General features: G+C 43.4%; 2 protein-coding genes across 2 annotated transcripts; one reads left to right on the top strand and one right to left on the bottom strand.

Annotated features, from left to right (window-relative positions):
* Positions 1-45,288: 45,288 nt before the first annotated feature.
* On the top strand, positions 45,289-47,117 carry KLHL34 (kelch like family member 34). Its single transcript, XM_066598621.1, has one exon. The coding sequence runs from the start codon at positions 45,289-45,291 to the stop codon at positions 47,065-47,067; it is 1,779 nt and encodes a 592-aa protein (XP_066454718.1). The 3' UTR covers positions 47,068-47,117.
* A 40,091-nt stretch (positions 47,118-87,208) lies between these two features.
* CNKSR2 (connector enhancer of kinase suppressor of Ras 2) lies at positions 87,209-459,549 on the bottom strand. Its single transcript, XM_066598620.1, has 24 exons — positions 459,486-459,549; positions 386,717-386,880; positions 385,788-385,990; positions 378,491-378,559; positions 372,288-372,375; positions 341,440-341,481; positions 340,061-340,180; positions 331,820-331,879; positions 330,862-330,930; positions 295,488-295,634; positions 293,462-293,506; positions 275,048-275,181; positions 271,325-271,536; positions 264,450-264,539; positions 258,895-259,109; positions 182,225-182,273; positions 174,804-174,976; positions 164,383-164,456; positions 160,179-160,250; positions 150,367-150,434; positions 147,389-147,489; positions 144,605-145,133; positions 101,178-101,374; positions 87,209-87,512 (listed from the first exon to the last, which is right to left on the bottom strand). Exons 1-24 carry the CDS (start codon positions 459,547-459,549, stop codon positions 87,297-87,299), a joined length of 3,201 nt encoding a protein of 1,066 aa, XP_066454717.1. The 3' UTR covers positions 87,209-87,296.
* Between the last annotated feature and the right edge of the window lie 89,123 nt (positions 459,550-548,672).

Raw genomic sequence — 548,672 nt, 5'->3', positions numbered from 1 at the left:
ATCTATATCTACCGTGTTTCCCCGAAAATAAGGGCACAGTGTCTTATTTTTGGGGGAGGCCTTTTACTTACCTCATCCGCGGCGTCCCAATCCCCCCTGATGGTTTACAGATGCCTTCTGCTGGCGAAGGGGCTCATATCTATCTATCTATCTATCTATCTATCTATCTATATCTATTTATCTATCTCCTATCTGTCTATCTCTCTATCTATCTCATATCTATCTATTTATTTATCTATCTACCTATCACATATCTATCTATCAATCTATCCAATATCTATCTATCTATCTATCTATCTATCTATCTATCTATCTATCTATCTATCTATCTATCTATCTCTACCGTGTTTCCCTGAAAATAAGGGCACCGTGTCTTATTTTCGGGGGAGGCCTTTTACTTACCTCGTCCTCGGCGTCTCAATTCCCCCCGATGGTTTACAGATGCCTTCTGCTGGCGAAGGGGCTCATATCTATCTATCTATCTATCTATCTATCTATCTATCTATCTATCTATCTATCTATCTATCTATCTATCTATCTATCTATCTATCTATCTGTGTATGGCTCATGTAATATACTTAATTGGAACACATGTTGTCAGTATGTATCTATAGTTGATGCCCTTTTAAATGGACATCAGACATATGAATGAATACACTATGAGCAAGGACATATTGTTTGTTCACAACACATAAGTGGCTCACCCTGTAACATGCTTTTGTACAAGGTGATTTTCCCGGATTAAAATAAACATTAATGTTTACTGCTGGAGATGCCCAGAGTGCTGGACACGACTTTCCTTGCATTATCCAGTATGCCATTCACATAACTTTATACACATTTCACGCGGTGGAAATCCGCGGCGTTATGCCATAGATACTAGGCTCTATTGAACCTAATAGCTCAAACTTCACGCAGTGTGAAACAAAAGGGCGGCATGCTCTACTTGCCGCGGGAAGAAGTGCGGTCGACTTCAATTACATTCAATGAAAGCCGGCTGTCATGCTATACTTCTGCTGTAGTGCAGCGGAAGTATTGCGTGATAACGAGTCTCTGCCCACTGCGGAACACATCATCCCACACTGCCGACGCATCACGTGCTGTACTGAGCATGCATGTCGGCTCGCTTGGCGGGAAACGCACAGCGGATCCGGAGAGGTGAGTACGGGGTCTTTGGGGGGCGCCGTGACAGACTCTGCTGCGATTTTCTGCTGGTGGAGTTCGTCACGGCCGTGGGCATGAGACCTTATTCACAGCTTCATAACTATTCCTTAGCACATACAGGAAGCACTTCATGAAGAAAGAATTTATCTACAAGAGTAGAGGAGGGGGGGAGGGGGGGTTGGAATGCAAGTTGGGCTATCTTGGTATCCAAAACCAATGTACTTCAGCTTTCTGTCTGATAACAGAGAGGCAATAGCAGTTAAAGTACATTAATTTCTCTATGTCCGCGTACCACAGTTTGAATGAATTTTGTGCGATGATTGTTGCGTGTAAATGGGCCTTAAGTTTCTTTTACTGAGAACAATCACACATTCAAAATACCTGGACATGAATGACTATTTCACTGTGATATCAGAACTCACAAATGATTTGCATGCAACTGTAACTATTGCAAGGGAGGCATCCACTGCATCTAGAGAGAAGTCTTTAACCACATAGATGGGATTCTTTACTGTAAAAGCAGTGAACGTATGGAACTGTCTGTTAGAAGATGTGGTAATTATGGTTAATGTGAACATGTCACCTTGAAAAGGCTATCCGATCTGCAGGCTGCCGGAGATGCAAAAAACATAAAAACCACAACTCGTCATACAGAAACATGCCGCGAAAGAGAGCAGTATCGATGGAAAAATAAAAAAGTTATGGGTCTTAGAATGCAGTAATGCAAAAAAAAACAAATATTTTCAAAAAAGGGTTTATTGTTAAAAAGAAAAGTGAAAAAACAAATAAAAATACTTTTGGTATCATTGCATTTGTACCAACCCGTAGAAAAAAATAATGTTACTGCATGGTGAATGTCTTTAAAAAAATGGCAGAATTTTTTGTTATCCAGCCCTTCAAAGAAAATTAATAAAGTTTTACATTACATTATATTACCCAAAAATAGTATTAAAAACTCTAGCTTGGCATGCAAAAAACAAGCCATGTAGGTGAAAAAATAGAGAGGTTGTGGCTTCTGAAAAGTGAAAATGAAAATACCAAAAATGTGTTGCCTCCTTAGATCTAAAATAGGCCACATCCTTAGGGCGCCTACCCACTGGCGTTTGCGATTTTCGTGCGTGAAAAACGCAGCGTTTTCCGCGCGTTTTTCGCGGCATTTTCGTGGCTTTTTCGCGCCTTTTCCGTTAATTTCCATTGACATTCATGGGTGCATTAAGAGAAAAATAAGGACACATATGCAACTGACAGTTCCTATGTTAAAAATTGCAACGGACCGAAAAAAAAAAACGCCAGTGGACAAGAACACATTCTATCCTAATTGCTCTTCAGAAAAAACGCAAAGGAAAAAAAATGGCAAGTGGGTAGGCGCCCTTAAGAGGTAGAAGGGGTTTACCCATCTTGCCCAAAAATGGTTCAGATGGGAACGCCACTGATTTAGACGTGGCCAGGATGGCGAAAACAGTTGAGCTTGGCTGAGCTATGCTGTTTCCGTAATTCCCATAAAAGCTAATGCTGTTTCTGTCACCCCAACCTCCACCACACTGAGGGTAGCAGAGGGTGCTGCAGGTCCCAGAGATGGGACTTGCACTTATCAGACTTTGGATATGCCATGAACATCTGAGATGGGAATACTTCTTTAACCCTTACCAATCCACTGTCTGACGTCTAAAGACATTCTGATTGAAGGCTGTGCAGCTCCAATACCGGAGCACGTCCGGAAGGGTATTCTTACTGTAGATTACTGGCCGCTCTGTTGTCAGGGGCTTCTCCAGCATGTCACGTACTGCAGTACTGGCTCTAGCCAGCAGATGGCGCCATTGTATAATGGCAGAAAAAGAAATCCCCCTAGGAAACCCTGAATCCAAAATTGGATTGCAAGGGGTTAAGTGTAATAATATTGCAGGTTATATGTACTGAATTACTTGAGATGGGACAGAGATTTGCTCTGGTTGCCATATTTACAGTCAGAAAGGTTTTTCCACCCTAATATGAGGATCTACGATCTCGTAGAGGGTTTTACCTTTCACTGGATCAGCACTGCAAGTTGGACTTGATTTTCTTGTGTTTTTAACCGTTACTATTTCTATGGCTAAAGACAGAGACAATTTATGAGGTTCAGTTTTGACCTTTAACATTGGGCGAACTCCAGGTGATATGTCTATGTAATGATCATTTAAGCTGCTGTTTCTCACTTGAGATAAAGGAACAGTCATGTCTTTATCACTCGCAGTGATGATCATCTTACCAAGGGATTTATCTGAAACAGATTCATCAAGTGAACTGTCGCTGTTTATTCTTATAAGAAGTCTGTGTGCTTGATGCATTTATCATTTGAAGCAGTGAATTTATATTCTGAAGGCATCTGACTCCACTTTCAATAAGGCTTCAGCGTTCACATTACCCTTCATTTAATGGTGTGGTCGCCAACTATATTTTCGTTGACTGTACAAGGTCACATGAGCTTCTCTAAATATGAAACTGCTTTAATCCTTGGACAACCAATGGATGCTTTTCCATATGTTTTATTATTGTTGATAATATGGAGTTTGCTACTGAACCTAACTTTCTGAAGATTTGTTTTCACAACCTACAAGTTGACCCCTGTAATATAGATAACTGTTCAATTTCCTCGCTTAAAGGGGTTGTCCCGCGCCGAAACGGGTTTTTTTTTTCAATAGCCCCCCCGTTCGGTGCGAGACAAACCCGATGCAGGAATAAAAAAAAAAAACGGCCAGTACTCCGGCGACTTCTTACTTACCTAAGTAAGATGGCCGCCGGGATCTTCACCCACGGTGCACCATGCGGTGCACCGTGCGTTCCATTGCCGATTCCAGCCTCCTGATTGGCTGGAATCGGCACGTGACGGGGCGGAGCTACGAGGAGCCGCTCTCCGGCACGAGCGGCCCCATTCAGAAAGGAAGAAGACCGGACTGCGCAAGCGCGTCTAATCGGGCGATTAGACGCTGAAAATTAGACGGCACCATGGAGACGAGGACGCCAGCAACGGAACAGGTAAGTGAATAACTTCTGTATGGCTCATAATTAATGCACAATGTACATTACAAAGTGCATTAATATGGCCATACAGAAGTGTATAACCCCACTTTGTTTCGCGGGACAACCCCTTTAATGCATCAAAAGCATTCGATTATGTCAAATGGAAGTATTTATTGCTTTTGAAAATTTTGATTGGTTTGCCAAGTTGAACCTTCTTCTCCTATGGCTCGGTAGTTAGCATTGTTGCCTTGTGGTGCTGGGGTCCTAGATTCAAATCTGGTAACATCCACACGGAGTTAGTATATTCTCCCTGTGTTTCATAATAATCCCCTTTATTAATCTACCTGCAGATATTGCCCTTGGTCAAATCTGAACCTACAAGCCAAGCACTGAACCTCCATGCTTCTTCCTCCTCCTTAATGGAATAGTCTGATATCTTTTTTTGCTATAAATCCCAGCTCCGCCTACATAAAACAACAAATAGGCACATATCCACCTCTCTCTACTGTGTTCCATGTCACCACTCGGTCCTTGCTCCAGTCTTACCTGTTTATGCAACATCACAGGCTGCTGCAGCCAATGACAGAGCTCAGCATTCGATTGCTGAGCTCTGTCATTGGCTGCAGTAGCCTATGATGTCCTGTAAACGGGTTGGGGCAGCCTATAAATGTAACATCACATGAGAGAACTGAAGTAGTGTGTATTATGGCAGGGGGACTGTGATGAATAGTAAAAGATCCTGGACAACGCCTTTAAGTCCTATTTTATCCAATGGGACTTAAATAGGGTTAATTAGTTGGTGCACCACACTCTTATGAAAGCTGTCTTAAAAAAATCTGTCTGTTGTGCCCATAGCAACCAATCACAGCGCAGCGTTCATTTCTTATACTGCTGAGATAAAATGAATGCTGTAGTGTGATTGGTTGCTAGGGGCAATAAAAACAGATTTTCTTTTAGACAGCTTTCCTAAGAGTTTGACGCTGGGATAATTTTCTGTGGACCTCTCTGTACATTTATTTACTAGTGCTGCTTTGTGTTCTGCTTTTGTGGCATGTAAAAGGGCCTCCAGGAGCTGTTTGCAGAGCCCAGCCTGTGATTAATCGCACGCCCAGCTGTGTACACAGCTGCATTGCTCTGTTCACGGCTGCCAGCAGTGTGAAGATAACAGTGTGCGGTCTACTGAGAAGTAAAAGTGTTTGCTTTACCTCTCAGTAGTTGAATAATGGATTTTAAGTTCACCTTAAATTCGTTGCTCAAAGAAAAGTGCACAATGCCTGCGTTCACATGTAACGATTATCGCTCATTTTTGGTCGTGTGAACGAATTTTGAGTGATAATCTTTACGTGTAAATGGGCCTTAAAGCCTCTCCTTGCCTACTAAAGATCCTAGACAATCTAGCTAACACCTGCGATAGGAATGGAAAGTTGTAAAGTCTTGCAAACAAGCTGATCGTTAATTGCAAAATGTGCCCTGGCTGTGTTATATTATGGAACGTTCAAAATTTGGAAACACCGGAGAACTTTCATCCCCACATATAGCATTCGGCTCCAGAAGAGCTGCTAAATCTTCCTTCTAAATCACAAACTTGTGAAGGATTGTTTACTGTTACTGTTGAGTTTTTCTATCTCTATTTCTCTTCTTCTCTTGTTGTATACTGGATATAACCAATGGCCGACATGGCATAGGAAAGCTTCTCCTATGATGACAATCCTGTACAGCTTTGACTGTACAGAAGACTCTACGTATATATGCTCCTTTTATCTACTGTTAAACATGGTGATTAAGGTAGGATGGTTAAATGTTAAAGGGCTCTAGAGAGGCAAAAAAACATGCATTTACGTGGGAAAATGTAAAAAGTTATCTCCTGGTATTCATAGTGCACAAGAGACATATATAGTATCAAAAGAAGGCCTCCCTATAAAATATCCTAGTTACCCAACAACCTTTCACTCCCACTTCGCTACTAGATTGATAAAAGTTCTTTATGCGTTAAAAGTTACGTAGCAGCTTATTCAAGAGAAAATAGATCCACAAGGCAGATACATAATAATAGTCTGTTTTATACACAATATAGTATATTATTTGCGGTGATTTCAATGTAATCTTAGATCGCATTGACACCACCTCCAACTTGCGCAATCAGGCCCAATTCCAAGGTGACATATGGTTGAAAGAAGAGCTATTCAATGTTTGGTGAGCAATGACAGCTCTGAGAAAGCTCATAACAGTTATTTTCAGATTGACATGTTCATATTAGATAGTAATCTGCTATTGCTTGCTCAAGAGTTGATAATTGAGGCAATCACCTGGTCAGATCATGCTGCAATCTCCTTGACTGTAGCAGAGCCATACAACCAATCAGCAACATATATCTGGCGAAGTAATGATTTTTTATTATTGTTGGTGGGACATAATTTGGAGAGGGGCTTAAGGGAATATTTTACTCATAGTGCATCCCCTGATGTAAACCCTCATGTCATATGGAACCCCCACAAAGCAAACACAAGAGGCTCTTTTATTAGAGTAGGCCACTGTGTGAGAAAAAAAAGGACTAAAACCTTAAACAAATTACTTGACAACATAAAGGTTCTCAAAATGGAAAAGAAATAGAAGCCAACAACTCAACAGGCGGAAGAGCTCTTTCAATGTAGACATAAGCTTCAAAGCCACAAACTTCAAAATTATGAGAGGAAATTAAAAAATATCAAGGCCCAATATTATTCGCACAATAATAAATCAGAGAAATTATTGACTTCTCGCCCCAAAGCCAAACATCTTAAATTGTAGATTTCATATTTAATTGGCCAAAATGACAAAGACAAAACGTACGAACCCTATAGATACAGCAAATAGCTTTCATGATTATTATTCAACTTTGCATAACTTGACCTCTTATTGACAGCCCCATTGTCACATCCTAGCTAAGTGGACTTTGATCCTTAGGGACGTAAAAACATGCATCCCCTGAGGATTAAAGCCACGTGGGCTGTGGATGTAATAGTTACATGCTGTTGGTTCCCTGAGGTAGCCAACAAAATGGAGCTATCATGGGCGGCTGCGGGGAGTTTCCCGCCGGCAATGCGATCAGCACTATCCAATGGATAGCGATCACAATGAAGTCAATAAAAAGTTTTAAATAGTTAAAGATTCAGCTGACCTGATAGATCGAATCCATAAGGGCAGCTGAGAGTACTCACCCCCATCCTACGCGATGTCCAGAGGTCATTTGGTAGTCCGGGACCAGACACTGTTTTTTTGCGCATGCGCGCCTGATGTATGACGTCATGCGCAGACGCAGACGGCTGCGAGCCCAAATTTGAAATCTCCTGGCCCCTGCCTCCTGAAGGTAGCCGGGAGGCAGGAGATGTCCCCGAGCCCGTGATCCAATGGATACTGACGATCACGGAAAAGTAACAAAAAAGTTTTCAAAAGTTAAAGTATTAGCTGCCTCATGGATCGTATCCATGGGGGCAGCTGACAATACTCACCCTGGTCCTCCATGATGTCCTGCGATGATCGAGACCTGCCGCGGGCTTCTGCGGAATTGTTTGGCTTCAATCCCGGCTGATAGTAAAAATATGATGCAGAATTAAAACTCCTGTTTCTTCAATGTAGCAGGAGCAGGTCGGGTACTCCTAGAGAAAGTGGAAGCGTCGCTTCTGCTTTTCAACCCGGCAATCACGTGGTCACTCAGTGCCCCTGCCAGGTCAGAGCTGCAGAGTCTTAGCAACCCTCTAATCAGCTCTACTAGTGACTACTGTCACTACAGGGGGATGTTTTCCCCTGTAGCAGCTCCTATGGATGTTCCAGCTACAGTGGAAACGTATGAAATAAAAAACAACGTGAATGACCCCCAGGGGTCTTATATGTAACTGGGGTCATACATGTTAAAAAATTAGAGAATAACAAAAAAAATATAAAAGAAAACGACCCATCGCCAACGCCAACCTAAACTGTCACCATATGCACCCTGTAACCTGAGACTATACAAATTATATATCAAAACATCCAAAACAAGATGAGGAGCCAATTCCTGTACTTTATTTTAGTGTAAATATACTAATTCTAAAAACAAAAAACTATAATTTCTTTTTTAATTCTTTTTTTTAACTTTGTACCCCTAATCAAACTAATAAACAGAAAAACAATTCAGTGGAAAAAAATATGTGCATTATGCTCTATTTTTCTGTGCATAAAAATAGCACATATTGAACTAAAAACCTGCCCATTTCAATGAAGGAGAGCATGGTTGTGTGTTTATTTGCGTGTGCAAAAAGTACAGTAAAACGCTTACATGCGCCCATTGCACAAATACGCAATGCAAATGTGCTTATGGCTTATACTGCAAGCAGATTACTGCGGTGTATCAGGCCAACGTCCTCTGCCCCTCTATATAAACAAGTTGCATGTTAACTTTGCGTTGTTTCTGCACCTTTTTTGTATTAACCTTTGATATGCCAGTCCGTTAGTTCATTTACACGTGGGATACTTGTGGAAAGACTAGATGGTAACCAAGTAGGATGTTCCACCAACGCAGGCTTTTAGACGGTGACTCACTGCTGTATAATTTTGGAGCTGCTGCTGTCTGATGTACCTCCAGATCAAATGAATGTGGCATTTAGAAGATATGTCTAAGCTGACGGAAAACAATCTGTCAGGTCAGTTCATTCAGTTCTATTACATTATTTCAGGGACAAACCAGAGTGGAGTTTTAATAAGACTCTACAGGCTTAAGACGTTGTTCTTGAAGATGTCCATTTCTGCATCTTATAGGCAGCTGCTTGTTATTTTTATGCTTCTGATCATGTAAAAATCCTCCGAAGGACAAATGTTCTATAAACGTGGCGCCGCTTGCTTTCGAAAGGCTGTCATGTAACGAGCGCGCTACACATCGGATGTACAGAAGCACCGTTTTATTGATTTATCAATAGGAACATTACAGGTTCACCATTAGGCTGTGTTCACAATTGGCATTTTTTCCCCTGCATTCTTGAAGTGTATTAAAAAAAAGTGCTTTAAAAAAACACTTTTTTAAAAAAAAGTATGTATTGTTCAAAACGTACATGGTTTTTAAAAAGCACATGTGGTTTTTGAAAATGCAAGGGACAATACAGAGATCTCTCCCATTACCTGTTTATACCCAGGACTGTGCCTGGTACAAAAGGGCATCCTCTACATCTGGCCCAATGCACACGGCCGCATTTGCATTGTGGAATCCAGAACAGACCCCCAGCCTCCGGATTCCGCAGCAAATACTTGCCATAGCATGCAATGTCAGTTACGATTTTCCTCTCGCAGGAGGAAAATTGTGGCATGTTCTATTTTGAGGTGGATTCTGTGCAGACGGCTTCCATTGAAGTCAATAGAAGCCATCCATCCTGCAGCCCTTCCGCAATCATCATTGCGCAAAGGCCACGGGATTCACAGTACAGTAGAAAAAGCATCCGGACAGGTAAACAGGGCTCACAGGCTGAGCACTGGGTTGGATTCCGCTGCGGAATCCCGCATGCGGAATCCGACTCGATCGTGTGCATTCAGCCTCTAGAGGAAAGAAGGTTTTTACATCGACATAAAAGGGGGTTCTTTACTGTAAGAGCAGTGACTGCGGAACTCTCTGTCTGAGGACGTGGTGATGGCGAATTCACTTAAAGAGTACAAAAGGGGTGTGGACGCCTTTCTTGAGCAATACAATATTATATTTTATAGTCAATGATTACTACAGAAGGGTCGGTGCATCCAGGGATTATTCCGATTGCCAGATTGGAGTTGGGAAGGAATTTTTTCCCTTAAATTGGGAAAATTGGCTTCTACTTCAGTGGGGTGTTTTTGCCTTCCTCTGGATGAATGTTGGGGGTAATAGCTGAACTAGATGGACATAAGTCTTTTTTCGGCCTTACATACTATGTTACTATGTTTACTGCGGGTTCAAAAACGCAGCAAAAATACGCCAAGTGTGAACACAGCCCTGTAGCTTCAGTGAAAGCCCCACACTACTTTACATACTGAGCACTTGTAGGATGATATCTACTTGAAGTAAAGAGCTTGACCTATAAAGCTAGCTCTCATTTGGGTCTTTGCCAGGCTTCAGTATTACTAGAAGTGCTTTGGACATGGTTTTGGGATGCTGTATTTGACCTCCGGAATCAAATACCTTGGTTATTAGGGATGGTTCCTGGGGACTTCTTCACACAACCGTTTTTGCGCAGTATGTGCGTGCGCAAAGCACACAGAATAGAACCCATTGATTTCAATGCATTCATTCTCATGAGCATGTTTTGCGAGCGTGGGAAAAAGTAGGACCTGCTCTATATTTCTGTGCTGCAAAGGTCTTTATAAAAGTCTGTGGGAGGAGTACAAATATGCAAGGAGAAGCGTAAAACACTGCGGACCTGATTAGACTAAATAGCCTTTTAATCCATGAAAAGGGTGTGCTTCGCACGTGTGTGAACTGGCCCTGTGTGCGCAAAAAGTACAGTACCATGCGCAGACATGCGCACAAAGGAACCTCATTCAACCTCGTTCATGTGCAAATACGTTGCGCTGTGGTGAGCCTTCTTGCGCATACAGTCATCTACAGTAAATAACTTATTAGGGTGCATTTAGACAAAATCATCAATTAAAATTGTTCAAACGAGCAAAAGCAAACAATAAAACCGTAGAACAGGTTTTTAAAAAGTTTTCATAACAGAAAGTAATTGATAGGTTTCTGTAAAATTATAACCTGCTGATTCTACTGGTAACATTGGATACTAGCAGCACGTCTTATTTGCAGTTTACAAACCATTTCCTTTAATTAAGATGATAACAGTTTGGACGTGCCGTAATATTACTATTCAACTGTTTTTGGAAGTAGTAATATTGACTCCCGAAGTGGCCTCTGTAGTAATAGTGTCCCCTATAGTGGCCCCAGTAGTAACAGTGACCAGCACAGTAGTCCCAGGGATGCTGCCCAGCCAGAGGCCAATAGCAACCCTCTTATTGGATCAGGAACAGGCAATCTAGCATCATGAGGTACAGGTTTTATTGTGGAAGGTATATCTGGATACAGAATTGTATCTTTCTGTTTACTGGAGAAACCTTTGGTATTTGTCCAGCAGAAATACCAGTCAGTATGGTGGTCTCTTTGTTCTTACCATACCATGGCAAATGGCGTTCTACTCTCCTGTGTGAGATGAGTGTTACATGACACACAGATGATGGCGATGCTACTTCTTATCTTGGTCACCAAGCTTTATTCTGAAATTCTTGTGATAGGCCCACATTACCAAGGATGTTATTTTCCTCTGCTGTGTCCTTGTTATGAACTGTCCGCAGACATGGCAGAAATTGTCTGGGCTTTTCAGACATCCGCGCCGCTCAGCCATATTGTTATTACATTTTGAAAAATAGTCCCAGTCTAACCTGTAAAAACACAGTTCATTAATTACAACTTACTGGTGGATGATCTGCAGCATTTCCGCCACGTGGAAACATACCCTTTATGTTACATAAACCCACCCTTATAGTGTTCAGTCAGCACACAGTGTGTAACAGTGATGGCGAAATATTTGCACAATCACTTTTGTTATTCTTTTTATTAAGTAAACGTAATGGTGAGCTGATTGGATTAATTGTATAGGCATATTTCCAAAAAATACAATACAACAGCAATTGGATTACATTATTCCCCATAACTGGAAAACCTTACATGGCAGAAAAAAAACAGATATCATATTTGAATTCAGTGCACTAAAGTTACTATACGGCACCTATCTGCTTATCTCTTACAAAAATTGTGTTGCACAGTGTAATCATTCAGTCTAAACACGAGCCAATTACCAAACGATAATCGCTCACTTTTTGTTTGGCATTTATGTTATGCAGGCATGAAAACCATTGTTGGCTCGTTAACTTATCATTCGGTTTAAACAGCACTCATTCAGTCCCTCTCACTCTTAGGGTGCGTTCACACGAACGTATATCGGCTCGGTTTTCACACCGAGCCGATATACGTTGTCCTCGGGTGCAGGGGGGGGGGGGAGGATAGAAGAGCCAGGGCTAGGAACTGAGGCTCCCGCCCCCTCTCTGCCTCCTCTCCGCCCCTCTGCACTATTTGCAATGAGAGAAGGCGGGACAGGGGCGGGGCTAAAGTCCCCGAATTAGCCCCGCCCCCATCCCGCCTCTCTCCATTGCAAATAGTGCAGAGGGGCGGAGAGGGGGCGGGAGCCTCAGTTCCTGGCCCTGGCTCTTCTATCCTCCCCCCCCTGCACACAAGGACAACGTATATCGTCTCGGCGTGAAAACCGAGCCGATATACGTTCGTGTGAACGCACCCTTATACAGTGAACGATTGAACAATTCTCCTTTGAACAAGCCAACGATTATACTGCCTGTATAAACAGTCTGCCCGAGAGTGAACAAGTTAGTGGTGATGTTACTCCCTCGTTCAAACGATAATTGGCTTGTCTAAAAGCACCCTTAGTGGTACAATTAGATAGCTTGGATACTGCTGAGCTGATTTTTGGTGAATCCACAAACTTTGGGCACATGCACACTGACAGAGCCTGTACAGCAATCAGGGAGGTTGTCCAGCTCTTTTAGTACATGACAGTACATACTCCATGCACAACAGTACAGGCTCCGTCAGACTTCATGTGAACAGAGATATCCTCCTCTAAAAGCAATGCTACCCCTTTATACATAGAATCATAGAATGGTAGAGTTGGAAGGGACCTCCAGGGTCATCGGGTCCAACCCCCTGCTCAGTGCAGGATTCAGTGCAAGGATTTCTCCTTGTTAAATACCATTCTGTTAGTTGTCGCCCACTGTTCTCACTCTTCCCTAGTGTTAGATATCCCTACTAACTTTGTGTCGTCGGCAAATTTGATCAGTTTCCCATCAATTCCCTCCTCCAGATCATTTATTAAAATGTTGACCAACACTGGGCCTAGGACAGAGCCTTGTGGTACCCCACTTGATATATTCTTCCACTTCAATGTGCAGCCATTTATGACCACTCTTTGAGTACGATCACTCAGCCACTTGTGAATCCACATAGCAGTTGCCTTGTCAATTCCATATTTGGTCATTTTTTCAATAAGTATGGTATGAAATACTTTGCCAAATGCTTTACTAAAGTCAAAATATACTATAGCCATCGCATTTCCCTGATCAACCCAGTCAGTGATTCTGCCATAGAAGGAAATTAGATTTGTCTAGCATGACTTGTTTGTTACAAAGCCATGCTGGCTCTGGTTAATTAATCCATGTTTATCCAAGTACTTGCATACATGCTGTTTAGTAGTTTGTTCAAAAATCCTTCCTGGTATAGAAGTCAGGCTCACAGGCCTGTAGTTTCCTGGACCCATCTTCTTCACTTTTTTGAAGATAGTGATAACATTTGCCCTTCTCCAATCTTCTTGGACTTCTCCTGTTCTTCAGGAGTTTTCAAAGATTATGGCGAGTGGTTCGGCAATTACCTCCGCTGCTTCCTTTAGTATCCATCTCACTACATATTTTCCAGAAGACTAAAACTATTCCTCCAAGCATTTTTGAGGAGTATTTTAGCCAAAGAAATGGTGTCAGCAACTCACTATTTATGCAAGAAAATATTACTATAAATTTTAACAATGCTTCCTATAACATTGGGCAACTTATCGAAAGTTGTGAAGTGAGATAGGTGACTGTAGCCTAAAATGAATGCAGAAAAAAGCTGTTGCCCCCACAAGTTAACAGCTTGTTAATAGTGTTCTCTTAATACCCTCACAAACTTATAGTGCCCCATTAGTTTCTCACAATGTAATAGTGCAGCATTTATGCCCCTCAGACTTAAAGTGCCCAATTTTGTTAATACTGCCCTTTTTGTGGCCCCACAAGCTAATTCTGCACCCTTTGTAGCCCCAATAAGTTAATACTGCTCCTTTTGTGTCCACACAAGCTTATAATGCCCACATTGCTCCCCACAAACTAATACTACTCCCTTTGTGGCCCCACAAGCCAATATTGCCCTACAATACTGCTTCCTAAGGTAATAGACCTCCTATGTCCCACCTAGAGAAGTGTTTTCCTTCTTAAGGGTCCATTCACACGAGCGTAGGCGTATTTACGTTCGCACGTGCGCAGCATATAATCGCCGGAAAGAACGTTTTTCGGCGATCATGACCAGAGCTAGAAAGCGTATTATCGTTTGTTCCTACTTTGCAAACTATCTTTTCGGCCATCGAATATGCGTTGGCGCGTATTTCGGTCTCGTATGTTCCGGTTTTTTTCGGGTTGCCGTTTTTACGCGCCGTAAAGTCGCCCATGCGAACGAATACATTCGAAACCAACGCCTCAGATGGTCACGTATATACGATAGGGCGCAAAAAATGCGCCGTTTATGCGCTCGTGTGAACGCACCCTAAATCCAATGTTACTTCCTCTGCTCAGCAGCTCCTTGTGCATAGTGATAAATCCTTCTCTGTGGCTGTCCTCCCCCCAGCACCTCAGACAGCAAAATGGAAGAGGAGGAGCAGGCCAGGGAGGCATATATCTATATTACACTCAAGTTCGGCACTATGGAGCAATTCCAGCAACCTCATTGGTTCTGATTCACAATTCCAGCAATCTCATTGGTTGTTTGGCTTGTCTGAGTCAACCTAATTGGTTGTTTGGGTTCCCTGATTTAACCTGATTGGTTGTTAGTGCCAAACGTGAGTGTAATATAGATATATGCACCAGGGAGAAGGATCTATCACTATCACAAGAAACGGCTGCACAGGGAAAGTAAGGATTTTATTGAGTAGCAGAATCTCTACTTGCCAGCATCCACTCTAATGTTGACCCTGGCAGCCATTGTTAGGTCTCCATTTAGAACAAGGACTGTGTTCTGGTCATAGAGAAAGGTTTTTACTCGTTAGCTGCAGCATTGATCTCGGTTTCATGCATACAAGTGTGCATAAGGTCGGTTTGGAAGAATACATTTGCCTGTAGAGGTATTATTGCAACCTCTGCTAGGGCATAAAGAGTCCGATGGGGCATACCATGTTATTCTGACAGACTCATACAGAATCAAACAGAGAAATAACTTCTTTATCCCTCCAGCAGGTTAATATATAGCTCATGCACCTCCACGGATGACCTAATATGGCTCCTACTGGGAATATTTGCCAATAGAAGAAGATTCTTATTTCAGCTACAAAGAATGTTTCTGACTCGGAAGGCCTCAGCATGTCTGTGCATTACATAGGCAGTCCATGGATTTCAATAAGAACACTTTCTTGCTGTGCAGGGACATTGAACATTTACGATCGGGCTCTTCTACAGTCTGCAGGTGTTTGCTCAGAGTCCTAGCAATGGGACACCCAATGTCAGGTTTGTGAACTAGCTAACAAATAGCAGTTGTCCAAAACATGCAGAAACCTTTAATTAGGGGATCCACTCTGAGAAAACACTCTGTGCATGTTAAACGTTTGCAGGGACTAAGGCCGAACTCACATGGATGTATTTGCACACAAAAAAATTGCGTGCAATACACAGAAAATAGAACCAATTGAATTCAGTGGATTCAACTACATGCGCGTATTTGGCATGCAAAATTCGATCGCTCTATTTTCCTGCGCATTTGTGCAAGGAAAGAACACATCTTGAACTCGTTAAACTAATTGGCCACTTCAATTGGCTGACAGCATCGGTGTGTGTTTTTTTTTGCGTGAGCAATTGCGCCCAATTTTCGCAGTAAAAAATGCTGTTGAGCGTGCAAATACGAAACGCCAGATGCGCAAAAAAGCAGCGCAAATATGCATACACTTCTGTGAATCCAGCCTAAAAGATTCCTTTCGGCACTGTACATAATACTGAGATAAAACAGCACACAAGGTAATGAAGATACATTATAGAAATGTTGGATTTTACACTCACTGACTATCCTGATAATTCCTGCACAGGGACGTAACGATAGAGGGGTACAGAGGTAGCACTCACATCTGAAACCTCTTTCTCCCTTCTGTCATATACAGATATAGCAAAGTTTGACCTAATGCCTCAGCAAGTTATATAAAAGAGACTGTAATCTACTTTTAGCTCTATAAGCGGAGTATATGTAAGGTGACCAAACATCCCAATTTAGGCGGAACAGTCCTGCTTTGGGACCCTGTGTCCTGCCTTCCACCAGGATCCCAGTGGGACAGCCATTTGTCCCCTCTTTTGTCCCGCTTTCTGGTGATGTCTGGTCGCCATTAAAGTGATCACAGGCTGGGGTGCAACGGTTCCCCAGCTCGTAATCACTCTGCAGTGCCGCAGGGCCGGATGCACACACTGACAGCAGTGTGTGCATTCGGGATCTTCCTCCCCTCACCTCTCCTGTTTGGTTCCACAAGAGAGGAGAGGAGGGGGATGAGGCGCTGCTGTGGGCACACACACTTCCGGCAGCCGGCAGCAGTACTGAGAGCAGTGTCATCTCTGTAAAGACCATAGGCGGGTAAGTATATAGGTCTTAGGGGGAGCGCTAATACTATGGGCTATTGTGGGGGTCACTATTATTGCTGGCCTAGAATAAGGGAGCGCTAATACTATTGGGGCTACTGTTGAGGTCAGTATTATTGCTGGGGCTACTCTGGGCGGTTACTATAACTGCTGGGGCTATTGTAGGGGTCACTATTACTACTGGGGCTACTGTGGGGGGTCACTATTATTGCTGGGGCTATTGTGAGGAGTCACTATTATTGCCGGGGCAACTGTGAGGGAGGGGGGTGTCACTGTTATTGCTGGCATGGAACAGGGAAGCGCTAATACTATTTGGGCTACTGTGGGGGGGTCACTATTATTGCTGGTGCTACTGTGGGGGTCACTATTGTTGCTGAGGCTACTGTGAGGGGACACTATTATTGCTGGGGCTACTGTGGGGATTCCACTATTATTACTGGGGCTACTGTGGGAGGGGTCACTATTATTGATAGGCCTACTGTAGGGGTCACTATTATTGCTGGGGCTACTGTGGCATGTCACTATTACTGCTTTGGCTATTGTGCGGGTTACTATTATTGCCAGGGCTGGTATAGGGGAGCGCTAATACTACTGGGACCACTGTGAGGGTCACTATTATTGCTGTGGGTGTTATAGGGAACACTATTACTACTGAGGCCACTTTGTGGCAGCATACCTCAAGCTGTGGAATGTCCATAGCAGAAATTTACACAGCAAATTCTGCAACTAAAAAAACTGTCAAAATCTTTACCATTTGTGCAGATTTTGACTGGAAATCAGCTGTGGGTACGCAGTGCTCCCCCGCTTCCAGTTCCCTGCAGCCTGGTCAGGTCCAACGCTGCTGGTTAGGTGATGCTAGTCAGGTGAAGCCACTACAGGCTGCTGGAAACCAGAAGGCGAGGAGCGCTGACAGCGGGAAACCTACGGAGGTGGTGAGGGGGAGCGCTGCATAGTATGAAATCAGCTGCAGATAAATGGTTTGTTTTCAGTCAAAATCTGCAACAACAGTACAGATTTTGACTGCTTTTTGGATGTGAAATTTGCTCCCTGTCTTTTTCTGAAATGGCCCTGTACTTTTTATAATGACGGAGGTAAAATCATGTGATAAGTCCTGCCCCTAACCACACCCCTCTGTCCCACTTTGACTTTGGGAAAATCTGGTCATCTTAGTTTATGGGCTTGAAGTAGGTGGCCTGCTGAGTCCAGGAATGTAAGTTTTATGCTTACCTCCCCTGCCGTTCACCTGGTGTAAGCGTTCAAACCGGCTGCTGCAGTGCATTGAGTGGTATGCTAAGTATTCCTCCTAGTCTAGACTTGGAGTGGGAGGACTACTTAATACGCCGCTCAATGTACTGCAGCAGCTGGTTTGAGTGCTGACACCGGGGGAAAGGCAGGGGAGGTAAGCATAAAATTTACAGCCTCTGATTGGCTGGAATCGGCACATGTGACGGGGGCGGAGCTTCGCGATGACGCGTACAAGGGGGCGGAGCCAAAATGCCGGTGATGCCGAGCCAAGCCGAATGGAGAAGATAGATCTGCGCAAGCGCGTCTAAAAAAGCAAGAAGACACCGAAGTTAGACGGAGCCATGGCAACGGGGACGCCAGCAACGGAGCAGGTAAGTGAATAACTTCTGTATGGCTCATATTTAATGCACGATGTATATTACAAAGTGCATTAATATGGCCATACAGAAGTGCTTAACCCCACTTGCTTTCGCGAGACAACCCCTTTAACACAGCAGAACCCAGACAAATAAACTGTGGCACAGAACTTTTTCTTAATACCTTAAGTCTCAAAGTTACACTTTGGTTCATCTGGTATTATAAATGTTACTTTGGGGTCTGGTAGCTTCACATTGTGCCTGTCAGGCAGGTTTATATGCAGAAAGCTGTCCAAGCCCAAGCCGGGGCTGCACTCCCCTGACAGTCATCTTGCTTATTAGCCTTCCCACATTCACAGCTGCCGGATGCATGCTTGGGTTCTCCGAACTTCTACTATCATCTCACATATTTGTGATAATGAAATTAGGAAAAACACAGCAGGGGACATTACGGAATATGTAGAACTGCAAACTTCAGTTTTGCTGGAACAAACAGGAAAATGCAAACAGAAATAAATAAGCCAACTGCACTGTAGACAGGGGGCTGAACTGAGGTTTCTTCACACATCGTCTGTTTGCAGTGCTTTTTTTAGGCTTATATTGAATTCCGGCATTTGTTTCTATAGAGAAGTCTATGGAAAGTGCCTGAAGAAAAGTACTATGGACCCAAAAAGGCACAAAAAGTTAGGAACCCCCCCCCCAAAAAAAAAATCCACTGCTGTAGTGACCTACAGTTAACATCTGGATGTGGCACAATTTTCTGCATAGAGAGAGATAGAGAGAGAAGAGAGAGAAGAGAGAGAGAAGAGAGAGAGAGAGAACTGCTGCCACCGTAAAAAAAATTGTGAATGGGCGTTTTTCCAGGATCGCGGCCAACGTTTTCTTGCCCATTTACACAACCGTGAGTGGGATTTTGTAGCGAAAATATATGTTGCACCCAGGAAAACCCTCGCTCTGCAAACATCCTCGGGGTGCCATCCAAAGCCTATATAGAGACACCTATAAGCTTTTCACAGCATTGGACCCTGCAAAAATGCCTCCACCTCCCTTTTCCCCCCCTGCTTCCATATGAGTCTATCAAACCCACTGGCGTATATTGGCCAAAAGATAGTTCCATAACTATCTTTTTGGCCACCGTATATATGCCGGATGTATTTCGGTTGCGTATGTTCTATTTTCATTGGGTCAACATTTTTACCTGCCGTATATTTGCCCCTGTGAACGAATGCATTGGAAACCAATGCCTCAGATGGTCGCGTATATATACGGTCGGGTGTAAAAACGCTACACATATGCACTCATGTGACTAAGCTCTTAGGCTAGTGACAGCAGCGGCAGGAAATTCCTCAATCCATACCAGGAATCCCTTTACCCCCGCCGCATCTGAAGGGATTCCCCATGGGGATGAATCAATTCCCTGCCACTGCTTTCCCCTGCAGCACTGGCAGAGGATTGCGGAGTTCTCCAATGGGGTCGGCAGAAGATTGAACATGCTGCTACCGTATATATGTTTCTCGCATAGCATTGCATCGAGTGGCTTTCTGAAAAGGGGTGTGGTCTAAATGCACCAGAATTTAGGTGCAAAATCTAGTGCAAATAAGCCTGGTAACACATAGGTTAAAGTTAAACTAGACAGTCTAAAAATGCGCCAGATTTATATTCCAGCAGAGTTACCGTGATATATATGACACATATTAAGACTGTATAGTCTAAGTTTATCTAAAGGCCCCTTCACACTGATGAATTATGGCTCGATATCGCACTTGCCGCAATGTGAAAGCTCCGTGGATGTGAGGTGTTTTCATGTGAACATCACTGCAGGGAATCCCCCGCTACAGCTGTCACAGAGGATCGCAGCATTCTCCCATTACTTTCAAAGGGGCTGGTGGCCCCATTGAAAACAATGTGTGATCTTGCAGAAAGCAGTGGGAAAATATCGCGAATGTGTATGAACCCATTCAAAAGAAAGGGTTTCATATTTGTGCGTCTTACCAATGTGAAGGCAGCATGAGGCTCCATTCCCACAGAGCAATTCGGTTGCAATAAAAAATGCACCAAAAAGTGCATTTGAAAATCTGTGTGCTTTTTTGCCACAGTTTATTACAATATTGGTTTGTGTTTCTGGGACTGATATCGCACCCGCCCGTGTGAATGCACCCTAAGCCAGTATTAGGCCTCTTGTCCACAGGCGTTGCGGTATTCCGCTGCGAATCCCAGCCGCGGGAGACGCCACCCGGGAGCAGAAGCCGCAGACGGTTCTCCGCTGGGCAGCCTATCTGACAGATAGGCTGACCACGGAGAATCGGGGTAATTGGAATCATGCTGTGAATTGCCGGCCGCGAGCGGAGAATCGCAATGATTGTGGACACGGGGCCGGCGCTTTCCATAGCAACACTATGGAAAGCTTCAGCCGGCGTGATTCGCCGGCGATTTACCGCCAGTGAAATCACTGCCGTGGACAGGGGGACTTAGTAAATCTGCCCCAGTGTGTGTTGGAAAAAAGCTGCATTTTTTCATGTAATTTTTTGAGGCGAAGCGAGAAGAAAATCCTTTATCTTTCCCTTTTCTTTTGAATCCACTTCAGACTTAAATCCATATCAAAAACTGCAGCTTTTTTTCTCATTAAACCAGTTTCTGAAACCACCCCATGCTATATTATGAGGTGGAAGTTAGTGAAAACTTTTACCAAATTTAACAAATGCAGTCAAATGCTGGTAAATTTTGTCTGGTAAAGTACTGGACAGCACAATGGAAGCCGGACAGACCCCATTATAGTCAAAGTGATCCGTCCAGCGTCGTTAGCTTCTATTATAGAAGTGACCCATTTACTGCAGGGTTTCCTTTTTTCAATTTCTATGGTGGAAGAGTTTGGACCCAAAACAACAATGTAACCAGAGCCTCACCTAGCTCACTGCTAATAGAACTGGTGGGGCTGGGAAAGAGAAGTGCCTGACATAGGGGTGTGACTAGCACTTTATCAGCTTCATGTGCATGTAAATGAGCTTCCAAAAGCTGTTTGCAAATGCCAAGATGTGCTCTGGATTTTGCACTCAGCTTAATTGTCTTCGCAAGGGCTGCCGTGGACTGTCAGCTGAATACAATGTAATCAGCTGCCCCCATGGAGAACATAGCGTGTGGTCCCTGCTGTCTCTCTCCAGCTGAACGATGGATTTTATGCTCACCTAAAAATCATCGTCAGCCGAAGAGTGAAAGAGGGAAGCATTTACAAGCAACGTTTATTTCTCAAAAATTATCATTTGAACGAATTTTGAGCGCTAATCGTTGCGTGTAAATGAAGCTTTAGTCGCTGTTCACACATAGTTTGAGCCTAATATCATAGGTTTACTGTACATAGAACAATTTCCCGATGTATACCTAGAACAGTAAAAGGAAACGGATGTCTCCCTCTGTATAGAATATGTGTAGTCTACTATTATTTTATATGGAAAAAAAACAAGTTCTGTCCACATTTACTGACCCTGTATGTGGCTAAAGAACACCCTGTTTGCATATGTTGGATGGATGTGTAACCTTGTATGTAAATAGAGCCTTAGGGAGGAATTATGAAGAGTAGTGTTCCATACGTTGGCCTTAATATAATTCCTGCTGGATTCACATGTACATAATGTATGAAGATTCATATATTAGGTGCAGGTCACACCATCCATGCACCTCCACAAATGTCTACGTGCACCCATAAACTGGAGTTGATTTCTGGTATAATTTTGCAAGTTACTGGCATAAATTATAATTGAATCTGTCGGGCCAAGGCAGCCATACTCCCACCCGACAGGCCACACCTGGGGGGCTGTCTTCTAGTAGTGACATCATGGGGGAGCTTAGCACCAGCGCTCAGAGTGCCTGGACTCCTCTTTCCCCGGCTATGCCTCTGGCAGGGCTCGGAGCTTAACGCTTTCATCTTTGGGTCCAGGGCAGCCATACTCCCATCTGACAAGCCACACATATTTTTTTTTGTGAGGTTTCATAAAGACCCCCGTGCTTTAGTATTAAATTGTATCTTTATATGTAGCTTGTAAAAACCTACATTTTCCACTTATGATACTTTCAGCTGATTGATGGTCACTGATTTTCAAGGTAAAAATGATAGACATCTGGTGAGGCGTTTCATGTTGGTAAGTCTGACACATGAAAACTTCACAAACTAAAAGAAAAGTTAAACAGAAGTTGTAGTTGTCTACAGTATGTATGGCTTATGGGAATCAGTTACGTCTATATTAAATTATGCAGATGCATTGTATACTGTGTGTCACCTTGGCGTTAAGTGTGGGATGAATTACCCGTCTGCCATCTGCTTACTTAACAGCCTTAATAGCATGTACAAGGATATTTAGTTCTTTTGGCAGTTAATTATGATCCCATTAAGACTGGCGCTACTCTGGTGTACGATGTTTGTGGGCATAAATCTTTTCTGCTGAACGGGGATGAGGACAGTCAATTTCCACATTTTATATCTACAGAAATTATGTGACCTTGAATCAGGCCTATTCTGCCTTAATCCTCACGGTCAGATGACAACAGTGTGGAATGGCAACGGGAAGCGCTGTCTGTATTGATCATTCCTACATTCCATTCTACACAAAGGCTAACTTTGATCCTAGATTAGCAACAACGTAATGGAGCATGCAGACATTTACCTAACAATCTGCCCTCAAACATACTGTGTTATGGGTGGTGGCATCGCAATACAGATTCAGGATAGGATGCAGTAGATGGAGTTACAAAAATAGGCAATATTTATTTACGAACAAAGAGATGAAGGTGAATGAGTCAGTGTAACTTGTACCATGATTATGCTTAGCACTAGCTATGGCTAACTACATCCTAGAAATAGTAATATGTTTTACAGAACGCATAGCAGTACCAACAGAACGTTACCAACAATGCTTTACAAGAATTAGTCCTATGGAACAAAAACAGAAATCACACAACATAATACACGGTTTCTATAAAAATATTAACAATTCACTTCCCATGACACAAAAAGTCAAAAACGCAATTTAAATAATCCATAAATCCTCTGAGACTAAAGTCTTAACCTTTGTCAATATAACTATCCCTTCTGTGGTGCAGGCAGAAATTTTCTTTTACATTGCTAGGGCTTTTCCTGTACATAGCATGGTGATGTAATGGGTGAGCTTAGCACCATTGCTCAGAGTGCCCGGACTCCTCACTCCCCAGTTATGTCTCTGGCAGAGGGTAGAGCTTAACGCTGCTGGCAGAGCTACTTTAAAGGGGTGGTCTCGCGAAACCAAGTGGGGTTATACACTTCCGTATGGCCATATTAATGCACTTTGTAATGTACATCGTGCATTAAATATGAGCCATACAGAAGTTATTCCACTTACCTGCTCCGTTGCTAGCGTCCTCGTCTCCATGGTTCCGTCTAAATTCGCTGGCAGCTTGCTTTTTTAGACGCGCTTGCGCAGTCCGGTCTTCTGCTCAGCGCGAGCCGCTTCAGTGTGTTAGACGCTACAGCTCTTCTGCGCATGCGCAGACGAGCTGTAACCTCTCGGGAGCGCGCTGGAGCAGAAAGGTGCAGAAAGTTCAGCAGCCCAGCCGAGCGGAGACGAGAAGCCCAGCCGAGAAGCCGCCCATGTAAGTCGCCTGTCCCCGGAGCCCACCGCCTGCCCCCGGAGCCCACCGCCTGCCCCCGGACCCCACCGCCTGCCCCACCGCCTGCCCCCGGAGCCCATCGCCCTGCCCCCGGAGCCCACCGCCTGCCCCCGGAGCCCACCGCCTGCCTGCCCCCGGAGCTCACCGCCTGCCCCCGGAGCTCACCGCCTGCCCCCGGAGGTCACCGCCTGCCCCCGAGCCTGCCGCCGTGCTGCCCGAGCCCGCCGCCGTGCTGCCCGAGCCCGCCGCCGTGCTGCCCGAGCCTGCCGCCGTGCCCCCGATGCTGCCCGAGCCTCCCGCCGCCGGGACACACACACAGACAGACACACACACACAGACAGACATATATATAGACAGACAGACAGATATATATATATATATATACACAGACAGACACACACACACATATATATATATACACAGACAGACACACACACACATATATATATATATACACAGACAGACACACACACACATATATATATATATACACAGACAGACACACACACACATATATATATATATACACAGACAGACACACACATATATATATATATATATACACAGACAGACACACACATATATATATATATATATGTGTGTATATATATATATATAATGTGTGTGTATATATACACTCACGAATACGCGTATGCGTATACTCGTACACACGTATACTATATATATATCTCTCTATATATCTATATATAGATATATAGAGATATATATATAAAAGATGTGTACACGCATATATACACACACACATTATATATATATATATATATATATATATATATATATATACACATACACATATATACACACGCATATAAAAAAACACGTGTGGGTATGTGTGTGTATATATATATATATATGTGTGTGTGTATATACACTCACGAATACGCGTATGCGTATACTCATACACATGTATACTATATATATCTATCTATATATATAGATATATATATATAAAATGTGTACACGCATATATACACACACATATATATTTAGGTGAAAAAACTATTTCATCTAAAACAGTGGCAAGTGAATTGCAGGGAGGCATTACAGTACCTTCTGCTGAGAATTCAGCACTGGACAGCTCCCTGCTATTACGAAGCCTGGATTACTTGTGCAGGGGGAAAGGATCAGCACTGGACAGCTCCCTGCTAATACGAAGCGTGACCGGCGTCTCGGGAGCGAGCACGTCGGGCTGAAGCAAGCGCAGGGAGAAGAAGCGGCGGCCATCTTTGGGAAACTTTTTATAAGTTCATGAAACGCCAGAACTGTAAGTAGGAACCGGCTTTAAAAGCCATTTACATTGGTACTTAGTAATGTATGCTGAAGAAGGGGGACTGGGCAAAAAAAATATTTCACTGCTGCCTCGAGACATCTCCTTTAATAAGAGGAGGAGCAGGGCACTTCTTACTCCTTTTACAAAGCAAATGGCCACTTTATTATAGATCTAGTGGTGCGTTGGACTTTCTTTGGTCTTGTGAACCATAGCAATTCATCATTCTAAATTCACAGGTATCAGAGGACCCAGGGTCTGCCACGAAAATATTCCTCGCACCATTACTCCAACTCCACCAGCCTGATCTTTTCACTCTTGAAAGAAAGGGTTCATTGATTCATGCTACTTGTTCCAAATTCTGACCCTCTAATCAGCATGGTGCAACAGACGTCTGAATTCATCTGATTAGGCAATGTTTTTTCACTGCTTGTTGGTCCAATTTTTGTTCTCTTTTGCCAACGGGAGTCTTGCCTCTGTTTTTTTAGACAGCAATGACACTTGGAGTGCTTGTCTGCTGTTATAGACCATTCATGCTAAGGAATTATGGGTTTTACATTTGGACACATTCGTTGAAGTGCCAGTGTTATAGTCACCTGCAATTTGCTTGACTGTGCACCACCTGTTTGTCAGAACAATTTTTGTGACATCCTTTATGCTGCAATCCGGGGTCACAGGTCTAATTTTTATATAGTGAAGCTTCAGTTGTGAAAGTGGCCATTCAGTGCAAAGGTATGAAGAAACCTGAATAAATGGGAACTCCATCCTGTGTGTGGCATGTTGCTAAGGGAAAGGGGGCAAATTTGAAACTTTCAAGGGGGTGAGATCCACTGATCGCTAAGGCCACGACACCCAATCCAGTTCCCAGAAAATTGCTGATCGAAAAAACCGTGGACATCATATCCATAATGTAGAGGGGCATCTCCAACATAGAACAGGGTTCTTTACTGTAAGAGCAGTGAGACTGTGGAACTCTCTGTCTGAGGACAAGGTGATGGCAAAATCGATAGAGGAGTTTAAGAGGGGACTAGATGGCCTTCTAGAGTGCTATGATATTACAGGATATAGACATTAAATAACCAGTGGGGTTGTTGATCCGGGTCTTGGAGTCATGTAGGAATTTTCAAACGCTGATTATTTAGACTGCCAGTACGGATTTTTCCCCCAAATAGGCCTAATTGGCTTCTGCCTCATTGTTTTTTTTGCCTTGCTCTGGATCAACAAGGGGGAGGGGGGGGTGGAAACAGGCTGAACTAAATGGACATTGTCTCCCTTCAGCATAACATACTATGTTACTATGTAATCCTGCTGGAAGAACACTGAGAATGAGCCATCTTTCGTTGCACAGTGATAGGAACACTTTGTCACAATTACAGATACTTTGCAGCAGTAACATTACCGTTATTATAGAATGGGCCCACCATCTTCGTAACACAAACACCACACCATGACTTTCTGTGTGCCAACAATTTTGGAGGAATTTGTCCAGTGTGGGTTTGTGTCAGACCAGTAGCAAAAGCTTTGATTGTTCCCCTCCCTGTTAACGTAGAAGTTTGCTTCATCACTAAACAGTGCTGCCTTTGTGAATTGTGGGTCCTGTTGCTCAGGATTGAGATGATGGAGCAACTGGATCTTGTATAGGTGTCATTTGAGCATAGCCAGTATCCACCCAATAGTGGTTGGACTCATCCCACTGTCCTGTGACAGACGCCAGGTGCTGCCATGTGTGCTCTTGCAGAAGGATGACAGGATGGCCACTGTTGTTGCTTCATCTGTGGCAGTTTTTTTAAGTCCCCTTTTTGGCAGGGTCAATACAAAACGTATTTGGAAAGCAAGTTGTTAATCGTGCCATTACGACTAGATGGCTGTTAGGGTGCTGACCATTGAAATCCACTGCAATGACCCAGGTACTGTCCTCCCAGGAGATCAGCACAATCTCTATCCTCTCCCCATGTATTAATGTGTCTGTAACAAAGAGAAAATTGACAATACCTTTGTCAGGAAGAAAAGGTACATCACAATTAAGTACAGTCTTGGATTTCTCATCACATGATTTATCAGATTCATATGTCACATGCACCCATTTCCTTTTGAAAATATCTACTTGGTTCCAAGATGGCAGATTTCAAAATAGCCACCATGTTGGGCATCGCCCCTCAAAAATTTGTGCTTTTCTCCTTAGCAACATGCCACATGCAGGATGGCATTCCCAACCACCATTTTCCAATTATTTAGATGCTTTAATATCTTTGGACCGCCCTGTATATGACTTTTTTTAAGTTGGCAGACGTGGTGGACTAATTTACTGTACAATGAGAACTACCAGAAGTGTTATAAAACCAGTTTTCTATCAGAATCTGTCACATAGACGTAGAGAATCTACCATATGTCCTAAGAAAAACAATCCAGTGGGTGGTCTTGCAGTGTTTGAATCCACAGCAATGGGGATACCCCAAACAACACTCTTTTGGCCATAGTAACATAGTATGTAAGGGTGAAAAAAATACATATGTGCATCTAGTTCACCCTATTATCCTGCAATATTGATCCAGAGACAGGCAAAATACCCCATAAGGGCCTTTACCCACTAGCGTTTTTTTTAACGCTGCGATATCGCTGCTTTTTTTTCAACGGGACTTTCTAATGTTAAAATTGCATCGCACAAAAATCGCAAGTTTTTGCATTTGCGATCTGAAAAAAAGACAGCGATATCGCAGTGTTAAAAAAAGCGCTATTGGGTTAAAGCCCTAAGGTAGAGGAAAATTTTCCCTATTTAAGGGGAAAAAATTCCTTCCTGATTCCAATCTGGCAATCGGAATAATCCGATTATTATTACATTGAAGGCCAATTAACAACTATGTGGCATTTCTACATTTTGGGTAGAAATGGTCTTTAAGCAATACAATGCTGGCTGCCTGCCGCCAGTCATGCTGATATCATGACTCTTTTGGGTAATCTTCCCCTAGAGTTGGCTACAATCAGACAGACTTCTGTCATTTACAGAGGTTTTCAATTAGTACAAGTGAGGGTCTAATATGGTTAGGAGATGCCATCACTTGTTGATCGATGTGAATCTGACAGGCCTAAAGATATGCCACAAGATTATATGGGGAGACCACCCCTTTAACTAGGTAAAATGAACACTGGGGTATTTGGAGCGCCGACAATATATAATGAACTCAGAAAGGTATTCTTACCCTCTAATGTTATGGCATATTGCGGGGACAACATTATTATTTGTGGCGTCTGGGACTAAGGTTGGATATCTCAGCAGCACAGATCTCTTTCCTGTCTTGACATTTTGCTACAATGTATCCATGAAAGAGAAGTCACTTTCCTGGAGTTCAGGCTATTTAGATTACAGATAACAATCTAAGCTAGATATAATTTTCAACTGTGAACATCATGGGGAGATTTATGAAACCTTTTTTGCGTGTAACGCCACTTTCCCGCAAAATTGGCGTTGCTTGTTGGCAGGGGGCGAGGCTGCTCCTGGACTGATACATTTATGTATAATTTAAGCCAGAAACTGCTGTAAATTATACTGGATTTCTGTGTAAACGCACAAAGCAGCTGAGATGAGACTATAATATGAATAATAAAAAAAGTTTGGTACGGTGTTAGCCAGTAAAGCAAAATGTGATTGTTCCCAGCAAGAGAAACCAAGTAATCTTGTAGATATGATACCTTTTAATGCTAACATGTCTGTGCATTGTCATAAGTATGTGTGTATAAATATGCATGCCTCTTCGGATCTATTTCATTTAAGCCTGAAGAAGATCCCTGTGTAGGTGTGAAAGCTCTCGTTAACATCATGTATTTTTGGTAGCCATTAAAAGGTATCATATCTACAATATTACTTGGTTTCTCTTGCTGGGAACAATCACATTTTAATATATGAATAAGGCCGGCTGCCCACGAGCGTGACGGGTTCCGCGAAGCCCGTCACGGCGCCCCCCAGAGCCCCTATACTTACCAGCGGATCCGGCTTCTTCGCGCCCGCATGACGCTTTCCCGCCCACCGCCACCGCGTCACATGAGTACCACATGTAGAGAGTACCACCTAGATGAAGAGGTAGTCGATCCTATAACCAGGTCTAGCAAGTTCTAGCAATAGCCCAGTAATCCCCCCCAAGACAATGCAGGAACGAAAATAAAAAACAGCAGCAGCACCAGCCTCTGTGGTAGGTACATATAGCCGCCAACCTACCACAGAGGCTGGTGCTGCTGCTGCTTTTTATTTTCGTTCCTGCATTGTCTTGGGGGGGATTACTGGGCTATTTGAACTTGCTAGACCTGGTTATAGGATTGACTACCTCCTCATCTAGGTGGTACTCTCTACATTTTGGGAGTCTACCACACCAATTTTTCAATTTGATTATTGGTACCTGTTTGTTTGGGTTCCTGATGAAACTATGTGATATGTAGTGGAAACGCGTAGAACCTCTGTACTTTGGAAATTTAGTACCTAATCAAATTTGGTTGGGTCTTTTTCAATTTCCCTTCTTGTTGCCTAGAAACATAGGGACTTACGTGGCATTGACCAGGTTATATCCATCATCCTTTTTCTCTTGGTATATACAACCAGATTTGGGACATTCATGTTCTCTATGCGTTGATGTGTGTCCAAGATAGGTGTTTTATCAGACCGCCACCTCTATAAGATATAACCGTGCACCGTTCATTTAAGCACAAACCGTCTTCTTGAACAGCACGCTAGCTGATATAACTATTTACAAGTCAGGAACTTGATTTTTCAAAATTGACCCTTGAAGTACTCCCAGCCAATAACTACCTTTTAGGTACTGGGTAACAGGATTCACTTATCCACTAAGGGAATTTTTTTTTTACCTAAAAACGTCTCCCCAGATACCTGACTTTGGCTTACATTTTTTCGGGAGATAACGCCGGTCACGTTATACTAATTTTTGTTGTCTGTATCTGTGTCTGTTTTAGGATTCACAAAAAATCCTTTTTATATACATTTTTATTAATAAAAGCTAAGTTTTAAGAGGGACACTCTAAACCCTTTCTGTGACAAGTATTATCGACATCCAGGTGTTTATCCTGCTACTGTGAAACCCCCTATCATAATAGTCCAACTATTGGATTGGTCAAAAGGGTTATCCCACCACTTAAAATTGCTTCACAACCATTTTGTTCTTCCTGGTTCCTGCTATCCAGGACATGTGACTGCTGCAGCCAATCACTAGCCACAGCAGTGACTTTCTATGGCGAGTGATTGGCTGCAGCAGTTATAAATTGCGGTCAACAGCAACCTGGAAGGACAGAGTGGTTGCAAAGCCTTTTTTAAGTGGTGGGACAACCACTTTAAATGAAAGCTAATTAATAGAGATGAGCGAGCGTACTCGTCCGAGCTTGATGCTCGTTCGAGTATTAGGGTACTCGAGATGCTTGTTACTCGAGACGAGCACCACGCGATGTTCGGGTCACTTCCATTTTCTTGCCAGAAAATTTTGCGCCGTTTTCTGGCCAATAGAAACACAGGGAAGGCATTACAACTTCCTCCTATCCCACCCCAGCCCTATCACACCCCTCTGCAGTGAGTGGCTGGGGAGATCAGGTGACACCCGAGTATATAAACTGGGGCCGGCCGCGGCTCGCCACAGATGCACGCTGAGAGACATTAGGGAAAGTGCCGTCCTGCTGTAGCTGCTATAGGGAGAGTGTTAGGTGTTATCTTCGTCTTCAAGAACCCCAACGATCCTTCTTAGGGCCACATCTGACCGTGTACAGTACTGTTGAGGCTGCTTTTAGCAGTTTTGCTAATTTTTTTTTTGTATATCGGGCGTGCAGACCATAGCGTCCTCAGTCTGCAGTCATTTTACTGAGTATAGGGGCAGTACTGGTGAGGCAGGGACTGTGGTACAGGGAAAGAGATATACTGGCTATATAGGCAGTGGGCTTTTTCAAAAAAATTGGAAAAAAAAATCTTTGGGCTGCCTGTGACCGTGTTCAGTTTACTGCGTGTCTGCTGGGAGTAGTAGTTGCTCATTAATACCCAGCTAGGTGTTACTGCAGCCTTGCGCATAATTTTTTCTGGCTGCAATGTGCTTTCAATAACCACAGTCATCCTCCAACAGGGAAATCCATATACAGGCTATATAGGCATTGGGCTTTTCCCCCAAAATTGGAAAAAAAATACTATATTTGGGCTGCCTGTGACCATCTTCAGTTTACTGCGTGTCTGCTGGGGGTAGTAGTCGCTCATTAGTACCCAGCCTTGCGCATAATTTTTTCTGGCTGCACTGTGCTTTCAATAACCACAGTCATCCTCCAACAGGGAAATCCATATACAGGCTATATAGGCAGTGGGCTTTTTCCCAAAAATTGGAAAAAAATACTATATTTGGGCTGCCTGTGACCGTCTTCGGTTTACTGCGTGTCTGCTGGGGGTAGTAGTCGCTCATTATTACCCAGCCAAGCCTGTGACAGTGTACAGTTTACTGCGTGTCTGCTGGGGGGAGCAGTCGCTCATTATTACCCAGCTAAGCGTTACAGCAGGCTTGCGTATAATTGTTTCCTGGCTCTGCTGTTTCCGTTACATGATCGCCGTCATCCCGCCAGAGGGAAAGAGTATACATATATATGCTACAAACGGTGTCTGTCTGGTTTTTAACCTCACCATTTTAAAAAATTGAAGCAAAATACTTTAGGCCTACCACTGGCCTTTGGCCACTTGACTGGTTCTTCGCTGTGAATTCCAGTAGCTCAGTCATACGCACCTAGGTCTCACTACAGGCTTGCGCATAATTGTTTCCTTGCTCTGCTGTGTCCATTACATGATCGCCGTCATCCCGCCAGAGGGAAAGAGTATACATATATAGGCTGCATACGGTGTCTGTCTGGTTTTTCACCTCACCATTTTAAAAAATTGAAGCAAAATACTTAAGGCCTACCACTGGCCTTTGGCCACTTGACTGGTTCTGCGCTGTGAATTCCAGTAGCTCAGTCATACGCACCTAGGTTTCACTACAGGCTTGCGCATAATTGTTTCCTGGCTCTGCTGTGCGGTTGGTAAGCGAAGTCAGCCTCCAACCACAGGCCAATAAGCGGCACATTTAATTACAGCATTCTGTTTCTGCTCTACTCGTAATACACCATGCTGAGGGGTAGGGCTAGGCCTAGAGGACGTGGACGCGGGCGAGGACGCGGAGGCCCAAGTCAGGGTGTGGGCACAGGCCAAGCTTCTGGTCCAGGTGTATCGCAGCCGACTGCTGCGGGATTAGGAGAGGTCCCCAGATTCATCTCACAATTAATGGGTCCACGCGGTAGACCTTTATTAGAAACTGAGCAGTGTGAGCAGGTCCTGTCGTGGATGGCAGAAAGTGCATCCAGCAAACTATCCACCGTCACCACCCAGTCTTCTACGCCGTCCACTGCTGCATCCCTGAATCCTCTCGCTGCTGCTCCTCCCTTCTCCCAGCCTCCTCCCTCCCAGCAAATGGCACATTCAGAAGAGCAGGCAGGCTCCCAGGAACTGTTCTCGGGTCCCGGCCTTGAGTGGGAAAAAAGGGTTCCTCTCCCACCGGAGGAGTTTGTCGTGACCGATGCTCAACCTTTGGAAAGTTCCCGGGATCCGGGTGAGGAGACTGGGGACTTCCGGCAACTGTCTCAAGAGCTTTCAGTGGGTGAGGAGGACGATGACGATGAGACACAGTTGTCTATCACTGAGGTAGTAGTAAGGGCAGTAAGTCCGAGGGAGGAGCGCACAGAGGATTCGGAGGAAGACCAGCTGGACGATGAGGTGACTGACCCCACCTGGTTTGCTAAGCCTACTGAGTACAGGTCTTCAGAGGGGGAGGCAAGTGCAGCAGCAGGGCAGGTTGGAAGAGGCAGTGCGGTGGCCAGGGGTAGAGGCAGGGCCAGACTGAATAATCCACCAACTGTTTCCCAAAGCGCCCCCTTGCGCCATGCCACCCTGCAGAGGCCGAGGTGCTCAAAGGTCTGGCAGTTTTTCAGTGCAGACGACCGACGAACTATGGTGTTCAAGGTTTGTCGCGTCAAGATCAGCCGGGAGCCACCACCACCAGCCTCACCATCATCAGCATGCGCAGGCATATGATGGCCAAGCACCCCACAAGGTGGGACAAAGGCCGTTCACGGCCTCCGGTTTGCACCGCTGCCTCTCCCCCTGTGCCACAACCTGCCACTGAGATCCAACCCCCCTCTCAGGACACAGGCACTACCGTCTCCCAACCTGCACCCACACCCTCACCTCCGCTGTCCTCGGCCCCATCCAGCAATGTCTCTCAGCGCAGCGTCCAGCCGTTGCTAGCGCAAGCGCAAGTACGCCACGACGCACCCGCATGCTCAAGCGTTAAACGTGCACATAGCCAAATTGATCAGCCTGGAGATGCTGCCGTATAGGCTTGTGGAAACGGAGGCTTTCAAAAGCATGATGGCAGCGGCGGCCCCGCGCTACTCTGTTCCCAGTCGCTACTACTTTTCCTGATGTGCTGTCCCAGCCCTGCACGACCACGTCTCCCGCAACATTGTACGCGCCCTCACCAACGCGGTTACTGGCAAGGTCCACTTAACAACGGACACGTGGACAAGCACAGGCGGGCAGGGCCACTATATCTCCCTGACGGCACATTGGGTAAATTTAGTGGAGGCTGGGACCGAGTCAGAGCCTGGGACCGCTCACGTCCTACCCACCCCCAGAATTGCGGGCCCCAGCTCGGTGCTGGTATCTGCGGCGGTGTATGCTTCCTCCACTAAACCACCCTCCTCCTCCTCCTCCTCCTCCTACGCAACCTCTGTCTCGCAATCAAGATGTGTCAGCAGCAGCACGTCACCAGCAGTCAGTGTCGCGCGGCGTGGTAGCACAGCGGTGGGCAAGCGTCAGCAGGCCGTGCTGAAACTACTCAGCTTAGGAGAGAAGAGGCACACGGCCCACGAACTGCTGCAGGGTCTGACAGAGCAGACCGACCGCTGGCTTTCGCCGCTGAGCCTCCAACCGGGCATGGTCGTGTGTGACAATGGCCGTAACCTGGTGGCGGCTCTGCAGCTCGGCAGCCTCACGCACGTGCCATGCCTGGCCCACGTCTTTAATTTGGTGGTTCAGCGCCACAAAGCTACCCACACTTGTCAGACCTGCTCGGAAAGGTGCACCGGGTCAGCGCACATTTCTGCAAGTCCAACACGGACGCTGCCACCCTGCGGACCCTGCAACATCGGTTTAATCTGCCAGTGCACCGACTGCTGTGCGACGTGCCCACACGGTGGAACTCTACGCTCCACATGTTGGCCAGGCTCTATGAGCAGCATAGAGCTATAGTGGAATACCAACTCCAACATGGGCGGCGTAGTGGGAGTCAGCCTCCTCAATTCTTTACAGAAGAGTGGGCCTGGTTGGCAGACATCTGCCAGGTCCTTGGAAACTTTGAGGAGTCTACCCAGATGGTGAGCGGCGATGCTGCAATCATTAGCGTCACCATTCCTCTGCTATGCCTCTTGAGAAGTTCCCTGCAAAGCATAAAGGCAGACACTTTGCGCTCGGAAACGGAGGCGGGGGAAGACAGTATGTCGCCGGATAGTCAGAGCACCCTCATGTCTATATCTCAGCGCGTTGAGGAGGAGGAAGAGGAGGTAGAAGGGGAGGAGCCTGAGGAGGAGCAGGGGGGAAGTGACAGCCGGGCCCAATGCTGAGGGTACCCAAGCTGCTTGCCTGTCATCCTTTCAGCGTGAGGTGGAGGAGGAGGAGGAGGATCCTGAAAGTGATCTTCCTAGTGAGGACAGCCATGTGTTGCGTACAGGTACCCTGGCACACATGGCTGACTTCATGTTAGGATGCCTATCTCGTGACCTTCGCGTTACACGCATTCTGGCCACTATGGATTACTGGGTGTACACACTGCTTTCCGAAGAGGAAAGGGGTTCAAGAGTGATGCTATACCACAGGACCCTGGTGGACAAACTGATGGTAAAATTCCCATCCGACAGCGCTAGTGGCAGAAGGCGCAGTTCCGAGGGCCAGGTAGCAGGGGAGGCGCGGAGATCAGGCAGCATGTTCAGCGCAGGCAGGGGAACACTCTCCAAGGCCTTTGCCAGCTTTATGGCTCCCCAGCAAGACTGTGTCACCGCTCCCCAGTCAAGGCTGAGTCGGCGGGAGCACTGTAAAAGGATGGTGAGAGAGTACGTAGCCAATCGCACGACCGTCCTCCGTGACGCCTCTGCTCTCTACAACTACTGGGTGTCGAAGCTGGACACATGGCCTGAACTTGCGCTGTATGCCCTGGAGGTGCTTGCTTGCCCTGCGGCTAGCGTCTTGTCAGAGAAGGTGTTTAGTGCGGCTGGGGGAATCATCACGGATAAGCGTAGCCGCCTGTCAACTGACAGTGCCGACAGGCTTACACTCATAAAGATGAACAAAGCCTGCATTTCCCCAGACTTTTCTTCTCCACCAGCGGACAGCAGCGGTACCTAAACAATACGTAGGCTGCACCCGCGGATGGAAGCATCGTTCTCTATCACCATAAAAAACGGGGACCTTTTAGCTTCATCAATCTGTGTATTATATTCATCCTCCTCCTCCTCCTGAAACCTCATGTAATCACGCTGAACGGGCAATTTTTCTTAGGCCCACAAGGCTCAGTCATATTACTTTTGTAAACAATGTTTATACGTTTCAATTCTCATTAAAGCGTTGAAACTTGCACCTGAACCAATTTTTATTTTAACTGGGCTGCCTCCAGGCCTAGTTACAAATTAAGCCACAGTAACCAAAGCGATTAATGGGTTTCACCTGCCCTCTTGGATGGGCATGTGCAATTTTTCTGAGGTACATTAGCACTGTTGGTACACCAATTTTTTTGGGCCCTCGCCTACAGTGTAATTCTAGTAATTTTTATGGGCTTCGCCTGCACTCATGGTACAGCAAGGTGTGTGGGGCGTACACTTTTGGTACATAAATGTAACTGGGGCCTTGTCTATACTGCAACTACTGAAATGTGAAAAAGACTGTTATCTCCCTAAACTGCTGAAACGGGAATGTTACTGTGGCCTGTCTTGACTGCTACTACTACTGAAATGGAACTAAGACTGTGCTCCCCCTATACTGATGCTTCGGAATTGTTACTGTGGCCTGTCTTGACTGCTACTATTACTGAAATGGAACTAAGACTGTGCTCCCCGTATACTGCTGCTAGTGATATGTTACTGGGGCCTGTCTAGACTGCTACTACTACTGAAATGGAACTAATACTGTGCTCCCCCTATACTGCTGCTTCGGAATTGTTACCGGGGCCTGTCTTGACTTCTACTATTACTGAAATGGAACTAAGACTGTGCTCCCCCTATACTGCTGCTTCGGAATTGTTACTGGGGCCTGTCTTGACTGCTACTATTACTGAAATGGAACTAAGACTGTGCTCCCCCTATACTGCTGCTAGTGATATGTTACTGGGGCCTGTCTAGACTGCTACTACTACTGAAATGGAACTAATACTGTGCTCCCCCATATACTGCTGCTTCGGAATTGTTACTGGGGCCTGTCTTAAGTGCTACTATTACTGAAATGGAACTAGAACTGTGCTCCCCCTATACTGCTGCTAGTGATATGTAACTGGGGCCTGTCTAGACTGCTACTACTACTGAAATGGAACTAATACTGTGCTCCCCCTATACAGCTGCTTCGGAATTGTTACTGGGGCCGTGTAATGACTGCTACTATTACTGAAATGGAACTAAGACTGTGCTCCCCCTATACTGCTGCTAGTGATATGTTGCCGGGGCCTGTCCAGACTGCTACTACTACTGAAATTGAACTAATACTGTGCTCCCCTTATACTGCTGCTAGTGATATGTTACTGGGGCCTGTCTAGACTGCTACTACTACTGAAATGGAACTAATACTGTGCTCACCCTATACTGCTGCTAGTGATATGTTATTGGGGCCTGTCTAGACTGCTACTACTACTGAAATGGAACTAATACTCTGCTCCCCCTGTACTGCTGCTTCGGAATTGTTACCGGGGCCTGTCATGACTCCTACTATTACTGAAATGGAACTAAGACTGTGCTCCCCCTATACTGCTGCTTTAGTTTTAGTTTAGTTCCCATCGCGGTGCTTTACCTGTCTGCCACTAAGACACTGAGTGACTTGGAAAGGGGGCATAGTGCAGATGGCTTTCCCCTTGCAGTGTGGATTGAGCCACCTGACACCTAGACAGAATGAACACTGTGTGGGCACATGGATTCCCCATTGCTACGTAATTGGATTGGAATGAAGATCGAACGTCGATTTGTCAGTGATTCTCAACTGCATTGTGGGCTATCGCCCCACCCCTTTTAAAGAGGGTCGCTACCTGGCCCTGCCAACCCTCTGCAGTGTGTGCCTCCGGTTCCTCCTCATCGCAGAGGCAATTATAAATTGACATGATGGTGGTGTGGCTATGAAGTGAGCGTGTGGCATGGGGGCAGCTGAAGGGAGCGCAGTGACACTTTTGTGTGTGCAGCAGATGCTGGGTCATGTGGGGCGGTTGGGCAGCATGTTACCCAGGAGAAGTGGCAGCGGAGTGTCATGCAGGCAGTGATTGTGCTTTGTTGGAGGTAGTGTGGTGCTTAGCTAAGGTATGCCTTGCTAATGAGGGTTTTTCAGAAGTAAAAATTGTTGGGGGGGGGGGCACTCTTGCCGCTATTGTGGCTTAATAGTGGGACCTGGGAACTTGAGATGCAGCCCAACATGTAGCCCCTCGTCTGCCCTATCCGTTTCTGTGTCGTTCCCATCACTTTCTTAAATTTCCCAGATTTTCACAAATGAAAACCTTAGCGGAGCATAGGTCCCATACAAAAATGCTCGGGTCACCCATTGACTTCAATGGGGTTCGTTACTCGAAACGAACCCTCGAGCATCGCGGAAAGTTCGACTCGAGTAACGAGCACCTGAGCATTTTGGTGCTCGCTCATCTCTACTAATTAATTTGAATAACTTTGCACTTTGACTTCCAGTTTAACTTCAGTGAAGTATATAGTATAATGCATTGAAGCGTTACAAAACTTTTCTATAAAATTTAGACAATGAGGGAAGCAATTATAAATTTGCATAAAAAGAGAAACTCTCAATATGTGATTTCTAAAACTTTGGTATATATAGAAATATAAAAATAGACGCAAATACTGTTGGGAAGAAAATGAGCCACATGTAAAACATTTCTGCCCAAGACAGAAGAGCGCTGCAAAGAATTGTCAAAAAAATTCAGCGAGCATCAGTTACAATATCAACGGAGCGGAATTCCATTACCGGTAAGTATTTAAGTAACATAACATGCAATAGAGCCATATGCAGACTGGGTTTTGCATTCTACAAAGCAAAGGAAAAAGCATTTCTTACAAGCCTGCAAAGACAGAAATGTCTGTCATGGGCTAAGAAGCGCCACAACTGGGTGCCTCCTCAGTGTAATTGGATAATATGGAGTGACAAGTCGAGATTCAATCTTTGTGTTGGCGATGAGTGCAAATGAGTGATCTGAACTTCTGAAGAAGCGTTTCACCCACACAGCCTAACTCAGACAATGACATTTCCATCTTCTGTAATGGTGTGGGGATGCTTGTCAGCTAAAGGCACTAACAGTCTCCACTTCATAGTAAATAGGATCAATGCTACTATGTACCAAAAGATGATGGCTGAACATTGTTTGCCCTCTATTCCGAAGCTTGAAACTAATGATGACTAAAGTTGACTAAAATCTGGTTCGGTTAAAATGGGAATCCCACATTTCATTGGCCTGCAGACAGCCCTGATTTGTTGCCGACTGTGGAAAGATGAAGCAGGAGTTGCCTAAAAATCCATGCCACACCAAGGACGGATTAAAGGGAAAGATTCAGGAGGAAGTGCAGCGTCGGTTAAAAAAGATTAAAATCGACAAATCGTCAGACCCAGATGGAATACACCCAAGGATTCTAAGGGAGCTCAGTGACGAGATAGACAGACCGCTATTTCTTATATTTAGGGACACAATTGAGACCGGGGTTGTACCACTAGATTGGCGTACTGCCAATGTGGTTCCAATATACAAAAAGGGGTCAAGAAAGGAGCCTGGTAACTACACTTCAATGATTGGAAAAAATATTGAGGGCAGGAGGAATTGGTGTTTGTAATTCTCTATGCCTTTGTTTGTAGGACATGTGGATTAAATGCCAGTACACAGGTTCTCACCACGCATATAAATAAGCAATACAGCCAATCTGTCTGGGCCCCTTCTCTTTGGAGGCCTTATTGCAATCACATGGACTGCTTTCATAGTATGGACATGCACAATAAACAAAGAAGTGTGGTAGCACATGTGTAATAATAATTTCAGTGATGTTGTGAGAGGGCCTTGTCATCTGGCTCAGGGTCTTTCTGGCACTCTGGGACGGTGTCAGAGTCTTAGTGATTACGGGCATGATACTATTTCAGTCTTCGCAATGGAGCCTCACACCTGCATCTACATTCCTGACATGGACTGTGACTTCATTTGGTTTACTCCATCTTTGCAGTGGGATATCATGTTCAGTAGCTTAAAGGTAATTTTCTGCTGAAACCTTCCCTATTATATAAATCACATTTTTGTGTTAAGCTTAATTTTTTAAGAATTTTGGTGATTTTTAAAAAGATTTTATATTTGAAAAAAATCCTAAAATCCTGCATTTTTTCACACCAACCACAGAGCCTAATACTAGCCTGTCACTTCCTCATCTGTAGAGAAAGCTTTGCAGCAGTCATCTCACTAACATCACAGGCAGGATCACACTGGAAGGTAACACCTCTATGTAGATAACACAGGATCCACCATTCACAGTAGGTGTAAGCTGTGACTATCTACTCCTCCTGCCTGCAAAATGACCTTTGCACAGGTCACAGAATATTGCTAGAATAGTCTTCTATATAAGTCAGTGGGTCCATTGTGTGAATGGCCCATGAAACTGCTGTAAAGCATATCTCTAAGGGCTCCTGCACACTGACGATTGCGAATGTCAATAGGACATTCTAATGTTCAAAACGCATCGCACAAAAATTGCAAAGCCCAAACTTGCGATTTTTGTACAATGCTTTTTTAACATTAGAAAGTCCTACTTGACATTCGCTTTAAGAAAACACAGCGATATCGCAATCACCAGTGTGCAGGAGCCCTAAATCAGAGGCCTAACTTGAAGCTTCTGGGCCCCAATGCGAAATCTGTAACAAATCCCCGAACTATAATGCTTTATTCAAAGTATTGGGCTCCCTATAAGGAAAAGAGAGGCCTTATGGGCGCCCTAAGTCTCTTGGGCCCGGGTGCAACTGCATCCTCTGCATCCCTTATAGTTATGCCCCTGCAATGCTGTTAAAGGTAGCTCAGGCAAGATGGCGCCCCCAATATATAAGTTCTACAATCAGAAAATAAAAACAGATTAGAAAAATGTAATATGATTTTCTATCAAATTTTAATTAATTAAAAAAGGAGGACTGTGTGCCGGGGAGTCTGCAGTGTGGAATTGGCTGACGGCTGTCTGGGTAACAGCCCTCCCCTCCCTGAGTGCCGCCAACAGCTGCCCTAAGGGCCACAGCACAGATGCAGTGTATGGCAAGGACCCATGGGCTCCAGTTCACTAAGGGGTCGGGTCGCAATTGCAACACTTGTGACTCCTAGCGGTACGCCGGTGGGTGTAAGCACTATATAGCTAATGTGGTGCAAAGGCTGTAGCCGCAGCCAAGAAGTATGAGATACCTGAGCCAGCCTAGCAGTTCATCTGGTAGATAAAACAATACCAATAGTTACATGTAACATTTGGGGCCTAGTTACATGTTCTGGATGTCTTTCCTAGCATGAATAAAATGATAGCATTATATTGTACAATTATACTTTATTTACCCAAAAATGGGAACTCAGTGGAAGAAAAAGCTGAAATGGATCCCACAGAGGGTAAAAATGTAGTTTTTATGCGTTGCTATTGCTGGGTTGACAGTTTTGTCTATGGCTAGAAGAATACCTGCTTTGTGTTGGACAAAAGTGTTTACAGACAATATTGGAAACCTGGTTTCCCTCCCACCAGCAAACATTTGCATTTCGTTATGATCTAATGTGAGCGCTCAGCATCTCATGTCAGAAGTATCACCCCTGCAGTGCATTCTTCGCAGCTGATAGAACATATGTCTGTTTTGTTTACTTCTCTTATGTGACATTTTTGGAAAGGTAATTTCCTGGAAACATTGCCAGTAACAGCCAATTTACAATAAGATCACGCAGTTTTTAGTAATCCATAAGACACCACACAGAACTGTCATCCTCTAGGAAATATACCAACTGTTAGCACATAATATATGAAAGAAAAATCCCAATTTCCGTTCTGGAGATCTCATCTACAGAAGGACATTGATAAAATAGAGCAAGTCAAAAGACGAGCTGCAAAAATGGTGGAAGGTCTCAAGAACAAAACTTATCAGGAAAGACTTAAAGAACTTATACTTTGTATAGCCTGGAGGAGAGAAGGGAGAGGAGGGACATGATCGAAACTCTTACATATGTTAAAGGTTTATACGGTTCAGGAATGAAGTGTCCTTATTAGGAAGCTAAACACTAGAACAAGGGGCGCAATCTGAGATTAGTTGGGGGGGGGGGGGGGATAAGAAGCAACGTCAGGAAATATTACATTACTGAATGAGTAGTAGATGCTTGGAGCAAACTTCCAGCAGACATGGTTGGAGAATTAACAATAAATGAATTCCATTAGGATAAGTAAAGATCTATCCTAAGAGAAGAATGAAAAGGAAAGAATATAAGGGCCAACTAGGTGGGCCAGGGGGTCTTTTTCTGCTATTAATTTTCTAAAGAACTGCAAACATGCTAGCTCCTGGAACCATCACCTTTTAAACCTCTTCGAGTCGGAAAAGGGGAGTTTAGTGCATATCATGGAGAACAGTCTGATATTTTATGGTTTTGTGGTGGTTCTGACTTCCTACTGATTTCTTCCTGCAGCAGTAACTGCACATCTACTTGACTGCTGCAGCCAATTACTGGCCTCGGGTGTGATGCTAGTACATAGAGCATGCGACCGCTGAGGCCAACGATTTGGTATGATGGTCACTTGGATATACGACAAATCATTGCTGCATGAAACATAGGCAAAGATCATCTATTTGTCAGCACGATTCTTCAGTTCCTCCTCTGATCCCTTTCATCGACAGGTTGTTCACATCCACAGGATCCTTTTTCACTAAATGTTTTTCTTCAATCACACCAGTTTTGGTATACTCTGGACACTTTTGCATGAGAAAACCCTGCAAGGTTGGTAGGTTTTGAAATATTGGACATGGCTAGTCTAGCACTGATAACCATGCCTCATTCAAAGTCATTTGGATTGCTCCATTTCTCCATTCTAATGTGGATTCACACTGCAATTGATCTACAGAAAGCTCACTCACTTACTGCAGTCTAGGGGCACATGTCTAATTTCCATGCAAGGAGGCTCTACTTGTGAAATGCCTGGGGTCTCTAATAAAGTGGCCAATCAATGTACAGGGGGTGAACAAAAATATGGAAACACCGTACGAAATGCCTTAAAATCAATCTCTACATGTCTTATTGAAATATCATTTATAATCCCATGTAATTTAAAGGGGTTTTCCAGTGAAATACTATTGATGACCTATTATCAGGATAGGTCATCAATAGTTGATCGGCCGGGGTCCACTGCTCGGACCCCGACCGATCAGCTGTGCGGATGCATGCTGTCAGCGCCACAATTACACCAAGATTGGAGTGGAAACCTCCGCACCAACCTCCCATATAGTGACCGGCGCTTGTAACTGCAGGCATGGCTCCCATTGATTTCAATGAGCACTGTGTCTGCAGTTACAAGCTCCGGCCACTACACGGAGATCGGCGCGGAGGCTTTCGCTCTGACCCCTGTTATTGCAGGGCTGACTTCATGCGCCCGCACAGCTGATCGGTCGGGTCAACTATTGATGACCTATCCTGATAATAGGTCATCAATAGTAGTTCAGTGGAAAACCCCTTTAAGTTGAGGTAATGCAACACCCCATAGGGGTGACCCTGGGTACCTGGCTAATGTGAAGAGCGGGGAGGGATAAGTTATGGCTCATCATGGTGGCACTTACCAGGCTCTGGTTGTGGAGGGATGACACGTAGCCAATGCCAGAGCAGGATTGCAGGCCAGCTTCGACACCCCTATGATAGAGAATGCCAATAAATTGGGTGGGGGGAGTAGTAGTACAAATCACTCATGACGCCACCATTCCCACACCCTGGTATTTTTATGCAGTGGATAAATGAACACAGAGACTTGTGTATAGTAACTCGAGTCCCTAGGAATGGTTAAAACCCGGTATAACTTTTACAGGAATAATAACTTGTATAACAGGTTATGCAGGTACAATTCACTCTAAGCGATAACAGGCTATAGCTCAGAGGTAGGGAGGATACACAGGATGAATGCGGTCCTACAGTCCATGTTATCTGTATGTCACCGGGTCCTGGATTGGAAGCACTCCAGAGGAGGAAGGGGGTAGGGGTCACTCCGCAGACAATTACTTAAGAAGGCTTAGCCAATAAACACCATGCATGGCAGAAGCATGGGTGTCACAATAGAGTAACTCTCTGCGGTGATCCTAACTATGGACGGCCGCACAGGAAAAGCCTGAGGTGTGTACTGGTACCTGGTAAGCTGGGTTCCTGTATACAGAACTATTTGGGGTTGCTCTCGCTCTGGGAGCTTTAGTAACGCACTGTTCTCACATCCATTCTCCACATGCTACGGAATGTCGTTCCTCTTCCTCCATCTTCACCTACATGGAAGCTGAATGTGCTTCCTCGCGGCTCTGTGTTAGCACTCTGTTGGAACTACTGAAGATAGACTCTTTTCCCGCTCTCATTCTCTCCCACTTATAACTTCACTGGTACCAGATGACAAGACAAACGGATACATTTACATGCAGATAATGATTTTATAAAGTTAACCTCTCAAGTGCCACAGCTGTGCAACACACTCACTGTATATGACAGGACAAGCTTTGTACAATGAATCTACATAGGACAAAACATGTATTACATTTATGGAGGGGGCCAGGATGGTGTTCTGGGCCACTACAGTTATATATTACAGGTGCTGTAACAAGATTCCAATGGTCAGGGGTTTGAGCCAATCAGCTGCTGCTGTTATCAGCTGGCTCCCAAAACCTCCCAGAGCAGGGCAAGAGGTGAAGTAAACACAAATTTGACAGGAAAGCTCTTATCCAAGCAGGGGTCAAAAGAGCGGCTCAGTGCTAATGATTAAAATCCCATGCATTTCATACAGTGTTTCCATATTTTTGTCCACCTCTGTAGATATCCCATGTAACTAGATTCTGGCAGAGAATGTGCAGATGTGAAATGTGTAGAACAATGCACATAGCTACTGAAGATAATATAGAAGTATGTAAAGTATGCAGAATATTGTATAACCCTCATATCTAAAAATTAATCCTTCTAATAACGTTACACTCATGCACTAAATCCCCCAACGATGAATAGAGGATAATATTACACAATACGTTAGCGTTCATGTAATACGAGATACTTCGGGATATGAACCGAGCTGCTGTTTTTGTTACACAAACAAGTCTGTCCGCCTTCAGCCGCAGCTCTGATCTGGGAAAGCTATGCAATGCTGTCTTGTGTTTGCATTCTATTCCTGTAGCTGTGAGTTATGATGATATCATTCACCCTAGACTGGAGATACACAAACTATGGCGGAGACTAATAAGGCTATTTACTATAGTCTTCTAAATTTGGTAAGTCCATCTAATCCGCGGCTGTTGATTTGATCTTTAAACAAATGCTTTCTCTGCAAGTGACAAAGGGTCATCGGAATAGAAAGAGCTTGGTGGATATACAACTCTGTATCATAGAAGTGGATGACAGATCATCATACAGGGGACCAACTTACAGATGGGAAAGGAAAGCAGTTTATGTTTTTGGGACAATACAAGTCATATCCATGGATCTTAAGAATAAGGAACTTTGCTGCATGTCGAATCCTGCACTGGAGAAGGTGAGAGAAACAAATTAACTTACTTGCAGAGATGTTGCCCTGCTAATAAAAACCTGAGATCTCCCAATGCTGCATACGAAGTGACTGTTGCAAATATTTTTAGATTTCCCGTAATCATTATGCATCATGAGCTATTTCTTGGCTTTCTGCAAATCCCATCGTGGCTTGGTATTTACTCAGTACCAGTTGCTTCGATCTTATGGCCACCTGTGTGATGTGTCTCTAGTAGTGGATGGACATGAGTTTCCAGCACACAAGTCATTGCTTGCTTGCTCAAGTGACTACTTCAGGGCAATGTTTAAAGACTATACACAGGAATCCAAAGCCTCTGTCATCCACCTTAAAGTTATCTCCGCAACAGGGCTGCAAAATATATTGGATTTCATATATACAGCATGGCTGTCTCTTTCCTTGAATACTTTGGAGGACACATTGGAGGCAGCAACTTACTTGCAGGTGATAGATGCAATACCATTATGCAGCAAGTACATCATTAATAACTGTGACTTGGAAAACTGTTGCTTTTGTGCCAATATTGCATCAAAGTATTATCTTCTAGATGCTATAGTGGAAACAGAGAAGTACGTTGTCCATAACCTTTGGGAACTGTTACAAGAGGATCTAGAGGAGACAGAGCTGTTGGAATTAAATGCAAAGTCGATGCTCAGGCTGGTGCAGTTAGATAATATTCCAAAGGTGACCGAACAATGTCTTCTGGATTTAGTACTGAAGTGGCTGCAGTGTGACAGAAGTAGGCTCTTACATGCTAAGGTGCTTTTTGAAAATGTTCGTTTTGGGTTATTGTCTTTAGAAAGCCTTCGAAAACTCTACACACAATCTGAGGTTCCTTTAACACCATCAATCAAAAGTCTTATTATAAAAGCAATCAATTACCATTCATTCCCTTCAAAACAACCCATCTTACAAGACAAGTATAGCACTCTCCGGAACCAAAAAGGATGGATTGTGCTAGTAGGAGGTACTGCCAATGGGGAGCTGGTGGAGAATGTTCTAGGATTTGATGTCTACAGTCATAAGTGGAGAATGGTGACAAACCTCAAGATGAAAGTTCAGTATCACTGCACGTGTGTAATCGGTAACTTTCTATATGTGCTGGGAGGAGAAACTCCTGAAAATTTGGAGGACAACGCAAGTAGCTTGTCACCTACAAATATTGTTTATCGCTTTGACCCAAGGTTCAGTCAATGGCTACAAGTCTCTGGCATGTTGGAGAAAAGAGCTCAGTTTTCTTGCTGTGTTGTAGATGACCATATATTTGCTATAGGCGGAAGAGGAGATCGATTGACTATACAATCATCAGTGGAAGTCTATGATATAAGAAGAGATACATGGACAAAGTCTAAAGAACTTCCCTTCAAAATCCATGGCCAGGCCAGCACTGTGCACAAGAACATCATCTATATCTCTGGTGGAAAGTGTGATGGACAGGTCAACAGCTGTAAAGATGTCTACTCTTATAATAGGATGGAAGGACAATGGAAAAAACAAGCTTCTATGACAATTGCAAGGTTTGGACACCAGATGGCCACTGTCAATGATGCCATATTTACCTTTTTAGGAATTTATGAACCTTTTTCCGACATAGAAAAATATGATCCATTGAATAATCAGTGGACTCGTTTGAGGCCAATGACTTTTGACCGTTTTTGCTATGGTATGGTTGTGATAGAGCAAACTGTACTTCTACTTGGAGGCAAGAAATGGCAGGACTCTCAGGAGGTGGCAACACATAATATTGTTGGGTATGATTCTGAAAATGACTGCTGGGAAGAAATCTGCAGCCTAGCATTTCCATTCTGTGGTCTACAGTGTGATGTTCTCCAGTTGTCTGACTCAAATGAGAATGAGGAAAAACAAGCTAAACTATGTACACAAATTAAGTGATTTTACTGGTAATGTATGGGAATGTGCAAATTTCAAGCAAGCCTTCAGTCTTGGACAAATATAGTTGACTACACGGCTTCCCTCATGTGGGCAGCATGTAATATCGTAGACTAACGATGCATACTTGTGCAAAGTGCGCATCAGGTAGTCGGAGAAGTTGGTGTGGCCCTCTTTATTTGTCCAGCATTGGAGGGTCACTTTAATATTAGAACTTAAAAAGGTTGTACAGGATTCGAAAATAATTATCTACTTTTTTTCCCCGAAAAATAGCGCCACTTTTGTCCATGGGCTGTCTTTGGTATTGCAAGTTATTCACAGTCAAGTGATTAGGATGAGTACTAATACTCCACAGCCCATGGACTGGAATGGCCCTGTTTTTGCTATATATGCAAACCCTATGTTTACTAATCCTAGACATCCTTTTTATATCAGTTTGTATGGGTCTCTATTAGAGATGAGCGAGTATACTCGCTAAGGCACATTACTCGAGCGAGTAGTGCCTCAGCCGAGTATCTCCCCGCTCGTCTCTAAAGATTCGGGGGCCGGCGGGGAGTGGGGAGGAACAGAGGGGGAGAGTGGTGAGGAACGGAGGGGAGATTTCTCTCTCCCTCTCTCCCCCCCGCTCCCCGCCGCAACTCACCTGTCACCCGCGCCGGCTCCCGAATCTTTAGAGACGAACGGGGATATACTTGGCTAAGGCACTACTCGCTCGAGTAATGTGCCTTAGCGAGTATACTCGCTCATCTCCAGTTTCTTTAGGTCCATAACAGGGAGAAATCAAGAAAATAGAATATTTCAGCTTGCTCATATTCACGAGTCTAATCCATGGTGTTCAGTCTAACTACTCAAACTATACAACATATATTGTCCTATGCGTTAATAGCTATAGTGGAATTGTATTGAACGTAGATTCTTAAGCTTAGGCTCCTTTTACACGAAACAATAAATCATTCGCATGAGCAAACGATGACGGAGTTCACCCATGCAGCCTGTTTATACAGGCAGAGATATCGTTTGCAATTGTGTTCGGAATTGCATTCGCAAATCGTTCATCTTCACTGTACCAGTGAATGTGAAGAACTAAACAATCACTGTTCACACGCAACAAAGTGCGAATGAGCAAACAATTATTTTTCTGCCTGTATAAAATGAACAACGAAGAAGAAGCGAACGAATTCTCATTCATCGTTCAATCGTTGGCCGTGTTTACACTGAATGATTATCATTCAAATTCAAATGATTTTTTGAACGATAATCGTTCAGTCTAAAAGGGCCCTAAGTGAAGAAAAGGAAGAGATGATATATGTATATCTACTATATATTAAATGCTTCTACCTCATAACAGTGCATTGTTGCTTTCTGCTCTCACACTGGTCTGTATATTATAGGGATGATTTGCACCTTTTTTGCTATTGAATTAGTTAGTTGTACAAATTCTTACTAGATTCTGTTCTTGCATCTGACTAGTCCAATAAATAGTGTTTTGGATTGCTTGTAATCACCTACTACTAGTGTTCTGCATTTGCACAACTAGACTGTATGATCAAAGAAGTCAAGCTGAAACAGAAGTGTTATGCTTCGCACCCACAGAGACATGCCAATGTTACATAACTTCTGATGGAATATACTATTTGAATGGGGCAAGTAGGCACCTGTTATTGCCTGGGTGGAATGAGGTTATATTTAATTAATAGGCTATCCATTTTTCTTCTGGTTAAACACTATAACCCCTGGGCTGTCTTCACACACGGTGGATATGCTGCAGAATTTACAGTATAAGCCATGTGGAGATTTTAAAAATCTCCTTCATATGCTGCAGAAAAGTTGCAGAAAAGTTTTGAAAAACCCTGCCGATTCTAAATCTTATGTCTATTTCTGCTGGGAAGTTAATCCTTGCAATACAAGAGTTTAATCCCGTAGCAGATCCTCAATTAAAAGCACAGACAACTCTGCACCATTTTGGTGCGGATTTGGCCACTGTGGATTTACATTGGAATTGATGTGGATTTTCCATTATGCACTGTGTGAAGACGGCCCCATAGGCAATGTCCACCTTTACTATTCATTTTGTTTTATGCATCCAACATAAAAAAGAAGCAACTTTTCTATAGTCTTGATTACAAATGTCCTACTGTTTTGTGTCTACAGAGCCTTGGCAGACCATGGTGTCCAATGGTTACAGACTACACACTTTCCACATGTAGTCTGACCCTGCAGCCATATTCCCTTCTATCAGTCTACTACTTCTTGCTTATATTCATATGGTAGATTAGTAAAGGTACGGCAGAGATGGAAATGTAGAATATGGCAGGATTATGGGCTTGGTGTCTGGAACCACGGAGACATGTAAGCCTCCATAGGAGCTGTAGACAGAAAATGAGAGGATATTCTTAATCAAAACCATATGTAAAAGTTCTTCATTTTATCTATTAGATGAACTTACACAATATACATGATAAAAAAAAGTCTGAAAGTTAGATTTACTCATGTTTATTGAGTAACAATATTGAATCACAGTAGATTTTTAAAAACTTTTTGACACAATGAACAGAAGAAATAAAGTTAAAAAACTAATCTCTACATAGTTATGTATTCAATTATTATATGTACAATTATCATACACTAAATACTTGAATGCATAACTACTTATCGAATTCAGTCCTAGTTGGCGATGGACGGACTTTCTGCGCTGTAGTCTTGGGCTTTTACCATACAAGGCATTGCGCACCTTTGCCAGCAGTTAAATATAGGAGTATGGCACAGGGCACGGCTTTTTGATTCTGGTGTCAATAGCATATTTACCTGGTATGTCCATTTGTCACAGTAGATGTGAGTTAATTGTCTGGTGTCTTTTGGTTGTCTTGCCTGTGATAATAGTATAACCCTTTCTACGTTTGCAAGAGTGGAACTTGTGTGAAAAGCAGAAGATCCACCCTTTGGCCAGTACTATGCAATTTCATATTCCTAAATAAGGCCATTCGAGAGATTCATGACGAGCTGACCACTGATGAGTGCTATCATGAGTCTTCCGGTGTTTGCCCAGAGTCACACTTTAATACAGAGTGAACATTCCACCAACTAAATGTATTCAGTGTAATGCCCACTAGAAGTACATGAGGAAATCATTCATATATTCTGGACCATCATGAGGCTCATACCGTATAGTAGGCATTGAAAGTTATACTGGAGCTTGTTTGGGTGCCTTAATTCAGCGACGTAGTTGCCCCGGGTGCAGTCAAGTAGGAGGGGGGAGGAGGGTGCCAGCCTAGCAATTTAATCTCCTTACAGTTTACCTGGAACACAGCTGGTTAGGCAGAAAAAAAGACATTACAGTTATAGGCAAACAGAGCTGGTTCTAATTCAAATTGCCGTAGCTCCGGTTTGATCTGTCCAACCAACATGCTTTTGCTATTACTTTAAAGCCAGAATTCTTGACTTTAAAATTATTCTAACAGCATGTCTAAAGCATTTATTAAATCAGAGCTAAAGCCATTTGAAGTGGGGTCATGAATATTGAATTTACAACTGTCATGTCTGTGTGCAAGGGGAACGGGATAGAATGGCAGCAGAGAGCCACCAGTGATTGGGTACTCTCAACCCAAATATTTCATCTACACCCTGCAGAAAAAAATCTGCTGTGGAGAAGATTTTGGATCCACAGCATGTCAATCATAGCACCAGTTTTGGTGTGCAGTTCACCTCTTCAAATGAGTGGGGTGAATTCCACACCAAAATCCACATTACAATACGTGCCAAATGATGAGATTTTTAAGTGGATTTTCCGCTACAGAATATCCGCTGAGGACATTCCACAACTAATCTGTCCTGTGCGGCTTCAGATACATGGCAACTGAAGAGCACATGAAAATCATGGTCACCTTGCAATTTACTTAAACTACTGTAATCCCTGTGGTGGGAATTTTACAATAGGATCAACTTCACTTGTGACTTTTTAACAGAAGGGAAGAATTGAACTTGTATTGTGATTACACTTTTTCAATAATTTTTAGCTAGTCTATAGCACAAGCTTCAATGTTGGGAAACATTTACCAAGAACATATATAAAAAACACAGAACAGCTATCCAGTCCATTAAAGTCAATTTTTAACAACATGTAAGGGTGCCTACCCACTAGCGCTATTTTTTTCTAGCGCCGCGAGATTGAGTGCTTCGCAACACAGAGTAAAACGCTGTGATATCGCTCATTGTTTTCAATGGGGCCGGCGGACTTCTGCCACAGCTGTGACAGCTATGGCAGAGGATTCCTTCAACCCCTCTGCCAGCTCCTCCTCCTCCGCTGGCTGTGAGATAATCGTCTGAAGAAGGAGCCTCCCCCCACTGCACAATCTGCAGTAGGACACAAAGACCCTCCCTCTTGTCTAAGCCCTACCCTCAGCTGCCCTCCAGCCAAAATTGAAACAATTGAGCTTGAAATGAACTCCTGTTTTCTGAAAGATTTTGACAAAACTATTTTTATAAAGAAACATGTAGAAAATCCTTCAGATTTACCAACAGTTTGGGAAAGATTATCTCCAGTTTACTTTTATCCTTCCTTTAGTGTTTCTTTAATGTATTCATTGTGTAGCTGCACTTTCTGATCATTTGGATCTTGTTGAAATTGTGTTAAAATCCTGTATGTTGTGAATCGCACTTATTCTCTGTTGTGTGAACATAGTTTTAAATGTTATATAAGCTGCTGGGCTGAAACTCCATAATAAAGTGATTTTGAATAACAGTAAATACTTGAATGCCCATTTTAAATAGAAATCATATGAAACTCCTAATGTGAGCTATTGCAAGATTTCAATGAGGTTATCGCAAAATCAAAGGTTATCCCCTATCCATAGGACAGGGAATAACTTTATGATTGTTGGGAGTCTCCCATGTCCCTTTTCTCATCACTGCTGGGTCGCTTCTCCCACCCATAGTGACGTCAGGCTCAGTGGAACGCTGGCCGCATTCAACGGCCTCTCATTTCAATGGGGCTGAGGGAAATTGCCGAGTGCTTGTACTCTGCTATCTACAGCTGTCCCATTAAAAGTGAATGGAGTGCTGTGCAACCACTGTTCCATTCAATATCCTCCTTACTGCGAGGGGTGCAGTAAGCCTGGGTGGAGGATGAAGGACCACCATTCTCAGGATCAGTGGGGATCTCAGCGGTTAAACCATCCCTGACCATAGAGTTATTCCCTATCGAACCCTTTGAAATTTTTTAAAACAAAAGATGATTTTAGGTCCGTTATAACAGGTACACTCGGTGGTTCAGAAACGCTATCTTTTCTCCTTAGGAAGAGCATCTAGACGGTGAGTGAGGAGACTCAAAAGGCCATTCATGCTCCTCTGGGTAATATGCAAATAAGGGAGATGGAATAATACCTCCACAATGCCACCTATTGGAAGGCACTGGCATTTGTTGTCTCAGATCAGTTGGGAATGGTGGAGAGCCAGAAGTGTACATACAACAAATGTTTGAATGCAACAACTTACATCAATGGTTTATTATTGTGAATTTCAGCTTTATAAAACCTATCCTTAAAGGAGTTGTCCAGAATTAGAAAAACATGGCTGATCACAGCGCTAATTCTTGTCCATAGGGTTGTGTGTGGTATTGCACAGCTCCATTGATGTGAATGGTAGCTGAGCTGCAATACCATTCAAAACCCATGGACTAGAGTGGTGTTTGGAAGAAAGTAGACATGATTTTCTCACCCTGGAAAACCCCTTTTAAAAGAAATGCTCTTTTTTTTCAAACGTGTTGTATGACACAGAAAAATGTGTCTGCTATTATCTGGAAATAGAACCAGAGTTGTGCATGGTCTATGTGTGAAATGGCGCTGAGCTGCAATACTAGAAATAGCCTGTGCACAAGAGTGGCACTGTTTCTGAAAGACAGCAGCCATGTGTTTCTAATCTCATACAGCTCCTTCAACTGTAAAAAAAACCCAAAAACTAAATGTATTCAAATATGTTTTTCTTGAGTGAACATCTTTCGACACAATACATTCTAGCACTGGCATTCTCATACGCTCTACAAAACATTGGTAAACATACAGTACTGCATATTTATTGGGTTTCATTTCTTTTACACAAAGGGTTCATAAAGAGTTAGGGATGTGAAAAGTGCTGATATAAAACATATAGCGCAGGGCAGTTGAGGGTAACAGGTTAGACAATGGCATTGCTCATATAACCGTATAGCCGTATACTTCAAACATGGCTCTTTGTGGGGCTGTTTATTATAGGAGGCCATGTTAAATGGGCCCTAAGGCTTACACAACAAAGGGATCCTAACCACTGCTGATACAGAAGAGAAGGTCCAGAGAGATGGAGAAAAATCTTTACAAAGGTAACAAGGGGGCATCCTCTTCGTCTTGAGGAAAGACAGTTTCGACACCAAGGGGGTTGTTTACTCTAAAAGACTATGGAACTCTTTGCCTGAGGACGTGGCAATGGTGAATTTGATAAAAGAGTACAAGAGAAGCCTGGACGCCTTTCTTGGACAATACAATATTATATATTATAATCATTAATAACTTCAGAAGGGTCGGTGATCTGGGGATTTTCCAGTTGCCAGATTGGAGTCAGGAAGGATTTTTTTCCCCTTAAATGGGAAAAATTGGCTTCTGCCTCATTGTACTTTTTGCCTTCCTCTGGATAAACATTGGAGGTTAATAGGCTGAACTGGATGGACATGAGTCTTTTTTGGGGCTTACATACTATGATATTATTTATGTTTATTCAGGATCAATTACGCGCTAGATGGCAACTTCATCAGTTTACTTTTCTTCTTAGGCCTTAGTCAGACGGGCGTTTTTAGCCGCGATTTGCGCATGCGCATGCGTCCGGCGATTTTTTTAAACCATTGCTTTGCAATGGTATCGGACACATGAGCGCTTTTTATGCGCTCGTCCGATAAATTATAGAACAAAAAATCGCAGATCGCACCTATCTGCGATCTGCGATTCCTGTTATCTTCTCTATATGCGCTCAATGGGGCCGGCGGCAGCAGCGCCGGCCCCATTGAGAACATATAGAAGACAAATCATTCTTCTCTGCCACAGCTGTAGCAGCTGTGACAGAGAAGAACGATGTTTGCCCATTGAATTCAATGGAGCGGCAATACAGCCGCTCCATTGAAAGCAATGGGCTGCCGGCGTGCGCGGGGTGAATTGTCGGGAAGGGGTTAAATATATAAGCCCTTCCCTGCAATTCATCCTAAAATGTGTTAAAATAAAAAAAAATTGTATACTCACCTTTCCGCTGCAGCCGGAGTCCAGCCGCGGCCGCTGTCAGTTCTCCTGAACTGCTTCTTGGCACTATTCAGCCGGCGGGGCTTTAAAATCCCCGCCTGCTGAATGATCTGCCTCTGATTGGTCACAGCCCTGACCAATCAGAGGCTGAAAACACTCACACACCCATTCATGAATTCATGAATGGGTGAGTGACTGCTGCCTCTCAGCGCTGAGCCAATCAGGGGCAGGCCTGACTCACATCCATTCATGAATTCATGAATGGGTGTGAGTGAGGCATGCCTCTGATTGGCTCAGCGCTGAGCCAATCAGGGGGCAGGTCTGACTCACACCCCCTTCACACCCACTGCAGGACGGCCGTGCAGAGCTCCGGCTGCCGGGAGAAGGTGAGTATACAATTTTTTTTTATTTTAACACATTTTAGGATGAATTGCAGGGAAGGGCTTATATATTTAAGCCCTTACCGACAATTCATCCCGGGCTCGCCCGCAGCGCATTGCTTTAAATGGAGCCGGCTGTATTGCCGTCTCCATTGAATGCAATGCGCTGGACAGCTCCGGCCCGTTTCTAATGAAACGCGGCTAGGAGCAGATTTTTGGGCGATTTGCGGGCGACTTGCGCGCACCGGTCACGCGATTTGTGGATGCGCATCCGTCATGCGATCCGCAAATCGCGCGAAAAAACGCCCGTCTGACTAAGGCCTTATAGTGAAGTCTTATAGTTTAAATTAGCAAGAAGAAAGACCGAAGAGCAATAATAAACGTTCAAACGGGCGGATTTGGTGCGCATTCCACGGTGGAAAAATCTGCACCATTTAATGTGGATTTTGACCCAAATCTGCAGCAGACTTCCCACCTTCAATTGGAGGGATGAAGTCTGCAGTGGACCTCCATCAAAATCTGCATCAAATGGTGCGGTTGTGTGATAGATTTCGGTGCAGATACCAAATCCACGACTCATAAATCACACCCTAAAGATGTTCCCACGTGTCATAAATGCTGTGAACGGAAAATTGACTGCATTTACAGCAGAAGTCTTGTGGATAAATTTTAACAAATCTGTACATAATTGACTAAAGGTGCAGATTTTTAATCAGTCGCACAGCCATTGCTATGCTAAGACTGAAATCCATGTCAAATATACAGAATATCCATTCTGAAATTTGTGACATAAACTTTATTATTCGGTGTGATTTCTGCTTATGTGGATTTTCAGCAGATTTTTTGCAGATTATCCTCTGAAAATCTGCAGCAAATCAGTCCCATAGGAAAATACCATAAGATTATATTCCTATGCGGCAAATTTGTTGCCAACATTTCTGAGATTGTCCCATTCATTTGCGTAGTGCTTGAAGACATTCACGTGCTTCCACTGAAACTACCCCAATCGTATGAAAGGAACTGATTTTTAATCACACAACTTTCTGTCGCAAATCTGCCACATGTAAATATACCATGAGGTTTCATTCATACAGCAGAAAATTGCCAAGGATTTGGGCGCAGATCCAGAGTCCAAATCAGCAGGGAAATCCTCAATATTTTAGCATTCTATTGCTGTAGTTCATACATTGCAGATTTTTATGCACATGGATTCTGAAAATAAAGTATTGGCATATCAAGTCGTTGCATGTAGTTTGCCCCACTGACATGGGCTAAATCAGTATGCGGATCTGCATCAAAAGCATAACTTCAAGACTTCGAGGCATAACTTCAAGACTCAGCTTAGATTAAATTGTTAGATTCATATAGGAAAAATCTGATATGGATCTGAAAGATATAAAGCCTGTGCGAATGAGGCCTTAGAATGCTGATCCTGTTTAAAGGGGTTGTCCAGTTGTAAATTATTGTTGGCCAATCATCAGTTTGCTAAGCTGGTGCATTTGCTCACTGAGCTGATTTCTGCAGGAAACTGACAGCTCCATTCTCACTGCAGTGGCAATGCTTGGTATTACAGACATTGAAGTGAATGGGAACTTCATCTGCAATACCAAGCCTGGCCACTGTAATGGGAACAGAGCTGTCTGCTTTCAGCTCAGTGCATCAGCCGAGAAATGGCTAATCAGCAGAGGTTCCCATTTTCTCTGATCTACTAATGATGGCCTGTCCTAAGGATAGGTCATCAATAGTTTACAACTAGACAACTTCTTTAACTTTATGATGCTCCTAAGGCTTTCCATAACTATAAGAGCCCAGTCACATTTTCAAAAGAAAAAAAAGAATTGCTGCATATCGAACTATTCTCATTGGTTTTCATGGATAAGAACAGGACATGCAGTGTTCAAGATCCATGGAGATGGAACAGCATATGGATGGTTGTAGCATTCATACAGCCATGTGAATCCTGCCTAAAATAACAACAAAACGGGTATATTCAAGCAGTGGATTTGTTGCAGAACTTTTTATGAATGAAAAATCACCATTTCAGCAGATGGTTTTCTGCAAGCCTCATTCAGATGACCGTAACAGTCACAGAAATCCCTGGACTACATTTACCAGATATGAATATATCCTGTCACAAAAATTAAAATTCCCGAAAATAACAATTTTGGGTAGACTGAACCCTGAGCAGTTCTGAAAGAAGTTTAGGTACCTTTAATTCCAGAAACTGGAAGTTGTGGATATCTAATATATCTCAGAAGATAGTTCTGACAGAGTTGCCCCTTTAAGTAACTCTTGTGCCGTGTGGACAAGGTGCCATTATACATGACAAGAGCAGGTGATTCTCCTCTTGTCTACAGTATGTTGACAATGTTACTTGAAAACAGATAAAAGCGGGTGTTGACGAATCAGAACATAGATATCCCTGCCAAATACACTTCTTCACAGTATCCTGAACATTTGACATCGCCTCTTCATCTCGGTAATGACAGCTGTGTGATTACATGAAATTTCAGTAAGTAACTGAATGATCAGATTTAATGAAGTGTGTTGAGACTGATACTTCACAAAATGCATTCCTAATATATCTGCCCTCTTAAAGAGGTAATACATCAATACTAAAGTGTATGCAAAATTTGTAACGTACAGGGAATCAAACGGTATCCGCGTTCCAGTTATATTAAAACTTCTGTTGGCTACACTGTCTTATCACTGCCTTTCACTGTAGGTCACTGTCTTCCCAGGCACCGCTCTGCAAGTTTTAATGAGTTACGACAGTTAATTTGTGACATAAAAAATGGCTGCCCTACTTGTGATTTGCACAAAAGAAGAGTCACATGCAGCGATTTCTTTTTTGAGCCTGAAAGTTACGACAGAGTATGGAATGGAAACCTCCTCAATTGCTAATTAAGAAAAAATTCAAGTGTCAACCATCAGCTGAAAAATTAAGGCTTATAGCTTTTTGGGATTCTCAAGGGCCAGTATTGGGGCAATATCAGTAAAACCGTTTTGAGGTGTTGAAGCATCCTCCCTATAGTCCTGATCTTGCTAAATTGGATTATCACCTGTTTGGTCCCCTGAAAAGAAGCGCAAAGAGAATGAAGATTCACGTGTGATGAAGACAGTGTTACCATGAGACCAGTTAGGGACCCCGGGTGGCAGTGGCGCAGCTCGCTGCAGCATTCTGGGATGGTGTTGCGCCCATGCTCGGATCGGCAAGCAGCGGCGCCGTGCTCCGGTGTGCAGGCGTGGCATGTGGCTGTGCACGTGCCTGCTAGAAGAGGCGCGCACGCTCTATCTCTGTGAGTTATAGTGGCTGGCTGGGATCTCCGGTCAGCCAGCTTGATTGGTCTACGCCCAGGGGCGGAGACTCCTGAATATAGTCTGGCAGCTGCTGATAGCAGTTGCCAGTTATTGGTTCCGTTCCCTGCGAGCTTGACTTCTGTCCTGCTCCAGTGGAAGTTACCTGCTCTCGATCCAGCTCTGCCTGTGTTCTGTGGTTTTCCTGTCATGTTGGTTTATTCCATCTGCCTAGCCTGTCGGTACTAGTAAGTTGTCATCTGCATAGGGACGGCGATTCCTCTCTGTCCTGCCACTAGGCAGCGTAGGGTTTGTGTTGGCAGCCTGGACCTGTCCACCTTTGGGACTACCTCCTGGAAGGGACATTGGCGTGGGTGAGGGTCAGGGAGTCCTGCGCCGTGCGTACCTGTGCACACTACTAGGACTGTAACATAATAGCTGGCCCCAAAAATATTTTCCTGCGGTTTCTTGTGGTGAGATTCACGGTGTGAATGGAGTCCTACAATATGATTACCGGTCAGATTCGTCACCTGGCTGGGATGGTTCAGGAGTCAGGACCTGTCAGGGCGTCTCAGCCATCATGAGCAGCGGTTGGTTGTGCCCGCTGACCCAGTACCTGAACCTAAATGTCCATTACCCGAGGTGTTCTTGGGGGACCGGAAAAAGTTCTTTATTTTCCAGGAGGCTTGTAAGTTGTTTTTTCGCTTCCGGCCTCGTTCCTCGGCCGAGTCCGAGCCCCAACGGGTGGGGATTGTTATGTCTTTGCTCAGAGAAGGGCCTCAGTTATGGGCCTTTTTTTTACTGGCTGATTCTGCTTGTCTGCAGTCAGTTGACTCTTTTTTCATTGAGCTCAGGAATATTTTTGATGAGCCCAATCGTGCAGGTTACGCAATTAGCACGTTGTTGGCCCTTCGCCAGGGGCACCAGTCGGCGGAAGAATATTGCTCTAGTTTCAGGCAGAATTCAGGTGAATCTGCATGGAATGACTGTGCACTCAAAGATTTATTTTTGGTAGGCCTGTCTGACGCAGTAAAAGATCTATTGCTTACCCATCCATCACCCTCTACTTTGAATCAAGCTATGGAATTGGCAGTCAGAGCGGATCGTAGACTCAGGTCTAGAAGGGAAGCTAAGCTAGATTACCGTCAAGAATGTGGTGCTAAGGCTCTGGCGACTTCTACAGCCTGTACCCCATGGTCTACCCCCAGAGCTGATGGCATGGAAGTGGACTGGTTAAGCCGTGGAGAGCAGAGGCGGTTCTGGACTTCAAACCAACTCGGTTTCTACTGCGGCAAGGCTGGTCATCGCATCGCGTCCCGCTAAGACCACTGTTATCTAGTTTTACCGCGTTAAGTTTGCCAATCCACTTTACCAGTATTGATGCAACCCCTCTGTCCTCTGGGGTAGTGTGTTGGAGGACACCAGAACTTCGGTTCACTGTAAGCGCATTACATTCAGAGGTTATTTCATTTCTGGTCATGGAGAAGATGTCCATGGATATCGTTCTAGGATTGCCGTGGCTAAGGATGCACAATCCTCAGTTTGATTGGACTACTCTGGAGCTAGTTTGGTAGGGAGGGTTCTGTCAGGATCATATAGTGCCTGTTACATTGTGTTCCACCGATACTATTAGTATTCCGGACTATTTACAGGATTTTCAAGATGCGTTCTCTAAGAAGCTTTCTGAGGTATTACCCCCACACTGCAAATGGGATTGTAGGATTGATCTTGTCCCGGATAGTCCCATCCCTAAGGGGGCCATATTTAATCTGTTGGGTCGGGAGCATGAGGCTCTTAAATCCTATATTTCAGAGGCGTTAGCCAAGCTACATAGCAGACCATCAAAGTCACCAGCTGGAGCAGGCCTATTTTTTGTTGAAAAGAAAGATGGGCCTCCCGGCCTTGTGTTGACTATCGGGCTTTAGTCAGTGCTCGCTTCCTCGGATCCCGGATCTATTGAATCAGGTGGTGGGAGCACTCTGGTTCTCTAAGCTTGACCTTCGGGGGCCTTTAATCTTATACGTTTTAAGGCTGGTGACGAGTGGAAGACTACGTTCAACACCCTGTTGGGGCACTTCGAGTGTCTGGTTATGCCCTCCGGGTTATGCAACGCTCCTGCGGTTTTTCAGGGGTTTATGAATGCAGTCTTCCACGATTATCTAGGGGTTTTTATGGTTGTCTATTTGGACGACATTTTGGTGTACTCGTCGGATTGGGACACGCATTTTAGACATCTCCATTTAGTGTTAGAGCGGCTACGGGAGTACCAATTGTATGTTAAATTGGAGAAGTGCTCATTTGGGGTCAAACGCGTGTCATTCCTTGGGTATATCATTACTCCAACTGATGTGTGTATGGAGTCAGACGAGGTTGCGGCTATAACACAATGGGCTAAACCAGATCATTTGAAGGCTCTTCAGCACTTTCTTGGGTTTGCCAACTTTTGCAAAACATTTATCAGAAATTTTTCAGTGATTGCACAACCACTGACTAATCTCACTAAAAAAGGAGCGGATGTGACGTTGTGGTCTCCGGAAGCTTCAGAGGCGTTTGAGCAACTTAAGAGGGCTTTTTACACTGCACCGGTGCTTACTCAGCCGGACCCTCAGAGGCCCTTTTTCGTGGAGGAAGACGCTTCTGAGTTTGGGGTGGGTGCAGTCCTCTCCCAGATATTGGTGGGCCGCTCAGGGTATAGTCCATGTGCCTTCTTTTCCCGTAAATTCAGTAGCGCCGAGCTCAACTATGATGTTGGGAGCAGGGAACTGCTGGCAGTAAAATGGTCATTTGAGGAATGGCGTCATCTTCTGGAGGGGGCTCGACACCAGGTGACAGTCTTCACCGATCACAAGAACTTAGTGTATCTTGAGAATGCTAAGCATCTCAATGCGCAAGCCAGGTGGGCGTTTTTCTTCTCGAGATTCGATTTTACAGTCACATACCTGCTGGGAAATAAAAATGTGAAAGCTGACGCCCTCTCCCGCAGTTTCGGGACTCCGGAGGTTAAGGACTCTTCTCTGGAAGGTATCCTCCCGCCCGGTGTTGTGGTGGCAGCCCTGACACGGAACCATCCGGCTCAGCTTCAGGAATATGAACAAGAAGTTCCCAAGGGGGTTCCGGCTGGGAGGCTATTCGTATCGATGTCCCTGCGATTGTTGGTTCTAGAAGAGTCTCATTCCTCCATTTTTGCAGGGCACCCGGGGGTCCAGGGGACTCTTGAGCTATGTTCCCAATTCTACTGGTGGCCCGGCATGGCACGGGAGGAACGGGAGTTCGCAAATCGGTGCTCAGCTTGTGCACGCGGTAAGAGTCACCGTAAGAGCCCTGAGGGACCCTTAATGCCATTGTCTGTACCTGGTAGGCCATGGTCGCATGTGTCCATGGATTTTGTCACTGACCTGCCCCTGTCACAAGGTTGTTCCACCATTTTGGAAGTTGTTGACAGGTTCTCGAAAATGGCCCATTTTGTTGCTTTGGAAAAATTACCATCTGCCGCTGAATTAGTGAAGATTTTCATTAGAGAGATTATAAGATTGCACGGAATACTGGTCAATATAGTTTCAGATCGGGGGGTGCAATTCGTGGCCCAATTCTAGAGGATCTTCTGCAAAAACTTGGGAACATCTGTCTTTCTCATCAGCATTTCATCCACAGACGAATGGGCAAACGGAACGTAAAAATTAAGACCTAGTACAATACCTGCGTCTTTTTGTGGGCAAGAGGGTCAGTAAGTGGGTGGAGTTTTTACCTTTGGCAGAGTTTGCCATAAATAATCATATCAGTTCTAAGACGGGGGTGTCCCCTTTCTTCTGTGTGTTCAGTCGACATCCCCAGTTCCTGACTACCATTCCAGTACCTACAGTTTGTCCCGCTATTGATGTTGTTACTAGTGAGTTGCGGGAGGTCTGGAATGGTGTGCACAAGAATCTGGAGGAAGCAAGTAGTCGTATGCAACTATGTAGTTGTAAAAGGTCCACTGTGTCGGAGCTATTTGAGGTCAGTCAGAAGGTTTATCTGTCCACAAAGAATTTAAAATTGAAGCTTCCCTCTGCAAAGCTTGCGCCGCGTTTTATTGGTCCCTTTGCCATAACGTGAGTCATTAATCATCTCGCTTATGAGTTGGATTTACCGGGTTCTGGGAGGGTGCACAGGGTGTTTCATAAATCCCTTTTGAAGTTGCTTATCCCTCTGATTAGCATTGTTCACTTTTGTTTTTCTTCTCAATCCAGGCCCAGAGAGCCATGAAGACTCCTTTGTCTATGACTCATCTCTGCACACCCACCCCCATGCAGCTGTTACTGCCAATGCCCGCTAATAGTAATAGTGCCACATAGTACCATTACCCCCTTTTTTGCTCCATGGAGTGACCCCACACAGTAATAACTCCTCCAAAATGCCCACCACAAGAAATAATACCTCCATTGTGTTTCACAATAATAGTGGCCTTTATGCCCCACATAGTAATATATTCTCTTTGTACCTCTCCCAAAAGATAATATATACAGAGAAAAACAGGTGGAGCAAATCTAAAGTGCAAAGGAGCATTAAACTTAAGGTGAAGACCTTCAGGAAAGCCAATCAGGTAAATGCTTCACTAAGTAGGCATAATCATAAATGATTGTGTGGAGAAACAAAACACTAATAACTTATCTCAATATATACAGTATACCTAAGAGCCTTGTGTGGCGCAGATTGTTAAGGCAGCAGAAATGCAGTCCTAAGCGCTCACTCACGATCTGAAGGTTGCGGGCTCAATCCCCCCGCTTGGTTCAGTTTGCCAGCTCAAGGTTTACTCAGCCTTCCATCCTTCTGAGGTCAGTAAGATGAGAACCCAGTTTGGTGGAGGGTTATAAATTACCTGAAAGCACTGCGGAATAAGTTGGCGCTATACAAATAACAAGATTTTTTAATCATTATATCAATATTCTCCTTTAGAGATATATTATTAATCTTGAGTCCCTCCATCATTACATGAGTAATTGTAAGGCCCTCCATCATTACTTAAAGGGGTTGTCCCGCGGCAAAATTGTAAATTTTTTCTCTGCCTAGTCCCCCTCCTAAAGCAAACATGATAATCTACCCGTGGAAAGCGATTTTAAAGAGAGTTTCTACTCACCGTTAGATCGTTTCATGAAGTTATAAAAATTCTTCTTCCAAGATGGCCGCCGTCATTTCCCAAGGTGCACCGCTGGTCTTCTCCCATGGTGCACTGCGGGTCTTCTCCCATGGTGCACCATGGATGTTCTTCTCCATTGGCTGATCGGCACCATGGGACGGGGGCGGAGCTATGCGATGACGCTGAGAAGGGGGAGGAGCCAGGACGCAGCTCGTGAGCAAGGACCTTCCAGAAGGGGATTCCTGTCTGCGCAAGCGCGACTGTTCCGGCGACCAGAGAAGCAGTTTGCTCGTCGCCATGGAGATGGGGACGCCAGCACCAGGAGGGGGTAAATGTATAACTTCTGTATGGCCAATATTTAATGCACGATGTATATTACAAAGTGCATTAATATGGCCATACAGAAGTGCATAACCCCACTTGCTGTCGCGGGACAACCCCTTTAACATCCTGACAGTTATACATTGGCTACCCACATATAGCTGGGCCACACTTGATATTATTTCTCTCTCTACTCCAACATTCCACATGACTTAGAAGTGAGCACTACTGCGTTCATTTTAGTAACAGATTTTACAATTCCAATTAACCATTAAAAAATTTATTTTAGATGGCATCAACTTTATTTTTAAGAATAATTACTTTTCTTTTAACTCCAGGTTTTTTAAGCAAACCAGGAGGACTGCAATGGGGATGAGATTCGCACCAAACTTTGCCAACTTACATGTTGGCAAATTTTGAGAAGTAGTATAATATGTCGAATCATGGATAGCAGAAGAATATTAAGCTATATAAACACTACATAGATAATCTTCCATTGAAGATTTTAATGCTTTCATCATTTACGTAAGCCAGAATATTTTTAATCAATGCTTTCTGTGGAGAATTTTCAAGAAAAGAAATAGAATACCTGGATCTTTAAATCTCTCCAGCAGACCTTCAGTACTTGACTTCTCTGCCTAATTGGACACACATCCAGACACTACTCTACATTGCTTGTAGTGGTAAGGAACTGGTTTACAACTTCCATCTCTCTGTTTCACAGAGTAGGCAGAGCAAAAAGTCTCCAAATTTAACTTGAGTAGCCCTTTCACAGTGGTGACTTGAATTAAAAAATATAATTTTTATTTTGAACTTTTTAAAATGCACATATAGGGGCACAACACATAAAACAACAAAAACAAAAAAAGATAAGTAAGGGGCGTGGTAAATACCATCCAACCACACCGTCACTAAAGATGGGCATCCAATTGTACTGTCTGTGTGGGTGTTTGTGTGATCTGGTCACCGGCGACCACGAAGTTTTTTTGTCCTGCTTAAAGCCGGTAATGTATGAGGCAGGGGTATATTGGTACTTGGGGTTTGTAAGATTATCCCCAGTTGTTTTGGTATTTTTTATTTATAAAGCCCACACACCGTAGATGGATGCAATTTTTAGTGATTTGAACGTTCGTTTCTTCACAATTCTTTTTTACCCCCCCCCCCCCCTTTTTTTCAAAGGAGGGTAGAGGTACCTGACCAATTCCTAAATGGATAGTCGGAATTGGCCTTGGCCGTAGGGATCATCTCCCGAGGTTGCTAGATATGTATGATGCCAACCTCCAGAGAGAGGACGGCCTCGCCTCTATAGATAAGGGTCGTAGTATAAATACTTGACCCAAGCGTATTCGAATTTCCCTTTTTAGTATGCTAATTCTCGTATTTAATTTCTCGACGCGTTTCACCACTTCAATTCTCGTGGATCATCAGGAGCATTATAAATCGGGATTGAGTAGAGACAGTATAGATGATATCATGAGGTCACCAATAGACCAATTGGTAAAGAAACGAATATCTTAATTTTTAGAGGGCCTGTTCTTGCAGCAGGTTTCTCGAAGGATCGGATCTAGCCTGGGTAGAAAGTTCGATACTCAAATTTCTCTTATTGACAAAAGCAATAATTTGAGATTCGCCAGAGATAGCGTATCCTAATGACCCAAATCAGCCTTGAATACGAATGTCTGGCGTGGGGTGTTCAGGACTGATACGGGAATGTTCAAGCTGCTACTACTCACAGAAACATACCATAGGGATGCAGTATTATGCTGCGAGTAAAGCAGTATTGGAGCAATCCGTCTCTGTCCAGAGATAGGATAGCCGGTTCGTCCTATGCAATATGCATACTGGGACGCTATGCCGGTATCGCAAGGGTTTTTGTGCCTGTGCTTATTCAGGACACATATCCCCAGGTGAGGAAAAGGAGAGAAGCACTAGCCCCCTGCTTCTCTATAGAGAGCACCCCGTTCACCAATCTGCTGCTTCTTTAGCTATCACATAAACAGACTAGTGGTTTACTAGCCCGTTACGTGTAGGAGCTTATCTAACAGAACCCGCCCGAGTTTCTTTTCCCAGAGTGTCAGAATTGACAGAAGAAAAGGATGGATACAAGATGAAAATAACAAAAGTTGTTGTCCATAGCCCAGATGGTAGGCTCTCTGTTATAAGACTTCATGTTATTTTACAGCCACAGAGACTTGGGTAAACCCTAGACATATTGTTATATAAAATGAATTAGAAACAACCCACTGCTTAAGTTTTACCTCCATTTGTTTCACATGAATTTTATTACATTTTTGTATAGAATAATGTTACATACAAAAATGATTAAACATAGTCAATAATAGGAGAGCCTTTGGTATGAAACATATCAAGGAAGATACTGACCCTAAGAGAATGTCGAATGTACCCAGTGAGGGTGTTAGAGACAAAATACTTCCTTACACAATTACGGAAATAAATATATTTAGGAATAATTTCCTAAGCTCATGACTGCGGTAATAAAAAACAGGGTAAACTGGGGTCAAAATACAAAAGGAAAATGGGGTGGGTAAGAGGTGGGCGATTTCCTGAAACATAGAATTCTTCCGGCCTCATGGTTTCACTTGGCCTACTACCCCTTAAATAGGGGGAGTGAAGAGACACTAACAGACTGACTGGGATTGCTGGGGAGGGTTTAGTTTAAGGCCCTGGGGTTCCAGATCCGCATAGTTAGGGAGTATTCATACCAGGAAGCCCAGGTACATTCAAAAAGTTCCTCCCGGTCCATTAGGAGGAAGGCTAATTTCTCGTTAATCATGATCCACGACAGTTTAACCTTAACAAGATCAATGCTAACCAATGCCTTCCTCCAGGAGCACGCGATAGCCACGCAAGCAGATAAAAAGCAGAGGGAGACCCATCGGGCCATATGTTTGGGAATATCTGGAATCCTACTGCCCAGAAGTGCCTCCCAAGGGGACTTGGGCAAATTTAAATTTGTGATGAAAAATATCAAGTTATAAACTTGTATCTAAAATCGTCGTAATTTGGGACAATTCCACCAAACGTGTAAGAACTTGCCCTGCCCACCACAACCTCGAAAGTATAAACCCGATGACCCTGGGAACATTTTAGAGAGCCTCTGGAGGGTCAGGTACCATCGCATAAGAGGTTTATAACCCGTCTCTGTGATTGATATATTGATTGACAGCTTTGCAGTAGCTTTAGCCATTTTGTGCCACTCAGAGGCTGGTATCTCCTCTCCCAACTCCTCCTCCCATTTGCTTATGTAAAAGAGTTTGCCCCGCAGCGTCGTAAAATTAGAGTGCAACCTAGACATGGCCCCTGCCCCCCCAAAGATTGTTTTGCATACGCTTTCAAAAACAGGCAAAGAAGTTAACGTACGCTTCTCCTCAGTTAGAGACACCACAAAACATTTGATCTGCTGCAGGCGGAAAATCTCCGCATCTGGAATGGAGTCTGCTGCTCGAAAGAATTCAGGCGGATGAAATCCTAGTCTGTCAATTACATCAGCAATCCGCATAATACCCTTCGCAATCCACCATTTAAAGCTGTTGATTGTAAGACCCAGAATGAATGCATGATTGCTAGAGATGAGCGAGCACCAAAATGCTCGGGTGCTCGTTACTCGGGACGAACTTTTCGCGATGCTCGAGGGTTCGTTTCGAGTAACGAACCCCATTGAAGTCAATGGGCGACCCGAGCATTTTTGTATTTCGCCGATGCTCGCTAAGGTTTCCTTGTGTGAAAATCTTGGCAATTCAAGAAAGTGATGGGAACGACACAGCAACGGATAGGGCAGGCGAGGGGCTACATGTTGGGCTGCATCTCAAGTTCACAGGTCCCACTATTAAGCCACAATAGCGGCAAGAGTGGGCCCCCCCCCCTCCCAAAAACTTTTACTTCTGAAAAGCCCTCATTAGCATGGCATACCTTAGCTAAGCACCACACTACCTCCAACAAAGCACAATCACTGCCTGCATGACACTCCACTGCCACTTCTCCTGGGTTACATGCTGCCCAACCGCCCCCCCCTTCCCCCCCCCCACAGCGCACACCAAAGTGTCCCTGCGCAGCCTTCAGCTGCCCTCATGCCACACCACCCTCATGTCTATTTAGAAGTGCGTCTGCCATGAGGAGGAACCGCAGGCACACACTGCAGAGGTTGGCATGGCTAGGCAGCGACCCTCTTTAAAAGGGGCGGGGCGATAGCCCACAATGCTGTACAGAAGCAATGAGAAATAGAATCCTGTGCCACCGCCATCAGGAGCTGCACACGTGGGCATAGCAATGGGGAACCTATGTGCCACACACTATTCATTCTGTCAAGGTGTCTCTGCATGCCCCAGTCAGACCAGGCTTTTTAATTCATAGACACAGGCAGGTACAACTCCCTATTGTGAAGTCCCTGTCGACCGACAGCATGGGGGCTCCCTGGAACCCACCGGCGGTACATAAAAATATCCCATTGCATTGCCCAACACAGCTGAGGTAGTAATGTCGTGCTTAATGCAGGTGGGCTTCGGCCCACACTGCATGCCCCAGTCAGACTGGGGTTCTTTACAAGTGGAAACAGATGCATTTATAATTCCCTGTGGACCCACAGCATGGGTGGGTGCCAGGAAGCCACCGGCGGTACATAGAAATATCCCATTGCATTGCCCAACACAGCTGAGGTAGTAATGTCGTGCTTAATGCAGGTGGGCTCCGGCCCACACTGCATGCCCATGTCAGACTGGGGTTCTTTACAAGTGGACACATGTAGGTTAAACTCCGTGTGCACCTACAGCATGGGTGGCTCCCTGGAACCCACCGGCGATACACAAAAATATCCCATTGCATTGTCCAACACAGCTGAGGTAGTAATGTCGTGCTTAATGCAGGTGGGCTCCGGCCAACACTGCATGCCCCAGTCAGACTGGTAATATGTACCTTAACAGTAACCGCGTTGGTGGTAATGTGGTGGTGACTGCGGACCTAGTAGCGCGGTTTTATTTTGTTGGTTTTCGGAATGTGGCCAGGATTAAGTGGGCCGTGGCGGGGGATGTTTTGGAGGCACTACGTGTCCTCTCCACGTGTCCGTGGTTATATGCACCTTAACAGTAACAGCGTTGGTGGGAAATGGCCTCGCCGCCATCATGTCTTTGGGAAGCCTCTGTTTCCACACCCCAGAGACATACCATTAGCAGCGGTATAGGCAGAGCCCAGAATTAGTAACATTTCAGCCGTAGCATTAGCGACAGGCCCCACTAACATATCACTAGCAGCATTATAGGGGGAGCACAGTCTTAGTTCCATTTAAGTCATTGTAGCAGCCTACACAGGCCCACAGGAACAATTCCGAAGCAGCAGTATAGGAGGAGCATAGTCTTAGTTCCATTTAAGTCATTGTAGCAGCCTACACAGGCCCCAGGAACAATTCCGAAGCAGCAGTATAGGAGGAGCATAGTCTTAGTTCCATTTCAGTAGCTGCAGTATAGCCAAGGCCCAAGTTACATTTATGTAGCTAAAGTGTAGGCCAACCCTGCACACACTTCTGTACCATGAGTGCAGGCGAAGAACATACAAATTGCTATGATTACACTGTAGGTGAGGGCCCCAAAACATTGGTGTACCAACAGTACTAATGTACCTCATTAAAAATTGGCCATGCCCAACCAAGATGGCAGGTGAAACCCATTAATCGCTTTGGTTAATGTGGCTTAAGTGGTAACTAGGCCTGGAGGCAGCCCAGTTTAACTAAAAATTGGTTCAAGTTAAAGTTTCAACGCTTTTAAGAGCATTGAAACATATAAAAATTGTTTAGAAAAATTAGATGAGTGAGCCTTGTGGCCCTAAGAAAAATTGCCCGTTCAGCGTGAATACGTGAGGTTTCAGGAGGAGGAGCAGGAGGAGGAGGAGGAATATTAGACACAGATTGATGAAGCAGAAATGTCCCCGTTTTGGATGGTGAGAGAGAACGTAGCTTCCATCCGCGGGTGCAGCCTACGTATTGCTTACGTATCGCTGCTGTCCGCTGGTGGAGAAGAGAAGTCTGGGGAAATCCAGGCTTTGTTCATCTTGATGAGTGTTAGCCTGTCGGCACTGTCGGTTGACAGGCGGGTACGCTTATCTGTGATGATTCCCCCAGCCGCACTAAACACCCTTTCCGACAAGACGCTAGCCGCAGGACAAGCAAGCACCTCCAGGGCATACAGCGCTAGTTCAGGCCACGTGTCCAGCTTCGACACCCAGTAGTTGTAGGGGGCAGAGGCGTCACGGAGGACGGTCGTGCGATCGGCTACGTACTCCCTCACCATCCTTTTACAGTGCTCCCGCCGACTCAGCCTTGACTGGGGAGCGGTGACACAGTCTTGCTGGGGAGCCATAAAGCTGTCCAGGCCCTTAAAGACTGTTGCACTGCCTGGGCTGTACATACTGCTCGATCTACGCACCTCCCCTGCTACCTGGCCCTCGGAACTGCGCCTTCTGCCACTAGCGCTGTCGGATGGGAATTTTACCATCAGCTTGTCCGCCCAGGTCCTGTGGTATAGCAACACTCTCGAACCCCTTTCCTCTTCGGGAATGAGAGTGGGAAGGTTCTCCTTATAGCGTGGGCTGAGCAGTGTGTACACCCAGTAATCCGTAGTGGCCAGAATGCGTGTAACGCGAGGGTCACGAGAAAGGCATCCTAACAGGAAGTCAGCCATGTGTGCCAGGGTACCTGTACGCAACACATGGCTGTCCGCACTAGGAAGATCACTTTCAGGATCCTCCTCCTCCTCCTCAGGCCATACACGCTGAAATGATGACAGGCAAGCAGCATGGGTACCGTCAGCAGTGGGCCAAGCTGTCTCTTCCCCCTCCTCCTCATCCTCCTCATGCTCCTCCTCCTCCTCCTCAACGCGCTGAGATATAGACAGGAGGGTGCTCTGACTATCCAGCGACATACTGTCTTCCCCCGGCTCTGTTTCCGAGCGCAAAGCGGCTGCCTTTATGGTTTGCAGGGAACTTCTCAAGATGCATAGCAGAGGAATGGTGACGCTAATGATTGCAGCATCGCCGCTCACCACCTGGGTAGACTGCTCAAGGTTTCGAAGGACCTGGCAGATGTCTGCCAACCAGGCCCACTCTTCTGAAAAGAATTGAGGAGGCTGACTCCCACTGCGCCGCCCATGTTGGAGTTGGTATTCCACTATAGCTCTACGCTGCTCATAGAGCCTAGCCAACATGTGGAGCGTAGAGTTCCACCGTGTGGGCACGTCGCACAGCAGTCGGTGCACTGGCAGATTAAACCGATGTTGCAGGGTGCGCAGGGTGGCAGCGTCCGTGTGGGACTTGCGGAAATGTGCGCAGAGCCGGCGCACCTTTCTGAGCAGGTCTGACAAGCGAGGGTAGCTTTTCAGAAAGCGCTGAACCACCAAATTAAAGACGTGGGCCAGGCATGGCACGTGCGTGAGGCTGCCGAGCTGCAGAGCCGCCACCAGGTTACGGCCGTTGTCACACACGACCATGCCCGGTTGGAGGCTCAGTGGCGCAAGCCAACGGTCGGTCTGCTCTGTCAGACCCTGCAGCAGTTCGTGGGCCGTGTGCCTCCTATCTCCTAAGCTGAGTAGTTTCAGCACGGCCTGCTGACGCTTGCCCACCGCTGTGCTGCCACGCCGCGCGACACCGACTGCTGGCGACGTCCTGCTGCTGCTGACACATCTAGATTGCGAGACAGAGGTTGAGGAGGAGGAGGAGGGTGCTTTAGTGGAAGAAGCATACACCGCCGAACATACCACCACCGAGCTGGGGCCCGCAATTCTGGGGGTGGGTAGGACGTGAGCGGTCCCAGGCTCTGACTCTGTCCCAGCCTCCACTAAATTCACCCAATGTGCCGTCAGGGAGATGTAGTGGCCCTGCCCGCCTGTGCTTGTCCACGTGTCCGTAGTTAAGTGGACCTTGCCACTAACCGCATTGGTGAGGGCGCGTACAATGTTGCGGGAGACGTGGTCGTGCAGGGCTGGGACGGCACATCGGGAAAAGTAGTGGCGACTGGGAACTGAGTAGCGCGGGGCCGCCGCCGCCATCATAGCTTTGAAAGCCTCCGTTTCCACAACCCTATACGGCAGCATCTCAAGGCTGATAAATTTGGCTATGTGGACGGTTAACGATTGAGCGTGCGGGTGCGTGGCGGCGTACTTGCGCTTGCGCTCCAACACTTGCGCTAGCGACGGCTGGACTGTGCGGTGCGAGACATTGCTGGATGGGGCCGAGGACAGCGGAGGTGAGGGTGTGGGTGCAGGCCATGAGACGGTAGTGCCTGTGTCCTGAGAGGGGGGTTGGATCTCAGTGGCAGGTTGGGGCACAGGGGGAGAGGCAGCGGTGCAAACCGGAGGCGGTGAACGGCCTTCGTCCCACCTTGTGGGGTGCTTGGCCATCATATGTCTGCGCATGCTGGTGGTGGTGAGGCTGTTGGTGGTGGCTCCCCGGCTGATCTTGGCGCGACAAAGGTTGCACACCACTGTTCGTCGGTCGTCAGGCGTCTCGGTGAAAAACTGCCAGACCTTAGAGCACCTCGGCCTCTGCAGGGTGGCATGGCGCGAGGGTGCGCTTTGGGAAACAGTTGGTGGATTATTCGGTCTGGCCCTGCCTCTACCCCTGGCCACCGCACTGCCTCTTGCAACCTGCCCTGCTGCTGCTCGTGCCTCCCCCTCTGAAGACCTGTCCTGTGTAGGCGTTGCACACCAGGTGGGGTCAGTCACCTCATCGTCCTGCTGCTCTTCCTCCGAATCCTCTGTGCGCTCCTCCCTCGGACTTACTGCCCTTACTACTACCTCACTGCAAGACAACTGTGTCTCATCGTCATCGTCCTCCTCACCCACTGAAAGGTCTTGAGACAGTTGGCGGAAGTCCCCAACCTCATCCCCCGGACCCCGGGAACTTTCCAATGGTTGTGCATCAGTGACGATAAACTCCTCTGGTGGGAGAGGAACCACTGCTGCCCAATCTGAGCAGGGGCCCGAGAACAGTTCCTGGGAGTCTTCCCGCTCCTGAGCATGTGTCATTGTAGTGGAGTGAGGAGGCTGGGAGGAAGGAGGAGCAGCAGACAGAGGATTCGGATTTGCAGCAGTGGACGGCGCAGAACTGTGGCTGGACGATAGGTTGCTCGAAGCACTTTCTGCCATCCAGGACAGGACCTGCTCACACTGCTCATTTTCTAATAAAGGTGTCCCGCGTGGACCCATTAATTGGGCGATGAATGTGGGGACGCCAGAAACGTGCCTCTCTCCTAATCGCGCAGCAGTCGGCTGCGACACACCTGGATCAGGAGCTCGGCCTGTGCCCACACCCTCACTTGGCCCTCCGCGTCCTCGGCCGCGTTCACGTCCTCTAGGCCTACCCCTACCCCTCAGCATGCTGTATTACCAGTGATTTGATTTCCCAGGCAGGAAAGAAATTGGCGCAAGGCTGCACTCAACCGTAGCTGGTTGCGTCTGATTTTTTTACGTTCTCCACGCAGCATACACGTACCCAGAGCCCTTAGGACTGACAGAGGCAGGGCAAATATACTTTTTCCCTTTTGTTTAAAAGGATAGGCCCACTGCGTCTATTCACTGAATAATAAGTTTAATAACTGACACTGTGTTGCGGCCCTGCAAAAGTGTCACAGAACTTTACTGTTGCAGAGTTATTAACTGTGGCAGAGCAGGTATTTCCCAGGCAGGAAAGAAATTGGTGCAAGGCTGCACTCAACCGTAGCTGGTTGCGTCTGATTTTTTTACGTTCTCCACGCAGCACACACGTACCCAGAGCCCTTAGGACTAACAGAGGCAGGGCAAATATACTTTTTTCCCTTTTGTTTAAAAGGAAAGGCCCACTCTGCCTCTTCAATGACTAATAACTGTGTTGTGGCCCTGCCTACACAATTCTGTGCCTGTAGTATCAATGCAGGGTGCAATGCTCTGCACCGCCGATTTTGAGAAAGAAAAAAAAAGCAACACAGCTAACAGCAGCCTGCACAGTACTCCACACAGTTAAATGTGGCCCTAGAAAGGACCGTTGAGGTTCTTGAAGGCTACACTCACTCCTAACACTCTCCCTGCCTAAGCACCACTTCTGTCCCTAATGCCGGGTGCAATGCTCTGCACTGCCGATTTTGAGAAAAAAAAAAATTTCTCCACTGCTAACAGCAGCCTGCACACACGTAGATGTGACCCTAAGAAGGACCGTTGGGGTTCTTGAAGCCTACACTCACTACAAATACTCTCCCTACAGCAACTCCAATAGAACAGCACTTTCCCTCAGCTAACTCACACGGCATCTGAGGCGAGCCGCGGGAGGGGCCGACTTTTATACTCGGGTGACATCTGATCGCCCCAGCCACTCACAGCAGGGGGGTGGTATAGGGCTTGAACGTCACAGGGGGAAGTTGTAATGCCTTCCCTGTCTTTCAATTGGTCAGAAAAGCGCGCTAACGTCTCAGAGAGGAAAGTGAAAGTAACCCGAACACCGCGTGGTGCTCGTTACGAGTAACGAGCATCCCGAACACGCTAATATTCGCCCGAGCATCAAGCTCGGACGAGTACGTTCGCTTATCTCTAATGATTGCCAAATAAGTTAGACATCGGGAGGTGTTTTGTTATCAGTTCATATCTTTTAGCTAGTCTATCCCACATTTCAAGTGAAGAGGTGAGGGCTGGGCACATCACCACAGGCCTATTTTTTGCCGCTAACCAAAGGGTTTGTTCGATCGCACTGGAGACACTGCTGGTGATTCGATATCAATCCATGAAGGTCTATAGCTTCGGGAAAACAAAGCGGACAACTGTGCTAATCGAGCCATGTGAAAATATTTTTGGAGATTGGGAACACCCAAGCCACCTTCCTTTCGAGGAGCATTTAGAAAGGCTTGTTGGATGCGTCTGGTTTTATTCATCCAGACAAAGGAGAGCAGTTTGGCTTGCAGTCGCTTCAATGTTAGAGGGTACCGGGACCGGTAAGGCTCAGAATAGGTATAATATTTTGGGTAACAAGTTAATTTTAATTAAATGGATCCTACCCAGCCAGGACAAGTTATGAGTCAACCACGATGATGGGTCCTATTCTAACCGATTTATCAACGGTAGGGAAATTAGCCTGATAAAGTGTCCCAAAGGAATCGGAAGACTAACTCCTAGGTATGGAAGGTGCTTGTCTACCCAGCTAAAATTAAAATTTAGTTAGAACATTTGAGGAGGAATTTTTAAATTTAGAGCCAAGGATTTGGCATTATTGACTCTGAGACCAGAGATTGCCCCGAACTTGTCTAATATGCTGTGTTTTACATCCATTTGATCTTGCTTACTTATAGATTTTCCTATTTTAGCTGGATGCTTTTAGCCCCAATTTATCATGGCTTTACATTTTAAATGCATTTATATTAATTTGTTTATATTATTGATTTATGGGGAATAAATTATTTTTTATATTAACTATGTGATTTTAGCTAGCCAGCTTTCTGCTACATGAAGACATCCAGACTTGTATAATTTACCATGTATTCATCTACATCTCGTTTATGTTTTGGGTAATATGATTCAATCCCCATTTTTAAAATATCCTTCTGGCATCAAATAACAATAGAATACTTATTTTCCTTTTTCTTTCTTGCTCTCCATTTCTTCTAAAACTTGCTTTCATTATATAATCCACATTTATGTATTTATACTTACACTTTCATGCATTTGTGCTTCCCTCATGGTTGTGCCCTATACCCAGTGTTTAGCTCCTAATTGGCTTGGTCGCTTTTGATCTGTCTGTGGAAGGTTGTGCCATGATTTTGGTTTCTCCACACATAAGGTAATAAAGTCCACCTTGTACCCTTGAGAATACCTCCTCTATATTTACAAAAAATAAATATGCCCCTCTGTGTTTCGAGAACATAAACGTGCTCTACTGCTGCCCTACAAAGTTATGCAATTCCTGCATGGAATTTGCACTTCCAGAAAATAAATTATAGTCCCCTGTAATCCCACAAAGTATATGTGCACCTCCATACCCGAAACGTCTCGCACAATCTTTGTTCTGTTCCTTGCCAAAAACTTTGTCCACCTCATTAAATTACTTACTCCCACGCTGTGTCCTGTCACAGCAGCTTGAAGATTCTGCCTCCTTCCTGGTCTTGAACTCATCAATCTCAGGTGGTCCCATTGAAATAAAAATTGGTGTACATGTGCAACCATCACTCCATTCAGGAACACTCCAGATGCTCGTTTTACAATTACTGGGGATTGGTAGCCCAACAATCAGCTAGGTATCTCTTACCCCATGGATTGGGGATAACAAGTTAATGGGATAACCCCTTTAACTTAACGATTAATGACGAACATGTACTAAGTATGCAGCCTGTTTGGGAGCCAAGCACTCTTCATACCAAACAGGTCGCAGATGTTTCATGCAGCTGATAGCCGCCAATAACTGCAATTGGAGCTAGCTCAGATTGCAACCATTTAACTGCTTAGATGCCATGGACAAGACTGGGAAGGCATTGTGAGGTGCTGATGGGAGCCTTGTATGCCAACCTATTAAGTCTTGCCTGCGTCAAGGTTTAATATGTAGGCTTACATTAAATACACAATATTCTGCAATACTGAAGTATATTGTACAAGTAATCAGATTACCGCAATTTCAAGTCCTCTACGCGGACATTTATTTTTTTTTAAAAGAAGGAAAAAAGAAGTGTAAAAATACTCCACAGCTTAGCTCATATATTTCAATACACAAGTTATATTGCAGAGTTTTTCTAAATGTATACGTTTTATTTTTATGTATAAACATATGAGGACTTGTATTTTTGCAAGATGACTTGTAAGATATTATAAAATGTTTTAAAAAATGTTTTAAGTGTGGTCAAATGGAAGAAAAAAATGCAATAGCATTTTGTGTTTTAGCAATACCAAATTCATTCAGTTTTTTAAAATATCTGTCTCTTCCCAAAACCCATAACTTTATTTTTCCATTGTCTGTGTTAGGGATTGTTTGTTTTTTTGCAAGGCGATCTGCTTTGGTACCATATAGGGGTACACATGACATTTTGATCGCTTTTATTTATTTAATTTTTTAGGAGACGGCTTGCCCAAAAACTGCAATCCTACCAACTATGTTATTTTTTTTAAAGGTCCTTTTTTATTACAAATTTTATGAAAGTCATTAAAAGTTGTTTTTTTTTTTTTTAGGTCCTTAGTAGAGATGAGCGAGCCCCCAAATGCTCGGGTCCGCGTTATTTGAGTCGAGCTTTACGTAAAATTCGAGAGCTCTATTCGAGTAACAAAGCCCATTAACTACAATGGGAGACTCGAGCATTTCTGTATGTGGGACGCCGGGTCCCGAGCTTTTTTTCTCTATTTCTTGGTTTGTGTGTGTTCTCTCTCTGCCCGATAGCCAAAAAAATTGCTATTGATGTGCGCGGTGGGGAAGGGCCAAAACAGGCACATCACAGCGGGGAGAAGCCAAAAACTGGGGCGTGGTTGAACACAGCGTGATGTTCGATCGAGTAATGAGCACCATTGAGTGCGCTAATACTCGAACGCGTGATCGCCCCTGTATGTTAATACTAACCTTATGGCGATGTGAGTAGTCACTGTGGCAGAAAAGTCCCTTAAAATTAGTTGTGCATCACCGGAAGGAACCACTAATCCTAAAACATAACCTTTATTATAATATTCTTAAAAAACACGTGAACACATTTTCCTTTAATGCGTGACAATAAGCCGCACTAAAACTAAAAGAGATATTGGAGTGGTTGAGATAGATACATCACAGCAGTGGTGATAATGCGGTTGTTTATATTTAAAACCGTTACAACCGTTCACTGTTACAACAGATATAGTATTAGGGTCATTATTAGAGATGAGCGAGTATACTCGCTAAGGCACATTACTCGAGCGAGTAGTTCCTTAGCCGAGTATCTCCCCGCTCAACTCTAAAGATTCGGGGGCCGACGGGGGTTGGGGGAGAGCGGGGAGGAATGGATGGGAGATCTCTCTCTCTCCCTCTCTTCCCCCTGCTCCCCGCCGCCACTTACCTGTCACCCGCGCCGGCCACCGAATCTTTAGAGACGAGCGGGGAGATACTTGGCTAAGTCACTACTCGCTCGATTAATGTGCCTTAGCGAGTATACTCGCTCATCTCTAGTCATTATATTGTACCCCTCTATAGAATTTATGAGGAAAACACTGTATTCCCAATATCTTATTTTCTAACTTTTTTTTTTACTCTCAACCTCCCATCCAATGGGGCATAATGCACTATATACAACCCGTAGATCTACAGGGTAGCTCAATACATGTAACTCAATACACTTACTGACTGTGGAACTCTTCCTAGCCTTCATGTACACACATCAGATGTATTATTTGCGTGTAAATTCAATACTTCTCTATGACAGATATCCACGTGTGTTAATATCTCAGTTATTCACATAAATTCCTAAACCCAGATCCAACAGTATAGGTGTTCACCCAGGGTGAGACTACAAAACTATGGAATCCTTGGCTAAATATTTGATAGTGGTATCACTAATAGCAACCACACATCTCCACATTAACAGCCCAACACTATAGATGATCAAAACAAGAAGACTGTAGAATTCTGGGTAAAATGTTTGATATTACTTGTGACTACCACAATGGTGCCATTATAGCCTTTATTGTGGTTTTGACTGACATAGCCACGTGGCATAATCACTCCCAGACGCCACTTTTGATTTCTTATTCGGGTATGCTGTGTAGGATGTTCACCCAAGGTCAGACACTTAGTTGTGCTATTATGTTTAAGATGTCCACATTGGCTCCAAACTATCAAGTGGTCATCTGTTACAAGGAATCAATCAGTATTCCCACACAGATGAACCTTATGCAGATGGGCTCATACCCTCTATTGTCAATTGAGATTGACAGGATCTCCTATGTCTATGATTTATGCATCTAATTCTGAGTCATTCCCATAGGGGCAGATTGTACATCCTTTCCATGTATGTTTTTCCTACTCAAAGCCCTATGTTGGCTCTAATTGATAGTCTGTTAACAATCCAGCTAATCTAGGATATGCACTATTGTTTGCACTAGATTGCCTTTAACTACATAGTAGGGAGCTCAATATATCTCAATATATCTAGGTCTCTTTGATGGAGGAGGAAGGGAGCGTAGAAAAGATATATTGAGCTCCTTATTATGTAGTTAAGGGCAATCTAGTGCAAACAGTAGTGCATATCCTAGATTAGCCAGATTGTTAACAGACAGAGTGACTGTCAATTAGAGCCCATCTGTATAAGGTTCATCTTGTGGGAATACTGATTGATTCTTTGTAACAGATGACCACTTGATAGTTTGGCGCCAATGTGGACATTGTAAACATAATAGCAATTAAGTGTCTGACCTTGGGTGAACATCCTATACAGCATCAAAAGTGGTGCTTAGGATTGATTATACCATGGTGGCTATGTCAGTCAAAAACACACGATAAAGTTGTTGACTGTTGGACAAATTCTAAGGGGTTGGTCTGTACAGACATGAGGGACGCCAAGGCTATAATGGCGCCATTGTGGTAGTCACAAGTAATATCCTAATCAAACATTTACCCAGAATTCTACAGTGTTGATCATCTATAGTGTTGGGTTGTTAATGTGGAGATGTGTTTTGCTATTAGTGATACTGTATTAGCCCAGGATTCCATAGTTTTGTAGTCTCACCCTGAGTGAACACCTATACTGTTGGATCTGGGTTTAGGGAGATATAAACGCATGTGGATATCTGTCATAGAGAAGTATTGAATATACCCGCAAATAATACATCTGATGCATGTATATGTACATGAAGGCTAGGAAGAGTTCCACAGTCAGTAACTATTGAGTTACATGTATTGAGCTACCCTGTAGATCTAGGGGTTGTATATAGTGCATTATGCCCCATTGGATGGGAGGTTGAGAGTGAAAAAACATTAGAAAATATAATATTGCGAATACAGTGTTTCTCATAAATTCTATAGAGGGGTACAATATAATGACCCTAATACTATATCTGCTGTAACAGTGATGGTTTAAATATAAACAACAGCATTATCACCACTGCTGTGACGTATCCATCTCAACCACTCCAACATCTTTTAGGCCTCCTGCAGACGTCCAGGTTGGAACCCGCTGCAAGAATTCTCGCAGCGGGATGTGAGCCGTGCCCCTTCAGTGACTACTGCAGTTCACCCGCTCCCGGCGTCTCCCTGCTCTGCTATGTGCCAGCTGATGCCCAGCTGGCACATGCGCAGAGCGGATCCGGCGCGTCACCAGTGACGTTTCTGTGCGGGACTTGCAGGGGCTCACAGAGAAATAGGACATGCCGCAATTTGTTTACTGCGCGAGTTTTCACATGGTCAAATCGTGGCTGTCTGCATAGGACTGCATTATCTAATGCGATCCTATGGCAGGGGGCATGGGTGGAAATTCTGTGGGAAATCCCACTGTGGAATTTCTGCCCCTGTGCATTTGGCTTTAGTTTTAATGTGGCTTATTGTCAAGCATTAACGTGTTCATGTGTTTTTTAAGAAGATTATAATAAAGATTACGTTTTAGGATTAGTGGCTCCCTCAAGTTTAAAAATTGCTTTCCTTATCTGTGCATTGCAGATGTTATGTGTGATGTGATCATGGGGTGCCAATGCGTTGCCTTGGTGGTATGGGCCTAGAGAAGGTCCTAGAGTTGCCATATGTTGAAATCTATTCATGGATTAATAGAGCAACATTAAAAGTATAATATACTGCACTACAGAAATACTGCAGTATGTTGTGGAAGTGATACTAATATACATTAGCATCACTAGTCTTCTGCGTGCATAAATGTGTCTGTACCTATACTGTACATTCATATCCAAGTGGATATTCCAGGTTGGACAGTACCAAGAACCTTTTACTCACTAAGAGGACTGAGTTTCTACCGACATCAGGTGGCAAAGCTTAGCACTAGCAATGAAGCACACTCATATATTTGGGCCACCACAATAGGAATCACAAGGCAGGCACAGTAACATTGTTATTAAAGAAATATGCACATAATGAGTCTTTTCTTATCAGTTTCCTTTTATATTGTTTCCTCTTGGTCCAATAAAACAATAGGTCGTAATGCATATACATGAACACAAACGTTTCAAGAAACAATTTTTTTCTGGGCAAATACAAAAACAGATACTATCATAATGTTCAAGTCCATATTCATGCAGAGAAGAAACGAGTCTCTTATTAAAGATCACTTTCCTTTAGATTATACAAACAATACCCTGGAGCAGGTTTTCCAATAAAATCACATACGTGAAGGATTAATTCCGTTTACGCTCTTATGAAAGGCCACGCGTTTTCTGTGCAAGTAAAAGGTCTATAAAACATCAATAGTCATGTAGAGTACAAAAATCAACAGAAAAATAATTACTGTAGTCTCAAATTTTCTGATTTTTGGAAAATTTCAGAACTCGCAGATGTAAAATACATTCAGTCAGCTGCACAGGCAAGTGTAGGAAGATGAGAGACCTTTATTACAAAACTAAAAAAATAGATCATATACGCACATACCCATGTGTACACCTAAATCATTGTGCATGTGATCACATTAAGACAATGTGCCTCCGATGTGGAGCTCCTCTACTATTACATTTTTTTTCTTTTTTCTTAATGAATGTTTTTTTTTTCTCAAAATATCGCATCGGGGAGGAGCTAAGAATAATTTTTTAAAAATTCATTGTGGCATTAAAGGTTTTTTAGTATAGAAAACCCATTTCCATATACGTTTTGAGTTAACAGAGTGTAGTCCTGTATTCAGGATCCCCATGTATTAGCCAGAATGGAGGACCACTACAAAAGCATATCTCTATGGAAGACCTGTCCTGTATTATACAGTCAGTCCATTGATTTCTTGGAGCACTATGTAATGCTTAATTTACTCTGGGGTGGCGCTATAGAGAAATTGAACACTTACTGTCAGGTTTCCTCACAGATTACAACTTATCACTGAAGGTCCAAGAAGGGAGACACTTTAGGATTAGTTTTTGTGAATTGAAGATTGTCCAAAATGGAAAACCACTTTAGAGAGCAAAGTTATCCAGCACCCATATAAAAAAGTCAAAGCTCCCTTTACCATTGATGACTGACCCTTAGGATAGGTCATTAATGGCTGATTAGTGAGGGCCTACTATTCGGAATCTCAAAGTGTCAGTGCAGCAGAGCCAGGTGTTCATATCGATGCTCGGAGCAGGAAGCATAATAGAAAGCTTCACTTCCACTGAAATCAATGAAAGTGATGCCTTCTATTACACTTTCGTCTCGGACTACCAATGTGGACGTCTGGCTCTGCTGCACTGACAGTAGGCCAAAGGATCAGCTGATGGGTGGTTGATCCCGAGCACTAGGTCCCCGTCAATCAAATATTGATGAACCTATCCTGAGGATCGGTCATCCATAATCAATGCCTGGTATACCTCTTTAAGGATCAGCCTATTTAGTCATCATAATTTGGTGACTTTAACAAGGGCCAAATTATGATGACTAAATAGGTTGCTCTTGTGGGGTGTTCTCAGTGTGCAGCAGGTAGTACCTACCAAAAGTGGTCTAAGGAAGAAGAGCATGTCAATCGACAACTGAGTCCTGGGTGCAAGGCTCCCTGATGCATGTGGAGAGCAAAGGCTAGGCCGTCTCGTCCAATCTCACAGAGCTATTGTAGCACAAATTTCTAAATTAATTAATGCTGGCTATGATAAAAAAAGGGTCAGAACACAGTTATGGCCCATTGATATGTTGTGCTACTAAGTTATTATTTTTTTTTATTTTTGGAAAAAAAATTGTTGGCCTATGCTTAGAACCGATATCGTGACAGTGTGTGATCAGTGGGGTCAAATATATAGGGATTGGACCCTACTGATCAGCAAAACAAAATCTACTGATTGATGGGAGCAATTACATATTGTATCCTTAGGATAGACCATCAATGCCATAAAAACATGATATTCCATACTATAATCTAGTCATTTCTCTATAAAATGTAACATGATAGAAAAATGTGAACAGATTCCATAAATTTCTTCGATTCTCCTGTCTCTTTTCTTTAGAGAAACCACTCTTACGTATCAAACAAGGTCATTGCAGTAATGTATGTTGTCTTTTAGGAAACCCAAAGAGAGATTCCTCTGACCATCCCAGTACAAGAATCTCAACCAGTAAGAGTCCATATCAGTTATCGAATGATCATTTTATTGCAGGTGGTCAATATTTTATGGAGTTCCTACATTAACAATGTTGATAGTTTCTGAGTTACCTGAACCACGTAGAAGAATATAATAAGGTACAACAGTAGAATCCCAAGGCACCGACAGGGAATATTCATGTTTATACTTTATAAATCATAAACGTGTATATATGTGTCCATTTAAGCTTTCTGAAAAATAAATCATCATCTGTAAGCGCTCAATGGCATATATGGGTTTACCTACAAATGGATTTTTATCAAAATCACATAGAAAGTGTCATTTGTATGAATGGACATTCAGCTCATGGGCTGAAAACACATATCCAGTATCACATGGGTGACCAAATTAGTAATTTTTAAATTTTTTTAAAGAGCACAATGTTCCTAATCATACTTGGTATCCTTTCTTTGCTTGTCCACCAAGACCTTCAACACACTGTAAGCCGCAATATGGTTTTCCATACAGCACTTTAACATGGAGACACTCTGTCCCCCCTAAAAGTAATGCTTCTGGGGAAGAATACTGCTATTAAAAAATACAGGGGAACATGCCACAATTTTTTTTCGTCTTTGATTCCTATGGAAAAAAACCCTCTATATATAATAGGGGTCATATAGAGAAACCGCAAAGCACCAAAAAATGCTGTATACCGGCTCTGTACAAGGATGTTTGGAGCTGTGATACACCTGTGTGCAGGGGCTTTCATCAGGAAAGCTTGTATATGGAATAAAAACCACCATTAAAGGGATTCTGTCACAAGGTAAATGCTGCCCGAATCATGGGCAGCATCAATCCAGGACAGCTATGCTCATTACCTTATGTATGTTTTATTCTTTGAAATTGGACTTGAGCTTAGCTCCGAGTCATGGAGGTGGACCACGTTGGCCTCTTCCTGTGCACAGAATGTAACCATTCTCTCCTTGGTGATGTGGGCAAGGAGAAACCAGAGCAGCCCATCTGCATTAAGGCCCATTTACACGGCAAGATGATCACTCAAATTTCGCTCAAATGGCAGTTTAAATGAAAGTTTTGAGCGATCGCTTTGCATAAACTCTTAATTAGCTACTTAAGAGCTCATTAGTGTGTAAATGAAGGCTCCCGCTGTATGCAGAAGACAGCGGGAGTACTGTCTTCTGCATACAGCTGCACAGCTCCAAGTCAACTTCAGAGTTTGATTCATCTGAAAGGCTGCAGAGTTGCAGAATAAAAAAAAAAACATACATGGGGTAAATGAGCGTACCTGTCCCAAATGCATGCCGGTAGTTCTGGCAGCACGCACCTGGTGAGAGAACCACTTCAAAAACAATAAACGTCCTTCAAAATGTTATATGTTTGTTGCTTGATCTATGGAAAAGGCTACATAAACACAATATATATCATTTTTTTTGTACAGTATATGCCAGCCATGGTGGTAATGGTACCTGCTGCAGAATTTTAATCAAGCCAATAGAATTGTGCATTATGACTGTATAATACATAATATCTGTTATTCAGGCAGAGAAAACCAATCAGATAAACAATTTCTTACATAATGTTTCATAGAAACAGTTTCGCATGTGAATCATTTGTGACAAGTAATTTAGAAACACAAAGAAAAAAACTGCCCTGTAATCACCACAAGAGATAGAAGGAAAAAAAAATCAGAAAATGAGAATTTGAATGAACAGAAAGTACTAATATCAAAACATAACAGTAAAATACAGTCTAAACAATCAGAACCAGGAGACTAATAGAAGTCCATCGCCAGCTCACGCGTTTATAGGATTGATAGGAATTAAATGGCAGCTCGAAGTGTCAAATCTACACATTATAACTTGCCCACTTGTATGGTACTTAGAATGTACATATTACAGGTTTCTTTTATGTGATCCTTATAGAAGATAAAACAGGGTTATTAAAGAAGGAGTAGATTTGGGGATAAAGTTACAAACTAACTACAAAAGAGAGATACACAATCCGTGCTTCATTGAAAAGAGGAAGTTTCAAAGTTCTTTTTGACATATCAGTAAGTTGCATTTTCTACCACACCGTAGTGCACTGTTTCTTGTTGTTTACAGTTTATAGGAAAACGGCGACCCCACAGGAGAAATAGTTTGGCATGTTTGAGTTTTCTGAGTGTGAATCAATTGTTCAAAGCGTAACGTGAATTCTGCATTGATTTCAAAAACAGCCGCCTCGTCACAAGAATTTCTAGTGGTGCGTAAAATTTGTTGAACATGGTTGAAAGTACTGGTGGCCCACGCATGTCTTATGAAAATGCGCTGCGGTGTGGCAGAAAATGGAACTTACTGGTATGTCATAAAAAACCTTGAACTTCCTCTTTTCAGTAAAGTGTGGATTGTGGCCCTATCTTTTGTAGCTTGTATATAAATAAATCCCCTAATTTGCTCCTGTGTTCTGAATAACCCTGTAATTCCAGGAGGTAATAGTATTGATCGGTCTTAATTAACCTGGAATAGCAAAGTTAATAAGTTGTGTAAATGAATTGCTCATCAATCGTACTACTGCCCACTGCAATCTGGCTTCAGCTGTCTTTCTCCTTACTTCTCCAGTATGGCTCCATAGTATGGATATAGTTGGATGCCAACTTAACATAGGAGATCTCCTCTCATTCAAAGCAGGCGGCACTTGTAAGTATGCTGGTCAGGGGGCGTAACCATAGAGGATGCTGGGGATGTGGTTGCACCCGGGCCCAGGAGCCTTAGGGGGCCCATAAGGCCTCTCTTCTCCATATAGGGAGCCCAGTACTATGAATAAAGCATTATGGTTGAGGGCCCTGTTACAGATTTTGCATCGGGGCCCAGGAGCTTCAAGTTACGCCTCTGATGCTGGTGATTGTGCTATAGGTCTTTCCATGTATCTGTGAAGTGGTGTACGAAATGGTCAAAACAGCCAGCACTAAGGCTAATTTCACACGGGCGATTGCGATATTAGGCCGTGATTGACAGACCGATATCGAGCTCGCGAACATGCGATTTCCCCCATGGATGCGAGGCGTTTTTATATCAAAAGCGCCTCGCATCACTTTGGGTAAGCAGCAACCCTCCACCATGGCTGACAGCAGCGGTGGAGAATTGCAGAGTATCTCCCATTGTTTTCGATGGGGGACTTTGCATTGCATAGCACTCACATGCACCTAGCACGTGGTATGATGCTGCCGCTGACCCAATTGAAAACAATGGGTGATGCAAGGGCACGCCCAAGGAGGAGACATGCTACAATGTGCTTCCTGCATTGTGGTGCAATGTGATGCGGGGGAAAAAAATTGCTCATGTGTATGACTCCATTCAAAAGAATAAATGTTGTATGAGCTTCCCGCCAGTGTGAAGGCGGCCTAAGGCTATACCTGCAGCTTTATGATTAAACGTTACATTCTTATTAGTCCTATAACTGTGGGCTCTGCAGTGGACTTGTATTAGTTCTGATTATCTATACTTCTTATGTTACGATTTGAGTCTAATTAATGATATTAGTATTTTCCACTCTCAGATGATGATGAATATTTTATTATAGGAGTGTCCATTGAGGAGATTAGAATGCCAGTTTTTTTTTTTTTGCGCTTTTAGATTTTTAGCATACGGGGTATACATAGACACCATTGCACTTGTCACCTGAACCAACACAAGTAAATGCAGTGAGCTACTCATTGACTCTTGTTTTTCTAAATAATTTATAATCTAAAGTTGTACAAGAAGTTAGTCACACGATAAGCAATCCATCTTCATTGTATGCAGCGCCGTCAACTATGGAAAACACTTCAAAAAGATGGGACATCATTCAGGAGGTAGACTTCTAGCAATACGAAATATTCTGGCACTCATATAGTTTTATCCATGTGTAGTATGGCTAGTGTTGTAGAGACAAATAGATTTCCCAGAGTATCTTCACATTAAGGCGCATTCACTTTTGGGGGTTATGCCGTTTCCGTCAAGGGTTCCAGTATTTTTTATACAGTGTTACACAATGCGCTTTTTTGCCATCACAACATTGGACCCTGACAAAAAAAACACTAAAAGACCCCATTGTAAGTCAAAACGATGCATTGTAAGTTGGCTATGGATCCGACATGTTGTGAACGAAATCCACAATGCTATTGTGAACAGAGCCTAAAAGAATATTCTATTTAACAGTAACAGTAACCAATTTGTACTATAAATCTCATTGAATGCCTTTATACAATTTACTCTTATACTCCAAAAGAAAAAAAAATACAACTGCAGCATTTCATATTTTCTATCTGAGGCAATTATTACAATTTCTATATATATATATTTATTTACGTGGTTATAAAAAATTATATTGTCTTTTGCCAAACACATTTTTGTCTTTTGCCAAACAGTATATTTTTCCCCAGAAATAATTTGCATGTCATAGAAAAGTTAGTTTGCTTCCAATATAAAGCCCTAAGCTTGACCAACATATTTAATACATATTATTTATTCATTTTGTTTTACCACAAAAATAACACAAAGCAGAGCACTGATAGCATTAAAAAATTACAAATGCCAAAATAAGACAATGGCATCTCGGCAATATAATGCTTACGCCACATAGGTCAGCAACATTAAAATATAGATATATTACCAGACTTCGCATATTCAGAATTTCGGTTAGAAAAAATTTCCATGATTTCGAGTCGAGGGTACAACAATTATACATGCGTTTCAATATAAGAATGTGTCAGAGATAACGACTGAATAAGAGCATCCACTTCCGAAGAAACGCTTTCACAGTCTTTTATGTCACTTTTTTGACAGATGTCCAAAAAAAGGTCAAGATATAGTTGCTTCCATTCTTGAAAGTCTTTAGATGTCAAATCTGGATTTTCCAGAATCTTATCAATAATAGCTACTTCTCCTTCTTTGGCCTGAAAAAAAAAAAGAAAAATCAGACAAAGTTATTTTTTTTTTAATGTCATATTTAAAACCACTTCAAGGTTCATGTTAACTTAAAGGAAAACCCCTAAACTAAATACAAATTTGAGTGAAGTCTTAAGCAATTTCTTCACACATTGAGCTCCTAATGGCTTTCTCAACCTTCCCTCAATGTCTGTGGTAGGATGTGGAAAACCAAGATCAGCATGGCTTAATTAAAATTGACAACCTGGTTCCAGATGGCCTACCAGGTTATATGGAAATTATATTGTAGAGATCGGTTCCCCACTCAGGACCCCCATCTATAAGAAAGAAGAGAGAACTGCTACATAAAGAAGCCACAACCCTAGTGGGGAACTGTCCATGCCTCACATGGTCATCTATTCATCCAATTGTATCGACCACCTAGCAATAACAGCTGATTCCTGTGGCGATCAGTTGATTGATGGCGATGACTTCTATTTCCAAAGGTGTTACCCTATGAAGACAACTATGCTGCGTGAGGAAGACATAAAGAGGCCTATTTATCAACCCCTGAATGATAGAATTCTGGAGTACAAAAGTCACAATATTTCAAACCTATGACTTTTGGGACTTGTATGCCACTTTGTAAAAATAGGTGGGGCCTGGCTTTAGAGGAAATGGTCATACACAGCCTCTCTCTGTTTCATAATCTACACCAAAAACTGGTGTAGATTATACCAAAAACCAACTCCAGCTCCTAACTGGAATAGATTTTTCATTTGGCGCATGGAGGTGCCTCCAGATTAAACAAATGTACTAACCCTTTGCAATGCAATTTTTGATTCAGGGTTTTAAGCATCAATATAGCAACAGATAATATGGGTTCCCCGCCAGAAGAGCACATTTACTGTGATCTTATGGTTATTGAGATAATATTTCTTCTCCACTTTAGCATTTTCTCTAGAACTCAACCTCTTGCCCGTGTTTGCATGCGTTTTATGCATTTATGCACCGAGTTACCTTATAAGGCCGGCACTGAGCAGGAAGCACTCAGTAGCTGACTGCAGAAGTCCAGGTTTATATGGCCTTGGAGAGTTTTCTCAGAGAAGGGAACAGAGACGTGTAAATTATGAAATAACTAGTCTACAGAGGAGAAGGGTAATTGTTAAGTCCAGGGTCAATGACTATCAATTTAATATCAGGGAGTTTCTCACCTGTGGTAGTGAGAACTATATATATATATATATATATATATATATATATATATATATATATATATATATATATATATATATATATATATATATATATATATATATATATATATATAAGTGTCCTTGTCGACGACAGTATATTAGTAGGACAGCTAAGCCTTTAAAAGAAGAATTGCTGAAGGCATTAATATAAAAATGCTTACAATAAAACGCACAATATCACGACATTTCAGAGATTATCATAATTGTGATCTGAGGGGGGGGGGGGGGGGGGACTGGTTTTCTCAGCCATACATAGTATAAAACCTAATTTAAAAAACGATTGGCAGGGAGGAAATTTTATGGCTAAGATGTCAGGGGCAGAGTTTAAAATGATCTTTGAGTTCGAGTTGTAAATCCCAAGAGGACTAAATGTAGAGTTGGAAATTTTGGCTTTTTTGGAGGTAGTTCCGTTGCAGGTGCTTTATGTATTTTAATATACTTTAATATTTGTATTTTTTAATTTTATATATCATATTATTTATTTGCATATATTTAGATCATATACTCTTATATGTGTGAGCTGATTCATACTATGTTTTAGGGATGACAGAAAATCGTATTAATGAATGCAATTCCACAAATCCAGTTCAAAGTTTTTATACAACTCAGAAGGGGTTAAATATGGTGACGTTTAATGGAGGACTAATAGCCACTGAGGAAGAAGCGAAGTTTGCTTGAAATGCATGTGGAATAAAAATTTTAACAGTGTAACTTAAGTCAGAGGCGTAACTTGAAGCTGCTGGGCCCCAGTACAAAATCTGGAACTGCGCCCCCAACTATAAAGCTTTGTTAATAGTATTGGTTTGAAATACGGGAAAGAGAGACTTTATGGGCCCCCAGGGCTCCTGGGCCAAGTGCGACCGACCGCACGCTCTGCACCCCCTATAGTTACGCCTGTGAGTCTTAAGTGGACTTAACTGGACAACAAAAGGATATGTAACTTGCACCCATCATATTATTATTTGTCGGAGAAGAGCTGGAGCGGTTTGAACACAGGGCTGTAGAACCATCTTGATACAAGTACTGGGATACCCCACATTTGCCACCTACTAATCCCGATACACAATCAAAAGAGCAAACAAAAACTAAATTTTAATTATTTTAATTTTGAGGGTCAATTTTATGTGCAAACACAAGGCACAGCAATGGGGACCAAATCTGCCCCATGCTATGCAAATTTATACATAGGAGCGTTCAAGGCTAAGCATTTTATTTATCCCCATATCATATTCTTTAGAGGTTTCATTGATGATGTTTTACTAATATTGAAAGGAAAAAAAAGGAGAACTAAATCATTCATTATGGATATACGTATACTTATATTCGAGTATTAGCCGACCCGAGTATAAGCCGAGAAAATAAGTTTCACCACAAAAAACTGGGAAAACTTATTGACTCGAGTATATACTAGGTAAAAACAACCCCTCCATACTCACCTCCCAGCCGGCGTCTGTCTGTGCGACAAGCTGCTTGAATTCTCCCCGCTGTCATCCCCCGCCGTCCTCTCTGCTCGGCTCTGTCAGTGTTGTGTAAGTAAGCGCTGTGATTCGATTGAGCACCAGCCAATCACAGCTGGCGCTCGATCCAATCACAGCGCTTACTTACACAGCGCGGACGGCAGGGGATTTGAAAGTAGAGCAGGGAGATGACAGCGGGGAGAATTCTAAAGCATCTTGATTGGCTGTGAATGATCAAGCACCGTCTGTGATTGGATGACGCTCCATCCAATCACAGCTCTTACTTACACAGCGCTGACGGCGGGGGATGACAGAGCCTGGCAAAGAGGACGGTGGGGGATGACAACCGAGAGAATTCAAGCAGCCTGCCGCACCGCCACTGGAGATACAGACCCTGGCTGTGAGGTGAGTATGGAGGGTTTTTTTTTAAGCCTTCCCTGACTCGAGTATACGCTGAGAGGAGCTTTTTCAGCACAAAAAAAGGTGCTGAAAAAGTAGGCTTATACTTGAGGATATACAGTAAATAAAAATAATTATAATTTAGAGTTTACAGGGGAAATTAGTCAAACCCAAGTTACATTTTTAGATTTGGAGCTATAGTGTAGAGAAGGGAATATCCATCCAAGGATCCATTTTAAAACAGTAGACTAACAGTTATTTAGACTTCTACAGCTGTCATGAGAAGAAGTGGAAGCTAAATATACCGTTTAGTCAATTTGTCAGGATTAGACGGAATTGTTCTTCTATCGATGCTTTTAAAGAGCAGGCTAATATCCTGAAAGATAGATTCAGGAAAAAAAGGTTATCCACCAACGTTGATAAATTCGGCGTATTTGAAAGCATTGATATATGATACTAAAAATAAAGAGCAAAAAAACCCACAAAACTGTATGCACTAATTTATCCGCTTATAGGGCTTCCTTTATCACCAACTATAGCACACACCATGGTGAGATTAGAAAAATTGTGGCAAAACACTGGGGAATATTGACTAAAGATCCATTTTTGCACACCAAGATTTCCAAAAAACCTAATCTGATTTTTTGTCGGACAAAACATTGAAGAATATCATGGCGCCATCTTGTCTCCATTAAAAACCATTAAATCATATAGCATCAACTACAACCACGCTACCAGTAGGTACCTACAGGTGTAAATCTGAAAGATGCAAGTGCTGTGCACAAGTCTGTCATGGGAGAACAGAGGTAAGAATAGATTTGGACGAAAAAACTATAAATTTGTGACATCATATGACATGTAGTTCAGTTTATGTTATATATTTATTAGAATGTCCATGTGACCTAAAATATGTGGGCCGAACCACCAATACATTAAGGGTGCAACTTAATAAACATGGTTTTATTAAACAGTGTGTCTCATCACTTTCTACATGGCCATGATAAACATTCATCACAGCTTTGGGTTACCCATCTCGAATTAGTGGTATCAAAGTCCTTCAAGCAGCTTAAAACGAAGGAGATATGCTGGATATTTAGGCTCAACACTTTGGTACCTAATGGGCTAAATTAAGTCTTAGAGAAGTTTTAGACATATCTACTATGCTGCATTATCCTCGTTTTTTTTATTTTTTATATATTTTTTTTATATGTATCTAAGAAATCATTTAGTAAATAGTTCCTTGGTTATTATTCACCATTTATTTGAATGTATGATGTCCAATTCCTGCCTTTTTAGAGTGAGGTTGTTTTAGGTGTACATAAATTTATTAATTTATTTATTATCCATTTTTCACTCCTAATATGATTTTTCATCCCCCTGATTTAATTGCAGTTAACCATTTATAACTGTGTATACATTATGAATTATGTGTCTTTAGTCCTTACCAAAGATGCTCTTTAGATATTGATTGGATCACCATCAGGGTTCCAATTTATGTTTTTATTGTGTGTTTTTTAATCAATGATCTATTGCTTTAGATTTGTTTAATATGTATTATTGTGCATTATTGTGATTACGTTTTAATTTTATTTGGCCTGTACTGCCGCAGTGAGTGGAGCACAGGGTGCGTTCAACCAGACGTCCACCTCTCCGTGGACGACATTGGTTTGTGCATGTGCACAAGCTGAAACGCAAAATGCGTTCCATGTGACATAGCGCTGACCTCGCTGTACACGGGCACAGATGATGGAGCGCACAATGTGCTCCATGGGAAGGTGGGGATGGCCACGGTGGGCTGTCGCCCCTGTGACATCCGGCGGCGAACATCCGGTCAAGCTCCATGCAACAACAAGATAGAGGTGATTATTTCTTATCGGGTATATATATGTAATAATGTGAAGAGTTTCCTAATGGTTGAGAAAGGCGCTATAAGCGCAGAAACACGTTGCAACATTGGACTATTGTACGTATTGTCATCTGGTTAATGGGTGAGATTTTCCACCATATCCAAGTTTATTATTTTTAGGTGTCATTTTGGATTATGGTATATTTCCCCTTGGTGGGTTATTAAAACACTTTTTGGATATATAGAAGTTTGGAGCGCGGGAGTTGTTCAGACTGTCTAGGCAGTTTTAGCTTGCTCTTTGGATTATTACCCCTCCACCCAGGAGTGTCGGGTGCCTCCTGCTGCCACCTAAACCTTATTTATCAGCAGAGGACCAGGGATTACTTCAGATATCTATAAGTACACTTGGACTGCAGGTGCTGAGTGAGTTAACCCCTTTCACGGGGGTCCCCGCCCAGGGCCAGGTAAATCTGTTTTCTGTGCATAGGGGCGCTTTCCTGCTTATATTTATATACGATATACAATCAGGATGTAGGTTCCCAGCAGTGATAGGACTGTGAGAAGCTAGAGTGCGAGGAATATCAATGACCAGTGATTATACATTTTAAAAGTGCAAACTTGGTGTTTTCATGCCGCCATCTTAAAGACGTGATAAGTACATTATTTAATATTGAGATTCAAACTATGTGAAGATACCACAGAATTCCACTCCACGTTCTGTTGTCTAGGTGGTGGGCGACTGCTAGTATCTCGTTTTTAAGTGTACAACATAAAATCTAATCTAGAAACCAATATAATATTTGCTAAATGACAATGAACCTCCTGCCCAGTGCCTTCAGTATAACTTACTAGATAGTCTTACATCTTCAAATGACTCCTGTAGCCTCACAAGACTTTGCTTTCCAAGGTCAAGAGCACACTCATAATTTATGCGTCGTGTAATCTAAACTTGATCTGTCCCTTACAATTTCAGCACATGGTAAATCTAGAAGACAGCACTGCAAAAGGTCATAAAATCTGCAGTTTACCGATATCAGTTAAGACATCCAAAACTTTGGTTTATGGAAATTAACTGTAAATGCTCCATTTGGGGTGTTGGCTTCTGCATTTATTGAACTGACCTGGCCAAGCACCCATTAACATTGATTACAAACACTGAGTAAAAGGCAGAAACTTCAGAAATCAGGACATTCTAGAATATCTTCTTTCAATAAAATCCAGAGTCGGCAACTAACTCATTGGCTCTAAAAATGTTTAAATATTGTAATTGGGAAAACATATACCACCTTAGCCCACTGATTTGCATATTCTACTCAATAGAACAGGGGAGGCAAATTATAGTACAATAGTGTACAGATAGATGACAATTTTATTTTTTATCACACAAGCAATAACTTTAATTGGAAACAACCCAAAAAGTTTGGACTAATTGACACCCAACTCTTTGAACTTTTTTTCTTCTGTATAGTCAGCAAATCCAACATTTGGTTGAGCATGAACATCTTTAAGGTTACTTTATATGGGGTGATTATCGCCTGAATTCTCGCTGGAAACAGCAAATTCAGGTGATAATCATGCAGTGTACATGCAACTGTCGACAGGGCACTGAATGAGAAATTGCTCATCTGTTTTGCTCTGCTAAAAGCCAAGCAACTGATGGGCCGTGTAAACAGGAGCAGTTCAATGTTTGAGTGACTCTTGCATACTGTGAATGGAGGCAGGTGGGCCAGAGCGATCCTGGCCATTCGCCTGAACGACTATCGTGCGCTTATGCGCCTGACAGTTGTCCCATGTCAGGCAGGTCACAAAAACATAATATGAGGTCTTAATAAAATAAAATTAACCTACCTAGGTCATCAATAGTTAGTTGTCAGGGAATACCGTTGAGGATCCCTGATGATCAGCTGATCGCCTGGCCTGCTGTCACTGTAGGGCTGGACATTGCAGGGCTGGACGCTGTTGTTGGTGTTTGAGGCAGACGGGTAAAAGAGGGCTTAACTCCCAATGAAATCAATGGAAGCGCTGCCTCCTATTACATTTCTAGCACTTCTGCTTCAGACGTCGGAGTTGGATGTGGAAGTGTACTAGAAGGCAGTGCTTCCAATGAGAGTTAAGCCCTCTGACACTTCCACCTCCAACACTGATAATGACGTCCCACCCAGCTGCACTAACAGAAAGACAATCGGCCCGTCTCCGTGATTAACTATTGATGACCTATTCTAAGGATAGGTGATCAATAGAATTTGCCTGGAAAACCCCTTTAAAAATAGTCTGTTTTTGTCATTTACACTACAGAATCGTAAAAGTATATCAGATACTCAGAAATACTACCAAAGCTTACTGTAAAATTTTAGTACCCAGAGTTTGCTAAATTACAGTATATCATATACATCAGCTGCACAGTTGAAATGCCGAATTTAGTGTTCTTTAATGAGATTACTGTTAGTAAGTAAAATTGTCTTCTTATATCCAAGTGTTGCAGAAAAAAGAAATGTACACGGACGCAATGTATCGTAAACCCTATCCAAAAGAATAAGGGCCCCTCAAACTACATCCTGGCCCTTTTAGCCAGAAGACCCTGTAAGAGTCTAGGCCAAGTGGCCTCTCTACCCTGAAGCTGAATGAGAGTTGTCAATGCTCAGACATCTGCCTACAAAGCCACCCAAGCAAGCAAATAGAATTGCGTTCAAAAAGAGGGAAGTTGAAGTGAAATCCTCTGGTATTAGTGTATCTTGACGCCACCGGAAGTAGTGGTGGATTTCCATCTAGTGGCTGGTAGGCCCCTACATCATACACCAAGCACTTTTTGACCTACGTTGTCGTTGATGAACACATTGCTCATGATTCTAGTAACCACTAAGAACACTCATACATAGTTACATTCTTTTGACATTAGGCTTGGTGGTACAAAGATGGCTAGCTATGACCAAATATTTAAAAGTGATGATTGAGGTTCCCTCCATGCCAGTTTCTGCACAAACCTCTATTTTTTTTAAACAAATGCACCATCAACCTACCCGAGCTTTCCATTTCCGTCTCTACTGAATAATATATGCATATGTATGAGCGTGCTGAATAAGCAATCTCTTTTTTAGTGCACTTTATAAAAATAATCGTCTGTAGATCATTCTATGTGTGCAGAAATCACTCAAAAGTGATGATTTGTGAAAAACCTTTCACTCAAAAATAATGGGCATATAAGCACATAATTACATAGCTAGTATGGTTGAGAATAAGACATATGTATATTAAGGTCAACCGAGGGATGGGAAACAAAACTTCTCGGCATTTCCATGTGCATTAATAATATTTTCTTCTAAGTAAGAAATCATCTAAGTCTTTTTTGAAGCGATCAACTATTTCTGCTGTGAGCAGCTCCTGAGGCGACTATGCCACAACAGATTCATAGCTCTTATGGTAAAGAAGGCTTGTCGCTTCTAGAGACTGAACCTTTTCACCTGCAGATGGAGGGAGCACTCCTTTGCCTTGAAGGGGATTTTACATGGAAGAGATTTTCACCACATTTTTTGCAAACACCATTTTTTTTTTACTTATACAGATCATATCCCCCCCCCCCCCCCCCCCCCCCGTCCCCCTTAGACTTATTTTCTCAAGACTATTTTTAATTCTTTTAATCTGTCCTCATAATCAAGATCCTCCAGGCCTCTAATCAGTTTTGTTGCTCGTCTCTACCTTTACTAAATCCGGGGTATACTTTCTATGAACTGTTGTCCAGAACTAGAATGCAAATTCTAGATGAAGCCCCACCAATGCTTTGCAAAGTGGTAGTGTCCTGTCCTTGTGCCATGAGTCTATGCTTTTTGATACATGACAATATTCTGCTGGCCTTAGAAGCAGCCGATTGACATCATATGCTTTAAGGCCCATTTACACTGAAAGATAATCACTGAAATGACAGTTTGAGTGACAGTTTTGAGCGATCATCTTTGCATAACTCTAAGTAGCTAACTAGCTACTTAAAGGGGTTGTCCCGCGGCAGCAAGTGGGTCTATACACTTCTGTATGGCCATAATAATGCACTTTGTAATGTACATTGTGCATTAATTATGAGCCATACAGAAGTTATAAAAAGTTTTATACTTACCTGCTCCGTTGCTAGCGTCCTCGTTCCCATGGAGCCGACTAATTTTCGCCCTCCGATGGCCAAATTAGCCGCGCTTGCGCAGTCCAGGTCTTCTCCTGTTCTCTATGGGGCTCCGTGTAGCTCCGTGTAGCTCCGCCCCGTCACGTGCCGATTCCAGCCAATCAGGAGGCTGGAATCGGCAATGGACCGCACAGAAGAGCTGCGGTCCACGGAGGAAGAGGATCCCGGCGGCCATCTTCACCGGTAAGTATAGAAGTCACCGGAGCGCGGGGATTAAGGTAAGCGCTCCGGTAAGCTTTCTTTAGGTCCCTGCATCAGGGGTTGTCTCGCGCCGAACGGGGGGGGGGGGGGGGTTGAAAAAAAAAAAAACCCGTTTCGGCGCGGGACAACCCCTTTAAGACTTAATGCAGGCGGAGCGGTATACTGCCGCGATAGCTCCAAGAACAAAGCAGCTGTTTTGTATATGCAAACAGCTGCATTCTTCTCAGAGCTTTCAGCTAGTATCCTGCTGAGAACTGCCAGGGGGATACCAGCTAAAAGAATACTATCAGTGCCGCCTGCTGAGAAAATCAGCGAGTGGCACTGATAAGAGTCATCAATGATTTCTAGCTTGCTAGAAATCACCGATGAGCGATTAGTGCATGATGGCAGCGTGTTTAGACACAATGATTATCGCTCAAAAGATGGCTTTTGAGCGACTCTTGAGCAACAATAGTTGTGTCTAAATGGGCCTTTACTCCAGGTTTAAAAAGCAGCAATTTCTCAACTTCCATGAGTCACCAATTACGTTAAATACTATACATGATTGTCAAATACATACTTGGTTTCTGCATCAAAAATAACATTGCTCATTGCAAATACACTGCAAATATAGTGTAAAAATTGGAATAGTAACCAAGGTAAGATACATAAGTGAGGAAGCACTCCTTTAACCCCTTCCCAACATTCACCCTACATGCACGGTGGATATCGACCATTAGTGCAATGCGCGGGCTCAGGAGTCGAGCTTGCTTCATATGTGGGAGGTGCTGGCTCTCTTTGGCAACTAAAACCTGGCCGCAACGGTTGGAACCAGAGGTAACTTTGAACCCAGTTGTTTAACGACTTGGATGTCACTGACAGTGGCATTGGAAGGGCCTAAAATAGGGAGGGGCTTTCTCTGTCTCTCGAATTCCCCCTCCCCATGGCAAGATCGCAGAGTACTGTTTAGTTACTATGGCAGCCTGATGCCTTGTAAAGGTCCCCATGCCTGCCATGGATTTTCTTAATAGGTAGAAGGGAATAGGAAGATATTAAATGTACAATATTCTGCAATACTGCAGTAAGTAATAGCAAATTTGCGCATTTTTTAATCATGCCGTCTCCCAGGGAAAAATAAAACTTGAATAAGAAGCTATCAAAGAGACGTAAGTACCTCAAAATAGTTCCAATAGAAACTACATATGATCGCACAGAAAACAAAACCTAATATGGCCAACAAGTGGAAAATAATAAAAGTTATGGGAGTCAGAAATGGCATTTTTGTAAAAGGAATTTCGTGTTTTTTAAATACTCCAACCTAAATAACGGTATAAATTTTCTATTACCGTAATTGGACTGACCCACATAATAAACAGAACATGTCATTTTACCACCACCGTGGGCGCTGTAAAAACCCCACTCCTCAAAAAAGCACAATTTAGTTTTTCCAATTTCCCCCCACTTAGAAATTTGTGTTTTCTAATATTTATATGGTACTATTGAAAACTACAACTTATATTGCAAAAAGAAGCCCACATGTGGCCCGGACAAAATAAAGCTGTCATTTCTTTGAAAGTGGATATAATAAAAATGAAGGCAAAAAAAGGCTGCAGTGAGAAGGGGTGAAAGGGGTTTTTGGCTTTACAAAATCAGAATTGTCAAATATATTTCTGTGACCTCATTGATCCAAACATCTGACTATTACAGAGACAGTCTTGTGATCTCTATGGGCACCATTTTGGCAGTGGTGGCATGACAGGGGACTTGAACATTTGCTTCTGCATTCTGCCGCAGATAAAACCTGATCATTAGGAGTCCAAACAGACACCCTATGATAATGATATAGTCAGAGGATCCTTCTAAAGTAAAAGGATTGTCCTAAGTGGAACCCTTTAAATACTTTACGTGCAAGTTAGGGTATCTTACTATTGCATTTGCATTCTACATTCAGCACATACTGTGTGCTAAGAAAATTCCCAGAATGTAGCGCTCTAATATATGTAATTGTAGGAGGGACAGCATGAAGAGTAGATGGAGTAGGTAGCTGCATAGGATACTATACGAGGTTGGAAAGAAATTGCCTTTATATTTCTGTCTACACCAATCAAACACAACTTCCGAGCAGCTTATAATGCTGTATGAGTCAACCTGAAGGACAGGCAGGGCTCCTATGACTCCCAACAGGCTACAGAACACAGCCTGCAGTAGCCACAACAGTAGAGAACTGCCTATACATATACAACTTTTTATCAAGTTCTATAGAATTTACAGAACTAGCCAAATGTATTGTCCATAATCAGCATACCCTTTATATACAATGTTCATCCTTGATCGATAATAAAGGTGCCAAGACTGAATACATTACATCAAATAGGAAACCTAGGAAAGTGTGATCCAGAGAACGCAGGTCTCATGACCCTCTCTTGGAGTCACTGCAGGCCCTCCACAGCCACCCGAAGTGACATCAGACTGAATGGACTGGTGGCCAACTAGCGTAGATGTTACTCCATTAATTTTAATGGGACGCATGGAAATAGCCAAGCACTTTTACTTGGCCATCTCAAGCAGTGCCATTGACAATGAATGGAGTCGCAACTGCTTATCCATTCAATTTCATAATCACTGTGGGGGTTGCCGTAGGTCTAGAGTAAAGTAAAGTAATGGCCTCTTGGTGTGAGGCCCCGTCAGCAGCGAGGCGCCCACTGGTAACACTTTTATCACTTATCCTATGGATAGGTAATGAAGGGGTTGTAACAAAAAACATTTAAATGAGAAAAAAACCCTACCTTCCTACTGCCTTATTACTCACATTGTAAAGAATGAAAACTATATGTGGACAGGAAGAAGTATTGTGGTTTGCATTGGCACATTGTAATAGGATTATGATTTATTCTGTTTTCATATGATTTTACAATCAGCAATTAAAATGCAGTTCTAGTTGGAATTAAAGATTAACTGACTCTTTCAGATCGATATTTCATTTCATTGACTTCTACATTATAATAATTAATGTCAGTGCAGTAAAGATATTCAGGTTAGATTGTGGGGCCAAGTGCTGAGAAGGCTTTAAAATGTCTGCTCAAAGCCAGAAATGGGCTTGATGTTGTCACTCACCCAAGTCCCCCTCGGGGCCATTCATAAAGTGAATTAGTCAGCAGGCAGAGCCAATGGGAACAGATAAGAGGAACATTCATAATATTATGGAATATGGCTTGCCATTGTACTTAAAGGGGTTGTACCAAAATAGACTTCTATCACCAATCCTTTGGCTAGGTGATAAAAGTCTGATTGGTGGAGTCTCACTGCTGAGACCCTCACCAAATCCGAGAACAGGGGTTCCGTGTCCTCCTCTTGACACTCTACTTGACGCCCCCCATCTGCAGTGTCTCAGACTGAATGGTTGCCAAACGTGTGGCCGCCGTTTGATTCATTTCAATGGAGCTGATGGAAATTAGCAGAGTATAAGTGTTTGGCTATTTCTGGCAGTCCCACTGACAATGAATGGAGCGGCCCAGTGGATGCACAACAGCTGTTCCAATCTCCTCCTTACTGCAGGGCGTGCAGTAAACGGGAACCCCATTCATAGGAATGGTGGGGGTTTCAGTGGTGAACTCCCCCCTACCCCCTTCCTCCCCGATCACACTTTGATCACCTATCCTATATATAAATGAGAAGAGTTACAACCCCTTTAAGGAATATTTAGGGCACCACTGATATATTCTTAACTATTAAGCATTATCAGAATTCTCAAATGAGCTTTCATGCCATAAAAGAGTACAATAAGAAAATGACAATTTTATATCCCAACAAACTATGCTCAAATACAGTGCTTGTTTAGAACGCCCAGATATGCATTTTTTGTTACCCAGCTTAAGTCACAACCCAACTGCTCTATTTCTCCGAAACAGTAAGATTCCTGTAGTTCAGTCCTCACTAGTCCAGTCATTCCGGTGGTCTGGCCTTGGATTTTAGCAAAAGAGTGCAAAAATTCAAAACCACATAAAAGCAAAATCAGAAAAAAAATGATGAGACTTCTCTGAGATCATAGCTTATTTTCATATTGGAACTTGGCTGAGATGCCATCTTGAGGGTTCTCGAGATTGGTTTGAGCTCTTCTATGTCAATCTATGATTCGGCGCTTGTCACATTCAGTTCATGCCAGATTTAAAAAAAAATTCTGCACCTTAATATACATAAGTATGTACTGCAAACCAAATTATGTGGATGAAGAAGAACTGAAGGTATGTTTCCCACACAGATAAATACAATGCACTCTTCGAAACAAAATTGCCCCGCATGTCTTTGTTATATTTAGGACTAGGTTAAAAACAAACTTGCCATTTTAATAAGAGTCCCAAGGTTCGCTTACATTTTTTTTTCTAATTTCCTACCTTTAAAGTGCTTTGCAAAATTCGCAGTCTGTGAAGTTTTTCATTGACTACTGGATCACTACATCTTTTAATAAAAGACTTCTTGTACTCCAATTTGGTTGAAAGTCGCTGTTCTCCAAGTGGGGACAAACTGGCCTTTTCCAGGGCCCTGTAGAGATCTTGTAATGTGTCTGCTGGCTTCTCGTCTACAGTGTCTGCTAGCATGAAAACACAAGGAATGCAGCAACATTAACTAGTGAAAAACTGTAGGCCAGCAACTTTTTTTTTTTTTTTTAAGACTTTGTTAAAAAAGGTTTTCACTACAAAAACAACTTTTTACATGAAAATACCGAATCAAGATCATTGTCGGCAAATTTTGCCAACTAACACGTGTCCAGAGCTGTGTTACACACAGCACTCCAGGTGATTGGTTCTACTACTGGGGGACCTTTACACTTTACACCCGATGAATTACTATTTTCTAGATCTTTTGTGATTATTTTAGAGTGATTGCCAACACTGCCAGAATTATGGTGGGTTTGGCTCCATATGTTCCCAACAGTTGCACAACAATTCCTATATCTGTATATTTACTTATGACTTATGTAATCAGCTCTGCTATAGTTCTTATAACTACTACGGTTTCTATTATGTGTGTTGGTTAATATAAGTGTATACGACGGCATTAAGTCAAATAGCAGGATAATAAGGATTGTGTTGTCCCTAAGAAATAATTTGAATTTACTTCTCTTAAAAGGGCCACTCCAGCGAAAACATTTTTCTCATCCCTGCCCTCTCACCTAATTGCCTGTCATACTCTGTGTATTGCAGCCACTTCCATGCAGTGCAGCCCCGTCTGATACTTATCAAGTACTGTCTTGATGGTGTAAATGTTGCTTTCCCTTTCAATCAATCCCATGATGCATCAGCGCAGCATTAGATAATTAGCTAATTATCATTACCTTCTATAAATCACCTATGTAATTTACAGAGCATAAGTATACAGTAAAGAGGAAGAGCTGTGATCTCCTCTATTATAACTGTGAGACAGGAGCTGTATGATAATCATCAGTAACTGACAGGAGATTTTGTATCTTCCTCTAGGCAGTTCTTGTGGTAGTTTCATGTAACAGCCTCACAGAAACTGACTACAAAGCTCACACATAAACCCATGTAGATCTGAGATCGTCAGAACTGAGATCACATGACCACCTGAGGATAAAGTTTCAGATGAAAAGGAATAACTAACCAGGGTAATGCTAACTCACGTATATATACTTTGGGGATAGCTGCATCATGAATGAGAAGAAATTTCAGCAGAGTGGCCCTTTAAAAGAATAAATCTGACCAAAACCTACGGGCAGTAAGTAAAAAGGCTGGACAGAATAAATAATCTGACCAAAAAAACTGCTTAACATGATATAGTAAAAAAAATACATAAAAAGGAAGAACGCATTAAGGTGGAAAGGTTTTCCCTTATATGGGACAAGCGGAAGGTGAAATAGACTTCAAACACAATGAGCACAGGCAAAAACATTTCTGGTTTGTGGGAAATAAAAAATAATTACTTAAAGGGGCATCAATAATGCTCTGTATATGTCACTTGTATGAACATTAACTTATTCCATCACTTTTAACGTGCCATCAGTAAAATGTATCCCGTTTACATAGAGGAGATACGGGCTGTTATAGACTAATGTACTGTAAAAAATCTCTGCAGCAAAGTGATGGGAACAAAAAAAATATGTGTAAACTACTGAAGAAAAAGGCAAATTGAAGATCCTGATGAAAAAAAAAACCAAACAGGCATCAAGAAAGTATCACTCATGCTCTACCCACTCCTTAGAAATGAGGATTTGAAACAGTAAAACAAAGTGCCTACTCCATTGTATGATGTGTGAAACTGGTAGTGAAGTGTACAAGAAGAATGCTATGTGTCGGGGCTGGGAGGCGGCCAACAGTAAATTCTGCTGTCATTTCCTAACAGCCTGGGTTGTTTGTATTTTTCTATTGTTAATTGGTACATGCTTTAAATCTCATCAGTGACAATGTACTGCAGCCATTAAGCTGCTAATTTGATCTGGCACCTTGTACTGCTCATCAAGAGAATTTATAATTAGCTGCTGCCTAATAAAGGTGTTAGCGGCTTAAATGGTGTACTGGGAGAAGTCTAGAGTTTGGAGAAGTGCAGGTAAATAGAGAGACTTCCGAGCAGATCCACTGTATACGGTTTTTTAGAAAAAGAAAGCAAAAAGTTACCAAAAATCCTGCGCCCCTAGGATAACCGTATGATAATAGATCGCAGTAAATCATCCGATTCCCCAGTGGATTGTCAAACACGTTCTTTGAAGGAGGGGATGGTGATTTACTATTATTATACAGCTATCCTAGGGGTGCAGGATTTTTTGTAACTTTTTGTTTTCTTTTTCTATTCTATATACCGGGAGATATCCTCCAACCAGAGGTCCCCGTTATCCGTGCCGACTCCTCTTTTCCAAGGGGATGCTATCAGCATAGGAAACAGCAGATTGACATTTATCTGAAGGACCTTGGGTGAGGCACCTGTAGACCCTATGGGTCCAGGTGTCCACAGCAGGTGAGCACAGACGTTTTGCACCCCGAGGCGCTTTCAGGTTTTACATTTTAATATAAATACACGTTTTTGTCATTGATCATCTTTCTCCTTTCTTTGAAGAACCTGAACATGTAATATGTGTCTAAGCTATTAAAGTTCAATATGTGGACTGACTGCATGGATATTTTCTTATGTAATAAAAAGAATGGATCCATACATTTACTGGGGCAATATTTACAAAAAAAAAAAAAGTTTGCAAATTTTTTAGGTTTGAGTCCTTCTACTCTATACACTTTCACACAGCAGATCTTCAAAATGGAGACCACATGTGTGGCCAAGTGGGGCGTTGCATTGTTGTAAATTACATGGGCGACTGTGGCAGTGCTGCGGTGTAGATTACTATTGTATGATAGTCTTTGATACATTATATTAACTTATAGGATACTAATTGCATCTTTTCATTCCTTAAAAACATTTTAAATCTAGTTTGGAAAAGCCATTTATAAAAGTGCATTGAAAAAGGAGGTCTAAAATGAGGAAAAAAATGTATACTTTGTTTCCCACAAAAAAACAGCATCAATCCTTATGTTCATGTCTGGTATTGCAGCTGAACTCCATGGACATGAGAATGATGTACAGGAGTGGACAAAAATATGGAAACACCTACGAAATGCATGAATTTTTAACCATTAGCACTAAGCTGTCCTTTTGACCCCTGCTTGGCTGAGAGCTTCCCTGCCAAATGTGTGTTTACTTCACCTCTTGCTCTGCTCTGGGTGGTTTTGGGAGCCAGCTAGAAAAAGCAGCTGAGTGGCTCAAACCTCTGACCAATGGAACTTTGTTTCTTGGGCAGATGTTCACTTCTGCCTGGCAGCATCTATGTCATATTACCTCCACTTAAGTGGGATTATAAATCAAATTTCAATAAAACATGTAGAGACCGATTTTAAGGCATGCATTTTGTGTGGCGTTTCCATATTTTTGTCCACCCCTTGTAGTTTCCATGGAAAATGGCAGACACAGATTTTCCTAATCTCAGACAGCCTTTGTAACTTGTTCTTATTTGTAGAAATTCTAAATGATTCAAATCTTTTTATATGAATAGAGGTGATGAGAAATTGCACTAGAATGTGAAACAGAAGCATTTTGAAATAAGCATGGATCAGGCAGCAAAGGTACAAATGAAAGCAGAGCCATACAAAGTCAAGAAGACAACGAATTAGAAGTCAGCCGATATAGAACACAGGACTAAAACAGGAACCAAGACGAAAAGTCAAAGTAAATCTGTAAAGACACTACGTAGATTGAGCAAACAAACAGAAACAAACCAACAACACTCGCATAATAATAAAGATGATGGCAAATGCAGAAATTAAATGAGCAACACAACTGCATACAGGGAATTGTTAGCTATTTTCAACCAAAGTCTTTCTTTTGCCTTGCAAAAATATAATTTCCAGGCATGAAAACCTTTTTCTACATGCTCTAGTGTTGGCCAACATCATAGAAAAACGAACAAATTGAGAATTATTCTACAAATACAATATCTAACTTGACTGGCATTGATGACAAAGCTGTATACCTTCCAGGGATCTGTCCAAATATCAGTTTGAGCCCGGAAGGAGTTTTTTGACATGTGATAGAAACTGAGTATTGCTTTATGACCATACTATTTTTATGCCCTTTATCAGGATCAAGAGTGACTGTGAAGATCGTCTGGGGCTGTCGGCATGAGACAATAGTTTGACTGACATATGTAGGTTTTCCAGCCAATGCTGTGTAATTATCAATTCTGAATGGACTTTTAAAAGGGGCTATTACACGGACAATAGTGGCTACTGCTAGCACTCATGATAAACCTATAATTGCTGGGTGGAAGTTGCAAGACAGGGTGCAGACTGATAACTATTAGTACATCGCTAGGTTAAGGCCCATTTAGACACACCGATTATTGCTCAAAATTCGCTCAAAAGCCATCTTGAGAGAGATCTCCCCCTGCTTTCCCCCGCCGCCCCCGAATCTTTTTGGACGAGTAGGCAGTTACTCAAAAATGCAGATGCTCGCTTGAGTAATTTCCTTAACCGAGCATGCTCGCTCATCTCTAATTGTGACATTACAAGTAGTCCTCATTCTTTTCGCAACCTTGAATCCATCACGTCTTGGACCATACATGAAGAAACTGACAGGGTCGGTCAACAGGGTTCTAGATATTCAAGTGTTGTATCTACATACTACCTGTTGCACAATTAAAACACTTTACATTAAAGGGGTTATACCACAATTGGCTTTTATCACCTATCCATAAGATAGTGGAGTCTCAGCCGTTAAACCTCCACCAATTAGGTTTTTTTACACCTGATTCTGAGAACTGGGGATCCATTTTCCCCTCCTCCTAACTGCATGCTCACAGTGAGGTGAAGACTGAATGCAATGATAGCTGCGCATGTTCGATACCGCTCCATTCATCTTCAATGGAAATGCTGAAGCTAGCTATTTCTACCAGTCTAATTGAAATGAACGAAGCAGTTTACAAATCTGTAACTAATGCTCCATTCAATCCCCAGGTCTCTGTAGGTGGTGCAGTGAATCCACAGTAATAAGAAGGGATCCAGTTTTCAGGATCAGTAGGGGGTCTCAGCAGTGAGACCTCAACTGATCGAACTTATCACCTATCCTAGGAATCGGGGATAAAGAAAAAAAAAAAAATCAGCTGAGGTACACAACTTTCAAATATCTGAAATGAGAATTGTACTTTTTAATTTTGGATAACCTATGAAGTGACCTGTATGGATTACAGATTATAAAAGTAGGAAAAGGACTGAAAGCCCAAAGCTAATTCTGAAAAATCTTGTCTAAGCTGCCTAGATTTACAACTCTCAGACAGCATTCCGTTACACCAGTAGTCGAATTAACCTTTTTACGAGTGTTCGCAGCCTAACTGCATACCAGATTTCTATATTTGAAGTGAAGACTAAAATATTCCTAATCTGAGATATGTGATATTGTATCTGCAATGGTTACATTTGTAGTGCATCACATCAGGACATACACAGTGGTTTTAAAGAATAGAAAGATAAGGCATTTTGGAGATTGTGTTCCAAACATTTAACTAGGACTTCATGGTGTCATTCATCACAACCTCTATTGCCATCGAAAAAAAATTGCAAGTGACCTTATGACCATTAAAAAAGTTTCATTGTGTTTTAGACCTAATCAAATAAACCTAGCCGTCGAGTGTAAAATATAATTTGGTAATCAGCGGAATTGCTATGACATGCATATAGGACATGTGACTAAAAGAGGAGTTTCCCTTAAAAGGAGGTATGGATTGATGGTTGAACATTAGAGATGAGCGAGCGTACTCGTCCGAGCTTGATGCTCGTTCGAGTATTAGGGTACTCGAGATGCTCGTTACTCGAGACGAGTACCACGCCATGTTCGGGTCACTTCAGTTTTGTTCCCAGAAAATTTTGCACCATTTTCTGGACAATAGGAACACAGGGAAGGCATTACAACTTCCTCCTGTGAAGTTCCAGCCCTATCCCACCCCCCTGCAGTGAGTGGCTGGGGAGATCAGGTGACACCCGAGTATAGAAACTGGGGCCGGCCGCGGCTCGCCACAGATGCACGCTGAGACATATTAGGGTAAGTGCCGTCCTGCTGTAGCTGCTATAGGGAGAGTGTTAGGCTGTTATCTTCGTCTTCAAGAACCCCAACGGTCCTTCTTAGAGCCACATCTGACCGTGTGCAGTACTGTTGAGGCTGCTTTTAGCAGTTTTGCAATTTTTTTTTGTATATCGGGCGTGCAGACCATAGCGTCCTCAGTCTGCAGTCATTTTACAGAGTATAGGGGCAGTACTGGTGAGGCAGGGAAAGAGGTATACTGGCTATATAGGCAGTGGGCTTTTTCCCAAAAATTGGAAAAAAATACTATATTTGGGCTGCCTGTGACCGTCTTCAGTTTACTGCGTGTCTGCTGGGGGTAGTAGTCGCTCATTAATACCCAGCCAATCCTGTGACCGTGTACAGTTTACTGCGTGTCTGCTGGGGGTAGTAGTCGCTCATTAATACCCTAGACTGCTACTGAAATGGAACTAATACTGTGCTCCCCCTATACTGCTGCTAGTGATATGTTATTGGGGCCTGTCTAGACTGCTACTACTACTAAAATGGAACTAATACTGTGCTCCCCCCTATACTGCTGCTTTGGAATTGTTACTGGGGCCTGTCTAGACTGCTACTACTACTAAAATGGAACTAATACTGTGCTCCCCCTATACTGTTGCTAGTGATATGTTACTGGGGCCTGTATAGACTGCTACTACTACTAAAATGGAACTAATACTGTGCTCCCCCTATACTGCTGCTTTGGAATTGTTACTGGGGCCTGTCTTGACTGCTACTATTACTGAAATGGGTGGTTGGGCAGCATGTAACCCAGGAGAAGTGGCAGCGGAGTTTCATGCAGGCAGTGATTGTGCTTTGTTGGAGGTAGTGTGGTGCTTAGCTAAGGTATGCCTTGCTAATGAGGGTTTTTCAGAAGTAAAAATTGTTGGGGGGGGGGGGCACTCTTGCCGCTATTGTGGCTTAATAGTGGGACCTGTGAAATTGAGATGCAGCCCAACATGTAGCCCCTCGCCTGCCCTATCCGTTTCTGTGTCGTTCCCATCACTTTCTTGAATTTCCCAGATTTTCACAAATGAAAACCTAAGCGGAGCATAGGTCCCATACAAAAATGCTCGGGTCGCCCATTGACATCAATGGGGTTCGTTACTCGAAACGAACCCTCGAGCATCGCGGGAAGTTTGACTCGAGTAACGAGCACCCGAGCATTTTGGTGCTCGCTCATCTCTATTGAACATCCATTACAAATACAGTAGCTTTGGAATTTGCTGCTCCATGCCCATAAACATAAAATGACTAAATATTTACACAATTACAAATACTGTATTTCATTTTATTGCCCTACTGCTCAGCGCAATAGCAATTTTTTCAATTGGCTAACACAGTACCAAACTTTTTAAATTCTATTATGCGATGCCCTTGCCACCGATGAAAAACCTTGAGGAGAAAGTAGCAAACTTGGCATGTGATAAGACTGGATAAACAGGATATAGGATAACCTTTCCATGGCTCAGGCCAGCTGGATGAAGAAAAAATTGGTTGGTACTGCATTTTATCATGCACCTCATTACTAAGCCATGCTTAACTAGAGTTAAATGTCACATGCTGTTCAACGCCAGACATAGCTGTATTACTCACCAATAAAATTATTAGTACTGGGCACAAGTTTGCATCAGGCTACGTTCACATCGCTTTTTGGCTACCCTTTGATGTATATGCCGGGAAACGTTCCAGACTTAATACGTTTGATGGAGGTCTGTGACAGATGCCATGCAGTAGCATCTGTCACTCACACACTCCCATATTAAAAAATAAAAAATGATACTGTGCAATATATTTTTATTTTTCTTACTGGTTGCCATTGTATGGAACACTATTCCATACCTTTTTAGTAGTATACTGAAGTCTACCATACAAATGGATGCTCTTGTGGCGCCTCTCAGGCTAATGAAGCTCTTATGAATATGCTTAGAATGTATGTTGGAAGCTCACACAATAAGTGGACATGAAGTGGTTTCCATTCACTTCTGTGCACCTGTGGGCACATCACAACATGTTGGCGGATACTGCCTGCAACTCTTCAACGGTGATGCTGCAGATAGTGTTCATGATGATTTCCTTAAAGGGGTTGTCCCGCGGCAGCAAGTGGGGTTATACACTTCTGTATGGCCATATTAATGCACTTTGTAATGTACATTGTGCATTAATTATGTGCCATACAGAAGTTATAAAAAGTTTTTTACTTACCTGCTCCGTTGCTAGCGTCCTCGTTCCCATGGAGCCGACTAATTTTCGCCCTCCGATGGCCAAATTAGCCGCGCTTGCGCAGTCCGGGTCTTCTGCAGTCTTCTATGGAGCCGCTGGTGCAGAATGCCGGCTCCGTGTAGCTCCGCCCCGTCACGTGCCGATTCCAGCCAATCAGGAGGCTGGAATCGGCAATGGACCGCACAGAAGAGCTGCGGTCCACGGAGGTAGAGGATCCCGGCGGCCATCTTCACCGGTAAGTATTGAAGTCACCGGAGCGCGGGGATTAAGGTAAGCGCTCCGGTAAGCTTTCTTTACGTCCCTGCATCGGGGTTGTCTCGCGCCGAACGGGGGGGGGGGGGGGGGTTGAAAAAAAAAAAAAAACGTTTCGGCGCGGGACAACCCCTTTAAGGTCATCCTGGGTATGCTGATTATTGGCTCTTCCGTAAACAGTTCATGAACCTGTGTGAGTGCGGTGCGGGAGGTATGGCATGTTGCCTTACCTTGTTGGAAAAATCATCACATTTTTTTCTTCTGGAGTTTAAACAGTTTTATGACCAACTGTGTCCAGATAAACCCCAGTATTCACTGCTGATTTGAAGAAAATTGGTGAGTCAGGTGGGGAACATCAGTATTTCATATTCTGTGAATTCACATGACCTGATAAGTCCCACCATGCTTCATCCATCATCAAGCACAGCAATGGGTCCAAAAGTTCTCTAATAATCCTAGTCACCAACCAAGTATAGTAATTTAAGAGTTTAGCTTTGTCAAGCTCTTTCAGTTCCTATATACGTTATTCAGTATGGCTCCAGGTTCAGAGACTTCAGCACTTGCTGACACATTGTTCATGATCCACCAACTTGGTATAGTCTCAGACTTGATTTTCAAGGGCAAATTGCAATCCGCTCCTGAATGTCATGGACAACTCTGGACGTCAGGACTATCTGAGGCCTCTGTTTCTTCATGTTTGTGACAGACCTGATTTGGCACCATTTTTGAACCAGGCTCTGAATGCAATGTTTAGCAGGAGGTTTTGTATCTGCCTACTTGTTGGTGAAGGCCTTTTGCATTTCCATAATTGATCCGCTTCGGACATAGCCTTCCACAATAATTTTTGGCTGTTGTGGGAAGAACACAATGGGGCAAATTTATGAAAGTTGTCTATAAGAAAATCTGTCTTGATCGTCCATAGCAGTATAAGAATAGAAAGCTGTGCTGTGATTGGTTGCAGAGGTAAAATTTAAGGAGTATGACCTCCTCCAAAGAGTTTGGTATGGATCGGAGGTGGGCTATTTTTCCATGGCCCACCCTGTATAAAGATGAACAAAGGATGCATAAACCCAACACTCTGTACAAAGTTTAAACAACTATATTTTGATCTTATTACCCAATATATGAGCAAAGTTTGAAGTTTTTGGACCCCATTGCTAAATCTATACCGGGGCGCAACCACATCATGTGCCGTAATGAAGCATTCACTTAATTACAGCTCTCTCTATTACGGTATTCATCATTATCATATTTCTGTATTGTTCCTCCATAACTACTTGCTTCTGCTTAGTATGCCTGGCCAGGTCCAACTGCAACCTCAGCACTGATATAGCTGTGCCTCTCCATGACATTAGTAACCAAAGAGAAGGGTCTAATCTGCAATCATTCATAAGAACATTCACGCCTTATAAAACTATATATGAAACTGATGAAAGTGTGCTTAGATCTATTACATTTATTGCTTTGCTTAAAAATATTTGCTGTACAAAAATGTTTAGAATTTCATTTGAAGCCTCGCCTGATCACCAAGGCAATGCAGCAGTCACACCATTCATCACAATTCTTGTCACTTCTCGCTTATCCTCAGCACTTTCTACCTTTGATGGTATTTTATGTATAAAAATGACAATAAATGCAGCATGCCACGCTTTATCTTTTGCCCGCAAGACACAAATGGAATACAATAAAAGAATAGAAAAATTATAAAAATAAACTAAAAAAAATTCTTATTTTTTTTTCTCCTTGTGTTGAGACACTTTGCTCTCTTGTTAAGTCCTGAGACAGCTTGCTAGCTACAAATCTTTTCCCTCTAAGTAAATTCACAGTATCCCGGCTTCACGAACATTTAACACTCAGCACAAGGAAAGCGGCCCTGCTTGATGTTCTGTGTAAGTCTACATAGCCTCTAGCTACAGATTAGAAGATGAGCCATGTGAGAGAATCCAAATGGCAGGCAAGGCCGTGGGACAATCTGGCGTCTGCACTGAAATTTACTAGTGAATAGTTACATTTCTTAAATACAATATTATGAATGGCAATGAGAGAATCCTACTTGTATGTGCATTGTGAACACACCATCATTAAGAGATCGCTAAGCAGATTTTAGCCCTTAAATTTTTTATTTTTTTTAAAATCAAGTTTTATTGAAATTTTCCATAATACGTAATATACAAAAATCTCACATCACAAGTCATCATAATACATAACAGAACGGGGTATGCATCTGTTGGTAATAAGGCTGATGTATGGTATTAAATGGCATGAGGCCTTCACTGGCTCAGAGAAGGCCCCCAATAGGTGGTATGTTACATCAGAATGATCCCCATATTTCTTGCGTATGAGAGGAACATGAAATTATCAACCTTAGTAATAAGGTGGGTGTACAGGGGTAAAAGAGATAGGTATGGAGGGGGAGGTGGGGTGGGGGGGGGACATAGGAATCGGAGAAGGCAGACTGTCCTAGAAAGTGGCTACCTGGCTGCTCCTCCAGTGAGACGGTTCCGTCTCATGGGATCTTTCTCTAGAATACGTGTCCCGAGGGTCATTTCGCCACTTTGATGATGGTAATCCGAGCCGAGGTGGTCCTTCAACGACCCGGGGCCGCGTCTCAAAGGTTGGTGGATTGAGTTAAGGTGGTCAGAGTTGTGGTTGAAGGGGGGATTCTCTGCCACCTACTCGCTCTAACGGTCAGATGATAGGTAAGATTTAAACGGAATTGATTTGCCTCCAGGAGTGCCAAGGGTTTATAAATCCCTCATGCGTTCTGGTATTCCAGCTATGTAATTCCTCCATATTGTATATGGAGTCTCTTAATTTCCAGGTTGCCAGAGTGGGGGGCTCCCTTTGGAGCCAGAGGGAGGAGATTAGGGCTTTTGCGGCGTCGAGGAGAAAGGCCAACAATTTGTCTTTTAAAGGGTGAAAGTTCGCCGAGGGTCTCCAAAGGAACAGTGCTTCCGCTGTGATATGGAAGTTGGGTTTAAGGAGTTGCAGTACGTTTCCCAGCTCTCTCCAGAACGTGGTCAGCTCCCTACACTCCCACCTGATATGGCAGTATGATCCCGTCTCCGCATTACATCTCCAGCATTTGTCGTGGTCAGCTAGCTTATGTGTATAGAGCCACTGTGGGGTCTTGTACCATCTGACCATGATTTTGTAGTGACTTTCCTGAAGTAATATACAGGGTGCAAGTCCAAAAGCGGTTTGCAGGATCAGTTCGATATCTGATGAAGTGAGGGAGATATTGAGTTCCCTTTTCCAAGAAAACAGGAAGGCTGGTTTATAGGGTACCTCCGGAATAAGGATCTTATTGCGAATAATAGAAATAGATTTATTTCTTGGCTGGTCGCTAACTAGTATTTTTTCGAATGGGGTTTCTGGTCTGGTGGACTTAGAGGATTTCTGGAACTCCCCAAAAGCTTGGTGTATATGTGCCCTTTGTAAGAAGGAGAGGGAGAGCTGTGGCGCTAAGGTATTTAGGATCTCATCAGGTTGTTTATGGGCAAGCGACTGTAACTCCTTTAATCTCAGAGGGGCAAACTTCCTCCAGAGGGCTCTGACATCTCTATCGGTTGACCGACCTAAATGTTTACATAAAATACTCAGTGGGGCTGTGGGAGAGGTGTCGGGCGCCAGGATCTGCCTAAGCTTATCCCAAACCTCACAAGGGCCTCGTAACAATGGATTGAAGTTTTTGGCTCTGTAGACTTTTTTTGCGGGGTACTATAGATCCTCAAGCAAAGTGTCTCCCTCCCTGCCTATGGCTAGAGAGTGTAGTAGTTTGTCTCCCGAGGGAGAGGTTAAGTCTATCCAATATCTAATTTGGACCGCTTGGTAAAAGTCGTGGACGCATGGCAAACCAATCCCCCCTCGGTTTTCCTTTTGACCATAAGGCTGAAGGCCAGTCTCGGTCTTTTCTGCCTCCAGGTATAGCCTGTGAAGGCCAAACGTAAGGCCTTGAAAGCCCTTAAAATTTAAACAGTATCAGACTGGAAATATCTGAGGTTTCATTTTTACATCTTTTAGTTCTGTTAGCATAAATCTCTCTCTCTCTCTCTCTCTCTAGCTCTCTCTCTCTAGCTATCTCTCTCTCTCTAGCTATCTCTCTCTCTCTAGCTATCTCTCTCTCTATAGCTCTCTCTCTAGCTCTCTCTCTATAGCTATCTCTCTCTCTCTAGCTCTCTCTCTCTCTAGCTATCTCTCTCTCTCTCTCTCTAGCTATCTCTCTCTCTCTCTCTAGCTATCTCTCTCTCTCTCTCTAGCTATCTCTCTCTCTCTCTAGCTATCTCTCTCTCTCTCTCTAGCTATCTCTCTCTCTCTCTCTAGCTATCTCTCTCTCTCTCTAGCTATCTCTCTCTCTCTCTAGCTATCTCTCTCTCTCTCTAGCTATCTCTCTCTCTCTCTCTAGCTATCTCTCTCTCTCTCTAGCTATCTCTCTCTCTCTCTAGCTATCTCTCTCTCTCTCTCTAGCTATCTCTCTCTCTCTCTAGCTATCTCTCTCTCTCTCTCTAGCTATCTCTCTCTCTCTCTAGCTATCTCTCTCTCTCTAGCTATCTCTCTCTCTCTCTAGCTATCTCTCTCTCTCTCTAGCTATCTCTCTCTCTCTAGCTATCTCCCTCTCTCTCTAGCTATCTCCCTCTCTCTCTAGCTATCTCTTTCTCTCTCTCTAGCTATCTCTCTCTCTCTCTAGCTATCTCTCTCTCTCTCTCTCTAGAGCTATCTCTCTCTCTCTAGCTATCTCTCTCTCTCTAGCTATCTCTCTCTCTCTCTAGCTATCTCTCTCTCTCTCTAGCTATCTCTCTCTCTCTCTAGCTATCTCTCTCTCTCTCTAGCTATCTCCCTCTCTCTCTAGCTATCTCCCTCTCTCTCTAGCTATCTCTTTCTCTCTCTCTAGCTATCTCTCTCTCTCTAGCTATCTCTCTCTCTCTCTCTAGCTATCTCTCTCTCTCTCTAGATATCTCTCTCTCTCTAGCTATCTCTCTCTCTCTCTAGATATCTCTCTCTCTCTCTCTAGATATCTCTCTCTCTCTCTAGCTATCTCTCTCTCTCTCTCTAGCTATCTCTCTCTCTCTCTCTCTAGAGCTATCTCTCTCTCTCTCTCTCTAGCTATCTCTCTCTCTCTCTCTCTAGCTATCTCTCTCTCTCTCTCTAGCTATCTCTCTCTCTCTAGCTATCTCTCTCTCTCTCTAGCTATCTCTCTCTCTCTAGCTATCTCTCTCTCTCTCTAGCTATCTCTCTCTCTAGCTATCTCTCTCTCTCTAGCTATCTCTCTCTCTCTAGCTATCTCTCTCTCTCTAGCTATCTCTCTCTCTCTAGCTATCTCTCTCTCTCTAGCTCTCTCTCTCTCTCTAGCTATCTCTCTCTCTCTCTCTAGCTATCTCTCTCTCTCTCTCTCTCTAGCTATCTCTCTCTCTCTCTCTCTAGCTATCTCTCTCTCTCTCTCTCTCTCTCTAGCTATCTCTCTCTCTCTCTCTCTCTCTAGCTATCTCTCTCTCTCTCTCTAGCTATCTCTAGCTATCTCTCTCTCTCTCTCTAGCTATCTCTAGCTATCTCTCTCTCTCTCTAGCTATCTCTAGCTATCTCTCTCTCTCTAGCTATCTCTAGCTATCTCTCTCTCTCTAGCTATCTCTCTCTCTCTAGCTATCTCTCTCTCTCTCTAGCTATCTCTCTCTCTCTCTAGCTATCTCTCTCTCTCTAGCTATCTCTCTCTCTCTCTAGCTATCTCTCTCTCTCTCTAGCTATCTCTCTCTCTCTCTAGCTATCTCTCTCTCTAGCTCTCTCTCTCTCTAGCTATCTCTCTCTCTAGCTATCTCTCTCTCTAGCTATCTCTCTCTCTAGCTATCTCTCTCTCTAGCTATCTCTCTCTCTCTAGCTATCTCTCTCTCTAGCTATCTCTCTCTCTCTCTAGATATCTCTCTCTCTCTAGCTATCTCTCTCTCTCTCTAGCTCTCTCTCTCTCTAGCTATCTCTCTCTCTAGATATCTCTCTCTCTAGATATCTCTCTCTCTAGATATCTCTCTCTCTAGATATCTCTCTCTCTAGATATCTCTCTCTCTCTCTAGATATCTCTCTCTCTCTCTCTCTCTAGCTATCTCTCTCTCTCTCTAGCTATCTCTCTCTCTCTCTAGCTATCTCTCTCTCTAGCTCTCTCTCTCTCTAGCTATCTCTCTCTCTAGCTATCTCTCTCTCTAGCTATCTCTCTCTCTCTCTAGCTCTCTCTCTCTCTAGCTATCTCTCTCTCTAGCTATCTCTCTCTCTCTCTAGATATCTCTCTCTCTCTAGCTATCTCTCTCTCTCTCTAGCTCTCTCTCTCTCTAGCTATCTCTCTCTCTAGATATCTCTCTCTCTCTCTAGATATCTCTCTCTCTCTCTCTCTCTAGCTATCTCTCTCTCTCTCTCTAGCTATCTCTCTCTCTCTCTAGCTATCTCTCTCTCTCTCTAGCTATCTCTCTCTCTCTCTAGCTATCTCTCTCTCTCTCTCTAGCTATCTCTCTCTCTCTCTCTAGCTATCTCTCTCTCTCTCTCTAGCTATCTCTCTCTCGCTCTCTCTAGCTATCTCTCTCTCGCTCTCTCTAGCTATCTCTCTCTCTCTCTAGCTATCTCTCTCTCTAGCTATCTCTCTCTCTAGCTATCTCTCTCTCTAGCTATCTCTCTCTCTAGCTATCTCTCTCTCTAGCTATCTCTCTCTCTCTCTCTCTCGCTATCTCTCTCTCTCGCTATCTCTCTCTAGCTATCTCTCTCTCTCTCTAGCTATCTCTCTCTCTCTAGCTATCTCTCTCTCTCTAGCTATCTCTCTCTCTCTAGCTATCTCTCTCTCTCTAGCTATCTCTCTCTCTCTAGCTATCTCTCTCTCTCTAGCTATCTCTCTCTCTAGCTATCTCTCTCTCTCTAGCTATCTCTCTCTCTCTAGCTATCTCTCTCTCTCTAGCTATCTCTCTCTCTCTAGCTATCTCTCTCTCTCTAGCTATCTCTCTCTCTCTAGCTATCTCTCTCTCTCTAGCTATCTCTCTCTCTCTAGCTATCTCTCTCTCTCTAGCTATCTCTCTCTCTCTAGCTATCTCTCTCTCTCTCTAGCTATCTCTCTCTCTATAGCTCTCTCTCTATAGCTCTCTCTCTATAGCTCTCTAGCTATCTCTCTCTCTCTCTCTAGCTATCTCTCTCTCTCTCTCTAGCTATCTCTCTCTCTCTCTCTAGCTATCTCTCTCTCTCTCTCTAGCTCTCTCTCTCTCTAGCTCTCTCTCTCTCTATCTAGCTATCTCTCTCTCTCTCTAGCTATCTCTCTCTCTCTAGCTATCTCTCTCTCTCTCTAGCTATCTCTCTCTCTAGCTATCTCTCTCTCTAGCTATCTCTCTCTCTAGCTATCTCTCTCTCTCTCTAGCTATCTCTCTCTCTCTAGCTATCTCTCTCTCTCTAGCTATCTCTCTCTCTCTCTAGCTATCTCTCTCTCTCTCTAGCTATCTCTCTCTCTCTCTAGCTATCTCTCTCTCTCTCTAGCTATCTCTCTCTCTCTCTAGCTATCTCTCTCTCTCTCTCTAGCTATCTCTCTCTCTCTCTCTAGCTATCTCTCTCTCTCTCTCTAGCTATCTCTCTCTCTCTCTCTAGCTATCTCTCTCTCTCTCTCTAGCTATCTCTCTCTCTCTCTCTAGCTATCTCTCTCTCTCTCTCTAGCTATCTCTCTCTCTCTCTCTAGCTATCTCTCTCTCTCTAGCTATCTCTCTCTCTCTAGCTATCTCTCTCTCTCTAGCTATCTCTCTCTCTCTAGCTATCTCTCTCTCTCTAGCTATCTCTCTCTCTCTAGCTATCTCTCTCTCTCTCTAGCTATCTCTCTCTCTCTCTAGCTATCTCTCTCTCTCTCTAGCTATCTCTCTCTCTCTCTAGCTATCTCTCTCTCTCTAGCTATCTCTCTCTCTCTCTAGCTATCTCTCTCTCTCTCTAGCTGTCTCTCTCTCTCTCTCTAGCTATCTCTCTCTCTCTCTCTAGCTATCTCTCTCTCTCTCTCTAGCTCTCTCTCTCTCTCTCTCTAGCTATCTCTCTCTCTCTCTCTAGCTCTCTCTCTCTCTCTCTCTAGCTATCTCTCTCTCTCTCTAGCTATCTCTCTCTCTCTCTAGCTATCTCTCTCTCTCTCTCTCTAGCTATCTAGCTATCTCTCTCTAGCTATCTCTCTCTCTCTCTCTAGCTATCTCTCTCTCTCTAGCTATCTCTCTCTCTCTCTCTAGCTATCTCTCTCTCTCTCTAGCTATCTCTCTCTCTCTCTAGCTATCTCTCTCTCTCTAGCTATCTCTCTCTCTCTAGCTATCTCTCTCTCTCTAGCTATCTCTCTCTCTCTAGCTATCTCTCTCTCTCTAGCTATCTCTCTCTCTCTAGCTATCTCTCTCTCTCTAGCTATCTCTCTCTCTCTAGCTATCTCTCTCTCTCTAGCTATCTCTCTCTCTCTAGCTCTCTCTCTCTCTATAGCTCTCTCTCTAGCTCTCTCTCTCTAGCTCTCTCTCTCTAGCTCTCTCTCTATAGCTATCTCTCTCTCTCTATAGCTATCTCTCTCTCTCTATAGCTATCTCTCTCTCTCTATAGCTATCTCTCTCTCTCTATAGCTATCTCTCTCTCTATAGCTATCTCTCTCTCTATAGCTATCTCTCTCTCTATAGCTATCTCTCTCTCTATAGCTATCTCTCTCTCTATAGCTATCTCTCTCTCTATAGCTATCTCTCTCTATAGCTATCTCTCTCTATAGCTATCTCTCTCTCTATAGCTATCTCTCTCTCTATAGCTATCTCTCTCTCTAGCTATCTCTCTCTCTAGCTATCTCTCTCTCTAGCTATCTCTCTCTCTCTAGCTATCTCTCTCTCTCTAGCTATCTCTCTCTCTAGCTATCTCTCTCTCTAGCTATCTCTCTCTCTAGCTATCTCTCTCTCTAGCTATCTCTCTCTCTCTAGCTATCTCTCTCTCTCTAGCTATCTCTCTCTCTCTAGCTATCTCTCTCTCTCTAGCTATCTCTCTCTCTAGCTATCTCTCTCTCTAGCTATCTCTCTCTCTCTAGCTATCTCTCTCTCTATAGCTATCTCTCTCTCTCTAGCTATCTCTCTCTCTCTAGCTATCTCTCTCTCTCTAGCTATCTCTCTCTCTCTCTAGCTATCTCTCTCTCTCTCTAGCTATCTCTCTCTCTCTCTAGCTATCTCTCTCTCTCTCTAGCTATCTCTCTCTATAGCTCTCTCTCTCTCTCTAGCTTTCTCTCTCTTTCTATAGCTATCTCTCTCTCTCTCTCTAGCTCTCTCTCTCTCTCTAGCTCTCTCTCTCTCTCTATCTCTCTCTCTCTAGCTATCTCTCTCTCTCTAGCTATCTCTCTCTCTCTAGCTATCTCTCTCTCTCTAGCTATCTCTCTCTCTCTAGCTATCTCTCTCTCTAGCTATCTCTCTCTCTCTAGCTATCTCTCTCTCTAGCTATCTCTCTCTCTCTAGCTATCTCTCTCTCTCTAGCTATCTCTCTCTCTCTAGCTATCTCTCTCTCTCTAGCTATCTCTCTCTCTAGCTATCTCTCTCTCTAGCTATCTCTCTCTCTAGCTATCTCTCTCTCTCTCTCTAGCTATCTCTCTCTCTAGCTATCTCTCTCTCTCTCTAGCTATCTCTCTCTCTAGCTATCTCTCTCTCTCTCTAGCTATCTCTCTCTCTCTAGCTATCTCTCTCTCTCTAGCTATCTCTCTCTCTCTAGCTATCTCTCTCTCTCTAGCTATCTCTCTCTCTCTCTCTCTCTAGCTATCTCTCTCTCTCTCTCTCTAGCTATCTCTCTCTCTCTCTCTCTAGCTATCTCTCTCTCTCTCTAGCTATCTCTCTCTCTCTAGCTATCTCTCTCTCTCTCTAGCTATCTCTCTCTCTCTCTAGCTATCTCTCTCTCTCTCTAGCTATCTCTCTCTCTCTAGCTATCTCTCTCTCTCTCTAGCTATCTCTCTCTCTCTCTAGCTATCTCTCTCTCTCTCTCTAGCTATCTCTCTCTCTCTCTCTAGCTATCTCTCTCTCTCTCTCTAGCTATCTCTCTCTCTCTCTCTAGCTATCTCTCTCTCTCTCTCTCTCTCTCTCTCTCTAGCTATCTCTCTCTCTCTCTAGCTATCTCTCTCTCTCTCTAGCTATCTCTCTCTCTCTCTAGCTATCTCTCTCTCTCTCTAGCTATCTCTCTCTCTAGCTATCTCTCTCTCTCTCTAGCTATCTCTCTCTCTCTCTCTAGCTATCTCTCTCTCTAGCTATCTCTCTCTAGCTATCTCTCTCTCTCTCTCTCTCTCTAGCTATCTCTCTCTCTCTAGCTATCTCTCTAGCTATCTCTCTCTCTCTCTCTCTCTAGCTATCTCTCTCTCTCTCTCTCTCTCTAGCTATCTCTCTCTCTCTCTAGCTATCTCTCTCTCTCTCGCTATCTCTCTCTCTCTCGCTATCTCTCTCTCTCTCTCTCTCTCTATCTCTCTCTCTCTCTCTCTCTAGCTATCTCTCTCTCTCTCTCTAGCTATCTCTCTCTCTAGCTATCTCTCTCTCTCTCTAGCTATCTCTCTCTATCTCTCTCTCTCTCTCTCTAGCTATCTCTCTCTCTCTCTCGCTATCTCTCTCTCTCTCTAGCTATCTCTCTCTCTCGCTATCTCTCTCTCTCTCTCGCTATCTCTCTCTCTCTCTCGCTATCTCTCTCTCTCTCTAGCTATCTCTCTCTCTCTCTAGCTATCTCTCTCTCTCTCTAGCTATCTCTCTCTCTCTCTAGCTATCTCTCTCTCTCTCTCTCTAGCTATCTCTCTCTCTCTCTAGCTATCTCTCTCTCTAGCTATCTCTCTCTCTCTCTAGCTATCTCTCTCTCTAGCTATCTCTCTCTCTCTCTCTAGCTCTCTCTCTCTCTATAGCTCTCTCTCTTTAGCTCTCTCTCTAGCTCTCTCTCTCTAGCTCTCTCTCTCTAGCTCTCTCTCTATAGCTCTCTCTATAGCTCTCTCTCTCTCTATAGCTCTCTCCCTCTCTATAGCTCTCTCTCTCTCTAGCTCTCTCTCTATAGCTATCTCTCTCTCTCTCTAGCTCTCTCCCTCTCTATAGCTATCTCTCTCTCTCTAGCTCTCTCCCTCTCTATAGCTATCTCTCTCTCTATAGCTCTCTCCCTCTCTATAGCTCTCTCCCTCTCTATAGCTATCTCTCTCTCTATAGCTATCTCTCTCTCTATAGCTATCTCTCTCTCTATAGCTATCTCTCTCTCTATAGCTATCTCTCTCTCTATAGCTATCTCTCTCTCTATAGCTATCTCTCTCTCTATAGCTATCTCTCTCTCTATAGCTATCTCTCTCTATATATATATAGCTCTCTCTCTCGCTATAGCTATCTCTCTCTCTCGCTATAGCTATCTCTCTCTCTCTATATAGCTATCTCTCTCTCTCTCGCTATAGCTATCTCTCTCTCTATATAGCTATCTCTCTCTCTCTCTATAGCTCTCTCTCTCTCTCTCTATAGCTCTCTCTCTCTCTCTCTCTATAGCTCTCTCTCTCTCTATAGCTCTCTCTCTCTCTCTCTCTCTCTCTATAGCTATCTCTCTCTCTCTATAGCTATCTCTCTCTCTATATATATATATTTATATATCTCTCTCCATATCTCGCTCTCTCTCCATATCTCTCTCTCTCTCTCTCCATATCTCACGCTCTCTCTCTCTCCATATCTCGCGCTCTCTCTCTCCATATCTCGCGCTCTCTCTCTCCATATCTCGCGCTCTCTCTCTCCATATCTCGCGCTCTCTCTCCATATCGCTCTCTCTCTCCATATCGCTCTCTCTCTCCATATCGCTCTCTCTCTCCATATCGCTCTCTCTCTCCATATCGCTCTCTCTCTCCATATCGCTCTCTCTAGCTCTAGCTCTCTATCTAGATATTGTACACACAAACTCAATGAATGGCTACTTCTGTAGAGCAACCCATCTAGTAGCCCATTGGACTTCCTTCGACCTTCAAACCTGCAGCAATTCATTGTGACATCTATCTACCAGTATTAGAGGGACCAGAGTGTGCTAAGAAAGTATTCCCCACATCACTATTCCACCACCTGAACCTTTGGCACTCAACAGGAAGGGTTCATCGATTCACACTGCTTGAACCAAGTTTTGACCCTTACATCATCATGGTACAACAGAAAACCAGATTTATCTGACGAAGCAATGTTATTCACTGCTCGGTGATCCAGTTTTTGTGCTATTTTGGCTACTAGAGTCTTGCCTTTCTGTTTCTCTTAACAATGGCATTTGAACCTGTCACCTGCTTATTGCAGCCCATCCGTACTAAGAAACGACAAGTTGCACATTCAGGTGTGTTAATCGGAGGATAAGTGTTGTATTTCACTGCAATTTTCTTGACTGTACACCAGAATGATTCTAGACATCCTCTTCTGACCTCTTTCAAGTCCACAGCATCCCTTTTCACTGGATGTTTCCCTTGATCACATCATTCTCAGTAAATGCTCAACATTGTTGCAGGAGAAAATCCTATTGGCAGTTTTTGAAATACTGGCTCTGGCAAGTTATCACTGATGATCACGCCTCATTGGAAGTCATTCGGATTGCTCAATTTTCCCATTCTAATAAGGATTGCCTATTGCCACAATAACTCTTGGTCCTATTGGCAGCATTGGGGGAAGAGTGCCTGTATACGTAGATAGAAATACACTGAGCCGTGTGTATTCAGATGTAAGTTGTATGTTAATTAGGTTCTAAGAATGTGCAAGATAGGCAACAAGTTAGGATGACAGGCTGCAGAAGGTGTTACACGCTGTCAGAGCGCACTTAGGGGCAACATTTTTAATTGGTATATAATTCAAGGTGTGGCCTATTTGTAGGGCGCAAATCCAGTCAACCCAAGTCCTAAATTATGTACTATAAGTATCAGTTCACTATAGAAAGGCTTTCTGTGAATCCATCGGCAGACTACAGACTTTCACCTGGTCTGCTCCTGCTTGTAAATGGTGCACTTCTAATAATAGGACTGCATTATGGAATACTATATATACAGTTTCCTAATATATTACTGTAGAGGCACGAAAAAAAAAAATCTGAAGACTAGCACGATAGATCAATCCGTACTAAGCACATAATTTTATGTCTTTATCACTTTAGTTTCCTTGGAAACCCTAAAAGTCTTTCTTATGATTAAATACTAATACATAATAGTGCTCATTATACATGAAATGCAGAACAGTTAATGTATAGTGTTAGATGGAATAACGCATTGTTACATCCATTGTGTGGAAAGCGACATTGAATGGATGAAAGCGGTAAGAGAAAAGGTGTATTTTAATTCAATTTTTTTCATATTCTTCCCACCTTGCTATAAACCTTTATGTATACATCTAACAAACAATATTCACTTTATAGACATGTTGCATTACTGACCTACCCAAGTCTATTAAAATATTTGTCAAAGACTAGAAATTACGATCCGCAGTGATTCTACAAACAGCGCCATGTCTGTGTATGCGCTGTGGCTAGTATTGCATCTTATCTGCATTCATGTAACATACATAGTAACATAGTATGTTAGGCTGAAAGAAGACCATGTCCATCCCGTTCAGCCTGTTTCCACCCCCTCCCCCTTGTTGATCCAGAGGATGGCAAAAAAACCGCCAATGAGGCAGAAGCAAATTTAGCCAATTTTGGGGGAAAAATGGAACTGAAACGCAATATCTGACGCAGCTCCTTTTTTCTAAGCCTGCACAAACGCCTTAAAACAGTGACATACAGAGTTGTAGGCGATCTTGACACATGAACTCTTTTGCTAATATGTTGCACAGAGCCTGACACATACAATGTTCACACAATGTTAAAAATGTCCATGATGACTAGGGGTGAGAAAATAGAGTAAAGTCATGTTCACACCATGTTTGATGATGAAATACTCCCAGGGCATACACTGAAAGTTTCCATACACCACTACGGACCTGGCAGAAGCCAAAAGCATGTCTCTAACCGTACATTGTTATCTTTTCCTTCTGGAGAATACTCTAACTTTGGCTTATATTCCCAGTCATAGTTAGGCGGCTTGTTTAAAAGGGGATGTACTACAATTTCAAGTTATTCCCCACCCACAGGATAGGGAATAACATGCTGATTGTGGTGGTGGTGGGGGAGCTTACTGCTGAGAACCCTTCTAATCCAGAGAACGGGGGTCCCGCGTCATCCATCCTCCTCATGGCGGCATTAACTGCATCCCTTGCAGCGAGGAGGAGACTGAATGGAGCACTGGTTGCGCAAATATACGGCCACTACATTCATTTTCAATGGGACTGTGGAGATACCTGAGCGGGTGCTGCTCGCTATTTCTCTCAGCCCCATTGAAATGAATGGAGTGCGAATCGCGCATGCTTGGCCAGCACTCCTCTCACAGCTATATCACTGTAGTGGGAGAAGCAACCCCACAGCGATAGAAGAGCGGGACATGGGAGTCCTGTTCGTGAGATCGGCAGAGGTCTCAGCAGTAAGCCCCCCACTATTCAGCAAGTTATCCGCTATCCTGTGGCAATTGTGATACAACACCTGTAAAAGGTCAGACATTCACGGTCAGACATAGACACTGACTTGCAGGAATGCTACCTTCTAATAGATGGCGCCGCAGAGGCATCGTTTCATCTTTCCATTTGCATATTTTCCATGAATGCCCTTGTAAGTCTCCTCCTAACTTCTAGGTGCATTCCCTAAGGAGTAATCATACCGCTCCTGACACACATAATAGGCCTCTCAGCCAGCAAACTACTGCAGACTAATAAGGGGCAAAATCCCCCAAACAGTCCATCTGTACACGGTGATCTTTTCCTTCTGGAGAAGACTGTGGCTTTGGCTTTTTTCCTAGTTATTATTACAACGCCGGTAAAAGGTCAGACATTGACTTGCAGGAATGCTGCCTTCTAATAGGTGGCGCTGTCGAAGCATTCTATTTGTTCAGCATTCAGAATGTTGATATAAATAATAATTATTTCCCCCACTGGTAGGAATAGTAGGATACGGCAGATTGTGGCACCTTCCTATACAGGCACCTAAAAATAAAAAAGTATGCATAGTGCATTTATTTTTAATAATGGTGGCCTATAGCCAAAGCATGCAGTTGTATGGGATATAGTTGTATTTATTGGGCCTTTACATGCAGTGTATACATCATTTATTCTGGAACTTTTTGTATTAATGTCTCTATATGACAAAAACCATGTATGGAGACTCCAATGTTGCAGTAAAGGTGAAGCAAATTCCCAAATTTGGAAATCAAAAGTGGGTACAACCCACCAAATAAACTCACTGCAGATCTTTAAAGGCTTTATACACTTTTGAAACCATGTAGAAGGGGCATGAGAAAGTTACCAAAGTGAAATTGGGTAAATATATACTATACTTGCTAGAGTTTATTCCAAGAGTAAGAGTCTAACAGTAACAGTCTTGGTCTTGGCCAGTGTGGACTCCATGTGAGTGGTGTCAATTCCAGACCAATGGCCATTGTAAATTGTACATCACCAGTTCACTGTGTTGGGTAGGACATGTGGGTATAATGGGTGAACAGTTGGACTTGCCTTACTCTGCAGGGTGATGCCTGTTTTAGTATCAAAGGCAGGATGTGGCACTCATGTTGTTGTTGGGTTGCCGAGGTGGTGAAATGTTCAAGCAGGCATGAGCGGTTGGAGGAAGATTGGCTGTGGCCAAGTCGTGACCCATAAGAGAAATGGAGCCTGCTGAGAGGCTGGGAGCAGCCTAGCTGTATGAGCTGTGAGAGAATCCCTGGGAGACTCCTGACCAGAACCAAAGTACCCAAAATAGTCTGGACTGTCAAGCTGTTGTTGACCTGCTGAGTCAGAGAGCATTTTACACCATAAAGACTGTGAGGGCATACCAATGAGAGGTGTTGAGTGTCCATCGAGTTATGCCAGGCCTGCTAAATAATGAGAAAATATAAAGAGTCTGTGAATATACTATATAAAAAGATGGCAACTTGATTTTGCAAGAGCTGACAAGCCTATACAGTGTTGCCGAGTAGCAATGTTAGCATTGCCAAAGTTTTAGAAACTCTGTTACAACGTTCTAAAACTTTGCCTAGTTAAAGTGACTGTACTAACTCAGCTGTCAAGTCAAGACTGTCATTGTATACTGGAACGTATGCTCCATCTCTTAATCCACCTGTGTCCTAGTAGACCCCCATGTTGCCCACATGAGTAAGGTATTACAGTATCATTCCGGAGACAATAGTAAAATCAGAAAAAAATCCCCCAGCGCTTCCAAGTTCCGGACGCATTGGCTCAACTGCCCCAGCCAAGGATTTCCAATAAATGCATTGACAGCCTACATACGTTTTCAGCACCTGTGCTATCAAAGACCAGACAGTGCCTCGATAAGTGACCTGATAAGTACAAGAGTTCCCTTAACAGTGCTGGAACACCAGTTTATTTCAACCACTCTGCAAAGCTATATGACTTTGTGAAGCTCAGAGATGATTGAATTGAGGCGATAAAAGAAGTACCATTTACTCTGAGCAGTACAAACCGGCCAAAATAGGTAGTTTATCTTCTAAATGGCTATACTTGGAGGAGCCGCTTCCTAGAATTGGACAAATTAGACTTCACGTAAAGCCAGTGTGTACTTTTTGCTATTTATTTGCTCCGATACATCTTTAAAAAAAAATGTTTCAAGTAGTATTTATTAAACACATGTTAATGTATACAGCTTCTCTGCAGGTCTTGGTCCATATGGGTGATGATAATCTGTGTAGAGCGCCACTGGACGTGCTGCTGCTATATGAGCAACTGGAAATAAAAGCTCCATGGATACTAAATGCAAACAATGGTCTGATCCCACAGTCATGTATACTCCTGGTATGGTAATGTCCCACTCTGGTATGGTAATGGAATATTACGCAGGTGGGTTTTGGACGTGTACCAATATCCAATAGGCGGTCATTTTGCTACTCACACGAATTGATCAAAAAACGCATGCAAGAGAAATTGCAGCATCTTCTATTTTGGCGAGTATTACCTGCGCATACATGCCAAGATAGTACATGGCGATGGGCGACACACAGCCAGTACGCAATGTCATGGAGTGCGGGCGTATATCTCGCTTGATAAAAATATTGAAAATGAACCTCTTCGGTTTCAGTACATGCCTATGGGCACAAAAACAGAAGCGTTTCCTCTCTTTTTTAATGGCTCCTACAACCCAACAGCTAGACGGAAACAAAAACCGCCTAGCGTGAACCAAGCCCTATGTGCGTAGGAATGAATATTTACAGCTCCTGACATTAAATTCTATATACTGAGATGTTCGGTCTATTATTTTAGCATTATTACCATTTACTAGTTTACAACAATGGAATGCGTCACCATTTCTTCTTTCGTCTAGTCCAGGACTCATCCGGTAACTCCAGTAATGAGCGCCTTGTGCGGCACTCAAGTATCCGTCCGTGATCAGAAGTGAAGGGTCTCCTAGGAGATGGAGAGAGCACTACCGCAGAAGGAAACCACCGCGGAGCTCGGTGCAGGAAGTCTACACAAGTGCAGCTGCTCTACTGAAAAGTACGGCCTGCGGCTCATCAGCTGTTCTAAAGATACACGTTGCCATGGCGACTGTCGAGGAACGTGAACTAATTATATACAGATATACATATATACCTGTTGTCTTTACACATACAAGGCAACTATTCTTGATTTAAAGCCTAAAAAGAGGAGGAAGTGTCAAAAAAACCACAAAACTATTTTTAATATCTTCTATATAAAACGCTAAATCTGCTTATTTGTGTCGTATACAAATCTACAGTCTGATTTGAGTGAAATTGCATGAGCGTTCTTCAGCACCAGGCGATTAATACTGGCATTATTAAAAATCGAAAGCTTCCCGGCTTCCCCTGTAATTATTGTTGCCAACAGCAACCAATCACAGCGCAGCTTTCATTGCTTATACTGCTGAGGTAAAATGAAGGCTGTGCTGTGATTGGTTGCCATTTCTTATACTGAATGAACATTTCAGGTAAAATAAATATTACTGAAGATTATTGCGCGTAAGGTTGATGTGCCGATTGCGCAGCGCATCATAATCACATTTTTGACGAACGAATGATTTGGGACCCCTGCAAAATGGCGTAGTGACATCAGTAAGTATGTAGAGAAGGAAATAACTTTGAAAGCCCAGTTTTCAATAACCAATCCCTGCGCTTATAGCCCTGTGCAACGCATGGGTAGATCACCTATATATATATATTCCAAATATAGTGGAAATGAACAGAATCCTTGTCAGGCAGACACCAAGTGGTTTCCTAATGGCAACGAATGGTGTGAATGGTTCCATTTGGGTGTTCTGTCTAAATGCAGTTTTCAGTACTTAAGACAAAATCCAGCAGCGTAATGAAAAATGTTGCGGGAATGAATCCTAATGTGATAGCATCAACAAGTCACAAGGTGCTTATACCATTTAAACAGTTGAAGGAGTTTTCAGTTTTTGTTTTTTTTACTTTTGTGTTATGTTAAAAGGGTATTCCGAGACCAAATTCAAATTCCAAAATAAGTCATCTCGTAGTGCTATAGTAAATCCCTTTATTACCTCTTCTGTGCTCCTCCTCGTTCTGCACTATCTGCTCTGCCTTGTCATTGTTTACAGCAGTACTTCCTGTTCACAGTCCTCCTGCACTTCTCTGCAACATCTCCTATAATCCCCTGGGCTGCATCTCTACCTCTGTATCCTTCCCCCACACAAGGCTCAGAAACACTAAATCCCACCTGCTAAACCAATGGTGATCATTTAGCTTGTTCTCCATGTTTCACAATACTGGATAAGAGGACAGAGCCTGCATCACTGTCACCAGCTATAGAAGGGGACAGAGCCCGCATCACTCTCCTCAGCTATAGAAGGAGAGAGCCTGTATCACTGTCCCCAACTGTAGAAGAGAAAGCATGCATCACTGTCCCCAGCTATAGAAGAGGAGAGAGCCTGTATCACTGTCCCCAGATATGGAAGAGGACAGAGTCTGCATCACTGTCACCAGCTATAGAAGAGGACAGACTCTATATCACTGTCACCAGCTATAGAAGAGGACGGACCCTATATCACTGTCACCAGCTATAGAACAGGAGAGCGTCTGTATCACTGCCCAAGCTATAGAAGAGGAGAGAGCCTGTACGACTGTCACCAGCTATAGAACAGGAGAGCGCCTGTATCACTGTCACCGGTTATAGAAGAAGAGAGAGCCTGTACCACGGTCACCAGCTATAGAAGAGGAGAGTCTGTATCACTGTCCCCAGCTATAGAAGGAGAGAGCCTGTATCACTGTCACCAGCTATAGAAGGAGAGAGCCTGTATCACTGTCACCAGCTATAGAAGAGGAGAGTCTGCATCACTGTCCCCAGCTATAGGAGAGGAGAGAGCCTGTATAACTGTAACTAGCTATAGAAGATGAGAGAGCAGGGTATCACTGTAAGCCGCTATGGAAGAAAAGAGAGCCCACATCACTGTAAGCAGATATAGAAGATGACAGGGCCCGTATAACTGTCCTCAGCTACAGAAGATGAGAGCTCGTATCACTGTCCCCAGCTATAGAAGAGGAGAGAGCCCGTATCACTGTCCCCAGCTATAGAAGAGGAGAGAGCCCGTATCTCTGTCCCCAACTATAGAAGAGGAGAGAGCCCGTATCTCTGTCCCCAGCTATAGAAGAGGAGAAAGCCCGCATCACTGTCCCCAGCTACAGAAGACAAAAGAGCCCGTATCACTGTCCCCAGCTACAGAAGAGGAGAGGGCTCGTATCACTGTCCCCAGCTATAGAAGGAGAGAGCCTGTATCACTGTCCCCAGCTATAGAAGGAGAGAGCCTGTATCACTGTCCCCAGCTATAGAAGGAAAGAGCCTGTATCACTGTCCCCAGCTATAGAAGAGGAGAGAGCCCATATCGCTGTCCCCAGCTATAGGAGAGGAGAGAGCCCGTATCTCTGTCCCTAGCTATAGAAGGGGACAGAGCCCGTATCACTGTCCCCAGCTATAGAAGAGGAGAGAGCCCATATCGCTGTCCCCAGCTACAGAAGACAAAAGAGCCCGTATCACTGTCCCCAGCTATAGAAGAGGAGAGGGCCCGTATCACTGTCCCCAGCTATAGAAGGAGAGAGCCTGTATCACTGTCACCAGCTATAGAAGGAAAGAGCCTGTATCACTGTCCCCAGCTATAGAAGAGGAGAGAGCCCGTATCACTGTCCCCAGCTACACAAGACAAAAGAGCCCATATCACTGTCCCCAGCTATAGAAGAGGAGAGGGCCCGTATCACTGTCCCCAGCTATAGAAGGAGAGAGCCTGTATCACTGTCCCCAGCTACAGAAGACAAAAGAGCCCGTATCACTGTCCCCAGCTATAGAAGAGGAGAGGGCCCGTATCACTGTCCCCAGCTATAGAAGAGGAGAGAGCCCGTATCACTGTCCCCAGCTATAGAAGAGGACAGAGCCCGTATCACTGTCCCCAGCTATAGAAGAGGGAGAGCCTGTATCACTGTCCCCAGCTATAGAAGAGGACAGAGCCCATATCACTGTCTCCAGCTATAGAAGGGGACAGAGCCCGTATCACTGTCCCCAGCTATGAAAGGGGACAGAGCCCGTATCACTGTCCCCAGCTATGAAAGGGGACAGAGCCCGTATCACTGTCCCCGGCTATAGAAGAGGAAAGAGTCCGCATCACTGTCACCAGCTATAGAAGGGGAAAGAGTCCGCATCACTGTCACCAGCTATAGAAGAGGACAGACCCTATATCACTGTCACCAGCTATAGAAGAGGACAGAGCCCGTATCACTGTCCCCAGCTATAGAAGGGGACAGAGCCCATATCACTGTCCACAGCTATAGAAGGGGACAGAGCCCATATCACTGTCCCCAGCTATAGAAGAGGAGAGGGCCCGTATCACTGTCCCCAGCTATAGAAGGAGAAAGCCTGCATCACTGTCCCCAGCTATAGAAGGGGACAAAGCCCGTATCACTGTCCCCAGCTATAGAAGGGGACAGAGCCCGTATCACTGTCCCCAGCTATAAAAGGAGAAAGCCTGTATCACTGTCCCCAGCTATAGAAGAGGACAGAGACCCCGAATTATACTGTGGCTGCAATCCACTGCACCTTGATATTTATACCCGTTGCACTCTTATTGGCAGTTGCATTTCCTTTTAGAGACAAACTGAAACATTTTCCCCTTCATCTCCATAAAAAAAAAACTGCTTTTTTGACCAAATAAATATATACACATAAAATCACTAAAGTAGGTCTCAGCCAGGATTTACACTGTCAAAGGCTGCATTCTTAGCCACTATATTATCCATATTGTCATTGGGCATCTCACGTGCAACACGCAATGCCAATAGCCCATTGTTCTCTATTGGGCCACTCACACTTTTTTTTTTTGCACACATATTACAAACAAAGAAATCACAGCATGCGTATTACAAGCGCATACATGCCTAGATAGTGTATAGGGGTTGGCTACATGCTCATGCGTAGCTACTGCCGTGTTTCCCTGAAAATAGTTCCTACCCTGATAGTAAGACCTATCGGGTTTTTGGGGGAGGCTTGAAATATAAGGCCTCCCCAGAAATAGGACCTATTTCGGGTGCCACTGCCCCCCCCCCCCAAAAAAAAATCAATACTCACCTGCTTCGTGGCATCCCGATGGTCTCCAGCGGCTTGGCGTCCTCCTCAGTCTCACAGATGCCTTCTGCTGGCGACTGTGCTTTGATTCCCCCGCCTCCAGCAGAAGTGAGCACTGTGATTGGCTAATTGAGCCCTAGCAGCCAATCACAGCCGGCGCTAGATGAGCTAATCAGAGCCATTCAGTGAATGACATCACTGGATTTTCAACTCTCATTAGGTTGTTAAAATTTTGCAAAGTTCCACAGTGGATTTCAGCCTTTCAACAATGAAAAGGTGAAGTCTATGGTTACATGGAAATCCACACGTAACACAAAATATTCTGCACATCTAGTCTTGGCTTAAGTCGACACCTTGGAATTTTCTATGAATGAGAAAATGTAAAACCTGAACCAAAACCACATACTCCCTGCCATTTATTGCGATTGGCCATCCAGTTACATAACCTGTCATCACATAAGAGCATAAGCTGAGGTGTTACAGGAGACATGAAGGACGCCCTTGGCAACATCACAGCTCCACCCCTGGCAATGTCGTAGCAGGTCCTAACACACAGAGTACAACTAAACCATTATGTCAGACACAACTCAGTGGTCCTGACAGGAGACACTGACCTACCGCCACCACAGAGATCTGGTGGGCTGAAAGACCTGTGGTGACGTCACTGTTGTGGAAGGAGCCATTCTGGAGTTTGTTAGTACTGTATGCTGGATAAGCCAACAGAAACTACCAGACCCTGTAATGTCGTCACTGTCATGTGATAACCTGTGTGGGTGGAGTCAGGGATCACATGACCAGGGGCTCATCACTCTATCCAGGAGTTGTGTGTGTGATGTGTGCAGTCAGCATAAATGTAGTGGCACTGTAAGGGGGCTGTTTGTCTAATGTGCTGTGCGTGTAATGTGTATAGTCAGCATGGATGTATGTCATGTAGCACAACTGTTTTTGTAACATGCACATGTACTGTGGTACAGCTGTGTGTCATGCGCATGTAATGTAGCAGAGCTATGTCTGTGCTGTAATGTGCATGTCATGTAGCAAAGCTATTTTTGTAACGTGCATGTACTGTGGTACAGCTGTGTCTGTCAGATGCATGTCATGTAGCACAGCTGAGTTTGCAACATGCGCATGTCTTGTAGCTCAGCTGAGTTTGCAACATGCGCATGTCTTGTAGCTCAGCTGAGTTTGCAACATGCGCATGTCATGTAGCACAGCTGAGTTTGCAACATGCGCATGTCATGTAGCACAGCTGAGTTTGCAACATGCGCATGTCATGTAGCGCAGCTGAGTTTGCAACATGCGCATGTCATGTAGCGCAGCTGAGTTTGCAACATGCGCATGTCATGTAGCGCAGCTGAGTTTGCAACATGCGCATGTCATGTAGCGCAGCTCAGTTTGCAACATGCGCATGTCATGTAGCGCAGCTGAGTTTGCAACATGCGCATGTCATGTAGCGCAGCGGAGTTTGCAACATGCGCATGTCATGTAGCGCAGCGGAGTTTGCAACATGCGCATGTCATGTAGCGCAGCGGAGTTTGCAACATGCGCATGTCATGTAGCGCAGCGGAGTTTGCAACATGCGCATGTCATGTAGCGCAGCGGAGTTTGCAACATGCGCATGTCATGTAGCGCAGCTGAGTTTGCAACATGCGCATGTCATGTAGCGCAGCTGAGTTTGCAACATGCGCATGTCATGTAGCGCAGCTGAGTTTGCAATATGTGCATTTACTGTGGCACAGCTGAGTTTGCAACAAAGGCATGTACTGTGGCATAGCTGTGTGTCATGCACATATAATGTAGCAGAGCTATGTCTGTGCTGTGATGTGCAGGTCATGTAGCAAAGCTGTGTTTGTAACATGTGCATGTCATGTAGCAAAGCTGTGTTTGCAACATGCGCATGTCATGTAGCGCAGCGGAGTTTGCAACATGCGCATGTCATGTAGCGCAGCTGAGTTTGCAACATGCACATGTCATGTACTGCAGCTGAGTTTGCAACATGCGCATGTCATGTAGCGCAGCTGAGTTTGCAACATGCGCATGTCATGTAGCGCAGCTGAGTTTGCAACATGCGCATGTCATGTAGCGCAGCTGAGTTTGCAACATGCGCATGTCATGTAGCGCAGCTGAGTTTGCAACATGCGCATGTCATGTAGCGCAGCTGAGTTTGCAATATGTGCATTTACTGTGGCACAGCTGAGTTTGCAACATGCGCATGTCATGTAGCGCAGCTGAGTTTGCAACATGCGCATGTCATGTAGCGCAGCGGAGTTTGCAACATGCGCATGTCATGTAGCGCAGCTGAGTTTGCAACATGCGCATGTCATGTAGCGCAGCTGAGTTTGCAACATGCGCATGTCATGTAGCGCAGCTGAGTTTGCAACATGCGCATGTCATGTAGCGCAGCTGAGTTTGCAACATGCGCATGTCATGTAGCGCAGCGGAGTTTGCAACATGCGCATGTCATGTAGCGCAGCGGAGTTTGCAACATGCGCATGTCATGTAGCGCAGCGGAGTTTGCAACATGCGCATGTCATGTAGCGCAGCGGCGTTTGCAACATGCGCATGTCATGTAGCGCAGCTGAGTTTGCAACATGCGCATGTCATGTAGCGCAGCTGAGTTTGCAACATGCGCATGTCATGTAGCGCAGCGGAGTTTGCAACATGCGCATGTCATGTAGCGCAGCTGAGTTTGCAATATGTGCATTTACTGTGGCACAGCTGAGTTTGCAACAAAGGCATGTACTGTGGCATAGCTGTGTGTCATGCACATATAATGTAGCAGAGCTATGTCTGTGCTGTGATGTGCAGGTCATGTAGCAAAGCTGTGTTTGTAACATGTGCATGTCATGTAGCAAAGCTGTGTTTGTAACATGCACATGTCATGTACCCCACTGTGTCTGTCACGCGCATATAATGTAGCAGAGCGGTGTCTGTACCATGTGCATGTCATGTCGGTCAAGTGCATGTCATGTACCAAAGATGTGTCTGTGACACGCATGGCATGTAGCAGAGCTGTGTCTGTCAGGTACATGCCAATGTATCACAGCTGTGTGTGACATGCATGCAGCAAAGCTGTGTGGCGCATTGCGCATCCAGAAACACTGGTACTAAAATTTCCTAATAATTGCCAGTTAAGTTAATATAGGCTAATTGGTATGTAAAATAGGACATGCTGGATTTTTTTGTTGTGTGGGCCCAGAATACACGTGCAAAAAACGCGTATATGACTGAACCCATTGAAATGAATAAGTCCTTTTCACTGCATATTGCGCACAAAAAGTTTGCATGCATAATATGTAGCGCTAATGCGTTTGTGTGAATAAGCCCTAATCTAGGTGGTGCTAGAAACTGGCATCAGCTGCATAGCAGCCATTACAGTACGGTGCCTTTGCATAGTGTTATGTAGAAAAGACGTCTTAAAATTGGCCAAGAATGTGAATGATCTAAAAACAGCAATTCAGCATCACACACAAAATATAAAGATGCATTTACCATGCAGCAAGACTCATTACAGAGCATATTGCGGTCCTGAAAAAAGTACAACAAACCAATATGCATCTCATTGGCATGAGCAATATCATTATCTGCTGCGATATTGTATTTTTATTCCCCTGGAGAAAGTAGTAGATTCCAAGAAAGATGAACATGCCAGGAGAAATGCCAGAGATAAACAGATTCAGTGATTCATTGGGATTTTTGAAGACGGCCCGGTCTTTGTTATTCAGAAGGAAAAAAAAACTTATCGAAAGAAAAGAAAATTCTCTATTTTTATATATCAGAATTATTTACCAACCTCTGAACATTAATGTCCAGCTAGCAATGGGCTTTCAGCAGATTAGATCTTAAGTTACTTGCATGCTTGCAGTATATTATTGAACCCTTTTTGTTGTGCCATTTAAAGCAGCACTACAGTTGTCCTGGGACCAGAAGGAGCATTTATATTACCGCGTTTCCCCAATAATAAGCCTCCCTTAATAAGTCCTACCCTGATTTTTTTAAGGGGGGGGGGGGTTGAAATATAAGCCCTCTCCTGAAAATAAGCCCTAGATAAACTACATGTTAAAAAAACAAACAAACCAAAAAAAAAACAATACTCACCTAGCACCCAGCGCCTGGGTCTCTTGCGCTGGGCTGCAGCAGGCTTCCGTGTGCTCCTGCACGCTGACAAAGCAGTTCTTCTTGGTAACGGGGCTTTAATACCCCACTTAAAAGCAAGCTAATGCTCTGATTGGTTAATCGAGTGCTGGCTTTCATTGGCTGATGCAGCGATTGATTAACCAATCACAGCCATTCAATGATGTAATATTCAATAAATGGCTGGGATTGGTTAATCGAGCGCCAGCTCTAACTTTTAAGTAGGTTTTCTAGATATGTAGAAATTGTGTTCATACACTTTAATATGCTGTAATAGGAGATCATATCATGTATGTACCAATAATAATAATAATAATTACCTGCACCTCGCTCAGCAGGGAGAAATGAAATATACAGAGGTCAGCGTAGCGCTCCTGCGGTCATATATAGTGAGATATAAGATATTAAATGAGGACTTACCCGGTACTGCGCAGGGTCTTATGCCAAGACAGGCCCTGCCAGCACCTCTCGGTCCAAGATCGCCTTAAAATTTTTGATGAAAATTCTTCCTCCACATCCACAGATTGGGAGAGCTGCAGAGTTCCTTTTCTTTCTACCATTTTCGCTCAGCAGGAGGCAATGCTTAGCAGAAATGGGCATGGCCTACTGTGAAAGGGGGAGGTGCCTTAACCCTTTCCAATCCACTTTCTGACGCCTTCAGACATTCTGATTGAAGGCAGTACAGCGCCGATGTCGGAATACATCCGTAGGGTATTGTTACTCTATATTACCGGCCACTCTGTTGTCGGGGCCTCTCCGGCATGTCACATACTGCAGCACTGGCTCTGGCTAGCAGATGGCGCCATTGTATAATGGCAGAAAGAGAAAAACCCCTATGAAACTCTGAATCCAAAATTGGATAGCAAAGGGTTAAATTCACCAATGTACAACAAAACTTTGCCAACAACTTAGTATACAATTAGACACATCTGTCTAAAAATATGCCAAAATTATCTTCCAGCTATTTGATAGGTTTTAGAGATTGCCTGGTCTTCATTTACACGAACAATTAAGCAGAATTAGTAAAGTTGCCTTGATACAGCTTTCTGTTTTTAAAAAACCCTACAATTTAAAAAAGCCAAACTTGGCCAGCAGAACTATAGTGATTCACTCATCTCATTATATATATATATATATATATATTAATTACACTGCAAAAAAAAAAAAGACAAAAGATAAATGAGGTAATGACTGAAAGATAACACCAACATCTTGCGAGTGTGGAGCAACTTCCCGAGTCCCAATAGGTGTTCAAACATACAATAATCACAGAAGCATTTTTCCCTTAATTTGACAGCTGACCTGTCATGTATAATTACTTCAGTCTGCTGGTGCACAGCAAGACAAGCATACATCAGTGAGCATCAATAGCTCCACACAGGAAGGCATGCTAGGATAAAAGTAATCTTCAGCTCACTGGGGCCGGAAAAGCTTCCAAAAAAGAATTTGGGGATAATTGTGTAACAGAATAATATATGCACCATTATAGATCTTTTCGGCATGGTGTTCATAGTGATAGTACGATGTATGTGGAAATATTTCTGCATTTGAACGTAAATCTCTAATCTCCTTTATCTGCATTATTTACATAGCAACATATATGAATAGGTTTAGAATGGGCAAGTTTATAGAAATCTACAGCCCTGAGAATTGGGCTGGACAAACGCAAGCCCGCCCCACTTCAGAGAAGATGAGATTGAGGGCCTGCTATCTTACTATACAGAACAGGTGCATGCTGCCTTTAATTGAATGGTAAATGCTGCTAAACATTACAGGCACTGTTGTGGCTGGGGTCTATTATCACACCAGGGTCTGAGTGCCTTCTTTAATGGGCCAGTCTGACCTTGTCACTACCCTCAGCTATTTATACATAGAGTAACATGTATAAATGTTACTCTATGTATAAATAGAGTGTAACATTTCCATTTCCATTGCAGAACAAAAAATCAAAACTGGTAAGAATGTGCTCAATATACTCCCCTCCCCATCTTATAACGTATATGAGCTAGTGAGTAGTGTGAAAGTAATTAGTTATATTTTATGCAGTAGTGTCATGTGAATATTTGTCTCATGTACATAGCAAGAAGTACTTGTACAAAAGACACGTGTTCTAGTTTTACTAACCTTTGTAATGTTTTACTAAGAGAGAAGTATCATTTGGAGTTGTTGACTTATTGACTTTGTGGAAGTTGTTACAATATATAATCTCTTGCATTGCAACAGAAAAGCTTGGAAACATCACTTGAGTGTTTGTCATTGTTCTCTTCTCCGATGCATCGTCTATATATAATTAGGCTACGATACCCCTTGAGTATCACCTAAATTAACTGATTACTTTATCAGCAGTAGATCCATACAACGGTTACCAAAAGCTCTTTTTTCAGTTTGAGTTCAATTACAATTGTGATTTTCATAGTTATAATTTATTCTTTAGTTCCCGACATATAATAGCAGACATCAATCCAAAAAATATTACAATGTCACGTCAACCCTTGCACTTCTGGCACATCACTAAACTTAAAGGGGCATTCCCATCCTGGAATTCCTGTTTCTGGTGTGTTCAAAATTCACAAAATAATGCTCTCACTCATAAGAGTGGAGATTTATAAAATGGTCTTAGAAAAAAAAAAACACCTGTCTTATTTTGCCATATCAACCAATCACAGCGCAGCTTTCATTTTATATTCTGGTTTGGTAAAATGAAAGCTCAGCTCCCGTTGGTTGCAATGGGCAGTTGAGAGTTTTTTTATAGACCGTTTTATAAATCTGCCCCAAGATGTTCATTTTTCAAAATGCTCCGTTCTTCAAATATTGCAGCTATTGATTCCTTTGCCCTTTGGTTTTTTGCCGCTTGTTTCCAGGGAAACAGACCACCTCATCTATTGAAAGATATAGCAGAGAGGCCGGTGCTTACACACTTCTTTCATCTAAATCTAGTGGCCAGGATCTCAGGAGTGCAAACGCACTAGCTTTTGGTCCGGCCACCAGCTGCCACTACTGTTTCTTTCCATACCACATGTGCAGATCATTTAACCCTATTACAGGAGGTATCATCTAGCTCCTCTGCACATACATTGGTCCATGGCGCATCACAGATTTGGGGACATCATCAATGTCACACATCGCTCAGAGATGGAGTGGCTGTGGATTGTAGCACACTGTAGGCAGCAGACGCCGTCCAGGCTGTATTTACATATAGCATTGAAAATCACTAAAGGGCCACTCCAGCAAAAACGCATTTCTCCATTACTGCCCTCCTCACTATCTCCCATGTGTATTGCAGTCTCTTCCATTCAGTGCAGCCATCTGTCTGATATTTAGCAGGCACCATCTTGATACTGAGATTTCTCTATGCTTACTTTCTCTATTCTCTGCCAATACTCTCATGATGCATGAGCATAGCATTACATGACCAAACACAGGCACTACCATCTCTGCCTGGTGGGAGGACAGTGCAACTACCTTCTGTATTGTATATTCATCTAAATAAAGCCCAGTTCATAAGTATACATTCAGGAGAATGAGCTATGATCTCCTTCATAAGAACTGTGTGACAGGAGCCTTTAACGCCTTCCTGCTATAGGATGTACAGTTACACCCTGCAGGGTATGAAGAGAGATCACGCGGCTATCTCTCTTTATACATTGCATCTGCCGGCTGTCTATTACATGTTACACCAACAGCTGCAATCATTGGCATGGCCAATTGCGTCTGTTAACCCCTTAAATGTTCTGACAGCGGCATTTAAATCCTCCGAACGATGTTCGGCGGTGCCATACGGCCCCCTGCGATAAAATCGCAGGGAGCAATGCGGGTGTCATCGCAGCCGGGAGCCTTCTGAAAGGCCCCAGGGCTGTCTTGTCAGTATGCCTATCAAGCCATCCCTGTGCTATGGCATTACATCATATTGCAGGAGCGATCAAATCATTGCATGTTGTGGTCCCCTGTGGGGACTAAAAAAAAAAATAATTAAAAAGAGCAATAAAGTTTTACTAATTGTTAAAAGAAAAGTAAAAAAAAAAAAAAACCCTTTTGTCATATTTACAATGAAAAAAATCTAAATAAAATAAAAATACATATTTGGTATCACTGCGTCTGTAAAAGTCTGATCTATCAAACAAACATTATTTACACGGTGAATGTTCGGGAAAAAAAAATGAATGCTGGAAATGCACTTTTTTGGTCACCCTGTCTCTAAGAAAAAAAGGAAATAAAAAGTGATCAAAAAGTCATATGTATTCCAGAATAGTACCAACATAAAACTACAGGACGTACAGCACAAAATGAGCCCCCGCACAACTATGTCGACGGAAAAATAAAAAGGTTATTATATGCAGAAGATTGCGGCAGAAAATAATCTTTAAAAAAGTAAGTACAGCAAAAAAAAATTATATATATATATATATATATATATATATATATATATATATATATATATATATATACACACGTTGGTATCATAGTAATCATACTAACCCATAGAATAAAGTTATCATGCCATCTTTGTTGCAGTTTGTGCGCCATACAAACAAGATGCACCGAAAGATGGCGGAATGTCTTTTTTTTTTCAATTTACTTAGAATTTTTTAAACGTTTTTCTGTACATTATATGGTACACGAAATAGCACCATAGAAAAATACAACTCGTCCCGCAAAAAACAAGCCCTCAGACAGCGACGTCGATGGATAAATAAAGGCGTTACGATTTTATTAAAAGGGGAGGGAAGAAAACGGAAAAAAAGGGCCGCATCATTAAGGGGTTAATCATCAGCAGTAACTGTGATAGAAGTTTTTCTTCCACCTTATGAAGAGCTTGTGTAATAGGGTCCATGTAATACCATCACGCAGGAATTACGCTGACTAAAAAACTGACTCTGAATGAGACTACATGACCCACCTGAACAGAAGGAATCCAGGAGGTTTCAGACAGAAAGGAATAACTAACCAAGGTAATACTACCCTGTTTCCCTGAAAATAAGACATACCCTGAAAATATGACATAGCATGATTTTCCAGAATTTTTGAGGATGCAAAATGATTTTTCAGGCTTTTTGAGGATGCTTGAAATATAACCCCTACTCCAAAATTAAGCCCTGCTAACAGTTAATTTAAAAAGTCATTTTAAATAGTGTCCAGGCAGCTATACATGTAAAAAAGTTAAACCTTTTTGAACAAAAATTAATATAAGACACTGTCTTATTTTCGGGGGAAACATGGTAGCTGACTTGTATATACTGGTAGCTAATTACATAACAAATTAAATACAAAAAAAATCACTGGAGCGGCTTGTTAAACCTCTATTTTACAAGAGTAGCCAGCAATGGGGAACTGCTCAGATGGTAGCGTATATCGGCCGTGAAAACGGCGGACGATATACACGTGTAAATAAGCCCTAAGGAGAATGTTACCCTTTCTGACCCATCTCCATAGATCTCTCACTAGCCAAGCCAGAAACCTGCTGAAAATCAGACGAGGAGGCAATCACCCCAAAACAGCTCTCTGTGCATGGTTATCTTCTTCTGGAGAAGACTCTGGCTTTGGCTCACTATTCCCAGCCATTGTTACAAGGCTTGTGAAAAAGTGTGACTTGAAGGAATGCTGCCTTCCAATAGGCGGTACTGTAAAGGTATTGTTCCATCTTCCAATTTGCATATTTCCAAGAGGATCAAGGATGGTCTTATCAGTCTCCTCCCACCTTCTAGGTTCTCTACCTAAGGAGAAAGGATACCCATCCTGACTCACGCAGATGGACTTCACTCCCTCATTTCAAGAGACAAGATTTGCGCTGAAACTTTGTACCTTATAATATGCTGTGGATTTAAAATCTGCACCACAGGTCAATTTAGGCTGCAGAGTTACTTCCCACAGCATGTGGATAAGAGTTATTGAAATCTCCTCCACATTGCTGGTACTGTAAAACGCTACAGATGTTTCACTGGCATTTTTGATGGGGAAACTTTGCAGCATGTTCCACATATTGTTTGAGTCCACATGTAGGACAAGGCTGAACCCCCACAGCATAGGAATTGTCTAGTGGCACAACTCAGCAAGCTTTGGTACTAAAACTCAATTATTGATTAAAGAAGTAGCCAAGCAATGAATGTACTTCACACTTTCATTTAAATGGCTCTAAGTTCTTTAAGTACATTTTTGAAAATTCTCTGCAAACTTTATATAACGTCACAGTTATCCGCTTTCACACAGACTGAAAGTTTTAGTTACAGTGCTGTAAGCAACACTTACTATCAAGTATTTAAAACCAACATAATCAACCTAGACAAAATCGATCTTAAAGGGGTTCTCCAGGCACCATATATAAAGCGGAATCAACAGTGGAGTAGAATTATTCTAACTTCCTTATATACTGCCTGTTCCAGCTAGCCTGTTCTCAGTTCAGTATTCTTTGTGGGAAGAAACAAAAACATTTTCCAAGCTCACTAATGATCCATTCACTGAACAGACATGCAAAGTTCTTTATAGGTGATATAACATCCACATAGTCTTCCTTGTTCCTGCTATGCACTTGTTTCTAGGATGAGTAAAAAAAAAAGAAAAAAAGGAAAGGATGCGGCACAATTGGGGTTCAGCTTCCAGTTGGGGTGGGGGTGGGGGGGGGGGTTGAGGGGAGACAAGCCCCCAGCAGAGATAAATCATGATTCTCCTGTATATCTCAATGTCCCACGGTAAGGGTGATATGAATTCTTGTTCATGTCATTACCCCTATCAAATCAGAGAACATGTTTACTCTCTGATTGTCACATATGGGCTTTTTCCCAGAAAAGGAGTGAAATGATGAGAGCTTGCTTATGTAATCACTCCTCTACACTAGTTACCCCTTCAAATGCTACAGTCATTGCTGACTGTGTCTAAACTTTTCTAAGAAAAAAAAAAAGTAAAATCTTTTCCCCCTTATACAATGGCTCTATAACATAATGCCTTCAGTTTGCTGTCCAAACTGTTATAGAGCAGGAAAAGTTGAGCAGATTGTTATATGGTTTATGGGAAAAGATCCAGTGCAACGTATATTTTATTCATTTATATCTCAGCTCATTTTGAGCTGAACAGTCCAATAGGCGGTCCCCATCAGTGATTGACAGCTATTTATGTATGTCTGTACATACAGCGAAGGCTGTCAATGACTTATAGGACCGCCCATTAGACTGTTCAGCTCAAAATGTGCAGAGGTTTAAATGAATAGAATACAACTTATACTGAATTTTGTCCCATAAAACTATCCCTCTGCTTAGCTCCTCCTGCTCTATAACATGCTATCTGCAGTTTGGACAGCATGTTCAAACTGACAGGCTCACTTTAAATATTTGGAAAAAAAGAACAAAAAAACAAACCAACAAAAAAAAAAGCTTCCAGTTAATGAACAATGCGGAGCCTAGAGAGTTGAGTAAACCACTTGATCCCAGCTATGAAATAGTGCCCTCTTCTTTCTAGTGAACCAGAGACTTGGAGACAGAAATTAATTCCTTTCTCTGCCCTAGACCACCAGGGACGCTAACAAGAACATCTTCATTACCCTAAAACACCAGTGATGTAGACATCAAATAAGTTGTGCCAAGTAACAAAGTTAACCCCTATCCACAGGACACATAACTTTACGATCAGTGGGATATGACCGCTAAAGACCCCCACCAATTCGATTGGGCCCTGAGTGAATGGAGCAGAGGCTGCTCAGGTGCACCGCTGCTACATTCCCTTCAATGACAGCGGTGGAGTTTGCCAAAGCACTTAAACTCTTCAGTAATCAATGGTGCTGTCATTGAAGTAGCGGCACACCTACAAAATCTCCATTATATTAATTCGGGGACTGACCAGACCCCGTTCTTGGGATCAATGAGAGTCTTAGTAATCAGACCCCAATAATCACAAAGTTATCCCCTGTGCTGTGAATACGGGATAACTTTAGAACTTGGCATAACTTTTTCAAACCCTCCTAGACCACCAATGATGTAGACCTTTAAGCCCACCTACACCACCACAGATTTGGCATAGACCTGTATTTATCTATGCACTGTATAAATGTATATAGCTATGTAAGCATGTGTGTCTGGCTCTGTGTGGCAACTTATTGGGGCTCTACATGGCAACATATATTCAAACAATTTTGTATCACCTGGCTAAGATCCCGGACTGAACGTTGCTCAGCACATGGGGACTGAATGACTCAAGACAGAACTCTTTAGTGCTCCACTAGTTCTGTTTAACTCTGTCTTGGAGAACCAATTTAATCTCCAACAATACTTCTCTGCGTCTATAACCAGCAGGTTTTTATATATCATATATGCAAATAGCTTCTAAAAACCTCAAATCCATCTACAGGTTATAAAAATCCTTACAGGATGAAAACATTGATCCACGAAAAAAGTCACAACAAAGGTAGTCCGCTTGAAGCATAAACATATAGCATATAGCACACAAAAACATCAAATGAGAGACATTGGCTTGTACAGACTGCTGTGTAATTCTGTAAAGACATGGTACATTCACATATGTACAGATGTAATTCTGCGTGCACGTATTAAATTGGGAACTGTGTAAGGGAAAAAGCATCCTCTATATAGGAAAACACTAAATGATACCAATAAACAGTTTGGTGTTTGGTCCTTCCAACTGTATTTCAATTCTTTGCTATAAAAAGATCAATTAGGTTTCTTACAAAGAGAATCCATTACCTGGAGTTAAGAAAAATGTAAATGTAAATGCTGTGGAGAAGGGCTGCTATTACCTCTTTGAGGCAGCTATAATTGTGTAATGAATCACTTCCCAAGCATCATGCTCTTTGTGTTTGCCAAGTGCCTACTGTAAAAAGATGTAACAACAGGCTATAAACAGAGTTCTTATAGTAGTCATTTGTTTAAATGGTGTATGGTGAGCCATGACGTGTCTAGTTCATTTATATGTCTCGATTTGATGCATTAAGACCATCATCTACGTTGGCATCCCTTGTGCTAAGGAACATTACGCGTACTTACTTGCTTCGTCTGGTCTTTCTGGCTCTTCGGAATCTCCGTCCTCTTGCGTTTCTTCTTTCTTCAGAAGTTCTGTTGGTTCCAATATACTCACTGGGGACAGGGGACCACAATGGCTTAAGCCTGCATCTCTCGGTAGTGTAAAGCTGCGTGGTTTTGCCCCACTGCTACTCAGTACTTGTAATCTGTTCCCTTCAATTAAGGGAAATGGGCCATAATGATCTTGTTGATGGCATTTTGGAGCTGGAAGTGTGGACTGCCGCCTGTGATCTGGAGATGCCACTCCGGGGTCAGTGAAAACAGAGTCCTCCAGAGGAAGAGTCTGAAGGTAGTGAAGTCCTGAGCTGGTTAACGGTGTCTCAATTAAATCTTGCCAAGATCGTCTTTGGCTGGCAGTTTTACGCAGTGGAGTATCAGTGGTGCTTCCTGCCGTTTCCTGACGGTATTCCTCATGGGAAGATTGGGACTGTGAGGTTTCTGTGGAGGATAGTCTGCCGTGTTTCTGTTCCACAAAGGGGCTAGCACATGACATCTGTTAGAAAACAAAGAGGAAATATATGTATAACCCCATCACACAAACATCAACAATCGCGCACAGACAATAGCCATATAGCCTGCAGCTCAGTATACTTTTTTTTTTTACCATGGTCATCTTCTGGCTCTAATTCTATTAAAAAGAAATGTTATGTGAAATATCATTTTCTTCTTTAAGCTCAAATATTAGGAATTCCCCGATCTTCTGGGTTTCAGTCTTCTGAAGGCAATATGACCATTGCATCCAAATCTTTTACAAAAAAAAAGTTTAAAAACTTTTATTTGCCTTACACAAGTGTTGAAAGGGAATCTGTCAGCATGAACATGTCATCTAAACCACAGGCATCATGTAACAGAGCAGGAGGAGCTGAGCAGACTGATATATAGTTTCATTAGGAAAGATTTAGTAGAACTTGTATTTTATTCATTTATATCTCTGCACATCCTGAGCTCAACAGTCCAATGGGCGGAGCTATCAGTGATTGGCAGCTGTAAATGACAGTACATACAGAGGTAGTGGTCAGTCAAATACATGAATAAACTAGAAGGTATACTGAATCTTTCCCCATAAAAACATTTGTTGATCTGCTTAGCTTTTCCTGCCCTATAATATGATGCCTGCGGTTTAGACAACATGTTCAAGCCGACAGGCTAGCTTTAAATCCTGAAAAAAAACCCTACATATAATTGTTATTGTTACACCCATAAAACCCCATACTAGTAAATGTTACATTATTTATCAGGCACGGTAAATTCCATAAAAATTAAAAAAAACTGCTAAAGAAATGTAAAAAAAGAAAAATAGACGCTTTATGATCATTTCACTTACCTGAAACAGGAATAAAAAGAATTTAAAAATCGTATATACATCAAAATGGTATTAATGAAAAAAAAAGTTATTCCACAAAAAACAGGCCTGATATTGCTCTGTTGTTGGAAAAATAGAAATGCTCTGGTCCTGGAATGTGGTGCTTCAAAAAGTATTTTTGTAGATGAAAATGTTTCTACAGTGTGCAAAAGTGGTAAAATATAATAAAGCCTCTCTAAATTTGGTGTGGTCATAATTGTAATTGCCTTTTTCCATTGCACCCAGCAAAAATGAATAGGAGTTATTCAATACATTACATGGTTTCTATAAAACTTTGAATTCTTCCCCCAAAATACAAGCTGTCCTACATAGATGGAAAAAAAAAAAAGTTATGACCACTGGAACACAAAAGGGGAAACAGTTTTCGGGCTCTTAAGGCAAAATTTAGTTATGTCACTAAGGGGTTACATATGTACTTAACCCTTACCAATGCAATTTGTATCCTGGTTTTCCTAGGGGGGCTTACTCTTTTTCTGCCGTTATACAATGGTGCTATATGCTGGCTAAAGCCAGTACTGCATGAGGTGACACATTGGATAGGCTCTGACAGCAGAGAGGCTGGCAATATACAGTAAGAGAACCCTGACAGACATCTTCCAACTTTGGAGCTGTACAGCCTTAAAGGAGATGTCCCGCGCCGAAACGGGTTTTTTTTTTTTTAACCCCCCCCCCCGTTCGGCGCGAGACAACCCCGATGCAGGGGTTAAAAAAACCACCCGCACAGCGCTTACCTGAATCCCGGCGGTCCGGTGACTTCCATACTTACCGCTGAAGATGGCCGCCGGGATCTTCTACCTTCGTGGACCGCAGCTCTTCTGTGCGGTCCACTGCCGATTCCAGCCTCCTGATTGGCTGGAATCGGCACGTGACGGGGCGGAGCTACACGGAGCCCCTCTCTGGCACGAGCGGCTCCATAGAAGAAAGCTGAAGACCCGGACTGCGCAAGCGCGGCTAATTTGGCCATCGGAGGCCAAAAATTAGTCGGCTCCATGGAGACGAGGACGCCAGCAACGGAGCAGGTAAGTATAAAACTTTTTATAACTTCTGTATGGCTCATAATTAATGCACAATGTACATTACAAAGTGCATTATTATGGCCATACAGAAGTGTATAGACCCACTTGCTGCCTCGGGACATCTCCTTTAAAGCATAATGTCTTCAGAGGTCGGACAGTGGATTGGAAAGGGTTAAGGTGACTGAGTTCTGTGACAAATATATTTTGCATGAGATAAGTTCAAAATCTACAATAAAAAGCTAATATTTTTTTTTTTTTTTTCCAATTTTAACATGACTGTTGGGATGGTTAACATATAAAGATGGTAGACAAACACAGAATTTGAGAAGAGTTGAATAGTCTAAATATTAATATAGATATAGTCCTTACTGTTGCTGGCCTTGGGTAAGTGTCATACGGGGGTGGCGGACTGTCTTGTTTGGGAGTTGATGGAGTCTCTGGTTCTTCTTGGTCGCTTTCACTCCAGTAGTCTGCAATACATAGTGAAATGCAATGCACAACACATTTTTTATTTATTTAGGTACATATTTAAGGGTAGGGTGGGGGGCTAGGAGGAGGCAGCAGTGTCTTGATGCCTAATCTCAGAGTGGAAGAGAGAAAAATGTAAAAAATTATTAACTGCAGAAATACAATTTATTTACAGTAATGTCCCACTTAAAGTGGTTTGACCAGAGTAAAAAAAAATTCATGGGTAGGGAATGGGTTATAATAAAAAATTAAGCCATACTCACTGATCAGATGTTTCTCCCACTCCAGCACAGACCCGAGACCCTGTCGCTCCAGTCCTGGAAGATACTATAGAGGTCAGGTGTAGTTCCTTTGTATGCGTGAGCAGAGGCATAACTTGAAGCTGCTGGCCCTCAAACTATAATGCCTCATTCTTAGTACTGGTCTCCTTATATGGGGAAGACCCTATGAACCCCCTAAGGCCTCATGTCCACGGGAACAGATCCGCAGTGGGTGTCCCGCACGCGTGATCCGCGCCCCATGGGGATGCATTGGACACCCGCAGGTAATTAAATACCTGCGGATGTCATTTTCCCTTGAGGCGCAGATTGCGTGTGCAGCATGCTCCATTTTAGTGCCGGTCTCCCGTGGGGACGGTTCCCGCAGGCTTCTATTGAAGCCTATGGAAGCCGTCCGGATCCGCGGCACACCCGCAGCTGAATTCCTGCTCTCCAGCGGGGGAGCGCAGGAGTTAAAAAAAAAAAAAATGAAGTGCCCGATGCATGCGTGCGGCACACTGCCAGCGTGCCGAGCTCATCCGCCGTGCTGAAGAAAGAAGATCCAGAAGCGACTGAGGGAAAATCCGCAGCTTCTGGACTGGTAAGTAAATCTTTCTTCATGTCCGCGGAAAAGGAGGGACCTGCTGCGGGATTCTGCATGGAGAATCCGCGGCGGGCCTGATTTTTTCCCCGTGGACATGAGGCCTAAGACTCCAGAGCCCGGGTGTGACTGCATTTTCTGCCACTTTTACAGTTACGCCTCTGCGCATGAGTCCTCGGCTAGTCATTGGCTTCAGTGGGGATACTGTCATGTGACTGCTGAAGCCAACGGCACGTGACCGCTGTACCTTTTCCGGGGTTGGAGTGGCAGGGAGTAGGGTATGGCTACTGTGCTGGACCAGGGGGTGGGACACTTTTTTAACCCATTCCCTCTCTATGCATTTTTTTTATTCTTCAGAAATCCCTTTAAACAAAAACAAAGCAAACATTTAATTTTTCTTTTTTTTTTAAAGTTTAAAGACGTGTTCCTCCAGCAGTTTTTTTCCATTAAAAACAGAGGTGAAAATGCTAGAGTACATGGCATCTTAAATAAACCGTAGCCCGGATGAAAACCAGCTCAAATAACTCCACTTTACTATATTTACACAACCTCCCCCTGCTGAAAATTGCACTCTATTCTTGGGCAGCATGTCTGGTAAGTAGCAATACACAGGATATGCTTTGTACACACGGCACACATTAACTGACCACCCACACATGGCCAAATGCCACTTTATGTTGCAGGCTATATCTATTTTGATATATAGACCAAAAGATTTAAAGAAAATAGGTCTGTTATTATTTATTTCACTGAAAGAGCGAAATATATTTTTTTGCTTTGCAATTATGAAAAAAACCCAAAAAAGATAAAAAGCACGGGAGATTGGAAATGGAGTCGGTCAGAAGCTTTTATGAACTATGGTAAAGTCCCCTGGTGCAAGCACTGACTCCTACGGCGATGTCACATTGCGACATTTTCTTGGCAGGGTGGCTTGCTATTGCCTTTCTCAATCATCTTTTACCCCCTAGCAAGCTGGATACTCATTTTACTGACCTCAAAAGGATGGAAGGCGGAGTCAACCTTGAGCCGGCTCCCTGCGGGGATTGAACTCGCAACCTTCAGGTCATGAGCGAGAGCTTAGGACTGCATTTCTGCTGTGCCACACGAGGCTCTTATGAACTAATAACGGACATACAATTATGTAGCGACACTCTTTTCAACGCTGCTTTTGCTATGACCATGACAAAGTATATCTGAGTATTTGCACTTTTAAAATGTCCTGCGTGGCATGTAAATGAGGCAGAATTGTCCGCTGGGCAGGCTGGATCCTCTCTACTTGCTGCATGTATAGCTGAACAGCCCACCCTGCCAGTGTCCTCTGATGTGGATGACCTAGTAGGCGCCATCCACACATTTCTTAAGTCTTGTGCCTGCGCTGTGGTCAGATACCAATGCATGTGCAGGTAACCTCTGCGATTCTGCCCACAGCAGGCACAGTTTATCTGCGCCTGCAGCGGCATCTGACCTAATGGCGCAAGCATGAGATCTCACAGAAATGCGTGGATGATGCCTACTATCTGCGTCAGAGAAGGCTTGCAAGGTGGGCTTTACATGCAGCCAGCAGAGATGGTCCGGCCTGCCCACTGGACCGTTCTGCCATATTAGATGCCATGTGGGACTTTTTCAATGTTTATAGTGTTGTAAAACGTGAAGCTGCATAATTGTACCGCTGTTACTAGTTCACATTGATAAAAACTGCCAGGTTCCATTTAATTACACTGTACAACATAGACTTAAACTACTTATATAAGAAGCAACAAGCCTTTCTTCTAAATGGATTGGGATTAGAACATTGGGTTTTATTTCCTTTGAGATACAGCGCCACTTTTGTCCTTGGGCTGCATCTGGTATAGTTCCTCCGCCCCATTAAAGTGACCCTCTGAGTGGCTTTAAAGAGTCTGTTGCAAGATGGACATCTATCCTGTAAATCATTGATAAATGTACACTGTGGCACAGCCTCTTCAATAGGGCTAATCTTCACCATCCCCTGAGTATATATACTGTAAATATTATCCATCTACCTTGATCTTGCTTGATCCGTTCTCTCTCTGCATAGCCAGAAGCAGCGACGCTAACTCTACTGATCCACCTATAAAAACAGAAAATATCAAAATGAAGAATATTGTTTGCTGTATTGCTATACCTAAAAATATATATTTTACAGAATTACAATATTCAAAACACTGTGAGGCAGGGAAAACCAGTCTGTTGGTTTAGGCGAGGATTAGGCCTCATGTCCACTAGGAAATTCGGGCCCGCATGGACTCTCCATGCAGAATCCCGCAGCAGGTCCCTCTTTTCCCGCGGACATGAGGCCTAAAAATTGAAATTACTTACCTGTCTGGACACTGCGGGTTCCCGTCTGTCGCAGACTGATCTTCTTTCCTTCTGTCCAGCGGATGTGCTTGGCATGCCGGCAGCGTGCCGCGCACATGCACCCTTTTTTTTATGCTCTCCTGCTCTCCCGCGTCAGAGAGCAGAAATTCAGGTGTGTGTGTACCGCTGATCCGGACGGCTTCCATAGGCTTCAATAGAAGCCTGCGGGAGACCCGCAGAAAATGGAGCATGCTGCGGGTGATTTTGTAAATCGATTTAGGTAGTGGACATGAGACCTTAGAATATTAGTGTTTATTTTTTTGCCACAAACAAATGTAAAGCCAAAGAGGCGGAGTGACATTGGTGGGAAGGAGGGGCACATTTTTATACCTGTATACAGTGTCCATATGGGATTAAAACGGTCTTGCTCTTTACTGCATTGTCTTTCCATTATGTGGTGAACCAGGTGGATCATGATGATCAATACTTGAAGTCCCACTAGATTATAGTTCTTTTTAAAGCACCATTAATTCTAGGGCATTGAATATATGAAAAGTGGTTCAATACAAAGAGAAAACCATGAAAAGCATGACTACTAGAGATGAGCAAGCCTACTCGGTAAGGCAGTTACTCGAGCGAGCATCGCTCTTCTCGAGTAACTGCTTAGTGATCCGGGCAGGCTCGGGTGGGCTGTGGGGGTGAGCGGAGCGGGGGAAAGAGAAAGAGCGCTCTCTCTCTCACTCTTCTTCCCGCTAGCTCCCCCGCCCCTCTGCATTGAGATACACAGTGGCCATTTGCTATGGAAGGGTGGTTTTAGAGATAGTTGGGTGAGGAGTAGATAAGAGGAGATCAAAGAAAGAAGTCTTGTGAGAATGACAAATTACACATAGAGAGGTATCGGGAGATTAGGTCAGAAAGGGGACAGGTTGTGAACAATCTTGCAAGTCACTGATAATATTTTGAACTGAATCCTCTGGTTAATGATCAGCCAGTGGAGAGATTGGCAGAGGTGAAAGGCAGGGGGTAAAGAGGAAAAAAGTGAGTTATCTGAGCGGGAAAGTTGAGGGTGGATTGAAGGATTACAAGACTGTTGGATAGGTGGTCATAGAGAAGGATTATGCTGTAGTCAAGGTGGGTGGTGAAGAGGGCATGTGTAAAAGGGGTAGAGAGCATTCCCTATTTCCCCTCCATTGCACTCACAGTGGCTGAAATGCAGCCAGGAGAGGAGAGCCCACAGCTGCTGCAGGGCACCTGAAGGATAGCATCTATCATACTACGTCAAAGCCCCTCTGCCAGCCAGTGCCACAGCTGGGGAGGGGGGAGAAAGTTGAGGGGCACAGGAAGCTCTTTGAAAAAGGCCCGGCTTACTCCCCCCTACATTATTACCTGAAGACTGCTCCCATACGGGCAACAAAGAACAGAGCTATGTGCCCTGCCCACCTTCCAGAATCATCAGGAACATTCTCAGGCTCCTAATAATGGAAGAGGCTGCATCACAGCACCTGAGCAGAGCAGCGGCTCAGACAGGAGAGGTCAGCAGCACACAGACAGAGCCAGCAGCAGTAGGCCTTAAAGTGGCCCTGATGACCCAGGGCAAAAGATAATGATGCTGCCAGACCAGTGAGCCCTGATGACCTGGAGCATAAAGCAGATGACAGTGCTATTGACTCGGAGCAGTGTCTGCATCAGTACACTTATAACCCCGGGACTGCTCAAGAGCCCTGCCAGGGTGGGGTATGGACTGAGATACCATCTCACCAATGGACTTTTTCATGCTAGCATTCAGAGTTGAGTTGGTGCCCAGACAGTTAATGCAAGGCCTTGCATAGAGGGAAGTTGGGTATTAACGCAGGTGTACACAACTCCAGTCCTCAAGGAAGCCCAACATGTCATGTTTTCTGGATTTCCTCAGTATTGCACAAGTGATAATTATTGTCGGCGTCTCAGACATTGCCACAGGTGTTCTTACGATAGGATATCCTGAATCATGACCTGTTCAGGCCCTTGAGGACTGGAGAGTTGTGTACCCCTATACTAGTATAATGCAATGTCATAAATGTAGGATGTAAAGTGTAATGTTCAACACATTTGTAATGGTGCAACAAGGCACCTGTTAAGGAAGCTCAGCATATTATAGATGGATGTGGCACAGTTATTGTACAGGAAACCTCTGAAAAAATTACATTGATGACCCATTTGCGTTCTGTGTGAAAGGACAGGGCATGAGAGGTTAAGCTAGTCAGTGATCAGGTGTGCCTTGCTGCTGCTAAGGAGGGGATGTACACACCGGCGGGTTATGCCGGATCATTGAGTTTACTGTTGCTTTAAGAAAATACGTAGGCATGATGTCATGACGAATTATGATGCAACGTTTTAGTAACAGACCCTCAAATGGAGCAACTTGTAACTAAAGGTTATTGTTTAGTAAAAGTTATTCATGACATAATGTGCTGCACCATCACATGACCTGCAAAAATAGCACCTTCCACCCACCCATTACACATGAACTAACATTTCTTAGATAGTGTATGAAATTGTGCTGAATCATAGGGAATTGTTAAAATATTTCCCTTTTCGTAAAATTAATACAATTCTAAAATGTGTTTACTGCTTGATTGCCATAAAGAATTTTACAATCACATCTGGGGTTCTGCACCTGCATGCAAAAAATACATGTGAATTTCACATACAGTACATAGAAATCACTCCACTTTTGAATAAATGGTCCTATGTTCTGCATCGCTTTCTATTGACTACGTCCGGGTATTTGACATTCATTTCAAAGTTAAACTTTAATATGGCACTTTAAGTTTGACAAAAAATGCAGTAATGATTTCCGTTTCCCCCTTGATGTACTGTATGGAGAGCTTGAGAGAATGATGCTAAAAAAGTGTATGTATGATTTATGAAGAAAGGTGGCCCTTACATTTACATAAAAGCATAGTTTGTAGAGATGTACGGTACTTCCAAAATTAGATGCTAAATGGCTTTCTCAAAGTCAAAAGTGTTGGCTGAGATGTAAAGCTGGATTAATCTGGATAAAGCAATGTCCTCAGCGTTGAGCGGTTTGTTCCATAGGCTCTGCTGATACTAATGAGCAATCTTCCGTGAATTTGCAAGTCATGCTCAGACTATTTGAAGGAACGGAGATATCAACTGTTCAGATGTTTTGGCTGGAGTCGTCTCTGTCATATGACAAGTTTTGGCAGTTGTAGCTAACAGCCAATAGGATCTTGTTACAGGTCATATCCCGGAGATAAACTATGTACTGCGGGGTGGATAAAAAGCAAAGCAAGTTCATCCAAAGTGCATTTCACTGCCATGGATAGTTATAGTAGTTGCATTGTTAAAGGCAGATAAAGAAGGAAATGACAGCATTCATTTCCTTCAAAGATTTTACATTTCTTCCCATCTGGCATGTTATATCTTGGAAATAAATAAAGTAGCTGGAGCAAGTACAATGATAAGAAGAAATAATAATAAAAGGCGACTAATAAGCAATGCAATCAACTATAGTTCATGTCACTCGAAATATACGTATTCTTGCAAGAAGATCTGAGAGAAGACATAGACCTAGACTAGATGTCGAGGGGAGTTTTGGGGACTGTTAAAATGTGTCCCCTTACTCTGAGGCTGTTACTGCTAGAAGATGGAAAATTGTTCACTTAGTTATTGTCCATGTCTACAGGGATCTATGTATGTGTTTGTTGTTCCCAAATAGTACATAAGTACTAAAAAATAATCACTATAAAATATTCATGGTCTCAACATGCAGGCAGAGTAGTCTTGCAGGTTTAGTCTTCATAAAAGTTGCTGTGAACAGCAGTCAACACTGGAAACAAAGCCAAAATACTCAATTATACATGAAAACACAACGAGATAAAGTCAACAAATGTCTGACCAGATTGGACTAGCCAGAATTTGATGGTTTTTTTAATGTTTATCCTACTGTTTGAAAACTAGAGAACAAGGAGCAAAATCTATCTAAAACATCAAGCACAGGGGATGTCCTCAAACATTAAAGGGGTTGTCTCGCGGCAGCAAGTGGGGTTATACACTTCTGTATGGCCATATTAATGCACTTTGTAATATACATCGTGCATTAAATATGAGCCATACAGAAGTTATTCACTTACCTGCTCCGTTGCTAGCGTCCCCGTCGCCATGGTTCCGTCTAATTTCGGTGTCTTCTTGCCTTTTTAGACGCGCTTGCGCAGATCCGTCTTCTCCCTTCTTCTCCCTTCGGCTCCGCTCGGCAGCATCGGCATTTTGGCTCCGCCCCCTTGTATGCATCATCGCGTAGCTCCGCCCATGATGTGTGCCGGTTCCAGCCTCCTGATTGGCTGGAATCGGCACGTGACGGGGGCGGAGCTACGCGATGATGCGTACAAGGGGGCGGAGCCAAAATGCCGATGCTGCCGAGTGGAACCGAAGGGAGAAGAAGGGAGAAGACGGATCTGCGCAAGCGCGTCTAAAAAGGCAAGAAGACACCGAAATTAGACGGAACCATGGCGACGGGGACGCTAGCAACGGAGCAGGTAAGTGAATAACTTCTGTATGGCTCATATTTAATGCACGATGTATATTACAAAGTGCATTAATATGGCCATACAGAAGTGTATAACCCCACTTGCTGCCGCGAGACAACCCCTTTAAGGGAACATGTGTAAGGGTGACAAAGTACTGGTAGAGTGGCATGTTACTAGGAAGTCAAAGAGGAGAAGTACTAAGGATTAAAATCAAACTTTACTTTGATTTAAAAAAAAAAAAAAAAACAGCATTAGAATGAGTTTTGGGGCACAAGGACCATTTTTCAGTTGTGCTGCGGTTAATACTTTAACAGGTGAGTAGAATATGCAAAGATTGGGGAAGGTTGGTGGAACTAAGGGGAGGTCGGAAAGGATGGGAAGAGGAGAATGACATTAAAAATTATCTTGTGTTGTTTTTCTTTATTTTTCCTCTTATTTTCTTTATTTCATGCTCATCTCTCTGTCCTTTCCTGCCTCCCCTTTGTTCCATCAAGACAAAGGATAAGTTGTATTCCTTTCCTTCACCATCCTCCTCCTCTTTGACTTAGAAATGTCACGCCATCTTACCAACATTTTGTCACCCTTACATGTGTGTTATTCATGCCCTTGCTTGTGTGACATCTGCCTGGTAGGCAGTTCCTCCATACACGTTTTTGCCTTTAACGACTTACATTTTTGATACTAAGTTTTTAGGCCCTACCTATACCTCAGGGGTGTTCCACCATTTCTCTGGCTCTACAGCTATTCAAGGTTTGAGGAGGAGTTGGCTCAAATGGAATTGGCAATTTAGTAGCAATTAATAGAAAATGTAAAGCTGAATGTGACAATATAGAGGTATACGAGGGTTCCAGAAAACATGAAGATATGTGGTCAATAAGGATTGTCATAATGACTGTGAAGACATTCTGGAACCAAGAGCTACAACTTTACTGCCTAAATGCTGCCAGTAAGAGGGTATGTATTGAAGAGCTTGCTGTCCAACCAAATTTGCAATGGAGGCACTTTTGAATAAAAGGGATAGAAATGTCCTTGAAGTCAGATCTTAATGTGGATAGTTGCAAAGTTCCTTGCTTTGTGGAATATCCCTGAACAAGATATTGGATTACCCTAATACTCCCATGGCATTACAAGCTGTATTTCCTCTCCAACATTGGATTATTGGGTGGTCTATGCCCTTTTGGTTTGATAAGCTGCTACTAATAATCTCCCGAAGAATGACTGGAAACCTTTGGTAGTTCTCTTTATAGAACACAACAATTAGTTGTGAAAAGAGATTTCTATTTCCAAAGGCTTGAAATAAAATTAACACCAACCACACTTTGGTCAACTCATCAATCACAACTGATTAGACCTCGTTTCATACTGCAGCAAGATAATGACCTCAAACAAACTATCAAGGCGATAAGGTGCGGTCTTCAGAAAAAAGGAGAACAAAAAGTTACAGATGTATTCTTCCTTTCCTTTGCTCAACATATTCCGAGAAGTGTGGCGCAAAATGACCAGCTTCGAGGAAAAAAATGATTTTATGGTACTTTGTTGGGAGATGTATACACTACATGAGTCTGTATGTGGCCACACGGTGATTATGAGGAGAACAGCTGATTTCTTTACAAAACATTTGTACATTTTCTGTTTTAATATTCTATTATAGTATATTCCGGAATCAATAGGTCACTAAGTGCCATATAGCATGACCCTACTACAATCTCACAATGCCCTACTGAATTTGTATATGCCATTACTATCATTACCATTTGTGTGTGATTCTACCATTGGAATAAAAAGGACATTTTGATAAGGTCACTGTAAGAAAAAGTACAGTTGAGTAAACGTTTGCCACTCTGAAGTTGTCTTTCTTCAGCTTTCCCTCCAGGTGACAAAGCTCGCTATGTTACTTTGTATTTACGGGATGACCGTGTGACATTTTCAGTAGCTACATGACAGCCATGAGGACTATAAAGCTGGGCAAGTTTAGCAGCAAACTTTGTGAATAAAAACCTCGATATTTAGGAAATATCTGTGACAGAAAAATCCATAGTGCGAGGCAACTGATATACTGAACATCCTACTTCTGTGTAATTTAGGCTACTGAAGGTGAACAATCTGTCAGTTTCCGTAATGCTTTATTGTAACTGAAAAGCTATATCATTTTGCACATCTCCTGCAACTTCAACTAAATAAAAAAAGAAAGATCAAAAATCTTTAGAACTTTCATTTGATCATAAATCAGCTCAGAAGACTGTTCTGGAGAGGAGAGAGTGGCTGGAGACTGAGCGTCAAACAGCCATACTGATAGACTCACTACTGAACGACATTCTGTAGCTGGCTATATACTGTGGTACATACAGTAGCAGCTGCAAAACCAAACAGTTGAACAAAACGTTGTTAATAAATCCGATTACGGAAATAATTTTTGCCAAAAATACATACATTTCAGTAAAAACCAATTGAGGTGTCCGTATCCTTTAAGGGGAACCTGTCATCACCTTTGAGCCCCTAAACCACACTATGTGCTCAAAAGGTGAGAGAACAGCAAGTCCAAGAAGCTGCGCTTCATACTCATCCGATTCCCTGTTCCTGCACTGTGTTCCCACAAAGTTGCTGAGTGTGCACACAGTCTGGGTACATGCTCTCCCATCCATCTCTATGGGTAAAGTTTCTCCTAGTGAAGGCTACCTGGTATATGTTAGGAGATTGAGAAGGCCATACATGTTCCTCTGGGAAATTCATGGGAATAAGGAAGATGGAACAATACCTCTGCAGCACCACCTATTGGATGGCAGCATTCCTTTAAATCAATGTACAACTCTTTAACAAGTCTGTAAAACAATGATTGGGAATAGGAAACCAAGCCAGAAAACCATACACGGGCAGCTGTTTTGGGGTGTTAGCCCCTCATCAGTATGCAGTAGGATTCTGGCTTGGATGGTGAGAGGCCTGATAAAATGGCAGATGTTACAATGCCTCAGGCAGCATTCCTACAAATCAATGTCAGACCTTTTAACAGGCCTAGTAACAGGATTGGGATTATAGCCAAAACTGGGGTCTTCTCCAGAAAAAAAAGATAACCATGTAAAGATAGGTGTTGGGACATTTAATCCTCATCATTGGGTTTTTGGCTGGGTGAGAGGCCTATGATATGGGTCAGGTATAGTTTCTCCTTGTGAAAAGCATCTGTTAGCCATTAAGAAACTTAAAAGGCCATGCATTCAGATATTTTGTTACACCTTGCCTGATGAAGGGCCCCTAGTAGCCTCAATAGCTTGTTGTTAATAACATATTTCTGTTTGCTCGCCATTAAAAAGGTATCATATGTACAAGATTATTTTGTCTGTCTTACCGAGAGGAATAACAATTGTTTGAAAAGCAAAATTTTCTACTTTTCTGTAAATATATGATAGATAAAACAGCAGATAATTGCATCAGCCCGTTACAGCCCAAAAAACATGGTAGCAGTCCAACTTGATCTAGCCATAAACAGCTGGGGGATCTCAATGATTTGTTGCCCAGAATTTCTCCTCAGATGCTCCAAACATATTATGGCTTTTGACTAATAGCAAATATCAAAGTATAGAACAGGAGGGGGAGGGAGAGATAGAGCGGGAGTGGGGGGGAGGGGGAGTGGGTGGGGGAGGAAGAGGGGGGGTTGAGGGGGGGGAGGGTTGAGGAGGGGAGGGGGGGAAAGGGTTGGGGAGGGGGGGTGGAAGGGTTGGGGAGGGGGGGGGGAAGGGTTGGGGAGGGGGGGGAAGGGTTGGGGAGGGGGGGGAAAGGGTTGGGGAGGGGGGGGAAAGGGTTGGGGAGGGGGGGAAAGGGTTGGGGAGGGGGGGAAAGGGTTGGGGAGGGGGGGGGAAGGGTTGGGGAGGGGGGGGAAAGGGTTGGGGAGGGGGGGAAAGGGTTGGGGAGGGGGGGGAAAGGGTTGGGGAGGGGGGGGAGGGTTGGGGAGGGGGGGAAGGGTTGGGGAGGAGGGGGAAGGGTTGGGGAGGAGGGGGAAGGGTTGGGGAGGAGGGGGAAGGGTTGGGGAGGAGGGGGAAGGGTTGGGGAGGGGGGAAGGGTTGGGGAGGGGGGGAAGGGTTGGGGAGGGGGGGAAGGGTTGGGGAGGAGGGGGAAGGGTTGGGGAGGAGGGGGAAGGGGGGAAGGGTTAGGGAGGGGGGAAGGGTTAGGGAGGGGGGAAGGGTTAGGGAGGGGGAAGGGTTAGGGAGGGGGGAAGGGTTAGGGAGGGGGGGAGGGTTGGGGAGGGGGGGAAGGGCTGGGGAGGGGGGGAAGGGCTGGGGAGGGGGGGGAAGGGCTGGGGAGGGGGGGGAAGAGCTGGGGAGGGGGGGAAGGGCTGGGGAGGGGGGGGAAGGGTTGGGGAGGAGGGGAAAGGGTTGGGGAGGAGGGGAAAGGGTTGGGGAGGGGGGGAAAGGGTTGGGGAGGGGGGGAAAGGGTTGGGGAGGGGGAGAGAGAGCGAGAGTGAACCAAGAAAAAGAAAATCTCGGGACCCGGCGTCCCACATACAAAAATGCTCGAGTCTCCCATTGTAGTCAATGGGGTTCATTACTCAAGTAGAGCTCTCAAATTTTACGAAAAGCTCGACTCGAATAACGCGGACCCGAGCATTTCAGTGCTTGCTCATCTCTAAATGACATGTATTTTCTTGTCTATCTGCTGCTCCCACACCATTAAGTATCGTTCCTGATTATTGAAATATTGGCATGTCAACTGATAGGTGCCAAATATGGAGCTGGGGTTGGGGATAAAATATAATTTTGTAGGCATACAACCAGTAGCAATGTGCCTTATAGTCAATCCACTGCAATTAACAGAAATAAAGCATAATGAAAAGCGTACCATTCACATTACATTGGTGTGTTGACAACAGACAAATATCCTAAAAGCTGCGGTACGAGAGACACGGACTAGTAAATGCACTTCTGTGCAGAAAAATAAACTCTCAAAACTAAGAATAAACAACCATCGAAAAAACATGAATACAGGACATGTTTCGTTACCTGTTCATATCATCTAAATTGTCAGCAGCAAAGTAGAAGCTTTTGATCTTGGGATGGCAAGCTTTAAAAGCACTATAAATAGAGAGAAAAATGTGTCAGTCATACGCCGTCAGGGAAGCCATTCTGCGGTAAACTCACCAAACAGGCTGTGATACAAAGCTGAACTTGCAATATATTCATTATTACGTATTCGGCCTCATACAGGCGTTGCGTATTATAAGTACTCTGTAATTAATATTTTGAAGTCAAAATCAACACTAGATGCAAAGAACAGACGTAGCATAAATATTCCTACCCTGTTTTCCCAAAAATAAGACATGGTTTTATATAAATTTTCTCACCAAAAGGTGTGCTAGGGCTTATTTTCAAGGGATGTCTTTTTTGACATCTGTGGCACTTCCAACCTTTATTGGCTCTCACACAAGTGCTTAGACCTTTGTTGTTACCAGCGTTTTTACTGCATTATGAGCAGTAAAAACGCTGACAAAGCCCTCGGCCGCCGACACAGGATCACTTTCTGGTTACAGGAGTCATGAATCAGGCGTCCACAAAGCGATAATTGGGATTGGTTCTTTGAGAGCTGCATTGATTGGCTGAGCTGCGGACTGCAGGAACCGCGCCAAGCCTCTGGAGAGCCGTGGGAAGGACTGGAGAGTCCGCTGTGTAAGTGATTCGGCTGACCGGCGTGAAAAGTGCTGGAAAAAAAATGTAGCAATTGCGTTCTTACGGCCCTTTCCACGCACCTAAAGCATTCCCACTAACTTTTTTAATGAACTGTAACTAGAGCTCATTTTCGGGGTAGGGCTTATATTTCAAGCCTCCCCGAAAATCCAGAAAAATCACGCCAGAGCTTATTTTTCGGGTAGGTCTAATTTGGGGGGGAAACAGGGTATTGCATTCTTCTTGAGTTTAGAGCCCAGTCCCCGTTTTTGCTTACAAATACTGATGCAAAATACTGAGATCATTTGCGATGCGTGACCATAATATTCTTTAGGGGTCATATATGGTTCTGCACAAACTTTGTGAGAGCTCATTGCCTATTTAGTGTAGGCTCCCAACGTCAAGGCAGATGGGCTCAAAATGTGCGCTAATAACCAGCCATTTATCTGTACGGTAGAGCAGTAAAAACATTTTCCGAATTGTTATATTCCATGTTTCCATATTTCTTAGTGCTCTTTGGAGAGTGCTCTAGCATCCTCTGTGATTGCAATGTGTAACTGCATACATTTATTTTACTGGCATTTGCTGTCTAAGGACTCATTTACATCAGCGCTAGGGGTTTCTGTTTCCCTGCTCCGAACAGAACGGCGCAGAACACACACTTTTGACTATAGTGGGGTCTGTTCAGTTTAAATCCACCTGGCCGACATTTTGCCGAATTTGCCTGGATGAAATAGTGCTACATCCTGCGCTAGGTCATCCTAGAGGGAATTAGCAAAGGAGGTTCTGAATGGAACCTCCAGTGCTGATGTCAATGAGCCTTTACTTTGTGTTTTGCAAATAATCCTATTGTGAGAGGTAGATTTCTTAAAAAATATCTGACATACCGTATGTTATCGCATAGGCATACTGTACACTGCCCATTGAGTAGAGTTCTAAAAAAATGTATACTGTGTGGGTTATACTGTTTTTTATACTGGCCTGATAAAACGCCAAAAAGGACACTTTTAGAGTCCATTAGGTGAATGGAGCCCAATGTACATAGGTTTTCTAAGCCTATAAACCAAACGGTGGGCTCAGAGCTTTATCTGGGCACCGTGTAGCCATATTACATGGGTTGAAGCTAGACAATCAACTTCTAAAACTGGCAAGCGGGAAGGTCCTACTTTGCGTTTTGCCTAGTGCCCCAACTTCTATAAAACTAGCCATACTTGAAATAGAGAAAGGGGTTTCTTAGCGAGTCGTAGAAAGCAAAGATCTTGGAAACCATAGGGAATTGATATAGAATATGTAAAAAAAAGTTTAGCATATAAATATACAAAGTCTGCCAACAGTTAACAGGCCTGGGGCAATATTTTATAATAGTGCCTATACTAGCCTTTCATCAGAATCAGACTGACAGCCATACCTATGTGCATTGTACTTCAGGCCATAGTTATAGAGGCAGTAAGTCAGCATCTGTTCTCACTCACTGCTTTCTTCAAAGTACGATGACATTTAGTATCCTTTCCTAATAGTGGGGAGTGAAGTGCTAAATGTCAGAAGTATGAACAATTGGCTGCAGCTACGGCTGTGCCAGGTGAATTGCCAGCGCTGTTCCAAACCTTGGGCAAAAATGCTGCAAAATATCAATAGAACTGAAACATCAGGTCTTTATTGTACTCTAAACGCTGAATAATAGATGGCAGTTCGAATTGAGGCATATCGCCTCTGGTCTTTAGTATCAGCAGAAAAAAGCAGTTTCCGGAGCCTCCATTGTCATATAGAAATAATAGAAGTGCACATTATCTACATGAAACTTTTATTTCTTAAGTAGCTAATTAAAATAGATGAATCGCTTTTTACTCCATGCACACAGCTTTATTTATGCATTGGCATTTGGGTCTTTGCACTAAAATGTCTCTTTGGACGGGTCAGTAATTCTGTTGCAAAGTTTACAACAAAAAAGTAAAAGTGCAAATAAAAACTAGAAGACCGATTATACAGTTTACAGTATGGGGAACTAAATGTATCCATATTAGGTCTTATGCACTAAAGGTTTATTCCCAAGATCGACTAATCACCTATACATAGGATAGGTGATAAAAGTCTGATCAGTGGGGTTCTCACTGTGCAGACTCACACTGTCCCAAAAATGGGAGTCCCATGTCCCCCTCTTCTCCCCAATGAGTGTTCACAGCATCCCTCACAGTTAGGAGGAGACTGAATGGAGTGGCAGCTAAGCATACCCGGTGGCACTCCATTTACATCAATGGGCTGACAAAATATAGCCGAGCGCATGCGGCAGTCCCATTAAAGATGAAGGGAGTGGCACCGCGTATGCTCAACCACCACTCCATTCAATCTTCTCCTGGGGGATTCTGTGAGCATTCAATGAGGAGGAGAGTGGGACATGCTGCCCTATTTCTCAGGATCTGTGGGGGGTCTCGAAGGTAAGACCCCCAACAAACAGACTTTTAGTACTTATCCTATAGATGAGTGGTGTCAATTTTGGGACAACCCCTTTAGGGAATCTATGCAAGCACCAAGTCATACAATGCTATAACATAGCACCCACAGAAATCAATGGGGTCCTACTTTACCTTTGTATGCTTCATAAAAATTCCATAACATGATATGGCATCTGATAAGCCTGGTACAAGGTCATTTCTGTTCGATGAAGCCGACAAAAAACACATTATGACATGTTCCATTAGACGCTATATTATGATATTCTTCCATAGAAGCATGTGGCGTGCGTTTGCCTACGGAGCCTATATGGGTAATATATGCTCTAGTACTGGTCATATTTATGAACCACTTGCGTCACACACTGCTATGAAGGTGTTGGGAAAAGTTAGCAAAGCCTAAAGGCCCATTTACACACAACAATTATCGCTCAACATTTGTTCAAATGATGTCTTTTGAGCAATTATTGTTGGGTGTAAAGGATACCTTCGTTTGCTTTTATGACGAACGATGATCTTTAGTTCAGCGTAAAAACCATAGTTTAACTTGCCAGCTAATAGCAGGAACCACATGCTGTGATTCTCCACGGGGAGCGCTGATAACATTGTTTCTGCTGCTGTCCCGCGGGAGAACAATGGAGCTGCATGTAGATAACAGATCACCCGCTGTTATATGCTTACAGTGGAGGGAGACTCATTCGCACGCAAAGGAAGCTAATAAGCTGCTAATGGGCATTAGTGCCCATTAGTAGTTTATGCAAAATGATTGCTCCAAACGGTCATTCAAGCTGTCTTTTGAATGCATTTTGAGGGAACATCTTTGCGTGTAAATGGGGCTTAACCCTTTGCAATCTGCTGTCTTCCTACATTCTGATTGAAGCTTGTACAGCTCCAATGTCAGAAGACGTCCAACAGGATATTCTTACCATCTATTGCCAGCCACTCCGCTGTCGGAACCTCTCTGGCACACACACACTGGCTTTAGCCAGCAGATGGCACTGTTGTATAACAGCAAAAAGGGAAAGCCTTTTAGGAACAACTCTGCCTCCATATACAATACATGATCTAACACTCTATACCAGTCTGCGCCTACTTACAATTTCTTACGACACTCGCTGGCTCGATCAATTTTGAACTCCGGTAGACTGATAAACCCCTCTGCTTTTTCTTCCTGGAATAAAAATAAAGTAGAAGCTGATTTTTTGAAAAAATAGTTCACAAACCACAAATGATTAAAGACATTTTGCACAATTACCATAGGATTGATGTCACAAATACAGACAATACAGAATAGCAAAAGTCTGTAAAGTGAAGGCCCACTTTAGTCCAATTCCTACCTGTCTGCAACCACCACTGGGGGCGCTTAGAAGCTGACTGCATATTGGGGCAGATTTACCATTGAAAACGCAACAGTTTTCTGGTGCAAATTGTGCCAGAAAACTGTCAAACATGCTTTGTGCCACATTTTTTAGACACTTTTGGACACTTTACGACTTGTCTGAGAAAAGGGCATTCCCTCATGGAAAATGGGCTTAGCCTAAATGCAACATTGTGTGCAAATTTTTGGTGCAATTTTTCACGTAAATTAAGCCAACCAATAGGTTGTATAAAGTCAGACTAGACCGTTAAAATTCAACAAATTTATCATTCACAAGAGCCACTGCGATAAATCTGGAACATTTTAAGACGTTTAGTCCAACTTTGCACTGACTATTAGGGAATATTAGTAAATCTGCCCCACTGTTTATATATTTCAATAATAAATCTATATGCAGTGAGCTCCCTCTAGTGGTGGAATCGCTATGACCATGTTCATTAGTGAATAAAATGTGTGAATTCACTTTAATATTGGACTCTTCAGGTTACGTATACCTGGAAACAAGTATCTGGGACCCCAAAGGCTGCACGCTAAGCTAAGAGGAGTAATGCTTTAGACAAATGCTATAATGCAGGTTTTATAACGTTTTTATGACCTTTTTATCCCATGTACATGGCAATTGAAATGGTTGCTGGTTCTCCTTAAGTAATGTGTGTATATGCTGCAGCAGTTAGAGAGTCAAGAAAAACAGTTTTGTACTGTATTCATATGGGCGTTCATATTCACATAGTTGTATTTTACTCGAATGGACATAAGTTAAAAAAAAAAAAAAAAAAGGCTCAGCATATCCTATTTGTGGCCTATTTTCTCATGAAAATCACCCATTTAAGTCAATGGGTGTATTAAAAAAAAAAAAAAAAAAAAAAGAAGTATTACACTTGCATGATGGGAGTGCAATCTGTTTTTAATGCATTCAAATATTGGGACTATAAAAAAAAAAAAGAAAAAAAAAAGAGAGAACCAGGAACCACAGAAGCGGTACAGATATGTGCTTTTCTTATGCACATGAAAAATGGGTGCAAGAAGAATGGAAATTGCAAAAACACAAGACAAATCGCAAGGAAATTGTATAAAAAAGCAGACCATTTTTTCAGAATCACACTCACAACTGCCTATGTGAATACAGCCTTACAGACAAAAGAAGTTCCCTCTGGTAAACAAGCTGGCTGGCCATTCCCAGAGACTTATGCCAATATCAGCAGTGGAGCTTAGGTTGTAGAATGGACCGCAACCAGAGTACAGATGGAGACCTAAAGAGAAACCGTGCAGCATGAAACTGGTTCTGTTGCTCCCCATGCTAGAGGCACAGACAAGAGCCTCAGTACTAGAGGGGCAAAGAGGTAATAAGCCCAAACTCAAGAAACCAATTCCTCTTGTCCCAATGTCTAGGGGTTCAGATCTTTCTAGTCCCGTGATCTCTAAACACCGATGAGAGGTCTAAGTAGTACAAAGCTGACAACTCCAGGGCAGCTAGTCTAGAAGTCACAGACAGTCCAAAAACTGCAGAATGGTGAGTAACCAGCCTGAGGGGATTACAGTCAGAAAATGATTACTTTAAAGGAGAAATGCCTTTGTGATGACAGATGACTATAACCAAACTTGTCTCCACAAGTAAAGTGCACGTTAAATTGCCTCCTCTGGACTTTCTCATTTGGGGTTCACACTGCAGCACATCACGGGGACAATACAGCCCACTGTACTCTTACCAGCACCCCATTATTTCACTGCGACAACCAGTTTGGGGAGCAGGAGCTGCATCGGACTACTGTGACAATATTGCTCACCTATCCCCAGTTCCTTTCCCAGTCATCATAGTTGCATAAAGATGAAACACTTCCAATAAAAAAATGGGCATTTCTGATTTTAAATGCCTTTAAAGAGGTTGTCCAGTTGCAAACTATTGATGGCCTATCTGTAGGTTAGGCCATCAAAATGAGATCAGCGGGAGTTTGTCTCCTGGGATCCCCACCAATGTCTGCATTGAAATGAATGGGAGGTATACCTTCTATTGCTCTTCAGACTCTGACCCCAATGTAGACGGAGCTGTCAACATCCAGCCTGCAGCAGTGAGTGTAGGGGCTGAGATCCACTGATTGCAAGGGGTCCCATGTGGCAGACTTCCGCCAATCAACTATCAGCTATTCACAGGGTCATTGTGCTTGTGCATGGAGCAGATTTGCTATTGTATGTAGTAAAGTAGCCATTGAAGTGAATGGGAACTTTACTTGTAATACCAAGCCTGGCCACTACCATTGGAACAGAGCTGTATGCTTGCTGCAGAAAGTAGCTCAGTACATGAGCACATTGGCAAACATCAGGGATCCTAGGCGGCAGATTATTAATAGTTTACAACCGGACACCCCCTTTATTATTTATCAGACAAATGTTGTAATAACGATAATATGAAAGCACTACATAATCTTAAATATAATGCATTATGCAGTGGTCCATTCATACTGTCGCTCTCAGAGTAGAGTTAGGCTGGCTTCACGCGGCCAGATTTGCATTGCGGAATCCAGGGTTGGCGACCGCCTCCCGCAGCAAAACCCATCCATAAGATACTAAGGAAAAGAGCTTTTTGCTGCACATAAACGGAAACCAACTGTTATTTTCCTTCTTGCGGAGGGAAAATTGCAGCATGTTCTATTTTTATGTGGGCTCCGCACGGATGGCTTCCATTGAAGTCAATGGAAGCCATCCGACCTGCTGCCTGTCTGTAATTAACATTGCCTAGCAACGGCGCGGGGAAATCTGCACTGTGCTATCCGCCGGCTCGCAGGCTGGACCGTCCGCAGTACAGAAAGCTTCCTGCACACAACAAGAAATGACAGGTACGCGGTGTCACCGGCCGGGCACAGGGTCTTATTGAAGTGCAGCTTCCCACATCCAGAATCCGACCCGCTCATGTTCAGCCTGCCTAAACTAGTAAGAAACTTGCCATGTAATTTTGCCTTTCTCAGAGAATCTTCCTAAACCAACCGCATATTAATTTCATTTTGTCCGAACATACTGCATGAAATATTTAAGGCTTCCTATTTGCCCAAATTATTCCGAAAGCCAGTGATTATCCATCCAAGTGTCACACTAGCCTTTGATTACGGTACTTTGCCTAAGGTGGCAATTCGGAGAAATATGTCACAATCACAGAAACCGTCAAAACTGCTCAATCACAAACATGAAACGTACGGCTTTTAGGGGAGAGTCCTTGCTGGATTTAAATGGGAGCTGTACACAGTGAAGCGCAAAGTATCAAAGCAATGTTGTGCTGTAAGCCGGCAGAAATAAGCTCCTAATACCATGTATGGAACATCGCGCCGTACATCAAAGCTCTTGAACTTTTTGTTCCAAGTTTAGCTTTGATACACTTTGTTTTACCTTGTTATTGCAAATGTTGCCCCTTATATGCACTAATGGCCTTATTTTGCTATGATAATATATTCTTACTAGAATCCATACCAGAAATTAGGATTGTATTCACTGCTGATGCTCTTGTATTATTATACTCATCCATTAATATTACAGAATAGTACACAACAATATAGAGAAAGATAAAGTACCTAGAACAAAGTTATTACCCCTGTCTGGCCTTCTAATACTATACTGTGGAAGAGCCCTTTTACTCAGAACAAAAGGCGTAACTTGAAGCTCCCGGGCCCCAATGCAAAAACTGTAACAGGGTCCCCAACTATAATGCTTTATTCATAGTACTGGACTCCCTATATGGAGAAGAGAGGCCTTATGGGCCCCCTAAGGGCTGGGTGCAAGCTCATCCCATGCATCTCCTATAGTTACACCCCTGCTCAAAACGATCTTCCAGTTTATCACTGGATCATACAAAACTGAATGATAATTGTTCAGTGTAAGCACAGCCAGTAATTGAATGACAAAAGAATGAACAATAAAAGAAACAAACTATCATTCATCTTTCAGTTTATGCAAATATAAAAATCAAACAACGATTGGCCAGTAACAGGGTAAACAGGCAGTCACTCATCTACGAACAACTGCCTGTTTACTGTGAATGGCGATAGGCAGCCGCAAGAGATCTCTGGTGCATTACACCTCCATTAGGTGAATCATTAAAAAGGATTGAAAGCACAGGAGCAATAATCATTGCGACAACTGTCAGGTGCCTAATGACCCTATAGTCATCCCATATAAAAGGACCCAAACATTGAATCACAATCAAAATAAGTAGGCTTTATTAACACTGATAACAGAAAATACATTTCAACTTATTAAAGGGGTATTCCGGGCATTTAACCCCTTGCAGTATTGATGATTCATCCATTGGATGGGTCATCAATAGTTGATCAGCAGGAGTTCCCTGATTGGGATCTCAAGCGATCACCTGATCTCAACTCTTGAACTTACTGTAGCGGGGCTGAATGTCTGCATTGAAATCAATGGGAGGTATACCTTCTATTGCACTTCAGACCCTAATGTAGACGGAGCTGTCAACATCCAGCCTGCAGCAGTGAGTGTAGGGGCTGAGATCCACTGACTGCAAGGGGTCCCATGGGGCAGACTTCCGCCAATCAACTATTGATGACCTAGCCTGAGCACAAGTCATCAATACTGCATGTGGTTAATTGACCAAAATACCTATTAAATTAGTTAAAGATCACACATTGTAAATGTACAAGGCACGATCTTGGAGTTTAAATTCATGCAACTGTAAATCTATGGCGTTGGTTTACAGTCACTGTCTCTACAATGATGTAAACCAAGAGAAGACAGATAGGGTTTATTACGCATTCATCATGTGATAGACGTGTGCTCTGCATGGCAAACTCACATCAAAGTGCCTGTGGCTAATGTCACAGGTGATGGTCTAAAATCAGGGGATGGTGGGAGGGCTAATAGGCTTCATTCACGCCACATTTAACCCTTTCCAATCCACTGTCTGACGTCTGAAGACATTATGATTTAAGGCTGTACAGCTCCGATGTTGGAAGATGTTGAACGGGGTTCTCTTACTGTATATTGCCAGCCTCTCTGCTGTTAGAGCCTATTCAATGTGTCACCTCATGCAGTACTGGCTTTAGCCAGCAGATAGTGTTGTTGTATAACGGCAGAAAAAGAATAAGCCCCCCCCCTAAGAAAACTAGGATACAAATTGGATTGGAAAGGGTTAAATACTATAAGCCTAAGAACTAGTAAAGCTCTGGATGCATACATCAAATGGTATGCTAGAGCCCAGCTAACCCTGTGTATGCCAAAAGAGTGTCCATGTTGAAAACTCCTGTCGTATACATCCAACAAAAGTGTCTGACGTAATGTGAATACAGTCTAATTGCATAGGAATACGAACAACTTTATATATAAAAACCCGGTAAATGCCGATTAGGGTGTTTCAAGGCAGATTAGAGAAACTTTGAACTCTGCTTGAAACACACTGTGGGTGAAGGACTGGGACAGAGGGCTTTACTAATTTTAGGTGTGTTCCCAACTTCAAATGGTGCCCTAGTTAAAAAGTTTAGTTTATAGAACAGTTTAGGTTTGGGCTTAATGAAAGGTTGTGTAAGGGAAGTACCATGCACTCCTCTACATCTAGATGGAGTTTGTGACTTGGCCTCCTGAACCAGTCTGGGATTCTTCACTACTGGAGTCCTTAGCAAATACATTTAATACTGGTAAAATGTATGCACCTAAATGTTTGGTTCTTGTAGGGTTTCATAAACTATTCTGTGCCAGGTTTTCTGCAAGCTATAGCCCAGAATTTTCCTGCATGACATGGTAAACAAGTTATTAGGTCAACATATCAGCATAGTCTGGAGCAGGTACGGTATTTTGGGTATGATCATCATTTGAAGTAGATAGACTCTTCCAATCCAAAAATATATGGAATTCTCTAGTTGCTTATTATGTCAACAATATCAGATAAAGGTTCATAGTTAAGGGAAGACGGGGGAGTCTGGAGAGGCTGAAACCTGGAGGCCTGGATATTTAACAGACCTTGTTGACCACTCAAAATTTGCACTTTCTTTGGCCTTAATAATCATTTTCTGAAGAATATGTTGTTTGTTGTTTTACCTTGTTAAGTTAAAGGAGTTGTCCAGTTGTAAACTATTGATGGCCTTTCCTCAGATTAAAGACCCATTTACATGCAACGTATCACTCAAAATTTGTTCAAGCGATGGCATATAAGCGATAATCGTTGCGTGTAAACACTTCCATCATTCACTCTTCAGCTGAACGATGATTTTAAGGTGAGCTTAAAATCCATCATTCAGCCGGAGAGAGATAACAGGGACCGCACACTGTGTTCTGCATGGGAGTCGGAGATTACACTGTATTCTGCTGACAGCCCTGCGAGAACAATGGCGCTGTGTGCAGAGTTCTGACCACATCATGTGCTCTGCAAACAGCTCCTGGAGGCCCTTTTACAATGGACATTAATGCAAAATGATCGCTAAAACATTCAATCTTTCAATCATTTGAAAGATTGTCTTTGCGCAAAAATGGGCCTAAAGTTATCAATACTAAATTAGAGGGGTCTGTTGTCTGGGACCCCCAGCTGATCAGCTGTCTGCCAGGCTGGTGTGCCTGTGCACTGAGCTGATTTCCGCAGGAAGCAGAGAGCTTTGTTCTTATTGTAGTAGCCAGGCTTAGTTCTGCAGGCAAAGTTTCAATTATTTCAATGGGAACTTGGACTGCAATACGAAGCCTGGCCACTATAATAAGAACGGTGCCAATTCCTCCCTGCAGAAATCATCTCAATGCACAAGCAAGCCAGCATGGAACACAGTTGGCAATTCAATAAAAAGAGATTTATCCCAACTTATTCTTAAACCGCCTAGAGGGCATTGAGCTAAACTATATTAAGAAGCCTCTTAGTATATTTGGTGCATCTTGGACTGTCTCTGTCCCACAAGCCAAAATCTATAGCAACTTGACGTAGATTTGCACTACAATTTATGCTAATTTCATGCATCAATTACAGTAAATCTGCTGCTCTCCCTCTAGGCCTTGCCCAGTTTATATAAAAAAGTCCCATGAGCCCTGGAAAAGGGTTAAAGTATTTTTTATAGCACCACATAAGTGGTGCAAGGCTCTTCGAGAACTCCCCTATTGGAGGCCTGCATAAATTATGCACACTAAGTGATACAGGCTGTTTATGAACTAGAATATAGCTGAGTAGTAGTTTATGGCTGAACTGGACAGATAAGAAAGAAATCACCCGAAGCCATAAACAAATGTGAACAAATGCTTCTGAATGAAACACACAGTCCTCTGTAGCGATGCAACATTCATGGCTTCAAACAGCTTTCTGTTTGCATAAATATTCATTCCCCAAGATTTGCAAGAACTAGTCAAGATTCCGATACTTGGTGGAGAATATATCATATTCCAGGGATGACAGCCAGAAAGTAAGTTTTAAATGTGCTTTGAACTTCAGTCTAATTTCTCTAGGGGGGTACAGTGTCATATTAAGAGGAGACCGTGAGCTATAAAATAAAGCAGATGATCATTTTATCAGAACTGAAGGGTTTGGGGTATACAAGTTAGCAGAAAAAGTATTTTAGCGACTTGCATTTTGTTCTCCAATTAAGAAGCTTTGCTTCCAATATTCTGTGGCGCAGCGTGTACATGGAAGGGTTTATAGACGGTTTGTTTTACATTTGTGCTCTCTAGGGATAACGATCATTTCTAAGGAGCACAGATTACAGAACACAAATCCGGAGCCTTTACTTATTCTAACCTAAACGTCCTAAGAATAACATGCTGGTTCTTTGAAAACATTTGTCTATTTAAAGAAGGACTAAAAACGGACATGACAAGGACAACGTGGACTGCGAAAACCATTTGTCACGTCTACGAGGCGTCCGTAGCTATTGGTGAAGAATGGATAATATGGCCACTTGAGGTGTTAGACATTTGTGTGCTTGTTCTTCATGGTTAAAGTCACGTGTGTTAAATCCGTGGTGCAACAACCACAGAAGTATAAACCTCAAAGTGTGTCCTTTACAAAGGGTGAACCTCGTACTAAAAATCCACAGCATAGATTGACTTGCTGCAGATTTAAAATCCGTGCCTCAAGTCAGCTTACGCTGCAACTTTTTTAAGCCTTTCCAATCCACTGTCTGACGTCTGAAGACATTCTGATTAAAGGCTGTACAGTTCCAATGTCGGAAGACGTCCGGCAGGGTATTCTTACTGTAGATTACTGGCCGCTCTGTTGTCGGGGTCCTCTCCAGCATGTCCCATACCACAGTTCTGGCTCTAGCCAGCAGATTGCGCCATTGTATAATGGCAGAAAGAGAAATCCCCCTAGAAATGGTTGTACACAAGGTGAATGGGAAAAAGTGAAGTCCCGGGCACAACCATACATATGAGCAAAGTGCCGTGCCTGGAAAAGCAATCAAGTCAGCTCATCAGCGGGTGTAGTACAACGGGGCCCCTCCATAACTTGTTTTGTCAGTGTCTCCTGTGTTGCAAGCACGATGTGTATTGCATAGCTTCAGCACTGAATGAGTTAACTGTCCGGTATGTGAACTGACTGTCTGGAAAATGTATCAGTTTGTTTGTCATGTGACCTTGTGAGATATATGTGCTTGCAAGTCGTGTCGAAGAGAGTTCTGTTCTGAGTAGGAGAAAAGGGTCTTCAGGAGTTCCACACAGCTACTTTCAACCTGTGTGACTCAGAATGGAAGAGGGAGAGAGAATAACCTAATGACTGTCGGGGACTACTACCTCCAAGAGTTCAGCAGCGTGAACCATGAGTGTGGACTGGTAGAGATTGGAAGAGAGAAGAGAGTGTGGTACCAGGCCAGGACCTACAGATAACTGTGGCTGTGGTTTCTCCTGATATCCCATGAGGTCTCCCGGTCACACCACCTGTCCAGGAAACTGCTGAACTGTATTTGTTGCTAAAGTTGAGTAAAATAACCGGTTACCCGTCCGTTTCCGGAGGCCGGGTCTTAAAAAGTACCCGTGGGTGTATGGATTTACGTCGACAACCAGGAATTCCTCCACTGAAGCTGTGTGAGAGAGGATTTACTCCACCATCTAGGAATTCCCAGCTGCAGAAGAAACGGTGGAGTCACGAGTGACTAAAGAGACTCTGGTAATCTCTAATTGGGTTCCCGTTTATTAACCTGCCCTTGGACATTCGGGTGGGAGATGGTATAGCCAACATGACAAGGCCAAACTCTACCCCGCTGTCTCCTAGGCCGTGGCCCACTTCTTGGACGCTGCACGGGGAACTCTCACCAATCAAAGGCTAAACCTGACTTTTTTTTTTTTGCATGAGGCAACATTGAAATGAATTGATTGGGAAGAAGAGAAGTTATTTTGCCTTCCTCAGGTAAAAGTGATTGATCTGGCAGAATGGTTGATACTTGGTGGGGAGGTTGTGTTTTTGTCACCCACCCTATGACCCACAAAAATCAAACAATTTATCTATAGTGATAAAGAATACAGTCTGTGGAACATGCAAAATTGGAAACCGAATCGTTCTTTGTGTTTTCCTTTGAACTAGGTGAATATACAGATGCAGTCAATTTTAGGTTGATTATGATAGCAGGGTACAAAGAGTTACCTTATCTTAACCCATTAAAGAGCTATTGTTCTCTTATCTTAACACAACAAAACCCATTGTAAAGCAATTGAAAGGGTAAACAAACCCCTTTATACCATGTCAAGCTAAAAAAATACATCTGTAACTCTATATATGCATTAATAGGACAATAATTTCCAGAAAAGGCCCATTTACACGTAACGATTATTGCTCAAAATTCATTCAAACGACCATAAAAGAGCGATAATCAATGTCGCGGGTATCGTGCACTTTTCGGTTGAATGATGATTTTAAGGTGAACTTAAAATTCATTGTTCAGCTAGTGAGCGATAAAGTATAAACCGCAGGTTGTTCTCTCCATGGGAGGCGGCAGATAACATTGTAATCTGCCATCAACCTCCAGCAGAACACTGCAGCTGTGTGCACAGCTGGGCGTGTGGTCACATGCTGGGCTCTGCAAACAGCTCCTTGAGGCCCTTTATCATCTACATTTGCATGTAAAAGTGTTGATGGCCATTAACACCTTATGCAAAATTTGTCAATCTTTCAGTTGTTTGAAAGATTTTTGCATGTAAATGGGCCTTTACACACCATTGTGAACAGATAGATGTCTTTACCTCCTCGTTGGTGTACCAGTATAGGGACGAGTCCTTCAAGACAAACCAATACTTTTTCCACTTCTGTGAAAAATAGCTCTTTGCATCTTTCTTCTTCCACAGCCATCCTTCACAATCACCGCGTCCCAGGTCCTTACACGATATACGTCTTTTACTTTTCCCAGGAACAGGACCTTTCGATGCAGAGAAATGAATCACATTAAAGCCTTGTGCAACTCCAGGATATAAACATCAGACTCGGAAAGAAAAAGCCATGATAAGGAAAAGAAGTGGTTATGCAGCATACTATGCATCGGGGGGACGGCGAGGACTGATAACTAGTCTCAAGCATTGTTCATACACTACGAGAAGAGATCTCAAGCGCCAGAAACACAGCTTGCTGCAGAGAAAACAAACATGTACATAGCGCAGAGATTACTGCAAATAAGACGTGCAAAACAAGATAAATGTTTGTTTTGTAAGTGCAACATTATTGTGCATTTATGAGGGCTTTAAATGATCAAACAGACGCTTGTTTTCATCTGGCGGGATTCTGAAGCTGGTGACTACAAATGCAAAGAAATATCCTTGAGCTATTTCGTCTGGAGATGGTGTAACATACTGCATGAAGCAGATATTCTACTTGGATTTTGCAGTATTTTACATCCATTGGTGACTGTTCATTAGGAAGGATCGGGGATCGGCCATTGTTACTGGATTTGGATGGCCAATCACATGGTGCAGCCCTGAATCAGAAAAATATAAAATTATACAGTCATTATGTGTAGAGGTGAAAATCAGTCGCTGGTTTTGCTTAACCCCTTAAGAACCAGGCAGTTTTGAATCTTAAGGACAAGGCACTTTTTAGGGATTTTGCTGCATTTTTTTTCTGTGACATATAGGGCTATTTTTTGAATATCTTTTTCATTGACTTTTTTCCCCCCGTTTTTTTTTAGTTTTATTAGGGGTAAAAAGCTAAAAAAATATATATTTTTTTCAACATTTATAGTTTTTTTTTTTTTAATTAATATATTTACGCTAATGGGTTACTCATTTTGTTTTGAATGTTTTGATATATAATATGTATGGTTTTGCATTACAGGGTACATACGGCGATGGTTTTGGTTGGCGTTGGCTTTGGGTTATTTTCTTTTTTATGTATATATTTTTATTTTATTCTGTAGTTTTGTTTCCCTTATTTATGTAATTACTTTTTTTACTATCTATGTCCGCCATGTAAGACCTCTGGAGGCCAGCCACTTTTTTTTTATTACACACTTTTCCACTGTAGCTAGGGCATCAATACATCCCCTGCAGTGACAATAGTCACTAGTAGAGCTGATCAGGGTCTGCTGGGACCCTGCAGCTGTGCTGTGCCAGGGGATCCCAGTGATCACGTGATCGCTGGTTCGCATAGTGGAAGAAACCTTTCCACTTTCACTTCTTAGTACATAACGCTCATTGCGCACAATGTACCAGGGAAAGGAGAAGGCAGAAGTAGTTAAAAACTGCTTCTCCTTCGGGTTCTCAGCTGTGACTAACAGCTGGCAACCTGAGCTGCTTCTGCTCGATTGCAGAAGCAGGGGCTTTAATATGGTGCCGTTTATTTAATATCAGCTGGGAATTATTGCCCAGGACCAAGCACTGTATATTTACCGCACTCTGTCCTTAAAAGTCTTTATTCCAAAATCGAATAAGGTATTCCATGTCTAAAGGTCAGGTGATAAATGTTATGATCGTGGCGGGTTAAAGCACTGAGACATCCACTGATCCTGAGAATGGGAGTCCCATATTTCCTCTCTCTTCATCACTGTGGGGTTTCTTCTCCCCCCCTGTAGTGAGGTCAGACTAAATAGAGCGCTGTCTGCACATGTGCAGCCACTGCTCAATTCATTTCAATGGGGCCGATGGAAATTTCCAGATGACTGTACTCTGGCAGTCCCTTTGAAAGTGAATGGAGCGGTACTGCACATGTGCGTCTGCAGCTCCATTCAATGTCCTTTACGCTGCAAGAGTTACAGTAAGCCTGCAGTGTGTAAGAGAGAGGACAAAGGATCCCCATTTTGTGGACCGGTGAGCATCTCACCAGCAAGACCCTTACTGATCATCAAGTTATCCCCTATTCTGTAGATCGGGGATAACTTTACATTTTGGGATAACCTCTTTAATGGGGTTTTTAGAAATGCAACAAATTTTTAAGCCATAAAAACTGTTTATGCAACAAAAACAAAACTCAGTCAGAAATAAAATAAATGAACAGATGCCCGTATGCCATGGTGGCGACAAAGTTTAAATCCAGTTTTTAGAGGTTTGTAGTAGGGCAGTCACTACTTGTGTCTACTTGTGCTCTATTGTCGCAGCCATGGTGAACATACAACTGTGCATTTATGTGGTTTGCAGCAAGTGCTGACTAAATTTGTTTTTGTTGCATTTGCGGAGTGGTGGCGGTCTCCATACCCACCTATCTCTCCCAAATCTTTTAATTTGAGTCTATAGCCAGATCCTATTCTCCCTGAATGATACATTTTCTACATGGGCTTTGGAACTATATTATTGGCTTAATCTTAATAACATCTCCTGTTAGCAGTCATAGCAATCAAGCAACATATCCATTTCCTTAAGCTCTATTTTCACTTCTCTCTCTGCTTTGCAGATCCACTAGGATTCCTTCACATAGAGAGCGTCAGATATAAGTACTGCTGTGGATCCATCCATGGAGATATCCATCTATCTATACAGTCATATCAATTAGTATGAGTTTTAGAGAGTGCATATTATTTTAGGTTTTTGGGTTTTTTTCCACCCCGATTTTGGTTTCTTTCAGTGCAATTGTACAGATAACTGGTCACATGGAAAGTGGAAATAAATCTGAAATGATTCATCTTTGTCAGATTTTTTAACGTGACCAAAACGTGACCCTTTAACAGGGGCGCGAAGACTTTTTATATCCGCTGTATGTAATAAAATCCCCTCTAACGCTTTGTTATGATCTGCAGCACATAAGGCATTAGTTGCCTGCAGTCCTGTTCTTTATCACTACTAGTGATCTCTCCTAAGTCATGTATACTAAATGACCACTTCATTAGAGATACATGCCCTTTCATGACCAGAGAATCCCTGTATGGAAATTAGACATGTAACCCCAGAGTGTAGCATACAATAAATTGATACACAGTGTAAGCTACTAATGCACTAGTATCATACCCCATCATTTTTGCGAATGCCCCCTTTTTGTCCTTTTTTGGAGGAAAATGAAACATCTAGCCAGACACATTTTGTGCTAGTCTGCCCTTGGATCCACTACTTAGTTAATATTCCTCCCAGATGCTAGAAAAACCTCGATCAGTACAAAAACAAATTGACAACATCTGAAAGGAAATCTCTGAAAATTGCATGGCTAGCCCCGATCCCAGTGTCCTCAGCACTGCATCCAGCGCCTACTTACTTTCTATGTTAGAACCAATAACAGAGAAAGAAGTCTCCAGGCTGCTTTCTGCTGCTTGCTGCACTACCTGGGGGGCTAGCGACCCTCTCCTCCTCTCACCTCCTCCCATCCCTTTTCCCAGCTCTCATTACTCACCTCAGCACAATCTTCAACCTCTCCCTAACCTCTGGCACTTCCCCCTCCTCATTTAAACACTCCATCGTATCCCCTCAGCTTAAAAAACCAACCCTGGACCCGACTGATGCTGCCAACTACCGAACACGTCTCAAACCTCTCTTCATCTCCAAGTTACTAGAATGCCTGGTCTACTCCCAGCTCACACGCTTTCTCTCTGACCAGTCACTCCTCGACCTCCTCCAACCTGGTTTCTGCTCTCTACACTCAAACGAAACTGCCCTCACAAAAGTATCAAATGACCTGATGATGGTAAAGTCAAGGGGTGATTACTCCCTACTAATCCTCCTTGACCTGTCTGCTGCATTTGACACTGTCGACCATGACCTCCTTCTCACTATGCTTCGCTCCATTGGTCTAAAGGACACTGCTTTGTCCTGGTTCTCCTCCTACCTCTCTGACCACTCTTTTAGTGTCTCCTTTGCTGGCTCTATCTCCTCTCCACTTCCTCTCGCTGTTGGGGTCCCCCAGGGCTCGGTCCTTGGTCCCCTTCTCTTCTCTATTTATGCAGCCCCAATTGGACAAACCGTCCACAAATTCGGCCTCCAATACCATCTCTACGCTGCCGATACCCAACTATACACCTTTTCTCGTGAGTTCTCTGAACCATTCCTCCAAAATATCACCGACTGTCTATCCGCTGTCTCTAATACTATGTCCTCTCTTTTTCTCAAACTTAACCTCTCTAAAACTGACCTTGTCTTTCCGCCTTCCAACCGACCTCCCCTCAATATCTCCATTCCAGTGTCTGGCACCATCATAACCCCCAGACGGCATGCCCGATGCCATGGGGTCACAATGGACTCTGACCTCTCCTTTACCCCCCATATCCAATCTCTGATCCAAACATGCCACATGCACCTCAGAAATATTGCTAAAATACGTCCGTTCCTAACCACGGACACGCTAAAGACACTCGTGGTTGCCCTCATCCACTCACGGCTTGACTAATGCAACTCGCTACTCATCGGCCTCCCCCGCACTAGACTCCCTCCACTCCAAACCATACTAAATGTGGTAGCTTGGCTCATTTTTCTATCCAGCCGTTACTCAGATGCCTCTGCACTATGCCAGTCACTGCATTGGCTGCCCATCCACTGCAGAACAAAAATTTAAACTCCTCAACCTCACCCACAAAGTTCTGCATGGCACCGTACATCGCCTCCCCCCTGTCTGTACACCACCAAGCCCACACACTCCGATCAGCTCACACACTCAGACTAAACACCGCTCTAACATGACCCTCACGTGCTCGCCTACAGGACTTCACCAGAGCAGCACCCATCCTCTGGACCGCTCTACCCCAAGGCATTCGGACAATTTCAGATGCACGAAATTTCAGACGTGCCTTAAAAACGCATCTCTTCAGGGAAGCATACCAAATCCGCTGACCTAATCCCCCATCCCTTTCTATGGCTCCCCACACCTTCCACCCTGCCTATCACATAAGACCTCTACCCCTGCACCCCCTTACCGCCTCACCCAGTTTGCTTTCTAATAACCGACTTCCACATAAAATCCCCTACTGCCTGTGTTCCCCATAACTCGCTCCCCCTTTCTACCTCCTGTACCACCCCACCCCCATCCCATTTCAAACTGACTGTACCTCACATTGTAATTGTTGTATTGTTCGCATTTATCCCATGCTTTAAAGCGCTGCGGAATAAGTTGGCGCTATATAAAGATCATTATTACTACTACTAGCAGGGGCTAGTATTTCAAAATGCGCAAATCTTGTGAGTTTTTTATTTTTTTCATGCAACAGTGTTAGACTATACAGAGACTGGTGTGACTGAGTTAAAACATCTAGTGAAAGGGAATTCTGTGGATGTAAACAACTAATCGAAGAAAGGGGTCTAAGGAGGATGTCAAAAATTGTTCCGAAAAACAAGTGATGCACAGTCATGCAAATTGTAGTCCAGTACATTGCTGTTACTCCAACTAGCATGTCCAAATGCACAACTCATTGTTCCGTAGTATGGATAGGATACAATAGCAGACAAGTTTAAGTGTTATTACTAAGGTTTACACAAGTATATCACATATTTTCCCACTATATACGTTTAATGTACCCATATATTCTCATAACCCTAAATAATAGTCTACAGAGACTCCTTTCTGGATCAGTATATGTGGGTATACGTGTGCTTCATCTGTATTAAAATGCATAGAGCCGAGTTTCTTTAATGTACACAGTGAGTCACTGGCAGATATATGCAACTATATAGGAATACAGCTGTGGATATCAATGTACATTATATATTTCAAATGGGCCAGCTGCATGTAATGGATGAGCACACTGTGACCCTAGTCTTACAGCAACCATAACTGTAAGCTGTACAGCAGCAAGGACCAGTTTCAAACTATAGATTCTCTGCCCCACTATATATAAGGCCGCACTAATAAAATGTCAAAATTGAAGGGATTGTGCAGGTTTACGCTCTTACCCAATCTGACATTGGACATGGAGAGAGGTAACTGCATGACAAGTGGTCTGGTTGTCAAAGAAATCATTTGATGGCCACTGAGTATTGTATTAATTTAACCTCTAAAGGACCAAGCACTGTAAATATACGGCACTAGGTCCTGGGCTTTAATCCCAGCCAAAAGCAGAAGTATAGTGTCGGATTAAAGCCTCTGCTTCTGCAATCAAGCAGAAGCAGTTCAGGTCCTCGGCTGTCAGACACAGCTGAGGACCCGAAGGAGAAGGGAGAAGCGTCTTTTAACCACTTCTGCCTTCTACTTTCCAGGCTACATAGTGCTTAATGAGCACTATGTAATAAAGAGTGAAAATGGAAGTATTACTTTCACTATGCGATTTGGCAATCACGTGACCATCGGGTGTTACCTGCTGCAGGGTCCTAGTAGACCTAGATGAGCTCCATTAGTGACTATGGTCACTACAGGGGGTGTTTTTCCTTGTAACTGGAGCTCCTATGAATGCCCAGCTACAGTGGGAAAAGTGTGAATTAAAAAAAAAAAAGCAATGACCCCCAGAGGACTTCTATAATGTCATGAGGGACATAAATATTTAAAAAATGTCACAAAATAAGTAAAAAAATAAAAATTACAGAATAAAACTGTACATACATAAAAAAGAAAATGGCCCACGGCAGACACCAAGCAAAAATGTGGCCATATGTGCCCTGTAATCCAAAACTATATAAATTATATATCAAAATGTCCAAAACAAAACGAGAAACCCGTTCCTTACTTTATTTTAGTGTAAATATACTAATTTTTAAAACAAACTATAATTCTTTTTTTAATCTTTTTTTTAGCTTCTTACCCCCAATAAAGCAAAAAAATGAAAACAAGTCAGTGAAGAATAGAGATAAAATAATCGCCCTATATGTCACAGAAAAAAAAACTGCAAAAATATTTTCGGTAGCTGAAGAAAAATAATATAGGGCAGTAAAACCTCCATATGGGTAAAATCCCGAAAAAGGGTCTGTTTCTTTAGGACCAAAACAGCCTGGTACTTACGGGTTAAAACATGCATGATGCCCTCTGCGTTGTCCAGGGTGTAGTTGCATCTTCTCATACTGACTTCCAATTGGGCGGCAGAGTATATCTGGACAACCCTTCTAATTATTAGTAATACTTGGTTTAGAATTGCAACACACTAAAATCCCGCTACTTGAAATGTTTACAAGCTTGGATGGAAATATAGCGTTCATATAATTGATATCATTTCCCACATGAAATTTGATATTTCAAACACAGCATATTTAAAGTCCCTGAATCATCTTATCCAGCTGCTTCTCCAAATGTCAGTTTCACAAGAACTTTATTTCCCACACTTCCTAATTATTCACATTACCTTTATTTCTTTTCTTGGATTTATGCTGCAGAGACGACTGCTGGAAAGTCTGAAAAATAGAAGAAACGCTTGCATTAGAATAAACCATACTTTCCTCTTGCCGATCAATGGAGGCTCATATTTCATCTTACAGAAGGCTAGTTAGCCGGCTCGTAAATGCACTCCTGCGTACAACTGATTTGTGGGCTTTCATTTTATTACCAAAGTTACATTTGAGTGGGTGTTTATGATGTTCCTGTAACAATTGCCAATAAGGCAAATCTTTTAAAAATCAAAACTTGATGATCTGAAACAAGGACATTCTTTATAAGAAAGAAATTACATTTTAAAAGCCATTTTCAAGTACACCTGTTACTGGCGGGAAAAGGAGTCTTGCCTTCCAAGGTAATAAAATCATGTCAAGGAGCTTCTTCGTACAGATTTATTCACAATTATCATAAATTCATACATTAATATAGAGTAGGCTCTCTGTACTCCACAGATAGTGCAGCCATAGGCACAGTGTGTTGCTACAAGGAGTCTGTTACATATGCACTTCCCCAGCATGTGACGTGGGTGCGACTGCAAGGGGTTGATCTAACTCACTCACTCAATCTTGTGCTAAACATCCAACTCAGGCTGCAAAATAAGCATTTAAAAAAAAAAAAAAAAATCACACCGCAACATAGTCCTAGTTTCTTGCTTTCACCATTCCTGGAATGCAGGCTGAGAATTCCCCCAAACGCACTTACACACTGCACTCCAGTGGTCGAATTGATAACACCACTGAAGTCTTAAAGGTTTAGAGCAACATGGACTGAGCTTATTGATGTTTTCAGCTTTAAAGCAAAAAAAATGTAGTGATTGCAAAAAGGATTAAAAAAGTAAAACGCTGCTCGATTTTGGATGGCCAAATTAACATCTGGCTTCCTTTCAAAACCAGTTTAGGCAGATTGGAGTGATAAAAGAAATACTGCTCTCCAAGGATAAAAGAGAGAACCTCTACAAAGTTCCTTCTGGCAATGAAAGAGTCATCCAGTTCAAAGAGCAAACCAAACTGTCTCTAGGTACTCCAAATATACATAGCCATGTTACATTTTCCTTTGATATTCTCTGGACAGTTGAGACATCCTCATAGAAATAAGATTGTCCGCCAGTCCTGGCAAATTTGGAGTGTTTGGCCAACATTCATCAAATATGTCTGACTACCCTTAGAGTATCTTCATACAAACATTTTCATTATGGGTTTGCCAGCAGAGTACTGTGGCAAATTGCACAGAAATAATCTGCATGGATTTGTCACAAATTTTGCTGTGGATGAAATCTGTGGTGCAAACATGCAACATAAAATTGACATGCTGAAGATTTAAAATCCACATGGACCAACCAGCTACACATATTTAAGTACACTCGCCACTCTACTTACCTCTGGAGCAGTGTCTGGACAGCCTGTAAATGAAAGTCCAGGACCTGGTCGGCATAAAAACGTGGATTACATGACCGGAGCCAGCTCATGTGATCCGCGTTGCTATGCAACCAAAGGTCCTCCTGCACTTTTATTTACAGGCTGTCCAGACATCACTCCGGAGGTGAGTAGAGAGACACTAGACAATTAGACACTCCTCGGCAGTGCACTGATAGACTGTGACCACTCACAACTTTAGTGCATCAGTGGTAGGAGTGCGCCAGGGACGTCTACAGCCTGTAATTGGCTGCCGGCTCCCCGAGTAGCAGCCTCCCCTCTGCAAGTGACAACCTGCAGCGCTGCCTCTCTGACTCCCTTCTCTTCTCTCCCTCCTTCCCCTACAACCACACACTGTTAGCCACAACAATCACGCGGCTGACAGTGCTACCAGCTGGTAATGCATGCAATGTGCATTTTGAATATGGCAGGGGCTCTGGGCCCCCTCAGCACAGGAGTCTAGTCGCAATTGCGACCCCTGACAGTACGCAAAAAAAGAATGAAATAAAGGAGATAGTCGTGCAGAAGTGTTCGATATAGCATAATGCAGTTCTGTCAAACAGACTGCTTATCCAATAATCCCTTCTAATACATGAAGCACTCAGATATAAACACGCATGCAGGAAGGAATCATAATCTTTAATTGTATAGCACCAACACGCTCAGCAGTGCTTTACCAATCAAAGGGTACATAGAGAATAAAACTAGTAACCAAACAGTAAGGATGAGGGCCCTGCCCAGGGGCGTAACTAGAAGCTCATGGGCCCGGGTGCAGAAGTTCAGCTTGGCCCCCTCCCCATGCCCTTAGGCTAGATTTACAAGGGCGATGGCAAAATTGCAGCAATATTGCAATTTTTCCCATGGAGATGTCTGAGCGTCAGCGATGCTTTTTTTCACAAAAACATTGCCATCGCTTGCAGTTTTCTTGCCAGAAAAACAATAGGACTTTCTAATGTTAAAAATCGCATTGCACTAAAATCGCAAGTTCGTGCGATACAATAAAACGAAGGCTCCATAGGGAAACATAGGTGATAAAAAAAGAGCAGAACGCACAAAGATAGGGCAGGCAGCGATTTTCTTTTCCCACGCAACATCGCATCAGTGAAAACATCGAAAATGTGAAAGAAACCATTGAAAAGCCTGGGCTTCATAATTCTGCATTCTCACCCGTGTGAGACTGGTCTTAGGGTCTGTGCCCAAGTAGTGGAAAACAGCTCTTGTTTCAATCGGACGATCCGCACAAAATTTTGCATCAAAACCACAAAAGTAAAATGGAAGGGTGAAATCTACTGCTGATACACATAAAAACCTGCGCCAAAGCCTTCACCAATGGCACGGATTTTGACATTTTTGTCTCATGTGGCTTTTATGCGGAACTTGGTGTGAATTGTCCGCTGCGGACAATCTGCGCCATTTTACGTACTTGGGAATATACCCTTAGGCCACTCTCACACACAACGCTTTTTTACAGCGTTTACCACGGCGTTTCAAACACTACAGTAAACGCTGTACAATGCGCCTTTATGGATTACAATGGAACTTGGCAGACTAACGTTCGGATGAGGCGTTTCTAACACCGCAATTTTCGAGAGCTGTCTGCTCTATATTCATGTGTTTAAGCACTTTTTAACACACCTCATCGCCCATTATAATGATGGGGTGCGTAAAAACCACCGTGTAGAGCTGCACAATGTGTTCTTAAACACCACTCAAAATCGCGTCTTTTGAAATGCGTCGTTTTACTGATGGTGTGTGCGACATTGGCTTCAGGCCGCTCTCACACAGCCGCTTGGCAGAACTCTGCGATTTTGATTGCGGTGTTTTGCAGCAATTTTACTTTCGTTTTTTGTCCATACTGGGTTTTAGCGCACAACATCATTGATGAGGTGCGATAAAACTGGCAAAATAGAGCAAACAGCGCTCCAAATCGAGCACGATTGCAAGGCTCTTCATTGAAAACAATGGGAGTGTTTTACCGCAGTGTTCAAAGAGCCGCAGTAATCAGCGCCTGTGTGAGAATGGGCTTATGGCTCTCTCCCATCACACAGGATGCCCTAGCATGGTTCATCCCATGCCCCTTCATGGCTGTCTCTCCCCCCTCTGACACAGGATGCCCGTACCTGATTCTCTTCCGCCTCTCACACTGCCTGCTGCTCTGACCCCCCTCCCCCACTGAGACAGACATGTGTAAGTCAGTACTTACACCTTCTGTCAGGTTGCTGCCACTGTGTGTCGGCCGATCTACATCTATTCCCCTGCTGGCTGAGGATGTGACTGTAGGAGCCGGGGTAGGGCGGCACGATGTAAAGTCCTCAGTCTGCCTGCTGGCCGACTTCCTTTAGGTCCTCTCTGCACCGCGGGGAGCTTCTCCTGCAGGGAGACCCTGCCTCCCAAACCTCCGCTCAGACTCCTCCCCTCTGGTGATCATGAAGGAGAACAAGACAGGGGAGGAGACTGAGCGGAGGTCCAGGAGGAGGCGCCGGCGTGCAGGAGAAGCCGCAGAGCGCCTAGTGAAAGTAACTCTGCAGTCAGTCAGCGAGTGGAAAGGAGCCCCTCTGGGCCCTCCTGGCTTAGGGGCCGGGTCGCGATTGCAACCCCAGCGCCTTCTATATGTACACCGTTGGCCCTGCCCAAGACAGCTTACAGTCCATAGAGAAAGTGATTGTTCTATACAATGGTCCATCCAGCTTTTAAAGCCAGTCACCATCCAATATCTAGATAAATACATAAGGGAATTCGCACATATGGGGTGAGGGGGATACTGTGATCAGGTTTAGACAGAGTGTAGAAACATGATGGATGGAATAGTACTCTTTACTGAATAAACTATATTGGTTATAAAAAAAATGTGGCTTTTTCACAAATTACCTATTGGTGCAGAGTTTTTTTGATCTTTGTAGTGCTGGCAAGATTCTACAAAAATTCTCCTCTCAAGGCACTCTTATCAATGTATTTTTTGCAAAATGTGAAAAAAGGCTAAAAATGAATAAGAACTAAGGCATATTAAAATAAATTCAGACCCCACACATTCAATACCACAATTAATTCCGACCCAAGACCCTACAATTAATTCAAACTCTAGATGTCACACACCCGCCACACGATTACTCAAACCATAGCCTAAATTATCCATACCCATGTGTCAAACCCCAGATCAGACAAAAATGGTACTTATTTCCCTTTTCTCACTCCTGACAACTCGTCTGGAGGACTCTGCACAGGTCCTGACATCAGCCGCAAGATGTTGAATGCGCCCATGCACACAATGTCCTGATGATGTATAGCGTCAGGACTGTCTGTGCTAAGTCTCGAAGGGCCAAATGTGGTGGGGGAGCCAGTTTGTTGTGGATGTAACCCCCATCAGGAAATGCAGGATCCATGAAGAACACTGATTCATTACTTAATTGTTAATTTAGAAAAAAACAGATCATAGGGAATCTATGCTTAAACCTTAATGTGGAGCTATCATGTTGTCTAGCCTTTGGCCAACATCTTATTGAGTGGGAGATAACAGAGCAGATAACATATATACATATTATAAAAATGATTCAGTATAACTTGCAATTCATGGATTTAAATTCTTGCTCATTCTGGAATTACGAGTCCAATAGGTGGTCTTACTGACAGGTATCTCTGTAAGAACCTAAAATACTAGGAAAGATGTGGCGTGGAGTCCCAAGGCAGCAAAAATACAGTCCTAACCTCTTGCTCATGACCTGAAGGTTGCAAGTTCAATCCCCGTGTAGTTCAGGTAGCCAGCTCAAGGTTGACTCAGCCTTCCATCCTTCTGAGGTCGGTAAAATGAGTACCCAGCTTGGCGGTTGTAAATAAATAAATTATCTGAAAGCGCTGCAGAATAAGTTGGCGCTATGCAAATAAGATTTATTTATTTTAGATGCCAATCATTGAGTACACCGGTATGAATAAGCTCTAACTCAAACTATGGCTATATGGGAGAGGACTTAGGGGTACCATCACTAGATAATCTGCAACTTCAGTGTAAGGCCTCCCTAACACAGCAGCGCTGCAAAGCGCCACAATTTTTCTTTCACTTTCGGCCGCAGCTCCCTGCGCCCAACAGCGGAGTTTAGCATACCTCATCAAGGGTAAGCTGCGCTAAACATCAAAAATAGAACAGACTCCGGTCGAAAATCACGGCGCTGGAAAGCGCCATGATCGAGCGACTATGAGAGACTCCATTAAAAACATGGGGAGCGTTCTACAGCGATCCTAATTGCGGTAAAAAGTGCCTGCATGAAGGAGGCCTAAGTAATCTGGCAAGAAAGCAACAGGTCAGAACTTTCCATAGAGAGAAGGTTTCGTATACACATGCTCAGTTCTTCAAGATGCTAGAGTCAATGACACACTACTTATTACATTGCAATACACAGATAGGAAAACAGTGAAAGCGTTAACTACATGCATAAATGTTCACTACAAAGGAGGTTTTCGACTATCTAAAGGCTTGCAATTTTTTTCTAGGGCCAAGTGATTAGTACATGTACACAACTGCAGTCTGTGCTCCACCAGTTTTTCGCCTACAAGCCTGAATTATCTAGTATCCACTCTCTGATGTAGATTCAAGATGTACCTATATTTACTGATTTAGTCTCAGAATTCTGCTTATTTCAGTAGAAGTCAATTACTACAATAGAAAGCTTACTTTTAGATAAACAATATTTTATACGGAACGAGTTATCTAAAAGGAAAAAAATATGCATGTGCTGAAATAAGCAGCATAAATTTATGCTAGTACTCCATCACCATGGAAACTAACTTTCTACAGTCAACAAATTCTATATAAATGAAGATTCCGAGTGCCAAGATACGCCGAAGAAAAATAGAACAACTCAGAACAAACGGTTCTATTCGCATTGCTTGAAATAGAGTATGAATTTTCATTTGAAGCCAAGATATCGAGCCTTTGAACACGTCTTTATGTTAATAAAAATACACGAAAAGCAACTTTTACAGTGGAAAAGTTGTTCACATCTACATGAGCATATTTTGGGCAGTATTTTGTATCACTATTTGTAAGCCAAAACTAAGAGTTAAGGGGGTTTTCTGTAAGTTAAAAAAAAAAAAAAAAAAAGACTGAAGACTAGAGATGAGCGAGCATGCTCGATTAGGGAAGTTACTTGAGTGAGCTTTGGCATTTTGGAGTAACTGCCTGCTCGTCCGAAAAGATTCGGGGGGTGGCGGGGGAGAGAGATCTCTCTCTCCCCCCCCTACCCCCTCCCCCCCACCGCTCACCCCAGCCGCTCCCCGAATCTTTTCGGACGAGCAGGCAGTTACTCAAAAATGCTGATGCTCGCTCGAGTAATTTCCCTAACCGAGCATGCTCGCTCATCTCTACTAAAGACTAAAAGGCAAGGAATGTTTTAAAATAATCTATGTGGTACTCATTGGGTAAATGCCCCAGTGCTCCAGAAAGCCAGTCTCTGCCGCTCTAGTCCCGAAATATACTACAGCGGTTCATCATTTATGTGACAGCTGCAGCCAATCACTAGTCAGAGTGGCCATGCGCCATACAAAACAGCATCCCTACTATAGCCAGTGATTGGTTGTAGTGGTCATATGAATCACGAACGTCAGGTGCGGTTGTGTTTAAGTGCCGGGACAAAAGAGTGCTGCATAGCTTACTATTCCATTCCTTGTCCTTAGCAGTTTTTTAAAATTCTCAGGAAACCCTTTTAAACATAAACACAGATCAAGCATAGTAGAAAGATAATAGACTCAAATGAGGATAGCATACCCACACTTTCAAGTCACCTTTTGGAATAAGCAGTCATGTGTACACATTATTATTTCTAGCCACAATGTAGCTTTTATATGATATTTCGCTCTGGTTTTCAGCTATGCAGGTTCAATCTCCAATTCTCAGTCTTGTCTGAGCTGGTAGGTGTAGACTAGCTGCTATGATATCTACTATGTACTGCACACATAGGAGAGCAGGATATCTTCTTCTACATCTCTGTAGCACACCCACATAAGTAACAGCAGTATGGAGGACATTACAGAGAAGTATTGAGCAGGTGAGATGTGATTTCAGTAGGTGTGAGACATTAAAAACTTACTATTAGCTGCAGCAGCTCATCTGTAGAATCACTCTGCTTCTGTCTTACTCTAACAGACCCTACTTTTTTTTTTTTACAAAAATAATGGCATTTTTCTTTTTTGTTGTGGCAACTATTTTTGCAAAGGTGACAAGAGAAACTACAGTTATATTTGCTTTTACTTTTCAATTAGTTTTTTTAGAAAGTTATAATTTTTTCGGCACTTTCAGGCAGTTCCATCACTTGTTAAGAAATGGATATAGAATCTACAACCAGTATGGTTCCACTTTCTGTTGAAAAAATGCGCACCTCCAAAGGACTAAAAAACCAAAAGCTCTTGGGGTGTATAAAACACATTTTGTACTTCTTATTTACTAACATTTTGAACAACTTGACTTGATCCTTCCACGAGTCTCATCCTTCATTCAATTGAGAATTTACAGCTGAACTTAAAAATATCTGATTAATATACAACTTGACAGAGCTGATATACGGATATATAAAACTCCCGGAAAAAGAATTACAGCATCTCCATGTGCAAAGCTGTTTAAGAGCCATCTATGCAGATTCAGGGCTGTAATTACTGTCCTGAATGTAACGAATAGTCATTAAATTCAGCCTTTATTAATTATAATAAAGCTTGATCACGGTTTAATGATTTATTTGGACCTTGAGGTTAGATAAGCTTATTTGACACTAATCGACAGAAAAAGTCAAAAGGCCCAATGTCCAATGGTGGATTTTAATTATAAAATCCGCGCGTGTCTACAGTGTGGGAGATCCGCTCCTCTTGCAGTCCATAGGGAACCATTAGCATCCAGACGGCAAGTAAAAGCATGCAGATGTGATAAATCGCAGCATGCTCCATTTTCCTGCAGATCCCAGAGACGCTTCCATTGAAGCTAATGGAAGCTGTCTGATGCGCGTCTCACCCACAGCTGTCACTGTGGCTGTGCCGCGGATCCGCGGGAAGGCAGGAGATTCACAGCACCCAACGCTCCCAGACTCATCTGCCGTGCTTAAAGGGGTTGTCCCGCGGCAGCAAGTGGGTCTATACACTTCTGTATGGCCATATTAATGCACTTTGTAATGTACATTGTGCATTAATTATGAGCCATACAGAAGTTATCAAAAGTTATTCACTTACCTGCTCCGTTGCTGGCGTCCTCGTCTCCATGGTTGCCGTCTAATTTTCGCCGTCTAATGGCCAAATTAGACGCGCTTGCGCAGTCCGGGTCTTCTTCTCTTCTCAATGGGGCTCGGTGTAGCTCCGCCCCGTCACGTGCCGATTCCAGCCAATCAGGAGGCTGGAATCGGCAATGGACCGCACAGAAGAGCTGCGGTCCACGGAGGTAGAAGATCCCGGCGGCCATCTTCACCGGGTAAGTAAGAAGTCACCGGAGCGCGGGGATTAAGGTAAGCGCTGTCCGGTGTTCTTTTTTAACCCCTGCATCGGGGTTGTCTCGCGATGAACGGGGGGGGGGGGGGGGGGGTTTGAAAAAAAAAACAAAACCCGTTTCGGCGCGGGACAACCCCTTTAAGAAAGAAGATCAGAGGAGACCCTTATTGGATCTGGAGAGGTAAGAAACTGTCTTTTCCTCCACGTCCACGGGCACTCACAGATACCACTGCGGGATTCAGCAGTGGAATCCGTGCGTGCAAGCGGACATGAGGCCCCTGGGTCACTTTTAGCGATTATTTGATAATAATTGGTCCGTGTAAAAGGGCTCTCCGGCTGCTGCTAAGGCAAGCATTCTCTTGATTGCCGGGCTGCACATGCAAATGCAGGTGCTGCCTGGCAATTAGTGCTATTACCTAAGTGCTGATGTCACTTATTTAATAGCGCCCTAATAATAACCATTGTATTTCAATGTTGCTAACTAATAAAATATGAAATGACTGAGGAGTTTAATACTTTCAGTAGGCATACTAGGTAGACCGACAGACGTGTAGGATGGAATTTGTGCTAACAATTGAGTTGCTGTCACTTTCAGTCATTTATGCATTATCAACGTTAAGACATTTACAATGTATATTTAAACCCTAAATGCATGGAGAAGATGTTCCTGAATAAAGTGATGTAAAAAGCAAGTCAAGCACTCTGAAGCTCTCTGATGTGTCATATAATGGTTGAATAAATTAGTGAAACAAATGACATCTGTACCATCAAAAGCAACACATTGTGAAATATGGCATCAAGTCATACACTTGCGGAGTAATATTATGTGTATTTCTAATTCAGATTTTATTAGGAGACCTAACTAATGCTAAAGAATGCAGACATATATAGTCCTTTCGGAGGATAGAGACTGGGGTGACATCTCAATCCTCACGCCAAAGTGCATGCTCTGTTTATTTGACTGCCAGACGCTGACCTTGACACTTCTCTGTATGTATATGAATGGATTGGTCAGCTGGGAGTTGTGTATCTCAGCCAGCTAATCAGCACACATGGAGTCTGGCTCCTCCTCAATGAGGATGCCGGTTACACTCTGACTGAAGGCGTTTCTGGACAAGTCAGTGATTTTTTTCATCCAGTCCTGTGTCTCAGTTCAGATAAGTCTGTCTGGTTATTTATTCCATCTGGCGTGTTGTTGCATCTTGTTCCCTGTACATTTTTAGCATATTTATTTAAGCAACATCTATTTTCTACCACATTCCTTTTTACCAACTAGGGAAAGTCAGGGTTGCCTTCAGGTTCCTGTCGTGGGGTTGCCCTCATCAGGGTGAGCACTTTGCTGTTATGTAGGATCACCTCGTATTAGTAGGTTAATGTCAGATTTCATGTCCCCATTTTTTGGTTTTCTTTTTGACGATTTTGTGTTATTTGTGTTTTTACCTTGTGTGTATATTTGTTTGCAATATAAGGGCTCTCCCTGTATCTGCACACAGCCCATCAAATCCCTGCTGACCAAGGCAAAAGTGCTCCCATCATGAATCTAGCAGACTTTGAATTACCCGGTAATGGTAGCACATAACTTTACTATTGTTTGTTCAGAGAGTTCACGTACTACATTGTCAGTAAGTTCACATTGGTTTTTGAAGCTATACTCTCCTGGGAGTAAAGCCGTATATCACATCTGGCAACCAGATGTAAAATGGTAGCTTCTTTCAGCTGATGAGCTGCAGGGAACATATTGCACTCCAATTATTCCATGCAAGATTAAATGTAACAAGAGGGAGTCACCGGAGACCCTGCAGCAGCAGAGGCATAGCCCAGAAACATCACCGCAGGTGAGGCCTAGCAGACCCTCCGGAGCCGGGGACTAAATTTTCATCCGGAAACGGCCGCGGCCGACCGCATCACACAAAAAGACCCTGGAGGGCGTGTTCTAACGGGGAAACCCCCGACCACACCACCCGCAGCTGCGGAGCACCAGCAGGACCCAAAGGAGAACGGGAGAGGCCAAAAACAGCGGTGAGTGCAGAGGTCAAACAGTAGACTTGCACATAATAGAAAACAGCCTACTCACCACAGCCTGCGGGAGACAGTAACCAGAAGCTGCAGAAGTCCTTAATTAGAGGAAAGCAGGCAAATTACATCTCCCCCCCCCCCGCCTCTCCTTGCAGCTAGTACTCTCCCTTGAGAGAAACAGCACATTCCTAAAGGCAGAGCAGACAGGTCCCTCAGACAGCACAATCACTCACCCTGTGAATAACTCTGAGAACTGCTCTATATCGCCCACGGTGTTCATAATCTACTTGCAGTGACCCCCACAGTCTCTCCCATCATATGGTGGCGAACCACAATCCCAGATAATAGAAGCATAACGGGTCCACCAACAGACCCATACCCTTTACCTATAGTGTTTTGACACTAATACCAACTGAACTAATTTCTACTGATTTGGGCAACACAAGTTGCCTAACAGCTATGTTCTAGACAGCTACTAACGTTTGTGCCCTGCGCAGAAGCAATAGCCCTTAACGAGAAACAAAATGGTAAAAACAACAAAAGAAAAAGCCAGCTATGCGGCCAGACAGCAGACAACTTCCAAAAACCAACCAGTTCTACAACGTTACCTAAAAAAAAAAAGTCCCCAGCGGGATCAACCAAAAAAAATCCTGTACCCACAACAGAAGACGAAAAGTACTCAGCGTCAGACATGGAAAGTGACAATGATGCAGAATTAAGCAGTATGCATAGAGCAAGTATATCAAAGAACTTTCTCAAGAAGGCGTTATCACAAGCTATTCACCCAGTACTGAAAGAACTATCCGAGATCAAAATAGAAATACAACAGATAGGTAATAGAGTGGAGGATTTAGAGAATACATGCACGGATCTCATCACACAAACAAATGACCTCTCCGATCATATGGAAACGCAGAGAGATCATATCGACAGAGCCTTAACCCTGATCGAAGACCAGGAGAATAGAAGTCGTAGACGCAACATCAGAATCAAAGGTCTGCCTGAATCAGTTACTCCTGATGCTCTCAGAAGCATGGCAGCCACTCTATTCACAGATCTGTTGGGGGAGAAGCGTGCTGAGCCGATCGTCATAGAAAGAATACATAGAGCCCTCAGGCCCAAGCCAAGAGTGGGAGACCCCCCTAGAGATATAATCTGCGGCCTACTTTCTTTCAACGATACACAGGCAATACTAACGGCCTACAGAGAAAGAGGCCAGCTAAAATACCAAGAAACCAATATTCAACTATATCAAGACCTGGCTCCTTCCACTCTCGCCAAGAGGAGACAGCTGAAGCCATTACTCGAGGCGATTAGAGCAAAAAATTTACAATATACATGGCTGTTCCCATTCGGGCTAGCAATCCTGAAAGACGGCAAAAGAATTGCTATACACACACCAGCGGACTTGGAGAAGGCCAGGAGTACGCTAGCCATAACGCCAATACAGATACCATCATGGATGCCCCTCGGCGAGAGAGAGGCAAGTAAAAAAATAGAGAAACAGACACCCTGGAAAGAAATATCACGCTCCAGATCACCAAGAAACAGAAGAACCAGAGCAAGACTGGATTTCCAACAATCACAGCTCACAGAAACTCCCACTCCCCAGGACCCATGAGAAAACAAGAGACACAGGAACACAGCGTATTGATGGACCGGCCCGGCGAGTAACCGGCTCGCAGCTAAATGGACTCAACACCTATAACCTGATAAATGGTCCTTACAGAATTTAACCATTGTTCCCCACCTCTCTCCATAGACTTTTTTCTCCCACAGCCCAGGACTTCCTGAACATATTCACAACGCAAATAGAGCCCTCATCACAGAGAGATGACGAAAATACAGCAATATACTTAAACTACAACAGAGGAGTACTACTTTGCACCACATTCGCAGATGTGTCCACCCAGAGATGCACCCGTCTCCGTTTTCTCCACCTCGGCCGTGCGGCTTGGGCCCACTCGGGGGAGGCCCTTAGGCCTCCCATGGTGGGCCTGACCCCATGACCGGCCGCGCTGGAGTTCAAGCGGCAGAGTTAGTGAGCTGATATGTTGACTTGTTGAAATGTTCAGTGTGTGTTTAGAGGAGGGCCTGGGTTCCTCCCTCCCCCTCATCCTTTTGGGGGGATGGACGGACACATGCAGCATATGTTTCTTATGACCTTGTTTGACCTGTGAGTCGGGTTCACAATAGAAAGATTGAAATGCGGACACGACTACACAGGACATTACTCGTTGAGGAAAATATTAAAAAGTTTTTTTTCTTGTATAACCGCCTTCTGCATTAAGCAGGGCACTACATGTTTGGAACAAACTACACTTACACAGTTATAGACAAACTTGTTGTCAACCTGAAAAGTGTCAATATCAATCCCCTGGACCTTGTCTCAGGAGATCCGTTATAAGATTTTGTTTACACCCCCCTCTCCCACTAACCCCTAAACCTGATATTACCTAATCCCAGAGAGCATCTACAATGTCCGATGAACCCAGACCTACGCGCAACATTCTAAAACCAGCCCCAATGGCAGACGAACTTCTTATCACCACTTTAAACACTAAGTGGCTAAATTCACCGCAAAAGAGGAGCAGAGTCCTATGGCTACTGAAAAAACTAAAAACATCCCTAGTTTTCTTACAAGAAACCCATTTTAAGGGAAAAAACCCACCAAAACTTTTTAAAAAACCATTCGATAAATGGCATTTTAGCAATCACCCCACAAGCGCATCTAAAGGAGTTGCTATAGCAATCCACTCCACGATACCATTTATACTAGAGAACAAATTAACAGATAGCGAAGGAAGAATACTCTTCTTAAAGGGCAAGATATATTCAGAGACATACACCCTGGCAAATTTATATGCCCCAAACACAAATCAGATTACATGGTTGCTAGAAGCATTAGGTAAACTCAAATTTTTTGCGGAAGGCAAAATAATTATAGGCTCCGACCTAAACTTAACTCTAAATCCTGCCCTCGATTCATCCTCTAGGAAATCCCGAATACCTCAGAAAGCGAGGAAAAAATTGTTAAGCGCACTCCAAAACATCCAGGTGATCGACATATGGAGAACTCTCAACTAGAGATGAGCGAACACGTTCGGCCCCGCCCCTTTTTCACCCGAACACCGAACTTTGCGAACACTTCAGTGTTCGGGCGAAAAAGTTCGGGGGCCGCCGTGGCAGCGCGGGGGGGGTGCGGCGGGGAGTGGGGGGGGGAGAGGGAGAGAGAGAGGGCTCCCCCCTGTTCCCCGCTACTGCCGCCCGCGCCGCCGCGCATCTCCCCGCCCCCCGGCGGCACCCGGACCTTTACGCGCGAACACTGCAGTGTTCGGCAAAGCCGGTGTCCGGGTGCGGATGTGTCCGTAACGGACATGTTCGCTCATCTCTACTCTCAACCCATCAACTAAAGACTATTCCTTTTACTCACAGGTACATGGATCGCACCAAAGAATTGATTACATCTTCACCTCTTCAACCTTAATCCACCAAATAAGAAACACAAATATAGATAACATAACAGTCTCTGACCATGCCCCAATTACAGCATCCCTCACCCTAACGGGCTCAGTGCGTAAAAGTTGGAGCTGGAGACTAAACGAGTCACTGCTAGACAAACAAGAAATAGTCAAAACTATATCAAATAACTTAACACTCTTCTTTAAAGAAAACATCACGATCCCAGAAAAACAGCCATTGGTATGGGAAACCCACAAGGCTTACATTAGAGGCCTTTTCATAGCCCTAGGAGCAGCTCAGAAAAAAACGCAATCAATAAGAAATTGATGACATACTCCAACAAATCTCAGCCCCAGAACAGATAACTAAACAAAAAAAGGGACAAGAGGCCCTAACCAAACTGATAGAACTCAGAGAAAAACTGAAAGATATATTAAATAATAAGTTCACAAAATCCCTACTCTATTTCAAACACCAACTCTACCTGCACGGCAACAAAGGTGGTAGACTAATGACCTCATTTATCAAAAAAGCTAGAAGTAAAACACATATACATAGCATCATAGACCGGGCAGGGAACACACAACACAGGTCCATTAAAATAGCGCAGGTCTTCCAGGAATTTTACACAGATCTATACAATTTGAATAAATTAGACAACTACAAAAGCGACGACAAAAAGAAAAACACAGAAGACTTGCTCTCATCACTAGATCTCCCATGCCTGAGCTGTGAGGAGGCTAGCGAATTAGTAAAACCTGTATCGCTAGAAGAACTAACGTCAGTTTTAAACAGCTTCCCATTACACAAGAGCCCTGGCCCTGACGGTTTCCCTCTGGCCTACTATAAAAAATTCCAAAAAATAATACCACAGCTAGCTACCTCATTTAACGCCCTACTGGGGGGGGGGGGGGGGAGGGCACAATTGCCCAAACAAACCCAAGAAGCCTTCATTACACTCATACATAAAGAGGGCAAGGACCCCCTCCAGTGCGGCAGTTACAGGCCCATATCTCTTCTAAATCTAGATGCCAAACTGTGGGCAAAACTACTATCTAGAAGAATTAACAAAGTCATCCCAAACCTAATTAGTGAAGAACAATCGGGATTTGTGGCAGGCCGAGAGGGAAAAGACAATTCGATCCGCCTCTTACATATCATAAGATACGCCCAAAACAAAAAAATACCACTCATATTTTTAGGGATTGATGCTGAAAAAGCATTTGATAGAGTTGATTGGTCCTTCATGCAGGCAGTACTCGACAAATTTAAATTTCCACCTATATTAATCCAAGCCATATTTACATTATACTCTAACCCACACGCGAAAATAAAAATCAACGAAATATTTTCCCCGCCCTTCACAATAACAAACGGCACAAGACAGGGCTGCCCCCTTTCCCCCACCCTTTTTATCCTCTCCCTGGAAATATTACTACAAATGGTCAGACAGACCAATGAAATAAAGGGAATAGAGCTGAACCACCACTCACTTAAATCAGTAGCTTTCGCAGATGACATACTCTTCATCTTAACAAACCCGGAGAAGAGCCTTGACGAAATCAACAAAATACTGCAAATATACGGCTCAGTCTCTAATTTTAAAGTTAATATCTCCAAATCCACAGTATTAAACATAACCCTGCCACCGCCAGTTGCGGAAAAACTCAAATTACTCACCCCCTTTAGCTGGTCCGAAACCCATATAGAATACCTGGGGATACTAATTACAAAAAAAACTGAGAACCTATACAACAAAAATTTCATTCCCCTACTAGAAGAAATAACACTTCTACGAAAATATGACTTACCATTTCTCACCTGGTTTGGCAGGAAAAACCTGATCCAAACATATATTGTCCCAAAGATTTTATACAAGCTGCAAATAATACCGATCTCCCTACCAAATGCTTTCTTTAAGAACATCAAAACAATCTTCTCTAGATTTCTTTGGAACAATAGAAGACCTAGATTATCCCACGGACTGCTGGTCCAGAGAAGGGAAAGAGGGGGCATCAATCTACCTGACATGGCACAATACTATAAAGCAATACAATTAAACAGATGGCTAGAACTAGTAAAACCCTCAAAAAATCCAATAGTAAGCACCCTAGCGCAGGCAACTCATGGACCAACTTTCTTAAGTGATCTATGGCATCCCCAACGCAAAAATTACAAAAAGACCTCATATGACCCTCTACTAAGTGGTGCATGCGAAGCTTGGGACTCCTTGCGGGAAGACCTTGCACCCCACCCATCTCCCATAGCACCTCTGTCGCTTATACCAGAGTATCTAGAAATTAAGCTGGATAAACACACAGAACAGATGTGGTCTATCTTCAACAAACTTACTATAGCAGACCTCTGGTCGCATCGCGCAAACAAAAGCGTACAGCTCACCGAAACACTTAACACAAACACAATGCCCTCGCCTCAACCATTTACAAACTCTACACCTAACCAAAATGATAGACAAGTTCAATAAAACATTTCCTTCCTCACGCCCGCTAACTGAACTTGAGCGAATAGCGACAGCACAAAGTACCCACAGCAGGAAACTCGTTCTTCTCAAGAAAAAATTTGCAACACGGCAAGACACAAGACCTACCTTTATTAGATCATGGGAAATGGAGCTTAAGATACAGCTATCAGACAAAGAAGTGAAATCAATTCTGGGCGGCTCACACGGCTATTCCAGATGCATCAAAATACAAGAAAACCACTATAAACTGCTTACACGCTGGTACAAAACACCAGAATGGCTCTATGCCTACAAACTTACAAACTCCAACAAATGCTGGCGATGCAACAAACACATAGGCTCATTAGTACACATCTGGTGGACTTGCCCCTTGATAAGACCCTTTTGGAACCAGATTGAAACTGAAATAAAAGAAGTAGCCAATGGCCCCTTTAACCTTCAGGTGGAACACATATTCCTAGCTAAGATATCAGAAGATTACAGACCATCTAAATCAAACTTGGTCACACACCTTATCTCGGCAGCTAAAACCTTAATACCCATAGCATGGCTCGAACCACAGGCTCCAACCTTCGAACACTGGATAGCCATGGTCAACGAAATCCGTAGATTCGAAGAGCTAACAAGCTGGTCAATCAGGACACACGAACAATTTAAGAAAACGTGGGAGCGCTGGCCAGAAAATTCAACTACACAGCCTAATTAAAACTAGGACAGAGCAAAACCCTAGCTCCACACACAACAGAGCAGCCTAAAATTCTTTGTCGTAACTCTCTCTTCGAAAAGATATAGAAGGCGTGAACAAGGCATATATAGCCCTAGATGTATGGCGCAGTCGGACATAAACACAAAAGATGCTCCCCCCTCCCTCCCCAAACGTTTTCCCTCTCCGCTCCTACCCCCCCACACCTCCCCCTGAAACTTGTAAAAAAAAATTCTTGTTGTAAAGCATTGTTCAACTATAATCTGTTATAATGACCTTATGTAACAAACAAACAGTTGACCATCTTTCTTGTATGCTATCACTTGAATAAAATAAAGAATGGAAAAAAAAGATAAAATGTAACACATTAATGGGAAGATAAAGGACTTTTGTGGCAATGCTCTTCACCAACGCAGGCTGGCATATGCAAGAAATTCATGGGCTAGACAGAAGGTGGGAATTACCAAATCATGGCTGGAATGAGATATGTCACATATGATTTTCAGAAACTAACTACAATGGCAGAAGCTACCTCTTATACGAGGTGCAGCTTATTCCAAAAGGCAATTTTCTTTTGTAAGTTTGCAAAATAAACCTAAAAATAGGATATATAAATGTACACCGATCAGCCACAGCATGAAACCACTAGCCGGTGAAGTGAATAGTATTGCCTATCTTGTGACAATCACACCTGTGAAGGATAGGATATATTTGGAAGCATGTGAAAAGTCAGTTCTTGAAGTCAATGTTTTGCACCGTGCCACATTGCAAGAGTTATTAAGGAATGGTTTAAGAAACAGGACAAAGATTTTAGAGTGTCAACTTGGACTCCAAATCCCCCAAATCTCAATCCAATTTTCAGGAAACCAGGGAAAGCAGAAGTTGCAACGTAGCCCGCAACCCCTGTCCCCGCCTACTTGTCCCCCTGGGCTAGGCCCCAGGGAAGCAACTGGGCGACGGTCCCTACTCTGAGCTAGGGAAAATGATGCAGGACACCACAGTATCTGGACACAAAGAACGAGAATATAGACAGAAACAACCAGAGTGTAGTACCATGGGAAACAGCAAACCAGTCCAGGAGCAAGCCAAAAGGTCCAAAGCACAGAAGTCAGTCCAAGAAGCGCAGTACAGGCAAGGGAAGAACAGAGTCAGGTCTGGGGAAAAGCCAAGGTCAATACCACTATCAGTCAGAAATAGCAGGGAAACGCTGGTGAGCGACAGGAAGCTTAATCAAACATAGGCAGTGTCTGGAGGAAACTGAGGGGTTTAAATGCTGTCAGAGCTCCCATCTCAGCAGCTGATTGGGGCGGTGAGTCAGACGGCAGCAATCACAGAGTGCTGGGAGAACTGCCCCCCGGAACTAGCAGAACAAACTTAGACAGAGGAGGTGTAGTCGGCTGTCATAGCAACAGGAACGCGGCGCTGGGCAGTAGTCGCCACATCCTGAGCACCCTTGCAACGTACAGGAGCTGCGCGACCAAGAGTAGTAACCAGTGCCGGGATTCCCCTGTGCTGCACAGCACCCACAGGAGCGACAGTACTGGCAGTGCAGGCACGGTGACCCCAAGACCCACCAACCCTGACACCAATCAAGCATTTCGGAATGTATGGATATGAGAAAAACCAGTCTAATCTATGGATGCCGCAACTCACAAATTAAAATATCCACTGCTAATATCCTGGTGCCAAATATCCCCGGGCGACATCAGGGGTGATATGGTTCACTGGTGACTTTTAATTATGTACTTTTCATATGTACTTTTTTACCAGTTTCATAATTTATGATGGCACAAACTATTGGATACCACTGATTATTAACAAGTATTCAGTAGTTGCCAACTCTGGGACACCCTATGGATCAACTCTAGCCATTTTCGTCAATCAAGTACAACTTCTTTTAACTGGCAATAGTCCTGCCAGTGTCTGCCATGATTGTGTCTAACCAGTGAGTATTACTATCTCCTACTGTCTGCCATTAATACCCCTACCATCCAACTAAAATTTATATAAAAAATTAATTAGAATAAAGCTCTAGTTACACCAGTGTCACAGTTTGTTTGTAACAGATCCATGACAGCCATGATAGAATTTTAATGGGGTTCATCAGTTTTCCAATGATTTTATGGTTTTCCTTCAAAAATAGCATAGCAGACTATGCTTTCTCTATCAAAATAGAACAAAAACTCAATAAATGGTAAATATTAGTAATGTGACGATTAGAGACAAATCACTTTTAGCATGGAGCTGCTCCCAACAGCTAGACCCAACAGCTGGTCTTGCCAGAAGAAGCTGCCGCCAGCTAGGCCACTGCCGGGAGAATAGCATTACAGGATAGTCACTTAGATGGCTCTTACAGAGCAGTTCTACGTTCTGGCTTCCCCAATCAATGAATCTCACACTACGAAGTCAATATGTCATAATGGGGTTTATGGACAGGGGTTCTTGTTATGGGAATGTAGGTATGTTATACTGTTAAAAATTGAAATGTTACATCATGTCCTCATTCCGTTAAAAAATACAATTGAAGAGATACAATGATCAGCATTAGAGCTGAGCGAACGTACTCTGTTTGGGTGTTTTTACACTCGAGCACCACTTTTTCCGAGTAACTGACTACTCGGACGAAAAGATTCGGGGGGCGGCGTGGTGGAGCGGGGGGTAGCAGTGGGGAACAGGGGCGAGCTCTCTCCCCCCCCCCCCACTCCCCTCTGCAACCCCCGAATCTTTTCATCAGAGTAGTCAGTTACTCGGAAAAAGCGGTGCTTGAGTGCAAAAACACCCGAAAAGAGTGCGTTCGCTCATCTCTAATCAGCATCTAGAAAAATGTATAACCTAATAACGAATGATTGTCCACGTAGAACAAATCTTCAGTTGCTAGACAAATGCTACATCCAATGACTACTTAGCCTGGTGACATTAGTTCCCCAGTGCACTGTCATTTTCTGATTGTAGAAGAAATCTATTCGGTTGTCAGTCATTTAATGTAGCGCAAAATTCCCACACAGTCTGGAACAAGGCTAAGTAGTCTAGTAATGCAATAGTACAAATTCATCATTATTTCAGTGTAATAGAGCCCTTTTTTTGTTACCCAAGAGCAATAGAGATTTAATTGGATTTACACTGTCCCTTTAGGTTAATGGAGAGGAGAAATGAGCCTCCCCATGAACTGGCAGCTGGCATATCAGCAGCTCATAAGTAATGAGGGTAAGTGACTTCCAGGTGTCACCACATGCGACTGAACAATAAGTACAATGTGGCCAAACAGACTGTACAGTCGAAGGACCTGCCATAAAAGTCTCACCTTCAAATCTCCCGATGCAGCAGTACAAGAGTGCACAGCTGTACAACATGTACAAATATGGTTTAATAGAAGCCCTAAAGCACTGACAGCACATGGAAAATGTGGACACAGATGTACAGATTACGGAAGGAATCAAGATTACCTATATTAACCCCATAAGGACATGGCCTATTTTGGCTATAAAGACAAGTTTTTTGGGGGGGATTTTCATCTCCACTTTTTTACTTTTCCATAGACACGGCCGTATGAGGGCTTGTTTTTATGTATGGCAAACTGTAGTTTTTATAGATACCATTTTCGAGTACATATAATGCATTGTAAAACTTGGTTCATTTTTTTTGGAGGGCAAGGAGACTAAACACATCAATCCTGCCATTTTTTACAGCGTTATTGATGTAGCATGAAAGACAATCATTTTTTTTCTGTGAGCTGGTATGATTACGTAGATACATTTTTTTTTTTTGGGGGGGGGGGGGGGGGGAGAGGGTTTCCACTTTTGCACAATAAAACCCCTTTTTTTGGTAATTATTTTTTTACATAGCTGTATTCCAAGTCCCATAACATTTTTCCCATGGACGGAGATCTGTGAAGATTTATTTTTGTGACACAAGCTGTAGCTTTTATCGGTGCCATTTTGGGGTACATATAGCTTTTTGATCACTTTTGGATTTTTTGAGGGGCAATATGAACAAAATAAGCATCTTGCCTCTGTTTTTTATGTATGTTGTTTTTACTGCTTTTGCCATACAGGATAAATAGTGTGTTCAATTCATTGTACGGGTCATTACGGATAAAATGATACCAAATATGTGGGTTTTAATTTTTTTTTGTTTTATGTAAACAGGGAGAAACGTGCAAAAAGGAAATTATTTTGTTTTTTACGTGCTTTTTTACACTTATTTTTGTTACACTTTTAATATCCCTGTAGGGGGCTTGAACCGTAAAAGCTCTGGCTGCAATGCTAATGCATTATCGCTCACAATAGCAATCACAGGCCATGGCAGGCCCCCAGCGTATGGCAGATGACATCACAGAGGAAGTAAACTCTCTTTGTGAACCCTTTATATGCTGAATGTACAATCATTGCGGCATGTAAGTGGTTAAGACCGTGGATCGGTGTTCTCGTTGATCCCCGCAGGTGCAGTGGGAGGCCCACTATTAGTCACAGCCGGCTCCTGTTGCGGGATGGCGCGGGCTCACATCTAAGCCTGCGCCATCCACAGAATGCAAGTTTATGTCTCGTTGAATTAACTATCACACTGCTAGGACGTAAATGTGCATCCTGTGGCGTTCAAGGATGAATGCTTACGAATGATTTATTTTTACAAATACAAATTGCTAAGGCTTACGAATTTTTTCCTTTTAGAAGTTATATGCAGTACATTTGGCTTATGGATTTTATTGCAATGTACACACACACACACACTACAAAACCAGTGGCGTACATAGAAAAGATGGGGTCCCATAGCAAAGATCAAAATGAGGTCCTAGATTTTGGCTCCCAGGACAGAAGGATCTGGTGTTTCTTTCCATGACCTTTATGACATTTCCCGATCACCTTGTTTTCGAACAGCTCAGTTTTTCTAAAGAAGCAAGTCCTGACTGCCCCCAGCCACATAGCAGAAAAGGGGTGGAACCAAACACCTCTAGGCCCCCTTCCTCCATAGACCCCATAGCAGCTACATGGTCTGCTTCTATGGAATGTACACCCTGGCACAAAGCCACTGTCCAATATAATATACAACAAGGTAATTTGAATAGAGACTGCCTGCATTGAAAAACACTTTTTTTCTCAGAAGGGACTCTCAAACTTAATGTAATAACAGAAATTCTCACTGCTGGGACCTCCAGTGATCAGCTGTAATACCGAGTAGCTATCGTACAATTTCCCAGCAGCGCCTCCACAGGGTGCACAATGCATTACACAACTTTCAATTTTAAATTAATGATCTGCCCATGTAATGTACAGAATTACTGGATCCTCCAGAGTGGCATCCGCACTTTGTAACTACTCTCCAATTTGGTTGAGGGTCCTAACAGGGCATTTCCCTAAAAGAGTATTTGAAATTGAGTTTAAGTCAGACAACCCTCTTTCAAAGAACATAACAGAGAAAATCATCAAAGTATTGAATAGGGACTTTTAAAGCTTAACCAAACTCTGTAGAGGTGATCCAGTGGTATGGTAAAAGATATACTACCCAGGTGGCTCAAGGCAAGATAGCTAGCTATCCACCGTTGAACCATTGACTTGCATTGCACTAGCTACAGATCATTGATCTCATGAACATAACACAATTACAGTATATTCAAAGTTCCCACAACATTAAGTGCTTAATAATTACTATAGTGTTGAGCATAGAATTGGGCAATTAAATTAATTTGGATAATCGTCATTTTGCCAAAGCACAATTCTAACATTCGGCAAAATCGTGCAATCGAGATTAGCCCTGCTCCCTGTGGGTGGGGCCAACATCAGGCTGGGGTGTGTGGAGAAGTGTGGCGTGCAGGACGCTAGCAAGCAGGGCAGTGATACTGTACTCACCTCCCACATTCATATTGAGGTTGTGATGGGGTGTGTGTATAGAACATGGGGGGCTGTGAAACGCCATCCTTCATGTGTATATAACTAAAGTTCATACCTCATTCCATTCATAAAAGCATCACAAATCTGTCCCCTCCAATATTTCACTACCTTCTTTGTCTGAAGAACAATGCTCCCTGTTGAATGCCCCTATATCGCAACTAGAAATAAAAGCAGCCATTTCAGACTTGAAAAATAATAAAGCTCCAGGGCAAGGATGGATACACAGGAGAGTTCTTTAAGATCATTAAAGATCAGGCGACTCCACTATTGGAAACTCTATTTAATGGGTATATGCAGGAAACTACTATCCCAACTAAGATGAACACAGCTTATATTAAATTGCTCCCGAAACCTGGTAAAGACCCTTCTGATGCGACGACCTATCGCCCGATTTCCCTAATCAACACTGATTTAAAGTTGTTAGCAAAAATTATGGCAGATCGCTTGGCCACTGTGATGCCACAGTTGATTTCCCCTCTACAGTCTGGATTTGTAAAAGGCAGATCGGCCACTGCAAATTTGCGGAAAATACTAACAATCCTGGATGAGATCAAAAGCAATCCATCAGCTCACCCCTTTTCTGCACTCTTGACAATTGATGCAGAAAAGGCTTTTGATAACGTCTCTTAGAAATGGTTGAGGGCAGTAATGGATAAAATGGGATTTGTAGGCTCCTTTTGCTCTTATGTGTGGAACTTGTACTCCTCCCCACAAGCACAAATCTATACCCCTGGTTTTCTTTCTTCACGGTTCCCACTACAGAAGGGCACTAGACAGGGGTGTCCTCTTTCACCCTTGCTCTTTAATATCGCAATAGAACCATTGGCACTTATGCTAGAAGGCAACAGGGACATAGAAGGAATTAAGATTGGTAATAAGATGGTAAAGACCATGCTCTTCGCAGATGATATAATTCTGGCACTTGCACATCCACACATGGATCTGCCAAAAGTCTTTGCCCACCTTGAGTCTTTTGGAAAGCAATCCGGCTTTAGAGTCAATACGGCAAAATGCGAATTGTTGGATATTTCTCCACGAGGCAATTTACATAATATAGACCTTAAAGAAATCCCTGTCACCTTAGTAAAAGAATCTATTAAATACCTGGGAATAAATATAGGCAAGGTCCCCGAGAGTTTATATAAATTTAATTACCCCCCAATAATTCATAAAATTATACACGAACTTCATAGATGGAATGGTCTTCCACTATCCCTCTTGGGAAGATGCCATCTGATCAAAATGATAAGCTTTCCAAAACTCTTATACCCCTTACAAACTATCCCACTATTACTAAAGCGCCACGACTTAGGAAAACTGAACACCGCGTTCACTGCCTTTATTTGGTCCAATAAACGCCCACGCATTGCTTTGAAAAAGCTTACACTTCCAAAAAATAAGGGTGGGCTAAATTTCCCAGATGTACGCGCTTACAATGTGGCTAGTCTTATGCGACATTCATTGGACTGGCTACAGAGGTCTAGTCATTATTCAAACTATGACCTAGAATCGAGCTTGCTGCACCCCTGGAATCTTAACATCTTCCTGCACACAGGATTTGCTAACCTCCCATCAGGGGCTAAATACTCCATTATGGCAAGGGATACTATTGCAGCTTGGAAAATTACCCACAAAGCTTACAGATTACCATTAGAGATGAGCGAACGTACTCTGTATGGGCAATTTCGCAATCGAGCACCGCGATTTTCGAGTACTTCACTACTCGGGTGAAAAGTACTCGGGTGCGCTGTGGGTGAGCGGGGGGTTGCAGAGGGGAGTGGGGGGGAGAGGGAGAGAGAGGGCTCCCCCCTGTTCCCTGCTGCTACCCCCACTCCCCTCTGCAACCCCCCGCTGCACCCACAGCGCACCCGAGTACTTTTCACCCGAGTAGTGAAGTACTCGAAAATCGCGGTGCTCGATTGCGAAATCACCCTTACTGAGTACGTTCGCTCATCTCTAATTACCATTTCAAGTATCAAAACTCATGGATTTATGGGGGCATCCGGAGTTTAAGGAGGGGCGAGAAAATAAAATGTTTGAGTTATGGTGTAAAAAGGGTATTGAGAAGGTCCAACATCTCCTTCATCAGGAAGAACCCAGATATAGAACTTTCGAGGAAATGCGTGAGATATATAACTTACCTGTATCACAATTTTTGTCATACGCACAAATACGGAGCTTTTTAAGCACTAGACTGGTTAATGTCTCTAAGGAGGCAATACTTAATCCAATTGATTTATTGATATGTGCACATACGCAGAGGCTCTCTATATATGATTTGTATTATCGGTTTAGAGACGGATGGATTGTACAGGATAATACTTCCTTGTTTAGAAAATAGGCACAAGAACTTCATGACCCAGAGATACCCCAAAAACTGATAGAGGGCTGGACCTCTGTAAGAAAAGCCATAACCAATGAAAGATGGCGAGAAACCTATTTCAAAATTACACATGGGGCGATATACGGTTTCGATATTCCCCCACACCCTGGTAATCCAGACAGACTGCTGGCATGCCCTAGATGCTGTCAATCAAAATCTGATTTCATACATGGCATTTGGAATTGCCCCAAAATCAAATCATTCTGGGCAGAGGTACAGTCCTTGATACATGACATTGGAGAATCACTCATACCTTTAACTCCACAAACCTACGTGTTTCATGATATCCATAGCCAAACGATAAACACTAACATTATACATACTATCCTTATAATAAGCAAAAGATGTCTGCTATCAAAATGGCTACAAGCCAAGCCTCCAACATCATCCGAAATATTGCAACAGCTAAAATACAACCTAAAAATGGAACGACTGGAGATAAAAAAAAATGCGCGGAATCCCAAGCATCGAAATTCTTCAATAAATGGAAGGTTTTCATGGAAAAGTTTTTAGACCCAAACGAGATTGCTGAATGTATGCGACCATTTAACAATACAACATGGTATTATACCCAATTGGATGCAAATCGCTTGGGGAAATTAAAGATCATGGTTTAAGATTCAAAATTAAAGCTAACGTAAAGCAACATTTATTGGCTACAATAGGAGAAATTATACAAAGACGAGAACTATAGCCAATCATAATACAAACTCTAAATGGGGGTAACACTATACTAATACTGAGCTGGGGGGAGGAGGAGAAGGAGAAAAAAAAGGAGGGGAAAGAAAAGTAAGAGGGAAAAATTTAAGAAGATACATTTTTCTTGCGTTCCACCTGTGTGTATATATACTCGCTAATTCAGTGGTTTTAGTGATAATATTGTTAGGTTATAAGTTAACAGACATAATAAGGGAAAGTAGAAGAGATGATATATGTTCTTGAAGAATAGCCACTATGTGTGTCATGAATGATGCTTTCAGTTATGTGTTTAACTCTGTTACATACATACAGAAAGAGAATGTTGTATATGTGAAGGCGTATAATTAGTGGAAAACAATATGTACTTGGTAAGTAAATAAATAAGACATATAAGATATAAGTTATGCTGTTTATATTGAGGATATTTTCATATATATGACACATGGCAGCAATTTCTGTCAAAGGTATTATGTCACACATCCACTGTACTGTTCTGTGTTTCTTTCTTATATGAAAATGAAATAAAAAAAGAGTTTAAAAAAAAAAAGAATCACAAAAACAGCAATAACGTGATCAGTACCAATTATCAGAACAGCCTTATTCACTCTGATAACCAGTATATATTAAGGAATTTGTACATATGCAATTCCCTTTCATAAAAAGAGGTATTGGTATTTTAGCTCATTTAGCAACACAATAAAAAAAAGTTGGATATTAAAATCAAAATTGAGAAGATATTGAAAAAAGTTTTTCGATTTCTGCCTCTAATTGAGTATGCAGTATTTGACTGTTCGCTGTACCATTTAGAGCTACCACCACTGTCCTATCATCTTGTACTTTGCACTCGTAAATGAACATTTGATTAATATAGAAAGAACAAAAGAGCCTGTCCTGTTCAAACAAAATACCACGAAGCTCCTCATTTCAAGGTACATTCACATCAAACAGGGTGACAGCTTCTATTTCTAATGAGGAGAAGGTCAATATCACTAAATGCCAACACGACAGACTAGTGAAAAAATACTATGGGTTTCGACTTGGGATTCAGCACGAAAACACAGGACAAAATAATTGGAATAAAGGAAAATGCTCATCAGAGTTTTAAGGTTAAAGAACTAGGAGTGATCGCTCATGTGCAAAAATAGTTTTTGAACTCAGGTTGGAAATTGTTACTTCTCCCATTCTGTTTCTTTCATATCAAGTCAACCACTGTCATGAGCTCCCAGTCATCTGTGAAAAGAAATATTATTGCTACAAAGTAATTTAATTCAAAAGAGTATTTCTTAATACAAAAGACTGAGTGGGTTATGCCAACTCCTTCCAGGCATCATACTCTAGTGCAGGCTGGTCAGAAAGGCCTTCAAAAGCTACTACTGGAATGCTCTACCCCAAGGCATCCGGACAATTCCCGATGCACAAAATTTCAGACGTGCCTTAAAAGCGCACCTCTTCAGGGAAGCATACCAAATCCCCTGACCTAGTCCCTCGCCCCTCCCTATGGTGCCCCACCCCGTTTGCCTTCTGATAAATGATCTGTACATAAAAGTTCCTATTGCCTGTGTTCCCCAACCCCTGCACCTCCTGTACCACCCTCAACCCATTTGTGTATAACCCAATGTACCTCACATTGTAATTGTTGCAATTGTTCTATTGTTTTGCATTTATCCATGCCTGAAAGCGCTGCAGAATAACTTTGCGCTATACAAATAAGGATTATTATTATTACTAAGAACACAATGAATTGACGCACTGAGCAAAGAAATGAGGGAAAAATACAACCATTCCATTGAATAATAAGGTTAAGAGCATTACATATACGAATAGTAGAGATGAGCGAGCACCAAAATGCTCGGGTGCTCGTTACTCGAGACGAATTTTTCGCTATGCTCGAGGGTTCGTTTCGAGTAACGAACCCCATTGAAGTCAATGGGCGACCCGAGCATTTTTGTATATCGCCGATGCTCGCTAAGGTTTTCATTTGTGAAAATCTCGGCAATTCAAGAAAGTGATGGGAACGACACAGCAACGGATAGGGCAGGCGAGGGGCTACATGTTGGGCTCCATCTCAAGTTCACAGGTCCCACTATTAAGCCACAATAGCAGCAAGAGTGGGCCCCCCCCCCAACAACTTTTACATCTGAAAAGCCCTCACTAGCAATGCATACCTTAACTAAGCACCACACTACCTCCAACAAAGCACAATCACTGCCTGCATGACACTCTGCTGCCACTTTTCCTGGGTTACATGCTGCCAAATCCCCCCCCCCACGACCCAGTGTCCACAGCGCACACCAAACTGTCCCTGCCCAGCCTTCAGCTGCCCTCATGCCACGCCACCCTCATGTCTATTTATAAGTGCGTCTGCCACAGGAAAAGCAGGCACACACTGCAGAGGGTTGGCACGGCTAAGCAGCGACCCTCTTTAAAAGTGGCGGGGCGATAGCCCACAATGCTGTACAGAAGCAATGAGAAATCCAATCCTGTGCCACCTCCATCTGGAGCTGCACACGTGGGCATAGCAATGGGGAAGCTATGTGCCACACACTATTCATTCTGTCAAGGTGTCTGCATGCCCCAGTCAGACCGCGTTTTTTTATATATATAGTCACAGGCAGGTACAACTCCGCAATGGGAATTCCGTGTGCACCCTCAGCATGGGTGGCTCCCTGGAACCCACCGGCGGTACATAAAAATATCCCATTGCAGTGCCCATCACAGCTGATGTAATGTCGTGCTTAATGCAGGTGGGCTTCGGCCCACACTGCATGCCCCAGTCAGACTGGGGTTCTTTAGAAGTGGAAACAGATGCATTTACAACTCCCTGTGGACCCACAGCATGGGTGGCTCCCTGGAACCCACCGGCGGTACATAAATATATCCCATTGCATTACCCAACACAGCTGAGGTAGAAATGTCATGTTTAATGCAGGTAGGCTTCGGCCCACACTGCATGCCCCAGTCAGACTGGGGTTCTTTAGAAGTGGAAACAGATGCATTTACGACTCCCTGTGGACCCACAGCATGGGTGGGTGCCAGGAAGCCACCGGCGGTACATAAATATATCCCATTGCATTGCCCAACACAGCTGAGGTAGTAATGTCGTGCTTAATGCAGGTGGGCTTCGGCCCACACTGCATGCCCCAGTCAGACTGGGGTTCTTTAGAAGTGGAAACAGATGCATTTACAACTCCCTGTCGACCCACAGCATGGGTGGCTCCCTGGAACCCACCGGCGGTACATAAATATATCCCATTGCATTGCCCAACACAGCTGAGGTAGTATTGTCATGTTTAATGCAGGTGGGCTTCGGCCCACAATGCATGCCCCAGTCAGACTGGGGTTCTTTAGAAGTGGAAACCGATGCATTTACAACTCCCTGTGGACCCACAGCATGGGTGGGTGCCAGGAAGCCACCGGCGGTACATAAATATATCCCATTGCAGTGCCCAACACAGCTGATGTAACGTCAGCTGTAATGCAGGTGGGCTAAAAATTAATTTGATTACACTGTAGGCGAGGGCCCACAAAAATTGCTGTATCAACAGTACTAATGTACCTCTGAAAAATTGCCCATGCCCAACCAAGAGGGCAGGTGAAACCCATTAATCGCTTTGGTTAATGTGGCTTAATTGGTAACTAGGCCAGGAGGCAGCCCAGTTAAAAAAAAAATTGGTTGAGGTGAAAGTTTCAACGCTTTAATGAGCATTGAAACGTATAAAAATTGTTTAGAAAAATTATATGACTGAGCCTTGTGGGCCTAAGAAAAATTGCCCGTTCGGCGTGATTATGTGAGGTTTCAGGAGGAGGAGGAGGAGGATTATACACAGATAGATGAAGCAAAAAGGTCCCCGTTTTGGATGGTGAGAGAGAACGATGCTTCCATCCGCGGGTGCAGCCTACGTATTGCTTAGGTATCGCTGCTGTCCGCTGGTGGAGAAGAGAAGTCTGGGGAAATCCAGGCTTTGTTCATCTTGATGAGTGTAAGCCTGTCAGCACTGTCGGTTGACAGGTGGGTACGCCTATCCGTGAGGATTCCCCCAGCCACACTAAACACACTCTCTGACAAGACGCTAGCCGCAGGACAAGCAAGCACCTCCAGGGCATACAGCGCGAGTTCAGGCCACGTGTCCAGCTTCAACACCCAGTAGTTGTAGGGGGCAGAGGCGTCACCGAGAATGGTGCTGCAATCGGCTACGTACTCCCTCACCATCCTTTTACAGTGCTCCCGCCAACTCAGCCTTGACTGGGGACCGGTGACACAGTCTTGCTGGGGAGTCATAAAGCTGTCAAAGGCCTTAGAGAGTGTTCCCCTGCCTGCGCTGTACATGCTGCCTGATCTCTGCGCCTCCCCTGCTACCTGGGCCGCGAAAATGCGCCTTCGGCCACTAGCGCTGTCGGATGGGAAGTTTACCATCAGTTTGTCCACCAGCGCCCTGTGGTATAGCATCCTTCTCGAACCCCTTTCCTCTTCGAGAATGAGAGTGCAAAGGCTCTCCTTATAGCGTGGGTCGAGCAGTGTGTACACCCAGTAATCCGTAGTGGCCAGAATGCGTGTAACGCGAGGGTCACGAGAAAGGCATCCTAACATGAAGTCAGCCATGTGTGCCAGGGTACCTGTACGCAACACATGGCTGTCCTCACTCGGAAGATCACTTTCAGGATCCTCCTCCTCCTCCTCGGGCCATACACGCTGAAAGGATGACAGGCAAGCTGCATCTGTACCCTCAGCAGTGGGCCAAGCTGTCTCTTCCCCCTCCTCCTCATGCTCCTCCCCCTCCTCCTCCTCCTCTGGCCATACACACTGAAAGGATGACAGGCAAGCAGCATCTGTCCCCTCAGCAGTGGGCCAAGCTTTCTCTTCCCCCTCCTCCTCATGCTCCTCCCCCTCCTCCTCAACTCGCTGAGATATAGACATGAGGTTGCTCTGACTATCCAGCGACATACTGTCTTCCCCCGCCTCCGTTTCTGATTCCAAAGCGTCTGCCTTTATGCTTTGCAGGGAACTTCTCAAGAGGCATAGCAGAGGAATGGTGACGCTAATGATTGCAGCATCCCCACTCACCATCTGGGTAGACTCCTCAAAGTTTCCAAGGACCTGGCAGATGGCTGCCAACCAGGCCCACTCTTCTGTAAAGAATTGAGGAGGCTGACTCCCACTGCGCCGCGCAAGTTGGAGTTGGTATTCCACTATAGCTCTACGTTGCTCATAGAGTCTGGCCAACATGTGGAGCGTAGAGTTCCACTGTGTGGGCATGTCGCACAGCAGTCGGTGCACTGGCAGATTAAACCGATGTTGCAGGGTCCGCAGGGTGGCAGCGTGCGTGTGGGATTTGCGGAAATGTGCGCAGAGCTGGCGCACCTTTCCGAGCAGGTATGACAAGTGGGGGTAGCTTTTCAGAAAGCGCTGAACCACCAAATTAAAGACATGGGCCAGGCATGGCACGTGCGTGAGGCTGCCGAGCTGCAGAGCCGCCACCAGGTTACGGCCGTTGTCACACACGACCATGCCCGGTTGGAGGCTCAGCGGCGCAAGCCAGCGGTCGGTCTGCTCTGTCAGACCCTGCAGCAGTTCGTGGGCCGTGTGGCTCTTCTCTCCTAAGCTGAGTAGTTTCAGCACGGCCTGCTGACGCTTGCCCACTGCTGTGCTGCCACGCCGCGTGACACCGACTGCTGGCGACGTGCTGCTGCTGCTGACACATCTTGATTGCGAGACAGAGGTTGCGTAGGAGGAGAAGGAGGGTGGTTTAGTGGAGGAAGCATACACCCCCGCAGATACCACCACCGAGCTGGGGCACGCAATTCGGGGGTGGGTAGGACGTGAGCGGTCCCAGGCTCCGACTCTGTCCCAGCCTCCACTAAATTCACCCAATGTGCCGTCAGGGAGATATAGTGGCCCTGCCCGCCTGTGCTTGTCCACGTGTCTGTTGTTAAGTGGACCTTGGCAGTAACCGCGTTGGTGAGGGCGCGTACAATGTTGCGGGAGACGTGGTCGTGCAGGCCTGGGACGGCACATCGGGAAAAGTAGTGGCGACTGGGAACCGAGTAGCGCGGGGCCGCCGCCGCCATCATGCTTTTGAAAGCCTCCGTTTCCACAAGCCTATACGGCAGCATCTCTAGGCTGATCAATTTTGCAATGTGCACGTTTAACGCTTGAGCGTGCGGGTGCGTGGCGTCGTACTTGCGCTCAAACTGTGGCGCTAGCGACGTCTGGACGCTACGCTGAGAGACATTGCTGGATGGGGCCGAGGACAGCGGAGGTGAGGGTGTGGGTGCAGGCCAGGAGACGGTACTGCCTGTGTCCTCAGAGGGGGGTTGGATCTCAGTGGCAGGTTGGGGCACAGGGGGAGAGGCAGTGGTGCAAACCAGAGGCGGTGAACGGGCATCGTCCCACCTTGTGGGGTGCTTGGCCATCATATGCCTGCGCATGCTGGTGGTGGTGCCTCCCCAGCTGATCTTGGCGCGACAAAGGTTGCACACCACTGTTTGTCGGTCGTCAGGTGTCTCTGTGAAAAACTGCCACACCGTAGAGCACCTTGACCTCTGCAGGGTGGCATGGTGCGAGGGGGCGCTTTGGGAACCAGTTGGTGGATTATTCGGTCTGGCCCTGCCTCTACCCCTGGCCACCGCAGTGGCTCGGCCTGTGCCCACACCCTGACTTGGGCCTCCGCGTCCTCACCCACGTCCACGTCCTATAGGCCTACCCCTACCCCTCAGCATGGTGTATTAGCAGTAGTGCAGAAACAGAACGCTGTAATTAAATGTGCCGCTTATTGGCCTGTGGTTGGAGGCTGACTTCGTTTACGGAACCCCAGGAAATAATTTGGCGCAAGCCTGCTGTAACACTTAGCTGGCTGCGTATTTATTTGGAGAAATACTACCCCCAGCAGACACGGACCCAGAACACTGAGCAGAGTGACAGGCAGGCCAAATAGATTTTTTTCAAATATTTTTTTCAAAAGGACCACTGCGTATATTCAATCTATAATATATGTCTTCTGGCCCTGCCTACACAATTCTATCCCTGGAGTATTACTGCAGGGCGCAATGCTCTGCACGGCTGATATACCAAAAAAAAAAAAAAGTGCAACACTGCTAAAAGCAGCCTCCACAGTACTGCACACGGTTAGATGTGGCCCTAAGAAGGACCGTTGAGGTTCTTGAAGCCTACACTAACTCCTAACGCTCTCCCTGCCTCCACACTTCTGTCCCTGGACTATTACTGCAGGGCGCAATGCTCTGCACAGCCGATATACCAAAAAATAAAAAATGTGCAACACTGCTAAAAGCAGCCTCCAAACTACTGCACACGGTTAGATGTGGCCCTAAGAAGGACCGTTGGGGTTCTTGAAGCCTACACTAACTCCTAACACTCTCCCTATAGCAGCTCCGGCACCAACAGCACTGTCCCTCAGCTATCTCACAACGCATCTGAGGCGAGCTGCGGGAGGGGCCGATTTTTATACTCGGGTGACACCTGATCTCCCCAGCCACTCACTGCAGGGGGGTGGTATAGGGCTTGAACGTCGCAGGGGGAAGTTGTAATGCCTTCCCTGTCTTTCAATTGGCCAGAAAAGCGCGCTAACGTCTCAGAGAGGAAAGTGAAAGTAACCCGAACATCGCGTGGTACTCGTTACGAGTAACGAGCATCTCAAACACGCTAATACTCGAACGAGTATCAAGCTCGGACGAGTACGTTCGCTCATCTCTAACGAATAGTGGTAGCAACCACATTCTGGAATCCTAAAAATCTGCATAGTATATATTCCTATTCCCACTCTTCCTCCTTGCACAATGACCCTATCTTGTCTAGAACACTCTCCCATAGAAGTAAAAAAAAAAAAAAGTCACAGAAAGTGGCCATATACTGACCAATGTACTAATACAAGAGGGCAGGTAAAAACACCAAAGGCCAAACTACTAAATTTAGGATCATTGCACAGGTGCAAGGTACTGATGAACGGCCATTCACACACCCTTATACTGAGGGGGGCGGCTGCTTAGCACTATACTTGTATATAGATAAATCATAACCAGGGTATCAGGCCGCATAGTACATGTATTGCACCATGCAGGCAGTGAAGTTTACGCATGTTTTTTATTCGTGCCTGTGCCGAATCACTTTTCCTTTTCCTCTTTTAATGGTTTGATGCTTGTATTTTACTTTTATTAGTTGCTGCCATCCTGTATCTTCTCCTCGTATTTGCAAGAACTGCATGGGGAGCGCAGTTTTTCCTGGTAGCCGGCATCAGATGTGCCCGTTTTCCAGTGCCACCCATGATTTAAACGTGTCTTTTTCTCTCTGTCCCTGTATGTGGTCTGAAGAAAGCACTGCGCCAGCACTGAAACATGTCACCAAATAAAGGACTGTTCCTCCATACGATCTGGTCTTCTTTGGCAGTAGCATCATGGTCTTCCTTTTCTCCTCTTCCTCCTTGGTCTGCTCAGGGTCAATCTGCCGATTTCCCCTGGAGGGGCTGCAGCTGTATATTTGGTCTACATACGGATTTTGCCGTCTACACAACCTTTACAAGTGAAAGCTGTCCTTTTCCTTATACCAGTTATTCATTAATCCTGCGCTGTGGAGGGCTTTTCACTTTTTTTTAAATCTTAAAGGCAGTACACATAATGGGCGCCGTGAGACCAAATGTCCTTTAGCCAAATGCCTGGAAATGGTGCCACTTGTCTCTGGATGGTGGACAGCTAAACAGTTGGAGCCGTTTGTGCTGATCAGATGATCCTTTCTACTGGTGGTCTGTTGAGGGCATCCTGAGCCCAGTCACCTTGTGTGCTTGCCTTAATGCATTCCTGGTCCCAACTCTTACTAACAGTCTGATCAGAACAGGCAGGAAATTTGTCGATATGACCATTCAGCTTCTCAGATTCCAGTGATGCACCCCTATCAAATTCTGTTAACTGGGTGAAATCTCTTCTCTGCGTCGTAGAGGCGTCTAGTGGTTAGCAAGCTCCACACAAGTGGAAAAAGAGATCCTCTACACACAAGGAGCCTCTGAGAGCCTTTTTATAGGCCAAGGGTAGAACCACATTTAGGGCCTCAGGTGACAAGACCGTTCATCTAATCACTTCACAACTCTAATAATTTGCATAACTAAGATGTAACCACATGCCGAGCTTTGCAGCAGAACAGTTTCTTCTAGATGCTTTATTTTTTTATGTATCGGAAATGTAGAATTAATGTGCAAAAACATCAGATGTAGAAAGATTTTTTCAGGCTACTATCAGGAAAAATTGAAGTCTTACTTTCCTTAGAGGCAGGATATGGCTGTTTTGGGGTCTGTAGTGGGATATGGTCCAGCACTGAACTGCTTCCCTTGCTGGCTGGCTGCGAAGTTATCACAGAAGCTACCTGCAGGCGCCACCAGCAGGAGCTCATAGAATCATAATACATACTGCTCAAGCGGAGATCAAAACTAGCTGCAAAAATCCACATAGAATAGCTCCGCTCAGTCGCGGTGGGTACAATTAGGCAGAATTATATTAATTATGGAATATCAAAAACAGGAGGTCACTTAAAGACATGTTGTAAAATTAGTGAGCCCAAAATTTTAGACTTTCACATAGAATGGTACAAAATACAAATAGAATCACCATTCTGTGTGTAGGTCTAAAATTTCAGGCAGACTAGTTTTACAACATGTACCTAGAATTCTAAAGAAAACAGTCCATTTGGCAGAGTTCTCAATGGGGAGGGACGCTCACTCTGATCTGTCCTACAGTGTACGTCATATATTATATATATAAAATTTAAAGGACGGAACTCGCTGTGGCATTTTAATAGTATTTTAAAGATGTTGCCACAAAAGAGTGAACAACACCAGTAATTGTGGATGAATAATTACAACTATAGAGCAGCATGTAACACCATTAGAACAGGATTTTGGGCCAGTAGTTAATTAATACAGGAACCCTGCCCTGACAAGTACAAGAATAGAACTTTAGGATATTTGTTCTAGCCAAAAATAATTGGAATGATGATTCAATGCAGAAAACATCGCCCGTGCTTCTTTTTTAGCGTCTTTAAAACTCTTAGTGGACCGTAATGTAATGCATTTTGCTTAATAACATATAAGGTTTCCTTCTAAAAAAATCATTTAAGTTGATGTTTCTAAAAGTATGATTTCTACAAAAGCTCTTAAAAGTTGCTTTACAGAGCAGCAAACAAAGGATACATTAGATTTGAAAGGGAGATGTATTGATGATTTGAAGCTTTATCTAGGGGTTGTATTAACCTGTGGACAGAAGACTCATTGAGAAGGCAAGTTAGAGCAGGAATTGCAAGTTATCCTAAGGATAAGGGACAGCTTGCTGATCGTGGGGAAAGTCGTACCGCTAAGACCCCCACGATCGTGAGAACAAAAGTCCTATTTCCCCCCTCTGTCACTGCAGGGTCATTTTTCCCCTTGCAGTGATGTCCGAACTAATGGAGCACTGGCCAAGCGTACACAGTTGGTGCTCCATTCATTTCAATGGGGCTGATGAAAATCTAAGAACACTTGCCACTTGGCCATCTCCGGTAGTCACGCTGAAAATGAATGGAGCGCATTTGCGCTTACATGACCAACGCTCCCATTAAGTCTCCACCTCACTGCAGTGAGAAGGATAAGGAAATGGGACCCATGTTTTTGGGATCGGGGGGGGGGGGGGGGGGGGGAGTCTCAGAAGCAAGACCATCGCCGATCAGCAAGTTATACCTATCCTGTGAAAGCTTTTTTATTCATGGTGAAATGCATGCCTTTCTGCCTTGTGGTTTTTATCCATGTTGTACTCTAATGCCAGTTGGCGCCTGAGAATGTACCCTAAAGGTTTAATAATGCATTGCATTAATGCCTCAGTTATGGGTTTTTACATTCAAAGTTCCAATAAGAAAACCAAAGTCTTGCGTAATGAAAATTCAGTAACTTTCTAATATACTTTGTATTTGAACTCAAACAATTTTCAAGGTTCGGTATGTGGTCAGTGAATACAAATATTCTTGCTATTCTTGCTAAAAGTTGCCCATACCTAATACTACAAGTCTGCTACGATACTATCCAGTCTAGGAAATACTCCATAATCTAAATGCATTAGCAATGCACATCTCTGTCCTGGCTGCTAGTTTGCTACAATATAGAAAAGCAGACAAAATTTATCAGGCCGCTTAGTTCCCAGAGACTTGTCAGACTGGATGTACGGTAATTCTGACAAACTTTAAACCACGAGAATTACTAGATTTGGACAGATTTGTAGTCACTGCATGCAAGCACAGACTGTTCCCATTTAGTGATCGCAAATAGAAGACTTGAAAATTGTAATTAATTGAAATACAAAATGTTTAATAGAAAGTTGCCTATCATACAGTTTACACAAAACTACTTAAAAACTTACAGAAGACTGTACAGTGCCTTTAACACCTCGACAGTCACATTAAAATTGGAGGAACACTCCCAAAATTGTTCTTTTTTTTACTGTGGACTTTGAATTTGACTCATGTAAATACTCAACTTAATTGCCATAAGTCCATTTTTAACCTTTTCAGTGGCATAACCAATTTTAGCCTTAAGAACCTTGGAGAAATAGAAAAATGCTATAGCTGCTGAAACACAAAGGTACCAAGACATTGTAGAACGCGTTCTAGCTTCTATAGGTACTAATTTGGGGTACATATAAAATGTATTGAAAAACTTTTCGTAATGTTTTGCTGGACTACAATGTAAAAAAACGATCAATTTTTAGGATTTATTTTTATGGCACATATGGCATAACTATTATGTTAAATCTATAATACCGGTCTTTATGATTACACCACCAAATTTCTAGAGGCTTTATTAGGTTTTACCACTTCTATACAATGTAAACTTTTTTTTTCTTTTTACAGAAATACTTTTTGTGTAGCACCATATTCTGAGCTGTATAAGGGTTAGAATCATAGAATGGCAGAGTTGGAAGAGACGTCCAGCGTCATCGGGTCCAACCCCCTGCTCAGTGCAGGATTCACTAAATCATCCCAGACAGATAGATATTTGTCCAGCCTTTTTTTGAACACTTCCAATGAAGGAGAACTCACCACCACCTGTGGTAACCTGTTCCACTCATTGATCATCCTCACTGTCAGAATTAAATTTTTGCAGGATAACACATTTTTTTTAATCGGTATTTGGACTTTTTGATTACTCTTTATTCATGTTTTGTGGAAGTGAGATTAAGTGAAAATGTTTATTTGAGCTTTGTTGTTTTGTGGAATTTACCGTACTAAATAACATAATATTTTATAGTATGGGTTGTTACGGATGTATCAACACCAATAATATGTACTTTTCCCCCCCAATATTTATTAAAGGGGTTGTCCCGCGAAACAAAGTGGGGTTATACACTTCTGTATGGCCATATTAATGCACTTTGTAATGTACATTGTGCATTAATTATGAGCCCATTGTGCATTAATTATGGGCCATACAGAAGTTATTCACTTACCTGTTCCGTTGCTGGCGTCCTCGTCTCCATGGTGCCGTCTAATCTTCAGCGTCTAATCGCCCGATTAGACACGCTTGCGCAGTCCGGTCTTCTCCCTTCTGAATGGGGCCGCTCGTGCCAGAGAGCGGCTCCTCGTAGCTCCGCCCCGTCACGTGTGCCGATTCCAGCCAATCAGGAAGCTGGAATCGGCAATGGACCGCACAGAAGACCTGCGGTCCACCGAGGGTGAAGATCCCGGCGGCCATCTTCACAAGGTAAGTAAGAAGTCACCGAAGCGCGGGGATTCGGGTAAGTACTACCCGTTTTTTTTTTTTAATCCCTGCATCGGGTTTGTCTCGCGCCGAACGGGGGGGCTATTGAAAAAAAAAAAAAACCCGTTTCGGCGCGGGACAACCCCTTTAAAGCATTGTATAAATTGGAAAAAAATTTCTATTTTTTTGTAAAAACATCTAGATTAGAGATGAGCGAACGTGTTCTTCCGAGCTTGATATTCGTGCGAATATTAGGGTGTTCGGGATGTTCGTTATTCGTAACGAACACCATGCGGTGTTCTGGTTATTTTCACTTCCTTCCCTGAGACGTTAGCGCGCTTTTCTGGCCAATTGAAAGACAGGGAAGGCATTACAACTTCCCCCTGTGACGTTCAAGCCCTATACCACCCCCCTGCTGTGAGTGGCTGGGAAGATCAGGTGTCACCCGAACATAAAAGTCGGCCCCTCCCGCGGTTCGCCTCAGATGCAGTGTGAGTTAGATGAGGGACAGTGCTGTTTGTACCGGAGCTGCTGTAGGGAAAGAATTGGTAGTTAGTGTAGGCTTCAAGACCCCCCAAAGGTCCTTATTAGGGCCACTGATAGCTGTGTGTTGGCTGCTGTTAGCAGTGGCAAATTTTTTTTTCTCAAAATCGCCTCTGCAGACCGTTGCACCTGGCATTAGGGACAGAAGTGCTGCATAGGCAGGGAGAGTGTTAGGAGTGAGTGTAGCCTTCAAGAACCTCAACGGTCCTTTCTAGGGCCATATTTATCCGTGTGCAGTACTGTCCAGGCTGCTGTTAGCTGTGCTGCATTTTTTTTTGCTTCTCAAAATCGCCTCTGCAGACCATTGCACCCTCCATTGATACTGCAGGGAAAGAATTGTATAGGCAGGGCGACAACACAGTTGTTATTCATTGAATATACGCAGTGCTGCCTTTTGGTGCCAAAAAACTGAAAACAAATCTATTTGTCCAGCCTCTGTCCGTCCTAAGGGCTGTGGACACGTGTGAGCTGCGTGAACAACATTGCTAAATCAGACGCACCCAGCTACGCTTTACTGCTGGCTTTGCCATTTGCTTTCCTTAATTGGGAAAAAAATACCTGCTCTCCAAGAGTTATAATAACTCTGCTACCCTCACGTTCTGTGACACATAAGCAGGGACACAGCACAGTTATTAAACTTCTCATGTTCATTGAATATACGCAGTGCTGCCTTTTGGTGGAAAAAAACTGAAAACAAATCTATTTGTCCAGCCTCTGTCCGTCCTTACGCCTGTGGAGACGTGTGAGCTGCGTGAACAACATTGCTAAATCAGACGCACCCAGCTACGCTTTACTGCTGGCTTCGCCATTTGCTTTCCTTAATTGGGAAAAAAATACCTGCTCTCCAAGAGTTATAATAACTCTGCTACCCTCACGTTCTGTGACACATAAGCAGGGACACAGCACAGTTATTAAACTTCTCATGTTCATTGAATACACGCAGTGCTGCCTTTTGGTGGAAAAAAACTGAAAACAAATCTATTTGTCCAGCCTCTGTCCGTCCTAAGGGCGGTGGAGACGTGTGAGCTGCGTGAACAACATTGCTAAATCAGACGCACCCAGCTACGCTTTACTGCTGGCTTCGCCATTTGCTTTCCTTAATTGGGAAAAAAATACCTGCTCTCCAAGAGTTATAATAACTCTGCTACCCTCACGTTCTGTGACACATAAGCAGGGACACAGCACAGTTATTAAACTTCTCATGTTCATTGAATATACGCAGTGCTGCCTTTTGGTGGAAAAAAACTGAAAACAAATCTATTTGTCCAGCCTCTGTCCGTCCTAAGGGCGGTGGACACGTGTGAGCTGCGTGAACAACATTGCTAAATCAGACGCACCCAGCTACGCTTTACTGCTGGCTTCGCCATTTGCTTTCCTTAATTGGGAAAAAAATACCTGCTCTGCCAGAGTTAATAACTCTGCTACCCTCACGTTCTGTGACACATTAGCAGGGACACAGCACAGTTATTAAACTTAGATAATTCATTCACTAGAGGCAGTGGGGCCTTTCGTTTTCCAAAAAGGGCAAAAATTATATTTGGCCTGCAGACTTGCGCCAATTTATTTCCTGCCTGTGAAATCAAATCACTGGTAATACAGCATGCTGAGGGGTAGGGGTAGGCCTAGAGGACGTGGACGCGGCCGAGGACGCGGAGGGCCAAGTCAGGGTGTGGGCACAGCCCGAGCTCCTGATCCTGGTGTGTCGCAGCCGACTGCTGCGCGATTAGGAGAGAGGCACGTTTCTGGCGTCCCCACATTCATCGCCCAATTAATGGGTCCACGCGGGAGACGGTTATTAGAAAATGAGCAGTGTGAGCAGGTCCTGTCCTGGATGGCAGAAAGTGCTTCGAGCAACCTATCGTCTACCCGCAGTTCTGCGCCGTCCACTGCTGCCAATCCGAATCCTCTGTCTGCTGCTCCTCCTTCCTCCCAGCCTCCTCACTCCACTACAATAACACCTGCTCAGGAGCGGGAGCACTCCCAGGAACTGTTCTCGGGCCCCTGCTTAGATTGGGCAGCAGCGGTTCCTCTCCCACCAGAGGAGTTTATCGTCACTGATGCCCAACCATTCGAAAGTTCCCGGGGTCCGGGGGAAGAGGCTGGGGACTTCCGCCAACTGTCTCAACAACTTTCTGTGGGTGAGGAGGACGATGACGATCAGACACAGTTGTCTTGCAGTGAGGTAGTAGTAAGGGCAGTAAGTCCGAGGGAGCAGCGCACAGAGGATTCGGAGGAAGAGCAGCAGGACGATGAGGTGACTGACCCCACCTGGTGTGCAACGCTTACTCAGGAGGACAGGTCTTCAGAGGGGGAGTCAAGGGCATCAGCAGGGCAGGTTGCAAGAGGCAGTGCGGTGGCCAGGGGTAGAGGCAGGGCCAGACCGAATAATCCACCAAGTGTTTCCCAAAGCGCCCCCTCGCGCCATGCCACCCTGCAGAGGCCGAGGTGCTCTAAGGTCTGGCAGTTTTTCACAGAGACGCCTGACGACCGACGAACAGTGGTGTGCAACCTTTGTTGCGCAAAGCTCAGCCGGGGAGCCAACACCAACAGCCTCACCACCACCACCATGCGCAGACATATGATGGCCAAGCACCCCACAAGGTGGGACGAAGGCCGTTCACCGCCTCCGGTTTGCACCCCTGCCTCTCCCCCTGTGCCCCAACCTGCCACTGAGATGCAACCCCCCTCTCAGGACACAGGCACTACCGCCTCATGGCCTGCACCCACACCCTCATCTCCGCTGTCCTCGGCCCCATCCAGCAGTGTAGTTCAGCGCACCGTTCAGCCGTCGCTTGCGCAAGTGTTCGAGCGCAAGCGCAAGTACGCCGCCACGCACCCGCACGCTCAAACGTTAACCGTCCGCATAGCAAAATTCATCAGCCTTGAGATGCTGCCGTATAGGGTTGTGGAAACTGAGTCCTTCAAAAGTATCATGGAGGCGGCGGCCCCGTGCTACTCAGTTCCCAGTCGCCACTACTTTTCCCGATGTGCCGTCCCAGCCCTGCACGACCACGTCTCCCGCAACATTGTGCGCGCCCTCACCAACGCGGTTACTGCCACGGTCCACTTAACTACGGACACGTGGACAAGCACAGGCCGGCAGGGCCACTACATCTCCCTGACGGCACATTGGGTGAATTTAGTGGAGGCTGGGACAGAGTCAGAGCCTGGGACCGCTCACGTCCTACCCACCCCCAGAATTGCGGGCCCCAGCTCGGTGCTGGTATCTGCGGAGGTGTATGCTTCCTCCACTAAAGCACCCTCCTCCTCCTCCTCCTCTGTCTCGCAATCAAGATGTGTTAGCAGCAGCATGTCGCCAGCAGTCGGTGTCGCGCGGTGTGGCAGCACAGCGGTGGGCAAGCGTCAGCAGGCCGTGCTGAAACTACTCAGCTTAGGCGATAAGAGGCACATGGCCCACGAACTGCTGCAGGGTCTGACAGAGCAGACCGACCGCTGGCTTGCGCCGCTGAGCCTCCAACCGGGCATGGTCGTGTGTGACAACGGCCGTAACCTGGTGGCGGCTCTGCAGCTCGGCAGCCTCACGCACGTGCCATGCCTGGCCCACGTCTTTAATTTGGTGGTTCAGCGGTTTCTGAAAAGCTACCCACGCTTGTCAGACCTGCTCGTAAAGGCGCGCCGGCTCTGCGCACATTTCCGCAAGTCCCACACGGACGCTGCCACCCTGCGCACCCTGCAACATCACTTTAAGCTGCCAGTGCACCGACTGCTGTGCGACGTGCCCACACGGTGGAACTCTACGCTCCACATGTTGGCCAGGCTCTATGAACAACGTAGAGCTATAGTCGAATACCAACTCCAACATGGGCGGCGCAGTGGGAGTCAGCCTCCTCAATTCCTTTCAGAAGAGTGGGCCTGGTTGGCAGACATCTGCCATGTCCTTGGTAATTTTGAGGAGTCTACCCAGGTGGTGAGCGGCGATGCTACAATCATTAGCGTCACCATTCCTCTGCTATGCATCTTGAGAAATTCCCTGCAAACCATAAAGGCAGCTGCTTTGCGCTCGGAAACGGGGGCGGGGGAAGACAGTATGCCGCTGGATAGTCAGGGCACCCTCCTGTCTATTTCTCAGCGCGTACAGGAGGAGGAGGAGGAGCATGAGGAGGATGAGGAGGAGGGGGAAGAGACAGCTTGGCCCGCTGCTGACGGTACACCGGCTGATTGCCTGTCATCCTTTCAGCGTGTATGGCCTGAGGAGGAGGAGGAGGAGGAGGAGGAGGAGGAGGAGGATCCTGATAGTGATCTTCCTAGTGAAGACAGCCATGTGTTGCGTACAGGTACCCTGGCACACATGGCTGACTTCATGTTAGGATGCCTTTCTCGTGACCCTCGCGTTGCACGCATTCTGGCCACGACGGATTACTGGGTGTACACACTGCTCGATCCACGGTATAAGGAGAACCTGCCCACTCTGATTCCCGAAGAGGAAAGGGGTTCGAGAGTGTTGCTATACCACAGGACCCTTGCGGACAAGCTGATGGTAAAATTCCCAGCCGACAGCGCTAGTGGCAGAAGGCGCAGTACCGAGGGCAAGGTAGCTGGGGATGTGCATAGATCGAGCAGCATGTACATCCCAGGCAGTGCAACAGTCTTTAAGGGCCTGGCCAGCTTTATGGCTCCCCACCAAGACTGTGTCACCGCTCCCCAGTCACGGCTGAGTCGGCGGGAGCACTGTAAAAGGATGGTGAGGGAGTACGTAGCGGATCGCACGACCATCCTTGGTGACGCCTCTGCCCCCTACAACTACTGGGTGTCGAAGCTGGACATGTGGCCTGAACTAGCGCTGTATGCCCTGGAGGTGCTTGCTTGTCCTGCGGCTAGCGTCTTGTCGGAGAGGGTGTTTAGTGCGGCTGGGGGAATCATCACAGATAAGCGTAGCCGCTTGTCAACCGACAGTGCCGACAGGCTAACACTCATCAAGATGAACAAAGGCTGGATTTCCCCAGACTTCTGTTCTCCACCAGCGGACAGCAGCGATACGTAAGCAATACGTAGGCTGCACCCGCGGATGGAAGCTACGTTCTCTCTCACCATCCAAAACGGGGACATTTCTGCTTCATCAATCTGTGTCTAATATTCCTCCTCCTGCTCCTCCTCCTGAAACCTCACGTAATCACGCTGAACGGGCAATTTTTCTTAGGGCCACAAGGCTAACTCAAATAATTTTTCAGAACAATTTTTATAAGTTTCAATGCGCTTAAAAGCATTGGAACTTTAACTTGAACCAATTTTTCGTTACACTGGGCTGCCTCCAGGCCTAGTTACCATTTAAGCCACATTAACCAAAGCGATTAATGGGTTTCACCTGCCCTCTTGGCTGGCCATGGCCAATTTTTGGGATGTACATTAGTACTGTTGATACAGCAATTTTTGTGGGCCCTCGCCTACAGTGTAATCAAATTAATTTTTAGCCCACCTGCATTACAGCTGACGTTACCTCAGCTGTGTTGGGCAATGCAATGGGATATTTTTATGTACCGCCGGTGGGTTCCAGGGAGCCACCCATGCTGTAGGTGCACACTGAGTTTTTAATACATCTGTACACTTCTAAAGAACCCGTCTGACTGGGCCATGCAGTGTGGGCCGAAGCCCACCTGTATTACGCACGACATTACTACCTCAGCTGTGTTGGGCAATGCAATGGGATATTTCTATGTACCGCCGGTGGCTTCCTGGCACCCACCCAGGCAGTGGGTCCACAGGGAGTTTAACCTACATGTGTCCACTTGTAAAGAACCCCAGTCAGACTGGGGCATGCAGTGTGGGCCGAAGCCCACCTGCATTAAGCACGACATTACTACCTCAGCTGTGTTGGGCAATGCAATGGGATATTTTTATGTACCGCCGGTGGGTTCCAGGGAGCCACCCATGCTGTAGGTGCACACTGAGTTTTTAATACATCTGTACACTTCTAAAGAACCCGTCTGACTGGGCCATGCAGTGTGGGCCGAAGCCCACCTGTATTACGCACGACATTACTACCTCAGCTGTGTTGGGCAATGCAATGGGATATTTCTATGTACCGCCGGTGGCTTCCTGGCACCCACCCAGGCAGTGTGTCCACAGGGAGTTTAACCTACATGTGTCCACTTGTAAAGAACCCCAGTCTGACTGGGGCATGCAGTGTGGGCCGAAACCCACCTGCATTAACCCTTTCCAGTCCACTGTGTGACCTGTGAAGACATTAGGGTTTAAGGCTGTACAGCTCCGTTGTTGGTAGACGTCCGTCGGGGTTCTCTTACTGTATATTGCCAGCCTCTCTGCTGTCGGAGCCTATCCTACGTGTCAGCTCATGCAGTACTGGCTTTAGCCAGCATATAGCGCCGTTGTATAACAGCAGAAAAAGAGTAAGCCCCCTTGGAAAACCATATACAAATTGGATTGGAAAGGGTTAAGCACAACATTACTTCCTCAGCTGTGTTGGGCAATGCAATGGGATATTTCTATGTACCGCCGGTGGCTTCCTGGCACCCACCCATGCTGTAGGTGCACACGGAGTTTTTACTACATCTGTACACTTATAAAGAACCCCAGTCAGACTGGGGCATGCAGTGTGGGCCGAAGCCCACCTGCATTAAGCACGACATTACTACCTCAGCTGTGTTGGGCAATGCAATGGGATATTTCTGTGTACCGCCGGTGGGTTCCAGGGAGCCACCCATGCTGTGGGTCGACAGGGACTTCACAATAGGGAGTTGTACCTGCCTGTGTCTATGAATTAAAAAGCCCGGTCTGACTGGGGCATGCAGACACCTTGACAGAATGAATAGTGTGTGGCACATAGGTTCCCCATTGCTATGCCCACGTGTGCAGCTCCTGATGGCGGTGGCACAGGATTCTATTTCTCATTGCTTCTGTACAGCATTGTGGGCTATCGCTCCGCCACTTTTAAAGAGGGTCGCTGCCTAGCCGTGCCAACCTCTGCAGTGTGTGCCTGCGGTCCCTTGTCATGGCAGACGCAATTCTAAATAGACATGAGCGTGGTGTGGCATGAGGGCAGCTGAAGGCTGCCCAGGGACACTTTGGTGTGCGCTGTGGGGGGGGAGGGGGGTGGTTGGGCAGCATGTAACCCAGGAGAAGTGGCAGTGGAGTGTCATCCAGGCAGTGATTGTGCTTTGTTGTAGCTAGTGTGGTGCTTAGCAAAGGTATGCCATGCTAATGAGGGCTTTTCAGAAGTAAAAGTTGTTGGGAGGGGGGGGGGGGGGCCCACTCTTGCCGGTATTGTGGCTTAATAGTGGAACCTGTGAACTTGAGATGCAGCCCAACATGTAGCCCCTCGCCTGCCCTATCCGTTGCTGTGTCGTTCCCATCACTTTGTTGAATTGCCCAGATTTTCACACATGAAAACCTTAGCGAGCATCGGCGAAATACAAAAATGCTCTGGTCGCCCATTGACTTCAATGGGGTTCGTTGTTCGAAACGAACCCTCGAGCATCGCGGGAAGTTCGTTCCGAATAACGAACACCCGAACATTTTGGTGTTCGCTCATCTCTAATCTAGATGCCATGTTCAGTGGCATCTGTGGGATTAAAGGACTGTGACATTTGTGGGGTTAAATGTCGTATAGGCATGACTAAAGGAGCTTCTCATTCTTTCTGGGATACAAAAACCCTCCATATGTAACAATCAGAGAGCAAATATGTTATCGGATGGAGCAGGGGGATGACAAAGAATGCTCCATGTTGCCCTCACCTAGGACAAGAGAACAGAGATGAGAATCACAGATCTTCTCTGCTGCCCCCTCTCTGCTCTGCACATACAGACTGAAATGCCAGGCGTAAATTCATCATTCCGGACTCCACTTCAAATGGTTGTAACTCTAGTTCTACCGGACATACTTTTGGTGTCCTATTAAAGCCAAGAATCATGGCTTTAAAAAAAATGGCACAAAGAGTATGTTGGTGGCTCCAACAGAACCAGAGCTACAGCCGTTCAAATTAAAACAAACTCTGTTTGTCCAAAACTGTAATGCCGTTTACCTGAAGAACAGAGTTGGCCCTAATCTGTATGGGAAGGGTGGGTGGCGGGGGAGTGTTAAACTTTTGGTGTTTTTTTTTCAAATTAATTCTACCATGTTCCTGAGAACTCCTGGTGCTGTGTCATACAGAAGCACTCCTCTTTTACCCATCACGTGTCATTTCATGTCCATAAAATGTGAAGCTCTAGTTGATTAGCTGATATGTCATGTGACGCACATTTCTTTGATGGAATAGGCGCTCCCATTATTTATGATCCGGTCTACATTCTCTAAATCCAGCATCCTGTACTAGCACATATAAGCAGTCTTATAGTGCACACCATTCCTGTTCATTGCTTTCTGGTACGCATGCTTTTTACAAGAGGGAGGCATGCTGAGTTTTGCAGTGTTTGAGTCTAGAAAGAAGCACAAAGGTCCTAAAAATTAAAGATTCTGCCCACTGAAGACCACTGCTGCAGATAAACAGCAGGAACATGCTGGATCCAAATCTAGTGTAAAAAGCAGTATCCTGCCTTATTATAAGGTGCATGCTATTTAATTTATTAGTACATGCAGGTGCCAGGGCGTTGGATATATAAATCATAGATAGAACAGCGAACCCCGGATGCAATCATTGTCAATAGTACAGCTAGCAGCTTTACAAGATTAAGATAAAGTATAGGAGATGGGTTTCCTGTATATTCCATTATAAAAAAGGCAAACTCTTGCTGTTTTATTCCAATTACTTGTGTATGAGCCATTCACTGTAGGAAGATAAGTGATAATGAAAAGATATTATTCAGTACTGGACCGGTGGGTGATCAGACATGAAAAAGAATGTAGAGTAGATCCCATGGAGCGGCTAGCTTATTTGCCATGCTATAAAAAAGAAAACCCAACAAATTCTTATTCAGCGCCGCACAGAGCTACTATCTGCAAAGAAACGGAGCATCTTCATGTAACTTTGCAATATATAATATTCACCTAAGACATCAGCTGTGTCTTCTATGCCAAATGGTAGTATTAAACAGGAAATGTCACAGTCCAGTAACTTCACTCTACATAGTACCAGGGTGGGTAATGGCAACTCATTAATCAACTTCCCAGGAAAACATTTCTAAAAGGAAAGCAATCTAAGGAGCTTTTGTCAAGGTTGGCATAAAAACCAGATCCTTCGACTCATTAAGAGCAGTGATCTTCAGAAATTTCAACCAAGTACCCCCAAAGGTACATTCTATTGCAATCTTAAGCAAATGTATTCCACTGGCAGTACATTAGACTACGATCTTGCCAATAGTACAAACCCCATGCATCAAATCAATGACAAATGAGAAAACCCCATGCATCAAATCAATGACAATTGAGGAAATGCAATTGTATAATTGCAATAAAAGTAAAAAGCAACACTAGAGAAAGTCGAGGTCAATGTGGAGGTTCACCGGTTTCCCTGGTACCACAATGCAGTACTCAGTTAATACCCCTCAGGTGATCAGTTAATGCCACAATTCAGTATCCAATTAGTGTATTTTATCACCAGGGCTCATTTAATGTCACTATCCACAGGGTAATTAATGCTGCAATTAAGACACTTTTACACAGGCGGACTATCGGCTGAAAAATTGTTCAAAAGAGTAATTTTGACCAATAGTTGTCCAATGTTAAAGCATGACCTGTCAGGGTATTTTGCGAGAAATTGATCAGTGTAAAGAGGCTTTCATCTATGAATGACTGGATGTTCATAATGAATGGAGGCAGGCGGCCGGAAGAGATCTGCGGGACATTCTGCCTCTATTCACTGTACGACTATTGCTCCACTGTAAAGGCACAAAAGCAACAGTCGTCCTTTGTAGATTTACCTTCACAGTATAGTGCATGTGATTATTCACACCCAGTACAAGTAATGCCACCATTGTATATACTGTACAGTACAATTAATGCTGCAACCTAAAAACAATGCAATCAATGCCATTACAAACCCTCAGTATAGTTAATGCAGTTATATGTCGTACAATGCGATGAATCTACAGGAAATGGCATAACGTTTTGATTGGTGTATATGTAATGCTGGGACCCCTCATAAATGTAAGAATGGTGGTCCCTTATACTTTTACCACTGGAGTATGGTAATGAAGTCACTAAAGAGTGATAGAAACACTGTAGCTCCCATTTCACGCATGTAAAAAAAAAAAGTGAGTGTCAACGGACCCCTGTTTTGACAGTCTGTGAAAGCCTTGGTAATACCCCCCTGCCCTATAAAATCAGGACACAAAAATAAAAATAGGACCTACTCACATCCTGCTGCTTTTTCACCATTTTTACTTTGGTTTTGCCAAAAGGGAGCCAGAAAAAAAGGTAATTAAAGCATCATACATGAATTCTTCCTAGTGATTTTTGTGGTATATGGCAAAATTACAGAAACACGCATATATTCAGATACATACACACCTAAAATCATTTGATTATGCAAAAAAAAATATATATACACGCACACATGTAGTCCTACTTGCACAGAAGAGGCTGTCCTCAGAAAAAACATGATAGGTGGATACAGTCTGGGCAACTGCCACATACCCCTTGGGCCTCTAGCGTTTAACATACCCTCAGTAGGTTCTAAATCGTCAGTTCTCAAGCCTATGTTCCTAGGACTGGTCACCAGGACTATGTACCATGATTTCCTGTTGTCAGCAATCACCATATTCAACTGTATTTACACCAGTACCTCCGCTATCTTCAGGGACCACCGAACAAAACCCCTAGTGTGCATAATGCCAAAGGACCAAAACTTAACCCGAACACCACGTTCCATCATGATGTACACCAAAAGGGCCCAAAAACTTGCTACCACCAACACACTCCTAACAACCCATAATGAGACGCTCCTGTGCCCCCTTCCCATTATCATTACTCAAGTACTGTATACTTTCCTTCTTCTTGTCTGTCAAATAGTGTTGAGTGAACCAAACCAGCAGAACCCTGTCTGGGGTTGAACTTTGCTAATCGTTTGGTCCGGCACAAACCTGAATCAAGCTTTTAGCAGAGTTCATCCAAAACCAGATTCTACTGGTTCAGTTCACTCAACACTAGTCCTGAACACTGGTGTATAGCACTGTCTAAGAGCCAAAAAAGCCCCATATAACAATATCCAAGTGTTATACAGAGTTTTTATGGCTCTTAGTGAATTATACACCAGTTTTAGGGGGTTTGGTGCTAACTAATTCTTACCAAACAAAACTTTTTGCAACAGTTTCACGAACCAGCTGAACTAAACTTTCCAAAAGTTCGCTGATCACTACTACCAACATTGTAGCACCTATGAAGACCATATACTGAGCCTGTGCTGCTTCTCTCTACAGCGCCAACTCAAAATGGGAGATATTCTTTCCAGGGATTGCCTCCATGTTAAAATCCATACTTCCAAATTAACTTCTCTTGAATAACACAGATACTCCTTAAAATGGAATACAGCTGAAATGCAACTTGTGTCAATTATATGCCTTCCAATATGGAAACTTTTTTTTTTTTTGCTTTTTACAAAACTAATGTCTTCTAATGGATAGAAGTAATTTGTGTCCATCAATTTAAAAAAACAAGTGGAGCAAATCAAATTAGTATTAAGAACATTTTCTAAATACGGTACGTTACCAAGATCTAAAAATCTGCTTGTAAGCAGGAGCAGACTCTCAGCGGGTGACTAATCCAATGATGACATAGACACAGGAAAGAGCATTGCTGCAGATGGTGCTGCTATTACATAACGCCAAAGACATTAAATAATTAGTGGGCAAATGTTCTCATTTCAACAGGTGCGATGGGCGAACAGATCTCTTAGCTTCTTAAATGCCATCCTACATACATGTGCCATGATCAATAACCATATAGACATACGATATACAAGGCACATATAGCGGGAGGAGTGTGAAGTTATTTATACGAGCCTGCTGATATCTTTCCCAGTTCTGTCACTGAAAAGGGAAAAGGCTTTTTTTTTTCTCTAAAGGAAGAATAAATGTGAGAACCCAGAGGGAGGCGTGGGAGTGAAGTATTCTTCAGACCAAAGGAAATAACAGTGTGGGAGTACTCTGCTTTTAATTCTAAATCCAGAAAAAAAAAACCTCATTGTATACGCACTTCTGTTTCTGGAACATGCAATTTAAATGTGTTTACCAATTTTAGATTGATGCTTTTCAGCAGATGGATTCGTAGGAATTGCAACTTGCCGCTGATGTATCTGAACAGCTTTTATACTTTGCCCTCTGCACCTTAATTGTGGAGGATATAGGTAGCAGACATACAATACAAATATACACTGAGTGTACATACATTATAAATAGAGATGAGCGAGCGTACTCGCTAAGGCAAACTACTCGAGCGAGTAGTGCCTTTTGCGAGTACCTGCCCGCTCATCTCAAAAGATTCGGACGCCGGCGGGGGAGAACGGGGAGGAACGGGGGGTGGGGGGAGAATATCTCTCTCTCACTCTCCCCCCCCCCGCTCCCCCCTGCTTACTTCTGCAACTCACCGCTCTCCCCCGCCGACACCCGAATCTTTAGAGCAAGCGGGCAGGTACTCGCATAAGGCACTACTCGCTCGAGTAGTTTGCCTTAGCGAGTACGCTCGCTCTTCTCTAATTATAAACATGGAAATGAAAATGTACAGCAAATGCAAAAGGCACGGTAGCTCGCATACTTAAGTATGCCTTAATTACTAAATATGGCTAATAAAGTGACACGTGGACATCCGATACAATACAAATTAAACAGAATATATAATTAACCCTACAATATTTAAGGCCTCATAAAGCTACTGAAAAAAAATGTTGAAAAAAATGCAATAAAAACTTATAAGAACAACTCTCACCACAGATTATTATGGCATATCTATGCTATAATATTCAGATTGATGAGGTCCTATCTCTCAGATCACAAACAATCTGAAGAACACAGGTATAAAGGCTTTACTAGTGCGGAGCAATGCTCCTGAACACACACTGTGTCAGTTACGGCAAAGCAGCCCCATTCAAGGATACAGAGTGCAAACCATTATACGTGCATGTTGTCTGAACATCAGGACCTTAAACAGCGACAAGTTCAGAATGAATTTCAGTAGATGCAGAGCTTTGCCATTTCCACATAAAAATCAAACACTTTAGATCTTATTCCTTTCACTTCGGATGGCTTTATACGGGACAACTGTTCAAATAGTCACTCGTAGAGTGAATCTAAGGGGCAATTGTTCTGTGTCAACATGGCCACCAACTGGGTGACAAGTAAGAGTTCATTCACTAGTTGCCAGTCACTTCATTTCAGGTCCCCTAAAAAAAGGCACTGGTTGATTATCCAGTGTGGCCAACAACTTTGCACTTCCTTTTAATGCTTATTGACTCCCAGAAACACAAAACACATGCAAATGATCCTAGCCTGAACAGTTCCTGCTGGTCTTTGAAATAACACTTTCTACTATGACCTCTGGATGGTTTTGGTCCAGCAAGTAACCGCAGCAGAGAGTGTTCACTTCAAGACCACTTGCACATAGTTATGTGCATTCAATGGACTTGGCAACAAATGAGCATACATTGGAGAGGAGGCAGAATTTCAATACACACCTGCCAAGGAACCCCATGCCCCATATCAATGATCATTTGTTCAATCAACAATATTTCAGCCCATGTAAGTCCCCCTAATAAGCTCTGTGTAAATAACAGTCGCTCAGATGCTTTAATGACAATTTCAAGTACATTTTCAGACAATAGCTGTCCTGTGTAAAGCTACCCTTACAACGCATGGGTGCCATTGATAAATTGGCTGAAGCAATATAACACAATTGCTAAGATGGTTAGGCCACCTACACTAATGAAACATACTAAGTGTGATCACAGTGTTACCCAGTTTCAATCAATAGATCCCAGAAAAATCTACATGCAGTAGGTATCGTTTGCCATGGTGGGGCTGTTCCAGAAAGATGGCCATTTCAACAGTTGCTACTTGACTTTATCTTCCTGAAACCTTTGACCCCTGTCTAAGATTTTGTTAAGAACGTCAATGTCTTATGATACAAATGTAATACATTATTGCAACTCGCATCACAACCACTGCATGGCCAGGCACAGACACACATAGTATAAACATCTCCCAACAAAGTATCACAAAATGTTTTGGTTTTTTTTTACCCCAAAGCTGACCATCTCATGCCACTTATCTGGAAATACAGTATGTAGAGCCAAGAGGAAGGGTAAGGCACCTCTAAAGTTCCACTGTGCATGATTGTATACTAACAGCCTTACTTCAAAATTTAAAGGGCCTTTTACACAGTCTGATGATCAGGCTAGAATGTTCCAAGGAATGTTCGATTGCCCAACCTTTGGGCCGTATGAAGCTGCAGGTGCTCAGCCAATGAAAAAGCAAAACACTCATTCATCAGCTGTTCGCATCTTTTGCGCCGCTGAAAAAACTCATCGTAGTTGGCGGTACATTCTCCCATGTAAATGGGGGATGTGTTGCAGATAATCATGAAGCTGTATCGGTGGCTAATGATTCTATATATGGTTCTGAATCGGTCTGTGTTAAGGCCAGGTAAATAAGAACTGGTCTCGTTGATCGGTGTGATCAAGGCCAATGCTGTTCAGCCAAAATGAAGGGGAAAATGAGAGACTGCTATTTGTCCATTTTTTCCTAGGGACCATTGCCTAAACTTTTCATATTTTCTGGGTGATGCTACATAGGGACACTGAGTAACTACCCTGTTTCCCCAAAAATAAGACGCGTCTTATATTAATTTTTGCTCCCAAATACGCGCTACGTCTTATTTTCAGGGGGTGTCTTATTTCGCCGTGGCAAATCTGTCTGTGGCCGCTAATCCCTCAATTGGCCAGCTTTGTGGACGACATTTCTCAGAAATCTCGTCCACATGGGACAGCAAATCTGTCACGGCAAAGCTGGGAGAAGCCGGTGTTGTGGTGTGGATTCACCGGCCACAGAAACGGAAAAGCGTGCAGCCAGGTCGCTTCAAAACAAGCGTGGGTTTTGAAGCAGCGCCTTCCCGGCGGAAATCTCGCTGTTTATTGCTGTGGCCAAACTGCGAGATTTCCGCTGGAAATACGCTCTGTGAGAACCCAGTCTTAAGAATCACACACAGGTTGCCTGACTCACACACAGAGCCATAAAAAAATAAGGGATGTAAAGTAACGTACCTGTCTGCAGACAGAAGTTCCTGTACCACTTGTAAGCAGGGATGGTATTGCAGCTTCCGGCCACCAGGGGGAGCTCATCACAGCAGACATGTACAGCAGGAACAGAACGTACAGTATGGACTTTTCCAGCCAGCAAGGGGAGCTCAAAACAGCACACTCGCACAGCACAGCAGGGACAGGATAACAGCAGACTGTCTGCAGATCTACCTATACATCTGGAGGTAGGGGACAACGGGGATGGAAACAGGGGACAAGCCTCTTGACTTGCCTGCACACTTTACTATGCCTTACTATCGGAGGGTGCCTTATATTTGGGACTTCTGCAAATTTCAGGGGGTGCCTTATTTTCGGGGAAACACGGTATTAAATATCTACTCACTGTAATGTGCCTCATACACTTCTTGACACTACATAAACCTATAGGTTCCAATTTTTTGCATTCTTTTTACATGATGTGTTCTTTTGCTGTGGACACAAAATGACTGGCTTTCAGTTAAAGTCAAACTGCATTACTATTAGTCTCACGGATATGTCACAAATATACGCCTATGAAACAACGTGGCAGCTATTTACCTCTCTGACAACATTGACAGAGAAGCAGATGTGTTTCAGGGTCTTGGCGCAAAGTTTGTGTTCTAACTCCCCCAAATGTAACTACAGTTTAAATAAACCACCGAGGACAAAGATACAAAAAAACTAAAATCAAGGACAGTTCAGCTGAGCCAATTATATATGTAGCTAGATAAAACCCAATATACTGATAAATAATACATCTGCAACAGTGTTTTAATTTGTCAAATGAGCTCCACATTCTCTAAACAGTTTTGTTGCTGAAATTGAAGTAGTTTCAAGTTGTAATGTGTAGATTATAGTCTTTACTTATTCTGCAGTATTGATTGGAAATAAACAAATGACGTTTTAAGTAAAAAGTCATTTCATTTCAAAATCCCTCAATTGTGGTTAAAAGCATGGTTAGTTATGTCAACTTGCTTCCACAAGGAGAGCGACCACAGATTCATTATAAATTCATCTTCTATACCCCCTCCCTTCTTCTACCCTATTCTGCTCCCAATTTTCTGGCAATCAAATTGCCTTTTTATTTTACAATTTATTGGTAAAGGCCCATTTACACCAGCCGATGATCCAGCGTGCTGAAAGACGACGATGAGCCTCATCAGGGATTCACAGCGGGATACAGCTGATACTATTGTTTCAGCTGTATCCCGCTCCCTGATAATGGGCTGGATATGAAGAACAGAGCAGTCCAGCTCCATTCTCCATACTGGGCACGGAGCGCTCAGCTGTATAACAGCCGGGCGCTCCGTGCAGAAAATATCTGGATGCAGAAGACAAGTGGGGACACCCCGCTTGTCTTCTGCATCCTCCACTCAGAGCGCTCGGCTGTATAGCAGCCGGGCGCTCAGAGCGAGAGAATAGCTGGATGCAGAAGACAACTGAGGACACCAGGCTTGTTTTCTGCATTCTCCGCAGGCAGCCCAAGGTGATCGCTCATCTTAAGCGATCAGCTTGCTCTGTAAATGACACAACGATGATCGCTCAAAAGTTGCTTGAGCGATAACATTTGAGTGATTATCGTTGTGTTTAATGGGGCATTAACTGCGTTCAGCGAAGGATTCATTTACACACCTAATTGGTACTTAAGTAGCTGAGTAGCTACTTAATACTTTATGTAAAATGATCGCTCAAAGCTGTCACTCAAACTGTCGTTTGAGTGATCGGCCCATGTAAACCAGCCGTAACTTAAATTCCAAAGGATAGAAAGAACAAAAAACATAGGGTGTTTTGTTCCTGCACTTCTTACTGGATGAGAAATGTATATCAGAGTAGTTTAGAAAGCACTTGCTTCATAGGGAAGTCCCCTCCAAGGAGACCCCCCTTTCCCATAAATAGAGCCTGTAAACCCTCCTTCGAAAGGGTATTCATAATCAAAGTCTTCTGAGGAGGAAAACACTAATTTATTAAGCAAACAGAACTAAACACAACACATTGTGGTCCTAAAAGCCATGCAACGCGTTTCGAGGCAAAAGCGCCCCTTTTTCAAGCTTGAAAAGGGCTTACAGGCTCTATTTATGTGAAGGGGGGTCTTCTTGGAGGGAACTTCCTTATGAAGCAAGTGCTTTCTAAACTACTCTGCAATGCATTTCTCGTCCAGTAAGAAGCGCAGAAACAAAATACCCTCTATTTTTTGTTCTTTCTATCCATTTTATGTTCTGGGTACGGTGATCTGGACTTGGAGTTTGGGTGTCTGCAGTTCACCAGAAGGTTCTGTTCTGGTCAGAGGAAGAGATATATTGGTGGCGGAGGACTGATTCCAAGGGTGCAGCGGTCTCGTACCCCCTTATCATTAGGGGTGCAGGATCACTAGCACCAGGTGAGTCTCCTCTACATTTATTTTGCCTATATTAAAAGGTAGAATTCCTGCAACTCAATAGCTGGTGCTGTAGAGGCATCTTACCATCTCTCATTTGCATAAATTTCCCAGAAGACCATCCATGGCCTTAGAAGTCTCCTCAGACCTACTAGGTTCTCTTCCTTAGGAGAAACTTTACTCCTTCCAACCCACTTAATATGCCGCATTTACATAGCCTTAAATGTTAGAAACCTTTGGGCTGAAATTCTCATTGTTCATTTGCTTCCTAAATGCAAGATTAACCATTGTGTGGTACCATGTGGTCTATTTGACCATAGCCATGTTCATTGCAGCCCTGCACTTTGAAACTGGTACCACATGAGGGTTAACAAAGGGAACCTGAGAGAAGCTTAACTGACCTCCAAAATATTTCCATTGCATTATAGTGTCGGTTAATAGCTATCCAGCCAAATAGCTATATTATTTGTTGCTGCATTACTGTAGGTTAAAAAAAAACTAACTTTGAAGACTGAGCACGCTATATATAAATTACCTCTTTAGAGGTGCCACTAACCTGAACAGTCATGGCATGAGCTCCCTATACATGCCTTGTACAGCTTAACACCTCTGGGGTTGGAATTTAGAACAGCTTGTGAGGATATAGCCTGGCCTCTGGAATGTCAATAAATCCATATTGGGTGCGTTTAGGGAGCAGGCACCATAAAAGTGTTCAGGCAAGTGGCAGCACCACTGAGACTCTAAGAAGGTAATTTACATACAGAACGCTTCATCTTCAAAGTTAGTGTTTTAAATACACAGCAACAAAATATACATGGATATGGTTAGACAAGTATTCACCTACACTATAATGCATTGGAAACACTATGCGGGGAGAGGACAGGTTGTCACATTCCTTGGGGTGAATGCCCACGGATGGGTTATAGCTGCTGAATTCGCAGCCAGACGCCCGTTGCGAATTCCGCAGCAATGTCCATCCATAAGCATGCAATTCTTTCACTGAGCTGGCTGTCCTATGCCTCTTCACATACAAGGCAAGTGCTAGTGATACAATCAGGGAGGGGATGGAAGTTGCACACAGCAAATCAGAATGAAGAGTGAGGAAAGCATTCAAGTCTTCAGGAAAGGCAGATCACGGAGCTCAGACACAGCTGAATTATACTTTATTTCGTATTCAGCTATAATTTTGTACAATAATTGTTCCTTGTTTTGAACTTTTAATAAAATATAGATTATATATAAGGCCAAGTTCACATGTTGTCTAGGATTTTGTGCTAGATCTACATCAGTGGCTCTGATGGCCTAAAATTGTACACAGCTGGTCAAAATGAAGTACTGCTTCTAGAGATGGGTGAGCGTACTCGCTAAGGGCAAATACTCGAGCGAGTATTGCCTTTTGTGAGTACCTGCCCGCTCGTCTCAAAAGATTCGGGTGCTGGCGGGGAGCTGCTGGGGAGAGCGGTAAGGAACGGGGGGAAGATATCTCTCTCTCTCTCCTCTGCTCACTCCCGCAACTCAGCGCTCACCCCCACCGGCAGCTGAATCTTTTGAGACTAGCGGGCAGGTACTCGCAAAAGGCAATACTCGCTCGAGTATTTGCCCTTAGCGAGTACGCGCGCTCATCTCTAACTGCTTCATAAAAAGAATATGCAGAATCTTCATCGAAAGAACTAAGAACAATGGCCACAGAGATGAAGATATTGCTTACTTTTCTATGGTGAAAACTAATAAATGTGAGGTTATGGTTAAAAAATATACTAACTTTTCAGGGACATTTGCAGGGTCAAGCTGTGTTTTTTATATAAGCGATATCAGGCGTTAGCTATGCTAAAAGTATGCCAACATGTAAAATTCCAGCAAAAGCCTAAGGTTGTGGTTGCAAAAAGCAAGTACAATAAAAGGGGTACTGCAAATATCAGAACATAAAAATACTTTAGACTTAGTCACCAAATGAGATTTAAAGATTGCTCTTCGCAACATTTTATCCCTTTGCAGTTTAAACTTTTATGCGGTCTCTTATCTCAAAGGTTATGTGTATTTCTAAAACAGTAGAGAATTGGAAATTAGAAGTTATTCAACCCGTAAAACTCCAGTTCAAAGCTTTTTTTCTCTGAATTTAGCTGTAATTATATGAATAACATATCCCTTTAGGTGAATGTGGAATATGATGAAAATACCTTTTTAAACATTTATTTCTCTTAGGATCCCTCTGGCTCTCAGTTAAATTCAAACAATCCTACTTATAGCATGAACAATGTGAAAATAAAACGGAGAGCGGAGGAAGAAAAAGGAGTATTTTACAAATACAAAGGGGAAAAATGGGCATGTTTGGAGCAGTTAAAGCGTATTTATCGTTTCAGGTAAATTTTCAGAATAAGCTGAATTAAAGTCCTCAGTTTTCCCCTCTCCGGGCTCCATTTCTGATTGTAAGCCTTCCCTGAGCTCAGCCCATGAGCGGTGGAGACTAGCTGCTATGATGCCTCCCATACACTGCACAGAGAGAAGAGAATCCTTTTCCCCTTTCTCTATAGCTCACCCTCAGGAGCAGCAGAAACATAGAGGATGTTATACTCTACAACTCATTAATTTCAATGTGATTTTTCGGAAATGAACAAGATAAGCTAGTTTATGAGAAATATGGATTAATGTAGGCAAATAAATACTGTGCTCATTACCGAGGCTGGAGACTTTGATGAAAGAAAATTTTAAGGTGAATTAGGCTCAATTCATTTGTAAATGTGTATGTATATTTATTTGCCTAAGGCTGCATTTCACACGGGGGAGTGCAATAATCGGTCTGACAACGCAATATTACACTTGCCAACATGCGGTTCACAAGTGGATGCAAGGGGCTTTTGCTTAAAAAAACTTGATCTTCAGGAGAGTGTGTTTCACGGGTGCTAGAGGATCACAAGTGTTTCCCATTGATTTCAATGGGAAACATCATATTGCACTTGCACTCGCATCACACAGCTTGCAAATGATATGCAATGTCTTTAAAGGTCCCATTGAAAACAATGGGTGAGGTGTTCCAATGGAACGTCAAAGGATCTTTAACCATTTTAACCTTGCTGCATCGCTGTGAGACATGGGGGGGGGGGGGGGCGGTCATGTGAATAACTTCATCCAAAATAATAGAATTCATATTCACGCACATTTTGTGCATCTTGGAATGCACAAAGCTCATGCGAGATTCTTGTGATCTTGTGCATGTAGCCTTATTTGTGGTGTATTGAAATGAATGAGCATTAGAGCGCCTGCACACGGGCAGATTTTTGCTGCGGAATCTGCAATGTGTATCCGCAGCAAATACCATCTATAGCATGCTATGGAAAAACACTTTTTCCTGCACACTTGCAGAAACTAATTGTGGTTTCCGCAAGCGGGGGATAAAATGCAGCATGCTCGATTTTTTGCGGATTCTGCACAGGCCGCTTCCATTGAAGTCAATGGAAGATGTCCAACATGCTGCTTTTCCAGGGCTTCTCTGAGAGCAGGGGTGAAGGGTTATTATAGTGATCCCTCTCTAGCCAAGTGAGGGGCGGGGCTAGCAGGATCCACCCTCTAGCCCCAACCCCTCTCAGCTAGAGACGAATCACTATGATAACCCCTCTAGCCCTGTCCTCTCTAGCCTCACTCCATTGCCCTCACTCTCGGGGAAGCCCTGGAAAAGCCTTCTAGCCCCGCCCCCTATATCTCCAAATATGGGGAGATATGCAAGAGATCCCCTGTTGCTCCACACCCCTCTCTCCGGCGGATTCCTAGGCTGCTTTGCGATCTTCTCCTATTGAGCTGAATGGAGTCGGCGCTGCTGACGCCAGCCCTATTGAACACAATGGGCGATATATTGCAGAGTTTTCTTATCGCTGCAAGGCTTGAGTGACCACATCGCAAATGAGAACGAAACTATGGAAAATCATTGTCTCTTAATCATATGTTTTCACTCCCTCTCGCAGAGCAGGACAGTCTATCGCCAGTGGGTAAGAGCCCTAAGACTGGATGTGAAGAATTGGGGAGAAGTGGCTTTCAATGCTAGATATGAAGGCTGACAAAGCTGAAGACAGTGGAGATCTCCTCCATCAGAGGCGTAACTTAAAGCTCCTGGGCCCCAATGCAAAATGTGTAGCAGGGCCCCTAATTATAATGTTTTATTAATAGTATTGGGGTCCCTATATGGAGAAGAGAGGCCTTATGGGCCTCCTAAAGCTCCTGGGCCCGGGTGCGACCGCATCCCCTGCACCCACTATAGTTACGCCCCTGTCCTCCATACATACACGATGAGTTGCTGGCAGAGGAGGACATGGGTGTACGGGCGCCTCCTCTGTTTGTTTGGGTCTCAATAATAAGCAAAACCATGTATATCCCTAAAAAGGCCACTCACAAAGAGCCGGAGCCGGTTTCTGACACATCTCACTTATCCTTGCAGCTGAACGTAGGAAGAGGAGGATTGAATTAAGCTGAATTGTGGTTCCCTGGTGACGAGCTGTGTTAATGGGATTTCCTGCCAACTGCTAATTCACAAAAAAGATTTCCAGTGAGAAGCACAATTGTATCTTGCATATTGCAGGCTGAAACCTTGAGAACTATCCAGGGCTCAAAAATCAGCCATTCCCCAATGGATCCATGTGTAAACTGATGCAACCTTAGGCCAGTGGGCAGCATTAAACTGAACCAAGCCTTCCATGATTACTTGCCCCAAACGTCCAGCTGCTGTGTGCACACTTTTAGTGTATCAGTCCCAGTTACACCGCTTCCTTGCTCCACATTGCAAATCTATAATAATTAACCCCTTTGCAACTACAGTTTGAATATTGATAACTTTTAAAAGGGACTCTTGCATAGAGTTGTATGGAAAAGCACGCACGCTGCAATCTGAAAAGAGTTATATTTCCATGCGGCGCACGATCTTCTGTAAGAGAAAGCAGGGGGGTAAAAAAAAAAAAAAAATACATCACCCAACTCCCTGTCGCCTCCTATATCACCTCCCTGACTTAGCTCATGGTGCTGTAGGGAGGTGATCAGTTCCCTTTAACAGATCACAGCAGTTATTTGGACAAAGCTGTTATCATGACAATTTGATCTCACTAATGTGACACAATTAAAATGCAATTACTCTTTTTAAGTGTTTTTTTTCCCTAAAATGTACAGAATAGGTGATAAGTATTTTGCAATATGTTTTATCAGCCTATTCTGTACATTTTTTTTTTTGCAGAAAATTCTGTTCAGCTACTCATCTAGAAGACGACATTGCTGAGAAATCAGTCTTTAGCTATTTGCATGGCTGAACAGGGTGCTCCAGCTGTGCCTGCACTGTTATCTCACGTGTAGGCACAGCGAATTCTATAGAACACTATAATAAATGTCTGCTTTTAGTTGTTTCCCTCATAGTGCCCTCTCCCAAAACCCTTTTTATGTACTGCTCCTGCCTCTGAGCCCCAGCGCCGCAGGAAGAGGAGGAAGCTGTCCTGTGTTACAGACAGCTTCTCCTCCTCACGGTGCCTGTTCCCCGCTGGACCCCATGCACTGTCAGGGTCTCAGTGTATCGGGTTGTGACGTATTGTACATACTGCGACATAATATATATCACAACCTGATGCACTGAGACCCTGGAAGTACATGGGGTCTGCGGGGGAATGGTCGCACTGTGAGGAGGGGAAGCTGTCTGTAACACAGGTTGGATTCTCGCTCTTCACAGCACCAGAGGATGGAGGCAGGAGCGCTATGTAAAAAAAGATGTCAGAAAAGGACACAAGAGGGGAAATATAAATATAATGTAACTTGTGATACAAGACTCCCTATTCAGCTATGTAGTTAACTGAAGATTGACATCTCAGCAAGGTCTTCTCCTAGCTACATGGCTAAATAGGAGTTTTCTGTAAAAAAAATGTCCAACTGAGGCCGGCTGTCCATGGGCGTAGCGTTTTCCCGCAGCAGACTTCCACCTTGGGAACACGCTAAAGTCACCGCGATCGCCTGCCATGTTTATACGCAAGTGGAAAATCACAGCGATTTTCTGCTCGTGTACATCAGGCGGCGCTCGTCATTGTTCTCTTATGGAAAGTGTTTATTGCGTTACCCGCGTGCGGATTATCGCCGCGGATAATGCAATAGAATATCGCCTGTTCACAGAAAGCCATAGGCTGCGAAAACGTACAGCAAAAATGCTTGTAATCACTTATTCTGTACAGTTTAGAACTGTAGAAAATTAAAGTGCAGTTACTGTTGAAATAATTATGTCCTTTACACTAAAACATTACATAATGTAAGGGTCAGAAAGAAAGAACAAAAACTAAAACCTTACCCTTTCCAGTGCAGGCACACATTTATTATGTACTAGCTGATATACTCGGCTTCATTTGAGTTCATTTGATACAGATGTTTACATGTTGTTCGCACGGAAAATTTTATGAAGTCAAGGTTACTTTAGAGTAACCGAGGAATAAAATATGTATACACATAGATGAGCATTAGATTCTCCTCAGGCTGCATGTACTGATGTCCCTCTGCAGAATGTGCCACCCCTCCCACTCTCCTCATTTTCACGCTTGTATGACACTGGGCGGTTACATTACATAGGGGTGCCAATACCTTTGCACTTAGCATTGAATAATCAAGCTGTGACCCCTTTACTTTTCCTCTTTAGAACCTTAGGAATGTTCCTGCCAAATTTCATGTTTCTACAACACTGGAAAGTTAGAGAATTAGATTTAGTACATTACACAGGGATGCCAATACTTTTGTAATTAGCATTGAATTTTCAAGTTGTGACCCCTTTATTTTTCGTATTTAGGTCCTAAAGAATGCTCCTGCCAAATTTCACATTTGTATGACATCGGGAAGTTAGAGAATTAGTGGCGAGTCAGTCAGTCACTATATACACACACACACACACACACACACACACACACACACACACACACACACACACACACACACACACACACACACACATATATATATACACACACACACACATACACACACAATGCATGCTCAAGCCATTATATGCCCACGTCGCGCAAAATATAGGTTTCCAATATCCACAAAAATAAGCTATCTTCCATTTTTTTGTTTTTTTCTGTTTTTGGCTGCGATGGCTTTACACATGTGTGAAATAAAGCTTACACAAAATACATGACTACAAAGAGAGAACACAAATTTATATTTTTCAATCTTTTGTCAATTTTTTTCTTGTATAATGCTGCTGAACCAGAAAGATAGTGGATCTATTTTGATGGTATAAGAAATGCTTTCATGTACCACAAAAAGATGACAAATGAAATTTTAAAAAATAGTTTTCAGAATAATTCAAAAACAGATCAATCACACTTGGTGTGAAAACGGATCAGTCAGCAGGACATGTTGCCCTGTGTAAGCGCACTATAAAACAGGGGGACAAGCTCGTTCTCCTACTACTCAGATGGCACAGAATAATATTACATCATTTGGCAGCGGCCAAAGTGACATAGCCACATGGGAGCCGCATCTGAGAAATCCAAGCGCAGCTCACATGGAACGGCACACATATTGCATGTCCTACTCTGATCCGTGAAAACGTACGAGAATTGGACATGCAGCAGCTTTTATCACACAGACATTGGAACCCCACAGCAGCTTCAGTGTGGTTATTTTGCTGCTTTAGGCCGCTTGCACACGGGCACGCATGGATTCCGCGTGGGTAATCCCACATGGAATCCGCCCATGTCCCTTGCCGGCAACTCTGCTTGCCAGTCTTTTTTTTTTTTCCCTCTGTACTGCGGATGGGTTACTGGCACACATATGCAGTATAGATTTCCGCGTGCCATCACTAGGCGATGACGTGGATCCCGCTGCCTTTCCGCAATGATGATTGCGGAAGGACGGCGGATCAGACGGCTTCCAATGACTTCAATGGAAGCCATCTGCGCGGAAAATGCTCTGAAATAGAGCATGCTGCGATTTTTCATCCACGAGTGGAAACCGCAACTGCTTTCAGCTCGTGTGCATGAAAAAAAAATCCCTTTTCCATTGCATGGTATAAACGGACATTGCGGCGGAATTCGCGGGCAGACGGCTGCCGCGGATTCCGCAGCAAAAATCCGCCTGTGTGCACTGTGCATAAGCCCTCGGGATGTTTTTCATTTTATTGAACATTTTTAACCCTTAAATTTTAATAAACTACTCCTTTTCGCAGACTTTTAGACAGCCGGCCTCTTCTCTTGTATAATTAGTATTAGGTGTGTAGAACGCACATCTTGCTCTCTTGATTATCCTTCTGGGAATTGTGGTCAGCAGCCTACTATTAAATATTGCATTCCATATGGAAAAATCGTTCATGTGAACAGCCTCATTGGCTATACTGGGGCCATGTGCTGTCCGTGGAATACCTTTGGCCGAATAGGAGTGATCCAAAAATACAGTCAACACATGGGGAGACATTCATGAAGGCTTTACACCAGTTGTCCAGTGAAGAAAAGTCACAAAACTTTGCTCAAGTGCCACTTGCACCAAAATTTTGCAGCTTTTTAGTCTTCTGCACCGACCTCAACATTTTTTTTAAAGTAGGCGGAGTTTTGATTAGGGGCGTGGCCACCCAGATCGACAGATTTATGTATGATTTATGCCAGAAACAGTCATAAATTATACCAGAAATGTATGCTTGGTCGGAACCAGGCGCACATTTGTGTGAAGGCGCACGGAGCTGCTCTTTATACATGAAGAAGCGTGCGCCTCCATTTATTAAGAGCAATGTGGACTTGGGGGAAATTATACTAAGACCAACGTTGGAAATGCCCGGCTGAGTAAGTTTCCCCCATAGTTGGGAGTCTGCTGTATTTATGAGGAAGTGGTTTGCTGGTCCTCCCCCCGGTTAGCTGTGACTGATGCAGTAGATTGCTGTATATCAATGTAACACAGCAGGCCGTCAATCACTGCCTTCTTGGCTATAAGCAGAACAGACCATATGTAGGACAGCATATTTATTTGACAGATCCACAGAGCATCATGCAAGGTGCCATCATCACCACCCACAAAGATACGTCCTGAGAAAAGTCTATCATTTTTTATTATATTGCGCAACTCCCTAAATGTATAAACCGCTTTTGCAATCATCATAAATCAGCGATTCCACCAGTAGAAGCAGCTTCAGAATAGCCATTGTTTCCAAGCCACGGCTCGGCTCAGCTGCTAGAAGTATGAAATAAGCCAAAATATGAAATCAATCACAGTGTAAGTGATTCCCACGCACATACATATTGTACATTTGTCCCTTAGGAGAGACATATCCTTACATAGACAAACACTCCATTGTGCTTTGGACCCTCCTAAATTCTAAAATCGCAGAATTTATTGCTACCTATGGAGACAGAAAAAGTTTAGCAGTTACTTGACTTCCAAAGTAACAGTCACCGTAACGGGGCATTTGTTGATAGAATTTGCCAAAAAAAAAAAAAAAGGATTTCAGTTATCCTCTTAAAGGGAATCGGTCACCATCTTTTCACACCTCTCTCTGAAAGCAGCACAAGATAGTGACATACATACTGATTAGAGTAATAGGTTTGCTGTACGTATATTTGCAGTATTTTTGAATTGACCTGGATTTTAATAGCAGCCACACACAGAACTACAAGAAGTAGTCCTCCATATTCATAAGCCACACCCAGACCACCCTATGACCACTGATTGACAGCTATCATCCTATGCACAGCAATTAGCAGACAGCCATCAATAAGTGGCTGCAGGGCAGGGTGGGTGGGGCTGGCCGCAGCTAATGAATATGGAGGACTACTTCCTGTAGTTCTCTATGTGTGGCTTGGGGGAAAGCCATAAGACCTATCATCTCCATATAGTAAGCCTAGTAGCATTAATAAAGCATTCTAGTTGGGGCCCTGTTACAGATTTTGCATTAGAGCCCAGAAGCTTTAAGTTACGCCTCTCGCTGCTACTAATAAAATGTAAGTTTCTCCTAAACTCCTGACCAGATCTATACAGCAGACATATCACTATAATCAGTGTGCCTGTCACTATCTTGTGTTGGTCTTGCAGAGGGTAGCAAAAAGATGGTAAAAGATCCCCTTTAGGCCTCCTGTCCACGGGCGATATATCTTTGGAAACTATGGAAAGCGCAGCCCGATGTACATAAATGGAAAATCGCCACAATTTTCCAATTCTGTATAAAAAACACGGTATACCGCGATTTTCCGCAATGAACCTATCATTTATGATAGGTTCATCACAGAAAATCACGGTGACTTTAACGTTCTTCCGCTGCGGAAATCCACTGCGGGAAAACACTACGCCCGTGGACAGGCGGGCTTAAAGGAGTTCTTACAGCATGACAAACTTTTCTTGTTCCAGCTTCTGAAAACCATGGTGGTGACATATTTCCTTTCTGCATAGACTGCTACAGGGACGATTCACTACTACACAGCGTCCATTTAAATGAAGAACGACCGCTTGGCCTGTACATATGTTACATGGTCTGAGTAGGAGGTGCGCATGCAACAGGGGTTGTTTCCTAGCAGAAACTCCAATTGTTGACATTACGGCTTCCATAGGGTTTGTAATCCAACTTCACCAGACTCAAGTCTGACAAGTCTCCCTGGTTCTGACGTGATACATCCAGCTCCCTTGTACTTTGAACTATGTAGATTTGCTATATTTAGTATGCATACAATGCAGGAGCCTTGAGGGTTGGTTCAGTGAACAGAATGAAGAAGTGATCTGTTTTGCTAGTAGCAAAAAAAAGGAAGAAAAAAAACAAAAAGCAAAAAAAATTACAGGAAAGAATGTAGAGCTGGCGAGTCAAACAATTCTTGACTATAGAAGCCTGCAGCAGGATATCTGTAGTACAGCCATCATCTGGCCAGGAGGGCAGAGGGGAGTATTTGTTATACAGAAAACTCCCCTGTCAGTATATCACTGTCACTCAGAAAATAGGTAGGTCCAGAGGTCACTCAAGTTAGTGACCTTCCTTCCCAAATTAAAGGGAACCTGTCATTGTACACGCAGTCCTCTCAGTATGCATCATGTTATAGAGCAGCTGAGCAGATTAATAAATAGTTTTGTGGGAAAAGATTCAGTAGAACTTGTATTTTCTTCATTCATATTCCTGCTCAGGAGTCCAATGGGCGGTCCTATCAGTGATTGACAGCTACGTTTCTAAGCACAGTTATATAAGACGAAGGACCGCCCACTGGACTCCTATGCATCAAGGGAGCAGGGATTTAAATTAATATAGGTTATACTGAATCTTTTCCCACAAAACTATATAATCAATCTGTTCAGCTTCTTCCGCTCTATATTTCCTGCAGACACTAAGTTTATTATAACAGCTTCCCCTTAAGTCTAAGCAGTATAGTATGTCAAATATCCCCAGTTCATAAAATGCTTCGCTTAAAATGACCGTACCTGAAAGTTTCTGACTTGTATTTCTTCACGAAGCCTCACAAAAAGGTTTTCTAGGCAAATACAGTCATCTATATCTCATGATTAATGGCCATTTTTGTGGCAGTAGTCAAAGAATTTCATTCAACTGTGTGCAAATTAATAGCAATCTTGCAAGTAGTCTTGAGTAAAAGTAATGACTGCTTCGAGTCTGCAGCTCCCACAGAAATCTGCGTCTCTGACTAATGCAATCCAGGCTTCCCTTCCATGCGCATTTTGGTGCTTTTTTTTTTTTTTAAACTCTTGGAACTATATATAAAAAAGTGACTGCTTCTTTTTTAACCGGTACATGTGTATTTCAGGCCGGCTTCATACAGGCATATTTGCACACACAATATGCAGTGAATAGATGTCATTGATTTCAACGAGTTTGTACACATGTACGTATTTCCCTGCGCATTTTGGTTGCACAAAAAACTACGCAGCATGCTCTGTCTTCTTGCACATTTGCGCACAAAACGTTCCCATAGAAGTCAATGGAGGTACGCAAATATGCACATAATGCATTGGGAGACACGTGAAACACTGAGTAATTATGCAGGAAAAGAACACATCTTGAACTCAGACTAGACTCAGACTGGTAGAGTTGGAAGGGACCTCCAGGGTCATCAGGTCCCACCCGCTGCTCACTGCAGGATTCACTAAATCATCCCAGACTAATTAGCCATTTTAATGGTTGGAATCATCAGTGTGTATTTTATTGCATACGAAAAAAAAACCAGCAAAATATACGCCGATGTACAGTATGTGCAAAAAAGCAATGTGCGTTCCACAAACACAAGGGAACTTGTGCGTGTGCAAATATGAATACACTTGTGTGAAGTCGGCCAAAATCAGACTACACAGGAGGTTTATTTGTAGTCTGTAGCCAAATAGGAGCTCTAGACTCAAAATCGTAGGACATTTTTAATCAAGATTGCCAGCAAAGTTGCTGTGCAGTAAATAAATTGAAAGAACCTCAATCCTTCAATTCACATGATCTGTGAGTGCCTTCAAACACTTTTTTTTACTTAGAGGAGCTATTCAGGTAGCGGCCACAGGGATAACACTGGGGTCGGAGCAGAATCGCTCATCTGACCTCTATTTAGCGGCTGGTGCTGGTCAGCACAGCTGTCATTGAAATTAGTGGGAGCAGTGCCTGCAATTACAAGCGCAGTTCCCATTGATTTCAATAAGAGCTGAGCTTGCACCTATGACTGCCAGTCACTCCACAGGGGTCGGAGCAGTGCTCCAACCCAGGTGCATCTCAGCCACTTCCTGAATAAGCCCTTTAAGAATCCTGAGCAATACAATGAGAATATCAAAAATAACGTTAAAAAAGGAATCTTTCACCAGTGAAACCCCTATAAATTCAAAATGTAATTTTTAATCTTTCTATATATATCTATCATAATCCGTTTAGTTGGGGGTCGAGGTTTAAACACTTTTTCCCCCTCTCCATGCAATTCTGTTTTGCACCGCTTCTTTCAGTTTAATCATTTGCATGTTGGTGTTGGCTTTGACTGTATCTTTCTACTCGCTTACATCCCCTCAAAGTAATGTCCCTTTTATATGAGCCAATTCTGGGATCAGCCCTATTCTCATCTGCACAAGGAAAGACTAGAAGCAATGGGATGAAACTCAAAGGGAGGAGACACAGATTAGATATTAGACTGTGAGGGTGATCAATGAGTGGAACAGGTTACCACGGGAGGTGGCGAGTTCTACTTCAATGGAAGTCTTCAAACAGAGGCTGGACAGACATCTGTCTGGGATGATTTAGTGAATCCTGCACTGAGCAGGGGGTTGGACCCGATGACCCTGGAGGTCCCTTCCAACTCTACCTTTCTATGTTTCTATAATTTGTTTGAACAAACAAGTGACGTCAATGCTAATTTCTTTGCAGTTGCTTGTGTTAGTGCAGAATATTTAGACAGGCAGATCATCATTAAGAATTGTTCACGTCTCGTTCAGTGCTTCACATTCCTATGTACAACACTAAGCAGGAAGCGTTCATACATAACGAGAACTGAGCGAACCACCAATGATTTTTATGCCGGCTGAAACTTAGCTACAAATGAAAAGCGAGCAAAAAATGCAAAAAGGAGTCCTAAATCCTCACTCACGACCTGAAGGTTGCGGGTTCAATCACCGCGTAGTTCAGGTACCGTTCTCAAGGTCTTAGGTTTTGTAAAATAAATACCTTCCCTGGTCAATGAAATGAATACCAATTATCCTTCCGAGATCGGTAAAATGAATACCCATTTTCGTGGAGGGTAATAAATAAATTACCTGAAAGCGCTGCAGAATAAGTTGGCGCTATACAAATTAGATTTATTTTATTTATCATGCACTTTCATTGGTTTGAGCGAATCTCATGTATGAGCTTTATAATGCTAGTGATAAGTCATAATAGTCCACTGCTCATTTCTTTCTCTCAACTCCTTGACAATATCAAATATTTTGTGTGTTATTAAAACGGATATTCGCAATTTTTCACATCTCATGGTTCAAGCGGTAATTATATAAAAAGGTATTGACAGGTCGTGCTTCTACTAATGAAAACTTGCGAGGAATTTTACACAACACGGTGACAGAAGGTGTCGTGCGATATTATGTGGTATAGTATGAAACACCGGAGGCAACGGGCTGTGGACGGCTCTCCAACCTACAGTATCCACTGATATAAATCGAGCCTGTCAGATGTCAGCGTTTTGTTTTTATTGTTAAGTTCAATGTCCTGAAGCTGTACACTGAGGGATACGGAAGAAATCTAGTAGATCAGCAATTCTTGGTTTTATGGTTTACAAGGCAGTCAGACTTTTGTGCAAAATGGAAGATGTATTGAATTCCTGAGAAAATGGAGAAGGCATGCACATATAGCATGCATGGATATACAATAAGACACAACATCCTAGGCTACATCAAGACGGTGGCTTCTTGGGAAAGCAGATCCCAGCCAAGGACAACTGTGGCAACATTTTTAGTTTCAATTTAATGTGCACCATTGTGAATTTTTTTTTACCATCTAACATAATCGTGGTCTGGGACCCCAATTAACTACGATGAAGGGTGTGTGTGCCTTTAGCTCATAACTCGGAAACTTTGATGCTATTTGATTTCCATCAAAAGGAATGGTCTCATGATCATGAAAAAAGTCACTTTCACGATTAGCCGATTGCTGCAGGTCTACTTTTTCTAACCCTGACAAATGAATGCTATTCTCATAGAGGGCTTCTCCTAGGCATATGTTTTCCCTGCAGCACCAACTACAGGGGAAATGTAGCATTACACATTGGCCGTTCAAATAAGTGGATAACTGGGTCTGCATGAATGGGAGCCACTCTACATAAAGTTGATCCATTCTAGTACTTAAAAAGAGATTCCCCCTCTATGATGTCGATGTGCAGAAGAAGGGTATATGGACAAGCGTTGTTGAATACCACAGCTCACTCGCCGTCTTGGAGGATCGGGACTGGGGTGACTACGTAGTGTCAGCCTTGGCCCACATGATCTTCACTCTGGCACATAATCAGTTCTAGTCAGCTCTGGACTCCAACAGGGACACTTCTTTGCCAGTATATGGAGTGATTGTTCGGCTGGGTGGTGGGAATCTTCGTCAGCATTAGTCTGTGTACATTTATTATGGCTCCTCCTTACAGAGGACGCTGGTTATAGTCTCAGTCTTAAGGTGTTTCCTAATCAAGTCTGTGGCTTATGGTCCAGTTCTGTGTATCTACTCAGCTAAGTGTTGTCTGACTTTTTCATGTAATCTGGGGTGTTGTTAAATCTAGTTCCCTGTACATTTGTGGTACATCTATTTGAGGAACATCTATTTTCTGCTATATTCCATATCACCAACTAGAGAGAGTCAGGGTTACCCTCAGGTTTCTAACATAGGGTCGCATTCATCAGGGTAAGTGCTCTGCTTTTAGGTAGGGTTTCCCTTGCATTAGTAGGTTAGGGTCCAATTCTTCTTGGTTTCATTTACTATTTTGCGTAATTCACCTTTGTACCTTGAGTGTATATTCGTCCTTTAGGGACATAAAATGTACTTTTGACATTGTTGTAACAATTGTATCCAGCTCAGACATAACAGAGTATGCCATCTTTACACATATTGCATTTAGAATATATATTTGATACCTACAGTGACACTTTTAAAGCTCCTAAGCTCTCTAACATGATGTAATACATTAGTAGGTATCATGCACTATATATGGAGTTTGAATTATAAACTTTTGATCTGTAAGAAGGAAATGGCTGATCTTTTTCCTACATAGGAGTCTTTGTATTCTCGATTTTTACCCTTTGGTATCGTGTATATCAGTCAGAAGTTGAAAAAGGAAGATTGGGATTGTCTTTATAGCCTCAGACTCCAAGTCACTAATATGAATAACAATAGCAAAAAAGTTATAAAATTATAAAGTTGATGAAGTTTCTAAATTAATAAAAGTTCTGGTAAACTAAAGGCAGCAATTTAATTATTTCTGATCTCCATTAATCATTTCCTCACTGGAAGGACAGCAGATATTGATCTGAATTCACCTACTAAGGTTTCCTGCTCATGTACAGTAGTTAAAGGGACACTGTAAAGTTCTTATGCAAAGGGGAGCAGGATTGCGCTACATTTCTAGACCTTTTCCATCCAGAGAAATCTTACCCTTGTTAAATTGTAGTTGCATATTAGATATAGTGCAGCCCAATTTGTCTTTAAATAACTTTTTGGGGGTCTGTCAACCTCTGTGTCTTTTAGAAATGCAAATGTTCTCTCTTCATTCCTACTGAGTAGGTGGGCCATTTCTGGTGTGCCATTAGTGCTGTGTTAGAGACAAACTCGTCTGCCCAGACAGAAAGGAGAGAGGAAAACAGAAAGAGATAGAAAAAACTGAAAGAGGGAGAAACTGCATTCTCCTCTTCTTGGTTACATGAATCCAGGGCCCATAAGGCCCGATTGGCCATTAATACAATGTCCAAACTGGACGTATATCAGCACAATGTATACGAGCATAGGCAACGCACAATATATATAACAAAACTAAAGAGGGGAAATCAGGTAAACTGATCGTAACCAATTGATATGAGAGAGCCCTGCCTATAAGAAGGGCCATCACCCTCATAAGGAAGGTCCCATGTCAAGAACCAGAGGTGACCCTTACTCTCTCTGGTTGGGAATGGGAAATGTGGTAAAGATTAGGTGGAGTATAAATGTAGACCAAAGCCTTACAGGGGTGAGATGTATCCACACCCCAGACAAAGCAATCACCAAGCAGACTTAACTTGATAAACAGGTCAGGATCAGGAACCATGGACTGTATCATTCCAGCAGGTCTAAAGCCAATAATCAGACAGTGGTCAGATAGAAGTAAACAGGAGTCAGATAGAAGTAAACCAGGACTCAGACTTGAGTCAGACTGGAGTCAGAGTAGAAAGCAGACAGAAGAAAACCAGATCCCAAACAGGTGTCAGACAGAGTTAAACATGAGCTAGAGAAGTATTAGCCAGGAAATAGACCAGAGTCAGACAGGTATGCAATGGAGAAAACAGCAAGTTAGACAACTGAGAAAGGAGTATAACCGGTACCCTCAGAGGAGGGACTGGCATATACACAGATTGATGGTGATTGGCTGGCAGGGCAGTCTCACATGCCAACCCACTAATCCATCCCTCAAAGCAGGAGATGTGTCACAGTAAGCACTTGTGCCGAAATGACAGTGAGCATTCACCAGCATTAGCATGTAGCAGGGCTGATAAAGTGACATCACCCTGGTCTCGATCTTCACACTGAGGTGGTCACCACCACATCTCCATCTCCATGAAAGATGAATTCTGACTATAAGAAAGATGCTACTCTTCCCCCTAATCCAAAATGTGGGGGGAAAGCAACCCTCACCTTTCAGTCATGTTAACACGTTGCAGTTTTCAATTGTGATGTACTTTTAGCCAAAATAAGAAGTAGATAACAAAAATATTTATTTTCTCTATACATATCCTCTATTTAACTTCTGGTGTGCGATGAAGAAAAAAAATCAAAACAGATCAAAAACATACAAAAGTTCACCAAAATGCACAGTGTGAGCACAGCTTCAAGCCCAACATGAGTCCAAATAGGTAATCAATAGAGATGAGCGAGCATACTCGTCCGAGCTTGATACTCGTTCGAGTATTAGGGTGTTCGAGATGCTCGTTACTCGTAACGAGCACCACGCGGTGTTCGGGTTACTTTCATTTTCTTCCCTGAGAAATTTGCGCGCTTTTCTGGCCAATAGAAAGACAGGGAAGGCATTACAACTTCCCCCTGCAACGTTCAAGCCCTATACCACCCCCCTGCAGTGAGTGGCTGGCGAGATTAGGTGTCACCCGAGTATTAAAATCTGCCCCTCCCGCGGCTCCCCACAGATGCATTCTGACATTAGTTCAGGGAAAGTGGTATCTTGGTGGAGCTGCTATAGGGAGAGTGTTAGGAGTATTTTAGGTTTCAAGAACCCCAACGGTCCTTCTTAGGCCATAGAAATCGCAGATCACACGCAGCAGCGCCGACCCCATTGAGAACATATAGAAGACAAATCATTCTTCTCTGCCACAGCTGTAACAGCTGTGGCAGAGAAGAACGATGTTTGCCCATTGAATTCAATGGAGCCAGCAATACAGCCGCCTCCATTGAAAGCAATGGGCTGCCGGCGATCGCAGGATGAATTGTCGGGAAGGGCTTAAATATATAAGCCCTTCCCTGCAATTCATCCAGAAATGTGTTACAATAAAAATATATACCAGCGTATAAGGCGACGGGGCGTATAAGACGACCCCCCCAACTGTCACCTTATACGCCGGCAATACAGTGGAGCAAAGAATAAAAATCATTACTCACTTCTTCTGGTGTTCTGCGCCGCTGCTGCAGGCTGTCGCTCCCTCCTGGTTCCCGGCAGAGCATTGCTTTCTCTACGAAGGGCTTTAAATCCCCGCCTCCAGAAACACGTGCCTTCAGCCAATCACAGCCAATGACAATGATGTCATTGAATGGCTGTGATTGGCTGTGTTTCTGGAGGCGGGGATTTCAAGCCCTGCGTCCAGAAAGCAATGCTCTGCCGGGAACCAGGAGGGAGCGACAGCCTGCAGGAGCGCCGCAGAACGTCAGAAGAAGTGAGTAATGATTTTTATTCTTTGCTCCACTGTATTGCCGGCGTATAAGGTGACAGTTGGGGGGTCGTCTTATACGCCCCGTCGCCTTATACGCCGGTATATATTTTTATTGTAACACATTTCTGGATGAATTGCAGGGAAGGGCTTATATATTTAAGCCCTTCCCGACAATTCATCCTGCGATCGCCGGCAGCCCATTGCTTTCAGTGGAACCTGCTGTATTGCTGGCTCCATTGAATTCAATGGGCAAACATCGTTATTCTCTGCCACAGCTGTTACACCTATGGCAGAGGAGAACGATCTTTACGCTGACAGTGCGGGGGGGGGGGGGGGGGCACTCTTGCCGCTATTGTGGCTTAATAGTGGGACCTGGGAACTTGAGATGCAGCCCAACATGTAGCCCCTCGCCTGCCCTATCCGTTGCTGTGTCGTTCCCATCACTTTCTTGAATTGCCCAGATTTTCACAAATGAAAACCTTAGCGAGCATCGGCGATATACAAAAATGCTCGGGTCGCCCATTGACTTCAATGGGGTTCGTTACTCGAAACGAATCCTCGAGCATTGCGAAAATTTTGTCCCGAGTAACGAGCACCCGAGCATTTTGGTGCTCGCTCATCTCTAGTAATCAAGCCTACTTTATGCAGAATTACAACTCTTATATCTTATGTACATTTCCAATGATCCTCAAATTAATTCAGAAAAAAAACATGCATTTTAAATGCTAAAAACGTAAATCATTGAAAAAAAAATACAACAAAAATCCAGAAGAAATAAAGCATGCTACTCACATGATATGAAGCTGTATCTGCTACCGATGGACTGACGACTTCCTGTCTCAAGGAGTCCATTTGTGCTCCAGAAAGTATGCCATAATGAGTTGGACTGGTGTTTTTCTCTCCTTTCTTTTTCGATTTCTTCCCGGTGTCCTTTTTGGTGTTTCTTTGCATCATAAACTCCTCCTGAATGATTTTGTCATTGCTCATGTACCGAAGTAGGGAACTTTCTGAGCAAAATGGAAAGAAAGACTTCAAGGACCTCATGAAACCAATGATAAATTAAAACTTTGGAGAAGTTGTTACCATAACATTGCCCTAGTGCAGACTAGAGAAAATTGCATTCATGTTCAGGTACAAATAAATTGCAATGACTTCTTCCCATAGGGCACTATGTCAAAGGATGCTTTTGGAATTGCACTCATTGTACGTGAGGACTGTATTTACCAGACAGTTTAAATGTATTTCAAGCAATGAAAGATTACATCAGAACCAAAAATTATGGGCCCTTGAGGCCATCTGTGAAATGTAACATTTTGCAAAGACAACGTGAAGTATATGTCTTCCTTAACACCGCTCTGCTGCTCATCAGATGGCAGTTGTGATAGTTTTTACAACACGCCGCTACGTTCAGGTATTTATGTGAGACGGCAATTCTCATACTTCTAGAATCTGAAATTAGTATTACGTTATACACAGTAATAGGGTTTCGTTATTCTCCATGGGATGGATTTTTCATAGAAAATAACTAAAATGTACAGTACAATAGGAAGAAAATCAGGCTAGAGGGCACAGATAAGGCTCTCTTCACAGCCAGGTGAGCTCCTAGCATGTGCTGAATGTAGCCATAGCTCCCCATCTGACTGGGCTTTCCTATACATTGGATCACTGCAAAAAAAAAACAAAAAAAAACAAACCACAGTATATGTTTTCTATTTATTTTTTATCATCTCAAGGGCCAGAGTATTTTAGTCCTAGAGGACCAGACACTTAACCCCTTTAAGACCAGGGTGTTTTGGTCCTAAGGATCAGACACTTTTTAGGGATTTTACCCATGTGGTGGTTTTACTGCCTTATTTTTTGTCAGCTACCAAAATAAATTTTTGTTGCCTTTTTTTTTTCCCTGTGACATATAGGGGTATTTTAATAGCTTTTTTCACTGACTTTTTCCCGTTTCTTTTAGTTTTAGCCCCCCCCCCAAAAAAGAATTATTTTTTCCACATATATATATATATAAAATAAAAAAAAAAAAAAATATATATATATATATATATATATATATACACACACACACATATATATATACACATATATATATATATATATATATACATATATATATATATACACATACATACACAAAACCATTGCCATATGCTCCCTGTAATCCAAGACTATACAAATGATATATTAAAACATCCTAAACAAACTTAGGAACCCTTTTACTATTTATTTTAGCGTAGATGTACTAATTTTAAAAATGAACCGCTATAAATGTGGAAAAAATAATTGTAATATATAATTATATTGTGGTTGCAAAAATGTGCACACCCTAAATCAAATACTTTATCAAGGTCTCCTTTGACTTTATGACAGCATTCAATGTTTCTGGGTAGGTGTTTATCAGTCTGGCACATCTTGACTTTGTAATCTTTGCAAAAATACTACAAATTTGTCAGCTAGCGAGGGCATCTCATGTGTACTGCCCTCTTCAGGCCAAGGTTGCTGTAGGCCTCTTGGCAGTCCCCTGGACCAATTTTCTTCTGATCCTGGTAATAATCACTATTGTGCCAAGTTTAATCCACTTCTTGATGACAGTCTTCACTGTGTTCCATGGTATATGTAATTCCTTGTAAATTGTGGGTTCCCTCTCCTGACTGATAACTTTCAGCAATTGGATCCCTTTGATGTGTTGTAAACTTTTTTTTGCTGAAAAATGCAACTAAGAAAATGTCAGGAAATCCTACCAGAAGAGCTGAACTTTATATGGGGCAAAGCAGAATCACTGTAAATAATGGCAGTTGTGTACTGTCTACTATTTATTAGGGGTTTTAATGTGGTTGGCTAATTCTGAACACAACCACATCCCTGAATATAAGAGGGTGTTCACTAGAGATGAGCGAGCACCAAAATGCTCGGGTGCTCGTTACTCGGAACGAAATTCCCGCGATGCTCGAGGGTTCGTTTCGAGTAACGAACCCCATTGAAGTCAATGGGCGACCGGAGCATTTTTGTATTTCGCCGATGCTCGCTAAAGTTTTCATGTGTGAAAATCTGGGCAATTCTACAAAGTGATGGGAACGACACAGTGATGGATAGGGCAGGCGAAGGGCTACATGTTGGGCTGCATCTCAAGTTCACAGGTCCCACTATTAAGCCACAATAGCGGCAAGAGTGCTCCCCTCCCCCCCCGCACTGTCAGCGTAAAGATCGTTCTCCTCTGCCATAGCTGTAACAGCTGTGGCAGAGAAGAACGATGTTTGCCCATTGAATTCAATGGAGCGGCAATACAGCCGCTCCATTGAAAGCAATGGGCTGCCGGCGTGCGCGGGGTGAATTGTCGGAAAGGGGTTAAATATATAACCCCTACCCTGCAATTCATCCAGAAATGTGTAAAAATAAAAATATATACCGGCGTATAAGGCGACGGGGCGTATAAGACGACCCCCCAACTGTCACCTTATACGCCGGCAATACAGTGGAGCAAAGAATAAAAAGCATTACTTACTTCTTCAGACGATCTGCGGCGCTCCTGCAGGCTGTCGCTCCCTCCTGGTGTTTGCAGGCTCTTGCTCCCTCCTGGTTCCCGGCAGACTATTGCTTTCTCTACGAAAGGCTTGAAATCCCCGCCTCCAGAACCACAGCCATTCAATGACATCATTGTCATTGGCTGTGATTGGCTGAAGGCACATGTGTTTCTGGAGGCAGGGATTTAAAGCCTTTCGTAGAGAAAGCAATAGTCTGCCGTGGACCAGGAGGGAGCGACATCCTGCAGCAGCGCCGCAGAACGTCAGAAGAAGTAAGTAATGCTTTTTATTCTTTGCTCCGCTATATTACCGGCGTATAAGGTGACAGTTGGGGGGTCGTCTTATACGCCCCGTCGCCTTATACGCCGGTATATATTTTTATTTTTACACATTTCTGGATGAATTGCAGGGAAGGGCTTATATATTTAACCCCTTCCCGACAATTCACCCCGCGCACGCCGGCAGCCCATTGCTTTCAATGGAGCGGCTGTATTGCCGCTCCATTGAATTCAATGGGCAAACATCGTTCTTCTCTGTCACAGCTGTTACAGCTGTGGCAGAAAAGAAGGATTTGTCTTCTATATGTTCTCAATGGGGTCGGCGCTGCTGCCGCCGGCCCCATTGAGCGCATATACAGAAGATTTATGGCCTTTAGAAGGACCGTTGGGGTTCTTGAAGCCTATAATAACTCCTAACACTCTCCCTATAGCAGCTCCAACACGATAGCACTTTCCCTGAACTAATGTCAGAATGCATCCGTAGCGAGCCGCGGGAGGGGCAGATTTCAATACTCGGGTGACACCTGATCTCGCCAGCCACTCACAGCAGGGGGGTGGTATAGGGCTTGAACGTCACAGGGGGAAGTTGTAATGCCTTCCCTGTCTTTCTCTTGGCCAGAAAAGCGCGCTGTCTCAGAGATACAAGTGAAAGTAACCCGAACACCGCGTGGTACTCGTTAAGAGAAACGAGCATCCCGAACACCCCCTAATATTCGCCCGAGCATCAAGCTCGGACGAGTACGTTCGCTCATCTCTAGTGTTCACACTTATGCAACCACATACATATTATATAGGATACCAAATATGACGACATTGATCACTAGCAGAGCTGGGATGGAGTCTGCTAAAACCCAGCAGCTCTACCATACTTGGGGGTCGCCACTGATTACATAGTCACCGATTGCAATAGAGAAAACAGTACCCCTACTTCCTCTATTCACTGCATGGCGCTCATTCAGAGCTATGTAAGCTGGAAAAGAGAAGACAGAAATGGCTAAACTACTTTGGTCTTCTCCTTGGGGTCCTCAGCTAACTCTATGGCCAAGCACTCGGCCTGCGCCTGCTAGAATGCAGGAGTCTTAAATTCTCACCTTATAGTATGTGGTTAAAGCCTAGGACCAAGAGCCGTATATTTACTTCACTTTGTCCTTTTTGTGCGAATTCTGTGGCTAATGGGCTGTATAAGCTAATATATAGATTTGTCCACCCTCAACTTAGATTGAATTTCCTTAAGTTGTCCTGATACAACACTAATTCAATGTTTCAATGGCGATTTGGGTCTGTGCTTAGGAATAGCTGCAATCCCTCTAAAGATATATTAAGAGATCAGCAAAGAATGCAGGACCTAAACATGGAAATTCACCTTTATCCCTTAAGGAAGCAGCCCTTTTTTCCCCTTCATTTTTACTTTATCCTCCCCAGATTCAAAAATTGTAGCTCTTATTTATCCATTGACGTAGCTGTATGAGGGCTTGTTTTTTGTGGGACGAATTGTATTTTTAAATGGTACTATGTAATCTACTGAAAAGCTTTTTAACATTTTTAAGTGGAGTGAAATGCAATTCCGACACATTTGGGGGTCTTGTTTTCACAACGTACACATCGTGGCAAAAATGACATAACGTTTATACACTTTGATATAATCAAACATTTAAGGATGCAACAATACCAAATATATATATATATATATATATATATATTTATTTTTTATTTGACTCCATTATAAATCTAAGAAAAGGGGTGGGGCTTGGTTCAATTTCTACTACCTTTCATTTTCCTAATTAACAACATTTTCTTTTTGTCCCCGTAGGGGGACTTGAACTTATGATCACACGTACAGTATAACGCAACACCATAGTATGCATTATACCATGTTTTATTTTAATATAAATTCTTTATTTATAAACTAAGGATTGGGTACAGAAAGGAAAAGGGGGAAGGGGGGAATACAGGTGTTGAAACCCCAAAATTCTCACAACAAACTTTTACATAACAGTGAATCATGTTTTAATGTACCACAGTTATAGCAGCCCTGGGGGCATTCAAAAGGCCTCAGCCTGCCATGCAAACCACCAAACAGCATCTCTGAATCTCATTGCGGGGGGCCGTTTGAGACCCCATAACATTGATCAGGGCATTTAAGGGGTTAACAGATGCGCTCAGCATTCATGCTGATCACAGGTGTTGTGAGGGGGTGCCAGCTGTCAAAAGTAACGGACACCCGCTATGTATGGAGAGATATCAGTTGCCGATCCCACTCCATACAAACCCTGCACACCCAGAACATAAATGTAGTGTGGTGTGAAAGGGTGTGCCACACCACTTTCTTAGTGAAGCATTCCTCTGAGCTGGCTGTACCTTCATTTTTGGTTCACTCATAACCGATTTCCATCGATTGACGTATGATACAATGCAATTCACATTTCACCTACTCTTATGGGTGCTCCACCTGGTTTTCTTCTTCTATTACCTCAACACTGACTAGGACCACGCAATGCCTTACATGTTCATGTAATGTTATGTCTGTTCACAACACTTGACTTACCTCTCCTACTATCTCGTTTCATCTTGCTGGGGTCTTCATAGTCTCCAACCCAGTTGTATTCTACAGGCATAGATATTGGCCTCAACTTACCTACATGGCAAAAAAAGAAAAAGTTTTATTCCAAAAAAAAAAAAATCATAGGTGCAGATAATGAAGGCAAAGAGAAAATATTGAAAACAGAATCTTGAAATTGGCTTCTACCTCATTAGGGTTTTTTGCATTCCTCTGGATGAACATTTTGGGGAGGTGGGGGGTAAGGCACATTTTGCTTTTTATAAACTAAACCTCTTCTATGATTACTACTAGCTACCCTCTATATACATTCAAATTACAGATTATTTAATGAATTTACGCTAAACGGTCACTTTGTTAGAGACATCCATATAGTATTGTGTTTTGGCCCTCCTTTAGCCTTCGAAAGAAGTTTAGATATGTTAGTTGGAACACCATCATTGTAGTCGGCTGCAATCTCCTTAAATGTGCCTGTTTGTCAGAATAATTCTTAACATCCTCCTCTAACCCCTTTTGGTGATGAGAGGTTTAGGACCACAGGATCCCTTTCACTGGATGTTTTCTTCTAATCACACCATTCTTGGTATATTCTCTACACCACTGCTTAAGAATACCCACAAGGTTGGCTGTTTTTGCAAATCCTGTTCCCAGCTAGTCTAGCACCGATGTTCTTGCCACATTTGTAGTTGTTTTGATTGCTCACTTTTCCCATTCTAATGTGCGTTCACATAGAAAATGAGCCGAAGAAAACTTGCTTGCTTGTTTTTCTGATACGCTCTTGGGGTCACGTTTCTAATTTCCTTACAGGTAAACTCCAATGGTGAAAGAGCAGGCGTTTCGAACAACACTGTAGGCCTCATTTAAAAATTCAGTAAACTATGATCTCGGGCAAAACTGACATTAAAATGTATGATTTACTACAACTAAGCAACTGTTGGTATAATTTTTCTATCTGGCAACTTTGTTTCGAAAGAGAATATCGGTGGATGATGCTCATTTCAAAGAGAAAAGGTATTCATTTCCAACCGTGGTAAATTAAAGTTTGAGAACAAGACCCAGGCAGACAAAATAGTCACTTAAAATGATGAAAGACTGTGTATTCTTTTAGAAAACTCAACTGTTATTTTAAGGATAAACACCATCTGTGAAAATCAACAGTGAGGACTGGAAGGAGACATTATGTTAAATTCTACTAGGAAGGAGGTAAGAACATCTTTGCATGTTTTTATATATTACATTGGAATGATCACTGGAATTTCTGCCAATTTTTGTAAGTGATGTCAACAAAAGAAACCGCTTTATAGTAAATGGTTTGTGGATTCGATTGTGTTATACAAGTAGGTTGATAAAAAAAACTTAAGAAAATGCACAAACACTTCAGCACAAATGGAAAGGCATACTTGTGTATCATCCATAAGGGAGTGAGACATAAGGATCTCGATTTGTAAAACTGGAAAATTTGTGGTGCCAAATGATGGACTCTGAGCTATGTAATCATGGAAAAAATGGTCTAAAGAAGAGGAAAAATACCATGACACAATGCAATAGGTCTACTGATCAGTATTCTGCCACGTTAGGGACAATAAGTGGGGTAATGGAGGCAAATGATAAGATTAGAAATCGTCAAGAAGTTCGTAACCACATGAAAGTCAGAAGCTGTGTGAAATTATGCAGGCCAAGCAACTTGAATGGGCCTATTAAAATAGCCTAACCCCTTAATGACCAGCCGTACGTGTTTTTACAGCAGTCACTAAGGGGCCTTAGACTGACACCGTAAAAACATGACAGCCTTGTCTAAGGCCAGCATAGGGAGTCCTATGTCGTCAAAGGCCAAGGTTTCACTGTCTACTGAAAGACAGACCTTTGCTCTAATGTCCAGGAGAGGAGGGCTTCTGCTTTTGACCATTTAACCCCTTACATGTCACAAACAATAACTGTCACAGTGTATAACCAGGTAAGAAGAGATGGGGGCTCTTCCTGAATAAGGACCTCCGGATCTGCTATGCATGTCAGCCTTTTAGACCTTGCCTTTGGCAGTTTCTGATTGCTGAGCTGTCAAAAGTACACTACACTATATAAGCAATGCAGTGTATACCAGAGATCAAACAATCCTCAAGTCCCCTTAACAGAAAATAAATATTTGCAAAACAAATGTTAAAGTTTATAAAGAAAAAAGAAACCATTTTTTTTCTACAAACCCCTTTATTACGTAAAAAAATATAAAAAAAAAATATGTCATACGTTTATCTCTGCGTTTGTAATCACCCATTATATGTGATTATGAGGTTTGTCATGTCAGATGGCGAACGGCGTGAAAAAAAAACGGGGAAAAAAAAAAGTCAAATTTTCTATTGTTCATTCATCCGCCTCCCAAAACGCAATAAAAAGTGATCAAAAAGTCACAAATACCCTATAACGGTATTAAAGGAGATGTCTCACGCCGAAACGGGTTTTTTTGTTTTTTAATAGCCCCCCCGGTTCGGCGCGAGACAAACCCGATGCAGACGTTTAAAAAAAAAAAACATCTAGTACTTACCCGAATCCCCGCGGTCCGGCGTCTTCATACTCACCTTGTGAAGATGGCCGCCGGGATCTTCACCCTCGGTGGACCGCAGGGCTTCTGTGCGGTCCATTGCCGATTCCAGCCTCCTGATTGGCTGGAATCGGCACGTGACGGGGCGGAGCTACACAGAGTCGGCATCCTGCACGAGCGGCCCCATTGAGAAAACAAGAAGACCGGACTGCGCAAGCGCGTCTAAAATCGCCAGAAGAGGTGATTTTAGACGGATCCATGGAGACGGGGACGCCAGCAACGGAACAGGTAAGTGAATAACTACTGTATGGCTCATAATTAATGCACAATGTACATTACAAAGTGCATTAATATGGCCATACAGAAGTGTATAACCCCCACTTGCTTTCATGAGACAACCCCTTTAAAGGAAACTAAAGATCATCATGCTATAAACAAGTCCTACAGCTAATTTGACTGAAAAATAAAAGTGAAAAGTGTTGAGTAGAGATTAGCGAGCATACTCGCTAAGGACAATTACTCGATCGAGTAGTGTCCTTAGCAATCCTTAGCGAGTATCTCCCTGCTCGGAAAAGGTTCTGCTGCCGACGCTGGTGACAGGTGAGTTGCGGCCATGAGCAGGGGAGAGCGGGGGGAGGGAGAGAGAGAGAGATCGCATAATTTTCTATCTTTGGGTATTCCATGTTATCCAGTGTCGGAACTGGGTCAGAATTGGCAGCACAAGCAGCCCTGGACCTGGAATAGATCGGGAAAGTACCTCCCTTCCTAGATGACCCCTCTACGATGTCTAAATTTAAGATAGTAGTAATACATTTTTTTAAAATTACTTACACACATGCCAATGAGGATTTTCTATTGATCTATATTAGGATTATAAGATACATTATCTACAGGCAACACATTTCTGAGATTTACAATAACTGGTAGAAGTCAATGATTGAGTCACTTCTTGTGGATACTGAAGCCACGGCCACTTTCTACGGTAACTGCGGTAGTTGATAGCTACTTGAATTTGCTTGCAAAACTGCCATTTTACTAGCAAAATCTTCCAGCGATTGGCTATCGGTAGTGGGTGGAATTTGGCTGAATGTAGGGGGGGGGGGGGGGGAGACAGAGTCAAGCTGCTAGAGAAGGTAGGATATGTGACCAAGCATTCTCTTACAGCTATGATTGTGCTTTAACCCAGCCAAAAACTGAGGAAGAGGTTTTGTCCTTGAAACACGGTCTTTGCTGCCTTTTAATTTTGTCCAATTAAAAAAAAAAAAAAAAAAAAAAATATATATATATATATATATATCCTACCTAACTGGTTCTTTAATACATGTACATCTATACAAAAATATATTCGACCCAATGATTGGCACTCCTCTAGTCATTTCCTGTAGGCATCGTTACGACAGGCAGCAGATGATATGTAGCTTGATGAAATTATATGGTGCTTATTAAATGTAAAAGATACTTCTCAATAACAATTCTATTCAATTATCAGCATTGAACTACATGCGAATATTGTTCCTCAACCCGTCTGGCGAACTAAAATAATGACATCTGGATTTATTTAGTTCATTCTATGACTCTTCTGAAAATGTTTAGGCTTTCTTCCTGAACTCACAGTGTGATTGTAGTCATTAAAATCTTCTCATATAGCACAGCCAATGAGAACGCTGTACAAGTTATTTTTAAATACTTCCGATATTGAAAAAAATGCAGTAAAACATGCTGAGGCGCATAAATAAAACTCGGGATCAGATATCTAAGCATTGCCCTCCGAATTGTTTTACTGATTGCTGATCAAAATGAATCTCCAAGACAGAAAGCGTCAAAAGGGAACACGTTGGGATGTCCTGTCTGGTGAAGCATCCATCAATTAGGACTCATTCCAAGTAGCAATCTTTACTGTATATCACAGGGAGCATCAAACTTGCCATCTCAAAAGCCACCATCTACATAAACTCACAATTTTGCAGTGAGAAAATCAAAAAAAAAAATCAAAAAGACAGGCCAACAGGACTCATACACATGTAATACCTTAACAATGCAGGACAGTTATTAATACTAAACTAGAGATGAGCGAGTATACTCGTTAAAGGCAATTGCTCGAACGAGCATTGCCTTTAGCGAGTATCTCCCCCGCTCGAGACTGCAGGTTCGGGTGCCGGCGCGGGGGAGCGGTGAGTAGCGGCTGTCAGCAGGAGGGAGCGAGGGGGGAGAGAGGGAGACAGAGATCTCCCCCTCCGTTCCGCCCCGCTCTCCTCCGCAGCTCCGTGCCCGCTGCCGGCACCCGAACCTGCAGTCTCGAGCGGGGGGAGATACTCGCTAAAGGCAATGCTCGCTCGAGCAATTGCCTTTGGCGAGTATACTCGCTCATCTAGAATACTAACCATATAAAAGTACAAGGTTCTTATCGTATATTTTGATCAAAACATGTAGGCCCATCAGCCACATACAGGTGACCATTTGCCTTGCAGGAGGAAGGGGGGGGGGGGGGGGTCCTATTTTTAGGTTTGTATATATGATAGTTATTCATTTTTATTCAGACCCCCTTAGTAGTCACGTTAAAATTGGAAAAACACTCCCAAAATTTTTTTATAGCAGATTTTGAATTCCTGTCTCATGTAAATATATTTGTCACACAACTCAAAGGCCTTGAATGCATTTTTAACCCATTAGTGACATAACTAATTTTAGCCTTAAGAACAAGTTACTGTTTTCCCTTTTGTGGTCCAGCAGTTGTAACATTATTTTTTCGTTAATATAGCTGTATGACACTTTGTATTTTGTAGTTCTAGTTAATATAGGAACCCATTTCTGGAACATGTAATGCATTCAATAACTCATTAACCTGTTCTGTGGAGCAATGGGAAAAAAATCATTTTCGCCATTCGCGCCTGCACATTTAAATTATTTGTTACAAAAGAAATGTTTCAGTCACAATATTTGTCTACTTTTGCATAAATACAAAAAAAATCACTTACAAAGCTCTTTAGAAAGCTGCACTTTCTCGCAACTTTTCTAGTAGCCTACCCAAGCTTTATATTTTGCTAATAATTACTAATGTACTCACTTATCACAATGCCTCCATTTCCAAGGCTCCGCTTGTGCTGTGCAAGCAGTATACTCAAGACCCACTCACCCACAATCTTGGTTCTGTCCAATACAACACATCTTTCCGCACTCTGCGATCTCTGTCAGTCCCACAAAGACTGAATAGTGTGCATGCATGACCACCACTCCAGTCACAAGGGGAAATCAGGACCCCCTAATTCTTGATTGGTGGAGGTCCCAGCAGTCAGACCAACGTTAAATAGGTAATTAATGTTGTTGGCTAGCCAACCTCTTTTAAAGGACTTTGGTTTTTGGGACACAATTCTGTCCAAGGACTGAATAGGGTGGGGGTATATTACCTGCAGTTGTTCTCTGCCTGCCATCCCCCTCATCCTTCAGTTCCAGGTCTTGTTTTCATCCATCTATGATGGCTAATACAGTCTTCAGACTACCTAATCCCTACCAATGCACTATACGTGATCTCTGATTGGCCAAAGCTGCTCATGGGTTCAGCGCTGGCTTATCAGAGAACAATGCACATTGCATTAAATAGTTAAAAAATTGCTGCACCCATCTTGGACGGCTGAAAATTGGGAACGGTACCAGAAGTTAAGAGGCGCAGCAAAGAGCAACTGCAGGTAAAATACCCCCCTTCCCTCTTAGGACAGAATTCTGCCCTGAAACCAGAATCTCACTTTAAGGATCATGCAATATGACCTAGGAAGGTCTCCTGTATTTCTGACGTGTTAGTATTAGCATAATATGCAATGCTAATCCTTTAACTTTTTAAACACAACCGATCATACTGTGCAATATACCAGTGTTGGCACATACAAGAGACGTAACTTGAAGCTCCTGGGCCCCAATGCAAATCAGTAACAGGGCCCCCAACTATAATGGTTTAATCATAGTACTGGGCTTCCTATATGGAGAAGAGAGGCCTTATGGGCCCCCTAAGGCTCCTGGGCCCGGGTGTAACGGCATCCCCTGTATCCCTATAGTTACACCCCTGGCACAGACCATGCCTGGGTAACTGGCTCAAAGGCTTTATTAATAAATCTTAATTTTGCTCACATACGACTGGTCCGATATACACCACCAGCACTATGTAACTACTGTGTCACTTCCCGCATCTCATGCTAAAAATAATAGGAAAGCTTTTCTTTCCTCCAGTTTCATTCTGTGTAGACTAACATTCTTGAATGTTTTCCGTGTCCCCTGATTGGAATGTGCTAATAAAGAAATGTTACTGTAATTGACGCACACATTGACCAGGAGCTCTTACCATATGTTGGAGTGCTTTCTCGTCGACCTTGCATACTGGTTCTTCCTTTATCATATTCATAGCAGTAAAGAACAGCATCTTCTTCTACGGTGTTGAAACGTTTTCTATATTCCTGGTCTAGAAATGAATTTGGAGACTCCGACCCCTTTGATACTGGTTTTCCAACTAAATGACGACTCACATCTTCACACGGCAAATTGCCTTTCTCGTCTCTTAAAAGAAAAATCCATTTTAAAAACATATGGATAGAACATAGGCAAGTGCATTATAGCTCTTTGCAATTAGTAACATTGATACATGCATTGGTGTTCTAGTAATACTATCCTATGGAAGAGTTTATTATTGTTTTTCCCCTAAGCCTGCAGCTTTTGAAATTTAGATTTTAGTTTATCTGGGAGCCTTGTAGCAGATTCCTTTAAAAGAAGACTACAGTACCTCAGTTACATAACCACGTTTAAAGTTATTTTGGGGGGGACTAAACCTTCAATGACCTATGGTCAGTATAGTTAACTATGGTTGATTCGTAGGGGTCCACCACTCAGGATCCCCACCCATTACCTGATTTGAGGCCATTATGCTTGGGTAAGCACAATGCCCTTCTCAGGCCTGTGACATTATATTCATCGGTTGCATGGTCTGACAACAGCTCCGTTCCATTCAAGTAAAAATCAATGTAAGACGCTGTGTCTGGTATGGACTTAAGTGGTCACAATGCTCATCCAAACGTCACTGTGACTTCAATCAGCTGATCAGCAAAGCTACAGAGCGACAATCCCCCGGTGAGCAATTGTTGATGGCCTATCCTGAGTATGTGTCATTCATTGCTTAGCCCTGGAAAAGCCCTTTAACACAGCATATGCTTATATCATTTTCAGTGGGACTGCCAGAGATAGCGCTGTGTTCATTGTGATGTCACTGTGGGTGGGAGAAGCATCCCAGAAATGACAGAGAAAGGGGACATGGGACTTTCTTAGGATTGGTGGGGGTTTCGGTAGTGATGACCCCAATGATCAGACTTTTGTCACCTATCCTATTACCTATGGATAGGTGATAAGTCCATCTTCGTACAATCCTTTAAAATGTAAGCAGAATAATGGGTTTATATTAGAGATGAGCGAGTATACTCGCTAAGGCACTTTACTCGAGCGAGTAGTGCCTTAGCCGAGTATCTCCCCGCTCATTTCTAAAGATTCAGGGGCCGCCGCGGGTGACAGATGAGTTGCGGCGGGGAGCAGGGGGGAGGGGGAGGGAGAGAGAGATCTCCCCTCCGTTCCTACCCGCTCTCCCCCTTCCGGCCCCCCGAATCTTTAGAAGCGAGTGGGGAGATACTTGGCTAAGGCACTACTCGGTTGAGTAAAGTGCCTTAGCGAGTATACTCGCTCATCTCTATTTATATCTATTTTTATTTAGTGATTTTTTAAAAATTATTTTGTAGCCATTAACTTTTGTTTTTTATTTCCCTAGATGTGCAACTGGGTAGGGGTACAGTCCCATGCTGCATAAAACGCATTGGCCAAAACCCATCCGGCCTATGGGGGCCAGTGGCCAGATGATCCTGTCAGCAATACTACCCTTTTACCACCAAAATCCTCTAGCCGTTGTGGGTGAGAGAGGTTTTGGCTGTGATTTTGGCCACATGCCGTTTATGCAGCACAGGACCATACTCTGTACATGCTTTATTGCAGCTGTAGTGAATGGGAGTTAATTGTCAAAGAAATGTCAATTGGCAGGATGGGGCTGTACGGCATCGCAGCATGACAAATATGGTCATAGTCTAAGAACAGAGCAGAGTGTATTTTAATGATTTGTTTGTAGCATTTTGTGGCAAATAAAAAAAAAACTGAATAAAATATACACATTCTATACATACAATCCTTTGTAGTTTGAGGTTTTTGGGTGCTCAACAAACTAATAACTTTTATTGTATACTGTATAACACAAAAATGAATGTTATTTAATTATTTATTGTTACTTATTTATAGTTGCAATCGAAATTATTTAATTCCCATTGCAAATCATACATATTTACAAACAGTCAGCTGTTTGCAAATAAAAAAAAAATCAAAACAAAAACTATTTAAAAACAAAACTAATACAACACTGAATTCTCCAAGTTCAACACTGTCACAGTCTCCTGACTTGAACCCTACAGAAAATCTTTAAGGGGGATTTGGAGAAGGCGGTTGCAACACACAAATCCAAAAATAATGGGAAATTAATGGCCATTGCCCGTGAAGAATGGGTTAAGAATCCTCAGGAAGCCTGTCAGAAGCTGCTGTCTGGTTATGCATCACGTCTGCAGTGGGTCATAACAGCAAAAAGTTGCTCCACCGAGTACTAAAGACACTTGTCATGAATGGTTGAATAATTCTGATTGCAGCTGGAGGACCAAAATAGTCGGCAATGCTGTGCAGTATTGTGACCATTCACACAAGGCCCCCCTGAGGGGTTCACAATTTAATTTCCTTGCCACACGCTACCGTAAATGTCATAGGAAACCAATTAACCTATCAGCAGGACATATTTTATATAATGTAACCGTGCAATGCTCCAAAACCGGTGTGGATCAAAAGCAGCATTCACAGTCCCCTAACAGTAGATATTAGCCGCTGAAGAATTCTTTATACCCAAGAGATACCAACCCAGCAATGTATAGAGTAATGTGTAAATGCACTTTGTAAAAACTTTTGACAGGTCATGTCATGGGGACAAGTTAAAAGCTTGGATTACTGGGGGGGTCCTGCTGCTGTGACCTCAAATCGGGGACTCAACAGCCGGACCCGCAGCCAGGAAAACTTTTGACATGTCCCCATGACATGTCAAAAGTTTTGAGTAAGCACAGTTACAATTTAAGTGTTCGTCAGCATTACAGTATCGCTTCTGCTGATTTGTGCATTAGATTAATTACAGTTAGTGTACGGAAGAATGAGCATTTAGGGGCAGAAATTAAAAAGACTTTCATTTGCTCATGCTGGGTGTCTTTGCTGCAGGAATAAGTCAATTTTTTACTAAATCATATGAAAAGTTCTCTTCCATAGAATAATTTGTGAGTCTTGTATGGATTTATTTCTATAGATTTTTTTTATTTCTATTAAAGCGCTAGAATACATTCAGCTGGGTTAAGCTTCAAGGGGTGATAATTAAATTCTACCACTGGTTTCATTATCAAGAACAGTGATGGTGACAGTCTGCAACTTTATGATGATCTGCATAATAAGCTGTTCATAGACATGAGATATTTATTGCCATACCTACCTAATTTAACATCTGTAGCCCATTATAAAAATTGGGTTGTCTGTGGATCCGAATAAAGTGGTCTGTGTATAGCATACATGATATAGCTTTGGCTGGACTGCAATTTCTTCACTAGGGGTGCATGTTTGTGCATGGGGAAAAGAATACGGCTTTGTTCACAACAGGTCAGAGACCTATGGTTGTCATATATGTCTCAGTGTACAGACCAAACATATCCCTGGGGCTTCATCCATTGGAGAGAAGCCTATAGTGTCCTTTTAGTCCCCATAGGACTGGTTTACATCAGTACATCTTTTTATCTACTACATCGAAAAAAATAGGGGGCATTAATAAAATGTAAGAATAAAAAAAGTTACAAAAGTTATCATTGGCGCAAAAATGTGCAACTTTTCGTGCGCCTCTTCGTGTATTAGGCATATCGGGCACCGGGGAAAATTATACTAAGACCGGCATTAACCTTTAACATACCTCGGTGTGTAGGGCTCACTTGGAGGTGGAGGGATGAAAAGATCTTGCAGTGCAGAACTGTCCCTTTTTGTAGGTGTGCTGATTGTGCTTGATGGAGTGGCAGCTCCACTTGTAGGGCTCCTCGGTATTAGGGGCTGTAATTAAATATAAATACTAGTTATTATAAAATACTGGCATTTCTCAGCCCAAGTCAAAACAAATTCTGCTAACACCTTCTTCTTGACACATTGTGAAGCAAGTGCTTAAATAATGCATAGTATTCTCCCACTGTTCCAGAAAATCACATAAAGGAAGACAGAAGTGCAAAAAATGTCTACTACATAGTGTGTATATTAATACACCAGAGCCCACATACGGTAAATGCAGGTTTACTCTCTTTTTTCATTATATCTTCAAGCAATGTGTGTGACTTGCAGTGACTTCAAGGCATCTTTAATCCTCCCACACATACATTACCAGCGGGTGTACAGGATATAAATGGAGAAAGGTTAACCGAGTAACAGCCGGGGTAGTGACAATCACAGACCAGAGTAACTGTCATCTTTCTTGTGAGATGGTACAAGGGACTACAATTCTTATAAGGAAAGAGTGCAGACCAAGAGTGTACGGTTCTGTATACAGACGCAATGTATGCAGAGAGGCTTATTATTATCCAATGCTCATACTAATAGGGAAACCAAGGAAAGAGCATTTTCAAGAAATGGAAAATAAAAAAAAGCTGGATTACCACCATAGAAACGTTACCAACACTCAATTTCATTTTTACTTTTTTTGACCAAAAATATGACTTCTGCTTCAAATCTTGGGAGAGAGAGGGAGAGAGACCTCCCCTCCGTCCCCCCCCCCCCCCCGCTCTCCCCCGCCCCTCCCCGAATCTTTAGAGACGGGCGGGGAGATACTCTGCTAAGGCACTACTCGCTCGAGTAATGTGCCTTAGCGAGTGTACTTGCTCATCTCTAGCTACAACCCTTAGATGGGGCTTGACTAACCCCTGTCTTACCCAGTCACTTGTGTGTATACCATCTAGTAGCATATAGAAAGGATGACTACGGATTAAACACTTTCCCTTCTGCAGTGCCAAGTGTCCCAGGTTCACAGTCATAGATCTCAAACATGGTCCTGGGACACAATGGGGGAAATTTCGTAAGTCTGGTATTTCCAACACCAGGCTTAGTACAGTTTCCCCTGGCAAAAGTGCACTTGATACACGAAGAGGCACAGGCTTCTGTATGTATCATGTGCATCCCTGGCATCTCCTTCTGCCTTCTCAGAAATATGCGCCAGGTCTGACCTGGTGTAAATTTCTGGTATAATTTACGCTAGCTTCTGCCATAAATAATACATAAATATGTGGGTCTGGGGTGCCCATGACCCCTTAAAAAAAAGTGGTGGTGTCAGTGCAGAATGAAGAAGAGTCACAAATTTTTATTCAGATACCCACCTGCACAAAATTAGCAATTTTTGTACACCAGAAACCAACATAAAAAAGGTTTGTAAATGTGCCCACATGTGTCTTTAGTTGTGGAGGATTAGTTATGTTTTGGGCAGATGTTTTTCTCTAGTGACTGGTCTGGTCTTAAATAACTCCAACACTGCAGAGGAAGTGGCCGGTGTGGGACTGCAGACCGATTTGTGAAATACAGGACTGGCTGTGTTGTGGAGTCACCATGGTGGCACTCTTATGGAGGTCTGTTTTACAGTACTGACTTTTGCTGTCAATGTTAGGCTGTGTTCACCATTTTTTTCAAGTGTACAACCGGATGCATGCCAGAAATACAGTGGTATACAGTACTGTGCTGTAGATTTTTTATTTATGGTTATAAGATAGAAATAAAAAAAGGTATGCTGATATATAGTAGCCCAGCATATGCTAAAGGGACACTCTGGGTGTGTGGTGCTCTACTGTATGGATACATAAAAGCATACAAACCAGGATCCTCGTGTCACCGTTTTGTTAGCAAAATTGGAGTAATTTAGTTTAGAAAAATATGACAGAGATGACCTAATAGCCATGTATAAGTGTCAGGGGTCAGTACTGAGATCACTTCAATGATCTATTTATACCCAGGACTGTGACTGTAACAAAGGGACATTCTCTACGTCTAGAGGAAAGAAGGTTTCTACACCGGCATAGAAGGGGGTTCTTTACTGTAAGAGCAGTGAGACTATGGAACCATCTGCCTGAGGACGTGGAGATAGAGGAACTCGATAAAAAAATACAAGAGGGGCTTGGTTGCCTTTCTTGCGTGCAACATTACATGTTATAGTCACCGATTATTTTATATGGATTGCTGAGCCGGGGATTAATCTGATTGTCAGATTGGAATCAGGAAGAAATTTTTTCCTCCCTTAAATGAAGAAAATTGGCTTCTACCTCATTAGGGTTTTTTTCCTTTCTCTAGATCGACATTGGGCAGTAATAGCCTAAACTAGGTAGACGTGTGTTTTTTTTTAACTTTACACACTACGTTACATATAGTACAAACATAACAAGCTACACAAATCGAGTAGACATGCCCCAATTTCTATGCTATATGCATAAGACAACCACTGCCAATCACTTTGAATGTTTGTCACGCTATGCAAATAACATAGGCACTATATTGGTGTCGCTTACTACATCTACGTAGTGTGGAGAAACCCTAAAGGGTACTTTACATAGGATGGCTGTTGGCTAAATGATTGCTAAAAAAAGCAAATTCAAACAATAATCAGTGTAAACATGGCCACCAACAGTGTGCCTAGTGATAAGTTGGTAGTCGTTTTGTTTCAGCTTACCAATAAAAACAAGATGTGGTTCCAATCCACTGTCTGACGTCTGAAGACATTCTGATTGAAGGCTGTACAGCTCCGATGTCTGAAGATGTCCGGCAGGGTATTCTTACTGTATGTCAGTCGCCGCTCTGTTGTCGGGGGCCTCTCCAGCATGTCACATACCGCAGTACTGGCTCTAGCCAGCAGATGGCGCCATTGTATAATGGCAGAAAGAGAAAGCCCCCTAGGAAACCCTGAATCCAAAACTGGACTGCAAAGGGTTAAAAGTCGCCCACTGTAAAATCACAGTTATATGTATTTGAACAACTTGTGAACGAATTTGCAACAAGATCCCCTCTATGGGGTAAAGGATGACTGGGTAAGGCAATGGCAAACCACCCCACAAAAACAGTCTGCCAAGAAAATGTCGCAATGTGATGTCACCCTAGGAGTCAGTCATATGGGGACTTTACCTTTACCTTACCCTTCGGTGAACGCTATCTCGGCAAACAACTAATGAACAATCATCACTTTTCGTAAAATCAAACAGACTATCATTTGCATAATTGCACTTAATGACTTTTCTGAGCGACTATCTCAACGATAGCTGCTCTGTGCATAGGTACCTAAACTAGGGCATTAGCTCAGGATGGCATGCCCTTGTGTACTTCTGTATGTCCATGACTCCACCTAAAATCCTACCATCACTTCCTATATTAAAGTAGACCACTTCTACTTAAGTCGATTTATGAGCTACCAACACCGGAACTACAAGATAGAAGGTAACGTAATCCTATTATTACAGTTCCTATTGAACAGTCTACTCATTATGTCACTTTGTGAAAACATAAGCCGTTTGCACATAATAAACACAAGTGTAAATGTTATTTTCTAAAAACTTATATTGATTGATAAAATGTAGAAAATGGTTTTCATTCTAATACTCTGCAAAAATGATTTGTTGGAAAAAGAAATATGGTAGATATGGATTTTCATGGAGTGCTTTCAGCAATGTGTGCTGTTAGTGGAAAAGCTTAATTGCAGAAACGGTTGAAAATAATTATTACGATGGAAGAGCGTTTCCCATCACCATTTACATCTTCTGTTACACACCCCATTATCGATTGTAAGAAAAACACAAACAGATCTGACTACGTCACTAAACTTGTCTTATAAATCTGTATTTCAAGGAATACCCAGAGAGGCTATCAAAATTGGGATTATTCACCCTGGGAAAAAGACGGTCAAGGGGTGATCAAATAACTATGTATAAATATATGAGGGGACAATACAAGGATCTCTCTCATGATCTGTTTATAACCAGGACTGCAACGGTAACAAGAGGGCATACACTGCATCTGAGGAAAGAAGGTTTCATCACCAACACAGAAGGGGTTCTTTACTGTAGGAGCAGTGAGACTGTGGAACTCTCTGCCTGAGGACGTGGTGATGGCAAAAATCGATAGTGGAGTTTAAGAGGGGGCTAAATGTCTTTCTAGAGCTCTACGATATTACAGGATATAGACATTAAATAACCAGTGAGGTTGTAGATCCGGGTCTTAGAGTTCGGTAGGAACTTTCAAAACATTGATCTAGGAATTATTCTGACTGCCAGCATGGGGTCGGGAAGGAATTTTCCCCCCAAATGGGCTAAATTGGCTGCTGCCTCATTGGGGTCTGGATCAACAAGGGAAGGGGGGGTGGAGTTGGAAACAGGCTGAACGTGGACATGGTCTCCCTTCAGCCTTACATACTATGTTAACTATATTGCAGGCAAGCCAAATAAATGATTACTGAAACTAGTGCTCCTATCTCAGGCCAAACATGACCAGAATGGGAACACCGCTGTATACAAGGTGGCTGAGAAGCCGAAATAGCCAAGCGTGACTGGCTGTGTGGTTGCCATAACTCCCACAGAAATTAGCCATGCTGTTTCCGTAACTTGGGAGTTGTAGAAATGGAGTAGCTCACTGGCTAACAGCTTTTCCCATAACTCCCATTCCCTTCCAGGATGGTTTTGAAAATGGCGTAACGCAGCAAGCTCACTTGTTTCTGTAATTTTCAACCACCATTCTCAGTCACCGCATACAGCGGGGGATACAACTTAAAATAGGCATAAGTCCGAGTGGTAGCACCTGCACCTATCCTGTGGATGATAGAAGAATTCAGGCAGTTCCCACATAACCTAGCTGACCTCCATTTCTTATGTCTGTCAGCTATAGCATTTTCTTATTTTTATTGGTATCCTACGACCAGTAGGAGTCTGTGTCCATGACAACTATTTGCATAGCGCTTTCTCTGTATATTGTTCGTGCTCCAATTTCTTGTCGTTCAAGTTCTTTACAGAAAATGATTTCCCTTTTTTTGCATCTTTGTCACTCATATTCCATCAAATCGGTTACATCATGAATGGATTGTCATTCACAGGACTTGCTTTTGTCTTATTTAAAGGATTGTTGTGTTCTACGAAATTGTATGCAAGTTAGTACTGACAGAAGATAATTACTTGATACTTATTTTCAGTAAGTTACTACTTGGCAGCATTTTAGCTCAGCCCCATTACAGCAGGCCTGTGATCTGTGACTACAGTTTATCTACAGTGTTTACAGCGAGTCTAAGGTAGTCTGAGACACACCCCCTGTCACATCATTGGTCTAGTCTGTTGCACCCTCCCTCTCCCTGCAGCTCTGCCTATGCAGATTAGCTCAACATGCTGACATATGGTGCCTCCATAAGACTCAAAGGTGAGAACAATCTTATAACAAAAGTGGAAAGTGGTGGAGTATGAAACATTTTTCTTTTTTTGCTCAGAGATTCTGCTTGAATTTTAAAGGAAAATATCTATGTGCCTCTGCTTTATGGATCTGTACAACACTGATGTGTAAAGCATTCATGTGCACAAGACTTAGAGCACCTGTCACTTTTCCTAACATGGGAGGCAAACCTAAAAAAGCCAGCAACGGGCAACTTTTCCCAAGTGAAGAGGGACAAGAGGCAGGAAATGAATAACACAACTTCTCTTTACTAACAAACAGTAATAACAAACACGTTTCGAGGCAATGTGCCTCTTCTTCAGTGACCAGCTGGAAGGGAACACATAGCACAGTCCAAAAGGCATGTAGAGCAAGCAGTGTTCCCATGGGCAGCTGAAGGCAGCACCTCCCTTTAGTATACAGCAATTAATAATTATTTGGGCCCTGATATAGCTTTGCCCTCATAAGAAGCCTTTTGCTGATATACAGGGGGTGCTGCACCGTTTTCCTGCATCCTATTGCGTTTACTTCTGCTGATAGGCTTGTTCTAGTAAATATTTACATTTACCATAAAATTAACAATTCTAGAACATCTTGTCTTATAACTTAGTATTATGCAGCTCCTCTGTTATTCCTGCTTAATATATATGAATAAATTGACAACTGGGTGCTACCATTCGCATTGTCAAAAAGGGTGTGCCTCTATGAAGTCTGACACTAGCAACATTCATTTGACAGTATCAAAACTATGTAGTAACACACCCCAACCGCTAAGACTTAGTAGCCAATTCATTCACATATTTCTGGGAGGAATAACAGAGGAACAGCACAATGCAGAGTTGTCAAAAAAGGCAGTCTTGGACTCTTATTTCAACCAGACGTACCGTAGCAGGAGTGCTGAGGGGTCCTCTAAGGGCACAGGAACATACACTGAAATGCTCATCATTTATCAGTGTAGAGGATTGTGTGTAATATATATTTTATATATTATATATACACATATACATTAAATCCTTTCTCAACTATCAGTTTGCAACGCTGCAGTAAAGCATTTTACACATTACAAAGCTGTCATTGGCTCTAAAGACTGTAACATTTCTAAACATAACATTTCAGTTTGATTTATAAACCACCTCCCACTGCTATATGATGTATTATTTGCGGCTTCATCTTTCCACTTCATTTAATGTACACTTGGGTCTATTTTATTCTGAAATGCATTATTACATATGCAATGTAGTTTAAAGTGTAAATCAAAGAGGCCAATACGAACATCAAAAGTAGGACGACATGGATAATACATGGCAGAGAGAACCAAAATTCTTTTCATTTCCTAGGGTATGGCTAGAAGCGCGATTAATTTTACAGGGACTGCAGTAAGGTAAGAATCACAAATCATCTTCATTCAAGATGCAATCTACATGACTTGAAATTCACTAGCTGTGAATGCAGAAATACAATAGCAAGTTAAAAACTTACTGGCTGAAAAGGAGCACAAGCAGCTTCCTATAAATTAATAGGTATCCTAGATGGACACTGGGGAGAAGACACAGATTAGATATTAGAAAAAAAAAACTTTCTGACTGAGAGGGTGATCAAAGAGTGGAACTGGTTACCACAGGAGGTGGTGAGTTCTCCTTCAATGGAAGTCTTCAGACAAAGGCTGAACAAATATCTGTCTGGGATGATTTAGTGATCCTGCACTGAGCAGGGGGGTTGGACCCGATGATCCTGGAGGTCTTTACCAACCCTACCATTCTATGATGCCTATTTATACCCCATTTTGAATTAAAAGTTCCAATTTAAGAAAAAAAATTGTAAGAGCTTTCCCACATGACTAATGCACATGATTGCATTCTTGCTCCACGCATGAGCCATATGTTTAGAGCGAAGGATAAAATTAGTTCCCATGCGGTGAGATCAGAATACCTTTTACTTAAAGGGGTTGCACCAAAATCTAAAAGTTAGGCCCTATCCACAGGATAGGGGATAATTTCACAGTCTGTGGGGGACCTGACGATCCTCACATGAATAGAGTGGAGGTTGCATATGCAAACTGCTGCTCCATGCATTTGAATGACAGTGCTGGAGTACAAGCACAGATAAGGTCTTTGCAGTCTCTAGTGGAGGAGGCTGCATCTATCACTTACTGGAGACTGAAATAATCTTCAACATTTGTCTGCTAATTTTACACCTGTAAATGAGTTGGCCACTTTTGGACCAATGCATATACTGTAGAAACCCAAAAGGGAAACGCAAACTATAATATTTCTAGTCCACTTGCGCATACCCTGTTTCCCTGAAAATAAGACATCCCCTGAAAATAAGACCTAGCATGATTTTCCAGATTTTTTGAGGATGCAAAATGATTTTTCAGGCTTTTTGAGGATGCTTGAAATATAAGCCCTGCTAACAGTTAAAGGGGTTGTCCTGCGCCGAAAAGTTTTTTTTTTTTTAACCCCCCCCGTTTGGCGCGAGACAACCCCGATGCAGGGGTTAAAAAAAACAAACCGGAGAGTGCTTACCTGAATCCCGGCGGTCCGGCGTCTTCATACTCACCTGCTGAAGATGGCCGCCGGGGTCTGCTCCCTCCGTGGACCGCAGCTCTTCTGTGCGGTCCATTGCCGATTCCAGCCTCCTGATTGGCTGGAATCGGCACGTGACGGGGCGGAGCTACACGGAGCCGGCATCCTGCACGAGAGGCTCCATTGAAGACAGCAGAAGATCCGGACTGCGCAAGCGCGGCTAATTTGGCCATCGGAGGCCGAAAATTAGTCGGCACCATGGAGACGAGGACGCCAGCAACGGAGCAGGTAAGTATAAAACTTTTGATAACTTCTGTATGGCTCATAATTAATGCACGATGTATATTACAAAGTGCATTAATATGGCCATACAGAAGTGTATAGACCCACTTGCTGCCGCGGGACAACCCCTTTAATTAAAAAAAAGTCAATTTAAATAGTGTCCAGGCAGCTATACATGTAAAAAAGTTAAACCTTTTTGAACAAAAATTAATATAAGACACTGTCTTATTTTCGGGGAAACACGGTATTACTAAAGCAACGAAAAACAGAAACTAGTGCCAGACTATAAATACTAATAAATAACATCATGACAAGCAATAAACACTGTAGTGTCAAAGTGCAAACGTCTCCACTTCAGGCCTCCTGCCAAACCGCTGGGTTGGATTCTGCATGTGAAATATCACTGCGGTATCCGACCTGTCGCCCCCCAAGGTCCCAGACTCATCTCTCCGGATCTGCCGCGAGAGTCTCAGCTGGTGTGCATGCGCAGTGCGAGGCATGGCGCGCCAGTGCTGGGCTGTGACGCAGATTCCCGCAATACTTCCGCTGTGCTTACAGCGCAGAGTATTGCAGGACAGACTGCTTCCATTGACTGCAATGGAAGACGTCCGTGTGATTTTCCACGATGAATAAAACATGCTGCGATTCTCCCCCGTGAGCAGAAAATCACAGTTTATTCCTGCTCATGGGTAGGGGAGAATCTGTTAACATAGCATGTCTATGGACAGCTATTGCTTCGGGATTTGTGGCGGGTGTATGACTGTAAATCCCGCAGCGGTTATCTATCCATGGGGACGGAGCAATTTCAACTGTGGGAAATATCACCAATAGTGGCGTTTGGCTTTAGAGTACAATTCTCCTACCAACGTCAACTTAATTAAAGCAAACTAGATGCTGGACAGAGTCTGGACTCTTATTTACTCAACTAAGAGTCAAAACCCTGATTTCTACTTTTGAACTCTGATTTGCTGTAGAATATCAGGTGTGGGTATACGCACCATTTGGGCATTAGGATGGGGCCCTGGGCTAGAAAGGTCCAACAGTCTGAGTTAGTTACATTTTTATATAAATGCAGGGCCCCAATGGGATTACTAACTTTGCACCCACTATCGTTATGTCTCTGCAGTTACCAAACTGGGTTGTGTGCCTTCAAAATTAGCGTATAAGATGCCCTTCTGGGTAAAAATATACCTAACCCCAATGGTCCTTTACAGATTACTTTAGCACAGGGAGATTTAGTCTTTTTTTAAGAGTTTCCAACAGATTAGATTTAGGGACAGAATGAAAATCAAACCCCAAAACAGGACGACTGAATTTAAGAGCATCTTTCACAATAATGTTGTTCTTCTATGTCTTTAGACCAATCATTAAAGAACATGAGAAATATATTGTGTGACACAGATAACATTCAGGACAGCTGCAATAACAGAAAATGAATGCAGGATTGCTAATTAATATTCATGAGGAATCAGGTTCTTGTCCAGCCCTATTAAAATATAGGATTCAAAAGTTGATTAGACATCATATATTACACTGCATCTAACGGAGACTGTAAGGGCCCTTTTACACGCAACGACCATCTCAGTTTATCGCTGGATTGTGCGAAACTGAATGATCGGTGTGAACACTAACAGTGACTGAATGACAAATGAATAATTTATTTGCTAATAGTTACTTGGTTCAGTTTAGGCAGGCATAAGAATGAAATGCAGACAGGCGATCATTCATCTATGAACGACTGCCTGTTTACTGTGAATGTAGACATACATAGTAACATAGTATGTTAGGATGAAAGAAGACAATGTCCATCTAGACAGCGATGCTCCACCTCCATTAACTGAATGATTATTACTTCTGTGTGTAAGCCCAGGAATGATAACCGTTGGGAGGACTGTCAGGTACTTAGGTGCCCAATAATCATCTTATAAAAGAACCCTAAACATATACAGACCTCACAACTCTCAGCATGGGGAATGTAGGGGCAGGTTCCAAATGGGTAGACCATAAAATACATGCCAAAAAAGAGAAGTATAATAGCACACCAAGTATATACGCTCGGGATTAGTTTTATTTCTTCCAATGGACTCAAAACTGCTGGTGCCCTGTACAAGACGTCTTCCAGCTCTTACATGATGAAGGCTATTTTACGCAAACCTCACATACAGAATTAGAGTCTGTTCACCGGCAGTTTTGAGTCAACTGTAAGAAGTGAAATTTCATAAGAAGCGTATTTACTTGGTGAGCTCTTCCGTGCTTCTATATTAAATCTAAATTGGTCGGAGCCTCACTGCCGCTCCATCCTTTACTCCTTCACACACACAAAACTCTTTAGACTCCTCTACTTCAAAAGAGAAAGTTACAGAAAAATAGCACAGACACAAGGGACCTGAATAGACACAAGGGAATATATCGTAATCTAAAACTAATTAACTATACTCCAAATATTGTATAGACTTTAAAAAAGTCCTGCATATTCAAGCCACACCCGCCTTACCCCCCAGCCAATGATTGGCAGATTTCTTGCTCTGCACAGTAATAACCAGAGAGCTGCCAATCAGTGGCTGGGTTGGGTGAAGCTAGCTTGCAGTTCATGAATATCCAGGACTATTTTAAGTCCTGTATGCATGTGCTGCTACTGATCGAATCCTAGTTTCTCCCAAACTACTGCACAGATCCACACAGCAGACATCACTGTAATCAGTGTGACCGGCACTACCTTGTGCTGCTCTCAGAGATAGGTTCAAAAATATGGTGACAGAGTTGCTTTAAATGGAAGGATGAATCAGTTCCCGATTGCTGCCATATGACATCATGGACGCTTGTATGAGAGGTGTATGGCCTACAGCGAAATACAAACATATATAACACAGGACAAATCTAGTACCCAATAACCTATTAAGCCCTTTCTTACACATTCACCTTCAAAAGTCAGAGGCTCACGGGAGCTACAGTCATTTCTTTCCAGAAACAAGGCCCTTGCCTCGGGCCTCAAAATGAGACAAAACCCAAATATAGTTACAGGGATACAGCAAATCCCAAAATATATAACAGAGAGGTCCTGTCACCTCAAATTCTGACAACACTAGACTATTAATGGTCAAAGATTGGAATTACACAGTAGAAGTTTAAAGAATGATAATCGTTTCTACTTCTCCAAAGTTCCATGAGATTTCAATACACACTGCTTCATTCTATGATTATGATGATGGGAAATACACATTCATTCTGGAGAGGCCACAATGGATTATTCATTCTGAATGTAGGACTCATTAAGCTGTCCTCAAAACCTTGGCCATCAGCAATGATCAAAACAATCCATCAATAAGATAAGTTGTGAAAAGGGTCAGGACCGTAAATGGCCCAAGAAATCCATTGCGTTATGAGCCGCTGTTATCCTATACTGATCAAGGCTGACCTATAAAAATAACATTAAAGACTTGGGATTAAAGACTGCAGTGAAAGTAGCGTGCAGTGCAAGCAATATTTTATATGTCAAGACCTCATTATAGATTAGGTACAGATGGCAAGGACACATATATAACAGTTTATGGGCCCCGTCTGGATTTCTGCTTCGTCTACAGTAAATTTAGTCACTATTTTTGACCATAAACAACCAATGTGAGGTCTATTTTATCGGCGTAAAGTAAAATCGTATGCCACATTAAGCTCCTTAGCAATCATTTGTCTTCACTCATTTTGCATGAAATTCTATTTAAAGGGGTTGCACCAAAATCGTAAATTATCCATAGAACAGGGGATAACTTGCTGATCGGTTGGGGGGTTTCACTGCCGAGACTCCCAACGATCCTGAAAACATGGATCTTGTTTCAATATTCCTACTCACTGCAGACTTATTGTGCCCCTCGCCGTAAGGCCTCACACGGGTGTAGCGCATTACACTCAGGTAGTACTCAGCGCGCGCTTATGTGTTTTCCCTGCATGTCATCTCTCTTGCACATGTACATACACTTTATTCACTGTGCACTTACACATGCCAAAAAAAGAAACGTAAAGGAGATTTCTCCTTCCTTCCCGCGTAAATACACAGTAAATACAAACGCATTATGCATATTGACTGCTTATTTTTACTGCTCCCACAGACTTGGGTACCGATTTCAGTCCATAAGACGGACCAAAATAGGTCATGCTGCTAGTTTTATTTCTCACGCGTAAAGGACGCAAGTCTGAATGCCCCAATGCAAGTCTATTGGGATTCTGTAAGCATAATATGCAGCCAAAATACACCTGTGTGAAACATGAGGAGAGTACAGAATGGTGCGCTGGTCATGCAAGTCTACTGGCACTCCAATAATTTAGCTAAAAATGTTTGTGCACCTCTTGTAGCATTTCTAGCCTGCCCGACCTCCCCCTACCCAACAGTAATTTAGGGACCATAAAACTTTCACTCCGCTATCAGTGCCTAGACAAAAAAAGTTTGTTTGCTGTTGCAGAATTCCTTTTAAGTGCGAACCAATCACATCCATATCTGTGCCTTGTCATAAGTATATATGTTATAAGTGTGTATAAATATCCATGCCTCTTCAGATCCAATCCATTAAGCCTGAAGAAGAACCCTGTGTTGGTTCGGAAGCTCGCTATTATTACATCATGTATTTTTGTTAGCCATTAAAAGGTATCATATCTACAAGATTACGTCGTTTCTCTTGCTGAGAACAATCACATTTTGCTCTACTGGCTAACACGCTACCAGATCTTTGAAGTCAGGCAGATAATGCCATACATGATCCAAGCTGTACAATGAGCAGGCCATACAGTTCCTGCAGTAAGGACCATCCATCTGCTGCCTGGGGCAGGCCATTAAATACCTTTTCCTGTCCCTCTCTTACATGTCAGTGGTACAGTAGAAGCATATCAGTAATATAACCACAAAACTAGCCACGGGAATGCAAATATTTGACTTTATCAGTACAAAATGGTAAAAACTTATTAAAAAAATTAGCGGATATTTGAACAATTAATAAAAAGAAGCACAAAACGGTAACATAGCTCCTAAATTAGAGGATTATAAACAGATGGTGATGCCCTACGAGTTGGGGCTGGGTGATTTGGCCCAAAACTAAAATCTCAGTTTTTCAAATCTCTTCTTAATTTTAATCTTGCTTTCTTTTTTTTTGTAGAACCAGCTAAAAGTATCAAGCACATTTGTTTTTTTGTTTTTTTTAACATTAGGTAAAAGGTTATTCACAGCAATTTATACTCATTACCAGAACTGAATTACAGCCCCCATATACTGTTCTCTCCAGCTCATCACACCCCCCATATACCTTATCCTTCCGCAGCCATGCAGCTTTCTTTTGTAGCTATATACTGTTGAGTCAAAAGAGCGCAGATAACAATATTGCACACCCAGCTTCCCTCGGCCTAATATTAGCCCCACCCACAGGGAGCAAGGCCAATATTGATTTCACAATTCTGATCAGATTAATTTGTTTAATCACCGGTTTGCTGAAGCATGTTTTTCTGACTAAGTGCCCGGGCCTACTTTTTCTGTAGTACCCTTTTTGCATTCTAACAGCTACAGTAAACCAATATATTTGTAGATATCATCTGGAATTTTAAGAAAAAGGCTTAAACAAGAATAGAAATGTAATAAATACATATTTAAAATATTTTGGCCAGGATCGGTTGAATGAAAGACAAGATTCTTATACCTAGTCACCCTCGTTCTCTGGTTAGCCCTGATCCCAGTTTCATCAGCACTGCATCCAGCACCTACTCACTATCTACGTTAGAACCAACGACAGAGGAAGTAGTCTCCAGGCTCCTTTCCGCTGCCCGCCCCACTACCTGTGCTATTGATCCTCTCCCCTCTCACCTCCTATGCTCCCTTTCCCCAGCTCTCATTACTCACCTCACCACAATCTGCAACCTCTCCCTAACCTCTGGCACTTTGCCCTCCTCATTGAAACACTCCATTATATGCCCTCTGCTTAAAAAACCAACCCTGGACCCAACTGATGCTGCCAACTACTGACCCATCTCAAACCTCCCCTTCATCTCCAAATTACTGGAATGCCTGGTCTACTCCCGCCTTACACGTTTTCTCTCTGACAACTCACTCCTTGACCCCCTTCAGTCTGGTTTCCGCTCTCTATACCTCGACTGAAACTGCCCTTACAAAAGTAACAAATGACCTGATGACTGCAAACTCGAGAGGTGAGTACTCCCTACTAATCCTCCTTGACCTGTCTGCTCCATTTGACACTGTTGACCATAACCTCCTTCTCACTATGCTCTGCTCTATTGGTCTAAAGCAGTGGTCCCCAACCTTTTTGGCACCAGGGACCGGCTTCAAGCAAGACCATTTTTACAAGGCCCGGCAGGGTGGGGCGGGGCTTTGGTTATATGGGGTGGGGTTATGAAGGGGGTTGGAGTTTAGTGCATACTTATTTAATTAATGACATTTAGAATGTCCTGGCAGTACACACTGTAGGGCAGTATAATATATCCCTCCCCCTGCCTGGCAGCACACACATAGGGCAGTGGGCAGTATATAATCTCCCAAACCCCCGCCCCCCCCCCCCGCACACACATAGGGCAGCATATAATTTAACTCCACCCCCCCCCCCCCGAAACACACATAGGGCAGCATATAATTTACTAACCCCACCCCCCACCCCCCAGCACACACACAGGGCAGCATATAATTTGCTCCCCCCCCAGCACACACATTGGGCAGCATATAATTTACTCCCCCCCCCAGCACACACACAGGGCAGCATATAATTTACTCCCCCCAGCACACACACAGGGCAGCATATAATTTACTCCCCCCCAGCACACGCATAGGGCAGCATATAATTTACTCCCCCCCCCAGCACACACACAGGGCAGCATATAATTTACTCCCCCCCAGCACACACACAGGGCAGCATATAATTTACTCCCCCCCAGCACACACATAGAGCAGCATACAATTTACTCCCTCCCCCCCCCAGCACACACACAGGGCTGCATATAATTTACTCCCCCCCCCAGCACACACATAGAGCATCATATAATTTACTCCCTCCCCCCCAGCACACACACAGGGCAGCATATAATTTACTCCCCCCCCCCAGCACACACATAGAGCAGCATATAATTTACTCCCTCCCCCCCAGCACACACATAGGGCAGCATATAATTTACCCCCCCCCCCAGCACACATAGGGCAGCATATAATTTACTCCCCCCAGCACACACATAGGGCAGCATATAATTTACTTCACCCCTCCTCAGCACACACATAGGGCAGCATACAATTTACTCCCTCCCAGCACACACATAGGGCAGCATATAATTTACTTCCTCCCCCCCAGCACACACATAGGGCAGCATATAATTTACTCCCCCTCCCCCCCAGCACACACATAGGGCAGCATATAATTTACTCCCCCTCCCCCCCAGCACACACATAGGGCAGCATATAATTTCCTCCCCCCCCCCCCCCCGGCACACACATAGGGCAGCATATAATTTCCTCCCCCCCCCTCCGGCACACACATAGGGCAGCATAAAAATTTATCTCCCCCCTCCTCCCCGGCAGGATTACCTTGAAAACTAACCTAGGTCCTAAGAGGTGTTCAGGCGCGGAGGCTGCTGCTGCTTGCACAGAGGCGGCTCTTCCTCCTACTCGTGGGACGCTCTGTTGTTTGGTGCTGCAGTCCTCAGCGCTTCAAGAAGGCGCCCTGTGATTGGTTGCGGCAGCTGCTTCCACACCAGCAAGGACCATTGTATTTCAGCCGCACTTCAGTAGCAGAGAGTGATTCCAGCAACCTCATTGGTTGTTGGGTACACACACCCCAGTTTGAGGTGTGGGGGGTGTGTACCCAACAACCAATGAGGTTGCTGGAATTGCTCACCGCTACTAAAGTGCGGCTGAAATACAATATATGCGGCTCCTTCAGCAGCGCTCTGCGCTCACACTAACCTGCTATGTGTGGAAGCGGCCCCTTCAGCAGCGCTCTGCACTCACACTATAGCAGGTTAGTGTGAGAGCGCAGAGTGCTGCTGAAGGGGCCGCGGGATTGTTTCTTTTAGAACAAAAGTTCCCGGCGGTGCCGCGGACCGGCAGTAAACACCTAACGGCCGGGCCCCGGTCCGCGGACCGGTGGTTGGGAACCCCTGGTCTAAAGGACACTGCTCTCTCCTGGTTCTCTTCCTACCTCTCTGACTGCTCTTTCAGCGTTGCCTTTGCTCGTTCCATCTCCGCTCCACTTCCTCTAGCTGTTGGGGTACCCCAGGGCTCGGTCCTTAGTCCCCTTCTCTTCTCTATCTATACTGCCCCAATTGGACAAACCATCCACAGATTTGGCCTCCAATACCATCTCTGCGCTGACGATACCCAACTATACACCTCCTCCAAAATATCACCGACTGTCTGTCCGCTGTCTCTAACACTATGTCCTCCCTTTTTCTCAAACTAAACCTCTCTAAAACTGACCTTGTCTTTCTACCTTCTAACAGACCTCCCCTCAACATCTCCATTCCAGTGTCTTGCACCATCATAACCCCCAGACGGCATGCCCGATGCCTTAGGGTCACACTGGACTCTGACCTCTCCTTTACCCCCCATATCCAATCTCTGGCCCAAACACGCCACATGCACCTCAGAAATATTGCTAAAATACGTCCGTTCCTAACCACAGACACGCTAAAGATACTCGTGGTCGCCCTCATCCATTCCCAACTTGACTACTGCAACTCGCTACTCATCGGCCTCTCCCATACTAGACTCGCTCCACTCCAATCCATACTAAATGCAGCAGCTAGGCTCATTTTTCTATCCAGCCATTACTCAGATGCCTTTGCACTATGCCAGTTGCTGCATTGGCTGCCCATCCACTGCAGAACTAAATTTAAACTCCTCTACCTCACTCACAAAGCTCTGCATGGTGCTGCACCAGCATACATTGCATCCCTCCTGTCAGTACACGACCCAGCTCAATTACTCCAATCGACTAACACACTCAGACTAAAGACTCCTGTAATACAAACCTTACATGCTCGCCTATAGGACTTCACCAGAGCAGCACCCATCCTCTGGAACGCTCTACCCCAAGGCATCCGGACAATTCCCGATGGACGAAATTTCAGACGTGCCTTAAAAACGCACCTTTTCAGGGAAGCATACCAAATCTCCTGACCTAGTCCCCTACCCCTCCCTATGGTGCTCCACCCCGTTTGCCTTCTAATAATTGATCTGCACATGAAATTTCCTATTGTCTGTGTTCCCCACCCCTTGCACCTCCTCTACCACCCCCAACCCATTTGTATCTAACCCAATGTACCTTATATTGTAATTGTTGTATTGTTTTGCATTTATCCATGCCTGAAAGCGCTGCGCAATAAGTTGGCGCTATACAAATAAAGATTATTATTAATTATTATTATTATCTGTCCAATTCAATAAACCACTATAAGAATTCCAGAAAACATTTTTATAAGGCAACTAATATTTGGAATTACCGCTAACTAGTGTAACTAATCTTCATTTCATAAAGTCCAATTACAATAAAACCTCGAAAACTGACTGAAGAAGGCCAACCAAATATTCTTCTCCTGTGGTTAGATTCCCAGCCTAGCAGGGTCCTCCCAGAAACTAGGAAAATGTATGGCAATGAAAAAAAAAAGAAGCCTATGGTTGACTCTTTGCTGGCCAAGAACAGAAAGTCATCTGTAAATACCAGATAAGGTCCGTATCTCATTATCATGGAGCTTTAAGCACAATACGATGGGACCATTATACTTTGGTAAACTACAATTGCAAATAGGTTTTCATGTTTTTAAGGGAGTCCGAGCTTCAGTATAGATTTTGGACAGAGATTGCAAAATTGTATGTCCGGTTTCTCTTACAGGGTGGAATATAGCAGTAAAGTAGGGTAGACAGGACAAGAGTCACAGAATGTCTTACTTAAAATCCTGCCGATATCAAGCTGATCACCCTACAAAAAGTCATGCAAACATTGAATTAGAAAACAAAGTACTGAAGTAATCAAAACTATCCTGAAACAAAAACTAACTCTCATCCACAACTAATAAGAAAATACTAACAAATACCGCAAGTACTAAAAGTCTAGTAACATAAAATTGCTTACTGATATACGTGTCCAGGAATAAGTTTTCATTTCATCATCATACCACTAAAAAAATAAGATGACACTTATTATCATTCAATTTTAATATCAATAAAATAAGCAGCAGAAGCTTCAGCCAGTATATCAGACTAATAAGTAATGAGAGCATACAATGGCAGCCATATTAATGAGATCCTCTCAAGCAGCAGGACTATCCATTGCCTGAACATGCCACAATATTCTATGACAGACAAAATGCAGCTGATAATTAAGTCATCTACAGCAGAGCATTCTCAACAATGACCCCATGAAAAGGATTACGCAACATCGTTCCAAAAAGCATTCCGCCCCACCCTGCCCATCATCATCATCATCATACAGAATAGTCAAGGAGAAGCACAAGCAAAGAAACGCATGCTCATTTCCAGTCTGGACTGTGATAGGAAGAATTTAGATCATTATGGTAAAATGAACCCATAAATGGCCAAGCAATGAAGAAGAATACATCTACTGCACAACAAGCCTTGCTCCATGTAAACCGTTCGAATGAATCACATTAAAAAGGATACCTATATACACTAAATTAAGAGGGGACTATCCAAGTCAAATCAATTTCAAGCACACATGTCTGCTACATAATGTATGTGTTTGGATTTTTTCCATTGAAAAGCTGCATGGTTCCATTGTACATTATATTATGTGAATATGTAATTAGAAAAAAAAAGCACATTTGGTCTTCTATTTGCATGCATTATAAATGTAAGGTTGGTAAGTAATGGACGTGCATGGGTCAAAAAGCTTATAGGAACACTCCGGATATAACGAATACACGCGGTATTGTATCTAGAGTAAAGCTGAAGGAGAAGGTGCATGTGCGAAACACCACCAAAGGTAGACGTCATGCATGGTGTCCCTCAGGCTTTGCACTTAGCATAGCACAGTATATCAAATTTTCTTACGTGTTCTGTTAAGAGTCATGTCCCTCAAGTCCAGTCCTTAAAAGTTGCATTCCTATTTCAAGAACCCCATTCCAATGTGTCACAAATATGAAAGTCAAGCACTCACCCATCACATGCCCATTTCAAAAATATGTCCCCTTCTCTTGGAAAGTTGTGGTGTTCTTTCAAGTTCTTAACTGCTTGTTGTTAGGAAAACCGACCACCTCCGCTATGGAGTAGAGATGGTTGGTGCTTGCACACCTCTAACTCACTATGCAATGCTACGCTGGCTGGCCAGGATCTCTAAGCTCCCCCTGTCATCTGCTAATGCCGAGCTCTGCTTTTTTGTTTCTTCTGAGCAGAGCAAATGTGAGGACTTGTTAGTGGTGCCTAGAAGGCCTTCTATGAAAAGCAAAAGCAGAGTGCAACAGTAGCTGGTTGGCGAGGCCAGGAGTTAGTGTACAGGAGCTCCAGAGATCCTGACTACCAAACAGATCATTGCGTAGGAGATTAGAAGCACGCAACCCCCCCCTGGCCATCTCACCTCCTTAGCAGAGGCGGTTGGTTCCCTCATCAAGAAGCAGTAAAGAACTTGAGAACATTACAGCTTTTTAAAAGAAGGGGGGTTTGTCTTGAAATATCATGTAATGAGTGAGTGCTTAACTTTCATATTTGCAGCACATTGGAATGGGACTCCTGAGATGGGATACCCCTTTAAGTACCCCGAACTGGTCATGACTTGAGGATATCCTATATTGAGAACATCTGTGGTAATTCTAAAGAGATCCTGAAAACATGACCTTGTTGGGGCTACATGAGGAGGTACACAGAACTCAAAAGGTTAGTAAACTCTAGTCAACAGTCATATACTTTAGAAGAATCCCAAAGAACCACATATTCTACATCTAAGCTTTAGTGTAAAATAGATATTCTTTTATACCTTAGCAAGTCTGTAGAAAGTTACCCTAACATAAAAGTCCTCATGCTCTAGGTCGAACAAATTTTGGTCCCCACTTAAATTTAGGGTACAGTTTCCCTTTAAAGCATTCCAGAAACTTTTATCTAATGGCTAAAATGATGGTGAATGACTTATGATTTAGCTTAATTACCTGCAGAGCAAGGGGTTTCCATCTCATATTTTTCAGTAAAGCTGGTGCTGAGGTAAGCATGCTCTGAGGTCGCTTTTTCAAAGTTAAGATAACACCACTCGGGTCCTCTCGTAGTGCATTCACCAAATTTTTCAACTGCCACCCCACCTGGTAACCAGCAAAATTATTACAATATAAATGAGGCAAAGTATACAGAGTGTATTGTTCCCAGTTACAAGAAAGTTGATATAGCTAGGCAACATTGAAGATTTCGGTAACCATACCCAAAAACTTGGATTCATCCCTAAGTCAACATACAAAAGGAAACCCATATTGTCAGTAACCATTAATAAAAAAAGACTTAATACATGTTACATTACTTAATTACATGTAGCATTAAAGTACTAGCACAAATTCTGCTCTACCACTGGTCAAAAGGAGCAATAGATAGACGTCAATGGTTTTTTTTCTATTAGTAGTTGATTTAATACTGTCGATTTATGACTGTACATTGTTTATGTTTTACCACATTATCTGCTTCTCTGAAATGTTATGATGTACATAGAGCTTTTCCTTGCAGTGTCTAAGGTATAAACGTATGCCTGTATACCCATCTTGATCTTGCCCACGATTCCCTCCTTTGAATAATAGACCACAGTAAAAACAATTACGCAATATGCTGACCTACAGATCAGCATAAAGTTTTGCTGTTTCATTACTTGACCTCCGCTACCAAATGTTAGCAAAAGAGCATATATAATGTATCAATAGCACCAACATATATCAACAATATGTTTTTGAGGACAGCTGTCATTGGCTCTTTGGAGTTCCATCCAAGCCCATGAAAAAAAAACAAACAATGGAATGTTTTTTTTTTTCTTTACTTGTCTATCACTGGGCTCTGTCTATCACTATTACATTAACCATAACATATCATAAATACCAATAAGACACAGTCTCAGTGACCAAGTGATTAAGGAAATTTCACATTTTTGATGCATTTTTTTTTCAGGAACAGTCTTGGAAAGGAAATTCTGCTCAAAAGGGGTTGTCCCACTTCTAGCCATTTTGCTGCAGGAAGCATACAGCTCCATACACTGCACAGTGGCTAGGGGAGGTACTGCAAGCTGAGTCCTATTGAAATGAATGGAACTCAGCCTACAATACCAACTCGGACCACTGTGCGGTGTATAGAGCTATTTATTTCCAGCAACAAAAGGAGTAAAGCTGGGACTTCACCCTTTAAACCATGGAATGACATCACCACACAATCTAGTTGACTTCTCTTGCTAGGGAATATGACAAAGCAGTGATATTTCTACAGGAGATCTATGCAGTTACATATGAAGTCAAAGAAATAGCACATGAATTTAGGGGTAAGAAAACGATAAGTGGTTTAATAGTTGCCTTTTCCTTTGATCACATAAGTAAAACTTAGAAGAACCAGCTATGCCTAGAATAAGGCTCAACAGAATTTAAAAAAAATAGGAAAAAAAAGAAACTCAAGGGCTTTCCTTTACACTACATTCAAAATCATCTTCACTGTGGTAGTGCACAAAACCCCCATTATAGTTATCAGTAGAAGTCCCAGTGGTGGATGCCAATCAATTATATATACACCACTTATTCTTTGAACATATATTCTATATAAAAAGGTATTTCCTGGAAAAAAAAAAAAATTTAGACATACACAGATTACCGTCAGCCAAAATTGCAAGTTTAAGTTTGGTTGGTCGATGATTTAATAAATATGGGTGCAGTTTGGCAGCAGATGTCAGGTTACATTTGTCTGACATGTTATATTTAATCATGTCTTATCTAGAGATGAGCGAGTATACTCGCTAAAGGCAATTGCTCGAGCGAGCATTGCCCTTAGCGAGTACCTGCCTGCTCGAGACTGAAGGTTCAGGTGCCGGCGGTGGGCAGGGAGCGGCGAGAAAGAGCGGGGAGGAACGGAGGGGAGATCTCTCTCTCCCTCTCTCCCCCCTGCTCCCTCCTGCTGACAGCCGCTACTCACCGCTCCCCCGCGCAGGCACCCGAACCTTCAGTCTCGAGCGGGCAGATAGTCGCTAAAGGCAATGCTCGCTCGAGCAATTGCCTTTAGCGAGTATACTCGCTCATCTCTAGTCTTATCCTTTGTCCGCCCTTCTCCCTGGGAGATTAGCAGCTGTTAACAACTTCCCAAAATATTTTGTACCAGTTTATTCCAATTCTCCCCATGGAAATAAACATGTACTTGGTCAAGACGTATTTGCATGTTTATAGTGGTTCAGAAAATAGAGAGGTGAGCTGAATCAATGTTCAGATGAAGCCCATCGAAATTGTATGGCAGGCTTAAGAGAATGTGTTGACTTCTCCCAAATTTCTCTCAACGTTCCATTAACTTTCCAGTCTAATGCTAATAATAACTAGTTGGAAAATTCATTTTATAGATCAAAAAACACTGCAGAAATGGAACATGATCGGGTGACTTATCTATCTGGCAAGAGCAGAAGTCTTCGAAGTCATTATTTTAAGTGAACTTTTGACCGTAAGAGAAAACATCAATAAACTCATCTTATCCTATAGCAACTTATCTTCTAGCTTTGCTTAGTCGTCACAAGACTTTGGTCTCAAACAGTCTGCTTAATGAGCAAACCAATAAGTCTCTGTTTAAATCCAGACACACTTATTTTATCAGGTTTCGAGTAATTGTCAACTTCATGAAACATTTAGTAGTATGCTCAATCACAATGCCAATATCTTGAATTCATTTAAAGACTACTCAGAGAAGAAGTTAAGCAAACCGGGCTTCTTCCTTCAAAATCCTTCAAATAGGAATACCTCTCTTCATTAAAACTCAATGGAAAGTCATCAAAAGTAGTGCAAAGAAATAGTGGAGGACTTGTCCACTGCAACCAATTAGATTCCAGCACCCTTTCCTCAGAAACCCGTTTTGCTAAAAGCAATTATCCGATTAGTTATGTGCAACTCTTAAACATTCCTACAAAACACCACTACATTAGTCTTCAAGGTTCTTTCGTCTTTTCTAAAAAGGAGTTATCTCACCTGGTCAACCCTTCTTCATTTTGCCCTACCAGGGATTATGGATATCGTAGCTTGGTGGCTCAAAACACAATCATGCACTGTATTACACATTTGGTTTTAGCATTCATTTAGGTTAATGGGTTTTACTCATTTAACATTGTTTACATTCTTTAAGAATAAGATATTTGCACATGCGCAAAGCCTCCAACAGATAAGAGGTCTCACCTCATGACTAATAATATAAGGGCAGAATAATGCTTTACTGGATGGTGTAAAACTATCATACAGCATCATCCATGGTGTGTATATATATATATATATATATATATATATATATATATATATATATATATATATATATATATATATATATATATATATATATATATATAGTGGTTTCAGGCAAAGGAAGAATAGAGTCCGCCATGGAATGGTGTAAGTGAAGTCTACTCTCAAATTCACAACATGTGGAAGGACATAGGCCGCTACTCAAATTGTTGACTGCATATCATGGATGCAGAGTATATGATGTTTTCCATATCTTATTGATATAGTATTTGTATATCCAGTTTGTATTTTTTATATTTTGATTATATCCTTTGACATCTCCTGATGAGCTCTCTTGATATTTTGTATGTATATCTACTTTTAATTATTTGAAGCAAACTTTATTAATGCTTAGCCTGTATGTATGAACACATTTTTTTCTTACATCTTTGAACTCACTGCAAAACAGACTGGAAAATGAATCACTTGGCAGACATATGTATTTCTGTTCTCCTGCATGCTGTTCAGAAGTCTTTCACATAATGCCATTTTGTAGCTCTAAACTGATATAGATATCAAGAGGCACAAGTAACACATAGCAGTAAACCACAACTAACACTATATGGAGGGTACAAATGCTACTCAAACTGGACAACTATTTGCAGAAGTTTACTCAACCTATTCAAATCTAATGATCGAATTCAAGTCATGTAAATTTGGATTCATAGGGGGCGCTATTCACACAAGTTGCCAATAATAAAGTAACAATACAAACTGATTTATAGCCAGAATTAAGACATAAAATAGAGAATACAACATCTGTATAACCTGAGAATGTACAGTACGTCTACAGTGCTTATGTAAAAGATGACAATCTAGGTTTTCAACATGTAACTGCTATGTATTTCATTACTATATGGTTTTGGAGTTAAATGAAAAAAAAAATTAAAATATAAATATCTAATAGTACACATACTGTTAAAGCCATCATCAACTTTTCCAATGATTGCAAGATCATTACTGATAATTTTATTTCAGCCTGTAAATCAGATATTTAGGGCTTCCATTTCGCATTCTTCTTCTGCATTGTCTACATGATGCCCATGTAAAGTAACGGTCAAAATTTTAGTTTGATCAAGAGAAAAGACCTAACCAAAGTACAATTAATTTAGCTTTAGTAAAATATTAGGTCTAAATGAAATCGATAGATTAAAAAAAAAAATAAAAATCAGACGGGAACAAGAAGGTAAAACCTTAAAGCCCTTTTTTAAAAAAAGATAATCTTCCCTTTATTAGTTTGGTGATCTTTTTCATTAAAAAACAAAAAAGCGCAGCGGAAGCAAGACAACAAGGGATTATAAAAGGCAGGAAGGGAGAATTTTGAGTTGAATTAACTGTAGAAATCTTTGGCCAATTTGAAATCCCCCCTCCTTCACCAGTCTTTGAAATTTTGATGTACAGGAGAATGTTTTTCACAATTGTGGTACTGACCAACTCTAAACAGATTATGGGAAGGGTTGGTCGATTTATGCTGCGTGTGCCAAATTCTGACCTGCCATCAGTATGACGCAACAAAAACCTAGAGTCCACTAACCAGTTGATGTTTTTCCACTGCTCAGTTATCCAATTGTTGCACCCTATTGCCACTTGAGTTTTGCCTTTCAGCTTCTTTTAGACAGCAATGGGACATAGCTATTATAGTCCATTTGTGGTAATGAACGACAACTTGTGCATTTGGACACAATAGTTTGAGCACCAGAATTGCATATGGCTGCAATCTGCTTGACTGTGCACTGCCTGTTCATCAGAAGGAGTCTTGATATTCTTCTCCGACTGCTTTCAATCAATGACTTATGTGTTTCCACTGGATCCCCTTTCGCTGGATGTTTTATCTCAACCACACCATTCTCGGTATACTCTAAATCCTGCTGAAACCCTCGCGAGGTTGGTAGTTTTTAAAATGATGGCTTCAGCTAGCGTAACACGGATGACCAGGCCTCATTTGAAGTCCCCAGATTTCTTAATCTCATTCTTTACTCTGGGATCACGTGTCTAATTTCCATATAGGGAAGCTCAGAAAAGGGCAGGTATCTATAATAAAGTGGCCACTCAGTGTAATATCTAATCTATGCAAACTGGGGTATTCCATTATGTAATAAAAATGTGTAAGACAACAAATTAAATACTATTAAAAATAAGTGACTAGAGATGAGCGAACGTGCTCGTTTAGGACAATTACTCGAGCGAGCATGGCTTTTTTCGAGTAACTGCCTACTCGGGCGAAAAGATTCGTGGGGTGCCGGGGGCAGCGGGGTGGTGCGGGGATAGCAGGGGGGAACAGGGGGGAGCTCTCTCTCTCTTCCCCACCCCCACCCCCACCCCCACCACAACCCCCCGCTCACCCCCGGCGCCCCCCGAATCTTTTCGCCCGATTAGGCAGTTACTCGAAAAAAGCGATGCTCGATCGAGTAATTGCTCTAAATGAGCACATTCGCTCATCTCTATAAGTGAGAAAATCTGAATTGATAATAAAATAAAATTTAGAAAAGACAAAATGCAGCAGCAATTCTACAAATCAAGAATAATTCCTATCGATTGGATGACAAATATTAAACTAGAAAAAGTTAGAATTCTAAAACACAAAAGCTGAGGAAGCTTAGAAAAGTGATTTTTTTTCTCCTTTGTGTAAAATAGAACACAAGTCTATAAACTAAGTAACCCGCCCTAGCTGGGCAGTGATTCGTATCCAGAAGAGGAAAATGAAATCACAGAGCCTGCCATAAAAAGCTGTGAGAAATACAGATCCGTTAGCGTAAGCGCACAAGTTGTGTAGGAGTAAACAGATGTTACCAGGACAGGAATCCAAAAGACAAGTATTTATCCCCTGGGCTCACTTCTGTTATGTCCTCCCATCACATAGTTCTTACTGGAACAGTAATTAAGAATACAGACTAAGCTTTTGATTCCTACGAAGATTCCAAGTAGTAAAAAGAACTCCATTAATGGTTAATACACTCCAGTTACTTCAGGACAGGCTAATATCTGTAGGCATTTGTTTTACATATAAGTACATTTAGATTCAATTTAAAAAGGCTCAGTGTAAAGATCTGACACAACTACTTGACTAAGCGTACATTTGATGAGGTGCTACTTTTTACTATGTATATTATGAGCCATTCCCTAATGTAGGAAACTTCTCATAATGCAGATTCTTAATATATTGTAGAAGTCAAGATAGCAGAAGTATCAGCAGCTGTTCTCAAACCATTTCTGAACCTGTTCATGTACTTTCAATAGAATTTCAGTATATAACAGGGTTAACTGAAAGGATGGGGAACCATTGGGTTGCTGAAGATTTGGCTTTGGGTTAAACTGCTTGAGAAGAGGAGGAGGAATCTGGGCACAGTGCCTCAGAAAAGTAGAAGGGGAAAACCAGCAGTGGAATATTACACTTGCATATTGGAATTGAGAGGTGGTAAGAAAAGGTATAAAAGGTGCTGTGGGCTTCATAAGCTGATCGATCGATGGTATGGTTAGTGTTAGGCAATGAGAGGAAGAGGAGACTAAAATGCTAGGACTTCAGCACGATCTGATGATGAATGTCAATTCGGAATAGGAGCAGAGCTACAAGTATGAATCAAACCACTGAAGCAGGTGACAAACATGATCAGGCAGGCAGAGGTCGGAGCAGCCAGAGTAATTTCTCAATGGAATACAAGCAGATCAGGGCAGGCAGCAGTCAGTAAGACATTACTAGTTGGGCTCAGAGCAATGAGATAGGGCCCTTTAAGAAGTTGTGAACACTGGGGATTGGCTGGAACGCAGAAGATTTAGCACGCACTGGCCGTTGACAGTGCACATGAGCAGAGGTCTCAAAAGGAGAGAGAGTTGGCGACGAGTGGGAGGAGAAGCATGGACAAGGTAAGGCAGAGGATGGCCCAGAGGAGGAAGAAGAGCAGAAGCAAGACAGCTGGGAGGGGAACAACCTGATGAGGAGCAATGTACTGTGTTGCACCATTGACAAGAATAACACTTTTTAAGTAAAAAAGGGAATTTTTTCACGTCTACTGTTTATACAGTATGTATAAAGCAGTGGAATTTAATTACAAGATACTACCCAAAGTTCTAAGCTTGGTTATTCAAGTCCTCCCAATAGTTATGTTAGACATAATTTCACAGAGTCTTCATAAAAAGAACTCATGTCTATATTCCCCATTAGGTCCCCTCACTTGAGACCTCAAATAATACATGCATCCCATGGATTTTACATATACCGCGAGTTTGAAACGGGTCTTAATACGGTAGGTACCTCTGAACACAATTGTACATTACACACACACACATATAATATATCATATATATGCCCACACACATTATATATACATATATATATATATATATATATATATATATACACACATATACATATATATACACACACACACACACACACACACACACACACACACAGATATTTTGTTTGTTCTTTATACACTCCTACATGCCTTGATGGATCTCAACCGAACTTGGTACACATATCCTCTATGATCCAACTGGGTGGAGTGTTTTAACTGTTTGTCACTCATAGCAACCAATCACAGCACAGCTTTCATTTTCCTATAGCAGTTTAAGGAATGAGGATCGGTTGCTGCATGCAGCACACACAGTTTTTTTTTTACATTAATAAATAAGGTCTATTGTATAATCTATTACAAAGTGCTTTTTGATTCAGCACAGGGAATAGTTTTAATTTACAGTAGATCTGGAATACCTCTGAAATAACTGAAACCCACCAGACTAGTCCAGCTCAAAGCAAAGGAAGTAAAATTACTGCGAGCAAGTGAGACAAGCGAACACCATGATTGCTGACTTAAGAATGAGCCGGAAAGAGCCAGAACATCAAGGGCTGCAGAGACCTTGGAACAGGACAAGGCCAGAATTCAAAAAGAGAGGGAAAGGAGATCAAGGTCTACAGAGACACTAGCAATGCTGGGTATATACACTAGTATAGATAAAATGTACAAAATCAATTGTAAGTTAGAACTAAATTAAGATAAATGCATTGTATGTCTCATCTTGTTTTAATCCATAGCTACAGCCTGTATTATATTGTTGTCCAGAGCTGCATTCTCAATTCTGCTAGTTGATACTAGAAAAATATTGGCAAAACTTGTTAACACACACACTTAATAGTTTGGCTAATGTTGCAGATTATTGTAAAGTGCCTAGTACAATGGTTGCATATCCAAGACGTGGGGTAGACCAGTGCTGTGCTGACTCGGATCTGCTGGTGACAGGTTCCTTTTAAGCAGGCAAAACTGTGAATGCAGCTCTAGACTATATCAAGGGCTGCAACTCAGGAACAATACAAGATAAGAAATGCAAGGAATACACAAAACATCCCAACTTTTTATGTGGGAACATTTGCTGTTCAAAGGTGAACAAACACTTTATTGTACCTTCTCTACATGATGAAAAACACTACTTTACAAATCAAATAACTAAACGCTGAGGGTATAAAAAAAGCAAGAATTAAGCAGATCAGTATGTTTCGGGTTGCACGGGGGCCATTGTATCTGTGCGTTTTGTACTGGATATAGCTGGTTGCTCACATAGAAGTTTTTAGCATAAAACTCAAACGAAATGGAAATCTCATATGTTCTCTCTTTTGTCCGTCTGCTACAACTCATTCAGCAAAGATTGTAAAAACAATAACATTATTCTTGGCTTCCATGGGAGAGATGCAGGGAATGCCAACGACTCAGCCAGTACCTGAATGAGTTTAATCTATGTATTGCTTGCCTATCACTTCAAAGAACATTTCCTGTGGTGAATACAAAATTTCTTGTTTCTATCAGCTAGTCGTAGTATACACCACAGAATTAGTGTTGCTAAGAAATGAACAATTGTTTAAGTCAGTAGAAGAAGGAGCATCGGCTTGCTCCTTAACAATGCTCCTGTCTTGTGAATTTAAAGCTGATGCACTCACTGTGAAGATATTAAAACCACAAAATGTTAAAGCGTACCTGCACTTCCAGAATTAGCTGCCTTGTGTATACATGCGGTATGACATTGTTTCTGGCCATTATACAACATCTATTCTGCATTTTTCATCGGTTTTCCCCTCTGCTGTTAGATTTCTAATTTTCAGTTTTCTCTGAACTGGTTGGTGGAGACTAGCTGCTTTGATGTGTTCTATACACTACACACTGCAAAAATTGCACATTCCGCTCCCTAAAGCCTTGCTCACATGAGTATTTTATGCCAGATTTTATGCCAGCTTTATGAGTATTTTATGCCAGCTTCTCAGAGTTTTCAGATGTGGATCTCCTAGCTTAACCCATGGCAGAACTCAGAGGCTGTGGATTTTGACGTGGATCCACACGCAGATTTTGCAGCAGTCAAATGGGACAAATCTACATCCATCAGTCCAATTTTGTTTGGAAACTGCGCCAAGAATTGACACATCAATTCTTTTATTTCCTGCCATGCAGGTTTCAGAATAGTGATAGATTTCAGATCTAGATTCTCAAATACAGAGATTGCTGATCTATATTGTCTATTATGTAACTACTTACAACTTATCAAGTGGCAGCCACTATTGTAAAAGGTTACATCATCTGATTCGGCTACTTATCAATTGCTAAAGAAAAAAGTACAAATAACCTGTCAGACTGCTGAAAATGTACATTAGATGCAGTGCAGGCAGAAATGTCACGTCTCTTCTGTAGACTATGGATTCCTTCCAATGTCTTTAGATGATTTCAGATTCCTACAGAATATACTATATATGTGTGTTTGAGTAAGAAAGAAGTGTACTTTCTGTGACAGCGTAAGATTCAGACTCAGTAAGCCTGAGGAAGGGTCCATAGAAGACCCAAAAGCTTGCTGTAACATCATGTATTTTTGTTAGCCATTAAAAGGTATCATATCTACAAGATCACTTGGTTTTTCTTAATGAGAAGAATCACATTTTGCTTTACTGGCGAACATGGTACCAAAACATTTTCTTTTGTTTTTGAGTAAGACCCAGTAATGCATCACATCCCTAAAACAAGAATGGTCTTGTGTATAAGTAGTCTGCTAGTTCTCAATGTCATTCATTATATAATATTATTTCAAGTGATAGCTGGAGATTTATGTAGGATTCCATCAACTTCATGATTAGCTCTGTCACCCATATATGAAATGTACACACGAGCTCTTTGGGGACAACATAAGAGTAGATTATATTGAACTGCTGAAAGCTTTAAAGCTTAACTCATAACATATAAATTGGTAGAAAAATAGATTTGAGTGGATTCTTAGAAACACTCCTTATCTAAATGAACTCAAAATGAAAGATGTTACGCAATTTAAGTCAAATAATACATTTCAGTGTAAAGCGGTTTCACACACAGAACTGCTTGGCAATATGTATGGCAGTGCAGTCCAAGGACTTGGCATAGATGGACATTACTAAAATGACAAGTGTTTATAATATGAATAATGCTCACAACAAAATATCTTAGAGTAGACAGACTACTTCTGTGCCTTTTGTATTACTTAAGGGAAGTATAAGGTGCAGTTTACACTTGTGTTATTTCCCCTTGGTGTGGAATAGCATAGAGTGCTTGCAGCGCTGAGCTACAATATGTTGCTGGGACATGCAAGGCAGCCTAGACTATAGAATACACTGTATATCTTAAAAGAGGTTGTCTCACTTCTGTTTTGCAGCAGGAATCAGACCGCTTTATACATTGTGCAGTGGCCCAGGTTGGTACTGAAGGCGGAGTTCCTTTTACTTCAATAGCACTCAACCTGTAGTACCAATGCGGGCCACTGTACAATGTATGGAGCTGTCTGCTTCCTGTAGCAAACCAGCTAGAAGTGAAAAAACCCATTCAAAAAGGATTCTGTCATCAAATACATGTTGCAGGAGCTACAGGCATAATGAACTGTAGCTCCTGCAACAGGCATGCCTATTGCCCAGTGCAGGTCTTATCCTAAAACACTGTGGGGTTCCAGAAAAAAATAAACAAAAAAAACCAAACATACTTTGAAGTTTGGGAATTGAGCTCCGAGTCATGACAACAGGCTATCAGCCTCTTCCCTCCCTCAGCATGAAAATAGACAGCTTTCTCCCCTTTTGTGTATAAGGAGAGAACTGTCAGTCGACATGCTGCAAGTGGGGAGAAGCCAGCATGGCCCACCCCCATGACTCGGATTTCCATTCTAAAGTCAAAATTCAAGGAATGTTTTCTCTAAAAATGCTGCAGTGTTTCAAAATAAACCATACCCATGGTTAGACCAGCAGGAACCTGATGGCAGATCCCTTTACAGCTTAGATCCACTCCCATCCCACCCCCTCCCATTGCAAACTCCCTCCCACCTCCCTTTTTCGACCGCTGTCATTGGCTCCAATAGGAGCCCATGCAGCGGCCAATGTATTCTGTACGGAAAGTTAGTTTCAGGACTATCTTTTCAGGCCGGCCTAAAAGCCCAGTTCCATATTGGCCCGGTCAGGCGCTTTTACGCTGCAGGAATATGGCCATGTGATTTGATGCATTGGAATCCAATGCATCAGAACATAGCGTATATCTCGGCTGGCCGTGAAAACAGCAGCCGATATACGTTTGTGTGAAAGAGTCCTAACGTGTTAAAGGCTGATATTAAAGCAGAACTATTGTGATGTCCTGCAGGGACCGAGACATGAGGCACACGCTGAGCAGATGGCGGGGTTAGAAATGGCCCTTGTCACGGTGGCTCTACCAAACTCCTCCCAAGAGGGATGTGCACAACCTTAGCCAAGGTACTGCTCGGGGTAGCAGTTACCTGAATAATGGTGTAGTGGACCTGAAGAGTTGTCACAGGTGACGCCACCATTCCTTTACTCCACTGGATATCCAATCGGCAAATAAGAGAGTCCACACATAGTTAAAATTAGACACCTCAATCACTGGGAACGGACAGTGACAGGAACTTTACTTCTGCACCTTACAACTTCACACGACAGTGCAGGAAGAACAGTTCAAAGAGGTCAGGGAGGAGAACCCAGGATGAAACAGGGCATACAGTCTAGCTTATATGTATGACCCCATTCCTGGACAGACACACTGGAGGAGGACCCAACACTTCACTGACACTCACTCGCAGGTGGAAACTTGGACACTGCACGGTAGGCTCCTTCTCTTACTCTCACTTAAGGTAAGGGTCCTGGAGTTGGAAAATCAGGGTACCTCTCCTCTGCTTCCATTCTTCACAACATAAGGGTTGAAAGTACCCCCATGGCTGGCACTCTACCGTTGAAGAAATGGAACTCCAAAGACAAATAGCCAGAACAGAAGCCCACACATTTTGGCTTGCACTCATTTATATCTTACATACCTACATGACATGACAATTGGTTACAATTTCCAGACACATCCCAGACATTCATAGACATTAACCTCTTACATGCTGCAGCTCTGCAATACGAGTAACTAGAGACAAGACAATTTGAACAGTGCATTCACACTGAAGACATGACATGTATGACAGTTATGGAGGGGCCAGATATAGACTTCAGGCCACTACACTATCAAAAAATATATTGCCCTAATACAAGTCCACTTCAAATTTGCAATAAAGTAGATATGTCACACCACACACAATACGTGGCAATATCTATACAAAAGAAGCTGAACAGATGGATGTTAAGTTTTGCAGCAAAAAGTTTTGTAAAACTTTGAATTTATTGACATAAATCACTGCTTACCGCGAGTCTGTGCGGTCTTACATTGTAAACCCGCCAATATAGAGGAAGCGGTCATTAATCACTGACCTAGGCTGCCTCCGGACATCCAAACCCAGACTCAGATTAAAAATCAATACGTTTTCAAGTTGTACTAAATACTTTAGCTTTGCATGTTGTAGACTTTATTCTAGGCATTGCAGTAATGTGATGTAGGAAAAACAAATGAACTCGCTACACTATAAGAGCTCAGGTAAACTCGTGTCCAGCTATAACCTTGTTGACAGTTTTCAAGAACATTCACTATGGTAAATGTAGCCCTGTGCTAAAATACAAAGAACAAATCAGGACCAGTATGACAGAAGGAAAAATGCTTTTATAAAAAACGTATTTAAAAAGGGTTATCCAAGGATGAATATTTTTCTTTTAAGTCTGCTCAGCCTGCTATAGAAAAGAAAAGAAAAAAAACGCCATATATTTCACTCACTGGCTCCCCCTTCTGGCTGCAGCAGTGATAACATCATAACAAAGTGAAACCGCCAATGATTGACTGCAGTGGTCATGTCTGTGGGGTTGGGGAGGTCATTTCTGCGTCAATGCAGCTGAAGTGAACATACATAGGGAAACCATGTACCAGTGGAACTAGAGCAGCGGGGAACTGGGGGAGGGGATTATGGCTTTTTATTTTGTCTTTTACAGCAGGCTTGAATATTTTGTCTATAAAAAAAAAAACCTTTAATGTTTTCAAACACTTTTTTATTTTGTAAAAGGCCAAAAACTGAACAGACCAGACAAAAAGGGAGAGCTCTTCCATTAACCAACTGACACTACATAACAGAAATAAAAGGGACGCAGGCCTTCAAAGAAAACTGAACAACCAAAACTTTGTCATAGTTTTTCAAAGAGAAAAAAGCATTAATACCTTAGAACATGCCATTCCATACAAATCCTAACCCATCAGGATTCTCTCAAATAGCCCAGACTGACTTTTATGTTTCCTAGCAGATACCATTTTGTAAGGGTAAAAGGTGTGCTGTATCTCATCAGTAGAGAAATGTGTAATAAAAGACTTCCATTTATAGAAAAAAAAAAACAGTCTTTTGTGTGTTTCTTTTTGACCTATTCTGTCTATATATGCTCTAAAAGACAATCTCTTGAGCTGGTCAATTGCCACATACATAGCGGGTGTCTTGGGCTGCAGACATTCTTGCAATAAGCTCCTCTTTTCTGCTCTCTCTCTAGGAAGACTCTTTTCTTTATTTGATATATTAGTGTTGAAGAAGGACCCCAAGTAGGTTCGAAAAGCTCGCTAGAACATCACGTATTTTTGTTAGCCATTAAAAGGTATCATCTCTACAAGATTACTTGGTTTTCTTTAACTGAGGGAAAAAAATCATATTTTTCCCATTTCACCACAATAGAAAATCAAGGATACCAGACTTAGGGGTATCTAAAAGACCCCACAACTGATGAAACATTTGTTTAATATGAGCCCAATGTATTATAACTTTGTTATAGCTCCGGAGACCATGAAATAAGTCTGCTTTGTACCCTTGACACTTTAGGCAAAGGACCAGTCCACCCAGTTTCTGTTGGGTTTTAGCGAAGTTAAAAAGCATAAATTGCTGTGTGTGTGTTTCTGTAGGGAGTATCCTGCCACACCCTTACACCTCATTTACCACATTATGCCTTAGTGCTTCCAACCCCTCAGTATCTTTTCTTCCAGCTTATTACCTCCAAGTTATCACATCCAGGCATCAAAAAATTTACTACGGTAGGAGGACAAGGAAACAAAGTATCTCTGAATCTGTTATACATAGCAGAAATAGATGAAGTACCAGTTCCAGTAATAAAATGTTGTCAAGCATATTTGTCACAGTTTCTTCATGCACATCATTTAACTGGCCCATGAAAAAGTCTCTAACCTGGGCATACTAGATGTTCTGAAAAGGTCTTAACTTAAGCTGTACTGCTTATTTCACCCATATATAATGAGGCACCTGCAGGGGGGTCCACAGCCAGGCCCGTTGGATGACTTCTTGAGCCCAAGGGGGTTGCTGGCTCATTGGCAATCATGAGTCTCAGTTTCACAAACACCGGGAATCGGAGAGAGAAAATGTGACTTCAGGGCTTACGTACTTCTCTCCCTGTTGCTTGTGATTCAGTGGAGGTGACCACAGCATGGCATCAACAAAATATATTCATTCAAGTCACAAATTATTTTTTTCCCACAGCCAGGCTGAGTTTCACAGTGGCGCTGCATGGTTCCAGGAGTTAAAGTTCTCTTCAACCATGTAATGGGAAATAATACATTCACAGGCCAACAGGGCTACCATCGACTATGCAGCACTGCAGGCAAAGTATACTTCACTTTGTCTCCAATACTGCATACACGTCTCATCCAGGTATCACCCTTTATAGCTCCCAAGGATTTTTAAGCAACAACTGGCCCTCCCAGATCCACAGCAGCACTGGCTCCTGAGGGCAGAGACAATTAAAATATCAAATGAACATTTCTTAAAATTAACAAACCCAATTTTAACATCCTATTACGGCCCCCCTATTATACTTAGACTATCCACCTGGGCTCCGCTTCATGTAGGAGCTGGCTATCAGTTTTAATCCCCTAAGGAGCTTTTTTTTACTACTCTGAGGGAATCCAAGTTGATTCCACAAGGTGGATGCTTGGATATAGAATTAGAAAGTCAACATGTTTTACATAATGCCTTCCAAGCCATTATGGTATTCCTGAATAAAGTTGAATTATTAATTTTTCCAGTAATTAACCAGAGCCAGCATGAGTTTGTAATATGCAGGTCATGCAAGACTAATCAATATTTCCTTCTGTGACAGAATCACTGACTGGGGTGATCAGGAAAATGCAGCAGACATAGTATATGTTGTCTTCAGCAGGGCATTTGATAGAGTATCTCATGACATCTTATTTTGGATAAACTACCAAATATCGGATCGACAAGGCAACTGTTAGGTCAACATATTTATAAATGATCTAGATAAGGGAACTGAGGCAGAACTGATCAAATTTGCTGATAACATGAAACTAGGATAGATAGCTAACACTAGAGAAGAGAGAGAAGATTAAAAAAGATCTAGACAAGCTTGAACAGTGGGCAGCGACTAACAGAATTATTTAACAGGGAGAAATGCAAAGTCCTACATCTGGGCAAGGATAAAAGTGCATACAGAATGGGATCAATTGGGCTAAGCAGCAGCAAATGTGAAAAAGACTTGGGTATACTAATAGATCATAGACTGAACATGAGTCAACAATGTGATGCAGCAGCAAAAAAGGCAGACACAGTTCTGCGATGTATTAAGAGAAGCATAGAGTCTAGATCACGTGAGGTAATTATCCTATTCTACTCTTCCTTAGTCAGACCTTATCTTGTATACTGTGTCCAGTTCTGAGCACCCCAATTTAAAAAAGACATAGACAAACTGGAGCAAGTTTAAAGAAGAGTTACCAAGATGGTGAGCGGTCTGCAAATCATGTCCTATGAGGAATGGTTAAAGGATCTGTGAACGTTTAGCTTGCAAAAAAAGAGTGTGTTTAGGAGTATATAACATGCCATAATACAGTATATAGTGGTGGCAGAATCTGATTGTTCAAAGCTATTGCAATATCTATTGGAATATGTATGGAGTTTGGAGCTCTAACAGATTAAAGCTCCAAAATCATAATAAAAATAGATTAAGAAATTAACCAGCACATCATTTTGGTCCCAATAAGATCCCAAAAAAATATTAAAAATTTGTATGCAAATGGTAGAAATTCACTTTAAAGTTTTGTTCTGCTATATGAATGTGTGCAGCGATACATTATTACTCAACTCCTCATCAAGTAATATATTAAGTGGTTCATGAATAATTCTACATTTTAGGGGAAATGCTGAATAATGACAGGCATAAAGTCATGAACTTTATAAGAAAGAACCTGAATATATTAAACTGTATAGAAAAGATCTTATAGTGGATTATAGAGAATATCTTCTGACTCCACTGCAATAGAATTAAAAAGCACACAATGTCTCTTTAACTCACTCTTCCTGCTTCTCATGTCTCGCTACTGCTGTAATAATAAGTTCTTTCTACCAGCAGCCCGATTATGTCAATAATGAGCTCACCAGTTAAAATGTAAAAAAGGACCATTGTCAAATTAGATTCAAATAGAAGCAGCATCCAAATCTGTAATGAGCTAGCACAACAGAGAACAAGAGATTACGGATAACAATACGGGGACATTACAAATAACAGGACAATATCTAGACTGTTTTTGTCCTTCAGCAAAATTTAGATGTGAGAAGAACCTTGGCAGCAGCTGTGAGAAACATCTAATCATGCACAAAATTTAGCATCCCATGGTTTATAGCGGTCATAACTAAATGCTACAAGAAAATGCTGGAGAAAATATTTTTTTCTTTTGTATCTAAAGCTTTATTCAGAAAACAGTTCATTTTCACTTTGGACTGCGGGAGGTGCTACCTGCTACAAACCTCTACAGCATATATTTTTGAACAGGTATATGTTGTAGTTTCAAGTTTTAAAAAGTCTTACTAACGCTTTTTTTTCCTAGGCCTATTCCACCACAAGCAGAGGAATTTGAAGTGTAGATAAACTTTTAGAAAATTTGAAATATTTCATAGTGACCTGTTGGAAGTTCTGACCAGGGGTGTAACTATAGGGGATGCAGGGGATGCAGTTGCACCTGGCCTAGGAGCCTTAGGGGGCCCATAAGGCCTCTCTTCTCCATATAGGGAGCTCAGTACTATGAAAAAAGCATTATAGTTGGGGGCCCTGTTACAGGTTTTGCACCGGGGCCCAGGAGCTTCAAGTTACGCCTCTGGTTCTGACTAATGGGAGTCTAAATGCTGAAACCCTACTGATCCCTAAAACGAAAGGAAATAATCATTCCGTTGAGTGCTGTCTCTGTGATTCTGGGGGAGCCGCCAGAATTCAGGATACAGTGATTTATTTTTCATGGAATGGAAAGGTATACAGGGGTACAATAAAAAGGTACAACGCACCACTGTAGGTGCGCTATTATGGCACCTAAAATACTCAACCTTCATACTCAGAGCTTCTTTAAAAAAATTTCCAACTTCTTCCAAAACATTTATAACAGTGTTACATTAGAGGCTATGAACACCTATAGAGGCAAATTTTTACTTTTTTTTACTTAAGGGCATGTATTTTGGGCTCAAAATTATTTTTGCAGTGAGGTTTAATTAAAAATTCTGAATGGTTTGGCTTCCGCAGCTTCTACATATCACTGTTTACAGTAGCTGCAGACGGGCTTTCCCTCCAGATCCATGGGTAAGGCCAGCTGCACACGACCGGATTTCAGTTGCAGAAGCCGCGATAGTCACACACACGGATGATCCAGTATTCCAAAACCCATTGAAAAAATAGAACAATTGCATGTCCACTTAGATGAGCGGATAGCAATTTCCAGGAGCAGATTTAAAATTGCAGCACGTTCTATTTTTCTGCAGACTCTGCTTGAATAGCTTTAATTAAGTCAATGGAAGCAGCCCGATCTGACATTGCGGATGGCCTGTAGGTACCCGCATCATCGCCTAGCGGCGACGTGGGAAGGAAACATTGAAAGAAAAAAAAAAAAAATCTGTGGCCATCCACAGTACAGAAAGCGAGGGTGCAAGGGGTCGCCGCCCAGGGTCAGAGACAGATTTAGACTCCCACAGGCGGAATCCAACTCACTCGTGTGCAGGCGGCCTAAAGCTAGACTGAAAGCTTAGTCTTTGGGCCATATCTCTCCCCTTCGGAATGTTCCCATCAGCTGATTTAGAATCACAATAAAGAAACATTGCGATGGTCATAAATTAGCTGATAAGCAAATTCAGAACAAGGAAAATGAGGGCTGAAAACTAAGCCACCTTCTAGCTTCACTGTCAGAACTGAAGGGAAACTCAGTCTGCAGCTACTGTATACATTGATGTGTAGCAGCTGAAGAAGCCAAATGGTATGAACATTTTTTTTTTTTTTAATACTCATTTTATTGAAGAGTAAGACATTCAACCCAATCAAACAGATGCAGTAACAATGCTCTGTTCCAAACACTGAATAAAAACAGGAACATTTATAAAAACAATACAGCCCTGTAATGTGAATTATAACAGTTTGCGTACTTAAGATTTCCAATTATCCTTGCTGACATTCCCCAGGGAAGAGAGTGCTACGGAGAGTAAGAAGAGAGATAAGACAATATCAACCATAGAGAAGACTGGGCGTAAGGGACTATGTAACTAGAACAACAGTACTTCCAATGGGACCGCAGTTGATCTCATAGTCTGACCTATAATATATAACACAACTTTGAGGCTGAAACTGATCTAGGACATACTGAAATGCATTTTGTGAAAAAAATAGTGCTTGAAGAATTACACCACATATCCAAGACCTTAAGGAATTTCTCAGGATATTTCCTGTGTCTAAAGAGAAATTTCTCAAATGGAATAATGAAATTGACCATGTTGCGCCATTGAGCCACGGTTGGAGATCACCTGCCACTGTTCAGCACCCAAAAGTCACAGTAAGCAAAACTCAAGGGTCTTTGACAGCGGGATCCCAACCACCTGACTGAGCAAGTCTGCCATCTCGGTCCAGAAGGCTTGAAGTCCTAGCTACCAAGCAAGGTAATAATTAGAGATGAGCGAACGTACTCGGATAGGCACTACTCGTCCGAGTAATGTGCCTTATCCAAGTACCGCTGTACTCGTGCTCAAAGGTTCGGGGCGCTCCGCTGCTGACAGGTGAGTCGCAGCGGGGAGCGGGGCAGAGCGGCCGGGAGAGAAGGAGAGAAAGATCTCCCCTCCGTTCCTTCCCGCTCTCCCCTGCAGCTCCCCGCTCCGCAGCGCGTCCCGAACCTTTGAGCACGAGTACAGCGGTACTCGGATAAGGCACATTACTCGGACGAGTAGTGCCTATCCGAGTACGTACGCTCATCTCTAGTAATAATCCTCCACTATTAACAGAAAAACTGAGAATTTAGACTGAATAAGTATATAAATGAGAAATCAACACTTTAGGCCTTTTCGTGCGCAATCTCCTTATCAAAGAGTAAGAGGAGATGGCTGGATGAGGCTCCGGATACTGGGCACACAGCATGATGCAACTGAAGGAACCTGTAGAAACCCATCCTGTGTCTGTTACAGTTGCTCAAAAGATACGAAGATCCCATTATCAAATGAATGTGATTATGTTGTCACCCCATGTTCCACTCAATATGCTGCCAACTTTTTAATCAAACTCTACTGCAATAGTAAATTTCAGCCCAAAATACATACATTTAAGTTTTTAAAAAATTGCCTCCCAAAAGGTGTCCACAGTCTTTAAGTGTTCTTCCTTACCAGCTTCACCCCCCCCCCCAAATACAGATTATGTATAATAATGGGTGCTACATCTATGATACTCCAAAATGCAATGGTTTTAATTCTCCTAAATACTACGTTTTGTGTCATTAAGTTGTTCAGATGTAAGAAATCTATTACCAGATGCCAACAAAAAGGAAGAGAAGCAGGAGGCTTAATTTAGAGAAACAGAACAAAATGTTTCCAAAAGTACATTAATAATCAACAAAATATAAAGAATTTTCACAGAGTCCTTTGAGAGAACATGTGTTTAAGTCGAATGTAATAAAGCAGGCGCTGTGATATTTGTACAAGTTAAAGGGAGTGTGAAGATGAAGACTATCGTAAAATGAGATCACAGCATTTGGGAAAAAGCATTAGGAATGGATCTAGGGTGGGGAATTTCCACTACGAATCTGTGAGGAAACTACAGTTTATACAGTGATTAATGTGGTTGTCTGTTAAACAAAGACACGGGGCAGGGCTTTTGTGGACAATATACCATCCACTTACCAATTATGCTTAATTTTTATTGATGCCTCTGATCCTCCCAATTGTACCCCATGGTGACGAACCCCAAAGAGTGTTGTATTGAAGTACTGCCGATTAGGTCACCTCATCTCCAGCTTGGCCGACCACTTACATGTATGTGGAATATGACACGGAAACGCACACAAGCTGCCGGCTCCTCCCGACAGCAGAGGCGCACTGTTGTGCCTCAGCTATAGGAAAAAAAAAGCAGGTAGCCAGCCATCATGTTCCTTCTAAGGGTGGGGTGAGCTGGAGGGGAGAGAATGACATGATTGGCAGATGGGGAGACTTGCTTCAAAATTTGAAAAATCGCACTTCTTGGTGCACAAGGCCATAGGGTACAACTTGCATCATAGAGACCAGTGGTAATAAAGAGTAATTAGTAAGTGGATGGTATATTAACCACAAAACATTGCCTCATACTTAGTTCAATGGACAATCCTTTATGCTACATTTACATTAATTAAACACATCTGTTTCTCACCATTTTCAAGATCTTTATTTGCTCACTAGAAATAGAAACACTCGCTTACATCTATATATATTAAGCTATATGTACTTTTTGCAGTACATTTAAAGTATAGGTGTGGAAAACTGTTAAGCCCCCATTCAATTGGCAGAGGTGAAGATTGTGTTCTTTTGGGCCAAATTGGGCCAGTGTACATCACTTTAACTTTTTTGTTAGCCAAAACAAGAGCAATCTACTATTCTATCTAGATACATCCTTAAAAAAAAAAAAAAAAAAAAGTATACTGAACTGTATTTTTTTTGTATTTAACATGGGAGCCTGTGTGGAGTTATGCCACTGAAGGCCTATAAAATGGTTTCAGCTTTGCTGTTCTCCATTGAATCAACATCTTAATTATTAGCTAGCTTTCGAAAAGTTTGGTTCAGCCAGGTTGCTGAATCTTGAGGAAAGTTTGGTTCAGTCCAAATTAGTTTAAACCAAACTTTGCCCACAATTTTTTATTACAGATGAGACTGTGGTGGTGCCTCCTCTCCTGTGGCTCAGCAATAGGCACTGTTTCCTTGCATTGCCAGGGTCCTAGGTTAAAACTGACAACATCTGCATGGAGTTTGTAAGTTCTCCCTGTGTTTCATAATAAAACACCTTTATTTAACTCCATGCAGATGTTGTCTTCGCTCAGATCTGAGCATAGCACCCCAGCATTGTAAGGCAACAGAGCTAACTGCTGAGCCACAGGAGAAGAGGCAACACCATCAGGTTGGGATTATTACTGATGAAGGCTTAGTTTTGCCAAAAACCAAATGTTTAGCAAGGTTCGACCTAAAATAGGATTCGACTGGTTTGGTTCTCTCAACACTGATCTTAACGAAAAGCTAAAAAAAAAAGATACTTTGTGTTGCCCAATTCATTGTTATGGCAGTGTTCAGCAAAGAAAGCAATTCATTTACTACTCAATTACGAACGGTCGTTATCTCCACATTAACAACCCTCCTCATCTCCTGGAAAAGAATAAAACATCAATATGGATGAACCCTATAAGGCCTTTCGTACATTTGTTCACCTGATCATCTGCCCATATAAAGGTGTTGGCGTTTCTTGGGTGACTGCATCTTTTACGCAGCTCCAAAAATGATTGGTTGTCAGCAACACATGGGGATGTGCTGACAACAACAATTTAACTATATGTGCCCAAAGGATTGTACTAATAATTATTGGTACTGCATGGAAATGAAGCCGAAGGAGCATCAATAAACTTGCAAAAATGTCAATTTATGTTGGCAGAAAATCTGCCTGTCCAGGAGCACTTTTGGTCAATTTCAAATACCTTGCTTTCAACAATTTCTCTGATAGAAAAAGAGTACATAGCAGTCTTGCCTAGGAAACCGATCTTTCAAAGTATTAACCTAATCAAGTCACCAGAAATAATGCAGCCTGTCATAATGCAAGGGTACTAGTTAAACATGACCCTAAGACACCACCATGCTACAGAGACATGGACGTGAGAGCCACATGTGGCCAGTGACTCCTTGCTATGTGACTCAACATGGAAGTCGTGAGTTGTAGCCATGGCAATTGACTTTATTGTAGTCATACTCTAATCATCAAACTTTGCCAATTCAGAAGGCCTACTACTAAAAATAATACTTTCTTGACATGTGTGCTTGGTCTACATGGCTGTTTTTGGTGAGACTCCGGTCCTGTGGCCAAAAATTGGAACTAAAGTTAAGTGAATGTGGTCATCAGGTTTGGCTTCCTTGCGATTCTCGGGCATCTTACTAGTCATTACATGATCACATTCACTTATACTTGCGATGTAGCAGGGCCATGATGCAATCTTTGACCGCATAATAAGTGTCATGTAAAAGATGCAGTATAGCCCTAACATAAAAATGTCTTTCTTTCTTGAATGTGGAGAACCTGACCATCACTCAAAGTTTAATCTGGTTCACCAAAATATAAAAGGTTAGCGACCCCTGGACTCTAGTATCGGTTAGTAAAAAAGGAAATATATTTTGGCTACTGTCCACAATGTGCAGCAACATCAATGCTGTATATGTATTGACTAAATTCAACTTCAGAACCACAATGAAAGATGAAGGGTCTTTATGAGATAAAGAAACACTGCTGTGCTTAACTAGATATGCTAAATGTATGGAGGAAGGGGGTTGATTAATGTGACATTCTATTTACACAGGACGAATGTTGGGCAAATGATGCCTGACACTCGTCCCTGTGTTTCCTCGCTCCCGTGCAAGAGCTAGCAGAGCTGTCTCACTCACGGAGCAGCCAGCAGGGAGGCGGGGCAGTGCAGGGGATTTCTCTCCTCTTGCTCCCCCGCCCCTCTCTATTGAGATAACACAGCGGCCATTCACTACTGAATTGCCACTGTTTAAACAGAACAAGGAGCTCATCGCTGATCTTTTATGCTGCATAAATGACGGACAATCAGATCATTGTTCAGTTTAAACAGCGGTCGCTCAGTAGTGAACGGCCGCTGTGTTATTCCAATGGAGAGGGGAGGGAAAGCGAGAGGAGAGAAATCTCCTGCACTACCCCACCCCTCTGCTGGCCGCTCCATGAGCGAGACAGCTCTGCTAGCTCCCATGCAGGATTATGGGAGCGAGGAAACACAGGGACGAGTGTTGGGCATCATTTACTTGACATTCATCCCGTGTAAAAGGAGTTTTACTCATCAAACTAAGAAACAGAATCCATATAAAAGGTTGACCTATACTTTACTTGAAAGTAACATTTCAGTGTCTGTCCTATAAGGAATTAATTTATCCATGACTACTATCACAACCATATTTGTGGAGAACGGTCTAACGCCAAATAAGAGTAACAACACCCTGTCAGTGCAATGGAGTATTACAGGTATATTCTTGTGTCCCAAATCAGGGTTAGTACGAGCTGCTCAGAGAATCACAGGTCACACAGCATTTGTGTAAATCGCAAATGATTTTATTTATTTATTAACAGGCCAACTACATTGAAAACAAGACTAGAGGTCACCTGACTCAGCATATGCATAACTTGTTACGCCTCTTTATTACGGATTATTAAATTTAGCGCATATAATGATGTCAATCTCTAGGTCTCTAGTCACGTGCTGTTTGCTAATTCTCTGAGGTCATTTATTAGTAAATCTATAAGTATTCCTGAGCTTAGTTAAGGTTTACATATGTATAGAAGACCAAATTTAAAAACAAAACTTCTTATCTGTTTTACTATTTGCCAAGCAGAGTACATTTCTAAAACCAAGTCCATATTTAATCAGCCGTCTTTCCCTAAGCACACGTTTGAGTGAGGGTCAATCACAGCTTCCTTCTTCAGGTCTTGTAATCTTCTGCTTATCCTATTCTGAAACAAAATATCTGAATACGTATGTCAAGTAAGTTAGAAAACGGAGCGGGGAACAAGATGGTGTTCAAACACTATAGTTTCTCTCAAAGCCAACAAACCGTAACATGTTTTACCACCTGTTCTAACATGCATTATAATATGTACAAAGCCATCGACAAGAGGTACTGCCTTATTCAGAAGACCTGTAATACAGTGGGCATGTTTCTATCCCAAAATAGGAGTACAAAATGCCGCTCCAGCTGGACGATGTATTTGCTGCAGCATACCGGCTTTATAAAATAATCATTGCCTTATTACTGGCATACAAAACAACTGGGTTTATATGCAAATCCACTGAACCAAGCTGAGACATGCAGGGACTGTACACAATTCTCTGAAAGCTAATCTTGCTGTGCCTGTAATCATAAAACACACTTGGCAAAGAAAAAAAAAATTCCTTATCTTTCTGTTTATGCGTGTTATTTCCCGACAGACTATAGGTAGGTGAATAATGAATAATACATGTGGATAATTCAAAATTACCTCATTTAGCGGGTGCTCTATCTTCTAACTATCCAGCAAGCCAGTATAATCTTTTTAATTGGGAAGAATTATGTCTCACAAAGACAGCCACACACACTGGAGTACATTTAGGTTAATTTAGATTAGCAATAAAGTCAACAAAGTAGCAAAAGCATTTACATTTCATTTATAATCTGACGTTTGCTAAAGCTTTCCACCATCACATTCTGTTCTCTAGTGACACATAGGCAAAAGGTTTAAATAAAAAAAAAAGAAAGCACAAAACCCTGGAGTCTGACAACTCATAATCATATAATACAGAATTGCCATAGCCATGCCAAACTGATATGAAGTAGCAATAATAGGTATGACTAATTAACAGAGTAAGTCATTCGATTTATCCCTATGATGGATTAGATGGTAACATGGGCCTGAAAAGTTAAGCTTGCAAAGTGGGCCAACACCATCAGCAATCTATTGCTAGATATTAACCCCTTAGTGACTTTCATCATTGCATTGCAAGAGCCATAACTCGTTGACATAGTTGTAGGATGGCTTTTTCATTTTTGGATACTGTGCGAAGGCTTCTTTTCTATGGATAGTGCCAATCCCATCCGAGTGAAAGGCAATGCTTTGTTACAGATTTTTTATAGTGGTAGGATTTCTGCATGAAAGCCCAAGTGAGGACAAAAGAAAATGGCAGGTTATCTACAGAACTGTACGAGCTTGCACCCTTGGGGGCAAAATGAGACCGATGTGCTGATGCACATTATTTGTTTTATTACAGTAAATGCTCACAGCTCAGGGTATATGCAAAAAACTGATTATAAGATTCTTGTGACACAGAAGCCAGATCCTCAGACTATACAAATGCTTCACTGAATTAAAGTTGGTGAAAATAGTAATTAAATGGAATTATTGACCTTTTAATACATAACTTTCAAAACACCTGCATTAAAGTACAAGAACCAACGTAAACCAAAACTCTCTGCATACAACCATTTGATCCAGCTTCAAATTCTGCAACCAAAGCAATGCACTAAATTGTACAATGGGAAGAATTTACAAAGCCACCAGAATGGTCATGGCAATTGAGCAAACAAGTGGAATACATGTGCTGAGCCAAATACATTTTGTCGTTTTAGACGCTTAGATTCTTTTTACACCCATCTAGACAGCTGGAGAAGAGGGATCTGTAAAATGCATGCCATTGTCAAAAGATACATTCTCAAAAGTAGTTGTTACAATGTTTAGATTAGACATGAGGCGGTGCAAGGAAGTGAGAAATATCTAAATGTCTAGCAAACTGCAGCAAATATATTTTGCCATATTGATAAACATTAGTGCTTGAGATGAGCGAGCACCAAAACGTTCAGGTGCTCGTTATTCAAGTCGAGCTTTTCATAAAATTCGAGAGCTCTATTCGAGTAACAAACCCCATTGACTTCAAGGGGAGACTCGAGCATTTTGTATGGGACCCGCCGGTTGTCTGTCTCTCTCCCAGCCACAAACTACAGTTGACGTGCGCAGCGTCGCAGTGGAGGGGGGGGGCAAAACTGTCGCGGGGACGGACACGGCGTGATGCTCGCTCAAGTAGCGAGCACCATTAAGTATGCTAATGCTCAAACGAGCATCAAGCTTGGAAGGGTACGTTCACTCAACTCTAATTAGTGCTTTTTGTCCACTCAAATGTATAGACTCCAATACATTATGGATACAAACACCCCAATGTGTGTGTGGCACAAACACCCCAATGTGTGTGTGGCACAAACACCCCAATGTGTGTGTGGCACAAACACCCCAATGTGTGTGTGGCACAAACACCCCAATGTGTGTGTGGCACAAACACCCCAATGTGTGTGTGGCACAAACACCCCAATGTGTGTGTGGCACAAACACCCCAATGTGTGTGTGGCACAAACACCCCAATGTGTGTGTGGCACAAACACCCCAATGTGTGTGTGGCACAAACACCCCAATGTGTGTGTGGCACAAACACCCCAATGTGTGTGTGGCACAAACACCCCAATGTGTGTGTGGCACAAACACCCCAATGTGTGTGTGGCACAAACACCCCAATGTGTGTGTGGCACATACACCCCAATGTGTGTGTGGCACATACACCCCAATGTGTGTGTGGCACATACACCCCAATGTGTGTGTGGCACATACACCCCAATGTGTGTGTGGCACATACACCCCAATGTGTGTGTGGCACATACACCCCAATGTGTGTGTGGCACATACACCCCAATGTGTGTGTGGCACAAACACCCCAATGTGTGTGTGGCACAAACACCCCAATGTGTGTGTGGCACAAACACCCCAATGTGTGTGTGGCACAAACACCCCAATGTGTGTGTGGCACAAACACCCCAATGTGTGTGTGGCACAAACACCCCAATGTGTGTGTGGCACAAACACCCCAATGTGTGTGTGGCACAAACACCCCAATGTGTGTGTGGCACAAACACCCCAATGTGTGTGTGGCACAAACACCCCAATGTGTGTGTGGCACAAACACCCCAATGTGTGTGTGGCACAAACACCCCAATGTGTGTGTGGCACAAACACGATGGTTGTGTGTGACAGTTGCACTCCAAGAAAGATCACTTTTAATGCTGCAAAATTGAAACATTTTCATTCGCCTCTTTTGGAAAGATACATGAAAATGAAACTGTGACAAATGATACAAAATTCTTTTTCCTGTACAGGTCAATCATTCTTCTTAGGTCAGCGATTATACAGCAGTTGTCACGGACTATCCCTAGACTTGTGATTCGAAAACCTTAACATAGTCAAAAAGTAGGAAGCTTTTCAGAGTGCAGCTGATTGGACAGGGTTCTCAACGACTTGCTTACTGCACTATTCTCTTCCAGAAGCGTTAGACTCTAAAAATGGCCCAAAAATTTATCAAGGATATAAAATCAGCTCTGATACTAAGCGATACATGAGAGAACAGAAATGTCAAATGTAAAAACTGCACTGACATAGATTAGGTGGATTTGCTTAATCTCCTCAAACCTCACTGCAGCAGATTCTATAAGTTTCCCTAAATCATAAGAGCTCACCAGTAAAAGAAGGCAGTAAAGCTTGGACTGAAGAGGAAAAAGTTGTATCCGTCACTAAAGGTGCTTTTAGACAATGACTATCGTTCAAAAAAATCGTTAGAATGAACAAAAGTGAATGAACGAAATAATCATTCAGCCTATGAATGAGACTCCGATGCTTCTCATTAGTCATTTAGTTTCCACAGTACTAAAAATCATCATTGGCTCATTCACTTGTCATTCCATTTAAACACTTCTCATTCAGTGTTTCACATAGGGAATGTGAACACTGAACGAGAAGTGAACGATTCTCTTTGAACAAGACAGTGATGAATCTGCCTGTCCAAATAGACTGCACGAGCGCAGTTGTGCTGGTGATGACGGTATCGGCTCGTTCACTCATGCAAACGATAATCATGCTGTCTAAAAGGAGCCCAACGCAAAAGGAAGCCATCTTGTGGCCAAAATATGGGTGGCGGGGGGTTAAAAGTAGATATCGCAAGTCTTAATAAAATGTTTTACTAGTGTTATTACTTCTCAACACTGCTCTGATCTCTTAAAAACATATACTTGAGTTACAGCCAACAGATCAAATGTTGCCAAAGTGTCAATATGCATTTCAGCGAACACGTTAAATGGTTTTAGCATCCTGTTTAGAATATAAAATTACAACATGAAAGCTTTTACAAAGTTCTTAAAATTTTAGTACAGAGCTTTCAAACTGTCACAAGTTTTAGCAAGAGCAGAATACAGTAATCTGATTTGAATATAAGTGTAATGTTGGCCACAAAAAAGGCTGCAAAAAACGTAATCTACATTATATAATATGCTACAAAGGTTAAAATTAGAGATGAGCGAGCATACTCGTCCGAGCTTGATGCTCATTCGAGTATTAGGGTGCTCGAGATGCTCGTTACTCGAGACGAGCACCACGCGCTGCTCATCTCGATTAAACGAGCACTGACCATTGAATTCAATGGAGCCGGCAATACAGCCGGCTCCATTAAAAGCAATGGGCTGCCGGCGATCGTGGGATGAATTGTCGGGAAGGGCTTAAATATATAAGCCCTTCCCTGCAATTCATCCAGAAATGTGTAAAAATAAAAAAAAAATATATACTCACCTGGTCCCGGCAGACGGAGTTCAGCGCGGCAGGCTGCAGTTCTCCTGAACTGCTCTGAACAGCTGTGAGAAGTATTCAGCAGCTGGGGATTTAAAATCCCCGCCTGCTGAATGAGCTGCCTCTGATTGGTCACAGCCTGACCAATCAGAGGCAGCTCTCACTCACACCCATTCATGAATTCATGAATGGGCGAGTGAGTGGTGCCTCTGATTGACAGCTGAGAGCTGCCCCTGATTGGCCCTGCGCTGAGCCAATCAGAGGCAGCACTCACTCACCCATTGTTACAGCTGTGGCAGAGGAGAACGATCTTTATGCTGACAGTGCGGGGGGGGGGGGGGGGTCTCACTCTTGCCACTATTGTGGCTTAATAGTGGGACCGGGGAACTTGAGATGCAGCCCAACATGTAGCCCCTCACCTGCCCTATCCGTTTCTGTGTCGTTCTCCATCACTTTCTTGAATTTCCCAGATTTTCACAAATGAAAACCTTAGCGAGCATCGGCGAAATACAAAAATGCTCGGGTCGCCCATTGACTTCAATGGGGTTTGTTACTCGAAACGAACTCTCGAGCATCACTGAAAGTTCGACTCGAGTAACGAGCACCCGAGCATTTTGGTGCTCGCTCATCTCTAGTTAAAATCTAAATTTTAGTTTCTGCTGGGAGAGATAAAGGCAGACACTTAACTTGTTACATGCAATGTGTACTGGGCTGTTATCACCTTACACACTTAATAACAACGTCCCAATATACTTTGTCCATAACTTTATATAGAGTCTGGATGAAGAAAAGTGAATTCTAGATGATCATGGTCTGCAAAAGAGTAAACTAGATCGAAAATATGACATACACGTCAGTCTTAAAATATTTTTCAAGGTCATTTATGTACCCAACTTTCTAGGTTCAAAGTAAGATTACTCTATGGTATAATACAGCTTGGATGTATGCTAAGATTTCTTTAAGATACAACTTAATCAGTATGGATTCCCACCACCCATACACAACGAGAAGACCCCTCATTTTGTTGACTAAAATACATGGCACACTGCCATTTCTCTTTTAGAATGCAAAACTCAAGGCATAACATCAGCCGTGGCATCCGACTCTAGATTGTATTACAAGCAAACTGAATTATTGCATAGGCTTCATCAGGCTTTTGAACTATGATTTATGAAACTAATGTATTGGGCTTAATCAAAACAGTGAATACAGGAAAACAGAATGGGGCGAATTTACAAATGCTGTCATAGTTAGAAAGCATAAGCCTAAATGATCACAGTGGCAAATGATGGTATACAATTGGACAAGGGTCTACAGATATACTAAATTTATTTTCCAAGTATAGGTTGGCTTTGTTTGCCCCAAAATATACATGACATTAGTTATGATGACTAAAGCTTAGTCCTCTGCCTTGTATCAGCCAAATATAAACCCATCAACAAGTTATTTCGTTTTCCCTGGTAAATTACAGGTATTATTTTATTACGTTAACTGCCAACCATTATGCCGTGAATGACGCCAATGACAGTGAAGACCTTGTATTATATTTGACCGGAATAAAGTAGATAATTAAAGTCAACTGGGACTTCCTGTGTTCCTATATTATTGTTATGTTAATACAGCAAGCCAACTAGAAAGCACACAGCCAAATAAAGCTTTTCCAGCCTTTAGTCTAATCTGGTCATGCAACAGAGGAGACAGATTTCAGCAGGCACTTCTTCATTATTTTGTTCAGATTCAGTTTGTGATGAAAGTGAAATACTCTGTGCTAGGCAGGCATTTACAGATCCTATAGGTAGGCAGGTATTTACAGATCCCATAGGTAGGCAGGTATTTACAGATCCTATAGGTAAAAACACACTGACCATACAAATTACACAAGAATGTATATTTAGAGAATGGTATGGATAAGAGTTTGCCGATCTAACCTAGTATTTACATGGTACCCCAACCATAGACAGCTTGAAATACATCGATAGGTGCCATGACTATTTTACCGTACTTGTCTAAGAAATATTGAGGAAGATTTACTTTTGGAAATGCATTAGTTTTCTGACACAAATTAGATGGATTGCATCACATTTATTGTGTGTTTTAGGTAATTTTGGACATTTTCGATATTTTTAGCTGAAAAAGAGGGCATGACCTTAACGCGACATTGTGTGCCAAAAATGGAGCCATAATAATCTAAGCCAAGTAATAGATGGTAAAAAGGTAGACTAGACAGTCTAGCCTTACAAGCAGCAGAGTCACTGTGAAAATTGTGGTGCATTTTAAAAACAGTCTGGTCCAAGTTTGCACCATCTAACTCCTCTTCTTGCCTGTCTCAACCTGATTGACAGGTCTCTCCATATACACTTATGAGGTCTCTCCACATACACTATAGGAAGAGTTCTGTAAAACAAACTAGGGAGTAGTCAGAGGAGGAGTTGCCAAGTGTACACTCCTCCCTAAGCCTGGAACATATTGAAACTATAGGACATATTTACTAATACTGTCTGTCTAACCGTGCAAAATTAAATATGACACATTTTTAGACTGTCAATGGTTGTGCTGAATGATAAATCTGTAGAATATTTAGACCTTCTAGTCTAACATCATATTACCTATTAGTTGGCCTAGTTTATTCTAAAAATTGTGCTTTATGTTGCAATTAGGCCATGCCCCGTTTTCCAGAAAGAACCATTCATTTGTCGAAACGTTGTAAAAAGTGTCCAAAAGGGTCTGAAACACATAGTAAAAATGGTGCAAAGTATGTTTGACAGTTTTATAGCGCAACTTGCACCAGATAAGTCAAATTTTCAACAGTAAATCTTTTCACTTGGACACTGTAGCATTCAGAGTAAAGAACGGTTCAGTTTAGTCTGTGCATCTCTTACGATTTCATGCTGTCCTGGGCTAAGGTAGCGAGGGTATAGGAAGATCACAAAAAAGACACACATCTACTGCCCCCATTCAAGAGGCAAAAAAGGTGCTCTATAGTGTGGACAGGCTGCTAACACAAGAGAATAAAAGACAAAAGGCATATTGGTACCTGGAAGTGTTGTGTGACAGCACAATACCCAAAGCACACATCAGTATGCAGCAGCCTTCCTTCAATGAACCAGCAGAAGCCTCTGTGAAGATGCAGAATTATTGGTGGAGAAGATGTGGGAATTCTTGTCCACTAGAATCAAGGGTCAGAAGGATAGAAGAAACACTGTTTGTGGCCGCTCATTTTAGTGCCGGAATGGTACCTTCATCTGACCAGATGAAGATGCTGTTCTTGCATTGAAAGTCGTTGCTGCAAATAAAATGTTTCTTCTATCCCGCTGACCCCTAATTTTGTCAGCACACAAAGGATCCCTACATCTTCTCTAACACTTCTTCCCCAGCCAAAAAGGTCAGACATGGTTAGAAAAAGAAAATAGCCAAAATTTGGAAGAGCTTACTGTATAGACCTACTGCCAATGTTTTTGTACAACATTTCATTACTACTTTATCTTTAGTCAATAACTACACAGAAAGATTTAGAAGACTACCTAATCTTGTTATGACCAGTGAAACAAATTTCCATCAGTCAGAGCCAGACTACATAGGGTTGGTTGCACCAAAGATTTGATCAGAGAAAAACAAGAGTTGATCTAAGATCAGTAGAAAAACATTGTACCAAGCCGGTGATCTTGGTTCAAATTTAAATTGAATTTGACCCCTGATTTTGGCGGATCAAAACAGTTGAACTTCATTTAGCAGTTGAAATCCAAGATTGAGGACTCGGCCGATGGTCTTTTCCTGGGTGGGGTGGCGAAATTACATCCATGTTTGCTTCTGGTAGCAGTTATGTTTTTACTATCAATATGAATGCTGGGAAGACCACCTGACTACAGTCACCAATCACCGTGTGCGACACATTTGTTGTAGGTTCAATCTTTGTTTACAGATCAAGTGGACTTGGTTTTGCAAATTTTAGTTCAAAAAGTGTTGGTGCAACAGTTTTCCCTTAAACAAAGTTCAACAGCTAATGACTGTTTAACTAAACCTGGATCAATAGCATGGTTGGTGCACTCTGGCCTTAGCCCCATAAACAGAATGCTAATCAATAATGATCAGGATTTTTATACCCTTATAGTATATGTAAATTAGTGATGTGCTAGCTATCATCATAGAGTATTCATTACAATATGTAAAATGATGGTCATTTATCTGTATGAGTAAATTAGAATTACTGGTAAACGTTTTCCCATAAACTGCTAAAAAGCTATTTCAAAGGTGCCATCACTTTAGCAAAAACAGCTGCCATAACAAAAATATAATTACCAAACTCTGTCTGTAGCTCCAACTTCAGATCAACTAATAAGTGGACATTTCTACAATTCAAGCTCTAGGCTACTTTCATGGATTCATAGTCAACACGCCTCATTTCAAGCTGCCAGATACCACTAACATAAAAGGCTCATCAGTGCCAATTTAGCCTTGAATTATTCTGCCTATAACAAGAGATGCCTAATAAAAGGGAAGTACTGAATATAAACACATTCGTAAAAAGAGAACATGTATAAATCTGACAGCATTTAACTCTGATTGGTATCTTTATGGTTATTTATAGATATGACATGGATACCTGATACATCAGTATGAAAAGCTCAATATTCCATTGGTCACTGTTTTTTATTACATTTCTTTAGACAGCTATAACTGACTGTAATTGTGAAATAATATCTAGAGAATTGCAAATAATTAAAGAAAAATAAAAATGGATACTCGTTAACGAGCATGATTTCCAACCATACCTAATAAAGTCTCTGCTAAGAAAGCCACAAAACACGCATTAAAATTATGATTTTTAAAATGGGAATCATTTAAAAAAAAACAAAAAAAAAAACACTCTTGGGTAGCCATCACTGTTATATACTTGTTATAGCACCTCCGGTCTTCCTTTGATTCCCTTTCGGAACGTCCACTTGATGTCTCAGTGCTGGTGGTCACACATGCTCAGTAGCTCAATTCCCACTGCCTGGATCCATGTACATGGCAATGGAAGGATTTCTGCTATTATGCAGGCCAACCAACAAGAAACGGTGCTTCTTCTCGCCAGCACTGAATACATAAGGTGGATGTTCTAAGAGGGAATCAAAAGAGCAGCATGGGGCGCCATAAGAAATATGTAACTGAAATATCTACATACACAGGACAAACCTTTCACTGAATTGGTGAAGAAAGGGTAGATTATTTTTTGCTTTTTATAATTGTTATTGCATACCAACTGGTAAATTTAGGTTAAGTAAAAACAAAAAGAAAACCAAAAAGAAAAACAAAGTCCAAGAGAAAACCGTTTGTTCTTCCATTTAGGTTTCCACGCATATCAATAGGAGAATTAAATATTCTACATATCCTTATAAAGAGCTGCTTACGCAATCCACCCATCACTGAGAACATTGCAGGATGAAATGGCATCCCCTCTACGCAGAAGACAAGCAGTTAGAAGAAATTGCTGTGCCATAAATGGTGTCCTACAGAAAGCCCACCCATGACTACAGAGGCCAAACACAAGAAGTCTTCAAAAATAACCAACATAGACTATATGGAAATAATCCAGAATCCCATAGAAGCAGAGATACATTGTAGTCAACCAGCCTTCAATGTCAAGTAGCTGCCTACAAACTTGTATAAATGTCAGTTGTATCATTATATAAGGCCACATAGATTATCTCAAATAAGCCCAGATATTACACTGTGATACTGTATGATTATTTAGTCATTCTCACAGTTAAATTGTCCTTGGAAATGTGATACTAAATGTCACTAAATAAGTCAGACACTGTCTATATTCTGTACACAGGCAGCAATTACCCCTCCTTTCAGCGATTTAGATCAAGCTCAAGTTATCTGGATACGGACACGGTTACTGAACAAATGTGCAGAACAGTTTTTACTTGCAGGACATGCTCAGCTATTCATAAGTTGATATTTGAGATGCAGTATACATACCACTGTCTGATGGTTGACTTGGATCACTTCATCACCGGCATGGATCTTCTTGCATCTATCAGCAGGGGACTGTAAAGTAAGCAGAATTCTTTAGGCGAAGACTTAATTGGGGTTACTTTAGCTTATACATTTTCAGTGGTAAAATGGTTCATTTTCTTAATACAAACCCGCCACCTATGTTCTGTTACTTTTTATTGCTGTTATGAATAGGTCCCTGTATAGCAATGTTCTAAGTGATGTTATAAGCGATTCTGTCTGAAGACATGTCTGTTTTTCTCTACCTGCAAACACCCGAGTTCAGACTTAGAAGAGATGTCATGTGACTGGCTTCAGCCAGTATCCCGCCCTCCCATTCTGCCAGTGCCCGATTCCCCACTGCTCTCTAGTGCTGCAGCAAGCCAGCAATGACTTTATTGACTCCAGGGGCTTGTGGTTCACTTTGACTGGCGATCAACTTGGGATTATGGAGTCAGAGAGGAATTTCTTCCTCCATAGGTGCCAATTGGCTCACTGATTTTTTCCAGCCCTCCTCTGGACCAACAAGGGGGAGGTTAAACCAGGCTGAACTAGATGGACAGAGTCTTCATTCAGCCTAACATACTGTGTTACTATGTTACCTGCAGCCATCACATATCCTATTGTCAGGACGTCAACTTTGTTAGAGCAGGAAGTGAAGACAATTGGGGGATGAGGCAAAGGCGGAATGGGACTGGCATAAAATTAGGTGAGACAAGTATGGCTTTTTATGGTTGTCCCATCACTCTGACCTGGTTCGCAAAGTGTTATCTTCCTGGAAAACCCCTTTAAGCAAAATGACTGCTGCGCTTCTCTTGAACAGAGTTAGATATACCCATTACATTAGTAGTCTCTTTATACTAGCTCTAACATCTATAGGAATTACAGTCCACTTTAAATATATTCATTATGTAAAATATTAGAACATTCACACAATACTTACATTTTCTGTTGTGCCAGTTATCACATGAAGACCATCATACGTGGATTTAATGTACATTCCCTAGAATAAAACATACACTGATGTAAAAAAAATGATTTCCATTATTGACATACCCAAGTCAACAAGGTCCAATCAATACTAGTCCTTCAGATTAACGTTTTAAGAGATGTATGAACCTGTGGTTGTGGACATGTCATCTACCTTCCCTTTACAGAGTTGTATTTGCCACTTACAAAAACAATGGTGGCTGCTATACAGTTTCATATTTTACCGTTAATGCCTTTTTTGTTTTTTTTAATGAAACATTAATGGATTCCATAATAAGATATGATTACCTATTGGTGAAATACCAGTGAGGTTTATCTCTAGATCCAAGTAACACAAAAACTACATAAAGAAAAAAAATCCTGAGGATAAATAAAGCATATTGTGAGAAAACAGATATGAAGATCATCAACTAAACTATATTCGAGACATGGCCCTGAGGTTGTGAATTTCCATTAACAGCATAGTTCATTTTAATAATAGTTTTCTGATCCCAAATGTCATCATCAATTACCAGTTAAGATCTGTTTGGAATGGTCAACAATAGATTTGACACCAGTGGGAAACAAAGCCGTATTTTACCATGAAATTGTCTGTAGAACTTGTCTGTGCAAGGTTTTAGAATGGAATGATTAAATGGGTCGACTCATCATAGCCATTCCCTTTAATATGTATGGGAGTCTCCAAAACCTCAGGCAAGTGACGAATTTGACAAAGAAAATTGCAGTTGCTTGTTCTTTTTCTCTGCAACCCCTACTACAGGGAAAATGTAGTATTACAGGTCGCCCTTCAAATTAATAGCCATCCATGTAGCCTTTGTTGCATCTCAACAAGAGTCCCATTCAAAGAGGCCACATGGAAAACCCGCTTAAAAAGGTATTATCCAGGGACTTTAAAAAGTCACCCGGAATAATGGAGTCAGAACAGCCATTTCCAGTGGAGTTCTGTCAAACAGTCATGTGGCAGTGCGGCGACTTCGTTATCGAGGATGTCCCAGCTGAGGGGTTGGCTGTTGACTCAATGTAATAACTAACTGCTGATGCAGAGATAGAAAGAGGGGCTGGCTTATTTAATGAGGGGCTGCAATACCACATGATCACTCATCAAATCTCAGCTGAAAGTGGTTGATCTGACTCCACTATTCCAGGTGAAACTCGACTACTCTGGGTGACTTACTCAAGTTCCTGGATAACCCCTTTAACAGGGTATTTCAGTTACCAGACAATATTGTGCCTATACCACCAACAGTCTTAAAATAACAAAAAAGTACTTACCCCTCTCCCATTGCTGCTGTTTTTTCAGCTCTCTTTATTAAGGCCCAATGTCCATGGGCGTATCTTATTTGCAGAATCCACATAGGTTACCCTCGTGGAAGATCCACAAATCAAGCCGCCCATAGGGAGGCATGGGCGTCCGCACATGAATTAAAGCATGCAGATTTGTTTTGCGGACCTTTTGGTCTGGAAAACAAATTGCAGTGTGCTCCATTTCAGTGTGGTTCCCACACGGACAGCTTCTATTGAAGTCAATGGAAGCCATCCGATCCACGGCCTACCTGCAATTAAATTGCAGGCAGGCTGCAGATTCCACTGCGCATGTATGGTGGTGTGCCAGACGGCACTTCCACACACATCCCAAGTGAAGAAAATAGAAAACCCGAATGGGTCAGCAGTGTCCTCTGCCGCAGGCATGGTCGGATTCAGCTGTGGGCTCCTGCATGCCTAGTCCGATCTGCCCGTGAACATTGGGCCTAAAGGGTTTTTTCAACTAAAGACATTTATAGAAAGTTCACTCCAAATGTCCCATGTGAATCTATGGGACAGATGGAGATTGCAGAGTTTATTAATTTCCATCTGTCCCATAGACGTAAATGGAGCAATGGTCACACATGTGCACTGGTGCTCCATTCATATGGGGAAGTTGGGGTGCACCATTCTCAAGCTTACTGGATCTTGCTTCCTCTTTGAGGTTTGAAAATAGCATGGACTGATCTCTGCTCCCTAAAAAAAAAAAAATTCAAAGTTTTCAGATTTTTTTCCCTGCTAATGTAAGAAAAAAATGGGTCAGAATATAATTATTTGTATGGGAAAACCATGTAGTGCACAGAACATACGTAGAGATTTAATGCACATAATTCACAGACTTGAATGAGAGCGAGGATGTCATTTAACAACTGATACATTTACTGGAAAGTAACATTTTCTATTATCTATTATTTTCGGAGGCAGCTGAAGCAAATGATGAACTCAATTGAAGTCTAACAGTTATGAAGTACAGCGCATCAGACCCTCATTCACATTGGGATTATGTCGTGGAGAATAAATAGGATTGAAATGGTGCTGAACATAATTACAAAAAGGATGCTGTTGGCTGTTCAAAAGGAAAATTATCATCATGCTCTAAAGTAATCTCCGAACTCTCTCAAGACGAGGTTTGTCCTGTGCCGGTAATGTACTGCATCTGTGAATAAGATATCACATTAAAAGGGGGTCAAAATGGCACCTCATACTGTTATCACAGCTCTTGTGCCTTTATACTAACCGTATGTAAAATAGGTTAGAACAGCTAATAAAGTATGATCCCCAGGCAGTTATCAAAGGCTGCAGAGAACCTTGCAGAGCATTTGAAACCAAATCAAATGGTACGTAATCTGGTTATTATGCAGGAAATAATACGGTAAGCTCATGCACCACATGACTCAAACACCACAGTATTTACTAAAAAAAAAAAAAAAATTATAAAAAAAAAAAAAAAGGCGAACCGCATATCTGAAGAAGAAAGCAGAGCATGCTCTGTAGTGCTGCCGTTACCCTACTATTCTTCATTGTTATCAAGTTCCCATATATTAGAAGAAATGATGTTCTAAACCTTTCTAGTTCTATCTACATTGTATACAGGGAAGAAAAAATCTAGTCTAGAACTGACGTATAGTAGTGGAATCCAATGGTAGCTTAAACGGGCTATCCAGTTGTAAACTATTGATGGCTTATCGGTAGGTTAAGCCATCAAAAGTAGATCAGCAAGGATCTGCCGCATGGAATCCCCACCAATCAGTGGATCATTATGGTTGTGCATTGAGCAGATTTCTGCAGGAAGCAGACAGCTCTGCTCCTACTGTAGTGGCCATACTGGGTATTACAGGCAAAGTTCCAACTGAAGTGAATACCAAGCTTGACCACTATAGTGGTAACTAAACAGTCTGCTTTATAAAGAAATCAGTTCAGTACATTGTACATTAGTGCACCAGCCTGGCGAATAGTGGATCAGCAGGGGTCCTAGTCGGCAGACTATAGACCATTAATAGTTTACAATTGGACAACCCCTTTAAAGGGGAACAGGTCATTAGATTTGCTGTGTTGATAAACTACTTGGTTATACCTTTTTATGCTTGCCCTTGTAAACAATGTGTTTCAGCATTCTATATAGAAAGAAGGTATAGAACAGTGCACTATATGCAAGTCCTGGCTGTAATCACTCTTATTCTGCCTTGGTTGACATCTTTGCTAGCTCTACCGAAATCCAAGGTTTGTTCCTTTAATATGAGGTGATGTGTATCCTCTTCAGTTCCACCTGAGCTGTGTGCATGCCTTGAAAGTACAAGTCAATAGAACATAAATGGCATTTTGGCAGAGCTTATTATGGGATATCCAACAGGACACCAATCAAGGCAGAACAGGAATTATTACAGCCAAGACTACAAAACACTTGAACACACTGGTACTGCCCAGATGACTCTAAGTGACCAATTACATATAGCATGAATTATGTTATAACTTTATACAGAATATTGAAATTAATGATCTTGAGAGGAGCAAGTTTAAAAAAAGTTATTATCTAGCAGTAACACCACATGACATTTTTCGTAACACCACATTTTCCCTATAAAATAAACAAAAGCCTCAAATCAAATAGTAAAAAAAAAATTATATAGTAATAACATGGAAAGAAGTAAATGTAAAGCAAGATACTACGAGTACATGTTATCAATATTTTAGATGCTGAGATCGGAAAATAGCAGGACCAGATTTATGTATAGGCAAAGTAGGCATGTGACCACAGATGGACCTGAGGAAGGGTGCCTGTTAAAAGGAGACTCAACAGTGGGAGTGCTGTGGGAGGACAGTAATGGAATGACAAGAGGAAGACTTTAGACCAGGGGTGTTCAACCTTTTGACATCTCTGGTTCTCATTTGAAGAAGAGGAGTGGTCTTGACAGCATATTAAATACAAAAAGCTTTAAAAAAAGAAGATCGAAAGGTCCTTGCATAATTTTCGTGATAGCCGCCTCCAAAGATAACCAAAAAAGTCTGCATATAATCTTAAAACACAGTCCTCTAAACAACCCCCATTGGGACTCCAGACTGGAGTTAGTGCCTGCTTCTGCATGCAAGCCTGGGCACAACGAAAAAACTTTGGTACGGTTTTAGCCAGTAGAGTAAAGTGTGATTGTCCCAGCAAGAGAAACCAAGTAATCTTGTAGATAGGATACCTTTTAATGGCTAACAAAAATACATGATGTTATAGCGAGCTTCTAAACCTACTCAGGGTTCTCAATACATTTTGCAGCCACAGGCGCATTTCTGACACCAGGGAAGGGTCACACAATATCGGCTGATGACCATCTCTCATCCTCACCTGGATAATGAATAGAAGTGGTCAGGACTTTGGAGGACAGGAAGGAGAATCATCGCTGCACGCTGGACCTAGAGTAACTGAGTGTAAGTCAAACAGTCAGAGCTGCAAGTGCTGCCCACTGCTTCCTCATCTGTATGAGCCTGTCTGTGAGCAGTAGTTCACAGTCTGCCACTGCCAGGCACTGCTTGCGACTACTCCAGATTCAGTCTCCCTTTTGTGTTAGACCGCATTCTTGGGCCGCATGCAGGCCATGGGTTGGACACCCCTGCCTTTATATTGTGTGGAGTAGGCCATGTGATACCTCCAGGCCAATCAGCTGAAATAGAATTTTTGATTAGAATAATGGCAGATACTCCCTTAAAATGCATTAAACGGAAGGTTGATAGATAGTCCATTTGGCATAATCTAATAGCACCCCTATTACTCCATCCCATCTATATTTAATAGAGATGCATGCCCTAATACAACAATTAAATATCCTCCGTTACAATTTGTGCAATAGTTGGCATGGTACGCTACAGATAACCATGTGACTGGTACCTTATAACAGGCCTTAGCTGTGCCCAATTATAAGGGTAAGTTACCACAAAAAGTTTGCTGCATGGGTACAACATATCTAAGATGCAGCCCCAACCTAGCCAAGAGTTCCTACTCAGTGTGGCTCACTAATTAATGATGAGCAGTCAGTCACCACTTAAATAACGGCTGTGGGGCTTTAGGCTGGATTCACACGAATGTACACTACCGTTCAAAAGTTTGGGGTCACATTGAAATGTCCTTATTTTTGAAGGAAAAGCACTGTACTTTTCAATGAAGATAACTTTAAACTAGTCCTAACTTTAAACAAATGCACTCTATACATTGCTAATGTGGTAAATGACTATTCTAGCTGCAAATGTCTGTTTTTTTGTGCAATATCTACAAAGGTGTATAGAGGCCCATTTCCAGCAACTATTACTCCAGTGTTCTAATGGTACAATGTGTTTGCTCATTGGCTCAGAAGGCTAATTGATGATTAGAAAACCCTTGTGCAATCATGTTTACACATCTGAAAACAGTCTAGATCGTTACAGAAGCTACAAAACTGACCTTCCTGTGAGCAGATTGAGTTTCTGGAGCATCACATTTGTGGGGTCAATTAAACGCTCAAAATGGCCAGAAAAAGAGAACTTTCATCTGAAACTCGACAGTCTATTCTTGTTCTTAGAAATGAAGGCTATTCCTTGCGAGAAATTGCTAAGAAATTGAAGATTTCCTACAACGGTGTGTACTACTCCCTTCAGAGGACAGCACAAACAGGCTCTAACCAGAGTAGAAAAAGAAGTGGGAGGCCGCGTTGCACAACTAAGCAAGAAGATAAGCACATTAGAGTCTCTAGTTTGAGAAACAAACGCCTCACAGGTACCCAACTGGCATCTTCATTAAATAGTACCCGCAAAACACCAGTGTCAACATCTACAGTGAAGAGGTGGCTGCGGGATTTTGGGCTTCAGGGCAGAGTGGCAAAGAAAAAGCCATATCTGAGAATGGCCAATAAAAGAAAAAGATTAAGATGGGCAAAAGAACACAGACATTGGACAGAGGAAGACTGGAAAAAAGTGTTGTGGACGGATGAATCCAAGTTTGAGGTGTTTGGATCACAAAGAAGAACGTTTGTAAGACGCAGAACAAATGAAAAGATGCTGGAAGAATGCCTGACGCCATCTGTTAAGCATGGTGGAGGTAATGTGATGGTCTGGGGTTGCTTTGGTGCTGGTAAGGTGGGAGATTTGTACAGGGTAAAAGGGATTCTTACTATCAGGGCTATCACTCCATTTTGCAACGCCATGCCATACCCAGTGGACAGCGCTTGATTGGAACCAATTTCATCCTACAACAGGACAATGACCCTAAACACACCTCCAAATTGTGCAAGAACTATTTACAGCAGAAGCAGGCAGCTGGTATTCTATCGGTAATGGAGTGGCCAGCGCAGTCACCAGATCTGAACCCCATTGAGCTGTTGTGGGAGCAGCTTGACCGTATGGTACGCCAGAAGTGCCCATCCAACCAATCCAACTTGTGGGAGATGCTTCTAGAAGCGTGGGGTGCAATTTCTCAAGCTTACCTCAACAAATTAACAGCTAGAATGTCAAAGGTGTGCAATGCTGTAATTGCTGCAAAAGGAGGATTCTTTGACGAAAGCAAAGTTTGATGTAAAAACAATGTTATTTCAAATACAAATCATTATTTCTAACCTTGTCAATGTCTTGACTCTATTTTCTATTCATTTCACAACGCATGGTGGTGAATAAGTGTGACTTTTCATGGAAAACACAAAATTGTTTGGGTGACCCCAAACTTTTGAACGGTAGTGTATATCGGCTCGGTTTTCACGCCGAGCCGATATACGTCGTCCTCATCTGCAGGTGCGGGGGGATGGAAGAGCCAGGAGCAGGAACTGAGCTCCTGCCCCCTCTCTGCCTCCTCTCCACTATTTGCAATGAAAGGAAGCAGGACGGGGGCGGGGCTAAGTTCCGAGAATTAGCCGCGCCCCGTCCCGCCTCTCCCTAGTGCAAATAGTGCAGAGGGGCTGAGAGGAGGCAAAGAGGGGGGGAGATCAGAGCACTGCTTCTGGCTCTTCCAGGCTCCCCCCCCTGCAGAGAGAGACAACGTATATTGGCTCGGCATGAAAACCCAGCCGATATACGCTCGTGTGAATGCACCCTTAGGCTGTATTCACAAGGGCAATTTCGCACTACAATTTTTGAATTGAACTAAAATTGAATGGAAATAGAATACATTGACATATATATATTTGGGTATATACACATAGGCATTTTTTACTTGGACGGAAAGTCTCAGTAAGGAAAAAAAATGCTATTTTTGTCCGATTTTCTCATGAAAATCACCAATGTAAGTCAATATGTGCATAAAAAAAAAGTAGGCTGCACTCGCATGATGCAAGTGTGATCAGTTTTTAATGGGGTTCTGTGTGTTGGACCTTTAATTACATCATTTGGGCCAGCTTGCACTTTTCATCAGCACACATCACCTGTGCGACCTCCCATTTATCATCGAGTCTCCTGGGAACTGGTATTTTGCCAGATCTGGTATTCATAGGATTGGCCCATTTTCACTGATACTGTACAGTATTAGGTAACTTTCTTCCCATGGTTTATGTTTTATATGAAATACTCCCCACACACATTTGGATCAGTACAGAAGTAATTTTACCGTATAGCATTTTTTGTATACACAGAGTAGAATTTGAAAGAAATTCATAAATAATTTTTCCTTTGCAATGCCACTATAGAAAAACAGTACCTAATGACAGCATGTAATGATGCATCCTTTACGGCATACTCTGGTAATTAAATTTGTCACTTAAGCCGTGTTTGAAATATTCTGCAGTCCTGGAGAAACAGATACACTGTATATCAAGAAACATAGCGCTAAGTTATTATGGCACTCCACTGCAGGCAATAATGTACGGAAAATGTTCCTGCTTGAAATGAGCTACTGCATACTATGTACTGTAATGGCTGATTATTTAGTGCTAAGTAACTGTGCGTTTCTTACCAGCCCTTCACTCGGCTTGATGTTGGAAAGCTGTATGACTTCAAGATGGGCAGATTGAGAAACCAAGGGATCAGAGGAGAGAGAGATGATATGGTCACAGACACCTGATAGGGTTTTGCACTAAAAGAGAACAGAAAATGCATCATAAAGGGTTAACACAAAACACTGATGAAGAAATGAAGTTTTATGGCAAATCACAGTTAAAAGATAATTGTGGAATAGACTTGATATTCAAGACAAATGGTTGATTAAAGCCTTAGGAAGGCTTACTAAGATAATTGGCTATAATGAAGTATTATTAATAAAGATCTATTCTGTATCCCTTACCTTAGAACACCAAAATCTGGCTAATGAAATGTTCGGCTGTCTATTACTAGTATCATTACACATACTTGGGGTCGGGAGGGGTATCTTCTCTCCTTAAGGAGAGCACCTAGAAGATGTGTGAGGAGACACCTAGGAGATGAGTGAGGAGACTTATAAGGCCATACTGCCATCCAATAGGTGGCGCTGCAGAGGTATTGTTCCATCTTCCTTATTTGCATATAATTTCTCAGAGGAACATGAATGGCCTTACAAGTCTCCTCACTCACTTTCTAGGTGATGGTATCCTTCCTGAGCCAAGCCAGAATCCTACTGCACACTGATGAGGGGCAAACACCCCGAAACAGCTGTCTGTGTATAGATTTCTGGCTTGATGTTCAATTCCCAATCATTGTTCCATAACACCTGTATAAAGAGTTGGGCAGTGATTTGCGGGAATGCTGCTATCCAATAGGTGGCGCTGCAGAGGTGTTGTACCATCTTCCTTATTTGCATATATTTCCCAGAGGAGCATTAATGGCCTTATAAGCCTCCTCACTCACCTTTCTAGGTGTCTTCACATACCTTCTAGGTGCTTTCCTTAAGGAGAGATGATACTCTTCCTAACTTATGTCATAGACTTCTCACTAGCCAAGCCAGAATCCTACTGCACACTGATGAGGGGCAAACACCCCGAAACAGCTGTCTGTGTATGGATTCTGGCTTGGTTTTCACTTCCCAATCATTGCTCTATGGACCTTTATAAAGGGTCAAGCATTGATTTACAGGAATGCTGCCATCCAGTAGGTGGCGCTGCAGAGGTATTGTTCCATTTACCTTATTTGCATGTACTTAGGGTAAAATACATGGTGCATATACCACATATCTGCGAAGTACCGCGCTTTGCCAAAAATCACGTGGCCATTAACACTGAACACTCAGTAACAACTTAAATTCATAGTGAGCAACACAGATCAGGAGCTGGTGGTCCCAACTCACAGTAACCACAGAACAGCCACTGCATGGGACCCTTATATTGTTATATACGCTATATAATCACCATTACATTTACTTACCACGTGAAGAATCTTGTTTTCCGTTTCGTACACAGTACATTCCTGAAAGAACACAAATAAAACATCCCACTTGAATGGAATATGGAGATTCTCAGGAGCGCACGTAGAACACAGAGCTATGTACAGATACAAGATTATACGAACACGGTTTATTCCAGCATTGTGTGCCTATCAGGTCAAGAAGTTGTTCTTGAAAAGGCTTTTCTGCACAATGATTTGACCATAGCAGTCATGTGACGCGAGTCATTGTAGAGGACACGTAATCGGCCAAGAGTCCACATAAAGAATGACTAGGGATCCAGCAGACTAACGTAAGGGGCGAAACCGGAACAGAAAGGCAATATTAGAAAGCATGGCATTTTAAGGTTTTTCATCCATACAATGTATTTTAAAAACCTTTATCAGCATTATTTTAGAGCATTTTCATTCATTTATTTATCCTGTCATATTACAGATACCAATATAATAAAACACAATGGGGAAGATTAACTAATCAGGTCTAATATGTAGACAATGGAAACAGTTTAAAAATGCATCAAATTTATCACAGTGGGTCACGCTGTATGAGAAATTTGATGCTTCTTTAGACATTAACCACACATCATCTATTGGTTGGCTTAAAGGGGTTATACAAAGATTACAACTTGCATGGCCTTATAAGTCTCCTCACACCTACTATACTTACCCCTCCTGACTTGGTCTACCCAATAATACAACAAGTTCACCTGTAGCATATTACAAAAGCTTTCCTTGAAAGGGGTGTTCGGAGCTACATTTTTTTTTGTAAAAAAGTGTGTTTTGAATGCAGAAAAACAGGAAATGGACAAACTCACCTCTTCCCACTCCTGCCGTGTCCTGCTTTGGGTCTCCCCTTTGATGCCATATTTACAGGCTTTCCCAGTCTGTTTATGGAACGTCACAGGCGCTACAGCCAATAAAAGAAGCGCAGTGTGACATAGTGGGACAGGGAAGAGGTGAGCATATATCTATTTATTGTTTTACTGGATTTAGAACACTAACTAAAAAAAACAAAAACTTAACTTGGAACACCCCTTTAATTGTGGGCAAAAATAATATGGAAGTTGTCATTTGCACTTTATGTATTTTATGTCATGTAGTGTTGCATGCTTGGCCGTTTTTGGAAAAATAGTGATTGCAGCTCAGCTGTAATGTGTAATAGGTGTCTGAGGTAGTTAGAATGTCACCCTCTGCAATTGCTATATCCCTCATCTATGCTTAACGCTGCAAGTCAGCTGGTTTAGATTGACCGCTATGTTTAACTATGTGGAGCATGGAATCCTAAGGTTTCATGTCCACTGGCGGGTCAGATTCTGCATGCGGCAGCCCACAGCAGAATCCAACCCTGCCCGTGGCCGAGGACCCCGCTTACCTGTCCAGACCATCTTTTTTCTGTACTGCGGATGTGTGCAGACGTGCTGTCTGGCGCACCAGCGCACATGAGCAGTAAGCTTTTTTTTTTTTTAAACTCCTGCGGAATCTGCGGCCCCAGATTAGACAACTTCCATTGACTTCAATAGAAGCCATCCACAGAGAATCCGTAATAAAATAGAGCATGCTGCAATTTGTTTGCCGCATCCAAAAGGTATGCAAAACAAATCTGCATGCTTTAATTCAGCTGCGGACGCCCAATGCTTCCCTATGGGTGGCTTGAATTGCGGATCTTTCCTGTCGATTCCGCAACTCAAGTCCGCCCATGGACGTTGGGCCTAAAGGCAACAATAAACTTTACTTGGGGACCATTTCAGTAATGCAGTCCCTTAAAGGGGTTGTCCCGCGCCGAAACAGGGTTTTTTTTTTTTCAACCCCCCCCCCCCCCCCGTTCGGCGCGAGACAACCCCGATGCAGGGACCTAAAGAAAGCTTACCGGAGCGCTTACCTGAATCCCCGCGCTCCGGTGACTTCTATACTTACCGGTGAAGATGGCCGCCGGGATCCTCTTCCTCCGTGGACCGCAGCTCTTCTGTGCGGTCCATTGCCGATTCCAGCCTCCTGATTGGCTGGAATCGGCACGTGACGGGGCGGAGCTACACTGAGCCGGCATTCTGCACGAGCGGCTCCATTGAAGAGAGCAGAAGACCCGGACTGCGCAAGCGCGGCTAATTTGGCCATCGGAGGGCGAAAATTAGTCGGCTCCATGGGAACGAGGACGCTAGCAACGGAGCAGGTAAGTAAAAAACTTTTTATAACTTCTGTATGGCTCATAATTAATGCACAATGTACATTACAAAGTGCATTAATATGGCCATACAGAAGTGTATAGACCCACTTGCTGCCGCGGGACAACCCCTTTAATTCTGCAGTACATTCACTTGAACTCAACATACAGTTTAGAATTCTGCAACAGTTCAGAACTCTTTAGCAACTCTGTTATAGCTTGCCAGCAGTCGCAGAAACAAGATACAGTCTTCAAACACAATATGGCCTGTTGCAATTCATCTCGCATTTCAAAACTGCACAGTCCCTTAGTTACGTTGCAGACCACTTTGCTACACATGGTTTCTCAATAGTCCTTGGACCTTCGTGAAGGGGAGTAATTTCTTACCGAAAATTCCTTTTTCCCGAGTCATCCTGACGGCAGACATGGAGGTTGCACCTTGACCTCGTAGGGACAGGAAGCAAGAGACTTTAAAAGGCTCCTCCCGTCTCCCATTCACCAGTGTCTTCTAAATTACTTACATGGACATGTCGTGGTTAACCAAGGAAGGTATTTATTTGCGCCGAAAAAAATAACATGGTTAGTTCTATTTGAATATAAACAAGAGGGTAGCTTACCCAGACTTAAACACAGGAAATATGCACAAATTTACCGCATGAAGGGAAATGTCCAACATAGGAGCCTCTGGGCTACTGGTTCGTGCCCGCATAAACGTTAATATAAACGTGTGAATTTTTGGGAGGGAAATACGTGCCGTCAGGATGACTCGGGAAAAAGGAATTTTCGGTAAGTCATCCTGACGGCAGACATGGAGTATACCAAATTAACTCTTAGGGAGGGACCACTGCTTGCAGGACCTCTCTCCCGAAAGAGAGAGATCGGAGGAGAGGTCCGCATTCGGCCTGTAATGTTTTGCGAATGTGTGCAGGTTGGACCATGTGGCTGCCTTACAGATTTGGTCCGGCGTCGCCATAGCCCTCTCTGCCCAGGAGCAGGATACTGCCCTGGTAGAATGGGCCTTGAGTCCTCCCGGGATAGCGCTGTTGCAGGACGGAGTAGGCCTGCTGGATGGTGGATTTTATCCGGCGGCTAATGGATCTCCTAGAAGCCGCTCTTCCTCTGCCTGGTCCCTGAAATTGAACAAAAGACAGTCAGCCTTCCTAAAAGGATAATGTCTGCTCTGGGTAGCATAGAATGGCCTTCCTTGCATCCAGGCTATGGTAGTCTCTTTCCCTATCGTTTTGGGGATTTTGACAGAAGGATGGGAGAATAATTTCTTGCTGTCTGTGGAATTTTGAGGCTACCTTTGGAAGAAAAACGGGGGTCTGTTTTTTTGTATGACCCTATCGTCCTGGCTTAATAGGTAAGACGTCTTACAAGATAGGGCCCGGGGCTCGCTTACGTGCCTTGCTGCTGTGAAAGCTACCAGGAACACAGTTTTAAACGTGAGGAACCTAATCGGAATCTGATCAGTAGGTTGAGGGGGTCTTTGCAGAGGCTTTGGAGAACTAGGTTCAGGTCCCATGGGGGGAACTGTACTACGGCTACTGACCTCATTCTTTCCGCCGCTTTCATGAGCCTGCGGATCAGTCTATGATCCGCCAGAGGTTGGTCTAGAATGGCTGAGAGCGCTGCTACCTGTACTTCCAGGGTTCGTGGTCTCAGGTTTTTATCTGGAGGAAGTCCAAATCTCCGCCACCAAAGTGTCAAGATTGGAGACCTCCAGCCCCCTCCAGGAGAAGAATTTTTTCCCCGATCTTATTATAAGTAGCTGAGGTTACAGGTTTTTCGGGACTGGCGTAGAGTCGCGATAACTCTGGAGGACAGACCTTGTCTTAGCGTCTGTTCCTCAATATCCACACTGCGAGGTTCAGTCTCTCTAGGTTGGGGCAAAGAACTGGGCCCTGCGCTAGAAGGTCCTTCCTGGATGGAAGGCGGATTGGCTCCGAGATGGCGAGCTTTAGGAGCACCGGAAACCATGCCCTTTTTTCCCCAGTGTTGGGTGATCAGGATCAGCGTGATGTTGCTCTGCTGGACCTTCTGAAGAACTCTCGGGATCAGGTGTATGGGGGAGGGGGAAGGCGTACGCCAGACTGAAATCCCAACTATGGGAAAAAGCGTCTAACCCCTCGGACTTGTCCCTCGGATCTAGGGAAAAATAGCCGGGACATTCTGAATTTTTGCTGCTCGCAAACAGGTCCACCTGTGGACTGCCCCAGGTTTCTGTAATGAGACGAAATTCCTCTTGATTCAGAGACCATTCCCAGGGTCTAGGCCTCTTTGACTTAGAAAGTCGGCTGTCAGGATCTGGGATCCTTTGAGATGGACCGCTGTCAGGACTGTACCGTGGACTCGGCCCATCAGAAAATCGGGGCTGTTAATTTCAGCAGGTGAAAGTTTCTGGTGCCTCCCTGGTGGTGAATAAGTGAAACGGCGGTCCCGTTATCCGAGAAGATCCTAACATGCTCCCAGATGGCCCTAAGCTCTCTGGAATTTGAGGTCTAGGCATGCAATGTCGGACCCCATTTGCCCTGGAGCAAACGCTGCCCCACTTGCGCTCCCCAGCCAGGCTGGCTTGCGTTGGTGACTACGGAGATGAAGGGCTTTGTCACCCATGGGGACTCCGCCTCTAGGTTGCCAGTTGACCGCCACCAGCGGAGGGAGCTTGTGACCGCTGATGACACGGGCATTCTGCGGTCCAGAGAGGTTGTTGCCCCGTCCCAGTTGCCCAGGGTGGCTCTCTGAGTGAGCCTGGGCCCAAGGAATAATGCCGATACAGGAGGTCATGAGGCCCAAAAGCCTCGTTGCGTCCCTAATCGTTATTTGTTTCTTCTGGCCGCATTTCTGCGCTGCCAGCCTAAGGTTTTCCTGCCTGGGGGGAGGCAAAGACAAGATCTGAGACACTGAGTCTATCTGTACCCCCAGGAGGTCTTTCGCGTCTCGGGGAGAAGACTAGATTTAGGGAAGTTAACTATCCACCCCAGTCTCTGAAATAGGGAGATGATTCGGCTGGTATCCTCTTTGAGGATCTTCGGCGAGGATGCCATTACCAGCAAATCATCCAGGTATGGGACAATGTTTATGCCTGCCACATGGAGATGCGCCACCATCTCTGCCGCTATTTTAGAGAATATCCTGGGTGCCGTTGAAATTCCGAAGGGTAGGCACTGGAATTGAAAATGGTGTACACGGCTGCCCATCCTGATGGCAAACCGCAGGTACTTGTGATGTTCCGACAGGACTGGGACGTGGTAGTACGCGTCCTTTAGATCGACGGTACTCATAAAGTCCCCTCTTTTGATCAGAGTTACTGCAGACCTGATGGTTAAACCTTTTGTAGGTAATCAACCTGTTCAGGCCCTTCAGATTAAGGATCATCCGAAACTCTCGTTCGGTTTTTTGATCAGAAATAGGGGTAGAACCCCAAGCCCTGTTCTACTGCGGGGACCTGGACTACCGCCCCCATCTGTAGCACCTTAGAAATTTCGTTTCTAAAGATACCCTGCAGGGCGGGGGATCGCGTGGGGTCCAGGAAAGCTCAACAGTCTATCCCCCACCTGGTACTCGCCTACAGGGGAAGGGGTTGTTTTTGTTTTACTCCTGCCTCCTTTGGGGTAGGACCAGCACCCCGTCTTTCCTTTGCCTCGGTATGGCTTGAAGGATGGCTGAGGTTTGTGGGGAAATCCCGTTCTTGCTTGGTCCGGGAAACTGCGGGTCCTGTCGGTAGCTCTTTTTAGGATCTCCTCCAAGTCCGCGCCAAACATGTGCTGGCCATGAAACAGAGATGTTACACGGCCTTTCTTTGGAAGCCGTATCTGCTTTCCATGTTTTCAGCCAGACCGCCTGTTGCTGATCTAAGTAGAGGCATGCATTCCAGTAACACATCTCTAGAGGCCTTCTGTTTAATCTGGTCGTCAAGTTCCCCCAATCAGAGGAACATCGACCTTGCCACAGAAGTCGCTGCGACCTTGGACTTCAGCGTATAGGCCGTTGTTTGCCAGGCCCGTTTCATCAAGGCGTCGACCCTGTCCATCGGGTTTTTAAGATGAGAGGAGTCCTTGAATGACAGGGCTGTCTTTTTGGCCATTATGGCCACCTGTGCCCGACGCCGCGCGCGGCCGCACCGGCATGCCTGGAGGAGAGAGGCATCTGAGCCTATGGCCCGCCGCTCTCCCCAGCTGAAACCACTGCGCCGAGCTGTGGCAGGGGAAGGAGGGGACCCAAGGACCTCTGGTCCGCCGCTCCGACTGCTGCGGTGGTGAACCCCGGGCGGTCAGACCCGTGGCCCGCCGTGCTCCCGGACCGTGTGTAGATGCTCACGTCTTTCTCCGCAAAGCGGAGTCTCTCTTTATATTCGCGGGACAAATAGAGGTGTTTGTCCGCGCAGCCCACTCCTACGTGATTACTTTCTTCGGGGTATCATTAACCGGAAACACTGTGCGGTTCCTTGGTCTGAGCCCGCCGGACACGGCGTCCTGTATGGACCTTGGCTCGACCACATCCTCGACCTTCCTTGTATCCCTGACTGCTTTGATCAGGTCAACCAGGTCCCCAGATGAGAAATAGTACTTTTTATTCTCATCCCTGGCGTCAGGGGGACGGTCAAAGAGTTCGCCATTTGACAAGTCGCCCCGGGATTGCTCAAACTGTGAGCTCGTTAGCGGTATGTGGCTCGCCCTTTTAGCGGCCCTTCCTTCCGCTGGGCTGGGGGGGGGGGGGGGGGGGAGACTGGAAATTGATGCCCGGACCTCCTCTCTAACCAGGGATATAATATCTTCCCTGAATGCAGCCTGTTCATCCGAAAGGATCTTGGAGGTACAATCGGGGCATAGCGGCTTTTTTATACGCCTCGTCCAGTTTTTTGGTTTTTTTTTTTAAAGACACAGAGCGCCTTTCCTGTGTTTTTTCTTTAGGTCCTGTTTAGACCGAGTGGATTCCCTGTCCTGCAGAATATACATGCATGCACATAAGGGAAAACTCCCACACAATGCTAAATTCCTGAGCATAACATTCCTGCAACAAGTAACACTTACAGTTTGCAGGGCTTCCATCTCTGGTTCCTTTGTAGTCATGATGCAGAAACGCAGACAGAACCAGGTAGACAGATAAATCCTTCTCTGAAGGTGTGCTGTCAGTGGAAGCTTGTCGGGGGGGTCTCCATTTTCAAATCTCCCGCTGTTCCGGGTCAGCTGACGGCGTCTGACGTCACCGCGTCACGCCGCGTCATTGGCTCCGCCCCCCCGACGCCGCGCACGGCCGCGCCGGCATGCCTGGAGGAGAGAGGCATCTGAGCCTGTGGCCCGCCGCTCTCCCCGGCTGAAAAACAACTCCGAGCTGGAGGAGGAAGGAGGGGACTCAAGGACCTCTGGTCCGCCGCTCCGACCGCTGCGGTGGTGAACCCCGGGCGGTCAGACCTGTGGCCCGCCGTGCTCCCGGACCGCGCTGACTCTCCGGAGGGGAGATGAAAAGGGAAGCAGCCCTGTGGACCGTCAATCCCTCCAGTCAGCCTGCTTGGAAAAGTGTGAGGGGGGAAAACAGCCCTATGGACCGTTCCCCCAGCTGTCATCCTGCAGCTCCCTGGAGGGAGCTCCTCTTGCATGTCCCTGTAGGGACAGGAAGCACTGGTGAATGGGAGACGGGAGGAGCCTTTTAAAGTCTCTTGCTTCCTGTCCCTACGAGGTCAAGGTGCAACCTCCATGTCTGCCGTCAGGATGACGCCGGGAAAATATACACAATCTTTTAATTATCAGGCCTCTCGTGGCTCTATTGGCATCACTCAATGTTTTTAAGAATCACAGTCCTTTTGATGGATATTTCATTCACAATGTGGTGGAAAATGACCGAATCTTCCTGGGGTCAACTGCCCAGTACCCCAGCCCAAATAGGAGGCTCTAGGGAATTCTTGAACAGCTCATATGATTCTGTTCCCAACCATTTGTACACACTTCCAACCTTCCTCTCCTACTTATGCTTCCTTGCTCACTTCACTGTACAACTTGAGTGCCACACCCTCACTCATGCATAGGCTCCACGCAGCATGGCGACTGGCTGCAAAGAATCCCATAATTTTCACCATGTCTGGGTCAGGGGCCACATGCACTCATTCTCAAGGGCCATAACAAGAACTGCTACAAATACCAAAGTACAGAGTTAACCATAAACAATATGCATTTAGGTTACATCAACCAACACAACTCGGTCTCAACTAGCTATACTTTATTTTAGCTATGAAGCTACAGTGCTTCACCTCCCAAGGAAGAGGCTAACCACAATGTATTTAGCTTAGTCTATTTCACAAACTAAGTTCCGAAATGTGTCTCAGTGCGACCGTGGGTCGCCGGACCCGAACTCAAACATACGCCTGTATGAGGCTTCGAGTTCAGGTCTAGAGACCAGCAGTCAGGCCAGGACCCTCTTCAGAACTCTACTTGAGGACATTGTGGTTAGCCCCTAATAGTCTAACAACTGTATCCTAGAACACACACACCACACACACCACACACACCACACACACCACACACACAGGTGCCCAGTGCCCAGGTAACATTTCAGAACACATCTCCTAGCAAGTAGCAACTTTATTACTGCAGTAGACATTGAATATTTAGAATTTTCCATTAAGTCAACGCTCTATGCATCCTATCCAACTTTATTGTATTAAAACCTGCTTATATTCAAAGGATTAACTTTTCCAACTCCCTTACAGTTACAAATCCATCAGCAACTCGGTACAAGGTTTCAAGTAGAATAATTGTAAGCTATAGGAAAGAAAAAAAAAAAAGATTGGCGTGAAAATGATTGCCAGGTAACTATCATATACACTGATCAGCCATAATATTTAAGCCACTGAAGGGAACACTGATTATCTCAAAAGCACCTGCCAAGGGGGATCTATCGGCAAGTGAACAGTAAATTCTTGAAGTCTCAGTGTTAGCAGCCAGAAAAAAATGGGCAACTGTTAGGATCTGAGTGACTTTAATAAGGGCCAAACTGTGATGGCTACATAACCGGATCAAAGAATCTCCAAAACAGCAGGTCTTGCTGGGTGTTCTATGTATGTAGTGATTACTTTCCAAACATTGTCCAAATGAGGACAACCAAAGAACCGGAGAAAGGGTCACTGTCACATGGTGAGTGAAAACCCAATTGTTACTATCCCACAGAAGAACCACTGTAGCACAAGCTACTAAAAAACACAATACCGTCTAACAAAAAGGTGTCAGAATACAGAGAATTGCAGCTTTCTGCATATTTGGCTCCAAAGTTGTAGACTGCTCCCAGTGCTAATGCTGACCCCTTATGACTGTTGAAAGTGCCTACTTTTACACATACCACTTACGTAAACTTTATTGCAGATCAAGTGCATATCTTCTTGGCAGCAGTATTCGTTAATGGTAGTGACCTCTTTCAGCAGAATAATGCTCTTTACTACGCTGCAAAAATTCTTCAAAAATTTTGAGGGATATGACAAAGTCAAGGAGTTGACTTGGCCTCAAAATTCATCAGATGTGAACCCAATCAAACATTGGTGCCAGAAAAAGAAGTCTGACGCATTGGAGGCCCAACCTTGCAACAAAGGACCTACAGGACCTGCTGCTAACATATTGGTGTCCGATACCACTGGACACCTTCACTGGTCTTGTTGAGTCCACACCTCAAAAGGTTAGAGCGAAAGTTACACAATATCTGGCAGATGGTTTGAAGGTTATGGCTGATTGCTGTATACACCCAATGAGCCTGGGTAAATGAGTATATATCCTAGATATAACTTTTCTGTATATATCAGAAAAACATCCATAACATTACTTCCATTCAGTCAATTCTAAACCATCATCATACCAAATTTTTTTTTGCAAATCTTTTAAGGATCTGCACCCTTATCCAGAAGCATTAGGCTTATTTCTTACGGGCTACAAAATCTCACTACAAAAACGCATGTATGTGAAGCCTATGGTTTCCAATGGGTTCTTTCAGGCAAGCAAACACCTCTCATGTGAAAGAACCCATTAGAAACCATGAACTTCACATACATGCATTTTGTAGCCAGCATTTTGTAGCGAGATTTCGTAGCCCATGTGAAGGCGCCTACCAGATCCCTACTAGAGATGAGCGAGCATACTCGTTAAGGACAAATACTCGAGTATCGTCCTTTTCGAGTATCTGCCTGCTCGTCTGCAAAGATTCGGGTGCCGGCAGGGGGTGGCCAGGGAGAGAGGGGGGGGGGGAATCTTTCTTTCCCCTGCTCCCCCTGCTCACACCCGCAACCTACCCCCCCCCCCCCCCCCCCGCTGAATCTTAGCAGACGAGCAGGCAGGTACTCCGAAAGGACGACACTCGCTTGAGTATTTGTCCTCAATGAGTATGCTTGGTCATCTCTAGTCCCTACCCTTGTCCTTTCCTCTTCCTTTTAGGTTTTTCTAACTGGGTAGGGATCGCTACAACGAGTCAGGAAATGGTCCCACCATATACTTTATTCTATTGCTATTCATTTGAAATCCTTTGACAATATGGCTCATCAGTTTTGTACACCAACTATGAATATATGCTTGGCAAGGTCTACAAATCATGGAATTAATCATTTTATTTCAAGTCTATTTTAAATCGATTATTGAAAATTGATGTGTTTCTAACTAGAGATGAGCGAGCACCAAAATACTCGGGTGCTCGTTACTCGGGACGAAATTATCGCGATGCTCGAGGGTTCGTTTTGAGTAACGAACCCCATTGAAGTCAATGGGCGACTCGAGCATTTTTGTATATCGCCGATGCTCGCTAAGGTTTCCATTTGTGAAAATCTGGGCAATTCAAGAAAGTGATGGGAACAACACAGCAACGGATAGGGCAGGCGAGGGGCTACATGTTGGGCTGCATCTCAAGTTCCCAGGTCCAACTATTAAGCCACAATAGCGGCAAAAGTGCCCCCCCAACAACTTTTACTTCTGAAAAGCCCTCATTAGCAATGCATACCTTAGCTAAGCACCACACTACCTCCAACAAAGCACAATCACTGCCTGCATGACACTCCGCTGCCACTTCTCCTGGGTTACATGCTGCCCAACCCCCCCCCCCCCCGCATGACGCAGTGTCCACAGCGCACACCAAAGTTTCCCTGCGCAGCCTTCAGCTGCACTCATGCCACACCACCCTCATGTCTATTTATAAGTGTGTCTGCCATGAGGAGGAACCGCAGGCACACACTGCAGAGGGTTGGCACGGCTAGGCAGCGACCCTCTTTAAAAGAAGCAATGAGAAATATAATCCTGTGCCACCGCCATCAGGAGCTGCACACGTGGGCATAGCAATGGGGAACCTAAGTGCAACACACTATTCATTCTGTCAAGGTGTCTGCATGCCCCAGTCAGACCGCGTTTTTTTTATAAATAGTCACAGGCAGGTACAACTCCGCAATGGGAATTCCGTGTGCACCCACAGCATGGGTGGCTCCCTGGAACCCACCGGCTGTACATTAATGTATCCCATTGCAGTGCCCATCGCAGCTGAGGTAACGTCCGATTAAATGCAGGTGGGCTTCGACCCACACTGCATGCCCCAACCTGACCGGGGTTTTTAATTCATAGACACAGGCAGGTACAACTCCCTATTGTGAGGTCCGTGTGGACCCACAGCATGGCTGGGTGCCAGGAAGCCACCGGCGGTACATAAATATATCCCATTGCAGTGCCCATCACAGCTGAGGTAATGTCATGTTTAATGCAGGTGGGCTTCGGCCCACACTGCATGCCCCAGTCAGACTGGGGTTCTTTAGAAGTGGACATATGCAATTACAACTCCCTGTGGACGCACAACATGGGTGGCTCCCTGGAACCCACCGGCGGTACATTAATATATCCCATTGCAGTGCCCAGCACAGCTGATGTAACGTCAGCTTTAATGCAGGTGGGCAAAAAATTAATTGGATTACACTGTAGGCGAGGGCCCCAAAAAATTGGTGTACCAACAGTACTAATGTACGTCAGAAAAATTGCCCATGCCCAACCAAGAGGGCAGGTGAAACCCATTAATCGCTTTGGTTAATGTGGCTTAATTTGTAACTAGGCCTGGACGCAGCCCAGTTAAAATAAAAATTGGTTCAGGTGAAAGTTTCAACGCTTTAATGAGCATTGAAACGTATAAAAGTTGTTTACAAAAATTATATGACTGAGCCTTGTGGGCCTAAGAAAAATTGCCCGTTCGGCGTGATTACGTCAGGTTTCAGGAGGAGGAGCAGGATGAATATTATACACAGATTGATGAAGCTAAAAGGTCCACGTTTTTGATGGTGATAGAGAACAATGCTTCCATCCGCGGGTGCAGCCTACGTATTGTTTAGGTATCGCTGCTGTCCGCTGGTGGAGAAGAGAAGTCTGGGGAAATCCAGGCTTTGTTCATCTTGATGAGTGTAAGCCTGTCGGCACTGTCGGTTGACAGGCGGGTACGCTTATCTGTGATGATTCCCCCAGCCGCACTAAACACCCTTTCTGACAAGACGCTAGCCGCAGGACAAGCAAGCGCCTCCAGGGCATACAGCGCGAGTTCAGGCCACGTGTCCAGCTTCGACACCCAGTAGTTGTAGGGGGCAGAGGCATCACGGAGGATGGTCATGCGATCGGCTACGAACTCCCTCACCATCCTTTTACAGTGCTCCCGCCGACTCAGCCTTGACTGGGGAGCGGTGACACAGTCTTGCTGGGGAGCCAGAAAGCTGTAAAAGGCCTTAGAGAGTGTTCCCCTGCCTGTGCTGTACATGCTGCCTGATCTCTGCGCCTCCCCTGCTACCTGGCCCTCGGAACTGCGCCTTCGGCCACTAGCGCTGTCGGATGGGAATTTTACCATCAGTTTGTCCGCCAGGGTCCTGTGGTATAGCATCACTCTCGAACCCCTTTCCTCTCCGGGTATGAGAGTGGAAAGGTTCTCCTTATACCGTGGGTCGAGCAGCGTGTACACCCAGTAATCCGTAGTGGCCAGAATGCGTGTAACACGAGTGTCACGAGAAAGGCATCCTAACATGAAGTCAGCCATGTGTGCCAGGGTACCTGTACGCAACACATGGCTGTCCTCACTAGGAAGGTCACTTTCAGGATCCTCCTCCTCCTCCTCCTCCTCCTCCTCAGGCCATACATGCTGAAAGGATGACAGGCAAGCAGCATGGGTACCCTCAGCAGTGGGCCAAGCTGTCTCTTCCCCCTCCTCCTCATGCTCCTCCCCCTCCTCCTCAACGCGCTGAGATATAGACAGGAGGGTGCTCTGACTATCCAGCGACATACTGTCTTCCCCCGCCTCCGTTTCCGAGCGCAAAGCATCTGTCTTTATGGTTTGCAGGGAACTTCTCAAGAGGCATAGCAGAGGAATGGTGACCCTAATGATTGCAGCATCACCGCTCACCATCTGGGTAGACTCCTCAAAGTTTCCAAGGACCTGGCAGATGTCTGCCAACCAGGCCCACTCTTCCGTAAAGAATTGAGGAGGCTGACTCCCACTGCGCAGCCAATGTTGGATTTGGTATTCCACTATAGCTCTACGCTGCTCATAGATCCTGGCCAACATGTGGAGCGTAGAGTTCCACCATGTGGGCACGTCGCACAGCAGTCGGTGCACTGGCAGATGAAACCGATGTTGCAGGGTGCACAGGGTGGCAGCGTCCGTGTGGGACTTGCGGAAATGTGCGCAGAGCCGGCGCACCTTTACGAGCAGGTCTGACAAGCGTGGGTAGCTTTTCAGACAGCGCTGAACCACCAAATTAAAGACGTGGGCCAGGCATGGCACGTGCGTGAGGCTGCCGAGCCGCCACCAGGTTACGGTCGTTGTCACACACGACCATGCCCGGTTGGAGGCTCAGCGGCGCAAGCCAGCGGTCGGTCTGCTCTGTCAGACCCTGCAGCAGTTCGTGGGCCCTGTGCCTCTTCTCTCCTAAGCTGAGTAGTTTCAGCACGGCCTGCTGATGCTTGCCCACCGCTGTGCTGCCACGCCACGCGACACCGACTGCTGGCGACGTGCTGCTGCTGCTGACACATCTTGATTGCGAGACAGAGGTTGCGTAGGAGGAGGAGGGTGGTTTAGTGGAGGAAGCATACACCGCCGCAGATACCACCACTGAGCTGGGGCCCGCAATTCTGGGGGTGGGTAGGACGTGAGCGGTCCCAGGCTCTGACTCTGTCCCAGCCTCCACTAAATTCACCCAATGTGCCGTCAGGGAGATATAGTGGCCTTGCCCGCCTGTGCTTGTCCATGTGTCCTTTGTTAAGTGGACCTTGCCAGTAACCGCGTTGGTGAGGGCGCGTACAATGTTGCGGGAGACGTGGTCGTGCAGGGCTGGGACGGCACATCGGGAAAAGTAGTGGCGACTGGAAACTGAGTAGCGCGGGGCGCCACCGCCATCATACCTTTGAAAGCCTCCGTTTCCACAACCCTATACGGCAGCATCTCCAGGCTGATAAATTTGGCTATGTGCCCGTTTAACGCTTGAGCGTGCGGGTGCGTGGCGGCGTACTTGCGCTTGCGCTCCAACACTTGCGCTAGCGATGGCTGGATGGTGCACTGAGAGACATTGGTGGATGGAGCCGAGCACAGCGGAGGTGAGGGTGTGGGTGCAGGCCAGGAGATGGTAGTGCCTGTGTCCTGAGAGGGGGGTTGGATCTCAGTGGCAGGTTGGGGCACACGGGGAGAGGCAGTGGTGCAAACCGGAGGCGGTGAATGGCCTTCGTCCCACCTTGTAGGTTGCTTGGTCATCATATGTCTGCGCATGCTGGTGGTGGCTCCCCGGCTGATCTCGGCGCAACAAAGGTTGCACACCACTGTTCGTCGGTCGTCTGCACTCTCAGTGAAAAACTGCCAGACCTTTGAGCACCTCGGCCTCTGCAGGGTGGCATGGCGCGAGGGGGCGCTTTGGGAAATAGTTGGTGGATTATTCGGTCTGGCCCTGCCTCTACCCCTGGCCACCACACTGCCTCTTCTAACCTGCCCTGCTGCTGCCCTTGCCTCCCCCTCTGAAGACCTGTCCTCAGTAGGCGTAGCAAACCAGGTGGGGTCAGTCACCTCATCGTCCTGCTGCTCTTCCTCCGAATCCTCTGTGCGCTCCTCCCTCGTACTTACTCCAATTACTACTACCTGAGTGATAGACAACAGTGTCTCATCGTCATTGTCCTCCTCACCCACTGAAAGCTCTTGAGACAGTTGCCGGAAGTCCCCAGCCTCATCCCCCGGACCCCGGGAACTTTCCAAAGGTTGGGCATCGGTCGCGACAAACTCCTCCAGTGGGAGAGGATTCGGAACCATTGCTGCCCATTCTGGGCAGGGGCCCGAGAACAGTTCCTGGGAGTCTGCCTGCTCCTCAGAATGTGTCATTGTAATGGAGTGAGGAGGCTGGGAGGAAGGAGGAGCAGCAGCCAGAGGATTCAGAGTTGCCGCAGTGGATGGCGTAGAACTCTGGGTGGTCGATAGATTGCTGGATGCACTTTCTGCCATCCACAACAGGACCTGCTCACACTGCTCATTTTCTAATAAAGGTCTACCGCGTGGACCCATTAATTGTGAGATGAATGTGGAGACGCCAGAAACGTGCCTCTCTCCTAATCCCGCAGCAGTCGGCTGCGATACACCTGGATCAGGAGCTCGGCCTGTGCCCACACCCTGACTTGGGCCTCCGCGTCCTCGCCCGCGTCCACGTCCTCTAAGCCTACCCCTACCCCTCAGCATGCTGTATTACTAGTAGTGCAGAAAGAACGCTGTAATTAAATGTGCCCCTTATTGGCCTGTGGTTGGAGGTTGACTTCCCTTACAGAACGCACAGCAGAGCCATGAAACAATTTTGCGCACGCCTGTAGTGAGACGTAGGTGCGTATGACGGAGCTAGTGGAATTCACAGCGCAGAAGCAGTCAAGAGGCCAAAAGCCAGTAGTAGGCCTTAAGTATTTTGCTTCTATTTTTTTAAAATGCTGAGCTGATACAGCAGACAGATACTGTAGGCAGCGTATAATATTATGTATACGGTTTCCCTCTGGCGGGATGACGGTGATCATGTAACAGAGACAGCAGATCCAGGAAACAATTTTGCGCAAGCCTGCTGTAACGCTTAGTTGCGTATTAATTAGGACTACTACCCCCAGCAGACACGCAGTAAACTGAAGATGGTCACAGGCAGCCCAAATATAGTACTTTTCCCCAGTTTTTTGGAAAAAGCCCACTGCCTATATAGCCTGAATATCTCTTTCCCTGCCTCACCAGTACTGGCCCTATACTCTGTACAATGACTGCAGACTGCGGATGCAATGTTCTGCATGGCCGATATACAAAAAAAAAAAATTGTGCAACACTGCTAAAAGCAGCCTCAACAGTACTGCACATGGTCAGATGTGGCCCTAAGAAGGACCGTTAGGGTTCTTGAAGCCTAAAATAACTCCTAACACTCTCCCTATAGCAGCTCCAGCATCAGCAGCACTTTCCCTGATCTCTGTCAGAATGCATCTGTGGCGAGCCGCGGGAGGGGCCGATTTATATACTCGGGTGACACCTGATCTCGCCAGCCACTCACTGCAGGGGGGTGGTATAGGGCTTGAACGTCGCAGGGGGCAGTTGTAATGCCTTCCCTGTCTTTCTATTGGCCAGAAAAGCGCGCTAACGTCTCAGAGATGAAAGTGAAAGTAACTCGAACATCGCGTGGTACTCGCCTCTAGTAACGAGCATCTCGAACACACTAATACTCGAACGAGTATCAAGCTCGGACGAGTACGTTCGCTCATCTCTATTTCTAACCCTTCAAGCTCTGGAATGTCAGACTGTGGATGCAGAGAAAGTCCTTTAAATATCTTATCCTTGAATACAGCAGCCTCACCGTAATAATGTACAGAGATATCAAGTCAATTACAGTATGCAGATACTCAATTTAAAAATGAACTCCATTACCCTATTCAGAGACTGGAGATTTTAAAGGCTTTGAAAAAACATAACCATTAGTTCATAAGCAAAAAGAAAAAAAAAATTAAAAATTAGCCGCGGTTGCAGTTCCTACATTTTTTTTTTGTTTCGTTGATGTGCTTTTAGCTTTTCATCTTTCCCTGGAACTTCTGTAAATGCAACTACAGAATCTGATATTACAAAGCTAAGCAACATGAAAGATATTGGCTTAAAGAACCCAAAAGCCGGGGCTTTGATTACGAATGCTTATGCATTACAAGATGAATGTCTTTAATATGTTCAGAAAAATGGGCTTGGATTCTTGCTTAAACAAGAGAACACCAAGCTTTAATCAGACCCTTCTGAATAGAACAGTTATTAAAAATGTATGTATTTAATGATCATCTTTATAGACTAAAATATTATTTTACAGATATTGAAACATCTTATGTAATCTGAGTCTCCAGGCCTTGATGAAGACAATTTCCTGAGCCAAATCCTTCATTTTTTAAACAGCGTGGGATTAATTTTCCAGACACCCACACAGCTTTTAATCAATACTGGTTATGTGCTGATCAAGAAAAACTTTGTAAGAAATAAATAAGACAGATCTTTTTTTTTTTCTAAACGGAGAACAAAGAAATGGTTTAAATACTTGTTTAGCGCTATAAGAAATATGAAACTGTATACATGTAAATAAAAGTATACTACAACAGTTTGAATACTTAAAGGGGTTGTCCATGTAGTGGCCCAGTATATGCTTTCCTGGCCCCCTCCATAATGTCATACATGTCATGTCTTACGTTGGTGCGCTGTGTAAATCGGTCTAGTCATTCTGTTATGTGTATTGCACAGCTGCAGCGTGTGATGGGTTAAGTGTTTGCAAGAGCCTGCAGATTGCCTGTGAATGTATCAACTTATGTCCTGTCACATGGTATGAGTGAGAGTATAAATAGAAGTCTTTGAGAGCGGGAAGAGGTCCATGTCCTCTGGGTTCCTGATGAAAAGTACCAGCTACATGGAGGTACCTTTAACCCTCGTGTAGTGAAGAATGGAAGAGGAGGAGAGGCTTCCTGGAGTGCCTGATCTAGAATGAGAGAGGAGTGAGCCCCAATAGGAGAGAAAACGTGAGAAAGAAGTGGAGTTTTACCCAAGGCCCAATGCAGAGGTGCTCTTATCAATTGTTCACACTCGAGTGTCCTGAAGTCTGGGACCGCCGGGTGGAGGTACGAGTCTTCAATTATTCACACACGGCTGTTCTGAAGTCTGAGATCACCGTGTGGAGGTACTCCTAATCAAGTCTGTCTAAATGCCTGCACTTGGAAGATTGTCTCCTTTGCCTTGTACTGCTGAAGTTTGTCTATGTAAAGTTATTCCAGGCCCTGACCATTCCCAGGGACCTGAGGTACGTTATATCTGTCTATGGCTCATTTATTCTCTGCTGAAGGTCATTCCGGTGTGCATCTCCTAGGGGTGCATCCAGACTTAGAAAACCAGGTCTATTTCTACAAACAGCACAGCTCTTGTCCGTGGGCTGTGCACTGAATTGTATTACGGCGCTTCCTACTGTAAGGGAACATCACAACAGCACCATAAATTAGGTTACGGACCTATTGGGGGATGTGACAGAGTCAAGTGAGGCATTTTTTATACTCGTCTGCTTCCGCAATTCGGTGATGTCCACTTTGAAATTCGCATGCGCTATGAAAATCTGACCCTTATCAGAGTCCTGTGTGAGTGCTCTCCCAAAGACTTTTGCAGGAGAACATGTGGATGGGACTCAGAAAAGAGTCAGATTTTAGTGGCCAGTGCAGACTTCAGAAGGGGACACTGCTAGATTGTGAAAGCAGGTGAGTATAAAAGACAGCTCATGTGGATCCCTGTCACGTCCCCCAACAGCACCATAACTTAGTTTATGGTGTTGTGGGGACATGACAGGTTCCCTTTAAATTAGGAAAAGCTGTAATACCAGGCACAGTTCAGGTACAAGAATGATACTGGTTCAGGGCGGACCAAAAAATAAAAAAATCTCTCTCCAATTCCCAATTAAAAGTTTTATAGGTTATATATTGCAATTGTTCTGACAAGTATGGATCATGTGATCTCACCCACACGTGATTGTCTTATCAATGGATTTAGGCCGCCTGCACATGGCAGAGCCAGATTCCACATGGGGAATCCCGCACCGGAATATGGCTCTTGCAGCAGTGGAGTCCACGCGTACCTGCTCTGCTGCTGTGCTTTCTGTAGTGTGGATGGACCCGGCAGCTCGCCATCGCACACTTGTGGTACAGCTTTTTCTTTTTTTTTTTCAACAATTTTTTTCCCTGCACTGTTGCTACATGACGATGCAGAATCTGCAAGCTGTCCGCAATGTTTATTGCGGACAGGCTGCAGGTCGGAAAGCTTCCATTGACCTCAATGGAAGCCGTCCATGCAGAGCCCACATGAAAGTTTAGCATGCTGCAATTTTTTGCCCGCGAGCGGAAATAGCAATTAGTTTCTACTCATGTATAAGTAGCAGCGGATCTCCATTGGAAGTAATGAGTAGTATTTGCTGTGGATTATATGCAAAAATACGCCCTTGTGAGAGGATGGCCTTACTTTGTACTTTTTTGCAACTTTTAAATACTGAACTAATTGAAAGAGATTTTGCAACTTTCCTAAGCAAGAGGTGGTGTTGTAAAGTTGTGGAAGAAGGGTGACCTTTCAAATTGCAAAACCTGGTGTGGCATTACACTCTGTCCCAGGCAAGGTATTCTGTAGTGTCCTGTTGCAATGCCTTGCAAGAACAGCTGATGAGCCACTACATGAAGAACAAGCAATATTCCAAAAAGAGCGGTCATGTATTAAAAAGATTTTCACACTTCGACCCATCAGTGAACAGAACCTTGACTTCCAGCAGAAGCTGTATGGGAGTTTTATTGATTGTTTGAAAGTATTCAACACACAGCCTTCACCGAGATGTCCTATGGAAGATCATTAAATTCTATGGTATACCCTATCAGTTCATGAACATTTCCCGCGCACTGTACTCCAACTCTAGTTGATCATTTAGACCAATATGGGAAACACAGGTGTCCAACAAGGCTGTATCCAGTCACCATTTCTTTTTAACTTCGTTCTCAATCACATCAAGAAATGAGAAATTTGGCAAATTTTAATGGCGTTGAAACATAACCCATTACAACAGTTTACTGCCTTGTACTTCAAGATGGATATAGCTCTCCTCACACCATCACTCCCCAAACTCAAATAAAAATAACCAGCTCTGGAAAAAGAAGTCGTAATAGTTAGTTTACGGATTAACTCTAAGAAGACACAGTTTATGTGAGGGATACGCCACACTCAAAAATATCTCAATTATGGTCAACCGACAACAACGGTTCAAGAGGTTGACCGTTTTGTCTATTTAGGCAGTACAATCACCATGACAAGGATGCTGAACATGTTGTCCAGCATCGTGTCAGGAAGGTGTGAGCAACTTTCCAATGTCTATGCTATTTGTGAATGTGAACTCCATTGTGATCTCGACTGCACTACATGCAACATGAAAAGCAATCATGTATTAACTGAGGACTTGCAACATAGCATCAGACAAAACATATCTAATGTGAAGGAAACCATTGGAAACCAAGAGCTTCACACACATGCGTCTTGTAGCACTGTCGCATCGCGACAAAATCGTGTGATTTTGTAGCCCGTGTAAAAGCAGCCTAAAGAATATAATTTTGAACCTACAATATCATTGATTTGTTAGAGAGGGAAGGAAAAAGCTCTTTAGTATGAAGAGCCTGCCAAACATATAAGCCTCCTGCACCACTGCTATTGGGAAACACACAAAGTCGGATCATTAATACTCAAAGACACACGGTCTTCAGCTGGGAACACTTCCATACATAAAGAGGGATAGATACACTGCGGCTGCCATCTTACTACAGTTATAGGAGCCTCAGCACATCACCTCCTGCGATAGCAAACTGCAGACTCCAGTAGCCTGAAAACTATCAGAAGCCAACGACATCAGGAGGCATCACAGTGGTGGTGTAGGAGTGAGCAAATTGCTTGGTGATGTTGGGAACTACTGTCTATGCCCTCAGAGTGAAATTACAGATGGTCATATTTTGCACTACTCTCGCGGCCTACAGGATGCCTCCCACCTTCCTGCTTTTGTTAACTTAGCTATATGCACTGCAGTAAAAATATGAAAGACAGTAAAAGTAGTAAAAAACAGTTTAAAAAAAAGGAGGTGAGCTTCTATTTTTGCAAACCCTTTAAGCAGTGGATTGAATTTCTTACATTTTTGCATATGTAAAAGGTTGCAAGCCTTAATTTTTGCAGCAGGGAGACTTTCTAAATTTATACCCAACTACAGCACACAGACTCAGCTGCCATACGGTGATAAGACACGATATAACAGCTTACTAAATATAAATATCTCCTGATGAACAAAGACTATTAGCCACACTACCAAATTACTACCTTTTATTTGAGCCATGATGCAGACAACTTAACGACCTACACAAAAGTATGGAACCTTTGTGAGATTGCGCCCACACCAGGCACCTTGAAAAAGGACTCATTTTCAAGACACTCTTTCTTTACCCAATTTCTTCCCACACTCTTGATTAATAAATTGCAGTGCAATAACCATGTGCCCTTCCCAACTCAAATCGGAAAAACATGACCAGGGCTCCCAATCTGCAAGCTTAGCAGCCATCTGAAGCACTGCCAGCACCTATCCCTCAGTAAAACTCTTCAAGCTTGTCAACTAGGAGTCTCTGTCCCTTCCCAGATTCAAATCCAGCAAGCCCTAATCCCCTGGAGGCTGTTGCTGCTCTCCACTTAGAGTCCCTTCTATCTCAAATACAAGTATTATTCCAAAACCTCAGACTATATTACTGCCAAACTTACCAAGGAAATGTGTGATCTAGGGCAACGTACATTGGCTCTGGAAGAACGGATGGATAACACTACCACAATACTAGAGTCCTGTGAGAAATAGGTAGAGCAGCTCCATGATTAAATACAATTTCTCCATAATAAACTAGAAGATGATGTAGAAAACAGAGCTGGCAGGGATGATCTGCGCATATGGGGTCTCCCTCAATTAAAGATCTACAATTTACAGCGATGGCCTTATTCCAAGAATTATGCCCTAGCATTCCAATTGATGTGTCGGAGATGGATAGAGTGCATAGAGCACTACACACCCGCAAGACAAATGGCCCCCGAAAGACATTGTACTTAAACTACATTTCCACCATACCCGGGAACAACTACTTCTAAACTGCTCGATCTGCTCAAAAACTAACATTCCAGGGCTGTGACTACCAACTGTTCCCATATTTGGCTCTGTCAACCCTTGCCAAACAAAAAGCCCTTACCTTTCTTGGAAGTTTTGCAATGAAAGCAAATTCAATATTGTTGGGGCTCTCCAATTAAACAGATCTTTAACAACCAAGACAAGTCCACACTGTTTTCTCTTCCAAAGGAGCCCAACAAGAATCCCTTCAGACGTGCTCCCAAACCACATCATTGACCCACACCTGAACCCATTCATAGTAAAAGCCCATGATCTCTGTGGACTGATTCTACATCCTGACTAGTACTTATTGAGATGTCCTAACTGATGTGGTTATTGTTCTACAATTTATTTCATCCTATTGGTCACCAATAATATTATTCTCTTAGGTAACCAAACTACCTGACTAATAATGCGCTAACTAGCGAAGCGGGACTTCAAACTGCTAAATTTAACCCTTAGGTGAAGTGATGTAATGTTTTGATCCTTAACTAAAATGTACTTACAAGTCTATATTATTATTACCCTCTTGGTGTCTAACCTCCAAGTACTTTCTCAGGCCCAAGCCAAACTAGATTTAGGTCTGTCAGATACTGTAGAACGTAAAATCCAATGGTCCTGCCAAATGTAACTATATGCCAAATAAGAAAGCTTCTACACTTCTGGCTTGCGAACTTCGATTACACCCCCAACAAATCCTTTTCATAAGCTTCCAACTAAACATAGAATGGTCACTGCACATCCACTCGCTAGAGTCTCACAATTTAGACACTTTTTAACTAAGCCTAACTTACAGTTGCACTGTCCATCTCCTGAACAGTTGGCTTTATACGGTTAAGATATTTCACTCCCCACATTGACCAAAACATTTCTAGAACACCTTGCTTTGAAGATTACTCCAGATGAAGTATCTTGTCCGGGTCCAAATGGCTTTTTGGCATCATATTATAAAATAGGTTTTCCCCAGTCTTGAGTGTCCATCTTTTTAAATTATTTTAATTCCATATGAGAGGGTGGGGCAAACTTCTCTCCTGGCAGCCATTTCTATAGGGGCAAACTGGATACAGACTCCTTAGTAAGACGTTTCCTATCCACATTGATCGGTTGGTAGTTCTGTTTATCTAAGATCTAAAGCATCTCGAATAAATGCTGCTCTCCCTTTGGTAATAAAAAAAAACAACAAGTTGGGTTTGTCCCTGGCCATCAAACCTCAGATAATATCCGCCCAAATGCCCATCTCACTCATAACCGTTCTCAAAGTATCCTGCTATGTACTCTTCCTAGATGTCTATAAAGCCTTCAATACTTTGAGTTAGTCATATTTGTTCTCAGCGCTTGAACATTGGAAGTTCCCAATAGAATTTCGAACCTGGTTGAGAGCGTTACACACTTTCCCCAAAGCATTTGCCTGCTACAAAAGATTTTGTTTGGATAACATTCCAATTATACAACACAAATTTGCAATAATCCGGACACTACAGGGATGGAGACTGCATCAGTTCATCACGAAATTTGAATGTTTGCAAATGTATTCTACTGTTCAGGTCCTGCCCTCATATTACAGAATTGTCCAGGGTCAGATCGCCATCAGGTCTAATAATTAATAATGCAAAATCATGAGCCTTTAGTCATACATTGCCTCAATTTTTAGTTTTGCAACCCCAATCGAATTTCCCTTTTCAATGGTCATTTATATCATTTCATTATCTGGGCGTTCACCTAACCAACTCATACGCAACATTATATGCCCAGAATTACCTTTCTCTCCTTCATAAACTTAGGCTGCTCTTGGAAAGTTAGAACCTTTACCATATGTAATGGGTAGGTAGAGAGTTAACTAATTAAAAAGGACATTCCTTCCAAAGCACTTATATTTTTTTAGAACTCTTCCTGTCTATGCCCCAGGACATATTCTGAAAACTTTCCAACAAAGGTCTTTGTTTAGTCTAAAGATGCTATTGCAAGGGTCTCATGGTCTACTCTGTGCAAGCACAGATTAAAAGGAGTTCTAGGCATTCCTAATTTTTTGAAATATTACCAGGCAGCCCAGATAGCCCGATTAGTACTTATGCATTTCAAAACTAACCCTCTCCTTTGGCTCTCTAGAGAGGCCACTCAAATCCACCCCCTTATCATTGATTTAGTTTTGTGACCACCACCAATACACAGGCTCCCCCATTATGAGACCTTTTCTTAAGGTCTGGGACCCCATTAGGTATTTTAGTAATTTGATTTAATCTGCAACTAGATGCAATACATGTAATCATCCATGGGAAGCCTTATTGAATAAATATTTTGCAAATATCCCCACAGACTCATGGAAATTAATCTTTTTCTTACTAGCTGCTAAACAAATTATCACCCAACCATGGCATAAAGCTTCCTTTGATTTTTCAGAGGTAAAGCAATGGAATTGGTACTTCGTCAATGAGAAATTAATGTCTATAATCATTGATCAACCTGAGGAATTTTTTTTTAAGAGTCTGGACCCCGTCAATGGCTTATGCCCTTCTTTTCCAAAACAACAGAGCTTTAGTCTCATTGTAAGGTCCTTTAAAGGTGCTACTACACAGCCTAGTATTTCTAAACTCAGCTTTCAGCTCTGCGAGAGAACCCCCCCCCCCCCTCCTTACACTTCTCAATCCCTTCCCCCTTCACAGTTAGGCCCTGGCCAGGCCATTATTTCAGTAGAAGGGCCATTTAAAACAGGCGGTTGTATTAAGTTTAAAGAAATTTGACTTCTGGTAGTTTACGTATTTCTTTTACTCATTCATTTACTTTGCTAATGTATAACACATTTACAATGCGCTTTATTAACTACTTATTTTCTTTGTTAATGTAAAAAAAAAAATTCAATAAAAACAAACGTTAAACAAAAAGAAAATTGCATCTGCCATCTTGGATAGCTAAAAAGAGGTCCCAGAATCAGTGGATCAGAGGTACATTGGCAGAGAACAGCAACAGATAATATACCACACCCTCTGGCCCCGAGACAGGAACCTGTCCAGAAACTAGAGAGCCACTTTAACAGTGCCCAATACCACTGCATCTGATACCTATACAACAGTGCTGCATCGTGCAGTGAAGTCTTTGGTCATGTACCTGTAGCAACCAGTTTGCCTCAAGAAGGTTTGCTGTTCAACCCAAGCCTGGATTGGCAATGTGCAAACAAGACCAAAAGGGAATGGTGGCTTGACAAAAGTTAAACCATGCCATTCCCTTCTTCAGTGCGCTAGTAGTTACATTTTTGTGAAAACTTAGTAAATAGTTTCTTTAACTTGAAATGGAGTGCAATGTAAAGAATCTATTAATATGCAGCATGTTAATGTGATGAGACATTCTCAGAAATTGGAATGATTCAGTATATTATTAAATCCTCTACCTTAAGGAAGATAGGATGAAAGGCAAAATTGAACTTGTTCTTTTTAATATCTATGAGACACTGAGCAAATACAAAGTATAATGCGCTCGCTGAAAAATCTCACCACCGCTAATTGTTAAAAGCCAAGTAGCTGTAAACTGCTTCTGTCAAGCTCATTGGTATACGGGTTACAGTAACCTGGGTACACTTTGTCAGTCTGCTGAATAGCATACTGGGTGTAATTGCTAGAAAAACCTTGACATTTTAAGTATTGAAAAGGTCTTACTGAAAAAAAAAAGACAAAGAAAGCAATAGCCGGGGTTAAATTACAAAAACCCATTTTGAGTTGTAGGAAGAGGTGAGACAGTATTAGACCTTTTTGCTGCATCACCTGTCACAAGTAACACTACGGGTCGGTGGAGGAGACCCTGTTCTGCGAGTCTGTAAATGACGAAGAATCCCCGCTTCAGGAATCAGTTTGACTGAGGCTCTGAGACTTTTGATGAATTGCAGACCTTGCTGGTAATGTTCCCTTAAGATAGCCATCGCTATTTTACACGGTATATTACTGAGCAGTACAGAGCAGTAGGCCCCGTATATCATGCACATTCATTAGGATGTGCAGCTGAATTACTGTATTAAAGATTTTCTCTGGTTACTGGACATTTATTAGATTAAAAATAGATAAAACCTATATTCTTAACCATTATAGAGTTGTATGATTATGTTTCTAGTGGGTGGTCCCGACGTGATTAATTACCAAAATCAAAGGGGGCAATAAACAACAAAAAGAAGGCAGCGAACAAACAATAAAAAAAACTATAAGGGAAAACAAATTATACAAAAAGCAAATAAAAGCAGCAAAAGTTGGGGAAAGAGACTCATTGCCAAAGAGTGTGTGCACTCAAGCATCCACTGGTCCCAACACCTCCTAACAGTCTGGTCAGAACAACCCAAGAGGCAGGCAAATTCATCGATACGACCATCCAGCTTCTCACCTGCCAATAATGCGCCCCAGTCAACATCTGCAAACTGGGCAAAATCTCTTCGATTGCATCGTTAAGGCATACAAATTCCTTGTCTATAAAACTCCTGAAAAGAAGACTCACAAGAAACTAGACCATGTAGACCTTGTTCCTCTAGAATTTTGGTGTCATGTGATGGTTTAGATCATCACCTATCAGAACTTGTGTCATAGCACCCAGGATGACAGCGCCAATACCAGGAGTATGAGCAGTGACACTATAGCTTCTAATTGGAAGGTAGCAGTCACCAAGCTTCTGCTATCAACAGAGACAGAGGCTGCAGTGCTGGATCACCGGGGCCCAAAATATTTATTATTTTCATACATCTGCACCTAACCTAGTATGCTAGGCTGAAAAAAAAAAACAAATGTCCATCCAGTTCAGCCTGTTTCCACTGCCCTTCCCCTTTGTTGATCCAGAAGAAGGCAAAAAACCTCAATGAGGCACAAGCCAATTTACCCCACTTTCAGGGGGAAAAAAATTCCTTCCCAACTCCATAATGGCATTTGGAATAACCCCTGGATCAACAGGTCGTTACATTTTTAAAATGTAACTGAATAACCTATTTAAGCAACGCAAACATGTAGTCCCCGCTTATTACCTCCCTACTGCATCAACTAGTGTTAACCAACCCCTGTAACAGAGACTCCTTCCAGAAAAACAGCCATGTGAAGGTAAGCTCTTGGGAATTTACCTTAAAAGAATCCTACACTACTCTGATCCCGTTTCATATGCAGTAATAGTTTCACTATAGTAGTGCAATACTTAAGGGTATTGCAGTAAGCACTGCAATAGTCAATTATCCACAATTTTTCTTTTCTTACAACACAGGTCAATGTTATTACGGCGTAATCTAATGAAGGGATTTCAGATAAACAAAATATCTCTAAAATGGACAAATCAGAAAAAGTGCACTAATATTTTATATGTAAGACACACACACACATAAAATGACAGCATATGAAAGTTTTATCAAACTTCTCCTATACACAAAGTGGCAGCGAGAAAGAAAATAGCTGAAACATTTCTGTCATATTCAACAGCAAATGTCCACTTGGATCACACACATATTTCGTCACACTGAATTTCTATGTACAAGCCCTCGGCAGTAATGCCAAGAATGGCGGACACTACACAACATGCACTAATTTAGAGTAGCGAACATGACCTCTCCTCTTTCATCCTACATACTGAGCTGAACAGAGTTATAGCAGTAATCACAGTAGAGCCATGAAAAAGGAGCCAAAGCCCGGCTCTTGTTAACATTCCTGGAGAGGTTCTTTACCAAATGTCAGCTTCTAAGATCAATATGAGATTTGCATTAGCCTCTAAGATTGCAATACAGAACAGACGGGAGGGATAGCTCAGAGCTGAATTTCTGGCTTAGGTGAATATGTTAAATTTAACTTAGAATTGAATTTTTTCAGTACCGTAAGATTTATCATTCGTGATCATAATGTAGTGGATTACTTAAAAGGGGGCTTCCAGCACTAAAACACAAATCCTCTAGGTGATCAATAGCTGGTCATGCTACCCAGTACCCCCACCAATCAGCTACACTAGTGAATGGAGCTGCTGTGTACTGGACAGCTCTGTACATTGTACAGTGGCCCATAAAAGGTACTGCAAGCCCAGTTCCCATTCACTTTGCCTGCAGTAGTATTCCAGGCCACTGCATATATGTGTTCCAGACAGCAGCTCAGTTCTCTAGTGTAGCAAGTCCCAACCAATCAGCTATTAATCACTTATCTTGAGAATAGGTCATTAATCTTTTAGAACTGGAAAATCTGATCAATCCATGCTCTGCCATCCTGATGTGCTTGTGATGGCCTTCAGTATTCCATGCAGCAGTTTGAGTTAAACTTTACTATTGAGGACCCATCAGCTTATTGCCCAAGCCCACTGTCAGTGCAGACAGCACTAGAAACAGATAGCACTGTCAACATCGCAGCTGAATTCAATAGGAGCAGAGCCTGCAGTACTAAACCGGGTTAGTGCTATATGGATACTATTTGCACTGACCGCAGATAAGGCGATCAGCTGATCGCAGGGATACTGAGCGGCAGACCCTACTGATCAATAGTAAAAGGTATTGACCGCCCCTTTAAAGCATGGGAGGACAATTTTATGGATCTGTCAGCAGACATATACAGTAATGCCTGAAATACACTGTAATAAATGGCACCCCTTAGTCGGCTGATTGTTTCACAAAATTATGCAGGAGAATTTGAAATCCCTCACAGCCTTACAAGTAATTGGAACATTACGGCAAGGAAGTGATTCAAGAGATAACGTGATGACGACACTCCTTTCAGCAACTGCTTCTACTGAAAGAAGGGGACTCCAAACCATGATTTGTATACAGTAAGTAAAACCATAGACCTGGCTGAACCTTTCATGGATATCCCTACTAAATAGATACCATACACTGATCAACTAGAATATTGAAAACTAATATCATGTAGGCCAACACAGCTCTGTTTTGTCAAGGCATGGACTCCAAAAGCCCTCTAAAGGGGTCCTGAGGTATCTGGACCCAAGTCTTGAGCATCAAATCCTTTATGTCCTGTAAGCCACAAGCTGAAGCCGCCATGGATCACACCTGACTTTCAGCATAGCTCACAGGTGTTCAGTCAGAGGTAATGCATTTGGAGGTCAAGTCAACACCTTGAACTCTTAGTCCTGCTCTCCAAATAATTTCTGAACAATTTTTGCAGCATTGCAGAGGGCATTACCTTGCTAGAAGAGGCCACTGGGAATACCAGGGAAGAGTCATAACTACAAAAATGTGCAATTAGGTGGTACGTGTCATAGTTACATCCATGTGAATTGCCAGGACCCAAGGCTTCCCAGCAGAACCTTGCCCAGAGCAATACACCGTTTCTGCCAGCTCGCCTCCTTCCCATAGTGCATCCTGATGACCTTTCTTCCTCAGGTAAGCTATACACATACACTTAGCCTTCCATATGATGCAAAAGAAAATGGGATTCATCAGAGCGGACCATTGCCTATGGTCCAATTCTGATGTGGACATACCCATTGTAGATGCTTTTGGCAGTAGATAGGAGGCAGCATGGGTGCCGAGTGGTCTTTACCTACCCAGTAATACACTGTGTTCGGACAACTTTATATCATAGCCAGCATTAACTTTTTCAGTAATTTGCGTGGTAATAGCATTTTCTTAGGGATCAGACCATATTGGCTTGTCTTTCACAAATCAATAAGCCTGTGGAGCCCACGACTGTCTACAGTTCACTAGTTGCCTTTCCTTGGACCACTTTTGATAGAGCAGGTCTTGTGGCATGTTTCCAGTATGTAGCGACTAGTACCCATTACAGATGCTCCAAACCATTACGATTTGGCCCTTATTAAAGGCCCTCAGATCCTTATACTTGCCCATTTCAACTGCTTCCAAATCATGAGCTGCAAGAAATGACGGATCACTTGCTTTCTAATATATCCAACTCCCAGGCAGGTGCCATTGTCACAAGATAATAACTAGAGATGAGCGAGCATACTCGCTAAGGCAAACTACTCGAGCGAGCAGTGCCATATGCGAGTACCTGCCCGCTCGCCTCTAAAGATTCGGGTGCCAGTGGGGGAGAGCGGTGAGTTGCGGGAGTGAGCAGGGAGTGAGCAGGGAGGAGCGGGGGGGGGAGAAAGTGAGAGTGTGATCTCCCCCCGTTCCTCCCCGCTCTCCCCCACCGCTCTCCGCCGGCACCCGAATCTTTTGAGACGAGCGGGCAGGTACTCGCATAAGGCACTACTCGCTCGAGTAGTTTGCCTTAGCGAGTACGCTCGCTCATCTCTAATAATAACCCATGTCATTTTACTTCATCTGCTAATGGTTTTAATATTCTAGCTGATTGGTGTAGATTTTCCTTTAATTACAAATGAACGCAGTCCCTTTTTTAGTATCTTTTCCTGCACCATAGAAATACAGCCCAAGAAATAAACTTTACAAAAGACACCAGTTCCCCTTTTACTGGATTATTGCAGCAAGAACCAGAAACAAGAAAAACGAACCAAATAAGAAACAAGGAGACCGACAAACATGAATTATAGATTCATGTATTCAGAAATCATACAAACCTGCTGAACAATTGTTGTTAATTCCAGGCATAGCTGAATTACATTGTTTCTTGTAACTGAATAATCGGTCACAGCAGCAAATGGGGATCTAGAAGATAAAAGAGATTTTAGCAAGTGTGATAAAACTTCAGCAACAAATGTATCACATCAGGTGTGAAAACATGCAACTAAACCTCCAACATTTCTAACAACTTTCCCATAACTCAGATTATTGCTTTATAGAATGAGTTTCCAGTGTTCGGCACCATGACAACTGCTGCCATGGAAGTGAATATGTGACACTCGTTATGTGATTACTGAGAAGCCCATCTATTTCAGGAACACAATGTGTATGCACTTTTCATGGAGCATATCATGGCGATTGTAAGCGAGGTTACTACTGAGATACCACTATTTGATATGTCATCTAAAGGTGCATTTAGACACAAATATGATCGCTCAATAGATGGTTTTGAGTGATCAATTTTGCATAAACTACTACTTGGTACTAATGCCTCTTAGTATCAATTAGTAGCATGTGAGTCACCAGGAGCTGTATTCAGGGAACAGCAGGAGGTCTTTTTGTTCTGCCATGGGGCTGACAGCTGAAACAATGTAATCAGCTGTTATCAGCACTGCCTGGGCAGAACACAGCATGCAGTCCGACTTATCAGCTGTTCTGCCAAAGGATGGATTTCATGCTGAACTGAAATTCATCATTTGACAGAAAAGTGAAAGATGGGCACATTTACACACAGCTCAAAAGATGGCTTTCGAACGATAATCGTTGTGTCTAAATGGGCCTTAAGATGGGTGGGTGACAACAGTTTATCTGAAGATTACTGCTAGGGATGACAGGGTGGATAGCATGGTCAGTAAATCAGAAAGGCAGAGATTCCTTTCTCTGCTTGCATTTGTAGGAGAACTTAACAGAAAAGTTAGGCCACTATCACACATGCGCGTTTAAATGCCACGGTAGTCACGGTATAACACTCCCATTGATTTCAATGGGGCCTAACAGACATGAGCTCGGCCACGGTGCTGGAGAGCGCTGCAATTTTCGAGCTCTGTCTGCTCTATTTTTCAGCGTTTAGCGCACTTCATCACCCATCACACTAACAGGGTGCGCTAAAATACGCTTTCGGCTGCAGGAACCTGCGGTCAAAAACTAAAGTAAAATCGCAGCAAAGCGACGTGATCGAAATCCCGGAGTTTTGCTGTTTTTAATGCTGCATTTTTCCAGCACCGTCTATTCTATTTTCATGCGTTTCTGTGTTTTAAAACGCGATGCTTTGTCCATTGAAATGAATGAGGTGCGTTTTTCGGTGCTGCCAAAAATGCTGTAAAATGTGGTTACCACTTTTGTGACTACGTTTTTTCAATTCTGGCTTGCTTGGCTGCATTTATAACTGTGCTGAAAACGCAGTCAAACGCTGTCAAAAAATGCATGTCAACGCACTGCGTATCGATACGCAGTGCCCGCACGCTGGTGTGAATGGAAGAGTCCATTGACTTTCACTGCCTCCATTTCACCGTGTGTTATGCATGGGAATTACGTGGTGATAAGACCCCCAGTGAATGAGCCCTAAAGTTGATGAAAATGGCAGATTTTAACTAAAACAATCATTCGTTGGGTGAAATTGAGCAATGATTGATCGTTTCAGCTGAAGATCAACAGACTTATCATCTGGAAAGGAGTTGGCCTCATACAAAACTTTTGTCCAATAGTCTTCATTCAAACAAAAGATCTTTCTTTCATAGGCTGATATCACTGAAAATGTATGGCCTGTTTAAAGGACGGTGATGGCCACCATGGATTAAAAGGTACATGGTTACATCTGTGAAAAACAATGATTCACCAGATAATCCTTCCCTTTAACAGTTGTTCAACTATCAACCTACTTCTATCCAATACACTGGAGAAACTGACAGCTCACCCAACCTTACTATTCCAGCCTACCAAGTGCATGGAAGAAGAGAGCCACCACTAGTAAAAAGAGAATAAATGGAAGCTTTCCAGCACCTCTGGCAGTATGAAAGGGCTTCTTTATTGCAGCATTCCAGTAAAAACCATGGATAAAAAACAGAGCATAAGAATCTTAAACTGAAGTATTTTCTTGAGCGTTACAATATTCCATGTTATAACCATTAATAACTTCAGAAGGATCGGTGATCTGGGGATTATTCTGATTGCAAAATTGGTGTCCGGAGGATTTTTTCCCCTTAAAATGAGGAAAATTGACTTCTACCTCATTGGGTTTTCTTTAACCTTCCTCTGGATCAACATATGTATTTTTTCAGCCTTACATACTATGTTACATGTTTCGAGCAGGAATTGTTAGTTGTGGCATAAGGTGAAGATGTTCCTGCACAAAATATGTTTGGCATTTAATTTAATTTCATTTTATATATTAAACTTCATTGTATTATAATCATCATATTACGTATCTAATACTTTTCGACCTATTTTTTCAGGCCTCCATAAAAACTAAAGTGATAAAAGGAATATTTCTCTGTGGTTCAGATCATGAATGGGCATTTATTGTAGATTGTAAGCCCTCGTGAGCAGGGTCCTCCCTCCCCTCCGTACCAGTCTGTTACTTATCCATGTTTATTGTTCTTGCTGTTTCTTTGTTATGTACAGTGATCTGAGATTAATTGCACTTATTATTAATAATAGATAATTTTTTCGCACTGGGATTAACTTCAAAAGGCGCTTGATTATAAAATGTGTGCAACTTATTAAACTTATATGTTAGTTACCTAATAAAGTAAAAAAGTACCAAAATTATACTCCTGTTCTGTACAATAAGAACTTTGTGTTTAATATAATTGGGCTATGTGAACACCTTCTACTCGAACAAATGTTCCACCACAAATTCTAGGGGGAAATAAAAATACTTGCCCTCACTTAAACATGCATAGCATGCATCTGAGGACAAGAACTTCCAGACTGCACAGATAATGCAAATTATGTCAGAGTTAAAACATCAGTCCAAGGCAAAGACTTTGCTAATACTAGGGTAATATTTAAACCAATGAAGACAATTCTTCTAATTCTCATTGTGCAGTGTGAAGAATCATCCCATCAGTCACATTACCTACGGCAGCCTTAAAAGAATCGTCACCTTCTAAAAACATACTGCTTTTAGGACAAACATTCTGCATCGACTCACTTCTTAATATATCTGTATTGCAATCTTAGCTTTGTTTTTTTCCTGATATCCAAATCTCCTGTATTTAGAAAAATTATAAAATTCTATCAGCTGTCATCAAGAGTTGCTTGTGAATTTACTTCAAAATGCTCATTTAGTTGTTTCAATGAATATGTTGTATACAGTGAGCTCCCCCTATTGGATGCTGCATGAAGCCAGAATTTCAAAATGGTCATTAACTTTTCAGCAAGTTTGCTAGTTACCACATTGACTAAAATGACGTTTTTGTGATCACTCCAAAAGTGTTGGCCACTAGAAGTATCAATTTCTTCTAACTTGCTGCCCACTGCCTGTTGTCATGTTAAGCAAGTATGCGGAATGGTATTTGCTCGCTGTCATCTCATGGTGCTTATGGAAGTATATGGAGAGGAAAGGAGGAAGGAGCTGCTGGAGAGAAAAAGTAACAAAGAGACTCACACAGAACATGGCTGCAGCCTCTAATTTTTTTTTTAATTGTCTCAGTGTGGGATTTACATCTCCACTGCTCAGTAGTGCTGTAGACTGCCCTCCATGGAGGTTATCACTTATAATAGTGTACTACAGAGAGGTAGGGAAGTAGTTATCCTGCTCTCCTATGTGTGCTATGTATGAAAGATATCATAGCAGCTGGTCTGCACCCATCAACTCAGGGAATGCTGGGAATTAAAGATGGAGCATCCAGAGGAAAAGACTGGTGGAAAACAAATTCACTGCAGTTGCCTTTTAGGGACACAGGGTTGGGCTTTCACTTTCAAGAGCAGAATATGAAATGAAAGCCATTCTGTGATTGGTTGCTTGAGGCAAGAAAGGCAGGTTTTCTTTATGGCAGTTATTATAAATCTGCCCCATTAACTGTAGGATACAGCATGTTGTCAGAGCGCTGGTCATGTGACCTGGAAGCTGAAAGAAAAGTGCAGAATACACATCGAAGGGGGAATGAGCTACAGAACTGAGTTCTTCACAGCAGAGGTCAATGATATAGTGATGGATTTCTCAAAAGACGGAAAAAAAAAACAGAGCGCTGCTTTAAAAGCATACCTGCCATGTCAGCTGATTTTTCAGTATAAGTCGTTGTAGGTATACATGAGGAATAGTATTTCTGGCTATTAAACTGATTGATTTTAACTATGCAGCTTACAGCTGTGGCTCAATGGAATTCATTGTATTGTAGACTGTATTACCGGGTAGTTAAAAATCAATCAAATCAGCAGTGCTACAAAAAGTCGCAGGGTAGCTTTAAGACATATTTACATGTCCGATAGGGAATCTCAAGCACTACTTGCATTTTACAGCACATAGACGCCTTGTCTGTGTGCTGTGTGGGACGCGGCACATTTGCATGTACGGCTCTCATGTGAGACTTGCACGAAAATGATGTGCCGCGATGTTCTAGAATCATCGATGAAAACTGGCCAAAGGGGTCAAATTTCATGCGAGTTTTGTGCAAAATGCACAGGAGAACAACCACTATGCAAGTATGGTCTTAGCCTGTTTTCTTAAAAGCTACAAAATTGTGCAGTTTTCTAACGATGTGACAACTCTTCAAATTGCATGTTTGTGAAACCTATAGTTTCCAATGGGTTCCTTCATATTAGCGATGATTTGTCTGATGCTATGTTGCTATCTTTCTCCGAGGTGCTATATTTTTAGCCCACGTTTCCCTGTGGAGCCTCATAGTTTATTGCATCGCATAGCAAGAAATTGGGATTTTCGTGCTATGCCATACATTTTTAACATTAGAAACTCACATAAAATCACACGATTTTATCGCACGAGAAGATTGCGGGTAGCGACGCGATTTTTCACAAGTATAAGCATAACTGACGCTACATAATCGCTTGTAGAAAGATGCGATAGCGCAGCAATTTTGTAGTGGCAATATCGCTGTTGCCCATGTGAAAGAGGCCTTAATCTCAGTTTTCCCTGAACTCAACTTCTGAAGGGGTGGACACCAGCCGCTATGATGGATCTATACACTGCACACTGTGTAGAGAAGATCTTGTGCCCCCTATCTCTCGCTCTCTCTCCGTAAAATACACTCAGAAACAGCATGGAAGACATTATACTGCAGTACTAAGCAACATAACAGAGAATCCAGAGCCTTCACAACCAATACATCTGTGTGTTGCTCACTGCCTTTGTCTCCCTCTGGCAGCCCTCTTCTTTCATAGACCTTTACGGACAGCATGTAACCTGATCCCTCAGTGTTAAATGCTCTTGTATGAAAAGACAAAAAGTATTATAGAATTGATACCTTCATTAGCTAGCAAGAAAAATTATTTATAATGCAATTATATGCTATTACACATGCACAATATTCGTCGGGCTCATAACATACATCTGAAGAAATGTACTTTACAGACTCAAAAGGAGGCCATCTTTCCTAGTTGATCACATTATAATTGATATTAACTTTATTTCTTTTTATTCTATTACTAGAGATGAGCGAACCTACTCAGCCACGCCCCATTTTCGCCCGAGCACTGCGATTTTCGAGTACTTCCGTACTCAGGTGAAAAGATTCGGGGGGCGCCGTGGGTGAGTCGGGGGTTGCAGCAGGGAGTGGGGGGGGGGGGGAGAGAGGGCTCCCCCCTGTTTCCCGCTGCTACCCCCTACTCCGCCACGCCTCCCCCCGCGCCCTGGCGCCCCCGAATCTTTTCACCCGAGTACGGAAGTACTCGAAAATCGCGGTGCTCGATTGAGTAATTACTCGAAACGAGTATATTCGCTCATCTCTATCTATTACTATTCTATGACCAAGATACACAAAATATCAGCTATGGCATTGCATAGTTAAAGGTGTCCATGAATCTCACTGGAAACCCCACACACATACCTTTAAAATTAGATGAACACTTTGAACTATACAGAATTTTCTCTCTTGAACTATTGCATACATTCATTACGTGAGACATAAAACATATGTAACTTTCCATAGTCCATGTTCAGTCCAATGCAGTCATTTCTTTCAATTCTTATAACTTATTCTATTTCTAAAGGAAATATGAAATAATTGTGTGCATCACTTACTTATCCAGTTTATGCCCTATCCATCTTTTTTTAAGGTTATCAATGTCATCCTGATCAGCGTGGCAATACCTAAGGCAAGAGAAGGACTTAAACATACAAGGATTGCGGGTAACAAAGGATACAAATCATTTCATTATACATATTGCTCTCATCTGCAATGCAGTATGTTTACATGGCTTCACAAATCACTGGATACAAATAAATAGAGTATTGAGTCATTAGAAATGTACAGAATAGCTCTTTACACCCTGTAATGATACCACAATGTGACACATTGCATATAGAGAGATGGAAATCTTACCAGGAGGAACGGCAGACCCGGTTAGGTCTTCAAGCTACTTTATCATATAACACAATGTTACCATTATGGGATTTGGTCAAAGATAGCATTCTGGTATACAAGTAGTACTGCATATTATTTTTAAAGTGGGAGCCCGTAGTGAGAAATGTTTGATCAGACAAATATAGTATTGATATCTACATTTATTTCTCATAAAAGTCTATAAGACTTGCAATGTCTCTAAACATTACTCTTTGCACATATGGAGATCAATGACCCAAGATATGCATTCAAAGTACAATTCAGATCTTTGGCTGGGCTGTATCAGCGTTGTCCTTCTATTGAGTTTAGGCAAGTATATGGTCTGCATATTCAAGTGTGCAAATACTCATTAGCACTAAACTTTACAATATGCAACCATCTTGACATTCATTTCAAATAGTAACAAATGGAACTTAAGCATATTTGGTTGATATAATGGAGTAACCTATAAGCAGCCACTCCATCCAGGCTATAAAAGCTATGTGAGACACGGTCTACCCAGGGCTGTATTTACTACACAGGAGCACTGTGGTCCCTTTACTGTGTCCATTGGCAGGGGTCGCCAACCTATCAAACATCGCTAGCCTATTCTAAGCATAAGTCATCATAAGTCCTGAAGGACCCCTTTATGATGCTACTTTAGAGATTCTGTAATGGAATAGAATAAGTGGCAGTGACTAAAAACAAAGTATTATGGGAACTTTAATGGTGCAATAGGAGATATACAGGAAACTGCATTACAAAGTGTCAGCATTGCATTGCTAGAGTACGGAGAGTTGACTCAAACCAACTCAAAATTCACCGAATAGCTCATTTATTAGAGACATGGACCCTTTCACCATTGGAGCTTCCCCGTATGAAATTTCGATATGTGCCACCAGACTGCAGCATGAAATTAATTGAGCAGGTTTCTGTGGATTGTTTCAATGTGAATCAAAATTAGAAAGGGAAAATCAAACAATCAAAGTGATTTTGAACAAGGTATGGACATTGCTACTAGATTAGCCAGGGCCAGTATTTCAAAATCTCCCAATCTCGCGGGGTTTTACTGTGCAACGAGGTCAAGAGTATACCGAGATGGTGATCAAGAAAAACATCCAGCACAAGGGGGGGGGGGGATTGCAAAAATTGTATCACTGACCAGTGGAAACAGGTCACCTGTTCAGATCAATCCAGATTTCCATTGAGGACATCAAAATTAGGCGCAAGCAGCATGAATTGATGAACCCTTCCTGTCAGCTGTTCAGAGTATGTCAGGACCTCCATCTAATTTGGGGCAACTGCAGGAAGCTTCCTGTCCGCATTGAAGAAAACTGCTGCAGAATGCTTTTATCACCTAGTGGAATCTACGCCACGACAAATTGTTGCAGTTCTTACGGCCAAAAGAAGGTCCAAGGTGTCTCTGATAAAGTAGTCATTTAGTGTATAAATGCAACACTGCAGGTTACTATCAACTCCAATACGCCATGTGTGCATTTTCTTAACTAACTTTAAAAGTATGTCTCCTTTTAAACATCATCTTACAATTTATATATAAGATTTTGGCTTAAAAAGGATTGTCCCACAAAACTGATTTTTTTTTGCTTTGTTAAATGCAGCCCATAATTATAAACATTTATTGTATTTACACACTTGTCAAAAATGTTTTTATTCCCAGATATTCAAATGTTAGAGTAATGCTGCTTGCTGTCTCTTAATTATAAATCTGTGCGTCTGCCGCATTGGGATTCACAGCTCTAGAAGCCCATAGGGATGCATTAGCATTAGAGATGAGCGAGTATACTCGCTAAGGCATATTACTCGAGCGAGTAGTGCCTTAGCCGAGTATCTCCCCGCTCGTCTCTAAAGATTCGGGGGCCGGCGCTGCTGACAGGTGAGTTGCGGCGGGGAGCAGGGAGTGGGGGGGGGAGGTTAGAGAGAGATCTCCCCTCCATTCCTCCCCGCCGGCCCCCAAATCTTTAGAGACGAGCGGGGAGATACTCGGCTAAGGCACTACTCGCTTGAGTAATGTGCCTTAGCGAGTATACTCGCTCATCTCTAATTAGCATCCGCAGGGCAATTTAGAGCATGCAGATGTGATTGGAAGCTGTCATATCCATGGCACAGCAACAACTGTCATTGTGGCTGTGCTGCGGATCCACAGGAAAACAGAACATTTAAAAAAAAACAAAAAACACTACTGCGAATGCGACCAGCACGTCCAGACGCATTTGCCGTGTTGAAAAACGAAAATCTGGCCGATGTAGAGGAGATCCTCGCTGGAGACGGAGGGGTAAGAAAACCTGTCCGCGAGCACAGCTAGATTCCGCTGCGGGATTCAGCAGTGGAATCCGTGCGTGCAAGTGGACATTGGGCCTTAAAAAGGCTTTCTGTGTCCGGTCCACCTCAGTGAATGTTCCAAGCTAGACACACATGCTCAGTCTTGCTTGTCAGCAGTAACGCGGTCTCACTCTTCTCATTTGCTTAATATCTCTGGTGACACTGGAGAAGACGCAGCAACTTCAGAAGTAGTAACTGGCCACCCTGGGGATCCCTCCATATAAAAAGTAGAGCACAGAGGGAATGAAGACCGAGCAGGTGGAACAGTTACCGAGGTGGACACAGAAAAGACACAGCAGATTACACTATTCTAACATTAGTCCTGGATATCTGGGGATAGAAACATTTTTGGAGTAAGTATGAATACAAAATGTTCAGAATTATGGGCTGGATGTAACAAGAAATTACACTTTTCATTGGACAACTACTGCCAATATCGATCAGCGGAATTGTAACTCTAGCTCTGGACTATAAAATACCCTGCAAATTAGGATTATCACAAGGCAAATACAGTTGCTCAAAATTATATAGATTGCATCTGTATATAAAAACTGCAAAACATTTTGCACATGTTCTGCTATGTATCAGACCTCCCTTTTTATGGGCTACTCCAAGTGGCCCATCACTCCCTTTTCTCATATAAAGCTTGTACATAAACCATTAAATATAAAATCGAATACTCTATTACGTGAATAGTATTAACCATCATGCATTTCGGTGTATTTAACAGACCAAACAAACAAACTATCTCCTTAGTATTAGGGATACAAAAAGTCTTCTAGTCGCCAAAAAACAAGCTCAATAAAATATCAAGAATCAAAAACACATCTAGCTGTATTAGAGGGAAATACGATTTTGCTGGTTTGAAAAAAAAACAAAACAAAACTTAGAATATTACACAAATTACTTAAACTTCACTAAACGTGAGTAACAATATCTGCAATGACATTGAATAATCTTAGTTTGCATCAGGAGTAAATACGAGCAACCAAATGGGTATCCTTCTCCCTTGTCAACATAAGTGAAGGACTAAAATACTTAATTGGAACATGTACTATTGCATGAAAACATTTTCCCTATTTAACCTATGCGCATCCTGATGATCCACGTAAAGACATGAAATGTAATTAATTTCTGATATCATGTGTATTCATAAATGAATCCCAGCATCAAAAGTATGCATACTGAATATAGTATATAGTGAAACACATCGGACTTAGAAATTATTTCTATTTTACTTCCAAAACATTTAAACTAAACTAAGAAATTGGTTTTCCCAATAAACTGATGGGGTTAAATAACGAATTCTAAATGTTAATTAAAATTACAGCCTCTTCCTATTATAAAATAGAGTGAGCCGCCATGTCAGCTTCAAAAGGGCGGTACCAAGATTAGAAGTTATTCCTTATACATAGAGTAACTTTTAGATTGCTGGGGTCCGACCTTTGGAAGCTACTTTAATCTCAAAAACAAGGGTCCTAATAGTCCTTCATTAAGTGAGCAGTGGTAGAGCATGTGCACAACCGTCCCCATTTATTTCAAGAGGGACTGCTGAAGATAGTTTAGTAATACCACAGGAACCTTTGGGACCCCTGTTCTTGGGAGTGGTGCGAGTCCCACCGGTCATACCCCATAGATATGAGTTATAAGTAGAGATGAGCGAGCATACTCATCCGAGCTTGATGCTCGTTCGAGTATTAGGGTGCTCGAGATGCTCGTTACTCGAGACGAGCATCACGCGGTACTCGTCTCGATTAAACGAGCACTGACCATTGAATTCAATGGAGCCAGCAATACAGCCGGCTCCATTGAAAGCAATGGGCTGCCGGCGATCGCGGCATGAATTGTCGGGAAGGGCTTAAATATATAAGCCCCTCCCTGCAATTCATCCAGATATGTGTAAAAATAAAAAAAATATATATACTCACCTGGTCCCGGCAGACGGAGTTCAGCGCAACCGGCGGCAGTCCTCCCGAACTGCTCTGAACAGCTGTGAGTAGTATTCAGCAGCCGGGGATTTAAAATCCCCGCCTGCTGAATGAGCTGCCTCTAATTGGTCACAGCCTGACCAAATCAGAGGCAGATCTCACTCACACACCCATTCATGAATTTATGAATGGGTGAGTGACTGCTGCCTCTCATTGGCTCAGCAGGACCAATCAGATTGTGACATCCAGATACATGCAAGGTGTCATTAACGTCAAAGTAAAGAAATTTTACTTTATTACAAGTTTAATATACTGTGGCAAAAAAAGTGGTAAATTCAGCCCTGGGAGGTTGTGTCATCACTGGAATGACTACTTTTTAGATGGATATTACAAGCTCAAAGAATAAAAAAAATGTATGACAGGTAAAATAATCTCAGTATTAGAGGGGTTGTCCAGTTGTAAACTATTGATAGACTATCCTGAGTATAGGCCACCAATAGTAGATTGGTGGGGATCATTGTCTAGAACACTCACCGATCAGCTATTTGCCAGACTGGTGCATTTGTATATTGAGTTGATTTCTGCAAGAAATGAACCGCTCCGGTATTGCTGCAGTGGCCAGGCTTGGAATTGCATCTACACAGACCCCCTACAGTCTGGCTTCTGCCCTCTACACTTGACAGAAACTGCCCTGATTAAAAGGTCAAATGATCTCCTGATGGCTAAATTGAGGGGGGGGGGGGGGGGGGGACTACTTCCTGCTGATCATCCTGGTTGATCCTCCTTGCTCTCTTTGCAGCATTTGACATGGTTGACCACAAACTCCTCCACAGTATGCTTCGCTCTATTGGACTAAAGGACACTGCTCTCTCCTGTTTCTTCTACCTATCTAAACACACCTTCAGCATCTCCTTTTCTGGCTCCACCTCCCCCACCTTAACCCCTTGCTATTGGCGTCCCCCAGGGCTCGGTCATCAGTCACCTCCTCTTCTCCATCTACAGAGCCCCTATTGGACAAACTAACAGGAGATTTGGCTTTCAGTACAATCTCTATGTTGATGACACCCAGTTATACACCTCTGCCCGTGACATCACAGCAACATTCCTCTAGAACGCCACTGACTCTATGTCCGCTGTCTCTAACACTATGTCCTCTTTATACCTAAAACTGAACCTCTCAAAAACTGACCTACTCCCGTTTCCGCCCTTTACTAACAGACCTCCTCCTGACATCTTCATCTCAGTTTATGACACCACCATAACTCCCAGACAGCACGCCGACTGCCTTCGGGTTATATTCGATTCTAATCTCTCCTTCACCCCCTATATCCAATCTCTGTCCCAAACATGTCAGCTGCACCTCAAGAACATCACAAGAATCCACTCTTTTCTCACCGTGGACACACTAAACACGCTCACTATTGCCCTCATCCACTCTTAACTAGATTATTGCAACTCGCTGCTAATTGGCCTCCCCCGCGCCACAGTTGCCAATCCCCAATCCACCCTGAATGCAGCAGCCAGGCTCATCTACTGTTCAGCCGCTACTTGGACGCCTCTGCCCTGTGCCAGTCACTGCACTGGCTGCCTGTCAAATACAGAATACAATTTAAACTCACCACCCTCATCCACAAAGCTCTCCCCACAGCACCATTCCACCCTACATTGCTTCCCTCATCTCAATTCACCACCCAACCCGCGCCCTCCGCTCTGCTAATAAAAAAAAAATTAGAGTAAGTGGCCCTTTAGTTCAAATCTCATATTCCCGCCTCCAAGACTTCGCCAGAGCAGCACGTGTCCTCTGGAACGCGCTACCCAAAACTATCGGTGCAATCCCTGACACAAAACTTCAGGCGTGATCTAAAAATGCACCTTTTCAGGGAGGCATATCATATCCTCTAAACCAAATCCTCTTTACTCCGCCTGATAACATGCTCCCTGTCCTACTGACTACAATCCCTGCTAGCCGTAATCAACTGGCCCCTGTAGTCATACAGATTCAGCCACTATACGGCCCAATTGGACCATTGTCTATATTTATAGTATCTCTCACTCTCCTCCTCGCCATAACGTGTACATCTCCAGCCCCTTTACCTTCTGTATTACCCCATTATTTGAAGTATGTAAGCAGGACCCTCACACCTATTGTTTCCATTAATTAATTACTTCTTGTAACTGTAGTTTTGTTTTTCTGTTTCCCCTGTCTTGTAAGTGCTGCAGAATACGTTGGCGTTATATAAAGATTATAAAGATTATTATTATTATAGGCCAAGTTCCCATTGAAATTAAAACTTTGTTTGTAATACCAAGCCTTGGCACTGCAGTAAGAGTGGAGCGGTCTGCTTCCTGCACAAATCAGCTAAGCACACAAGCACAGCTGCCAGATGAACTACCAATCAGCAGGCTTCCCAAGCAATAGACTCCTGCCCATGTACGATTGATAGTCTATCCTAAAGATAGGCACAACCCCTCCAACAGATTGTCTCCCAGAAATATGTTAAGACAGCCCAGGTTCTTAACATGTGTTGTGTGTCTACCAAGGGTTCACCCCATGTCCATAAGACATGTTTGCATAATCCTCGTCCTTTGCTATTGCTATGATCATAGCATTGGGGGTACTCTGATGCCATTCATTTCAAAAGGAATACTTGGAAACATTAAGAGACCCTGATCTAACACATTCATGAATTATCCCTTTGCCAACATTATGAACTTCTAGAAATCCTACCTGTCCAACCAAGCAAGGAGACTCTTTGCTGAACCAATAAGGTCTACAACAGATGTCAGGAAGTCATTTGGTAACTTTCTGCTGCTCTTTCCATCATAATGGCCACTTCTTCTTCTCCCAGTTATAAAATTTTGTAGATTTTTGGCAGATGCATTTAATTTATGAGAAAGAGTTTTTAGATTTTCTGTTTCCAATCCATAGTTCTGCAAAGAAATGTTGAGATGTGAATAAAAATACTCAATATAATTTTAGATGCAAAAAAAAAAAGGCGAACATGCAGGGTTTTGTAAAAAAAGACGGACAATCTAAAAGAAAACCTCACATCAATATCTGCTGGAGATTTATCAACCATCATTCAAGATAGGAAGGGTATATTGTTGGTCATTGAGCATGCTCTGCGAGGTACCTGGAGTAAATTGGCTTGAGCTAGAGATTCTTGACTGTATAGGCACTTTAAAGAGCCTGTTGATTTATAAGCCAACCTCAAACCTTGTCTCCAGCTTGTTGACTGAAGTGTAATTTGTTTAGTAGTCAAATTCCAAGATAATAGGGGACCCAAATCTGTGGTCATTAGGGCACAAAGTTGCCCAACAAAGCGTTAACTCCGTAGCAATAAATCAGCCCATCATCCAGGTCAATACCAGTATTATGAGAAATCCATGGCACAAATTAACCTCACAATCACTCATTAGGAAGACTAAAAAAGCCTTGAAGGTGCTATTACAGAGTATTTCTCCTCCAAAAAAGGCGAGCTAAGAAACGTTGATTGCGGCTGGCACCTGGACTCGTATGTTCAATATCACACTATACTTGTCCGCAATTTATGGAGCTCCATCTACATTTGGCGGTGGACAAACGCTGTGGTGTACTGGCAACCTTAACCAGATAATATGTAATATCTTCATACAACATGAAACTCTTTTACTTACAAGTGCACACAATAAGTCTACTGCTTCCAATATAAGTTCCTGATGTCCGATCCTCGTAACTCCCAGTTCTTCCAGTTCTTGATGAGTAATACGGAGTAATTGGTCCCCAGCAATTTTTTCCCTCTCGAAGTTTTTGATATACTGTTGTAGACAGTCATCCAGACCTGATGAAAAATAATTGAAGTATTGACGTGTTTGGTTTGACAATGTAATTACAGCTATTTCATTAGAAATCAAAGGCACAAACAAAAAACACATGATATATAACCTCCTTACAATTAGTGTTGCTCGTTGTGATCGGCTAGGCAATACAATTGGGACGATTTTTGCTGAATCAGATCACCACGATCTGGTCCTTAGCAAAAAAATCAACAAAAATATTGAGTCTCTACTTCGAGCAGAAAAGACCGGTATGTTGGTTTAAGCACCGCTGTCTTGCAGTGCAGGAGTTGCATGTTTGAATCTGAGATTAATGGGACCTCACCACTTGAGGGCAGCAGTGCTAGCCACTGGGCTGCCCCCACCACCAAAATTGCTTAAGGAGGCCAAATTAGAGAACCTGATTTTTACTCCTATTGATTTCATGAAAGTTGGAATCAAGAGTCTGGATTCACAATTCATTTTTTAACTATCGGGTCAGTCACTTTCAGTCAGATTATTTCAATATTTGCTCACCACGACTTCTAATGCAGTATTTGAATTTAAGGATTATCAACTGATTAAAGGTTCATAGAATATAATACAGTAAAACCGCTCTGTTTGCACTGAAAATCGCTCTCGGGTAATGTGGTTTATATAAGGGAATGGTCTCCTCAAAAGGTTGTCTTTTGGAGAGGTTTTACTGGATATGAAAAAATATACAAACTAAGTACTAGTAGGCACAAGAACTAATGGAATTCCAGGTTTATTATCGCATATAATCTAAAATGATTGGTCAGTATGGATGACCCATCTCATATTGAAAATCTTCCTGCTGGGTTCCTTCCAAAGTCATTCACCTCTACCAGACAACTAAACTCACTGTCAACATAAACGCTGATTAATACAGATCAGCTACAATACACAAATGCACTCTTTTCTCTAATCATTGCATCACTATTTTCATTATATAACCAGAGGTGTAGCTAAAAGGGATCAAAGAGTAGTAGCCACAAAATGCCCCTCAGCCACGCAAGAACCATTATTATAAAAGGGCACATGGATAGTTAGGGCTTTTTACAGAATTAGCACTGGTACCAAGGAGTGGTAATCTACGCATGGGCAGATTACTCACCCCACCATGCATTGTTATGTAAAACAAACTTTATTCCCATGGACAACCCAAACTAGCAGTGTCATTAGATAAGTTCCCTTCACTTATTTGCAAGAGAATAGAACTAAAAAACTTGCAGTGGAGAAGGCACAACACTCCAGGGTAAAGCAAATAGGAAGTGACCAAAGGTTTAGGAAATTTCTCCCTTTATTTAATAAAGTACGTGATCAGCTTATGAAAACGCGTTTCGGGGATAACCCCTTCGTCAGTTCAGCTGGTTGTTAAAACATACAAGCAATTGGTGGGTCCCAAAAGGGTTAATGATTAGATCTGTTTGCCTGTGGGGTGCGGGTCAGCCAGGGCAGGAGAAGTTCTGACGAAGGGGTTATCCCCGAAAATGCATTTCCATAAGCTCATCACGTACTTTATTAAATAAAAGGAGAAGTTTCCCAAACCTTTGGTCACTTCCCATTTGCTTTACCCTGGAGTGTTGCTCCTCCTCCACTGCCAGTTTTTTTAGTTCTATCCTCTTACTCTATCACGCCCACCCAGGTGGTGCGTCATCTGGTCAGGCAGCACCTTCACTATTGACGTTACCACTTCACTCTCTTCACCACTTTTACAGCATCATTTTTCACAAAAAAACACAACTGTACGGGTTTTGCTCCACCCCTCTTTTTCCTCCTTGTCCACTTCACTTATTTGTAGCTCTGTTTGATTATTTCCTGAAAGCGGACCACAAAAAAAAGAAAATGCCTAAAAAGGACTGAAGGGACATAGCACTTACCGACCACTGAATAATTCTAGCAATTAATGAGAGTCACAGCAGCCAGACTCCAGCGATCAAACATACCATAGCAATATGCATTTGATGTCCTGTGCTAGAAAATCTCTTTAGATGTTAACAGGAAGTCTGTCACTAACTTCTTCCCCACAAACTAATCACACCCATCTGATGGACAATCCCGCTCAATGGGATAAGTCCAAGTTCTCTCTCCCTCATTTCACCCAAACCCTGTTCTTTGCCTAATGAGTCATGTCTTCAGCTCCCTGGAGCTGGAGACACTGTCATTCCAGTCCCTGTGTCCACTAACAATACGGATGTGGAGCACACAGTATGAGTCAGTAGACAGGGGAGGGGGTTCACCCAAATGAGGGGGGAGCCCAGAATAGTCCTCATATTCTCCACCTAGGGTTCAGATTTGTTTGTGGGGGAAAAAGTTAATAATAAACTTCCTTTAACATCTAAAAGATGTTTTCTTGCAAAAGTCATCAAATGCATTTGCTTATCGCTGGTCAAGGCGTTTTCTGGGGCTTGGCGGTACTGTGAGGAGCACTGAAGGCATGATTAGAGTTCTCCTCTTATCCCCCACTTTTGGTTAAGATTTGTTCATGGGAGGAAAAGTCATTAACAGATTTCCTTTAACCTTAAAGTTATTTTAGGCAACATGATTCAAGGTTCTACACCCTTACAAGCGAGTTATACAAAGGGTGGGCCACAGAAAATTAGCCTGCTACCACACTTTCATGAGAGCTGTCTAACCAATTACAGCACAGCTTTCATTTCACCTCAGCAATATAAGAAATGAAAGCTGTGCTGTGATTGATTGCTTATTGAAGCAGACCAACTTTCTTTTAAGACTGACACTTTTTCTGTGGTCCATCCAGTAGATGTGTCTATCATTACCTCACACTATAACATTTCTGACTATCCAGACTCTACCAGGTATCCATTGATGCAGAATGAAAAAGATTTCTACTTTCACAAATTAAATGTAACATTTTTACAAAAATGTTTGAAATGCATTGGGATGTTTTACGCATTATTGTCTAATTTTATTTGCTTCATGTTGAACAGAGACTTAATATCGCCATGGGGCATGTTAGAAATGGTTCAAAAACCCTGGGCCTATGGTACCGGTGAGTCATCCAAAATCGGACAGGGGAGGTTTTTCTTTTAATGTATGCTTTCTATAAATCAGCCCAAGGAAACAGCACTACAAAGGTTTAAGATAAGTACACTGTAGAGCACATCTATTGGTAAAGTAATACAATATCAAAGTAGAGTGGTAAATATTAAAAGTGGAATATAGCAGTTTTGAAGGCTGAGGTTCACATTGATAAGAATTGTGAAACTTTTAGTCTTATCACTTTTTGCCTTCCCAAAAAGGTAAAAATAATATTTGTACATCGCCAACATATTCCACATATTCCAATTAATATAGCGCATACATTCTGCAGCACTGTAGTAAAATATCACCATTCACAATGTCCCCATAGGGTTTCAGTATCTAAGTTTCCAATGAACCCATTAGCGTTAGTTAGTGCAAGGCTGGGTCTGCACAGGGGCCAATTAGCAATGGAATGTCCGCAGTTGCGCATCAGCAGCAGAAAGCCAGCCTCAAGGTGTACCCTGCTATATCAGACCACCAACTATGGTGAACTGGGCAAACATGCTTCATGCTTCTCAAGCCAGAAGTGGGTAAGGGTCTTTTTAGATTAGCGGATTCTCATTTTGAACGAGGGAGTGGCATTCCCGCTAGCTCGTTCACTTATGCAGCCTGTTTATATAGGTAGATACATTGCTGGCTCGTTCAAACGAGAATCGTTCACTCTTTTGCATTCGCTGTATGAGGGACTCAGAACGACTTACCAAGCACCATTTAAACTGAACGATAAATGAACGAGCCAACAATGGTTTTTATGCCTGCATAAAATGAACGATTCAGTTGTTGGCTCATATCTAGACCAAACGATCATCATTAACTCTCTCTCATTGAATGATTCGTTCCGTCTAAAAGCACCTTAAGATGGGATCGCACCGCGTCACGGAAAGGTTCACAAACATTATGAGCAGGCTTGGATGATGGTTTTTACTCCATTAACCTCACATTCTGTTAGCCGAATATAAAATGTGGTCTGTTAAAACTAACAGTAATACTAAATAACAGGTTTAACGTGACACTTTCTCTCTAATAGAGCCGACTCCGTGGTAAAATGTGATTCAAGTTATCCACTGGCTGCAGGCTAGACGAAGCTCATGAAACATTAACAACTCTCTCCATTCATATACTAGTACATTGATCATCTTGCTAATGGGGAAAGAAGAAATCCTCGGTCACTTGGTTTAGAAAAATAATTGTTTAATGACAAGTGAGGTGGTGTTCTCCAATGTCATCCTGCAGAGCATTGCTAGCCCAATGATGGGCAATTGCCTAGCATTTTTAATGCTGAAAAAGCTGTAGTCATCATTTAAGTAGGAAAAGGGAAACTGGTTAAAACGTTTTTATTTCTAGTTTGTTTTTTTTCTAAGGCCGGGCTCACACAAACTTATTTGACTTGTGTATTACGAGCGCATAATACATGGTGAATGGCTTCAATGAAAGTACATTGATTTGCATTGTTCCATTCACACTTGTGTATATTTATTGCGTACATTACATGCACAAAAAATAAAAAGAACACAGAATATACTATTTTACTGCATATTACGTGCATATGTCGTGGCCAAAAGTTTGGGGTCCCCTCCAGAACTTGTGAATGCATGTTATATGTATGTCTCAATTTCACTGTCATAAGTGTTGAAGGAGTCAATGTTATGTGTATTAGCACCTGCAGGCAAGAAGGGGTTACTGTCTGCTAATGTCTGGTAGTGTCTGGAAAATGTATCGCTTTGTCTAGTTGTGGATTGGTTGATGTACACGTGATGTGCTGTGGGTGAGATGTCTAGAAGAGAGTTGAGAGCTGGAGGTTGAGGAGAGTGGAGCTTGAGAGGTGATGGAGATGGAGGAGAGATGGACTGTTGTTCCTGCCGAAGCGCAGCCATGCCGGGTTTTGGAACCCAGGACATGTTCAGTACGCAAGAACCGCATGTACCTAGTAAGCAAAAAACGCAAGCCAAGCGAGAATAGGGAGTAACAGCCTGATGTTCAAGTCAAGTGTGAAAGAGTTTCGACCAAGAGAGTGAGATCCAACAGATAACGGAGACTGTAGATAAAAATATCTTCGGAGACCCGAACTGTGCGAGTGAGAGGAAACAGTCGAGAAACGTAACCCCACTGCTACTAACAAGTTGATAAGATTTAAGTTATTTGCACGCAAGTAAATCCTCTGTTATCACAAGTGTTATTTAAAGTAAAGGAACTGGAACTAACATTCCCGCTTCTTGTTTGAAAAGTACTCTGTTTATGGACTACTTTATTCCAGTTAGGTGATCAGCCGCAGAAGAAGGAACATTGGCATCACTGTGACAAAACAGGACTTCAGGTAACCCAGGTTACTAAACGTGCTTTCCCCCGGTTAGTAATGAGGTTGGGTTCTTGGCCACCCTTAGGGAGGAAACTGTAGAGCCCCTTGACAAAACAAATACAAAAAACGCATGTCTGCATCGTTCCATTGACTGTAATGGGTCAGTGTGCTGTTCGTGTGCAATCAGTGGCAAATATGGACAGCACATAAATGTGAATAAGTTCACTCTGAGGTCTTATTTGCATAACTAGGATTTCGGGTCATGTGCTGTAGGTATATTCTACGAACAACAAATGGCCGCATTATAGTCTATGAAACAATGCAGGAGCGTTTTTTCCCCACACAGACCAGTATAGAAAATGCAATGTGTACTGTTCATGCAGACTGGACGTAAGTTGCACCCGAGAACCTTGGGGGCCGTATAGCGGTGTTAATACTTAACCCATCCCAGGACATTCATTTACGTCCTGGAACGTCGGGGTATGTATGAAGAGAGGTCGCGGGGTGACCTCTTCATACAGCGCGGGCGTCGGCTGTTTATCACAGCTGACACCCGCTGGCAATAGCGGTTATTAACCTTTTAAATGCCACTGTCAGAATTGACAGAATTGATGTTCGGGGGTCCCATATGCCCCACCCCCCCCACCCGCGGTGAGATCAGGGGAGCTGTGCAGGTGTTGGGAGACTGACTATCAAGTCATCTATGTGGAGTGGCTTGATAGGCTGCCTGTCAAATTGCAGTATGACGTAATGCTGTAGCATTGCTTTGATTGCTCCTGCAGTATGATACTGCAGGAGCGATCAAAGCATCGCATGTTGTAGTCCCCCAGGGGGACATAAAATTAAAGTAAAAAAAAAAAAAAAGATCAATAAAGTATTTTTAATTGTAAAAAGTAATAAAAGTTTGAATCACCCCCCTTTTGCCATATCTAGAATTTAAAAATCTGAATCATAAAATAAAAAGCGATCAAAAAGCTGTATGTATTTCGAACGGAAACTGCAGAATATCCCCCAAAAAATGAGCCCTCGCACAACTAAGTTGACGGAAAAATAAAAAAGTTATTGCATGCACAAGATGACTGCAGAAAATAATTGAAAACATTTTTTTTAAGTCTTTTGAAAAAAAAAAAAAAGGGTAGTACAGTAAAGAAACAAAACAAAACAAAAAAAAAAACACACTATACAAGTTTGGTATCATGGCAATTGTACTGACCCATAGAATAACGATAACATGCCGTTTTTGTCGGACTAAAAGATGGCGGAATGTCATTCTTTTTCATGTTACTCCACTTAGAAATTTTTTAAAGTTTCTCAGTACATTATATGATATTTTAAATAGCACCATTGAAAACTACAACTCGTCCCGCAAAAACAAGTCTTCATACAGCGACGTCGGTAAATAAAGGAGTTACAATTTTTTTATAGGGGGGAGGAAAAAAACTAAAAGGGGGGGGGGGGATCCCTGTCATTAAGAGGTTAAACATACAGAAAACCTATAAAGTGGCAGGTGACAATGCCAGTCCTCATTAGCATAATGGTCCAACATAATCCTAATATGTTGGTAGGCAACAACTATAGTCAGGTGCAGAATTCCAAACATTGGGCTTGAAAAAAATATTTTTAATTTTGTATGAAGAAATTAAAAATTACCATAGCAAATTCATTTTTGTAAAACTTCCCCCCATTAAGCTCAAGTTCTAATTTAAAAGACCATCTTCATATTCATAGCTTTAATTCCAGGTTCTCATTAACTAGAATTTTTCCTAACAATCAAAGCATATCATTATATGTAATTTGTAGCAAAGAGAAAATAATGTGACAAAAGCGGACGTCTCTACAAAGTTTGACACAAAACATAAAGCCAATTTCTTCGGTTGTCCTCACTACATCTCTTGAAATGAGGAGGAGATTGAATGGAGTGATGGTCGTGCTGCTCCTTTCATTTTCAATGGGATTATTGGAGATAGTGGAGTACAAGCTCAGGTATTTCCATTAGTCCAAATGAAATAAATTTAGCGGCGGTCATGCAAACACTGCCATGGCTTTAATCGATCCAATATCCCTGTGGGTGTGAGAAGTAAACCTGCAGTACCGAGAAAAATGGGAAAAGAGCCCCCCCCCCCCCATTCTCAGAACCGACGGGTGTCTCAGTGGTGAGACCTCCACCGATCACAGTTTATTCTTCTATGGATATAAAGTGGCCCAGAATTGGGGCCCCTTCAGCACGGGGTCTGTTTGTCTTTACGTTTGTCTCATGTCACTGTTGAGAGTGGTGTCTTGTGCAGAGTCATCTGTATTAACAGGGCATGAAAGCCAGGACAATGTCTCTCCTTGTGGGAGGTTTATCCCCTCCAGGGATAGGAATGCAAGACATGCAGAGAAAGAGTTGGTGTGGGAGTGCAAGTACCACCCGCTCCCCTGTCTAAACCGCAACGGAAGGAAACCAGTGAGAAACCAATTGCTGTTAGTAACAGATGTGAACATGTTTGAAAGGCTGTGAAGCTTAAAGGAGATGTCCCGCGCCGAAACGGGTTTTTTTTTTTTTAAACCCCCCCCCCCCCGTTCGGCGCGAGACAACCCCGATGCAGGGGTTAAAAAAACCACCCGCACAGCGCTTACCTGAATCCCGGCGGTCCGGCGTCTTCATACTCACCTGCTGAAGATGGCCGCCGGGATCCTCTGTGTTCGTGGACCGCAGCTCTTCTGTGCGGTCCACTGCCGATTCCAGCCTCCTGATTGGCTGGAATCGGCACGTGACGGGGCGGAGCTACACGGAGCCGCTCTCTGGCACGAGCGGCTCCATAGAAGACTGCTGAAGACCCGGACTGCGCAAGCGCGGCTAATTTGGCCATCGGAGGCCAAAAATTAGTCGGCACCATGGAGACGAGGACGCTAGCAACGGAGCAGGTAAGTAAAAAACTTTTTATAACTTCTGTATGGCTCATAATTAATGCACAATGTATATTACAAAGTGCATTATTATGGCCATACAGAAGTGTATAGACCCACTTGCTGCCTCGGGACAACCCCTTTAAGAGCGCTTGCCCCTGGAGAAGCGTCCATCAGATGATAACGACTAAGTATGCATGTACCTTGGGAAAGGAATGGTTCTTTAATTTGAATGAGTCAAGGAATGTGAATCTAAAAGTTTTTTTGAAGCACTGAATGCTGTATTTTTCAAAACACAAGTAATTTGTTTGCAACTGACCATAATTAAGTTAATTGTGAATAAAAGGAAAACGTGTTCCTGATTTTAAAAAGCAATTTGTTTGTGGACGGAACTGTATTCAGGGCGGGTGATTCGTCACTTGTGCAGGGACACTGGCGTCACGACAACAATCATGATCTATTCTGAGGTAACCAAGTTGCACACACATCTCCCTGCTGGTGGCTGGGCTGGGGTGTCCTACGGCCATTTGGGAAAAGGAGACGGTAGTGCCACCGTGAACTATTGCCATATTGTACCCTGCTGTTCCCTAGGCTGAAGCCCTGGTTCCGGGCTGCTGCAGATAGGTGATAGAAGTTAATTTTGGTATAGCTACTTTCAAGTCAACAATTAAACAGCTTAAAAACCTGCATACAGAAAAGAACATAATATTATGGCAATTCGTGGTAAGTAACACACATAAGGAATCTCTAAAGATTTCTAAAAGTTCCCTGAGGAAGCTGGTTATACAGGTGATAAACATGGTGAGCTGCTGACGTTTGTAAATCTCACACAGCAGATATGCAAAAAACAACAAGTGAACATGTCTCCTCAGCGAGCTTCTGAAGTTCGTAAATCACAGGCAGTTCATATGTGAAAGCAACGTAGCAGAGCTCTGTGCGTGACGTGCATGTAGCAGAGCTGTGTGGCGCATTGAGCCACCAGAAACACTGCTACTATATAATTTCCTAATCATTACTAGTCTTTTAAAATCAAGCAGGACCCACGCTTATGATCACTAATATAGAAAATGTACATATCTAAATTTTTACGTCATTAATACTTTTTATAGTTTAGTAAAAAAAACAAAAAAAAAAAACTAGTGGGATATTTGACACTGTATTTAAGAAACATTCCAAAAAACCCCATAGTACTCCAAACAACCCATATTGTCCTCCAGTGTCCCCAAACAACCTCAATCATCCTCCAAAATAACCCCCACTAGACCATATGGACTCCAGCTTGGAGTTAGTGCCTGCTTCTGCATGCAAGCCCGGATATAGAAACCTATCCAGGCTCCTATACAGTTCACGGCCATAGGCATGTGTCGGACAACAGTGTCGGCTGCCGACGATGAGACCACAATCACTTGTCCACGCCTGGATGGGAGCAGTCAGGGCTCAGGGGAAAAGAAAGGAGAATTGCTGTTGCACACTGGAGCGACTGAGTGAGTCAAACAGTCACAGAGCTGCAAGTGCCACCCGCTGCCTCATCTATAGCAGCCTGTCTGTGAGCAGTCTAAATCTGCCAGGTACCTCCTCGCCTCTTCCAGACTCAGCCTGCGTCGGCCCCTTACCCTCCCATTCTGGTCGCGGTTGCACACACACTGCGACCATGATCACTATGCCACTGCTGTTATATATAGCGTATTTATAACCATCCTGGGCCGTATGCATATTCGGTTGGACACCGCTGCCCTATAATATATCCATATAGAAGTCAAAGCTTCTCATTCACTAATGTTCATTTGTGCCTTCACAGCTCTCAACTTCTAAATCTGTATTACAAGACTCTTCCTACAATTGGTGGCATTTCGTAAATTAGAAAACTACTACAGTTATGAGAAATTATTTTACATCATTACTTTCTATTCCTATACATGCAATATGAAGCCTCCCTGTATATAATCAACTACAGCAGAAAATACGCATCGCAATTTATCAGTACCAGTTCCAAACAGAAAACTACATTAAAAGCACGAAACATGACCCATTTCTTAAAGATCTAACATAGAAGTTCTCCTTAGAAGACCAGTTTCTAAAACTATATGGCAAGCAAAAGGTGAAATAAATACAACACAGCATTGTAATAAGGTTGCTTGAACCTGCAGGGCACCACTAAAAGCTGGATCCTGGTGTAATGGTGACCTAGTAGGGCAAAGCTTCGGGCTTGCTCACAATTTCTACTTATCTGCCAGATCTGACAGATTTACAGCTTGAGCAGCAGACTATAACTAGGTGACAAACTATAAACTTAATTAAGCTTAAGGTCAACATTCAGTTTTGACCTTTTTAAACATTTTCTACATCATGTCAGCGCAGAGCATAACTCATTTTAAATGTTTGTCTTTTCTGCCCCAAATCATAATTTATTGTACACTGTAAGGCCCCCTGTCCACCAATGTGAATTAGCCGGCGAATCACACAGGCTGAAGCTTTCCATAGTGTTGCTATGGAAAGCGCCAGCCTCCTGTCCACGAGCGGAGAATCATTGCGATTCTCCGCTCGCAGCCGGCAATTCGCAACATACTGTGAATTGCCCCGATTCTCCGCAGTCAGTTTATCTGTCAGATAGGCTGACCTGCGGAGAACTATGTGCCGGCTCCTGCTCCCGGGTGGCAGAGATCCGCCGCGGGATACCGCAATGCCCGTGGACAGGGGGCCTAAGGGTTTCTCTCTTTAGGACATACAGTGTATATACGAAGTCTACACACCTCTCAAAATATCCAATAAAGTCCACTTTCAGCGTGATTCATTATCTGTACAATTCTATTGAAACGCAAACTGAAATCTATCAGGGTAGAAAACCCCCCAAAACAATGTAGTTGCATAAATATACACAACCTGAAACTAATACTTTATTGATGTGCCCTTTGACTTTATTACAGCAATCAGTACTTTTGGGTAGGTGTCCATCAGTCTGGCACATCTCGACTTGGCAATCTTTTCTTACTCTTCCTTGCTAAAGTGCCCCAAATCTGTTAGATTGTGAGGGCATCTCATGCGTAGTGCCCTCTTAAGGTCAACCTACAGATTTTCAGTGCAATTCAGGTCTTGGCTCTGACTGGGCCATTCCAAAAACTTCATTTTTTTTGGAAGAGCCATTCCTTTTGTTGATTCAATGCAATGGCTATGATTGGTTCTCAAGCACCGTGGCTCAGCCAATCAAAGCCAGCACTTCCTGGAGGCGGGATTTCCGAACCCCCTGACCAGGAACCAGTGGCTGAAGACTACAAACAAGTGCTGCAGAACTGCTGGAGGAGATGTTTGGCAGAGCGGACAGCCCCTGTTAGGCAATTTCCTAGTTTTTTTTTCACTTTGTCATGATGGGGTATTGAGTGCAAAATGATGAGGAAAAAAAAAAAGGAAAAAAAAAATAATTTTAATTTGCACAAGGCCACCAAATTTTAAAACAAGTGAAAGGATCTGAAGACTCTTTGGACCCACTATATACTAGGGGCTAATTACAAAATCTAAACAGGAATCTAAACTTAATGTGCAACATATTGCCCAATAGTATATTTGAAGCAGAAGAGACAAAAAGGACCAGTTACAATTCATTACTATGTTATGGTAGCCTTATTGGTAGCCTTTCGAAAACCGAAAGTCCGTGTGTTGCGATGCGATAACAAAAGAGGCTGCATAGGAAAAAAGAAGATTTAAAAAAAAAAAAACACAGAAAGGACAATTTTTTTAGCACATCGGAAGAGTGAAAGTATCGCAAATGTGCAGGAGACCATTGAAAATCATTGGTTTCATTATTCTGTGTTTTCAATCACTCTCGCATTGCGTGATTTTATCACAAGTGTGAAGGCACCTTTAGGCACCAGTCAAACAGTCAGGTACTATGCCTTTGCCTGTGAGAAGGCTAAGATCTGGAGAAGGCTGCAAAAAAAATCTGCTGCACTAAAAGTTGCCAATAGCACAGTGGGGCCCATAATTCTTAAATGGAAGAGTTTTGGAACAACTAGGATTTTTCCTGGCGCTGCTGACCCAACCAAGTAATCAGGGGGAGAAAGGCCTTAGTAAGAGAGGTGATCATGAATCCAATGGTTCCTTTGGCTTTGCTCCAAAGATCCTGTTGGCAGATGTCAGAAACCCAAAGGGCTAACCATCATTGCAGCACTCCACCAATCTTGGCTTTATTGCAGGGTGGCCAGAATGAAGCCTCTCTTCCTTCAACATTACCCCGCCTGGAGTTTGCCAAAAAGCACCAAAAGGATTTGCAGACTGTGAGAAACAAGATTCTCTGGTCTGATGAAAACAGATTGTACTTTTTGGTCTCATTTCTAAGCATTTGATCTGGAGGAAACCAGTCATTGCTCTTCACCTGCCAAAACTCATCCCTACAGTGAAGCATGGTGGTGGCAGCATCACGCTGTGGGGTGTTTTTTAGTGGATACGGACAAGGAGATTGGTCAGGGTTGATGGAAATCTGATGATGGAAAGCAAAGTACAGAGATATTCTTAATCAAAACCTGATCCAGAATGCAAAGGAACTCAGACTGGTCAGAAGCTTCACCTTCCAACAAGACAATAACCCTAAGCACACAGCCAAGATAGCACAGGACTGGCTTAGGGAAAACTCTGTGAATGTCCTTGAGTGGCACAGCCAGAGTCCTGACTTGAACCAAATTAAATTTCTCAGGAAATGGTTGTCCAACCCAACAGAGCTTGAAAGGATCAACAGAGAAGAATAGCAGAAAATCCCCAAATCCAGGTGTGCAAACCTTTGGCGTCATACCCAAAAAGACTGGAGGCTGTAATTACTGCCAATAGTGCTTCAACTAAGCACAAAATCTGAATAGTTATGTCAATGCAAAATCTTTGTAAATTTTTTTTTTAAGAGTAAAAGCCTAAAATTTCTAACATTCTGTTTTCACTTTGTCATGATGGGGTATGTATATACTGCCCAATATACATATTGGGTAACATATTGCCCAATAATAGATTTCAAGGAGAAGAGACAAAAAGGACCAGTTACAATTCATTACTACGGTTCAGACTCTAGTTTATATTGGTAACCTGTCATTGGACTGCAATCTACAGGTTGCTATAATCCCCGGAAGCAGCTCATTTAGTGTCATGCAGGCAAGGCAACAAAGAAAAGTTGTGTTTTATACCATTTAGCAGCACTTTACATCCCATTCATTACCTGCATAGGGGACAGCAGCGGGCATAAGCTTATTCCAGGGGGAAGAGTCCACCTCACCGATTTCCTAACATGATTATAGCCATAAAGGAATGGGATGAGTTGGAGAGACTTGATGCTCTCCAGGTGGGCCTTCTATAATTATTGGGGGCCCCTCTCAGACTGGACTACCCAGGTTTTCCTAACCCTATTTGATCTGTGTTTTTGTGTTATATAGTTTATATTATGCCACTTATTTGTTGTTGGATGTTGGTTAAAATGTCTTATGACTGGTACAATCCTTACAGGTATAGCCCTAAAAGTCCTGACCCCCCACCACCTCAAAAATAACTCACTACAGCACTACCATTGAGATTGCGGTTTATCTCCCACAATGTCCGGGGCTTTAACTCCCCATTTAAGAGGCGTAAAGCCTTCTTACAAAATCTCAAGGAGCGACCAGAGGTTATATGTAGAGATGAGCGAACGTACTCGGTAAGGCCGATTTTGCAATCGAGCACCGCGATTTTCGAGTACTTCACTACTCGGGTGAAAAGAGTCGGGGGTCGCCGGGGCGTGGCGTGGCGTAGCGGGGGGTAGCAGCGCGGAACAGGGGGGGGGGGGGGGCTCTCTCTCTCCCCCTCTCCCCCCCACTCCCCTCTGCAACCCCCCGCTCACCCACAGCGCCCCCCGAATCTTTTCACCCGAGTAGTGAAGTACTCGAAAATCTCGGTGCTCGATTGCGAAATCGGCCTTACTGAGTATGTTCGCTTATCTCTAGTTATAGGCCTTCAAGAAACCCATTTCTCCTCCTCCTCGGCCCCCAGACATCTTCATGTCCAGTATTCACGGTTGTTCACCTCTGTAGCTCATAAGAAACACCAAGGGATTTCTATTCTCCTGCATAACATGTTCCCCTTCTCCGTGACCAGTTCTGAGATAGACACACAGGGTCGGTACGTTATCCTACAAGGTATGCTATATAATCAGAAGGTTGTAATTATCAACTCCTATGCACCGGTGAACAACCCCTTTAAACTTTTCTCCCTTATCTCCAACAAGCTTAAGGCAATTTAGGGCGCAGACATATACTAGATGGGGGACTTTAATATGGCACTTGCTCCTTCCCTCGACCGATCAACAGTGGGACTAGATATACTTAGCAATAATCAAAGGGCTTCCCTGACCGCCTCCTTAAAGGGGTTCTGTCATTAAAAACAAAAAATTATATACTTACCTATTGCTCCCCAGGCAACCTTACCTCTCCTCTTCTCCTCCCAAATCTTCTCCTGGATCGTCTAGCAGCTTGTGTCACGTGACCTGCAGCTACCCGATTTAGCTGGATCCGGTGATGTAACGTACATTGCGCTACATTCTGCTTCCTGCAGGTCAATGTACGCATACGTCACTAGTGACGTAGAGTTCATTGCCCAGGCAGGAAGTGCGGTATGCACGGCTGGTGTCCCTTTCGCCATGGGAAGTAGTGGGTGTACACCACTGTTGGGCTGCTTGACAGCCAGGTGACGCCCCCACTTCCTCATTGGCTGGGTGCATTGATAAGGGGGTACTGGAAGGCACAGGGGAGCATCAAGGGACAAGGCAGAACAGCGGGCCAGCAGCAAAGGCTCCTGCGACACAGGAGCTTCAGAGTGGGGGTCCTTCAGCGCCAGAGCATCAGGGGAGAAGGCAAAGCAGCAGTACAACAGCGGAGGCTCACAGTGGGGGAACGACACAGCCGGAGCAGTGGACCAATAGCGGAGGCTACAGCACCGCAGGGGAGCATGACAACAAGGGACGGAGAGCAGAGCATCAGCAGGGCAGATCCTTGTCTGCAGGGGGGGGGGGGGGGGAGGATGGAAGAGCCAGGAGCAGGAACTGAGCTCCCGCCCCCTCTCTGCCTCCTCTCTGCCCCTCTGCACTATTTGCAATAGGAGGGGGCGAGACGGGGGCGGAGCTAAGTCGGCCCGCTTAGCCCCGCCCCCGCTCCTCCCCTCCCATTGCAAATAGTGGTGAGGGGGCGGGAGCTCAGTTCCTGCTCCTGGCTCTTCCATCCTCCCCCCCTGCAGACAAGGACAGCATATATATATGTTTTATAAATATCTAGTGTGTGTGTGTATCTCTATCTGCGTCTCTGCGGCTACCCATCTCTCTGCTTGTGTATATACAAGCATATACATACATATATCTATGTGTGTGTGAGTATATGTATGTATGTATGTGTGTTTGTATATATGTATATTTGTATATATGTATATATGCACTTGCATATTTGCCTTGCGAAATGTTGGTCTGAGTTACTTGGACTGAAATAGTGCTCACTTATGTAAAATCAGCCAAAGATTGTAAGGAAGATCTGGAAGCCCTTGGGAAGTGTTGGGTGTTCAGGGACTGAGGCAGGGAGAAGCACTATCAGATTTTGGTGGACTGCACAGCTCCAATCACTGCACTGGATCACTGGATGGGCGGAAGTAGCTTTGTGAGGGCGGAAGTGGTCAGCACAGCAAGGGGTGCTGGGAGATGACCTTCTAGCAGGAGGGGCTGAACATGTAAACAGACCATGGAGGTGAAAAATGGAGCCTAGGTAAGTACTACTTCTGAAAAAAACCTTTTGTATGTGTTATTAACAACATCCTGTACCGGCAGGGCAGATTTACTGTAGAAAAAAAATACAGATTGTAATGACAGAACCCCTTTAAACACCTGTCCCTGGCTGACGCGTGGAGGGAGTTACAAGGGACCAAAAGGGGATACACTTTTTTCTCATAAGACATACTCACGCATAGACTGGACCCTGGTCTCTACTCACCTTACACCTACCTTGGCACAGGCCAAACACATACCGTGCGTATGGTCAGACCATGACATAGTACTTACACAATTTGTTACACAAAATGCCCTGAGGCCCCCAAAAAGGTGGCGACTCAATGAGTCCCTTCTAAAAGATCCAATAATCCAAGCGGAGATTGCCCAGCAACTTGAATTGTATCGATCCACCAACGAGTCACAACCAACATGGGTATGGCAAGCCCAAAAGGCCTGCATGAGAGTACAAATAACCAGGATAGCAGCACGTAAGAAAAAAAGAGAGAACACAAACTCAAAATATGCTGGAGAGGCGCCTTACACTACTCGAAACTGCCAAATCAACAGAGACCCAGTATTGCACTAACTAAAGAAATCAGGGATATTAAAGTCAAATTAAATCTCCTTTACGCCTTGCTAGCAGAAAAGGCTTTAAACTGGACACAAGCCACATACTTTAGATTGGCAAACAAACCTGACAAACTGTTAGCGGCGCAACTCCGTGCGAAAGAACGAATTAACTCCGTGTACTCAATCAGGACAGGAAACGGTGCGTGCACATTAAACCCAGACAGAATTGCAAAGGCATTTCATGAATTCTATACGATTCTTTATAAACACAAACCCCAGCAAACCCTTCAGCCCCACAGATTTCCTTAAACACCTCCACTTACCTAAACTTACTACAACCTATAGTGACAAATTAAACAGACCCATCTCAAGTGAAGAAATGGAAGACACTATTAAGAAACTAAAACAAGGAAAAGCCCCAGGCCCAGATGGGTTCACGGCTCTCTATTATAAAAAAATTCGCAACGTCCCTGATCCCCCACATCACAAGCTTTTATAATGAGATTCTAACAAGGAAACGTCCTCCGAGTTAATTTCTTGAAGCGCATATAACGGTCATACCAAAACCAAATAAAGACCACACTTCTCTAAAAAACTATTGACCGATATCCCTGCTTAACCTTGATTATAAAATACTAACAAGTATACTAGCCAAACGCCTGAACCTCCTTCTTCCCCATTTGATCCACAAAGATCAGGTAGGCTTTATACCAACCAGACAAGCTCCAGAGAACGTAAGAAAGGTTCTAAATCTGATCCATATAGCCCAGAGCCAGAAAACCCCGACGCTAGCTCTGGCGCTAGACATAGAAAAGGCTTTCGATACCCTATTGTGGGGTTACCTATTCACAGTCCTTGATAAAATGGGGATTGGCGGATCTTATTTGCTAGCCCTTGGATCACTATACTCTAGCCCCTCGGCAACCATGAAACTCCCCTGTTCCAATCCCACCTTGATTGCTATACAAAGAGGAACTAGACAGGGATGCCCCTTATCTCCGGCTCTCTTCACTTTAGCAATGGAACTCCTCACACATATGATAAGGGAGAACCCCCGATGTAGCAGAGATCATGCAGGATGGGAGGGAGTATAAGGTTAATCTATTTGCGGATGACATCCTTCTTACCCTATCTAGACCACTAACCTCTCTTCCCAATTTAATGGTTATCCTAGACAGATTCGCTGTGACCTCGAGTCTACAAGTAACTATAGACAAAACAGAAGCCCTGTATATCAATATCGCCCCGAGCATGCTGAAACTGATTGAGATTAACTTTGGGTTTCAGTCTCCGCAGCACTACCTCACATATCTGGGTATTAAGATTACCTCTTCGTTGGGCACATTGTATAAATGGAATTTCCCCTCCCTGTTTAACAAGCTCAAAAGCAAACTGAAAAAATGGGATCAACACACGCTCTCCTAGGTAGGGCGCATAAACTCCATTAAAATGAACACGATGCCATGATTACTGTATCTGTTCCGTTGTCTCCCTATAGTGATCCCAACACACGAAATTAAAGATATGCAAAAGGCAATTTTCCAATTTATTTGGAATAAAAGACTCCGCATAAAACAGAAAATTATGCATTATCATAGGAGAGTAGGGGGACTCTCAGTCCCAAATCTGCAGAAATATTATGCTGCAGCTCAACTATCACAGATTCCCCCCACGTTTGCTGGCCCGGGAGCTCCCCTCTGGGTTGATCTGGAGGCCTCCCTGGTATCCCCTGTACAACTTGGGGCTATGTTTTGGAATAAAGAGGAAAAGATAGGAGACTTGCAATACAAGTCCCCCCTAACTTATAATCTCTACTTGATATGGAGGAAAAAGTAGATATAAGCATCAGTTGATGTTAGCCCTCCCTCCCTTGATCCCCATTATACCCAACCAGGATTTTCCACCAAGCACTCAGGGAGAGAGGCTGATATGGTGGAGGAATAATGGCATTACGTTATTACACCAGTTTTTAATGCTAAATAGGCCACTTTCCCCACAACAAATCTCTGAGAAATACATGGTCCCTGCGCATCTATGGATAGAAGTAAACCAGATATACAGCTTCATACACTCTAGACTAGCCCGATCCCCTACCTCGGTGAATCCAACCCCCTTTGAGACGCTCTGTTTGAGATCACCTATGCAACCAGAGATAATTTCGTTCCTTTAGTCAACCATGAACCAACCTTCACATGAGGATAAACCTCATTTCATGAAACGTTGGGAAATAGACCTGAACTTATCTTTATCATTAGAAAGATGGCATCACTGCTGTAACTTTATTTCTAAGGGAAGCCATCAAGTAACTTTAATGGAATCCTCATATAAGATACTTCATAGATCATATTATGTTTCTACGACCATTAACAAGTTTTCATCAACTTCCTCCCCCTATTGCTTTAGAGGGTGTGGAGCTCTAGGAACCGTATCACATATACAGTGGACATGTCCGCTAGGGAGATCTCTGTGGGGTCAAGTAACCAGAGTAGTGGGTAGAACTTTCCCAATGCTCCCATCGGCTTGCCTCCTGGTGGACAAACTTGGGGGGGGGGGGGGTCTTACAAATCAACAGCACAAGCTTTCCCAATACATCTGCATAGTGGCTAGTACTTACATTGCCTCCAAGTTGCTTTCGCCTGTTCTACACCTGGAACCAGTTGTAACGAGAGTATCTCGAATGATGCTATATGAAAAGTCGTCCGCCATGAGGGAAGATCGTGTGGAAGGATTCCTTAAGACGTGGCAGCTGTGGTCTGAGTACCTAAATACCCCAGGCTTGCCCTGGCTACTAACGTTATGAGGGGATGACTTTGGACCTTGAGTGGGGGGGGGGGGGGGGGAGGAATTTGACAATATTGTGAAACAGGGGAAGAGGAGGCAGGTGGGTCAGGAAGTAGAACACAGTACTATTAAGCCAGTTCCGTTTGTATCAGAACACCAACTTATTAAGTCATTAAGCCAATGTTTGTTTGTAAGTCTGTTTATTTGTTTGTTATGATATATATGCAATTGAACATATAAGATCCCCCTGCGAGGAGTAATAAGTAGCACAACAGTATGTTATAAAGTAACTTTGAAAAATCATTAATATAATCCTTTTGAAACTAAATCCTATTCATTATCGTGATACAGTATCTTTTTCGCCATGGTCATGGTTATATTTATTGGTATTGGCTACGTCCTGACAATATTCATACTGCTGTTTAAAATTTATCATGCTGAATACTCCTGTCCAAAAGCCATTTTAAGGCATAGGTGTCCGAGGACCAACTTTATATGCAAGAACATAGCCACCCTGTAAAAACACCTCTTGCTCTGGCAGCCCTGATGCATCCGTGTAGAACATGAATGGTCATTTATTAGATTGGCCACCATGCAATGCTACATTCCAGAAGATGCTTCAGGGAAAATGTATGCCTAGACCCTGCTACCTGCAGCAAGAGCAGCTTATGCATTTCATATTACAAGTACTCACACTACCGTCATGGCTTCCAATGTTAATAGAGCAAGGACACGAACGATGAAACCTGTTCACTTATAATGGAGAATTCCAAGCTCCACCTGTTTCTGATGGCAAGAACAGAGCCCCAGTCTATGCAATTCCTTCTGTCCAAATCATTGGAACCACGACAGGGCACAACACAATTCTGATATAAACAGAACCTTACAGGGGTGGTCCAGGTCTTATATAAAATTTTTTCAAAATGCACCCAAATCTGTATATACAACAGCAGCGGTACTTACCCTTCCTCTACTGCGGCATTCCAGCACTGAAGCCCCGTGGTCCTCCTGGTCTATGTTTTGGAATGGCTACCGCTGCAGCCAATCAGTGGTCAGGTGTCATTCCACTGACATTATGGCTTTCAGCATCTAAGCAGCCATGCCAAGAGAATGGCATGTGACTGCTGCTGCTGCCTCTCATTGGCTGCAGCGTTCAGGTGGTAGCCATTTCAAAACAAAGACCGGGAGGACTGTGGGGTTTCAGCGCTGCAACGCCAGGGGAGAGGATGGGTAAGTATTACTGCTTTTATTATTTGAACAGATTTGGATGTATTTTTTTAAAGATTGCTTAACACCTGGACAACCCCTTTAAATTTACATCATTTGACTTAAAAGACTATACTGAAATATTCCAGAACATACAAAATCTGGTCTTTCGGGCACTCATCGCATACAGAAGGAAGGGGAGGAAGAAAAAGTTTAAATCGGATTTCTCAGCTAAGTGATTTCTATCAATGCAGCTATTTTTAATTGTGAGTTGGCATGATAACGACCTTGTGTGGGAGCGCAGATGGCAGGTTTTTTCCCCCTCCTGTAGGAGTAATCGTGATACTAGAAATGAACACATGCTAAAAGAACTTGTAGTTCTGTTCTCTACTTAAATGTTATGACTAAAATTTTCACTTATGTCACAGATTGTGGGAAGATCTACTTATGTGGCTAGGTAGGGCGCTTTCCCGGATTTGCTTTTCATTGCGAAGCCTTCAAATGAAGAATCCCTCAATGACTGTAGATTTTCTGAATATCATTATGGATAAGGTTTCTAAATCCAGTTACTTCTATTAATATCATTAATTCTGTTAGACACAATCAATATACTGACCTGTAATCATTCCTCATCATCTTCCCACAGAAGAATGCTCTTTTAACCCCTTAAGAAGCAAGCATAGTAAATTTACGGCACTTGGTCCTGGGCTTTAATCCCAGCTGACAGTACAAATACAGCACAGGATTAAAGCTTCTGTTTCTGCAATGCAGCAGGAGCAGGTTAGATCTTTGGATGTCAGACACAGCTGATGACCCGGAGGAGAAGGCAGAAGCGGTTTTTAACGCCTACTGCTTTCTCCTTCACAGGCTACATAGCTTTCAATGTAGTGAAAAGAAAGAGTGGAAGGACCCAGCTCTGTTAGTGACTATTGTCACTACAGAGGATGTTTTCCCCTGTAACTGGGGCTCCTATGGATGCCTCAGTAACAGTGGAGAAGTATGAAACTAAAAAAAAATTTAAATATATTTAAAAAAAAATAAAAAAATAAAAATAAAAAAAAATAATAAATATATATATATATATATATATATATATATATATATATATATATATATATATATATATATATATATATATATATATATATATATATATATATATAACAGTTAAAATATATACATAAGGAAAATGACCCAACACCAATGCCAACCAAAATTGATGCCAGCCCTGCCCTGTAATCTGAGACTATACAATTTATCAAAACTTCTGAAAACAAAAAGGAGTCGTTTTTTTCCCCCCTTTATTTTAGCCATTTCCCTACCTCCTGTAAAAATTTTTTAATGGTCTCAGAAAATAGAAGTATTTGTTAATCACTGCACACCTGAATGATGCCCTGGATCCAAATGTTTATATTATCATTAGACAAAGAAGAATGAAAAGGCCGCAAGTTTGGACTTTGACAAAAGAGCTGTAATTAAATTTATCAATACGCCGTAAAGATTGTATAGTAGAAATTGATTAGAGCTTAATTTGTTCATCACACACAGTAGTGGCTGCCAGATTTATCTAACTACAAGTCATTTAAAAGTTGTTAAGATGTTTTGCTGCACTAAGAAGAGTTATATTGCATGGAACAGATTTAAATGAGAACTCCATGTAAAACGGATTCACTGTGTCATCTCTATTGCAGCGCCAGAGGCATCGGGGTGGGGGTGGGGAGGAGTGAGGGGGATGCGGATGGATGTTGCATTTGGAATTTTTTTTTACATGCCCGTATTATGCCCTGATCCACCGTTTCTGCACTAGCCGTAACGCAGCGAGTTGCGTTTGCTTATACCACTGTTATGCCTAGTTCATATCACTGTCTAATCACAATGACAACCATTATCCAAAGGCTGTAATGAGGCACAAAAGCTTTCTTGCTCCGGCAGACATCATACATCTTCTAGTGTTTGTCAATAGAGACAGCAGAGAAGCTGTTTATCTTACGTTTTTGCTTTCTTCTTTTCTGTGAAACTTCTCAATACGGAAAAAAAAGAAAAAAAAAAAAAAGTTGTCTGATCAGAGACAACACTATTTAAAATACAGTGTGGGGGCTGCTAGCACCCTGGCATCAGCCACGGCAATGAAAATGTATTAGACAACCTATTTAAGGTTGTTTAACAGGGTTTACCAGGCATTTGCTATTGATGACCATCAACAGTTGATTGACAGGGGTCTGCTGCTCGCGATACCCACCTATCAACTGATCCTCTGGCCGCTGCCACTGCAGCCAAGCCAGACATTTGCAACAGTGGTCAGAGTTGGAAACGTAACAGAAAGACTTCGCTCACTTTCAAACTAATTAGAGTGAAGCCTTCCATTACACATTTCTGGATCCTCATTGTGGGCAGAGCCGGAAGTGTAACAAAAGGCATTGCTCCCACCGATTTCAATATGAGCAAAGCCTTTCTATTACACGTTCGACTCGGACTACCAATGTACCAATTAGACTTGGCTACACTGACAGCAGCCAAAGGATCAGCTGATTGTCGGGAGGTAGACCCCACTGATCAATTAGTGATCCTAAGTGTAGATCATCAATAGCAAATGACCAGAAAACCACTTAAATATATTTTGCATTGTTGTTTGATAAACCTAAAACAGAATCTGAGGAATTAACACAAATTTAGATTAGCAGAAGTTCTAGAAGAAGAGGGGAGCTTTATTAATGAAAGGTAGTTCAAATGCCACTCTCAATATGATTCCCCCCCCCCCCCCAGCATGTGCCTCTTCATACATTAGGTGCATCTTGGCACTACCATGCACCAACATAGTAATCTAAGACGGCTGGAGTAGATAGGTATATTCTAAGGTTTCTGGCGTAAATTATACAAACGTGTTGGTCTGGGCAGACACCACCAGCCAAGTTTAACAAAGGACATTGGTGTCAAAAAGCTGCAAAGTTTTTACACAATTTGGGTTGCACAAAGAATTTGCAACATGACTACTCAACAAAATCACACACTTGAGCAGCGATTCTTCTGTGGCCACCCACTGGCTTCAGTGCGGTGGGTGCCGGGCCGCAGAGCTGGGTGGGGTACAAGGATAGGAGAGTATTCAGTATTTCCTTCTTTTAAGCCTGTATAACCTTTTTTATTTTATGTTCCAGATGCATCCTTTAATTTAGTTTGATTTCTTTTTTTTTTTGCAAAACAATAGCACATCAGTCTGCGCTATTATTTCTGTTAAAAAGAAAAATGAAATGGATGTTTAAAAATGTATTAACTTTATAGCCAATAGGTGATAGAACGAATGCAAAGGCCTCCATATGGTTCCGTTTTTGATGCCTGCTTAAGGCTGTCTTCACACGGGTGAGAAAATTGAGAATATGAACCCCATTCTTCTGAATGGGGTTATACACATAGGCAATTTTTTTCCCCACGATGTGATATCGGAAACAAATTATGGCATGTTTTATCTTCACAGACAATGAAGGACAGGCGAGAGCTGCCTGTGATTGGCTGAGCACCTCAGCCAATCAGAAGCAGCTCTTTCAGCAAGCGGGGATTTTAATTCCCCTCCTGCGGCAAGAACTTCAGTGCAAATCTGGGGACAGTGGAGACAGGACGCGGCTGTGCCACGGCAGATGAAGAAAGGTGAGCATGATTTTTTTTTTTTTTTTACACCAGTTTGGGTTGTTTTTAGGGAAGGGCTTATATTTAAAGCCCTTCCCTGAAAAATAATTAAGCGGTGCCAGGAGCTAGATCCTCTACTGCAGTTGTCATCTGTGATAGCTGCGGTAGGGAATTCGTCATTCCCCACGGGGATGAAGAAAACATCTGCTGCATGTGGCAAATGTGTTTTTCACCCCCACGGTGGACACGGAAGCCCGACAAAAATACCGGCCTGTAAAAGGACTGGTAAAAAAAAAAAAAAAAAATTAGTTCCAACGCAAATGTGAAGCCAGCCTAACTCAAGTTTTACTTTATTTGCATGCAAGATATTGGTATTAGTATTATTCTAGGTCAGTGACAATATTTTGTATAAACCTACTTTAACCAGTTTCATCATCAGGGAAACTCTAGAGTCTGTCCCCCTCTGGGCTCCAACCAACCACAAGACCTTTTTACAATATATAGACAGCAGGATGGATCCCTGACACGTAATTTCACTGTGCAACACCATTTAGGTCATAGTCTTAGGCAACTTCAGGAGGTTAAAGACTTTTGCATTTCCATATCACAGACAGATTGCCTTGCTGCATACAGAGATGTGTGAGCGGTGGAGACAAAACAAATTAGATAAGAAATGAAGCTCCCAGAAAGGAGAATGCAAGTGTGAGGAGACTGATGTTTGTTTCACATTGCATCCCATTTTTATTTCATGCACCATTAATATCTTCCTAGTATACACAACAAATAAAATATTGTAATAAACAGATGTCTGAAAGCAGATATTTCCCGAAATAAAGCACGGTGCACCCAGGACTATTATTGTGAGCACATTTTCATCATAACAGTTCTGCAAGAGTAGAATGAATTCCAACAAGAAATGGCCTTGCCGGATCTGGAGGGCGGGCCGCTCTGTAATAACGCTCAAAAACAACATTTGAATCAAAGCATTAAATGCTCAATGGACGTTCACAACAGACGTAGCGGGAAAAAAAGCAAGAATAATTGAATTCTAACATGTCAGAAAAACAGGAAAAGGTCAATGGCCATACTAGAACATAATAGAACAAATACATAGACCTAAAAACAAATACAACCTACTAGGCTTAACTGTGTGTATGACGATCACGTAATACGGGGGGAGTAGCCCGCCACCACACTCTTACGAAAGCTGTCTTTGTTGTCCATAGTAACCAATCACAGCACAGCTTTCATTTTACCTCAACACTATAAGAAATGAAAGCTCTGCTGTGATTGGTGCTATGGGCAACAAAGGCAGATTTTCTTTAGACTGTTTGCATAAACGTGTAGTGTCAGGCTCTTTTCTGTGACCTATCCTGTAGTTCTCCTTCCCTCATATTACCTCCCACCTTACTTTGGTGGGTACAATATCCAGGAGATGTAAACAATATCATTAGCACCCAGAGGTGTAACTTGAAGCTCCTGGGCTCCAATGCAAAACCTGTAACGGGGCCCCCAACTGTAATGCTTTATTCATAGTACTGGGCTCCCTATATGGAGAAAAGAGGCCTTATGTGCCTCCTTAAAGCTTCTGGGCCCGGGTGCAACCGCATCCCCTATAGTTACGCCAATGTCAGCACCCTCATCAGTCCTCCTCATTGTTCTGGAGTGAGAAAATCTCTCCGGCCTTCACGCATTCCCCATATTTCTCCTGCCATTCTACCAGCCTTTGACTCTACTGCAAACCTATTCTTCACCTCCCGACTCTACTGCAAACCAGCACACTACCTGCAGCCCGCTCAATGTGTGAATCTCATTAGCTTCCATGACAGATTCCCATCAGATCTAGCAGCGAGACACTAGAGATTAGTTAGAATACATCATTAGAAACTGACGAGGTCACGACAACTCTACTGCTGGAGGCCTAAATACAGCAGGATCAAAAGTTATCCCCTAAGCGCAAGATAGGGAGTAATCCGCTGCGACCCCCTGGGAGGGGGTCCTGTATTGGCTTATTCTCCTCACAATTGCCTTACAGCACCCACCTGCAGTGAGGAGGAGACTGAATGAAGAGCTGGTCGGGCAAGCACAATAACATTTCATTCACTTTCATTGGGACTGTAGCAATAACTACGCAGCAAGTGCTCGGGTATTTCCGTGAGCCCCATTGAAATGAATGGGGCGCTGACCACACATACTCTGTCAGTACTTCATTACAGCCACTATGGGGCAGAAGCAACCCAGTAGCAACAGGCAGAGAGGCGCACAAGACCCCTATTCTCGGTGGGAATCTCCGCAGCGAGACCTCCACCAATCAGCAAGTTATCCCCTATCCTGTGGTCTGGAGATAACTTCTGAGCCTGGTAGAATCCCTTTAATGTTGGCCAAACTTGACGATTTGAGCAAGCCTTCTAATGTACTGTATATGGGAGAGTTCAGACTTTTCTTCATGGGCAGATGAAGAAAAAAGGATGTAACATTTTGGATTTCAACATGCCCAATTCTTTGTTCTCACAGAAAAGATAATCCACTGCCAGAAGTGTCAGTTAATGACTTATTCCCTTCTTCTCATTGAGAATATATGCATGCTTGGCTGAGACCAACATGTATTTGTATGGAGGGGGGTTGAGAGGAAGAGCTGTTCGCTGAGCAATTGTTCAGCAGGCAGCCATCTAAAGTCTATCGCCACCTTTAGGGCCTCTTCAACTCCCTGGGCTCCCTAAAGGAAATATAATCAGGTTCATTTTGCCCGAACAGCTGGACAGGTATGCCTATTGCCCTGTGTATGTATGATTTATTCTGATTCTAATAAGTGGCGCTGCAGAGGTATTGTTCCATCTCTTCTTATTTGCATATTACCCAGAAGAGTATGAATGGCCTTATAAGTCTCCTCATTCACTCATCTGCTAGGTGCTCTCCCTAAGGAGAAAAGATAGTGTTCCTGACCCACATCCTAAGCCTCTTGCTAGCCAAGCCAGAAACCAACTGCACACTAGTAAGGGACAAACACCCCAAAACAGCTGTCTGGGGATGGATCCTGGCTTGGCTTTCAATTCCCAGTCATTGTTACAAGGCTTGTATAAACAGTCTAACATTGACTTGTAGGAATGCTGCCTTCCAATAGGTAGTGATGTGGAGGTATTGTTCCATCTCCCTTATTTGCATATTACTCAGAGTAACCTGAATGGCCTTATAAGTCTTCTTGCTCACCTTCTAGATTCTCTCCCTAGGTAGGTAGGAAGGAAATGGCATTTCTGAACCATTGTGAAACACTGTGAGGTTTCATTAATTAAAAAAAACCCAAAAAAAACAAAAACATACTTTGGCTCGAAACAGACTAGGTGCCGGCCTCTTGCACCTATAGCATGACAACTGACAGTTCTCTCCCTTGTGTGTACAGGGAGAGAGCTGTCAGCCTACATGCTGCAGCCACCCCCCCCCCCCAAAAAAAAAACAACAAAACACCAAAAAAAACAAAAAACAGGTGCAATAGCCACACCTGTCCTGGGTTCATAATGCTCGTCGTTCAGACAGCAAGAACATAGCGACAGATTACCTTTGATGGAGTTCCCTTTGCAGCAGCAGCCAAATTTTGATGGCTAGACAACTGGGTCAGAACATTTCCAGAAGGCCAGGTTTTGTTGAGTTTTCCCAGGATACAGCGGCTAGTAACTACTGTACCAAAAGTAGTCCAAGAAGGACGAACTGTGAATGTGTCATGGGTGACCAGGAATCATTTACATGTGTGGGCAATGAAGGCTACTGGTTCAATGCTGTGACATACAATCACGGATCTGAAATAGTATTTGCAATCTGTATACAGTAAACACTGGCAAGCAGCCAAAAGAAAAAAACAAGAGCCCTTATCTTCATAGGCCGCTCTCACACAGGACTTTTTACTGCAATTGGGACTGGGTTCAAAACATAGCGGTACAACGCTCCCATTGATTTTCATTGGGGCCTCGCATCCCAGATTTTTTGTGTGTTTTAACGCACCTCACCACCCATCACAATGATGGAGTGCGTTAAAAAGGGCTATCGAACGCAGTGACTTGTGTCAAAAAATGCAGATCAAAATTGCAGTAAAACAGCATTTGAAACACTGCGTTTCACCGACGCCATGTGTCAGGCCTTTTTCCCCAGTTGATTTTTCCTCACCTCTTTCAAAAAAATCCTAATTCTTATTTATCCGTCGAGGTAACTGTCTGAGGGCTCGTTTTTTTGTTGGACGAGTTGTATTTTTCAATGGTAATACTTAACCCCTTAGTGACAGCCCTATCGTAAAACTACGTCCTGCTGTTGCAGGACGTGTATGGAGGGAGGTAGCGGCGCTATCTCCCTCCATACAGCGCGGGCATCAGCTGTTTATTACAGCTGACACCCGCGGGCAATAGCTGCGCTCGGCCGATCGCGGCTATCAACCCTTTAAATGCCGCTGTCAATTCTGACAGCGGCATTTAAATCCCCCGAACAGCATTTGGGGGTCCCGCACGGCCCCCCCCCCCCCGCGGTGAGATCGGGGGAGCCGTGCAGGTGTCATGGCAGCCGGGGGCCTAATGAATGGCCCCAGGGCTGCCTTAGCAGGCTGCCTATCAAGCCATCCACACAGGGTGGCTTCATAGACTGCCTGTAAAAAAGCACTATGACGTAATGCTATAGCATTACGTCATACTGCAGGAGCGATCAAAGCATCGCATGTTAAAGTCCCCCAGGGGGACTTCAAAGTAATGTAAAAAAAAAGATCAATAAAGTTTTTTTAATTGTTAAAAAAAAAAGTTTAAATCACCCCCCCCTTTTGCCATATCCATTATTAAAAAATCAAAATCATAAAATAAAAATATGTATTTGATATCGCCGCGTCCGTAAAAGTCCGATCTATCAAAGTAGTGCATTATTTTTCCCGCATGGTGAACGTCGTCTGAAAAAAAAAAAAAAATAAAGAACGCCAGAAATACACTTTTTTAGTTACCCTGTCTCCCAGAAAAAACGCAATAAAAAGCGATCAAAAAGTATGTATTCCAAATTGATACTATCGGAAACTTCAGGACATCCCGCAAAAAATGGGCGCTTGCTCAACTACGTCGGCGAAAAAATAAAAAAGGTATTGCGCGCACAATATGACCGCAGAAAATAGTTGAAAAAAATTAAATATATCTTAAAAAAAAAAATTTAAGTACTACAGCAAAAAAAATACTATACAAGTTTGGTATCGTAGCAAAGAATAAAAATATTGGGTCGTTTTTGTTGCAATTTGTGTGCTGTAGAAACAGGACGCACCGAAAGATGGTGGAATGTCGTTTTTTTTCCATTTCTCTCTGCTAAGAATTTTTAAAAAGTTTTTCAGTAAATTATATGGTACAATAAATAGTGCCATTGAAAAATACAACTCATCCCGCAAAAAACAAGCCCACATACAGCGACGTCGATGGATAAATTAAGGAGCTACGATTTTTTAAAAGGGAGTAGGAAAAAACAAAAATGGAAAAAAGCAAAAAAGCTCCGTCACTAAGGGGTTAAATGTACCATATAATGTACTGAAGAAATTATTCAAAATTCTAAGTGGAGTGAAATGGGAAAAAGAAAAAAGAAAAAACGCATTTGTACAATTTTTGGGGGGAGTTCTTGTTTCTCCCCTGATGTGATGATGCGTAGAAGGGGCGGAGCCAGCCACAACGCCGCTCGTGCCAGACCGAGCCAAAGGCAGAAGACCCTTCTGCGCAAGCGCGTCTAATCGGGCGATTAGACGCTGAAGTTAGACGGAGCCATGGAGACGGGGACGCCAGCGCAGGGAAGGTAAGTGAATAACTTCTGTATGGCTCATATTTAATGCACGATGTATATTACAAAGTGCATTAATATGGCCATACAGAAGTGCTTAACCCCACTTGCTTTCGCGAGACAACCCTTTTAATATCAAATGTATGTATTAGAGTCATTAAACGCGAGTTATGAGTGTTTCAAAAATCGGGAAGATCATTTGTAATAACCCTGTGTGTTTATTTATGTAGGTCTTTGTTCTTCCTAGGTTCCTAAATGCCTTAATGGATTCTCAACCGAATTTCTAAAGTTCTATTCACTTCTGCGCCAGAGTATCCATACAGATACATGGAATGCCGTCTGAAACCGTTGTGCACGCAGGACTTTTTCAGCCGGTAAAAATGATGGACAGGTGCAGGAACCCAACTAACCTCATACTAGTCAATGGGGTCCTTTTGCCACAGTTAGATCCCATAATGAGACAGAGATATTCATCCAGGGGATTCAGTTTTCCTGCTCTCATAATGGAGCAGGGAAACAGAATCCCTAACATAGATGTAAATTTAGTCTTATGTGTACTCTTCATGACCCAACTTAAAATACTAGAGGGAGGGGGGTGGTTACGGATCAAATGTTTGTTGCTTTCTGACAGTGAAGGTGATCAATGAGTGGAACATGTTACCATGGGAGGTGGCAAGTTCTCCTTCAATGGAAGTGTTCAAACAAAGGCTGGTCAAATATCTGTCTGGGATGATTTTGTGAATCCTGCACTGAGCAGGGGGTTGGACCCGATGACCCTGGGGGTCCCTTCCAACTCTACCATTCTATGATTCTATGAAACGACATGAGGGCCAAATTCAAAAAGAAAGAAAAAACAAAAGACAGAGCCAGTGCATCAAGGGCATCAGGAGCACCATGAGCCCAGACTTCAAGTATTGCAGGACAGAGCATGAGGCTAGAATTCAAAAAGAGAGGGAAAGAGCCAGGACATCAAGGGATTCCTAGGCAACACTGGGTATATAATATAGTAATGATATAATAAATAAGTCAGCTGCTCCTTTTATCTATAAATTTCCCTTTAGCTAAACCACAGTGGAATATGACATCAGAGCTCACAGAAAAGGCTAGAGTTTGATCAATGTTCTGCACGCCTATTAGGAAACTGCGGAATGAAGGAATTTACTAATACGATTCGTAATTTAAGATGGCACTTAGGGAACTGATATTGATTTTATAACTGCTCAGTGAACCGGTAGCCAGGAACACCTAATGTTCACCTAGTATAGAACAAATCCTCATTTTCCCAGTTTCTAGCAGAAAGCTCATTTATTACAGATGTTGAAGTGAGATGATTATTTCTTGCTTGAGGAGTATTGCCTGGCTCTCTCCAGCTTACGCTCCAAACTCATAGGTACATGGGCATTGTAAATCGTGCCTCGGGTTAATCAACTAGTTTAGATTATAAATTTTGAAAGCTATCAAGTGCAATCTATTCACTCTACAGGGTTTATAGTCTTGGTATGAAATAGTGGTAAGCAGGTGATCCCATCCTCATACCCCATGAACTCAGAGCTCCCTCTCTAAAGGCCATACAACATTGCCATTGACTAGTAGGAGTGTCAATTATTGCTCACCACAGCTGGTCTGAGAACTACAAGCATTCTCATATAGGAAAAAAGTTTATAAATAAAAGTTAAAACTTGAAGGGATTTTTTATATTAATGCGTTGTTCGGGAGGCCACTGCGATGGAAATGAAAAGGTTTGCCATTATTGCCACTGTTAATGTACACTGTATCTTACTACAGGCGAGAGATCGATATAGATCTATCCATCTATCTATCTATCTAAAGCCAGTGTGTGTGCGCCAGAGAGGCTCCGACAGTGGAGTGGCTGGCAATAGACGGTAAGAATACCCTGGCGGATGCCTTCTGACATTGGAGCTATACAAGCTTCAATCAGAATGTAGGAAGATGTCAGACAGTGGATTGGAAAGGGTTAAATCCCTTCACATTTGGTATTTTTTGTATTGATTTCAAAAACACAACAGGAAGAAAAAGGTAAAATGGGGAAAAATAAACAAATGCCCAGATTTTCGGTAAAAGCAGTTTTAAGATCTAGCCAAAGTTGTTTTTGTATACTGGGCACTTAAGTTATTTTCATGTGTGACAGACTTGTTGCAGTATTACATTTTTTTTTTTTTTATCATATGAATAACCAGAGCTGTGGAGTCCGAGTATCAATATAGTGGAGTCGGAGTCTGGAAAAATTGAAGTTTGGCATACTGATTCCACAGCCCTGTGATTAACCACCTTAAAGTATAAAAAAAAAAAAAAAAAACACTCCAGGCAAGACGTAAACATGGTTATGCGTATCAGAGGGCAATGCAATACACAGGGAATCAGACACCAGAAAAAAAAGTAATCTGTCATTTACCACTTTCCCTTCAGGCATTGCATTAGTCATAACTCTGTTCAATCAGTTTATTTTCGAAGAGTTTTCTCAAAGGGGTTTTCCAGGGTGACTACTACTGATGACCTGTCGTCAGGATAGTCATTAATAGTTTATTGCCTAGAGTCCATCAATCGGAAACCCGACTGATCAGCTAGTTGGCGCATACTGTCAGTGCTGCAAATACACATAGGTCGGAGCTGAAGCAGTGCAAGTCTCCACGCTGACTTCTGTGTAGTGGCCGGCGCTTGTAAGTGCAGGCACAGCTCTCATTGATCTTAGTGGGAACCATGCCTACAGGAGGCATACTTCTGCTTAGCTGATCAGTCGAGGTCCTGAGCGACAGACCACAGCCGATTAATTATTGATGACCTATCCTGAGGATAGGTCATCAATAGTATTCACCCTCAAAAACCTCTTTAAGTATAAAGATATTTCAAAAGACAAAAGAGTAGCTGTAGATGTGATACAGGAATAAGACTTACAAGGCAGAAGTCACTATTAATTGGCGTGAAATAACAATGCAGAGCGGAAAGGTCCAAAATAATTACAGTACAACATGGTAAAACAGTAAATTATTTCTAGATCAGACTGCACATCTAGTGGTCATAATACGACATAGGATAAAAAAGGTTCCTACTAGAGATGAGCGAGCATACTCGCTAAGGGCAATTACTCGATCGAGCATTGCCCTTAGCGAGTACGTGCCCGCTCGGGAGCAAAGAGTCGGCTGCCGGCGGGGAGCGGCTGGGAAGAGCGGGGAGATCTCTCTCTCCCCCTCTCCCCTCCGCTCACTGCCGCAACTCACCTGTCACCCGCGCCAGCAGCCGAACCTTTTCTTCCGAGTGGGGAGATACTCGCTAAGGACAATGCTCAATCGAGCAATTGTCCTTAGCGAGTATGCTCGCTCATCTCTAGTTCCTACACCAAACCAACACTATTGTGATGAAACCAATGTGGCATAATTGCAAGACAATATATGTACAGGATATTGTAAGAATATGGATAGCACTTGTGTAAAATAAAATATGTGGCTTCAGATGGAAAAAAAAAAAAAAAAAAAAAAGACACTGAAGGATTTCTAAAGTGTTCCACAGATTAAGACACTAATATTGTACTGTGATACAGGATGGAAGATGGGCAGCACTGAGTGGCTGAACATATTTAACATGTGAACGGATGTACCTAAAGCATTTATACACTTAAAGGCTATGGAAACTTTTGTGCATAAAATATATATATCAATACATATGTATCTTACCAAGTCTATGCAGGAAAAAAGGGATGATGCATTTATCCTTTTTTTGCATTGACTTTTTCTTCCCATGCATTTAGAAATTCTCATACTTGGATTGCAGGTTCTCCTACTACTTTTCTGGCCTGGGGGAGTTCCCAGCACTGATCAACTGGTGTCTTTCATGAAGGCACACAAGCTCAGCTCCCCTTCTCCTCATTGAGAGCCTGGGTAGCATAACTAGGTCCATTCAATACTGCATAACTATCTTTCCATCCTATTTCACAGCGGCTGCTGGTTCTGTACCCCCGTACTGCTGGTAGGAGCAGAAAATTAACCCAAAGTGAATTACAGCCCTCTGTAATAGTAGCTTTCTCTGCTCTATGTTTTTCTGATTTATTACACCAATCCCCGGACACCATCATACAGCCCTCTGTTATAGCTCAGTGGAGAGGCAGAGAATGCACATCTACAACAGGTAAGCAGGCGAGAGGAGGAACTGTCCGTTTACTAACTGACAGAATTTGCTTCAATCTGCAGTGCCTTGGAAAGTAATGCAAGCATAGAAATCACACAATCTGAAAATTATTGAAAAAGAATTATAAAAAAAATATGTCTTCAACTCCAAATATCACATTTTTTTTAAACCAAAAGGTGTACACAGCCTTTAAAATAACAAACTAAGATTAAGTAGGGATGTACACAGCTAATACAATTATACTACGAGTAGTTAAAGTTCAGAGGATCAAGCAGATAAAAATATAAATATTCAGTGCCTCCAGGCAAAGCTGGCAAATAAGGATTAAACAAGCATCGTGGACACCATTACAGAATGGGCAGTCTTCTTGCTCCACTATAGCTCGTTCATGAACTTGGAATATTCAAAATCCCCAAAATAGGAATAATAATGCACAATATATTGAGAAGAGACAAGTAGTAAACTGCACCGAGGCTAAAAACATGTATCCATAAAATATTACAAGGTGTTGCAAAAAGAATGGTGCAAAAGTCAACATGACTTATTCATACATGAATTGATATACAATAGCAAGAAGAACTCCAAGTTTTTATGCACTTTACAGATCTTCAATGTGGACGCCATAGGTGATGTGACAGATCACAAGTCGGCAGTCCAGTTCTGTCCAGACACACCCTGACACCGCAGAGGACGGAAGTTGTAATAAATAGTCCACACACACAGGGATAACTTTCTGAACAAAAACGGGAATGATCGGTAATGCCCGTTTACTTAACTCCAATAAATGAACAGTAGTTCATCACAAATTGCACTTCTTAAAAGGTGGTGTGACAGGGATTCTGTCTCTTGGGGTAATCCAGACAATCCACAGTCTCAGTTATTTGTGTGATCCCGCTCTCTGCAATACTCTTCCTCTCCTACTCTCTACTGGTCAACACTCACGCTTCAGGTGCTTTCCTTCTCTTCCACTCCCTACCTCTGTGTTTTAGTGATGACACCAGCACATCCTGGATAGAGTAGGCCCAGACCAAGCTGAAGGATATCTCTCAGCTTCTTCCATTCTTCCCCACAGAGAACGATCAATGTCATTCACTTGCAGACTTGGACACTCCCAGACTGTCTAGACTGACTCGCATAGCATCCTTACCAACAAATATATAAAACAGTCACATGACATCCAACAACAGGATACATTTCTCAGACGTAACACATACATTATACCATTCAGTGCTGCAAAGGTGCAATACACATTTCAAATGCACACTACATTAGAAGACACTGACAATACAATTGCATGAGACAAACACATAATATTATGGAGTGGCCCGTTAACGTCGGGCCACTACACTGTCAGAAGCTTTCATTGTTTTCAATGGAGCCTATCATACAGATGCTTGATCGTGGAATCTGTTCTATTGTAGTGGTCAGTTTTAGTGCCAAAATCGGGGAAATGATGGGGAAGGCAAGTAGAAAACTTACATCCCCGGACTCAGTGGGTGAACTGCTTTGAGACCATAAGTTTAGCTTACAGGGTTCAAAATAGTTGACAGTTTCTTTTAAGTTCAAAATAGTCTCTTAGAGTAGCTTAACTAGGTGATAAAAGAACTAAACACTGCAGAGTTTATCAAAAGTAATGTGGGAGGTCAAGTTCAAGACGGTCACCAACTCTAATAGCATGGTCCTAGTCATCTTCTACTGTTTAATATTATGAATAGGCATGAATGGACAGAAGAGCCAGTTACCTGCTGACAGTTCTAGATGGTCACCATAATGATTAGAAAGTAAAATGTGATTGTTCTCAGTAAGAGAAACCACGTGATCTTGTAGATATGATACTTTTTAATTGCTAACAAAAATACATGATGTTATAGCGAGCTTTCAAACCAACTCAGGGTTCTGCTTCAGGATAGCTTTCTTGTCTAGGCATTTACAATAATGGCCAATAATTTGAATAGGCTATGCATGTGTTATTCCAGGATGTCTGACCCCCGGGGCTCCTAATAGTTCAGTAAACTCAATGGCTCGTTCACCGTTTTACCGGAAAAAGTGGCTGTGCCTGCTATTGTAATCCAATGTCTTGATAGACTTGTGGACAGCATAAAAAGGGGTTTGCTATATTTGTAGACTGATCCATCCATTTTGGTGACATCTACTGACAATCCAAAATCTGGATTCTATCCTTCGCATTAGAGAATCAGAAAATCTAACCAAAATTAACTGCATCTACAGCACCGAAACGACAACATAAATCCCATTTGTGTTCTCCTTCTGAGGACTACGTATCAGGCAATGGTGGGAAGGATGTTGTGGAGGTTACATTGCTGCGCATCTCTACATGGTTAAATAGTTTAATTTACAATAAAGGCTGACACAAGGTTACAAGGTTATTGCAGTAGTCTAAGTGTCAAGGAAGGTGACGAGCAAAAGAGCATTCATTATACATGAAATTGGCTTAACTAGACACTATAAGTGCTGCGAAAAGCGCCCACAGAATAATCAATACTACAGACAACAGAAATAGGAAAAGATAGGGGTGCATCTAAATTAAATGAATTTTTTTCTCATTCCCACTACCCTTATGTAACGTTTTTATTCTGGCTTTTTACTTTTTTCTTCTTGCGTGTCAAAATGTTCATGTCTGTATGGGATTTAAAAAAAACTTACCTTTTTTTTGTTAGGGGGAAAATCAGCAACCAAGGATAGCTTGAAATGAGGTTATAGGCCACCCTGCTATGAAAGTATTTTTACTGGTTTGTAGAAGAACTTATGTGATGTGTATCATATACTGGTTTCTGTGATTCAAGAAAAAGGAATGTGGCTTTATGTGATTGTTGCATATAATGTCCTGTAACTTTTTTATTTTTCTATGTATAGAGCTCTGTGAGGGCTAATTTTTGCGAAACGAGCTGCAGTTTTTATTGCTACCATTTTGGAGAATATACAGCTTTTTTGATCACTTTTATTGCATTTTTTGGGAGGCAAAAATGCTAAAAATTAGCATTTTGCCTCTGTTTTTTAGCAGTTTTTTTACGCTTTTTGCCATACAAAATAAAAAGTGTTCAACTTTTTGTACACGTTGTTACGGACGCATCAATACCAAATGTGCCATTTTAGGGGTTTTTTTTACCTTTTTTTATGCCAATATCAGAAAAAGAACGAAAAAAAGGATTTTTGGGTTTTTTGTTTTTTTTTACACCTTTTTCTTTTTTGTACACTTTTATTAGCTTTTTTTTTTTTTTACACCATCTATGTCCCTCTGAGGGACTTAAAGGGGTTGTCCCGCGAAACAAAGTGGGGGTATACACTTCTGTATGGCCATATTAATGCACTTTGTAATGTACATTGTGCATTAATTATGAGCCATACAGAAGTTATTCACTTACCTGTTCCATTGCTAGCGTCCTCGTCTCCATGGTGCCATCTAATTTTCAGCGTCTAATCGCTCGATTAGACGCGCTTGCGCAGTCCGGTCTTCTTCCTTTCTGAATGGGGCCGCTCGTGCCGGAGAGCGGCTCCTCGTAGCTCCGCCCCGTCACGTGTGCCGATTCCAGCCAATCAGGAGGCTGGAATCGGCAATGGACCGCATGGTGCACCGTGGGTGAAGATCCCGGCGGCCATCTTACTTAGGTAAGTAAGAAGTCGCCGGAGCGCGGGGATTCGGGTAAGTACTGGCCGTTTTTTTTTTTTTTATTCCTGCATCGGGTTTGTCTCGCGCCGAACGGGGGGGAGGGGCTATTGAAAAAAAAAAATAACCCGTTTCGGCGCGGGACAACGCCTTTAAAGCACAGCACTGATGATCGCTTATACAGCGATCCCAGGCACTGGCAACACAGGGAGCCAGTATCTGGCATCCTGTTGCCATGGCAACAGGCCTGGCTCTCTTCGATTATATCGCGAGAGCCCGGCAACTTCACAGAGGGAGCACGCTATATAGATCGCGGCAGGGAAGGGGCTAACAGCGGGGGGCGCATCTGCGATGCACCCCCGTTGTTGCAGCGGGAGGCCGGCTATCACTGAGAGCCGCTTCCCGCTGCGGGATAGCGCGAGATCAGTTATGATCTGGCGCTATTCCTATGACGCAAGGGTACGTCATTTTGCGGGAAGTACCTGGCTCCCATGACGTACCCTTACATCATGGGGAGGGAAGGGGTTAAGGAGACTATCCAATATGATACAAATGTCTGGGTTATATAGCTGTATTACGGCCGATTCCACAAGATTATGATAGTGGAAACAAACAAAAAAATCTTGTTATTTGTAAAGCACCAACATATTCCGCAGGGCTTTCAGGTAATTTATTTATTACCCCCCACCAAGCTGAGTACTCATTTTACCAACCTCGAAAGGATGGAAGGCTGAGTCAACCTTGAGCCGGCTACCTCAACCACGCGGAGCTATTATAATAGAGCCACATTCTGTGTCCGCTTTAGTAATTGCTCCACCTGCTTGGTGTCAATCCCCTCCCTGCTGCACTGGGTATGTGGAGGGATCCCTGGTGTGGTGAGCAGCCGCTTCTGAAGTTGTTGCCACTTCACGGATGTCATAAGTTATGTTGAGCATTGATGAGAGGGAGACCACATTACTGCCGAGAAACAAACTGGGTAGATGTGACCGCTTTGGAACATTTTACTGGAGGTGAGCCGGACACGGAAATGCTCTTCAATAGAAACAGGAGATGGCAATAATCAAACATAAATTCTGAAAAATATTTTTGTAATAAGTGCGAATACAAAAAAGGTTCATAATTATGGGCTGGATTTAACTAGAAAACAATATTGTCTAACAACTCCATTTAGATTATAGATTTCCTGCAGTGAGAGGCAACACGGGGCATGGTGTAATCTAAGGCCACACTCACACAGGCGTTTCTTTACAACGTTTAGCGCGGCTTTTTACAACCCTCACTAAATGCTGTAAAGTGCCTTCATGGATTTCAATGGAGCTTCTCAGATGAGCATAGCGTTTCTAACATCGCTATTTTCGAATGCTCTATTTTAGAGTGTTTCAGCAAATTTTAACGCACCTCATCACCCATTGCACAAGGGTCCATCATTACTGTCCAGGCAGGAGACAGAAGCTTTAGGTCTAAGTTTTCCAAAAATATTTGATGTGGAAGGCTTGAAGTCAGCAAGTCCTGACATAACCAACATTACCACAACATATAAAACAATTTAGCTATAAATGCATTCGCCAAATGCACCGTGCTAGGAGAGAACTAACTAACTATACTTGGTTTCATAAATATCTTACGGTTTCCATAGAAAAACAGTAATGGATTTAAACTAATTACTCTATATGATAAATATTGGAGAAGAACCACAAGCTCAGCTTTACATATTGTATATGTTCGACGCCTTAAGGTGCCAGAGTCTTACATCAGCAGCACAAAACGGAGGGAAATTGCTCAGAAGACATATTGTACGAGCAGCTTTAAATGAACAGATGTTTCATATGCGCAAGTAACAAAATCTGTAAGCATTGGTGCTAAAAGTACAATTTAATTAGTTTATCTGTTTAGATGGGGAAAAGGGCTTCTGCTAATTTACTTTCACGTCTCCGGCATTGCAGCCGCAGCCTGACAAAATGACGGTACATTGTATCAAATTATTATTAAGAAAACTGACCTTCCCTTCCGACCAGCAAATAAAGACACATCAAGTGCAAAAAGTCATTTTGTTCATTTGTCCTCAAGATGAGGAAATTACTAGAGATGAGCGAACACGTTCGGCCCCGCCCCTTTTTCGCCCGAACACCGAACTTTGCGAACACCTCGGTGTTCGGGCGAAAAAGTTCGGGGGCCGCCGTGGCAGCGCGGGGGGGTGCGGCGGGGAGCGGGGGGGAGAGGGAGAGAGAGAGGCCTCCCCCCTGTTCCCTGCTACTGCCGCCCGCGCCGCCGCGCATCTCCCCGCCCCCCGGCGGCACCCGGACACTTACGCGCGAACACTCCAGTGTTCGCTAAAGCCGGTGTCCGGGTGCGGATGTGTCCGTTACGGACACGTTCGCTCATCTCTAGAAATTACCCCTTAATGATGAGCCTGTTTGTTGCTTTAAAGGACCGAGCGATTGTCATCACTGCATTGCAAGAGGCATAACTAGAGATGAGCGAGCATACTTGCTAAGGCAAACTACTCGAGCGAGTAGTGCCTTATGCGAGTATCTGCCCGCTCGTCTCTAAAGATTCGGGTGCCGGTGGGGGAGAGTGGTGAGTTGTGGGAGTGAGCGGGGGTGGGGTGGGGGAAGAGAGTGAGAGAGATCCCCCCCAACTAGTTTGCCTTAGCGAGTACGCTCGCTCATCTCTAGCCATAACTTGTTGACATAGCCATATGAGGGCTTGTTTTTTTGGGACAAGTATATTTTTTTATTGGCACCACTGTGGGGTACATATTGTATAAATTTTATTAATTTTTTGGGGTTGGGGAAGATTGAAAAACCCCTCAGAAATTCCTCCATTGTTTCCGGGTTTTGTTTTTACAGCGTTTACCATTCGGTAAAAACAACATGAGAACTTTCTTACCCAATCAGCTCGATTACTGTGATAAATAGAGATGAGCAAGCACCGAAATGCTTGGTTGCTCGTTACTCAAGACGAACTTTTTGCGATGCTCAAGGGTTCGTTTCCACTAACGAACCCCATTGAAGTCAATGGGCGACCCAAGCATTTTTGTATATCACCGATGCTCGCTAAGGTTTTCATTTGTGAAAATCTGGGAAATTCAAGAAAGTGATGGGAAAGACACAGAAACGGATAGGGCAGGCGAGGGGCTACATGTTGGGCTGCATCTCAAGTTCCCAGGTCCCACTATTCAGCCACAATAGCGGCAAGAGTGCCCCCCCCTTCCAACAATTTTTACTTCTGAAAAACCCTCATTAGCAATGCATACCTTAGCTAAGCACCACACTACCTCCAACAAAGCACAATCACTGCCTGCATGACACTCCGCTGCCACTTCTCCTGGGTTACATGCTGCCCAACCCCCCCCGCACGACCCAGTGTCCACAGCGCACACCAAAGTGTCCCTGCGCAGCCTTCAGCTGCACTCATGCCACACCACCCTCATGTCTATTTATAAGTGCGTCTGCCATGAGGAGGAACCGCAGACACACACTGCAGAGGGTTGGCACGGCCAGGCAGCGACCCTCTTTAAAAGGGGCGGGGCGATAGCCCACAATGCTGTACAGAAGCAATGAGAAATCCAATCCTGTGCCACCTCCATCAGGAGATGCACACATGGGCATAGGAATGGGGAACCCATGTGCCACACACTATTCATTCTGTCAAGGTATCTGCATGCCCCAGTCAGACCGGGGTTTTTTATAAATAGTCACAGGCAGGTATAACTCCGCAATGGGAATTCCGTGTGCACCCACAGCATGGGTGGCTCCCTGGAACACACCGGCGGTACATAAATATATCCCATTGCATTGCCCATCACAGCTGAGGTAACATGAGGTTTAATGCAGGTGGGCTTCGGCCCACACTGCATGCCCCAGTCAGACTGGGGTTTTTAATACATAGACACTGGCAGGTACAACTCCCTAATGTGAAGTCCCTGGGGACCCACGGCATGGGTGGCTCCCTGGAACCCACCGGCGGTACATAAATATATCCCATTGCATTGCCCATCACAGCTGAGGTAATGTCATGTTAAATGCAGGTGGGCTTCGGCCCACACTGCATGCCCCAGTCAGACTGGGGTTCTTTAGAAGTGGACACATGCAGTTACAACTCCGTGTGGACCGACAGCATGGGTGGGTCCCAGGAAGCCACCGGCGGTATATAAATATATCCCATTGCAGTGCCCTGCTCAGCAGAGCTAACGTCACATACAATGCAGGTGTGCTTCGGCCCACAGTGCATGCCCCAGTCAGAGTGGTAATATGTACCTTAACAGTAACCGCGTTGGTGGGAATGTGGTGGCGACTGCGGACCTAGTAGCGCGGTTTTATTTAGTTGGTTTTCGGAATGTGGCCAGGATTAAGTGGGCCGTGGCGGGGGGATGGTGGGGGGGGGCTCTCTTGTTGTGTCGGTAAAGGTGAAATTCTTGGACTGCCACCAGACGGACCTATGCAAAGATATTTGCCAAGAATGTTTTCATTGTTGGAGGAGGAGGGGGATGTTTTTAAGGCACTACGTGTCCTCTCCACGTGTCCGTGGTTATATGCACCTTAACAGTTACCACGTTGGTGGAAAATGGCCTCGCCACCATCATGTCTTTGTGAAGCCTCCGTTTCCACACCCCAGTGACATAGCATTAGCAGCGGTATAGGTAGAGCCCAGAATTAGTAACATTTCAGCGGTAGCATTAGGGACAGGCCCCAGTAACATATCACTAGCAGCAGTATAGGGGGAGCACAATATTAGTTCCATTTCAGTAGTAGTAGCAGTCAAGACAGGCCACAGTAACATTCCCGTTGCAGCAGTTTAGGGAGATAACAGTCTCTTTCACATTTCAGCAGTTGCAGTATAGACAAGGCCCCAGTTACATTTATGTAGCAAAAGTATAGGCCAACCCCACACACCTTGCTGTACCATGAGTGCAGGCGAAGCCCATAAAAATTACTAGGATTACACTGTAGGCGAGGGCCCAAAAAAATTAGTGTACCAACAGTACTAATGTACCTCAGAAAAATTGCCCATGCCCAACCAAGAGGGCAGGTGAAACCCATTAATCGCTTTGGTTAAAGGGGTTGTCCCGCGGCAGCAAGTGGGTCTATACACTTCTGTATGGCCATAATAATGCACTTTGTAATGTACATTGTGCATTAATTATGAGCCATACAGAAGTTATAAAAAGTTTTATACTTACCTGCTCCGTTGCTGGCGTCCTCGTCTCCATGGTGCCGACTAATTTTCGGCCTCCGATGGCCAAATTAGCCGCGCTTGCGCAGTCCGGGTCTTCTGCTGTCTTCAATGGGGCCGCTCGTGCAGAATGCCGGCTCCGTGTAGCTCCGCCCCGTCACGTGCCGATTCCAGCCAATCAGGAGGCTGGAATCGGCAATGGACCGCACAGAAGAGCTGCGGTCCACGGAGAGAGCAGACCCCGGCGGCCATCTTCAGCAGGTGAGTATGAAGACGCCGGACCGCCGGGATTCAGGTAAGCGCTGTGCGGTTTGTTTTTTTAACCCCTGCATCGGGGTTGTCTCGCGCCGAACGGGGGGGGGGGGGGGGGGGGGGGGGTTAAAAAAAAAAAAAAAAAACGTTTCGGCGCGGGACAACCCCTTTAATGTGGCTTAATTTGTAACTAGGCCTGGAGGCAGCCCAGTTAAAATAAAAATTGGTTCAGGTGCAAGTTTCAATGCTTTAATGAGCATTGAAACATATAAAAATTGTTTACAAAAATTATATGACTGAGCCTTGTGGGCCTAAGAAAAATTGCCCGTTCGGCGTGATTACGTCAGGTTTCAGGAGGAGGAGCAGGAGGAGGATGAATATTATACACAGATTGATGAAGCTAAAAGGTCCTCGTTTTTGATGGTGATAGAGAACAATGCTTCCATCCGCGGGTGCAGCCTACGTATTGTTTAGGTATCGCTGCTGTCCGCTGGTGGAGAAGTCTGGGGAAATCCAGGCTTTGTTCATCTTGATGAGTGTAAGCCTGTCGGCACTGTCGGTTGACAGGCAGGTACGCTTATCTGTGATGATTCCCCCAGCCGCACTAAACACCCTCTCTGACAAGACGCTAGCCGCAGGACAAGCAAGCACCTCCAGGGCATACAGCGCGAGTTCAGGCCACGTGTCCAGCTTCGACACACAGTAGTTGTAGGGGGCAGAGGCGTCACGGAGGACGGTCATGCGATCGGCTACGTACTCCCTCACTATCCTTTTACAGTGCTCTGGCCGACTCAGCCTTGACTGGGGAGCAGTGGCACAGTCTTGCTGGGGAGCCAGAAAGCTGTCAAGGGCCTTAGAGAGTGTTTCCCTGCCTGTGCTGTACATGCTGCCTGATCTCTGCGCCTTCCCTGCTACCTGGCCCTCGGAACTGCGCCTTCGGCCACTAGCGCTGTCGGATGGGAATTTTACCATCAGTTTGTCCGCCAGGGTCCTGTGGTATAGCTTCACTCTCGAACCCCTTTCCTCTTCGGGTAGGAGAGTGGAAAGGTTCTCCTTATACCGTGGGTCGAGCAGTGTGTACACCCAGTAATCCGTAGTGGCCAGAATGCGTGTAACGCGAGGGTCACGAGAAAGGCATCCTAACATGAAGTCAGCCATGTGTGCCAGGGTACCTGTACGCAACACATGGCTGTCCTCACTAGGAAGATCACTTTCAGGATCCTCCTCCTCCTCCTCAGGCCATACACGCTGAAAGGATGACAGGCAAGCAGCATGGGTACCCTCAGCAGTGGGCCAAGCTGTCTCTTCCCCCTCCTCCTCATGCTCCTCCCCCTCCTCCCCTCCTCCTCAACGCGCTGAGATAGACAGTAGGGTGCTCTGACTATCCAGCGACATACTGTCTTTTCCCGCCTCCGTTTCCGAGCGCAAAGCGTGTGCCTTTATGCTTTGCAGGGAACTTCTCAAGAGGCATAGCAGAGGAATGGTGACGCTAATGATTGCAGCATCGCCGCTCACCATCTGGGTAGACTCCTCAAAGTTTCCAAGGACATGGCAGATGTCTGCCAACCAGGCCCACTCTTCTGTAAAGAATTGAGAAGGCTGATTCCCACTACGCCGCCCATGTTGGAGTTGGTATTCCACTATAGCTCTACGCTGCTCATAGAGCCTGGCCAACATGTGGAGCGTAGAGTTCCACCGAGTGGGCACGTCGCACAGCAGTCTGTGCACTGGCAGATTAAACCGATGTTGCAGGGTGCGCAGGGTGGCAGCGTCCGTGTGGGACTTGCGGAAATGTGCGCAGAGCCGGCGCACCTTTCCGAGCAGGTCTGACAAGCGTGGGTAGCTTTTCAGAAAGCGCTGAACCACCAAATTAAAGACGTGGGCCAGGCATGGCACGTCTGTGAGGCTGCCGAGCTGCAGAGCCGCCACCAGGTTACGGCCGTTGTCACACACGACCATGCCCGGTTGGAGGCTCAGCGGCGAAAGCCAGCGGTCGGTCTGCTCTGCCAGACCCTGCAGCAGTTCGTGGGCCGTGTGCCTCTTCTCTCCTAAGCTGAGTAGTTTCAGCACGACCTGCTGGCGCTTGCCCACCGCTGTGCTGCCACCCCGCTTGACACCGACTGGTGGCGACGTGCTGCTGCTGACACATCTTGATTTTGAGACAGAGGTTGCGTAGGAGGAGGAAGGTGGTTTAGTGGAGGAAGCATACACCGCCGCAGATACCAGCACCGAGCTGGGGCCCGCAATTCTGGGGGTGGGTAGGACGTGAGCGTTCTCAGGCTCTGACTCGGTCCCAGCCTCCACTAAATTCACCCAATGTGCCATCAGGGAGATATAGTGGCCCTGCCCGCCTGTGCTTGTCCACGTGTCCGTTGTTAAGTGGACCTTGGCAGTAACCGTGTTGGTGAGGGCGCGTACAATGTTGCGGGAGACGTGGTCGTGCAGGGCTGGGACGGCACATCGGGAAAAGTAGTGGTGACTGGGAACCGAGTAGCGCGGGGCCGCCGCCGCCGCCATCATGTTTTTGAAAGCCTCCGTTTCCACAAGCCTATACGGCAGCATCTCCAGGCTGATCAATTTGACTATGTGCACATTTAACGCTTGAGCGTGCGGGTGCGTGGCGGCGTACTTGCGCTTGCGCTCAAACAGTTGCGCTAGCGACGACTGGACGCTGCGCTGAGAGACATTGCTGGATGGGGCCGAGGACAGCGGAGGTGAGGGTGTGGGTGCAGGCCGGGAAACGGTAGTGCCTGTGTCCTGAGAGGGGGGTTGGATCTCAGTGGCAGGTTGGGGCACAGGGGGAGAGGCAGTGGTGCAAACCAGAGGCGGTGAACGGCCTTCGTCCCACCTTGTGGGGTGCTTGGCGATCATATGCCTGCGCATGCTGGTGGTTGCGAGGCTGGTGGTGGTGGCCCCCCGGCTGATCTTGGCGCGACAAAGGTTGCACACCACTGTTCGTCGGTCGTCTGCACTCTCAGTGAAAAACTGCCAGACCTTGGAGCTCCTTGGCCTTTGCAGGGTGGCATGGCGCGAGGGGGCGCTTTGGGAAACAGTTGGTGGATTATTCGGTCTGGCCCTGCCTCTACCCCTGGCCACCGCACTGGCTCTTCCAACCTGCCCTGCTGCTGCACTTGCCTCCCCCTCTGAAGACCTGTCCTCAGTAGGCTTAGCAAACCAGGTGGGGTCAGTCACCTCATCGTCCAGCTGCTCTTCCTCCGAATCCTCTGTGCGCTCCTCCCTCGGACTTACTGCCCTTACTACTACCTCACTGATAGACAACTGTGTCTCATCGTCATCGTCCTCCTCACCCACTGAAAGGTCTTGAGACAGTTGCCGGAAGTCCCCAGCCTCATCCCCCGGACCCCGGGAACTTTCCAAAGGTTGGGCATCGGTCACGACAAACTCCTGCGGTGGGAGAGAAACCATTGCTGGCCATTCTGGGCAGGGGCCCGAGAACAGTTCCTGGGAGTCTGCCTGCTCCTCAGAATGTGTCATTGTAATGGAGCGAGGAGGCTGGGAGGAAGGAGGAGCAGCAGCCAGAGGATTCAGAGTTGCAGCAGTGGACGGCGTAGAAGTCTGTGTGGTCGATAGATTGCTGGATGCACTTTCTGCCATCCACGACAGGACCTGCTCACACTGCTCATTTTCTAATAAAAGGTCTACCGCGTGGACCCATTAATTGTGAGATGAATCTGGGGACCCCTGAAATTTGCCTCTCTCCTAATCCCGCAGCAGTCGGCTGCGATACACCTGGATCAGGAGCTCGGCCTGTGCCCACACCCTGACTTGGGCCTCCGCGTCCTCGCCCGCGTCCTCTAGGCCTACCCCTACCCCTCAGCATGGTGTATTACGAGTAGAGCAGAAACAGAACGCTGTAATTAAATGTGCCGCTTATTGGCCTGTGGTTGGAGGCTGGCTTCCCTTACGGAACGCACAGCAGAGCCAGGAAACAATTTTGCGCACGCCTGCACTGTGACGTAGGTGCGTATGACCCAGCTAGTGGAATTCACAGCGCAGAAGCAGTCAAGTGGCCAAAGGCCACTAGTAGGCCCTAAGTATTTTGCTTCTGTTTGTTTTTTTAAATGCAGAGCTGGTACAACAGACAGATACTGTAGGCAGCGTATATTATGTATACTGTTTCCCTCTGGCGGGATGACGGCGGTGATGTAACGGAGACAGCAGAGCCAGCAAACAATTTTGCGCACGCCTGCACTGAAGTAGGTGCGTATGACTCAGCTAGTGGAATTCACAGCGCAGAAGCAGTCAAGCCTGCTGTAACGCTTAGCTGCGTATTAATTAGGACTACTACCCCCAGCAGACACGCAGTACACTGAAAACGGTCACAGGCAGCCCAAATATACTATTTTTCCCCAATTTTTTTGAAAAAGCCCACTGCCTATATAGCCTGTATATCTCTTTCCCTGTACCACTGTCCCTGCCTCACCAGTACTGGCCCTATACTCTGTACAATGACTGCAGACTGAGGACGCAATGTTCTGCACGCCCGATATACAAAAAAAAAAAAAAAAGTGCAACACTGCTCACAGCAGCCTCAACAGTACTGCACACGGTCAGATGTGGCTTAAGAAGGACCGTTGGGGTTCTTGAAGCCTAATATAACTCCTAATGCTCTCCCTATAGCAGCAGCAGCAGCATCAGCATCAGCAGCACTGTCCCTGATCTCTGTCAGAATGCATCTGTGGCGAGCCGCGGGCGGGGCAGATTTTAATACTCGGGTGTCACCTGATCTCCCCAGCCACTCACTGCAGGGGGGTGGTATAGGGCTGGAACATCACAGGAGGAAGTTGTATTGCCTTCCATGTCTTTCTATTGGCCAGAAAAGCGCGCTAATGTCTCAGAGATGAAAGTGAAAGTAACTCGAACGTCGCGTGGTACTCGTCTCGAGTAACGAGCATCTCGAACACCCTAATACTCGAACGAGCATCAAGCTCGGACGAGTACGCTCGCTTATCTCTAGTGATAAAGTTTATGTAAAATACTTTATTTTTTACTACTTTTGCATAAACACACATTTTTAAAGAAGAACAATTGAATCTGCATCTCCGCATTCCAAGGTCAATAGTAGTGTTATTTTTCTGTTGACAGCTCTATGGAGGTCTTGTTTTTTTGCGTGAAAACTTATATTTATTTATTGGTACCATTTTGAGGTACTTCTAACTTTTAGATTACTTTTTATGGTGTTATTTAGGAGGTGAACAGAAGAATAGCAATTCTGGCATAATTCTTTAAGTATTTGTATGGCATTCACTATGGGCGATAAAAATAATTTCGTTGTCTGGGTCATTACGTGGTAATACCCATTTGCTGCTTTGTAAAAAAATTTTTTTATGTTTTATCCATTGAGAAAGGGTTTTATGGGGGGAAAAAAAAAATGCATATTTTCTTTAAACTGGAGTTTTTAAATCTTAAATCAAACTTCATTGAACTTTTTAGACACTATTTTTTAGTCCCCCAGGGAGACTTGAAGTTGCAGTAGTTTGATCGCTATGACAGACATCTGTCTGGGATTATTTTGTGAATCCTTCATTGAGCAAGGGGTTGGACCCAATGACCCTGGAGGTCCCTTCCATCTTTACCATTCAGTGATTCTGTAATAGTACATTGCATTACTTATATAGTGCATTCTGCTAAGCCTAATAGGCAGAATTCCATGACAGACATGGAGGCCTTTGTCAGGCTTCCAGCTACCATGGGAGCCTATTGTTTACTTTGAATTACACTGCGCAATACAGATGGGTGGCAGAAGGAATCCACTCTCCCAATCACCAGCTTAAATGCTGTAGTTGCTATTGATTGTGGCATGTAAGTGGTTATACTGCCAGGATCTTTAAAAGATGTATATTTGCTGGTTAAAAGTCCACTAGTGAGGTCAGTAAAAAGGCATATTGGCTGTCACCAAGCGGTTAAGGAGACAAAAGTGAATAGTTAAAAAGTAGTTGTAGCCAAACATTTCTTCACCCATGGAAAAAGTTATTCAGTTCGCCAATATACATACATACATTACACGGAAGAGCTTGTACTACCAGGCCCCCTCTACCTATGCCCTGGACTAAAGTGCAAGGTGGAAGCTTACATTATAGGGGTCTTCCCTTCAAAAAAAACAAAGCTTTATAATACAAATCTAACAGCATCGGTTGGACACTAAACCGCTGAACTCATCACCTATCACCTTTAGTAGTCGCCTTCCCCGGCTACTATCTATGTCTCCCAGTACCCAGAGAACTTATAGTAGAGCCATTCCAACAGTCTACCACCCAGATGTTGAAAGAAATATTCAAATGGGGCACATCAACACATTAAAACACAAATAATGCCAGGGAAGAGTGTGATGGTAGAGCCGCAACTTGAAGCTTCTGGACCCCAAAGCAAAACCTGTAACGGGGCCCCAACTATAATGCTTTATTCATAGTACTGGGCTCCCTATATAGAGAAGAAAGACCTTATGGGCCCGGGTGCAACTGCATCACCTATAGTTATGCCCTTGGGTGATGTTAACCTGGCAATGAGGCTGCTGAATATGATGAAATAGGCAGACGGTATGGAACCTAAAAACAAGCAGAAAAATGTAGTCTCCCATATGTCTCACTTTCCCATATGTTTCAGCCAGGTTTTGCAAACAAAAGAAAAGTAAAAGTGTATATGAAGGAAGCCTTAATTGTTACACACACTTCAATGGTCATCAAATTACCGAAAAAAAATTACCGTATACTAGATATTTGGCTCTGGGCAATATATGTTTCACACTTAATCCACCTGGCTGACTATCTGGTGGATTAGTTGTATATGCGCTACAAAATTAATTTAAGAAGGAGTTAAGGGTGGTTTCACACAGCCGAGAAACTCGCACAAGGTTTGTGCATAATGAGGCGCACGAATATGAACCCCATTCTTTTGTATGGAGTCATATACATGAGATATCTACCTCTACTGCATCACAGTGCAATGTGGGGAGGGGGGGTGAACACTGCATAGCCTATCTTTTCGCGTTGAAAACAATAGGAAACACTCGCCGTCCCTCCAATGTGGCTGAAAGCCGTACCGGAGGATGGCTACTTTACTGAAATGATAAGCGGCATTTTTGACAGAAAAACACCTTACATCTCCGTGAAAATGCATGGTGGCAAGTGCAATATTGGGCCAAGTTTCTTGGCCCGATACCACACTTGCCCGTGTGTAGGTAGCCTAAAATTACATTTTGGACTTTGAAGGGTTTTTGAGGTTCTACATTAAAGCTATTCATTACTCCTCACACATTTACAATACCAATTCCAGATATTGTGTATTAGTTGTGAAATCTGCACCGAAATGTACACAACCAAGTGCACTACAAATGTTGGTAAATGGTGTCATGGGAAAAAACAAAAACACATTCATACAGCACTAAAGAATAAAAATAATCTGCTGCAGATTCAATTCAGTCTGTGGATATGCAGTGGAATATCACCATGTATTACATTCATTTCAGTGAGCAAAATCGACTAAAAAAAAAAAAAAAGTTATATTAAAATCAAACAAAAAAAATAACTAAGGATATGGAGGTAGAAATTTAGATTGGAGTCAGAGTTTTAAGTGTGAAAAACAAGCCAGCAGCACAGTTTCAGTTTACACCCATGTATGGGGCATCATCTATATTAAATTATGAAAAGAATGACCACAGCAGGTTGTTTGTCCTCCGTATGGACAAGTCTTTATCTGGAGAGCAGCTAGACTACAATTGGTATGGTTAGTACCAAGTCATTTCCCATTTTGTGGATAGGGGGTAACTGTATGATTAATGTGAGTCTGACTGCTGGGAACCCCACTGATCCAGAGAAGGGGGGGGGTGAAATTTCCCAAAGTTCCCGCATGTACGAAACAAAGGTCGTGCATATGTACTATGGTTCCCTTGATTTCAATGGCAGCACTGGAGATTGACGTGCATTTGTACTTGGCCATTTCCAATGCTCTCATTGATATGAATGGAGCTGGGGTGCACCTGCGTGACCTCTGCTCCAATCATGCGAGAAGCTTGATGACCCTTGTTCTGTGGATCAATGAAATTATAGTGTTATTCCCTATCCACAGGTCCGATTGCTGGGATCCCCACGATCAAAGTTACATCTTATCATATCAATTCTTGATGTACCCTTTACCTTCAAAACGGCATAAATTCTTCTAAGTACACTTGTACACAGCTTTTGAAGGAACATTGGGGGGGGGGGGGGGAGGGAGTTGCAAATATTTTGAAGAGCTAACCGCATATCTTCTGTGGATGTAGGCTTGTTCAAACTTGATAAGACCGTCTCTCTGTGGAGATATCATTTGCCTGTATTTCTCAGCATTGAGGACACCATTAATCCTGACCAAATCACCAACTCCATTTGCTGAAATGCAGCCTAAACTTGCCAGGAACCTCCACCATGCTTCACTGTTGGCTGCAGACATTCATTAATGTACCACTCTCCAGTCCTTCAACAAACAATCTGTTTTTTATTACAGCCAAATATTTCAAAGATTCTGACTCATCAATCCAGAGAACCTGCTGCCGCTTTTCTGCACCCCAGATTCCTAGGTTTTCGTGCATAGTTGAGTTGCTTGGTCTTCTTTCTATGTGGAAGCTATGGCTTTTGGTCCACAATTCTTCTATGAAGACCACTTCTGAGCAGTATATGGATGTAATTCGATCCTACTGGTTTCTGACAGTTCTGACCTGATGGCAAGGCTGGACATCTTCCGGTTGGACACAGCTAAAGGGTGTTTCACTTGAAGCGCAACTCAGTAATTTTGCAATGTTTGTGTTTGGGACAATATCATCTCACAAGAGGGAATACCGACTTCCCCTGATGAACAATACACTCTTGGCGGGAACCATTCATAAACACTAGACTCGTGAAAATAAGTACAATTCTACACAAATTCCGAGCAAAAATAAAAGGTTGCGTTTCAAGCGAGACACCCTGCATTATCTAATGCAGCACAGTGGCTGTTGTGCCACTACATCATAACACGACCAAGATACAACTGCAACATCTACAGTTACATCCCCCTCATGACCAACATGAACAAGGGTAGTCTAGTCTCTACTTATTCCAAAAATCTTTACCCATTCCATGCAGAGCTTAGGCTTTATTCATGTTGGCCATTGTCTTCCTCTGTAAAAATGTACAACAAAGCCTCTTTAAAAACAACTACCCAAATGTCATTCAAAAGTGGTGTCCAACGGGCAGGGGGGGGGGGGTTAAATCCTTCACAGACAGCATGGCCATTGTGTTCTTTTGGTTCCTTCTCAGAACATCCACCTAATGTGTCCAGTATTTGGAACAATAAGCCAACAGCATGCTGTATGGCAGTTCTGTAAATCTTTTAAAGTAAACCTAGTCTGTATAGGGGATGGACTTCTCAAGCATGTGGCTTTTTGGAGAGGTTTCATTGTATACCATACATTGCACATTTTTCTTTAACCATGTTCCTCTATACAGACTAATGCATGTGAGCCCAACTAAAAGGACAATCTCTTGGCATATGCTGGTGTATAGAAGTATATAGATATGTTTGGCACGTACGTCAGGAGCTTCCCTAACACATAATCTGAACAAAGAAAAAGCAAAGCCTGAACAGCTTTTCTAGACCACAACTATATGAAAATATCAAATGAATTCCAGTACCCAATGGCGACATTTCAGGCTAAGGTTAAGTCTGGTTTACAGCATATAACAATAGCCCAAAGTCAAAGGCTACAGACTCCTTTGGGGGGCTTTTTTTTTTCTATTTAATAACTTAAAGGGGTTCTGACATGAATAATGTTTTTATGCTTTAGCAGCCATTGTTCCCTGGTGTGCCTAATGAACCCAGGGAACCCATGGTTTAATGGCTGCTAAAGCATAAAAAGATAACACTTACCTTGTCTTCTGTTGTTGTTGACATCGGGGGATCAGCTCCCGGCAGGCAGTCTTCTTCCTCCAGCAGCCGCGCCGCTCCGGGATCGCGCGCATGCGCAGTGGAGAGGTGCCCTCTGACAGGAGTCAGGACGGGCTGCGTCTCCACTGCGCATGCGCAGCACTCCGGAGTTCAGCCGGACGGACGGGCCGCCCACAGCAAGCACTGCTTGTGACGTGCTTGCTGTGAGCGGTCCGTCCGTTGACCTCGGAAGTGCCTGACGGACGGACCAGAGCAGGAAGCGGTCTTTTTGACCGCTCCTGCTCTGCTTTAAAGGCACAGAAGAAGATGCCGGCTGGAGGGGACATGCCTGGCGATCGGGCCAGGCCAAGCAAGGTGAGTACAATTTTTTTTTTTTCATGTCAGAACCCCTTTAACCCCTTCCCGCTCCTGGACGTACCTGGTACGTCATGGCAGCCTGGTACTTCCCGCAACATGACGTACCTGGTACGTCCTGGAGATAGCACGGGATCACATAAGATCCCGCGCTATCCCGCAGCGGGAGCCGGCTGTCAGTCACAGCCGGCGTCCCGCTCCAACAGCGGGGGGGCATCGGAGATGCGCCCGCCGCTGTTAACCCCTTCCCTGCCGCGATCTAAGTAGATCGCGGCAGGGAAAGAGTTCACAGAGGGATCGCGATCCCTGTGTGTCTCCGGCCGGAACTCGCGATGTTATCGCGAGAGCCCAGCCTGTCACCATGGCAACAGGACGCCAGACACTGGCGTCCTGTATTGCCTGTGCCTATAATCGCTGTACAAGCGATAAGGCATGGGAGAGCAGTAGCTCTGCCATGCCTTATGACAGCGATCATAGGCACAGTGCTGCAAGTCCCTCAGAGGGACTCAAATAGTATAAAAAAAAGAAAAGAAAAATGTAAAAAAAAGAAAAATGTAAAAAAAAAAAAATGTAAAAAACCCCCTTTTTATGCTTTTTCTAATATTAGCATAAAAAAAGGGAAAAAAAACTAAAACCCCACATATTGGATATTGATGCGTCCGTAACGACGTGTACAAAAAGTTGAACACGCTTTTTATTTTGTACGACAAAAAGCGTAAAAAAAAACGCTAAAAAACAGAGGCAAAATGCTAATTTTTAGCATTTTGCCTCACAAAAAATGCAATAAAAGTGATCAAAAAAGCCGTACATTTCCCAAAATGGTACCAATAAAAACTACAGCTCGTCTCGCAAAAAATAAGCCCTTAAAGAGCTCCGTACATAGAAAAATAAAAAAGTTACATGACTTTGAATGCAGCTATAGAGAAAAAAAAAAAGATTTCCAAAAAAAGGGGGTTTTATTGCAAAAAAGTGTAAAAACCTAAAAAAAATATAACAATTTTGGTATCGTTGTTACCATACCGACCCGCAGAAAAAATTTAGTGTGTCATTTATGCTGCATGATTAACGCTGTAAAAAAAAAATAAAAATCTATGGCAGAATTGATGCGTTTTCTCTCCCTGTTATCATTAAAAAAAAAATAAAAATTTTACGATATTGTCTATGTACCCAAGAGTGGCACCGATAAAAACTACAGATCGCCACGCAAAAAACAAGCCCTTATACGGCCGCGTCCACGGAAAAATAAAAAAGTTATGGCTTTTGAAAAATGGAGATGGAAAAATACCAAAAAAAATCGCTTGGTCCTCAACGCCAAAATAGGCCATGTCATTAAGGGGTTAAAATTCATGTCTTTTGGGCTAATGATGATTTTCGCAATAGGGTTTAATTACAAATTTTGCAGTTTGTGCCTTCTGCATCATTTGCATATCACTGTACACAGACACTGCAATCCAAGTCTCCGTAGATCTGTCATAGAAGCTGGACTAACAGCTTAGTTTCCCTCTGCCCTCTCAATTCCTGCACCCTATCAGTAAATAAGGAATATGGAACAATACCTCTGCAGTGCCACCTACTGGATGGCAGCATTCCTGTAACTCGGACCCTTTATTCACTGCTAGAAAAAGGATATACTCCCAATTTAATGTGGTAGAAGAAAAAAAAAAAAAGAAAATTTGAAATTTAAAAAAAATAAAAATTAAAAAATAAAATTAAAAAAATGCACAAATAGTATTTATACAGAGAGGTGGGCATTCAGTTTACCATCTATTAGGACTTTTCATTTACAGTGGTTTGGCCTATGGTCATTTAAATATTAGAGATGAGCGAACACCAAAATGTTCGGGTGTTCGTTATTCGGAACGAACTTCCCGTGATGCTCGAGGGTTCGTTTCGAACAACGAACCCCATTGAAGTCAATGGGCGACCAGAACATTTTTGTATTTCGCCGATGCTCGCTAAGGTTTTCATGTGTGAAAATCTGGGCAATTCAGGAAAGTGATGGGAATGACACAGTGACGGATAGGGCAGGCGAGGGGCTACATGGTGGGCTGCATCTCAAGTTCACAGGTCCCACTATTAAGCCACAATAGCGGCAAGAGTGCCCCCCCCCCCCCACTGTCAGCATAAAGATCGTCCTCCTCTGGCACAGCTGTAACAGCTGTAGCAGAGAAGAACGATGTTTGCCCATTGAATTCAATGGAACCGGCAATACAGCCGACTCCACTGAATGCAATGGGCTGCCGGCGATCGCAGGATGAATGGTCGGAAAGGGGTTAAATATATAACCCCTTTCCTGCAATTCATCCAGAAATGTGTTACACTAAAAATATATACCGGCGTATAAGGCGACGGGGCGTATAAGACGACCCCCCAACTGTCACCTTATACGCCGGTAATACAGTGGAGCAAAGAATAAAAAGCATTACTTACGTTTTTAGATGATCTGCGGCGCTCCTGCAGGCTGTCACTCCCTCCTAATCCACGGCAGACAAGCTTTCTCTATGAAAGGCTTTAAATCCCTGCCTCCAGAAAGACACGTGCCTTCAGCCAATCACAGCCAATGACAATGATGTCATTGAATGGCTGTGATTGGCTGTGTTTCTGGAGGCGGGGATTTCAAGCCTTGAAATCCCCGCCTCCAGAAACACAGCCAATCACAGCCATTCAATGACATCATTGTCATTGGCTGTGATTGGCTGAAGGCACATGTGCTTCTGGAGGCAGGGATTTAAAGTCTTTCGTGGAGAAAGCAATACTCTGCCGTGGACCAGGAGGGAGTGACAGCCTGCAGGAGCGCCGCAGATCATCTAAAAACGTACGTAATGATTTTTATTCTTTGCTCCACTGTATTACCGGCGTATAAGGTGACAGTTGGGGGGTCGTCTTATACGCCCCGTCGCCTTATACGCCGGTATATATTTTTAGTGTAACACATTTCTGGATGAATTGCAGGAAAGGGGTTATATATTTAACCCCTTTCCGACCATTCATCCTGCGATCACCGGCAGCCCATTGCATTCAGTGGAGTCGGCTGTATTGCCGGTTCCATTGAATTCAATGGGCAAACATCGTTCTTCTCTGCTACAGCTGTTACAGCTGTGCCAGAGAAGAAGGATTTGTCTTCTATATGTTCTCAATGGGGTCAGCGCTGCTGCCGCTGGCCCCATTGAGCGCATATAGAATGCATCCATAGCGAGCAGCGGGAGGGGCAGATTTCAATACTCGGGTGACACCTTATCTCCCCAGCCACTCACAGCAGGGGGGTGGTATAGGGCTTAAACGTTGCAGGGGGAAGTTGTAATGCCTTCCCTGTCTTTATATTGGCCAAAAAAAAGCGCTAACGTCTCAGGGAAGAAAGTTTAATTTACCAGAACACCGCATGGTGTTCGTTACGAATAACGAACATCCCGAACACCCTAATATTCGCACGAATATCAAGCTCGGACGAACGCGTTCGCTCATCTCTATTAAATATTCAATCTACCAATTAGAGTGCACAAGACAAAAAAGAAATTCAACTGGAAGAATTAAAAGAAAAAAAAATAAATAAAACTCCAGTGTGTAGATATCACTGTTATATACTTGCCATGATGCCTCTGATGTTCTTTTGACTCCCTTTCAGAACATCCACTTAATGTGTCCAGTGATGGATAGAAGCCCATTCTAGTGCACTGATCCTTACTGGCTGCCTGCACAATAGCAGAAGTCACTGCTCTGTCATGGCGGGGACTGCACCACTCAGCATGTATGACTACCGACATTTAACACATTCAGGCAGACATTTTGAAAAGGCAATCAAGGACAACCCTTTTAACTAAAGATACCCTCACACAGGGTATGCTTACTTTAAGTTAGATGGCATCTTGTCCACATTTTTTTGGCTGCCCCTCCAATATATATATATATATATATATATATATATATAAATAAAGTAGTTAGTCTGCTCAGATTCTGCTTGTGCAGAAATTAGCAAGCTAGTAGTATACCTATACCAGAACAGCTAGGTGAATACATACAGCGCCAGAAGCAAGCCCAGACACAGCACAAACTAAAACTTAATACATGCATACAATATCAGAACCAAGCTCCGTACACACAGTAAATACAGCACACAAAACAAATTTAGAACATACATACAGTACCAGAACCAAATAATCTTGTGCAGGAGTACAAAGAGGCTAACAACGGCGCTTCAGATCAGAGGGGAGTAGACATACCTAGTAGGAGGTCGATTCCTACAGCTGTCTAAGAAACAGCCAAACTGGAGAGGATGATCTGGCCAGGCAATAGCCCCAAGCCGACATATGCCTGGTGCCCCCCCCACAGCATTTTTCTGCTCTGGGGTTCCCAGCAGCGCCACGATGTTGACAAAGTAGAGCCCAGGCAAACAATTAAAATAACTCTACTGACAAACATAAATCAAACCTTCAATTTTAAACCCAGATTGTGGAATCTACTGAGATGCTCTATAACCCCAGTAAATCGGCATCTAAAATTTAGTGGAGGTGCATTTTCCAATCAAAAAAAAAAAAAAGGAAGAATAAACAGGATAATGCATTTCTTTCCCAGGACAGGCTAGAACATAAAATAAATCGGAATGGTTGCTATGAGCAACTAGTTACAATAAAGGAGGCCAATGGTTTTAGTGGCACAGAATGTGTTCATGATTGGAGGATTGTAGCGGATTTTCAAAAAACATCAAGCTTTGTCATAATCGTAACCAATAAAGAGAGGTCACAACTTGAGGGCAGACAGTTGGAGGGGAATCCCTGTGCAGTGCAGAGTAAATAGTTTGCTTTAGAATTTAGAGGAGGTTAAAGAAATCATTGAGACTGCCAGTGTGAGTGTAGGGCCTGGCCTCCAAAAGATGCAGTTATTCACAGGAAATAATGGAAAATAAATTAGAAAATTCATCCAGATGTTTAATGGCTGCTTGCTGCAGGCAAAACCTTTAAATGCACAGTAATGAGCACAGAAACATATTTGAAAGACTTCATGACAGCGCCCTGGGATGACCCGAAAGTAGTTAAATTTCACACCAAGATCTGTTATGCAATATCAAGACTGTACGGAAGACTAATGCAGTAAAGTGCCAGGAAACTTTTTTTTTCTTCTACCAGCCAACAAATGTATATTCATTATAGTAAGCAACTCAATACAAGAACTACTACACACTTTACATTGTAAAATTCCTTCAACCTGGCGAAAACAGGATCTAGCAGCTGCAAGATTATGAGAAGATCTACAATTAGGCCGGTTTCACACGGCCGAAAATCTTGTGCAAGTTTGGTGAGAGGCACAAAACTCACACGAATATGAACCCCATGCTTTGGAATGCAGTCATGTATATGAGCGATGAAAATTCTGCGGCATGTCCTATCTTTGCCATTTCTTGGAACACATCACCCATTATTTCTGATGGGACACTAAGATACATTGCACACAGTGCGATGTACTGCGAGTGCAATGGAAGGTTTCCCACTGAAAACAATGGGAAACACTGAAACACTGAAAGCTGCGCCGGAGGATCATTATTACATAGAAATGATGAAAGGCATTTTTTCCCCCAAAAAGGAGCTTGCATCAGTGTGAAAATGTGAGTTTCTCAGCCCGATATCACACTTGCCCTCGCAGCCTTAGGGTGGTTTTACTCAGAAAGGTTATCGTAAAAAGAAGAAGAAAAAAAAAACACTGGGTTGTTTGAATGTGAACAATAATCATTCAGTGTTAACACAGCCAACAATTCAATGAGGATTCATTCTCTTATTCTTCATTCTATGCAAGCATGAAAATCATCTTTGCCTCAATTATTGATCATTTTGTTTAAACACAGATCAGCCACTCATTCTCAAATCGCTGGCACAGTTAACTAAATGATCCTGCGGAAATTTTTTTTAACATTAACACTAACACTAACACACACACTAACACACACACTAACTAACACACACTAACTAACACACACTAACTAACACACACTAACTAACACACACTAACTAACACACACTAACTAACACACACTAACTAACACACACTAACTAACACACACTAACTAACACACACACACACACACACACACACACACACACACACACACACACACACACACACACACACACACACACACACACACACCTTTGTGTTTAAACTAACCACCCGAGCAAACTGACACAATTTGCTCAGGTGAACAATTATCGCTATGTGTAAAAGTACCCTTATTGGATAGCCATGAAAAAAAGGACACTAACCTATATAGGCGTGCAGAATACAGGATGGCCTGCAGAGGGCTACAGACAGGCATCCTGGAATCTGAGAGAGGGTTAACACATCTGGGTGTGGCAGAAAGATAAAAGAGTCAGTTCCTGCCACACTCAGGGGAAAGGGACAGCTTAGCAATACTGTAAGGGCTGCAAGCCTGAGGTCTAGTTTGGACCAGTGAGAGACGGTGTGAAGACGCTGCATCAGGAACTAGGAGCCTGAGGTCTGGTGAGGACCAGTTTGTGCCCATCACCCATCTGACAGAGGAGGACACGCTCTTGACGCCCCAAGTGGGGGTTAGTGGCAGGGACCCTGTGGGTTGTATACCCTGGACTGCGATGTGTTATACACGTTTGCTGTGTTGTTGCATAAAACTGGCAGGCACAAGATTTAAAAGAAACATGAGTCTCTGGAGCGTTTCTCCATGTGTGGTGCCCATTTCCTGATGGAGATCCAAGAGTTGAGTGACCCTGACTTGCCACAGCTACTAAAAGGTAATTGAACACCTGAGCAAGAGTCAAAAGTAGTATTTATTTTCATATGTAAATACTCAGTGGGGCTCCCTTGGCATTATTGACATGAGATACTCTCTGCGGCATACTTTCTGCTAACATTGGATATACTTAAGATGGCATTTCCCTCTGTTTATCCTGAAAACGTCTAGCAAGTTCTCTCAAAGACGATGCATCAGCCCATCAACAATGATGCAAGGATCGTCACAACAGGACAGTAGAGCAATGGAAGAAAGTTCTACGCAGTGATGAATCACGTTATTCAATCTTTAAATCAGATGGGTGTACCTGGGTGTGGAGGATGCCTGCAGAACGTCTTTTGCTGAGTGTGTTATGCCACTACGGTGGATGATCTATTATGGTCTGGGGATACTTTACATGGCATGGACTCAGTCCGTTGATTGTAGTGGCAAGAACCATGAAAGCGAAGTTGTACCTTTACATTTTAGACAATGCGCTGCTGAGAGTGTGACAGTGTTCCATAAAAAGGTCAGCAATACTTCCAACAAGACGACAAGTCTGGTTACAAATTCAGAGCTGTTTCATGTTGGTTTGAGGAGATCAATGTTCCACAATTGGACTGGCCTGCACAGAGTCCGAAACTGAACCCTACTGAACATCTTTAAGATGAACTGGATCATCAGGTCAGGAAATATAAACAGCGTCCATATTCTTTGAGAGAACTAGCCATATGTTTGCAGGATGAATGGAGGGAAATATATCAGATGTTAGTATAAAGTATGCCACAGAGAGTATCTGATTCCATTAGAGCCACAGGAGGCCCCACTAAGTATTAACATATGGAAATAAATACTACTTTTGATTCTTGTTCAGGTGTCAAATTACTTTTGGTAGAATAGTGTATAATGGGGAAAAAATGACTCCTATAGAAAAGAGATTTCCCCCCAAAGTTTATATAAAACAGTATTCACACAGCTTGAACAGACAAGCCTTAGGCTGGTCAGGCGGAGATATTTCTATATTACTTAGATATACAGATTATTCCCTACTTATAAATGTTCGAGTTACGACGTCGTAAGATACGAACAACCTGTCCTGCAGTACGATGTAATGCTATATCATTACATCATGCTGTGCAGCGATCGGACAGACAGACTATCAAGCCATACCATAGGCATGGCTTGATAGGCACTCGGCAGAGGCAGCCCTGGGGCCTTTCAGAAGGCCCCCGGCTGCCATAGCAACCGCACAGCATCCCGCAATCTTATCTAGGGAGGCTTATGGGAACCTCGAACGTCAGGTGCAGGCTGTTTCTTACAGCCGACACCTGGCGGCAGCAGTTCTGAACAGTTAACACTTTGAATGCCAGCCGTCAATTCTGACAGTGGCTTTTTATTGGACTAGTGATCCAGACTGCTCGAGCATTGTGAACACTGGTTTATACGCACTCTAAGATTTTTCAGACCATGACTTTTTCCACTAGCTCAAGTTGGTTTTATTGAGCATTGTGCGCTGTACTGTTTCTTCTGCCTCCCACAAGTTTGCCTAAAGAAATTCTAATAAACTGTGAAATTATCACTGGTTTAAATGGATATTAGTTTACTTGCATCCGGATGCAGTTTTGTGCTAAAAACAAGTGCCTGAAAATCAGAAAGTGTATATTAAACGATAGATCTATATAGGCTGTAATATCCTTTAAAAGTGACCGTACCCCTTACGTAATTTTAATTTCACTAGTTATATGAAAAGAAAAAAATATTGTAAAAGAAATAATGAGTTTGTTCTTCAATTTAAAAGTTGTAGTCATTTATTTTTTATTTCTAGAAACTACCCTGGGGCAGAAACATTGGAAAGACACGCTGTGGTTTTTCTGTAGATGCAGTAAAATAACACAACGTGACCGCTGTCTCGGAATATACTCCAAACTCCAGCATTATTTGTATATACAGTGTAGCAGGAGAGAGGGGGTGCTTTATGGCTGCTGCAGTGAATGGGAGTTCAAGGGTTGTCCAGTTACCCGATAACATTGCTGCAATAGTTCTGTCTTAAAACAGCAAACAGAGCAGTACTTACTCCTCTGCCACCATGGAGAACCAGCTCTGTTGCCCTAATGTCCTCCTGGTCATGACTTTGGAAGATGAAGTCAGCGAAAGTTACCTGACTGCTGCAGCCAACCAAAGACTGCAGCGTCACAGTTCTGAGCTCCTGGCATCATGGTGCTTAGTATGTAGGCACAGATGCCAGGAGAACAGGTGCAGATGCGGCAGCCTCCAATTGTTGTGGAAGGTTACTTCAATGGTCAACTGACCACTGCAACCTATCACTGGTAGGATGCAGGGGAACAGCACTGGATCCCCTCAGCAGAGGACAGGCAATTACTGCTCTGTTATTTGCAGCAAGTGTTGTTCAGTAACTGGACATCCCCTTTAAATGAAAACAGACTATTAAGGAGTTAGTTTAGCTTTGGACTATTGATGACCTACCTTCAGGATGTCAGTAATAGTTCATTAATAATGGTCCAGCACCACCATTCATCTGCTGACTAGACTGCTTTCACAGAGTAAGAAGCCAGAAGTAGACAGCTCGGTACCCTTTGCAGCTGCCCAGGTCAACACTGCAGGCAACATTCCCTGAGGATAGGTCATCAATACTGCAGAGCTGAAAAACCCCAATGATAGTAAAATAGTAACATAGTATATTGGGCCGAATAAAGACATATGTCCATTCAGTTCAGCCACCACAATGTTGATCCAGAGGTAGGCAGAAAAAAACAAAAACCAAACAGGTAGGGGAGAGGGAGATAAAAGGAATGGAGCTATCCTAATAGAGGCAGGGATAAGTTTATTGTTGTCCCTGTTGGAAACTGACAGCAGACTTTGTCAGACGAAACGTTGCAAGTTTCTTTATGCATGGAGTTCTAATGAATAAAAGATGAAGTTTGGATTTTCACTAGTGCTTATCTGAAGATTCCTGCATGGTGCTGCTTACATTGGTTATTCTATACTGGCTTTTGGGATTTCTAAAGTCCGGACCCTACGGTGAGCGTGCACCCCTATAGCCTGGTTGCTTTTCACCCCCACTATTGTGGTAACTTGATGTGCTGCTGACATCTTTCTTCACTTGCTCATGTGAATCCAGGGAGCCCCATCAACCCCACAGCACAGCTGCAGCTGCCCTTAGAGGGCATGTCCACCATTGCTAAGCCACAGCCTAAAGGGATACTATCACTAGCGGGTGTTGGGGGAGAACTGATATTTTGTCTCCCAACACTACTGAAGAAAAAGTGTTGCGTCAAAAGATATTTTTCAAGTTGGTATTATCAATAAAAAAAGCGGAGAAATTAATCCGATAACATTTGTGAATGTTCAAAGGTTCACTACTTATTCACAGTTTTTGGTCTACACCATTCCATGCTTTTAATGACTTGTGTACCAGCAATAGGAATGACAGCCCCGTGTGGAGTGGAGCGTTAGGGCAGCAGAAATGCAGTCCTAAGCTCTTGCTCACGACTTGAAGGTTGTGAGGTGAATGCCCGCCTGGTTCAGGTAGTCGACTCAAGGTTGACTCAGCTTTCTGAGGTCGGTAAAACGAGTACCCAGCTTGCTGGGGGGAGGGGGGGTGGAAAGATGACTGGAGAAGGCAATGGCAAAGCTCCCTGCAAAAACAGTCTGCCAAGAAAACTCCCTAGGAGTCAGGCATGACTCGGTGCTTGTACAAGGGACTTTACCTTTACATTCACCAACAGCAAGCAGAAGTAGCTGAAAACACAAGTATATTATAAGATATAGCATGCTCGGCAGCCGCTTCATTTAAGCTGCTCCCCACTGATGGGATGAGACACCCACCAATCCCATTCTCCGGATCGGTGGTTGTCTCACCCCTGCAGTGTAGACCTTCCCAGATCAGAAGATAATTGATAAGTTTTATTACATATTATTTAGCTGATAAAATTGTTTATAAAAAGTGGTTTATGGGAATACCCCTTTAAGAGGATATAAATATACTGTACATGGCTTTGTTAGATAAGACCACATCAATCATTTGCCAGGGTCACCAGCTTCAGAAAGCCTGTGTCCTTGGATTTGCTTTAATCGCAGGTAAAATTCAATAATGTAATTGGATCTGTGACTAAAGTATATTTGTCATTAAGTTAAAGGAAATCTAATAACAGCGCAGCTCCAGTAGACGTCTGGTTGGAATGAAGAAATATTAACATTACATAATAAACTAGAGAGTTCTAGTTATTGTCCATACTCACTATTTTATAACCCTTGAGGCCCAAGTATTATCTATGTATTATGTATTTTTTAGTCAATATCATCCATCATAGTTAACAATCTATGGGCTTGTGGCTCCCAAGGATCAGAGATTAAGGGCTCATTCGCACAAGTGCGTTTTCTCTGCCCATTACAAAAGTACATTTCATACGATAAATATGCAGGGATGAACACCCCTAGACTTGCATTAGGGTAGTTAAACATACTGCATCAAAATAGACTTGATGCAGTGGCCAGAAGGATGACATTCGTAAGATAGCACACAGTCTAATTATACATGGCCTTACAAATGGGTCCTAACAGAAATAACAAGACGGATAACAGGAAGCCAGGGTAGGTTTTGTCTCATTATGCTCTTAGAAGTCCATGAAAAGAGGGAGAGGGCCAGATAAACTCAAACAGACCTTCCTGCAACAACCAACTTGTAACTCTTTATTGTTTTACAACTACAGAAATCACATCTACACTGCTCAGAAGTGCTGTGCACTGTCCTACATGATGCTTTTTTATTGTAAGGGGTTGTGCTACACACAGGTAAAGAAGAAGATACCCTGCTCTTCTCTGTACACTGCATATAGCGGCACCATAGCAGCAATTTCCACTTGTTACCTCAGGGATAACTGAGAATTAGAGATGGAGTCTGCAGAGGGGAAGACTGGGGAATAATGCAGAATACCAGTCTTACAATTTTAGAAATATCATCATTATTCAGCTAATTCTGAAAAGTCATCTGAAGTGACAGGCAGACTTTATGCAACATTTTAGTTTACATACTTGAATTTAAGGAGTTTTCATAGTCAATACATTTATAACTTCGCCATACGTTAGATGAGAAATGTATGATTGGTGGCAGTCCAACTACTTGGACTCCCATCAATCACAAGAAGAGCGTATTTCCCTGAATGATAGGAACAGTAGTTAGCTACATTAGGCTGGCTTCACGCGAGCGAGAAAATCACGCAAGATTTGTGCATTGCGAGACGTACGGATATTAACCCCATTCTTTTGCATGCCCTCGCATTGCCAATTGTTTTCAATGGGGCTAGTAGCAGCATCGTGATAGGTGTACACAAAGGCAATGCTAGGTCTTCCATGGAAATGGGGTCATACACATAAACAATGCGATGTGGGGGAACAAGTCTCAGCACATCCTATCTTTAGGCGTGCTATCCCATCGGCCATTGTTTTCAAACGCGGTGCGATGCAATGTTTCCCCATTGAACACAATGGGAAACAGCCGTGCCGGAAGATGGCTACTTCCCCAAAGTGATGTGAGGCGGTTTTGAGATTATATATATATATATATATATATATATATATATATATATATATATATACACATACACACACACACACACACACACACACACACACACACATAGATACTATTATTAGATATTCTTGAATGATAATAGGAAGCCAGAAATAAGACAGTATAAAAGGGACATTAGTCTCCGTTTATTTATCCCCAAGTGTATTCCAATATAAACCTAATTCAGGGTAAAAAAAAAAAAAATACCACTAAAATATCTATCTTTCTTAAGCCAGATTTACTACCTCTCCATTTCCTTTTAGTATCTACTTCTTGTTTTGGATGATAAATACAGCCAGCAAGCAGATAGAGACCGAGAAAGGACCTGGCAGCAAATGCTCAATTTCTCAGCAGCACCTCAACAGGTGAAGTTAAATATTACACAGTGCCTATTAAAATCAATGGATGTCAATGTAATACACAGATGTGCCAGTCCTCCTTTCTGGCTAATAGTTTACTTCGAATTGACTTAGAATGCCCAGGTAGCAGGCTTCAAATAAACTCTTCTAAACCAAGCAACCCTGTTAATTTTTGTATGTTGACCATACAGCACCATGTCGTGTACATCCATATAGTCTCTTGCACGGCAGATATAAATCTAGATGCAATAATTATACATTTAAGGGCGAGCACCCACTGGCGTTTTTTTACCTGCGTTTTGCGTTTTTCCTGCACAGGCATAGAGATAACATGTGTTCCTGTCCACTGGCGTTTTTTTTGCGTTGCGTTTGCGTTTTTAACATAGGAACTGTCAGTTGCATATGTGTCCTTATTTTTCTCCTAATGCACCCATGAAAGTCAATGGAAATTAATGGAAAAGCCGCGAAAACGCCGCGAAAAACGCGCGGAAAAATCGTGGGAAACGCGGCGAAAACGCGTTTGGATTCCAATGCATCAGATCTCAGGGCGGTATTCCCACGAGGTAAAAGCGTCCGGCCAATATAGCGCGGGTGTTTTTACGTCGGGCCCAACAGATAGTCCTGGAACTATGTTTTGGGCAGGAATACGTCGGTCGATGCATGGGCTCCTATGGGAGCCAATGACAGCGGCCGGAGAAGGGAGGTGGGAGGGAATATAGCAGCATTGACTAGGGGAGGGGAAGGGAGTTTAGCAGCTAAGCTCCCACCCCCCCCTCCCCTTGTCCACAGCCTGCAATGGGAGGAGGCGGGACAGGTGGCACTTAGCTTCGCCCCATCGTCTCCCATTGGAATCAGCCAGAGGGGAGGAGAAAAGAGGTGAGCCGGCGAGGGGGAGATGAGGGGAAGGCTCAACGGCATGGCAGCCTCGGTGTATATGCCGGGGCCCATACCATGTGAACGGGTGCACAAACATTAGATTGTGCGCCCATTAATGAGCTTTTACGCCCAAGATGGTAGCATATATCGGCTATCGGTAAAAACGGCGGGCGATATACTCTCGTGAGAAAGAAGCCTTAATTTCACACGGGTGAGTGCGATGTTGGGCCATGAAAGTCTGTCCAATATCATCCTCAGCAAATGCGATTTCCCCACATATGTGAGGAGTTGTGTGTAAAAAAACTCCTTGCATTGCTAAGGCCTGTTTCACACAGGTGACACGATATCACAACGAGAAGAATCGTAGCGATATCTCACCGGTGGTCTGTGTGGTATTGCTGCGTTTTCTCGCCACAATACTGCGAATTTCTGACACTACAAAGTCGCAAGTGGTGCTACAGAACCACGTGCAAGCATTTACAGGGGAGGGCTTGAAATATAAGCCCTATCTCGAAAATAAGCCCTAGCTTAAAAAAAAAAACCACAACAACCCTGCACCCCACAAACATCACCTAGAAATGCTGTCCAGCTCTGCTGCATCTTCTCTCCAGTACTGGTTTTCAGCTATGTCTTCTGGCCGGGAATTGAAATATCCCCGCCTCCAGGAAGCACTGCCTCTGTTTGGCCAGCTCTCGATTAACCCACCACAGCCATTCATTGAATGACTGTGATTGGTTTATCAAGCGCTGAATCTGAGGGCTGTGATTCGTTCATTGAGCGCTGCCTCTGACTGGCTAGGTGCCACAGCGCTCAGCCAATCAGACGCAGCACTTCCTGGTGGTGGGGATATTCCAATCCCCTGCCAGAAGAAATGACTAAAGACCAGTGCAGGGGAGAAGATGCAGTGGAGCCAGACAGCACTTCTAGGCGATGTGCATGTTTTTTTTTCCCCTGCAGCCAGGGCTTAGTCTAGCGCTTTGTCAGTAGGATTTCCTAGTGTCAATGTTGCATCGCACTGCTTGAAAACCGCATTTTTGTGTGATGCAACAAAGAGGAAAGCTCTGTAGGGATACATGGGCTACAAAACCTCACAAATCGCGGACATAGTGCGAAACCCACAAGGTTTTTGACTCACAATGTCGTATGCTACTAAACATCACAAAGGTAAAGGAACCGATAGGAAAGCATGAGCTTCACATATATGCAGTTTGTAGCATTATAGCAACGCGACTGTCACCTGTGTGAAACAGGCCTAGGGGAAAGCCGCACTGGAGGGTCAGCAAGTGTTTTGCATTGTTTGCAATGATAAATCTCACATCGCTTAACTCACGTGCACTTCACATGCCGTACAATGCTTTTGCCGGCCCTAGTGAAAAAAAATGGTCAATGCAATCTGAGGGAATGCCCCAAGATAGGACATGCCACAATTTTATTTCCCACACTGCGGTGTGGGGAAAAAATAAATAAAAATAAGCTCATGTACATGACTTTATGCATATTCATGCGAGATCTGTGCGTCACACAATGCACTAATTTTGTGTGAGTTTCTCGGACGTGTGAAAGCAGCCTTATAATTCAGTCAGCTTCTGTAATATCCATAATTTTCCTGGAAAAAAAATTAATAATGCTGGCTGAACAATTATTTTTCAGCAACACGCAGGAATCTATGATGTAGGCACCAATACAAGTGGGAACAGAGCCTAATAAAGTACCATGTAGGAACTGTATATTTAGTACCAAAATTTGATTGGATCAGGTATTTAAAAACAAAACAAATTTCCAACATTTCTTTTTCCAAGGATCTCCCACCACTCACATGCCAATTCTACTCGGTCTCTCTCAACATGGATATGGGACTGTCTGCAGTACCCACATATCTATGAGGCTAGCAGATGGAGACCAGTAGGGAACCTGGATGACATTGGAATAGTAAGCTTCGTATGACTAACGCAGCACACGTACTTCTGATGTTCACACTAATTTTTCTCACACATGAAAAGATTGCAAGTGTTTTCAATAGTAAAAATCGCACTCACATGGCATGCAACTTTAATTGAAAAAAATAAATAAAAATCCAGTAGGGAATAATGGGCAATCTCCTAGTAAGGAATTACCCAAAAATAAGACATACAGCGATTTTTGCTGAAGAATCGCTCATGTGAATACATACATTGAAATCAATGTTATGAAAAAAGTTTACGTTCCATCCATATTGCTATGAGACAGAACTCACAAGAGTAACTCATCCATGTGAATACATCCAAAGGCTGGGTTCACACAGGGCGGATTTGCCGTGGAAATTCCGTACAGAATTTCGCTGTGGCAAATCTGCATGCAGCTGCTAATCCGGGATTAGCAAACTATGTGGACAAGATTTGTGAAAAATCTCGTCCACGCTGAACAGCCAATCCGTCGCGGCAAAGCCGGCGCTCTGGCGCGGATTCCCCGGCCGCAGCATGTCAATTTTTTTTTTCCGTTGCAGCAGTGTTCTCCTCTATGGGAGCGCCGTCCGCTACAGAAAAGCGTGCGGCCAAGCTACTCCAAAACCCGCAGCTAAGTGCCACGGGTTTTGAAGCAGCACTTTTCCAGCAGAAATCTTGCCGGTTTTCGATGCGGCAAAACCATGATATTTCTGCCAGGAATACGTCCCTTGTGACCCCAGCCTAAGGGTGCATTCACATGACCGTATAAACCGTGAAAACCCAGCCGATATACGGCATCTCTCTCTGCAGAGGGAGGAGGCTGGAAGAGCCGGGAGCAGTGCTCTGAGCTCCCGCCCCCTCTCTGCCTCCTCTCCACCCGCCTGCACTATTTTCTATGAGGAGAGCTGGGACAGGGGCGGAGCTAATTCCTGGAACTTAGCCCCGCCTCCATTCCGCCTCCTCTCATTGCAAATAGAGGCACAGAGGGGGTGGGAGCTCAGAGCACTGCTCCCGGCTCTTCCAGCCTCCTCCAGCCTCCTCCCCCTGCAGAGAGAGATGCCGTATATCGGCTGAGTGTGAAAACCCAGCTGATATACAGTCGTCTGAATGCACCCTCAGGGTTCCTTCATTCTGGTGATCGCAAGAAAATTGTGGCAAAATTTGTTTATGGGTTCATGAGATGTCTGAGTGTCAGTGATGCTTTTTCTTGCAAAAGCATCGCTATCGCTTGTGATTTTCTCACGACAGACAATAGGAGTTTCTAATGTTAAAAACACATTGCATCACTCGAAAAATTGCAAGTTCGTGCTTTGTAATTCAATGAAAAGAAGGCTCCATAGGGAAACATGGGAGATTAAAAAAAAAAAAAAACGCATAACACAGAAAGATAGGTCATGTTGCAATTTTTTTTCAACTGCACATCGTACGAGTGAAAACATCGCAAACAGGAATGAAAAATTGAAAATGATTGATTTCATAATTCTGCGTTTTCACTCACTATTGCATCGCTCAAAACATGCACAATTTTCTCTGAAGGCACCCTTAGGGTACGTTCAAACATTGTGGATTTTTGTGTTGATCACCACCAAAAACAGCTTGAAAATTCGCAAAACATTTGGTGCAGATTTTGAGGTGGTTTTTGCCATAGATCTGCAGCAGATTTCCTCCTTACCAATTAGAGGAGTGAATTCAGCTGTGGATCCGCACCAAAACTGGCGTTAAAATCTGCAACGATGGTGTGGATTTTGATGCAGATGTTGAGCTGTGAAAAATCTGCATCTATTCCGCTGTCTGTGATCGCATCCTGAAAGGGGTTTCCAGCGAAATACTATTGATAGGTCAGCTGTGCCTGCAGTTACCACCCTGGCCACTACACAGGGGCTGGAGCATTAGCTTCCGCTCTATTCCCCTGTGTGACAGCGGGTGGCTGGAGTACCAAGCAGCAAACCCCAGCTGATCAGCTATTGATGACCTATGCTGAGAACAGGTCATCAATGGTATTTGCCTGGAAAACCCCTTTAATATTTCACAATTCTGAGTATTTTTATTATACATTTTAATTAGCCAGACATCCCGTTTAATATACAGGTCCTACACATATTACACAGGTGTGAATACAGCCAAGATCCATCTGAATTCTATGGAAAGACTACAGGCTGAATACGGACACTGATGAAATATGCTGCAAAATAGAAATACGGATGACGTAATAGATCATGGAAGCAGAAGGTGGATAGCTGTATTAGCTTCAACCTGATATATACATACAAAACAAATACTCTTCTAGGGGGTCAGCACTGCTACCTTGCAGCGCTGGAGTCGTGGGTTCAAATCTGATCAAAGGCAACATTTGCAAGAAGATTGCACAGTTTCTCCATTTTTGCATTGGTTTTTTTTTCTGTTTCCACCCCTGCTCCAAAGAACATCTGTATAGGTAAATTGCCTTGTTACAAAAATTGGCCCCAGGGTGTATGTAACATCAATCAGCAACAGGGACCGATATGAGTGATGAGAATGTCTGTATGGTGTTATGGAATATGTTGGTGCCACATAAGCAAAAGGAAATAAATATATAAATATTGATTTATGCTTTAGTAAAAAGATACATAACTATAAAAGCTATAAAATGCACTGAAGTGGGCAAGAAAAATAAATAATGTGGAACCAAAAAGGTTCTTTATTTTCTGATATACAACATAATCAAGTGCAGCACAATTTCATAAATCACTGTGAAGCAAAGAAGTGAACCGACCACAGAGCCCTGCTATGTCTGACTAGCAAAGGATCGCAAACTCCAAACATACCACCAGCATGCCAGAAAACAGTAGAATCAAGGCTTCCTCAATGTACAGATTATTACTCTACAGGAATATGAATCCAGATCTTAAAGGTCCAAGTCACAAAATAATACACCATAGACAATACTTATTATAGAGAACCCAGCAAAATGGCACCAGCAGTAAAATGGTTAAAACTCAGAACCCACACGCCGATTGTGAAGGGTCATTAATCAATGTCTGTTGGCAGCACAACCCTGCACTAGATCCATCCATCCACAAGATCTCCTTCTCAGACACAAGGAGGTTTTCTACAACAGATCTGGCACCATTTCCATGCCCCAATTTTGCATTTTATTCTGCAAGCCTCTGATAAATCCCACAAGGATTCACAGCTCATCCAAACCTTAAAAGAGGACAAGTGAATCTGGAAAGAAATCTTTACTTCACATCAGCCTTAATTAGGCAATTAGTTGGTGTCAACCCAAGTCTTGTCTTCTAGAAAAAAGAAAAATATGCCAGCAAATGTAATTGCTACTGACCTATTTTATACGCTAAGGCAGAAATTCACGTGTATAGATCCATTTTACAGGTAAATGGAAGCTAAAACTGAGTTTCTCCTAAACCTGAGAACCTCAGATACCTGTGATGGACGATGTATGAGGTGACCACACTGGTGCCATCATTGCATCTAGCAGAGGTCTATTACCTGCACCATCATCTACTGGAGAACTTTCCAAGCTCACATGTGGTTGGAGCTCTGAAGAAGTCAGATCTTTCTCACAGGCACCTGTGTGGTAGGAAGCAAAAGGAGCAACCTCAACACTCCAAGACCTGCTCCTCAGCAGAAGAACCTGGTTAAACAGGTCCCTGATGAGTTGGTATAGGGCATGTAAAGTCATACACTGAACCTCAAGCAAGGATATGTCATGCATCCAAGGGTTATTAAGAAATGACATTACCTTTCATCCAATCCACTACCTGACTGGGAGACCATTTGCTCACTGGTTCCATTATTAATGCCATGCTGAACTTTGCCAGGTGCCCACAATGATGAATACAACCACAGGCTCCTAGCAGCACAAGAGCAGGCTTTGTAGAAGAGGAGGCTGCTGTGGATGTCAGCAATGCTGCTCAGTCCAGGCTTCCATAAGCAGCAGCATCAGTTGTCAGCTGCTCCTCTCCACACTGTGCACAATGCTGCTGCTTCACACCATTCACTCAATGCAAGCAAGGCTCACTCTTCAGTCAGCTTCTCCCACTGATCTCCCCCACCTCCCATCATGACATCATCCCTCCACCCACAGACACAGCACACATTCCTACACCAGAAAACCATTTACTTCTACTTTCCACTGCCTGTGCGATGCAGCTGCCTCTTCCGTAATGCACTTTATAATAGTTACTTAGTAGACACAATAGCAAAACAAAAGTAGCAAAATTAAATAAACATGTAACAGAAATCTGAGAAATTCTAATGGAACAGTTCATTCTGATTTCTCCCTAGGCGATGGAGTGCTGCTGCTCTGCTCTTCATGGATATCGGATCACCTGACCATTATCTGACTTCTGGATAAGGTCGGTTTTAGATGAGTGTGTGGTAACGCGTCCGTAATACGGTTGGGTTACAGATCACATTGCAACCATGTGTCATCATTGTTTGATCACTATTTGCTTCCATATTTGCATTCATTGGTCTTATTTTCTATTGGGCAAATACGGATTGTTTTAAAATGAGAACGTGAAAAATACGGCCATGTGAATCGATAAATAGATTTATATATGAGCGCCGAATTACGGTCCGCAAAGCATAGACCAAATAGGTTGTAAAAATATGCTTGGCTGAGCACATATACGGCGACGGTGTTTTTACAGCTGCTCCGTATAAGTGCTTGTATGGGCATTTTCCCGCAATCACGGACAGCGTTTTCTCGTCCATTCAGACGGCCAGGAGCGTCGTTTTTAGCGAAAAAATTTGCCACACCCCGGAAATCCCTCGCTCTGCCAAAATCCTCGGGATGCCTTCCAGTGCCTATATAGAGGCACCTGTAAGCTTTTCTCAGCGTTGGATGCTGCATATATGCCTCCCCCTCCCTTCTCTTTCCCTGCTCCCATAGGAGTCTATGGGACCCGCCGGTGTATATTGGCCAAAACATAGTTCCAGAACTATCTTTTGGCTGAGCATATATGCGCCGGCCGTGTATATGTACTAATTTTCACGCTGCCGGCATATTTACGCACCATATATTCGCCCGTGTGAATGGGACATTGAAGATCAATGCCTCTAATGGGCACATATATACGCCCGGGTATAGAAATGCACTATATATGCGCTTGTGTGAATGAGCCCTTATGCAGAGAAGCCCATGAAGGGAGGCTTCACATGACTATGCGCAAATATGCTTGCTGCAGCGCAACATATTTACGCATAGACAAGGTTTTTAAGGTTGATTTGCAAGTGTGTCTGCGCATATTACTGTACTTTTTGCACACACAGGGCCAGTTCATATATGCACATGACTCCCTTTCCATAGATTAAAAAGCTAATTAGCCTAATGAGGTCCAGATGTGTTCTTTTCCCTGCGTTTTGCACAGTGTTTCATGATTTGTGCACCTCCCATAGACTTCTATGAAGCCTTTTCTGTGCAAAACACAGGAATAAGAGTACGTGCTACTTTTTTCCACACGCAAAACATGCTCATCAGAATGAACCCGCTGAAATCAATAGGTTCTATTCTCCGTGTTTCGTGCTTGTATATTTTATGTGTGCAAAAACACGGACAAATACGGTTGTGTGAAAGCGTCCTAAGGGTTTATTCACACAAACAATTTTTCTATCACATTGGCTCCAGAAAGGAAGGAGCAGATGAGATAGCAATGCATATGTGCAGCTATCTTCAGTTTACATTGGAGGAGTAGTAAAACACTCCACTGTTTCCGCCACTCACATAAGATACAATGGAGAGACTGCTTGGTATGTGTGGTCTCTTCTAGAGATGAGCGAACGTACTCGGTAAGGGCGATTTCGCAATCGAGCACCGCGATTTTCGAGTACTTCACTACTCGGGTGAAAAGTACTCGGGTGCGCTGTGGGGCGGGGGGTTGCAGAGGGGAGTGGGGGGTAGCAGCGGGGAACAGGGGGGAGCCCTCTCTCTCTCCCTCTCCCCCCACTCCCCGCTGCAACCCCCCGCTCACCCACAGTGCACCCGAGTACTTTTCACCCGAGTAGTGAAGTACTCGAAAATCGCGGTGCTCGATTGCGAAATCGCCCTTACCGAGTACGTTCGCTCATCTCTAGCTCTCTTCCCTTTTCGAATGTGAGTCAGGGAGAAGGGGATCACCATTTTCTCAATACATTGGGGTTCTAGAAGTGGAATCAGCACCTATCAGACATTTATAGCATGCACTTTTGATATAACATACGATGATGTCGCAGATGTTAATGCCCCTTTAGGTTTTATTTTGGACCATGGGACTGGCTTAATGTGAAAATCTTGGCCCAAGAGCAGAAGAGGTTGTGCACCCCCTGCTTTAAAATAACATGTGGCCCAGTGTTTTAGACTAAGAAAAAAATAATGAAAAAAGCTATGAAAAATACAAAAATAGGTGGTGTTTTTCACAAAATCACTGCCTGATAGCAACCTAAAGCATGGAGCTGATATGGTGACAGAGAGAGCTAACATCTAACCACTTAGATGCCACGGTTGCTTTTGACCATTGCATTTAAAGATTCAAATGGCTGAGATGAGAGTTATATTTGATCTCGGTCCCCACAAGTGATAGCGCAGGCACAGTTCCTCAGCCTGTGCTATCACTGCACTGTACTAGCTTCTCGAAAACTACCTTCCCGCAGTGCCATACTAGTATGACGCAGGGCAGGAAAGGGATAAATTTGGCCCTTGCCACCGCTCTCAGACAATGTGAAGTGGGATGGGGCATTGTTTGATTGCAGATACATGTAAATCTGAGTATACATTTATAAAGAATATATTTTATGTAAACGTGTCACAAACATTCAGGGTATGTTCACATGGCGGAAATCACTGCAGAATTTAACACATGGCTTCCACCTCAAAAAAATGCATCAAAGTCCGCAGATTTCTGGCATGATTTTTGGTGCAGATTAGCATGCGGAATTTACCCTGTCATTATGCAAAATCGGCATATAGAATTTTGACACGGAAACTTGTGGAAACACGATTTTACACTTTGGAATTCTGCACACTGATTTTGCATATTGAAAGGACAAATTTCATATGTGGATCTGCAACACTGGTGTAACTATAGAGGATGCAGGGGATGCGGTTGCACCCAGGCCCAGGAGCCTTAGGGGGCCCATAAGGCCTCTCTTCTCCATATAGGGAGCCTAATACTGTGAATAAAGCATTATAGTTGGGGGCCCTATTACAGGTTTTGCATTGGAGTCCAGAAGCTTCAAGTTACGCCTCTGTGTTAAGGGGTTAAGAGAAGTTGGGGGGCCCCAAGATAAACTTTTGCACCCAGGCCCATGAGCCTTTAGCTATGCCTCTCCACACCAAAAACCACATGAGAAAGATGCGGATTTTGACAAAGATTTTAGATGCGGAATTCATGCGGAAGATTCTGTGATGAATTCCACCATGCGAACATACCCTCAGGTGACTTAGGCACTGTTCACTTGGAAATCCCAAAGGCAAAAATTCTGGCACGGATTTGCATTTTTAGCAGTCGCAGATACGCATGCGGATTACCCTCAGTCAGTGTTGCCAATTTGGATGTGGAAAACCCGGCACGGATTTCACATGGGGCTCACATCAGGAAGTGACATGTTGCTTTTTTGTGCTGGGGATTTCAAATCCAAATGCGACAAAATCAGCGTGCGTGTATTGAAATCAATAGGATGCTTTTGGATGCATTTTTTGACCAATGTCAGACCTGCAGATGAAGCATTGGGTGAACTTGGTGTTGGAGAGTGCTACCATTTGCTTGGTCTGCAGTATAGGCATTCCTTTCATTTTCCCTTGTTTTACCTGATATTGTATGGATTTGGTTAGTAATTGCTTAGGCAATAAGGTTTTCTATATACCTTGCTTATATGCACATTTAATATTTTTCTGCTGTCATAAGTGTATCCTTGCCTTCTTATGAGGTTTTAGATGAATTTTGAATAAAGACGTACTTTGCTTTTTCATATTGGTTGTCTTGTGCATATTTCATATGTCCTATACAGTATATTAAAAATAAGTAGGAAAGACCAGCACTCAGACTTCTCTTCAATATTTCTTCTTTATTCAGGGATTAAAGCATACAAACAGCAATATAGGTTGCAGTGAATAGATGGTGTTAATTGTTTCATACCTATTGAGATCTTCATAGCTAGAGTAAAAACAGTGGCTGAACTAATTAATACCATGTTATACCACAAGCCCACAATCCTTGGTAGGCTAATAAGCAAGTGTGAATATTTAAAAACATGAACAAATAATCAAAGGTAATAATGTTCAGTTATTGTGTCACAACACAGATGGTCGTGGGTATGAAGTGGCGTTGACCCCCAGCCCACGTGATGCACCATCTTCACTTTCTGTCAGTACTGGCCAACAACGAGTTAAGTTCTCTTTGCTGTTAAGTAGTTAATTACCAGGATGAGGTAAGTAGCTGCTCAGCCTGTCCGTCAGAAATTGGCTAGTTATTTAAACCAGTTCTTCTGAATAGAAGGTGCTGGTTATACTTTCTGTCAGAAGGTGTTTCTGGTCTTCTTGGTGACTCCTGGATTTGGCCTGCTATTAGAGCCTTCTGGGATCTGTTGTACTACTTGTCCAGCAGCACGGCTCCACAGGTGGGGGTTGATTGAGCTGGCTGGGTGTGGATTGCTCCAACCAGCCGATCCCCCAAGTCTGCTGCTCATATATACCAGCTCCTCTGCTGTGCCTGCTGGTCTTTCCTCTGTTTGTTCAGTATGAACAGTGTCCTGTTCCTGCGTATCTGTGTATGTGGCTGGACATAAGGTGCAAATGGTTATATTCAGTGTGTTTAGGTGTGAACAGTGTCATGCTCCTGCATGTCTGTGCAGGTTTCCGTATGTGTGAACTTTGTCTTGCTTGTGATCCTTTATCATCTAGGATTAGGTAGGTTCCAGCGTGGGGTTGTCCCTATTGGGCTGTTTGCCCCACATGGAGGCAGGTTTCCTGAGGTTAATTGTCTCATTAGCGTACGGACCTGTGAGACAACGAGGACCCTTGAAGTGGGTTCACAGGCTTAAGTATCATGGCCAAAAATGCAAAATTGATACCTCGTACATCCAATAGTTATTCCATCTGGCCATGTGTGCAGGTAAGTGTTTTGAGTGCTTGTCAGCCATTGGTTTTATGTTTGTCCGTGAGTATGAAGTCTGTTTCACAGTTCTGCAGCTATATCTGTTCGCCTGTCGGTGAGTATGAAGTCTGTCTTGCAGTTTTGCGGTTCCATCTGAGTTCTCCTGTCAGCGAGTATGAAGTCAGTTTTGCAGTTCCGCTGTTCAGTCTAGGTTTCGCCAGTTTGGGGTTATGTTTGACGTAACACCTGCGTCTCAGTTAAGATAAGTTTGCTTGTCATCTATTTATGTATCTGGGGCGTTTGTACATCTTTTTTCTGTATTTTAGTGGTTTAATACATTGAGTGTCATGTGGTGTTTGCCACTGTTCCTTGTCACCATGTAAAGAAAGTCAGGGTTGCCCCAGGTTCCTGAGGCGAGTGCTCTACTTATAGGTAGGGTCTTTTTGTATCTGAAGGTTTAGTGTCAGATTCTCTGTCTACCCTGTTTTGTGTTTTCTCTTTCCGTTTTTGTGTTATACTCATTATATTTAGGATGTATATATATTTGTCCCTTTAAGATGCAACTGTTACATCTGAATTTACAGAGCTTTTAAGATGTTCCCTGATCCTCTCCTTTCATTTCTGACTGATGCATCCCATACCTACTAGTTCATCAGCAAATGCAGCAGAGATCATACTCTGTGTTACAGTTAATAAACTATTTAATAGTATATTCTTGTCTATTAACTAGACCAATCAATTTTTTAGTATGAAATGCAAATGTACAACAAAGGCATTTTTTGGCTCTACATTATGAAACCTTATACAACGTGACCAAGCAGCTGAGAGTTTTTTCATTTCGCAACAAACTTGGGGATTAGTCACTTGCTGAATCGCTGTCTTATGGGTGATGGTTGGCACTAGAGATGAGCGGGCACGCTCGGATAAGTCAGTTACTCGAGCGAGCCATGCTCTTCTCGAGTAACTGCATTCTTGTCCGAGCGTGCTCGGGGGAGAGGGGCGGCAGGGGATAGCGGGGGGTAGCGGGGGAGAGAATGAGAGATATCTCTCTCTCTCTCCCCCCCGCTCCCACCCTGCTCACCCCTGCCCCCCACCCCCTGAGCACGCTTGGACAAGAATGCAGTTATTCGAGAAGAGCGAGGCTCACTCGAGTAACTGACTTATCCGTGCATACTCGCTCATCTCTAGTTAGCACAAATACAGGAACTCACTTCAACTTTAAGAATCCTCTTCAATTTGGCTACAACCAACCTTCTTTTTTGTCTTCACAGCAAAACTCAATATCACAGCAAAACAGCGCATAAACAGTACACCTCAAAATAAATCCTTGGCCACCTAGGCACTGACTAATACATTTACTGCGTTCTTGCAGATATAAGACCTTTTGCCTGCCACCTGAAACATCACACATAATTAGACCATACAATCTAGCCGGCTCATTGAGGCTAGCGTGCTCTCTTCTTGCCCAAGCTGAGAGCCATATCTGAGAGACACAACTTCTCTAATTGAGCTCTGTCAGATGTCCCATAATTAGGCTCACTGGACAGCCCAACATCCAGACTGTCTGAAGGGATGGAATGGAGCTCATTTTTCTCCTCCATAGCTCCAGCCATCTAGGCTCTTCTTCCTGGGTCACATATTTAACCTCTATTTCTCTATTACAAGCACTCTGAATACCAATAGTTTGGCAATCTCGGGGCCACTTTGATATCTACACTACTACGATTTGTGCAAGACTAATAAGGCATAGAACTGAGCTAAGTGTCAGAGGTTTATGTGTGTAAAATCTGCAACCATTCTCTATAATCACTTTCAAGATGTCATTGTGTGCTGAATATGGTAGGTATTTATTAATATTATTTCTAATACACTGGGATTGTTCATTGGTGAGGAAATGGGTGCATATCTGCATTTTTCTTTATAAAGGGGCGGTCCAGCATTGAACTCTTCATTACATATCCTATCCATTTGATCGCATGTACTATATATTGTAATACTGTACTTCTCTATAGCAGTATATTATACTTTCAACATAAGCCTATTAAGCCCTACCACAGGCAGGACTTAATGTGCTTGATTCCATGGCAGGCCTTGGAGCCTTCATTAGACCCTTGGCTGGCATGCCAACTATTGGCACTCCATGAAGACATTGTAGGATCAGATGACGCCTCATCACCGGAACAGGCTAGACTTCTTGTGGACTGAGAGAGAAAGTAAACTACGTCACAGATAAGAAGGCTGCGCAGAAAGCAGCTGAGAGAGCACTGGGACGGCTGTGTTAGAGAGTACAGGCTGTAGAGGACTCTGGTATTAAAGTGTTGGACTGCAGCAGCTGCAGAAAGTTAAGTAAAGAGAGCCGCACACAATAGCCTGTTGAAATTTAGTCTACATGTGCTGTTACACCGAGCAATGACTGTCAACTGTACACCAAAGGTAATCAGGATTATGCACCAAGGTTCGGACTGGGATAATGAGTGTTTTTTCCTGCATCAGTTTGTAAGTGGGATCGGCTCCCAGGAAAAGGCCGAATGTGTGCACACATAAAAGTACTGTTAGGCACTGTGCAAGTTTGATAATTGCATCATATAATAGGAAAGAGTGACATTACTATTTAGGAAAGTGAATGAGATTATACCATAATGGAGACAGAGACCTTTGGGGACTTTGAGTATCTTCACTTTCGCTAATTGTGGATTATTCCTCAGACTACTCTTTGGTTTAATATCGTGTTGCCACTTATTGGTAATGGCCATTCATGCTTTTATTTAAGTGTATTGTTAATATTATGTGCTTACCTACTATTACCATCAAGTTAAACATTTGTATGGATATAACAGTGCTTTGTTGTTGCTAGTTAGCGATAGTTAAAGGGGTTGTCCCGAGGCAGCAAGTGGGTCTATACACTTCTGTATGGCCATAATAATGCACTTTGTAATATACATTGTGCATTAATTATGAGCCATACAGAAGTTATAAAAAGTTTTTTACTTACCTGCTCCATTGCTGGCGTCCTCGTCTCCATGGTGCCGACTAATTTTTGGCCTCCGATGGCCAAATTAGCCGCGCTTGCGCAGTCCGGGTCTTCAGCAGTCTTCTATGGAGCCGCTCGTGCCAGAGAGCGGCTCCGTGTAGCTCCGCCCCGTCACGTGCCGATTCCAGCCAATCAGGAGGCTGGAATCGGCAGTGGACCGCACAGAAGAGCTGCGGTCCACGAAGACAGAGGATCCCGGCGGCCATCTTCAGCGGTAAGTATTGAAGTCACCGGAGCGCGGGGATTCAGGTAAGCGCTCCGGTAAACTTTCTTTACTTCCCTGCATCGGGGTTGTCTCGCGCCGAACGGGGGGGGGGGGGTTGAAAAAAAAAAAAACCCGTTTCGGCGCGGGACAACCCCTTTAAGATTGTGGAACAAAAATGCATAAATCACATGACTTATCCTGCTTTTACAACTTGATAGTCATCATGTTGGGAATTGAACCCAGGTCCTTCTGTGCTGCGGGCGACTGCTCTGCCCAATGAGGTATCCAGCCTCTTGGACAACTCCTGTGCTAAATTGTATCCCAGTTTCTGATTGACTCTACCCTGTCTCCTAATTGGGCTTCCTATTTAAACCTGGCCCTGTACCTCCCTCCCTTGCATGATTATTGTGTTTTCAGCCTTTAGTCAAGCGCTGCCATCAACTGCTCCTCTCATTACCTTTACTGCTTCTGTCTACCGACCTCTGCCTTCCCTTTACTACGCTACCTGCTTGCTCCTCTGTACTGCATACCTGATATACCCGTATATTGACCTCTGGCTTCACCTGAACACACTACTGGTCCGCACCAGTTGTAACAAGTGGCTCAAAATCAGAACCGGATTGTTACACGTTATCCTTTTTGTTACAATAAAAGTTTATATTTTTGTAACTCTGGTGACCACTTCAGATCCTGATAACTATGTCGCTGAACATCCCCTGCAACATCTCTCCAGTTTTGGCCATTACCAATGGGAGTCGGCTATTTAACACAGGTGATACTAACCCAAAAATCACAGAGGTGAGGAAAAAGAAAAAACACATATTCACTGAAAAAGCCAAAAATACAATACCTGAAGGTCTGCAAAGCAGACACGGTCGCCATAGGCACGATCGCCATAAGGCAGGCACAATCGCCACCGGCACAATCGCCGTAGGGCAGGCGCAATGGCCTTAAGCCCTGAAGATATGTAGTCAGCCAGACAATAATGTGTGGAGGAGCAGCTTGTTCCTGGCAGGCTAATATGCAGTCACCCACTCAACCCAGCCCAGATTGGGGAGGAGTGACTGCATATACTAATAGCCTGCACATGTGAACGATACCAAAGATGTCAGCCATAGATGGGTGGTGACCCACCATACAGGATATCAACCCTGGCTGATATGACAGCGGGTTGCCCTGTATCTCCAAGGTGGGCCACACTGGCTGACATCTTGGGCTCCCCCACCAACTAGCAAACTACATACAAAGATACTAATGCATACTAATAAAATGCGGGTGTTGGTACTGCATTTTGGCCAAAACGCATAGGCTGACGGACCGCGTCGAGGTCACACCGCTTCCGTCAGTACCTACGCTAACTCACAATAAATTACATAAAATCACAGAGGTGAGGAAAAAGAAAAAACACATATTCACTGAAAAAGCCAAAAATACAATACCTGAAGGTCTGCAAAGCAGACACGGTCGCCATAGGCACGATCGCCATAAGGCAGGCACAATCGCCGTAGGGCAGGCGCAATGGCCTTAAGCCCTGAAGATATGTAGTCAGCCAGACAATAATGTGTGGAGGAGCAGCTTGTTCCTGGCAGGCTAATATGCAGTCACCCACTCAACCCAGCCCAGATTGGGGAGGAGTGACTGCATATACTAATAGCCTGCACATGTGAACGATACCAAAGATGTCAGCCATAGATGGGTGGTGACCCACCATACAGGATATCAACCCTGGCTGATATGACAGCGGGTTGCCCTGTATCTCCAAGGTGGGCCACACTGGCTGACATCTTGGGCTCCCCCACCAACTAGCAAACTACATACAAAGATACTAATGCATACTAATAAAATGCGGGTGTTGGTACTGCCGGAAGCGTAGGTACTGACGGAAGCGGTGTGACCTCGACGCGGTCCGTCAGCCTATGCGTTTTGGCCAACATTTTATTAGTATGCATTAGTATCTTTGTATGTAGTTTGCTAGTTGGTGGGGGAGCCCAAGATGTCAGCCAGTGTGGCCCACCTTGGAGATACAGGGCAACCCGCTGTCATATCAGCCAGGGTTGATATCCTGTATGGTGGGTCACCACCCATCTATGGCTGACATCTTTGGTATCGTTCACATGTGCAGGCTATTAGTATATGCAGTCACTCCTCCCCAATCTGGGCTGGGTTGAGTGGGTGACTGCATATTAGCCTGCCAGGAACAAGCTGCTCCTCCACACATTATTGTCTGGCTGACTACATATCTTCAGGGCTTAAGGCCATTGCGCCTGCCCTACGGCGATTGTGCCGGTGGCGATTGTGCCTGCCTTATGGCGATCGTGCCTATGGCGACCGTGTCTGCTTTGCAGACCTTCAAGTATTGTATTTTTGGCTTTTTCAGTGAATATGTGTTTTTTCTTTTTCCTCACCTCTGTGATTTTATGTAATTTATTGTGAGTTAGCGTAGGTACTGACGGAAGCGGTGTGACCTCGACGCGGTCCGTCAGCCTATGCGTTTTGGCCAAAATGCAGTACCAACACCCGCATTTTATTAGTATGCATTAGTATCTTTGTATGTAGTTTGCTAGTTGGTGGGGGAGCCCAAGATGTCAGCCAGTGTGGCCCACCTTGGAGATACAGGGCAACCCGCTGTCATATCAGCCAGGGTTGATATCCTGTATGGTGGGTCACCACCCATCTATGGCTGACATCTTTGGTATCGTTCACATGTGCAGGCTATTAGTATATGCAGTCACTCCTCCCCAATCTGGGCTGGGTTGAGTGGGTGACTGCATATTAGCCTGCCAGGAACAAGCTGCTCCTCCACACATTATTGTCTGGCTGACTACATATCTTCAGGGCTTAAGGCCATTGCGCCTGCCCTACGGCGATTGTGCCGGTGGCGATTGTGCCTGCCTTATGGCGATCGTGCCTATGGCGACCGTGTCTGCTTTGCAGACCTTCAGGTATTGTATTTTTGGCTTTTTCAGTGAATATGTGTTTTTTCTTTTTCCTCACCTCTGTGATTTTATGTAATTTATTGTGAGTTAGCGTAGGTACTGACGGAAGCGGTGTGACCTCGACGCGGTCCGTCAGCCTATGCGTTTTGGCCAAAATGCAGTACCAACACCCGCATTTTATTAGTATGCATTAGTATCTTTGTATGTAGTTTGCTAGTTGGTGGGGGAGCCCAAGATGTCAGCCAGTGTGGCCCACCTTGGAGATACAGGGCAACCCGCTGTCATATCAGCCAGGGTTGATATCCTGTATGGTGGGTCACCACCCATCTATGGCTGACATCTTTGGTATCGTTCACATGTGCAGGCTATTAGTATATGCAGTCACTCCTCCCCAATCTGGGCTGGGTTGAGTGGGTGACTGCATATTAGCCTGCCAGGAACAAGCTGCTCCTCCACACATTATTGTCTGGCTGACTACATATCTTCAGGGCTTAAGGCCATTGCGCCTGCCCTACGGCGATTGTGCCGGTGGCGATTGTGCCTGCCTTATGGCGATCGTGCCTATGGCGACCGTGTCTGCTTTGCAGACCTTCAGGTATTGTATTTTTGGCTTTTTCAGTGAATATGTGTTTTTTCTTTTTCCTCACCTCTGTGATTTTATGTAATTTATTGTGAGTTAGCGTAGGTACTGACGGAAGCGGTGTGACCTCGACGCGGTCCGTCAGCCTATGCGTTTTGGCCAAAATGCAGTACCAACACCCGCATTTTATTAGTATGCATTAGTATCTTTGTATGTAGTTTGCTAGTTGGTGGGGGAGCCCAAGATGTCAGCCAGTGTGGCCCACCTTGGAGATACAGGGCAACCCGCTGTCATATCAGCCAGGGTTGATATCCTGTATGGTGGGTCACCACCCATCTATGGCTGACATCTTTGGTATCGTTCACATGTGCAGGCTATTAGTATATGCAGTCACTCCTCCCCAATCTGGGCTGGGTTGAGTGGGTGACTGCATATTAGCCTGCCAGGAACAAGCTGCTCCTCCACACATTATTGTCTGGCTGACTACATATCTTCAGGGCTTAAGGCCATTGCGCCTGCCCTACGGCGATTGTGCCGGTGGCGATTGTGCCTGCCTTATGGCGATCGTGCCTATGGCGACCGTGTCTGCTTTGCAGACCTTCAGGTATTGTATTTTTGGCTTTTTCAGTGAATAGGTGATACTAACCCAATTCACCACCCAACACTGGAAGGTGTATATGTATGCTCTCCTGCATGATGGGGTTAAAGTCTATATTGCAATATAAAACTTGCTACATATAAAGCATTTTGGTTTATGGTATTTCTCAGATCCACCTCTGTGCAGTACATTTTGGTATCATCCATTTTGTAAAAAGAAAGAAGTTTGGTGGAACATTTTAAGATCCATCTTTGTGGGGTACACTTGGCCAACATAATGCTTTTCACTAGCCTTTCAAGACTCTGAAAACATTGTATGCAAAGGAGCCTTTACACTGATTTCACTGTACACAGCCAAGAGCCTCATTATATTGGCTTCTCAAACTTTCAATACTGGAACCTCTACAGCAAGAAAATGGTAATGCCTGGGCCTCGATATTGGTTGCAATTAGAGATGAGCGAGCGTACTCGCTAAGGCAAACTACTCGAGCGAGTAGTGCCTTATGTGAGTACCTGCCCGCTCGTCTCTAAAGATTCGGGTGCCAGCGGGGGAGGTCTCACCCCGTTCCTCCCCGCTCTCCCCCGCCGCTCCCCGGCCTCCGCTGGCACCCGAATCTTTTGAGATGAGCGGGCAGGTACTCGCATAAGGTACTACTCGCTCGAGTAGTTTGCCTTAGCGAGTACGCTCGCTCATCTCTAGTTGCAATCAATACCAAAATGCGTACAAATTACCTCCATTTATCTTAAAATGTGTCTCTTGGACCCAGTAGCACAGTAACGTCTCCTGGACACTCCACATTTGATACACATAATGTCAGAAGAAGAGTATGGAGTGGGCTTGTGAGCGGAGTCCACTTCATATACTTTAGATGTTGAATGTGTTACACAGCTGTCACCTGGTTGCAGAGGCTGGTATTGGAGACCACGCTAATCCAGACTGTTTAACCCCTTAGATGCTACAGTTAATGCTGACTACAACATCTAAGTGGTTAGACATAGGGATGGGTTCCCTCTGTCATCCAATCAAATCATCTACCCTCTACTGACATGACGCAGGAACCAAATGCCCTTTCCCCATTTTCAACATAAAAATAAAGACAATAAAACAATCATGATTGTATCGCCGGGTTTATTTAGGTCTGAAAAGTATAATTAAAATATAATATTATTTATCCTGCAAGACGAACACCATTAAAAAAAACTATGCCTCCACCCACATTGAATAAATAGTGATCAAAAAGTTGTATGTACCCCAAAATGGTAATAATAAAAACTACAGCTCGCGCCACAAAACAAAAAAATCCTCACCCAGTTCCGTTTGCAGGAAAAAAAGGTTACAAGGCCCCAGATTTGGAACATAAAACACATTTTTTACAGAAAACCAAAAATGTTTTCAAACCGGAAGACATAATTATATTGCCATAATTGTACTGATTTGTAGAATAAAGTTAACGTTTTTTTTCAATTAAAATTGCTTCACAGCCACTCTGTCTTTCCTGATTGTTGCTGACGCGGACATGTGACTGCTGTACCCAATCACTGGCCATAGTAGTGACCTTCTATGGCTAGTGATTGGCTGCAGCAGTCACATGTCCGCGTCAGCTGCAACCAGGATAGATAAAGTGGTTATGAAGCAATTTTAAGTCATGGGAAAACTCATAATAAAGCTTGTACACGAATGTCCTGTAAAAAACAGGCTCTCATATGCTATGCTGACAGAAAAACAAAAAAGTTGTAGCTCTTGGAAAGCGGGGTGAAAAAAAAGACAACAAAAAAACAAAAAACTGGCAGTGATGCGAAGGGTTTAACCCTCTGCAATCCAATTTTGGATTCAGGGTTTCCTAGGGGGCTTTCTTTTTCTGTCATTATACAATGGCGCCATCTGCTGACTAGAGCCAGTACTGCAGTATAGGACATGCTGGAGAGGCCCCCAACAACAGAGTGGCAAGTAATATACAGTAAGAATACCCTGACGGACATCTTTTGACATCGGAGCTGTACAGCCTTCAATCAGAATGTCTTCAGACGTCAGACAGTGGATTGGAAAGGGTTAAAGTACATGCAAAAAAAGTTAATTAATGAGAGATTGGTGCCACCATAGAGGAACCTTATGTCAAAATTGCTTCCCCAGCTGCTCCTCACCGGTAAGACCTCAGAATATGCGGAGCGCTGATATATAGCAGATGAGCTAATTGATGAGTTGATACAAGATTGAATTGACGTATCTCATCCCTCTGTTACAACAAAAAACAAACAAAATGAATTATTTTTACGCGCCCACCAAAGACAGCGTTCGGCTAATATCATTCCACTAATCATTATCTAGCCTCTCCGCTGTATCCTTGGAGTAACTAATAGAAGGTCTGGCATGTGATTTCTCTTGCAGTCAAGACTGATGCACCATTTCCTTTTGTGAGACAGGCGACAATTTGAAGGAATGCGTTGGCTAAGAGTGAAGTGTATAATGTAATCTGCTTAACCCAGTTAAATTCTGGATCTGTCTGCGCATCAATGAAAGTATTGATCTGCTTTCATGGATGGATTACATACAGAGGGAAATAATTATATTATTGCCTTGCTACTGTGAGGAGCTGCATTTCTAATGATTTAGATAAGTGAATGCTACATAATTATCAATAAAATTACTTACATTATTAAAACAGGTCTCTTCCATGAGAAGAATATTAACACTGATATTATCCCTCGTCTTCATAAAGACAAAAATGGGCTAAAGGTTAATGGATTAAAAGGGATGAGCCAGTCAGCAGACAGTGACCTTACAAGAGTAGGAATACAATGTCATCCCATATGGACGTCACATATGTCTAGCACAAAGGCTATGCAAGTTTTAATTGAAGGCTTCCATTTATTTTGTAATTTTGTTGCCATTCCAGGCAGAAATTTTGACAGGGGCCTAACAGGCAATAAGCCCATTTCCAACGTAAAAGAAAAATATCAATGCTGCCTATGGCCACTAGACTGCATGCGGGGTGCTTCACTAATTGCTCCTATAGCTCATAATTACAGGTGGATGGCACAATTGCTGGAGGGGGTGGTGACCACTACTCGAAAAATAATTCTGCATCATGGGAACAGGTTCTAAGGCTTGCATAAGTTTTAACTTTTCTGCAGATTTGTGTTCCTCTTTCTTAGTTAACATATTACCTCTCTAGTTTGTATTTATTACTTTGGCCTTAAAGGGGTTGTCCAGAGCATTTCAAAATCTAGCAGAAAGCAGGGGACATGAGAAAAAACAAAAAGTACCAGTATTACTTCCCCAGGAAATCCCACGCCACCCCAGCACTCCGGTGCTCCTGCTGGTCTTTGTTACTGTCCTGTAAGGATGATGTTGCGCCTAACTACAGGTGACCTCTCCAGACAGTTAGCTGCAGGTAGTGATATATGTCCATTGAGCCATATGTTGGTCTACGTTTGTGAACTGTTTATTAATGTTACTATTTTGTGCATATTATGCCATTTGTACTACATGCCATAAAGCAATATTTATGTTACTGTATCTTTAACTGGTGACTTGTGTAACGTCCCGCAGCAACCAAGGCACGAGGCACAACACTGAGGAGATGGCAGGGGTAAAGACGGTACGTATCACGGTGGCTCTACCAAACTTCTCCCCAAAGGGCCGCGTACGGCCTGAGCCAAGGCACCGCTGGGCCTCTTCCACTGAACACTGGGACAGCGGTTAGCTGTGAAGTTGTGTAGTGGACTGAAGAAGTTGTCGCTCGTGACGCCACCGTTCCTTCACACTGTTGGTTGTCTGGTGGAATATAATAATAGAGTCCACACACGGTTATAATTAATACCTCAATCACTGGGAACAGGCAGTGACTGGAACTTTACTTCTTTAAGGCAACTTTCACATACCATTGCAGGAAGAACAATTTCAGCAAGGCCAGGGAGAAGAACACAGGATGACACTGGGTCTACAGTCCTAGTTATCTGTATGACACCGCTCCTGGACAAACACACACACTCCGGGAAACAGGATGAAACCAGGCCCACAGCCTGAGTTATTTGTAAGGCTCTACTTCTGGGCAGACACACCGGAGGTGGGAAGAACACTCCGCTGACACTTATACTCAGTAGACAGAATACTGCACGTCGGGCTCCTTACTTCTACTCACTCAAGGTAGGGGTCTTGGGATGGGAACATCAGGATATCTCTCTTCGGCCTCCATTCTTCACCACATGAGGGTTGAAGGTACCCCCGCACTCTCCCTCAATACTCTACCGTTGAAGCAATGGAATTCTGACCCACTCTCTGACTTTTCGCAGACACATATATATCATACATCACGTGACAAGACAGTTTGATACAATTTCCAGACATATCACAGCAATTCACAGACATTAACCTCTTACATGCTGCAGCTGTGCAATACACATAACTAAAGACAAGACAATTTGCACAGTGCATCCACACTGAAGACATGACATGTATGACAATTATGAAGGGGCCAGATATACTCGTATAGACTTTGTGTAAGAAGTCGCATCTTGAATATTCTTTTTGTTAGGAGACATCATCATGCAATTGTGATTTTGGAGCTGTACCAGAAACTCAACAAAACAAAGCGGACTGCATTAACCTTGATTTTCACGACAAGATTGCTAAGAATTGGGAAAAGTTATCTGGCCCTTTATTTTGTGCTGTTAGTTATGCATTTCAGCATATGTGGACAGGGTATCATTAATGTTGTGGGACAACTTGCGGGTTCGTTGACAAGATCACCATCTGAACTTTCTCCAGTTTGTCTATGTCTTTTTTTAAAGTGGGGTGCCCAGAACTGGACACAGTATTCCAGATGAGGTCTGACTAAGGAAGAGTAAAGGGGGATAATTACCCCCACGTGATCTAGACTCTATGCTTCTCTTAATACATCCCAGAATTGTATGCATAAAAATAGTCGTTATTTTGTTCGCTTCTTGTTAGGTTTAAACAGCAGTCGTTCAGTCTTTAAAACAACTTGAGGGGAGGGGTGATTGTTTGCCTAGCTAAATAAATAGCTCATGCCATAGTAGACAATGGCTTTTTCTTAGCACTAATTAAAAACCTCCCACCTAGAGATTGTTCGTTTATACACACACCAGCCTGAGCATACAAAATATACAGTGTTTACATATAAGGCTGCCTGTCTATGGGCATTTTTGAATTGCGTTCCCCGTGGTGATAATCTGGCTGCAGGGAACGCAGTGCATGCTTTCCATAGCGTTGCTATGGAAAGCGCAGCCCCCTGTTCACGAGTGGAGAATCATAGCGAGATCCATCTGCTGGCTCCAGCTCCGGGAATAGAGATCTGCCGCGGGATATCGCAACGCCCGTGGACAGGCAGCCTAAAACTACCAAACGACCCAGCTAATGAGGGAAATCATCATTTGAAAGCAAAAAAAGCCATTGAGTTGTTCATTCATTCATTCGTCCATTCAAACAACAATTGTTGGGCTTTTACATTTACTTACGTAGCATGGCACCAAATTGTGTTCAGAGTGCATAGCATGGTGCATCTTATGATCTCACTGCTGGTGAAATCACATGCACAGTCACTCTCCTCAGCCAGATCTATAAAGGTGATCCTCTGTTCACTGCAAAACAGCCAATAGAAGTAGCTTTCTCCCTGGTTGATTTGTATCGGGTGCATTCTGGGGATATCACATAGTATATCCTGTACCTTCATTATTCTGAATTCTACAATATGTATATAAAATGAAATGTAAAAAGGGACTATATTTTTAGCTGCCAGAGGGGAAGTAGACTGATTCTTGCCAAAGCTTGCACCTAAAAAAAGTGACAAAAGGTAATTTTTTATGCCAGAAACACTACAAATTTCTTCAAAACAGCTATTAACAGCCTTTCAGAATTTTTGGTATGAAAATTATTTTTGGGATAGAATCATAGAAAGGCAGAGTTGGAAGGGACCTCCAGGGTCATCTGGCCCAACCCCTTGCTCAGTGCAGGATTCACTAAATCATCCCAGACATATATTTGTCCAGCCTTTGTTTGAACACTTCCATTGAAGGAGAACTTGTCACCTCCCGTTGCAACCTGTTCCCCTCATTGATCACTCTCACTGACAAAAAGTTTCTTCTAATATCTAATTTGTGTCTCCTCACTCTCAGTTTCATCCCATTGCTACTAGTCTTTCCTTGTGCAAATGAGAATAGGGCTGATCCCTCTGCACTGTGACAGGCCTTCAGATATTTGTAGCCAGCTATTAAGTCTCCTCTCAGCCTTCTTTTCTGCAAGCTAAACATTCCCCAGATCCTTTAACCGTTGCTCGTAGGACATGATTTGCAGACCACTCACCATCCTGGTAGCTCTTCACTGAACTTGCTCCAGTTTGTCTATGTTTACTTTTAATTGGGGTGCCCAGAACTGAACACAGTATTCTAGATGAGGTCTGACCAAGGAAGAGTTGAAGGCGATAATTACCTCACATGATCTAGTCTCTATTCTTCTCTTAATACATCCCAGAATTGTGTTTGCCTTTTTTTGCTGCTGCATCACATTGCTGACTCGTGTTCAGTTTGTGATTTATTAGTCTACCCAAGTATTTTTCACATTTGCTGCTGCTTAGCTCAATTCCTCCCATCCTGTATGTGCTTTTTTCATTTCCCTTGCCCAGATGTAGGACTTTGAATTTCTCCTTGTTAAATACCATTGTTTTAGTCACTGCCCACTGTTCTAGTTTGTCTAGATGTTTTTGAATCCCCTCTCTTCCCTAGTGTTAGCTATGCCTCCTAGCTTTGTGTTGTCAGCAAATCTGATCAGTTTCCTCTCAATTCCCTCCTTCAGATTATTTATAGAAATGTTGAACAACACTGGGACTAGGACAGAGCCTTGTGGTACCCCACTTGACACATTCTTCCAATTAGATGTGCAGCCATTTATCACCAGTCTTTGAGTACAATCACCCATCCAATTGTGAATCCACCTAACAGTTGCCTCGTCAGTCCCATGTTTGGTCATTTTTTCAATAAGAATGGTATGAGATACTTTGTCAAATGCCTTACTAAAGTCAAGATATAATATATCTACTGCATTTTCCTGATCAACCAGTCGGTGATTCTGTCATAAAAGGAAGATTAGTTTGGCATTACTTGTTGGTTACAAACCCATGCTGAATATATATTCTGTTTAATATTTCCTTCAAATATCTTTCTCAGTATAGAAGTCAGGCTCACAGGCCTGTAGTTTCCTTGGTCCACCTTCTTCTCTTCTTTGAAGATGGGGACAACCTGTGCCCTTCTCCAATCCTCTAGGACTTCTGTTTTCCAGGAATTTTCAAAGATTACGACGAGTGGTTCAGCAATTACCTCAGCTGCTTTCTTTAATATCCTAGGACGTAATTTGTCTGGACCTGAAGACTTGAAATTATGTCAGTTGGCTAAAGTGTTCAATCTCCTCTCTCTGTTTTATTCCTTCAATAGTACAGGGAAGATCAGTTAATGTTACATTTACTTTTCGAGAAAAAAACATATACAACATAGGAATTTAAGTTCCTTTATCTCAACAACATTTTTAACCAATTCACTATTTTCATCCTGCAAACATACGATAACATCTTTCACTTTGCTTTTGAAATACCCCCTAAATCCTTTTTTGTTTCTTTTGGCCTATCTTGCAAGCCTCAATTCATTATTAGTCTTAGCTTTTCTGACACTTGCCCTGCTGTTTCTGCAGACTACATTGTATTCTTCTTTGGATATTCCCCCTCTTTCCATTTGATAAACACATTTTTCTTCTTTTTTAATGTGTGTAAATTTTATGTTCATTCATCCTGGTCTCTTTAAATTATTGCCATTCTTTCTTCTTTTAGGGATTGTTACCAATTGTGCTTTAAGAATCTCATTTTGTAATATTTCCCAAGCTTTTTGAACATTTCTATCCTTAAGAACCTCCAGCCTTTGGATCCTTCCTATCCTCTTTCTGATTCCATTGGAATCTGTCTTTCTGAAATCTAACCTTGAGGGTTTAGTCTTCTCAGGTCTTCCTAACTTTGTTATCCAAAATTCAAGTATAGCATGATCAATGCCTCCTAAGGTCCCAGCTACCTTTACTTTCTATACCATTTCCTCACTGTTAGTAAGAATAAGGTCAAAGATAGCAGGTTCCCGAGTTTTCTCTTCTACCTTTTGGAAGGTAAGTGGTCAGCAAGAGCAGATAAGAATTTGTTGGATCCATTACTTTTACCAGAGAGAGATTCCCAACAAATGTCTGGATAGTTAAAATCTCCCATGATCACTATGTCATGCTTTTTGGAGAGCTTGGCCATCTGATGTAGAAAGAGTTCATCTATGTCTTCTGCTTGTCCAGGTGGCCTGTAATAAGTGCCTACAATAGTGTCCTTTCTGTTCTCTCCTTGTATTCTTACCCAAACAGTTTCTACAGAACTACCATGTTCTGAAGCTTGAATCTCTGTGGAGATGTATGCTTTCCAACATACAATTCAACACCTCATTCTCTTTTATTAGGTCTGCTTTTTATAAAAAGATTATATCCTTCAAGCCTTGTATTTCAATCATGTGTATCATCCCACCAAGTTTCCGTGATGCCTATGACATTATATTTCTCTTCCTGTGTTAGGAGCTCCAATTCTCCTTGCTTGTTTCCCATGCTCTGTGTATTTGTGTAGAAAATGTAATTTGTGATCGCTTTCTCTTGCTCCTCTACTTTCTGTACTTTCTGAATTTTTTGCCTTTGTTCTTTCTATCCACTTCTAATAGCAAGGCTCTCAGTTGCATTAGCTGTGTATTTATACCTGGCCTTTCACTTTCCTTCTCATATTCTTCTAGTATAAAGTTTTCCTGATGAGTGTAGCAAGGCGTCCACAAAATAGATGCTAACCACTTTCTTAGCATTTCTTAGAATTTCTAGACAATGGTTGATATTGTGTTGACTTATTTTATTTCACAATCCTTGTCACTTTTATTTACACTTTTCATGTGAAATTCTATTCTAAATGTGCGCTACAATGTACAGTAAATTTCAAAATACACAACACATTATCTTCATCTGGTTGGTAAATAGTATTTACCCCTGTTTAGCTTGAAGGTTTTCAGGTGCTCAGGCTGGCCGTGAGCCAAATAGCTTAAATAGCAACAAAAAAAACCCAACTTGCTCCTTAACCCATTCCCGCTCTAGGGCGTAAGTTTACGTCTTGGCAGCGGGGTACTTCCCGCAACAGGGCGTAAACTTATGTCCTGGGGATAGCGTGGGATCACATATGATCCCGCGCTATCCCGCAGCGGGAGCCAGCTGTCAGTCACAGCCGGCGTCCCGCTGCAACAGCGCGCGCGGGGGGGGGGGGGCATCAGAGATGCGCCCCCCGCTGTTAACCCCTTCCCTGTGTCTTCGGCCGGCCCTCGCGATGTTATCGCGAGAGCCTGGCCTATCACCATGGCAACAGAATGCCAGACACTGGCGTCCTGTATTGCCAATGCCTATTATCGCTGTATAAGCGATAAGGCATGGCAGGGCAGTAGCCCTGCCATGTCTTATCACAGCGATGGGCATTACTGTAGTCAAAGTTCCCCAGGGGGACACAAGTTGTATAAAAGAAAGATTAAAAAACTGAATTAAAAAAAATGTTTAAAAAAAAGATTAAAAAAAACCTTTTTTTTATCCTTTTTCTCCTATTAGCATAAAAAAGGTAAAAAAAAAATTAAAACACCACATATTTGGTATTGTCGCGTCTGTAATGATGCATACAATAAGTTGCACATGCTTTTGAGTGTGCACGGAAAAAAAGCGTAAAAAAAACGCTAAAAAACTGAGACAAAATGCTAATTTTTAGCATTTTGCCTCCCTAAAAACGCAATAAAAGTGATCAAAAAAGCCGTGTGTACCCCAAAATGGTACCAATAAAAAGTACAGCTCATCTCACTAAAAATAAGCCCTCGCAGAGCTCCGTACATCAAAAAATAAAAAAGTTACAGGACTTTGAATGCAGCGATTTAGAAAAAAAAAAAAAGATTTCCCAAAAAAGGGTTTTTATTGCAGAAAAGTGGAAAAACCTAAAATAATGTAAGAATTTTGGTATCGCTGTAACCGTACCGACTCGCAGAAAAAATGGATTGTGTCATTTATGTCATTTATCAAATCTATAGCAGAATTGATGTGTTTTCTCTCCCTGCTATCATAAAAAAAAATAAAAGTTTTACAATATAGTCAAATGTACTCAAAAGTGGCACCGATAAAAACGACAGTTCGGCACCCAAAAAACAAGCCCTTACACGGCCGCATCGACGGAAAAATAAAAAAGTTATGACTTTTGATAAATGGAGAAGAAAATCCGCCGAAAATCATTGCGTCCTTAAGCCCAAAATAGGCCATGTCATTAAGGGGTTAGAAATGCTTATTTTAGTCCAAAAAAATCTATGAAATTATAAAAGGTAGGTACTTTGTAGCACCATGTTTCAGACAAGTTTCGAAAGACATGTCTTTCTTGATCACAGCTGTAATCAGGAAAGAAGTGTTTTTCTAAATACGTCAGAGCGTAGACATTGTGCTACACGGTACCGACCATTTGTAATTTCATGGATTTTTTGGAATAAAAGAAGTGTTTTTAAGGAGCTGGCTTTTTTCTTTGTTACAATGTACAATACTTCTAGTTAACTGCACTTCAGCTAAGGAAATTAATTGTTTGACCTACGTTTTCCAGCACTGTCAAGATACGATATTGGTGTGGAGAAAGTGAAAACCCTATGCCACACGTGGGGAGCCTCTTTATTGCTTTATATTTTTTAATGAAATGGATTGTCTTTTCTTCAAGTCACAATCTGATTTTGTAATATTGTTTCCTTTATTTCTTGAACACAGCATGTTTACGGAAAAAAAGAAAACTAATAGACTAAGGCTACTTTTACCTTGGCCAATCGTTGACCAAATAATTACTCAGAAGAGTGATTACCGGACCAGAGAAGGGCTCACTTGTGCGAATCACTTGGTTTTTAGCTCACCTAAAAACCAAGCACTGTCGGCCTGTTTAAACGGGCAGTCATACATCCATGAATGACTATTTATTTAGTCTGAATGGAGGCAAGCGGTCGGAAGAAACCTCCAGTGTGCTTCACCTCCATTCAGTGACCAATCATTGCTACTATGTGAAAGCCCAGGAGCGATGGTCATTGAGACGACTGTAGGTTGCTTATGCACCGGAACATCATTTCGTGTAAAAGTACCCTAAATTATTAGAGGATAGTAGATTTGTATGTTTTTAGAGAGTGCGGCAAAAGACAAAAACCAGGGAGTGATCACAACCCCTGTGTTGGTAAACAGCTATTAGATGCCAGAATTAAGGACAGAGTTATCAGACTTGTAAATGTACACAAATGTGTAATATCATGTAACGAAAAATGTGAAACCGTGAACAAGTCAGATCTCAGCCTTTCAATGTAATAACATGCTAGACATTACAACATATGGGGATGGGAGAACGGTGGCCCAACTCATGAAATGTCATCAGAATTAAATGTTCACTAAGTGTCTCTAAATGTGGTACAGCATGTCCTAGTTATCTGGGATAAAGAGTTGAAGATCCAGCACAAAATACCACATGCAGCACTTTTTCTTCCAGTAAAAAGAAACTGAACAGACCCCATTATAGTCAATTCGGTCCTTTCGGCGCTGTTCGGTTCCATCATTAGACAGAGCTGTTCTGCCAGGGAATTTCCCTTCGTGGTCCGAAAATGGAACCCACAGTGCAGATGTGAAAGAAGCAATTCTGCAGCAGAATCTACACAGAATACATGCAGATTTTGTTATGGATTTATCCATCGTGTACAATTATGCCAAGTTTGAATCCACCTGTTTTCATTACAGAGCAAAGATAAGTAATGGTTAAAGCTAGCTTCACATGCATGTGTGCGCAATGGCGTGCTCCTTAGCACAATGCTTTTGTGCTATGAAAATAAGCTTTTTTGCGAATGTGCCCGAGTATTTTACTGTAATTTTTCACCTGCAGTTCATTCACGCCGGACATAAAAACGCACCGATTGAAATGGCTAATTCATGTAATGAGTTCCAAATGTGTTCTTTTTCCAGTGGAATTACACAGTGTTTCATGCATCTCCTTGCATATCACAATTGCATTTATGCCCCTGCATTGACTTTTATGGGGAAACTTTGGTGCACAAATACACAGAAAGATACACTATGTTCTATCCTTTCTTTGTGTGGCTGAAATGAGCATGCAAAATACGCACATGAACAAACCCATTGAAATCAATGGCTTCTATTCACTAAGTATTGCATGCACAAATTTTGCGTGCACATATACATCTATGTAAAGTTAGCCTAAAGGGCTTGCCGATGCCGTAAAAACGCATGAACAGGCGCACAAATCTAACGTTTGTGCACCCGTCCAGACGGCATGGGCCCCGGCACATATACGCTGAGGCAACAATGCTGTTGCCTCCCCCTCCCTCCCCCACGCTGGCTCACCTCCTCTCTCCTTCCCTCTGGCTGTTTGCAATGGGAGTGGGCTGGACGGGGGCAAAGTTAAGCAACCACCAGTTCCCTGCCCCTTGTCCACAACCAGCAGTGGGAGGGGGCGGCACTTAGCTCCACTTCTGCTCTGCCCCCTCCCATTACAAACAGCCGGAGGGAGGAGAGGGGAGGAGAGAAGAGGGAGAGAGTTTAGCAGTCACGCTGCTAATTCCCTTCCACCTCCCTTCTTCGGCCGCTGTCATTGGCTTCCATAGGAGCCCATGCAGCAGCTGACGTATTCCAGAAGGAAAGATAGTTTCAGGACTATCTTTTCAGCCTGGCGTGAAAGCGCCCGGCGCTATATTAGCCTGGCTGGGCACTTTTACGCCACGGGAATACGGCCATGTGATCTGATGCATTGGAATCCAGTGCATCAGATCATAGCATATATCAGCCGGCAGTGAAAGAGCCTGTGAATCAGAATCAATGACTAGTGTTTGTTTTATTGCTTCTTTCTTACACTATTAAAGTACATGTTTCCTTCATATCAGCAAAATGAGAGATTGCATTGGATGTGGATAAAAAGTTCACTATTGATTCCCTATATGTAGTGCTATATATATATTTACCGCTACACATAGGGAATCAATGGTGAACTTTTTATCCTGATTCAAGCAAGGAAAAAAATAATTCCTGTAGATCAGCCAGAAAATAGGTTAACATTCAAGAAAGGCATTATTATTTTAGACCACTGTCCTACTTTTCACAATTCACAAACCTGTAGAAGCCATTTCTAGAGTAACCGGTAAGGTGCAATATACTGACTGACCGTTGTGCAATCTGAGAAAATGAGTCCTGAAGGCGGACTAGTATTAAATTGCTCCCTAGGACAGCTATCTTCATTTATGAATATTGTGACAATGTGTGCGGCTCTTACTGGAAAAGACGAATGCAAGAACATCTATCAGCTCTTTACATCCCAGTTCTTTCTTCGCTGAATAAATATAGATCTCCCATGTGTCTTGAGAAGAGAACTAGTTCACAATGCTGGAAAATGGGAACTATAAATAGTATTTTAGACAAATCCAAAACCCTATTTTAGAAAAAATGTGTGGTATGGAGTCAGGTGAGTATGACAAACTAACAAAATGATTCTTATATCTACTGTACTAGTCGGGACCTTAAAACTGATTTAAGATAAGATGGCACACGGACTCTACCAGCCGCAGAGCAAGGAAATATCCATCATGGATTATGTATACAGGGTTATTACAAAGGATCTTCCCGATTTGAAACTCTCATACTTCCCATTTAATGACATTCAGACACATACATTTTGTATAATTGGAAATAAAAACTCAAAAACTTTTGTTGCACAACCTCAACATTGTTTTCCACATTAGGTGTTTATTATGAGCCCTCTTTATCACTAAACACACATGGAGAATGTAGACAAGTTTTTGCCGTACATGTTGTAGCGTATTGGGATTGACTGATGCAATGGCTTCTGTGATGGGTACTCACAGATCATGCATGGGGGGTGGTAAGGGGGGCATGTAGACTCTATCTTTAACACTCCCCTAGAAAATAAAATCACAAGGCATAAGGTCCGGGAACGTGGATGCCAAGGAAGACATTCACTATTGTCATGACCTGCACGGCCAAGCCAACTGTTTTGGTAGTTGTCTATTGAGCTCACTTCCGATTTAATTGTGGAAATGGAGAGGGGGTGGGGGGTGCCCCATCATGATGGAAGATGAAACTAGGATTTCTAATTCCATCTGCGGCAGAATCCATATCTGTAGCGTCCAGATACAAAATCCCTGGAATTGTTGTCTCATGGAAAAAGAAGGGGCCATAAACTTCCCTACAGGTCATAGTGCAAAACACAATCACCTCGGGGGAGTCGTACATATGTTCCATGAAGACATGTGGATTTTCCCTCCCCCAGATTCTGACAGTATGTTTGTTAGCTACCCAAAAGGTGGAAGGCGGTTTCATCACTAAACACTAAAGACTACATCAAACCATTGCTTTCCGTTAGAGAGCATACTCTTGAAGAAAGATGACCTTGACCCTAGCAGTGCAAGAAATGAAAGCTGCGCTGTGATTGTTTGCTATGGGCAAAAAGGAAGTCTTTTGTTGGACAGTTTTGTTAAATGAAAAATTTGGGTTTCTGTTTCCACTAATATCAAATTTATGTACCTGAGGGGCTCTTTCCCACGAGCGTATTTCGACCGGCCATTTTTACGCCCAGCCGATATACACTGTGATCTGATGCATTGGATTCCAATGCATCAGATCACATGGCCGTATTCCTAAGACGTAAAAGTGCCTGGCCGGGCCAATATAGCGGCGGGCGTTTTAACGTCGGGCCGAAAGATAGTCCTAGAACTATCTTTTGGGCCAGAATACGCCGTCTGCTGCATGGAAGCCCATGGCAGCGGCCGGAGGTGGGAGGGAGTTTAGCAGCATGCCTGCCAAACTCCCTCCCTCTGGTCTCCTCCCCCTTTGCAGGCTCACCTCCCAACTCATTCTTTGCAATGAAAGGGGGCGGGACAGGGGTGGAGTGAAGTGCCACCCCGCCCCACCTCCTCCCATTGATGGCTGCGGACAAGGGGCAGGACAGGGCACCATAGCCATCAATTGGAGGAAGTGGGACTGGGCGGCGCTTAGCTCCGCCCCCTCCCATTGCAAAGAACAAGCTGGGAGGAGAGAAAAGGTGAGCCTGCGAGGGGGAGGAAGGGGAAAGGGGCATGCTGACCTTGGCGTATATGCGCTGGGGCTCATGCCATGTGAACGGGCACACAAATGTTAGATTTGTGCGCCGTTCATGAGCTTCTACACCCAGATGATAGCGTATATCGGCTGGCCGTGAAAATGGCGGCCAATATACGCTCGTGGGAAAGAGGCCTGAGTGTCAGTAAACGTGAGTTTTGAGTGTTTCAAATTGGAAAGATCATTAGTAATAACCCTGTACTTGCAATCAGGGTTCAATCAATCCTTGAATGAAAACAAGATGTCCTCAGTCTTGCAAGGACTCATTAAAAGTGGGCCCCTTTAACCATAGAGCAAACAGTGTAACGAGACCCCTGGTAGCACTGGGCCCCCTGGCAGCTGCACCAATTTCAACTGTATCTCAACTCTGAAAGTTTCTTTTCTCAGCAAGATTCAAGTCACATATTCAACCCCATCATGTAGATTAGATGTTACCCTGCCCATTAATTCTGGGCTAAGCAACTGAAACAGCTGATATTGTGATGATGACTATTTTTACTGATACGTAAATAATATATGCATTATATGATACGCAGCACTCCATACATAGGAGGGTATGTATAGGTAAACTTTGCATCCTAACATTACATTTCGGAAACATCTTCTTAAAGTGACAGCAACTAAACATTCACTGGAGTCCAAAATGTTATTTACATTATACGGCATAACACATGTATCTGAATATCACTTTCTGTTTCTCTAGAGTGTCAGCAGCGAGGCACGTGTCAACTCAGCCTTTTTTATGTACTGTATCTCGGATCAGGCTAGAATTCAGCAACTGACCTCTCAATACTTCTGATCAACATACATGAAGGGCTTTAACTATAATTTACTTGGACTGGCAGCTGTTGGGATTCTGTATACAGCTTCCTTCTGCCTGTGTGTGAAAGCTGATTAGCTTCGCACACTCAGCATACCATACGTACCACATACAGGGGCTTAGCACATCCCTGATAGCATTTCAGAACACAATAAATGCTTAGAAGTCTTCACTCAACCATGCATTTCTCACAATTTACTTCGGTTTAATCATTCAGCCCATGCTTTTCGTAAACAAACATCGGACACATTTGAAAGTGCACAGAAGCCTTGTCTGGAATATTTCTGTCTGCGGCTTCATCAGTATGTCACATATAACTCAACATATGCAACACTATTCTCCATCAGTCTTTACCTTTTTTTATACAACTTGTGCCTTGCTGCATCAATACAACCATAATAAACATATAACCATTATATCATCCTGTTAACTAACTATGCAAGACTTTGTACTAACGATGATTACATATTTTGCACCATACAGTAGCATTAACTTATCCAGGTAGTCCCATAAAGTCCAAGACATCCACCATGGCCAGGAATTTTGTTCATATCAGAACCGGGGGAAAGATTTCACTCCACCGATTGCTATCGGTAGCCAGTTATCCATTTATGCACCTCTCCATAGCACGTTCCCTTCTGCCTGGACTCTAATTGCGGGATCAATAAAGCTGCTCTGCAGTCTGAGCCCTATTTATTGTGGCCACCACCACTTCAATAGGCTGGCTGGTAGGTTGGCTGCATAGGACTCACTGCTCTCCCATTTCTCTTCTGCAAAACAGTCTCTCTCTCTAAAAACCACTGCATCACTTTGCTTTTTATATCCTTACTCGTACTCTCTTCCTCCTCCTAAGCCTTAGGGGGCTTTATTTTAATACTGTTTGGGTGCATATGCCGTTTTTAAAGATAGCCACCACTGCAAAGTGTGCAGGGGTGAGACCAAATGTCTTTTTCATTGTTCTTTGGCTGTTTATTGTAACAAAGATGAATAAACTTGCATCATGTGATCTTCTGTAAGGTCCTCATAGGGGTTTTCTGGGTAGTAACTATTGATGACCTATCTTCACAATAGGTCATCAATAGTTGATCGGTGAAAGTCCACCACTTGGGATCCCTGCCAATCTCCTGATCCTCCTACCCACAGCCAAACCAGGACTCTGCATTGGGGTTGGAGTCAGGAGTGTAATGGAAGGCTTTGCTAGCTACTTCCAATTTTACCCAAAATATATTGAAAAAGACAATATTTACAAGAAATTTGGATAGGGACAGGATAATTTTATGATTGATGAGGGTCTAACCACTGAAACCCCCACCAATCCCAAGAATAGGGGTCCTGAATCCCCACTTCTTCACCACAGATTTATAGCACCTCCTGCTGTTAGAAGGAGTTGAATGGAGAGGAGGTCATGCATGCACGGTGTAGCTCAATTCACTCTCAATGGGATTTCCAGAGAGAAAATCTACAAAATACAAGTGCTTGGCTATTTCCGTTAGCCCCACTGAAATGAATGGACAGATGGTAAAAAAATAGGAAAAAAAGGAGTGGAGTTATCCCAGGGAATGTTGGGCACCATAACGACAAATATTTTTGTTGTCCAAGTTATCTTTCTTGACAGTAGAATGGCAGGACTAGTATGTGCATAAAGTGGCACTTGACGCCAAACCAGGAAACATTCAACCCATGGGTGAAGATTTAGCAAGGAATGGTGAAGACCTAGAAAAAAACTGGCAATAAGGCATGACCCTTTGACGAACATGCATATATATCAACGTTGTCGGATTAATTTCTCCATTTTTATTGATAATGCCAACTTAAAAATGTGTTTCGAAGCAACACAATGCTTTTTCTTTAGTAATGCTGGAGGCATGTGTAACTTTGTTAAGGGGATGGACGCATGCGAAGGAGAAATCAATGAGATCCCAAATCAGTGCTTGATTGCTGAGCTCTGTTATTGGCTGCAGTGCCTGTGATGTTCCGTAAAGTCGGTGGACTGCAGCCTGTAAATAAACAGAGCAGCAGAAGACCGAGCACTCATGCGGGACACAGCAGGAGCAGGGAGAGATGAGTTTATACCGATTTGTTATTTTACTGCATGGGAAACCTAGTAATACTGAAAAAAATATAACTTGGATCCCTTTAAAATAGAAAACTTCAATATTTTACGCACCATATAGCACAACAATCTTTCCTCTTTTTAGAGACAAGCTGTAGGTCCAACTTCTGATAACTTTGAATGATCTATGTTCAGAACACAGTATTTTCCTTTTATGAAGGATCCACATAGTTTTTGCCAAAATGGGCTACAAAGTGGGACAATTAGAGAATAATAACAACCTGAGAAATAAAACTTCATGAACTTGGAACTTTGGACAACAGGCAAAAATATTGTAGAGCACTATAATATTGCACGAGTTAGGTTAAGATTTAAAAAGAAGAATCCTTCATGGTCAATTATTATTTGTACGGAATTGATGTTTTTTTATGTAGCCCATTCTACTACAAAGCCACTTCGTTCCTCACAAGTGCCACATGTTTCTTTTATCTTCTGAGGTTATTAGTTTCTCTTGAATGCCTTTGAATATGAAGCAAAGGCTATGCCACCTGGGGCAAAGGTGATCCAAGTGGAAGTTCTTCACTAAACTATAATAGGTGCTCGGCTTTTTCCCAGTTATGCTGCAGATTGGTGACGACAAAGTGCACAAACTAACTTGTACATGAAATCAGGCGTGTAATGAGTGATTCTCTTGATGTACAAGTAATGGCTCAATTAAATGTCTTTTGTTTGCTAGGCCCAATTATGAGAATTCTGTAAAAAAAAATCTTGTTCAGTTGTAACAGTAAAATAATGAACTACAACTTGTGAGAAAGTATCTCAGAGGTTATACAAGGTTTTGAAGACTGTTAAAAGGATATTTTATTATTTCCATACAATGCACGTAAGTAATGTTGTAATCTAAATTCCTCATTAGTGTGTCAATATAACAGGCAACGGTGGAATAGAATAGGAATAATAGTGGGCCTAAGTGGAAACCTAGATGGGGCATAGAAGGCATTATTACTCAGTGGGAATCTATATGGAGCAGTGTAAGGTGATCAGATGTCCCAATTTAGGCGGGACAGTCCCGCTTTGGGACCCTATGTCACGCCTTTGGCCGGGACCCCAGCAGGACAGCCTTTTGTCCCGATTTCTGGTGATGTCTGGCCACCATTAAAATTGTTTACCAGCTAAAGCGTAACGGCTCCCCACCAGTTAATCACTCTGCAGCACTGCGATCCCAGATGCACACGCTGCCATCAGTGTGTGTATCCGGGATCCTCCTCCCCTCCTCCCCTCACCTCTGCTCTTTGGTTCCGCAAGAGAGGATAGAAGAGGGGAGGAGGCGCTGCTGCGGGTGCACACACACTTCCGAGAGCAGCACTGAGAGAAGCATTGGTACTGTGAACACCAGGAGGAGGGTAAGTCTACGGGTCACTATTATTGCTGGGATTATTGTTGGGGGTCAATATTATTGCTGGGCTAATATAGGGGAGCAATAATACTATTGGGACAACTGTGGGGGGTACTATTATTGCTGGGCTGGTAGAGGAGAGCACTAATACTATAGGGCTACTGTAGGGGACACTATTATTGATGGGCTGGTATAGGGGAGCATTAATACTATTGGGGCTACTGTGGGGGTCACTATTATTGCTGGGACTACTTTGGGAGGGCACTATTATTGCTGGGCTGATAAAGGGGAGCAATAATACTATTGAGCTACTGTGGGGAGCATTATTATTGCTGGGACTACTGTGGGGGTCACTATTATTGCTGAACTGGTATACAAGAACAATAATACTTTTGGGACTACTGTGGGTGGCACTATTATTGCTGGGCTGCTAGAGGGGAGCACTAATACTATGGGGTCACTGTGGGAGGCACTATTATTGATAGGCTGGTATAGGGGAGCACTAATACTATTGGGGTACTGTGGGGGTCACTATTATTGCTGGGACTACTGTGAGGGGCACTATTATTGCTGGGCTGGTAAAGGGGAGCACTAATACTATGGGGCTACTGTGGGAGGCACTATTATTGATGGGCTGGTAGAGGGGAGCGCTAATACTATGGGGCTACTGTGGGACGCACTATTATTGATGGGCTGGTAGAGGGGAGCGCTAATACTATGGGGCTACTGTGGGGGGCACTATAATTGCTGGTCTGGTAGAGGGGAGCACTAATATTATGGGGCTACTGTTAGGGGCACTATTATTGCTGGGCTGGTAGAGGGGAACACTTATACTATTGGGGCTACTGTTGGGGACACTATTATTGCTGGGGCTGGTGTAGGAGAGGTCTAATACTATGGGGCTACTGTGGGGGGCACTAAAATTGCTGGGACTACTGTGGGGGTCACTATTATTGCTGGACTGCTATACGGGAACAATAATACTATTGGGACTACTGTGGGGGGTACTGTTATTGCTGGGCTGGTAGAGGGGAGCAATAATACTATGGGTCTACTGTGGGAGGCACTATTAATAATGGGCTGGTATAGGGGAGCACTAATACTATTAGGGCTACTGTGAGGGTCACTATTATTGCTGGGACTACTGTGGGGGCACTATTATTGATGGGCTGGTAGAGGGGAGCATTAATATTATGGGGCTTTTGTTGGGGGCACTATTATTGGTGGGAGTAATGTGGATGTCACTATTATTGCAGGACTGGTATATGGGTACGATAATACTATTGGGACTACTATGGGGGTACTATTATTGTTGGGCTGGTAGAGCGGAGCACTAATACTATAGGGCTACTGTGAGGGACACTATTATTGATGGGCTAGTACAGGGGAACACTAATACTATTGGGACTACTGTGGGGGTCACTATTATTGCTGGGACTACTGTGGGGGGGCACTATTATTGCTGGGCTGACATAGGGGAGCGCTAATACTATAGGGTTACTGTTGTGGGCACTATTATTGATGGGCTGGTATAGGGGAGCACCATAACTATTGGGGCTACTATGGGGGTCACTATTATTGCTGGAACTACTGTGGGCGGGGAACTATTATTGCTTGGCTGATACTGAGGAGCTATAATACTATTGAGGCTACTGTGGGGGGCACTATTATTGCTGGGACTACTGTTGGGAGTACTATTACTGTTGGGTTGGTAGAGGGGAGCGCTAATTCTATGGGGCTACTGTGGGGGGCACTTTTATTGCTTGGCTGGTAGAGGGGAGCAATAATACTATGGGGCTACTGTGGGGGTCACTATTATTGCTGGGGTGGTACAGGGGAGCGATAATTCTATGGGGCTACTGTGGGGGGCACTTTTATTGCTTGGCTGGTAGAGGGGAGCAATAATACTATGGGGCTACTGTGGGGGGGCACTATTATTGCTGGGCTGACATAGGGGAGCGCTAATACTATAGGGTTACTGTTGTGGGCACTATTATTGATGGGCTGGTATAGGGGAGCACCATAACTATTGGGGCTACTATGGGGGTCACTATTATTGCTGGAACTACTGTGGGCGGGGAACTATTATTGCTTGGCTGATACTGAGGAGCTATAATACTATTGAGGCTACTGTGGGGGGCACTATTATTGCTGGGACTACTGTTGGGAGTACTATTACTGTTGGGTTGGTAGAGGGGAGCGCTAATTCTATGGGGCTACTGTAGGGGCTACTTTTATTGCTTGGCTGGTAGAGGGGAGCAATAATACTATGGGGCTACTGTGGGGGTCACTATTATTGCTGGGGTGGTAAAGCGGAGCACTAATACTATGGGGCTACTGGGAGGGTCACTATTATTTCTGCGGCTGGTATAGGGGAGCACTATTACTACTGGGGCCACTGTGGAGGTCACTATTACTACTGTGGTCAATATAGGGGGCACTTTTACTACTGAGACCACTCTTCACATGGTAGCAAACCTCAAGCTAACTTTGGAGATGTTTACACACGGTGGAAATGCTGAGTAATGTTCGCAGCAAATTTTGCATCTAAAACAGCAGTCAAAATCTGTACCATTGGTGCAGATTTTGACTGGAAATCAGCCGCGTACACGCAGCTGATTTCATACTATGCAACGCTCCCCCTCAGCTCCTCTGAAAGCTTCCTGCTCTAAGCGCTCCCCGGCTTCTGAATCCCAGTGTCCTGGTCAGGTGCAGCACAGCTGGTCAGGTAAGACCACTACAGACCGCTGGGAACTGGAAGCCTGGGAGCGCTGACAGCGGGAAGCCTTCGGAAGGAGGTGAGGGGGAACGTTGCATAGTATGAAATCAGCTGCGGATATGTGGCTGATTTCCAGTCAAAATCCACAGCAATGTTATGTATTTTAACTGGTTTTTGGATGGGGGAGAGGTAGAGAGAGGGAGAGAGAGAGACTCCTAGAGAAAAAAAAAAGCTCGGCACCCAGCGTTCCACATACAAAATTGCTCGAGTCTGCCATTGTAGTCAATGGGGTTCATTACTCGAGTAGAGCTCTCGAATTTTACGAAAAGCTCGACTCGAATAACGCGGACTCAAGCATTTGGGTGCTCGCTCATCTCTACTCACAATGCATAAAACTTACTTTTAGTTTCATTTGCTTTAGACTTCCAGATAAAGCAACAGAAAAAGAATTTTCAACATAACATATGCACCACGCAGGGTGCTCAGGTTCATGCTGACAAGTATTGCTCCCTCCTCAGCTTGTCAGACACTGATCCCAAAGGCCTGCAGCCTTTTATGCCGCAGTAACGGGGTCAGTGTCTACAGCTGAGTTGAGAGCCTGGGTGTAGTTATGGACTGGATCTCCACCCTGTCCAGAATAAGAGCCTGGGAGGGAGATATACTCCATCCACAACTTCACCCTTTAACTGTCTACAGTGGTCACAGTCTGGGGGTATTATTTTGCCCTGATGTGTTATTATTGGTGATATTGATCTTTGTAGTGGTCTTTTTTCAGTAACAATATGTTGCTATTAATCACCATGTGGGGGTAATATGCAATCATGGCGTATCGGTATTATTTGGCCCTTATATAGTGTTACTATTGGTACTGTTGGTCTTGGTTTAGTGGGATTTGTTGAGTGATAGTATGGAAGTAATCAGTGTTCCCCAACTCCAGTCCTCAGGGACCGCCAACAGGTCATGTTTTCAGGATTTCCTTAGTGTTGTACAAGTGATGTAATTGTTGTCGGGGCCTCAGACCTTGCCACAGGTGTTCTTACCATAGGCTATCCTGAAAACCTGACCTGTTGGTGGTCCCTGAGGACTGGAGGTGGGGACACCTGGAAGTAATTATACAGACCATGATTATTACAGTGATACTGTATGTGTAGTTCATATTTTGCTCATTAAGAGGGCTAAACCCTTGTGTGTATTCGATGCAGATTAGCAATGGATTTCTGCTGCATTTCTCCGGCAGATTGAGTGCAGAAAATTCTACAGTAGAATCCACCATGTGAACATACCCTTAGGGAACATTAACACATTAAATTGCATCACAATCTGCACTATTATTGCAGATTTTGATGCGGGTCCACAGCAGATTTCACCCTTGGAATTGAAGCTGTTTTGCTGCAAGAAGCAGAGAGCTTGGTATACTGTACAGTAGCCCAGGTTGGTACTATAGGAGGAGTGCAATAGAAGTGAATGGGACTGAAGTACTAACTTGGGCCACCTGGAAATGTATGGAATTGCTTCCTGCAGCAAATGGGCTAGAAGTAGTACAACCCCTTTAAAAAAGTTTTCTAAGTTCAATTCTTTTCTGAAATACAGCTGCCCATGTGCCTGAGTAATAAAACAAACTCACAATGATGCACACCCCACACTCTGCTAAGGTACGGGAGGGCAGTGATGAAGTAGTGGTGGAAGTCTTGAGAGAACTCCTCTGTGGTACAAAATAGCCCTGGCTAAGTGACGTCTCTACTTCTAAATACGTTTCTCTATACTTCAATTACACCCTCCGCCTATATGGCCCCTCCTACAAAACAAACGAAGCTCACCAATGGAGTACAGCAACTTGTGAAACCTGGCGCCAAGGAAGAAACTCAACTTCAGGTGCCCAGCTCAGAGAGAGAGAGAGAGAATCAAGAACATTTCGCAGTTTACTCCACCAGCACATGGCTTTTAGCATAATTAATTTCATTATACTACTTTAGCAGCAATTATCACAATAATTGGTTGCTTTAGAATAAACAACCCACTTCAGTATAACTTCTGGAATCTCACTTCCGGTGTCAGTATTGGGATGCAATTGAAGTGGTAAACACATAATTTAACATAAGTACACACATATATATATAGCAGATTGTATGTATGTATGTGTGTATATATATACAATTTACATGACAGTGGCTGTAGCAGTGCTGTGGGACCCCATCTCCGGGGTGCTACACCTACACTAACATTTATAAACATTTATCACTGCAAAGAGGGAAAGCAATGCAAATATCACTGCCAGCGGCCATATTTACTAATATGCTAATATAAAAATATACAAGGGCAGGTGCAAACTCCACTTCCCAGCAAAGTGCAGACAGACTTGTGAGCTTATGTATTTTGGCCAAAATATTACCTAGCACCTCGTATTTATTAGTGTTCTTTGCAGTAAACAGGCTGGCTTTAGATGCTAGTGGAACCCGAGGTGTCAGTCCAGTGTGGCTCACTTCGAGATGCAAGGCAACACAATGGGCTGAATCATATCTGGTGAAGATTAACCCTTTTCAATCTAATTTGTATCCTGGTTTTCCTAGGGGGCTTACTCTTTTTCTGCTGTTATACAATGGCACTATATGCTGGCTAAAGCCAGTACTGCATGAGGTGACACGTTGGATAGGCTCTGACAACAGAGAGGCTGGCAATATACAGTAAGAGAACCCTGACAGACGTCTTCCAACATCGGAGCTGTACAGCCTTAAATCATAATGTCTTCAGAGGTCAGACAGTGGATTGGAAAGGGTAAAAGATTGTAAACCTGCATGGTGCACTATACATATCACTAGAGCTTGGCACCCTTTGTATGCTTTATCTATGTGCAAGTAGCCTCCCCTCAATATATGGAAGGTGTGTGGGGTGTGTGTTCATCAGTATCTTGCACTTGGGCAATGCTCCTCCATACAGCAATCTGCTTGTTGCACTCTGCTGGGAATTGGTGTTTGCACCTGCCCTTCTATATCTTTGTATTAGTATATATGTAAATATGGCCACTGCCAGTGATATTTGAGTTGACTTTTCCCCTTCACAATAATACAATTATCAGTATAGTTTTTCTATTTGTTAAATGCCAGTATATTGCGAGCTCGACATCCTGTATATACCGAGTTGACATTTGCTTTAAAAACTACAAGGCTGTATACCTGCAGCAACTGGCTTTCCTTCATGTAATCTTAATACAAACAATTGTTTAGCTGCAGAAGTATTTGTTCCTTCTTCTACGTACATAATTCAAGGTTTGTCTGATCCGCAAAAGTCAGTGTTTAGCTTTAACCAAAATCTTCCAATGTGACTAAGGATGTTTATATTATACTAACTCCTAAATGAGGGCTCATTAATGGCCCAATCAATATGTAAGGCGGATCTTGTTGGCAGTTAGTTAGAATCCCTCCTTTTAAGCCTCCTCTGCAGTGGAAGGGCTCTTTCACACAAGCGCATAAACGGCGACAGCGTTTTCATGTTTTCACGCCTGCTCCATGTAAGTGCATGAATGGGCGTTTTTCTGCGATCACAGCCAGCGTTTTCTCATCCATTCACATGACCGTGAGTGTTGTTTTTAGCGAAAAAAATACGCCGCACCCTGGAAATCCCTCACTCTGCCAAAATCCCCGGGATGGCTTCCAATGCCTATATAGAGGCACCTGTAAGCTTTTCACAGCATTGGAGGCAGCCTAAATGCCTCCTCTCCCTTCTCTTTCCCTTCTCCCATAGGAGTCTATAGGACCCACCGGCGTATATTGGCCAAAACATAGTTCCAGAACTATCTTTTGGCTGAGCGTATATGCGCCGGCCACGTATTTGTTCTAGTTTTCATGCTCCCGCGTATTAGCGCACCGTATATTCACCCGTGTGAACAATACGCCCAGGCGTAAAAAAAATGCGCCGTATATGCGCTCGCGTGAAAGAGCCTGAAGGCTGGGGTCACACGGGACCAAAATCCCGCGGACATCTCGCCGAAATGGCCGCACAGAAATACCACAAGATTTCCATGGGAGTAATGCAGCTTCAAAACCCATGGCCTTTCGCCGCAGATTTTGGAGCGGCTTTGCCGTCTGCATTCTGCTGTGGCCATCTCTCCCCATAGAGAGGAGAGAGGCCGCCACGGAAACAGGAAAATAATTGACATGCCGCGTCTTTGAATTCCGAAATGTCAATTTCAGCATGGCTTGGCCGCAACGGTTTGCCGCAGAGTGTGGATGAGATTTTTGCAAATCTCGTCCACTTTGCTGGCTAATCCCGGGATAAAAAGCTGGGGACAGAAATTCTGCAGCAATTACGCTACTTGTGAACCCAGCCTTAGGCTTCTTTCACACAAGCGCATATCGGCCAGCCGTTTTCACAGCTGGCTGATGTACACTATGTTGGGAGTGAAAAATCTGGTGAATGGGTGCACAAATCACCCGTTCATATGGCCTGGTAGGGCCGGTGCAAATGCGCCGAGCTCACCAGGCCATCACCCATTTCCCCTACCTCCCCATCGCAGGCTCACCTCTCGTTCTGTGCAATTATAGGGGGCTGGACGGGGCTAAGCTCCAATCCGCCCCGCCTCCTCCCATTGATGGCTATGGGCAAGGGGCGGGGAAAGGGCAGGTGCTTAGCTCCACCTATGTCCCGCCCCTTGTCCATAGCCATCAATTAGGGGGAGGTGGGGCGGACCCCTGCTTAGCTCTGCCCCGCCCCTTCCCATGGCAGAGAACAAGCGGGGAGGAACAAGAGGTGAGCCTGCACGGTGAAGAGAGGAGAACAGAAGAAGGGAGTTTAGCAGCCACGCTGCTAAACTCCCTCCCACCTACGTCCACTGCCATGGCCTCCCGGCTTATTCCGGCCCAAAAGATCTTTTTGGCTTGACGTAAAAACGCCCGGCGCTATATTGGCTTGGATGGGCGTTTTTATGTCTCAGAAATACGCCCATGTGATCTGGTGCATTGGAATCCAATGCATCAGATCACAGCGCATATGCGCTCATGTGAAAGAAGCCTTAGGGATAGATTCTATCACTGTCTCTTGGCATGCATTTTGTACAGTGTTTCCATATTTTTGTCCACCTCGTTGTATATGTAGCACCCCATTAATATGTTTGTGGTCTCTAATTAAGGTATAATAAATAATGACCTTGTCTTGCTTTAAATTCCAATTGTACTCTTAGGATCAGAGGGTCGCTTTAATGGGGTAGAGCTAGGCAATAAACTCTTGGCGCTCCTGTCTCAGGATGGATGGACTCATGCTAGGACTAATACCTGGGGACTTAATATTTGTATGAGCTGCAAGTCCATCGGTACTCTTTGCAGGCCCTTTCTATACAAAATAAAAAACAATCCGAAATGTGATCACTTTAACTTATAAATGAGCCCAATAACTTGTTAATGCTGTTCTTGGCAATTACAAAATGCCTAGAAAGAACTGGGAATAGGAACATTATTGTAATGAAGCTTTAAATGAGGCTTTAAACATGAGCATCCAGTTGGGAATATGACAGCAGCATGTTTGTAATATGCACCTCATCTAATGTCGAGCGGACTCTTGTGGCTACTATAGAGTTTTGAAATTGTAGTACCAATGAATACTTTGCTGAATGGTTGATTCTTGCAGCCAAATTATTCTTCATATTGTATGAGTAGTGCCAATGTAAAGTGAGCACACCCTTACTACACAACGGGAAAAAAGACTTTTTTAAATTGAGCCGATTTAAAAGGAAATTGGTCATCAAAAAATTACTTATTGTATAAATTAAGTTTTTATGTTAAACATATCTTTAAAGAATGTTTGGTGATTTTTAATTTTTTTAATGTCACGATTTATATTTTAAGAAATCCCCAAATCCTGCAATTCTCACACTGACCACTAAGTTTCATAACAGCCTGACACTTCCTGTTGTATAGAGAAAACTTCTCAGCAGTCCTGTCATTATCATCACAGCAGGATTACATTAAAGGATAGCACCTGTTTATAGATAACACAGATCCACCATTCAAAATAGGTGATAGTCACAGCTTACCTCCTCCACCTCTCTACTCCATGACATCTGCCCATCACACTCTCCCATAGTCATCTATGAAGTCAGGTTTTCTCTACTGTATCTATAACCCATGACGCTATTGTAACGCATATCCCTAAATGCTGTTACCGGCAGCCTAGTAGTAAGGCAGCCCCCATAGTCATGTTCAGAAAATAGAATACAAAGTCTACAACTGGAAAGCAAATCAAATTAGTAAAAATGAATATCTGTTTTTAGTAATTAGTAAAAAAAAATCATAGGTGACACATTCCCTTTAAAGCAAGAGCTTCCACTCAATAAAATCTAAGTTCCTTATTGCTGTCAATTGAAGCCAATCTGTATAGAAAGGCACCTACTGGCGGGAACAGGAGCTGCTAGCAGATTGGCTCTGTAGGGGTAGCAGTACATACCTGCGGTTCTTTGGAGCGTACTGAACAGCAGATGCTGCTGGTTGCTTAGACAAGTATATCTGCAACATTGTTTCCACTTTAACATGTTTATAAAATATGTTTGCAGCAGCTTTTGTCAGATACTTTTGAACTAAATCACTAAATGTTGCCGGTCCACTAAGGCGTCAAAGCTCTGACTCTTCTGCTATTTTACATAATACTGAGCATTTGTCTGTTCTTTCTGAAGTGGTGAATCAGTACAACATGGGAGCTTCTTTTCAGAAAATTCAATTAACATTGGAAGCACTTTAATAACTGGAACAATTCTCCTGTGGAAGTAAGGCTGTTAACTTTGATCTGTTGTTTGCACTGACAGTGTTCTTGCAGGCACAGAGTTTCAGAGGAAAAAAACACAGCTGGGCTATTTTTAACAATAATGCAGGTTTGTCTTCTATGTCTGATTTTTCTACAAAAGCCAAAGCACGAACCAATTGTCTAGCTGGTTCTTTTTAAAATGTTTCCTGAACTGTAACCCGATTTGTGGCTTTAATGCCTTAAGATGATCTGTACAGCCAACCAGTCTTGTGTTGGAATCTGGTATTATCTAATATATGTACATCTTAGCCTGATGTGGTGCGGTTTCAAAGCAACTCTGTCCTCGCATGGACGCATTATGTAATTACAGACTATGCTTGACACTCACTCATCATCCCCATAGCATCTACTACAAACCTCATGCCTTACATCATCTACATCCACGCAAGCAGTGCAAAGCTATCTCTTCCCATCAAACACAAGCCTACATCGTACCAATTGTGGCAAGTTGGGGTTCACTCGCCTATTGGATCGCCATCTTTTTTACTCAGGATGGTTGGTACATGTGCATAAAAGTCTCAGGAGACTTGGAGTTTCTTTTAAGTTCTGGCACCTGCCAGCATTTATTCCATCCACAGCACATGTAATACTTAGTACATACAGTCCTCAGGGTTCACAACCCACAGGGCCTCCATCATCACCCCTCACCCGGAGAGTCTAGAGAGGTCCCCTGTCAGAATTAGGACAGGCCCCAAGTGGTCCATGACAGACCCCAGGCTCCTAATTCCTAATGTGTCATCTTCACATCACCTCTTAAACTGGCTATCAGCCAACTTCTCCCTGAGTGTGGCAGAAACTGACACTTTTATGTTGCTTCCTGCCACAGCACAGGTGTTACCTCTTGTTTCTGCAGCCTGAATGCCTGTCTACCACCCTCTGCAGGTTATTCTGTGTATTGCACTCCTACACAATGTACTTTCTTATCAATCATCTGCTAAAGTTCTAAGATGGTTGTTTTACGAAGTGGCAAAATCTTGATTTAACAAATTCCAAACTTAAGTCCTGTGAAGTCATGATACGTCCTCATCCACCACACTGTTAACTTTTACACCAAATCCAGTTGAAAATCTTAACATCGTGCAGTCTAATGGGTTGTTTCTTCAATGTTAAGCCATATGGACATTATAGATGGGGCTTTTTAAAGCGGAGAGCCATTAGATAACAGCAGCTCCTGCCTTGGAGAACTTATTTCAGCTATGTTACATGATCATTGATTTATTTCAATGGATGCCATATAATTCTAAGTTCCTGCAGGGAAATTGTGCGGTTGGTTTAAAGGGGACATCCATGGACTCACTTTTTAACTAAACTGGCTCAGCCTAGTCTAGTAACATAACAAAAGACGTACTTACTTTCTCTGCTCCCGCTCAGCTTTTGGTTCAATGTCATTCAGTCTCTGCTGATCTTCACTGGGAAAAAGAGTGATGATGACACAACCCCAGGTCATGTGACCACTGCATCTACTCACTGACTGAAGGGAGCTGGTGATTGGCTGCAGTTGTCACATGGTGCTAGTGTTGGTAATATCATCGCAGGCTCCTTGCACCAAGATTAAAGATTAGCGGGGACTGGACACAGCAAAATGAAAGCTGCAGGAAAGGTAAGTACGTCTTTATGTTATCAGAGCAGGCTGAGCCAGTTTGGGGATGCCATGGTTTCCAGGAGCTGAACCTGTGATGATCAGGTGATCACCAAGCAGCTTCTTTTTAGGGAAGAAGCTATGTTAGAGAGACAAGACTTCAAGGCTGCATTCACACACACACACTGCTTTGTAGCATTTTGTTGTATTTTAACAGCATTTTTCAGGGGTCACAATGCTACTTTAAGTAGATTTTCTAAGATTATTTAAAATTTCACAGGTGGCTAAAAGAAAGCAATAGATAATACTCGGCTATTAAAAGTCCCTCTGCGCTGGTTCAGTCATTAAAGCTCTTGCAGCAGTCATATACTGTTCATTGTTCACATGACCTTTTCAGCCAATCACTGATTTTAGTGGTCATGTGTACATGAATGGCATGTGACTGCTCAGGCAAGTGATTGGCTGCAGAGCTGTCATGTGAATGATAAGCAGCAGGTGACCACTGCAAGTGCTTCTGGGACTGGATTAAAATGGAGGAGCGGTGCAGGAGTTGTGGAATATTTAAGAGGTGAGTATAGTATATTCCCTTCTGCTAGCCACTTATCTCCCCCCCCCCCTCCCATCCTTCCTCGCCCCCCTGTGAAATTTTAAAGAAATTATCTATCTTTTAATAATTGATTGCTTATCCTCAGGATAGGCCATCAATATCTGATTAGGACCCCCGCTGAGTAATGTGAATGGGACAACCATTTAGTACTCAGAATGGCCGCTATAAATAATACAAACAGGTTCATGTACAGATGTAAATGTTGAAGAGGCTACAGCACTCACAGCAGCACCATGTTCTTTCAAGCAGATGATTGGTTTGGATCACAAGTGGCAGACTCCAAACACTCAGATAATGATGTCTATACTGAGATTAGGACATGATTTTTCAAAGGTTGCATAACCACATTAATTAGACCCCTTTAACACCTTAAGGACCAAGCACCGTAAATTTACGGCCTTTGGTCCTGGGCTTCAACCCCGGCCAATTGTAAAAGTACAGGATGGGATTAAAGCTCCTGCAATGTAATAGTAGCAGGTTGGGTTCTCGACTGTAACAAAAAGAGAAGGCAGAAGTGTTTTTTAACCACTTTTGTCTTCTCTCTTGCAGGCTACATAGTGCTCAATGAACACTATGTAGTGAAGAGAGAAAGCGGAAGTGTCACTTCCTCTATTTGACTCAGAGATTACGTGACCGCCGGATGTTCCCTGCTGCAGCAGAATGGCAAGGTCCTAGCAGACCCTGATCAGCTCTGCCAGTGACTATTGTTTTCTGGGGCTGCTATGAATACTGCTTTTAAAGATGTCTCAGTTACAGTGGAAAAGTGTGAAATTAAGAAAAAAAAGACAGTGTGAATGGGTATTATTGTATCTTGACACCACTGAAAGGTAGGGGTGTGACAGGGCTTAGATAGAGGGACGGCCCTGTCACACCCCTAGCTCTGGATTGGCTGTCATTCAGTGTGCTGTGCCATCCTCCCGCAGCTATGTTACTCACCAGCCGGGTGCCATTGTGTCCTCCTGCAGCCGCGCATGGTTATCTCGTCTCCTCTCCCTCTGGTTGGCAGGTACCTGTTCCTCTCTGCAGCCTCCAGCCATAGCAGGCTGCAGGCATAGCCGCTCCCACAGTCACTGCTGTGCTCTCTGGTGGGCAGACTGCCGTGAAAGTAGGTGCTGTCCGCGCTGCTTGGCTCCCCGCGACTTCCGTCACTGGTGGTGCTGCTCTCCCTTCCTGCACACAGCTACCATCAGTGTTAGTGGTCTGCTCCCCGAGCTCATCGCATCTCCATGCCGGTTGGCGGGGGGGCTGCAACGCAGGCAAGGGCACTGGGCAGCCACCTTCACAGACCCCATCTCAGACACTGCAAGAGGGAGCGGACATTGTCGACACCCGCCGGGCCAATGTCGATGAGACTCCCCCTGCCGCTGTGCCAAGAGGCTCTGCAGAATACTGCCTGTAGCAGGAAGCAGACCTTGGATTGCCTAGATGGGATACAAATATACTATCTCTTTGGCCTCGGTCAGACGAGCAATTTATTTTTTTTAGTGCATTAGTAGCCAAGCTTTAAAAAAAAAAAAAAAGAAAGAAAGAAAGAAATGACACATCGCATGTAGAAAAATCGTGTGAGCAGGTGTTTTTGCACCCGCATGGCCTATTTTTTGCAGGTGCGATTTTTTTTTTTTAGCGCTTCTAAAAAACGTACATGTAAATGCTTTGGAAAGCATTGGTTCTAATAGAGCCGCTTTTTAAGCACGGCTATTCATGTCCTAAAAAGATTGCTCGTCTGATCGAGCCCTTTAAGGGATCTTTCATACAGTACAGAATTACACCACAGGACGCAGCCAAATCTGCAACTGCAGAAATCCACATCAATATCTGCAGGGCCCAACAATGGATTTTGATGCAGAATTGCATACAGGTTTTAAGCCATTTTCGATTCTGCATCAAACTTCGCCGGTAGAATGCAGATGTTGGTGTGGCATTTACCGTGGCTTGCAGTGGTTGTGCGGCCTATTCTGTCCCATGTGAAAGGTCTCTATATGTAATTGTATTAGGTCTGCGCAGGTTTTCAGAATGTTTTCATATACTGACATGAAACAAAGATCTTGGTGAGAAATCGAAACAAAGTAAGGCCGCCTGCACACGAGCGTTCCGGATTCTGCTAGCGGATTTTCATGCGCGTATGGTACCTAAATGTGCTTGCGGATAGGTGCGGATGCGTGAAAAATCACGCGTGGATATACGCGGATGTGTTGCGGAAAAAAACGCGCAGAAAAACCAGCAGACACCCCTTGTAAACCCAACCCCTAGAGAACTGCCCATTCCTTGGAAAACAGCTTAAAAACCAACACCCAGACTCCGTTTTGTCCCTCTTGCTTGTGCGAGCACCGTTAAATTATTCTGGCAACATGCTTTCACCCGGTGAGCAGATGTCTTTGTGGGCATGATTGATCCATGTAACTTTTTTCGGGCGCTTCTCCAGCGTGACTTTATTTTAGTCACTGCAAAAAAATTCACAAGAGGAATTCATTACTACAGATTTTGCATTCTTACATCCTGCATTGGCAAGAAATACTACCTATCTCCCTCTACAAATTTGCCTGTGAAGTTCTGCTGTGTGTTGGGACGTCTCCTACCATGCCTACTTCCTGTAGTCATAGCAACCAGTGACTCCATCCGCAGCTGCACTGCGGATGTACTGCGTGAAAAAACGCACCCATTCACTTGTATTGGAGGCTTCACGCGCAGAATCCGACCCAAATTAGGACAGGTCGCAGATTTTTTCACGCGCGTGAAAAAACGCGATACAAATCTGTCCGTCTGGGGACAACTGCGGATCCACATAGGAGTATATTGGCTGCGGTCTGGGGCAGATAATGTGCCTAAAATAACGCGCTGGAAATTCCGTTCGTGTGCAGGCACCCTAAATCATCAAATTACAGAGTTGGTAATCTGAACGGTAATAAAATAAACGTTGTTTTCTAAACAAAGTACTAAAAATGTCCATGTCTCCGGAAGGATGCCCAAAACAAAATACAGCCAAGACGTGGCAACATCCATCTACATTTCACTTTTGCTGCAGAAATATCGATGGAAATCTAATTATACGGTTTACTGAGGCGTCATTACATTGAGTTACTGCAGAGTAATTCAGTGGAGAACAACAGACGGTTAAAAAAAAGAAAGGTTTTTAAGCATTTATTAAAAAACATTAGTTATTAAGAACCAGTCATTTATTGGTTTCTGCTTTTTTGTTCCTGCCTTTCATGAGCCATATTTTTAATTTTTTTCACTGACATAGCCATGTGAGGGCCTGTTTTTTGCATGCCAAGTAATAATGGTACCATTTAATATACTGGAAGACTTTTCAAAAAATTTAAGTGCAGTTAAATGGAAAATAGTGTAACTGTGCCATTGTTTATTGGGGTTTGCTTGCAGTATTCAGGGTGTCATAAAAAATGACATGCTTACTTTGTTCTGCAGGTCATTCGAATGACAGCAATGTCAAATGTATAACATGTGGAGCTGTGGTGACCAAAAAACACAGTTCTGGCAAGTGAATGGACATCTGAATGTTCTATTTTTTGAATGAATGTGGAACATCGCGGCTTGTCTGTGCGAGTGACGATTGCAGATTCTGCAATTCAAATCCAGTCATGTGAGGTTGGCCCAAAAATGTTATATCTGCGGGATAGGTATTGCAATATTTTTTATAATTTGGACTTTTATTGATGTGATGATGCTAGTATTTATTGCTTGGATTTTTATGAAAAGAGGTTTTTTTATTTTTTAACTGTAAAAACTTTTTTTTGTACTTTTAAAAATGTTGGCACATTTAATTTTGTGTTTTTTTAAAATCCCATCGTGGTACTTGAACAAGAAATTGCTTATACTATGTACTGTTTTGTACAATATTGTTTTGATTGTTGCTTATTATCCTTGCTACAGGTATGACTTAATAGGCTAGTATACGTGGCAGACCTAGATTTTCTTGACATTTTCTTACCTGCATTTTTCTTCACAAGTCATGGTCCGTAAAGAGCTTACTACACATCAAAGAAATCTTATTGCTGAAAAGTATCAGCCAGGAGAAGGGAACCAACACATTTCCAAGGCATTGCATATACCATGGAACATGGTGAAGATGTCATCAAGAAGTGGATTAAATTTGGCACAATAGTGACATTACCAAGAACTGGACGTCCCTCAAAAACTGCTGAAAATACCAGGTGGTCCAGGAGGCTGCCAAGAGGCCTACAGCAACATTAACCCTTTCCAATCCACTGTCTGACGTTTTTAGACATTCTGATTGAAGGCTGTACAGCTCCGATGTCGGAAGGCGTCCGGCAGGGTATTCTTACTGTATATTACTGGCCGCTCTGTTTTCGGGGGCCTCTCCAGCATGTCCCATAACGCAGTACTGGCTCCAGCCAGCAGATGGTGCCATTGTATAATGGCAGAACGAGAGAGCCACCTAGGAAACCCTGATTCCAAAATTGGATTACAAAGGGTTAAAGGAGCTGCAGGAATTTCTAGCAAATACTGGTTGTGTAGTGCATGTAACAACCATCTCTCGTAGTCTTCCCATGTCTGGGCTGTGGGGTAGGGGGGCAAGATGGAGGCCTTTTCTAACACAGAAAAACATTAAAACCCCGCTGTGCTTTGTCAAAACTGAAATCAAGTCTGACGAAAGTATGTGGGAGAACGTGTTATGGTCTGATGAGACCAAGGTGGAACTTTTTGGCCATAATTCCAAAAGGTATGTTTTGGTGCAAAACCAAAACTGTGCATCACCAGAAGACCACCATATCCGCAGTGAAGATGATGGAGGCAGCATTATTTGTGGGTCTGTTTGTCTGCTGCTAGAACTGGGGCTTTAGTCAAGGTGGAGGGGAATTAAGAACACTTTCAAACATCAGGCCATTTTTGCACAAAACCTCGGCTAAAAAGCTGAAGAGGAATTTCACCTTTCAGTGCAACAACAACCCAAAGCATACATCCAAGTCAGGAAAAGAATGGCTTCCCCAGAAGAAGATGAAAGTTTTGGAATGACCCAGCCAGAGCCTAGACACGAATCCTATTGGAATTCTGTGGGTTGCCCTGAAGAGGGCGCTACACATGAGATGCCCTCGCAATCTGACAGATTTGGAGAACTTTTGCAAGGAAGAGTGGGCAAAGATTGCAAAGCCAAGATGTGCCATGCAGATATACACCCACCTAAAAAGACTGAATGCAGTCATTAAAGTCAAAGGGCACATCAACAAAGTATTACTTTTAGCATGTGTATATTTATGCAACCACATTAATTTTTTCCCCCCACCCTAAAAGATTTTAGTTTGTTTTTCAATAGAATTAATCACAGAGGCAAAATCTATTCAAGTAGTAAGGCCCTTCACAGTATAGATTAAATCATTAAAACTAAAATTTATTATAATTCATCATGATACAACCCATAGGGCACACCAAACAAAAAAACAAACAAGCATTTGCAGCCCTCCAGGACTATATGGTGATCTTATTCCCCCATTCTGTGTGTGAGGAGAAAAAACTCTAATCAGTAGACCACCCTGATGTATATTAGTGGAGCAAGATCAATTGTTTTCCAACATCCCACTTCTGGGAAAGTTATACTGATTACTGGTTATTAAGCGATAGGGTAACCTCCCATCACTTATATCAATTCTTCATGAACGTGGATAGCGGATTTTCTTTTTCAAGAAGAAGTAGGTTCTGTCCTTCATAGATAACTGCCACTCTTCTCCCATGGGTGCTACTGATATAGCTTATTGTCTCACCAAACGACAGTTTCTGTACTTCGTGTCTCACTTCATATATATCTTCTGTATTTCGTATCAAACTTCATATATACCTTCTATATACCTTCGATGCGTTTCCTCGCTAATTACGCGATTCATCAGGAAGTATATTTATTCCCTTATAGACGGGTTTAGAAAATAAACACAGAATATAAGTTTTTTTTCCTCATGCACAGAATGGGGGAATAACATCACCACACAGTCCTGGAGGGCTGCAAATGTTTGTTTGGTGTGCCCTATGGGTTGTATTTTAATGAATTACAATAAAATTCAGTTTTAATTATTTAATCTATACTGTGAAGGGTTTTTCAATAGAATAGTACAAATAATGGGTAACATGGAAGGTGGAAATACATTTGAAATGATTCATCTTTGTTGGATTTTTAACATGACAAAAACATGTTATGCATTTTAACAGGGGTACCAGTGTATATGTCTGTCTGTCTATCTGTCTATCTATCTATCTATCTATCTATCTATCTATCTATCTATCTATCTATCTATCTATCTCATATCTATCTATCTCATATCTATCTATCTCATATCTATCTATCTATCTATCTATCTACATACACACATACTTGGGCTCAAGCTCAGACTTTTATCCTATTGACAAGTATCACTGTGCATATTAAGATAGAACTTCTGCCTCGTGAAACAGGGAACTTAGAACAGAAATCCCACAAGCTATATGTGTTCTCCTCCCTGACTGCTGTCAGCCATTACAACATTTAGTACACACAGACAGCAGAGGGCAGGATTCTAAAAAAAAAAAACTAAAAAAGAGGGTTGACACTTTCGTATAGAACCAGTAACTGAGAAGCGACTATATATTTTGTATCCCAAATGACAAATTCACCACAGTAAGCTGTCAAAGCTAAAGAACATTCCTCATATAGAATTCATGAAGAATATGTTGGACGTTAATAGATTTAAAAAATCTTAAAGAAATCATAGAGGAAACAAGCTCAGAATGAAGAATTAAAATTCTTTTACACTTTCCAACTTTTACAAGAAAAGAAGTATAATTTGCAGTGTTCCACATTGGCTTCTTTAAAAGGATGTATGCTATGTATGTACATGCACTCTTCATATGTGCTTAGAGATGAGCGAACGTACTCGGCCGAGCTTGATGCTTGTTCGAGTATTAGCGTGTTCAAGATGCTCGTTACTAGAGGTGAGCACCACGCGATGTTCGAGTTACTTTCACTTTCATCTCTGAGACGTTAGCACGCTTTTCTAGCCAATAGAAAGACAGGGAAGGCATTACAACTTCCCCCTGCGACGTTCAAGCCCTATACCACCCACCTGCAGTGAGTGGCTGGCGAGATCAGGTGTCACTCGAGTATATAAATCGGCCCCTCCCGCGGCTCGCCACAGATGCATTCTGACAGAGATCAGGGAAAGTGCTGCTGATGCTGGAGCTGCTATAGGGAGAGTGTTAGGAGTGATTTTAGGCTTCAAAACCCCCAACGGTCCTTCTTAGGGCCACATCTGACCGTGTGCAGTAGTGTGGAGGCTGCTTTTTGCAGTGTTGCACATTTTTTTTTTGTATATCGGCCGTGCAGAGCATTGCGTCCTCAGTCTGCAGTAATTTTACATAGTATAGGGCCAGTAGTGCTGAGGCAGGGACAGTGAAAAACATGAAAGACATATACTGTCTATATAGGCAGTGGGCTTTTCCAAAAAAATTTGGGACAAAAAAATATATTTGGGCTGCCTGTGACCGTCCTGACTGTACTGCGTCTCTGCTGGGGGAAGTAGTCCTAATTAATACGCAGCCAGCTAAGTGTTACAGCAGGCTTGCGCAAAATTCTTTCCTGGCTCTGCGTTGCCCGTTACATCATTGCTGTCATCCTGTCCAGAGGGAAACAGTCTGCAGTAATTTTACATAGTATAGGGCCAGTAGTGCTGAGGCAGGGACAGTGAAAAACGTGAAAGACATATACTGTCTATATAGGCAGTGGGCTTTTCCAAAAAAATTTGGGACAAAAAAATATATTTGGGCTGCCTGTGACCGTCCTGAGTGTACTGCGTCTCTGCTGGGGGTGGTAGTCCTAATTAATACGCAGCCAGCTAAGTGTTAGAGCAGGCTTGCGAAAAAAATTTTCGTGGCTCTGCTGTGCGTTCCGTAAGCGAAGTCAGCCTCCAACCACAGGCCAATAAGCGGCACATTTAATTACAGCGTTCTGTTTCTGCACTACTGGTAATACACCATGCTGAGGGGTAGGGGTAGGCCTAGAGGACGTGGACGTGGGCGAGGACGCGGAGGCCCAAGGGTGTGGGCACAGGCCGAGCTCCTGATCCAGGTGTATCGCAGCCGACTGCTGCGGGATTAGGAGAAAGGCACGTTTCTGGCGTCCCCACATTCATCTCACAATTAATGGGTCCACGCGGTAGACCTTTATTAGAAAATGAGCAGTGTGAGCAGGTCCTGTCGTGGATGGCAGAAAGTGCATCCAGCAATCTATCGACCACCCAGAGTTCTGCGCCGTCCACTGCTGCAACTCTGAATCCTCTGGCTGCTGCTCCTTCTTCCTCCCAGCCTCCTCACTCCATTACAATGACACATTCTGAGGAGCAGGCAGACTCCCAGGAACTGTTCCTGGGCCCCTGCCCAGAATGGGCAGCAATGGTTCCTCTCCCACTGGAGGAGTTTGTCGTGACCGATGCCCAACCTTTGGAAAGTTCCCGGGGTCCGGGGGATGAGGCTGGGGACTTCCGGCAACTGTCTCAAGAGCTTTCAGTGGGTGAGGATGGACGATGACGATGAGACACAGTTGTCTATCACTCAGGTAGTAGTAATTGGAGTAAGTCCGAGAGAGGAGCGCACAGAGGATTCAGAGGAAGAGCAGCAGGACGATGAGGTGACTGACCCCACCTGGTTTGCTAAGCCTACTGAGGACAGGTCTTCAGAGGGGGAGGAAAGTGCAGCAGCAGGGCAGGTTGGAAGAGCCAGTGCGGTGGCCAGGGGTAGAGGCAGGGCCAGACCGAATAATCCACCAACTGTTTCCCAAAGCGCCCCCTCGCGCCATGCCACCCTGCAGAGGCCGAGGTGCTCAAAGATCTGGCAGTTTTTCACTGAGAGTGCAGACGACCGACGAACAGTGGTGTGCAACCTTTGTCGTGCCAAGATCAGTCGGGGAGCCACCACCACCAGCCTCACCACCACCAACATGCGCAGACATATGATGACCAAGCACCCCACAAGGTGGGACGAAGGCCGTTCACCGCCTCCGATTTGCTACACTGCCTCTCCCCCTGTGCCCCAACCTGCCACTGAGATCCAACCCGCCTCTCAGGACACAGGCACTACCGTCTCCTGGCCTGCACCCACATCCTCACCTCCGCTGTCCTCGGCCCCATCAACCAATGTCTCTCAGCGCACCGTCCAGCCGTCACTAGCGCAAGTGTTTGAGCGCAAGTACGCCGCCACGCACCCGCACGCTCAAGCGTTAAACGTGCACATAGACAAATTGATCAGCCTGGAGATGCTGCCGTATAGGCTTGTGGAAACGGAGGCTTTCAAAAGCATGATGGTGGCGGCGGCCCCGCGCTTCTTGGTTCCCAGTCGCCACTACTTTTCCCGATGTGCCGTCCGAGCCCTGCACGACCACGTCTCCCGCAACATTGTACGCGCCCTCACCAACGCGGTTACTGCCAAGGTCCACTTAACAACGGACACGTGGACAAGCACAGGCGGGCAGGGCCACTATATCTCCGTGATGGCACATTGGGTGAATTTAGTGGAGGCTGGGACCGAGTCAGAGCCTGGGATCGCTCACGTCCTACCCACCCCCAGAATTGCGGGCCCCAGCTCGGTGGTGGTATCTGCGGCGGTGTATGGTTCCTCCACTAAACCACCCTCTTCCTCCTACGCAACTTCTGTCTCACAATCAAGATGTGTCAGCAGCAGCACGTCGCCAGCAGTCGGTGTCGCGCGGCGTGGCAGCACAGCGGTGGGCAAGCGTCAGCAGGCCGTGCTGAAACTACTCAGCTTAAGAGAGAAGAGGCCCACGGCCCACGAACTGCTGCAGGGTCTGACAGAGCAGACCGACCGCTGGCTTGCGCCGCTGAGCCTCCAACCGGGCATGGTCGTGTGTGACAACGGCCGTAACCTGGTGGCGGCTCTGTAGCTCGGCAGCCTCACGCATGTGCCAGGCCTGGCCCACGTCTTTAATTTGGTGGTTCAGCGCTTTCTGAAAAGCTACCCACGCTTGTCAGACCTGCTCGGAAAGGTACGCCGGCTCTGCGCACATTTCCGCAAGTCCCACACGGACGCTGCCACCCTGCGCACCCTGCAACATCGGTTTCATCTGCCAGTGCACCGACTGCTGTGCGACGTGCCCACACGGTGGAACTCTACGCTCCACATGTTGGCCAGGCTCTATGAGCAGTGTAGAGCTATAGTGGAATACCAACTCCAACATGGGCGGCGCAGTGGGAGTTAGCCTCCTCAATTCTTTACAGAAGAGTGGGCCTGGTTGGCTGACCTCTGCCAGGTCCTTGGAAACTTTGAGGAGTCTACCCAGATGGTGAGCGGCGATGCTGCAATCATTAGCGTCACCATTCCTCTGCTATGCCTCTTGAGAAGTTCCCTGCAAAGCATAAAGGCAGACGCTTTGCGCTCGGAAACGGAGGTGGGAGAAGACAGTATGTCGCTGGATAGTCAGAGCACCCTCCTGTCTATATCTCAGCGCGTTGAGGAGGAGGAGGTGGAGGAGCATGAGGAGGAGGGGGAAGAGACAGCTTGGCCCACTGCTGAGGGTACCCATGCTGCTTGCCTGTCATCCTTTTAGCGTGTATGGCCTGAGGAGGAGGAGGAGGAGGAGGAGGAGGATCCTGAAAGTGATCTTCCTAGTGAGGACAGCCATGTGTTGCGTACAGGTACCCTGACACACATGGCTGACTTCATGTTAGGATGCCTTTCTCGTGACCCTCGCGTTACACGCATTCTGGCCACTACAGATTACTGGGTGTACACACTGCTGGACCCACGGTATAAGGAGAACCTTTCCACTCTCATACCCGAAGAGGAAAGGGGTTCAAGAGTGATGCTATACCACAGGACCCTGGCGGACAAGCTGATGGTAAAATTCCCATCCGACAGCGCTAGTGGCAGAAGGCGCAGTTCCGAGGGCCAGGTAGCAGGGGAGGCGCGGAGATCAGGCAGCATGTACAGCACAGGCAGGGGAACACTCTCTAAGGCCTTTGACAGCTGTCTGGCTCCCCAGCAAGACTGTGTCACCGCTCCCCAGTCAAGGCTGAGTCGGCGGGAGCACTGTAAAAGGATGGTGAGGGAGCCGATCGCACGACCGTCCTCCGTGACGCCTCTGCCACCCACAACTACTGGGTGTCGAAGCTGGACACGTGGCCTGAACTCGCGCTGCACGCCCTGGAGGTGCTTGCTTGTCCTGCAGCTAGCGTCTTGTCAACGAGGGTGTTTAGTGCGGCTGGGGGAATCATCATGGATAAGCGTACCCGCCTGTCAACTGACAGTGCCGACAGGCTTACACTCATAAAGATGAACAAAGCCTGGATTTCCAAAGACTTTTCTTCTCCACCAGCGGACAGCAGCAATACCTAAACAATACGTAGGTTGCACCCGCGGATGGAAGCATCGTTCTCTATCACCATCAAAAACGGGGACCTTTTAGCTTCATCAATCTGTGTATTATATTCATCCTCCTCCTCCTGCTCCTCCTCCTGAAACCTCACGTAATCACGCCGAACGGGCAATTTTTCTTAGGCCCACAAGGCTCAGTTATATAATTTTTGTAAACAATTTTTATACGTTTCAATGCTCATTAAAGCGTTGAAACTTGCACCTGAACCAATTTTTATTTTAACTGGGCTGCCTCCAGGCCTAGTTACAAATTAAGCCACATTAACCAAAGCGATTAATGGGTTTCACCTGCCCTCTTGGTTGGGCATGGGCAATTTTTCTGAGGTACATTAGTACTGTTGGTACACCAATTTTTTTGGGCCCTCGCCTACAGTGTAATCCAATTAATTTTTTGCCCACCTGCATTAAAGCTGACGTTACATCAGCTGTTCTGGGCACTGCAATGGGATATATTTATGTACCGCCGGTGGGTTCCAGGGAGCCACCCATGCTGTGGATCCACAGGGAGTTGTAACTGCATGTGTCTACTTCTAAAGAACCCCAGTCTGACTGGGCATGCAGTGTGGGCCGAAGCCCACCTGCATTTAAAGTGGTTGTCTCGCGAAAGCAAGTGGGGTTATACACTTCTGTATGGCCATATTAATGCACTTTGTAATATACATCGTGCATTAAATATGAGCCATACAGAAGTTATTCACTTACCTTCCCTGCGCTGGCGTCCCTGTCTCCATGGCTCCGTCTAACTTCAGCGTCTAATCGCCCGATTAGACGTGCTTGCGCAGAAGGGTCTGGAATCGGCACACATGACGGGGCGGAGCTACGCGATGATGCGTAGAAGGGGGCGGAGCCAGAATGCCGCTGCTGCCGAACCGAGCCGAAGGCAGAAGACCCTTCTGCGCAAGCGCTTCTAATCGGGCGATTAGACGCTGAAGTTAGACAGAGCCATGGAGACGGGGACGCCAGCAACGGAGCAGGTAAGTGAATAACTTCTGTATGGCTCATATTTAATGCACGATGTATATTACAAAGTGCATTAATATGGCCATACAGAAGTGCTGAACCCCACTTGCTTTCGCGAGGCAACCCCTTTAACATGACATTACCTTAGCTGTGATGGGCAATGCAATGGGATATATTTATGTACCGCCGGTGGCTTCCTGGCACCCACCCATGCTATCGGTCCACACAGAGTTTAACCTACATGTGTCCACTTCTAAAGAACCCCAGTCTTACTGGGACATGCAGTGTGGGCCGAAGCCCACCTGCATTTAACATGACATTACCTCAGCTGTTATGGGCACTGCAATGGGATACATTTATGTACCGCCGGTGGGTTCCAGGGAGCCACCCATGCTGTGGTTGCACAGGGAGTTGTAACTACATGTGTCCACTTCTAAAGAACCCCAGTCTGACTGGGGCATGCAGTGTGGGCCGAAGCCCACCTGCATTTAACATGATATTACCTCAGCTGTGATGGGCAATGCAATGGGATATATTTATGTACCGCCGGTGGCTTCCTGGCACCCACCCATGCTGTCGGTCCACACGGAGTTGTAACTGCATGTGTCCACTTCTAAAGAACCCCAGTATGACTGGGGCATGCAGTGTGGGCCGAAGCCCACCTGCATTTAACATGACATTACCTCAGCTGTGATGGGCATTGCAATGGGATATATTTATGTACCGTCGGTGGGATCCAGGGAGCCACCCATGCTGTGGGTGCACACGGAATTCCCATTGCGGAGTTGTACGTGCCTGTGACTATTTATAAAAAATTGCCGTCTGACTGGGGCATGCAGACACCTTGACAGAATGAATAGTGTGTGGCACATAGGTTCCCCATTGCTATGCCCATGTGTGCAGCTCCAGATGGAGGTGGCACAGGATTGGATTTCTCATTGCTTCTGTACAGCATTGTGGGCTATCGCCCCGCCCCTTTTAAAGAGGGTCGCTGCCTCGCCGTGCCAACCCTCTGCAGTGTGTGCCTGCGGTTCCTCCTCATGGCAGACGCACTTATAAATAGACATGAGTGTGGTGTGGCATGAGGGCAGCTGAAGGCTGCGCAGGGACAATTTGGTGTGCGCTGTGGACACTGGGTCGTGCAGGGGGGGGGGGGTTGGGCAGCATGTAACCCAGGAGAAGTGGCAGCGGAGTGTCATGCAGGCAGTGATTGTGCTTTGTTGGAGGTAGTGTGGAGCTTAGCTAAGGTATGCCATGCTAATGAGGGCTTTTCAGAAGTAAAAATTGTTGGGAGGGGGGGGCACTCTTGCCGCTATTGTGGCTTAATAGTGGGACCTGGGAACTTGAGATGCAGCCCAACATGTAGCCCCTCACCTGCCCTATCCGTTTCTGTGTCGTTCCCATCACTTTCTTGAATTGCCCAGATTTTCGCAAATGGAAACCTTAGCGAGCATCGGCGATATACAAAAATGCTCGGGTCGCCCATTGACTTCAATTGGGTTTGTTATTTGAAACGAACCCTCGAGCATCGCGAAAATTTCGTCCCGAGTAACGAGCACCCGAGCATTTTGGTGCTCGCTCATCTCTATAATGTGCTCTTTAAAACTTTTTTAATATGGCATGTAATAGGAAGAGTTTATCAATTCATGCTGTCTGTGCCAAATTCTGACTCTTCCCTCAGCTGCAAGGGGCAGCAGAAATTTTGATTTTTCTGACCAAGCAATACTTTTCCACTGCTCAATGATCCAATTTTTGCACTCTTTTGTCCATTATAGCCTTCCCATTCTGTTTCACTTAGACAGTGATGGCGCTTCAACTGATTCTTGACATCCTCCTCTGATACCTTTCATTGTTGAGTTGCTCATATCCACAGATTCCCCTTTTGCTGGATGTTTTTCCTCCATCACACCATTCTCTGTATACTCTTGACACAGTTGCATGTGGAAACCCCACAGTTTTTAAAATGCTTGCCCTGGCTAGTCTAGCAGCAATGACCATGCCTAGCTCGACGTCACTCAGATCGCTTGATTATCCCATTCTAATGTGAATTGACATTAAAAATGACCAACAGAAAACTTGTTCACTTGATTTTATGCTGCACTCTGGGGTCACATGTCTAATTTCCATACAGGGAAGCTGCAATCATAGAAGGGATGGTGTCTCATCTGAAGGGACCATTCAGTTTACTACTTGTTCTATGTGAGGTCAAAAATGTATAAAGTCTTAATACTTTCTAAACCGCTTTTGAACCTGTAAAAAGTAGAAATATAAAAATTTTGTTCTTCCTCAGCCTCCGTTCTCCATAAGTAGTCACCACTGTATTGTGTTAAGCCACATTAGCATTTAAGCCGTAGTAATGAAACTTAATGTCACCAGTCTATCCACTTAGAAAAGACTCAATACAGCATAAAATACTGAAATACTGAGTGCAATGGGCGACAAGCGGGAAGTGGCCTGCACTCTCCGAGCAGTTTCTAAGATGTGGCTGAGGAGTCGTGTCACGGTGGCAATGAGTGCAGCATGCTCTTTGTAATCTTGTGCACCGTTGAAGGTATGCAACAGGATCTGGACGACTAATGGAATTAGGTGATCGTGATGCAATAGCCTGGATTAAGAGCGCTTGGTTGCAAAATAAGACTAACACACGTATGTAGGTAAATGACAGGCACACCATTTACTTTTAGGCTTGTGGTTGTCTGCATTATTCTTACGCTCCAGAAATTGCATATACAACTTGCATATATACTGTTTAACATTTTAAACATGGATAAACAAACTTTGAGGGGGCAGCATCCAGCCTAAGGAAGAGCTATATAGAAATAACTGACAAGAAAATGCCCTTTATAAACCCCACTAACAGTTTTGCCATTCCTGAAACACTGCTCAAGATTTCTTGAGTACTCACAAACTTCTATGAAGATTCTTTACTTCTTGTTTGAAGTTGTCGTCCGGTAGAAAGCAGGGCTAGCTTGAACGGACATCAGGTTTGGGCAAGCAACCAGTTTCTCAGCTTCCGTCCGGGTGATTTATGGGCTGCTGCACACAGGATTGCTTTAAAGTTTACATAAAGAGTCTCTAATTACAGCAGGGAACATGGACTGCATATCCTGATCCTTATGTTATTTGGCTTGAAAAAGACCTAATTATAGGTCGAAACGTTGCCTATCTTAACTTGGACGCAATAAACATGTTCTTTTGTATGACATAATTTTCTGCATCATTTTATGCTGCCACCTTCTCCACTTTTCTACTTTGCATGTTCTATGGGGCTTAGGCCCATAGCCCCTAGGGTGGCTTTGCATTTATTTCTGACGCTTAAGTCTTGGAAATAGTTATTTTTCCTCCCCCCTGAGTGGATTTTCATCCTGCGGGTTGTCTTTGTGAGTGCAGTGGTCTCCTCTCTTCTACAGGGCAGAGGAGGAGAAGAAACTGGGTCTTCACATGGCTGTTAGTTTCCTCCGGTTCAATCTTGGGTCCTCGCTCGCCCCTCCGACTGAACAGCTCACTGCCCCACTCCATACACCCTCCATACTGTTCTTCACTTCCATCTTCTAACACTGTTATCAATTTCTAAGTGTGCAATGTAAAATGAATCGGAACCCCCACCTTTTCTCCACTCAGGGAGCCCTGACAGCTCTGCTAACTAACTGATTTACAACGGTGGCTCAACAACCTTAACTCTTTATTTTCCTGACTCCCTCTTGTTATTAAATGAATTCCAGCCTAACTAAACTTTGTTAACTGAACTGGTAGTTAGAAAAGTTGCTCTTAACTTGCAGGTAAAGTACTTTTATCCTGTAGTTCTAGTCCAGGTCACTACACTGAGTGCAGGGACCACAGCTTTGGGAATTTTAGCTTACAAATCCATGGGCAGAGGAAGACACAAGAATTATTAGGGTATGTTTACATGTAAAAAATGTATGCTGTGGATTTGCCACAAATTTTAATTTATCAGTGGTGAAAATCCATAACATAAATTAATATGCTGCAGATTTAAAATCCATACGTCACGTCAATTTTTCCACAGATTTTTTTCCATAGCATGTTAATGATATTTATTAACATCTCATCAGCTTCTGCTACTGTAATTTGCTATGAATTTTTGTTCGCAAATCCAAGAGGAAATCCATAGCGTATCGGCCCCTTATAAACATATCTTAAAGGTTTAAAGCAAGCAGATATCCTCTAGTTCCTGGGTAAAGTCAACATGTTCTAATGTTGACATTTTCCAGCACTAAATCTTATTACAAAATAGTTTATTTTATTATCTATAGTGTTTTTTATGTATATGTGTAGTAATCCAATATAACGTCTGTTATCAATACAGATTCATTAAATATACTGTGTAATCCGGTAGTTTGTTTTTAGTCAGAGGGAACATGGGATTCTTTTGATGATGGGCCTACTGTGAAGGAAGCATTACCAAGAATTTCTAAAAGCAAGCCTGAAAACAAAACACTAAAAGTAAATAAAAGTCTAAAAAATAGTTTGTATTTTTTTAATCATGTCCGCCTGATTGCCTTTGCTCAATACTGTTCAAAATCTCTCTGAAAGGAAAATTCAAAGAATGTCTAAAGCAGATCCAAAGTAAGAAGTTTTTGTCAAAAAGCATGTTGAATGCGTTTTGCCAGAGCATACATTTTATAAGAAACTGCAAATCACTGTTATTTCTATTATTCATTATTGCATATATAAGTCTGACTCTGAAACATATCCTCTGACTAACCAAAATGTTTCCAAACTTGTATGAATTAAAATATATCAGTTATTTTTTTTCTCAATCTTTTTGACTCAGTGATACAGTCCACGTTCGCCAGCTTACCCCATCTGGTGACTGTGGCACGCACTCTGTTCCTGTCTTCAGCAGACACCCTGCTCTTTCATCTGCTTTGTCTCTGACCATGACCTGAAGGGTGTGCATACATCTGGTCATGTTCTTAAAGGGCCAGCACACATCTTGTAAATTCCTCCTCTACCAATCATGTAATACTGTTGACTATGTCTGGCACCCTCCCCCTATGGAGCACCGATAAGCTGATGTTCCTGCAACCACTAATTTCTCGTACAATTTAAATGAATGAAATATTGTGTAATACATGGTCAATTTCAGCCCCCAAGGCAAAAACTTATCTTTTTAGTTGCTCTCCACTTTTTCTAATAAAGTTGGCTTTTTGTCTATTTTATAAATATGAATCTTCTTACATGCTAAAAATTTAGAAGAAATGTTAGCAAATGTTTTTTTTTCCTATGCAACTAGAAACAAAACTCTTTGGACATAGTATCTCTTTATATCACATTTTGAGTCCTTTATCTTTTGTTCTCCCTTCTTGTTTTGTAAGCAGAAGATTTGGACATCAGATAAATGGTTATAAATTGTGAAATGGGCTATGTGTTTTTTTAAGCTGTAATCATACAAAAGTGAGATTGAACTGTTACTGGTCCAAATCACTGCTCACGCAGCTGCAATACCTGATGCTTTTCTGTCTGGGACACTCCTAATTGAAACAATTCAAAGTGGCATTTGTATTACTAGTGTAGGTCCCAAAACTGTGCTAAGGGAAGAGACTTTCTGGGTTTCTATCATTGAAGCTCGTGACTGAGAGCTAGCCTAAAGGCAGACACGCCAATACAGAAGATACAATTCTTGTATAACATTACCGGGAAACTCAGTTCAGAAAGAATATTCTAAGAAAGTTTGTTTCCTCTCAAAGATATGGTTTACGTGACCAACCTCATCACAGAGGTAAGACGTTACACTGCCCTTAATTTCTAGCACAACCTGTTATTTTCTTGCAGGACGGTAAAATAGCGCCCCTCACAGATGTTACCAACACGCCAGACCAAGATGTAATTAATGTCCTCAATAGACCAATAGAAACATATATTAAATCACCAAAATGTGGGGAACACAAAATAGGCAAATAACGGTAACAGAAGTACAGGAATGGGAACACTATCCCTAACAAACTTTGGTCTATTAGACCCTGCCTAAAATCAGGGCGATCACCTTAATAGGGGCAGAACCCACATCAGGAACCTAAGAGGCCTAGTCTATCCCTAGATGGAGGATAGGGAAGATGTATAATGCAGATGGAGAGAGAAATGTATATAACACAGTAATTGATAGAAGGCAGCACAAATGTCTGTCCCTTGTGAGTTCACATGAGTATTAGGGCTTGTTCAGACGAGCGCCGTTTTCGGGCTGTTAGCAGCGAGAAAAGAGCGCTGCTATAGTGCTGAAAAGTTTTAGTGAATGGGCCATTTCATGTTAATTGAAGTAGCCCGTTCACATTATCCAAGGTGTGTGCTTCCAAAGCTCCCATAGGAGCCTATGGAAAGCACACAGCAAAGATAGGATAGGTTCCATCTTTGCGCACTATGGGGCTGACAGGTGCATTTGCACTCGCATGTCCTATCTTTGTTAGATGCGCTAATTCAGCGCCGCCTAACAAGCGCTCATGTGAACGCTTCTATAGGAACCTATTGGTTCCTATAAGAAGCGTGTTCTGTGCGCTGCTAAAAGCGGGGAAAAAAGCCCTCATCTGAACGAGGCCTAACACACAGGAAAGTGGACACAGTATGTCCTTGTGTATAACATTCACTTCAAATGATAAGCTGTAAAAGAGAATAAAAAAACCTGCAATAGAGCTAGAGCAAAGGAACTCATTGTCACCCAGCACCAAATGACGGGACGCAGGTATCGAAGGTGTGATCAGTTGGGCCAAGGCTGATGTTGGGACATCACCCCGGCTCGACACCCTGATTGCATCCTTTGCACTGCAACACAGCAAGATACCCACTGTGAGGTTTTCCGCATTACTTTGGTCCTTAGCTCCTGATCTGTGATCTATCTGCCTGTGCCTTTCCTCCAATACTGAGCAAATGTCTGTTTCTGAATATTCAAGTTCCAACTGTGTGCTGCATTGTATAATACTTGTAATACAGTATTCTCATGATTAGCAGTATTGCATTATTAGTTCCAAAATTATTGAAGGACATTTGTGACTACCTCTATGAGGTTGCTAATACTTGCAATGTTAATAACCATTTTCCTCCATATATATATATATATATATATATATATATATATATATATATATATATATATATATATAGATATATATATATATATATAGATATATATATATATATATATATATATATAGATATATACATATAAATTAGTATTCTGGAGTATTTACATTTTGATTATGTTAAGGAGCCGTATTGAGAATAAATATTTGGAGTAGTGGCATTTTAATGTATTATTATAGTCAGACTCCGCTTTAGTGGAGGCCAATAATTGGCTAATACAGCTCTTGTAAGGCCATCACATATCAAATGACTATTGAAAACGTTCTAGTTCAACTAATTGGCAAAGTTGGCATCTGCCATCCTCATTTTGAGATCTTTATTTCTCAAATGCAAAGAATTTGACCCTGTCCAATTCAGCAAGGATTTTGGCATTGCTTGTGCTATCGCTTCCTACTTGTGTATTGTAAATTGTTTATTACCTTAGGTTCTGCATTCAGGTCAGTGAGTTCCCAGTGGGAACAGTGCAGACAACTTAGCCTTCAACAAAAGGAATGGCGTTTTCCGATTGCTTAGGAACAGACCTGAGCATACCTATGTAGCAAACTCCAGTCAGCTATGTCTCTGTAAGGCCTCTTTCATATAAGTGTATATTGGCCGGCCGTAAAAACGCATCTGATGATTCCAAAGAAATCAGAAGGCATTGCCGTATTCCCGTTGCGTGACAGTGCCTGACTGGGCCAATATAGCGCCGAGCGCTTTCACGTTGGCCCGCAAGGGTAGTCCTCAAACTATCTTTCATTGGCCATTGCATGGTCTCTTATGGGAGCCAATGACCGCTGCCGGAGAAGGGAGGTGGGAGGGAGTTTAGCAGCAGGACTGCTAAACTCCCTCCCTCTTCTCTCACCCTCTCTCCTCTCCTCCGGCTGTTTGCAATGGAAGGGGGCGAGATAGGGAAGAGCTAAGCTCTGCCCCCTCACATTGCTGGCTGCGAACAAGAGCGGGGAGTGAGCAGGAGCTTAGCTCCGCCCCATACCACCCACTCCCATTGCACACAACCGACGGGAAGAGAGAGTAGGTGAGCCGGCAAGGGGCAGGGAGGGGCGGCCCAATGGCATTGCGGGCTCGGTGTGTATGTGCCGGGGCCCGTGCCACCTTAACGGGTGCACAAACATTAGATTTGTGTGCCCATTCACCCATTTTTTACAGCGCCAGCGGGCACACGTAAAAACACCTATGGCCGTGTGAAAGAGCCCTGAATCCCACATTCTAATTACAGTACATACTGAAGCAGAAGAGAGGTTAGATGTCACCTGCAAGTCTATGAATTATGTTTGTAAAAGAAACTGCACCTTGCATTGTAAGGGGATTATCCCATGAAAAGTATTGTTTTCAGATAAATCCAACGCATATTAATAATCATTTTTTGTATTTGCACTTCTTAAAATAAAATTCTATCCCCAGATATTCTAGGAATAACATTAAAATAGCGCCACCTGCTGTTTATATTCTGTTTCCACCTCAGTAATTTTTCAAAGGTAGTCACACATGCCCAGTTTTGCTTCTTTCTCTGCTCCACTGGATATGTGAAGGGATCTCTGGTGTGATGAGCGGCTGCTTCTGAGGTTGCAGCGTCTTCTCTGCTTCTCAGAAGTGATGTTGGGTGAGTGATAAGAGAGCGAGCCAGCCAGTGTCACTGCATTTGGACTTGTTCTGCTTCTTCTGGAAAAACAGTAGCTTCCAAAGTGGCCACTCAACACACCAGGGATCCCTCTACATACCCCGTTGAGTAGAAAGAGAAGCAGGACTAAGCAGGCCTAACTACCTTGAAACATTTACTGAGGTGGACACAAAATAGAAACAGTAGGTTGCACTATTTTAACATTCGTCCTGGAATATCTGGAGATAGAAACATTGTTTTTTACAACTGTAAACAAAAAGAATTTTAGAATTATGGTATGAATTTAACTGTAAACAATATTTCTCATGGGACAACCTCTATGGAGCATATTCACTCCACACTGCAAATCCCTGAGTCCTGTTTGATCCTATTTAGTTAAAAATTGAGGTTTGTTATATAGCACCAAGATATTTTTCAGCGCTGTACAGAAATTGTCCCTCATACCCTGTTTACCTGAAAATAAGACATACCCAGAAAATAAGACATAGGGTGCATTCACACGAACGTATACAATGGCTCGGTTTTGCCGCTGAGCCAATATACCTCTTCCTCGTGTGCAGGGGGGGAGGATGGAAGAGCCAGAAGCAGGAACTGAGCTCCGGAGAAGTTCCGAGAATTAGCCCCGCCCCGCCTCTCCCCATTGCAAATAGTGCAGAGGGGTGGAGAGGAGGCAGAGAGGGGGCGGGAGCTCAGTTCCTGCTTCTGGCTCTTCCATCCCCCCCCCCCCTGCACACGAGGATGACGTATATCGGCTCGGTGTGAAAACCGAGCCGATATACGTTCGTGTGAATTCACCCATAGCATGATTTTCCAGAATTTTTGAGGATGCAAAATGATTTTCCGGGCTTTTTGAGGATGCTTGAAATATAAGCCCTACTTCAAAATTAAGCCCTGCTAACAGTTAATTTAAAAAAGTCAATTTAAATAGTGTCCAGACAGCTATACATTTAAAAAAGTTAAACCTTTTTGAACAAAAATTAATATAAGACACTGTCTTATTTTCAGGGAAACACGGTAGCAGTCCCTATTCACAGTGGAGTTCAAAATCTAAATCTCAGATATGCAAAAGGCTAATTTCAATTTATCAGTATCTATATATATAAAGACGAAAGCCCTCACTGACTGACTGACTGACTGACTGACTGACTCGCCACTAATTCTCCAACTTCCCGATGTCGTAGAAACATGAAATTTGGCACGAGCATAGATTATGTCATAAATAGGAAAAGTAAAGGAGTTCCAACTCGATTATTCAATTCTAGCACAAAAGAACTAGAGTTCAAATTTTACGTACGGAATCTAATTCTCTCACTTCCCGATGTCGTAGAAACATGAAATTTGGCACAAGCATTGATTATGTCATAAATAGGAAAAGTTAATGGTTTCCAACTCGATTATTTAATTCTAAGCACAAAAGAATTAGCGTCCAAATTTTACGTACAGAATCTAATTCTCTCACTTCCTGATGTCATTTTTTATGAAGGAAACGTCGCATGTTTACCTCTACATGATGTTTCCTAGTTAAAGCAAAGAACCATGCAAAATGGTGAACATATTTTTTTCCTCGGTATCTCTAAAGTAACCATGACTTCATAAGATTTTCCGTGTGAACACAAGATAAACAGCAGTACCAAATTAACTCAGGTGAAGCGGGGTCTATCAGCTAGTAGGATAATTAACTTATGAAAACGCCAGAACATAGAAGCTTCATGCAGTTCACAAGAGGTATAAAGCTTCATGGCTTTATGATTTCAAACATAATAATTACAAAACTTAGTATTTACAGATCTCTTAGAGGCCCAGAGCTTGATTACTATTAGTAATTAACAGTCTTTCTTAGGGCACGCAGCATAAAAGTTACAGTCTCTCTCTTAGGTTTTATTCGCATGAGAGTATATTGGCCCCGTTTTCACAGCCATCCGATATACACTACAAATTTGAGACATTGATTTTCAATGCCCCAGTACAGATGGCCATTTTTGCGGTACATAAAAATGGCTGGCCAGCAAAGATAGCGCATACGGTGCACCTTCCGGTCGGAAATTTTTAGAGAAGTGAAACTATCTTCTGGCCAGAATACGGCGGTCAGTCCCATAGACTCCTATGGGAGCTGCCAAAAAAAGGAGTTGGGAAGGAGTTCAGCAGCATCTCTACTTAACTCCCTCCCCCTTCTCTCCCCCTCTCTGCCCCTTGCTGGCTGTTGGCAAAAGGAGGGGGTGGAATGGGGCAGGGAGATTAGCACACTAGCTCCTGCCTCATCCCGTCCCTCCCATTGCAGACAGCTGTCAAGGTACAGAGAGGGGGAGGGAGTTTAGCAGAGCTCGGCATATACTTTCCAGAGCCAGGCCCTCTGAACAGGCGCCTAAACGGGAGATGCAGCTGTGACTTGTTCACGGCTGCCTCTCGTTCATGCAATTTTCGGTCGCGCTGTGGCTGGGATACCGCCGGCCGAAAATCGCAGCACCCGCGTGAAAGAGCCCTTAGAGAGCACACAATGTAATGGTTGCAGTCTGGTTCACACTAAACAATCTTTCTTGAGAACATCAGATTTCTCCGTAACCAGGCTTTACCTTTATTTAATTGTCCAACCTGTGAAACACACACTCTAAATCTCATCTTCTTAATTGAAACATCTTTTGCCAATTAGCTTCTTGGAGAGGTTATTAACACAGAAGGTCGTTTACATTTTTCCCCTGAACTGTAGATGATTACTCAATGTGTTCAATAAAATACATTAATGGTACAACTGTTGTGTGCTATTAGTTTAGTTAGATTGTTTTTGCCTTTAATTTTGACTCCGATAACAATCAGACCAGATTTTATTAGTGCTCAATGCGGAAGTTCAGGCAATTCCAAGGGGTTTGCTTACTTTTTCTTGCAAATGTATATTAGAGCTCTACATGTATTAAAACGGAAATGGCCAATAATTAAAGTAACTATTATTAAAAATGTAAACCTTGAAATGTAATACATACAAAAAGATGCTGCAAGATGGAAAGAGGGAAAAAATAAATAATGAAAATCAAGCGTTGTACATTTCAGGCGTTTGATGTTTCTATAGCAACACAATAAAAATAGAGCACCAGTTACTTTCTTTTCAAATAAGTGTTTCCTTGCAGAGGATAGTAACACAGATATATTTTCAGCATTGCAGAAACTGACAAAGCGAGCATTTCCACCCATAATACTCAAACAAAAGCAGTTACATACTCATTTTATAAATGAGTAATCATAAATCTAAAAAGATGGCTGGCACATAGTTGTATAGATATGCGATCCTACATAGAAGTCTTTGTCTTATATACCAAAGCAGACCAATGTTGCTCATTCAAAAGAAAATTCTCCAGTGTATACCCTCCTAGGCTAAGTATACAACTCTACATAAGTATTCCAAGATATTGTACCTCTAGTTTCGTTGGTAATCCGTCCGAAAGAAATCGGCTAAACTTGAAACTATTGAAACTCGAGGCAATTATTTCCATAGGAATTACTGTAAATCCAATTAATTTGTTCTAGACATTCCAAAAAAACACACCAAGCCACATTTTTCAGCGCAGTGCTAAACGCTGTACAACGCTCCCATTCATTTCAATGGCCTGTTCACACAAGCAAGCATTTTTGGCCCTGCATCACCCATTGAAATGAATGGGCAGTGGTTTTGGCACAACTGGATACAATGTTTTGGCAGTGCTAAACGCCTTAGCTTCACTGCCTGAGAGAAAAAAAATCAATATATTTACCTTGCAGGTGCCATTGGTGTCCTGGGGGCGTCTTGCTAGTGACGGGGGATTTAAATCTCCCACCTCCAACAAGAGATTGCTCTGATTGGCTGAGTCGGCTAAGTGACAGCCCGCTCAGCCAATCACAGCCAGTGTTGGATGTTCCAATCATAGCCATTCATGGATGAATGGCTGTGTCGGCTGAGTGATAGCCCGCTCAGCCAATCACAGCCAGCGCTGGATGCTCCAATCACAGCCTTTCATCCACGAATGGCTGTGATTTGAGCAATCCATGAATGGCTGTGACATCAGCAGTGAGGTCACGTGGGCCAGCGGGCGCTGGCGAAACTAGAAGCAAGCGACAGAGGTAGAGATGAAATTCCGCGGTAAAGAATCAGCGAAACTGGAAACCGGCAAAAGAAGAAGGCGACGAAAGTAGAGGTATGATTGTAGTTAAAAAAATTAATGTAAAGTCAAAGTTTTTAAATAGGATTTAATAGTTTAACAACATTAAATAAAGTGGTGTTAAAAAATTGCAGAAAAATAAATACAAAACAGTTTAGGTCAGTGACAAACCATAAAAAAATCATGGAACTGATAAATATTTTTTTGCTTGGCCCTTCCCTGAAATGGAAAAACCCTGTATTACTTTGTGGACACAATCTAAACAATTTGCATGACTATAAAGCCCAAAAATGGCTTGGTCCTGACAAAGTGCTCGCAATGGATATCTTGTTTACATTTATGCATTTGTTCATTTTTAAAAAAAGTCATCAAAAACAAATCCACATCAATTTCACCTGGCTTACCTGCAGATTTTGATACAAATTTGGGTGCAGATTTGCCGCAGAAATTGCGTACAAATGATGAGGATTCCACTCCTGCGCCATATTTCTGCAGCAAATTCATACAAACTTTGTTGGACTCTGCATACACAGATATTTTCCCCTAGAAAATGGGGAGTATACCTCGGTGTATACAGAATCCTGTGGAGCATACCCCAGTTTATTTCTATTGGATTGGTATTGGAATCTGACTGAAAAAATTCTGTGTTGCTTTATATGAATTTGGAGGCATATGGGGTACACTAGAAGGCTAATGCACCTCTGTTATAGCAGCTTTAGGATATGTCCCAACAGGTTGTATGCTCCTCTACAGTGCCACCTATTAAAAGGCAGAATTTCTGTAAGTCCATGCCAGGCCTTTTAACAAGTCTCGTAACAATGACTGGAAGTATAAGCCAAAGCCAGAGTCTTCTCCTTAAGGAAAAGATAAACCATGCACAGACAGACTGTTTTGGGGTTTCCTCCCCCCCCACTATGTACTCTCCCTAAGGAGAAACCATACCCTCCCTGACCTATGTCATAGTGCAGTGGACGTGTTCTTGGCCTTCCATTGGGGAGACAGCAAGGAATACAACGGTCATTCATGGTGGCCCTACTGTCTCCTCTCGACTCCTCCAGATGTGGTCTGGGCCAATCACTTGCAGGCGTAAAGGTTAGCAATCATGCGGATGGATATCATAATTTAACTGTTCATGTGACGTCAGTGCCTCTTAGAGAAATGAACCATCAGAATCAAATAAAAGAGTCCAAAATCAAAGTGTAGTTTAACCTGGAGGCAACTTTTTTATTCCACATTTCCAACTTCGACTTTCCAAGAGCAAAATGCAACAGTCTTAGGTACTATACCTCTGGCACATGTTCTCCCTGGTACAGTCCCCGATACACTTGCGTTAGACGGACACTCCTTGCCAGAAACACAGTTGCCATCAGTCTCAGTTATCTGATGGAGAATTCTTGGAAGAGCATTCCTGACACAGAGAGGGAAAACATGGATGGTCTTTCACTACTTATTAAGCTTTTTCCTCACTGACCTAGTGACATATGTGGGGCAGACACTCACACCAGACTTGCCCTCCAACTTGAAGCAGTGGAGTTGGTCCTGTCCCTCAACTCCATAGTTAAGCAGGGGAGTGCACAACCTTCACTGCCGACTTCTTTTTGCTGGAGCTGTTTCTGACTTTAGATCCCCGGAGCGATTGCATCTCATGGCTAAATGAGATGAGCCCAGGCTTAGCCCAGACGGAAGCATCAGAGCTGCAGCCTCCTTCATACGTGTCCTCCCATTGTGGCCCTAATCTTATGTCCGTATGCACAACGGGGCCCAAATAGAAAGGAGCAGCCGGTGGTTTTGAGAACAGACATTTTGCTTGAAAGCATTTTAGGCCCCATTGGCCACTTGTAATGAAGACTTTCACCCCAAAAAGGATACCCCTGTTTGTCCTGTGTTCAGAAACATACCCTTTGTGGCTCTAATCTTCTGTCTGTGTGCACAACGAGGCCCAAACTAAACAGAGCATCAAACTTCAACTGTCTGTTAACTTTTACGCGATCGCCATTATCCATTGGATAACGGCGATCACATGACCGGAGACTGCTCACTGCGGCCCTCGGTCACTGCTCCAGGCTCTCGCCTACCTTTAGTAGCCAGGAACAAGAAGATTTTAAATTTCCCAGGTCCTACCCAGCTTCTGCGCTTGCTCTTTTGGTGATGGGAGCATGCGCCGAAGCTGAGGAAAGGTGCGTTGATAAGGATCCCATCCAGGAACATCGCCAGAGGCCTTAGGTAAGTAATTTCACCTCCCATCAAATACCGGATCCATAATGGGAGGTGAAACCTTAAAGGGGTTGTCCTGCATATAAAGTTTTTTTTTTTTTCTGCAGATGCCACCTGCAAATGAAAGCGATTAAAAGATACACTAAAACCCCTTTCAATAGCACTTTCCACTTACCTGAATAAGCTGTTTCTTTACTTAGTAAAAATTCTGTTTAAAGATGGCGCCGCGGGTCTTCTCCCATGGTGCACCACGGGTCTCCCCTTCTGCCATTTCTCCCCTTCTCCCCTGACACATACTTTTCAGGCCCCGATGCTGTGTCCAAGCCTTTCGTCCAGCAGCAGCGGCAGGCAACACTCACTCCGCTCTGGTATTGGAAACCAGGAAGTGAGTGTACTGCGCATGCGCCGACCGGCAGCGCGCGTCCCCTGCAAGGCTTCCAGAAGGAGCGCGGTCCCGGAGGCTCGTTCCCGCGCCGACGAGAGCTGCTACGACCCGACAAGAGGAAAAGAAGATTTCTTGTCGTAACCAGGGATGACAGAGGAGCAACACAGGGGAGGGCACCCCTACAGATAAGTCAATAACTTCTGTTTGCATCATTTTCCATGCACAATGTATATTACAAAGTGCATGGAAATGGGCAAACAGAAATAATGACATTTAATGTTTATGGCCTGACAACCCCTTTAACTTTTTTTCCCTACTATCCAATGGATAACGGCAATCATGTAAAAGTAAGAAATTAAGTCAGATACCAACTCTGCACAGTGTTAGTGATTATAGTTCAGTTACCTCCAGTGATCACAGATGATGTCTTCTCTGACTGGCAACATTCTCTTTCCCTTTCCTTTTCTATCTGGTCCCAGATCATCATGATGATTTCTCCTTGCCACAATTTGTCTCTGCAGAATTTGACATACAGAAATCTTTGGTTCCTTGCTTTTCCAACATCCTCCTTTCAATTTCCCTAGCCATAGTGTCCAAAATGGAAATTAGGCCGCACTCAGTAGGTACTGATTTTAATGCCCACAAAAGTGCCCTGATTTATGCCCACATTTGTAATAATGCCCTCTTCTCTGGACCATAAGTACCGTAATAATGCTGCCTGTTCTGTCCTCATAATTAATTATGTTTTTTTCTGCCCCATAAGTAATAACCCACTTTTCTGATGGTAAAAAACTATATACTCACTGGTTTCATTCTGCAAGCCACTCTGAACTGCTCCTTCTTAATTCCAGGTAGCATGAGTACATGCCGAGACACATGACTGCTATGCCCAATTCCTGGTCTCACAGTTTGAGGCCAGGGATGGGCCAGTGCGAGTCACGTGTCTTGGCTTTTACACTTACCTGCACTAAGAAGAGAAATCCAAAGCTGCTTGGGGAGCAAAAAAGGTGAATATATGTTTTTTTTTACCAGCAGAAAAGGGTTGGCGTAACTGCTTCTTACCAGTTCTGCCGAACTGGTCGGAACCAGTGTTAGGCGGTCTCCCTCAACCCGATAGAGAACAGAAAACCAGGGGCCCCAGATTAACTCCCATAGGAGTGTATGGAGCCACCGCCGTATTTTTGGCCAGAAAGATAGTTCCTGAACTATATTTCCTTCCCAACGTAAAAGCTCCAGGCCGAAATACGCTCGTATGCGCTATCTTAGCTGGCCAGGTGCTTTTACGCCACGGGAATATGCCTACCCTGTTTCCCCGAAAATAGGACAGGGTCTTATATTAATTTTTGCTCCAAAAATGTTTACCTTTTTATGTATAGCTGTCTGGACACTATTTAAATTGACTTTTTTTTAATTAACTGTAACTTGGGCTTATTTTTAGAGTAGGGCTTATATTTTAAGCATCCTCAAAAACCCAGAAAAATTGTTCTACATCTTCAAAAAATCTGAAAAATCATTCTAGAGCTTATTTTCGGGGTAGGTCTCATTTTTAGGGAAACAGTATGTCAACTGATGCATTGTAAACTAATGCATCAGATGGGTAGCATATATCATCCGGTCGTGAAAGCACGACCGATATACGCTCATGTGAATAAAGTCTCAGACAGCTATGCTGATGGATAAATAAAAAAGTTATGATTTTTTTGAAAGTGGGGAAGAGAAATCAAAAATGAGAAGAAAAAAAAAGCAGCATCCTTAAGGGGTTAATAAGATATTTTTGCCTGCAATGAAATGGTGTTAGTATTTATTTATACATGCCTCCAACATATAATACAATAGGCTTCAAAACAGGTTAATTCTACTTACTATTGCACACAATGAGGATTTATTTTCGGGTGTAGAGTAGCAGGGATTGTGAGGAGGTAGCAGTGTGAGTGGTACAAGGCCATTACGTAATACGCTATTATAATGGTGGCGAAATCAGTTTCCCCACTCACAGCAGCGTAAAGAGTTGTGATTCATAACACTTACAAATTAAGGGATCTACTTGAAATTTCATGATCCCTGAACACTAGTTTCATCACAGATGGAGGGAACGCTAATGTCACAATGTACGTCACACACTTATAGCCTTGCAGTTTTGCTTCACTCCTCTCTGTTGCCGTATTTTAGGACCTTTTGTCACATTGATTTGTAATTTGCAGCTGGGAAGACAGTTTGACTCATCACCAGTAGAATTCATTCAGGGTTTTGTGTTGAAGGAAGGTAACCCCATGTGCCATCTACACACGTATGGACTATTTATGCAGCTAGATTATCCCATCGCAGCCTCAGGCTATGTGCGTATGATGTTTGATCCATACAACTTTTATGTTTACCTTGTATGGAGGTTCCCTTTATATAGATCCATTTTAACCCCTTAAGGACTGCAGTTGTTATGGTCCTAAAGGACCAGACACTTTTTAGGGATTTTACCCATGTGGTGGTTTTACTGCCCTATTTTTTTTTTACCTTTTTTTTAACTTTTGCTGTGTTTTTGTTTTTTGTGACATATAGGGGTTTTTTTATATCTTTTTTTCACAGACTATTTTTTAGTTTTATTGGGGTTAAAAAGCCAACAAAAAAAATCATTTAATCTAAAATAAAGTATGGGAATGCATACTCATTTGTTTTGGACGTCTTGATATGCATAGTTTTGGATTGCAGGGCGCATACGGCGACGGTTTTGGTTGGTGACGGCAGCGGGTCATTTTCTTTTTTATGTATATATTTTTATTTTAATATTCAACTTATTTTTTTAACTATTTTTTACCATCTATAACTGCTATGATGTCATATAAGACCTCTGGAGGTCATTCACATGTCTTTTTTCTTATATCAAACTTTTCCACTGTAGCTGGGGCATCCATAAGAGCAGCATCCATAGGAGCCCCAGTCATTGAGTGCTATGTAGCCTGGGAAGGAGAAGGCAGAAGCATTAAAAACCTCTTCTCTCTTTTCCTCTGGGTCCTTGGCTGTGTCTGACAGATGAGGACTAGACCTTACCTGCTTGATTGCCAAAGCAGAGGCTTTAATACCACTCTGTCTGCTATGGGTGGGGATTAAAGCCCAGGACCAAGCACCATATATTTACCGTGATTGGTCCTTAAGAGGTTAAAAAGAATACTGCATAACCTATCTGTCATGGTTTTGCCATAGTTTTCACTTGAGTTAGGAAAATCAGAGGAGGAGAAGAAAGTCACTTGCAAAAAAAAAAAAAAAATCACATTTTGCATGAATCATACAGAACTGCTTCTTTGAGGACTGTGGCTACACTGCATTAGGCCACCTTCACATGTGGAGAATTCACTGCTGGCTTTCTGCAGTGGAAAACTCACAGCAAATACGCAGCAAATCCACATGCAAGGCCTACTTCACACGAGCGTTATCTTAACGCAGAATAGGCACATCAAAAAATTGCGTCTACTATAATCCAAGGTTTTCTATGGGTTCCTTCAGATGAATGATTTTTGACGCGCCTAAAAATTTTTGACGCAATATTTCTCTCCATCAAAAAGTAGGGCTTGTGCTATCCTTTGATGGAAAAAAGCCGGCGGCTCCCATATATTCCCATAGAGTCTGTGTGAGCCGGCCAGCAAAGGGAAGGGGAGGGAGGGATTTTAGCAGTGAGGACCGCTGCTAAATAGAGATGAGCGAACACCAAAATGTTCGGGTGTTCGTTATTCGGAACGAACTTCCCGTGATGCTCGAGGGTTCGTTTCGAACAACGAACCCCATTGAAGTCAATGGGCGACCAGAACATTTTTGTATTTCGCCGATGCTCGCTAAGGTTTTCATGTGTGAAAATCTGGGCAATTCAGGAAAGTGATGGGAATGACACAGTGACGGATAGGGCAGGCGAGGGGCTACGTGTTGGGCTGCATCTCAAGTTCACAGGTCCCACTATTAAGCCACAATACCGGCAAGAGTGGGCCCCCCCCCCTCCCAACAACTTTTACTTCTGAAAAGCCCTCATTAGCATGGCATACCTTTGCTAAGCACCACACTACCTCCAACAAAGCACAATCACTGCCTGCATGACACTCCACTGACACTTCTCCTGGGTTACATGCTGCCCAACCGCCCCCCCTCCCCCCCCACAGCGCACACCAAAGTGTCCCTGGGCAGCCTTCAGCTGCCCTCATGCCACACCACGCTCATGTCTATTTAGAATTGCGTCTGCCATGACGAGGGACCGCAGGCACACACTGCAGAGGTTGGCACGGCTAGGCAGCGACCCTCTTTAAAAGTGGCGGAGCGATAGCCCACAATGCTGTACAGAAGCAATGAGAAATAGAATCCTGTGCCACCGCCATCAGGAGCTGCACATGTGGGCATAGCAATGGGGAACCTATGTGCCACACACTATTCATTCTGTCAAGGTGTCTGCATGCCCCAGTCAGACCGGGCTTTTTAATTCATAGACACAGGCAGGTACAACTCCCTATTGTGAAGTCCCTGTCGACCCACAGCATGGGTGGCTCCCTGGAACCCACCGGCGGTACACAGAAATATCCCATTGCATTGCCCAACACAGCTGAGGTAGTAATGTCGTGCTTAATGCAGGTGGGCTTCGGCCCACACTGCATGCCCCAGTCTGACTGGGGTTCTTTATAAGTGTACAGATGTAGTAAAAACTCAGTGTGCACCTACAGCATGGGTGGCTCCCTGGAACCCACCGGCGGTACATAAAAATATCCCATTGCGTTGCCCAACACAGCTGAGGTAACGTCAGCTGTAATGCAGGTGGCCTAAAAATTAATTTGATTACACTGTAGGCGAGGGCCCACAAAAATTGCTGTATCAACAGTACTAATGTACATCCCAAAAATTGGCCATGGCCAGCCAAGAGGGCAGGTGAAACCCATTAATCGCTTTGGTTAATGTGGCTTAAGTGGTAACTAGGCCTGGAGGCAGCCCAGTGTAACGAAAAATTGGTTCAAGTTAAAGTTCCAATGCTTTTAAGCGCATTGAAACTTATAAAAATTGTTCTGAAAAATTATTTGAGTGAGCCTTGTGGCCCTAAGAAAAATTGCCCGTTCAGCGTGATTACGTGAGGTTTCAGGAGGAGGAGCAGGAGGAGGAGGAGGAATATTAGACACAGATTGATGAAGCAGAAATGTCCCCGTTTTGGATGGTGAGAGAGAACGTAGCTTCCATCCGCGGGTGCAGCCTACGTATTGCTTACGTATCGCTGCTGTCCGCTGGTGGAGAACAGAAGTCTGGGGAAATCCAGCCTTTGTTCATCTTGATGAGTGTTAGCCTGTCGGCACTGTCGGTTGACAAGCGGCTACGCTTATCTGTGATGATTCCCCCAGCCGCACTAAACACCCTCTCCGACAACACGCTAGCCGCAGGACAAGCAAGCACCTCCAGGGCATACAGCGCTAGTTCAGGCCACATGTCCAGCTTCGACACCCAGTAGTTGTAGGGGGCAGAGGCGTCACCAAGGATGGTCGTGCGATCCGCTACGTACTCCCTCACCATCCTTTTACAGTGCTCCCGCCGACTCAGCCGTGACTGGGGAGTGGTGACACAGTCTTGGTGGGGAGCCATAAAGCTGGCCAGGCCCTTAAAGACTGTTGCACTGCCTGGGATGTACATGCTGCTCGATCTACGCACATCCCCTGCTACCTTGCCCTCGGTACTGCGCCTTCTGCCACTAGCGCTGTCGGCTGGGAATTTTACCATCAGCTTGTCCGCAAGGGTCCTGTGGTATAGCAACACTCTCGAACCCCTTTCCTCTTCGGGAATCAGAGTGGGCAGGTTCTCCTTATACCGTGGATCGAGCAGTGTGTACACCCAGTAATCCGTCGTGGCCAGAATGCGTGCAACGCGAGGGTCACGAGAAAGGCATCCTAACATGAAGTCAGCCATGTGTGCCAGGGTACCTGTACGCAACACATGGCTGTCTTCACTAGGAAGATCACTTTCAGGATCCTCCTCCTCCTCCTCCTCCTCCTCCTCAGGCCATACACGCTGAAAGGATGACAGGCAATCAGCCGGTGTACCGTCAGCAGCGGCCCAAGCTGTCTCTTCCCCCTCCTCCTCATCCTCCTCTTGCTCCTCCTCCTCCTCCTGTACGCGCTGAGAAATAGACAGGAGGGTGCCCTGACTATCCAGCGGCATACTGTCTTCCCCCGCCCCCGTTTCCGAGCGCAAAGCAGCTGCCTTTATGGTTTGCAGGGAATTTCTCAAGATGCATAGCAGAGGAATGGTGACGCTAATGATTGTAGCATCGCCGCTCACCACCTGGGTAGACTCCTCAAAATTACCAAGGACATGGCAGATGTCTGCCAACCAGGCCCACTCTTCTGAAAGGAATTGAGGAGGCTGACTCCCACTGCGCCGCCCATGTTGGAGTTGGTATTCGACTATAGCTCTATGTTGTTCATAGAGCCTGGCCAACATGTGGAGCGTAGAGTTCCACCGTGTGGGCACGTCGCACAGCAGTCGGTGCACTGGCAGCTTAAAGTGATGTTGCAGGGTGCGCAGGGTGGCAGCGTCCGTGTGGGACTTGCGGAAATGTGCGCAGAGCCGGCGCGCCTTTACGAGCAGGTCTGACAAGCGTGGGTAGCTTTTCAGAAACCGCTGAACCACCAAATTAAAGACGTGGGCCAGGCATGGCACGTGCGTGAGGCTGCCAAGCTGCAGAGCCGCCACCAGGTTACGCCCGTTGTCACACACGACCATGCCCGGTTGGAGGCTCAGCGGCGCAAGCCAGCGGTCGGTCTGCTCTGTCAGACCCTGCAGCAGTTCGTGGGCCGTGTGCCTCTTATCGCCTAAGCTGAGTAGTTTCAGCACGGCCTGCTGACGCTTGCCCACCGCTGTGCTGCCACACCGCGCGACACCGACTGCTGGCGACATGCTGCTGCTAACACATCTTGATTGCGAGACAGAGGAGGAGGAGGAGGAGGAGGGTGCTTTAGTGGAGGAAGCATACACCTCCGCAGATACCAGCACCGAGCTGGGGCCCGCAATTCTGGGGGTGGGTAGGACGTGAGCGGTCCCAGGCTCTGACTCTGTCCCAGCCTCCACTAAATTCACCCAATGTGCCGTCAGGGAGATGTAGTGGCCCTGCCCGCCTGTGCTTGTCCACGTGTCCGTAGTTAAGTGGACCGTGGCAGTAACCGCGTTGGTGAGGGCGCGCACAATGTTGCGGGAGACGTGGTCGTGCAGGGCTGGGACGGCACATCGGGAAAAGTAGTGGCGACTGGGAACTGAGTAGCGCGGGGCCGCCGCCTCCATGATACTTTTGAAGGACTCAGTTTCCACAACCCTATACGGCAGCATCTCAAGGCTGATGAATTTTGCTATGCGGACGGTTAACGTTTGAGCGTGCGGGTGCGTGGCGGCGTACTTGCGCTTGCGCTCGAACACTTGCGCAAGCGACGGCTGAACGGTGCGCTGAACTACACTGCTGGATGGGGCCGAGGACAGCGGAGATGAGGGTGTGGGTGCAGGCCATGAGGCGGTAGTGCCTGTGTCCTGAGAGGGGGGTTGCATCTCAGTGGCAGGTTGGGGCACAGGGGGAGAGGCAGGGGTGCAAACCGGAGGCGGTAAACGGCCTTCGTCCCACCTTGTGGGGTGCTTGGCCACCATATGTCTGCGCATGGTGGTGGTGGTGAGGCTGTTGGTGTTGGCTCCCCGGCTGAGCTTTGCGCAACAAAGGTTGCACACCACTGTTCGTCGGTCGTCAGGCGTCTCTGTGAAAAACTGCCAGACCTTAGAGCACCTCGGCCTCTGCAGGGTGGCATGGCGCGAGGGGGCGCTTTGGGAAACACTTGGTGGATTATTCGGTCTGGCCCTGCCTCTACCCCTGGCCCTGGCCACCGCACTGCCTCTTGCAACCTGCCCTGCTGATGCCCTTGACTCCCCCTCTGAAGACCTGTCCTCCTGAGTAAGCGTTGCACACCAGGTGGGGTCAGTCACCTCATTGTCCTGCTGCTCTTCCTCCGAATCCTCTGTGCGCTGCTCCCTTGGACTTACTGCCCTTACTACTACCTCACTGCAAGACAACTGTGTCTGATCGTCATCGTCCTCCTCACCCACAGAAAGTTGTTGAGACAGTTGGCGGAAGTCCCCAGCCTCTTCCCTCGGACCCCGGGAACTTTCGAATGGTTGGGCATCAGTGATGATAAACTCCTCTGGTGGGAGAGGAACCGCTGCTGCCCAATCTAAGCAGGGGCCCGAGAACAGTTCCTGGGAGTGTTCCCGCTCCTGAGCAGGTGTCATTGTAGTGGAGTGAGGAGGCTGGGAGGAAGGAGGAGCAGCAGACAGAGGATTCGGATTTGCAGCAGTGGACGGCGCAGAACTGCGTGTTGACGATAGGTTGCTCGAAGCACTTTCTGCCATCCAGGACAGGACCTGCTCACACTGCTCATTTTCTAATAACCGTCTCCCGCGTGGACCCATTAATTGGGCGATGAATGTGGGGACGCCAGAAACGTGCCTCTCTCCTAATCGCGCAGCAGTCGGCTGTGACACACCGGGATCAGGAGCTCGGCCTGTGCCCACACCCTGACTTGGCCCTCCGCGTCCTCGGCCGCGTCCACGTCCTCTAGGCCTACCCCTACCCCTCAGCATGCTGTATTACCAGTGATTTGATTTCACAGGCAGGAAATAAATTGGCGCAAGACTGCAGGCCAAATATAATTTTTTCCCTTTTTGGAAAACGAAAGGCCCCACTGCCTCTAGTGAATGAATAATCTAAGTTTAATAACTGTGCTGTGTCCCTGCTAATGTGTCACAGAACGTGAGGGTAGCAGAGTTATTATAACTCTGGCAGAGCAGGTATTTTTTTTCCCAATTAAGGAAAGCAAATGGCGAAGCCAGCAGTAAAGCGTAGCTGGGTGCGTATGATTTAGCAATGCTTTTCACGCAGCTCACACGTGTCCACCGCCCGTAAGGGCGGACAGAGGCTGGACAAATAGATTTGTTTTCACTTGTTTTTCCACCAAAAGGCAGCACTGCGTATATTCAATGAACATGAGAAGTTTAATAACTGTGCTGTGTCCCTGCTAATGTGTCACAGAACGTGAGGGTAGCAGAGTTATTATAACTCTGGCAGAGCAGGTATTTTTTTTCCTAATTAAGGAAAGCAAATGGCGAAGCCAGCAGTAAAGCGTAGCTGGGTGCGTATGATTTAGCAATGCTTTTCACGCAGCTCACACGTGTCCACCGCCCGTAAGGACGGACAGAGGCTGGACAAATAGATTTGTTTTCACTTGTTTTTCCACCAAAAGGCAGCACTGCGTATATTCAATGAACATGAGAAGTTTAATAACTGTGCTGTGTCCCTGCTAATGTGTCACAGAACGTGAGGGTAGCAGAGTTATTATAACTCTGGCAGAGCAGGTATTTTTTTTCCCAATTAAGGAAAGCAAATGGCGAAGCCAGCAGTAAAGCGTAGCTGGGTGCGTATGATTTAGCAATGTTTTTCACGCAGCTCACACGTGTCCACCGCCCGTAAGGACGGACAGAGGCTGGACAAATAGATTTGTTTTCACTTGTTTTTCCACCAAAAGGCAGCACTGCGTATATTCTATGAATAATAACTGTGTTGTGGCCCTGCCTATACAATTCTTTCCCTGCAGTATCAATGGAGGGTGGAATGCTCTGCAGAGGCGATTTTGAGAAGCCCAAAAAAAATGCAGCACAGCTAACAGCAGCCTGGACAGTACTGCACACGGATAAATATGGCCCTAGAAAGGACCGTTGAGGTTCTTGAAGGCTACACTCACTCCTAACACTCTCCCTGCCTATGCAGCACTTCTGTCCCTAATGCCAGGTGCAACGCTCTGCAGAGCCGATTTTGAGAAAAAAAAAATGCCACTGCTAACAGCAGCCAACACACAGCTATCAGTGGCCCTAATAAGGACCTTTGGGGGGTCTTGAAGCCTACACTAACTACCAATTCTTTCCCTACAGCAGCTCCGGTATAAACAGCACTGTCCCTCATCTAACTCACACCGCATCTGAGGCGAACCGCGGGAGGGGCCGACTTTTATATTCGGCGGACACCTGATCTTCCCAGCCACTCACAGCAGGGGGGTGGTATAGGGCTTGAACGTCACAGGGGGAAGTTGTAATGCCTTCCCTGTCTTTCAATTGGCCAGAAAAGCGCGCTAACGTCTCAGGGAAGGAAGTGAAAGTAACCCGGACACCGCATGGTGTTCGTTACGAATAACGAACATCCCGAACACCCTAATATTCGCACGAATATCAAGCTCGGACGAACGCGTTCGCTCATCTCTACTGCTAAACAATGACAGATGCTCGTCGTTGCTAAACTCCCTCCCAGCCAACAAAGGGAGGGAGTTTAGCAGCAGGAAGCACTGCTAAACAATAACATGTGCCTCTGTGACTTAATTACGGCTATTCTTTGTTCACGCAATTTTAAGCTCTTAAAGCCGCAATTTTTTAGTGCTGCTATCTAAGTGCTAAAATGGCACCTGTGCGAAGGAGTTCTAAGGGTACATACACATGGGCTTTTTTTCCCCCCAATTTTCGGACTGAAAAACTAGTCCGAAAATTGGCTGTAAATTCTACCAATTGATTTGAATGGGTAAATGGCTTTTTTTTTACATGGACTAATAGTCCAAGTAAAAACAATCACAACATATCCTATTCTTGTCCAATTTTTGGATGAGAATAGCATGCCAGATGGGATGGTAATCAGCTAGTAATGCAAACAATGGGGGAAAAAATTCATGCATAAAGATCAAAAGCTCCCAAAGTGAACACCTGAAAGACTTATAACAGTCCAGGGTGCTATTAGAGAATGACCTTGCATGTAAAGCCCCCCTCCCATATAGCACTATAGTGTAAGACAGAGCAGATGAAGGAGTCTGTTTCCCTGCCTCTATAAGACATATGACCCACCTATGTATATTGCAGTATAGTGCCCTCAAGGAGGGTCAGACTGTGCACAGCCCTATCTAACCAGATGTCTAATTACTAGCCAAAAATGCTGTAGAGATACATCCTTTCCTGTATACAACTGCAGAGATGCACTGGTTAGGACAGTATCCAAGCAAGGTAACTGTAACAACCCTGGTTGCTTGCTGAGATAGTAAAATGAGCACAATACAGGTGTGTCCCTGCCTGACATAACTGCAAAGATGCACAGTTACGTATTTCAAGGGTTAAATTCTTCAGCATAAATAGACATGTTGCAGGTTTACAGTTTGCAGCATTTTTCAAAAAAGCTGCAGATTCCTTGCAGAAAATTTCCGCTTGTATTATAAGTGCAGCAGAATTACCGCAGCAAAACCCGCTGCAAAAAGTTTTTGGATTGTAGGTTCCTCTGTCACTTTCCAGCTGAGGTCAGAACAAAGTCTGAACTCAAGGACTGAATTCTGAGAACGAGTGTTCTATAAAGTTACAATAATTTTAGCATTTACTCGTACGGCTTTTGTCCATAATGGGGCCATGACTGCTATGACAGATCTGTTTTCAAATGAACCCTGACAAATCGTAATGGAAGTCATTGACTCATAATAAGGTCCCTTAGGTTTCTGTTACGGTTCCAGTAATTCTCATGCCAGGAAACAACTCTGCAGACTGGACTAAACGTGTCTTCAAAAATACCAGAATCTCTGACAGAAATCGAAAAGCATAAATGTGAACAGAAACTGAAACCAACTTAACCCAATCCACTGTCTGACCTCTGAGGACATTATGATTTAAGGCTGTACAGCTCCGATGTTGTAAGACGTCCACCGGGGTTCTCTTACTGTATATTGCCAGCCTCTCTCCTGTCGGAGTCTATCCAACGTGTCACCTCATGCAGTACTGGCTTTAACCAGCAGATAGCGCTGTTGTATAATGGCAGAAAAAGAGTAAGCACTCTAGGAAAGCCAGGATACAAATTGGATTGGAAAGGGTTAAAGGAGATCTCATATTGATCCTGAGGCGCAAGATACATAATAATACATAGCTACCAACACTGATTTGCCAAAACCAGAATGCCCCTGTAAAGGGGCTTTAGCACAAAAACAAGCTATTCCCTATTCACAGGATAGATGATAACCACTTATTGACCATTGGGACTCCCACCAATTCCTGGAAGGGGCCTCTGAATGTCCCCGAATGAATAGAGAGGTGGTCACACATGCTTTCATTTCAATGGAACTGGCAGAGAAAGCTGAGTTCAAATACCTAGCTATGTCCGGCGGTCCCATTGAAATGAATGGAGCAGCGGTATACATGAAACAAGTATTGCTCCATTCATACGGGGATACTCCGGAGTCTGGTTCTTGAGATCAATTGAGGTCCCAGCTGATAGATTTATCATTCGTTTATCATTTGTTTTTTTTGGTAAAAGCCCTTTCATTGTTGAGCTCAATATTAAATCTGTATGCAAAAAGCTCCTAAACTTTCTCAAGTGGCAGCTAGAATGTTATCATATAAAAAGACAGATCTGGGCTTATGTATGAATGTTTGTATATCAGTTTTCTGGTGTACAAAAGATGCAATCATGGTGCATGCATCAAAATTGTGACTTTTGGAGCTTTTAAGCCAGGCTCTGCCTCTTTTTTAAAAAGTGGGCATTTCCTAGCATTAGAGGACGTGGCCCATCACATCTACCATAATTTACTCTACAAACTGGGGTACATTATAGCAGAAACCTATGCCAACTTGGAACTGGTTTCCATCTGCAGCATGGATGTGCCACCAGAAACGACAAATGTATTAAGAGGTACAAGCCTTCTAGAGTATTTTTGGCAGAAACGCGGGTACACAGTTTACTTAGACTGGTGTATGAACCAACACTTTAAGTAAATATGCCCCATTGTCCTTGATTTTAAAAACAGGCACTGCTTTGCTGTGCCAACAGCACCACTCTACAGCTACACATGAGATATGAAGCTGTAAGGTAGAAAATCTGAGGGTTAAAACCTACAATTTAATCAGTGCAGAATACTGATTGAACTACACCTACATAATTGTTTCCAAAAACATGTTTCTCATGCAACAACATAACAAACTGTCATGTACAGATGCAGCAGAGTTTAACATGATTTTAACACATTATGATAACTTGCTGCGCCACAGTTTCAATTGCTTTACAATGCATTTTGTTGTGTTACGATAAGAGAACAATATTTCGTAAAGGCTTGAGATAAGATAACTTGCTGCAAAAAGTTATCACAAGCAAGTTGAACTGTTACATGTGTACTCACCTCTCCTAGCTTCCTGGTGTGTCCAGCACTGCTGCTCTGGGCCTTCCCCGTGGCTTCATGTTTACAGGCTGCAGCAGCCTGTTTATGGGATGCCACAGGCTGCTGCAGCCAATGACAGAACTCAGCACTCAATCACTCAGCTCTGTCATTGGCTGCAAAAGCCTGTAACATGCTGTTCACAGGCTGACTGTAGTCTGTAACCAAACACTAGGCACAGAGGATTGAGCAGCGGCACGGAAGATGCAGGGAGCCGGGAGAGGTGAGTATATAACAGTTTGTTATGTTGTTTTGAAAATCTTGGACAACCCTTTAAGATACTTCCATAATAACAACTAGCCCGGGTACCCGATACAGAAAGCGTACAGTACAAAACGTGACATTTTAAGTAAGAAAAGATGATATCAGAATATAAATATATCAAAAAATAATGTCCATTTGCCAATCTCATCCACAGCAATGACTATGGCTACTTTATCACTTGTTGGCACATTGGAACATCCTTTATGTTGAGCAGAAGGTGTTTTGTCCACCCAAAAACTACTTTAAATGCATCATGGGGCATTCGCTGTAGCGCTGATTTAAAACTATGAACATAGCTGTTATTCTCGTGCAGCGATAGGACAATATCTTCCCCGGTGGCTGGGATGTTCTTGCAGCATCGGTCAGCTCGCTGCTGTTCGTCCCCCATGAAGTAGGTCTGCAGGAACTTGTGTTCCTCATAATAATAATAATAAACTTTATTTGTATAGCGCCAACATATTCCGCAGCGCTTACATAGACAGGGGAGATACAGAAAGACAAAAGTACAAACATTACAGAACCACGGTTACATAGTAATCAATTGATGGAAACAATAGGGGTGAGGGTCCTGCTCCAACGAGCTTACATACTACAAGTAATGGGGTGATACAGAAGGTAAAGGGCTGGAGATGTGCACGGTATGGGGAGGTGGAGAGTGAAGGATGCTATACACACAGACAATGGTCAGATATTTAGCCGTGTGACGGCAGAATCAGTATGACTGCAGGAGCGGTTTATGATGATTTAGGTAGCAGTGAACCAATACAGTGATAAATTTGCCCTTGGACTTTACACATCAATCAAAATGCGCCATCGCGCAATTCCTTTGTCACGCCAAATGATGTCATTTAAAAACATGAGTTTTACTTTCTCATATTTTCCAGGAAATGTTTAGATTTGGAAAATGACCCGGACATAAGAGTCTCTAGTGGTTTAGAAGGAGTTCTAAGCATTGAGAGTAAAACCTTTCCGCCACACCGACATAGTCCAGGGATCTCCTTGGGACATTTTATAGTCCAGGGGTCTCCTGGGGCGAATTTAGAGCATTCCAATATGGACATGGTTTGTTCCTTCGGCCAACAGAAAGCTGGGGATGACACTCGTGGTGATTGTTTGCAGAGAATTCAATTACATACGTAAAATTTGGACGCTAATTCTTTTGCGCTTAGTATTGAATAATCGAGTTGGGACCCATTAACTTTTCCTATTTATGATATAATCAATGCTCGTGCCAAATTTCATGTTTCTACGACATCAGGAAGTGAGAGAATTTAATTACGTATGTAAAATTTAGACGCTAATTCTTTTGTGCTTAGAATTGAATAATTGAGTTAGACCCATTAACTTTTCCTATTTATGACATAATCAATGCTCCTGCCAAATTTCATGTTTCTACGACATCAGGAAGTGCGAGAATTAGATTCCGTACATAAAATTTGGACGCTAGTTCTTTTGCGCTAGAATTGAATAATCGAGTTGGGACCCCTTACTTTTCCTATTTTGGACATAATCTATGCTTGTGCCAAATTTCATGTTTCGACCACATCGGGAAGTTGGAGAATTAGTGGCGAGTCAGTCAGTCAGTCAGTGAGTCAGTGAGGGCTTTCTTCTTTATATATATAGATGTGTTAGTTACCATGTGTCTCAGTAGGCAAACTTTTACGCTGATTCGTAGATTTAAACATACCATAATATTATTCTTGTTCTGCTGACATAAATTGGTACTGACCAGTAAATGATATCTGGCATCTAAAGAATTGATTAACTCACAAGGAAATCCATTCTTAATTAGAATGAAACTTCTAAGACTGTCAGTGATCAGACTCAGAGACAGGTGAAAAGTCTTTGCTAGTTCATTCTAATTATTCAGTGAAGCATTTAATCCTGTTGGATCTTTTATAAGCCGCCATCTTGAGCAATGTTTTTTTCTTATTTATTTTGCTTAGCTTGATGGTTTCTTCAGACATATTCTTGATTGAGTTGACCTCTTTGGCAAGGATTACATGGCACATTATCTTGTTATAGTGGTGCACTAAGGGAATCACTGTTGCAACAATACAAGATTTTTTCCCACAATGCCAAATCCTATTAACACTAAAGTGATTGTTTTATCCAGACATGCTTTATGTAGCTAGAGATATCATTCTACCACAGGGATTCTCCTGGTTCCTGTCATTCTACATGAGGTGCTCAAATGGTAGCAGACCTCTGCTAAAAGCAAGCTTGGTTTTTTTCATACAATTATGAGTTTTTTCCAAGGGGTAGTTCTATATTCTCTGTTGTGAACTTAGAAATGATTACTTTAAGTCATTAATTATGTATTATATTTACAGATCTAGTAAATTCTAAATTAGTTGGCACTTTAGTACATAAGCGTAGCACCACATGCTGGAAGTCAAATTCTAGGCAATTACACCATCTCCTTCCAAAAGATCATTCCAAACATGGCACACCAGCTCAAGAGATTTGAGAGAAAGACTCGGGAGATGTTTGCAGGTTGCAGATAACAAATTGGCACCTTTTGCATCAGTACCAGTCCTGTACAACTAAGGGGACATCCACATCATGTTTATGGTTTACATCCGGGTATACATGAGCAGTTGTGTGAAGGGATTCAGATGGAACTCCTTGACATTCACTTATATTACTGAGAAGGACACCAGTACTATAGGTCTCTGTTTCCGGCATCCTGTGTTGGAAAGAAGAACATGGTCCACCAAACTATTCTTTCCAGCATAGAATGCTAGAAACAATTGAAAATCTACTGAAATGGAGACTTATACGGTCAAGTGAGTGCTTCTATCCAGGTTCCATTTAGGGGTTCCATCTGAATCCCTGTTCCAGGGATTCAGAGGGAACGCCTGACGTAAACCTGGATATAAACCATAAATGTGATGTGAATGCCCTCTAGGAGTAGACAAGCCCTAACTATTGTATAAGAACATTAACTTTATTTAAATTTAAAAATATAATAAATGTTAGGTTGTGCTTCTGGAATCTGTGGTTCTACAGGTTTCCATGAGCACAGCTTCACAGGTGAGGGTTAATTGAGCTGGCGGGGTGTGGTATTCTCCACCAGCCAATCCCATCTGGTCTGCTGTATATAAATACCAGCATTTCTTGGTAGTAGATGCTGGTCATTTTAGTGCTTTACTGTTTTACTTTGTGTTAATCCCACTCAGAGCTGGTGTGGTGCATGCTTGTCTGAAGCGTCTCTCTCGCCTTCCCTGAGGATGGTCTGGACACCTGTTGTCCTTCCCCACCTTGCGTTCTGGGGTGTGTGCATCAAGTAGTGTGTGGTATGGTGACCACACAGGTGCATAGACCAGCTGGTTTCTTCATATCTCTTCACAGGTGCGGCCTCTAGACGTCTGACATCTTATGTGTTTGTCAGGTGGGTGATGCCTGACACTGTTCCCCATTATGTCAGCATGGTGGCTGACTCTCTATCCCCTTGGTGTAAGGACACTTAGACTAGCTAGAGTTTACTATCTGTATGCATGTGAGTTCTGGGTAGGGTTTCTGTTCTATGTGGTATGCATAACCCTGTGTGTTGGTGTGAACAGCGACATGTTCTGAATGTCTGTGCAGTTGGCTAGACATGTGCTCTATATGCAGTCCTTTTCTGTGTGGTATGCATGGCCTTGTGTGTTGGTGTGAACAGTGACGTGTTCTGTATATCTGTGCAAGTGGCCAGACATGAAGTGTGAACTGTCATGTTCTGTGTTCAGTGTGTGTGAACAGTGTGCTGTCCTGTGTTTTGTGCTTATCTCCAGGTTCCTAATCAGGGATAGCCAGGTCCCAGATGAAGACAGTGGGGCTGTTCTTATCGGGTCAATCATCCTGCTTTTAGGCAGGGGTTCCCCACGTCCCTGATTAGAAAGGGACAGGTGTCCTTCAATCTTTACCTGGAGTGGTGTAATTGGTCTATGCAACATTATGAGAGTGGTGGCGGTTTTATTAGGACACCAATATTGTGTCTGTGCTGAGGCGTGGCGCTCTAGTGCACCGCATGGTCGTTC

Source organism: Eleutherodactylus coqui, chromosome 4, assembly GCF_035609145.1.
Source record: "Eleutherodactylus coqui strain aEleCoq1 chromosome 4, aEleCoq1.hap1, whole genome shotgun sequence".
Classification (NCBI taxonomy): Eukaryota; Metazoa; Chordata; class Amphibia; order Anura; family Eleutherodactylidae; genus Eleutherodactylus; species Eleutherodactylus coqui.
This window is presented reverse-complemented; position numbering and strand designations above follow the sequence as displayed.

Bases quoted from the DNA above. Each gene is read 5' to 3' on its own strand.
- KLHL34 (XM_066598621.1), top strand. From the start codon at position 45,289: ATGAGCTATTTCTTGGCTTTCTGCAAATCCCATCGTGGCTTGGTATTT.
- CNKSR2 (XM_066598620.1), bottom strand. From the start codon at position 459,549: ATGGCATTAATAATGGAACCAGTGAGCAAATGGTCTCCCAGTCAGGTA. The intron at 160,251-164,382 runs GTAAGTAGGCGC...CTCTATTTATAG, and splicing joins AGCGAGTGTCGTAAGAAATT to TGCTTTTAAAGCTTGCCATC. The intron at 101,375-144,604 runs GTAAGTACGCGT...TTTTCATGCTAG, and splicing joins AGAAAGACCAGACGAAGCAA to CAGACACTGTAGACGAGAAG.